General features: G+C 37.4%; 12 protein-coding genes, 1 long non-coding RNA gene and 3 other non-coding genes across 21 annotated transcripts; 6 read left to right on the top strand and 10 right to left on the bottom strand.

The window, feature by feature from the left end:
* Positions 1-3913: 3913 nt before the first annotated feature.
* Positions 3914-15409, bottom strand: LOC140160836 (protein SGT1 homolog). Its single transcript, XM_072184152.1, has 6 exons — positions 15163-15409; positions 12250-12346; positions 11234-11344; positions 10300-10393; positions 7569-7753; positions 3914-5674 (listed from the first exon to the last, which is right to left on the bottom strand). The coding sequence occupies exons 1-6, from the start codon at positions 15261-15263 to the stop codon at positions 5567-5569; spliced, it is 696 nt and encodes a 231-aa protein (XP_072040253.1). The 5' UTR covers positions 15264-15409; the 3' UTR covers positions 3914-5566.
* A 239-nt stretch (positions 15410-15648) lies between these two features.
* On the top strand, positions 15649-151375 carry LOC140160839 (nocturnin-like). Its single transcript, XM_072184156.1, has 5 exons — positions 15649-15887; positions 19636-19725; positions 20911-21134; positions 22119-23224; positions 150798-151375. The coding sequence occupies exons 2-4, from the start codon at positions 19649-19651 to the stop codon at positions 22949-22951; spliced, it is 1134 nt and encodes a 377-aa protein (XP_072040257.1). The 5' UTR covers positions 15649-15887; positions 19636-19648; the 3' UTR covers positions 22952-23224; positions 150798-151375.
* LOC140160303 (uncharacterized) lies at positions 75457-81387 on the top strand. The gene is made up of 3 exons (XM_072183576.1): positions 75457-77810; positions 78727-78818; positions 80574-81387. Exons 1-3 carry the CDS (start codon positions 75601-75603, stop codon positions 80726-80728), a joined length of 2457 nt encoding a protein of 818 aa, XP_072039677.1. The 5' UTR covers positions 75457-75600; the 3' UTR covers positions 80729-81387.
* Trnay-gua (transfer RNA tyrosine (anticodon GUA)) lies at positions 87011-87099 on the bottom strand. The gene is given in 2 exon segments: positions 87011-87046; positions 87063-87099. It is a non-coding gene; the product is annotated as a tRNA-Tyr (tRNA).
* On the bottom strand, positions 88404-88492 carry Trnay-gua (transfer RNA tyrosine (anticodon GUA)). The gene is given in 2 exon segments: positions 88404-88439; positions 88456-88492. It is a non-coding gene; the product is annotated as a tRNA-Tyr (tRNA).
* On the top strand, positions 89260-104426 carry LOC140160837 (uncharacterized). 2 transcript variants are annotated; one of them, XM_072184153.1, is made up of 2 exons: positions 89260-89727; positions 102836-104426. In XM_072184153.1, exons 1-2 carry the CDS (start codon positions 89717-89719, stop codon positions 103797-103799), a joined length of 975 nt encoding a protein of 324 aa, XP_072040254.1. In that variant the 5' UTR covers positions 89260-89716; the 3' UTR covers positions 103800-104426. The 2 variants fall into 2 exon arrangements, with proteins under 2 accessions (XP_072040254.1, XP_072040255.1); XM_072184154.1 differs by lacking the exon at positions 89260-89727 and adding an exon at positions 102195-102562.
* Positions 120352-186661, bottom strand: LOC140160838 (E3 ubiquitin-protein ligase NHLRC1-like). Its single transcript, XM_072184155.1, has 2 exons — positions 185872-186661; positions 120352-122001 (listed from the first exon to the last, which is right to left on the bottom strand). The coding sequence occupies exons 1-2, from the start codon at positions 185957-185959 to the stop codon at positions 120854-120856; spliced, it is 1236 nt and encodes a 411-aa protein (XP_072040256.1). The 5' UTR covers positions 185960-186661; the 3' UTR covers positions 120352-120853.
* Positions 186662-196114: 9453 nt separating this feature from the next.
* On the bottom strand, positions 196115-197278 carry LOC140160035 (G-protein coupled receptor 161-like). Its single transcript, XM_072183305.1, has one exon. It carries the CDS (start codon positions 197276-197278, stop codon positions 196115-196117), a length of 1164 nt encoding a protein of 387 aa, XP_072039406.1.
* A 14381-nt stretch (positions 197279-211659) lies between these two features.
* Positions 211660-249353, top strand: LOC140160840 (proton-coupled amino acid transporter 1-like). The gene is made up of 11 exons (XM_072184157.1): positions 211660-211779; positions 222103-222364; positions 228810-228900; positions 229811-229899; positions 230468-230563; positions 235208-235292; positions 237659-237826; positions 239042-239161; positions 239491-239657; positions 243147-243319; positions 245769-249353. The coding sequence occupies exons 2-11, from the start codon at positions 222183-222185 to the stop codon at positions 246017-246019; spliced, it is 1422 nt and encodes a 473-aa protein (XP_072040258.1). The 5' UTR covers positions 211660-211779; positions 222103-222182; the 3' UTR covers positions 246020-249353.
* A 12984-nt stretch (positions 249354-262337) lies between these two features.
* LOC140160841 (UDP-N-acetylglucosamine--peptide N-acetylglucosaminyltransferase 110 kDa subunit-like) lies at positions 262338-287573 on the bottom strand. The gene is given in 21 exon segments (XM_072184158.1): positions 262338-263115; positions 264217-264340; positions 264798-265050; positions 265772-265924; positions 268713-268778; positions 269962-270120; positions 270525-270597; positions 270599-270801; positions 271406-271621; positions 272202-272360; positions 273519-273698; positions 274081-274182; positions 275240-275319; positions 275322-275634; positions 276293-276568; positions 277166-277282; positions 280308-280376; positions 281570-281647; positions 281649-281814; positions 282447-282597; positions 287443-287573. Coding segments are annotated over 21 exon segments (3219 nt in total). The 5' UTR covers positions 287504-287573; the 3' UTR covers positions 262338-262895.
* Positions 287574-292962: 5389 nt separating this feature from the next.
* LOC140160842 (uncharacterized) lies at positions 292963-316607 on the top strand. The gene is made up of 6 exons (XM_072184160.1): positions 292963-293080; positions 309967-310115; positions 310978-311079; positions 312408-312509; positions 313507-313608; positions 313948-316607. The coding sequence occupies exons 2-6, from the start codon at positions 310010-310012 to the stop codon at positions 313974-313976; spliced, it is 441 nt and encodes a 146-aa protein (XP_072040261.1). The 5' UTR covers positions 292963-293080; positions 309967-310009; the 3' UTR covers positions 313977-316607.
* LOC140161483 (U4 spliceosomal RNA) lies at positions 310685-310832 on the bottom strand. The gene has a single exon (XR_011860168.1). It is a non-coding gene; the product is annotated as a U4 spliceosomal RNA (small nuclear RNA).
* A 4603-nt stretch (positions 316608-321210) lies between the features above and the next one.
* LOC140160843 (exosome complex exonuclease RRP44-like) lies at positions 321211-457508 on the bottom strand. Its single transcript, XM_072184161.1, has 22 exons — positions 457191-457508; positions 453093-453155; positions 451478-451572; positions 450212-450408; positions 445940-446028; positions 425706-425879; positions 424276-424432; positions 421494-421624; positions 420745-420882; positions 420403-420549; positions 419449-419565; positions 418137-418238; positions 416911-417060; positions 410210-410337; positions 409054-409140; positions 408750-408906; positions 407822-408042; positions 406745-406835; positions 404016-404093; positions 336696-336857; positions 323313-323435; positions 321211-322352 (listed from the first exon to the last, which is right to left on the bottom strand). Exons 1-22 carry the CDS (start codon positions 457407-457409, stop codon positions 322278-322280), a joined length of 2901 nt encoding a protein of 966 aa, XP_072040262.1. The 5' UTR covers positions 457410-457508; the 3' UTR covers positions 321211-322277.
* Positions 440922-444506, top strand: LOC140160844 (uncharacterized). The gene is made up of 2 exons (XR_011860022.1): positions 440922-441895; positions 443413-444506. It is a non-coding gene; the product is annotated as an uncharacterized lncRNA (long non-coding RNA).
* Positions 457509-468805: 11297 nt separating the features above from the next.
* On the bottom strand, positions 468806-489145 carry LOC140160845 (ATP-dependent (S)-NAD(P)H-hydrate dehydratase-like). Its single transcript, XM_072184162.1, has 9 exons — positions 488931-489145; positions 483705-483816; positions 479956-480161; positions 478948-479148; positions 478001-478051; positions 477183-477287; positions 475719-475839; positions 473857-473986; positions 468806-472376 (listed from the first exon to the last, which is right to left on the bottom strand). The coding sequence occupies exons 2-9, from the start codon at positions 483787-483789 to the stop codon at positions 472211-472213; spliced, it is 1065 nt and encodes a 354-aa protein (XP_072040263.1). The 5' UTR covers positions 483790-483816; positions 488931-489145; the 3' UTR covers positions 468806-472210.
* Positions 489146-495592: 6447 nt separating this feature from the next.
* LOC140160846 (post-GPI attachment to proteins factor 2-like) lies at positions 495593-510900 on the bottom strand. 5 transcript variants are annotated; one of them, XM_072184166.1, is made up of 7 exons: positions 510601-510900; positions 504902-504973; positions 501919-502185; positions 500568-500817; positions 499278-499405; positions 497701-497809; positions 495593-496709 (listed from the first exon to the last, which is right to left on the bottom strand). In XM_072184166.1, the coding sequence occupies exons 3-7, from the start codon at positions 502153-502155 to the stop codon at positions 496573-496575; spliced, it is 861 nt and encodes a 286-aa protein (XP_072040267.1). In that variant the 5' UTR covers positions 502156-502185; positions 504902-504973; positions 510601-510900; the 3' UTR covers positions 495593-496572. The 5 variants fall into 5 exon arrangements, with proteins under 5 accessions (XP_072040267.1, XP_072040266.1, XP_072040268.1 ...); XM_072184165.1 differs by having other exon boundaries at positions 504855-504973; XM_072184164.1 differs by lacking the exon at positions 504902-504973 and adding an exon at positions 503852-504038 and having other exon boundaries at positions 495594-496709; positions 510601-510899.
* Between the last annotated feature and the right edge of the window lie 6731 nt (positions 510901-517631).

The raw sequence follows: 517631 nt of genomic DNA on the forward strand, positions 1-517631 counted from the left end.
ATGGGTTGATAGTCAAGAACTATTTGCAAGATTTGGATGTGCTCTGTTCATTGAGGTACATTTGTCACTATTCACCCATGCTGCACTAGATATAGCAAATCAGTACAGGAAATTAAAATGGGAAAGATATCTTCTGTAGTAGGCTATACACTGATGTAAAAAAAACTTGAAATTGAATATTTTTGACATGAACTCATTTCCCTTATTTGTGTCGCATATTATTAGAAAACAGGCATGGCAGTTAGATATTGCATGATACTTTTACCTGTGCATGAAGTTTTTCTGCAGTCACATAGCATTGTCACTACATAATTTGTCGTCATACATTCCTATTTCATGTACACTTACATAAATTAAACTGGCTTCAATTTAAAACAAATTTAAACATCCACATTATTTACACCAAAATTTCCCTTACCAATGATGCAAGCAGAAAGCTGTCTGAGTAGTATGAAACAAGAAAATAAATCATACAATGTATATAATTTGTCATACCCATCTACAACATCACCAAGATTCTATAATATCTGGTTGCTCTACGAAAAAGGAATTACTATCAAAACCACTAATCTTTCCAATTAGCCCCTGCTGATACCCTATTATATAGCTTTCAACATGGTGTGAAAAGTGTGCCATAATAACATTATTACATAACAATTTTCTATCTTTTGGCTTGTCTACTGTGGATGATTATTGGGGTGGGCTTGCCCAGATGGGAGTGGATAAAGGGGGTACTAGTAATTGAATACATGAATACAAAAACCACCTAAGTCCATGCGAAGTTTTTTTGAGAGAAAAACCCGTGTATCATTTTAATTCCTTCAGTTAGATTTACCTGGTCAATATGATAAGTTTTACGTGCAAATGAGTGGATTAACCTGTATTAGGTATGACGATTAGCATTTCAGGGACGTCGTGGGGTTCATTTTCAATTTTGGACTTAGGTGGTTGTTTGAATCATATACAAAGACAACAATGTTAGAATGAGATTACCACTAGTAAGATAATACAAAATAAAGCACACAGGTATGTATAATGTTGATAAGCATTCTGCCATGTAATATAAACCACACACTTTCCTTTATTAAACCCATTTTTGTTCAAAAGTCATTCTCTAGCAATGAATGTGTTACAAGTGGACTTTTATACATACTGGATTTCAATCAATGTGTTACAAGACTCAAATCATGGAATTGGGTGATTCTTTCATACATGCTATTTTTCACATGCCCAATAGACACAGAGAATGAATTTGAGTTGTTCTTTCATGCATATGACAGGCCTATGTATAGCAACAATTTCCCATGCTTAACTCAATTTGGCCAAAGTATGGACTTAGGTGGTTTTTGTATTCATATATTCAATTACTAGTAATTGGTCCTAGATGAACATTCCTTTTTCATAGAGCAAGAGGACTATACATGTAAGCTAAAACTAAAGTAAGGCGACAAAAAGAAAGCTCTGCTCTAAGGGCCAGACTGACAGATGTTTTGGGGACAAAAATAGATTAATTTTGACTGAAAAAAATTGTGCAACATTCTTTCCAGATTTTAGAGACTAATTATTAAGGGTCATTCCAAAAAAATGCCTAACCGACTTATAGTGGGAATTCCAATTGAATGAACGCAGCTTTTAATAGCGTGACGAATTTTTGCGTACACTGCATGATGTACGCCAGCGTGTGCGACTGTGCGTGAGTAACGCGAAAGTGAATCCAACCATGCCAACGAACTCGTGATTGGTTAGCATTGTATCCAAGGTGGTGCGTTCGCGTTGTAGTTTGAAATACGCGATATACAATCGCGGTTGGATCGAGTACAGCTGTTGAAAGCTGCGTTCATTCAATTGGAATTCTTACTATAATTATGTGTACTTGAAAGGTCTCTTCGCCCATAGAACAAAGTCCTTTTTATTTTGTCGCCTAATTCTCCATTTGATGTATGACTGCAAGAAAGTCGTATGTGTAACTATATAGCTGCCTTGTGTTAGATTTAGATTTGGTCAAGCAAGATTAGACCTACCAATTGCATTTTCATACACTCTTAGAACCACATAGCCAATCAGAAAAGCCATTAGATAAATATGCGGAGTGCATTAAATATTGTATAATTGCATGGGCGCGCACTCCGCACATGTTTGCATCGCGCAGGATTTATTCATTTTCCTTGAGGGTTGGTGCATTTATATTTGTTCATATTTTCCAACATTTTCAGTGACAATTTTGTTATAAAATTAGCAAAAATCAGTTTTTCTTTTTTCTTCTTGTGTATGAATAGGTTAATAAATTGTACAAGGTTAATCATCTTATTCTCTTATTTCCATGCTTGTACTGAGATGTACTGAAATGTTGCTGCGTCTAATGCACTGCCCCCTTCGGGGCTTGTGCATTAGATGCATCAACATCTCAGTATGTGTGCAGTATTTTGTACAATTTCACTCTCAACAAGTAAGACACATTCATTAACCTATAAATATACACACATGACCACTAATCTTTTGGTAGAATTCAGTCTCAACTATTATTAACATCAATAGAATTGTTTCTTTTTATGAATAAGATATTGAATATATTTCAGCCAAAAAACAAAAATAAAGTTCTTAATTAACTGCTTCATTAGCACTTATTGAGGCACTCATATTGGCCTTTTTTTTTAACAACCAGGCTCATGAAGCCTCACTTATTTTCAATTTTCAAAGAGAATTTGAAGATAATTCCTAACAAACAGGCTATCACATAAAAGCTAAGACTCTGAACAATATCCCTGAGGCAAAGATTAAGTTGTGTAAAGGATCTATATTTTGTGAATGAAGTAATGTTATGTAATGGTTTCCTAAGAAAGTGAATGAAAGTTTGTTAACTCACCCCTGGATGTGAAAAGTGTGAAAAATTCGGCCAAAACCCTATCGTATGAAATGAACAAAATAATGATATATTCCAAAATAAACATCTTTAGGATAACAAAAAATGCAGCAGGAGTTCAGAGGATGTGATTTCCATGATCAGTCCACTTCTCAAGATTGCCTAAATCAACCCCTGTAGTAGCTGTATTTTTGTATTGTTCTTCTTAAAACTTTTACATACAAATGAACATGTGATTGGCAATAAGTACTGAAAAAAAAAAAAAGATAGCTGTTTCCAATAATTTTTGACACCATTTGTACCAGATCAGTCCATTTTCCAAGATACTTGTTCAGAGATATTTAACAATGGACAATAGACAAAGCATGTAATGCCCTTTGATTTCTATAGTTAACATGGTTATTAACATATGTATAGTATTATAGGCCTACATTATTTCATCAGATTTCTTATGTTAAATGCTGTCATTATGAATTTTTTTAATGACATTTAAGTTTCAATATCAATTCCAGGGTTTCATGTTAGCAAAACATAGATTTCTTCATATAGATGGAAAAGCTGAATGTTACACATTTGGTAGGTCTGATCCTGATTATGACCATTTGCAGTTTGAGTTTGAGATTGTTCATCACATGATTAAACTTAGTCCTGAAAGCATCTCAAAGTTAAGTGCTGCATATTTTAAACAGCAAAAGGCAGCTATTGCTCCTATATCTTTCTTGCACTCACATAATGAATTGTCTCTTTACATTACATTGGGGTATTGAGGCACACATGAAATTACAAGGCAATCACTAGTTGGCGTACCGACTGTGGGTTGGGGGGAATGGCAAAAATTTGCCATTGGATCGAGATAACAGGAATAAAGTTTTCAATGTGCCTCTTCCTTCCTTTTGGCTAGCTTGAATCAGACCAAAATCAACCTCATTTTTGGTCAATTCATCCCTTACTTTTCTCAAAAAGAGGTGAGATTTTTATAACACTGGAAACCTCAGACTATATAATGTTTATCTGCACAAAAAAACCACTTTTACTCAAATTTTGATCTCCAAATAGTTATCAATGAATTAGTCAACTAGTGGTGACCTTTTGGTTGCAGATGACTCGATTACTCAGCAATTCGAGTGATCTTCATAAAAACATGTTTTGAATACTTTGATACCTTAATTTCATGCTTAGTCGCATTCAGAAGGACATACATGTATCTTTGTTGCATATTGCCACAAAATACCATCTTTCAGTGTTATCACCTCATAAAGGAGTCACTTTTGGTTGTTCCAATTACCCGGTATATAGCACTCGGACATCAATGCAGAATTACACATTGACAGTAACACAACACAAATTTTTTTTTATAAAATACAAAAATGTGAAAATAAATATTTGAAGGAAAAAGTTGAATCTTCATATTCTCTGTTTCCTGGCTTTTCCTTCATTCCTTTCACTAACTCATTGCAGAAGCACTATAAATCGCATCATTTTGGAAAAGATTATTCCCCAAGAATTCCCATTACATGTACATACCATATCCATAGATTGATTATGGGCAACTTCACATGGACGGCAAGATCCACACCAATGTGCGCTACTCTGATGTGCATCAATGTGAACTTCTCTTACGCGTGCAGTCAGCATCGCAAATGCACTGTATACACATTTACAAGAAACATGCTCACTGCAGTAGACAGTTGTTATTATTGATGCGGATCCTGGAGTGCACATTATTGCACATTGATTCTAATCTCGCTTCCGTGAGGTGTCACCCAATATCACAAAGGCAAGTCAAAACGATTTATACCTATTTCTAAGCTATCCTTTTCCCCCTTGTAATTGGCATGCAAAGTATAATTTGCAATTTATACTCTGATCAGCTTGTAATAGGCGGGACTCATAACAAAATGGATTGATACAGAATGGCGTACACACAGCTAGGTGCAGCACCTACGCGAACTGCGCTTTGCATTTTGCGTGAATGATGCGTGCTTTTGTGAATTTATGCATGCGTAAGTTGGAACTTTATTGACTCGCGCAGTAACATAAACCGAATAATTCCCGCCTATTAAGAGCTGATCAAAGTATAGTAATTTATTGACACATAATAAATTTAGTCATTTTAGTGGTATTTGTCAAGGTGTCCAACTGCTCTTCCTGTAAAAAGAACTAGGTGACGCGTTGCTACGCAGCTTGACCAGCGAATGAGGTGCCAATGTGATGATGACATGATTCAATTAGCCCATCAAAACACCACTTCCGTATTTATATGCTATAACCAGCTCAAAATCAGCCGACTGCTATAAGATCCTTACCTAAAACTCTAGCAAAACCATTCTCTTTGCAGGTTGGCTGCCTGATGAACTGAAGACCACTATTGACCCTGGTCGAGTTTTCACAACTTAGGAATGAAAATCATTTTAACGCTCTCTGATTAGGTACTATCTGTTTATAATCAAGACTGATCAACAGATTGTTTTGGGCTATTGCAGCTGAAATCCATACACACCCCATATGGAAGATTTAACCCTAATCTCCCACACAGGGGGTGTAGATTTCAAATGGAATCACCCATTCAGGACAAGTAACCCCATTTGAAATTCACACTCCCTGTGTGGAATATTAAGGTCATGTCTTTCATATAAGTGGTAATGGATTTCAGCTGAATAACCCAATTTTCCCAGTACATTCTCATAATATTGTTGGTTTGGTTTTTCAAATTTCATATTGTTTGTACTCCATTCCATCCGGTGGTTTAATGTCCGTTTTCTTTTTCTCAATGTCGTCCCAATTTGTGCTGAGTACAGTGCCGCCAGATTCTTGCTGTAAGGGGGAGAAACAAATAAAACACATCATTGTTAATAAACATAAGTCACACCTTATAAACCATTATTGGAATTTTGACCTTTCTGATTATAACTCAAGAAAGGTATGTCACAGATAAGTCAAACTATACTTTTTTTTTCTGAATCGTCATGACTAGAGAAATACATGGACATAGTTTTTGACAAAATCTGAGCAATTTTGAAATTTGAACCCTGTTGTATGAAATTTGATCCCTGTTGACCCTAGGGACATTTTTTATGCCTCCACCGCGAGGCATACTGTTTTTGCACTGTCCGTCCTTCCGTCCGTCCGGATGCTGTATCTCGGGCATGGATGGGCGGATTGACTTCATATTTTCAGGATAGGTGGGTCATGGTCAAAAACTCTGGATACTTTTTTTTGGGTGAGGTTCAAGGTCATATACTGAGGTCAAAGGTCATTTGAGGTCAAACAAAGGTAAACTTGTAAATTGGGTCTCATATGAACAGTTCAAATCCTATTGCAACCAAACTTGAATCATAGTTGCGCTTTGGGAACCCTCATATATTGGTGGTGATATAAGGTCATATACTGAGGTCAAAGGGCATTTGAGGTCAACTTGTAAAATATCATTATTTTGAGACTTTCGGTTAAAATTTGGTCTCATGTGAACAGTTTAAATCCTAATGCAACCAATCTTGGGTCATAGCTACACTATGGAAACCCTAATTTATTTATCGGGGGAGCTTTTTTTATACTTTGTTGCATGTAGTCCTACAGGGGGGCCCTTTTTCCTTATTTACCTCTTTTCTCAGAGACTAGGTGTTGCATGTTCCACAAACTTGGTGGGTGGGTTCATCTTGACCCCAGGCAGAACAAGTTTGTATTGGTTAGTGGGTCAAGGTCACATGAGGTCATCCAGGGGTCATCTGAAGAAAAATAAGCAAAAACTGTCATATGGACATGAAACGTGGTAGGTACAGTCAACATTTAGAACCAAATTTTTGGAAGGTAATTTTGGGGTCATCTGGGGCCACCCAGGGGTCATATTAGTAATAACTGAGGTATGGGCATGAAACGTGGTGGGTATGATCAATATTTAGAGACAAATTTTTGGAAGGTCATCTGGGGTCACCCAGGGGTCAACTGAGGTCAAATTAGTAATAACTGTGGTATGGGCATTACACTTGGTGGGTACAGTCAACATATAGAGCCAAATTTTTGGAAGGTCATTTTGAGGTCATCTGGGGTCATCTGAGGTCAAACTAGTAAAAACTGTTGAATGGGCATGAAATTTGGTGGGTACAGTCAACATTTAAAGCCAAATTTTTGGAAGGTCATTTCAGGGTCATCAGAGGTCATCCACGGATCATCTGAGGTCAAATTACTACAAACTGTCGTATGGGCAGGAAACTTGGTGGGAACAGTCAATATATAGAGCCAAATTTTTGGAAGGTCTTTTGGGGTCACCAGGGGTTATCTGAGGTCAAATTAGTAAAAACTGTTGTATGGGCATAAAACTTGGTGGGTACAGTCACCATCAGCCAGGTAATCGTGACAGCCGAGTCATCCAGGTGTCACCTGATGTCAAATTCAGTCTGCCCTTGAGGCTTGAAACTTTGTATCAACTTTTGAGTGCCACATTGCTCCCTTTGGTGGAGGCATCACGGTCGACGCTGTGCGTCGAAAACCGCGACATCCGAGAACCCCGGTCCATCTAGTTATTTGTTAACATAGCTTATCAATTATCATTTTCTAAACATATTTACTGATCTACAGATGTTGATTAGAAGTTGATTTCCGAGGGTGCACGATAGCCAACTCAACTATTATTTTGAGTCATGCAAAGACATGCATAAGTTATATTAATAATGGTTTCTGTAATAACTTTGCACAAATTTGGCCAACTTACAAATGATTTATTCATGGCTTTCTTCACCTCGTCGTTACCGTCCAGATATATTTTTTGGAATAGGTCGTTGACGGCTGCATCGCCTTCTTTCTTATCTTCTTGTTCCATCTTGTCTACATCCTTGGCAACCTTGTCCCAGTTTCTTGTGTAGTGACTTGATGATGGGTATTTATGGGCACTGCTGTCTGAAAGAACCAAACACCATGTAATGCACACTATTATTGTCATAATGTATGTGTTCCACTAATATTTCAATCCTAATAATTAAAGGCCCATTCTGGACGATCGTAAAAATTATCAAAATTCAGATTTTGGTACCTTTGTCATTCACGGTTGTTTGATGGGATCATTTATTAGTTTTTCAAACAAAACATAATGTACATCCAAATTTTAGGCTTAAACAGCTTAAAGCGATATCATGATAAGGTATACAGATGCTTTTGAGTTATTTGCAACTTTTATTTCCCCTCTTTTACAAAATTATTCACTTTTATAGCATTTTTTAAAGCTTTTTCGGATATAAAATGTGCCTATTAATGACAAAATTGGTGGCGCTATTTAGTTACTGAAAATTACTCTTTCAAGCTTTTAATACAAATAATTCCTTTTATAGTTTGATAAAATATGTTTATAAAATTTCCTTGTTGCTTGTTTCAACTATTCCAGCTGTTTTATTGGCAGTATTAATCACCTACCTCTTGCAAATACAGAAATATGATTTAGGATAAATAGCGCCATCTATAGTTTGCATTTAGTTAATAATGAAGCCAATTCTATATACATCAAACAACCGTGCATTGTCATAGATTTGCTAATACAGCCTGCTAGTGATTCAGCTGAAAGCCGTGTATTTAAGACAAGGCGGTTCTCGAACCACGAGTCTCGCCTGCTTTCGCGACCGCTTGCTTTTGTAATTGCCTGCTTATGCGATGAACCTTGTAATGGAAGTGTTATGGCGATATGGAAAAAAGTGAATGTTAATTATAATTATTTGGAATTCCTGCATCAAGTGCCCATACAACAGTGTTTACTAATTTGACCTCAGATGACCCCTGGTGACCCTGAAATGACCTTCTAAAAATTTGGCTTTAGATGTTGATTGTACCCACCAAGTTTCATGGCCATACGACAGTTTTTACTAATTTGACCTCAGATGACCTCTGGTGACCCCAAAATGACTTCCCAAAAAGTTGCCTTTATAGGTTGACTGTACTCACCAAGTATAGTGCCCATACAACAGTTTTTACTAATTTGACCTCAGGTGACCCCTGGTGACCTTGAAATGACCTTCCAAAAATTTGGCTTTAAATGTTGACTGTACCCACCAAGTTTTATGCCCATACGACGGTTTTTACTAATGTGACCTCAGATGACCTCTGGTGACCTTTAAATGACCTTCCAAAAATTTGGCTTTAAATGTTGACTGTACCCTTCAAGTTTCATGCCCATACGACAGTTTTTACTAATTTGACCTCAGATGACCCCTGGTGACCTTGAAATGACCGTCCAAAAATTTGGCTTTAAATCTTGACTGCACCCACCAAGTTTCATGGCCATACGACAGTTTTTACTAATTTTTCCTCAGATGACCCCTGACCTTGAAATGACCTTCCACTTTGAATATTGACCGCACCCACCAAGTTTCATGGCCATACGACAGTTTTTACTAATTTGACCTCAGATGACCCCAAGATGCACCCACCCACCAAGTTTGAGGAATGTGCGACTCCTAATCTCCGAGAAAATAGGCGGAAGGCAAACTTTAACCAAATTTGTCACATACACACACACGCCCCACACATACACACATACATACGGAAAAGTGATTATATAGTCTCCTGCCTTATCAGGCGAGACAACAAAATAAAAGACATTTACATGAATCTGTAATTTATATACTGACGGTATATAAATTAGCTACATACATTTGAATGGGGCTTCAACTTTGTCAATACTGCTGTATCCTTTGTTTTTGACCAAATTTCCCATCCTAAAAATACCAAATGACAATTTGAATTACTTACTCTTCCCTTTAAAGTAATTAATAAACAATTTTATTTTTTACACTTGCACTGGGATCACTGAATGGGACTGAATGTAACTACAGCACCAAAGCCTTGATTTTGTATGACTTTTACCATTATCCCAATGAGCAAATCACTGAACAGACCTTTAATGTCTGATTATAGCGTGCAATGATTAGGGCCGGCGTCGGCACCGTTTTTTGATGTCGACATGTCAACATATTTCGTATCTTGACCAGTGTGTCGACATACATTTGGGTTCCAAAAAAATGATTTTCATGATTTTAGGAATATTTTAAAAATTTTAACCTAAAAATGTCTAGAAACACCATCGGCAATTTCAGCGAATTTCCAAGATGGCTGTCTTCATATTGAGCATGTAGCGATAAAGTGTACAATTTACACCGGAAAACAAGGCAAAATACTGCCAAAAGTATGACCCCTGAAGGCAAATAACATGAAAAATTGGCGAAATAGTAGGTAAAAGATAAGATTTGGCATTGCATTTTGTTGAAAATATATTGGAAATGGCCAATATTTTGAGTGAAAATGAGCTTGCCTGACAAAGTTTTACTGGGCCATTGCCTTAGCACAATGTCGCCATGGACGAAGTCGATATGTTGACATAATTCACTTTGTCGACAGGATTCCGACAGAGGACCTGTCGACGCCGGCCTTAGCGTGCAATTATATGTTCAAATTCTCACCTGTTGTAGCGGCAGCTGCTTTGGATGCAAGGGGATCATCCCCTTCTAGTTTATTCCATCTCAAACCTTCTGCTTTCTTCATTTTCAATTCAATCTATGACACATCAAATCAAGAAAAGAAAATAGTTGTTGCATTATCTGAAGTTATGAACTCAAACACCTGGACACCGTGACTTTATCAACAATAGTTTTAAATGAAAGCACTCCGGTGAGTGTACCAAGTTTGAGTAGCGTAGAAGTTAAATTTTGCTTTCTATTTATATTTACCGCTACATATGAATTTCATATGTAGCGGTAAATATAAATAGAAAGCAAAATTTAACTTCTACGCTACTCAAACTTGGTACACTCACCGGAGTGCTTTCATTTAAAACTATTGTTGATAAAGTCTTTATCAACAATAGTAATTGAATATACATCATTGTAGGATAAGACTTTTGAGTACAAAATTAGTTCAATTTTCTCAAACCTGTTTTTTTTGGCATATTTTTAATGTTTACACATGTCCCTACTTACTGCTGTACACCTAAATGGAATCAGCCAAATTTGTTGGGTTTAAAGGTCAAACGAGCCATTTGGACATAATTATGATACATGGTGCCTTAACAGTTCTACATTTTGAACTAAGGGCGTTTGACTCATGATCACAAGGTTGCAGTTGAACCTGTCAGGGACAATGTATTGTGTCCTTCATTGTGCTAAGACACTTGTATTGCTTGTACCACTCAACAAAGTTGCACAATGGGGAGCTGTTAGGGGTTGTTGATTACCAAATAGTGCACACGTTTAATATTCTAGTGTTAGCGAAATAAATGTTAAGCCCTTTGATCATGTTGAAATGGCGACACACCTTCATATCAAACTTTGCTGATCCCAGATGCATCTTAAAATTTCACCCCAAATAATATACCGTACTTGACTACATTTTGTTTACCTTGCTTCCTAGTACTTTTGTGATACTCTTGTCTGGAACGATGGGGTGAGCTAGGTCCAACTCTAAACTGAATTCGCTGCTGGATCCTGGCAATTTCACTGTTGCACTCACCTGTAAGAAGCAAAGTTTTTAATATGTTACTTTATATAGAAAAAGCTCAGCTGCTTCATCATTACTCCTGGTTCTTGTAAAATCCCAGAGAACCATAAGCAATGTGTACTTGAACTTTTTTAGAGTCATTGTTGTTGTTTGCTGCATGATAAAATTGGTTGCTAAGGCAATCTTAATTTTATAGTTTGTCTCAAAGCCCCGGCGCGCATTAGTAAAATCACCCACTTTTTGTATGTTATTCCAGCTGGATTGAGTAAATTTCATTTTTTTTGGCATTAAAATGCAAATTTGCTCCCATTCCGGTCAGTGGGTAGCACGAGGTACTCACACCTCCGTCATTATAATTTCCACACGCAGCCTATGGAAGGAACAACTATGGCCATGATGTTTCGGGCTTGTCAGCGAGATGACTTGGAAATTGTGCCCTCATTAGAAATTTTGCCCGGAACGCCGCTGATGAGTTTTCAGTACTAAGGGCTCATATTGAAATTCCCTTACACCTTAGGAAGGTTTGGCCATCCTGCAGCTTTCCTGTGCTAGCCTTCTTTTGTTAAAATCCTGTGTGATTATAACACTGCAATTAGCCACTTAAATTAGGAGGCGCGCTTTCCTGGGTTGTGCGATGAGCCGTAGTCAGAGTAAATCTTCCCATTCGTCATTGAACAATTCAAAAGGCAGGGTGTATCACTGATGCATATAATCCATCCGTTTTATGACCGAGCTTTCCTGAGGCGCATGCGCTTAGCGAGGGAATCCTGCCTTCTTTCTGTGTGAAAACGTGGTAGGGTATTTCAATATGAGCCCTAAGCACATGTAACAGCATTTGCATAATACTATGGGCCATGCATATTTTTCTTTATGAAATTTGGGTCACTGACAAAAAAGTTTGGGAAGCCCTGACTTACTGCTCGCTCAGTGTAATCCACCTTGACCTCATCTTTATTTGCTTTCTTGATCATGATAGCGATCACAACTTGGGTGTCAGTCTGGTACCAATCATATCTATACATTGCACACACAAAAAGAAACAATTTCCTGTAAACATGCTTTAAATATGAATGTAAAAAGATTAAGGAGTCAAACCTACATTTTTACAGTGACAGAGTGCCCATGGGTCTCTCTTTCGTTAGCAATTAGGCCAGACGCCACTGTGGGGGGATTGCCACACCTCCTCCACAGAGAGTCTGTTACCTTCCCAGGTCTTAGTACACTGATAACTAGTCGATAATCAGAGCTACAATTATTTAGGCCTACATTCAGTACATTGGAAGTTTACAAAAATTTTAACGCAAAATCAGTGAATACATGATGTACATGTACGGTACCTGAAATTTAGGGGCTGTGCAATAATTATGTGTACCCCTGGGGTGGTGAATTCTCAAAGCGGTCTGCCAAAATTCGCTCCCCCCCCCCCCCTTTGGCCGTGCCAAAAAAACTTTGCCCTCCCCTTTTGACGTGCCAAATAAGCTTTGCCCCCCCCTTTTGACGTGCCAAAAATCTTGCCCCCCCTTTACACACCAAGATTTTTGGGAACCCGAATTTAAAACCTTAAATTGTCTTATCATATAATGCGAGCAGGAAATTTTGCATATCATGTTCCTAAAGTTTTCCTATAACTTTTTAGGCCGTATATAAAAAATGGTACCCAAAATATCTGTGCCAAAAATCGCTTGTAAAAACCCCCCTTTTGAACTGTCAAAATCGCTTGTTCCCCCCTTTTGACTTGCCAAAAATGCTTCCCCCCTTTTGGCCTGCCAAAAATCTTTGCCCCCCCTCTATGATTCACCACCCCGAGGTACATGTACACATAAAATTGCACCACCCCTAGGCTAGGGCTCTCAACAAACAGGTAATTTTAGGTACCCGATTGAACTGTCGGGCGGGAATCCGGGTACCAATAACGTAGAAAAAAAATAATACAATTTTTTACAAAAATTTAAAAAAAGAAGAAATTATAAAATATAGGGATACATGCCAGGTGAATTCAAATTTGCCATCAAACTGCATCATTTTATCAAATTAAAGCCCTTGAGTAAAGAAAGACAAACTGAAAACCTTTTTGTCATAGCACTTTCCGTGAAAAGTTACATCTTGTCAAAGATTGACTTTCATCAAAAAGATTCTGCTGGCAAAATTCCCCAAAACGGCATTTCGGGGGTGTTTCTAGATCTTATGCCCCTAAGGGTACTCAAGTTTGGTTTTGGTAGGGACGTGCATTGAGATTTTGGAAGTAGACCCATAAATATACCAATTTTTCAAGAAATTTGGACCCATTGATATACCAAAAGTCAAAATTTTCGGCCGAATTTACCCGAAATTGTCTTAGTTTTTTGAAAATTTTGGCCAGATTAAAGAAAAATTGGGCTGTTTTCCGAAAAAATTGAGAAAATTTTGAAAAAAGGACCCATTCATATACCAAAATAGGCTTTGAAAAAGGGGTCATTGATACATGTATACCAGAAGGCTGAAATGCTACCCATGTTTGACCGTTTGCGGCACGTCCCCGTATGGTCATTTGTACTGAGTACCCCCCCCGGGCTTATGCCCCAGCATACTTTCCTGCGGCAGGGCGTTTCAACCAATGACAAGCCTTAATTGCGTCCACTTGTCTGCAATGCCCGTGCGCCACGCCACTCAGCGGCAAGCGGCAGGGTAGTATGAAACCAGCTTTATGATAGCAGCTTTTTTAATGGAACTGCTATCAAAATCCCTCTAAAATTCCATGTGCGATTGTCTCATCACCATAAAAAATCATATTTGAGTCAAGAAAACATATTTATGTAGGTTTCCTTGACCTACCTGTTCTTTTAAATTTAAACACCCCCGTAATGCTGTTTTGGGGAATTTTGCTAGCAGCATCTTTTTGATGAAAGTCGATCTTTGAAAAGATGAACACAGACATGACGGAAAGTGCTATGACAAAAAGGTTTTCAGTTTTGGCTTTCTTTACTCAAGGCAGGCCGCGACAAATTGCCTGTCCGATAGCCCGGGCAATCAAATTTTTTGTCGGGCAACTAAAACTCTGAAGAGCTGTGCCCGATCGGGCAAGACTAAAATAAAACCAATTAAAGCTTGATGATGCAAAAAGGAGTATTTCTGTCAAACCTGGCGTGTTCACAGAAGTAAAAAACAGTCGAAACCAAGTAGAAAACTTCTTGAAACGGCCCTCAAATTTTTCCGATGCTACATGTAGCACTCATATCCATACCAGACATATATGCTAATGAAATGACGTTCGTGACGTATTGGTTGTAAACTATAGTTTAGCCAATTATAGAAACTGTTTCGTGCATAATGAGTTTTTGTGATGTCAATGACCATTTTTGCATATGTACATCAAGAATGAGACGTGTTAGTGGTTGGCAAAATACGTAAATCGCCGTGACTTTACTGACAAAATTTCACATAAAATGCACATTTTTTCCACAAGAAACAAACAGTATTGAATGCATATATGAAATGTTTATTTTTATAGTGGTTTCATGAATACTCATTTATGTATTAACTTAACCGAGAAAGTATCGGCTTTCCGCAAGAATGAAACTGCCAAATTTGACGTACTTACGACTACGAGTTACATGCACTGCATGATGCGACTTTGCTGACAATTGTTGCCGGGAATATGGGTAATTTTCGGGCAACCAATTTTTGACTATTGCCTGCCCGATCGGGCAAGCTAAAAATAAAATTTGTCGCGCCTGACTCAAGGGCTTTAATTTGATATATAAAATGATGCAGTTTGATGGCAAATTTAAATTCACCTGGCATACCTAGTGACTAGTTGAGTGAGTGATTGTCACTTTTAAATTTAAGCTTACCTCTTTTGCAGCACTGCAGGCATTGCTGTTTCTGTTTTGGAATTTTCCGATGCACCTGTTGCCGCGTCTCCTTTCACTTCGGTTTCTGTTGACGGCTCCATTGTTATGTTCAAAATTCTTTACCGTCTATTTTTAACGTACTTCAACTTGTTCACATGCACCTTGCATTGCACGAGCACAACTATCTTTTTCCAGAGCTTTCTGCACGACGAAATCGAAGAGGTCACGGGGAATACCCGATGAACTTTCATCTTTGACATGTGTTGAGGTAATCAATTACGTAATTTATGTGGTTTTAACTTAGTGAAAAAAATAAATAAAATAAATTAAATTTCTTCTGTTTTTACTGTAATTATCAACGTAATAATGCTTTATTTTATTTAGAACATACATCATTAAATATATAATTCACAAAATATAATAAATATGGTTTAATTAATAGTGTTAATTAATTTTTTTGAGAAACAAATAAGTCTTTATAGAAACAATGATGCCCTTGTGCATGTACAATGCCGGTGCTGGCAAACGTACATTCTCCCACCTGCTTACCAATTTACCATTGGCATTGCTTACGTCAGGGAGATAAGCTTACGTTTTGTCCAATCATTTCCTACAGAATCTGATGACAGAATCAGTCTTGACAAACGTTTACCAAAGAAACGTTAACAAAGTGTGGGTTCAAAGAATCTAAGTGGTTGCAGATTTCTCACCTGACTTTTAAATCGGTAAGACTATAATACTAATAGTAAGTCTAAAAAAGTATTTAGTATTCAAAATTTAAATTTTGATCATCATGATGATGATCCCCTAAATCATTATTTTATAATCAAATTAAGTATTTCTTGGCCAAACTGGAACACTGTGAAAGTTAGTGGTTCCGCGAATATAGCATGGTACAGAAGAAAGTGCAGTGTACACGTACACGTGCCTTACACTGCTGTGTACAGTGTACAAAATCATACAAATTAAGAAAAAAAGTCAGGTTATCCGGCGGATGACCAGTCCAGGTCATAAAATCTGGTCATCCGCCAGAGTTTTTGGTGATCCGTATATATTCGCCAAAATTGGGATTTTAAAATATCATAAAGTTAAATAAAAGTACTCAAAATAAAAGAAAAGACACAAATCAATACAAAATCCAGTGTCATAAGATTCTAAAATTCTAAAAAAGTTTTTGGCTGATGTCAAATCCTCATCATCATCATCACAGGCGCCGCTAATCCCGCTATTGCACCCAAAGTAGGTATCCCAGGCAAACCTTAGTTAACACATTTGCTAGTCAGCCAAATTCGCCGACAATGTCAATGCATATTTACATTGAAATTTAAAACAACTGGCCGAAGAAAGAAACCTACATAAATATGTTTTCTATACTTCACTTGACCCAAATACATGTATATGATTTTTTATGGTGATAAGACAATCGCACATGGAATTTTAGAGGGATTTTGATAGCAGTTCCATTAAAAAAAACTGGTATCATAATGAGACTAAGATCTAGAAACACCCCCGAAATGCTGTTTTGAGGAATTTTGCTAGCTGAATCTTTTTGATGAAAGTCAATCTTTGACAAGATGTAACTTTGCTACGGAAAGTGCTCTGAAAAAAAGGTTTTCAGTTTTGGCTTTGTTTACTCAAGGGCTTTAATTTGATATATAAAATGATGCAGTTTGATGGCAAATTTGAATTCACCTAGCATACCTACACAAAGCCACAGTACTAGTCATGCTAGTTTGGACTGAAAGAAGGCCACACAGCGCACACTCGAGCCCTTAACTAATTATGTGGGGATGTACGTGGTGGTTTGAAACTTCAAAGCTTTGAGGAGTACGAACCAGTGGCGTAGCCAGTGGGGGGGCCGGTGCCCCCCGCTCGCCATGGCTGTCGGTTCATGTAAGGCCGTCGGTAGACGTAAGGCGTTGGTGAAAAAAAAAAAATTTGGTTAGGCCCATGAAAGTCAATTCCAAGTTTATCGTCACTTTTTTTTTCCAGGTTGGTGAGGTGACTTTTTCATTTTTCATTTTTCATTATTTTATCAGATTTCATTATTGACCTAGTAAAATGCGTGTTTATTTAAAGCAAAATGGTAATAAATGCGACGAAGAAATTTTAACGAAAGGTAGAGACTAGAAAAGTCAGAAAAAAAAACCTGGTTTTGCTTCCAAGTTATGAATTTATATGTTTTACAAACAAAAATATATGTTTTCAATTGCTAAAACTGGTGAAACACTGATACTTTGACAATAATTAATTATTTTGGCATTTTTGAAAATTTGACATGGGTATTTTTGGTTTCCAAAAAGTGACGCGAGCGGGGGACGATAAACTCGGAATCGACTTTCATGCGCCTTAACTATAGACTATTTTTTACCCAGGGTGACAGAAAAAAAGGGATAATTCAAATCATGCAAAAAAATTTGGGGTCAACAAATCACAACTTCCGTCGGCAAAAAATATTTCCGTCGGTACATTTACAAGTTGTGCCCCCTCTGTTCCAAAATCCTGGCTACGCCACTGGTACGAACTACATGTATGAAGACTAGACAGAACTGGAAAGCAATGTGATTTTTCGTAAGCTTTTAAATAAAATATCTGGACTAAATCATTTTTATACTGCATGAAGGTGAAAAAAGTACTAGTGTGGGTGTCTGACGGATAACCTGCAGTGAATTTCTGGTTATCCGTCGGCAAATCTGGGTGTCAGGACTACCGGATTACCACTTAATTTGTACACTGGCTGTATACATGCTTTATACACTATCATGGACGCAATGCGCATGTTCCAGTTTGGCCAAGTCAAGTAATACTTAAAGCCTTACATGTTAATGTACGATCTTTTTTCAGAATATACCTTTATTTTTTTCAAAACCGATTTTTTTTTGTGGCATATTTGTAATTTACTTACACATGTTCCAAATTAGATATATGAGTAAACTGTCCAATTCACCCTATTTGTAATAAAACAGGATGATTTTCTGTTGGTCCGACATATTATCATAATTTTCAGATTATGATAATATGTCTGAAAGATCGCAAATCGTAGTTTCCTACGAGCCCCACATGTGGAGGGAGCGTAACCAAAACTGGCTGCGTAAGAGACTAACTCTGAGGCCAAATCCAAAAAGTGCGAGATATTCCGAGTGATAAAAGTGAAGTTTATGATGTTGTTTCTTTGCAAATTGCAAATTCCCAATGTTTTTCGCATCCAAATGTATTGGGAACTTTCATAATGATTGCAGATTAGGGCCTATAAAAGATTTTTTTTTTGGTTTTGTAGTGTCCCTGGACCTAGACCTAAAGGCTAGGATCATTCATGGTTGACCTAAAAAAATATGAATTTTGCACGGTGTTTTGTGTTTTTGTGTTGAAAATTGATACTTTGTTTTTATTTATTTTTATTTCAGACATATTTAAAGAGGGTAGCCAAGATCAGTGGTCCAGCACTGCTTTACACAAGGGCCCTCTCGTTTCATGTCATACTCTATTAATGATATCAAAATGCATTCAAATTTACGACTTCCGTCATATATTGGAAAAAACGGGGCACACAGAGGCAGCCGAACCGTGAACTCATGTCGCAGTTTGAGTTTCAAAGGTTCACCATGCATTCACAAAAGTACTCACATGTTCAGTTTTGTGATATAAGGTGACTTATATAATAGATAATTAATAACTAATAGTCACCTCGTCCCTTTTTCAAAATCTTCAACAGGAAACTAATAATCAAGTGCGAAGGGCCTAACCCTTAAAAATAACACTATGAAGACTGGACTGCATCTCTTTTCTTCATTAAAATTTAAATCTGCATTTCACAGCAAAAAAAATGAAATTTATTCGCCACCATGACCACCGTGTTATCTCTATGAGACATTAATTTTTGTTATGGTGACGATCGCTACGGTCACAAATTTAGTTATTTTACAGTCTTCAAATGTACCCAAAATGTTCACAATGCACCAAATATGTTTTGTAAATACTCTTATTTTCATGTGAGGAACGGTAAAAGAAGTGATATTTTGTTAATAAAATTCGATACTGTGACTACCCTGGACCAGATAGGCTCCGGAAAAGGCCAGTGGAATTTGGAAATCGTAGTGACGGAGGTGTGCGTACCTCGGGCTACCCATGCATGGGATGCGATGACGCAATTACCTCAAGTGCTATATATGCTCAGGGAATCGCTGGCCGGGCCAGCGCAACCCCTGTATGGCTACCGGCCGGGATCACATGCTTGGCATGCGAGGGGTCTAAGGTTCGTATCCCGGGGGTGCCAAGTGACTTCTTTGTTCATCTTCTCTCATTTTTTGTTTCTTCTTTAACTTCTGATAGCAAAAATCAGTGTCCGGTGTTAAAAGGTTAATAATGCTAATCAAATTATGATTTGATTAGCAACTTTGCTAATGCTAATTATATTTTTTCTTTAGCAAAAGCCCTGATAATAATAAATGTAATAACCTGTTTTATACTTCTCAGATAACCATAGTTAATGGAAGTTGTTGCAAGAGGTATCTACCAACACATCATCTTAGGATTTGCAAGAGCAGTTGTTTATAGTTACAATAGGTAAGAGTTAGATGCAGAAGCTGGGAGAGTGGCTCATGACCAAGTTTAGCCTAGCACTGAGGTAACTAGTTAGGATGGCCCTGGGTCAAGTCAGGTCAAGCCAAGTTCAAATAAATATAGGGACACACCCAATAAAATTTATTTTCCCCATCAAGTCTACACTATTCTGCAAAATCCTGCAGCACTAACCCTAACTCTAGTGATCCAGGAGTGATATGTGTCTCAGACAAAATCTTAAATTTACCACATATTTTAGTCGGGAAGTTGTGGTCAGGAAGTTTGGTGATGTCATCATCAAAACCAGAATAGAGTATTGCCGGTTCTACTATAAACATATAGAAACACCTGAACAGAGTGAATAAGATTCCAGATAGGAATGAGGTTTTTTTTATTGGAAAAGTAAAATTTACCGCTACTATACTGTATTTTTCTCCCAAACACCAAAAAAAAGGCCTTTTGGGGGGGAATAAAATGTGTATCTTCAATATGAAAGGTCAACATTTTCAATTGATGGTCACTTAATATCTAGGCATGATCACAAAATTTTCAAGTAGGATATTTCACATGGATATTATAGGGTTCAACCACGCCGATCTGTAGGTTAAAAATCAGCAAAGTTATGGGCAAATGTCTGTTTTTTTTTTTTTTTTTTTTTCTGCGGCCATCATTGACAATGCCTTGCAATGACTTACTGTACAAAAAAGCAAGTAATGCATCATTTTTCACCACTGCGATCCGCTTTTACACAAAGGCGATTTTATTTGATGAAATCTACATTGTAATTACATGTATCACTGCATGATGACTTCTGTATCAAGGATAAGTACCAGCACTTTAAATTTTTAGACTACGTCTCCAAGTTTCTGGTGTCCAAATTTCAAAATTTGAGGTGAACGTCGCCCTCTATAATAAGCAATGTGGACATGCCTAGCTTATCATCCCAGGTACATACACTTTAAAGTATATATCATTAGATTAATTTTATTTTGAGGACTGTAGATATCAAAAATTTTAATTTGTATTATATCGCAAATTTCAAAAAATTAAATTATTTGACATCAGAAGGACATTCCTCGTATTCAGAATGCAATTTCATATGTCTGATACACTCTGAGGTCCCACAAAAAAATACTGTGTAAAAGTTGTTATGCGATTCCTTAACCTATATTTTATATTAATTTTCAGGTTGACAGGTATATCAAGAACCACTATGCCAGGCCCAGCTCTGACAGGTACAACCTCTGCCTCGCTCTTGCAGCAGTGTCTCACAGCCCAAGATGGTCTACCGCCATTGTTAACTAGAGAGTTCCATTCTGTCGGTGTTGTCGGCAATGGAGATGCCAATGCAGACAGCATCAAAGATAGCAATGATTGTATACGAGTCATGACCTGGAATACACTTGCAGATGGTAAGTCTGTAAATTATAGGCTCTTGCCAATTCTTGGGTTCCTGAGTTCCCGCCCGCCCTTGGCCAATCCTGGTAGTGGTCAATTCAAAAATTAGTTCATACGCTGGTGAAGTTACGTAATAAATCGGATTAACTACCATAGCAATAGGTGAAAACAATTTTGAATATATCGCGCTGCACTACAAGCAGGTTGAACTCATCACCTGTGGATGTCTGCAAACGTAGATTGAATACAATACCGGTCTTTTCAAAGATACTAATCTTACAGGTGCGAGTTTCAGCATGACATGGTTCAATGCAGAGGTACCGTGTGAACGTACCAGTGCAGCGCGGTATATTCAAAAATTGTTTTCACCTATTGCTATGGTAGTTAATCCGATTATTACATAACTTCGCCAGCGTTTAGTAGTGCATTAGAAGTATGCACTGGGTATGCATTGTTGTTTGCCTTCCCTAGCCACGCTCCAGCTTACTGCAGCCACAATGCTTAAGGTAGTACTACACTAATTTTGCATTTGTCTCAAAAAATAATTACCCACTGCTAACGAAAGTTATGTATATTATAGGGGCAAGGAATCCAATTACTTCACTGAAATTCAAGACAAGTGGTTCATTATATATGTTAAGAAATGAGATACATTCTAGCGGTACCTTTTTTCTGATCATAAATAACGTACCGCTTGTTTTAAGTCACTGAAATTCCAGTGTAGTAACTGGATTCATTGCCCCTATAATATACATATCTTTTGTTACCAATGTGTTATTATTTTTTTAGAAAAATGCAAAAATAGTCACAAATTTATCAAGGGTGTACAAAATGTAGTACCACCTTAAGCTCCCATTGCGTGAGGAAATCCCCAGCCAATCTGGGGGAAAGTTGCACACTGGTATTTAGGTATATGCCCTAAATTTATGTTATGATGTTTCAGCTTGTTTTTGAAACAAATTAAAAATAAATAAAACTATTATCTTCTTCCTTCTCAGCTCTTTGTCTAGGAAGCGACAACTTCATCAAGTGTCCAAAGAAAGCTTTAAAATGGGAAACAAGGAAATATCGCTGTCTGGAGGAAATCTTGACCTACAACCCGGATGTAGTATGTCTACAGGAAGTGGATCATTTCCCTGATTTCTATCAGCCCATGCTGGAGCAGATCGGTTACAAGGGGACATTTAAACCAAAGAGATACTCCCCGTGTTTGGACGTGCTTCATAATAGCGGTCCTGATGGTTGCGCTATTTTCTACAAACAAAATAAATTTGAGGTGCTAGAGACCATTTCACAAGGGCTAACAGCTACTGCAGGTGGACGTACATGGAAGTCAAATCAAGTCATTCTCTGTCATAGGTTCAGATGTTTGACCTCCAACCTCAAAGGTCGGGAGGTCGTTATTGGCACGACACATTTGAAAGCGAAACCAGGGTATGATGACGTTAGGCATTCCCAAGGCGTTGATCTGCTGAAGATCATCAAACCTAAGGTCAACGATGCACCAGTTATAATAGGGGGCGATTTCAACGCAGAACCTACTGAAAAAGTTTACAAAGCATTTTCAGAATGTGACCTGAATTTCAAAAGTGCCTATAAATTGTTAGATGGAGAAGCAACGAAAGAGCCCGCTTACACTACGTGGAAGATACGGCCAGCAGGAGATGTGTGTCATACAATTGACTACATGTGGTATACATATAGCAAATTGGCACCTGTAAGCTTACTTAGTATACCCACAGAGGATGCTATTGGACCAAACAGACTGCCATCATATGGTTATCCCTCCGATCATTTGTCCCTTGTGTGTGATTTTAAATTTGTCACATAAGTTTTGTACAGCAGATTATCTAGAGTAAATTTAAGCCTATTTTTCAAAATGTATATGTAGTGTATATATTAGGGTGATTCACAAAAAATGAAATTGGTATTTTTCAACGGGACACCCCCTCATTTTGTTCATTTTGGTAATAAAATTATACCTGCAAAATATGAAAAAAATTCAAAAAAGTTTAGGGGGTGCTACCGGTCAATGAACTTTTGTACACAAAGTCAATGGGATTTTTTGTCAAAAATTTCAAACGCTTATTTCAGGGCCTAAAAAGTCTACCAGGCTTGCAAAACTGGTAAAACTTTGCAAAACTTTGTGAAAACATGGGTTTTTACCAAATTAAAGTTCAAAGTTGACTGTAATAATAAAAAATGTTTCAAAAGTGACAGAGGGAGTGTAGCTCAAGAAAAGAATACCCTGGGATATCCCCTGGAATCCCACCAGGCACCCCAAATTTATACCTTATTGAACTGAAAAAAAAAAAAAAAAAAAGATTAAAATTCTTCACATATTAGTTTACCCCAATGGTGATACCAGCTTTTGAAATCTTATGTAATAGTAACTATCAAAATCCATACATCTGTATCAGGGGTGGTCATTATGGCCATACCTGATGAAGATTTGTATTGTTTGAATTGAATGACCACAGGAAGGATTAGATTCACCATGGTTGAAAAGAAATGTATATAAATTGGGGTCACAACATTGGATAGTGGCCAGTTCAAAACTACACCTTTGTGCAAGGTACTTGTGACAAGAGCTAGAGTGGCTAAGACACATTTACTACTGGATTACACATTAAACATTACACTACACTTACATAAAATTACAAACCTACACACATTCAACATTTGAATAACATAATTTACAGTTACAAACAAAACAAAGCAAAAACAAACAAAGAAACAACAAAAAAAAACATTAAAAAAAAAAGAAAGAACTAGAGCCCATAAACACAACTTTATATTAGCCAAGTACCATAATATTTTGGCTGTTCCAGCAACTGCCTTGCCCCAAATGTAACAGTTTTCACAAAAATGCAATTTTCTGGAAAGCGGGTTAACATTTTTACAATTTTCTTTAGCATTTATTTTAAGGACATTACTCACACTATGATCAAATATTTTTGGCACAATCAGGGAAAATTAACATGGCTTTTTTGTGTTGTAAAGAAAATGGCTCATAAATCCCATTGACTTTGTGTACAAAAGTTCATTGACCGGTAGCACCCCCTAAACTTTTTTGAATTTTTTTCATATTTTGCAGGTATGATTTTATTATCAAAATGAACAAAATGAGGGGGTGTCCCGTTGAAAAATACCAATTTCATTTTTTGTGAATCACCCTAGTATATATATTTACCTAAGAGCAAAGTTTAGATTTTGTCAACACAGCACTACGGTTAAACTTAGTGCTCCAGAGTTTGGGTTAGGCACCAGGAGTGCCATGTGTTGACAATATCTCAATTTTGCCTAGTAAGGCACCAGAAACAAATTTGTTCCATCTTTGGATCGACCGTCGATGCTGCTTCGATGCTTGTTATTAATGAGCTAATGCTTAATTTATATTGGTCAATATCAATACAGGCAAAGATTCATATGTTATCACAATTAACAATAGTCAGTTAATTAATTTCATAAATAATAAGGATCAACCAAGCATCGATGGTCGATCAAAAGATCAAACTAATTTGATTCTATTGCCTAATGACAACGTTAGTGCAAACAGCTCTTTGCTGTGGTTATCAATGCAATCTTTAAATGAGTGATCTAACTGATTTTGGATCTAGTTAAAAAAACGTAAGTCCTTTGATCAAGGCTCTTGTTACGTGTAATACGGGTCCATGGTAAGACAGCATATTGTACAATAAAGCTACCATACTTTAAAGGAGCATTTCATGATCTATAGCCTCATCCCCTCTGGCTACATTATGTTTGTGTGCAAAAGGTTTCTTGCCGATTTATTCACATACTGACATCATCATATTTGTATTTATGTTCATTTTAAAGCAAAAACAAAATTACAGCACAGCGGCCTAAACAGCAATGTAATAATACATACACATAATCATGCATAACTTGCAAACGCAAAATCAGAACCAACTGAAAATATGGGCATTAACTTTTTTTGTGGATATCTACTCAAAAATACCATAATTAAGGAGGATGCTAGGATCACAAAACGCTCCTTTAAATGATACATGTCCAGAGTCACTTGAAAGAGATCTGAGTGTCACTACTAGTCTACTACATGTCCCTTCGAGATCAGAGCAGGGTTTCATTAAATCCAGGTGCACACATGCATACATGTATGTACATGTAGATCTTTCTCAGTGCACATTATGTGACCGGTTCTGACAAAACCAGGAACAAGTCGCATTTTTTACATTTCATGATTTGAATACAAATGTAATCACAGGGCAATAAGCTTCAAAATGATACCAAAATTAGATACATAGCATCAATACCTTTCAAGATACATGTATGGATAAGGCCAAAAAAAAATTGTTGTGTTGCCCTCAACCGCCCGACCCTAAATCCTGGAAAATCAGGGGAGCAATTTTTTTTTTTTTTTTTTTGAATGATGATTTTTACAGATTTGTTCAAAAAATCAAAGTTTTTCACTTTAAATTAATATTTTATTGAGAGACTAGTCTTTAATTGATGTCTAACAGGTATCCAGAAGTCAAAATTGACAAATGTCTCCTAATTGAAGAAGTATTATTTAATATTTGAGGAGATTTTTAAAAACTGAAGGTTTAAAAAAAAAAAAAAAAAAACTAAATCCGACCATCCTACCCAACTTTCCCATTTTCCCACTTGAGGGCAACACAACAATTTTTTTTTTGCCTAATTTTGTAAATGATACTTTGATAATTTTGCAGAATTGCTAATCTGAGTGATGGGCCAATTAGTTTACTGCCTTACACAGGATTGAATTGAGATTATCATAGTTCAACTGTTAATTATTGATTAAATAACCTCTTTTTAATAAGTACTTTCAAAGATTTGAAAGTCCATTTAGTCCCACAGTCAAATACCATGAAATAAAGAATTCTAAAATTAGATTTTTTTTTTATAGGAATGTCATCTTTAAAGGCCTATAACTCCAAAACATGCCTGGCGACTTGTTCCGGGTTTTTTTTTGAGCTGGTCACATATTTATACTTTAAATCTACATGTGCTCTAGCTGTTCATATTCCAGTTTGCAGTTGAGTGTAATGTACATTAATATAAAATTACAACTTTAACAATTTTATATTTTACTCTGTAAAATGATTTTAAAAAATTGCCCAGCTCTATTCTTAACTCACAGCTCTGTACAGTTTATTAGGGTTGCAACATAGGCAGAGACAACAGAGTGGTAGAGGGTGTTGCTTGCTTGTCACCCAAGAAAAATATTTGGTTTTAAAGAGTGAAAAAAAAAAGCCATTTCATATAAATATTAAGTTTCACTTTGAGTGATAAATCCACCATTTTGTTTACAAAAGTACTGAAAATGGACAACTCTTCCATACAAGTTACCTTAGATTTGTTTTGGTTTGGTCTTTTCAGGTGTAGTGACGTAGAGCTCTTTTTTATGATCCTCCTGTAAGGTTGATCAGCATTATCCACTATCAAATCAATAAAACTAAAGGTCTGCCGTGGCCCAATAGTAAGGATAGGTTAATGATTGGTTGACGGGTGGTTATAGCTATGAAAATGAAGAAGCTGCATAAAGATGAGGCCCTTAGAGCAGTTCTTCTGGGGTTAACCAAACCTGTCTGGTTATCAAATTAATCAATGCCAAGGTTATCTCTGAATTTGACAGGTGCTAATTGTTGCAATAACATAAAAACATCAATTAGCACCTATCAAGTTCACAGGTTTAGTTCTCCCCAAAGAACTGCCCTGGTAGGGCTTCCTTTTTAAAGTTGATTTTAAGGCTTTGTGATACAGCTCCATGGCATACCAATTCAACTGCTGTACAGAACTTTTTATAATGCACAGAATTGGGCTATTCCAGTTGAAATCTATACGCCCCCTGCAGCAGGGGTAGCGCTAGAACTAAATACTCCAGTGTCCGTAGGGACCCCCGAACTTGCAGGAAATTAAAAAGTAGGGGGTCCGGAGTAGAGTTTGGTGAGTCCGAGTTGCACAAATGCAGCATAAACAGTATGTCTGAAATAAGCGTTAACTGGGGGTCTGCAGGGACCCTGAACTTGCAGAAAATTTAAAAACAGGGGTCCGAACTCTATTTTGGTGGGTCCGGGACCCCAAAAAGCAACCTAGCGCTACCCCTGCGCCCCTATGGAAGACATAACATTAATCTCCCACACGGGGAGTGTTAATTTCAAATGGGTTTACCTGAATGAGTGAGTTCATTTGAAGTCTGTACTCCCTGTATGGGAGATTAATAGGGGTGTATGGATCTCGACTGGAATAGCCTTAACATTGTTGTAAATTATCTTTTCTATTACTGCAGTCAAGGGCTTATGCAGCCAGCCATTACACACCTATAATATAAATTTGTAAATCCACACCCATTTTTTGCCCATATCATCATCATCATGAGTCGGCTGCGGAACAGGCGACTACAAGCTTTCTCCAACTAATGCGATCTTGGGCAAGCGAAACAATTTTGTTTGGCTGCAGCATCCCTTCAGTATCTCCCAGGAGGTGCTGGACATATACTGTAAGTACAGTGTGCGCGGCCGTTCCGGTTTCCTCTTCCCATGTGGTGGAATATAAAGCGCATATGCTTTCACAGGCTCGCCATCTTCAAGACGCAGTATATGGCCGAGAAATTTGAGTTGATGAATCTTGACTCTGGCAACCAGTGGAGTGGTGTTGGTCAGGTTGTAGATGGTTTCATTTGGAATCCGATCCACACGCTTTGATGTTTAACATGACTCTGTAGCAAGATGTTGCAAATGCATTGATCTTGTTTTCCATGTCCTTGGTAATTACCCATGACTCGCACCCGTACAGAAAGACAGTAACACACGTTGTCTGAAACAGCTTGATTTTTGTTTCCATATAGCCTATACGGTTTTTGAATTTGCACAAACAAATCTTCAAATCCTACCTAAGACCTTGACTGCAGTATATTAGACCAAACAAGTTTTGTGGATCATAATTTTGTATACATTGTAATAATGTAAATGTGGCATACACTACTTTTAGTAATTTCTACTCTACAAGCCTGATTAACATAAATAAGAAGTGCAATGCAATGTAGATTAAGAATAAGCAGTTGTGCTTGTGTCATTTCTAAATGCAAAGATGTTAATACATGTATCAGTATTAAATTGTTGTACTATGTACATCAAATTTTATTGGTGCAATCAGAGAAGATGTAATTTTACATCTTCTCTGGTACAATGCATTGTATACCAAATTTAAATACGAATGAGTAAACACACTATGTTCATGTATTGTATACATTGTACATTTTTGTAGTGTTGTAAATTCATTTACCTGACACATACGTCCATGTATAATAAAATTTTATATTGGAAAGATATTATAGCCCTCATAGTGTGTGGAGTATGTACAATGTACATGACCATTGTCCAGTTGCATAGAGTTTGGGTCATTTTTTCTTGACCAAAGGGCACAAAATGCATGTATATTGATTGCGCAGAATGCTAAATAGTAAATTCTGTGCTATTTGATACATTGTACATTACTCATTTACTGTACTTTACAAACATGGTTTGTATTATGTATGTAACATTTATTGCTTAGAATATTTGGGAGTTCTTGCAAAAAAAACTCAAGATTATAACTCAAGATTGTAACTCAAGACATGGTGAGTAAATGTGTTTTACAGACCATTTTTTAGCTTATCTGTAGTTGGGGGGGTCCATACAATCACCACCCCACCCCACGGTCCCACCCCCAATGTTGATGCCTGACCAAACTAACCTCATATTATGGCCATTTTAGCCTAAAAAGTGCACATTTTTGCACTCTTAGTATAGGGGCGAAATAGTTCCACCATTATTTTTAGCTTCAATGTGGCAAAATGTTTCCCAATTTGTACCATAAACTTATTCTATTGCCAGAAGGTGTTGGAATCATGGATTCACTATACTTCAAGAATTTTTTCCAACCCCCCCACCCCAAAAAAAAAGGCCCCCAATGTCAAAAAAAAAGAAATCTGCACCACTGATGGCCATGCTTTATACTAAAGTATGACTTGCATATGATTAAATATGACATATTTAACGAAAAGACAGAAACCAAGAAACCTTGATGGTATCTTTTACTTTTACAAATCTTGTTCATAATATATTTTTTGTTTGTGATGTGTATGTTTGTATATCATTTCCTAATTTATTTTCATGTTTAGTTCAATGTATGTATTATCATTGTAACAGATATTAAAGGAGTCTTTTATAAGCCACTTAATCTGTTTGAATTTTGAGTTTTCTTCAAAGGTGTACTTACCTTAAAGCCATAATGTATGCTCTTATATTATTAAAATTGGATAATTTTTTTCAAACCTGATTTTTTTTGAATATTTGTAATGTTACATGTCCCAACTTACACTTAAGGGGGTACTACACCCCTGGCCAATTTTATGCCTATTTTTGCATTTTTCTCAAAAATTATAGCGCATAGGTGACAAGTAAGATATGCCTATTATAGGGGCAAGGACTACAACTACTGCACAGAAAATTCAGCAACTCAAGGCAAGTAGTTATTGATTTATTGATCAAATATTGGGTTTCCCTCATTTTTGACTGTAACTCCACAACTGTTGTCTGTGCTGAAATAAAATTTCCAGTGCAGTAGTTGTAGTCCTTGCCCTATAATATACATATCTTATTTGTCACCAATGTGCTATAATTTTTGAGAAAAATGCAAAAAAAGGCACAAAATTGGGCAGGGGTGTCGTACCCCCTTAAATGGATTCGGCCGACCAAATTTGTTGTCTTTGTAGGTCAAACAGAGCAAAGTCATAATTTTTCTTCTTATGACTTTATGTCTTCCCATAGAACTGCATGTTAAATGGCCAAAATAACCAGTGGAATTTCTTTCACTTTACTTTGTTATTTCAGCTTAAAATGCACAGCAACCCTTCCCAGCAGTTATTACTATTATTATTCCAATATTTTGAATAAAGAATAACAAAATTTAAATTTCACTGAAATGTACATTATAGCTTTAAATATTTTGCCCCAAAGTTTTTGGATTTCTTACATCGACAGATACACCAAAAGACCACATTTTGTTACAAATAAGTTTGTAAAATATATGAAACCACTGAAATGATCCTTTTCACTGAACAATCATTTTCTGCAATTTGTAAATTGCACCATGATCCATGCAGGATTAGTACCTTTACCCCAGGGGCGTAGCAAGAGCCTTTGGGGCCATGGACAAGAAGCAGTGCTGGGCCCCTTTTAACATTTCCTTTTATCAGCCCTATCCCTAACCCACGCTTGTGCTCGGGCTAGGTTCGGAAGTTGAGAATTTTTGACCCATTTTTTAGGGGGGGGGGGCAGTGCGCTGAAGAATCTAAAAAGTGGGAGGGGAGGGACGGTTGCAGAGCAAAAAATTTCAGCGCACATTTTGTTTATATAAGTAGTGATGTAAGCAGATAAATTGGGCCACATGTACTTTGTTCTTCAACATGGGATAGCAGTGCACACAAATTTAAAGTCTTAATTTGTTGACCCCAATTTTTTTGTCTATGCTGCTCATGGCCCCTGAAGACTGTCCATCCTGTCCACCTGCTTGCTATGCCCCTGCTTTCTCCAGATTCCTTTGACCATACTTCAAAGAAACATGTTGTAGAGGGTATTCCCTGATGGGCTAAACCAATCTTTAATTTTGACCATGGATGCTTTAATAGTTCAGCTTGGTCACACCCAGTCATGTGGCACTCCAGGGCAGGACATTGCATATTATAATATTTTTGATTTTTAGTGGGTATGTATGCTCCCAGTGAAACTACTTCACACATAAACAGCAGAGACAAATCCCTCTTTACCTTGGATAATCATTTGAGGACGACGTGAGTTGTTTTTTATTTTTTCCATTCCAATTTTTTTTGGTTTTGGAGTGTCCCTGGACCAAGAATAATAAAATGCTAGGATCATTCATGGTTGACCTACAAAACATATTGTTTGTGTTTTCAATATGCAAAGTGATAATTTGTGTTCATGTCATACTCTACCAATGTCCTGATTTCAAAATGGATACAAATTCAATACATTTTAAAATCATTAATAGAGTATGGATGGCATGAACACAAATTATCACTATGCATATTATTAAAAACACAAACATTTTTTCCCTTTCTTGTAGGTCAACCTTTCCTGTGCATGTGGTGCAGAAACCCTCTGGCTTGCACATTAAGCCCCCAAATGTGGGCCCCCTCCCACATACCCGAAGAGGGGGTGGGGGTCAAAATTTTGATGAATCATCATTTTTATATTGTGCATTATCAGTCCAAGAGAACGCCAAATATGGAGTATTACATAATAATACCCTGCTATGACAATAGCTGAACTAGGTTAATCGTATAATCTCCTTATGTGGTTAGCATGGCTGGGCCAGGAAATCCACAAGGTCAGCCAATGTATGTACATGTATTCGGTACATGTGTCATATCTTTTACAATGGGTGATAAATTTCTGGTTTGTTTTATTTCAAAATGCAACATTCGATATTCTAAAGCTTGGTCCAAATCCAAGAGAAGAACCAACTCTAGTAATTTATGTGGTTTCAAATTATATCAGACGTTGCCTTTTTGATATAAATGGTGTTTATTGATGTGCACAGTTTCCCATTAGATCATAACATGCTGTTGTACATCCAAGGTCAAAGGTCTTTTAATCCATATTTGGCGTTGTTCTGGGACTGATTATATAAATCAATTTCAGCCATGTAAGCCATGTTATTAGGCAAAGAAAAACTTTGAAGAATGTCTCTCATGTACAAAAGTATAGGAAACTGAACATTTAAAACCACTTTTTTAGGATGAAGGAAGCATTTTTTCAAAAAAATCTAGAACAGGTTTTGGGGTCTCTTTTGGGGTGCTATCGCCCTGAAACTAAAAGCACACTGACCATCAAGGCCCAGGATGGGGTGCCGGTTGGTGGGGGTGGTGTGGGGCAGGCAGTGGATGACAAGCAGTCACAAATGGTTAATTATTGCTTTATTTTTCTGCTTCACATATATCAACATCAGCCATATTGGTCATTGTAATAAAGCCAAAAAACATTTTTTAAGAGTGTCTCTTGTGCATAAAAGTATAGGAAATTCGAAAAACTTTAAAGCATGTTTTCTGGAAGAAGGAAGCACTTTTTATTAAAAAGGAGCTTTGAAATGTCCTTTTTACCCTGTGGCCTTTCCTGTGGTGTTAAACGTGCAGAAACCATCCGGCTTCTGGAGGCTTCGCCCCTGGACCCCACTGGGGGCCCTTAAGCGGGCACCTGACCCCCCGGCCGTGCTGGGCGAGAGCTTTGCTCGCTACACTTCGCAAGTTCAGGATTTTTTTGGGTCAGCCTGTGACATCTCTGTTTTTGTCAAAAAACTTGAAAAAGGTCCACATTTTTGAAAGGTTCACCTGAAAAAAATTCCACATACGGGAATGTCAGGGATTTATGTTCAGACTTTTCTTTTGAGCTCATTGCATTTTGGCAAAACGGGTTTAAATCACATTTTTAGTGGTGTGTGCCCATAATGACTACGAGCTGTTAGTAGGACTAATTCGTTGCGCAACGAAACTAAACTTCCGAATTTTGATCCACTGCTGGCTGTTTTAGCCCTGGTTTTAGCCTGTTTAGAGTAGATTTGTTCGCAGTGTGTGTGCTATATATTGTTGCCATGATAGATGCCGTGTAGATCGTTAGGATTTGGAGTCGTTTGATGAACAAACTCAAACATTGTTGACGTATGCAAGCATTTTATGTTTAAAAAAGAAAGCTTTAGTCTTTACTTTACAATTAGTAGGTAACCCTAGCCCTAGAACTCTGGCCATAGTATCCGTTTTTACTTCCACTAGGGCCAGAGGCACTTACATTGAAAAATTTGTTGGAGATGCTTGAACAATCCAGTACAAAAAATCAATGCTTGATCGAACCAATACAAATGTGTGTCAGGTCACTAATTGAGTAATTAACATGATAAAACCCACTTGAGAACACACAATCGCCAGTCATTTCTAAAGACGCATTTATACTCAATCGCTTTTGCAGAAATCTGAATCGCACGCATGATCAGTGTACTAAATCGCCGTCGTATTTGCCTGCTGAGCATGCGCATGAATCGCTGTTTTTCAAAAGCGACACGTAGGCCTATATTGACACCCTCAGACAGTCGGTCAAGGATTCAGTCTGATGATGAGCAACCCATGGGTATAAACACAGCTTTACACAATGACTAATTTACATAGGCACAAAAGACTGTGTTCATGTACCGTTACTCAGCCAAACATGGCAGAGTAGGTCCCGGATGACGGTACATGTTCCTATCTCCTCAACGTTATACCTTTCCAACAAGGAAAGAGATACGAAAAGCGAACGTATACAGTTGTAGGTAACCCAGGCAAACCTTAGTTAACACATTTGCTAGTCAGCCAAATTCACCGACAATGTCAATGCATATTTACATAGAAATTTAAAACAACTGGCCAAGAAGGAAACGTTACATAAATATGTTTTCTATACTTCACTTGACCCAAATATATGATTTTTTATGGTGATAAGTCACTCGCATATGGAATTTTAGAGGGATTTGGATAGCAGACTTTCCATTAAAAAAAGCTGCTATCATAATGAGACTAAGATCTAGAAACACCCCCGAAATGCCGTTTTGGGGAATTTTGCTAGCTGAAACTTTTTGATGAAAGTCAATCTTTGACAAGATGTAACTTTGCTACAGAAAGTGCTATGAAAAAATGGTTTTCAGTTCTGGCTTTGTTTACTCAAGGGCTTTGATTTGATATATAAAATGATGCAGTTTGATGGCAAATTTGAATTCACCTAGCATACCTACAATTAGTAGTACTGTAACTCATCAGTCTCATGAACTTGCATTCGTTTTATCATATGCATTGTATGCATAGCCATAAAAAAAAAAAGATTTCGACTTGTCTAAAGAGTTAAGATACAGTGAGATAACTGCTAACATACTTTGACATTGCACGGGCATGATGTTCTTGTTCTATTTGTAATATTAGGAGTGCAGGAAAACTAAGCTGTAGATCTACACACGCTGCGCTATACTACCAAACACAAAGATGAGATTCTCGTACGCAGCCATATTTACAGGATTTGCTTTTGTTATTGGTGTAACAACATACCCAATCATCATTGCACCACTAGTTAACCCACAGAAATGGCGTAAGTAAAAAATTGAAGTCGAAGTCTCTCCACTATCCGTCATGAATCCATCGGTTCCTACAGTCTGAGAGCCGATGACACACCTTCAATGGGTGTATAGATAACTACGGTACCGTACTTTCAGTCACTTGAAGTTAATCGTTGCCAATTTTCAAACGCATGAAACTATTCTGTGTGAAGTTTAATTTTTTTAACAAAATTTATTTTTATGAAATCTGTAAGTATTGATCAGAACAAAGTTTGCTTGTTTTTAAGAGATTAATACAATTTGCTGATGTGTCATTTTAAAAGCAACTCTTTCGGGTGCTATACCCGTCGTGATTGGCATTATTTACTTTCAAATTTCCATTGCTTTACATCCATGGTGTCATGTTTCACTGATTCTGGCACGATTCGAGATGGCTCCGAGTTCTATCCTCAGTATCCTTACATTGTACCTCATCTATCGTCGGTTATATCAGTGTGGCCTGGATGGATTGACGATTGAGGATAGACTTCTTGAAGTAACAAATGACTGATTTTGACACTTAGAAACTTTTGGAAAATGAAGACCCAATTGAAGCCATTTGGTGGACCAAAAAGCCAGTTGAAGTCATAGACAGGTTTTGACTTTTATTGTATTTATATATATGTAGTTAGGCCTGCCCATAATTATGCGTCATGCAGGGGGGGTGCCCCCTCCCCTCAGAATTTAGACAATTTTGGAAAATGAAGACCTAATTGAAGCCATTTGGGGGACCATTTTGTCACTATTTTTGTGTAAAATTTTAGTTTCAAAAATCCGAAAAATGAAATTTTTTGAAATGACAGGCCAATTGAAGCCAATTTTTTTTTCATTTTCACTGTTATTGTATAAGTTATTGGTTAAAACACCAAGTGGTGGGCGTGAAATACAGAAGCGAAAATGGGCAGTTGTATATATATATGCAGCTGGGGTGTCCTGAGGGGGATATGAACAGTTCATAGCTGGACTTCTTGAATGGGTTTGGGTGGTGGTTTTTTTTCTGTGGTTTTGGGGTCTTCTAAGTTTCTTTTCCTGGAGATCTCAAGTACTTGCATATGTAGGCGAATAGGCATAAACCCAAGAGGATGCACTGCCCCCCCCCCCAATATTTTGTGTAGTGGGGTGGTCCATACAAATGATATCATTCCCCCACCATGTTGACACCATGTGTACATGCCTTTGGACCACATCAGTGGTGTAGCGTGGGTCATCACATGGGGGTGCACTGACCATGATGGGGGAACTGGTCTGATTGGGGAGGGGGGGCACAAGCTGTTTTTGGCAATTTTCCTATGGGATTTTCAAAATTCCAGATTCCCCCAGTGCCCTTATGATTCTACGCCACTGGACCACATAAAACAGCATATTTGACTATTTTAGGTTACAAATGAGGATGTTATTTTAACAAGGAACTAGATTCTCTCTACTTCAGAATTTATCACACCCCTCCCCCATGTCGAGATGCTTATAAGCCACTGACTACAAGTTTAATAATCATCAGTCGCATCATTGGTCAAGCGGTGTAACAATTATCAATTGCCAGATCTTACCTGTTATGGTAATAATACATTATGATCTTGTAAAAACAAAAATCTGTGTAAATATACCTTGAAGTTGAAGCATCAGTTTAATTCAGTGTAAAAAATTACTATTGATGAATAATATTGGGAGTCACCCACAATTGAAGAGCTTATTTCCAAACCGTGTTAAGTCCACAAGATTCACTTTGAAGAAAATCAGGAATTTTCTTTATGGCAATGAAACAAAGTTTGATTTCTATAAAATTACAGTGAAGTGAAGGTGACATATAGGACCATAAAAACATGTGAAGTTAAAATCTAGAGACTTTTGATTTTTTTTAATGAATTAATTTGTTTTAAAAATAGCATGGACTTAACACGTTTTGACACAAAACATAGTATCTGTAACACAGAACTAATCATATTTTTCTCAAACTAGTCTTAAAAGATAACAAATTTATTAGAAACATACAAAATGTGATTCTCTCTACTATAAAACACAATTTTGCCACAAAACACCTTGCATCTCGAACCCCCTCCTGTTGCCCGTTTTTTACCAAAATTCGACGTTTAAAATAGTTCAAAATTCAAAACTTAGTTGAATTGCATTTCTCAGAATTAAATAAACATCATTTCACGGACAATAAGTGATGACCTGAAATATCCACTTGTTTTAACACATTATCACAAATATTTCCCCCTCCCCCATGCTGCCACCCTAATCTCATATTGACAGTCGTAAGTTTTTAAGTCCTAAGTTTTTTTATACCTTTAATTTTAAAATTATACCTTGAATTTAGTAGCACATTTTGATAATCATACAAAATAATAATATCAAAAACTAACTCTACCACCATCCTCTAACATTAATTCTACCATCACAGCCTCTCCCCCTTCCCACCCTATTCATGTCTTTCTGGAGGTATCTATCAAATATTTCAGAAATCCCATACAAACTAAGCCTACTAATATAAAACAAAAACAACAACTTTATATGCAGACCAAATTCATGTATACTAGTCTCAGGACCAAACAAGAACGTTGGCGATTAACTATTGGAAGCCCTATGCCGTGCTACTTGCCTACAAGCTGCCCACAAGGGCAGTGTTCGTGGACTTAACACAGTTTGCTACAAAACTGGATTGGACTTTAAAACACGTTTTGGGAAAAAATCGATACTTTGTGTGTCAATATTTCGGAACTTGACTAATTTTGGGAAAAAACAAACACATTGCTGGATAGCCCTAGTTACTCACTACCCATTTTCATCAAAATCTCAATTTTGAAGGTGGGTGGACTTAACACGGTTTGGAAATAAGCTCTTCAATTGTTGATAGAAATTATATTAGACTAGTCGAATGTCATTGTACACGATCTGATCATTTATTCATACATGTACATGTAATGGCATTCTTGTTCATTTTGCAGGAAACATACAAAAGGAGACAAGAAAAGACATTGACAGGAATGCAATTCAGCCTGGAAGTAAGTAGGGATTATTACAACTTTATTTCCAAAATTGTTGGGTTTTTTTCTCCATGTATGGTTTGTTAAAATTAGGAGTTTATGCTATATGATATTAAAGCATAGGCCAGGAATTAGTGCCACTCTTCTGAGAATTTAAACTTCCCAACAGTTGAATGTATCCTTGTTTCTCAGTAGTGATGCTAGCAGTGGGTCATACACATGATCCATTTGAGGTGTTTACTTTTTGGATCATATGTACATGTATAACCCACTGCTAGCATCACTTCTGGAAAAAACAAGGATACATCAACTGTCAAGTTCAGTGTCAAATGCAGTGGACTGTATATCACCTGTGTGATCAAGCCATCAGAGAAGATGGCTAAAGCTAAGAATTGTGACTGAATTTGGATTTGGCAAACACAATTCTTTCCTGCATCATTTTACAGATCCAAGCAAAGACAAGTGAAACATGTGTAATTCTGCACTGAATGTCTTAAAGGAGGATTTCGTGATCCTAGCATGACATTTTTCAGTAGATATCCACGAAAAAAGCTTATTTCCAAAATTTCAGTTGATTCCGATTTTGCGTTTGCGAGTTATGCATGCTTATGTGTATTACACTGCTCCATAGACAATGTGTTGTAATTTCGTTCTGGTGCACCAGAACGAAATTCAAATTTGGCGATATTTTTGCTAAACGGATTAATCTGCAAGAAATATTTGGTACATAAACATCATGTAGCCAGAGGTATCCAGTACATGGTGTAAAAATCTCAACTTTTTTTGGGAAAAGTGGGGGGATGAGGCTGTGGATCACGAAATGCCCCTTTAATTTGTAAGTCCTAAATTTGCAACAACAAAATATTACTCGGGATGGTTGGTTTTTGAGTTGTATGCAACATAGGTATTATAAGTGTCCGGAAATTTAAGTGTCAAAGAATAAAAACATGTTTTCATACATGTATGAAGATCGCACAGCTGAATAACAGAGGAATCTATGTTAGGTCTTCAGTGATGTAGCCAGGGGAGAGGGTGCCCCCACAGAAACTTTTCAGGGACAAAATGTGGACGGTAAAGAGCAAAATGTCCTTAAAGTCATAATGTACGATCTTATAATATGAATTTGGTTAATTTTTTCAAACCTGATTTTTTGGCATATTTGTAATGTTTACACATGTCACAACTTGCACCTAAATGGAATCAGCCAAATTTGTTGTGTTTGTAGGTAAACAGAGCAAAGTTCGACATAAAGTCATAATTCAAGAAATTATGACTTTATGTCCGCCCAAAACTGCGTGTTAAAGGGGCACTTCGTGATCCACAGCCTCATCCCCCCACTTTTCTCAAAAAAATTTGAGATTTTTATATCACTGGAAACCTCTGGCTACATAATGTTTATGTACAAAATATTTCTTGCAGATTAATTCGTTTTGCAAAGATATCGTGAAATTTGAATTTCGTTCTGGTGCACCAGAACGAAATTACAACGCATTGTCTATGGAGCAGTGTAATACACATAATCATGCATAACTCGCAAAACGCAAAAATCGGAATCAACTGAAATTTTGGAAATAGGCTTTTTTCGCGGATATGTACTGAAAAATGTCATAAAAAGAGGATGCTAGGATCACGAAACACTCCTTTAAACGGCCAAAATAACAAGCAGTGTTTCTTTCACGTTACCTCGTTATTTCAGCTCAAAATGGACAGAAACCATTCCCGATCATTATTACTAGTATTATTTCAGCATTTTGAGTATATAATGACAAATTTAAAATTTGAAGGAAATCGTACATTAAGCCTTTAAAATGGACAAAAATGACAAGTGGGGAGAAAAATCTGGCTTTTCCCCCCTAAATGGGAATGAAAATCTCTTCTTGGCCCCTAAATGAGGATGAAAAATTTGGCTTTGCCTCCTCGCACCAAAATGCTGGCTACTCCACTGTAGATTTGGCTCCTGGAGGCTGGACTGTATTAAGTAAAATGTAGAAACAAGAAATGGTATCATAGTTTCTTCTTTTTTCTTCTCCCCAGATATGCGGGTGTGGGAGGACCCGTTTGCACCAAGAAGTGATGTGAAAAAATAACTTGGATTCAGCTGATGATTTGCAAACATTTTGCTCTCATCTCATGGCAACATTCTCAGCTGTCTTTCACAAATTTGAAAAAGCCCACAATGTACAAAATGTGATCAAGTGCCAAGAATGTTTGTGACACCCTGTATAAGGTTTGTGTCAAATATGGCAACAAGCCATACCTAAATGAAGCGAATTGGTGTGTGAAGATTTTATACAGTCATCGAATGCTGAACAAGACTGAAGATAAAGATTGATGTTGACTAAATCCAATATTTCAGACTTTCTTAACACTCTTCGTTGGTTAATATAATGAGTTACATTATGAACAAAATTAGGACGAAGTTGAGAAGTTTCAATTTTAGCACTGCAAAAAAACGCAATATTCTTGTAAAATGTTATGTGATCAAGCAAAATCAGTCAGAACTCGGAAATATTGATTTTGAGATAAGCCATACAAAGGAAGTATTTCCTTTTCTTTCCAAGTGTTTTGCTGTTCAAATCTTTTGAATTGGTTGCCCCAATTCAATGGGATTTACTGCAAAATGAAGCTTTGCAAATATTGTTTACAACCCTATAAGAAAATGTATATTGAATATGTCCGACTTCAGACTGATTTGGCTTGATCACACCACAAATGATGTCGCAAAAAGTGAATGTGTCTAACACTAAAAAACTAAATTTATTTATTTAAACTTTCATTAGACAGGGTAGCCCCTTCAATGACAAAAGCACTGATTTCCAAGGAGGCCCTGCTTAATGTAGCAATGTTGTTGTATTTTGCTTGTTTGGTTATCAAATCACAGGTATAGACCTGTAATCTTCATCACAAGTTTTGGGGACATGTATGGAAAAGCCTGAACCCTTCCAGCTTGCTCAGAAATCAACATGATTGAATAATGCTAAAATAGGCCAAAATGAGGGCAATATTCACCACTTTTATATAGTTTCGTCAATTTTGACCTGGTATTTCTAGTTGTGGCATAACCTCCTCCTTCCCCCTCAGAACCTTAAATAACTCAAGCACGCTCCTTACAACTATATAGCTTTAATTCCACTTAGCCACATCTCATAGAGGCAGTTTTCAATTATAGACAGAAAGCCTTATCTCATGTGTTACTAGACTTCTCAGTAGTCCACTTGCCCTTTGTGCATACTCTGGCTATTGCATTTAAGCTTAAAACTCTGATTTAATTAATTTGTGCACAATTGATAGATTTTCACATCTGATCTTTAGTTCAGTCACCGTACTCCCTCTGTTTGTTAGCTTCCCAAATGAACTACTTACTTTGACTTGCGGTTAAAATTCTTAACACAGGACTCTATATGGAGAGTTACAAAAATGTAGGCCAATTTCTGGCCTAACTAAAATTGGTCATCCGGGCATGTGCCATTACCAACTAACAGTGTACATGGTGTACACAACTATGCGGCGCTTTGTGTACTAGGTCCATGAGCACGTCTTGTACCTACAGGTTTTGTGCTTTGTGGTTAAATTGGATTGATAAATAAGTATGATTGACAGTGTGTGTTAGGGACTAAGTCCCCAGTCAAAGTCCTGTTAAAAAGTCAATGTACATAGTCGATTTTTAACTTGGGCTACTAATAAACTGGTAGATTCTAAAATCAGAATTGGTCATTATTGAAGTGCCATTATAATTATGACATTATGATATGTTGCATTCAATAATATAAGCCTACATATACTTTTACTTTTCACTAATATAATTATATAAACTTGTCATAACAATTTTATACAAGTATTTTGATGTAATAAATATCAGTATAATTTCGAGTTCAACTGAATGCTTTCATGATTAATAACATGTTTTTATTTATCAAAAATCGACTATGGCATAGTCTAATGTGTTACAGGTTTCTGGCACTAACTGGCTAGAATAGCAAAAACTCTCTCTATTCACAATGCGTACATGTTAAGCCTTTTCTAAGGTCAGAGTAGTTGACTATCTCAATCACCACCTGAAGTGTCTGTAAACCCTGAAGTTACATTTCAATTCCAAGTGGCCTTACCATATATTAGTGGTTGTTACCTACTGTCTGTTCAATTAGCTTAGATTCTTGAATTTTTAAGATATTTGAAAAAATAAAAAAAATGCTGCCAAAGTCATCAAAGAAAAGTGTTAGCACAGCCTTAGACCCAACGTGATTTATACTTTTCAAATTCCCAAGTTCAATTTAAAACATGATTTCTTTTCAATTTTGCCTACTTTTAGGCAGTTACTTGGGTCCACCCAAAGGGTTCGCGACCTTTTTACAAATCGAGTGGGACGGTCCATTCTCAACTTAGGGCATAGACCCTATCCAATACAGCAAAACAACCTGTTCACCAATCTGTCCTGTCATTTCAATAGAGGCCTTGCATGTGACGTATCATCCCGTAAATATAGCCGACTACTCAAATGCATTCAACAAAAGCATGATTGCAATCTACCGTGACAGTTCGTCTCACACACATAACCCTGCACTACGATCAAATAGGTTGATGACAACATTTGATTGAATGGACTGCACTCCGCCATAACTACGGCGAAGGACACCGGTTCAAATCCTTTGTTTGGAGCCAATCGATAAAATGATGCAGGGCCTCTATTGTTATACCGTTCCGGTTATTGGTTATCGGTTCTATAGGTGATGATGGTCCACCGGTTTTTGTTACACGAATTATATGGCGCGATTACGTTTTATGCATAACATTATTCTGAGCATTATTTTTTTCCTGAACATTTTTCCCCCATCTTATTTCAACTGGTTTACAATATAAATTGAGTTTTGTTTAATACCATCATTCCTTCCCAAGAATATCAGCATTCGCTTGACATTTTCAGATACAGTGACTTTTCAAAAATTGCTTTCTGTAACCTGATAATTTTGAATAATATTTTCTTGTACAAAAGTTCTTTTGTTTCCAAATGTCCTTCTCATAGTTTGCATTCAACAAAAAAACCGAAATAACATAACTAATTGAAAATAAATGTGTAGTTTTATAATAGGCCTAAATGCCTACACCTTCTCAGATCCATTCGCAAAATAAATTCGCAAAGTAAATAAATAAATAAATAAATAAATAAATAAGTACGCAAGGCATGTATTTATATAAGCTGGGTCTATTTTAGAAAACTTACATGCAGTTCAAAAATAATAACGTAATGTTTCAACAGTAGGATTTCAACACAAATCTGAAATAGGCCTACTGACAAATATAGCTATTTTGCTGGACAATTCTTATGCGGATGGTCGAATAAATACTATCTCAGCGCATTGTGACATATCGTCCGCCGTCCCCATTGCTCTAAATGGATTGATTCAAAAAAGTTTAAGGTACCCGACGTTCTACGGCTTGTTTTAAAAATATCGCCGGTAAAGACCAAAATTGAAAAGAAATGGGGGTTTAAATTGAACTTTAGAATTTAAAAAGTATAAATCACGTTAGGTCTAAGGCTGTGCTAACACTTTTCTTTGATGACTTTGACCGCAATTTTGTATTTTTTCAAATATCTTAAAAATTCAAGAATCTAAGCTAATTGAACAGACAGTAATACCTACCAAAGGGCGCTAACTCCTCAGTTAAGGCTTTACTGTTTTTAAATCATTACATTTTTTTAAGTCCCTTTACTCAAAATGCCATTTTATGAGTGTTGCATTTCTGGTTCTCAACCCTTGATTTGTTCTCAAAATCTATGTAAAAGTATGAATCGACCATAAATGTTTGATGACAAATTCTTAAACTGGAGATTATTTAATTAATTGCACCACCGTCCACCACTAAAGGGTCTGAACATATGAAGCCATGCAAATTAAGATTTCTACACAATAATATACAATGTAATACTGTTTTCTGTAAAACAAGCAAAAACACCCCAAATTTGAAGAGTACAGATGTAAAATGTGTGTTCTGTAATAAATATTGCAATTCATCTTTATCTAAATATTTGTGTGTGCTTGATTCTTTTTTAATATAATTCTATTTTAATTTTATCTTTTATTCCGGAAATATATTTTATGATATTTCTTAATGTTAAATTACCAATGTATTGCGGGATTTGTGTGGCACTTAATTGGGTATCCAGCCCCCCCCCTGGTCCTGGAAAGACAGTGAAATTTGTAGCACGTAATTGGATACCCAGTTTCAGGAAAGCCAACATTGGCATATGATATAGCACGTAATTGGATACCCAGTTTCAGGAAAGACAACGCTAGTATATGATGTAGCACGTAATTTGGTACCCAGTTTCAGGAAAGACAACATTAGCATATGATGTAGCACGTAATTGGGTACCCAGTTTCAGGAACGACAACATTAGCATATGATGTAGCACGTAATTGGATACCCAGTTTCAGGAAAGACAACGCTAGTATATGATGTAGCACGTAATTTGCTACCCAGTTTCAGGAAAGACAACATTAGCATATGATGTAATTGGATACCCAGTTTCAGGAAAGCCAACATTAGCATTATGATATAGCATGTAATTAGGTACCCAGTTTCAGGAAAGACAACATTAGCATATGATGTAGCACGTAATTGGGTACCCAGTTTCAGGAACGACAACATTAGCATATGATGTAGCACGTAATTGGATACCCAGTTTCAGGAAAGACAGCGCTAGTATATGATGTAGCACGTAATTTGGTACCCAGTTTCAGGAAAGACAACATTAGCATATGATGTAGCACGTAATTGGATACCCAGTTTCAGGAAAGACAACATTAGCATGATGTATCACGTTATATTGGGTACCCAGTTTCAGGAAAGACAACATTAGCATATGATGTAGCACGTAATTGAGTACCCAGTTTCAGGAAAGACAACATTAGCATATGATATAGCATGTAATTGGGTACCCAGTTTCAGGAAAGACAACGCTAGCATAAGATGTATAGGGTCCACAACTGTTTTACATAATGAACCATTGTGACTGAACGCAAGGACGTGTGACGCTATAATTTGGTCCATATGTGTAAAACAAATACGGCTACCCATACCGTTTTAGACGTTAGCATTTTGTCAAATATTTTTCGATTTATTTTAAAAAGTATTTAGGGGGGAACTTATAAGTTGTGGACCCTATAGTACGTAATTGGGTACCCACTTTCATGAAAGACAACATTAGCATATGATGTAGCACGTAATTAAGTACCCAGTTTCAGGAAAGACAACATTAGCATATGATGTAGCACGTAATTGGATACCCAGTTTCAGGAAAGACAACATTAGCATATGATGTAGCACGTAATTGGATACCCAGTTTCAGGAAAGACAACGCTAGTATATGATGTAGCACGTAATTTGGTACCCAGTTTCAGGAAAGACAACATTAGCATATGATGTAGCACGTAATTGGATACCCAGTTTCAGGAAAGACAACGCTAGCATATGATGTAGCACGTAATTTGGTACCCAGTTTCAGGAAAGATAACATTAGCATATGATGTAGCACGTAATTGGGTACCCAGTTTCAGGAAAGACAACATTAGCATATGATGTAGCACGTAATTGGATACCCAGTTTCAGGAAAGACAACATTAGCATATGATGAAGCACGTAATTGGATACCCAGTTTCAGGAAAGACAACGCTAGTATATGATGTAGCACGTAATTTGGTACCCAGTTTCAGGAAAGACAACATTAGCATATGTATGATGTAGCACGTAATTGGGTACCCGGTTTCAGGAAAGACAACGCTAGCATAGGATATAGCATGTAATTGGGTACCCAGTTTCAGGAAAGACAACATTAGCATATGATATAGCACGTAATTGGATACCCAGTTTCAGGAAAGATAATAGCATATGATGTAGCACGTAATTGGATACCCAGTTTCAGGAAAGACAACATTAGCATATGATGTAGCAAGTAATTGGGTACCCAATTTCAGGAAAGACAACGCTAGCATATGATGTGACACTTAATTGGGTATCCAGTTTCAGGAAAGCCAACACTAGCATATGATGTAACACTGAATTGGATACCCAGTTTCAGGAAAGACAACATTAGCATATGATGTAGCACGTAATTGGATACCCAGTTTCAGGAAAGACAACGCTAGTATATGATGTAGCACGTAATTTGGTACCCAGTTTCAGGAAAGACAACATTAGCATATGATGTAGCACGTAATTGGGTACCCAGTTTCAGGAAAGACAACGCTAGCATAGGATATAGCATGTAATTGGGTACCCAGTTTCAGGAAAGACAACATTAGCATATGATAAAGCACGTAATTGGATACCCAGTTTCAGGAAAGATAACATTAGCATATGATGTAGCACGTAATTGGATACCCAGTTTCAGGAAAGACAACATTAGCATATGATGTAGCACGTAATTGGATACCCAGTTTCAGGAAAGACAACATTAGCATATGATATAGCATGTAATTGGGTACCCAGTTTCAGGAAAGACAACGCTAGCATAAGATGTATAGGGTCCACAACTTTTTTACATAATGAACCATTGTGACTGAACGCAAGGACGTGTGACGCTATAATTTGGTCCATATGTGTAAAACAAATACGGCTACCCATACCGTTTTAGACGTTAGCATTTTGTCAAATATTTTTCGATTTATTTTAAAAAGTATTTAGGGGGGAACTTATAAGTTGTGGACCCTATAGTACGTAATTGGGTACCCACTTTCATGAAAGACAACATTAGCATATGATGTAGCACGTAATCGGATACCCAGTTTCAGGAAAGACAGCGCTAGCATATGATGTGGCACATAATTGGATACCCAGTTTCAGGAAAAACAGCACTAGCATATGATGTAACACGCAATCGGATACCCAGTTTCAGGAAAGACAACGCTAGCATGTGATGTGACACGTAATTGGGTACCCAGTTTCAGTAAAGACAACGCTAGCATATGTTGTAGCACGTTATTGGATACCCAGTTTCAGGAAAGACAACGCTAGCATATGATGTAGTACGTTATTGGATACCCAGTTTCCGGAAAGACAACATTAGCATATGATATAGCATGTAATTGGGTACCCAGTTTCAGGAAAGACAACGCTAGCATATAAGATGTATAGGGTCCACAACTTTTTTACATAATGAACCATTGTGACTGAACGCAAGGACGTGTGACGCTATAATTTGGTCCATGTGTAAAACAAATACGGCTACCCATACCGTTTTAGACGTTAGCATTTTGTCAAATATTTTTCGATTTATTTTAAAAAGTATTTAGGGGGGAACTTATAAGTTGTGGACCCTATAGTACGTAATTGGGTACTCACTTTCATGAAAGACAACATTAGCATATTATGATGTAGCACGTAATCGGATACCCAGTTTCAGGAAAGACAGCGCTAGCATATGATGTGGCACGTAATTGGATACCCAGTTTCAGGAAAAACAGCACTAGCATATGATGTAACACGCAATCGGATACCCAGTTTCAGGAAAGACAACGCTAGCATGTGATGTGACACGTAATTGGGTACCCAGTTTCAGTAAAGACAACGCTAGCATATGTTGTAGCACGTTATTGGATACCCAGTTTCAGGAAAGACAACGCTAGCATATGATGTAGTACGTTATTGGATACCCAGTTTCCGGAAAGACAGCGCTAACATATGATGTAGCACGTAATTGGATACCCAGTTTCAGGAAAGACAACGCTAGCATATGATGTGACACGCAATTGGGTACCCAGGGTCTGGAAAGACAACACTAGCATATGATGTAGCACGTAATTGGGTACCCAGTTTCAGGAAAGACAACGCTAGTATATGATGTGACACTTAATTGGGTATCCAGTTTCAGGAAAGCCAACACTAGCATATGATGTAACACTGAATTGGGTACCCAGTTTCAGGAAAGACAATACTAGCATATGATGTAGCATGTAATTGGATACCCAGTTTCAGGAAAGACAGCGCTAGCATATCGTTATGAATTCGGCAGAGTGACGAATCGAGAATTTTGAGTAAATTGAGTTATTGTATGCTTATGATTATGTTTCAGATGATCTTTTATTTCCACCAAAAAATAATGGTAAATGTTACTCCCTGACGTTGATACCAAAATTTTGATTTGGACGAATCGCACCTGAGTGCAATTAATGAACTCGACCAAAAGACGAATCGTATACTTCGCTGTACAAATCAGGTTGATCTGTAGTAGGGTATAGCTGTAAACCCTGAATTTTCTATATTAAATGTCCTATACTATTATATTTGATACCAATGGATAGCTATAGGTGTCTCCTATCCAGTGATACCAATATAAGTACAAACATTCCCCACATGATATCGCCCTGGCTTAATAATGTGAGTGCGCCCTCGTAGAATCCCAAAAATTGTATGCAAAATATAGGCCAATATTGTTATTTCTGGTTTAAAATCCTCGGGTTTTGCTAAATATTTCAGGGATGACTATTCAGAACTTATATATCAAATGTAAAGTCTAAAGCCTTTGGACAACCTTTAATTTCTACACAAAAGCCCCAAATCAAGAATGCGTGCTATGGTTGGTTTACACGTAGTTGAATGCTTATTCGACCTCGAATACAACTATTTGCGCAGCGGTAGAGACATTTTGGATTCAGCATAAAGCCGAATAGCTGTAAATACCCGTTTGGAGGGACGATATCGATTGTTTCAGAACATCTAATTATTGCAAATAATTTGTGCACATTCACTTCTATAATATACATTTCAAATGAGTGCTCAAGAATGTTCTCAATTTTAGAAGGACCAATGAAATGGTACCAAAATTTTCAAACGTCGTTTACTCAGAACAGCAATTTTTGCGTATTCGGCACTCTGCCGTGTTCATAACGATATGATGTAGCACGTTATTGGGTATCCAGTTTCAGGAAAGACAACGCTAGCATGTGATGTGGCACGTAATTGGGAGTCCAGTTTCAGGAAAGACAACACTAGCATGTGATGTGACACGTAATTGGGTACCCAGTTTCAGGAAAGACGATGCTAGCATGTGATGTAGCACGTAATTGGGAGCCTGAGTTTCAGGAAAGACAACGCTAGCATGTGATGTAGCACGTAATTGGGTACCCAGTTTCAGGAAAGACAACGCTAGCCTATATTGTAGCACGTAATTGGGTACCCAGTTTCAGGAAAGACAACATTAGCATGCATATGATGTAGCACGTAATTGGGTACCCAGTTTCAGGAAAGACAGCGCTAGCATATGATGTAGCACGTAATTGGATACCCAGTTTCAGGAAAGACAACATTAGCATATGATGTATACAAAAATGTTTAAAAATACAATTAATTCAAGATATGTTCATTGTTTCCGGGTAATTTGTTGCCATAATAATAGGCATTGTCAATACAGGGTTACATGCTGTCATGTCGGACGTTCGTCTTCCTGTTAATATACCATTGGAAATGATAACATATTTTGAAACGCCTCTGATACCATTAACAATAACCACTGTTGCTAATTGTTCTACTTTCAATTTCAATTACAGACTGAATGATTTTGATTACTTTTTATCGATTATACTGTTTATCCCATTGTGACCCATTTAGTTGATTGTCTGATATCGATTAATGGATATGTAAAATGGATACTTAAACATAAGGCCAAGTAAAAATAAAAATATGTTTCTCGTCCGGGTTTTTAAAAATCAGGAGGATGAGGGCCTTTTATTTTCTATTTTTTATTGGAAAACGACGCTAAATACCTGTATTTGGCACCATATTTACAGATTGATATCTAAGGAGGAGGCCCTTTTTATTTTATTGTTTTGAGAGGTAGGCCCCTCTAGTGATCACAAAACTCTTCTTAAATGATGTATTATGCATTTACAAAGCCGTAAAATATGTTTCAACTTCTGAAACATCTTTTTCAACCAGTTATAACTGAAAGTTTACAAAATAAAAAGAAATTTGAAATATCTTCAAAAAAGGAGGAGGGCGCGGACGAGAAACATGTATTTTTTTTACTCGGCCTAACGTGATTGTTCACTTAATCGAAAATCCTGGTTTGGTTTGGGCCTTTAGTTAACATTAAGACAACATGAGTGTTGTTAATTGAAATGGCAATATTTTAAAGTTTTAATTGTTTTACGTCATCTTTTGGTCACATAATGACATAAGATATCATCGTACGAGGAATATCTTGAGCACGAGCACAGAAAGGCCAGTTGTTTCAAATTGAAGGTTTATCGTTACGGGAAAGCCTCATGTATGATAATGATTTGTCCATTATCGTCACTTCACTCCAGGAATAGAAGTTGAAATTCAATATTAATGGTTATAATGACGATTTTAAGCAATGAAACAAGTCATGATGCAAAACGTTGCATGTGAAGACTACAATGGCTCTAAGCTTCGCAATGCCTGGAATAACGGCAATATTCCAATTGCCTGGGAACGAAAGTACGAGAATTATTATCGTAAACCAATTACAACACAAGCACTTCAACTTGAAACTGAGACAGGAGATACGACGAAAATAAACAAGGAGGATGGCTGCATTTCCAACTGCTGTTCTGTGTTCGTACAGTGCAGTCAAGAAACGAGCTTTACAGGATTCAAATATATTGGCGGAACTAATAGTGGCTTCTTTAGAAGGTATTTGTTCGCTATTTGATTGATTAATAGTTAGATAGATTTGTTTGATTGTCGAAAACCTTGTCAACTTTGAATTTGATTATTACATGCAATGATTTTTAGTTTTTTTGTTGTAGATGTAGTGATGTAATATGATTAATTGCCTTAGCGATAGCTGAAACAATTTTTGAATGTATTGCCCTATAACTCTGCATCGCACCATTGATTATCAAAGAATGAGTTTTGATTTCATCCCTTACTCAATTGGTCGTTTCAAATATTGAGTTTTAGTATTGGGTTTGGTTTTACTCACGTGGTTTCCTGTTATCCTGCCTAAGCTCTTGAGTGACGTCATTATCGATGTCTTTGTTTGTACCCTTTGGGCGCGTTCTCGCTATGCCTGTTTGATACCAGGACGTGGACTCGATCCTACATCGAGTCCACTTCCAAGCATAGTGAGAACGCGAAATAAGTGGTCTCGATCTTACATCCAGGATGTAGCATCGAGACCACCTCATTGAGGTAGTCTCGTACCTAGGACGTGGTATCAAACAGCATAGTGAGAACGCGTTTACAAGTGGACTCGATCCACTTATACCGGAAATGCTCTATGCACGACCTTGATGGCCGGCGTTGTACTATAGGCCTATACAATATACAGTCTACATTTTATAATTTTCCATTATAAAATTTAAACATTCATAGCTGGTAGTATAGAACAAATTTCTACAGGCTTTATTTCATGTAGTAATTTACAAAATTTATTTTTTATGTGGAAAAAGCTCGGGGAAAGTGGCCATACACGGAAGTTCGTTTGAGATATATATGCTTGCCGTAGTTTGATGAGCAGCATGCTTCTCGTGCAGTGTGAAAACAACGGCATCGCGGCAAGATACAGATTTTATCCAGTTTCAGAATTAAACAAAACGACTTTGAACTTATTAGGATATTAATTATTATTCAGGTGTAATATATTCGTTTTTGAGGTGTACATTTTGCTAGACTGAGTCAAAATTACCAATCAAAAATAGTATTTTTGATGGTGATTTAGAGTTTGTGTTGCGTGTAAATCGGCGTGCTTGACCAAAATCAGAAATAACAACCCGATGTATTTCTCTCATTTTACACGTATAGGCCTAATATAAAATAATAGTGAGCGTTTTATTTCAGATCCAAATTATACATATCACAAAATAACATATCCATAGATTGCAGAAATATATCAGGGGGCCTGGAAATAAAAAATGATCTTTCAAAATTGATAGTCTAGTAAAGTTTGATTTGTGCTGTGAGTTCGGCTCAAAACATGCATTGCAACAGAATTTGTGACGTCATGCATTGATATTATAACATCCGGGTAAGTGGAGTCGATCCTACATCAGCATTTTGGTGTTAGTGAGAACGCGAAATCAATGTGGACTGAGTCCACTTGTATGTGGACTCGGACCTAGGTACGAGACCCCATGTCTGTAGAAACTTAAAATTTGTAGCAAGGAGTTTCGGTTTTCATTTCAGTGTGTTAAATAATAATTCAACAACTCTTCCTATACCTTTATACAGGAGTCAAGCGTTGTTAATCCTTGATGAATCCACAGTCCAGTAGCGTATACGCGAACGCAAGGTTACGCGTTAGGCATAAGCGCGTAAAATTCGTCATACCTGGAATGTATGCGTAAACACAAACTCTCTTTATGTTGGCGATAGCAGCTAAAAATTACCTCTTTATTCTTTAGTTTTATTGCTGTTATCAACAGAAAAATACCGCGATTTTCTTATAAGGTTGAGAAGCAATGACAAACGGACATTCCGAATGAAAGAATCATGTGAATTAGATATCTTTAGCTTGTTTCGTTGTTGAAAGGGATTCAACAATGTTTCACCGTTGTAAAAAAAAGCTGCCCTCGCGAAGTAAACCACTCAGACGACGCGGACGCGTCGTTGTTAATCGGTGATGAACAACGGTGAAACATGGTTGAATCCCTAAGTGTGAACAACATAGTCGCTTGGTTTGAAGTTACCTGATCTAAGTATACAAAAGCACAATCATGACAAAATAAAGCTATTATATACTTATGGTCTTCTCTACACTAAAATATTTATTTATTACTCACTGAGTGAAAAACGGTTGGTATTTGACCAATGAGGCAGTAGCGCTTTTCCCAACGCAACAAAAAGCACTGTACCTCATCAGGTAAAAGCCAATCGCTGTCGCTCAGTTATGTAATATAAATTTAGCTTTAAATGTTATAGCAGACAGTTCTGTCCCTCTTCTTAATCCGCTGATTTTTGGTTTCTGAACAAAAGAGAAACCAAAACTTATTATTTGAAATCAGGGAATATGTTTGCCTTATAGACTAATCCAATTTCACGCATTCCTACACCTCAATGGCAGCCATAGCTGGGTACCCGTCGGATATATCCCACCTAAACTGTAAAGATTCGGCGGAGATTTGAAACTGTATTCCATCACCCGTGTTACACGTAGACAAAAGAATGCTGAAAGATTACAACACAATACATTATAACATCGATTTTTAAGCGGCTTTAATCCACCCCATTGGGCAGTCACAACACCAATTTGGTACGAGGGGGCCCAGTAATGGCCGAATGATTTCTGACTCGATAGCTCGTTGGATTCGTCTATAAAGTGCGTCTTCACCACATTCTATGCCCATCTTTATCCATTTTAGATCCATTTGGTTGTTGATAGTTGTGGCCGCAGGAGTTTGTCTTGGTGTTCAAATTAACCTATCAGTTAGTAAGTACATTGGGTTTGAAACCAGTACCAACCTTGAATACCTCACCGCCAAAAACGAGCCTCTCGACTTCCCGTCTGTGACTATCTGCAATGCTAACATGTTCAGGTAATGTACGTGTCGTCTGATAATTATTTTATCTCTCGTCCTCCTCGTCCTCTTCCTCCTCCTACCCTCCTTCTCAGCCATTCTTCATCTCCTGCTCCCCTTCTCTTCCTCTTCCTTCATCTACTCCTCGTCCTCCTTCGTCCTCCTCATTCGTCTTCTTCTTCCTCCTCCTCCTTCTTCTCCTTTAATTAGGGGCTTTGCTGCTAGCGTTATGATATAAGAAGCCAATTTTTAACAAACCTTTGCCGAAATTAAGGCGACTAGAATTAGAAGGACATAGTAGTAATAATTGTTGTTTTTCTCTTTCTTTGGCCTTTTAGGATAAGTAAGCTCTCTGAGTATTACGGTGGATGGGTCAAGGTATACAGTACTGGCCTACAGGAGATTCGACGAATGTTTCCTCAACTTATAGGACTTTCCAATGATGATGAAGATTTTCGTTCCTATGTTTTCTCTCACGGCGACTTATTTCCGGGTTATCAGAATCTGTTACAATTCATCCAAAACAGTTCTCATATCAAAGAGAATATGATCTCATCGTAAGTAAGATAATAGTCCTTAGAAACGTATAATACTATATAATACGGGTTAAGGACGGGAGTGAGACAAGGATGCCTATTGTCGCCGACTATCTTCAACATATTCCTATAGCATATTATGATGGAAGCACGGGATGGCTTTGAGTGAAGATTGGAGGCACTTACCAACTTAAGATTTACTGATGACATTGACCTCTTGTCGGACTTGCAGATGAACTAAGCTAATTAATGGCAAGACTAGATTAAGTGTCATGGAGATATGGCAAAGGATAAGTGTACATATAGAAAGGAGTCACAGTAGATGAAGAGTTCAAGTACTTGGGAGCCACCATCACTGATGCTGCAAGATCAGAAAGGTTTTTTTATGCCAAGCATATCTAGGCATTAACAACTGAAATCTAGGAGATAACGCTAACGAAACTTTGTATCGTATTACTAGTATTAATAATGTTTGCAGGTTTGTAAACGCAAACATGTATAGCTGTCAGGGTGCGTGCGTGTCTCGGTCAGGTCAGAGGGGTGGGCGTGTGGATGTAAGAATGTGGTGGTGGTGGTGGGAGTGTGTAGGGTGGTTGGGTATTATTGTAGAGTTGACTTTGCTTCTTCTCCTTTTTTTAATTTATTTAGTTTCTTTTGTGCTGGTGTCTGTGTTTCGGTCAGAGTCAGAAGGGTAAAAATTGGGTGTAAGAGTGTCTGTGACGGATGTTGGGGTGTTATATACCGCTAACTTTGTTTCTGGTTTGCTGGTCTTTTCGTTTTTCTACTTTTTAATTTCTTTAAAAGATGTCGATTCAATGGTGAGGTTTGTGGTCCAGAGAATTTCACAACAACTTTAACCAACCACGGCGTGTGCTTCACATTCAATTCAATTGAAAATGATGAGAAACTGTCAGTTACTACTCCAGGTATAATCACTAGATTCGATACATTATTGATAAGAATGTATCGGTTATTACACCCGGTATAATTTGATACATCGATACAATGTTGATGAGAATGTATCGGTTATTACGCCAGGTATAATTCAGTATATCGATACATTATTGATAAGAATATACTACAGTGTATTTGCCTTTAAAAAAACCGTACATTTTCACTTGCCAACCATGGGGTTTGATGTGTCGTACAGGTTGTCACACGTGGTCACATGTACACGACACATATGTGTGTTGATGAGTAAGGGGCTACATAATATAACCTTGAGCAGTAATATATAGTTATAAAAAACTAGCTTTTCAGCTTTTCGGTGCGCCGTCTTAGGGGGCGCCGAATCGCCCCCTCCAAGCTCCTCCAATCAAACATTTTCGCGCGCTTCATCATAATACATTTCAACATACTATCAAATTACTCTTCGAAAATTTGCTAAACAAAGATGTATCTAATGCCTTCTTGCAGAGAACATATCTTACACTTCCCACAATGCATTTCATTTCTTCCATCTCAGTTTTCTGCATTGATTTGTTATCTAGTGCAACATGGGTCGATAGTGCCAAAAGTACCTCAATGGACAGAGCACGTCCAGATTTTGCAAAATGTATTCATTTCTTTTCTTTCGACTCATGTTTGGCCATCCTATTCTCAACATGAAAACAAAGGGAACGAATAGAAATTATTAACAGGCGAGTCATTCGATGTAAGGGGGTAATGCATCATGTTGCAAAGGATTTTGGGAAGTGTAAGATATATTCTCTGTCTTCGTATTACCAACATAATCTGTGGTATGTCATATGCCCAATTCTCAAGTATACTTCAAGTGTTTATTTTGACCAAATAAGAGACCCAAATCCTAATACAAGTGTTTAAAGAGGGCTAGACAGAAACATAAAGCTCAAAACAAATACCAGCAAATATGCCGATTACTTGTTGATTACCGTGACTATTTTCAGGTCAAAGCCAAGGCTTAAGCCTTATTTTAAACGTTGAGGAATCTGAAGTTGTTGCAGCCCCGCGAGAAAACATTGGTTTCAAAATGCTGATTCACCCACGTGATGAATACCCCAACCTACGTGATAATGGGATTGAGTTGACACCGGGGACGCACACACCAATCAGACTTGACGTAACGGAGATGAAGTTTTTATCCTCGCCCTACGGGGAATGTGACTCTAAACCACTCCAGTATTTTGATAATTACACCGAACCAAAATGCTTCGTTGAATGTGAAACTGATTTTATTGTTTCTAGATGTGGGTGCCGTAATTTCTACATGCCTGGTAATTATATTGTATTATTATTATCATTATTATTATAAACTAATTACATGTTTGAAATTATATTATTATTATTATTATTATTATTATTATTATTATTATTATTATTATTATTATTATTATTATTATTATTATTATTATTATTATTGTTGTTGTTGTTGTTGTTGTTGTTATTATTATCATTATTATTATTGCACTCTGTCATGTTTGACATTTGCTTAAAAAGTTTAGCAGCGACGTAGCTTGCAACACCATCACGTCGTCTTCATTCAGCGTAATGTTTACAATCCTCCGGCCACATGATGTCTAGATGGGTGGTCAAGTGTCAGCAGATTATCGTAAATGGCGGACAGCTCGTATCAAACGTCCCTGTTTGTTTCGGTGAGAACACATCTGATAATCAGCGTTCGAAATAGGGCCGGTCAGCCGGCCATTGGCCTGTAACTTTTTGGCCAGGCCGGTAACTTTCGTGACTAGCAGTCTAGTTGCTGGCCAGGCTGGCCGGTAACTTTTTAAAGGTCAAAGTTTTAGTTTTTAAACATATAATGCTTGAATAATGCATCTTTTATCTGTCATTATTTTATTAAATCACTTACGAAGCATGGTATAAATAAATTTAATAGTTTCAATCCAACAAAATGCAGTCCCGATCTTGCCAGAAACATTTCCGGTTCAACCACCGCTTCGACCAGCCTAAGTTTTAGTCTGTGAATTATATTAGTCCGAGTCGGACTTTGGAGTCTCTGACATCAGTAATGTGGATCATGATTCAGTTGTGTAAGAAATTTACGGTGGAGGGACGTACTCGAATTACATTTTGATAGGGTGTGCCGCTGGAAGTCTGAAACCCCTACCTGTATTAAAACATAATTCAATATGTGTCCCAGCTTATAATTTCACGTTTCAAAGCTCAAAACGTTTTGGCCGGTAACTTTTCACCTGGGTCGGCAACTTTTCAGAGTTACAGGCCTGACTGGCCTGTAACTTTTTGAGGCATATTTCGAACACTGCTGATAATGGACACGATATCAGTCTCGACAATGTGCAACTACCGGCGGGGAAGATCATTTCTGGAACAGGAAGATCGAGAAAGCCATAGAGTTCAAGACAGAAAAAGCTACACTCAATAGGGACGTCGGATCCGACCTGTCAGCCATTTATGATGATCTGCTGACACTTGACCATCTTATAGGTGGTCATGTAACCGGAATATTACAGTCATAACGCTTTTATTTATTTTACATATTTATTTATTTATTTATTTATGTAATTTATTGTTATTACTATTATTCATTAATTAATTTGGTGGGTTTTATGATTGCATAATGTAGGTAATGCACCCTACTGTTCACCGACACAATTACGAGAATGCTACTTCACGGAACGTGGTAAGTATGAATTTTTGATAAATCACAATAATTATATATAATTGTAAATAATAAAGCACCTGGGATATGGCATACTATTCTTTGTTGGAAGTGTTGCGTTTAGCCAATAGAGGACTAATGTAATTTAGCGACTTAAACACGACGTTGGCAATATTTATATAATATTGAATGGCTTTGAGTGTGATACAAGAATATATTGCACGAGATAGAAAAATATTGTACGAGTCGAAGACGAGTGCAATATTTTTCTATCGAGTGCAATATATTCTTGTATCACACGAAAATAAGCCATTCAATATTATTATTATTATTTATATCAGGCTTTTGCTATGCCGTAAAATGAAAATTTAAGCTTACCTAGCCACCGGGTTTAACCAATGTGTAGGCCTATAATATTGTAATCTCCAAAGACAATTTCGGAATAATTATATATATAGGCCTATATATATATGGTTATTTGTAGATGTTGATTATATTTCCTTAAGGTTATCATCATCCAGAATTGCCGCGAATTAAGTTTGCGTTTTACTTGTTTATACCGTACGAAATCTCCTGTAGTGTATTGTTGTGCTGTTGTATCATGACGCGTGTTGGTGCCATCACCATGGTAACGCGCGACGCGTACGCGATACGCGTACAATATTCAAGAAATATTGTATTGCATCCGGGTATTTTGCAAATATTGTACAATATACAGTTTTATTGTATCGCTCAAAAGCCTGATATAAATAATAATGTACCTTATTGTATAGCTTTTATTCCCCGGGTTTTATTCGCGATCGATCAAAATCCCAGTTGTAACATTACGAGTAGATGTAGGGAAACCGAAGCCGTAGGCAATATGAGACCGTTGAACTATCTTGCCCTGCATAACTGAAATAGTATACTTCTGTTGATCTGACGGAAAAATACCAGTAGACATTGAGCCATACGACAACAACGTAGAGAGTGTTCGCGCGAGCCAGTCTTAAACAGCGCGTGAGTATTACACAGAACGCAGTTGAACGCGGCCCTAGGTCGCAACAAAGTTGCACACATTTACTCTTTCATGAAGGTGTTTACTTAATTTCCATCGATGGGCCGAATCTGGTTAATTATTTTAAAACCATTATTAAAGCTTCCAATTTAAAGGAGGATTTCGTGATCCTAGCATCCTCTTTTTATGACATTTTTCAGTACATATCCACGAAAAAGCCTATTCCCAAAATTTCAGTTGATTCCGATTTTGCGTTTGCGAGTTATGCATGATTATGTGTATTACACTGCTCCATAGACAATGCATTGTAATTTCGTTCTGGTGCACCAGAACGAAATTCAAATTTCGCAATATCTTTGCAAAACGAATTAATCTGCAAGAAATATTTTGTACATAAACATTATGTAGCCAGAGGTTTCCAGTGATATAAAAATCTCAACTTTTTTTGAGAAAAGTGGGGGATGAGGCTGTGGATCACGAAATGCCCTTTTTAAAGGGACATTTAAAAATGTCACTATTTCGATAGATAAAGGTTGAAGTTAGAATGTTTGACATGCTTGAAGCGTCGTTAAGACAGAAACGAGTTGCAAATCCTTATTATGAATTCTCATGATAAGAGTGGAAATCAGTTAGGAATAGTAAAGATAATTTCAATCCAATTTATTTGTAAATTGCACAGGATGATTGGCTACACATTATACGATACAATTCGACTGTATTTTGTACAATTTCACTCCCAATAAGTGATACGCATTTATTAAGCTATAAACCTGTTTAGCCAGAATATTTGATCTGTTGTTTCAGTTCGTTTTGCTAGTAATCGCCACATCCAATGTGAATGTCCTGAAGCCTGTTATGAGACTCTGTACAAACCAACCATCTCACAGTCAAAATTTCCATCTAATGGCGTCGTGAAAACACTACGAGAAGGAAGTACTAATTTGATCGATAAAGCATTTGCTGAAGAAGTAAGGTACGTTAGACAGACTTTTCACTCCTCCTTTACATCATCATCATTGTTATTATTGTTATCGTCATCGTCGTCATCATCTTTATTAGCGTCATCATCTTCGTCCGAAACTATCATCGTTTTCGTCATCATTTTCATCGTTATCGTCATCATCATTATCGATATCGTCGTCATCATTAACATCGTCATCGTTGTTGTCATGATCATCTTAGCAGCATCTTTGAATACAACTATAAAGTTTTAACTTAAAGGACCAAAATAAACACCAGTGGGTAGGGCTTCAACAACCCACCTCGCTACAATGAGTGCAAGAGATGACCCTAAAATTTGCTCAAGTCATTTGGTGGCTTATATGCGAGTGTTGTTACCGGGAGGGAAATTATTATGGCACTCTGACTGAATGTAACGAGTAGATAATGTTTGGTGCGATCCGTGATGACGTCAACCCACGGATTGAGAAATAAGTATTGCAATAACGTCACTTTTTATTTTTATTGATGCAACAAAATATTGCTAGTTTCGGTAATAAAATGTTACTTGATTGTCAAATTATTTTATATTTATCCTTACTTTGAAATTTAAGACTTTGAACTGCATTCTATATTGTACATATCTACACATAGTTGTTTGATAGCATTAGCATGTAGAGCTGTATTTATTTTGAAGCAAAATTGAACACTGATGGCGCTATTTATCTTAAATCTTGTTTGCATCTTTACAAGGGGTATTATACACTTATTTATTTATAATGACATTAAAACATCAGAAAAATTATGAAAAAGTTTTATCATGAAATGAATGGAATAACTCGTATTATTGGGCTAAATTAAACTTAAAATATATGTAAATACCGCCCTCAATTTGCACACAAAAATACAATGTATAGAATAAAATTACCACAAAAAGGAAGAAAACTATGAAAATTTGATAAAGAAAGGAAAATCTATGTTAAAAGTAGCTAAAAATATACGTGTATATTATATAAATTTAGTATGATAGCTGTTGGTATTGTTCAGGTCTAGAATTGACAATTATAATTATTATGTTTTATTTGAAAAATGAATAAATGATCACATCAAATAACACATAGCAGCTATTATAGATAATGCCGCCTTGTATTAACTTCACGATCACTATAAAGAAAGACAGAGATCAAAAGACTAAATTGCGTCTGACGTCATCTGTCAAACAAACTCGAGCAGGGTTTGATGATGATTTGCTGAACGCCCGGGCTGAACGCGGTGATATAACCGGGCGCCTTATTGTTAATTTTGCACCTTCAAACATACAAATCATCTCAAAAGTTAGGTCTTTATAGTAGGAAACTTTCTTTCCCGAAGGCACATGTCAAAGCCTTGTAAAAAGTACGTAATTTTTCGCCATTTTCTGCTATTCCTTTTCTCCGGTCGGCACCAGATAAAGCGGCCTTCCTTTTACGTGCTATTAACCGTAGGGAATTTGATTAACAGTGACGTCAGATGCGATTTAGTCTTTTTTTTATCTCTGTCTTCCAATACATTTTGGTAATCACAGGGAAAAAATTAATGGACAATTTCAACAATTTTACGGCGCGTTGCAGAGTGAATTAACTCGCCTTATGTATACACCGAGTATAAAAAATGGGAGATATTTTGCGCTAGATTATCCAGATCAATTGAGGCCTGTAATGGAGTCACTTGTAGTCATCTTCGGCAATATGCAGTTCGATATAGTCAACTCCTTAATTGAAAATGTTTACGATGAAGTCAAATTAGGTGGTCCGTCTATGGTGTTAGGAAGCGAGACCTTCTGGCAACTGTACGCACGTCTATCTCAGATGTACCTATATAGTGGCAGATACAAAGAGAGTTTCGTTGAAGCCTTTAATGCAAATACAGCTGAGTATTCTGAAGGAGGAGGAGGAGGAGAAGAAGAAGATTCTGCTACCATTACAACTTCTACTAACGACCCATTGTCCATAACAACGACTGACATGGCTACAACTGAAACAACACTTTCTACCGATAAAGTAACTGTAATGGAAACTTATTCTTCAATAACGCCCGGCAAGCCCACTAACTCTTTCACTTTGGATATGGGGCAACAATCGCAAGACTTTCCATCAGCAAGTGACGATTCTATGGGGCAACAATCACAAGATATTCCATCAGCAAGCGACGATTCTATGGGGCAACCATCACAAGATATTTTAACATCAATTGGACCAGCTTACCCAAACGTTGTAATTAATGCTCTTGGGCAAAATAGTGAAGAAAGCGAAGAAGACGATGAAGACGGACAGGCTATAATCAAACAAATGTGGAATACATACGTGCATTCTTCTCTCTATGACACACAAATTAACGATTTGGCTGACTCTGTGTACGTGAACTACAGTTTTCCATATGTATATATTGCTACATTTAATAAGGTATATTCTGAGATGTATAACAGTGTAATAGGAATGGCTGAATTCACGGATCAAACTTCGGACTTGTCTGTTATTACGACTGAATATATGAGGTAAGAATTTCTTTACTGTTTATGGTTTTATCTACTGTTATAGTCTGAAATAGGAATATTTGGCTTGACTCAAAAGCCCGGGCTCAAAAGTAGCGTCCGCACAATGTTTTGGGGGTTTTTTTGTGTGAGGGGGGTGGTGTGTGTCTGTGTGTGTGTCTATATCTCTGAGACCTAATTTTTCGTCTACCAAAAGGAATTCAGAAACATAATAGTTTGCACTATAGGGGAAAGTGGGGTAATGCCGGACTGTGGGGAATCCCGAACACATCGATTGCAGCTAAACGGAGAAGGGTGGTACTATTATACTACCTTGGGGTATTAGCTACCTCAAGGTGTACCTCACGTGTACTACTACCAGCGCTTTGGGTCTCGTCTTTCTTTGTGAAAATTACGAAAAAACAGAAAATGTCATTTTTGAATTTTTATCTGAAAAGTGATTTATTAGCTGGGTGACAGTTAATGCGACAAGGGACACAGATGAAGTATGGATGAAAATTATGTTTGATACTTGATTGTTAGCTGGATGTATGAATTTTGGTATCTTAAAATGGATTAGCAGAACAAGCACTGAAAAATTAAGTCTGGACCGTGAGGGGTAATCCCGGACACACATGCGTCTCTATACAGATGGGGTAATGCCGGACACTTGCTATTTCGAAAATATAGACAACAATGACAGCCCCCATAGTTGTATGCTTGAGGTAACAGAAGTACCTAATACATTCTAGGGGATTATCATCCTTCTCCACTTTCCCTCTTAGCAGCAATCATTGTGTCCGGGATTACCCCGTGTCCGGCATTACCCCATCATTTTTACCATTTTGTTTTTAATTATAACTTATTAACTATAGATGTTGAGTTATTAAAAACTGGTAACTACTTAGAACATTACTCCTACTTTGCATTGATATGATTTTCACTGATGAACTTTATTTAATCTTGTACCTGTGTAGCCTTAACGAAAGGTGCCCGGGATTACCCCACTTTCCCCTAAGATAGATAATAACAAAGGCCAAACACCATAGGTTGCCATAAGTTTGATCCTATTGAGATTATTGACTTATGCAATATTTCTCTCCGTAACTCATCAACCAGACATCGGAGCTAAAGCAAACTAAACACAGCCAAATTAAAAAGTCGCCACTAGTTCCATCCCCATTTAATCAGAGTCTGATGAGTTTATGGCAAAATAATTTATATAATAATTTTCTATACACTTTCCTTCGAAGGTTGATACCAAATTTGATATCAAAAGTTTAATCATCGTGAGCGTAGGAACCGTTGTTTGGAAATTCGTGATGTTTTGTTTTGTTTTGTTTTGTTTGCAGCAAAAACTTTGTACATGTGGATATATTCTACGGCGATCTCAAAGTCGAACGTATATCCGAGAACCCATCGTATGTGTTCTTTCAACTGATATGTAAGTGAACTCATCTGCCCAATGGTATTTTATTAATGTTTGGCCTTGGTGCAAAAATCTTGAAAATAATTGTGGGATGAGCTAGTTAGATTGAGTGTATTTTGGTGACAATGGGCGTGACACAATCGGCAAAAATGGAAGTATGAAGCATTATTGGGTGCTATGCTGATTAGATTGAGTGTATTTTGGTGAAAATGGGCGTGAAACGATCGGCCAAAAATGGAATAAGAAGCGTTGGGTCCTATGCTGATTAAAGTGGGCGTGTTTTTTGTGACTATGGGTGTAAAACAGGCTGCTTAAATGGAAGTGGAACGTGTTATTGAGTGATATGCCTATAGGATTGTGTGTATTTTAAGTTTTAGGTTATGTTATTGGGTGCTATGCTGATTAAATTGGGTCTGTTTTGGTGACGATGGGTGTATTAAGGATTTGCTCAAATTATAATGGTATTTACAATATGATGTGTTGTGAGAAAAGCCTCATCAGAACCTAGTTTCCAACCCAAATGACACAAAGGATGTACTTTCAGTGAATATCGTTATTATGCACTCTTACCGCGATCTACACATTTTTTATTAGAAACTTGTAAAATTTGACAAGGAAAACTATTCAGTTGTGGACATAACATATTTTTCTTCAAAGTTAATTGCATATTCTCATCAAAATAACAAGAAACTCAAACACTTTGATTTTTAAAAAATGAATAGGTTCTTGTCAAAAATGACCCAACACTTATCAACGGTTTGTCTTGTAATAATTGACAAAAAAATTGAATAGTTTGTCTTGTCAGAGGGGACTTGTCTAATCTTGTCAAATAATGAGTGTGAAATCTTGTCAATTTGATTAGTTACTTGTTAAAATAAAACGGAAACTATTCATTTGGAAAAGAATATCGGTTCAAATTCATAGTATACCGATCAAAATGAATAGTATATCTCATCAAAACGAATAATTACGGGATTAAAAATAATTGAGTAGGGATTCTATTTAAAAAAATATATAGTGCGAAATTAGAATGTAGTGACTTATATTAAATGCATGTGAAGACACGGGTAGTCATATTGGTGTCTATAATAATGTGACACTTAATTAGAACGTACCTATTTCTGAATAATAAATAGCTAACTCACCACAATTTAACGTACTTTCACGCTCCTAAACCTAAATTCTAACGAAATGTGTCATATTTCCAGGTGATCTTGGTGGCGCTCTAGGATTGTTTTTCGGGGCAAGTCTTCTTTCTTTCATCGAGACTTTTGATTTCTGGTTGTCACGTAATGGTTACTGCTATGCGTCGAAGAAACCAAACCAACAGAAGAACACAAAAATGAATGATGATGTAACCGAAATTATTGTTAATCGATAGATGAATTTTCGTCCATCATACTATTTCACTAGTATAATTATGTATAAACTAATAAATATGTGAACATATCGTAGTGGACTGCGCCGGCATCCACTACTCAAAATATTGGACTTGCCCGTCGTCTATCACACGGTAGAGGATAGTAAAAACAAAATTTCCTGTCGTTTATTCTCTATTGAGTATACTATCCCAGCAAACACAAAAACGTTTTTAAAACGTTTTAAATAAGTTATATTTTGGGTTTTGGTTTAGGTAAAAACGCTTTAATAACATTAAAATGTCGGGTTATATAAAGGTCATGAAATCGTTTTAAACGTTTTGTATGAAAACACACTACAACAATATTTTTAAAATGTTTTCGAAATGTCATTGTAAACTATTTTTGCAAACATTTTTGGCCAAATATTTTGTCAACACTTAAATAACATTATGTTAAAATATTTGCACCCAGCAAACACAGAAATGTTCTTAAAATGTTTTTTACAAAACGTTTTAATAACATTTAAATGTCGGGTTATATAAAGGTCGTGAAAACATTTTAAAATGTTATTGTAAATATTTTGGGCAAACATTTTTTGCAAAATATTTTTTCAACCCCAAAATAACATTCTGTTTAAAATGATTTGTATCAAGTTTTCAAAAATGTTTTTGGAATGTTATTAAAACGTTTTTATACCCTTTATATAACCCGACATTTAAATGTTTTCTGTAAAACATTTGTATTTGCTGTGCAGTAGATTACCAACAAATGTTATTTAATGTTATGAAAACGTTTTATACCATTAGTGTACCCTTTATATAACCCGACATTTAAACGTTTTCTGACAACCTTTTATAACCTTTTGCGAATGATGTCGAAAACGTTTTGTGTTTGCTGGGATGTTCAGGGAAAACATCATAGATTGTAATATTGAGCTTCTGAGATGCTACCAACAAAAAACAATTATAAGGATTCGTTATAAATACTAAAATAAAATTGCCCTTTTTACTTTTTAATTGCCCATTTCCCTTTTACTTCCATCATCATGTATTATGTTTTTGTAGTTTTTATTTTTACCACACATTTTCATTTTTCTATTCAGCCCATTGTCTTCATTCATTTCCTTATCCCTCTCATCTCCATTCATGACATCCCACTTCCTGCCCCAATTGATAGTTCCCAGGAACCACTTATGTCTTCTATTGTCTTGCTAATTTCCTTTTCCTTTATGTCCATGTCACTATATATATGCATGTTTGTGTGTTGTCTTGTCACTTTGCCTTTGATAAAGATCCTGCTAGGATCGAAAGCTCAGGCCCCTAAACTTTGAAATTTTACTTAAACAGGCTATTTTTGTGGATAAGCAGTTTACAACAGCTCACCTTTTAATGTTAAAATAAAATTGCATTATATAAATAGTACACAAGAAAATAACGGTAACTTTAAGGTGGTACTACACCCCTTGATAAATTTGTGTCTCAAAAAATAATAACACACTGGTAACAAAAGTTATGTATAGTATAGGGGCAGGGAATCCAGTTACTACACTGGAATTTCAGTGACTCAAGACAAGCGGTACGTTTTTTATGACAAGAAAAGAGGTACCGCTAGAATGTACCTCACACACCGGCATCGCCTGGTTAATAATTACATTGTACAGCAGAGACACTAATATCAATACCCGGGATCGATACACGTGAATGTGCTATGCACGATTTGATATTCAGACGATAAATCTTTGGATACCGGGGTAGAAAATGATGAACATCGCCCGTAATTGTGTTATTCTAAAGAAGCCGCTTATGATGCTTGCACTTGAATATATGTGTTGAAAAGATATGATAGTCGTTAGCTTGCGTATTGAGAAAGAATCGTGCGTATTGATCTCAAAAACGGCCAAAAATTTATTTTATATGTGCCGAACTATAGCGCAGCGTAGGCCACTGGTGGAGGCAGTCTAAAAGCAGACTGACATCTACAGAGGTTAGTACTTGTCAATAGCCTTAGTCGGATGTCCCTCGGCTCATTATGCGTCTCAAAACTATTAAACAGGCCATGCGTGGCTGTGCATTCAACCTACCATGGCAATTTCTGCCATGAATATATCAGGGCGATGCGACTGTGTGCCTCATTTCTCAACATATATAATGAACCACTTGTCTTGATTCACTGAAATTTCAGTGAAGTAATTGGATTCCTTGCCCCTATAATATACATAACTTTTGTTCCCAGTGTGTAGTTATTTTTTGAGAAAAAAATGCAACATTAGTCACACAATTTATCAGGTGGGGTAGTATCACCTTAAACACTATAATGTTGCGATGAGAAGTTTAGTACAGGTATTGTCAAAAGTCTAAAAACTCAATTTGAAATATTCGTCATTAGATGTTTAGAAATGTAATTCATGAGATGTTTTAACATCTCAATCTGAGAGGAATATACCTATTAAAATAAATTATTGCACTGATTGTTCGAGCAATTTGTTGCCATACTAATAGGCATTGTCAATAATTATAAGAGACACGTCCGTCTTCTTGTCATTGAATGAACCACAATGGCCTCATCCCAATCTGAGAGGAATATACCTATTCGTCTCAGATCCCAATGGCATGGTTCATAACCTTAAACAATCATAGTGCAAAATTTGACCTCAAGTTGCAGAGTACGAGGTTTTGTACCCACATTGTCAAAGGTCATTCAATGAACGTACAAATGTATTGGGGTTAAAGAAATGTGCTCTGATAGATGAGCATGTTGGGGCTCCTAGTGATTAGACATGGTGATACATTGCGAAAACCCCCATTAAGAATTATTATGACAACTGTTGATGACCATTTTTCTACATATCAATATCAATTACTAGTAGTTTAATTGTGACCCTTTGTTTGACTGATTTCGGTTAAGGTAAGGAAATCAATAACATAACGTAATTGACCAATTAATCAATAATGCCGCTCAAAAGTGCATGCATATCGACTTTTACATTAAGACAATTTGGGTGATATGGCTAATTGATAATGTCAATAATTGATTAACAGCCGATGAAGGTGACATAATTGTAATTAAAAGCTGTTATAAAACAAAAATGTACTACGTCATAATTTGGTGAAATAATGACGTAAGATCGAACGGGAACATCTTGAGAACGAGCACAGAATGGCCAACTATTTCAAATGAAGGACACTCGCTTCGTCAAAACAGAATTTATGATAACGAAATGTTAAGTATTGCAACTTTATTGCTGGAATAGAACTTGAAATTAAACATAAATATGGTTATATGTAAGTGTCGATTTGAATGACGGAATGAGCCATGATGCAAAACAAAGCCAGTGAAGAATACTATAGCTCTAAGCTTCACAATGCCTGGAATAACGGCAATATTCGCAATGCCTGGGAACACGGGAATTATTATCATCGCAAACCAATTACAACACAGGCACATCATCTTGAAACTAAGACAGGAGATACGACGAAAATGTCAGGAAACATGGAGGATCAGGATGGCTGCATTTCCAACTGCTGTTCTGTGATCGCACAATGCAGTCAAGAAACGAGCTTTACAGGATTCAAATATATTGGCGGAACTAATAGTGGCTTCTTTAGAAGGTATTTGATCTACTGATTGATTGTTTGGTTGAGGAGTTGTGTGGGGGTGTGTGTGTTGGGTGGATGAGTTGGGGTGGGTGTGATTTGTATGTTGTTGTTTTTTTGCTTTTGTTGTTTTGTTGTTTTTGTTTTTGTTTTTGTTTTTGTTTTTGTTTTTGTTTTTGTTTAGCTCATTATTGCAGCTTAAAACGAACCAAAAACTTTATACTTGATTGTATGACTAATAAAATATTTCATAATATTTGGTAAAGAATAAACAATTTTATCCATTTTAGATCCATTTGGTTGTTGATAGTTGTGGCCGCAGGAGCTGGTCTTGGTCTCCAAATTTACCAATCCGTCAATAAGTACATTGGATTTGAAACCAGTACCAACCTTGAATATCTCACCGCCAAAAACGAACCTCTCGACTTCCCGTCTGTGACTATCTGCAATGCTAACATGTTCAGGTAAAGGTGTGCATCTTATCCGCGAACATTTCTTTTTCTAAATTTTCTTTTAAATATTTTTCCCCGGTATTTTTCCCATTAGCTTCCGACGATTGGGCCTCCATTGCACGGGCCCAAACATCAATAACGTCAGAAGCTCAACATAAGGTTTTCCTATGGAAACTCAGCCCCACTCAGCCATTTTATTACATTGGGGATTTTAGCCGGAGGGCTTGCCTTATTTGGCACGCTTGCAGCATGAACCCTTACCTGTAACGTTCTTATCCGGCATAACAATAACGCTTGTGTTTACAGCCAAACTACTTGAGCTAATCTTAGATCCATTATTTGCGATCTTTTTAGTGATATCATTTGTACCCCAGCACCCTACCCGGGGATAGGACCGACCATCACCGAAAATGATTATAAATGGGGTTGGTAACCCTACCATAAAATTCCACACTCAATAAATATTGTAGGTCATTCCTTTCTGCAGATCGTCTATATATAGAAGTAATTTTTGAACAAATCTTGTATAAATGAAAGCGGCTAGGACGTATAATAGTAGTAATAAGTTTTGTTTTTCTCTTTCATTTGGTACTGGGATCGGCTCATATAGGATACGTAAGCTCTCTGAGTATTACGGAGGATGGGTCAAGGTATACAGTACCGCCCTAACGGAGATTCGACGGATGTTTCCTCAACTTATAGGACTTTCCAATGAAGACGAAGATTTTGGTTCCTATATTTTCTCTCACGGCGACCTATTCCCAGGTCATCAGAATCTGTTACAATTCATCCAAAACAGTTCTCATGTCAAAGAAAAAATGATTTCATCGTAAGTACCATAACTCAAGGAGTTAATTGGTTCATATCAAGTTCGGTAGTGACGTATGTGCGTCACTGGCCGCAGTATCGAATCGCGCGCGTAAAGTTAATCCCGCAAAGCGTACATGCACGCGTATAATGTCGGCACGCTTACGGCGCAACCGTGATAAAGCATTGACGTCACTACGGGCGTCACTGCCGAACTTGAAGCGAACCACTGTGTGAGAAGACCCTATCTGTACTATGGTGCAGGCCTATCCGCCCTTAGCCGCATTTGACGATTACTGTATTCTACAATGACACCTGCATCTATTGCAGATGGGTCTTCTTGCCGTAACTAGTCGATATGTAGAAAACTAGCTCTAAATGAGTAACCAAATCATACTGCAGTTACTGTCCATTTTGCTATACACAGTACACAGTTCTCTCACCATTGACGTGTGACTTCTATAAACAGTGCATATTAGAGGTATAGGGCATTGCCTAGTTAACGTCACTGTGTGAAAAATAACCGGCCAATATTTTGTGTACTCTCTGAAATTCTAGACAATATAGTTTTGTAACATGTCCTAAATTTTTAGCTAATTTAGATGTTTGGAAATATTCGCACTTTGGTGTTTTAGTAAGGAAGGGCACGGCATGGCCTGCAAAATTCCCTGTGTAAATCGAATGCAACTTTTAGTGACTATCACTCACTTGTGGACCGCTCTCTTCCGAAGGGCATTAAAGCTAAACCATTTGACGGATATTTTTTGTACCTGCTGTCAATCAAGAATAATGTATACATTACATGTAGGCTAAAATCTGAGTAGGTGGGGCATCGGCAAATGTTCGTACCTCCCTGATATGTAAATGACAGATAACAGCAAAAACAACTCCCATATCAGTCCATATCTTTGGTCAGTGGGGCGAGTCAGGGGATTTCAAGTGGGTGATTATTGATTGGCAAGTGCCATATTTGAGCATAAGTGCAGTCCACCATTCAATGTGGAGGATGGGCTAGACTTTATCGATTGATTTTGCTGGAGTAATTTCCTGTTAACCAGGTTTAAGTACCGCAATGGTCGAATCATGTTTGCTGTGCAGTATAACTGCACTATGTACTCTATGGTTTATATTGTTTGTTCTCTAAGTTCCCAAAATCAGCGAATTTGAAAACGTTATTATCGGGATGCTATTACAAATATTGGGAGAGCACGGTGGCCGAGCGGAACGGGATGCGACTCATAATCTGAAGGTTGTGGGTTCGAGCCCCGGCGACTCCATCGTGTTGTGCCCTTGAGTAAGGTACTTTATCTCGATACTCGATTACTCCTCTCTACCCAGGTGTATAAATGGGTACCGGCATTCTTTAATGCTGGGAAGGTAACAGACTCGCTGTGGAGGAGTTACAGCAACATTACATGGAGGAGTCTGGCCCAATCGCCAATGAAAGATGAATGAGAGATGGGCACTCCGTTCAGTCGTTCACTCTTTATACAAGTATACGATTGGCACACGTCTTTGGATGAGTGCAACCCCAGATTTCTAAATTTTAATTTATCGTTCGTTGGTGAAGATCACACTGTGCTCTCTGTAACTCTTTAATATTTTCAGTTATTTTATAATGAGAATTTGTTTCAGTTCCAGGAATTCAGCAGATATGAAAATGCATAGTAAAGTGTGCAGAAGTGTAGAAAACGGTATTGGAAGATGTGGTAAAATTACATTGCTACCAATCTTGTCAGCACTGTCACGTCGCATGTTAGCTGGGTACTCGGGTTGGCCCGTTATTCCAAAAGAGCGTTATTACAAACATTTTGAATAGGATAAAAGGTTGGGGCTTAGGGTTAGTGTTATGTTTGGGGTTTTGCTCCATGCAAAATAATGCCCCTTTTGTTCATGTCGGAATAACGCCCCTTCGTAATAACGGTAGTGAATCGTGTACTCAGTGCGCGTGCGTGGTGTCTGTGTCTTGGTGGGGTCAGAAGGGTGAAGATTGGGTGTAAGAGTGTATGCGCGGGTGTGGGGTGTTATATACCGTTAACTTTGTTTCTGGTTTGTTTGTTTTTTGTGTTTTCGGTTTTTAATTTTTAATTTTTAATTTTCGTTGAAAGATGTCGATTCAATGGTGAGATTTGTGGTCCAGAGAATTTCACAACAACTTTAACCAACCACGGCGTATGCTTCACATTCAACTCCATTGAAAATGACGAGAAACTGTCGGTTACTACTCCAGGTAAATTCACTAGATTGATTGATAAATTATTGATTAGAATGCATATATTAGTTCAGTTACTACTCCAGATTCGCCAGATTGATATATTATTGATAGGAATGAATTACGGTAGCTTGGCCTTTAAGAAAGTTCACACTTTCACTTAACAAAATGAATTCTAGTATTATGTCATTGCAGTGACCACCTTTAACAGGTTGCCATTGTAGCAACTTAACAACAGGGAGTACATCGCTGAGTTATATTATAAAATTAAATAATCTGTGTAGTCGTGTAGTTCATAGGAACTGAATTTTGTCCAAGTCATTTGGTGGTTAAATGTTGACAGTTTTGATCACTGCATGATGTATGTTACATGCACATTACTTTCGATTTGGCTGAAAAAAATATGGTTATAAACATAATTATTACATATTCTTAAAGGTACTTGTGAACGAAACTTTGCTTAACAAAATGACAGGCATCTGATATCTTCGTGTTAGCAGCATATCATTATGACCAATTCTGAAGTATACTTCAAGTATTTTAAGAAAGAAGAGATCCGATTAAAAATAAGAGGACTAGACATAAACATAGCGAAGCTCAAAACAAATACCAACCATCGACAATTAATTGTTGATTATCATTTCCAGGTCAAAGTCAAGGATTAAGCCTTATTTTAAATGCTGAGGAATCTGAAGTTGTTGCAGCCCCGCGAGAAAACATTGGTTTCAAAATGCTGATTCACCCACGTGATGAATACCCCAACCTACGAGATAATGGGATAGAGTTGACACCAGGGACGCATACACCAATCAGACTTGACGTAACGGAGATGAAGTTTTGTCATCGCCCTACGGGGAATGTGACTCTAAACCACTCCAGTATTTTGCTAATTACACCGAACCAAAATGCTTCTTAGAATGTGAAACTGATTTTATTGTTTCTAGATGTGGGTGCCGTAATTTCTACATGCCCGGTAAATGGGGAAACTATTTGTTATTAGTAGTGGTGGTGGTGGTGGTGGCGGTGGTGGTGGTGGTGGTGGTGGTGGTGGTGGTGGTGGTGGTGGTGGTGGTGGTGGTGGTGGTGGTGGTGGTGGTGTAGTGTGGTAGTGGTAGTGGTAGTAGTAGTAGTAGTAGTAGTAGTGGTAGTAGTAATAGTAGTAGTAGTATCAGCATCATCATTATCAGGAGGGTTAATATTATTATTATTATTATTATTATTATTATTATTATTACTGACTGCATACAGGCGATGCCCCTTTCTGTTCTCCAAATCAATTGCGGGAATGCTACTACCAGGAGAGTGGTAAGTATCATCAACCTGCTAGGATTAAAGCCATATTATAACATTTCTTTAAAAATAGATTAGTATTTATTTTCCATAAAATGTTAGCTTTTACTGTCAGATATGTCCCCTTTTAATTTTGAGCCGAACAAGTGAGGTAAAGCATAGAAAATTGGAATTTACTACTAGCGCCCATGCATGTTACTCCCGCGGTTGTAATACGATACGATCCTCCGGGTATGTGTGTATGTGTATATCACGCACGCCGTGTACGTACTGTGTACGTGTTCGACTAATATTTCCATCGTAATAATAAAACGCCGGTTCCATCGTTTTATTCAAAATCTAGGATTTTGACAAAACTACAGCACCTAAAGTCTTGATTTTTGCAGAGTATCTTTATTCACTAAAGTAGATTACAATCGTGTAAAAAACAGAAACTAAAAACATTTTTAGGGCGTTCTCCTCAGCAAATGTTATAATATGGCTTTAAGATCAGGGGTCCATTTCACTAAACTTTTAACACTTCGAAACTCAGGTAACCGGTCGTTAAGTTACGAATACCCAATACTAGACGTAACTTTACTTCCCTGTAGTAAATCCCTATTACTTACGAAGGGTACCGTTTGTAAGTAAGTTTAGTGCAGGGGAACTTACGACTCGTGGTAAGTTACTAACGATTTCAAGACTTATGAAGCTTCGTCAAGTTTAGTGAAAATATACACCTTTAATCTGCAATATCACAACGCGAAAATACACTCTAATATAATTTCTGATTACTGAATACAATACTGAACACAATATTCAACAGAACTATGTAAAATTGTAAAATTCTCTTTGAATCGACCAATAACTGACAGCCCCAGAAGTATAATTGGAATATACATGCCACTCAGTTCCTGACTGGCTAATCTTTACACATTGGTGATTAGATTATAAGCTTGAAAGCCTATACCAATGATTTAAAAAAAATGCGTTTAAAAGATGGCTCACCAGACTTCAAAATGTTAAACACTGGCTTACAACTTTCATACATTTGTTTTTTCAGTTCGGTTTGCAAGTAATCGTCACATCCAATGTGAATGTCCTGAAGCCTGTCATGAGACTCTGTACAAACCAACCATCTCACAGTCAAAATTTCCATCTAATGGCGTCGCGGAAACACTAATAGATCAAAATAATGGCATTGTTGCTCAAGCATTTGCTGAGAAAGTCAGGTACGTTAGAAAGTTTTACACTTCCTTTACATCATTGATTATTATAAATATTATTAGCAGTATTATTATCATCGTCATTATCATCGTCATCGTCGTCATCACCATCATTTACATGTAAGGGCTTCAATACCTTATAGCCTTCGATATAATGAACACAGCTAGGGTAGGGTCCCACAATCTACCCAAGGTATTTGAGTGCTGTAGTGTGAAGGAAAAGTGGAGCCACCCTACTGAACCGACTGAATTTAAAGACTACAGTAGAAATTTCAATTGAATGAACACAGCCTGACACAGCGTGACGATTTTTCGCTTACACTGCACGATGTATAGTACGCCAGCGCAGCGTGTGCGATTGTGCGTGCGTAACGCGGAAGTGAATCCAACCATGCCAATTTTGAAAGACAAACTTGCTATGAACACTCAATTAAATAATCAAACTTTCAAATGATATTCAGTGGTTCCCGGCATTTTCAGCTGGTTTGGTGTTACAGATAATACGTCGTATAGTAGCGCTTTGCGTGTCATTGAATGACAATAGCAAAGAGATAATGCCCTCTCTTCGGCTTTTACCTCATACATGACATTCATTGTGAACGCTGCATAGTGACGAATGTTTATTCGCCTGTTTGTGAACATCATGTAGAATGCGCTTGAATTAGGGAACAGGAAGCAGCCAGCACTCATATAGCGCCCTCTATAGCTCACTTATAATGTTGGATAAATAAATGTGACGTGATATATCAACGAGAGACACTTGGGCAGGTTATCAATTTCAAGTGACAACGCCGTTTTCCCCAATGAAATCGGACATCCCGAAACGAAGATATTGAGTTCGTAAATTATGGTATTATAAAATTGGAAATTGAGATATCGGCATTTAAAAATATTTATTGACAATGTTAAGAGTAGGAATAACCTTGTCTGAAAAATACAAGATGCCAGTTATATTCCGGTCTGGAACTATCAGACAATGTTTTAAAAATTATTAATATCACAAATTTGCAAAAAAAACCCAAATAGTGAAAAAAATCACCCCCGTGGAGATTTTTTGCTATTTCTCCATTTACGACCCTCCCCAAAAGTGTCTCCTTTCGATATGCCACGTCACAAATATAAGTGATATGCTGCCCTCTGGTTCTGTAGCTTTTCGCAGCACTTGTGCATTAGTTTGCATATCTTAAATCGTCACTTTCAAAGATCATTATAATAACAACCAGTTACCATAGGGTATATTAAATAAAAGTCACTAAATTTAATGCCCACGTGACCCATGGGCGCCGTCATACCAAGACCTTCAAGTGATCAGTAGATGTGCTAAGAGATAGGAATTTTTCAGACAAATATCATCAAAATTGCTGGAAATTTAATAGGCAACTTAATTATACATACGAGAATTCTGTTTTTTTAATATGTTTTCAAGAACTAAAATTTGAAAGTTTTGGTCGACGGAAAAAAAGTTATCGACGGAAACTCTTACAAAGTTGCAAAAATGACAAATTTGCTAGAAAATTTGGACATGCATCCCGCGTTTCCAATTGAAATACACAGGAAGACCACCCGCTGTGCCAAATGTCACTTTTCCAGACATCCTGTCTAGACGCTGTAATGTCAGCGCCCATCTGGTCACGTGGGCATTAAATTAAGTGCCTTTATTTAAATGCCCTAAGACGACTGACAACAGCAGATAGGAACTTCTTGCACTATCCCTCAATATCTATATTTCGTATTTTTGAAATTACAGGGATAGAATGAGTGGACAATTTCAACAATTTGCCAGCGAGTTGACAAGTGCATTAATAGGCTATCTAGTATATGAACCGTGCATACAAAATGGCAGACATTTTGGCCTGGATTACCCAGATAAATTGAGTGCGCTAAACGAGTCATTTGGAGATATCTTCGGCAATATGCAGTTTGATATATTCAACTCCTTAATCGAAAATGTTTACGATGAATTCAAATTAGGTGGTCCAAGTATGGAAGTAGGAAGCGAGACTTTCTGGCAACAGTACGCACGTCTATCTCAGATGTACCTATACAGTGGCAGATACAAAGAGAGTTTCGTTGAAGCCTTTAATGCAAATACAACTGTGTATGCCAAGCGAAGTGCTGATTCTGAGGACGAAGGAGACCAACTCTCACAATCTGCAACAACGACAACAATGACTGACTTGTTTACAAGTGCACCAACCCTTTCTACTGTTATCGGAATAGAAACTCATTCTTCAAAAACACCCACTTTATATTCCTTAACCACCGCTTCAGCTATGGGGCAGCGCTCCCAAGAGGTCTTATCACCATCCATCGCTGCATCGACTACCCTGGTTACAAACGAGCCAACACTTAATACTGATGATACCGCGCCCGGAACAGCTCATTCATCTCAAGAACCTACTTATTCTTTCACTACCTCTTCGGATATGTGGCAACACTCCCAAGAGGTCTTATCACAATCCAACGATGCATCGACTACCCTGATTACAAACGAGCCAACACTTAATACTGATGATTTTACCGGAACCGTACCTCATTCGTCAAAAGAACGTACCGATTCTTTCATAACTACTTCGAATATGCCACAACACTCCGAAGAGGTCTTACCACCATCTATCGCTGCATCAACTACCCTGGTTACAAACGAGCCAACCCTTAATACTGATGATTTTACCGGAACCGTACCTCATTCGTCAAAAGAACCTACTGATTCTTTCACAACTTCTTCAGATATGCCACAACACTCCCCAGAGGTCTCACCACCATCTATCGCTGCATCGACTACCCTGGTTACAAACGAGCCAACCCTTAATACTGATGATGATACCGGGACAGCTCAGTCATCTAAAGAACCTACTTATTCTTTCACTACCTCTTCGGATATGCTACAACACTCCCAAGAGGTCTTATCACCATCTATCTCTTCATCGACTACCCTGGTTACAAACGAGCCAACCCTTAATACTGATGATTTTACCGGAACCGCACCGCATTCGTCAAAAGAACCTACTCATTCTTTCATAACTACTTCGGATATGTGGCAATACTCCCAAGAGGTTTTATCGCAATCAATCGCTGCATCGACTACCCTGATTACAAACGAGCCAACCCTTAATACTGATGATTTTACCGGAACCACACCACATTCGTCAAAAGAACCTACTGATTCTTTCACAGCTTCTTTGGTGGACGATTATATAGGACAACAATATTCGGACATTCCACCAGCAAATGACGATTATATGGGGCAACAATCTCAGGACATTCTATCAGCAAATGACGATTATATGGGGCAACAATCTCAGGACATTCTATCAGCAAATGACTATTATATGGGGCAACAATCTCAGGACATTCTATCAGCAAATGGCTATTATATGGGGCAACAATCTCAGGACATTCTATCAGCAAATGACTATTATATGGGGCAACAATCTCAGGACATTCTATCAGCAAATGACTATTATATGGGGCAACAGTCTCAGGACATTCTATCAGCAAATGGCGATTATATGGGGCAACAATCTCAGGACATTCTATCAGCAAATGACTATTATATGGCGCAACAATCTCAGGACATTCCATCAGCAAATGACTATTATATGGGGCAACAATCTCAGGACATTCCATCAGCAAATGACTATTATATGGGGCAACAATCTCAGGACATTCTATCAGCAAATGACTATTATGTGGGGCAACAATCTCAGGACATTCCATCAGCAAATGACGTTTATGTGGGATCACTATTACAAAATACTCAAGCATCAATTGGGCAAGATAGCCCAAGTGTTGCAACTAATGCTCCTGGGAAAAATTCTCAAGAGGCTGAAGAAGGAGAGGAAGTAGCAGATCTGTGGTTGGGGGAGGAAGAGGAGGAGGAGGAGGAGGATCTGGAGGAAGATTATGTCACCCAAATGTGGGATACTTACTTGCATTCGTCTCTCTATGATACAAATATTGAGAATTTTGCCGACTATGTTTATGTGAACTACAGTTTTCCATATGTATATATTGGTACATTTAATTGGATATATGCCCATATGTATGCCAGTGTAACAGGAATGGCTCACTTCACGGATCAAACTTCGGACTTGTCTGTTGTTACGACTGAATATATGAGGTAAGAATCAAGATGCATATTACAAATTAATTATGGTTTTTTATTATTATTTTGTATGTAGTATTTCGTCGGGTTTGAAGAAATACCAATTCAAAATCGAGTTGTGTAAATCAGACATTCATCATATTTTGTAAATGATGTGAAATTTCGATAGTTAACTAAATAGAGTTTATTTCTATATATTTTTCAAAGTAAATAAATACATAATATTGTTGGCAAACTGACAACAATAAGTATAAAACTATATGTCACTATGGAAAACACGCAAAACGCAATACCCTAACATAATGTTAACCGTACGCCACCTCGATCGCCGTGTAATCCCTATGGCGTTACTTTTCGTCGTTTTCATTCCATAGTGGCGTATAGGTCACGATACGTCACTATGACATGTAGCGAGGTATACGCCACTATGACATACAAAGTTTGTCATTTTTGCCGATATTTCTTAATTATAAAATGTGTATACAAAGTGGCGTATGGTCGATACGCCACTATGAAATACAAAAAATGTCACTTTGTAACTATACGCCACATTTAATTAATTAATTAATGATTAATTAGCTAATTATGACTGATGAGACTTAGTAAAATGAACGAGAACATCATTAAAACATATGTGCCAATTTTCAAAAAAATTACCAAAAATCACTATACGCCACTATGGAATACAGCCGACGATTTGTGGAATAGCTCAATTTGTCGGTCGTCCTCGAAGTTTCATCCGATGACTCCGATCCATAATGATAAACTCAAAGTTTGTGATATTGTAGCTTACACGAAAAGGTGCAACTGTAACATCAAGTTGATCAAGTTGCTTGTAACAAACATTTCCATATTTCATAGCATGTGTTTCATTTTCCCCATGTGTGTAATCTTTCTATTTCTTTTCTGATTTTGTTCTCCTGTTCTACAGCAAAAACTTTGTACATGTGGATGTATTCTACGGCGATCTCAAAGTCGAACGTATATCCGAGAACCCATCGTATGTGTTCTTTCAACTTATATGTAAGTGAACTCGTCTGCCCGAATATCTGTTATTAATGTTGCCCTTTGCGCAGACGTTTTGAAAATTGTGGACATATTAGTTCTTATCACAATCCATTGCTGCATCAACTGCTCTAGACCTAGTTATTGTGTGATATGCTAATTACATTGGGTGTATTATGGTGACAATGGTTGTAAAACGATAGGTCTATGGAAGTAGAACACGTTATTGGGTGATATGCTAATTAGAATGGGTAAAAGGATAATCTGAAAAGGAAGTAGAAGACGTTATTGGGTGATATGCTGATTAGATTGGGTGTATTGATGATTGGCGTAAAACGATTGGCTAAAATGGATAAGTAGGGCAAGTTATTGAGTAATATGCTAATTAGATTGGGAGTATTTGTGAGTGACAATGCGTAAAGAATTGAGTTGATTGGTTGCGTTTGACTAAGGAGTGGTGCAATAATTATGTGTACCCCCGGGGTGAATTATAGGGGGGGCAAAGATTTTTGGCAGGCCAAAAGGGTGGGGGCAAGCATATTTTGGCAGGTCGAAAGGGGGGTCAAGCGATTTTTGGCAGGTCGAAAGGGAGGGGGCAAGCAATTTTTGGCACAGATATTTTGGGCACCGTTTCTATATTACGCCCTAAAAAAGGCGTAGGAAAACGTTACAAACACGTTCAAATATGCAAAATGTCCTGCTCGCTGCGCTCGCATTATATGTTAAGACAATTTAAGGTTTTCAATTCGGGTTCCCCAAAATCTTGCATGTGTAAGGGGGGGGGGGGGCAAAGATTTTTTGGCGCGTCAAAGGGGGGCAAAGGTTTTTGGCACGGCCAAAGGGGGGGCAAAGGTTTTTAGGCACGGCCAAAGGGGGGCAAGCGATTTTGGCAGACCATTTTGAGAATTCACCCCAGGGTACACATAATTATTGCACCACCCCTAAGAGCTCTTGGTTTGACTGACCAATTCCCGTACATCGTCAACTGATTCCTGTTGGAGCTGACGTAGATGGCGCTGAAGGACTTAGACGTAAATATGCGGAATTCGTTCCTTTCGTCTCTGTTGGTATTTTTGGTGTTTTGGTAGTAGAAAGTGATTCCGTTGATCTTTTGAGTGCATGTTTTGGCTTCTCTTTCTTTTATTCTTTCAAATCATCAAAAAACATGGCATAAACGCCGCCTTTACGCCACATCAGATGCTTAGAAATATATTAGTCCACCCAGAATATAAGCAGGATTATAAACATCCTACTGTGTTTATGAGATCCCATGCCTCCTTGCGATAGGCATGGGATCCTAAAGGATAGGACGTTGTCCTATATAGTAGAAATATCGAAACTCTTCGGTACCAGACTTAACGAACACAAAACGCAAGCGGAAAAAGCTTCGAAGAAAATATTCACCTAGAGCACAAAGACATGCCTCCCCTATAGGGAGATTATGACAAATCTGCGATTTAGATCATGTCGCAGAGAAAAAGCATGTAAAGAGCAGAAAGAGGAGACGGGTATAATAGGAAGCTATCTGAATAAGAAAGAGGGGGGGCAAAAACTTCACGGAGACGATGGGGACTACTTTCTTCCGTATACTTACGACCAATTCTAATACCTGAATACAGTGTCAGGAAGTAGCCGCCGCGGCGCGCCGATGTGCAGGAGAGTCAATCAGAGAAAGCACTAAGTCACGAAACTTACGTAGCATCAACTCAAATTTTGGATTTGAATAAACGAATTTTGAAATACTAGCTATGTTGTTTGGTTTTGTTATTCCAGGTGATCTTGGTGGCGCTCTAGGATTGTTTTTCGGAGCAAGTCTTCTCTCTTTCATCGAGACTTTTGATTTCTGGTTGTCACGTAATGGGTACTGTCAGTGCAAGAAGCAACACCAACAGAATGATGATGTAACTGAAGTTGTTATTATTCAGTAGAATAATCGAGGCGTGAGAACCAGAAAGCCTTAACTCACTTTTTAGTCATTTTGAGATTTTGGTACCAAAATAATCACCAACACCCAGAGATTCTTAAACCATCAAGCTTTAACCCAAGTAAACATCATATTGCAGTTATAGCACAATTCTACTTAGCCACATCTTAATATAGCAAATTCAAGTTTAAATTCAATTATGAGTTAAGGCTTTCTGGCCCTAACTCAATTTGGTTCAAACACTGAGCTTTCTGACCTGCACAATGTCTATAGACGAACCCAACGAGCCAAGTGATGGACAGGATTCATTCGGCCATTACTGGGTCCCCTCCGCACCAAATTGGTGTTGTGACTGAAAGCCGCTTAAAATCGATGTTATATGACCAAACAAGAGTTAAATCACGCACTAACATTGTCAACTGTAAATAGATTTAGTTCGCAAATTTTTTTTCTCTAAATGGTGTTTCTTGAGTTAAGGATGTGTGGCTCTCAACCCATCTGATGAAAAATCGTCACCAGTACACACTAAACAAGTTTAAATGTCTGACAGTCGGACGGGGCGTTATAAGGTACAACGCACTTGGCATCTGAACGAGTGAGATGACGTACTCTTGTGAAGACCACAGCAGCGCTACACAGCGCCATCTGACAGAGAGAGAGAGAGAGAGAGAGAGAGAGAGAGAGAGAGAGAGAGAGAGAGAGAGAGAGAGAGAGAGAGAGAGAAGAGCACAACCCCTAATGCTGTTCTTGTGCTGCAGGAGCACTGTGTTACTGTGCTCCAGACTGCGCTGACGATAACACAATTATTAATAACACTGTGTATACTCTCAGTCATCTGGCAAATGTTTGTGATTAATTAAATCATGTGAAACAAAAAAACTCACTTTTTGTTTAGATGTTATCACCGACGACGATGCGGCCAACACTTTTGGCATTCAGCTGGATGGATGATTTAGGTTCATCCAAGGTCAATCGATGAGGTAATTGCTTGATGACCCGATCTCAACCAAGTGACTTTAACGACCCCGCTCCTGTAGAGGGACGGTTGTTGGGTTCGTACCCATACTGCTTCTTTGACTCCTTCAAACCAACGGGGTTCACGGTCCAAAATTACAGCGTCGTCAATGTCAAAACTGTAACCACTGCCTTCAAGAGGTTTATAGACAGTTGAATCGTTGCCACTTGAACTGGCGCGTTTATGTTGGGACATGCGACTCTGCAGGGGTTGGATGATTTCGCCAACGTAAAGTTCTTGGCACTCCTGGTCTTCAGCGCACCGTAAACTACACCACTTATCCGCTTGTCCTTGTCGCAGGGTATTGGTTGGCTTACAGTGTGTAGGGATGCCGTTATCGCGGTAGATCCTTTTTATTTCGTGATCATGGTGATAGGGAATGGTGACAAAAGTCTTGGTACCAGGCCCGGGTACCAGGACGTGGTGCTTTGCTAGCTGGTTTAGCGTCTTCCTCACTACGATTAAGGGCGTTGTCAATATTGCACAGTCTTTATAACCACACGTTTTCAAGGCGTGGCGCAGGTGTTGGTGCTCGGTGATCTTATCAGAGTCCTTTGTGATGATGTTATCCGCCCTGTGGTAAAGAGTGCTCAGAACACCAAGTTTCAGGACCAGTAAATGATTAGAGCTGAACTGCAAATATTATCGTCTACTTGGTTGATATGCGCGAAAAATTTGTTGAGTTCCGATGCTTTGACTATAATCCAGGTGTCGTTGACATAACGGTACCATTTGGAAGGTGACGAACCGAGGTAAGACAACAAGGCAAACGGTTCAAATCGCTCCATGTACAAGTTAGAAATTATCGGCGTTACAGGGGAGCCCGTCGAACAAACATGGCATTGCTGGTATAAATTATTGCCATAACTAAAACATGTATTGTCCAAACACATGCTCAATTCACAGTTCACATATCTGATCTAGCGACAAAATAGTACGCTTCGTCAGAGTCTTATCCTCCTTCAAGACATCGCGAACCGCATGTGCCGCGTCTGCCTGTGGAATGCAAGTGAACAAAGCAGTAACATCAAAAATGTCATCGTCTCGTCCGCGTCCAACACAATAACCTGATTTTTGTCGCAAAATCCTTCGAGTTCCAAATGTGATGGTCCGAAGGGCATAAACTCTTAGCAATGTACTTGGCTATATTATATGTGACCGATCATATGGTACACTGTCCTTATGAATATTCATGGATATACAGCGATCACGGCATCACTACACACTTTAAGCAAACCGATACCCTGCGGCAGTCGCTAGTGAACCCAAAGGACAAACAGCCTAAGGGCCGCGTAAGTGGTGTAGTTTACGGTGCCCAGTGCGCTGAAGATCAGGAGTGCCAAGAACATTACACTGGCGAAACCGGCCAACCCCTGCAGTCGTATGTCCCAACATAGACGCGCCAGTTCAACGATTCAGCTGTCTATAGAACATTTAATGGCATTGGTGACAGTTTTGACATTGACGACGTTGTCATTTTGGACCGTGAATCCCGTTGGTTTGAACGGGGAGTCAAAGAAGCAGTATGGGTATGAGCCAAACAACTTTCCCTCAACAGGAGCGGGTGCGTTAGTGTTAATATGTCACATTGTTGGGTTTGGGTCATCAAGCAACTTCCTCATCGATTGACCTTGGATAACCCTAAATCATCCACCCGGCGTGACCCAGCTGAAGGCCAAAGGTTTTGCCGCAACGTTGGTGATATAATAAATTCATTTAACCTTGACAGATGAGGGGAGCATTTAGAACGCTCCCATGAGTCCAATAGGGCCAAGTTAAAAGAACATCTTGTTTGTCGTATAGAGCCTATTATACACAATTACAATTTGTTGGTCGCTGAACTATTTTTTCACTAACGTAGACCTGTGCCATTTTTAAATCTTCCACTTCCACTTTGGGCTTTCAAAAAAAAAATTCCAAATCTGCAAGAACAAACATAATGTAGTCCAATAGTTTCCGATGGTATAAAGAAGCCTAAATATTTTTGAGTATGAGGCTGTGGATCACAAAGTACCTCTTTAACTTAAACATGTTAAAGGCCCATTCAGTGATTTGATCATTCAGAAAATCATAATAATCATCACCTTTGTTAGTGTAATAGTTGTGCTAACATGGCCTGCAAGTGGTTGAACCGAAAGCCGCGTTTTACATGAAAATGTAATTTCTCTACTTGGTAGTTCGCAGCATCTTGCGAATGGTAGTGAGCTTTGGCAAAAAGTGCATTGATTATAGCGAGTGTATACACGAATTCTAATATCACAGATATACTTTTGTAGGTCCTGTTTTTCTTGAGTTATGTTGTAAAGAGGACTGAATCAACAACACTTTTGTAAAACGCACATAACTCATTAAATACAATAAATCAAGAAGGTTTTCAAAGTATATGATTTGTAGAATGAACTATTGCAAAACATCAAAGTGTTATTTCTCAATAATATATTGATTAAGATATTGAAAATCGATTTTTCTTTTTGGCTGCTTCGACCAACAATACATCATGTACTCCAGTGGCGTAACTAGGGGGCAGGGGGCAACGTGCCACGGGCGCCACCCTTATGGGGGCGTCAAATTGACCAATTCAGCATCGATTCTGCGCCCCTCCAAGCGATGAAAGTCAAAATTTTCGCGCGCGGGCATTTCAGAACAAAATCAATTGAAAGAACATTTTAAGGCCGATATTCAACTTCTAATAACCAAAATTAATTAGTGATAGGCATTATTTGTCCACAATTTTGCGCGCTCCACGCGCAATTGTTTCAAGAATGGGGGCATTTCGTATCCTTAGCCCTGGTCGCCACTGCCCGCGTCAAAGATATTCTTGATGGGGGCGCATTTCAGAACAAAATCAATTGAAAGAACATTTTAAGACCGATATTCAACTTCTAGTAACCAAAATTAATAGTGATAGGCATTATTTGTCCAAAATTTCGCTCGCTCCGCGCGCAATTGTTTCAAGAATGGGGGCATTTCGTATCCTTAGCCCTGGCCGCCACTGCCCGCGTCAAAGATATTCTTGATGGGGGGAGGGGGTAGGGGCGCCAATTTTGTTTCTTGCCCGGGCGCTACCAACCCTAGTTACGCCACTGGTGTAGGGCCTACCCTTAAGTAGTTAAATTAGCTACATATATTTGAATGGGGCTTCAACTTTGTCAATTCTACTGTTTTCCTCGGGGTTATTTGTGCCAAATTTTCATTTTAAAAATACCCAATGGCAATTTCATTGATTTATCCTTCACCTTTTAGTAACTTGTGCTCAATTTTATTCTTTTTTACACTTTCGCTGGGGTCACTGAATGGGCCTTTATAAACATCAAGGATAAAGGAGGATGTCGAGATCATTGGTTAATATTTTTTCTCTTTACAAAGAATATTTAAAGTGACAAGGATAGGAGTCCAAACTTGATATTTAGGTTTAGTGTTTTCATTTCATATTTAGCTACAAATCTTGTGAAACTCACATGTTTATTTCAGCCTAGGAAATTCGTACGATGTATAAGTATATAGTATATCATACACTGCTAAAACAGCAAAGCAACACTTAATAAACACTGAAGATGAAGATGTTTGTTATTATTAACATAAGATAGTGTTAAAAACCACACTTTAAAAACATAAAACATTCTCTCTTTTTTTATGTGTTTTAGTGTTTATAAATTAACACCCCTACCTTCACTGTACAAACCTTGGACATTAAAGGTGCTCAAGTGTTTATTAAGTGTTGCTCTGTTGCTTTTGCAGTGTAATACGTATAATGCATTACAAATGACAAAAACGCCCATCCCCCCACACACACACACATAGAAAATATAGGCAGAGGGATAAAATAGAATGTTAAAGGGCATATCTATTGCAAAAACAAGTTTAACTCCATTCGAAGAGAATAATTATTACATTACAAGTTGACACTCGTTGCAATTTTTTTATGCGTATTTCTCCTGAAAAAAGAGAAATTGTGTTGGTAAAGTTCGGGCTCGTACGAGTCCTTCCCCCGTTCGAAGCGAAATTAATTTTCAAGGCAGCGGGCTGATGACGTAAGTAAATGAAGCGGACACTATAGGGGAGAGTGGGGTAATCCCGAACATCTTTTCATTTAAGCCTATTACTGCACATGAAAATAACGTAAGATGGAATAAACCATATCAATATCAAGAGTGGGATTACCCGCCCTTCTCCTATGATCACATGAACTATAGAGCTCTTTTTATGTTCATTCATGCATAGATCATCTAGATGATCTATGATTGATGTATAAATGCGCGACCTTTAAATGTCAACCAAGGCTAGCTACCGTCTCATTGAAATTGTTTATTTGCATAATAAATACAATATTGATCACTGAGACTAGTATACCTGAGTCTCAGATCGATCACGCTCAAATTCTAAGCTCAAAATATATTTTTATTTTTTAGTCCAAATATTTCTCATGTTGTTGATATACATATGAATTGTAATATCACAATTTACTAATATATAAAAAAAAAAAAAGCGGCTGATTTTATCCATATGTTTAAAAACCATTAAATTTGTAATACTTGATTCAGAATTTTTTTTGAGAACAACAACAGTACATACGTTCTGTGCATTGAGAGCGTTTACAGTCCCTTCTCTCAAAGCAGGTACATCTCATTTCATGACGTCAACTTTTTTTCTAGGTCAAATCTGTCTCGTTCGAAGGAACTCACTGCTTAAGTTGGTTTTTGCGGAATATCAATTTTAAGGTTATTAATTATTTTAAACCGTTAATGTTGTGATTTGGTAGTTCACAGCATCTTACGAATGGTAGTGAGCTTTGGCAAAAACTGCATTGCTCAATTCATAGCGAGCATGTAGAAGAATTAAAATATCACAGATGCCTATCAGGTGCTGCGGTTCTTGAGTTACGTTGTAAAGAGGGCTGAAACAACAACACTTTTGTAAAACGTCCATAACTCATTAACAACAATAAATTAAGCAAGTTTGCAAAGTATATGATTTGTAGAATGAACTTTTGCAAAACATCAAGGCGTTAATTTTCAATAATATATTGATATAGATAATGAAAATCGATTTTTAGGTTGCTTCGACCAACAATACCTCGTCTACCTTTAAACGTCTTATTTTCTCAAAAAAGAGTCATTTTCATTGTCCTCATAATATTAGCTTGCCAATGATATGATGTTGCCCGAGCAATATATATATGACCTTTAATTCACTTTAAGTGAAATGTTAGGCCTAACCATCGATCACAGTAAGAAAAAATAAATAAAATGGAACGATATAAAAACAAGTCCTTCCTTCGAACCGGATTCGAACCAGTGACCTATGGATCACAATGTAAAATCCACTACAGTCCACCGCTCTACCAACTGAGCTATCGAAGGATGACGTTAATATGATCATGTATACAGTATAATGATAAACCTATCGATCGCAATCAAACATAAACTAAATACACATGCATTCGACCATGACGATAGGACACGTGGTTTCAATGCATGTGTCTTTGATTGTTTAAAAAATTTTAATTCACAAATCATACGCTTTTCAAAAACATTTCTTGCTCGTAGGCCTATATGCAGCAAGAAACATGAAATATGGAGCTGAACTTATAACCTCATTGGCATACATTTAGCATTATGTTCAAAAAAGACTTCAAACATGTCATGTCCCAAAATACTCTTAATACTAAGATTATTTCTTATTATTTTTGATTAAAACAACGAAATCTATGGGTATTTTAAAAGAGGGTTAATCAAGCTTTTATAATATACATTTCACCTGAATCAGTGGTCTAGAACAAAAGATATGCTTTATCCAACAAAGGAGTCAAAGATCGACCTGGAGAGATTTTGGCCAAATAAAATAATGTTTTTGGCCTGTAAATTTTGGTCAATAATTCATAACAATTAGACCAATATCCAAAATATTACACACATGACCACTAGCCAATCTAGTCCCGTGCAACAGTTTCGAACGGTGCACCCGGGTTAGAATTAGCCTAATCGTTAGAGTCTCCTCCAGACCAACATTTTTAGGTCTTTTTTTTTGGGGTTGGGGGTAGGCCTATATCTTCAATACGAAATGTCAGAATTTTGATGGACTGCTTTCCTCCCAGCTACATACACGTCAAGTAGGCCTACATATCATTAAGGGACCGTTCACAAACACTTGTAAGGGGGGTGCCTGATGCAAAACAAATTTATCGCGAAAATGTTTCGGGGCCCCCACTTTACAGACCTCAAAAATTTCAGCCCCCCCCTTTCACATGAAAATTATGGGTCAACCCCATAGAAAAGCATACTCAATTTTCCAGGAACATTTGTGGTCATTTTTTCAGGCCCCCTCCCCCCCTTAGGAGGGTCAACAAATTTCAGGGCCCCCTTTTTGCATCAGCCCCCCCCCCTTACCAGTTTTTGTGAACGGTCCCTAAATGACTTACTTCGATGACTCTTAAATATCAAAAATATCAAATTTTAATAATTTGGCATGTAATATGTATTATTATATATTGCGAATTTCAAAAATCAAAATTATTTGATATCAGAAGGACATTCCTCGTATTCAGTAAGTAATTCGATATGTCTAATGTGCTCTCAAGTCCCACAAAAAATACTGTGCAAACGTTGATATCCGATTCTTTAGGTGAAATGATTATGAAACAAATCAAAATAAAATATCGAGTCCTTCCTTCGGACTGGATTCGAACCAGTGACCTATGGATCACAATGTAAATTCCACTACAGTCCACCGCTCTACCAACTGAGCTATCGAAGGGTGACTATTAGCAAACAAGGATTATTAAAGCTTTTAGGCCACCAGTGCATAAATGATAGGTAAGTAACACGGTTTCGATGCATGTTTTTGTATGTCTTGTTTCAGTTTATTTTGTCAATAAACATGGCAACGTTTGGAATTGAATGTTTATAGGTATATGGGGGTGTATGATATGTTTTACATCATTTTTAATTTATACAAATAGGCCTATCGTGACTTGAACTTACCCAGCAGCAAATGAGCCGAAAGGGGGGGTGATTTAGGGACCGTTCACAAACACTTGTTACGCCCCCCTTTCAGATCTAAAAATTTTAAGGGCCCCCTTTTTGACATATTAAAAAGTATGGGTCAACCCCATAGAAAAGCATATAAACTCAATTTTCCCAGGAAATTTTGTGGTCATTTATTCAACCCCCTCCCTAGGAGGGTCAAAACTTTAAGCCCCCCCCTTTGCATCCGCCCCCCCAACAAGTGTTTGTGAACAGTCCCTTAAAGCTCCTTAATTAGGCTAACATTAGGCCTAAACATAATTATTCCGAAAGAGATATCATCTCTTATACAGTGTCAAAATTCCAGACTATGATGACGTCAATATTTATACATGGCGGTACATTTGCCATATTAACAGTTTCACGATCACGGTGATTGGTCCAATGTTTGGCTGTGCTAAAAAACCCAATTTAGTCTCATCCCCATCCGGGTTTTCCCATTACCACTCAGTGCCCAGTATAATAGCGTGTGATGTCATATAAACATCAAAGGCGGAAGTAATCAGACACACTGTTAATAACAGTGTTGTAGACATAGCGCTAGTAGGGAGTTTCCGTTCCGTTTCGTTGATCTGCAAATTTCACACTTTCAAACAACCCCGGGAAATTTGATAGTGGCGGCGGTTAACAGCTAAATATAGAGTTTATCCAGCAATTTAAACCATAAAGCTTCAACTCTTCATACATGGTGGACGTATATACTGCTTTTAATGGCGAAACTATTTGATATGGAGATTATGATGGATTCAGGCCTTCAACCAAGAGCCCTTCTACCACACATTTGGCACCCAATACTACAGCGTTTGATTTGCTGTTCTACACATCATTCAGCGCCAATATCTGTGTATTATTTTATTTTCTGATATTTTTCATTGCCAAAGAAATCGTCGTATGCTCCAATGGATTGGCTGGGAAAATAAGGCTGGCGCATAAACACGACAGATACAGTGTATTTATGCAAAATCTGTAAGTATTTATTAACATTGATGTTATTTAAAAAAAAGACTATATTAATAAAATGAGCACAAGAGGTCTTCGCAGAATCAAATCATTCAGCAATTCTTAATTATACCGTAAAAGTTAGACTAATTCTTCAATATAAGAGCAGTGTGTACAGTCTTGCAAATTTATATATTTTCAAATTAAAATATTTTTAACAAAATGGAAAAGGTAAACATCGTTATAGATCTAATTATTTCAAAAGCGTTTTTGATAAATTAATATAATTGAGCAAGAGTTGCTTGTATTGCTACCAGTGTCTCCGTCGCGTACTATGCGTCTCTGTATTTATTTTATTCCTCATTTTTTGATCCAAGACATTTCGTAAAGAACTTTGCTTTCATTAAGGGGTACTACACCCTGGCCAATTTTGTGCCTATTTTGCATTTTCTCAAAAATTATAGCGCATTGGTGACAAGTAAAATATGTATATTATAGGGGCAAGGACTACAACTACTGCACTGAGAATTCAGCAACTCAAGGCAAGTAGTTATTGATTTATTGATCAAATAGTGGTTTTCCCTCATTTTTGACTGTAACTCCACAACTGTTGTCAGTGCTGAAATAAAATAGTCAGTGCAGTAGTTGTAGTCCTTGCCCCTATAATATACATATCTTACTTGTCATCAATGCGCTATAATATTTTAGAAAAATGCAAAAATAGGCACACAATTGGCCAGGGGTGTAGTACCCCCTTAATACATTTATAACATTAGCTGGTATGGATAATTAGTTATATTTTTATAAGTAAAATCAGAATAGCAGTAAGAATAGCATTATAAATGTACATTTATAGACAAAGAATTAGTATGCGCATAATAAGTTCATATCATTCTCCAAAACCAGTGAAAACATCGAAACTTGTCTACTATCTTATCCATCAATATGATAAGATAAAGTTCTTTATTAAGTTTTTGTTTTTCTCCAAGTTTGAGTTGCCATCTGCTACATTTGAAAACACAGATACCGATCAGAATGCTTTGTATTGGATAATAATTCCTGGTTTATATTTAACTTGACAACATCTGGACCTTGATAAAGGTGTGCAAACTCAGGAACAAAGAAAGTTATAGGTCCGCTTTGTATTAATGCTTCATTGATATTAGCCACACAGTTTCTTTGTGTTTATGTAAAATATGTAAAATAATAAGCAAAGCAAAATAACACCTTTATACCAGATCATTGAACTTTTACTTATTGTATACTTTTGTTGAAAAATGTTTTATAAGTATCTAACCTTTAACATTTTACTGAGTAAATGCGGATACAACTAAAGTTAAAATGGTTTTTGCAATGCCATCGGGCACAAATTGTATGTTTTGTTGTTAACGAATTTGGTGACGAAAATTAACGATCAAATAATTGATTTCTTTGTCATGTATTTGTTCCGGTGTTTCTTTGTTGATCAAACTTTGATGAATATAATTCTTTTAATTGTCCAGGATGTGTACAGTACACTCAAATCATTGTCATGTCGGGTCGTTGTTTTTGTTTACTCTTTGATATATTGATCGTGGAAACATCTTCACTTAGTCATTAAATAAACATAAATCAGTATGCTTTGTTTTTAATTAACATTTTAAACGTTTTAGTATTCGCGCACGCACCTTTGATCGGAAGTGGAGCTAATTATTAATTTACACTTTTATTGTCTATTGCTCTAATTGCATTCATAAGCAGACAATTAAGCATAATAAACAAAAAAATGTCGCCAGCTACGATAATTTTATTAATTTCATTTTAAACTCTTTCCTTTTCATCGAAATGCATTTACGTATAGAGAAAATAGTTTTAAACAATTGTTTAAAGCCGTATTTACTACGATGCCAGTCGAATTTTAATTTGGTTATTCTTTGCCAAATAACCGTAACAACTGTCAGGAAGTTTTCTGGTCAATTTAAGGCAAAGTAATGAGGTTAAATAAAAGAAATCTCACTTAAAATCTTAACCGCTTAACTTAAGTGTTCAATGGTGATTTTAAAGTTATAATATTATGACTTTAATTCCAATTTGCTCTGTATGCCCTATATACCGTACATCCGCAAGTCGATTCTAAGGTGCGCTAGGTCGAAAAATATCTCAGTACCATAACCATAACCTTAATACAACCCTCCATACCATACATAACCCTAACTCTAACCCTATAACCACCATTAATTATTATATCATTAGCTATCATTTATATAAAGAGACCATAAATTATGCTACCACCTCAAATCTTTTTTTTTAATGTCTCCATGGATTATTTGACTGCTAAATGAATTCCTATGACTGGTATAAATTACTAATGACATACATGCTTTATCTACTTGAATATATTTGCAATGAAACATAATAGATTACTTTGAAATAATCATGTATTATTGCACATACCGCTCCCAAACTCTAGTTATATTTATAAAAAAACCATTTTGTAAAAACCACCAAGAATGTTTCAACTTTCAATTGCCATCCCACTCGACCACTCTATACCGGGAACTTATTTTGTCACACATATCAAGTGAGAGTAGGCTAGCCATATAAGCCCACACATTGCCAATTGCTTTCTTTTCAAATTGTGACGATATTTTGTTTTGTTTATTATATCAAATTGGGAATCTGAAGAGTATGGTATTTCGCAATACATAAACCATGGTGACGGCACAAGTTCTTTCCAAAACCAAAATTGCATATTCAACTTTACAATAATCGTGTGGCCGATGTTGCATGTTCATGCAGAAGGCTATGAACTTTGCTGCGCTTGACTTGTTTTGGGAAAATCCGAAGCACAAAAAATTAATTCTATTGTGTTACTGTCAAATATCACCTGTACTACTGCATAAACACAAACAATGAAGTTGTAAGGACAATTCAGGGTATTTCCCACTATGACTGGGTTCAAAATAACAAATTTTACTTGACATGCTTGACGCCGAACTTGACAAATCTGTGAGTTTTTTTACCATCTAGACAGATATCGTCATTGGGCCGGGCATTTGGCAAAATCAAATGTCAAATTTGACGGAGTTTTAAGTTTGCAGGGGTCATAAAACACACTTCACTAAAAAACAAAACAAAACAAAAAACCACCTATTGGCCTTTTGTATTGAAGATATACATTTTCCCAAACACCTAAAAATGTAGGTCTTTGGGGGATGCATATCTTCAAAACGAAAGTTCATCCCAGCTACATGCACATTAATATCATTAGATTTACTAGTTCACCCGTTGCTGTGAGAGTAACTGATGGCAATGCTATTTGACCCCTGATGACCCTTTTGACTTTTTGACATGTTCTCCACATATCAAGGATTCTTTCTACCACTTTTAAGACCAGTTGGGCATACTGACCCCATATGACCTTTGCCCTCGAGTGACCTCGGTTTGATTTTGTTCATGCTCCCGTGATATGGAGAATTACTTTCACCAGAGTTTTACCCGAAATCAGGCGAAGTTTACAATGCAGCCCCTGGATGACCTTTGACCTCGGATGACCTCGATTATATTTTTACGTGTTCCCCTCATATCAAGGATTCCACCCACCAAGTTTGAGCCCGATCGGACAAAGTTTGAAATTTGAACCCTCCGTAATGACCTTTGACCTCGGTTGATGTCGATTTTATTTCGCGCATATATTCCCCTGGTATCAAGGATTCCACCCACCAAGTTTGAGCCTGATCAGACAAAGTCTGAAATTTGAACCCTCCGTAATGACCTTTGACCTCGGTTGACCTCGGATTTTATTTCGCGCATATATTCCCCTGGTATCAAGGATTCCACCCACCAAGTTTGAGCCCGATCGGACAAAGTTTGAAATTTGAACCCTCCGTAATGATCTTTGACCTCAGTTGACCTCGGATTTTATTTCGCGCATATATTCCCCTCGTATCAAGGATTCCACCCACCAAGTTTGGGCCCGATCGGACAAAGTTTGAAATTTTGACCTTTGACCTTGACCTCCGGTGACCTTCAAAACCACCCGGTCAACATGCTTTTCCCGATACCTATTCATATCCGAAATATCGGATCAATGCGTCAAAGCGCGGCGAAACGCATAGCCGGACACACAGACACACAGACAACCACACACACAGACTTCGCTGGTTATTTTAGTATAGTAGATAAAGATTACTTCGATGGCTGTTTAAAAATGTCAAAATTATAATTTTTGTAATAATTTGTCATAAAATTTGTATGTCGCGAGTTTCAAAATATAATAATAATAATAATAATAATAATAATAATAATAATAATAATAACACCAACACTACTACTCATAATAATATAATAATAATAATAATAACACTAATAATAATAATAATAACACTAATAATAACACTAATAAAACTAATCTGAGCTTTCCAAGAAGGCGTAGTCCTCCAGATGTCGGAGGCAATAGAAGTGCTTGGATATTTGCGTTTAAACATTATAAAAGGGTTACTTTTTGACACGTTATGATTGCTGGAAATGCAGACTTTCAATGTGTCTCAATACGAAACAAATCCAGCAAAACAAGTTCACATTCGAAAATTCCTAAATTTAAGGCTCATTTGGGACAATTCCGTGACTTATACATTTTATTATTTTGCATTTCTAAGCTTTTTTCCAGTAACATTGGCAACTAAAATTCCAGTCGTTTTCAGGAATCAAACCTGGAAATCCGAACATTTCTTTTATTGAAAATGTACTCTTCAGGGAGTGTGCACTTATTTTCTGGAATAGCATATGTGACCGTAGGCTACACCACGAATACGCCGTAAATGTCCTCAATTGTATTCTGAGTTACAGTGTAAAATGGGCATGAAGGTCGTATTCATAGGTACCTCAATTTGGTGCTACGTGTACCTCATTTAATGAGATACACGTAGCACCAAATTGAAATACCTATGAATATGACCTTCATGCCCATTTTACACTGTAACTCAGAATACAATTGAGGACATTTACGGCTCATTCGTGGTGTACGGTCACATATTGGAGTAAAACTGATAGGTTTTGGTGTGCGTTGACAAGCTTGCTTCTTCAATATGCAACATTGGATTCCCTTAAGGGGGTACTACACCCTTGTCCAATTTTGTGCCTATTTTTGCATTTTTCTCAAAAATCATAGCGCATTGGTGACAAGTAAGATATGTATATTATAGGGCCAAGGACTACAACTACTGCACTGGAAATTTTATTTCAGCACAGACAACAGTTGTGGAGTTACGGTCAAAAATGAGGGAAAACCAGTATTTGATCAATAAATCAATAACTACTTGCCTTGAGTCGTTGAATTTTCAGTGCAGTACTTGTAGTCCTTGCCCCTATAATATACATATCTTACTTGTCACCAATGCGCTATAATTTTTGAGAAAAATGCAAAAATAGGCACAAAATTGGCCAGGGGTGTAGTATCCCCTTAAAATATCCAGGATTTATAGTTTAATGATCTTAACATAATCTATAAACAAGGTAGCTCCTGGGCTGCATTTTGTGGTAGCCTTGTCCATAATCACTGGAAACTGATGTGTACCAATCATTTTGATACACCCTGTATATAGAGGAAAACACCATGTATGATCATGGCAATAATCAGAGTGTCTTAACACGATAACATGCCTTAATCTAAGGGCTATATTTAAACCCTAATTCAATCGATCCCCAGGGACGAATTGGCTAAGTAAGGTTTATGTTCTAAGGCTTATGTTGCGAGACGTGCAGATTTTCCTGTTATTATAAAGGAGTTCAAATTGTAGGAATAGGCCTAGATACACACTTGTAGCGTATTGCCTGGAACCATGCTCAATGGCGGCGCTACGGGGGACAAGAGGGCATTTTCCCCCCAAATATTTTTTGCCCCCCCCCCCGTTTGAGGCATACCCCCCCCCCCAAAATACGTACATTTTCACTTTTTGCGCAAATTTTGCCCTCCCTGAAATTCACTTTTCCCCATACCCCCCCACCCCCCCACCCCACCCCGAAAAAGTTCCTGGCGCCGCCACTGAGCATGCTGCAACTTGCTTCTGTCCCGTCCATACACTCACTTTAAGTATAAGACCTACTTTTTAACCAAATTATTTTCATTTTAAAGATATTACTTTTTTTTTTACATTAATTTCATGAACGTTTATTGCAATATTTTGAAACGGGGGGTCTCCAAAAATGTACGGGGGTGTACGCATTGAGATTAGAAAGTTTATCAATCATGCAGGCGGCGAGTGGCATGATAGAGCCGGCAACTTGTGAAACCGCCCGGCCGTATGGCATTTTCCATATACTCGGTTAGTTTTGTGGGGTTCATTATCGAACCCCAACGGTTTTAGCTTGTATTTATATTATTTATTAACATAGGCCTATTTGTTTGTGAAATTTCAAGCGTTTTAAAATTTCAAAACAATCCCATTCAATTACACGGTTGATGATGAAAATTTACTGAATTTAGAGAATGCACAGTGACCACCACCTGCAATCATGTAGGCCCTACGCGTACGCCTACCTCTATTATACTGTTCGCCAAAAGGAGACCCATCAGACATGGTCTTCAAGTTTTCAACATTGCTCTACACACCGGACATTGGAGGGGGCGTATCGCTAAACCAAATTTCCCGAAATGCACCCAAAACAAGGGCACATAAATCTCGTCCCATCCTAAGCGTTTGAAATTCCGATGTGAAGCCTAAAGTGCATTTTCATATCAGTAATTGCTTACTATTAAATTAACAAAACGTTCTTGTTTAAAATAGTAACCAGTAGACCGCCTGTCTACTGTGTAAGCAAAATACATGTATATCAAAACACTGTTTAAAATGCATATTTACGGATTATGTCAATTCATCAAGTTTAAAATAGGACTTACGAAGTATCAAAATATGACTTCGATCATCGAGGATGAATTGAACTTTTTCTAATTCAAGTTATGACAAGCTTTTATAAACAAATAAAACTTAAAATTGATCATTATGACAGATATATGAACACTTATGAAATCCGGGACGAAATCACGCGTCTCTATTGCTTCCTTTCCCAGGCTAAGTTCATTTTGGACTTTCACGTGGTATAAAACACACGATACATTAAATTTTGAATCGGAATCAAAAAGAATATCACTCAACACCGTTTTTAATTGCAACTTATTCACCTTATCAATTAAGTTCAAGCCCTTAATTAGTCAGTAATGATGACATTCCTGATTGAATAATCCACCCTGACCGTAGTGACTGTTCAATAAAGTTTAAAGGCCACATCAAGTTCATGAATCTTTGTAAATAATTCATAAATAAATACATACCTGTGAATAAATAGATGCCAAACAATAGCATATACTAACAATGTCGAGGATATGGTAATTCCTATATATAATACCGTAGATAACCATGATTACTGATAAGAATGCTTTGAAAATAATTAGAATGTAAATCAATAATCATTGTTGAAATCATGAAATATCAAATATTCGTATCTATATCAGACATGTTTTCCGACTTTCAAGGTGTTTAAAAGGCAAAACTAATTCTGATAACCCTGATATGACAGCAAAAACATGTGTATCATCGCAATGTCAATAATCAATTCAACCCAAAGAATCTTTAAATTAGATGCAAATTAAGATTTTATCTAAAGCTAAATTTTATTACAAATTTAAATCAACATATGATTTGAAAGGTCGATGATAAGGTCAGATTTGGTTGTTTGTTTGTTTGTTTGTTTTAGCGATTAATAACTTAGCTGCATATAATGCACTTGACATTTTTGCTTTTATTGTTTTAGCGATTAACAATACATTTTTCTGCGATTTCTAATTATAATATACCCTATTGTATTCCTTACTGAGGCATCCCCTCAAAATGCTGCCGATCTGGAAAAAAAGTCCACTGAAACAAGTCCACCTTTTTCTGTAAAAACGTTCAAAAATCAGCCCTTTTTGAAGGAAAAAGTCACGAAAGGTCCAGATTTGTTTTCGGGGCAGTGTTGAAAGTATAGCCCTTTTGAAGGAATAATTCACAAAATGTAAATTTTTAGCTTCCCACCCCGGGAGCCCCCCCAATACAACCTGGCTACAGGACTGGTAGTGCACGCACTCAAATACCTATGACTTAATATTGATTCATTGGGATACTTAGCATCTAGACAATCCTTTATAAACTAAGTGTTCAGCATTTTAAGGGTTCACACGCACACAACATTTTATGATAGAAGCGGTTAAAAGTCGTCGCAGTTAAAATACTTATCTAGGCAGACTGCCTATTTCCGCACGCAAGGAACCTGCTCAATGTGTCTTGCTTCTTAAAGGCCCATTCGGTGATCACAGCGTAAGTGTAACAAATTAAAATTGTTTATAAATTGTCTAAAAGTGATAAGTCATTCAAATTGTCATTAAGTATTTTTGAAATGAAAAATTTGGCAAAAAATGAAGAAAAACGGCAGTATTGACAAAGTTAAAGCCCCATTCAAATACACTTTGTAATTCGTGTAAAATGTCTTCAATTGTCTTTAATACAAGGCTCTCAGCTTAACCACTATCATTAGCCATAAGAGTCATAACTAGCTCAATTACCCCGCGCTGAAATTAATGTCCTCGCCGAAATTAATTTCACCGCGCTGAAATTCTCAACCAATCAAAAAAGTACATTTTATGTTGTAACCAATTAAAAAAACCACTCAAACTTTGAAAATTAATTTTGCCGAGCCGAAATTCTGAATTTTGCCTCGGTGAAATTAATTTTCAAATTTTCAGCTTGTCTTTTGATTGGGTTCAGGCGACAACAAGGAACTATTTTGATTAGTCGAGAATTTCGGCGCGGAGCGGGGCAAAAATGAGCTAGTTATGACTAATGGCCAATGGTAAACCACTAGCAGGCGATGTTAGCACATCTATGACACTATTAAGATGCCATCCGCCAAAACCTGAACTTTGATGATTTGTACGATCCTCCCGATGAACAAATCACTGAATGGGCCTTTAAGCTCAATGCTTTTAAGGTTATCTTGATCGTGTTCAAAAATATGTGGTTAAAGAGGATGCTGGATATATTCCAAGACCTATGCCACCAAGATAAACTATGCCTAAGGCGGCGTCATCATCAACCATATTATATTTTGCAAACTAATGATTTTTATAGTTGTACCGAGTTTGCTATATCATCCTAGGCGTGGTTCCTTTTGGAGATAACGTGTTGTCATGACAATAGTGTTTCCTTTAATGTCGTCAAAATAATCTCATAATGGTCTCTGTTTTTATTATTTCTTTGTTTGTTTGTTGTTATTATCATAAACAGCTACATTTTGTATATTATTTGCAATTTCGTTTTCAACCAGAGTTTATTAAAAATCCTTTAATAAAAAACAAATATCTATACGAACAATCGAACATTAATCATGTATTCAATTTTAATAACATTCCTATCATGATATGACAGCAGTAGGCTATAGACTGATAGATGTCATGTAACTTACGTCAAACGTCGTTTATTTATTGTTTTTAGTAACAAAAAACAAAAGTTGTATACGATATAACAAAGAAATATGATATTTTCAAAACGCTATATATAAAACAAGTTATATTATGGTACAATACAATTACAACGAATGTCTATTTTTAGAGCTAGAATCAGGGAATTTCCTTTACGTACACAGAAGTATAATTCAAAAGTTTGCATTAATAGTAAACAGTCTGTTGCACAATAAAAAAGAAACTTTTGTATACCAGTTTTGGTTTTATTGCTATTTCAGTTGACATTGTGAAAGTAAATCGGGTCAAGGAGTTTGGTTTAAGAAATCCCCATACACGTCACGGGAATTCCCCCAGCACAAAACAAAGACAATTGAAATTGCGGAAAAGAAAACGTCTCCAGTTTCACAAAGCAGACATTAATTTCGACGTATACTATATACTTCCCATTCAATACATAATTCCTCTATTTTGTTTTGTATGTTCATCTATTTCAGGGTGTTTTACTACTAAATATGCTGCAGCAGTGCAGCCACAAGTCCGAAATTTTTTGTACGGCAATGTGCCACTCAGACCTTTGGATGCTGACTTTCTCTATTTCTTGCTGTTTTTTGCAACCCATCAGTAGGCCCTATATCAATTTGTCACCAAAAGCACCTATACTAAATGACATCCAAATTTGCCCCGGAAATTTGCCCAAATTGGGTACTTTTAGGGGCACTGTTGTCCCAATTCGACCAATTGGGTGCATTGATCATCACTGAAAACCCACCCATCGATACATCAAAATTGCTGAAAGGGAGCTAAAGGGGGTAAAAGGGTAACCAAAACTGTGACACATCTCCGTACACCTTCAACCAGGGACAGTGGCGTATGGCCTATAGCATGAGTCATCCTATTAGGGGGGGCACCGACCATGATTGGGGGAACTCAATAGGCAATCAGGGCCGGGCACAAGCCGTTTTCGGCAATTTTCATGGAATTTTCTAAAAGTGACCAGAGTCTGGGGGCACAAGTATTGTCTCTCTACATGTATGTGTTTTTGTTCTCTGATTTTCGCAATGAGAGCTGCTATTCAAGTTTCAAGTTTGCACGTAACGTATTACATACATGACATAATAATAGCATTCATGTGATATTCCGATACTTGGATATTTCCCAATTTTACAAAATACTATAAAAACTGGCGTAGGCCTATGTGTTCAAAATATTACAGACTCTCGTTTCCCTTCTCTTGGTCACTTTCCCTTCATCGTGTAGAATGCTTTTGTATATCTCATTAAGTCATATTCATCATAATTGATTCATAATGATTATAATGATATTTTATTTCACAATTCATAACTTTTAGATTGAATATGCTAGGAATTAGCCAGTGTCGCACGCATTAGAGAATGGATTTGGAGAAAACCTTCTGATAATTACAAACACTCGCTGAGCAGCAAGACATTCCCTCTAAGCTTTTAATCCGATAAGCTGATTATCTATTTGTTTTCATGAATTGAAAGACATTCTTTGATGTATTACTGAGCTCAATCATTAAGATTAAAAACTGGAGCGTGAGCCACCCAGGCTGGTGGCTCAGCATAGTATTTTATTAACAGAAGGTTTTCTCCAAATTCGTTTCCTAATGGAATGGCGAACTGAGGGTATTTAAATAGCACCTGGGGCATGCCAAATCGGGGTCGAAAATGCCATACTATAACCCGTGGCGCGAATTGCACAAAAGGGGTATAACACTCAGGTAAAAAACGAAACGAGAGGGAGAGGACCTAATCAACCCCGGGACGAGACCTGATTCTGACACGAACAAAATAGAGTAAAATTGGTGCAAGGGCTGGGGGAAAGTCTGAAAGTTTACCGACTGATATCATCAACGAGGCGGAAGATACTTAGCCAAAAATTACAACACTTTCGTAGTAAATGGAGTTGTGTGATTTCCTTTTACATATATTTACACAATCATTCAGAGGTGATTTCCGAACTAGATTTTGACAATAGCTGTCCATATTTCATTATTGTCACTTAGTCTATTGTGTGAACCTCATTATTTAATATCAACATGTAACTTAAGGGATCTGGAATGACCGTTTTGAGCGTTTCAATAGTACTTTTTGTGGGGCATGAGAGCACATCAGACATATCGAATTGCATTCTGAATACGAAGAATGTCTTTATGATATCAAATAATTTTCATTTTTTGAAATTCACGATATAATACAAATTTTATGACATATTATTAAAATTTGGTATTTTTCACATTTTGATATATAAGAATCCTCGAAGTAAATTTTATTAATCTAATGACATATTCTTAAAGTGTTTGTAGCTGGGAGGAAAAGCCGACGATCAATTGAAAATTTTGACCTTTCATATTGAAGTTGTGGATTTTTTCCCAAAAAGACCTAATTTTTTTGGTGTTTTCGGGAAAAAATCCATATCTTCAATACGAAAGGTCAAAATTTTCAATTGATCGTCGGCTTTTCATCCCACCTACATACACTTTAAGTATAAATCATCAGATTTATAAAGTTTACTTCGAGTACTGTTAAATAGCAAAAATATCAATTTTTAATCATTTGTCATAAAATGTGTATTACATTGCAAAATTTGATATCAGAAGGACATTCTTCGTATTCAGAATGCAATTCGATATGTCTGATGTGCTCTAATGTCCCACAATAAATACTGTCCAAACGTTCATACCCCATCCCTTAATGATGAGGAAATTGGGTTGATGTGGCACCATTTCCGAATATCTGCTGTGATCAAACTATATCTCACAGTTTACCACGATTTATGCATATTAAAGATCGAAAGGGTAAATGGCAGGAAGTAATTTATAATTAATGTTTGTCCGGATAACTGGATGGTCCGAATGTTCGCAGGTACTTAACTGGTGTGAGAGCTCGCACCCGCACGCTCGTCAGATTCACATGGGAATCTCGGTCTTGCTTATTATAAAGTTGAATAATTCAAGATATATTTTGATCAGAGGTCTATTATTCTATACACCGCACTCTTAGAACTTTATTTGTCCTCTCCGGAGAGCCCTGATGGCAGCAGCGTAAATTCCTCTCAAAAAGTGGCTGAAAATGGCTCATTTTCCCACAAAGTGGAAGAGCAAGTCCACTTTCTCCCAGTGTTCCCCCAGGAGGCTCACAGGACTGACACCCATGCTTGTTAGTCCTTCAAAGGAGCCATAAAGGATCTTTGGTCACTCTGTTGAACTGTTTTGGTTCTTTAAAGAAAATGTAGGACCTGTAATGGTTCTCTAAAGGATTCTAGAATTTTCAGGAAACTTGCTTGAGGGTTCAGATTTGAGAGCATTCCAAGGAAGACACTCTGGACCCTTCTTGGAACTCATGTTGGAACCCGTTTGTAGAGTGCAAGGTACTTCCCTGATGCATATTATGATCCCTGCTCTTACTCAACTTCCGATAGCCGAGGTCATTCTCGAGGGACTGTGATGAGGGGGGGGGGGGGGAAACCGGATGGGAGGGCAAAGTACACATTGATGTCGTGTCATTTTAAGTTAAAACACATGCATTGAATGATTGATTTAACATTTTTGTTTTCTGCTACATAATTATTAAAATTTGATACCAAATTATAAATCTGCTATATAATTTAATCGTTTTTTCTCTCCTTTTGCTCTCTTTTCAGTTACTTCGATTGTTTTATCCACACCACATTGGTTTGCTGTACTACAGTACTAATTCTAACCACCCAGGCTATGAGCACACCATTCCAAGTCAACTGCTCTCATTCACTGCACATCTTGAACGCTTTCATCACCGGTGTCTACATCTTCCTTCTCTTCAAGGAATTCATCTCTGCCTCAAATTCACCAAGTAAATGGATGAACATCATCATATATGGCGTTTCCTTGGCAACGCTTGCTACGGTTGTCGTAACTAAGGAAGACATTGTCCTGGTAGCCATTGTAGTGATTTCAAATGGTGATGTAGTTAATGTGAATGCTGCGCGACTGATGAAGAGGGTTCTTGCTTTGAGAGGAACCTCAAGTTACCGTGTCGCCATATTTATGGGTACTTATTCAACAGTGGTTTTCAGAGCTCTTCTGCCTATAGGATTGATTGTACTAGCTTTAGTTAACGGCAAACCGTTCAACATGTCATATCCATCAGTTTTCTTCTTTTTTGTCGGACTACTTTTCTTCGGAGCTTTGAACACATGGCAGGTAAATGCTGCACTTGCCAGGATATGTCGCAAGGGTGGACGAGTTGTGGAAGTCCAATCTCGCGAGGTCCACGCTCTGCCCAAACCAGAAGATCGTCAAATTCAAGAGCGGATTGAACTACCGCCCACGTATGATGAAGTATGTGGCGAAACAGGACTTGCCACGTTTGCAACAGAGTCTGAAGACGGGAGTTCACTTAAAACTAATGAATCTACTGATCTTAAGAGTGAATCCACAAGCGTGACGAGTATGGAAAGCGATTGCGCAGGCGCGGGAATCGCTCAAGGAATCGCTATTGACATTGGTACGCTGGAGACACATCAGGACTCAAAACAATCCAAATTTACTGATGTAGGATTTGTAGATCAGGACCTTGAAACAGGACCGGATAAGTTTGTTGAAATCGATTTGACAAGTTCCATCTGATGACTTTGTAACGAAATTTCACATTTTATTGTGGAAAAACACATGTGTAATTTTATAAATTTGTTGAGCCAAAGCCAGTATTGAATTATTTATTAATCAGTCGTATTTTCTTGGTATTTTGAGAAAGAATAAAACAATGTATTGGAGACTTTCATTCCAAAAACAAATAAAGTTTATACCGTGCTCATATCAACGAGTCTCATGTCTACGTGCAATCAACATCATCTCTTGGATCTGTACTAGTGCATTATTGTGATTTGCTATTTTACCCTGTTTCGGCATTTTTGAGCATTGTCGATGTCAGGGTGTGGCCAGCTAGCAGCCCGGACTTTCCGCAAGCAAAGCAAAATGTGAATGTTGATTTACTGTAATTGTATTATGTATTATATTGCCACTCATCATGGTAGTGATGTTGTAAGTGTATGCCGAAATACTGACATTATCGACAGTGTGCGTGTCGGCATTTCGGCAAATATCGTCGGAAGGCCGGCATTTTTGGCAGGATCGTTTGCCGAAGTGACGACTCCGCGGTGGACGTTTTTTGCCTGATAAGATTGGGTTATGTGGCATATATATACCTATATAGGGTTTAAAAAAAGTTTGGTTTATGTGGGGAACAGGGGGGGGGGGGGGCAAGACAACTGTTTGACTTTCAAAGGGCGCGATTTGACGAAAAATGTTCTAAATGGGCCAAACTGCCTTACGCGACCACGCAGCATCCCACTATTATAGGGGAAAGAGTGGGCAGGGAATGTTGCACAAGCTATTAAAGGTGGAGCTGCAACTGTAGCACATAGGCATTTATCACGAGGGTTAAGTCACTATTGACGCATTATTTTTAAATCTTATAATATTTTCTTTTTACATAATTATTTCAGTGTGTATAAAATATGCACAGAATAGTGTGGTGCAGGGTTCTTTAGTTTTCGTTATTCTTATTTATTTATATTTTATTCAAAACATCTCTAAATACTTTTATTTCGAACGTCCTTTTCCTTATAATAATACTAAACTGTGTCTATCCAGTCGATAAGACTATTTATAAGTATGTTCTCTCCAGAATAAGAACAACAACTTATTATTAGCCAACTATTGGGGTGAATGTTAATTTCACACTCACAGTGTGAACAAAATATTAATCATAAAATCTTTCAAAACGTGGTTTACCAGTATTATACATGTAGTATCACCATGGATGAGATATTTTAAAGCCATAATGTACGATTTTATAATATGAAACTCAATTTTTTTTCGAACCTGATTATTTTGGCATAGGCCCCTAGGCCTACTATTTATCATTTTATAATGTTTTCACGTGTGCTAATATAACTTACACAGAATTAGCCAAAATCGTTGTGTTTGTTCAGGGGCGGATTTAGAGGGCACCCGGCGCGCGCCCCCTCCAATTTTCGGAGCGGCGCCTGACTTTATGTATTTTTGCAGAGCGGCGCCTGACTTTGTGTGGCTCGGCGCCCCCTCTATTGAAAATTCCTAACCCCTGTTGTTGGTTAATATAGCAATTTGACATAATGTCGTATTCAGATATACTGTACCTTCCCCGTCCCCCCCCCGCCCAGCCATGTTTCACTTAAAATGGATAGGAACCTTCCTGTAGGCTACTCAGTTATTATAATATTATTTTAGCATTTTTAGCGTTTGATGGATATCGTACATTATGGCTTTACCACGAAGTCCAACGTTTGTATATTGTTATTATTATTATTTATGCTTCATCTTCATTTCTGTTGTCAGATCAGCCTGTAGGCTATGATAAAGACAGCCTATAGGCTATGACAAAAAGTAATGCAGCCGTTATAAAGTCGTCCGATGTTGTTCAATATTAACAACACAGTGTTTTTAAAGGAAAATATCCGGTAAAAGTTGCAGTTATTTGTATTGATTTGAATTCAACGTTATCTATATATAAATAAAAGGAAGGTTGCCCATCTTGTGCGCGAGTGTTCTCCGAATTGCCTAGACTTTCGGCTTTGATTTAGTGGGATATTGATCGGGTACATATTGCCATTTTTCCATCGGACATTCGTTTTTGCTAAAATTGATGGTAACTAAGAGAATAACATAAACAACTGTCGTGTTGCTATGCAAAATCGCATGCAGTGGCATTCTGGGTAATAAGGACAGTGTGAACCGCGTAATAATATTTCCATTAAAAAACCATACGCAGAGCAACATTGCCCTGTTTTCTGCCAACTGCGAGGTGGCCAAGAAATGATTCAGGCTATCTAGATGCACAACATCGCGTACTTTAAGAATGATCTTACGAGCTTTTCGCCCCTACGCAGAGCTACGCACCCCATTTTCCGCCACTGCACCGACGTTGGCAGCCAAGAGATTAAGGCTACGTCGCATGAATTTCATATTTATTCTAGGCGCAAGGCCTATGAATCATCGTTTAGTTTTACAGCCAAATTCATACGGGAGATTGAGGAATATACGGGGAACGCATTGCACTTTATTTGTTTGAAAACGGTCAAGACCAAGAATTGGCCTCAAAATCAGTGAAAATATGGTTAAAACCGGGGTTTTTCCCGGGATTTTTTGTTGTCAAAACTCAGTGGTAGCGCGTACCGTAACTAACTGGCAGCAGCGCGTTGGCGTTAGTACGTCGGCGTACTGAGCAATGTGACGCGCACGTACGGGGTGCATAATATGCACAGCTGAGCAATGTGACGCGCATGTACGGGGTGCATAATATGCACAGACCAACTTCCCGTACCAGAGAAATAGAAAAAAAAGAAAGGAAGACAAAACTGAAAAGGTATGCCTATGGATGGGTCGGGTTGTGGATTATATGCATGGTACTGGATTCGGTTAAGAGATTACCCGCCAAGATGATAAAAAATTGTGAGGATACGAGAGGAAAGAAGGAAGCTAAAAATGAAAGACTAACTGACTGACTGACTGACTAACTAACTATCAATAAATGAATAACATTGAAACGGAAATCACAAGCTAAGCAGCAAAAATGAAAGACTAACTGACTGACTGACTGACTAACTAACTATCAATAAATGAATAACATTGAAACGGAAATCACAAGCTAAGCAGCATGGGAACAAAATAGACCTATGCAAAAGAAACTGAAGAGAAAGAAAGGAGCTAAATGAATAAAAAAAAAAAAAAAAAAAAAAGAAGAAGACAAAAAAGGTACGGGTAGGCCTATTATACGGGTTATGGTTACAGTAACTAAATGAAACGGGAGCAAACTAAAGAGGGAAAGAAAGAAACTAATCAGGAAAATTAAGGGAAAAAATAAGTTAAAATTAGAAACTAATCAGGAAAAATAAGAAAAATAAATAACAACTGAAGGAAACGGGAAATCACAAGCTAAGCAGCTAATAAAAATAAAGCTATAAAGGGAAACGTATAAGAAAGGATAGATTTAGAAAATAATGGGAATGGGGTTAGGCCTAGATAGATAAATAACATTTTGTTTTAATGGAAACAAACTGGGCCCATGCAGAAGAAACTGAAAAGAAAATGTAAATGCAAGAAGGGACAGGTTTAGAAAAATAAAATTTACCTTTCAATGATTCTACCTTTTCATTAATTCCTCCTGTTTTAGTGATCGCTCCCATTTACTCATCTAGCGGGGACCCGCGCGAAGCGCGGGTATCCCGCTAGTTGCAAATATTTTGGGCAAACATTTTTCGCAAAATATATTTTCAACCCCAAAATAACATTATGTTTAAAATGTTTTGTATCAAGTTTTCAAAAATGTTTTTGGAATGTTATTAAAACGTTTTTATACCCTTTATATAACCCGATATTTAAACGTTTTCTGTAAAACATTTTTTGTTTGCTGAGCAGTAGATTATCAAAAAATGATTTTTAATGTTATAAAAACGTTTTATACCATTAATGTACCCTTTATATAACCCGACATTTAAACGTTTTCTGACCACCTTTTATAACCTTTTTCGAATGATGTCGAAAACGTTTTGTGTTTGCTGGGATGTCCCTCGCGAAAATCCCGGCATTTTTCGCTAGAGGCCAAAATCCAAAATGGCCACCGCCACCATTTTGAAAATTTAAGTTTTGAACCAGAGCACCTATAATCATGCACAAAGACACTTTTTCGGATATGTCGAGTACAAGGATTCCGATTCTGACATTAGTTTGACATTACGGCATCATTTTCACCCAGAAATCTAAGATGGTGGCCGGCACCATCTTGAAAAATTTAGTTTTGAACAAGAGGACCTAAAATCGTGTACAAAGACACTTTATTGGATAAGTCGACCACAAGGATTTCAAATTTGACATTACTTTGACATTACGAACTCATATTTACCCAGAAATCCAAGATGGTGGCCGCCGGCGCCATCTTGAAAAAATAAGTTTTGAACCAGATTACCTAAAATCGTGTACAAAGACACCTTTTCCGGTAAGTCGACCCCAAGAAATCCGAATCTGACATTAATTTGACGTTATAACATAATTTTTGCCCAGAAATCCAAGATGGTCCCTATTTGGTAGAGCGTAAAAGCTCGTAAATGTGATTTTTGAATGAGAGCAGAAGCATAAGTGTGTCATTTCCGCCTTATCTGGGGTTCATGTCCCTTATATGGGGTTTAAACTGCCTTATCTTGGGTTTACATCCCTTATCTAGGGATAAGGCGCCTTACCTGTGGTTTAGACGGCCTTATCCTGGGTTTACGTTCCTTACCTGTGGCTAAGATGCGATAAAAATGTTTTGCATCAGCGCCCCCACCTAACAAGTGTTTGTGAACGGTCCCTTAACAGTGTACAGTTGCTGTAAAGGGTGATGAAGTCCTTGATATTCAACAGTAACGACATGGTCCTTCGAGTTCAAGGATGGAATGAGCGTCCTTGAAGATCATCCAAGGTCCAAAAGACTTGCTGACGTCACCACTATAAAGATATATGATGTGCTGGTACAGTGTCAATGATAATGAATAAAGCTAAAAGAACCAAACAAGAAAGATGAGGCAGCCACAAAATATAACAACCCTGATGAAAGTGTTTTCAACATCAATCCATTAACATTTGGGTATTCCAGGCTGTCTTCTAGATTTGGGTCCCAGAATCTTCATGCCAAAAATTGATACCAGTTGGCATAATCAGGTCCACACCTCCTATACACATAGAATGAGGACCGAAACAAGTTTCATCTATATTTGGCTAAAGGTGATAAGACATACATTAATCACTAGAATTATGAGTCCATTTAGTGGAAGCACCTGGATCCTCGACCCCTAAGAAGATCATCACTCGGTCACCATAGATCAAGGTCTTCATCGCTGTTTTTATGGAGTCTTGATGAGATCAAGTTTAATCATAAAATGTTGATAGCAAAATTGAGGCAAGCAATCAAGTGAAGAAGGTTAGTAGTAGGAATGGCTGTACACTATTCTCAGTTTGTTTGTCAAGCTGCCATTCACGACAGAGGGGTCAGATAACTAAAGCAACCATATTGTGGTCCAGGTATGGCATCCAGCCTAGAGAAACCTATTGTAGAATTATCAATTGGGGAAGTCAACCATATTGTAGGCTTAGGGTGACAGAAAAGCACAATTGATCAAGTCAAGTCAGATTAAGAAGAGGGGTGACGAACATGATCCATTGTTGGAGACTGCAATCAAGGCTAGGGCCGAACTATCGCTACTGGAAGACTATAGGCTACTTCACCCGCTAGCCATCATATGTTTTAAAAATCAGCTGTTTTAAAAATCATCACAACAACATCCAGCTTTTAACAAGTCAGTGGTACACGGACGAACTGTCAGTAAGAAACAGAAGTTTTGACAAATTAAAAACGTTTTAATTATTGTACAGCTAATTCGTAATCGCGTAATACGAATGGAAGACCCGCACCTCGGTTACCCCGTTGGTGTACATGTTGCCGGTAAATAGCGCCATCGCTTAATTTGATTTTCCTACACAATTACTACAGAGGGTGGTAAGCACATATTTTGATTTAATCAGACAGTGGTTGACCAGAACAAAAATAATATGTGCTATTCAGATCAATATTGGGTTTTAGTGTCTAAGAAATTACCTAAGTTTTAAGTGTAAAGGCACTTTTTTGCACAGTATTTTAAGATACGAGTCTCCTATATTGATGGGAAACTTCGTGATCCACACCCTCCCCAAACTTACTAAAACGTTTTTACATCAAAAACCTGGTAAACGTTCATTAGGCATAAAAAATTGTTTGATTGGCGTAACATATAAAAATCAAGGTACATGTAGGTAAGGAATTTTTTTTTAAATTTTTCTTTCAAAAGTTACCAAAGTTACCAATGCAACTTTTAAAGCTATAAATTGCATTTGATAAAAGCCTTGAATCTTTTTTACTTCTTTTTTTTAATTAAATTTTTTATTTCCTTTATTTATTTATTTATTTATTTATTTTTTTATTTATTTATTTATTTATTGATTTATTTATTTATTTATTTATTTAATTTATTTATTTATTTATTTATTGATTGATTTATTGATTTATTGATTTATTGATTTATTGATTTATTGATTTATTGATCGATTTATTTATTTATTGATTTATTTATTTGCAAAAAAGAAGAAGAAAAAGTCCAGGTTCGGGCCTAATTTTAGGGTAGATCGGGTTACGCCAATCAAGTGGCAATTTTTTTAGGCCATATTGTCTTATTTATATTTATATTGTCTTATTTATATTTATATTTATGGGGTGCTGTAATATGGGGGGGGGCAATGGCACCTGGCCAAAATTATTGGGGGTCCAATGGTACTTTTTCATAGCCACCAAAATTATTGGGGGCCAGGCCCCCCTGCCCCCCTCCCCCGGTTCCGGAGCCACTGAATATATATTCAGGCGATAATAAGGTGTGAATCATGACCTTATAACCAAAGTGAGGCCCGATTTCGAAAATCGAGGTGAAGACTACAAGGATGTTTTCTTCAATTTGAGATATCAGTGATAGCACCAGCAAATGATACCGGCCCTCAACTCAGCACAAAAGTTGGTAACCATGTGGGTTACCCTCCTTTCAAATAGGACGGGCAAGCACTTTTTGGTAGGTCAAAAGGGAAGGGGATGTGGGGCAATAAACTTTTGGTGCACCAGTCAAAAGAGGTACAAATAGGTTTAGGAAAACGTTCAAATATTTAAGTTTCCTGCTTGCTGCACTCGCATCACATGATTGGGCAATTGTTTAAGCTTTTAAGGGGGTACTACACCCCTGGCCAATTTTGTGTCTATTTTTGCATTTTTCAAAAAATTATAGCGCATTGGTGACAAGTAAGATATGTATATTATAGGGGCAAGGACTACAACTACTGCACTGAAAATTCAGCAACTCAAGGCAAGTAGTTATTGATTTATTGATCAAATGTTGGTTTTCCCTAATTTTTGACTGTAACTCCACAACTGTTGTGTGTGTTGAAATAAAAAAATTTCCAGTGCAGTATAGTTGTAGTCCTTGCCCCTATAATATACACATCTTACTTGTCACCATTGCGCTATAATTTTTGAGAAGAATGCAAAAATAGGCACAAAATTGGACAGGGGTGTAGTACCCCTTAAAGGGGCATTTCGTGATCCACAGCCTCATCCCCCACTTTTCTCCAAAAAGTTGAGATTTTTATATCACTGGAAACCTCTGGCTACATAATGTTTATGTACAAAATATTTCTTGCAGATTAATTCGTTTAGCAAAGATATCGCGAAATCTGAATTTCGTTCTGGTGCACCAGAACGAAATTACAACGCATTGTCTATGGAACAGTGTAATACACATAATCATGCATAACTCGCAAACGCAAAATCGGAATGAACTGAAATTTTGGGAATAGGTTTTTTTCGTGGATATCTAATGAAAAATGACATAAATAGAGGATGATAGGATCACGAAATACTCCTTTAAAAAGCTTAAATTTGGGTTCCCAACATTCTGACATGTGTAAGGGGGGGGGGGGCATGGTATGTCAAAAGCAGAGGGTTATTTTTACACCGCCAAAGGTAGAGGGGCTAGCCATTTTTGGTAGCCCATCCGGGTACTTATCAGTTGTCACATTGCACAATAAACAAAAATGACACAAAACAAAGAGTAATTATTGCATAAAATATTGGAATGTTTAATAAATACATGAGTTTGTTTTTCATCATATAGCAGCTTAATAATGTACATGTACAAGTCACACAATGTATTATCTGTTATTTCACATCATATATCACTTATTAACAAAATTACAGCAGTGGCGTAGCCAGGGGTAAGGTGGACAGCCCCTCGTGAAAGATCTTACCCCCCCCCCCTTGACCCCAGACCTGTGGGATGCTATTATCTATTCCTGCTCCAGTGACACCTCATTAATTTCCCTGGACCTTTGATGTATTGAAATTAAAGTTGTAGTGTTACTTTTCATTTCCTCCAGCATGTCCAGTGAACAAAGGCCCAATCCTACCCAGTTGGAACAGATAATAGTGTTTTACGTTTTGAGGCCTTTTTTGATCACTGTCGGTAAATTCTCCCTCGAAAGTCACCCCCTTCCCCCCTCCTACATGTGTAGTCCATCCCTCTGCTGGAAAATCCTAGCTACGCCACTGATTTACAGAGCTCTGGGTACGAACTCGATAAAAGTTACATGTATACAATGTACACAATACACAACTATTTTAAGACCATATAAAGGGATGATTCCTCGAAACTCGGCTAGAGGAAGTACTTCGTAAAGGCTTGCAGACTAGCCATACCAATGCAGACTTTTTTTCTGGATTTTCTTGAGTTTACTTATTGCATGTAAAATTGCCTACTTCAATGCTATAACTATGGCCCATTGTCTTGCCTTTAGCCATGCTTCGCGAAATTGGCCCTATATCGTTTCATATCTTAATTTACTAAGTTATTTTTGAGCCTGAGCTGTGGCGCACATAATACAACATTCATTTGGTACGTTGTGTAAATATTACACACATTTTTAAGAGTGTAAGCAGTATTACATATCCTGGTATCTATACATCAGCTAAATGCAAACTGGAAGAGAGTTACGGTTTCCAAGAATTGAATGGCGACACTTTTTCCTGATCATATTTCAGTTTCAATAGCTTTCAATCAAAATGTGATAGGCCTACATATTTTGTTGAATATATTGGCCTTGACTAAATTTGTTTTCCTCATTGAGTTTTATCGCAGTTAAAATTACAAAGAATGATAAAGTTCTTTATAATACGATGTATATATATGATCAAAACAATGGAAAGATTGAAAATTCGGTGTATTTAACCATATTTTTAGAGTAAAATGTGAAACGGAAGTAAATTCACCTCCCGCATTCACATCCCTTCACAACTTATTGGATTGATCACTGGATAGGTATACCATAGTACCATGAAAGAGTGAATTTTCACCTATTACAGTTAGTATTAATGGTATACATCAAAACAACCAAGAGAAGAGAAAAGCAACAACAAAAAAAAGGTTAAAGCCATAATTATATGATTTCGGTCAAGTTTAAATTTTCTTATTTTTTGCCAAAAATTATTACACAATATTATATCCTGAGGTTTTCCAATAATTTAAGCCGAAATAATGAGGTAAAATGAAAGAAACCCACTTTAGATGCTTAACTGTGAAGTTCTATGAGGGAATTGGCGTTTAATATAAAAATTCTAAATTTTACTGTAATTAAAGCACTTCAGGCTTAGTCTTTCACATGGTATTTTAGTACACCATTGGGCATTACAATCATGCAAAAAGTAGAAATTCGAGAAAATGATCTTTAAAACAAGGACCACTTGGCATTTTGTTTTGGTTGTTTGTACATGTATACTGTTGATGAACATTGGGTGTTTTTATTTCAAAAATGGTTCAACTATAATCAGCGACTCACCAATATGAAATTTGGTAGAATCTTTTGTGTTACTTTTGGTGGATTTTTTACCCAATATGTGAGTTGTTTATACAGTGTAAATAAAAATTACTCACAAAGGGGAAGAGCTCAATAGGTTGTGTCACTTAGTACTTATTTTGAGTCACTTAGTACTCAGTTTGAGTCACTTAGTACTCAGGTTGAGTCACGTAGTACTCAGTTTGAGTCACTTAGTACTCAGTTTGAGTCACTTAGTACTCAGGTTGAGTCACTTAGTACTCAGTTTGAGTCACTTAGTACCAGATTGAGCCACTTATACTCAGTTTGAGTCACTTAGTACTCAGATCGAGTCACTTAGTACTCAGATTTAGTCACTTAGTACTCAGTTTGAGTCACTTAGTACTCAGTTTGAGTCAATTAGTACTCAGTTTGAGTCACTTAGTACCAGATTGAGTCACTTAGTACTCAGTTTGAGTCACTTAGTACTCAGATTGAGTCACTTAGTACTCAGATTTAGTCACTTAGTACTCAGTTTGAGTCACTTAGTACTCAGTTTGAGTCACTTAGTACTCAGTTTGAGTCACTTAGTACCAGATTGAGTCACTTAGTACTCAGTGAGTCACTTAGTACTCAGATTGAGTCACTTAGTACTCAGTTTGAGTCACTTAGTACTCAGGTTGAGTCACTTAGTACTCAGATTGGGTCACTTAGTACTCAGGTTGAGTAACTTAGTACTCAGTTTGAGTCACTTAGTACTCAGGTTGAGTCACTTAGTACTCAGTTTGAGTCACTTAGTACCCAGATTGAGTCACTTAGTACTCAGATTGAGTCACTTAGTACCCAGTTTGAGTCACTTAGTACTCAGATTGAGTCACTTAGTACCAGATTGAGTCACTTAGTACTCAGATTGAGTCACTTAGTACTCAGGTTGAGTCACTTAGTACTCAGTTTGAGTCACTTAGTACTCAGTTTGAGTCACTTAGTACTCAGTTTGTGTCACTTAGTACTCAGTTTGAGTCACTTAGTACCCAGATTGAGTCACTTAGTACTCAGATTGAGTCACTTAGTACTCAGATTGAGTCACTTAGTGCTTAGATGGAATCACTTTGTACTCAGATTGAGTCACTTAGTACTCAGATTGAGTCACTTAGTACTCAGATTGAGTCACTTAGTACTCAGATTGAGTCACTTAGTACTCAGAATGAGTCACTTAGTACTTAGATTGAATCACTTATAGAACTCAGCGTTGATTTAACGTTAAGAAATAATTTATGCAAGGTCGAGTACCAAGTGACCAGTTTGAGTCATTTAGTACTCAGTTTGAGTCACTTAGTACTTAGATTGAATCACTTAGTACTCAGATTGAGTCACTTAGTACTCAGGTTGAGTCACTTAGTACTCAGATTGAGTCACTTAGTACTCAGGTTGAGTCACTTAGTACTCAGATTGAGTCACTTAGTACTCAGATTGAGTCACTTAGTACTCAGATTGAGTCACTTAGTACTCAGATTGAGTCACTTAGTACTCAGATTGAGTCACTTATAGAACTTAGCGTTGATTAACGTTAAGTAATAATTTATGCAACGTCGAGTACCATGTGACTCAATCTGCTGAACTTTCCCTTTTTCCTAAAAATGTGGTAATTTTTAGTTAGAGTGTAGTTGGCCTGTATTGGTTGATTAGTCTACATGTTTGCCCAGTTCACATTACCATTGTGTTCAAATAACTTGCTTGGAGAGATCCCATTTCCATTATCTGTTATCAAAATAGAAACCTGGCTTCTTTGTAAGGGGACAAACCAAAAATTTGATGAGTCCTATAAACAAAAGTGCTTTCGTTAGAAGACTAACCCCTTCATGCCCTCCCTCTCTCCCCGAACCGATCGTAAGTGACCTGCATTTTTATAGCGTTTTACAAACGTAATCGGACTTTTTGACCTCCTTCCCCCCCTTAATGAAAGGACTTTTGTTTAAAACACGCCATCGAACTTTTGGTTTGTTACATAAAGAAAAAATATTATAATGCAATGGAAGTGTGGTTCTATAGCTTCACAAATCACAATTAATTGACACTGGAATTATCTATTACTACTGATGCTCGATGATTATCTTTGTGCAGCCTCTTTTGAGAGAAAAAACCAGAATTCATTTGAGGTGTTCGGGGAGGCTTTTAGTATCTAATATCAACCGTTGAAACCGGGTTTCTCAATTAATTGAACACACGCATGTAGGCCAAATTATCCTGTATTTTACAAAACTTACAACAAATACTCGAAGGCGAGATATATTTGACAAATAATTTTTAATACATGTTGTCTTGATGCAACGAATCGATTCATGCAACACAACTTTAATTACAGGTGATTATGTAAACATAATTTAAGGCAAGAATATCAAAATATAATTTAAAATCAAAAAACAAATACGTATTATTGCAATACATAAAATTATTTCAAATCAAATAAATTAACAATTCAACTTATCACTATATATGTCAATTAGTATAGTACTATACAAATAAATTAAATAATTGTGCTATTATATAACCGAGCTAGCAGCATCAAAAATGATTCATCAACTCAAATTTCTTGGCCATATACTGCGTCTTGAAGACGACAAGCCTGCAGTAGCGTAGCCAGCAAGGGGGGGGGCAGAGTGACAAAAACGAAAGAAAAAGTGCCCCTCTGACAAAAAATGAAAGTGAAAATCAAAAGGGCAAAGGAAAAGAAAATGGGCAAGGAGTCCCTTTCTACCACAATTCAGCACGATAATGGGCCAAAATAGTTTAAAATATAAAATGTTTACGCGCTTCGCGCGCACATTGTAACGATAAAGCCATTTTCATCCTGATAATGGGTGAAAATAGTGTAAAATACAAATATTTTACGCGCTACGAGCACACATCGTCCCAATAAAGCCATTTTTGGAAGCTCGAAGACATATAATATGTATTTGTATGATGCAACTGCATTTTTGTCGTCTGTGCCCCCGAAAAATTATTTTGCCCCCCCCCCTGCCCAAGAAAGCTGGCCACGCCCCTACGAGCCTGTGAAAGAATATGCCCTTTATATTCCAACACATGGGAAGAGGAAACCGGGACGGCGCGCACACTGTACTTACAGTATGTCCAGCACCTCCTGGGAGATACTGAAGGATGCTGCAGCCAAACAAAATTGTTTCGCTTGCCCAAGATCGCAATAATTGGAGATAGCTTGTAGTCCCTGCTCCGCAGCCGACTGATGATGATGGTACCCATCAGTCTTCATTTATAATGGATGAATCTGACACATCACAATTCAACAGATCCAAATAATATTTAGTTGAATAACAAGTGATAAACTATACACTTAACTGGACATTTCAAAAGTTTCCAATGTTGCATTTGGGTGAGAGGCAGGCTTTTTGATAAACATCAGAATTGATGAGTACCGATCATTTTGATGTATGTAGTTTCAGTAAAAGAGTCATGTGTCATTTGACACGCAGCAAGTTGTTTTCTAAAAACTAAACAATATTTTTTACGTGTTAGGTTTCTATATTTAGACTCATGTACCAAGACTAAGAGTTCTACTAAGAGTACCAAGAACCGCAAGATCTTTTGAACTTAGAGTCGCCAATAACTTTATTTCTTTTACTATATGGCGAGAGTAATCAGGCTTACGGTACGTGGTTCTTAATCTTAACTTCATTGAAAAATCGGTGGTTAAAATATTTTACTCAACGAACGTTGACTAAATATACTTTGATTTTCAGAAAGTGGGTGAAATCATGTTAACCAATCATTGTGTCCACCTCAGTGGCGGCACCAGAAATTTTTTTGGGGTGGGGTAGGGGTGGGGCGGAACTGAATTCCAAATTGGGAAAAATCAACAAATTTTGCCCAAAATTGCGGCAAAAAATGGAATATTTCGTAATTTTGGGTTTTTACTGGGGGACAGAGTTCTGTCTGAGGGTATTTGTCTCCCCCATGCCTCCCTGGCGCCACCACTGGTTCGCCTGATAACCGACAATTTGGCAGAGTCGTGGTGTGCATATTTAAAAGCTTTTAAACCAACATCGTGAAAATGTGCATATTTTTCAACCAATTGTTGATTTGCTGAACAACAGTGGTTGGTTAAAATAATTTCACCAAATGTAAGTTAAATTTGACCAACTGTTGGTAAAATATCTCAAAATCAAAGTAAATTTAACCAATGTTGGGTAACATTTTAAACCAACACATCTTTACCTGGTGTTTTGAGAGTGTTAAGTCAACTTCACAACACTTTCGTGACATGTTTTCCCAAATATCACGTGACATGTTCTTTTTATCCACATATTTTTTACTCGCTTATAGGTTAGTAGGCCCTATCAAAAGGAATAGGTCGATACATAGGCCTACGTAAAATTATCAAAACATTGTTTGAATAATTACAGTACCAGCTATAAAGACTAATCTAAACATTGACTGAGTCATGAGCCCGCTCATGAGAAAGCGTTTAAATATATAATTTGGGTTACTAATAAATACATGGTACAATTATATTGAAATATCTTAAACCATATAATAGATACAGACATGCCGTTAAATATAACACCTAAAAAGAAGATCATGCAATCATGCAATTAATTCCAGAATATACAATAGGTACACACCCGGCCCTAACATAACCGTATAGAGTAGAACTTTTCCAGATAAACGAAATATCCTGAAACTCACTTTCCACAAAAAAAAAAAAAGAAATATAAAAAAATAATAATAAAAGACAACGCCAAAAAACCCAAACAAACAAAACAAACACACCAAGCTAATCAACTTGAACAATCGTGGTCGTCTCACAAACAAATACCGAGTCTCCAACTTCTGTGTTACCATGCATCTTTCACTTGTCAGTGTTGCATTCAAGGCCTAATATGCGTTTACAGCAGTTTGTAGAATTCTAAACACTTCTGGAATAAACCATTTTAAAGTACACATTCCTACACCTCAATGGCAGCCAGCCATAGCTGGGTCCCCGTCGGTTCCATCCCACCTAAAGTGTGAAATGAAGCGTCTTTGGCGGGGATTTTAAACTGCAATCTATCACCCGTTGACAAAAGAATGATGACAGTTTACAACACGTACAATGCAATATAACATCAGTCTTTAAGCGGCTTTAATCCACCCAATTGGGCAGTCACAACACCCGTTTGGTGCGAAGGGGACCCAGTAATGGCCGAATGAATTCTGACCATCACTTGGCTCGTTGGGTTCGTCTATAGCTTCATAATTCTGTTCTTGAATTAAGAACAAAATGTGTCATATATTCATGCATTTGTACGTGCATAAATATGACACGTAGCCTATGGCCTAAACTTGTTTTCTGACAATTATATATTATTTTTGATACAATTACCCTTATTTACGTTATTTCCTGTATATGCTATTATACAACTGATTTCACTGTATAATAAGGCAGATGATATTATTATAGTGTACATTTAATTGGATAAATTTGGTAAATATCTCTATAACAAATTCTCATAACTGTGTTTATATATCTTAGACATTAACGGAAGATTTTTGTAATTTTAATAGTAGCATTTTTGCTGAAATATTGCCAGGTATGTTGACCGTGAAAATTAATAGTTTTCCTCGTAAACATATATTACTAAATGTCTTAATTGGATAAAGTACATTCATATGTAGCATATGCAGTGAACCTATACGCGTAAGTATTATAACGACAAAAAACGAAAATGTGCAATTCACACAATAATACGTAAGTAATTCACCGTAAATGTTACCGTACTTATTTACATTGTATTACTTATAGCACCTCTATAATTATGTGCAATGCATAGTTGCATATGTTCATACTAGTAATAGTATTTCGTATCCATTGTCCTGTATGTCGAACTGAAAAGTACAGTAATATTCAAAAACCACCCTTTCAGCTTCAAACCTTTAATACATTTTGTGCATTCTAATATAGAAACGTTAAAGCATGTGTTATTTTACCACTTTGTAGACTTGTAATAGTTTCACATAATTAAAAGCCTATAAATACATGAAATATAATGTGGAGTAATTATGCCGCAAATACAAATTTATTGGACATAAGCGTATCTGGGGGCATGGAGGATCAATCCCACACTCCCAATATTTTCCTATCCATACAATCATCATCCCCAATGTTGACGCATGCATGTGGGTTTCTGGCCAAATTTGGCCACTTTAGCCTAAAAAGTACGAATGTTTGCGCTCTTCGCGCAAATTTGTTCCACCGTTGCACGCACCATATTTCACCACTAGCAAAATGGCAAGATTTAGTCGCGTATGTGTATAGGTCTACCTTGAATTTATTCTGCCGCCAAGAAAATTTGTCCACCCCCTGTTAAAAAGAAATCTACGCCACTTTTATTCTTTGTGAAAATCAACTTGTGTAGGCCTACCCCATATTGCCTGTATATTGCTTGTTCCCTCTGCCAAAATAATTGTATGAAATAAATTATATTGCTCCAGTTATTTCCAGGATCTGTGATATCTTTCACCGAGGCACAAACAAGCATGCTATCATACGTATCGCACACCCTTACAGAATCAGGTGCGTCATAAATCTAAGACGACCAAATCTCTACAATCAAGAATCTCGATAATCAGCGACGATAATTATGTGGCAATTTAACATCCAAATCTGTCATTTGACATATTCATCAAATATGTACCCGTATAACATGTATCATGAAGGGATTTGAAATTCAAATGGGTAAAGTCAAAGTTGTTGATACAATACATGTAATATAGCCTTTAGAATCAGTGGTAATTTGGCGGGTAATTTGGTAAATTCATACACATAAAATAATCATTAAAGTTTCAATAAGACAAAAATAGCGTATTTCGTTTGACCATGAATAGCCTAAGTACTTTGAACAAAACTCATTTTGATCCGCCTTTCAATCGAGTATAATATAGCATGTATAGTCTATAATGGTTCTATGATGAACCGTAGAACGAGTAAGGAGGCCCTGGAATACATCTCACGCACAATGGTAAAATATAGCATTTCCACAGAAGCACACAGAAGTGTCATGACTGCAAAGTGGCCATCTTGAATCTTGCTTCTATATAATGTTAACAGCTCTGCTCAATGTAGTTACTATGCACATTGGCTGCCTCTCTACCTCTACAATATCAGAATAACTAGTTTGTATTATTTACGGATACAAAGTGATCCATACACAGGAAGCAAGGTGACTTTATATTTAGTAGGAGAACACTTTAATGCAATGATTTCGAGTATCAACTACAGCCACTTTATTTTGTGGCATCATACACATTCCTTCAGGGTGACGCAAATCGTCTATGTAATCATCAACCCGACGTAAAAACTTCCCAGTAGAATCAAACAATTGTAGACTATGATTACCAAGATCAGCCACCAGAATATTACCTTCATCATCAACTCCTAAACCAGTCGGTGATCGAAATTGTCCGTCTGCTTTCCCACGCACGCCGAAAGCTCTTTTTAATTTCCCGCTTTGGTCAAATACCTGTACTGTATGATTGGTACTATCTGTAACTACAATGTCGTCATTACTTGTCACTGCAATATGACGCGGATATCGAAAAGCTCCACCGGAAGTACCATATCTTCCGATCATGCGCAATGGAGCACCTTTTTCGTCATAGATCCGTACAACTCGCGCATACACATCGATGACATGTATATGACCATCACTAGTAACAGCAAGTGGGCCTGGCATAGCAACGTCGTGTTTACCAACTTTATGAACAACTTGTCCTAGAAGATCACAAACAAGTATCTGTTTGGTTCTCATATCAGATATCAACAGTCTCTCTTGTCCATCAGGAGATAGATGCTTCGTCACAACGACACCACCAGGTGCGAGCTTCTTACTCCAATTTTTCAATTGAAATTTTCGCACAAATTTGCCGTCGGAGTCGAACACTTGCACCCTATTCTTAGAGTCTGCAATATAGAGTTCACGTGTTGTAGGATGAATAGCGATATTCTTGGGTTTATATAGACTTCCTTCTCTGTTACCTTTAGTACCGAACTGCTGTATCAAACCACCAGGGAGTGACGTCACAGAGTCATCTAGATCTATTCTAGAATTGAGGAAGTCCATAAGTCCTACCACCATCAAATTGTCTGGTAGATGTTGCACACCTGCAGCGGGGATCTGGCATACGTCTCTGCAGATGGGACACTGTATGTGCTTTCCTCGCACTGGTCGTGCCATAAACCATTTGTAGACGCAGCGAGCACAGAAGGTATGTTGACAAGGTAATAGTTTAGGTTTTACGAAGCGGGTGAAACATAGTGAACATGTGAGGAATTCTTCACGTAATTCTGCTGTTAGCTCCGCAACGGTAGTCATGAGTTTACCTGGATGAAAAAAAAGAGAAAAGAAAAACAGAAGCTATGTCATTAACAATGTAATTTGTCGACATATTATAAGCGAAACAGTAAACAATGGACCTGAAAATGCCAACTTTAATGAATATGGTCACCAACCCTCCTGCATCCTGCAAGATCCAGAATTGGAATGAGTTCTCCGCAAAATCTGCCACACCTCTCTCACAGTGGACAAAAACATATCTCTCAATTTCTTCTCCTTGTGGTATTTGATTTGATAGTGTGAGTGTAGTATTTATCCTAAATCATATTTCTTAATTTGCAAGGGGTAGGTGAGCAGATGGAATAGGTGAAACAAGCAACAAAGAAATTTTATAAACATATTTCATCAAAAAATAAAAGGAATCATTTGTATAGTAATTTCCAGTAAACAAATAGCGCCACCAATTTTGCCAGAAATAGATACATTTTATATTGGCTCCCTGAGGTAGTTATTACACCACGTAACATATTCCGCTACATCGGCCGCTATAGTTACGACAATAAAGCGAGAGTTTGAGCAAGACGGGCCAAGTCTGTTAATTTACTTTTCATCCTAAAGGCAAATTTCATTCTTGAACCGGAGATTAACTACTACGCGGATAATACAATATGTAATATGTGCTTGTATAAACGAGACCACGCAGTGATCGCTCGCTTTTATAGGGTTAGGGAGATCGTGAGGATAAAACAACAAATCACGGATCGTTTGTTAGATTATTTTACACTCCATTAGTTTGGTGACTACAAGTTATTAAGATAAATACTAATCGAGTGATTCCGCTTATTTCAATTTAAATTCGAATTCGTATCTTATTTCAAATTTCTTATCGTTATCTCTTAATTCGCATCACTGCCTTTCTCTTTATTTCCACCCTCATCCAATCTTCTCATTGCCTTAATCTATAATCGGTGTGATGTAACTTTTCCATAATGCCGAATACTGACAGTTTACTATTAACAGTCCCTATATAAACTCGTAAAGTGCCTTACACGAGATTCGCCATGCGCTAATAGCGACCCAGGCAAAAACGCGAATGTTCGCCGCCAAAAAAGCGGTAAAGTCGCCCTCTTTAGTATTTATATAATACAAAGGACGGTTTATACTTGAATGCTATTCGGCAATATGCGATGATCACATGCTCATCTATAAGGGCACAGTTCTTTGACCCATATAATTTATGCTGATACACTCATAGAATTGACCTTTGAATGCACTAGGATAGCCTCATATTCAATGACTGAAATAGGGATTGTAGAACCCAGTCATTGGATATGAGGCTATTCATGTGTTGGAGCCTTAGCAATTTCTTGGTCAAACAAAAGACAACTCTAAGAAACAGTTTTTGGCACGAAAGAGACGTGTTCGTGTAATTATCAGTACATCAAGCACACATACCTTGAGGAAATAGGACATGCTCTACATGCAGGCATTTTCATGGAGTGCAAAAACACTTAAGTCATTGAAAGGTATTCAGAATGCAATTCGATATGTCTGATGTGCTCTCATGTTCCACAAAAAATACTGTCGAAACGCTCAAAACGCTCATTCCAGATCCCTTAAGATAATATTGAAAGAGTTGGACCGAGATTACATGACCAACGGATGACCATTTCACAGACCATCAAATGCTCATCGTCTGACCTTAGTCTGACCTGAGTATTGATTTGCCGAGAGGCTGAGAATTCAAAGACTGGTCGATGGTTCACTCTCACCATGACCAAAGTTGCAGACATTTATATAATTATAATAGGTTATGCGTAAAACTGACTATGTAGAAAATATGCCAGTGAGATTTTATTAGTGTTTTGCTTATAATTTAAAGGATCTTGAAGAAGCTTCATTGATTAAGTTCAGGTTTCAGGCACAGATATTATATGAAAGACTTGTCTATCACGTCAAAAAGGATGCGGCTACGTTTTTGCAGGATCATGCAAAATGTTCTTTTTCGTGAACACCAATACACCTTTGTTTATTTTATGAATTCGTCAGTGAAACACAAGGGAATTTATGACGCCGGTTGAAATAATTACAATGCTTGTTCCTTTCATGTTGACTTCTTTTCTAACATTTTAAAAGAGAACCCACACCCATAGTATTTCTGACGTTCCTCGCGATAGCATACTTAGTACTGAATAACCTTTCAAGGTACTCTCACAGTGCATTTACACCCTGAGCAGTACACTGTAATGTTCTTCGTATCCATGAGTCTATAGGAATAACGACCAAACAAAGAAATTCTTGTTTAAGCCGTAATATTGTAGTCTTTCAACCCTTTCACAACTTCAGCTGTGTAACTTACAAAAATTCCCGCTAAAAAGTGGTTCTTTTAATTTTAGAAAATACATTAATAATCGCATTGGACTTTTCGTACTGATCGTACTATAAGTGACCACCAGCCTATAATGTTCTAATCACACTATAGACTGGGATTACATGTGACGTCATTGCCAGGCAATTGGTCTCTATTGTTCCTTGTCCGGAAATATGCCCACGCAGTCAGGGACCGTGCTTTTAAAACTCCCGCCAGATCACAATAAGGCCATTGAAATGCGTAGTAGCCATACGTACTCATTGAAGTATAACGGTAGCACGTTCCTTACCGACTCATTATTAATGTGTGGAAAGGGGTCAGGGACGGCATTCTGATCATTCTAATCCTTTCTTTTGAGGTCAATAGATAAAAGAAAGGCCTTGAACACAGGTGCCGAGTTGTAGATAATATTTAATCATCAAAGCTGATGGCATAAGAAATTTCGAGGAGGCAGCGCTTATTATTTCTTGTAAACACAATCTAATGTGGTACTCACTACATGTAGAAGGCCGGGCGGGTCTGCAAATTAGTGCATGAAGCTAGTAAAGATATAGCTTTATGTTCAGTTTAATCAATTAAAATACTATGGCTGGATATCAAAAAAATCGCGAGGCATTAAGTATATTATTATGACAAAATCCAGTCCCTTCTCAATTGAATAGGCTCCGAGATTAGACTTTCCTTTCCAAAAATAAATTATATGGCCTAGAGGACATGATATAGGCCTAATCTAAACCCATATTCGGTATCCAGAAACCTTCACAGTCTGAGCGGCGCTTGCACTCGCATCGCATTAAACTAGACAAAGTTCGCTAAACTGAGGCCTGCTTCAATAGACCTTTTTTCCCTCTTTCCCATCATGCACTATTCCAGGGGGTATGAGTGTCGCAAACTACATCATCCCCGGGGAGTACAGAGTTAAGTTCATTACATTCTGGAATACGGACATTTCGGCTGGTGCCTTCATCACAAAAAAGGAATCCCCAATAATCACGATAATGGCGCCGCGATCACTAATACCTTTCGGGGGCAAAAAACAACATATTTATGCCTTACGAACATGGTGTCCTCAGCCAAAAAAGTTTCCTGCTATTGAAACCTAACTTTGTATACATTTTATAGACTTAATGGTGAAAAACTAATGACGGGACACGCAGTGATATTTTGTCGGCGTCTGGGAAATGTAGTCGCGGTACCAGCCGGTTTGTGCTCCTCCGTCACCGTTAGTGACGGAGGAGCACAAACCGGCTGGTACCAAGACTAGGTGAAATGGTATTGAACAACGCAAAGCAGCCAAATTTGTCATAAGTTTGAATAGCCATTAGAACAACCGTGAATATAGTGTCAGAAAGTCTTACACATCTTAGTATAACCTTGTCGTTTAGTGTGATACTGAATGCAGCGCCATATTTGGAATATATTCGTACACGGTGTAGGCAAATAGTTGCTCAAATGTAGGCTAAGTAGGCCTAAATCATGAAAATCGCTTAATCGGAATAATACTAACCAGTAACGGACACTGAGACAGCACTACGTTTGAAGTTTGAGGTAAGTAAAGCTTTTCCTTGTTATAAAAAACAAGGAAAAGGCAGTCATTTTATCACAACGCGATATTTTAAAAAAGTACATTTTGAGAGGGCCTACGCTGGTTCTTTTGATTCTAGTGTAAAATCTGTTCATCACATGTAGTCCGATTTGGTATCTATGGTCTCATCAAAGTCTTGAGAACTCTTTTTGATGTTATGTTGGTTAACAAAAACGATACTGTTGAAAATAGCGGTATTTATGCAAGCGACGTATCTATTGTGTAAAATGCATTGAAAATTGTCGGCTAAAGAGGGTATAAATTAAAATCGCGAAGAGTAATAGCAACAATAACTATCTACATTCCAAGCGGAAACGCTTTTCAAAAACATACCACCTTTTTCGGGCAATCGCTGAAACCGAAATATGAAATTCCAGGCCATCTGTAAAAAAGTGCGTGAGCAGAAATGACCATGAACTTGGGTCACCGAAACAAGTGTTTATATTGGTGTCAGGCCTATCATAGTGATACAACAATTAGCCCCCAATAATGGCTTTCATTTGAACCGTTATTTGTTAAACTGCGATTTTTACTTTTTGAGAAATCAATGAATGTATCAAAAAACTTTTCGAAAGTCGATTTAAAATGGCATAACCCGTTAAGTAATAACAGCACAGAGTATTCTGGGGTACGTCATGCGTCGGCCATGACACGATAGCACATAGTTACTGTCAATCAGATTGACCTAATTTACTAGACATAATCACATACAATTCCATGCTCGATTAGCCTTATAAGCTCTTATATAATGCGAAGGACATCAATCTGAGACTACTCCTGAAAAGTGGCTATTCCCTCAAATGTCATTTGATTTCAAGTCGTTGGGTTCCGTTGCATGTAGTCTTTAAAATCAATATGGCAACATCCACACTGTGCAGACAACATACGTTAGTAAAGTAGTTTTTCATGTCCCGGGTACTCCATGCACTGTGGATTAAATACGCTTTGTATTTAAAGACACGGACAAAAAAAGCAGTGCAGAAACACTACACCACACCTGTGTTTCAGTGAACGTTAGAAAGGTATTGCGAAGAGTAGTAAAATTAAAAACTACACTGTTATTCAACTTTATACTCTTGCTCATACGAATGTTAATGTTAATATTATGCTGATCCGTGAACTGAGCCTCGGTACTCTGACGATGCGTTTGTGTTAGATGGGATGGGTGTGTGAGTAAACAATCCTGAATCTACGATGTATGGTATTCATACAGACATTGCAGATAATACTGCTACAATGCAAAATATCGGCAGTAATAATCTAGCAATAATGAATCAGGTAACCTACGCCCCGTCCCCATTGAAACATGGAGAATTACATGTATTTTGTATTGTATTTCCTTAAAATATATTCACTCAGAATAGGGAATCAACCCAATAAGACTTCTTCCAGGAAAATGAGAGGAGAAATTGATATTGAATAAAGCATGCCTTATTGATTGTGTTTACCTTGGTATAAAGGGTCATCCAACACTGATTAAATCCGTTTGTACCATACAGACATCAGTTGTCGTGATGTAAGATGTGTTCTAGTTTCCAACCAATTGTATTTAATACTAAATTGTTTCAGGGCTCAGCAAAGTGTTATTAAAATGTGTAAGATATAGTATATTAACATGTTCTGCTGGAATACACTTAGTGTATGTGTGTATATTGGCTCCCTGAGGTGGTTATTACACCACGTAACATATTCCGCTACATCGGCCGCTATAGTTACAACAATAAAGCGAGAGTTTGAGCAAGACGGGCCAAGTCTGTTAATTTACTTTTCATCCTAAAGGCAAATTTCATTCTTGAACCGGAGATTAACTACTACGCGGATAATACAATATGTAATATGTGCTTGTATAAACGAGACCACGCAGTGGTCGCTCGCTTTTATAGGTTAAGGGAGATCGTGAGGATAAAACAACAAATCACGGATCGTTTGTTACATTATTTTACACTCAATTAGTTTGGTGACTACAAGTTATCGAGATATCGAGTGATTCCGCTTATTTCAAATTGAATTCGAATTCGTATCTTATTTCAAATTTCTTATCCTTATCTCTTAATTCGCATCACTGCCTTTCTCTTCATTTCCACCCTCATCCAATCTTCTCATTGCCTTAATCTATAATCGGTGTGATGTAACTTTTCCAAAATGCCGAATACTGACAGTTTACTATTAACAGTCCCTATATAAACTCGTGAAGTGCCTTACACGAGATTCGCCAAGCGCCAATAGCGATTCTAAGCAAAAACACGACTGTTCGCGGCAAAAAAAAAACAAAAACAAAAACCAAACAAAAAACAAAACCCAAAAAAAACCAAACCAAAAAAACCACGTATTTATATAATACAAAAGGATGGTTTATAATTGAATGCTATTCGGCATATGCGATGATCACATGCTAATCTTTAAGGGCACAGTTCTTTAACCTATATATGCTGATGCACTCATAGAATTGACCTTTGAGTGCAATGGGTATATAAACTTATGATTCTGAAATAGGGAGTGTAGAACCTATTCATTGGAGATGAGGCTATCCATGTGTTGGAGCCATGGAGCATAGCAATTTCTTGGTCAAACAAAAAGACAACTCTAAGAAACAGTTTTGGCACGAAAGAGATGTGTTCGTGTAATTATCAGTACATCAAGCACACATACCTTGAGGAAATAGGACATGCTCCACATGCAGGCATTTTCACGGAGCAAAAACACTTACGGATGCTAGTCACGAAAAACTACTATTTGGAATCGGTTGATCTGCATAAGTCATTGATCGGAAGGTGTGTGTTTTTGCTCGCGATGTGAATAAGAAAGATGATTGTATACTTGTTCAAATTGTGTGGATTTTTGGTCACAATTATTTGTAATCTGTCTCTGCATGCCTTTGGGGTTGTACTTGTTTTGTATCAGTTTGTTATGACGCTGTGTTATATACCACGTTTGCGTGGTTTGTTTGTCTACGATTGATGTTAGGTAAATTCAGATTTTTACGATATGTCTCTACGAACCCTTTGGCTTTTTTGGTACAGTTTGATTGTCTAGAAATATCAACATCAGACAAGTTTGAATACTAAATGTGTAGTTGTCTAAAAACGTGATCTCTCATATAGTACTTGTGAATAGTTTTATTCTATAGAATGTTTGATAAACCGGCTAACCACCCCGGGGGAACACTCACATTTCCCAGCTATACGGGTATGTGCCGCGGCGACGACCCCCTTTTTCAGAGCCGCTGGCCGTTCCTTAGACCCTCTGAATTCATTGTTTGCCCGCTCTGAAGCCCAAAATTTTTTCTAGCCGTTCCATAGACCCTCAGATCATCGATTTCCGCTCTCATCGGCATCTTGAGAGGCGTGTTTTCTGTCCTACTATTTCAAGCCCAAAAGCAGACCCAAAAGCTACTTTTGCGAGCCCAAAAACTTCAAAGGAAATTTTCCATTAATTTCTTCCCCATTGAAACACATTGTAAAGTGAACTTTGGGTGGGATTTTGGGCTCCTTTTATAGTGGCAACACTAGTTGACTGTTTGTAAACATTGGACAACTGCGCCGGCCGCGATGCCTCCAGCTGGTGAACATTTAGCTAGAAATAAATGATTTTGAGATCTCTTTTGGGAATAAAATTGCCAAATATGAGGAAAAGTACCTTAAATAATTATGTACACATCCTTGCAGCTCTCCATAAACAATGAATTAAAAGGTAATTTACGATCTACTGGTCTAGTGAAATCGGGAGTGAAATGGGTGTCAAATTCTGCACACTTCACTCAATCATCTCATGTTACGCATGGCAGTTCAATGTTGTCCAAATGTTTTTCTTTTCGGCACTGAAAAAAAATTCTTGTGGGTTTGTTTTTATGGTGGGCTGCTGCTATAATTGTCAGTAGGCTAATAGCATAGATTGTAGGAGGGTCTAGTAATTTTTGATTTGAATGCTGTTTTGCTTTGTTGAGGTTTTCATCGTAATAGGCCAAACCAGACCTATTTTAAATGCACAATTCAAAGTGAAATCGATTCCTTCAAAAATCTGTGGCAAAAACGCAACAAAATTGAACCCTGGTTTGGCCTGCGGGTTTAGTTTCCGAGATTTTTCGGATTTTGGCGGTCGATCAGTTCCCAAGACCCCCCTTTTGGTAGGTCAATCAGTTCCCAAGACCCCCCTTTTTGACCGGCCGATCAGTTCCCTAGACCCTCCTTTTTGGCTGTCCGATCAGTTCCTTAGACCTCAAGTTCAAAACTGGCGGTGGCACACCCCTACCAAAAAAAATTTGAGTGCCCCCCCCCGGGCTAACCACCTGGCATATCCAAGGCATTTGGTACACACATTCCTGCGAGCACATTTAAGCTTTTCATAATATTTTGTAGACGTTAAGATAATATTGAAAGAGTCGGACAGGGATTACATGACCAACGGATGACCATTTCACAGACCATCAAATGCTCATCGTCTGACCTTGGTCTGACCTGAGTATTGATGCTAATTTGCTGAGAGGCTGAGACTTCAAAGACTGGTCGATGTCTGCACTCTTATGACAACTGTTGCAGTCTGTTATTTATATAATATTATAGGTTGTGCTTAAAACTGATGGAATATGTATAATAGATAGTATGCCAGTTAGATTGTTTTTAGTATTCTGCTTATAATTTAAAGGATCTTGAAGAAACTTCATTGATTAAGTTCAGGTTTCAGGCTCAGAAATTATATGAAAGACTTATCTATCACGTCAAAAGGATGCGGCTACGTTTTTGCAAGATCACGCAAGATATTCTGTTTCGTGAACACCAATACATCTTTGTTTATTTTATGAATTCGTCAGTGAAACACAAGGGAATTTATGACGCCGGTTGAAATAATTACAATGCTTGTTCCTTTCATGTTGACTTCTTTTCCAACATTTTAAAAGAGAACACATACCTGATTTCCACAACTTCAACGTTTAAACATGTTAAATATAGTATAATTTGTGGTTACCTTCCTAGTTTTGTTGTAGCAAACCCTGTCAGTTGTTACTATTCGAATGTAACGTCTCAAAATATCGGGTTAAGTTGAAGTAAGTAAGTTGCATTTGACAGTAAATTCAATGGGATATTTAGAGATGCCGCGATACAAAATTCCCCCATCTTGCCTTATGTATGTTGGCTTAAAAAGCAACCCATGTATAACATTAAAACGTCGCGATGGCAAACTAAAAACTAATAAGCGAGAAGAAAAATAAAGCGACGGCAGGCGTCTGTACGTCACATATAGTTGCGTCATTTGGGTATTAACTCTTTTATAGACAAAGCATAGTCCTTCTCCGTACAAACTTCTTTACTTCAGTAATGCAACACCTAAAGGTCGGAGTGAATTTCACTGAACTTATATATCGCACAAGAGATTATTTTAGGGTTGATACCGACCACTTGTTTCACGGCATATAGTATATCTGACGTTCGTCACGATAGCCTATTTTAATAGTATTACTGCTGAAGTATATATACCTTTCTTGTATATATATGTTCAAGGTACTATTACAGTGCATTTACACCTTGAATAGTACACTGTGTTATATGTTCTTCGTATCTATGTCTTAAGTAATAACAGCACAGAGTATTTTGGGGTACGTAGCGTCGGCCATGACACGTTAGCATAGCATTACAATGGACTGAAACCATATTGCTCTTATATGATTGACCTATTTTACTAGACATAAATACATGCAGTTCATATGCCCGATTAAATGCGAAGGACATCAATCTGAGACTACTCCTGAAAAGTGGATATTCCCTCGAATGTCATGTGATTTCAAGTCGTTGGGTTCCGTTGCATGTTATCTTTAAAATCAACATGGCAACATCCAAACTGTGCAGAGTAGAACGTAGTTTTTCATTTTCCGGGTACTCCGTGCACAATGCATTACGAATTGTGTTTTAATACGACACCCACATCACAGAAGCATCCCACATGGTCTGTGCGTAGAGATTGTGATATTTAAATTATGCAACATACACCTAATTATTGTAACAAATCTAACTTGTTCATGGACAAAAACAAGCGGTTATTTGGCGAAAATACCACGGATGACGTATATAACCACATTTCATTTTGAATCACGTCATCGATAATGCTGCTGACCTTTTTTGCTTGATTCAAATCATAAATCACAGTGATTTCAAACAACAAGCTTGATCGGATCGTATGCAGGAGACATAAATGGCTTCTTACAATGCATTATAGTGTACTATTTGAAAACGTGTCTATATTTGGCAATTATGCTCTACGTATACCGTACTACTCATATAGTCTTCAACATAAAAGGTCCAAGTTTTGAGACATTTTCTAAAAATTTCACGAATAAAGAACCACTAAACCAATGCCAGGCTTGTTTATATTCATTTTTATGTATTTTCCATGCTGATTCCAAATATGGTCGGTCCTGAAAATGTACAGTTCTGAAATTTTTGAATATAAACAAAAAATTGAATTTTGTCATTTGCAGCCGACACCCGCGTGGAGAGAGTTTTAAAGATATTATAATAGTATGGTATTATCAACAGTATTATAAACCAAACAAAAACAAAAACCAAACAGGCAAAAATAAAACAACAAACCTCGGAAATTCTGAGTAGTTTGATGAGCTACAATAGATTTATGAGGATTGTATTTCTAACAAGAAACCATATTTCATTCGTTGTTAAAGTTGTTATGATAAACATGATAAAGGAAAACCCAATGGATCGTGTTTGATATACAAGACCATTTAAACAGTATAAATTTATTGGCTTCAATTTTAATCAAACTCGTAGGTACCTGGAAATTCCCAAGAAATTATAAAAAATATTGGTGGTTCAATGAGTTGTTAACTGTATAATCAGTGGCGTCACCAGAATTTTTGTCGGGGGGGGGGGCATTGTGGGCAAAGTGGGGTGGCAAATTCGACAAATTTTGCGCAAAATTGCCGCAAAAAGTGGAAATTTACGTAATTTTGGGGTTTTGCCTCAAAAGTTGGGGGGGGGGGAGAAAAATATTGGGGGTGGGCAGATGCCCCCTTGTCCCCCGTAGCGTTGTCACTGTGTATAATAATATATCTAAGAGGAGCAGAAGTGTTTTTGTAGAAAACGTGCGATTATTGTCATGTTAAATCCAGCTTCACTTTGTGTTGGTGCACCTTTATGAAATATTCAGAGGGGTTAAGTGCTAAAACACCCACCCACGGTTGTTTGATGTGATCATTTATTAGTTTTTCAAACAAAACATCATGTACAACCCAATTTTAGGCTTAAACAGCTAATAGCGATATCATGCTAATGTAACAGATGCTTTTGTCAGTCATTTCCAACTTTAATTTCCCCTCTTTTACAAACTTATTCACCTATACAGCATTTTGAAAAGCTTTTTCGGATACACACCTACACTAAGTGTATTCCAGCCAAACATGTTAATATACTATATCTTACACATTTAACAATTTAGTATTAAATACCATTAGTTGGAAACTAGAACACATCTTACATCACGACAACTGATGTATGTATGGTACAAACGGATTTAATCAGTGTTGGATGACCCTTTATACCAAGGTAAACACAATCAATAAGGCATGCTTTAATATTCAATAGCAATTTCTCCTCTCATTTTCCTGGGAGAAGTCTTATTGGTTTTATTCCCCATATATTAAGGAAATATAATACAAAATAAACGTTATTCTCCAAGTTCAATGGGGCCATCGCTGTCTAGGTTACCTACATTATTGCTAGTTATTACTCCCGATATTTTGCATTGTAGCAGTATATCTGCAAATCCTGTATGAATACTATACATCGAAGAGTCAAGCTTGTTTACTCACATACCCATCCCATCTAACACAAACGCATCGTCAGAGTACCGAGATTCAGTTCACGGATCAGCTTAATATTAACATTAACATGAGTATGAGTAAGTTGAATAACAGTGTAGTGTTTACCACTCTTTGCAATACCTTGTAACGTTCACTGAAACACAGGTGTGGTGTAGTGTTTCTGCACTGTTTCTTTTTGACCGTGTCTTGATTTTGTTCGTGTCCAAGTTAGGTTTCCTTATGATAATGTATATGTTACATTTGTAATGTAAATAACACAATATACACACATTACTTTCCACTGTTTACCCACAAACCAAGTGGGGTGTTTCTGTGGGTGTCTTTAAAATACAAAACATATTTAATTCACAGTGCACTCTGGTCATCCCACTTAGTAAGAGCCAGTCGGCTAAGCGAAAATTTACATCCAGAGGCGTGGTCTCTTTTAATTCATTGCTAACCCAGGTTAAAGTACCATTACCTCATACACTAGACCGTTTCAAAGCGATGTGCAATTAAATTATTAAATTATTCAGGTTGTTGCATGATGGTCGGCTGCAGTGCGGACTCTGTCTGCGGGCTGTCTTAGAAGCCTGCCGACATTGCTGCACTGCAGCCGACCTGCACAGATGTGCTTCCTTGGTTTGCATGTTCATATATGATGTTATTTGTTAAATCCATGGTATGTAATTCTTTGTATTTCATTTGTATTTTTGATGTATTTTGTTTGACCCCTGGGCCAGACTGGAAATCAGTGTGGACCACTGAGTTTGTTCCCCAGGCAAAATAAGATCTAATAAAATAAAATAAAATAAAATAAATACCCGGGACATGAAAAACTACTTTACTAACGTATGTTGTCTGCACAGTGTGGATGTTGCCATATTGATTTTAAAGACTACGTGCAACGGAACCCAACGACTTGAAATCACATGACATTTGAGGGAATATCCACTTTTCAGGAGAAGTCTCAGATTGATGTCCTTCGCATTATATAACAGCTTATAAGGCTAATCGAGCATGGAATTGTATGTGATTATGTCTAGTAAATTAAGTCAATCTGATTGACAGTAACTATATGTGCTAACGTGCATGGCCGACGCATGACGTACCCCAGAATACTCTGTGCTGTTATTACTTAAGACATGGATACGAAGAACATTACAGTGTACTGCTCAGGGTGTAATTGTACTGTGAGAGTACCTTGAAAGGTAATTCAGTACTAAGTATGCTATCGCGAGGAACGTCAGAAATACTATGGGTGTGGGTTCTCTTTTAAAATATTAGAAAAGAAGTCAACATGAAAGGAACAAGCATTGTAATTATTTCAACCGGCGTCATAAATTCCCTTGTGTTTCACTGACGAATTCATAAAATACACGAAGATGTATTGGTGTTCACGAAACAGAATATTTTGCGTGATCCTGCAAAAACGTAGCCGCATCCTTTTTGACGTGATAGATAAGTCTTTCATATAATTTCTGAGCCTGAAACCTGAACTTAATCAATGAAGCTTCTTTTTCATGGAAGATTTTAAAAACTTGATTCAGTTTCAACTGAATCACCCTATCATGAACAGACAACAAACCAATTTTGTTCCGCTCTGCCTGACCAATGTGTGCACGAGGCCGAGGTCCCAAATCCAAAATGAACCGCACAACTTTATTTTGCATGGTTTGCAGCCTGTTCTTAAAATGTTGTGAGAGAGAGGAATACCATGAAGAGCATGTATAATCATAATAACACATAATAAGGGCATTGCAAAGTATCTTACGAGTGGTTAAGTTTAAATTACCAGCTTGTCTATACAAGAACCTCAACCGTGCGCTAGCCTTTTTAATAATATCTTGGGCAATTGACTCCCCATTCAGTGTTTCATCAAGGGTCACCCCAAATATTTTGCAACCTTGGAGGATGTTATTTTCTGACCACCACAAGAAACAGAAAATGAATTAACTTTCCTGAGTCTTTTTTTGTACCAAATAGCATGCACTCAGTCTTTCCAAGGTGTAAAGAAAGTTTATTGTCTATAAGCCACTGTCTACATGAGTCAAGCTCTTTACCAAGTCTCTCTGCAATGTGCCCCGGATTTTTATCAGACACTAAAAGAGCGCTGTCATCAGCGTAGAGCAGAAGCTTGCAGTCGACACTGCTGGCCATGTCATTCACATAGCAAAGAAACAAAAGGGGACCAAGAATGCTGCCTTGCGGCACACCGCACGAGACACCAAGGGGATTAGAGTCAACATCGTTTACATTGACAATCTGCTTCCTGTCACTTAGGTACGATGAAAACCAGTCAACAGAAGATACACCCATGGCTCTAAGTTTTTGGCAGAGAATGACATGGTCAACAGTGTCGAATGCCTTCTGTAGATCAATTAAGACTAAACCGGTGTTCAAGATCCTTTAAATTATAAGCAAAATACTAATAAAATCTCACTGGCATATTTTCTACATAGTCAGTTTTACGCATAACCTATTATAATTATATAAATGTCTGCAACTTTGGTCATGGTGAGAGTGAACCATCGACCAGTCTTTGAATTCTCGGCCTCTCGGCAAATCAATACTCAGGTCAGACCAAGGTCAGACGATGAGCATTTGATGGTCTGTGAAATGGTCATCCGTTGGTCATGTAATCCCTGTCCGACTCTTTCAATATTATCTTAACGTCTACAAAATATTATGAAAAGCTTAAATGCGCTCGCAGGAATGTGTGTACCAAATGCCTTGGATATACCAGGTGGTTATCAAACTATTCACAAGTACTATATGAGAGATGACGTTTTTAGACAACTACACATTCAGTATTCAAACTTGTCTGATGTTGATATTTCTAGACGATCTAACTGTACCAAAAAAGCCAAAGGGTTCGTAGAGACATATCGTAAAAATCTGAATTTACCTAACATCAATCGTAGACAAACAAACCACGCAAACGTGGTATATAAACACAGCGTCATAACAAACTGATACAAAACAAGTACAACCCCAAAGGCATGCAGAGACAGATTACAAATAATTGTGAACAAAAATCTACACAATCTGTACAAGTATATAATCATCTTTCTTTATTTATTTATTTATAACATTCGGCCGAAGCCAGGCTAAACCCAATAGTGCTCAGGGGCTACTAAATTCAAGGGATGCCTCCAGATATGACGGGACAGGAATATGGGAAGAGGTCCGATTTTAGAAGCAGGAGGAAAACCGGAGCACCTGGGGAAAACCTGCGAGGACGAGCATGGATCGGCAACCAAACTCACATGTGGCACCGCGGGGAATTGAACCCGGGCCACAGTGGTGAGCAGCGAGTGAGAAGACCACTACACTAACTCGCCCTCCCCTTATTCACATCGCGAGCAAAAACACACACATTCCGATCAATGACTTATGCAGATCAACCGATTCCAAATAGTAGTTTTTCGTGACTAGCATCCGTAAGTGTTTTTGCACTCCGTGAAAATGCCTGCATGTAGAGCATGTCCTATTTCCTCGAGGTATGTGTGCTTGATGTGCTGATAATTACACAAACACATCTCTTTCTTGCCAAAACTGTTTCTTAGAGTTGTCTTTTTTGTTTGACCAAGAAATTGCTATGCTCCATGGCTCCAACACATGGATATCCTCATATCCAATGACTGGGTTCTACAATCCCTATTTCAGTCATTGGATATGAGGCTATCCTAGTGCATTCAAAGGTCAATTCCATGAGTATATCAGCAACAATTATATGGGTCAAAGAACTGTGCCCTTATAGATGAGCATGTGATCATCGTATATTGCCGAATAGCATTCAATTATAAACCGTCCCTTGTATTATATAAATACTAAAGAGGGCGATGTTACCGTTTTGTTAACGGCGAACAGTAGCGTTTTTGCCTCGGTCGCTATTGGCGCTCGGCGAATCGTGCAAGGCACTTTACGAGTTTATAATATAGGGACTGTTTGTACTGTCAGAATTCGTCATTATGGAAAAGTCACATCACACCGATTATAGAATAAGGCAATGAGAAGATTGGAAAAGGAAGGAAATAAAAAAGAAAGGCGGTGATGCGAATTAAGAGATAAGGATAGGGAATTCGAAACAAGATTATACTATTTCCTCTCAATAATTTGTATTTAAAAGTGTCACCAAACTAATTGAGTGTAAAATAATCTAACAAACGATCCGTGATTTGTTGTTTTATCCTCTCGATCTCCTTAAACCTATAAAAGCGAGCGATCACTGCGTGGTCTCGTTTATACAAGCACATATTACATATTGTATTATCCGCGTAGTAGTTAATCTCCGGTTCAAGAATGAAATTTGCCTTTAGGATGAAAAGTAAATTAACAGACTTGGCCCGTCTTGCTCAAACTCTCGCTTTATTGTTGTAACTATAGCGGCCGATGTAGCGGAATATGTTACGTGGTGTAATAACTACCTCAGGGAGCCAATATACACACATACACTAAGTGTATTCCAGCCGAACATGTTAATATACTAAACTGCTCCAAAAAAGAAACTTACCAGGTAAGAAATTTGTCTGTCAAATTCAAACGACAAATTGTGTTACACTAAATGGGATATGAGTGGAAGCAGTGTTAATTGACGCGAATTTTTACACCTCATTTGTTGCAAACGGATGAGTATTTTTGAAGTTATGCTTATTTAACCGAACCTATCCACTGGAATGAAAGTTGCACTCATACCACTTGAGATGGTTGGCAGTATACAGGTGTAATCAGTGCTCTCCTCTTCTTCTTTGCATGACTAACTTTCCTATTGCTTCTTGTGAGGATGAAGAATGATCAAAGTTCAATGACAATTGTCCTTATTCAATCATCTGAAGAAATTAAGTCGAATGAAAGAATCAATATGATGACCAGGGATTTAGGGGACCTTGGGTGTGTCCAGAGTATTGCGTTCATGTGGTCGTTGGTTCAAGACCTGACAAGACCTAAGACAAAGACCTTGACAAAGAATAAAAGTTCTGAACATCCTTTCATGTGTCTGTTTATTGTGTTAATTCATTGGGGCGGACCTGCAACTTTCAAATTTGATAGTAGGCTTGTTCAAATGAGCATAACTTCAAAAGTTTTGATCTGTTTGCGACAAATGAGGTGTCAAACTCCGCGTAAATGTACACCGCTTCCACTCATATGCTATTCAGTATAATACGATTTGTCGTTTGAACTTGACAGACGAATTTCTTACCTGGTAAGTTACTTTTTGGGACCAGTTTATATCTTACACATTTTAATAACACTATGCCGAGCCTTGAAACAATTTAGTATAAATACAATTGGTTGTAAAACTAGAACACATCTTACATCACGACAACTGATGTCTGTATGGTACAAACGGATTTAATCAGTGTTGGATGACCCTTTATACCAAGGTAAACACAATCAATAAGGCATGCTTTATTCAATATCAATTTCTCCTCTCATTTTCCTGGAAGAAGTTTTATTGGTTTGATTCCCTTTATATGAGTGAATATAATGTTTTAAGGAAATACCGTAAACGTTCGCCTAATGGCGCTATGGATTTCATAGAAATAAGAGAGCGCCATCCCTGTAAAAGGCGACTATTTAACTAACCTAGTGACCTAAGTGTTTGGTCAAATCACAAAAGAGGCATTATGTCGAGGTTGCTCACTTTAACATGCACGTATTAATGCTGTTGAGATTTTACAAAATCAAGGAGGGCGCTCTCTCATTTCTATGAAATCCATAGCGCCATTAGGCGAACGTTTACGGTACAATACCAAATCAAATAAATGTTATTCTCCGTGTTTCAATAAAGCCATACATGCTGTCTGGGTTATACTTGATACGTCATTACAAGACCATTACTGCCGATATTTGCATTGCTGTGGTTTACCTGCAATATCATGAATATCGTACATCACAGTTATAGATTCAAGCTTTGTTACACACACCACCACCCACCTTCCAATCCACATTTACCATAATCGTCAAACTGAACTTCAGTTACGGATCAGCAAAATAATGTTCAAAGTCATATGCATGATGAGCAAGTTCGGTATTAACAGCGTAGTTTTACCACTCTTCGCAATACCTTTGTATACTGACGTTCACTGTTCACAGTTGCGGTGTAGTGTTTCTTCACACCCCACCACTATATAACCCTCAATCCCCCCTCCCACACACACACCACACACACCCCAGCCCTTGCGTAAAGCCCCCAGCATACTTTCCTGCCGCTTGCCGCAGCGGCAAGCGGCAGGGCGTTCCAACCAATGACCCCGCCAATGACAAGCCTTGATTGTATCCGTTTGTCTGCAATGCGCGTGCGCCATGCCGCTCAGCGGCAAGCGGCAGGGTAGTATGAAACCAGCATAACTCTAAATTTAGATTAAATTTAGATTGTAAAATTATGTAGGCCTATGTAGCTCCATGATGCAATAAGACTAAGAGTAGAAAATGTATAGTTTTACCACTTCTTGGAATACCATAAATGTATATACATTAAGTTCGTACACTATAGGTGGTCAACAAAGACACCCCCCTCGCATATACATCATCACCCCATCCACACACCCATAAATATACGTGTTTTAAACAAACATCATACTGTACATATTATTACTTCTAACCGAACACAATCTATCTGAACAATTAGATTTGTATAACATTTTCACCGAGTACAAAACCAAGGATTTTCAAATGGCTTCATATTAGCCTACAGTCCGTAGTTTTCATCTCATATAAGTGATTTCAATTTGTACAAATAATACAAGTGACTCGACGAGACAGGTCGTATGTAAGAGCCCAATACGTAACAAAATCCCAGTACGTATCAATTTGATACGTATTGGGCTCAACCTCTTCTACCTAGAACAAAAAGTGGCAAAAATAATTCATCCGCCCAATACGTAACAAAACTAAAATTTGATTAAAATTACTTTATTCATACTCCCTCCCTCTGTAGTGGTTTTTTTGTTACGTATTGGGCTCTATACATTTTTTTGTTACGTATTGGGCTCCGGTTGTTTTCAAGCAAATTATGGATATTATGTGCATGTGTTTTTATAGAAGTACTTTATATTGACCCAGTAACTCATTTTGAGTCTTTCTAGAACAAAATATTTGACAGTGTTTTATCTCTAGACTTGGAATTTATTTGTTACGTATTGGCCTCTGGTTATTTTAAAAGGACATTATCATGATTAAATGCATGTTTTGTTATAGAATTACTTTATATTGACTCAGTAAATCCTTTTGAGTCATTTTGAGTCTTTCTAGAAAAAAAAATTGACAGTGTTTTTTCTCTAGACTTAGAATTTTTTTATTACGTATTGGGCTCTGGTTATTTTTAAAGGAAATTATGGGTTTTAGGTGCATGTTTTTGTTATAGAATTACTTTATATTGCCTCAGTAAATCCTTTTGAGTCAATTTTGATTCTTTCTAGAAAAAACATTTTGACAGTGTTTTTTCTTTAGACTTAGAATTTTTTGTTACGTATTGGGCTCTGGTTATTTTAAAGCAAATTATGGGTTTTAGGTGCATGTTTTTGTTATAGATTTACTTTATATTGACTCAGTAAATCCTTTTGAGTCATTTTGAGTCTTTCTAGAAAAAAATTTTTTACAGTGTTTTTTCTCTAGACTTAGAATTTTTTGTTACGTATTGGGCTCTGGTTATTTTTAAAGCAAATTATGGGTTTTAGGTGCATGTTTTTGTTATAGAATTACTTTATATTGACTCAGTAAATCCTTTTGTGAGTCATTTTGAGTCTTTCTAGAAAATTATTTTTTACAGTGTTTTGCTCTAGACTTAGAATTTTTTTGTTACGTATTGGTCTCTGGTTATTGTGGTGATTAGTTGCATTTTTTGTTTGCTATAAACTTACTTTATATTGACCCGGTAACTCATTTTGAGTCATTTTGAATAATTCTAGAACAAAGCTGTTTATGGTTATTAGGCGCATGTTTTTGTTATAGAATTACTTTATATTGACTCAGTAACTCATTTTGAGTCATTTTGAGTCTTCTAGAAAAAAAGTGTTTTTTTTAGACATAGAATTTTTCTTGTTACGTATTGGGCTCTGGTTATTTTTAAAGCAAATTATGGTTATTAGTGCGTGTTTTTGTTATAGAATTGAGTATTTTTAGAACAAAATATTTGTCAGTGTTTTTCGGCTGGATTTTTTTTGTTACGTATTGGGCTCTATACATTTTTATGCGTTTTGGAGGTTACACTGTCGGTAAAGCTCTTTTATCCGGATTTTTTCGCATATATGGACATGACTTGACCTCCGGTTAATATTTATCGAAGAAAGAAAACAATTCGAGTGGGTCTAGAATTTTGTTACGTATTGGGCTCTATACATTTTTTATGTGTTTTGGAGGTTACACTGTCAGTAAAGCTCTTTTATCCGGATTTTTTTCGCATATATGGACAGGACCTGACCTCCAGTTAATATTTATCGATGAAAGAAAAAATTCGAATGGGTCTAATTTTTTGTTACGTATTGGGCTCTATACATTCTTTATGGGTTACACTGTCGGTAAAGCTCCTTTATCCGGATTTTTTCGCATATATGGACATGACCTGACCTCCAGTTAATATTTATCGAAGAAAGAAAAAAAAATACGAGTGGGTCTAATTTTTTGTTATGTATTGGGCTCTTTGCATTTTTTATGCGTTTTGGAGGTTACACTGTCGGAAAACCTCTTTTATCCGGATTTTTACGCATATATGGACATGACTTGACCTCCGGTTAATATTTATCGAAGACAGAAATCAATTCGAGTGGGTCTAATTTTTTGTTACGTATTGGGCTCTATACATTTTTTATGTGTTTTGGAGGTTACACTGTCGGTAAAGCTCTTTTATCCGGATTTTTTCGCATATATGGACATGAGCTGACCTCCAGTTAATATTTATCGAAGAAAGAAAAAAAATGCCAGTGGGTCTAATTTTTTGTTACGTATTGGGCTCTTTACATTTTTTATGCGTTTGGGAGGTTACACTGTCGGAAAAGCTCTTTTATCCGGATTTTTTGCATATATGGACATGACCTGACCTCCATTTAATATTTATCGAAGAAAGAAAAAAAATCGAGTGGGTCTAATTTTTTGTTACCTATTGGGCGCTGTATATTTTTTATGCGTTTTTGAGGTAACACTGTCGGAAAAGCTTTTTATCCGGATTTTTTCGCATATATGGACAGGACCTGACCTCCAGTTAATATTTATCGAAGAAAGAAAAAAAATCGAGTGGGTCTAATTTTTTGTTACGTATTGGGCTCTCTATATTTTTATGCGTTTTTGAGGTAACACTGTCGGAAAAAAAACTCTTTTATCCGGATTTTTTCGCATATAAGGACATGACCTGACCTCCAGTTAATATTTATCGAAGAAAGAAACAAAATCGAGCGGGTCTAATTTTTTGTTACGTTATGCGTTTTGGAGGTTACACTGTCGGAAAAGCTCTTTTATCCGGATTTTTCTCATATATGGACATGACTTGACATCCGGTTAATATTTATCGAAGAAAGAAAAAAATTCGAGTGGGTCTAATTTTTTGTTACGTATTGGGATCTATACATTTTTTATGCGTTTTGGGGTTACACTGTCGGAAAAGCTCTTTTATCCGGAATTTTTCTCATATATGGACATGACTTGACCTCCAGTTAATATTTATCGAAGAAAGAAAAAAATTCGAGTGGGTCTAATTTTTTGTTACGTATTGGGCTCTATACATTTTTTATGCGTTTTGGAGGTTACACTGTCGGAAATCTCTTTTATCTGGATTTTTTCGCATATATGGACCTTGACCTCCGGTTAATATTTATCGAAGAAAGAAAAAAATTCGAGTGGGTCTAATTTTTTGTTACGTATTGGGCTCTGTATATTTTTTATGCGTTTTTGAGGTAACACTGTCGGAAAAGCTCTTTTATCCGGATTTTTTCGCATATATGGTCAGGAACTGACCTCCAGTTAATATTGATCGAAGAAAGAAAAAAATTCGAGTGGGTCTAATTTTTTGTTACGTATTGGGCTCTGTATATTTTTATGCGTTTTTGAGGTAACACTGTCGGAAAAGCTCTTTTATCCGGATTTTTCGCATATATGGACAGGACCTGACCTCCAGAATAATATTTATCGAAGAAAGAAAAAAATTCGAGTGGGTCTAATTTTTTGTTACGTTATGCGTTTTGGAGGTTACACTGTCGGAAAAGCTCTTTTATCCGTATTTTTTCGCATATATGGACATGACTTGACATCCGGTTAATATTTATCGAAGAAAGAAAAAAATTCGAGTGGGTCTAATTTTTTTGTTACGTATTGGGCTCTATACATTTTTGTATGTGTTTTGGAGGTTACACTGTCGGAAAAGCTCTTTTATCCGGATTTTTTCTCATATATGGACATGACTTGACCTCCAGTTAATATTTATCGAAGAAAGAAAAAAAATCGAGTGGGTCTAATTTTTTGTTACGTATTGGGCTCTGTATATTTTTTATGCGTTTTTGAGGTAACACTGTCGGAAAAACTCTTTTATCCGGATTTTTTCGCATATATGGACATGACCTGACCTCCAGTTAATATTTATCGATTAAAGAAAAACAATCGAGTGGGTCTAATTTTTTGTTACGTATTGGGCTCTCTATATTTTTTATGCGTTTTTGATGTAACACTGTCGGAAAAGCTCTTGTATCCGGATTTTTTCGCATATATGGACAGGACCTGACCTCCAGTTAATATTTATCGAAGAAAGAAAAAATTTCGAGTGGGTCTAATTTTTTGTTACGTTATGCGTTTTGGAGGTTACACTGTCGGAAAAGCTCTTTTATCCGGATATTTTCGCATATAAGGACATGACCTGACCTCCAGTTAATATTTATCGAAGAAAAAAAAAAATTCGAGTGGGTCTAATTTTTTGTTACGTTATGCGTTTTGGAGGTTACACTGTCGGAAAAGCTCTTTTATCCGGATTTTTTCTCATATATATGGACATGACTTGACATCCGGTTAATATTTATCGAAGAAAGAAAAAAATTCGAGTGGGTCTAATTTTTTGTTATGTATTGGGATCTATACATTTTTTATGCGTTTTGGAGGTTACACTATCGGAAAAGCTCTTTTATCCGGATTTTTTCTCATATATGGACATGACTTGACCTCCGGTTAATATTTATCGAAGAAAGAAAACAATTCGAGTGGGTCTAATTTTTAGTTACGTATTGGGCTCTATACATTTTTTATGCGTTTTGGAGGTTACACTGTCGGAAAAGCTCTTTTATCCGGATTTTTTCGCATATATGGACATGACATGACCTCCAGTTAATAGTTATCGAAGAAAGAACAAAATTCGAGTGGGTCTAATTTTTTGTTACGTATTGGGCTCTTTACATTTTGATGCGTTTTGGAGGTTACACTGTCGGAAAAGCTCTTTTGTCGGGATTTTTTCGCATATATGGACATGACCTGACCTCCAGTTAATATTTATAGAAGAAAGAAAAAAATCGAGTGGGGGTCTAATATTTTGTTACGTTATGCGTTTTGGAGGTTACACTGTCGGAAAAGTTCTTTTATCCGGATTTTTTTCGGAAGGAGTTACTTGATTTGATCTCTAATTAATATTTATTTATTGAAGAAACAGGAAGTAGCGACTATTTATTTTAAAGGCGCATATTGGTATGTCATCTTTCCCTGGGTAAGATCTGACACTAGGCCAGCCCATGGCCCGAGGGTAACATGAGTATGTTTGTTTTACCTTGAAGGCAAGGATAGTCTTGCAAATATGGGCTAACTTTCCCCTAGGCCCTAGGAGTACAAGTTCACAGATTTTGTTATGTTATGCGTTTGGAGGTTTGCATGTCAAAAAATGGGGTTTATAGGATTTTTTGGTTTCATGGTTCGACTTCATTTGATATCCCATTAATATTAATCATAGACAAAAATTATTCTATTTGTAGGTGTTAATGTAAAAAAAATGGTTTTATTCTGATATTTTTTAGCGGCGAAGCCAGCTGAAGCAATACCCGTGTAACAAATCGCTTGTTAAAACCATAGTGCAGTTATGTCCACGACAAATTCACCGTGACCTTTCCAACCATAAACCCGCTTAGTGAAGATTAAACCGAGATATGCAGTGCTAAACCATTATAGTAATCGATTGTCCAATGCAAATTTATTACCACGTGATAATATAAATCCAAGACCGCTACGGTCGACTAATCCAATCGATAATGACGCTATTGACATGTACGGGCGGAGCTCCACTGACCGAGGTTTGGGGTATTTTGCAATGGTTTGCTGTCATTTACTCATCAAGGTGGTCCCCCGTTATTATAAGGACTATGCTAATGATTTAAAGATTGACATGTAGAGAATAAACCATACTTGATTGACAGAAAGTACTAAGTTTGTACCTATTACGGTTTCGTGACACCCTCTTCCAAATGCGACCAAGCCAGGGCGGTCCGGTGAAGCAAAATGTGCATTGGAATAACACGGGAGTTTGGATATAGATGGTAGGATTTCTTTCTCATACAAATGTATGGTCCCTCGTTATTGAAGCATGTACCGGGTTGAAAATTCAGAAATTTTGAAAAGAATAAGTAATTGAAACATAGAGCAAGTACTAAATCATAGCTTTTATACTTTTGATATATGACGCTAACTAGTTCATCTCCTATATCTACAACACAGCGCTACCAGTAGGGGTCAATTGCCTATTGTGATTGCCCCTGTGTTGTGTACATACATGTAGGCAACAATAACTGCATGATGCACCGAACAAACTTTGAGATGAGTGTTGTGTGAGATGTGTGCAGTCCCACACAGAGTGTCCTGGGCTGTCCCACAATCTTGGTTCGGTTCCGTCTTTGGATAATGGAATGATACATAATTACATACGACCTATGAACAAAAGTTCTGTAACCCCATTAACCCGCCCCAGTTTCAAATTCCGCTTCTAAAATAGGCCTACTCCGTGCCAAAAATCCATTCTTCTTTCTCCACAAATCAATGTCAATGATTACACACACTGTCGGATCATGCGGCGATCTTTTGTGCGTAATTATAGAGGGCCAGGGATTTACTTTATTTGAAGAAATCAAACAGCCCTAGAAATACAAATTGTAGTGTAATGATTGACAGACACTATTATTTCTTTTAATGAAAACAAATTGTAATCGAAAACCCAGTAACCAAACATTGAACTGATTAATAATGTTACATAGTCTTCATTACCAGTCATTATCCACGGATCCGAGTGTAGAAGGGTCTAAAAGAAAGCCGGTGGACTGTGATGAAACGCGGGAATAAGTTGCATAGAAGAACGAATAAAAGGAGAGAAAACGTAGAGATATAGGCCTAAACAAAGAAAGAACGTGATGGTTAACGTATAAAGAAGAGAGGGAAGGAGAAAAAGAGAAAACGGAGAGAGACAGGGCGGCCGTAAACAAAATGGACTCTGGTCGGACATAATGACCCCACCCCCTTTAGAAGCAAATGACAGCCCCGTGAGACCACCGCTTCCGAAATTTTATCGGCGCTTGATTCAATTTCGGACTGTATTTTGTGAACATTTGGGTATAATATTTAGGCCTACATTGTTGACAAATATGAAAAGCACATGAGGCCAATTTAATGTTTAGCGTACAGTCCTTTTAGAAAACAGGATATTGACATGGCCCAAAATGGGGTTAATTTTAAGTCTAAAATAAACCAAAAGGAAATTGCAAACTGTATTTTTTTCACATTTCTGTCGACTGAGCAGGAGAGGGGAACTTGCCACTCTGCCCCAGGGCGATACTCCATTGGTGCTGATTTAGGGTGTGGTGCGGAGGGGTAATCGGACACGCACGTATTTTTCAATCTTGCTAAATTATTACTTCAGTGTCTATTTCGTGTAATTGATCTTTTCGGTGAACCCATAAGCCTTTGCGATTACACCTGATATGTCGTCATTTGACTTCAGTACGCGTCAGGCCGATCCGAACATCGTTTAGCAAACATCGTTACTGCGATATTGTATATAAGTCGACGTGACGTCAAGTAACGACATCTCAGGTGTACTCGCAAAGGCTTATGGGATTTACCGAAAAGAATTGGATGCTGGGATATGTTTTTAAACATAAAATACATTTTTATAACTGGTATTGTTGATGTTTGGTTACACATTTGATGTTGTTTCAGTTATAATATGCTAGCATATTAGGCCAAAAAACTAAATTGTTGTCTTGCCCTCCCAAGCCTAAAATCTGGTGGTACAGCCGGCCGGATTTTTTTTACCAACTCAACCATTTGATACCTACTATTTCACAGTAACATGAGTGAAGAGAGGCAAATGCATAATATCGGCTGTATTTTCTACCCGATGTTGAATATTTTATTGAAGTAAATAATATCAAGGCCCTTCACAATTAACTCTTAGTTTACTTATTTAATTTTTTTTAATTTAAATTTTTTTTAAACCCCAAAAAACCGGGCCCATAATTATTTTCGCGATTTTGACCCGGCCGCGGATGGCAACACAACAACTTTTTTTTTACCTAATCATAACACTTGTATATCGATCTAATCTCCTAAGAGGAATACACACATTATTTTCATTTAAATGTTTACGACTTTTTATCGTTTCCGGCATATGAAATCTTACTTTCGTTATGAGTTCACCTACAAAAATATGGAAAATGTATAAAAAAACAGTGTAGGTAACATTTAAATGTACAATTATGCTAAGCTTGAAGAAGCTATCATTTTATACAGGACAGAAGTTATAAGAGTGGAGGTAGAATGGCCCTCGTATATCAAGGAGGTTCAACGCCCCCTGGGAAAATGCCATGAAATAAAATATGAAATATAATCTTCAGTAGATAGCAATGACTTCACATAACAATCTGCTATCATTTGATAGCACTGTCTTTACATAACCATCAGCTATCTTCAGTAGATAGCAATTACTTCACATAGCCATCAGCAACCTCAGTAAATAAATATGACTTTACATAGCCATCAGCTTATATATCAATAGATAACAATGACTTTATATGACCATTTCTAAATTGGCAAATACTGTATGAAGTTGACAATTGATATAGGGCCGTAACCCTCACCCTAACCTTTAACCCTAACCCTAAGCCATATAATTATAAATCTTAACCCAAGTCCCAAACCAAAACCCTAACCACAAACAGCGCCCTTACCGCTCTGAAAACCTTAACCCGAATATCCTAAACCCTAAACCATTACCATAAGTCCAAACCCTAAACCCTAACCATAACTAATTCGGTGGGTTGGGATTGTATTTAGCAGTTCAGCATATAGGGGGCGAAATGTCAGGTAGGCGAAGTGTCCTGTTTCCCTTTAGTAGATATGTGGTGTGTGAGCACTATATTCAGCAGTTCAGCATGTAGGGGGTGAAATGGTAGGGATGCGAAATGTCCTGTTTCCCTTTAGTAGGTGAGAATAACTTCACAGAGCCATCAGCTAACCCCGGTATATAGCATTAACTTTACATAGCCATTAGCTATCTTCAGCAGATAGCAAAGACTTCACATAGCCATCCGCTAATATCAGTAGGTAGCAATGTCAGTAGATAGAAATGACTTCACATAGTCATCAGCTATCTTTAGTAGATATTAATGACTTCACATAGCCATCAGCTAACCTCAGTAGATAACAATGACCTCACAGAGCAACCAGCTATCTTTAGTAGATAGCAATGACTTCATAATAGCCATCGGCTTTCTTTAGTAGCTGGCAATTACTCCATATTATACATCAGCTATCTTCAGTAGATAATAATAACTTCAAATAACAATGACTTCATAGAGCCATATCTTGAATAATTAGCAATAACTTCACATAGCCATCAGCTAACCTCAGTAGATAGCAATGACATCACATAGCCATCAGCTATCTTTAGTAGATAGCTTCACACAGTAATCAGTTATCTTCACCAGATATAGCAATGACTTCACAGAGCTATCAGCTATCTTCGGTAATGAAATGAATTGACACAGCCATCAGGTAACCTCTGTAGATAGCAAAGACTTCGCAGAACAAGCAGCTATTTTTAGTAGTTTGAAATGACTTCTCATGGCAATCGGCTATCTTCAGTAGATAGCACTGGCTATCTTCAGCAGATAGCACTGACTTTATACAGCCAACAGCTATCTTCACTAGTTAGATAGTAATGATTTCGCAGATATTTATTTAATAGCACTGACTTCCCATAGCCATCAGTGTCTTAAGTAGATATCAATGAGTTTACATAGCCGTCGGCTTTTCTAAGTAGATAGCAATGACTCCACAGAGCCATCAGCTAACATCAGTAGATATCAAAGACTTAACTTAGTCATCAGCTATATTCAGTAGATAGCAATGATTTCAGAGAGTCATCAGCTAACATCAGTAGATAGCAATGACTTCACATAGTCATCAGCTATCTTCAGTAGATAGCAATGACTTTAATAGTCATCAGCTACATTCAGTAGATATTAATGACTTATCATAGCCATCAGCTATCTTCAGTAGATAGTAATGACATCACATTATACATTACCTAACTTCAGTAGATAACAATGACTTCATAGAGCCAGCAGCTATCGTGAATAGATAGCAATAACTTCACATAGCCATCTAGCAAGGACATCACATCGCCATCAGCTATTTTCAGTAGATTCCCCATGAATACGCTCACACCCGGACCCCAACCTTCTTCTGAAGAATTTTTTCTCAATAAAAGAAATATTAATTATATTTTACCTAACAACGCAAATTGACAAGATTGTAAAATTGCCCACATTTGTTAAAATGTATGCAAATTTATTTAGATAAGGAACAGCAATGTTTAAAATTTGCTTCATTCCAAGTGATTATGTGATGTAGGCCATAATGGTTAAAGTTTGTTGAATTTTCAGATTGTCTGATTAGCAATATACTTGATGACCATGCATGATGACTAGGGTGATTCACAAAAAATGAAATTGGTATTTTTCAACGGGACACCCCCTCATTTTGTTCATTTTGATAATAAAATCATACCTGCAAAATGAATGGGATTTTTTGTCAAAAATTTCAAATGCTTATTTCAGGGCCTAAAAAGTCTACCAGGCTTGCAAAACTGAAGTAAATGTTCAATGATATACCTAACTTTGTGAAAACATGGGTTTTTACCAAATTAAAGTTCATAGTAATAATAAAAAATGTTTCAAATGTGACAGAGGGAGTGTAGCTCAAGAAAATAATACCCTGGGATATCCCCTGGAATCCCACCAGGCACCCCAAATTTATACCTTATTGAACTGAACTGTTGATAAAAAAAAAGATTAAAATTCTTCACATATTAGTTTACCCCAATGGTGATACCAGCTTTTGAAATCTTATGTAATAGTAACTATCAAAATCCATACATCTGTATCAGGGGTGGTCATTATGGCCATACCTGATGAAGATTTGTATTGTTTGAATTGAATGACCACAGGAAGGATTAGATTCACCATGGTTGAAAAGAAATGTATATAAATTGGGGTCACAACATTGGATAGTGGCCAGTTCAAAACTACACCTTGTGCAAGGTACTTGTGACAAGAGCTAGAGTGGCTAAGACACATTTACTACTGGATTACACATTAAACATTACACTACACTTACATAAAATTACAAAGCTACACACATTCAACACTTGAATAACATAATTTACAGTTACAAACCTACATACATTTCAATCATTTAATTTAATTAAGACATACATACTACAAAAACAAAACAAAAAAATCAAAACCATAACAAAAAAAACCCAAAAAAGCCCAAAGACAAAAAGAAAAAATCATACCATCTTGAGTTTTCTACACTAGACCTACATGCTCTGAGAAAACAAACAAAATACAATATAGGAAACATAATTATGATCAAGTAAAAACAAACAAAACAAGACAAAAACAAAACATAACAGAACAAAAACAAAACAAAACAAAACAACACATAATCATGATCTAGTAAAAACAAAACAAAGCAAAAACAAACAAAGAAACAAACAAAAGAACATTAAAAAAAAAAAAGAACTAGAGCCCCATAAACACAACTTTATATTAGCCAAGTACCATAATATTTTGGCTGTTCCAGCAACTGCCTTGCCCCAAATGTAACAGTTTTCACAAAAATACAATTTTCTTTAGCATTTATTTTAAGGACATTACTCACACTATGATCAAATATTTTTGGCACAATCAGGAAAATTAACATGGCTTTTTGGCTCATAAATCCCATTGACTTTGTGTACAAAAGTTCATTGACCGGTAGCACCCCTAAACTTTTTTGAATTTTTTCATATTTTGCAGGTATGATTTTATTATCAAAATGAACAAAATGAGGGGGTGTCCCGTTGAAAAATACCAATTTCATTTTTTGTGAATCACCCCAATGATGACGGTGAGGTGACCATGCAAATTGTATGCAAATTAGCTAATTTTCTATAATTGTTCTTCACGTGCAAAACATTGCAGACTCCACAGTTACAAACTTCAAACTATTCTCTACCTTCACAAGAAATCAGAGGAACTCCAGATACCTCTATCGAATTATAAAAAAACAACAGACATTTATTACGGTTCTTCCACACATGACACATTAGTTTAGTGGTGCTTTGGTCAACTTCAAAGGACCTTTCTAGAGGGCGCAAACATGATTCAGTATCGACAGATTCGGAAAAATGAACCCTTTTTATACTTCGGAATAGCGATCACAGTGACTCATTTCGGAATAAAGAACCCTATTTAGATTTCGGAATGAAGAATTTTTTTTTCATATTCCGAATAGAAAACTTTGTTCATATTCGGAGTAGAGAACACGGTGACTTGTTTCGAAATAAAGAACCTTTATTCGATTTCGGAATAGAGAACCCATTTTTTCATATTCGGAATAGAGAACTTTTTTCATATTCGGAATAGAGAACCTTTTTGTTTTCGCAATAGAGAGCCTGTTTGTGTCTTGAGAATTTTCGGAATAGATAACCGTCGGAATAGAGAACCGTGTTTTTCGGAATAGCGAACCTTTAGTAACATTGTACACCCTTGGTCAGTGCACCCGATCTACTTTCGCCCCAGGCACCCTGACCCAAAGTAAGCAGGGGCGTCGTTAGACCAATGGCATTGGGGGGGTATACGGCATATTTTGCCGACGGAAATATTTTGGTCTGTCTAATACAATTGTGAATTGTAGATCCCAAATTAATTTTTTTCGCCAGGGCGCTCAAGAATCTAAAAAGTGTGTGTGTGTGGGGGGGGATAATCAAAATTTTTCCTCAAATTTTTTTTTCATCATTAACTACTTTTACAATAACAATATTGTATAACAACAACTTCCGCACATTGGATTTTGTAATCTGCCGACAATCCTATATGTTTTGCCGACAACCGTCACTTTTACCGACAACATTAAGAATTGGAGGAGGGGTGTCTCACCCCATACCACCCTACCCCTTCTAGCGGCAGCCCGCAAAATTACGTCACCGCAATCAAAAAGGAATGACTGGGCACCATACTAGCATATATTCCTTCCTTCCTATAGTTTCCGGCATGTTTTTGTCCTTTTGGGGCGTCCTCTTTCATGATATATCTTTTAATTTTCTCTGTTTAATGATGAACGTAACGTTTATATTAAAAAACCATATGCAGTTTATTGGTAAATGACCGATTTTGTTTGGAACAGAAATCGCATGTGCTCAAAATGGTTTGTGGCCGAATTGGCGTGGGACCGAATTGATTTGGGTGCGAATCGACCTGGCCCTCAGGACGGGTATGGTCGAGGACTCAGGGAAGGTAATATGGATTCTGCTTAAGGGGGTATAATACCATGATTTTGATCAGTATCCCTCTTCTTTTTTTGTTGCAAGTACATCATTTATTCTCTTTAAGTAGAGTACATGAATAGAATACATCAAATTCTTTGTTATACTATCTATAGAAAACTTATTCAGCAATGCATGCTAAATAACACTGAATAAATTAAATAAACTTTTCCACAATGGATGCATAGTCAATTTAATACTATGTACCTTCTATAATGTGTTGTTAGGAAAAGAGATTTAAAAAGGCTTTATGTCATCATAGGTCAGGTTATAGGTCACTTGGTTCAGGTCAAATTTAGGCATCCATTTTGAAAACTTGTGATAGTCTGTGATATCATAATGAGGCATCAATTTTGATATTTTGTCTTTTACTGGATATAATATTGAAAAGGTGTGAGGTGGATATACTAAAATACCTTGGGATGTAAATGGTGAGTACAATTTAGATTGCCTAGTTGAGATGGATTGGACACATAAATATAAAATAGTTACCAAAATCACAAAAGTGAAGCTTACGAAAAACTACCTAATATGATGGTATAGGTGACAAGAAATACAATATTTTTTTCAACATTGCTGTAGTGTGGTTGTGGTAACCTGTTACCTATGGCTTAATTAAGTTTCAGTGAAATAATGTCGCAAGTTAAAAAATATAGCTCAAAATTGAAAATAGAAGCATTTTTAACCAGTTTGTTTTTTGATAGGTGTGGAGCACCAAGTTCATGAAGTCATAAAAGAAATCAGGAACCGCTTATTCCCATTTTACATATCAACATTATTTCCCTAATGTGTTAGCAACACATATCCAAAATTTTAACGAAATCCGTTGATAGTAAGCTTTCCAAAATAAAGTGAATTTAAAACACCAGTGATGTACCACCTTTTGGCTTCTACCTTTAAAAGCATGTAAGTTACATTGATACCGATGCCACCAATAGAACGAGAAGATTTGCCCCTTCATTTTGCATACCACTTTGTCCAATTGTTTTTCTCATTTCTTCACAAAATGCAACAACAAAATGCAATGGGTGTAGTACCCCTTAAAGGCACAATTAATGCACGATTTTTTACAGATTTTTTAAAACCTTTTTTGCAAATTTGTTGTATGTTTACACATGTGCCAAACTTTCAGACAAATTTGGTGTGATTGCAGGACAACATAATAGAAAATCTTATGATTTTCACACATTTCAGATTTTTGCAGTATTTAGGGAGCGGTCATTATTTAATTACGCCAGCAAGGGGGGCATGGAGGATTTCCATATTTTTCTCAATTTTTACGTTCCCCTTTCAGGTTCCCCACCAATCAGGTAAAAAAATTGATGTTCTCCTCTCCTAACTTTTGTCTTTTTGATTTGTTTTTATCGAATGCTTTCGGTTGACACTTGTACTGGTTCTCACATTATCCAGTCAGAATGTTACAGCACTAAAATCATAGATTTACTTTTTAGAGTTAACAAGTCACTGTACACCTGATCATGTGATGCCGCGATGTAGGCCTACAAAAGTATAAAAACAAGTTGGAAATTATTATGGAGGGGGAATGACGTTTCTTGCTTCCCTTTGAACATGAAATTGCTGCAAGAATATCATGGGCGTGCCCAAAGACATCGACAGGGGGTCCAGGGGACTCAATGCTAGGCCTCTGTCGGGTTCCAGAGCCTCAGTGGGAAAGCCCCCCGGAAAATTGACATTCGACTATTTTGAACTAATTTGATGCATTCTGGTGTGATTTAGAAAACTAATAATGGTTAAAGGCATATGGCCTATAAAGTTAGGCGCACCAGGTGCATAACAGGAGGCTAGAGGGGGGTGACGGATTCCAGAAAATGGATTCTCTTCTTCTAAATTTGATTCCTGGTTGACCCAGGCGGCGGATGACATGATCGAGCCGGCAACTTGTGAAACCGCCCGGCCGTATGGCATTTTCCAATATACTCAGTTAGTTTTGTGGGGTTCATTATCGAACCCCAACGGTTTTAGCTTGTATTTATATTATTTATCAACATAGGCCTATTTGTTTGTGATATTTCAAGCGTTTTAATATTTCAAAATAATCCCATTCAATTACACGGTTGACGATGAAAATTTACTGAATTTAGAGAATGCAATGCGGCCACCACCTGGGTTGACCCACAAAAGTGTTTGTGGGGAGTGAAAATGTTTATCATTTGGTGTCGGTTTCACCAAAGTATTGTCTTTTTGGAATGAGCTAACAAAATATAGACCAATTTAGTCATTTTTGGCGATATTAGCAACTTGAAAAAAATTGACTAATTATTTTTGAAATTTTAGGTTAAAGCAATAAAAAGGGGTCATCGGATATGTATGGGGGGTAGTAACTTTTTTTGTGTTCATTCAAGACATTTGATTTTTTGGTTTTTTTTGTAGCTTTGTCCCAAAAATGTAATTTATACATGGTAAATGTTTGCAAAATGGAAAGTATATCAAGTTGCGATGGATATTTGGATCAAAAGTCAATACAAACATTTTTCTGAGACCTCTGGTTTTTGACCTATGAACTCTTGAAATTAAAAGTAGGCACTAATGCGTGTTTTAGTGATGGAGCCTCTTTTATAATCTTGAGCAGTTTCTTGCATTACAAAAGTTTGTATTAGACTTTATATTATTGATATACAAGCTTTAAGTTTAAGCTATTAGGAGCATTCAAAGTGAAGGCAGTTTCCATGGCAACGGCCATATATACTCATTTTAAAGCAAATTCTCCCAGTAAAATTGAGCAAATTTCTCAGTAAAATAAAAAATGGGAGTAAATGGGGCCACGATCTAGAGAAGGGGCAAGTTTTGAGTGGAAAATAATAGTAATAAAACAATTTTAAAAAATTAAAAAAGAAAGAATACAACACACGGTCAACCCTCTTAAGAATGTAAGCATTAAAATAACACCTTTTCTGGCCCACCAGGATAATAATTTATAATTTTTTCATAATTTCCCAATAGGATTTGCACACACGTTTAAATAGCTTGATATCAAATTATATCAGTGACATTAACAAATATCGTATATTGGACATATTTTTCGTATAATTACGATATTCGCCCATTGGCTTACTGAACAGAGCTAGATAATTATTATCTTGTGTAATAAAAATCGATGATCGAATATAGCTTTTTCGCAAGGTACCGATACCAATATGAATATCCGATTCATAATAAATTGAATACATGAATACAAAAGCCACCTAAGTCCATGGGAAGTGATTTTGAGAGAAAAACCTGTGTATCATTTTAATTCCTTCAGTTAGATTTACCTGGTCAATATAGTAAGTTTTACGTGCAAATGAGTGGATTAACCTGTATTAGGTATGACGATTAACATTTCAGGGACTTCGTGGGGTTCATTTTAAATTTTGGACTTAGGTGGTTTTTTGAATCATATACAAAGACAACAATGTTAGAATGAGATTACCACTAGTAAGATAATACAAAATAAAGCGCACAGGTATGTATAATGTTGATAAGCATTCTGCCATGTAATATAAACCACACACTTTCTTTTATTAAACCCATTTTTTTTCAAAAGTCACTCTCTAGCAATGAATGTGTTACAAGTGGACTTTTATACATACTGGATTTTAATCAATGTGTTACAAGACTCAAATCATGGAATCGGGTGATTCTTTCATACATGCTATTTTTCACATGCTCAATAGACACAGAGGTTGAATTTGAGTTGTTCTTTCATACATATGACAGGCCTATGTAAAGCAACACTTTCCCATGCTTAACTCAATTTGGTTTAAGTATGGACTTAGGTGGCTTTTGTATTCATATATTCAATTGTAAGTATGGGATAATACTGGACACTTCACCCCGCGCACTTTCACCACGTATATTTCCACGCGGCCCGCACACTTTCATCCCAGCACACTCTCATCCCGTACGCATTCGCCCTCTAAATAACAAGCTATTCTATGTTAAAAATGGGAAGAATGGGCTGGTCGGTCCAGTCGATTTTTTTTTAAACTTCTGATTTTAAAAATCCTAACAAGTATTAAATACTGGTTCATCCATTAGGGACCTTGTCAATTTTTACTACTGGATATTTGTTAGATAATCAATTAAGACTAGTCTTTCAAAAAAAAAATTAAAAAAACCATTTAGTTTCTATATCTGTACAAATTTTAAAATAAATCCTAACTAGATTTTTTTTCTTTCTTCGATAAATGTTGGAGGTCAAGACAAAATGCGAAAAAATCCGGAAAAAATAACTTTTTCGACAGTGTCGGAGCCAAAACGCATAACGTAACAATTAGACCCTCTCCACTTTTTTCTTTCTTCGATAGGTATTAACCGTAAGTCAGGTCAACTCCATTTATGCAAAAAAATCCGGATTGAAGAACTTTTCTGAGAGTGTCGGAGTCAAAACGTATAACGTAACAAAACAATTAGACCCCCTTGAATTTTTTTTCTTTCTTCGATAAATATTAACCGGAGGTGAGGTCAAGTTCATACATGCGAAAAATTCCGGATAAAAGAACTTTTCCGACAGTGTAACTTCCAAAACGCATAACGTAACAAAAAATAAGATCCACTCGATTTTTTGTTCTTTCTTCGATAAATATTAACCAAAGGTCAAGTCATGTCCATATATGCGAATTCGGATAAAAGAGCTTTTCCGACAATGTAACCTCCAAAACGCACAAAAATGTATAGAGCCCAATATGTAACAAAAAATAAGAACCATTCGATTTTTTTTCTTTCTTCGATAAATATTAACTGGAGGTCAAGTCATGTCCATATATGAGAAAAAATCCGGATAAAGGAGCTTTACCGACAGTGTAACGCATAAAGAATGTATAGAGCCCAATACGTAACAAAAAATTAGACCCACTCGAATTGTTTTCTTTGTTCGATAAATATTAACTGGAGGTCAGGTCATGTCCATATATGCGAAAAAATCCGGATAAAAGAGCTTTACCGACCGTGTAACGCATAAAGAATGTATAGAGCCCAATACGTAACAAAAAATTAGACCCACTCGAATTTTTGTCTTTCTTCGATAAATATTAAATGGAGGTCAGGTCATGTCCATATATGCGAAAAAATCCGGATAAAAGAGCTTTTCCGACAGTGTAACCTCCAACACGCATAAAAAATGAAAAGAGCCCAATACGTAACAAAAATTAGACCCACTCGAATTTTTTTCTTTCTTCGATAAATATTAACTGGAGGTCAGCTCATGTCCATTTATGCGAAAAAATCCGGATAAAAGAGCTTTACTGACAGTGTAACCTCCAAAACACATAAAAAATGTATAGAGCCCAATACGTAACAAAAATCTAGACCCACTCGAATTGTTTTCTTTCTTCGATAAATATTAACCGGAGGTCAAGTCATGTCCATATATGCGAAAAAATCCGGATAAAAGAGCTTTTTCGACAGTGTAACCTCCAAAACGCATAAAAAATGTATTGAGCCCAATACGTAACAAAAAAAAATCCAGCAGAAAAACACTGACAAATATTTTGTTCTAAAAATACTCAAAATGACTCTAGAAAGAGTCACAAATGACTCAAAATGAGTTACTGGGTCAATATAAAGTAATTCTATAACAAAAACACGCACTAATAACCATAATTTGCTTTAAAAATAACCAGAGCCCAATACGTAACAAGAAAAATTCTATGTCTAAAGAAAAAACACTGCAAATTTTTTTCTAGAAGACTCAAAATGAGTTACTGAGTCAATATAAAGTAATTCTATAACAAAAACATGCACCTAATAACCATAATCAGATTTGTTCTAGAATTATTCAAAATGACTCAAAATGAGTTACCGGGTCAATATAAAGTAAGTTTATAGCAACAAAAAATGCAACTAATCACCACAATAACCAGAGACCAATACGTAACAAGAAAATTCTAAGTCTAGAGAAAAAACACTGTAAAAAATAATTTTCTAGAAAGACTCAAAATGACTCAAAGGGATTTACTGAGTCAATATAAAGTAATTCTATAACAAAAACATGCACCTAACACCCATAATTTGCTTTAAAAATAACCAGAGCCCAATACGTAACAAAAAAATTCTAAGTCTAGAGAAAAAACACTGTCAAGATTTTTTTTCTAGGAAGAATCAAAATGACTCAAAAGGATTTACTGAGTCAATATAAAGTAATTCTATAACAAAAACATACACCTAAAACCCATAATTTGCTTTAAAAATAACCAGAGCCCAATACGTAACAAAAAAAAATTCTAAGTCTAGAGAAAAAACACTGTCAAAATTTTTTTCTAGAAAGAATCAAAATGACTCAAAAGGATTTACTGAGTCAATATAAAGTAATTCTATAACAAAAACATGCATTTAATCATGATAATGTCCTTTTAAAATAACCAGAGGCCAATACGTAACAAATAAATTCCAAGTCTAGAGATAAAACACTGTCAAATATTTTGTTCTAGAAAGACTCAAAATGAGTTACTGGGTCAATATAAAGTACTTCTATAAAAACACATGCACATAATATCCATAATTTGCTTGAAAAACAACCGGAGCCCAATACGTAACAAAAAAAATGTATAGCGCCCAATACGTAACAAAAACCACTACAGAGGGAGGGAGTATGAATAAAGTAATTTTAATCAAATTTTAGTTTTGTTACGTATTGGGCGGGATGAATTATTTTTGCCACTTTTTGTTCTAGGTAGAAGAGGTTGAGCCCAATACGTATCAAATTGATACGTACTGGGATTTTGTTACGTATTGGGCTCTTTGTTACGTATTGGGCTCTTACAGTCGTATAGTAAAGCAGCTGTACTTGCCGATGGAGAATAAGTCTATCGTCATCATCGTGTTCTAGCTCGGATTGACAAGGTATAACCTCACGGCCATTACACAAACACGGCTTGCTAAGGGTTTGGGTCATTTCCTATATATACAAAGCCTCTCGTGCTTGCTATCTACCCAAGACGTAATCATTTATATTCCAGTCTATATCGTCTTAAGTAAGAAAGCAGCAAGTAGGCCCTATATACTTTCTTACTTATAAGATACTGCCTTACAAAATAGCTATTACGTTTTACACCCCCACCCCACCCCCTTTGAGGACGATTTTTAACTTCCAACCAACCAAATTGGACTGTTTATCCACATCCAACCATTTACTATCATGAAGAGTAGAAAAGGTGGGGAAATCTTGGAATTCCAGATAAAATTTTAGCATGTTTAGGACAAATTTTAGGCCATATTTTGTAAATTTCAGTAATATCTATAGAGCAACAACTTGCGTTATATTGGCTGCAGATTAATAAGCAACCTTATTTCGATAATATTATTCCACAAGGAAAATTAAACTAGAGCACTTTATGTTTAACAGTGTTAAAATACCCATCAAAGTGTCAATATGCTCTATTATCTGCAGACTGCATAGGTATAAATCAGACCCATCACCTTAGTGACCATGCATATTTTCCCTATATGCCTTCTTAATGTACACGTCGTATCTAGTACACAAGGCCTCAAGATAACGTGAGGATAAACGTATGCATGGTACAAGTCTGCATTTGCCGTGAACAACTCTGATTAGCCTATCTCACCGTCACATCTACGTCTGACAGTTAAAGTAACACCCGATTGTATTAAAAAGGTTCGAATCGTGACTATATACTTTCAACTTCGTTCCATACAAACATAAGTGTAACTGCATATCAAACTTTAATTTGGGCTTAAAGGAATAATTGCATATTTGTTTATAATATTGTATGGCTGACATGAAGAAGGGGGCTGGTGGTTTTCTGTAGCTTTTCTCCACCCACCAGTCCCAAGTACAGGGAATAAAAATGGAAAAACAAAAAAAAAGTCGCTATTTCTAAGATTAGAACTTCTGAGTTTCGAATTAACAGGTGTTAAATGGAATGTTTGCTAATGTTGATTGGCGTTTCATCCTTTGTCTTATAAGTGACGATAATTCGGCTCTAAGTTTGACCGTGATTACCGAAAAGATTTATTTGCCTACTTTCGAAACCCATAACTTTCATTAAGGGGGTACTACACCCCTGCCCAATTTTGTGCCTATTTTTGCATTTTTCTCAAAAATTATAGCGCATTAGTGACAAGTAAGATATGTATATTTATAGGGGCAAGAACTACAACTACTGCACTGGAAATTTTATTTCAGCACAGACAACAGTTGTGGAGTTACAGAAAAAATGAGGGAAACCCAATATTTGATCAATAAATCAATAACTACTTGCCCTGAGTTGCTGAATTTTCAGTGTAGTCGTTATAGTCCTTGCCCCTTTAATATACATATCTTACTTGTCACCAATGTGCTATAATTTTTGAGAAAAATGCAAAAATAGGCACAAAATTGGCCAGGGGTGTAGTACCCCCTTAAGCCCCGCATTAAGCCTTGTTTTAACTCCCTCTCTGCTTTTTGGTGAAGGGAAGGGAAAGAAGGAAGGAAGAAAGGAAGGAAGGAAGGAGAGAAATAATGAAGGAAGAAAGGAAAGGACGGAAGGAAAGAAGGAAGAAAAGAAGGAAGGAAGGAAGGAAGGAAGGAAGGAAAATAAAATAAAGAAGGAAGGAATGAATGAATGAATGAAGGAAGGAAGGAAGGAAGGAAGGAAGGAAGGAAGGAAGGAAGGAAGGAAGGAAGGAAGGAAGGAAGGAAGGAAGAAGATGATGAAGAAAAAACGTTGTTTGCGTCGGTTTGGTTTTGGAGGATAAGACCGGGGATAGCCCGCCACGAGTGTGACTCTGACCCGGCCAGCGTTTTTGTACACCAAGGCTCGGATGATATCACAAATATCCACATGGATGCTTGCGCTCAGTCGCTTTGGTTTTATATGGTCTAGAATAATATAGTGTTAGGCCTATAGGGTTAATAATATGCAATACGAGACATTGTCAGCTATTTGGGTAATGAGCACTTAAATTGCATACATTTACCTTCCTATTTTTGCGACCTACGAACTGCGCTTTAAAAACGGAGATTTATATAGCCGATTTAAAGTTAATTGGAATAATAAAACTTGTCGTACTAATGAGTGAAAATTTCTGAATTAGCTGGAGGGCTTATATTTGATAGATACAGTATAATTATTTTAAGTGTAGGCCTATAGTATTTATCCAAGTCGACTGCATATTATGGAAGGGGGTCTACAGGCGCGCTTATTTCATGGAAGTATACCGTGTTATATCGGCACATGAAACAATTACAGGTCCTCGGAGATAACTTGTAAATCTGGAGGAAAAAATACTTCGATAGCAATTTATTATATGTAGTTCATCCATGTACTGCATTTCCTCTCATCACCTGTGTGCGTAAACGAATCCCACGCTAACTGAGTTGAGTTATGAAATTAATCACCAAATTTAATTCTTGTCATCCAAAAGGTTCCTTTGAAAACGATGCTGCCTTTATGGTAAAACGCGCATTTTATAGGGGAAATTAAATGCCTTGGGATTATGCTGCTGAGACGTAGAATACTGGCTTTTCAGTGATGTAGAAATTTTACTTAAACAACGCGATTTACATTGAAGTATCTCATCTTTTATTTCGTGTGTTACCCAAATTGTGGTATAAATGACATTACATTATTAACGACAGCTTGTCACAAATTTTCACAAAATAGCTTTTTCTGTTGTTCATTGTAAATTCGCAAAACATGTGACATGAAACGGAAGATTCTCGTAATTTTGTACTATATACAAAACTCTTCCTTGAAGAAAGAGACGTGGCTGATGGGAAGATGAGAAAAGGTAGGGAGAGATAGGTATAAGGAGGGGAGGAAGGGGGGAAAGAGAAAGAGGATGGAGGCTAAAAGTCCCATTCAGTGATCCTAGCCTGAGTCCCTCGGCCCCGATCTCGAAACAATAAACATGGCGGAACAAAATGGCCGTTTTGTGTAAAAAATTTTTAATTGTTTATAAATTGCTTAAAAGTGACAGATAAGTCATTCAAATTGTCATTTGGTATTTTGAAATGAAAAATTTGGCAAAAAACGAAGAAAGCAGCAGTATTGACGAAGTTGAAGCCCCATTCAAATACATGTAGCTAATTTATATACTGTCAGTATACAGATTCATGTTTATATATGGCTACGTATGTTAGCACATCTATAGCAATGACAAAGGTACCAAATCTGAATTTTGATGATTTTTACGTTTTAGTCCACTATAATAAAAGTTTTATCGTCAGCTCACAAAATATTTTTAAAATAACAATACTCCACCTGACTCCACAACGTCACACTGTAAGCCAAATTAAAATAACTTGAAAGAGCTAAAATGCTTCATATCGCTGCCATCATGTCACGTGATAAATTCACACAAATCAGGTAATCACACAAACAATAATCACTTTATATTATATTGTCATGGTAATATGATTTTGCGTAATTTTAAGGAATTTCTAAGAGTTAAGTATCTGAAAAAAATGCCTTTAAAACGGAAAATTAAGTATTTTTAAAGAAAAATTCAATATGAAAAGTTCCGTCGCATTTGCTGCCGGAAATTGCGTCAAATTACAGCTTTTTTTTTTAAACAGTCTATCAATGTGGAGCAACTTTTTTTCACTTTATACGATGTTGAAAGAAAATATTATACATAATTTTCTGATTGAATGCTAAAGAAACAACTTCCTATTTAAAAACAAAATAAAAACATCGTGAATTATTTTGACGAAGTGTTGTCACTTGATCGAAACTCAAAGAAAATAAAAAGTCGATTCGAGAATATTATACATGATTTTGGTGGTTTTATTTGATGCAAATCACAAGCTAGTCGGTATGTTACTAGGACATTTGTGCGAAAAGCGAAGCGCGACAAATTTTACAATGTTGCCGTATTTTGGCCAAAAAACATGCTGTTATTGGGGCAGAAAGATGCACAGGGCAATTTTGGGGGACCCGGGCCCATCTGGCCCAATGGTAAATCCGGCCCTGCTCTCCATTATCAGCCCTTATTTAATTATTCGCTTTTGTGCTCGGGCCCTGAACCCTCGCGGGCCCATGGACTTCGTCCACCCTGTCCCCCCGCTTGCTACGCCCTGAAACAGCGTGGTCAGATTGACCACGAAAGTAATCAAATATACACCTAACCCATAATGCAAGATTTTTATTATATATTTCTAGAATTATTGTATTTCATTTCTATTTCTAATCGGAAAATCGTATTTTTTCGTATTTTTTTTTTCATAATGTATTTCATAGTATTCTACTGTATTTCATTTGATCTGATTCGTTTCTATTGAAACACAGGTAGGATCTCTTGGCTTACAGTCCCGTTAGTCGTTTGTTTGGTCAAAATCATACTCGCTTTATAATAACAAGACGAACCGATGTAAAGGTAAACTAATATATTGTCCCTTTCTAAAGGCTGTTTAATTATACGATTTCGATCAAATTTTATTCTTTGCCAAATATTAGTAACAACTGTCAGAAAAGGTTTCTGGTCATTGAAAATGAAATAAAACTCACTTATTGAAGGTAAAATGAAATAAAACTCACTTACTATCTTAGCCGCTTAACTGTGGTATTCTATGGGAGTGACTTTAATTCAAACTTGCTCTGTTGTCCTAAAAATACAATGAATTTGGCTGAATCCAATTAGGTGTTAGATTGACAAGTGAAAACAGTGTTATGCAAAAAAAAAACAGGGTTTAAAAGATCGTACATTATGGCTTTAATGTGATGAGTATAGGAAATAAGATAGTATACGGTATACGGTACTCTTTGTGCTTTGTATACCGATCATGCATACTATACATGTATAGCTGGCGACGTGGAAATAGATTTATTGGTATAATTTTCACGAAATTGATAAACAAAAGAAACGGAAAAGCAGAAAAGGAAAAGAATTAACGATTTAACCACATTTATAAACTAGATTATAGTCACATTATAGTCGTCGAACAAAGAAAGAAAAATTATGAAAATCAAGTTCACCGAGTGATATGCTATTCCAGTTGAAATCCACACACCCCCTGGAAGACAAGATTAATCCTCCACACAGGAAGTGTGAATATCAAATGGGGTTACCTAAATGGGTGGCTCCATTTGAAATCTACACCCCCTGTGGGAGGTTAACATCATGTCTTCCATAGGGGGTGTATGGATTTCAACTGAAATAACAGGTTCCTGTCTGGCACTAGAGGCCATAAATGTCAATCTAATGCAACGCAATACGTTATTTAGAAGCTGCATGTAATTGCTATCGTTTTGCTTTTGTTATTGTACATCCAATTAAACCAAAGGTGTGTTTGAAATTGAGACACAATCAAACATATGGAACAAAAAACAATAAAATAAATAAGAAAATTGGCATTGTAAAGCTCACAACTTTGTAACAACAAGTACTATTTTAGTATAATAATAGTAGTATTAATTATATAGGCTATATGGATGTATTAATTGTTTTCAACAATTACGGTGCTAATTGATGACGATAAATAACTCACGTTTCAAAATAGTCTCTCTGGTCTGGATGTATTAAATCATATGGTGACACATTATCTATGATCAGACCATGTCACATATTTCATTTTCTTCGTAATTGTATACGTTTTGGTTCGTGTCATGTCTATCGGTTTGTTCACATTTTGATTTACTTTAGTTTAAAACCTTTCAAATAAACATTTGGTACATTCGGAAGATCAAACAAATACGTACATTCGTGTTGTTCAAATATTGACATTGTAAACAATGTAAAGGGGCTTTATGATCAGTCATAATGTTAACGAAAGATTAGGCGGCTTCCGGTCCTCATAATTATGTTAATTTAACTTGAACTTGGAGAAATCTTATGGCAAGTAAAATTACCGTTTCTAATAAATAAAGTATATAATCATTAAAATCATTATAATTGTGACGTTGCCGTGACTTATGAAATATCACGATCATCGCAAATGTTTATTTTTCAAAGACAATTGATCAAGTTCATCATTAATTTCGTGCAATTATGATTGATCGTACATACGGTATGATATTTTTCTAAACCAGTGATGTTTCAATAAACTGATTAGGATGGGCACTGCAAACAAGTTCATGTCGTCATTTTGAGTAACATAATTTCCCGTGGGTAAGCAGATAGGTGAAGCGTGCACGAATCACCATAAATGTAATTATTAGGCGACAAGCGGGTGTCGATGCAGACGACAAGTTTCTTTCTTTTTTAATTCAAAAATTTCAGAATTATTGTAAATCCGCATGACCATACAATTGGAATCAGCATGAAAATGCATTAAAATGAGTATACGCCTAAAATATTTGTTCAGTGGTTCTTAACTATACTCATGATATTTTGAGAAAATATCTTAAAACGTCGACTTGACCTTTTATGTTGAATCCTGGCTAGCAGATCATTCAAGCCATCCTGTCAATTCGCTACACGGTGTCTTGAAAAAAAAGGCTGCAGTATTATATTTTGATATATACTTTAAACCCCGGCTTTAAACGGGAGCAAAATTCAAAAAGACGAGGTTTGGATGTTATTCACAAAACTGATTTTTTTTCTTCAAAATTTCATATCTGATATATTAAAACTCGAATCCAATATCATTATGTCAATATGGATAAATCTCGACCTTCGTTAAAGGAGATAATATCTACTAGTATTGGCATGCGATAGAAGGATCACTGCCTTGTCATCATAAGTCATTTAATATAATTCATTGCATCATATGAACTTGAAAACTAATGAGTATGGTATTGCAAGTGTATGAGCTCATAAACCTATGCACATTATATTAGATTATATTATATTATATTAAATGTGGGCCAAAATTGAAGAATTGATACTTCATAATATGTTGAAAGAGAGTGAGAGGGAAAGGAGAGACATGGTGGCATGCAAAGAGAGGGGGCAGCGAAAAGGCCTAGAATCAAGAGGAGAAAATAGGATGCAAGAACACGACACCGGGTATACTCTTAACACAAATAACCATACGGGAATATGCTCCCCCAGCCCCGGAAAGACCCCTGTTTTTCATGCGCGTATTTTTTTTTTTTTGGGGGGGCTTTGGGGTCGCGAGCCCCCCGGGGTAAAAGCAGGGGCCGCCAAAACGAAGGGGCGGCGGAAGAAGAAGGGGCCGCAAAACGTTTGCCCCCTCTTGCCCCCCACCCACCCACTCTAAAAATCCTGGCTCATACTATAATACTGGTGACGTAAATTCGTAAAATGTACATATCACCATTTAATTTCCTTTCGCATAGAGTGGGTTTGAATTACATCTTCACCATTGCAATATTGAAATGCATACATGTTGCCTATATCCTGTATTACACTCATCTCTTATGTTACCCATCGCAATCGGCCAATGACGTCACTATTTCGACAGGGAATAATGGTTTCGAGAAAATAAAATGCCTGGGTAAACTTCAATTTCATTTTTTCCACGTCCTACAGCGTCCTTGATCAAATTCAGGGGACGTATATGCCGCAGTCCCAGAACCAACATGTATGCAGAGTGCAGACGAAGCATACCCTCTTACAAATAACCAAGCAGCATTTAAATGAAATTGCTTCGATACTCTTGTGGGCACCACTGTCAAATTAATCCTGCACATTAACATTAAAAAAAGTGACAACCACACGTCCCATACATATCTACAATTTGTTCTGTTCAACTTGGAAGATATTTAATTGATCTATCAACACAAAGTGGTGAAACAAGTTATTTGCACAAAACAAAATGTTACGAATAACTATAACAGACAGTGAAATGAATATTCTCGACCCCCTGGGTAATGATGTCACTTATGCTCCTTATGCTAAGTACTGTATACCATCAGTGTGAATGTGTAGATTTTCCGAGAAAGTGGGGGGAAAATTGACAAACAAACAAACATGATTGACGTCATGTTCATTAAAAGGCGAGCGATTTTAGTAATTAGGGCGCCAAAATGTATAATTCAAAATCAAACAAGATGGACATGGCATTTTGAGAGAATTGATTACTTTTGGAAAATATCAGTGTTAAAAATGGCTTCCATGTAAAGTAAATATTGTCAAGAAATACTGTGAATTTTGTTCATTTTGAACAATTCCAAGTAAAAACGAAGTTGATATCAACATTCCTAATGAACTTGTTCAAAGATTTGTCAAGAAATAGTTTTGAGATTGTCAGGAATTTTGAATAAATACTTAAAAGAAGCCATTATTAAAGTCGTTTTTAATTTGTAAAAAATCATCTGTTTTTAAGATATGCCTATTGGAATTGGTTCCATTTGATGACAAACAAACAAGCAAATAAACAAACAAACAACAAACAAAAGTAAATACTCCCGGCTTCATTGGGGACAATGTCTGCTGTCAAAGTATAACCTCGTCGTTGAACGATAAAACAGAAATTTACTGTACTTTCAATATAGAGGTTATCCACTTTACTCATGCGTGACTTCTAACAAAAGGCGCTGGTTCCCGTAGTATTCCTCATTCAAACCAATTCAATGCATGACCTCGGAGTTACCTGCATGACTTTGGCGGGCCATTTTGAAACAGTCATGTTTGCACATGTAGGTACTTCTTTTGAAAGTTCTAAACAAGGTATAGCAGTCGCTGATAGGATATGCAGCTTATAGAACATGGATAACCTCTATTATTTTTCCTCCTGATGCTTTTATAATCGATGAGTAAAGTAAACAAAACAATGCAAAACATTACATGCACGTCACAGTTTGTCTCTGTTCGATATATGTTAAATTTACGTTCCAAAGCATGCACTAGAAATCTATGGTCTCAAACATAAAAATCTGTAAGAAACAGTTCCTTGAACATCAATTGCTTCTGCACTCAAATGGTGACCTTTTGCGTTGGGTACAAAAACACTCATGTTCCACAACTTCGGTCAAAATGTGAGCATTGCTTGTTTAATGGGTCATTGGGATTGGGAATGAGGTGGTAACATCACGTGATTCGACTATATAGGCCTACTGTCTGCATTATTAAGAGTAGAACTGACTATTAAAAGCTCTTTGAGTAGAACTACCTTTGTGATTACTCCAAGAACATTTTACAAAATGCAAAACAATGTCCTGATATTATTCGCTTACAAAAACAAAACTATCGGTAACTGTGTAACCTTGAGATATAAATGCCCACACGTTTCCTTTCAAATTATATACCAATAAGCAAAATGTTATGTAAGAATTTCATTTTCACGCATACTTTACACCTCAATGGCAGCCATAACTGGGTCCCCCCTTAGGTCTATCCAGTTAGCAACCTGGACAACCGATTCTTTAGAAATGCTTAGTCGCGCTGAAAGTCGATCGATACATGTTAAAATCAGCACAATTCAGAGATACACCTTTTTGCTACGAAATTAATTTTCTCGGTCAAATATATAGCAATATTTGTTTTTCTTCAGTAATGTCAGTTAAAAACTTGGTGCTTGGATATACATTTTTGTTTAAATCCTGGTGTTAAAATTAAGCATCAAATTGTGTCTTTTAGTGTGATATTTTTGATTTTTATAGGCCTTGAGTTCGCCCGCGAGCTTTTTACGGAATTCATTTTTAGCGTCTCAAACTAATATAGTTTGCTAAAGAAAGATATTTCCCACCTCTGTAAAGCACATCGTGTGGGTCTATATATTATAGTTTTGTTAGAATTTCCGTTTTTATTTTACCCTTCATACTCCGAAAATGTCTAACTCAGTACTTTTATCTCGAGAGCAACCAGCAGAAATAGTCGATATTTCCTTTGTTGTTTATCCAGGTCAATTTTCCATTGAAAGCAAATTGCCCGACCAGCGATTTGGTAGCCCAAATCCCCAATGAGTGTTCTGGTTAAACATGATCAGTAGGAGCGCTATAGGCCTGGGAATTTCTTTGCTATATTGAAGTTCTAGCAACACTGTAGCCATGCCGGTATTCCTATTAAACCCAGGGATATCGATCCACAATGCTAGTATTAGCCTTAGATTTCACTCGTTGATTTTGAAAATTGGTCAGCCGGCAGTAAAAATGGTGAAATGAAAACGCAAATTCTGACAAAACTATGATATATCGCTCACGGTGATGTGCGTTAGAAAGTTGGGAAAAATCCTTCATTAGCGAACTATCTTACTTTGAAAAGCTAAAAGGTTGATCCAAAAAAAGGCTCGCGGGCAGAGTTTAAGCCTATCAAAATCGAAAATCTTACACTAAATGACTAAATTTCACGCCTAAGTTTAACACTAGAATTTGAAAAAAAAAAAAAAAAACAGTATCAAGCACTACAATTTTTCCTGACATTTACTGAAAAAATGAAAATGATTGCTTTTCATTTGGCCGAGAAAATTAATTTTACATCGAAAAGGTGTAACTAAAAATTTAGCTCATTTCAACACCAAATTCGATCGTTTGTATTGCCTCATTAAATGACTGAGTGAGCCTTGCCAAACAAAAGAATCGGTTGTCCAGGATGCTAACTGTATCCCACCTAAAATGTGAAATGATGTGACCTTGGCGGGGATGTTTAACTGCATTCCACCACCCATGTTACACGTAGACAATAGAATGATGAAGGTTTACTGTACAACACAATACAATTCAATATCGATTTTTAAGCGGATTTAATCCACCCAATTGGGCAGTTACAACACCAGTTTGGTGCAGACGGGACCCAGTAAATGGCCGACTGAATTCTGACCATCACTTGGCTCGTTGGATTCGTCTATAGATTCCGTTTATTTGCATCAAAATGGTCAAATGACATGTGTAGTGTTTGCTTGCAAAATGCGCAACTACATAATGAAAATGAATATAGCTGAATATGTGATTTACATTAAGATTTTTTATTATAGATATGCCCTCTTTTAATTGCTAAATCTGCGAGTTGCGGGTTTTAATCTGCGAGTTGTCGATTTGTCAGTTCATGGGTTGTTCTATCTCAGTTCCAAACGGGGTCAAGCATCAAGTACTAGTTCGACGAAAATCTTAAATGGACTAGCAGATATCAGACCAGAGGAGTTCTTCACCAAGTCACACAACACAGACTCCAGATGGGCAAGCTGTTCAATAAGCAGCTGAAAAGAGGTCTGAACCTGAGGATTTTTTTTCTTCTGACAAATCGACAACTCGCAGATTAAAACCCGCAACTCGCAGATTTAGCAGAAGATTCCTGGCCATTTGTCTCCATCCAGAGTGTTGGACAGTATTTTACTCAAGACTCAATACAGAGAGTGATAGACAAATGATGGAAGAATCTTACCAATTCAAGGGCAAAATTGACAAGTTTTGGAACAAGAAAGGACATGGGGAACTAAAAATAATGAAAAAGCTTTAAACCTATAATGATTTTAACCCATCAAAATCTAAGTGTAAATGCAACTATAAAGATATTTAAACGCTTTGAACCTACCTGAACAATTCAGCAAATCCTCACGATAAAAATATATACCGGTATTTGCAAAAAGAGAACAATCACTGTGAAATGCAACCGAGAACTTCCGTTGAAAATCAATTCAATTTTTCATATTTTTTAGAAGTGAAAATATTGTAAACATGTGCGTTGCGTGAGCGAAAATTGTCATGGTAAATTGCGTTTGTAGCGTAAATTGCTTTGTCGCCAAGCGTAAATTACTCAAAAAAGCGTATTTCGCGCTACGCGCATGATACAAGCGCACTTCACACAAAATCAGGTAAAATCAGTCCGCAATGTGTAAATATGAGAAAAAGAAAGCTATTTTTTTTATTAACGTTTCTTGGATTTGCTATAAAGGGTTATAGCAGAAATAAAAGGTTACACAGCCCACATAATGTGGATTGGAATCGCCAACGTTGGAATCCACATTTCATTCTAAAAGGAAAAACAAGTATAATTGCATTTTACAGCGTTATGCTTAGGGCCTAATTGTTATGCTTTGTTGCAAAAATAATGCAATTTTGATCCAAATCAAATTTTAGCCTATATATATCTACCATCATGGTCTGAAATTAAATGAAATACAATATATGAAGATGTTGTCGTTCATGTCAGCAGGGAAATGGTAAAGGAACCTCTATTCATATGATCAAAGGCACGGTGACCTACATTACAGCCACTTAAAATCACACGCGCCTCCTTACTTTACAATTTCTTTCATCTCTCACCTTCAAGAAGAATATTCCGTTTGGAATCCAAACACCCCCTATATGGAAGACATGACTTTAATCGTGTGAATTTCAAATGAAGTAACCTGAATGGGCGATTCTATTCGAAATATACACCCCCCCCCCCCGGTAGGAAAATTGAGATCACGTCTACCATGGGGGTGTTTTTGCATCATAGATATTTCAGCGAATATCTGACTCGAGTTTTAAGGCGAAAGATGGTGACGTAACTCTAGTCAAGATTTTCAGTCAGGGTTTCTGTGAAATGTTTACTATGTGCTGGCCATTAAGCGATCATTGACTTATTGGGAGATAACCGTGCTGGATTATCAACTTTTCCATAATATAGAAGAAGAAAGAAGGTGATAGGGGAGGAGTCGTTTACCTGTTTACATGTTGTGAAAAAACGTGACCTTGAGATCGCATGAAAAACGTGACATTGAGATATTTGCGTGATGCTCATAATAGTTCATTTTTTGTCTTGCCATGGAAATAGTTAAGAGAATGCATTGTTTTTATAGTCGCTGTTGCGTCGTGAATCTATCGTCTCATATAACACGGGTGATATCATATTTTAGGTCAAACAGCCGAGTTGTTTTACGCCAAAAAATGACGTCGCCCGCGTTATATGAGACGATATGCACGACAGCAGCTAAAAGGAAACCTTTATTCTCATTCTCAAACACTTTAATTCAAATAAAAAATACTAAACATAGGTGTACCAACGTTTAATCAAATTAAATCATTTTACAAGGAATTACCTATGGCTTAGAGTCGATCAGTCCCGTTATTGTTATGCGCATCCGATTGGTTCAAATAGCGAGTACGCGTATTACGTCGACTCGCATGCGCTGAATCGTGTTATATCGTGTCATATCACAAGGCTAAGAGCCAATAAGATTACAGGAACTTTCTCAAGTATTTAAGAATAGATTATAATAATCTAAACCTGTTCAGATACCATGGATACGGTGACCCGGGACTGTGACCAAGCTGTCTGTGGTGGTGATGATAAAGGTATCTCGCTTCAATCTAACATGTCTTATCATCATTACATCTCTCCTACTCATTTAATACAAATTAACCAAGTAGTCATTCTGCAAACATAATTAAAACTGTCACTTTGTCTTCTATATATATTTTTATTAGTCTGATTTTGCTCACGTTTGTTTGCTTCATCAATGTATTGTTTTGTTTGTCTTGGCTTTACTTAAAGTTGTTTTTTTTATTACCGAACATTGTCGTATACAAAATTCATTATAGTGATATAAGAAATCTGTCAGGAGTGGATTAAAGCAAATGAAGAACATGATTGGAATCGGTCTTCTCGAGCAAAAATGGAGTATCTGTCAAAATAAATTGACTCAAAATAGATGATGTCTTTAGGAGGCAGCTGCAGTGTTTTTGAAGTTGCATGCTGAGTCTCCATCAAAGTAATGCATGCATTACGTGCAGTTGCATGAAAATAACATAGCAGACTATACAATATTTTGATTGGGGGCAGTTTTTGATGTTTTTACTCCTTTTTATTATTATTATTTATTTTATTATTATTATTATTATTATTATTATTATTATTATTATTATTATTATTATTATTATTATTATTATTATTATTATTATTATTATTATTATACTGAATAAGCCAAGAAATCCTCTTATTACTATCGTGGTCCATTTGAACACCAGGATGGGTTGAACAGTCAGGGGTTAACACCCTACTCTTCTCGAAACTGACTGTGTGCTACTAATTTGTATCTTCTGTAGAGCGACGGCTTAACGTCCCCTCCGAAGGACGGGATTCTCTCATGGTTCATATACCCACTGTCTAAATGTTCCATGGGGATAGCGGAAGTCTGAATTTAACCTGGATAAAGAAGTTTTCCACCGCCGGGAATCGAACCTGGGACGTCATTCACCAGAAATCAGCAAAAGATAGTATATTTTTGTTATTCACAAAGCAGATAACGTGTTCTTATTTGGCAGAATGCAACATCAACGCATATGTATATGTATAATAGTCTCAACATAAAATGTTAAGGCTATTAAAATATACGTCAAAGTAGCTTCTTTTTCATAAAATAATGTTAAAATAACTCTTAACAATTATGAAATGCACTTCAAGATTAGGGAAGATTTTGAACTCCGAAGAGACCTACTTTTCCTGCATTGTCCCGTATAATATGACTATAATACGTTAAGATATTATTCTTTTCATCATTTTGAGATGCTTTTAAGGGAATTCTAAACCAAAGTCAATCATTATTACGCCCGCATGTCTACACAGACATTGAAGACGTTTTATATTTACTGAGTTACTGACTGAGTCCCGATGGCGACTGCAGACAAACTACTCACTCAGTCACGATGTAAACATCTCAAAAAAAGTAACTAACCCCCCTTAAATAATGGCCATTATTCAAAAAGAGGCTATTGTATAACAAATCTGTAAAATGCGTTGGAAGCATAATTTATTTCTGCGCATTTTGACACCTCATTTGATACGATAGCCCAGAAAATAACAAAACACCGGTCATTTTAATGTAGTGAGGTCCAGATTTGAAAGTTGCACTTACATACAAATTTTACAATACAAAAACACTCAGATATCATTACACAGATTTCCTTCCATTACACAGAATGCAAAATCAATAGAATTTACTGCAACTTTCATATCTTGGGCTACGTCAATATTTAGTCAATTGCTACAAATGAGGTGTCAAAATGTGCAGAAATAAATTCTGCTTCCAACGCATTTGACAGATTTGTAATAAAATCACCCGTTTTTGAATAATGGTCATTATTTAAGGGGGGTAGTTACTTTTTTTGAGATGTTTATGATCGACCATGCCGGACCCTGATGGCCTCTTTTATCATCCGTCAAAATGATGAAAATGTGCAGGATTTGTTTGATTCGTCAACAACGTCGTGCACAAACGTCAAGTTCATTATGAAAAATAAAATGCAATTGACAATGCATCAAATACGACATTATCATAAGTGAATCCATACTACACACGATCCACAAAAAATGTTACTTGGGGATTCAACAAATATTATAATTATATTTTACCAAATAATACATTGTTTAATCCGTATCCTTTTATAGTTGGACCTAACTTCCAATTAAAGTCAAATTTTAATACTTGTCTTTTTTTTTTTTTTTGAAGAGTCAGAAGAGCATGCAAATAACATGTGATCTGAAACGATATCGAATGGTTGCTATAGTGTTCTCAGACTTATTTTATTGAATTGGGTAACCATGATAAACACCCCTATTCCACCAAAACACTTTTTATGCAGTGATATAGATAACGAATACTATTATCCCATATTATCCAATCCATATCACTGCCGGTATTGAGTCGAGATATCGAATTGACACAATATGTGAGATTTTTTTAAACGGATAGACACTGGCCGATAATATTGCTTGATTAAGTGTTAATAATTGATTTAAACGGTATGCAGCAGCTTGACTCAAAATTAAGACTAATGCGTGCATGCTGACAGTACAGCTGGGAAAATGTAATGGTAAGGGGCTGTGCAATAATTATGAGCCCCCGGGGGGGGGTAAAATTTCCAAACGGCTCGCCAAATATCGCCGCCCCCCCATGCCCCACCCCTCTCGGCCCGCCAAAAAATCTTTGCCCCCCCTTGTACATGCCAAATTTTTGGAAAAGGGGTATAATCCTTCTTGTCTTCCATGAGCAACCGCGTCACATCGGGTATAATCTTCCTTCCAGGAGCAACCACTGTGCATGATTGACGGGTTATTCCATTGCTCGTAATAGGGTAGTGTATTTTAGCGGGACAATGTTGGATGGTGCACGCGCGCGTGCACGATGTGCAAGGTAGACTTTCGCCCAGACTTGCCATGTGGTTGTTGGTGTAGGGGTGTGGGGTGTGGGGGTGTGTGTATGGGGGGGGCGTGTTGTCCGAGATGTTAGGAATTATTTAATAATAGTTATTAATATTGGAAGAACGTTTTAAACTTTAATTTAAGGCATCATATACGATTTTATACTATTTTAGATTTTCAATTAATAACAAAATAATAAAATAGCATTTAAAAATTATATTAATAGGCCTATTTATTATCGCACGCCATTGTAACAATTAAAAAAAAAGGCACACTTTCCGATAAAAATTTGGGAAACAAATTGATTTAAAAAATAAAATAAAACAATCTTTCTTAAACCAAATTTTCATGAAATTGAGGGCCATCAATAAACCAAAATGCACCCCAAATCTGTCGCACATCCCCGTAGTAGGCCTACCCTCCTTTCCACCCCGTTGCCCTAAACCGCCACGAGTATTTTTTTTACCTGTAGGCAAGCTCACCCCTACAGTCGCAATAGTCCTAGTCCAGATAGCTATTAACACACGCCTACTAATAACGTACTTTCATCAAGTGATGGCGCTATAAGGTTTACCACGGAAGCTGTTTGGTTTACCGTGGAAGAAGATTATACCCTATATGAATTTTTGGGATCCCAATTTGCAAACCTTAAATGGTCTATACATGTTGCGAGTGCAGCCAGCAGGAAAATTTGCATATTTAAGCGTTTCCGTGCGGTTTTCCTAAGCCCTCCCCCCGGCTCATAACTATTGCACAGCCCCTAACGTTTTCAGTTTCAGTGCAACTTCCAGGTTTTTCTTGAAAACGTGAGGAACAGGCCTTTATATATTTTCGTAGAGGATACCCGCTATTTTTCTTCACCGTTTTCCTTTTTTCTCCCCCTCAGCTCATTGTCAATGTCATAGGGCTTGGTCACGAACTATATTTTTTAATACGCTATAAATGAAAATGATAAACAATTAAGGTTGGTGGGTGGGGGTGTGTGTGAGATATGTGTTTGGGGGTATGTCGGGTGCGTTTGAATCGCGTGCGTTTGCATCGCGTGCGAAACCAGGAGTATGTGTTTGCAGCAGGGGCGTCAATGGGTTATTTTAGGTCTGCCAAAAATCGCTTCCCCCAGCCCAACCGACCTGCCAAAAATCGCTTGTCCCCCCCCCCCGCCCCTTTCGACCTACCAAAAAATGCCCCTCCCCCTTCGGCTTGCCAAAAAAATATCCCCCCCCCCCCATTATAATTCACCATCCCGGGGTACACATAATTATTATTGCACCCCTTCATTAGGAAACGAATTTGGAGAAAACCTTCTGTTAATAAAATACTATGCTGAGCCACCAGCCTGGGTGGCTCACGCGCTCCAGTAATTTCAGATGATTGAGCTCAGTAATCAAAGAATGTCTTCTAATTCATGAAAACAAATAGATAATCCGCTTAGCGGATTAAAAGCTTAGAGGGAAGGTGTTGCTGCGCAGCGAGTGTTTGTAATTATCAGAAGGTTTTCTCCAAATTCATTCTCTAATGAGTATGTATAGGCCTACATATGAATCGTTGATATCTTTTTCGTCGCGAAGAGAGAGAGAGAGCGCGCAAATAAGCTCAATTGTCCACAATTATTATACTTCACTGTCCTTGTAATCATCTTGAGATTGCAACGTCTTCACAAAACCTAGTATTCCCGTGTCTCATCTATTCATTTGAAACACTTCAAAGTAATATGAAAGTGTTTGTCGTTGTAAATGTCATTCAAATGTAAAAGTAATGAAGACGATTTCAAAACAGATATTAAATACATGAACTTGTTGTCTTTATCTTGCCCAAGGGTGACACGTTCTCATCTGAAGAGATATTTCAAAGAAGTGTGTTTGCTGGGATAAGCCTAATCTCCGGAATAACCTTAGTTAGTTATTTTAATAATAATTAAAGCACCTTTTGAATTGAATTGCAACACATAACACCTTCGGTTTCGCCAATATGTTTGGTTTACTTTTTTACATACCCAGTAAACACAAAAACGTTTTAAAAACGTTTTAAATAAGTTATATTTTGGCTTTTGGTTAAGGTAAAACGTTTTAATAACATTAAAATGTCGGATTATATAAAGGTCATGATAACGTTTTAAAACGTTTTGTATGAAAACACACTACAACAATATTTTTAAATGTTTTCAAAAAATGTTATTGTAAACTTCTTTTGCAAACATTTTTGCCAAATATTGTGTCAAGACTGAAAGAACATTATGTGAAAATATTGGAATCCAGCAAATACAGAAATGTTCTTAAAATGTTTTTTTTTCAAAACCTTTTAATAACATTTAAATGTCGGGTTATATAAAGGTCATGAAAACGTTTTTAAAACGTTATTGCAAATATTTTGGGCAAACATTTTTCGCAGAATATTTTTTCATCCACAATATAACATTTTGTTTAGAATGTTTTGTATCAAGTTTTCAAGAATGCTTTTGGAATGTTATTAAAACGTTTTATACCCTTTATATAACCCGACATTTAAACGTTTTCTGTAAAACATTTTTGTTTGCTGAGCAGTAGATTATCAAAAATGTTTTTAAGGTTATGAAAACGTTTTATACTCTTAATATACCCTTTATATAACCCGACATTTAAACGTTTTCTGACAACCTTTTATAACCTTTTGCGAATTATGTCGAAAACGTTTTGTGTTTGCTGGGTAGTTTTAACTTTTAGTTTAACTTAAGTTTCACCAGGATATTAAATATTAACGCGTCCCCTTGCCCTTGACATCTGAAAATACTTATCTTTAAGTTATTAATGTGTCGAAGCACAGACCTAAGTGATATGGACACGGTCAAGGTGTATTATCATATTGTGAACATATTAATATTATCATGATTATAGCCTAAAATGTCAGCTAGGTGACCTCAACCTCAACCATAAGTGTTACAAGGCTAACATACTAAAGCAACATACAGACTGACCAAGGAGTTTGGACTGACTGACGGATTAATACAATGGAAATAGATTATATTTGAATCAAATGATTTTAAGGTGAATTTTGATTTTATTATAGTATTGTCCCGAGTATTGTACATATCACAATATATATTTATAGGCCCTTCTGATCATGACTTTGAATAAAATTAATTATCATTTACGGTAATGTATGATTTCGATCAAAATTTAATTTTGTTATTCTTTGCCAAAAATCATTACAATATTAGTCTTATTAGTGTAAAATTTACATTAACAACGGACAATGAGGCATTCTGATCATTTAAAGCTGAAATAATGCGGTATAAAAGAAAATCACTAAGCCGCTTAACTGTGGGGAAAATGGCGAATAAAACCACGAATCCGTTTTAATAAAAAAAATTTAAAAAGGGGGGGGGGCAATACCATGAACTTACCGTGAATCGTGCAAAAGTAGAAATTAAAAAAATGAGCAGACGTCCTTGAGAGCAAATCACACATTATTACTTTAAAGGAGTGTTTCGTGATTCTATGGTATATTTCAGTATAAATATCCACGAAAAAGACATAATTCCGATTTTGCGTTTGAGGTACATAGGCTCCTCTGTGTTGTAATTTCGTTCTGTTAAGGTGGTACTACACCCCCTGATAAATTTTGTGACTAATTTTGCATTTTTCTCAAAAATAACTACATGCTGGTAACAAAAGTTATGTATGTTATAGGGGCAAGGAATCCAATTACTTCACTGAAATTCCAGTGATTCAAGACAAGTGGTTCATTAATTATAATTAGAAATGAGGTACATTCTAGCGGTACCTCTTTTCTTATCATAAATAACACACCGCTTGTCTTGAATCACCGAAATTCCAGTATAGTAATTGTATTCCTTGCCCCTATAATATACATAACTTTTGTTACCAGTGTGTAGTTATTTTTGAGAAAAATGCTAAATTTGTCACAAAATTTATCAGGGGGTGTAGTACCACCTTAACAGAACACAAATACAAACTTGATGAATTTGCCATTTTTATTTTTGCACACAAACATTATGTAGCCAGAGGTTTCAGTAGGTATAAAAGTCTCAACCTTATTTTTAGAAAAGGGGGGTGAGGCTGGGAATCAAGAAATAGGGCTTATCCCTTTCATAAAACGTCGAATGCACTGGTTTTTATAAAACATTACGTGATACGTCCCCTTGCGTGACAATGTGTGTACGTGAAATATAAATAATTTCGGCTAACATCATGTCTGGGCAAAAACTAAATAGGCCTAGGCCTAAACAAACTAACAAACAAAAACAGAGAGCAGCCGTTATTTAGGCCTACTCTTATTTGCACTAGAAAGTGGTGGTCCTTTTGTTCTATAGCTTGCAAATGGATGAAAAAATAATCATAAAAAATACCACTAAAATAACACGTAACTTGATCGAAACAATTATTTTCCCACACAACATATGATTATATATTTTAGTTTTTGCATATGTTTGGTTTCATAATTGGTTTGTCTGTCTGTGCAAAACATAGAAACAAAGAACATCCCCCACAAGTATGCTGGGTTCAACGTCTGCTGTATTGCTTTGTCATTGTATTATTAACTTTCTCATATTAATGTAATGATCATACCATCATACACATGTCCATTGTCCATATATTGTTATCGATCGGAATGTGTCTATTTCTGTTAAATGTACTTTCAGCGCTACAATATAGCACAGCAGCAGATAGGTGTATCCCATCATGCTCTGCAGTACCACAGTATAGAACTGCACATGCCATAGAAAGTGTACACAAAATCCCTCACTTCAACTATCAATTACTCGCTTATATCAGGGGAGTTAAGACTTTTGTTTGAAAAAATATGATCTCCAAAGTATTGTGAAACTATCCATAGCTCTCAATATCTAAGCCGCTCTTACTTATGTTTTGTATGTATTTGCTATGGAGCAAGCAGATGCATGATGGGATACTCCCTTCAGCTGCTGTGACAATATAGGCCTATATATAGTATATAGCTAGCATACTTTGATATGCAATTCACGGTCCAAAATTAACGATGAAAAATTTATTTGTATGCAAACTACTGAAAACATTTACATGTACAATGCGATCTATAATGATTAATAACAATTTTGTATTTTTGTAAAGTATTTTGGGCAAACATTTTTGAAAAATATTTTTAACAACAGTTAAATAACATTCTGTTAAAATGTTTTGCATCACGTTTTCAAACATTTTTTATGAATGTTTTTATGCCCTTTATATAACCCGACAATTAAACCTTTTCTGTGTGTTTACTGTATATATATTATGTACTTTGTAATATACATGGAGTATACTTTGGTCTCTCATCTTTGCTGCATACTATTTAGACAATTGATTGGGTATACTTCATTGATCAAAAATATCAATGACCAATTAATTTATTTTTGTTTCAAACACAGTACAGGCTAGCTATATTATTGATTTAGTCTGGTTCATTATATACAAAATTAGCCTTACCTCAGTGCTCAGTGTTACAAGGCTAACATACTAAAGCAACATACAGACTGACCAAGGAGTTTGGACTGACTTTTTCAAACATTTTTTATGAATGTTTTTATGCCCTTTATATAACCCGACAATTAAACCTTTTCTGTGTGTTTACTGTATATATATTATGTACTTTGTAATATACATGGAGTATACTTTGGTCTCTCATCTTTGCTGCATACTATTTAGACAATTGATTGGGTATACTTCATTGATCAAAAATATCAATGACCAATTAATTTATTTTTGTTTCAAACACGGTACAGGCTAGCTATATTATTGATTTAGTCTGGTTCATTATATACAAAATTAGCCTTACCTCAGTGCTCAGTAGGCCTATACATATACACCCACCATAAAGATGAAGGTTCGCTATAGCCCGAAAACGTTGCTAGTGCCCAACAGTTCTAGTATGCCCTAACCCTAAACCTTACCCTTACCCTAACCCTAACCTTAACCCCATATATCCTGAACTTTCGGATTATAGCGAACCCGTCTATGTTTCGGACTAGCTAACCTTTGGAGTATCGAATACGCCTGCACACCATATATCAAATGGAGTCACTCATTCAGTAATAACCCCATTTGAAATTCATACTCCCTACTTGTGTGGAAAATTAAGGTAATGTTCAAACGATGGGTGAAATAATTTAGCATGCTTGGAAACCACAACAAGCTTAGATAACATGATAACGGCTAGTTTCTATATCCCCAGGTCGCAAAGTACTATGCATGATCCAAAATATCAATTGAAAAGGTTAAAATTCATTAGTTAAAATATCAATTGAAAAGGTTCAAATTCATTAGTCAATTTCTTATTTCTCATTACTCATCTCATCAAGGTCTATATATATATATGTATATATAATAGCCTATATTGTATGTGTTTGGTCATGTGAATAAAGGTAAACCTTTGCAAAAGCTGCATGGATGCAGAGATGGAATGTATAATTAAAGTTCAAGGTATCGATTAGAATTCAACCAATTATAATGTAAATAAACGAGACTAGAAGTTCAAGGGTAACGCAAGCTGTGTCCAAGACACGGGACTTCCTAGATATAGTCTAGGACAATAGCCTCATCACGTGGGACGCAGTTCAAAACAAGAAAGTGTGTTTGATGAAAAAGTGTACTTTTACATTTGACCTCAGGTTTTATTAAGGATTGTGTTTTGTTACTTGATACCATTGCTAATTAGGGAACTGAGACTGTTGCTGCGTGACAAAGAAATGGTTAATTGTTTGAAGTAACATGATCAGCAGTCTATATGAAAATGGGAAACACACACGTACCCCCACATATACCCCACCACCCCAACACACAAATAAATACACATAGCATATTCTATATGATAGTACCCGGCAACTCGGCAAGGCCTGAATTAATATTGTAAAACTCATATAATTTTTTTTTCTTCTGAAAAACGGTACGATTATCATTATCATCATTTCGACCCCATTACGCAAATTCTCGGTCATCATTTCATCATTTTGACCCCATTACGTAAATCCCCAGTCATCATTTTAATGCATCTTTCCCCATTACCCAAATTTCCTTGGATGGATCTCAAATTTAATTGCTTAGTGTTATCCCTTCCAACAATTAAACGTATTCCGCGCATTAGTTGAAACGTTTTGCTAAATTAACTTCAACAAAATTCGATTGAGTACATCGTTAATGAGGACGAACAAAATTAATGGGATCAGTTATCTTTGCACGGCGGAGGTTACAAATGATGTGCTCGAGTCTTTAGTGTATATGGGGGTATTAGTGTTGTGGGGTATTTTGTGTGCATGTGTGTGCATTTCTTTTTTGCATGCGTTCTTTATAGTTTACATTTACTCACACGATTTCATACTATTTGCTCAAGCTCAGGTAATCATAATAATTGACCTATTATACATTATCTAAATAATAAACTTATCTCTAACTGTCTAAGGACAAGGGTATCCCACGCGCTAAGAGCTGTTATTCCGATGCCAATCACGATCATATTGCCGGTATCTCATACATATCTCACTAGCTCAGAGGATGTTCCAAGCAATTAGCCTAAGTAGTATTACTGGTATAGGCCTAGCATCTTAATTAATTTCCGTCTACAAAATAATTATAATTATTGGGGATTTCCCTGAGTGTATAACCCGATGGGGTCAAGAGCCAACCGAGGAAATATAAATTTGAAGATATATCTTTTATATTTTGTTTGCGGCTTTACTGGTGAGTGCTCTCCATCCAAAAGATACGATCACTTTAACTTGGGGAACAAACCAAAAGATCGATGACGTCCTATAAACGAGGGGGTAAAAATACTCGATTACGTTTGTACAAAAACATCGGTCTGAAGAATGTGTCATTATTATTGGGCTATTCCAGAAAATAGGTGCACACCCCCTATAGAGGAGTAACTTTTCAATCAAAGAAATGTCCGGATTTCCAAGTCTACTTTCTGAAAACGACTGGATTTCCAGTTGCCAATGTTACTGGAAAAAGCTTGAAAATCCAATAAAATGAAGGCAAAATCACGGAAATGTTGACAATGAGCTCTCAAATTGAGGATTTCTGATTTTAAACTATTTTTCTGCCGGATTTTTTTGCCTTTGGGCACTTTAAAAGTCTGGATTTCCAACAGTCACGACTGGACAAAAAGTCCGGATATCCGAACTCCTCTATAGGGGGTGTGTATCTATTTTCTGGAATAGCCCATTATTATGTCAAATTTTTCAACATTTCATTATTACGTTTCTTGCATGCAGGGAGGGAGGGGGGGTCGGCTGAGAAACGAAACTAGTTACGTTTATAGGACGTCATCGATCTTTTGGTTTGTTCCCTTATATATATAGTTCATCAGTTCTGTAATTTTTTGCAAATTTGAAATCAGAACCTGCAAATTAAGGGCTCGGTACCCAAAAACCCCAAAATATTTAGGTATTTTATGAAACTTCATGTATAGGCCCTATCTTCAATACGAAAAGTCAAAATGTATAATTATGATGGTCAGCTTTTCCTCCCAGTTACACTGTAAGTACATAATCATTATAGATTTATAAAGTTTACTTCGAGGACTGTTAATGTTAAGTATCAAAAATGTAAAATTTTAATAATTTCCCATAAAATGTGTATTCACGAATTTCAAAAAATCAAAATGATTTGATATCAGAAGGTCCCATAAAATATAATGTGCAAAGGTAGGTGACCGAGCCCCTAAACCATAACACACACAGAATACGTCATATAGATTCAGTACTTCCCACGCATTTATACAGGTGTCATTCAGATGATGCCGTAGAGTTTGCCCTATGGTTCACCACCCCTTTCCCCTACCCTAGTGATACGAAAGTCTAGTTACGTCACTCGCATGACATCGGGTTTTATTAAAGATGCATATTGTCATCGGGAATAAAACGTAGTTTTACCATATCTTGGAATACCGTCGCGTACCACTGTGAGTGTACAATCAGCTTGCTGTAACTACACCGTATGCCGATCCGTACACGAAGAGCTATATACAAAACTGTACAGGTACCCCTACATACATGTACACATGGACCCCCATCCCTAAGCACCCCTACCCACCCCACACCCCTACATTCTCATAAAGGTTCTAAAAAGCCTATTATAGGCCTACAGAGGAACATTTTTGTCATATGGAACCCTGGAACCCACTATAGGCCACAAGAAAAAGTTCTTTAACATGTTTAAACTAACAGAACCCTTTTGGCCGAAGTGTTACCATTTTGACATTCGTAGAACCTTTTTGGCTCGCTGAACGTTCCATATCTAGAGGACAGGTTTTAGAACCCTTGTGTCCAACCCCCTACACTGAGCTATTCCCCCCCCCCCCCCCACACACACACCCCACCCACCCCCACCCGGGCCCCACATACATGACATACATACGTCGCAAGCATATTCAATTTCACTTTTGTCGTGATTTGACCCTTTAACTCGGCACGTACCTGTCGGCCAGGTGATGCAGTCTCCAGCATCATCACAATGGTTAGCATCTGATGTTTTGGTACCTTCTTCCTCTCCGTGAGATGGCATGTCTTATCTTGCAGGTTACTCAGTTAAATGATCCCTAGCAATCTGTCGGCGAATAATCTGTCAGCCACTTACTCGAGATGGTAACACAAGAATATTTATATCACTGTTCAACCATGCATACACCACGTGTATTTCTTAAAAGTTCTTCAAAACACAATGAAGATGAAGTGATCACCTTTTGCCCATCCGATATGGTACGACAGTATGTTGTCACTATATCATGAAAGAATATTCCAACGTTATAGCCAAATAATTGATTTGCTTATATGGCAAGAAACATTTCCGCTCCGAAGAATTATCGATGCAGAGGTTTAAGTTCAATAAAATAAAAATTCACTCATATAAAATATTCTCTCATTGCTGTTAAATACTATCCCATGTAAGAAATTCCTTAATGCGAAATTCAGGCAAAAAATACAGTACGACTGGGTTTCCGTCAAGATGGATATAAATGATGGCGATGATGTTGTTCAAGCGGGTTGAATTTTAAGTAAAACCTTACAAGATAATTGCATGCAGGCTCGGGCAGACATGCGTGTGCAATATTTGCCTCTCCTCCATCCAGAAGACGTGTACGTGTGTTCACTGAGTCAGCTAGTGACAAATGGTCCATTCCCGTACGACACACAACGACCTGTGCAAGTCTGCTGCGCTTAAAACAGGATATTGTACACGAAAGTGTGTCACTTAAAATCATGTATTCGGGATATCCGCCTTTGTATATTTGATTCACATATAATAAATTGTATTTCGCTATATAAAATTTTCCGGAAATACCTTTCTCATCTGCACCTTCTGTAAAGTACCAGTAAATGCCGATTATAATACTACTCAAAAATAGTCAGGGGATAAACAATACATATAGGCCTATGTTTAATTGTTATCATCAATAATTCTTGTTAAATATTAATGTGACCTTAAATGATGAGACGTATAAATGCCAACATAATTTAATTGTTGCATTGTTTTATACCTGGAAAACCTTTAACTCTTAGCGGGTAATAACCTCGACTGCCACTCAAGAGTTCAGATGAGTCCATATATCGGATTTTTGAAAGCAATTTGCTTACATGTAAAACAGACGAGGTTGTTCTCGTCCTTCGGATAACCATGATAAGGACATTAGTCTATAAGAATTGTTGAATATATATCCAAGGTTGCCGGTTTATTATATTCTTTTGAGTTCATGGAAAATAAAGAAATTGTACTTGAAACATGTTGAAATAGGCTACACTGGAAGTCACTAGTACTGGTCAAGGTTTTTAAACATAACAAATTCATTCATTATATTCTTGTTCACGAATGTTGTTCTGAACTGCAAATTGTCAAAGTGTGAATGTACTTTTATCGAGAACACTTTACAATTGATTTTTTTTGCTACGATGATACCACCCACCCTTGTGTAAATTGTGTTACAGGCACTGTAAAAAGTGGTTGGAAAACATCTTTTTATATAGCACTCTTTAATCTTTTTAACAGCATTCTGCACGAATGTGTTTATACAATTTTATGCGTTTTTGACCAATTTATATATTTTGGTGTTAACAGATTTAACTTAGGCCTATACGAACAATTTGACTTATAATTGCCAAATTTTACATGATTTTAGCAAACTTAAAAAATCAGAACCGGTTTTTTTCGTCGCCTAATTGTGATAATATTTTTGGACGTTATAATTACAATATAATTGTCAATATTAATTACGGTATTAAGAAACAAAAGGCTGCATTATTTAATATAACTTTATCAAATGAATACCCAATGCAAGGAGGGGTGTCATTTTTGTCCCGTGTGTATGATTTTTCTCGGAAGGGAGACATGCAAATTTTTCGTTTTGATATACCGTAAAAACTTTTAAAAACGTGAAATTGTACCAAAGTCCGGTGCTTTACCAACTGTGTGTGGATGAGCTAATGGGGTTGAGACACTGATTTGTAGGTTTACTTGTTCGTATATAACTATATGTATCGATGATTTGCTCAAAATCCTTTACACTTTTGTGGATGGTGCACTTAATGTTTGCATGTTTTAAAAGCGCTTGATAGTAAGCACATATGCTAACTATCGAGTTTTTACGGTATATTATTGGCTCAGTCATAACGACGTTTTCATGTATTTTTGGGACCTGAGAACACGTTAGACATATCGAATTGCATTTTGAAAACGTGGCCATTCTGATATCAAATAATTTTGATGTTCGCGATATAATATACATTTTATGGCAAATGATTACAAATTGATGTTTTGAAATTTAACAGTCCTCGAAGTAAATTGTATAAATCTAATGATATGTACTTAAAGTATATGTAGCTGGGATGAAAAGCCGATTATATGAAAATTTTGACCTTTCATACTGAAGATATAGATTTTTTCCAAAAACAAAAAACCAAACAAAAAAAACCAAAGTCTTTTTGGGAAAAAATGTATATCTTTAATGTGAAAAATCTTCAGTGAAAAATCAAAATTCTCAATTGATGGTTGGCTTTTCATCCCAGCTACATACACTTTATGTACATCATTAGATCAATAAAGTTTACTTTGATAACTGTTAAATATCAAAAACATCAAAAATGTCAAATTTTAATAATTTGCAATAAAATTTGTATTATATCGCGAATTTCAAAAAAAATCAAAATATCTGATATCAGAAGGACATTCCTCGTATTTAATAGTAGGCATATTAGTGTTGCTCATGGCGCATATCTGCTTGCTTCAAGCATGTCAAAAAATTGATTAAGGTTAATGTTTATGTACTTTTTCACATATTGATACTATGAATTCATTGATCGATTTACTAGTCCAAAAATAGGAATAAATTACTTAAATCAATAGACTATAGTGACGATTGAAGATGAAATTATCGGATTGTTAAGGACAAGGTCAGGTCATGCTGGAGTCATTAAAATAATACAAAATAAAATATAAGAAGTGAAACTCAGGTAAACTGGACACTATAATAGGCCTAAAGAAGAGAAAAAAACCCAGAACCATGAAATAATTTATAAAATGAAATATAAAGTGAAATATATTGCGAAGTAATTCATCGCAATTGGAGAAGCCATCAACCAAATGTTGAAATGTCTTTAACATTTATTTTGCACTATAGCATATAAATTTACAGCTCTTTGTTCTTTCGATCGACGGTATCTTAAAGCAAACATAGACGACAAGCCAGACAAAGAAACCGAAATGACTATATTAATAATATGATATATTTTTCTCTTCTACCGGAAGTGGTGACCCGCTTAGCCACAAAGGTTATAACTTTCACTTCCCGAGTGGTATATATAGTTATACTTTTTTCATGGGCTATTAAACAAAAAGGTGACTGAGATATTATTAAAGTGGGTAAAGTTTCGATAGAAGTAATTTTAATGTCATGACTAAACAATGTGCTACTACTTGGCACACAATCAAAATCGTTTCCGGGTAAATGGTTGTCGATATAACTTGATATAACCGTCCATACTCTGGCATCTGCGAAGGTTAACATGGTTAAGTCAAAGTCGTTAGCACTTCAATACTTCTTGGATCAGTATAAAGGAACCGTGCAATATTTACACCAGGCGGGAAATTGGAGTTCTGAAAAAAAAAATCGACGAAAAATTTTGCGTCCATCAAGTCCGCTAAGAAATTTCGGATTTCCCCTTTTTTTTTCCAATAGTCTCCATTAACATTCCCCCTCATGGTTCAAATAATAATAATAATAAAAATCAGATTGCCCCGAATACCACACAAAAAAAAAATTGTGATCCCCTCAAAAATAGCATTACCCCTGGTGTAAATATTAAAGGTCCCGTCCCTAACCGTCGTAACCGAAATACTTCTTGAAATGAATGACATCATGCATTCTATTCAATTTCAAGCGCCATAATTGCATGAAGAACATTTCTCAAACCACTTTAATTTCCACAAAGTTTATGTGCAGATTTCTTAATTGTTATAAAATACTAAGACAGTCACACTGCTCACACACCACAGTAAAAACGTTTTGATCTGAGTTCATTTCGTGGCTTTTGAGATATACCTTATTTTTAAGCACACAACATCAGATATCTTTATCAGGATCGAGTTTGACGGGAAACGTTTTGATTTTATTTACATCTTTTAATGTAACAAAGACAAGAATATGAAAAAAAAAGAGTTAAAAAATGGATTTTCCCACCAAATTTTTGAGCCACCAATTGCCCGCCAAACACGAGATTGAATATTCTCCCTGGTTAAAGGTATACGGTGCCGGATGTGCCGTTTTGGGGATATACCTTTTCAGCGATTTTGGTGTATATCGATGGGTGGGTTTTCAGGTGAGACCTATGGGGAGACTGTTTAGCAATTTGGGTGCTTTTTGTTGAAATTTGGAACTAGTATGGGTAACAAAAACTGCAAAAAGTAGGTATATAAAGTCAGTATATCCGAAAGTCTACGTGACACACCTCGTACAATTTTGTTCGAAGACCCCCCTCCCCCCCCCCATCCTTAACATGGTTTGTGATGATGAGCGACACTGTGCTATAGAAAACCGTTTTGCATATTCAATCTACATTCTACTACTTTTGCATTATATTTCTGTGAATCACTCTGAGGGTGCATGGGGGGGTGTGGGGGGTGGCGGGGGATGAGTTGGGTTTTTTTGGGGTGTGAAGCGCCACTTGCGTATAGCCTACACAGACACCCCGACACACACAGTTTCAGCATTGTTTCAAATGATTTGCGGCATTTTTATTTGCCTATAAGTTGATCAAAACAAATTTGATCAAAATGTTTTTTTCTTTAAAATTCTTTTTTGTAAAGCTTCCAGACTATACTCGTACATGAAAAGTAAAATATTACTTTTCTAAATGATTAAACATTTATAAGACTAGGTCAATAACATTAGTTCACGTGTCGGTCGGTGTAACCTCAGAAATATGACGAACTTGACTAAGAAACATTCCCCCTTAGGTCGTATGTGGTGCAGTGGTGGAGTTTTTTTGTTTGTTTTTAATTTTAAAGATTAAAAAAATATCTTAAGGGGGTTTCAATGTGTGTAAATCTGTGGACATCCACCTTTATTTCTGACATTGTTGCGGATACTAATGGTGAATCACAATCAATATACCTGATCTGTTCAAGTAAAACACAGTTTCTATGTACAAGATAGAAGATAGATTATACTAACAAATTCTGAGCGTTTTATATAGGCCCTACTTTAGAATGATCTTCAACCATTTCGATTTTGTTTGTTTATACATTAGTCATTAGGGTATGTCGGGTTATCTTGATATTACTAATTCTGTCTATTTGTCGGATGAGAAATTTACTAATCTTGGTACTAGTATTACTAATTCTGATTTATCTGACGAGAATTATACTGAGCTGTCAGCTGTGAGGAGAACATTAACGTTGGAAATGTTGGATTCAATTTGTCAATACGTCCCTTCATGTTCGGTATTCAGTAGAGCCGCAGAGTGACGTCATTAACGCCCCCGTCAGCACGACCAGAGCATTCAACTTGAGTTGAAGCCGAATTGTTCAGTCGCTGAGCGAAGGCCCCATTGGCTTTGACTAATGAAATTGAGCGCTTTTCCAAATGCAATAGGAAGCGCTCCATATCATTGGTCACAAGTCTATCGCTCTTCGCCTACAGCGATTGACTTATATATGTACCTTCGTTGTGATCAACAGGTACAACATAACACGTTTCTTTAATTCTAAGAAAAACACTGAAGCTTTTTTATTCGCATAGTAAAATATTATGTACTGCGTCAAAAGAGTATCAGAACACTTCAAACAAAAGCCATATCTTACATACACTACTCCCTATTCCAGAAAAATAGCCCCCCTACAGCACTAAATGTTTGGAATTAAAAAAATATTATCCTGTTTTGCCAAGTGAATAATAGCTAAATCCTAATCCTTTAGTTAGTCCTAACTGGCAATAAAAGTCAAATTTCAATATTTGGTCAATTTGAGGTAAAATGGTCTAAAAACTTACAATTGTAGTGACAAAATTGTAAGACTTGACACAAGTCTAAGCATTCAAAATCTTGAGTTTCTAGACTAAGAGTTAGCTCATAGTGTTAATATTACATGTTATTTTTGCTAATTGATTATGCAACATATTGGAAAATGTGTTTTCCAAATAATAGAATGCATAACTTGAATTCACAGAATACGAAAAAGGTCAAAAAACACCTTCAAAACGCATGTTTTTTGGCCCTTATTTCCAAAAATTGACCAAATATTAAAATTGGACTTTTATTGCCAGCACTGCAAAAACAAGTGTTAATAGATTAACACTATTTGAGCAACACTTTTTAAACATGTTAAACCGTTAATATATTAACATTTATGTTAAAATATTAACAATTGTGTGTTAAAATATAAACACAAATGTTAATATTTGAACACATTAACGGTTTAACGTGTTTAAAAAGTAACACTTAATATATTAACACTTGTTTTTGGAAAGTGGTGTTAACGTGTTAAAGCATTTAAAAAAGAACACCCTCATTTAATCATAGTGTTAATGTGTTAATAAAAGTGTAAAAGTGTTAATATTCTAACACATAATTGTTAATATTTTAACACAAATGTTAATATTTAAACACATTAACGGTTTAACATGTTTAAAAAGTGTTGCTCAAATAGTGTTAATGTATTAACACTTGTTTTTGCAGTGAGTTAGGACTACCTAAAGGATTAGGATTAAGGTTATACAAGATTTTGAACTTTTGTGTAGGCAAATTGGCTGCACGTAGCCACCTAAAATATTTTGTTTTTCAAAAAATAAACATGGCAGGCCTAAAAATCATACTTCATCTTAAAGTTGACACTCTAATGATTATTATTGTAATACGTTTAACGTCATAGCTCATACACAAATGTACTTTGTAAGTGTTTCAATTTGTGTTCAATTTCATGAGCATGAGGTTTTTTGGGAAAGAGGCCAGGAAAATATGGGGAGAGGGTCCGATTTCATTGCGATTTCGCATATGTGTTACAAACAAACCAATGAAATAATGTACCTATTTATTCTTTCGATAGGTCCTCCTGATTTAAAACAGTAAGCTTACATGTTCACAGAATGTTGGGGTAAATGTCGTCTTTTTTGCAACAACAATATTAATTTAGTGTGCCAATATATTGACACAATTATTCCCTACATTATTTCTTTGAAGTATCAGCTTACACATGCATATCAAAATTTTATGAATCAGCTACGGAAACATTAAAAATAATTTATTTCATCTCAGCATATCAGGCCAAATGGTCCAAAATGGAGTTCTGAGATATCCACACATTTAGTTTCAAGTACTCACATTTTCTGCTATTTCACAGTATCAATTCACAATCCCATAATATTCCAGGTGCAGTGCTCCTGTATTACTACTGATAATCCTTACTGCATGGGAAGTATCAATTGATTTTCACAAAACTTGCAGAAATTGACAAATTTCTGCCAAAACTTCCACACTATCTATTATAATGTTCAAACCATGTGCTAACTTGTTTACAATGCTAGTTAGTGTTGCCAGGGCCAAGGTGATAGTACTTATTTTATTGATTTTGTCTAGTATAGTGCTGGTTGAATACTCATGCTCCACTGTGCATATGCTTCAGTGATTTTAGCAATCAAATGAAAATGATAGGGTTGCCAGTTCATGCACTGGAATAATAATCACTATAAGGGGGCACATCACTAAATAAATGTCCCATTGAAATACATGTGAAAATACAATATTAAAAGTAACTAGGTGCATAATAATTATGAGTCCTGGGGGAGGGTAGAATGGGGAAGGGGGGAGCAGTTTTTGGCAAACATTTACAGTGCATCTTTATAAGGCTTAGGAAACACTACAGAAACATTCAAATCTGCATCATAATATCTAGGCCATTTAAAGTTTCCACATTGGCAAAGTTAGGCTGGCCGAGAGCAGGGCCAGGGAGGATGACAGGAAATGTTGGCATACCTTTTAAAATCTAACCCACGGCCCCCCATGTATATTTGGGATTCCCCTTCCAAAGAAAATGATAGCCCTCACACCTTCTCTTTCTTCCATGAGTTACACCAAATGCGGAAGGATTTAGTGTAGTGTCCCTTAAAACAAGAACTGTCTTTAAAAAAGAATTAGTGCTGTGGGATATCTAGAGCAAATATTGATACACAAAAATAATTTAAAAATACTTTGTTGATACAATTTTTCAATCTACATCTCTGAGATGTTTAATATATACATATACTTCATAAATAAAAATTAAAAAACAAAAGACAAGTTGAGTGGAATTTTCACCCTCCGTAACCTTAAGCTATGATTCATTTGGCAAAACTGGGTAATATTTTTAATCAAAAAAATAGTTCTGTATTTTTCTGGAATGGGGAGTAAATCTATATTACCGTGATATAAAGTAGTCGAAAGATGGAGAATTTTGTTGTTGACACCTTATTCGGCACAATGTGATTTTAAATTTGAATGACAAATGATCGAGTTTCAAAAGTGATAAATTTAGATATTTCCTCTTCAGGCAATTTCTGCTACCCTTTGTCACGGGTTCAATAAAGCCAAATGGATGAACCCTGGTCAATATCTGCGTTCTTTGAAGGATTAAAGTCAATACAAACTTTTCATTTTTGAAAGCTCTCTTTTCATTCAAATTGCTGTACTGCTGACCCTGCTGTAAGTTATTAAAATAAAGTACCGAATTAGGTATTATATCAAAATACGCAGAACAAAATTCTCTAGCTATGGACTACTTTATTTTGTAATTTAATTTTAGTGTCAAAATGACTTTTGTTTTAAGTGTTCGGACACTTTTTGGGCGCAGTATAGATCAGGTTTTATTGTATAAACACGTTCTCATTTTCTCAAGGTGATGAACAAGTTCTATGAACAAGTTGAATGTCACAAATACATTAATGTCTGACAGTTTTCGGGTGTTTATTTTCACAAAGTATAACAATATAGTTTCAGTCACTGGATTTCCAACAATCATGACTAGACACAAAATGTCCGGAAATCCAAACTCCTCTACTTGGGGTGTGCATATATTTTCTGCATGGTAGCCCATAAAAGCAGCACCTTAGGCATTCATTTTTACAAAGTAGTTATATTTTGTCATTGTAGGCCTACTTGTTTATCGGTACTCTTCCCTTGTTGCCGACATTACCGACGCCGATATGATTGCTCGTTAAAGGGGCATTTCGTGATCCACAGCCTCATCCCCCCACTTTTCTCAAAAAAAGTTGAGATTTTTATATCACTGGAAACCTCCTGCTACATAATGTTTATGTACAAAATATTTCTTGCAGATTAATTCGTTTAGCAAAGATATCGTGAAATTTGAATTTCGTTCTGGTGCACCAGAACGAAATTACAACGCATTGTCTATGGAGCAGTGTAATAGGCCTACACAATAATCATGCATAACTCGCGAACGCAAAATCGGAATCAACTGAAATTTTGGGAATAGGTTTCTTTCGTGGATATCTACTGTGAAATGTCATAAAAAGAGGATGCTAGAATCACGAAATACTCCTTTAATTGCCGTCGAAGTCAGATGTTAGATTAACACTGACAACAAAAATAGGCTCACTCGTTTGTCAAAACAACAGCTAACAACTAAACATCCCCAAAAAGTTAAAGGAAATTAAAAGAACAATATCCAACTCTATCCTCTGTCATCTCATGTCATTGCAGACACGAGCCAAGATGTAATGTCTAAGAAGTCATTTGTTTTTTTTTCTTCCCGCCTGATGTATTTCCTCATTTCTTTTTGTATTTGGCACTGTTTTTTGTTTGTATTGTGCTTCCCATTGCTGATCTCAGTTGATCTTGGGGTTGTATGTTTTTCTTCTTTTGGTTAATAAAGATGATGGTTGAATACATATATTTTTTTGCTACAATGTGCTACTAACCAACATGAATGACAATGTGAAAAGCCATAAAAATGCGATCCTTCATGTCCTTAGACATTGTTAAAGGCCCGGTTAAAGGGTGATTAAAACATATTCAAGTGAATCGTGAATATTATACACCGAATTAATGTCATATTTTGAAAATTATCATAAATGCGAATTTACTATACACGGTTTACACATCAAACATTCCATTATTTCAAACACGAATGCTATAGATTACTAGTATACAGATCTTTCCTTGAGTTCCTGATACGCTTCTAGATCTCAAATGCTTTATAATCGTCCTTATCCGCTCTAAGAATGACAAAAACTTGACATTGTGGCGACTTATCTACATCTTCAAATCCGAAGTGTGGAGGTGGTGGTTGCGCTGGTTGTGGTGTATCTTCGGCACTACCTTTAGTCTCCGTGGAGACATCATCAGATTCCGATGAGGACTTTCTGTGAGGTGACTTGCAAGCTTTATGACACAAACACACAGAGCAACAGATGGAGCGAAAAGCTTCACGATATTGGCGATTCATTAATCCATAAACCAATGGATTGCAGAATGAAGCACACATCGCCAACCATGTCGTGGCTGTGTACACGGACTCTGGTATTGTCAAAATACATTTATCACCTACTGCCATGCATATCATAGTACATCCATGCGGAATCCAGCAAGCCATGAAGGTTCCCATAACTATCATCAACATCGTGGCTGCTTTAGCTTCTTTCTTCAATTTCTGCGCCGAGAGAGAAATGTTAATAGATTTCTTGTTCTTCCACTGACATACTTGATCTGTTCCTGGATGAAAGCTCATTGACTTCGCCAATCCTGACTTAGAGTTGGTACAAAAGTCAATGGCAGCCACTCGACGTGAATGCCTACGTGCAACTCTGAAAATACGACCATAGCAGTAGACCATGACACAGAAAGGAATGCCGAAGGCGAAGGTAATTATAGTGTAAGTGAATGAGGCATCAAAAGCCCAATCTACCGTACAGATGTATTCATGTACTAGATATGTATAATATGACCAACCAAATATTGGACACATGGCTAAGGCCCAGCCTTGAATCCACGCGAATGAGATCAGAGTAGCAATACGTGAAGGAGTCATTGTATCATGGTATTGAAGTGGATGGACTATGGCTGAGTATCTCTCATACGCGATGGCTGCTAAGGTTGCTAGACTAGTCGTACCCATCAGAATACCCATAACACCAGAAAAGGAGCAAAGTGCGTCGGTAAAACTCCAGTAACCTACGATACTACTAATGAATATGAACGGCATACACAATACTGCGTTTAATAGGTCTGCTATGGCTAAATTGGCGACAAAGATGGCTGTCTTGTTCTGAAGGCTTTTCTTTTTACACAGAGTGCTGAGAACAAGAGCATTACCAGTGATACTCAAAGAAATTATGACCAACATGCTAGCACTCTGTACAGCAATGACTGCCGTGCTCCTGGTATCTACAAAAGGTGGTTTTGGCGTCGGACCTCGTGAGCCATTACGGCGATCAAATAAGTCTTCGATGATGTGTCCGAGATATTGGTTTCTAGGTGTGGTCGGTATCGGTTCAGGTGGTGCTGGTAGTGCAGCTAGACTGATTTTACCGTCAATGGTGTCTTCTGGATTCTTATTCTGATCTGGGTACTTGTTGAAACCACCAAGAAGAAGAACCACTATTAATTTCTGACAAGTGCCCATTATCATACAACTTACACTTCTGAGGTTATGAAGAAAATATAATGGTGCTTCATGAGCCAATGTCCTGTATGAACATGTGGGAGGACCGTCCAGGTTACGGTTATAGCCACATTTATGATAACTGCAACTGTTGACAATGATCTTATAATTTTAGTGTTTCGTATTATGTATACTAAATGGACGTCCAATTACGCATGATAATATAACATGACTTATTGTACTGCAAATTAAGATTAATTGCATGAACTGTGCTTAATTCTCAAATTGGTGGTAACTTATTATTAATTTTGGGAGCACTGCGCCCTACATAAATGTATCAAAGGAACATTTTGTTTGTCAGAGTATTTCATTAAAAAAACACACAAAAAACACACCAACTTTTAAGTTCAAAATACGTATAATATGACTGAATGCATACAAGTCCAAACACAAATTAATAAGAATCGTTGTTTCGGAATCGTGATAGTGATGTATGCTATCTTCTGCAGATAGCACACTTATCAATATATGCTATCTTCAGTAGATAGCAAATGTTTTAATGTATGCTATCTTCTGTAGATAGCACACTTATCAATGTATGCTATCTTCTGTAGATAACACACGTTTATCAATGTGCTATCTTCAGTAGATAACACACGTTTATCAATGCATGCTATCTTCAGTAGATAACCCACGTTTATCAATGCATGCTATCTTCAGTAGATAACACACGTTTATCAATGCATGCTATCTTCAGTAGATAACACACGTTTATCAATGCATGCTATCTTCAGTAGATAACCCACGTTTATCAATGCATGCTATCTTCAGTAGATAACACACGTTTATCAATGCATGCTATCTTCAGTAGATAACCCACGTTTATCAATGCATGCTATCTTCAGTAGATAACACACGTTTATCAATGCATGCTATCTTCAGTAGATAACACACGTTTATCAATGCATGCTATCTTCAGTAGATAACACACGTTTATCAATGCATGCTATCTTCAGTAGATAACACACGTTTATCAATGTATGCTATCTTCTGTAGTAGATAGCACACGTATCAATCTATGCTATCTTCAGTAGATAGCACACTTATCAATGCATGCTATCTTCTGTAGATAGCACACATACTTATCAATGTATTCTATCGTTTGCAGATAGCATGAGTTCATTGTTTCGGAATCGTGATAGTGGGAAAAACCACCATCTATATTTTAAATAACGTGTCTATATCACATTTGAGTTTACTGATAGGTTTTTTTTTCTATAACCCCATGTACATTAATAACGGTAACATGCCGAAATTTTACTTTGGCTGTATGAACTCGAACGATACCTTTTAACCGCCTTTACTGCATAACTGGAAAGCTATTTGACAGAATTTATCTTCATTATATCCAGTAACCTGGCAACTACCTCTTCAGATGTATGTAGCTACTGCCCATGTTGCAGTTTGTTTACATAATTATATCTACTCCTGGTATAAGAAACAAATATACAATTTCATTTTAATTACAACAATTTTGGGCTATTCCATTTACAATCCACACTACCCCTGTGGAAGATTTTGGAAATATCTGGCACAGGGGGAGTATGAATTTGAAATGGAATGTGCACATTAGGCAGCTCCATTTGAATTTCATACACACTCTGAGAAAGATTCAACCTGAATCTTTCCCTGAGGGAGAGTGAGTGCCAAATGGAGCTGCTAATGTGTTAATTCCATTTGAAATTCATACTCCCCCTGTGGAAGATATGGCCCATTATTCTGTTTTGTCAGATGAAACTCGCTCAATCCTAAACTGGAAACAATAGTTTAATTACATTTTCAATCACTTTTGAAAATGAAACCGAAAAATATAAATTTTTGGATTTTCTTTTTTGCTACACCGTAAACATGGCAAATTCAGTGCTAAGCATTTAAACACGTAACAGTGAATTTTATATGTAACATGTCCAAGCACTACTCTTTGGGAAGATAGCACATATATTAATGTATGCTATCTTCTGCAGATTGCACACGTATCAGTGCATGATATTTTCTGTAGATATAGCACATGTATTAAGGGATCTAAAATGAGCGTTTATTGCGTTTCGACAGTATTTTTTGTGGGACATGAGAGCACCTCAGACCTATCGAATTGCATTCTGAATACGAAGCATGTCTTTCTGATATCAAATAATTTTCATTTTTTGAAAATCACAATATAATACAAATTTTACGACAAATTATAAAAATTTGATATTTTTCAAATTTTTGATATATAACAGTCCTCGAAGTAAATTATATAAATCTAATGACATATTCTTAAAGTGTATGTAGCAGGGAGGAAAAGCCGACGGTCAATTGAAAATTTTGACCTTTCATATTGAAGATATGGATTTTTTCCCAAAAGACCTAATTTTTTGGTGTTTTGGGGAAAAAATCCATATCTTCAATACGAAAGGTCAAAATGTTCAATTGATCGTCGGCTTTTCATCCCACCTACATACACTTTAAGTATAAATCATCAGATTTATAAAGTTTACTTCAAGTACTGTTAAATATCAAAAATATCAATTTTTAATGATTTGCCATAAAATGTGTATTAAATTGCGAATTTCAAAAATCAAAATTATTTGATATCAGAATGACATTCTTCGTATTCAGAATGCAATTCGATATGTCTGATGTGCTCTAATGTCCCACAATAAATACTGTCCAAACGTTCATACCCCAGCCCTTAATGTATGCTCTTTTCTATAGACCACTTGACATCACTGTTTATCAACAAAGGCGAGGGACTCGTCTATCGATATGCTCGAAAGAGCCGCTACACTGTTCAATGGCTTTCCTGTACTATATGAAATGTGGCGGGCGATTTAAAATGCACGTGCCCTTTGCAGACTACGATGCGTATGCACACTGCAGGGCAAAGAACAATTGAAATTGCCATAATGCGCGCGAATACTGCCGGGCAATGACGTCAGATGCCAAGTGGTCTATAGATAGCACATGTAGGCATGTCAATGTATAATATCTTTAGTAGATAACAGATGTATCAATGTATGCTATCTTCTGTAGATAGCACAACAATGTATGCCCCACCATGACAAAAGGGCATAACATACATATTGATCATTCCGAGATAATTGATTAAAACTGTGCTCAGCCTGCATTGACTTGTACAGGATAACCAATCCTAATTTGGCTATTTATTAGTGTTTGTAGGTTAGAATAAAGTGTTTTATAGTTTTAATAGGTAGATATAATATGTATTGACCTTCCTGAGGTGATAACTCCATTTCTCAAAAAATGTATGTTATGCCCTTTTGTCATGGTGGGGCATCAAACCAAAAGATGTATAATATGGTATCTTCTGTAGATAGTACACCTATAAATGTATGTTATATTCAGTAGATAGCACGTGTATCAATGTATGCAATCATAGCACACGTCTCAGTGTATGCTATCTTCAATAGATATCACACGTATTAATGTATGCTATCTTCTGTAGATTGCACACGTATCAATGTACGCTATCTTCTGTAGATTGCACACGTATCAGTGTATGCTATCTTCAGTAGATAGCACACGTCTCAGTGTATGCTATCTTCAATAGATATCACACGTATCAGTGTATGTTATCTTCAGTAGATAGCACACGTATCAATGTAAGCTATCTTCTGTAGATAGCACACGTATCAATGTATGCTATCTTCAGTAGATAGCACACGTATCAATGTATGCTATCTTCTGTAGATTGCACACGTATCAGTGTATGCTATCTTCAGTAGATAGCACACGTATCAATGTAAGCTATCTTCTGTAGATAGCACACGTATCAATGTAAGCTATCTTCTGTAGATAGCACACATATCAGAGTATGTTATCTTCAGTAGATAGCACACGTATCAATATATGCTATCTTTAGTAGATAGCACACGTATCAATGTATGCTATCTATAGTAGATAGCACACGTATCAATATGTATGTTATCTTTTGTAGATAGCACACTTATGTTATCCTTTGTATATAGCACACGTATCAATGTAAGCTATCTGCTGTAGATAGCACACGTATCAGAGTATGTTATCTTCAGTAGATAGCACACGTATCAATATATGCTATCTTTAGTAGATAGCACACGTATCAATGTAAGCTATCTTCTGTAGATAGCACACGTATCAGTGTATGCTATCTTCTGTAGATAGCACACGTATCAGTGATGCTATCTTCAGTATATAGCACACGTATCAGTGTATGCTATCTATAGTAGATAGCACGCGTATCAATGTAAGCTATCATCTGTAGATTGCACACGTATCAATGTATGCTATCTTCTGTAGATAGCACACGTATCAGTGTATGCTATCTTCAGTAGATAGCACACGTATCAATGTATGCTATCTTCAGTAGATAGCACACGTATCAATGTATGCTATCTATAGTAGATAGCACACGTATCAATGTAAGCTATCTGCTGTAGATAGCACATGTATCAGAGTAGGCCTATGTTATCTTCAGTAGATAGCACACGTGTCGATATATGCTATCTTCAGCAGATAGCACATGTATTATTAGTTATTAGGTGAAGCGGAGGTATGGTACGGGAAATTATCGTGCGCGAAGTGTCATACTGGGTGATATGTCTTCAGTAGGCCTAGATAGCAGATAGTACACTTATCAATGTAGGCTATCTTCAGTAGATAGCACACGTATCAATGTCTTATAATAGATGGCACATGTAGGCCTATCAATGTATGTTATCTTTAGTAGATATCGCACTTATCAATGTATGCTATCCTCTGTATTATATCAGACGTATCAATGCACGCTTCTTCTATAGTAGATAGCACACGTATCAATATGTATGTTATCTTTTGTAGATAGCACACTTATGTTATCCTTTGTATATAGCACACGTATCAATGTAAGCTATCTGCTGTAGATAGCACACGTATCAGAGTATGTTATCTTCAGTAGATAGCACACGTATCAATATATGCTATCTTCAGTAGATAGAACATGTATCAAAGTATGCTATCTTCAGTAGATAGCACACGTATAAATATATGCTATCTTCAGTAGATAGCACACGTATCAGTAATATGCTATCTTCACTAGATAGCACACGTATCAATGTATGCTATCTTTAGTATATAGCACACGTATCAATGTATGCTGTCTTCAGTAGATAGCACATGTATCAATGTATGCTATCTTCAGTAGAGAGCACATGTATCAATGTATGTTATCTTCAGTAGATAGTACACGTATCAGTGTATGCTATCTTCAGTAGATAGCACATGTATCAAAGTATGCTATCTTCAGTAAATAGCATACTTATCAATGTATGCTATCTTCAGTAGATAGCACACGTATCAATATATGCTATCTTCAGTAGAGAGCATGCACATGTATCAATGTATGATATCTTTAGTAGATAGCACACGTATCAGTGTATGTTATCTATAGTAGACAGCACACGTATCAGTGTATGTTATCTATAGTAGATAGCACACGTATCAATGTAAGCTATCTTCAGTAGGCTAGATAGCACACGTATCAATATATGCTATCTTCAGTAGATAGCACACGTATCAATGTAAGCTATCTTCTGTAGATTGCACACGTATCAGTGTATGCTATCTTCTGTAGATAGCACATGTATCAGTGTATGCTATCTTCAGTATATAGCACACGTATCAGTATATGCTATCTATAGTAGATAGCACACGTATCAATGTAAGCTATCTTCTGTAGATTGCACACGTATCAATGTATGCTATCTTCTGTAGATAGCACACGTATCAGTGTATGCTATCTTCAGTATATAGCACACGTATCAGTGTATGCTATCTATAGTAGATAGCACACGTATCAATGTAAGCTATCTTCTGTAGATAGCACACGTATCAGTGTATCCTATCTTCAGTAGATAGCACACGTATCAATATATGCTATCTTCAGTAGATAGCACCACGTATCAATGTAAGCTATCTTCTGTAGATTGCACACGTATCAGTGTATGCTATCTTCTGTAGATAGCACACGTATCAGTGTATGCTATCTTCAGTATATAGCACACGTATCAGTGTATGCTATCTATAGTAGATAGCACACGTATCAATGTAAGCTATCTTCTGTAGATTGCACACATATCAATGTATGCTATCTTCTGTAGATAGCACACGTATCAGTGTATGCTATCTTCAGTATATAGCACACGTATCAGTGTATGCTATATATAGTAGATAGCACACGTGTCAATATAAGCTATCTGCTGTAGATAGCACACGTATCAGAGTATGTTATCTTCAGTAGATAGCACACATATCAATATATTCTATGTTTAGTAGATAGCACACGTATATCAATATGTATGTTATCTTTTGTAGATAGCACACGTATCAACGTATATTATCTTCAGTAGATAGCACACTTATGTTATCCTTTGTAGGGCCTATATAGCACATGTATCAATGTAAGCTATCTGCTGTAGATAGCACACGTATCAGAGTATTTTATCTTCAGTAGATAGCACACGTATCAATATATACTATCTTTAGTAGATAGCACACGTATCAATATGTATGTTATCTTTTGTAGATAGCACATGTATCAACGTAGGCCTATATGATCTTTAGTAGATAGCACACGTATCAATGTAAGCTATCTTCAGTAGATAGCACACGTATCAATGTATGCTATCTTCAGTAGATAGCACACGTATCAATGTAAGCTATCTTCTGTAGATTGCACACGTATCAGTGTATGCTATCTTCTGTAGATAGCACACGTATCAGTGTATGCTATCTTCAGTATATAGCACACGTATCAGTGTATGCTATCTATAGTAGATAGCACACGTATCAATGTAAGCTATCTTCTGTAGATTGCACACATATCAATGTATGCTATCTTCTGTAGATAGCACACGTATCAGTGTATGATATCTTCAGTAGATAGCACACGTATCAATGTATGCTATCTATAGTAGATAGCACACATATCAATGTAAGCTATCTTCTGTAGATAGCACACGTATCAGTGTATGCTATCTTCTGTAGATAGCACACGTATCAGTGTATGCTATCTTTAGTATATAGCACACGTATCAGTGTATGCTATCTATAGTAGATAGCACACGTATCAATGTAAGCTATCTTCTGTAGATTGCACACGTATCAATGTATGCTATCTTCTGTAGATAGCACACGTATCCGTGTATGCTATCTTCAGTAGATAACACACGTATCAATGTATGCTATCTATAGTAGATAGCACACGTATCAATGTAAGCCATCTTCTGTAGATAGCACACGTATCAGTGTATGCTATCTTCTGTAGCACACGTATCAGTGTATGCTATCTTCAGTATATAGCACACGTATCAGTGTATGTTATCTATAGTAGATAGCACACGTGTCAATGTAAGCTATCTGCTGTAGATAGATCTTCAGTATATAGCACACGTATATCAATATGTATGTTATCTTTTGTAGATAGCACACGTATCAACGTATATTATCTTCAGTAGATAGCACACTTATGTTATCCTTTGTAGGGCCTATATAGCACATGTATCAATGTAAGCTATCTGCTGTAGATAGCACACGTATCAGAGTATGTTATCTTCAGTGGATAGCACATGTGTCAATCAATGTATGCTATTTCCAGTAGATATCACACGTCAATATATGTTATCTTTTGGAGATAGCATATGTATCGATATATGCTATCTTTAGAAGATAGCACATATATTAATGTATGCTATCTTCAGCAGATAGCACATGTATAAATATGTCTTCAGTAGGCCTAGATAGCAGACAGTACACTTATCAATGTAGGCTATCTTCAGTAGATAGCACACGTATTCATTCATTTCATTCATTTATTATTTTTCACTCATCAAATTACAAAAAGCTAGAATACATACAAAATCATAAAATAAGTGAGAGTGAAGGAATCACAGGAAAGGCCAAGGAGAGGCCTGAAAATCTGTGATCCCTTGATTGGTTAATTCATCATTTGACATGGCAGCAGACTGTCACTTCAATGAAGTAACAGTAAGCTGTCATATCTTGATATGAATTAACCTAAATACATTTTTAAAAAAAACCCAGTTAACAATAGTAAATAAGAAAATGCACAACACAAATAAGTAATATAAAATATAAATATCCAATGTGGTCATATAAACCAGATACAATAGGAGTTAATAGTAACTTTGCATAAGATGTTTTTTGAATACATGGCGGAATTGATTAATTGATGGTGAACTTTTAAGGCTGTTATCAACATTATTCCATAACTTAGTAGCTGCATATTTGATGGATTTTTCACAGAAAGCTCTTTTGATAAAAGGAAGCCTCAGACGATCTTTATTTCTGGTGTTTAAGTCATGGATTTTAGACTGTTTTACAAACAAATCATCAAAAACACTTGGTAAAAATCCATTTTCATGCTTGTACATAAATAAACCAAGTTCAAATGTATACATATCCCTGACACTTAAAGTATTATACCTAATCAGTAAGGGATTAGTGCTACTTCTATAATCACTTGCACTTATAATACGAAGTGCCCTCTTTTGAATTTTAAAAAGATCATTTATGTATGATGAACATGCACACCCCAAGCTAAAATACCATAGTTGATATACGGTAATATCAACGAACAATACAATGTATATAACGCCTCATGTGGGAGGAAGTTTTTTAATTTATTAATGATACCGACATTTCTTGAACATGTTTTTACAATATTATCAATATGTTCTCTCCAAGTGATATTCTGGTCAATTTGTAGACCTAGAAACTTAGTGCTTGGCACTCTTTCAAGCAGGTGTTCTTGCTGTAGAGTGCCTGTCAGAATCAAGAAAGAGTAACAAGTTGTACTCGGGTTTTGTGTTCTTCTTAGTACCGAGTAACATATAATTAGTTTTTTTAGCATTGACAGATAATTTATTTACCTGGAACCATCTATTCACATTAATAAGCTCTTTGTTGAAAACCTCCTCCACAACATTAAACTGATTGTGAGAGTAAAATAAATTGGTGTCATCAGCAAATGAAATCACATCAAGTGAATCAGTAACTAAGTGAATATCGTTAACGTATATGATGAAAAGCAGTGGACCCAGTATTGAACCCTGTGGCACACCGCAAGTAAGATTTTGCTGTTGAGATGAAACACCATTATAATAAACATATTGCTTTCTATTACTCAAATAATCCTCAAACCATTTGTGTGTAATACCTCTAAAACCATAGTGATAGAGTTTATCAAGCAATATTGTATGGTCTATAGTATCAAATGCTTTTGATAAATCTAAAAAGACACCTGCTGTAAAATTGTCATTGTCAACAGCTTCAGTAATTTTGTTAACCAAGTCAATCACTGCCATATATGTGCTGTGGTTTTTCTAAAACCATACTGACGTTTGTATAAAATGCGATGATGATCTAAATATGACATGCACCTGTTAAAGACAAGTCGTTCCAGAATCTTTGAGAAAATTGGTAAAACAGATACTGGTCGATAATTCGAAAACAAGTCATTATCATCCTTCTTATATAGTGGAATTACCTTCGCTACTTTAAAACTGTCAGGTATTTTACCAGTACAAATAGACTCGTTAAAAATTATCTGAAGTGGTTTTACTATCACTGGAGCAACTTTTTTTATTATAAATGAACCGAGTCCATCATGCCCTGGACTTTTGTTAGAGTCCAATCCATTGATAATTTTTAGGATTTCGTGCTCAGTGATAGGTGTAAAAACATACTGTTGTCATGACTGATTTTACTCATTGACAGATAATGCGAGTAATCAATACCTGGAATACATTCAATTGATGAAGCCAATTTTGGACCTATGTTAACAAAGTAATCATTAAAGCCATTTGCAATGTCATTTGGATCTGTGTATACTTTATTATTATCATGAAATTTGGTGGTGAAGTTTGAACTTTTATTTTTATTCAGTATATTTTTTAAGTATTTTCCAGGTGTTCCTCATATTGTTTCTGTATTTATTTAGTTTATTTGTGAAGTAACTTTTTTGGCTTTCCTGAGGAGTGAATTTAATTTATTTCTGTATATTTTATACCGATCTTGCTTGGCAGTCGTACGATGTTTCAGAAAAGATTTATACAATTTATTTTTATGGTTAATTGATTTTAAGAGTCCTTTTGTTATCCATGGAGAATGTGGTTCTTGATTTTTTTTACGATTAATTTTTTTATTTGGTACGCATTCATCATACAAGTCATTGAATTTAAATATGAAATTAGTATACATTGTATCCACCTCGTCAGTTAGTACGACATTCCAATTAACTAATGAAAGTCTTTTTAATAACAAATTTATATTATCATCCGTAACTTGTCTTTTATATACATTTTGAGTTTTATTAGGCGTAGCATTATTTCCATCTATTATTATATTAGTATTAGTAAAAATGGGGAAATGATCACTGATATCAACTACAAAGATTCCAGATTGGTGATTGGCCCAACAATTATTCGTAATAATATTGTCAATAATAGTTGCCGATGTTCTGGTAATACGAGTCGGTTTATCTATTGTTGGGTAAAACCATAAGAATAGATCACACTCAAGTAATCACTAATATGTTTATTGCTCTTTTCTTTAAGCAAATCAATATTGTAATCACCCAAGAGATAGCTGATTTTGTTCTCAGCTGAGCTGAGTTTGTTTAGAACATAATCAAAATCAGAGTTAAAAAGCTCAATACTATTTCCTGATGTTGGTGGTCTATAGATTACTCCCACAATGATGTTCTTACTCTTTTCATCGTATCAATGTCTTATAATAGATGGCACATGTAGGCCTATCAATGTATGTTATCTTTAGTAGATATCACACTATCAGTGTATGCTATCCTCTGTATTATATCAGACGTATCAATGCACGCTATCTTCAGTAGTGTATGCTATCTTCAGTAGATAGCACACGTGTCAGTGTATGCTATCTTCAGTAGATAGAACATGTATCAAAGTATGCTATCTTCAGTAGATAGCACACGTATAAATATATGTTATCTTCAGTAGATAGCACACGTATCAGTAATATGCTATCTTCAGTAGATAGCACACGTATCAATGTATGTTATCTTTAGTATATAGCACATGTATCAATGTATGCTGTCTTCAGTAGATAGCACATGTATCAATGTATGCTATCTTCAGTAGAGAGCACATGCATCAATGTATGTTATCTTCAGTAGATAGCACACGTATCAATGTATGCTATCTTCAGTAGATAGCACATGTATCAATGTATGCTATCTTCAGTAGATAGCACATGTATCAATGTATGCTATCTTCAGTAGATAGCACATGTATCAATGGATACTATCTTCAGTAGATAGGACACGTATCAATATATGTGAATAGGGGAAAGGGGGTTTGGTGTGGTCACGGGCATAGATATTCGTGTTTGGTAAAACACATTACTGTGGCATCTAGTATATATTTCTTGTAATTCTGTGCCAGTGATAAAGTGTAATAAATAAATAAATAAATAAATAAATGCTATCTTCTGTAGATAGCACATGTATCAAAGTATGCTATCTTTAGTAGATAGCACATGTATCAAAGTACCGTAAAATGGAGTAACTTTTCAGAGTTTTTAAACCACTGCTTCCAAACAAAACCAATTATATTTTTAATTATCTCTTTTTTATGACATTAGGGTTAAGTTCCCTTCTATACCTTGAAGTTGAAAAAGATTTTTTAATAATTTTGTAAGGGTGCCCAAGGGGTTAAAAATAGCCTGACCAAAGTTACCCCGCATTTGGGGCAACTTTGGTCAGAGTATAGTATTACATTCCATGAAGAAAAAAATATATAAAAAATTGATCTTCGCTGTAAATGGGCATGTTTTTTTTTTTTTTTGTGATATATTGCAAAATTAATTAAGCACATATCCTTGCTCACAAATATCAATTTTTATTTTTTTTTTGAAAAAAAATTTTGGTCAAAAATCCTCATAAACTTTGAGGAAATCGGCCATGAGCGACTATTATTTTTTACAAATATATTTCTTAACAAATTGACACCAAATATTACTAAAAATAATATTGCTGTACGAAAATATGACCATTTAAAAAAAAAATTTGACCGACCAAAGTTACCCCGCTGACCGAAGTTACCCCATTTTACGGTATGCTATCTTCAGTAGATAGCACACGTAGGCTAATAGGCTATCATTATATTCTATCTTCAGTAGATAGCACACGTATCAACATATGCTATCTTTAGTAGAAATCACATGTATCAATATATGCTATCTTCAGTAGATAGCACACGTATCAATGTATGCTATCTTCAGTAGATAGCACACGTATCAGTGTATGCTATCTTCAGTAGATAGCACATGTATCAAAGTATGCTATCTTCAGTAGATAGCATATGTAGGCTATCATTATATGATATCTTTAGTATAAGTAGATAGCACACGTATCAACATATGCTATCTTTAGTAGAAATCACATGTATCAATATATGCTATCTTCAGTAGATAGCACACGTATCAACGTATGCTATCTTCAGTAGATAGCACATGTATCAATGTATGCAGCTATCCTCTGTATATATCACATACCAATGTAAGCTATCTGCTGTATATAGCACACGTATCATAGTATGTTATCTTCAGTAGGCCCAGATAGCACACGTATCAATATATGCTATCTCTAGTAGATAGAAAGCACATGTATCAATGTATTCTATCTTCAGTAGATAGCACATGTATCAAAGTATGCTATCTTCAGTAGATAGCACATGTATCAATGTATGCTATCTTCAGTAGATAGCACATGTATCAATGTATGCTATCTTCAGTAGATAGCACGTATCAGTGTATGCTATCTTCAGTAGATAGCACATGTATCAATGTATGCTATCTCCTGTAGATACCACTCAGTGTAGACCCCCGGGGTGTAGACCTATGCTATCTTCAGTGAGTGTAGCCCGTGCAGTATGATCTTTGTATTAAAAATCATTTGCGTATCAGGGTCAGTTGACTAAGGGTGCACTTTATGGCAGGGCAAAGAAGGAGAACTAATTATGGCAAGTCGATAGGCTTATAGGCCTAAGCCTAATTATCTTGACCATATTTAAGTTTGCAAATTGGGTTCCCGAATAGGCCTATTTCATGATTTGGCATGTGTAACGCCGGGGTGAGGGGCGGGACTTCGGCATATCGAGAAGGGGCTGGGCAAGCAATTTTGGCCGTGATGCGGGGGGTGGGGGCAAAAAATGCCCGGGAAATTTTATTTTTGCATGACGAGAGAGGGGCGGGGCATCATGGCACGCCATTGTGAAATTTAGGCTACTCATCCCCGTAGGAGGACAGATTTAATACACAGCCCTGACTTGAATAGTAGGTTTAGCCTACTTCAAGTCAGTAGCGCAGGGGCAGGGTCGAGTGTTCCCCTGACAAAAACTAAAAGAGAAACTTGGAAAGGGCAAAGGAGAAAAATTTCCATCAAAAAACCCGATCATGGGCCAAAATAGTTGAAACAAAATGTTTTGCGGCGTGCTATCCCAATAAAGCCTTTTTGCTTGGAAGCTCGAATGATGATGCAACTGGGAATTTTTTTCGTCTTTTCTCCCTATAGGCCTAGGCCCCTATTTTTATTTGTCCTTCCCCACCGCAAAATACACAAAAGCAAAAAACCTTTGTCAATTACAGAAAGTCTACTGTTCTAGTCCTCTCTATCTCAATTTCTGGGATTTTGGAATATTTTATGAAAACCTTTTGTAGGTTTACAACAAATTAAGGATCACTTCGTAATTCGGTATGGTAGGGGCCTAGGCCTAATTTCAGAACCCCACATACCAAAAAATGACTCCTTTTTCTTCGAGCCTGAAGATCGAAAATTGCTAAAAATAATGCTAATTTTACATCGACGAAAAAAACAAAACATATCAGACAAACAAACAAACAAAACAACAATAAAAAACATTCACAAGAACCACACAAGAACCAAACTTCCTTAAAATCTGACCTCCACGAAACAGTGCGCATGCGCGATGCACAAAAATCACATGTGTGGTCACATGACCTGTTGTAAATCACAGTCAGCTGAGATTTTTTGTTGACATCAAATCTGCAGTCAAGGCTGAAGAAACTCTTCCTCTGTTTGTATTTGTAAGGCTTATTGTGTTGCAGGTCGACAATAAAAGTGAAAAGAAGAATATGTACAAAGTGCAGAGGTGAGTTTAATTTCAGGAATTCCAGATTCACTGAGACTGAGGCTGGCTGAGAGCCCGGGCTGAGAGCTTCTGTCAGAAGGGGCAAGTGATCCCGTGGCCGTGCACTGCTCAGTGGCAGTTGCACATAAATAAATCGTGGCGCATGCATGCACGATTATGTCTGGTTCCATACAGCAATACGCAGTATTGCTGTCTGTTAGCAGGTACGAATAATTCAGCGTGAATTGAGGGGCGCAACACTAAATCACTACGCATTTTATGTAAGAACGAAATTCGGCTAATATAGTCCATAGTGAGTATGAGAGTGTAGTGACCATATCTACCGCACACCGTCTTCATCCCTATATGTTCGTGTTAAAAATTGCCGTGGTAGTACGATAAATCCTCACGTTTTTCAACAACTACGCATGGTGATTTTGTTTGAGATAGGCCGTATGACTCAGGCTATGCATACAATTTGAGATTTTGAGAGCCGGCCACACTGTTTCTATTCTATGTTTTACGATTTTCGCATGATCAGTATATGGCTGGCGTAACCGCCATAACGTGGAGCTGCTACGCGTAGCTTACTTTTAAACCGCATGAGCTAAATTGACCAATCATGTTAGATCTTTTCATTACGCTGGAGCCAGTTGATGCATCATCGCTCCAGAGAGAGAAAACTCTTGCCAAAATTAATGTTTACTATGTGGATTTTAAATGAATCGAATGTAAATAAACCACCAACAGTTGTACAGGATCAATACCATTGTTTGATTTAGGGATTCAATCATGTTTCACCGTTGTTCATCACCGATTAACAACGATGCGTCCGCGTCGTCTGAGTGGTTTACTTCGCTCGGGAAGCTCAGCTTTAGCTTCCCGGCGAAGTAAACCACGCAGACGCCGCCGGACGCGAGAGGATCACTGACACCCACGGTACTGATACTGTCATACTATCACGGTGATCATATTGTTGAATGTTGTTGACTTTAAAATAATCATGATGCAGTCATGTCTACAGTAGAATTCACCACGACCTTTGAAGGACTTAAACCCCATTAAAAGCTATTAAACCAAGATAACACTCAATGAAAACAGCTCAACTATGTTACATCAGATCTTCTCTGGTTAAATACACACTGCACTTGTGTCTGTTTTACCTGTGCAATGAACAATGAGCTGGTATTATAGTTTCAGTTGGGTGAATGATTATAAAGCGAACGCAAGGTAACAATACTGTCTGGGCTTTTGTTTACGAAATGAGACAATAGTCTGCTTATTGTTAACCAGCGTTCTTGAAATTGAGAAGCATAATGGTTTGCAGACTTAACACGGTTTAGAAATAATTTGTTCATATTTTTTGGTGTTATCTGTCGTTTACATATCCTTCCTAAAACACAAAAGTACCAATATTTCCAAACACCTAAATTAGCTAAATATTTAGGAAATGTTACAAAACTATATTTTCTAGAATTTCAGAGAATACTTTAAATATTGACTGGTTATTTTTTACACAGTGACGCCATATAGGCAATGGCATAATACTTCTAACATACACTAGGTCACGCGTCAATGGTGAGCGCACTGAGTATTGTGTATAGGAAAACGGGCAGTACCGTAACTACAGTATGTATGGCCTACTACTAGTATATAAAGTAAATCCGAACTGGTTTACTGAAGGTCGAATTCCGCAGGCCACGCCGCGCAAGATGTACAAATCAGCTCCCGGCGATACACTGCAGATCGCAGAATTGTGTGCATGGTTTACCACCACTCTGCCTAGCTATATAGTTGTGTACAATACTGTATGAGTTTCTTGTGAGTGCATGTCCATCTTAATAATAAGTCTGGTTCGTACTTTTCATAAATTACTTTTTGAATCATAACTATCGTGACCGAGGATATCTTGCAACTACGTGAAGCTCGTCTGGCAAATTCTTAATGACTAAATTCGCTTCACGTAATGAGTAAGTCGTATTTCTTGATTGGTCAGTTTTACCTCCGAGTAATGAAAAACTCTAACATGATTGGTCAATTTGGCTCCACGGAACAAAAAGTCAGCTACGCGTAGCAGCTCCACGCCAGGCGGTTGCGCCTACCATATCAGTATCCCATATGATATTTCTATTGTAAGAACATTTTATTTGTTGTCACGTAAATCACAGGTTTCGTTTAAATGTACTAACTGGAAATTAAATGTACTAATTAGTGAGGACCGGTATTTTGCTGTGGATATGTTTAACTGCAATTTTGATGTAAAACATTTGAAATCCTGGGTAAAAATTTTGATAATATTTAACTCTTTGAGAAAATTATTTTATAAAGGAATGCTGGTAAAACCAGGTGCAATACAATGTACATTATTGACACACTATCACGCTCTTTATCTTCGTCAATAATAGAATAATCGATTTCAATCGAATTGAATGCATGAGTTTGCAGTTGACTACTGAGCGACCTAAGCGATATCGATTGCTAGCCAATCAGATAGAACTCCTTTTCTTGCGTTCAGTGAAATACCACTCGCCTGTCGCTCACCAACGGAGTATTAAATTTATATTTATCGATAGGGCGTCGACGGTGTGTACCGACATGTTCACTTTAAATCACTCAATATCAGCTCATATGAATTCGACAAGTGTCTTCAATGATAACATGCAGAAAAAACCGAACATTTTATCTCAAAAGCAATTCTCTGTGGCGGATGAAGACAACTTCCGATTTTGAAATGTGAGTGGTGAATTTAGTATATTTTTAGGCCATATTTTTTGCACCGCGAAATAGCGAAAAAAAGTCAACGGTCATCGATATATGCCGACAAAAGTTTTGGAATCTACAGAAACAGAGCTTTAATTTGATACCAAATTTATTTTGTCAAGTATTGCAGGGACGCCAGGAATGGCGCTCGAAGTAGGCCAAAATCACACGTTATCCTATGGGACGCTTATTTAGTGTTGCGCCCCCTTGTAACGGCCGTCGCTATGAACGCGTTCTTTTTACATTCTTCGCGTAAAATAAGAAATGCGCGTCATGAAATGTGTTCTATTTCAATCATGATGATAAGCAAGGATTATGAAAAGTCACCCTGGTGAATTATCATTGGGAAAAATGCTTTATTGGCCGAGCAGGCGCCTGCAAAGTCTAGAAATTGTATTCAAAAATCTTCAAAAAGGCTCAAAAATGGGTTTTAAAGTTAATAGGCATTGTTAATCTGCATGAAGCCGTTTTGCTGCATATTCAGTAGGCCTATGCAAAAAGACCATAATTGTTACTACTGAAACAGGGGGGGTGTTTGTACTTCACACTCATTAACAAGTGCTTTCCAAAACAAAATGGCAAGACAGATATCTAGAAAAGAAATTAAACTTGGTTCAAAGACGTGCTTAAATTGTTGTTTGTCACTAGTTTTAGTGAGTTTTGTGCAAACTCTCGCATATTGGAGGAAAAGTCGAAATATGCGATTTTCCGCGTTCGCACTGATCTTTAAAACAACATTTCTCTTGAACGAAATGTCGCAGAGACATGAAATTTTCGGTGTTGAGCTACAAATTTTCTCTAATTTAATTAATAAGTGACAAATGTGGATTTTGAAAACTTTTAAATCCTTATAAGGGGGCGCAACACTAAATCACTACGCATTTTATGTAAGAACGAAATTCGGCTAATATAGTCCATAGTGAGTATGAGAGTGTAGTGACCATATCTACCGACATGTTCACTTTAAATCACTCAATATCAGCTCATATGAATTCGACAAGTGTCTTCAATGATAACATGCAGAAAAACCGAACATTTTATCTCAAAAGCAATTCTCTGTGGCGGATGAAGACAACTTCCGATTTTGAAATGTGAGTGGTGAATTTAGTATATTTTTAGGCCATATTTTTTGCACCGAAAAAAAAAAAAAAAGTCAACGGTCATCGATATATGCCGACAAAAGTTTTGGAATCTACAGAAACAGAGCTTTAATTTGATACCAAATTTATTTTGTCAAGTATTGCAGGGACGCCAGGAATGGCGCTCGAAGTAGGCCAAAATCACACGTTATCCTATGGGACGCTTATTTAGTGTTGCGCCCCCCTGTAACGGCCGTCGCTATGAACGCGTTCTTTTTACATTCTTCGCGTAAAATAAGAAATGCGCGTCATGAAATGTGTTCTATTTCAATCATGATGATAAGCAAGGATTATGAAAAGTCACCCTGGTGAATTATCATTGGGAAAAATGCTTTATTGGCCGAGCAGGCGCCTGCAAAGTCTAGAAATTGTATTCAAAAATCTTCAAAAGGCTCAAAAATGGGTTTTAAAGTTAATAGGCATTGTTAATCTGCATGAAGCCGTTTTGCTGCATATTCAGTAGGCCTATGCAAAAAGACCATAATTGTTACTACTGAAACAGGGGGGGGTGTTTGTACTTCACACTCATTAACAAGTGCTTTCCAAAACAAAATGGCAAGACAGATATCTAGAAAAGAAATTAAACTTGGTTCAAAGACGTGCTTAAATTGTTGTTTGTCACTAGTTTTAGTGAGTTTTGTGCAAACTCTCGCATATTGGAGGAAAAGTCGAAATATGCGATTTTCCTGCGTTCGCACTGATCTTTAAAACAACATTTCTCTTGAACGAAATGTCGCAGAGACATGAAATTTTCGGTGTTGAGCTACAAATTTTCTCTAATTTAATTAATAAGTGACAAATGTGGATTTTGAAAACTTTTAAATCCTTATAAGGGGGCGCAACACTAAATCACTACGCATTTTATGTAAGAACGAAATTCGGCTAATATAGTCCATAGTGAGTATGAGAGTGTAGTGACCATATCTACCGACATGTTCACTTTAAATCACTCAATATCAGCTCATATGAATTCGACAAGTGTCTTCAATGATAACATGCAGAAAAAACCGAACATTTTATCTCAAAAGCAATTCTCTGTGGCGGATGAAGACAACTTCCGATTTTGAAATGTGAGTGGTGAATTTAGTATATTTTTAGGCCATATTTTTTGCATCGTGAAATAGCGAAAAAAGTCAACGGTCATCGATATATGCCGACAAAAGTTTTGGAATCTACAGAAACAGAGCTTTAATTTGATACCAAATTTATTTTGTCAAGTATTGCAGGGACGCCAGGAATGGCGCTCAAGTAGGCCAAAATCACACGTTATCCTATGGGACGCTTATTTAGTGTTGCGCCCCTTGTAACGGCCGTCGCTATGAACGCGTTCTTTTTACATTCTTCGCGTAAAATAAGAAATGCGCGTCATGAAATGTGTTCTATTTCAATCATGATGATAAGCAAGGATTATGAAAAGTCACCCTGATGAATTATCATTGGGAAAAATGCTTTATTGGCCGAGCAGGCGCCTGCAAAGTCTAGAAATTGTATTCAAAAATCTTCAAAAGGCTCAAAAATGGGTTTTAAAGTTAATAGGCATTGTTAATCTGCATGAAGCCGTTTTGCTGCATATTCAGTAGGCCTATGCAAAAAGACCATAATTGTTACTACTGAAACAGGGGGGGGGGGGTGTTTGTACTTCACATTCATTAACAAGTGCTTTCCAAAACAAAATGGCAAGACAGATATCTAGAAAAGAAATTAAACTTGGTTCAAAGACGTGCTTAAATTGTTGTTTGTCACTAGTTTTAGTGAGTTTTGTGCAAACTCTACGATATTGGAGGAAAAGTCGAAATATGCGATTTTCCGCGTTCGCACTGATCTTTAAAACAACATTTCTCTTGAACGAAATGTTGCAGACACATGAAATTTTCGGTGTTGAGCTACAAATTTTCTCTAATTTAATTAATAAGTGACAAATGTGGATTTTGAAAACTTTTAAATCCTTATAAGGGGGCGCAACACTAAATCACTACGCATTTTATGTAAGAACGAAATTGCTAATATAGTCCATAGTGAGTATGAGAGTGTAGTGACCATATCTACCGACATGTTCACTTTAAATCACTCAATATCAGCTCATATGAATTCGACAAGTGTCTTCAATGATAACATGCAGAAAAAACCGAACATTTTATCTCAAAAGCAATTCTCTGTGGCGGATGAAGACAACTTCCGATTTTGAAATGTGAGTGGTGAATTTAGTATATTTTTAGGCCATATTTTTTGCACCGCGATATAGCGAAAAAAGTCAACGGTCATCGATATATGCCGACAAAAGTTTTGGAATCTACAGAAACAGAGCTTTAATTTGATACCAAATTTATTTTGTCAAGTATTGCAGGGGCGCCAGGAATGGCGCTTCAAGTAGGCCAAAATCACACGTTATCCTATGGGACGCTTATTTAGTGTTGCGCCCCCTGAGACGTCGGAGCCGGTCAAACACAGAGAGGACTAGCCTACATCCCGTATCCTACTATCACTCAAACAAGCAAATCTCATCACGAATTCACTCACCTTGCGATCCTACATCATCAGTTGAAACAAACATCTAAGTTTCCAAAAACAACTTTGTCATTCCTCAAAACTACAAGTAACTTCATTAATAAAAAATTGAAATCCTACTATTACCCGTTATTGAAAATTTTGTTCGATTTATGTCAACCAAAAGAACGCATCGAGTCGAGTTCAGTTGACCAAAATGGTATCTCCTGCATCCTGGTCACCTCAGATATGACGTCAGTATCACAATCGGTGGATCGGATTGGTTGAAATCAACGCCACGTTTTTGACCTTACAGGGCCAGGGTCAGAGATATGCATATTCATGTATGAAAACAGCGATGTGGATATAGTATCATCACCAGGACTGAGAAATGCGACATTTTCGATGTTTGTACCGGGGAATTTCAGACACGGAGACTCCGCGGAGATTTCGACAAATTCGTCCAAAGGTTACCAAAGGGTTGGGGATCGCATTTTTAACTATCACTAAGGGGTGGTGCAATAATTATGTGTAGATTTTTTGGCAGGCCAAAAGGGGGGCAAGCATTTTTGGCAGGTCGAAGGGGGGGTCAAGCGATTTTTGGCAGGTCGAAGGGGGGGCAAGCAATTTTTGGCACAGATATTTTGGGCACCGTTTCTATATTACGCCCTAAAAGGCGTGAGGAAAACGCGTTTTAACACATTCAAATATGCAAAATTTCCTGCTCGCTCTTTCGCATTATATGTTAAGACAATTTAAGGTTTTAAATTGGTTCCCCAAAATCTTGCATGTGTAAGGGGGGGCAAAGATTTTTGGGGGGGGGCAAAGATTTTTTGGCCCGTCAAAGGGGGGCAAAGGTTTTTGGCACGCCAAAGGGGGGGGGGCAAGCGATTTTTGGCAGACCATTTTGACCAAACTGACACAATTTTATGCAGTGGCGTACCTAGGACTTTTTCAAAATGGGGGCAAGGGGGCAAGGCAACATTCAGGTGTGGTAAACTTTGACAAATATAAATTAGTACAAAAAAGGCCAAAAAATTGTAAATATCATGGGTGCCAACATCCCACAGAGGAGGGCTAGATCCCCCTGGCTACGCCACTGAGTTCATGAGAGTGCACTGACAATACTTGGGGACTCAAAGTCAAACCTGTATTTTTACCACCAGGGTCCAGCACCTTGATTGTTTCAATGGCAAAGTGTGAATTTTCAGGTCAAGTTTAGTTTAGAGGGTATGATAAATGTGTATACATTGTACAGTCTATCTTGTCTCAAGTTGAGAGTAACGCCATGTTGGATTTTGCAGTGGCAGATTGAATCACACGCTAACCTTCTTCTTCTTCTTCTTCTTTCGTATGCTGCTAACGAGGGAGATTCAGATCTCAAGTTTGCTGTTGAGCAGCCAGTCTCGTGTGGAAACATCAACTTCAGAGAGTCCCTTGGCTCCATTTGGGGGTTGATGAAGGTGACAAGCTTTGATGATGTGGTCTGCCGTCTGCTCTTCCATCCCACACTCACAAAGTGGGCTTTGGGTGAGGCCCCATCTATGCATACTGGCCCTGAAGCGACCTACATGTACTCCTGTTCGCAGGCGGTTGAGTTTCACCCATGCATGGCGTGGCAAATCCGAGCCAGGGCTGGATTTCGACGTGTCTGGAATATAGCTCTTCAGGGGCAAAGATGACAACTGCCATCTCTGCTGCCATTCATTGCCAGTCCAGTGAGCCGATGTCTCCTTGGTCTGTGCCTGATGGATCAAAGCATGTGTGTCCGATGTAAATGGGTGCCGCGACTTCAGACGAGGTTGCTGAACGTCTCTTTTGACCGCGCCGAAAACGCTAACCTAATCCCGCTGGACACAGTCGCGTAGAAGCGTGATTTGTTCATACACTGGCGATGCCACCATGTAATCTGCCACTGTGAAAATCCAACAGGGCATTACGCTCAACTTGAGACGAGACAGACTCGAGCGAAGATGCAAAATATGTCTTACTACTAGTACTATGTCAATGTTATTGTACTTTGCATCAAAATCCCACCATGTTACAGTAGCCTCTTATCATAGGTGATATAGAGTGCAATAATCCTAAAAAGGAAAGGGACAAAGTCCAACAGCTGTGCCTCCTTTCACTATCAAGATAATATATTAATCTCATCACCAATAAGCAAAGTGCTTTGCCCTATAGTGTCTTAACTTATCACTTGCATCCTTGCTACAAAGCATCATATTCAGAATAGATTGATGAATATATGTTACTGTTGAGGTCAATGACCTTTGTATATTTTTTGGAGATTGTAGTTGAATATCAGAGCTAAAATAAAATTTTAATTTTCAAACAATTTGAACAAAATTTATTTTTGTTTCACGTCAGTCCACTTCTGAATCAATATGGAATTTAAATTCCAAAATGGAATTTTGAAAAGATGTAAAAAGGAGTAAATGGATTTATCCATTGAAATTAATTTTAATCATCATGATCATAACTGAAGTGTAACTTGCATTTTAAGCTTTTTTTGTAGATCTATTCCATCTAACAATGAGCACATAATAAATAGGCTTATCTTATTCACATATTGCAGTTTCTTTTTACACCAAACAAAATTTTTATCTTAACATGTCAATTTGTCGATACCGGTATGTGATGTGACACATGGTTTGGACACAATAGGGGAACCATATGTGAAAGATGTTTTGAATAATTATTCCATGTATCATCATTGAGTTTAAAGATAAAGTTAAATAGATGTGCAAATTGTACATTTAGGGAAGTTTCTTGATTTAGTTAGAAGTACTTTCTGTCTGTAACTTGAAGTTGTGCAAGTGACACCATGGCTTTGGAGCCTAAAGAATCAACTGTAGTTTTGTCAACTTTAGGTGGCTTTGCAGGTAAGGGACATGTACAGTGTGTTAATATGTCAAAAAAATTTTTTTCAAGAGTGGTATTCATGATTAATATCAACTTTTGTCAATGGCCTTGCAATCACCAAACTTCATGAGCAACCACACATTGGCACTGTGTCATTATACCATTTTCTCCCTGATGGTGCAGTGACATCAACTCACACATCTATGCAGCATCTTTAAGCTTGCATGTGTGTACGCCAGTGCTTTGAGCGAATGCTAGCAATGTAAGGCTGCGTCTAATGATTATGAAATGTGCACTGACATCACTGCCACATCAGTGTGAAAAATGGCATCTAGGCACTTCAAGCGATAAAGATGGGTGGGCTGAAGTTTTCACATTGTTTTCAACCTTACATGATGACTTATCACCCAAACATTTGTATTCTAAGATTTAGTCCAATCAGTAGCAATAGCCAGGATGGTTTTAACAGCAGGGCCAAAAGGGGTGGTCAAAAAAGGCTTTACAAAATCTGAAAAATTCCGGCAGCCAGCACCCATCGATTCTAGAACTAAATCAACAAAATGGGTGTGAGATGCTGAACTTGATCTTGTCATGATAGTGGAACTTGATCTTTGTTGGTTCCAGAAATTTGAATAAGTTACAACTTCATACAAACTGGTGCGACCAGCAGCTGGGGCATTGGACACGAAAGTAAAAGCATCCATTGATAGAATCACTTTGAATTGACTCAATTCCAAGCCACTCTCGATCAACAAAAACAATGTATTTCTCATTAAGTTTTGTTACCTGGAGAGATTTGATCATGTCTCACCTCCTTTTTCAACCAAATCGACGGTAACAACTCTTGTAGTGAGGGATCAACATTTAACCACAAATTGCCTCATGCAAAACTCACATCCTTGGAACTAAATACCACACAAGGTCATTTTTATGTAACTCATTGACCCATGTGTGGCATGTACTGCCTCTAGCTATACTAACAGCCTGGTGATGTGGTCAACTCATTGACAGATACTAACCTCAGGAGGGAATTTAATTTTTGATCAAATTCTCTTCAGGTAGTGAAATGTAATGTTTGTTTTTTATACACATTCAGATTACGACAATGAAGTGACAAAAACCAAACTGCAGCAACATCCACCACCTTACGAACAGAAGCAGACATTCTTCAGTGAGATGGCAGAAAAAATAGCTGAAAAGCGCCCTCTTCTGCGCCGGACATCATCCACTCCCTGCATCTCATTCCAAGGGGTAGAGAATTCAGTTAATAGTGCAGATGGTGAAACCAAGAGCTTAAATGTCCACCGGATGCGCTTCTCTCTGAGCGAGTCGCGTATGTTTGTGACCCATACAACTACGTAAGTATTGCAACTTGTGGAGGTTATTCATGGAGGATATTTTGTAAGACATTTTCATCCCCACATCAGCTAGAGCTATCACCATCACCAAACAATCTCATTCCAAATGTGCTCCAAATAGTTTGGATATTAACCCTAACAGCCCTGAATACTACAAAATACTACTTGATATATATATGCGCTGTTCGTGCATGCATCCCACGTGGTGTGATGACGCAATCGCCCTAAGTGATATATACTATATAGGCACGGTTTCGCTGGCCAGCGAAGCCCAAGACCCGTGGCAAGGTGTCGCCGACCGAGTGCTTGGCATGCGAGGGGTCTCGGGTTCGAATCCCACCCAGAGCAAACAACTTCTTTCCTTCTTTTCTCTCTTTATTCTTTCCTTCTTTCCCTTCCCGTCGCCAAAAAGCCCCTAGGCGGTTAGGGTTAGGTTACCACTATCGAAACTCAGTATAGGCTTCCTTAACCCTAACAGCCCTGAATACTACAAAATACTACTTGATATATGCGCTGTTCGTGCATGCATCCCACGTGGTGTGATGACGCAATCGCCCTAAGTGATATATAGGCACGGTTTCGCTGGCCAGCGAAGCCCAAGACCCGTGGCAAGGTGTCGCCGACCGAGTGCTTGGCATGCGAGGGGTCTCGGGTTCGAACCCCACCCAGAGCAAACAACTTCTTTCCTTCTTTTCTCTCTTTATTCTTTCCTTCTTTCCCTTCCCGTCGCCAAAAAGCCCCTAGGCGGTTAGGGTTAAGCAAACACTTGTATCACATTGACTATTCTTTTAAAACAGCTACAATGATCTTGTTTTATCTGATTGGCTTATCCTTGAATCCAAGCAGTGTTATATCTTGCAATAGATAATTAAGAGAGAGAAAAATGTCACGGTCTATTTGGGGTAATCCGGGGTAATCCGGGGTCAAATTGCCATAAATTGACGCCATTTCTTAACATTTGGTGAAAACTATCTCTACAGTAAATTGCCTGAAATCTTCCACCAACCACCCAAACGGGAATTCTTCTGTCTTTATGAACTACCGAAAGCAGGGTGACCACTTACTTACAATGTGCATTATAATCATCACATACTTGTAGCTAATGGATAAATGACGGTTGCTTCAATTGAGGAAAAACAGAAGACCAAATTATTAAGGTATAGGCCTATATATTTTTACTCATGGAATCCATAGTTTTGGGCAGAAGCCTTGGTATTGGTTTCCATTGTTGAATAGGTCAAATTAAGGAGAGCCAATTTGATCTAAATAGCAAGTCACTGGTTTCAAGTACTGGTTTCTTATCGTTATGACTTTCTATTTAAAGAAAAAAAGTCCAAAGTCTATTGTTGCAATATGTAACATTAATATCTATGTGACTTTAAACACAATTACCCTTAGACAGAGAAAATGAAAAAGGACAATGACACGATTGTTTTGCTAATCATGATGGCAATCAAACAAGTCACCATTTATTATGCACTTGGAATTTGTTTCCGAATCAACACCAATTACCTCTGATCTCAGCCGAAACCCATTTATATACCGGTACAAATAAAATATATTCTCATCTAGAGAAAGCATAATTGAAACAACTGGATCAGACGGCCGCCATCTGAATTCCCTTCACAACAGCGTACGACCGTGGTAAAGTGTTCCAATTTGAACCATTGACCTCGACGTCACTATCGGGACCACTGCTACAGCGACGACGCTGACTGTAGGAGTTAGCTTTTCAAAACAAAATCAAAACCTGTCTCATCCAGGAGACCTACTTCCCTAGGACTTAAATTCCCGAGTGTAAGACTCAAGAACCATTGATTAACAATAACATATAATATCATGGCTGAGACCCACAAAAGGTATATAAACTACTGGTGAATACAATTCAAGAGCTCAGAGGGTGAATATCCCTGGATTCCTACCAGGCATATATGTGACCTGGAAGTTACAATGGATAAAGGATTACTGTGAAATACTCGTATAATGTGCATATATATCATTGTAATTCAAGAAAAGAATATCTCAAAATCCAAGTCTCCAATTAACTATGGAGATAGTAAAGAAATAAGGCAACATACATTTGCACAATTATAACCTTATTATATTGCGACACCTTTTATCTTTGAAGATATCATTATCTTTGAAGATCGATGAAAGTTTTTTCTCAAATACCTATATCATGGCACCTGAGATAATTAAATTATAATTAAATAAGCTTATTAATTAAGATATAAACCCGACTATATTTCCATTTTGCTTGTAGATCTGTGGAAGCTTCTCCCTCTAAGGTACTCCTATTGGATATAACATATTAAACTATTATCTTGCAAATAACTCTTACTGTAAACGATTTCCTTCTCACATGTGCTCCTATGCTTCGAAAAAGTTGAGGAACATTTTAACGATATCCTGCTAATAAAACATAATTGACAATTCATCACTCTATTAATTTTGTTTTGTCTTTCTATAACTCTTTTGTATGCAATCTTACTAACTTTTCCATAAAGTTACATATATCTTTTCATTTAACTATTACCTTCAAGACTTTTTCTTCCTTGCACGGGTTTGCCAAAACTCTATTGATATAATATTAAATATTTTTCACCAACAACATACCCTTATATATAAAGGGAGTGGTGGGTGGGAAAATTTTCCCGATGCTGCTTGTTTGATTGCTAATCAACAATGATAATCAAAACATTATAGCGCCCAAGGTCATCATGAGACGGCGACTCCCATTGGTTCATTGTCCCTGCCAACAATAACAACAACTGCCCGACCTGGACCAATGGAATCATCCCTTTTCTCAGCATGGGTAAAATGAGTTTTACTTTTACTGCGCTTTGTAAAACTGAATTAATTTTACAATAAGCTAACAAAACAAAAAATTATCTTCTGTGCATTGTCTTTTTCCCCTCCCCTGACGTTTTTAATACATGTATTGCACATGTTTGTCAACAAAATCAATTGTCATATCAATATCATCCAGTGTCCTATAAATTTGTTAGCGAAAATTGCACTCAATTTTTCTGATATTAATTCTGTTTTACTGAGAAAAATGAAAGTAAAAAAGTGTGAATAATATAAAAGCTTTAAATGAAACCAGTCAATTTACGGTATATATGGATTTCAAAATGTGAACTGCTTAGAATTATGTGACCTTGACAACAGCAACAGCACAGGACAAAGAAACAATGCAATCAAAAATTGAATCGATGTAGCAACTGATGGAGAACCACTGAGTTTGAAACTCTTGCAAATTCTCATGTTTTATATGTTTACAAGTTTGACATTAATAGTGAGTTCAAGTTTAAGGTGTGTTGATCGGAGGGGAACATGACTTAGTACTCACATATTTAGACTTATAAAGCTGACTCACAAGCAGTAGCGTACCCAGGGGGCAGGGGGGCAGAGTGCCCCCCTGACAAAAAATTTAAAGAAAAGTGCCCCTCTGACAAAAAATGAAAGAGAAAATGGGGAAGGCAATGGAAAAGAAAAAGGGCAAGGAGCTCAATTTCCACCAAAATTCACCCGATCATAGGCCAAAATAGTGTAAAATGCCAATTTTTTTTATGCACATTGTCACAATAAAGCCCTTTTACCCCGATCATGGGCCAAAATTGTGTAAAAAATGGAATTTTTTTTCATCAATGCCTCAAAATTTTTATTCCCCCACCCCCGACTAAGAAAGCTGGCTATCCCACTGCACACAAGAGGAATGGTATGGGTTCTGTAAAGGAGGTCCAGGGCTTGCGCACATAATAAATGTCCAAAACTTTTGTGATATGATTATTAACTTAAAGCAATAATGTGTGATTTGCATAGAGAATAGATTCTTATTTAAATGTTTGTTTTCACTGAGTGATCACATTATCCCCTTTTAATTTCAAGCCAAACAAATGAGGTATAACGAAGAAAATTGCGATTCATTCCAACGCCTACAATGCGTGTACTACGCCGCCGATCGTATTACATGTAACTGCACGGAGCATTGCATTGCGCTTGACGTGTGTACATACAAGCTGACATCCACGGTATATGCTAGCAAGTACTCGATCGTTGAACTCTGAATAAAACCGGGTCAACCCGGTTTTAATACAAAAAGTTACATTTTACTGTTATAAGCACTTCAGGCTTAGTCTTTTACGTGGTATTTTTACCTCTGGGCATTATAATTATGCAAAAAGTAGAAATCCGAGTAAAATTGAGGGCGTCGCTAAGAAGCAAATCACACATTATGGCTTTAAGAACTGTAAGACCTTTTGAAATATAAATCCTTGAAGCATTTCCTGTAAGATCAATGTATTGATAATAAGAAGTACCATACCATACATTGCAATTTTTTAGTTAAAGGGCTAAAACAGGAAAATAAAATCTCCTGCCATCCTAATTAGCACTTTTCTCAAAAACTGGGTTTTTTATTAAAGAAATCTGCTGTGCTAGTTGGATTCCGTGCATCATTTCCTTCCTGAAAATTATACCGGCACTTTTATGTACTTTTACTTGTACTTAATCTGTCATCATCATTATCATCATTACTTTTAAATGTACGATACAAAACAATGTCTAAAATCAAAGGTATATTTTAAAACTGGTCAACAACACTGCACTTTTTGAACCGAATATTTCAGAGAAACCATTCTCCGTCATCAGCGGTACGTGTAATGCTGTTGGTAGATGACTGATGATTCTCCACTGTTTCCAGATGTTATTGACAATGTCCTTTTTGTCCTTTGTGATGGTGTTTCTAGAAGAGAATCATATATTCTAGAAAGTTCTCGGCCCCCGTCCCTATTTAGGGTGGGGCTGGTCTCTTGCTTGATTTTAATGGCTTCCCTCACTTTCCTAACATCTAGAAACACTGGAGAATCATCAGTCAGTCTACCAACAGCATTACACCGCTGATGACGGAGAATGGTTTCTCTGAAATATTCGGTTCAAAAAGTGAGTGTTGTTGACCAGTTTTAAAATATACCTTTGATGTCTATATTCCCAACATGTATAAATCTCTTCATTCGCAATGTCTTAAACGTTTAGAGTGACCCTGCATGCCCCCTTAATATGATGAATCACACTGTAAGAGACCTTTCATGTTACCATTAAAGATAGATGATTTGTCTGAACATTAATGAGTTTTATGGCTGAATGTTCAATTACATGCTATGTATGTATCCTGTCTGCGTTGACATGATTGATCATGTGTCTGTCTGGCATAGATGCTGACTTCATATGCAGAGGGCATGACTTCTCATCTTCTCTACTTCACACCTTTGTTTAAAGCGGATGTTTTATAAATCAAAGCACAAAAAGGACAAGGTCTTATTGCAGCCCGTAAATAGGGGGAAAGGGGGCCAAAGACCCCAAAAAGTCCCCTGTTTAGACCCCAAAAGTCCCATTTGCAAGCATATAGCAAGTGAAAAAAGGGTAAAAAAATAAAGGGTCAATATTTTTTTTTCAAAATTGCCCCCAGTCCATTTTTTCAAAATCAGCCCCCCAAATAAATCCTGGTTATGGGTCTAGTGATATGAACTATTACATGACATACCTCTGTAGCATGTGTCCCTCACAGACCAACCTAGGTAAACAAACAAACAAACGAATGACATACCTCTGTTTGACAAACATAATGGGTTAATATTTTTAGTTTGGTAAAGACAATGGTATGATCAAAAATATTTAACATTCTGGTTCTTCAAATAAGCGTTGTTGAATTAAATCTTGAAGTAATATTATATAACAGTATGCTGCCTTAATTTGTGTTGAAAACAATCAAATGTCAATTTGGAATTGACACTTTCACAAGACTTCTTCTTCTTCCTTATTAGTGCCTCCCTCATATGTATGAGTATTATCGCACTGCGTACAGATAAGCTGTACTTAACTTGCATTGCCATTGCCCAAGTACATCCAGGCGCGAAGCCACGGCTTGAGGGATTGATCCGACCAATATTTTGTTTATAAAAAAAAAAAAAAAAAAAGGGGACAAAATAATAGTAACCATCAATATCAAGTTGGTTTTTTTATGTTTTGTTTTTGGTGTATTTTTTGTTTTATTTTTGTTACAAGCATCTGTGATCGTTTCTGATATGCGAGAGCTTGGAGAAGATCTGTCTTTGACTGCGACACCTGCAAGTGCCAACCGTTCCGATCAGCGGAACTGTTTTGATTTTTAAACCTCAAAGTCGGTAAAAAGTGAAACGTACCGATTTTCCCGATTTTACTCAGGCATGACTCCATGAGATTTCTCCACGGATCCGCAGATATCAGTGGGAAAAATGATATATTTCAAACTCTTTCAAACGAAATTGTGTACACAAATAGTGTAAAAAGATCCACCAAATGGCCTCAATCAGACCTTCATTTTGAAATTTTTTCCAATCTCAAGTAGTAGCTCAATTTTGTCCACCCAAATTGACCTGATGATTTGTTTGCCTTGTCTTTGCAGCAATATGCAGACTCTGATGCATGTGTTAAAGGGTAACATAGGCACCGGATTACTGGGGCTACCTGTGGCTGTCATGCAAGCAGGATTAGTGGTAAGTCTATCTTATTTATGAAAATAGAAAGGCTTCTTTTCTGATCCAAATAATCTGCTACTCACTCGGAAATATTTTAATTCCTTGCTAGGAGTTGTGACGCCCAGGATACATAAAGGCGCCCTCCTCAATTCTTGAAACAATTGCGCAAAAAAATGCAGAAATAGGGCCTACCACTCATTAATTTTGGCTATAATGCAGTTGAATATCGGTCTAGCTTAAATTGATCATTCAAATGATTTCATGCTGAAATGCGTGTGAAGCGCGCAAATTTTTTGACTTTCATCGCTTGGAGGGGGCGCAGAATCGATGCTGAATCGGTCAATTTGGCACCCCCAAGGGTGGCGCCCAGGGCATGCGCCTGTCACAAAAGAGTCTTTATGAGGAAGTGTCAGAGGTACTTTCAATTACATGATTACCCTCCCCACACACCCGTCCCACCCTGTGTAACATGCAAACTATAAAATGGTGTATATGCGATTTTATTGCACCAACACATACATCAAGGGGTTAGTATAAAGCCTATCTGCAATAGCTGCCAGGTATGTGTCTTGTAGATGTCTACAATATAGAATGCAGATATTGTCAAATGTTTCATATGGCAGCTATTACAGATACAGCCATGTTGCACTAACCCTGCGATGTATTGTGACATTGTACTAAAGTTTGTTCGGTTTATATAAGGTGGAAAAAATAAGACTCATAACACCGTTTATTGATATAAAATGGCATGCACGCAGTTGGGCGCATACTTACGCTAGCCGTGCGTTGCGCAATTTGTGACTGGCGCACGCTAATGTGAATTTACGCTAGCGTGAGTTGGGACTTTATTTACGCGCGCAGTAACAAAAGCAGAATAATTTCCGCCTTATATAAACCGAACAAACTTTACTGTTGCCTGTGTTTTCAGGTTGGCCCTTTAGGCCTCGTTGCCATGGGGATTATAGCAGTACTATGTATGCAGATGATGGTCAGGAGCTGCCATTTTCTGTGTGAAAAGTAAGTAGCGATCGAACTATTACCCAAATATAAAATTTTGCATTATGAGTACTGTTGCTGGTTCATTCCATTTTGAAGATGTATCGCAGGGTGGGCATGGGATATTTCATTGTCCTAGTCCGACGAGTAGGACTTTTTTCTTTTATTTGCCAACTATACTCAGCTCAGACTACATGATCACTATCTCACATGGTGTAAGAAAGACGAATTGCGATAGGCTTGTAGCTAAGAAAAAAACAGGTCCTTCTCGACTCGTCGGACAACACCGCACACCATAATGCTCCTGTCTGGCTTACATATACACTGGACTTCATATGATCACTATCTCACATGGTGTAAGAAAGACAAATTGTGATAGCTTGTAACTAAGAAAAAAACAGGTCCTACTCGACTCGTCGGACTACATCGTCCACCATAATGCTCCTGTCTGATATACACTGGTCAAATTTGATTGCAAGTTGACTTTCAGTTTGGCTGAGACTTATCTGAGAGACAATCAATGATAGTGTTTGTTCTTTTATATATAACCCAGCCTGATTTGGTTCACCTTTTATATTTCCACTAATAGGGCATGTCTAACTGCATTAGATTATGGTCAGGTATTTGAAGAAGCACTACGGCAGGGTCCCGTACCATACTTCAGAAGGAATCCTAAAATTGGAAGGTAAGGTACCATGTTGGGGACAACTTGTATTCTTACACCGAGCCACTCACGCACACACCAGGCCTTGCTGTCTAGATTTTAAAGGCGAGTGGTCAATCACTCGCTAGCATGATGCTAGGCGAGTGGTCGAATCACTCTCTACATTTTAATTGAATCACTCGCTCGGTCTGAAAGATCATTCATACTAATAGGAAACAATTACACACTGTTCACACCCGATCGCTCGCTCAAAATGGCAAGGCCTGACACACACATGATTACAAGTCGGTAATCCAAAGGGTCATTAGTCCGAAAACCCAACAAGTCGTCATAAACCCTAATCATTTAATGTGGCCCAATCCTAAGCTCCTAACCCTAAACATAACCCTATTCCAAAACATAATCTGACTCTATAATCCTAACACTCACTTTATATCCCTAACCCTAATTCTAACCCTAACATTTTCCCCTAGTAACACTAGAATGACCTAAACCATAACTTTGACCTTTCATGCAGACAAACAAGCTGCTCCCATAAAATAGCTTGAAATATGGGCGTAGGTAACATGTATGATTTTCATATTCCAATAAAAACTCAATTTTAAAACAAAAATTGCACACTCACCTGGCATTTAGCCCCAGGGGGGGTACTTAGAACAAATGACCGTATGGGGACGTGCCGCTAATATGGGTAGCATTTTCGGCCTTTTGCTATATCAATGACCCCTTTTTCTAAGCCAATTTTGGTATATGAATGGGTCCTTTTTGAAAAATAGCCCAATTTTGCCTCAATCTAGCCAAAATTTTGAAATTTTCCAAAAAAAATTGTAAAAACTAAGACAATTTGGGTTAAATTTGGCTGAAAATTTTGACTTTAGGTATATCAATGGGTCCAAATTTCTTGAAAAATTGGTATATTTATGGGTCCACTTTCAAATTCTCAGCGGCACATCCCTACCAAAATCAAACTTGAGTACCCCAGGCATTTAGCATGGTATTGTTTTTTCCTAAGCATTTTGTTTTCAATTGAATAAGACTAGATCAAACAGGTCTCTCAAACTCAAAGTCATTATCTCGGTAAATATCACACACTTTTCTAAAACAAATACAAATCGAGCAATAACAGGAAATAAAGCTGTACTAATTCTATTAGTTGACATTTAAAAGTAGCTTATATTTCACAGTAAACAAAATCTATGTCAATTCTCAGAAACTCATTATTTTCTGTAGTCCCAGTGCAATAATATTTCAAAATTCAACATCAACATGTTAAGCCATAATTTACATTGGCTCTGTCAGCAGGTGAATGGCCTTCTCAGAATCAAGTTAACTTTTGGAAAAGTGCTATATTAGAGGTTAATTGGAGGGCATTGTGAAAAATCTAAACATTTTGCCGAGGTCCAAAGCAAAATGTTTAGATTTTGCACAATGCCCGACATATTACCGATGCTAAGTTATTAACCTCATTCATAACCGTCACTTTGATCTCTTCACTGTACAAAATAACCCAAAATTTTGATCAAAATTTTTACATCTTCCCTTTCCAAAAATCAATCTGGCTAAAACAGGATGACCAATAACAAAAGTGCGCATCACAATCTGTGCAAATATGATAGCGCGCAATCAAAATACGGCAGCCAGCGCGCGCACAGTTTGTTTGACGCACAATACGGCACTTGCTGAGGTTACTAATATTTACTTTCGAAAAATTACGCATTTTGCGGTCAATTGTGAGATATTAATGACCTCGATCTGCGTTCACGTTTTCACAAATAACTATATAAATGTAATTGGATCGCACTCATTGCGTTTATTAATGAGGTTATGAATAAACATTATCATCACAAGAACGGGCTTATCCATTTAAAATCCATACACCCCCTATGGAAGACATGACCTTAATCTTCTACACAAGGGGGTGCAGATTTCAAAGGAGATGAACACTTCCATAGGAGATGAGTTTCAACACAGAAACATGAAAGCACTTGCATATGCCATGGTCTTGCTTCCTGGGGGGGGGGGCACTCACTTCAAATGGGTGACAGGCTTGTGCAGTCACATTGACCCCCATTTTTCAACTCCCTCTCACCCAATGACCCCTTTTTTTATTTTATTGAACTCCCTTTCACCCAATGACCCCCCTTTTGTTTTCCTGTCACCAAAAGACCACCTTTTTTCAAGAATTTTGGACAACTTTCTGATAATCTCTCACCAAATGACCCCATTTCAGTTCCATGGAAAGACCCCTTTTTTGTAAGATTTTCTCCAGTCTCATGAAAAGACCCCTTTCTCACTGAAAAAAACACACCCTTTTTTGGTGTCCAGGCTCTCACTAAAAGACCCCTAGTTTCGAACTGTTGTCCGCACATCCCTGTCACTTCCAAAGTCAATTTCCCCTCCCCCTGGATGATAAGTATGAACATTTCATTGATATTACGGTTTTGCAGACCACCAGACAACAAGTTACATGGAAGATACATTTTAGGTGTTGAACACATTTTGAACACATCAAAAGTATTCTAAATTGAATTTAAGAAGAGTTCACATTTTGCTTATGTTTTGAGGGCAAAATTTACTAAAGATATTCTTGCTTTTGTATTTTAGAGTAAAAGTTCCTTGTTAGGCAGGCATTTTGAAAATATTATTGATTGTGCATTTTCTGCACCTTCCCAGTGTTGGACGCCCCTCCCTGGGCTCCTCTCCTTTCCCCCTGGTATTGGTGCTTGTACTATGGATGTGGGTGTCCATGTGCTTATGAAATGAAACCAAACACTAATGATACAAGAATTGTGGTTCCATATGGAACCAAAATGCTCAAACCAGGCTTAACCATGCTGGTCTATGTGGAAAGAAAAGAGAGAACAAAATTAATTTGATCAAGGAAAAGAAGGTACTCCCAACCAATCAAGTGACTATATGCAGGGTCACAGGAAAAAATCAAGACATGGGAAAATATCCCAAAGATCTTTTCATTTTTCTGCGGTTTTGAAATACTAAGTAAGTCTGTCAAAAATACACAAAATAGGAGCTACATGTAAATTGCAAATAACAGTGCCTCAGCAAAGTCAGCATTCTGATTTTTGCCCATGAAAAAGTACCACTGCATCAAACCCAGGAGCTTCTAGCGGTGCTGCCCCATGGACCCCAGGGACCCACCACCCTACCTGCCAAGGGTTGTGCTCTGCACTCACAGAAAATATTCCAGTTCAAGTTCCCAAAAAGAAAAATATATTTCACTTATTGAGGGTATTGTGAAATAATCTAAACATTGTGCTTTGGATCTTGGAACCCGAGGGATATTCATAACCTCATTAATATACGCGAAGCCTGTAATCCAATCAAAAAAAATTGATTGCCTGACCGCGCACTAATTGCGAGGTCATTAATAACTCACGGACGCCGCAACAATGACTTCTGCGCTGCGATGCGGCGTATAAGCTACGCGTTATGGCAACGCGACACGCCTCGCTGATGCCGTCGCTTCTGTGATTGGTAGCTCTTGTTGTCGGCGCGAATGTTATATTCGCCTGGTTGATTTTTTTGTAGGGTAGGTCACAACAATGATTAAAACTGGTTATATTTAACAGCGTTTTATGGCATAAAATAACATAAAATGCCATTTTGATTTGTTCAAAATATTAGATACGACGGTAATGAATGACAATAATAACTTTGCACCATCTATTTTGAGGTCATTGTGTGAAATTGTCGGGTTTTGTTTTGGGCCTCAGCCCAAAACAAAACCCTCCGATTTCACACAATGACCTCAAAATAGATGGTGCGCAGTTATTATTGTCTAATTCCGAGGTCCAAAGCATAATGTTTAGATATTTCACAATACCCGAAAAATAACTGATGCAAAGTCATTAACCTCATTCATAACCGTCACTTTTCACTTTTTTAAATTCAATTTACGTCACATTTTCTTCTTTTAATTTGAAAACAGAACACAATTTTAACTTTATCTGTCATTTTCCCTGTAAAAATAGAATAGCCCATTAAGGAAATACCGCTAGCGACCAATCACACTAGCACGCAATCAAGCGATGTCCAAATACGGCGGCCAGCGTCCGCGTAAATTGTTCGAACGCGTAACACGTCACGTTACGCGGTCATTGTAGAGCGTCTACAAGCGTCTATTGTCTAATTGTAGAGCACACGCCTACGCGATGCCGTCACGCTTCTGTGATTGGTAGCTCTTATTGTCAGCGCGAATGTTATATTCGCCTGGTTGATTATTTTGTAGGGTAGGTTACAACAATGATTAAAACTGGTTATATTTAACAGCGTTTTATGGCATAAAATAACATAAAATGCCAATTTGATTTGTTCAAAATATTAGATACGACAGTAATGAATGACAATAATAACTTTGCACCATCTATTTGGAGGTCATTGTGTGAAATTGTCGGGTTTTGTTTTGGGCCTTGGTATTTTTCCTCGGGAGCTACTGCTCCCTCGGAAAAATACCTCAGCCCAAAACAAAACCTCTGATTTCACACAATGACCTCAAAATAGATGGTGCGCAGTTATTATTGTCTAATTATCTGTGATTGGATCGCACTTGCTGCGTATAATTAATGAGGTTATGAATGTATGAATAATGTGTATAGAAACTTGTGAAGTTTTTATCATACAATTAAATCTTTGTTTTCCTGTTTACAGCATCATGGTGAATTGTTTCCTTATATTTACACAGCTTGGGTTCTGCTGTGTCTATTTCCTCTTCATGGCAGATAATATACACGAGGTAAAGAACTGCTAGAATACTCAATTTGTCAGCCCCATTCCATAGTGAAGTGGGGTTCTGCGATTCAACAACTTTTTGAGAAAATCTGGTTTGAAGAAATGTCAATGTATAAATCAGACATTCATCATTTATATTTTGTACTTGATGTGAAAAGGAAACCTTTGTGAGATATGGCTTTCTGGCTCTCAACCAGAGGCGTCGCTGACCAATATGATTCGGGGTGTACAGCATGTTTTGCCAATGGAAATTTTTTGTAATTTGTAGACCAAAATTTTTTTTTTTTTTTACGGCGCACAAGAATCTAAAAAGTGGGTGGTCAAAAAAAATTTCGACTACTTTTTTGTCTCGCCTGATAAGGCAGGAGACTATATAATCACTTTTCCGTATGTATGTAGGGGTGTATGTGGGGGTGTGTGTGTGTGTGTATGTGACAAATTTGGTTAAAGTTTTGGTTAAAGTTTGCCTTCCGCCTATTTTCTCGGAGACTATGAGTCGCACGTTCCTCAAACTTGGTGGGTGGGTGCATCTTGACCCGAGACAGAATCGGTTTGTATTGGTTAGTGCGTCAAGGTCACTGAGGTCATGTAGGGGTCATCTGAGGTCAAATTAGTAAAAACTGTCGTATGGGCATGAAACTTGATTGGTGCAGTCAACATTTAAAGCCACATTTTTGGAAGGTCATTAGGAGTCATCTGAGGTCAAATTAGTAAAAACTGTCGTTTGGGCATGAAACTTGGTTGGTACAGTCAACATTTAAAGCCAAATTTTTGGAAGGTCATTTCAAGGTCACCAGGGGTCATCTGAGGTCAAATTAGTAAAAACTGTTGTATGGGCATGAAACTTGGTTGGTACAGTCAACATTTAAAGCCAAATTTTTGGAAGGTCATTTCAAGGTCACCAGGGGTCATCAGAGGTCAAATTAGTAAAAACTGTCGTATGGGCATGAAACTTGGTGGGTACAGTCAACATTTAAAGCCAAATTTTTGGAAGGTCATTTCAAGGTCACCAGAGGTCAAATTAGTAAAAACTGTTGTACGGGCATGAAACTTTGTGGGTACAGTCAACATTTAAAACCAAATTTTTGGAAGGTCATTTCAAGGTCAGGTCATTTCAAGGTCACCAGGGGTCGTCTGAGGTCAAATTTAGTACAAACTGTTGTGCGGGCATGAAACTTGGTGGGTACAGTCAACATTTAAAGCCCAATTTTGGAAGGTCATTTCGAGGTCACCAGGGTCATCTGAGGTCAAATTAGTAAAAACTGTTGGTCGGGCATGGATCTTGGTGGGCATGAAACTTGATGGGTACGGTCACCATCAGCCAGATAATTGTGCCCAGCCGATAACCACCAAATTCATTTACCTCTACCAAAAGTAATCGCAAAAGCAGGTGGTCACGAAAGCAGGCGAGACTCGTGGTTCGAGAACCGCCTTGTTTTAACTAGTAACTATTATAACATTAACAATAGGTCTATTACATAACAAAAGCACAAATTCGTAACACAGTAATCTTTTATATGACTCTAGCAATTTGCCGACAATCACACATACTTTTGACTACATAGCCGACAGTCACATGGTTTTGACGACAACAGTCAATTTTTGCCGACAAAATTGTGTCACACCCCCATACCCCCCTCTAGCGGTGGCCCTGCTCTCAACCCCCAATATAGACATCAAAAAGCATACAAAAATAGGTAAATGGCAGTAAGGTTAGATATGGCTATCTTCTAAACAAAAAAACAAAATCACTTTTAAAAGAAATACATTAATTCAGCCATTAATTCAATCCTACTGCAATTGCTACTTGAAAAAAGTCATTAATCTTGAAGTTCAGCACTACCCAAAAATTGACCAATTATCTATGCCCGTGCAACAGGGCATAGATATTGTATTTGTTCTGTTTAGTCTTCGGCTTCTCCTTCTTCTCCTCTTTCTCAAGATCAGTCCTTTGCTCTCATCTAGCTCAAGAACTAAAGTAGCCTCGGGGACCATACTTGGTACAATGATGGCCCATGACCCCTAGAAACATCTTAGGGTACCCCCGATATAAGAGAGTAAAGGCTTGGTAGGGTATTAGAGAGAGTGTGGGCCAGTCTGGTGTTATGAGCATTACATGTATATCAAATGAAAGCTTAAAACAAGTGCTTTCACATGGTGCTCACCAAGTTTGCGTTTGTGAATAGGGGAAGGGGCTTAGGTGTGGTCACGGGCATAGATATTCGTGTTTGGTCAAACACAACTGTGCCATCTAGTTAAATTTCTAATTGAGAATGAAGGCCTTCTTAGTGATCAGGTTATAACAATTCAGGATAAACTCGTAAATTAAACTTATTCTTTTACCTATTTGTATTTATCTTCTCTCTACAGATATATTTTCATTTTTATGGTGAGAAAGTTCCCAGTACCCAGATGTTTATCCTCATACTCTTCCCATTTGTGATGCTGTATGTCTGCATTAGAGACCTGGATGATCTGGCACCATTCTCTACTATTGCTAATATACTTACTGTTATTGGTCTTGTTATTACATTTGAAGTAAGTACCTGCTTATGAACATTATCATTATGAGTTTGTCAGAATGCCAAATATCGATTTGCATCTTGAACAACAGAATAGGAGATCAGAAAGTAGAGAACCAGAGGACAGCATATAACTTATTTAACAGTCTATAATATCGAATTGATTAACTCGAATTGATGTTAGCACTGGGTAGTAGCCATTACTGCCAGTAGACAGGAAGTCTAGAAAGTTGACCTCAACACTGTGGGTGGTCTTCCTGTGCTTTTGAATGGGACAGCAGTAACCGTGACCAATTTTTAGACCAAAATTTTGGATTTTTCAGATTTTTTTCTAAGTTTGTGAGAGCATAACAAGACTATCCATTGATGGATATTTATTTCCGTCGGTAAATATTTTTAAAATTAAGTTTTTCATAACATATTAAAAAGACAGAGACCCCTGCTGTATAATAAATTAGCTAGGTAAGTTTTGAGTAACCTTGGTGAAAATGATCAAAAAAGTGCCTATTCTTTTGTGTGTGTACGGTCTATCACCTGTCACATGGTAGTCTTGTAACATGTCTAATGGTGCTGCCCATGGCCACTCGATGAATTGTTTAATTCGAATTAATCAATCCGATATTATAAACTGTTTAATGGTGGTCCAGTGTGAGAGTGAGCAAAAGTTACGCACTGTTCTATAATTCAAGAGAAGTCATGCGTAACATGAATTTCACAAATAGATGAATCAATATTTGGCATTTTGCCAAGCTCGTAACAATATTTATACTTTCGTTTCATCTTGAGTGTGGGGTAATATAGGTGTAGTTTGCATGGTCACAGTATCTATCATATACGCTAACGTTCGGTTGGAGCCGGTTTCTATTGTTCTAAACAATGGAATGAGGTTCAACCACACTGGCAGAGGAGTTTTGAAGCCACCCCTAACCTAATCCTACAAGCCATATACACATGCATACAAGGGAGTTTGTCAGCAAGCCTGCGAAGCAACCACATACAATTTGGTATGAAACTTAAGAAGAAGCATATATCTGAGTAAACATGATGTACTCAATTATGACATGGTCATGCCTATAGTAGAAATTCATTTGAATGAACATAGCTGCCAACAGCATGACAAATCTCCATGTACATTGTGTGATGAATACCGGGTGTGCATAACATGGAAGTGATTTCAACTATGACAACTCACTTGTGATTGGTTAGTAACATTTTGTGTATTCTTTTGCAGTACATGTTTTCACATTTAGGTACTACAGTTGACCCCAAAGATCTACCGCTATTTGGCAGTTGGAAGGGTCTCTTTATATTCTTTGGTACTGCTATTTATTCATTTGAAGGAATTGGCGTGGTAAGTAATATAATGAAGACCCATAAACAATACTTTATCTGCAGACGACTAGTTTTAAAAAAAAAATTCAAAATTCAAACATTTCAAAAATGTAAATTTTCATGACCATATTTGGAATCAGCATGAAAAATGCACTAAATTGAGTACAAACAAGCCTAGTATTGATTCAGTAGTTCTTAAGATATCTCTTGATATTTTGAGAAAATATTTCAAAACTTGAACCCGGGTTCTCATGCACTAAAGGCAAGACACTAACCATTAAGCCAAGCTCTCCCGCTTGGCATACAGACTATAGTGTTCTCATTGCTTGCACACCTGTTTCTCACCAGGTTTTACCACTTGAGAATAAGATGAAGAACCCTGAAGATTTTGGTTTGGTGTTGTATGTGGGTATGTTCATAGTGTGTTCTCTCTATGTCTGTATGGGCACGGTGGGATATCTATGTTTTGGTGACGCTCTGAAGGACACTATTACACTAAATCTTCCAGAGACAGGGTAAGTAAGATCTGAATACTTTTTAAGATAAATTGAAAAATATTTTGCGAAATGTAAAAAAGTGAAAAGGTATGTGTAGCCTTATTTGTTTTACACAAGTGGCCCAATTTATAAAATCACATGTCATTGCATTCAGTCACAATGGCTTATTATGTAAAATAAGACTGTTTTAAGCACTGTTAAAAGTTGCATCTGACTCCTATAGTTGTGGACCATATATTTCTATTATGTTCATACTACTACTGTGAAAAATAGCAAGGGGCATTTTAAAGAAACAAGGGTCCGGCGCCTTAAATTTTCAGCCTGTCTGAACATGGCTTTATATGGCTATTCACAGTGTTAAAAACATACACTAAAGAGATACAGACTATCCACAAACAGCCAAAGTCCCTTTGCTTTGTATGCTGTGAATTCTTGCATATTCATGAGGGCTGATTGTTCGATCCTGTGTGTGTGTAACTATCATGCCAGCATTGCGTTCTTTGGGTATACACGATTTGTGTGACTTAGCATTTACGCAAAAGACCGTAAAAATACACACGTGCATAGCAGTTTCATCTTTTGCACTTCACAAAATGATCGGCCCTCATTACGCTGTATGCTGGGACTTTACCTATTTGTGGATAGTCTGTATAGATCTCTTTAGTTTAGTTTAAAGCCAAAACTTTAAAGGGCCTTTTGGACCATTTGTTCTGAGAATCTATAATTAACGTCAAATTGGTCCACATTTATGAGACTTTCTGACTTCAGACTCACAACAAAGCTACAAGGGTCATTCAAAAAGTTCTACCTCCATAACCATAAACTAAAGAGAACTTTTTGAATGAATGCTGTTCAATCATGTTATGCTTAAAATACTAGGGAAGGAAATCAGCATTGAATAGGTCTTGCTGTCTTTGACAACATAGACCCTATTGGCCCACTGAATATTGAATCAATGAACCTGCTCAAATATTAAATTACGGGGGTATTTTCAATAGAAAATAGTCCCTAAAAGGAAACTATTTTAAGTATTGTGGCTCAAAGTAAATGGGGATTTAGGGTATTTAGCCCCCGAAATCCTCAAAGTAGCCCCGAAAGTTCAATAATATTATTATACGGGGGTGATGATTTTCAAAAGTAGCTCCCAAAATTAAAAAAAGGATTTTTGATACCTGGTGTAGCTACCCTTGGACTGTTTTTGGAAAGTTTGATGTGATGGGAGTGTGTAACTGAGAACGGTGATAATTTTAGATGGTATTATGCACTAGCAATGTGTCACAATGGCAGTGATGTGCGCAAAGGGAGTGGTCCATGGAACCCCCGCTTTTGCTGTCTTGAAGTCTGCTGCCTCCAGTCCAGTGTCATTTTTCAGAATGTCAATGTAGGTCAGAGCAGGTCTTCCAGGTTTCCGCCTCCCATGCTTGGGTGTCCAATGAACCATTTTTGATGCGGGCTCATCACTTCTAGAACAGTGGCCAGCAAACCGGGTTCTTCTTTCCCTGATCTTGTGGCTTAATTTGGGAAGATCTCCATATAGGTCTGCATTTGACCTATGTTTTTTCCAGTTCTTAGCATACGGGTGTAACAGCCATCCAGACCCTTTGCAAGTTTAGGGGTGATGGTCCATGCTTCACATCCATAAAGCAGCACCGACTCCACTGTTGCAGCAAAAATACGAAGTTTGAAACTCTTGGTAAGAGTTGACCTCCAGATTTTCTTTAGTTTACTGCACGCCCTCCATGCTGCTGCTTTACGTAACTTGACATCCCTTTCTGTGCTTTTCATCCAAGCGCCTAGGTATTTGAAGTCATCTACCTCCTCTAGTTCTACACCCTCATTTGTTGTGATGCTTTCTCTCCTGTTATTGTAGGACATATACTTTGTTTTACTTCCATTCATCTTCAGGCCCACTTTAGCAGCTGAAGTCTCCACTCTACGAAGCAGTTCTTGTGCTTGGTGTATTTCCTCAGACAACAGTGCAATGTCGTCAGCAAAATCAAAGTCTGTCACCACGACTGGACCAACTCTCCTACTTTGCCTCTTTTCAAAGTATTATTGACTATACAAAATATTTATTATATTGATTTCAATGCAAGATCTTAATCTGCAGACAAGAAATAACACTAATTATATTTCTACTGATCTTACTACACAGTTTTTCAGTATTAATAATGAACCCTAATGTGTTATCGTCAATCAAATCACCAAGGTATATACAATTTGTTACTCTACCCAATTCTCAATCATGTTCAAACATTTGGTGTTGTGGTGTTCTCCAATTAAAGGTGGGTGACCTGATTGTATACTTATAACTTATAAATGGCAAAGATTTATTAACATTGTGGAATGATATAGAATCATTATAATGGTGTTCATGGGACGCAGCACCTACGCTAGTTGAGCTTTGCATAAATGTGTGACTGGCACAGTAACAAAAACCGAAGAATTTTTACCATTTATAAGTCAAAGTATAATGTTTCTATCGCACATTAAGGCCCATTCTTATTCCAAGTTTTGAGTTAAATTGCTCCATCAGTTTAGATTGTGTATCACAGTGGCCCGTAGAACAGTACATGAATTTTGCGGGAGCACACCATCAACTTAATATGTTTTTGTTCATACTGTCTATAAGCTAAACATATTTCAGGCCTAGTTACATTGCACTGGGGTAATGAGCTGTCATCTGACCTAAAATCTGCATTTTGATGGGGTAATGTGGGGGATGAGGCTGTCAATCGGGTCATGCACCTTTAAGCCAACATTTTGTGCATAAACAATTCACATTCATCATCAATTATGGATATTTAATTCTATTTGGGTCCGGTTATAGTTGACATTTTAGTTGTTAATGTTTATCATTTCATTTTTTTTATAATTTCAGTTATTTAAAACATTTAAGAAAATAAAATGAAGACGCCCTTTGCTGCATCATCGTGTTAGACAAAACTTTCATTGAATTTATTTCAAATAAATAATTGGATTTAACTCAAAACATGGAATAAGAGTGTTTGGATGATGGGCTTCCATGTCCAAAAAATTGTTTGATTGGCATAACCTGATCGACCCTATAGTTACACTGCTGACCCTGAATTTTTTTTTTTTTTTTAAAGAAGAATAAAAAAAAGTATAAATTTTGACTGTTTGCTATCACTTTCTACTAGTCTCTTTCCCATTGAAGTAATGTATTGTCAAACACACTTCCTAGCGGGCTTCCTAGAGTCTGGTGGTCTCTGATTAAAAGCAAAAACATATTCAATACACATATTTTAACTGTCATGTCAATATCTGTGTACCGTCTTTAAAAAGTATATTAAAAAGCAGACCTGTGTCGATTGGGCAAGCGGATAAAAAAATCCCTACTTACCTACCCTATTTTTTATGTTATGCCAATCAAACAATTTTTTAGGCCTCGGATTTAAACATCTTGTGATACAATTATACCACCCACCTTTAACCACTCATAGATATTTTTGATATTAATGTATGTATTTATTTGACTCGTTTCAGGTTATATATTTTTGTGAAAGTATTGTTTGTACTTGCCATATACATCTCGTATGGTCTTCAGTTTTATGTGCCAATAGAGATTTTGTGGCCTCATATCAAGAACAGAATAGCATCTGAGAATTACCAGTTACTTGGAGAATATATATTCAGATTGGTTATAGTATTAGTTACAAGTAAGTGGTACTGAAACTGAACTAAATGCCCGGGGGGGGGTCACTCATGTATGAAAGTTGTAAGCATCCGCGTGAATTGACTTTCAAAAATGATCCTAAGCTAGGATGTCGAAAAATTGTCAAACTAACCCTAAACAAGGATTTTACTCAAATAAAAACACCCTAAGCAAGGAATTGGTTTGAAATTTACCCCTAAACAAGGATAGACAATATAAAAACACCCTAATGAAAAATTGGTTTGAAATTTGCCTCTAAACAAGGATAGACATTGCGTGTGTCGGTAGAGTGTCATTCAGTCAGTGACAGTGATGATATCGGTAGGCCTAAGCTTAAAATTGGTGCTGTTTAATTCAGCTCCGATTTTTTTAAAAATCTGGTTAGTAAAATTGCTCAGAAACCACTCTTTTGTGCTGAATAACTTGATAAATATGTCACCACTAATGTCTGTTAATTAGGTAATTTCAAAAAACTACCCTAAACAAGGATCGTCCTTAAAAAAAACCACCCCTTCTTTGAGTAAAATGAGTGTTTTGAGACCCTAATTGTGGATCCGCGGATCCTCGTTTTGCTTTTCAAAACAACCCTAAATCTGTGTTTTATTTCACGCGGATGCTTATAACTTTAATATATGAGTGATCCCCCCAGGAAGTAGCACTGAAACTGAATTAAATGGTGCACTGAAGTAAAATCTAGGATCAAAGCCGAGCTACGCCAGAAATATTAATCAGACATGGAAATAAATTGATATGGATAATTCATTATATACCACTATTCTATTTCATCAATGGTAAAATCACATGAAAACTTGATATATCAGAGAATCCTTTAACTCTAACCCCCCTCCCAGGGTTTTATTTGCTATTGGAAGGCAAAGAAGAATCAAAAAAGGAGGGAAGATGAACAAAAAAGTCACTTAGACACCTTGCATGCCAACCACAGGATCACTGACCGGTCGCCACAAGGGTTTTGCTAGCCCAGCCAGCGATTCTGTGCGTATTGCATCATGGTCATAGCATCACATGGGATGGCATGCATACACATGGTTTTCCTTGTAATTGTTTGATTTTTGCACGTTAGGGTTATAGTTGTAGTCAACTTGTAGATAGCAGCGTTTCAAATAAGGCAGACCCTCAGCCCATGAAAATCTGTGAGGGCCCGCTAAAAAGCATCTGTGCAGGTCCAAAGGGCCCGTAGAAATTCTGGCTGCACATCGATGTACATGCATTGCCGTGTGAGCACCGGATTTATGAGTCCTCATGATCGACACTGATTGCCGTACTGCAAAACTTGCCTTGTTGTGAATAAAATGTTCAAGAAATACTACAAAATGAAGTACAGGGTGTATCAAAATGATTGGTACCCATCAGTTTCAAGTGATTATGGACAAGACTACCAAAACAAAATGCAACCCAGGAGCTACCTTATTTATAGATGAATATTATGAAAAGTCATACAACAATAAATCCTGGGCATTTCAAGAGGATCCAATGTTACATGCAAGCTTGTCAATAAGCACCAACCATTTTGATACCCCCTGTATGTGTGTGTGTTCCCTATTGTTTTATAATCAATTGTGATTTCCTATAGATACAACTAAAGTTTGTTCGGCTTATATAAGGCGGAAAATATTCGGCTTTTGTTACTGCGCGCATCAATAAAGTCCCAACTCACGCTCGCGTAAATTCACATAAGCGTGCGCCAATCACGCATTACGCAACGCACAACTAGCGTAAGCATTGCGCCCAACTGTGTGCATGCCAATCTATATCAATACACGTTGTTATGAGTCTTATTTTTTCGCCTTATATAAAGCAAACAAACTTTAGAGTTGTGATTTCCTATAGATATCAGTAAATTTATTCGGGCCTGTGAAAAAAAAGGACCCTAAAGTTTTGAAAGCAAGGGCCCAAATTTGCAGTGGCGTAGATTTCTTTTTGATATTGGGGGTATTATATTGGGGTTGGAAAAAATTCTAGTGAATCCAGCACCTTTTGGCAACAGAATAAGTTTATGGTACAAATGTGTGCAAAGCGCGCAACAAATTTTGCTATTTTTAAGCTTATCTGATGAAATATGGTGCAAAAGTGAAATAAATGCGCACGAAGTGCACACAAATTTGCACTTTTGGGGCTAAAATGGGCAAATATGAGGTGAATTTGGTCAGAAACCCATATTCTGGCATCAACATTGGGTGGATGATTGTATGGGCCATCCCCCCTGGCAAAATATTGGGGGGATTTATCCCCCCCTGGATCTACGTCTATGCCAAATGGCCTAGGGCTTTTTTTTGCTTATTTAAAACACTGGTAGACAGTATGCAGACAGTACACAAATTAAGAAAAACTATTTTAGTACTAGTATAAACTATAGAGCTAACAATTTTTCAAGAAGATAGATGTCATTATAATAGTCTTTAATCTTTGTGTATTTATTCTTGCTTCCATCACAGTGTCGTTAGCCATCTTAATTCCTCAGCTCTCCCTCTTCATTTCCTTGATTGGAGCATTCAGTGGTGCTGCATTAGCCATAATCTTCCCTCCACTGCTGGAGGAGATCACCTTCTTTTATAAAGGACACTCACATTGGACAATATGGCTACGGATGCTGAGAAATTTCACTTTTATCATCGTTGGATTACTTGGATTTGTCGTCGGCACTGTGATTTCTGTACAAGAAATCGTTGCTGCTTTTTATAATTAATGTACTGTACAAGGGAATATTTTCACGAGCAGTTATTTTTAGAGTAAGATTTTAGAGTAAGAGAGACATTTTCGCGAATGTTATTTTTGCGATTGCGAGGTCCTGTCCTATACTTGTAATATATTGTTGCATATATTCACAAGGTGTTATTTTTCGTGGTTAGAGGTCCAATCGCAAAATTTCATGAAAATTAAATCCTGCGAAAATTTCCCCTTTTACACTATTGGTGAATGGGATTTTAAAGAACGGTTGTGTTCATTAGGCTATTTTCAGTTGAAATCTGCCATACCCCTGTGGAAGATTTAAGCCTTCCACAGAGGGAGTAAGTTTTTCAAATGGAATTGGTTGGGGTTCATTATTTTGAAACCCATACTCCCCTGTAAATGGCTTTACGTATCTTCCACACTTGAAGTATTTCAAAATAACCCTCATAGCTAAATTGCCCAAATCAGTTTTTTGAGGTTTTGTTGGTATTAAAACTCAATCTTTTAACAATTGCCACCTTGTAACAAAATAATTACCATAGAGAGCACCGTCATAGTACCTTTTATGATTTTTTGCCTAAATCTGTGAGACTTTGGTCATGAGGGTGACGAAATGGAGAAATTACCCAATTGTTGATTCTATCCCAAAAAACTTCCTCTGTGAGACTATCTGGGGAGGACGCCCTCAATGTTTTTCAAAATTTTGTTTTTTACACAACTTTAAATGTACTTTTACTTTAGCTAATAACCTGCAAATATCAAGATTTCAGGTGCTGCAGTTGTGACACAATCTGAAATTTTGAATAAAACATTTTAGAATGACGTCCATTGCATGACCTCAGCGATTTATTAGCTGCGAGGGCGCTCTTCAAATTTTAAAAAATTTTAAATTTTACTGTCGCAAATTTTATAATGCACCAAGGCACAAACACAGTTCCTTTCAAAAAAAATTTCACGTACATGATTTTATCCATATCTTGAAAAGGCAGTTTGCTGCAAATCAACTCCCACCCTCCCCTCCCATTTTTGTTGTTGATGTGGTGACTGGTCACGCTTGCGAGGTTGGGGATCCAAAGTCCAACTTTGAGATATTTTCTCAAAATATCAAGAGATATATCTAGAATTAATCACAGAAACAATACTGGGCTTATTTGTACTCATTTTAATGCATCCAAATATGGTCATGGAAATGTTCAATTCTGAAATTTTAAAAGTTTTAAAGCAAATTTGGAAATAGTTCTCTGCAGTTGACACCCATAAATCAATAATTAAATTCACTCGCGACAAATCATTTTAAAAACCGTTTTAAAATTCACAATCATTTTTAAAAGCGTTTTAAAATTCACAATCCCTTGGATTTGCATAATAATTAATACCAAATAATTGGTTTTTATAGTATGTAAACTTTTAGTGCAAGGCAAAAGAAAAAAGTTTGTTTCTTGTAGGCTCAGGTCGTTTTTCTTTTTGAGCAACTGCATTGGTTTGTTTTTTATTGAAAAGTCCAGTGAAATTGTCATTTTCATGCAAAAAACAAGACGGGATAAACATTTCAAAAAATTATACAAAAGATGCAATAACAGCCAGTGCTGCACAAACTTTTGTACTGAACATATTTTATGATTGACTAACACAATCAAAATGAGCATGGGGCATATTTTGGAAAATTTAAAAATACATTTTGTGTTTTGGTTCTTGAGCCATGCACCTACATGAAACAAACTTTAATATTTTGTAAGGAAATAGAGAAGACTTCTCTGTCCACACTTCCTTATGCAGCCAATGATGGGTTACTCATCCTTCAGGTAATTTTACACAGGGTTAGGATTAGGATTAGGGTTAAGATTTGGGTTAGGGTTAGGATAATACACAAAATAATTACATGAAGGATTGACCCAAAGATGTACAAAAATGTTATGACATGTGCCTTTCCGAGTGCCTTCCACATTATGTGTGGGGGTGTGTGTACTGTGTATGTATTTGAATTTGAATGATTATATAATATATTTTCAATTCTGCAATAATAATGAATATAATATATTTATATTAACAGCCTGTGCCTTTATAAATTTGTGAACAAAATGTCTCCATTTTTGGTGCACTGATACTTGGTTCTGTTGTACATAATATAAAAATATATTTAAAACCAAAGTACAAGTGATGCAGGTTAATAATCAGAGAGAACATCAGATTATGAGTGTGCAATAGCTGCCATGTGTAGATGAGTACAATATACTGTGTGTAAATTGCCAAATCACAGGGCAGCTATTGTACTTACCCACTTCTGGCACTGAGCAGTTGAGATATGATTATGTGAGTGCAAGAAAGTTGCATGTGGAATAGCTGCCTTGTGTGTCAGTTAAAATGTGAAGCACAAGGTGTCAAGTCTTAGGGTCATAGGACTTCCAGGAGTGACTTTAATCACATGAGGAGCAATCTCAAGACCTTATACCCTAATGATGAAATTGTCAGGTTTTGGATTCCTCTGCAAATGCAATTTCAAAATTTGACATACGGCAGCCATTCCACATGATGAGATATTATGAGATTTTGAGGTAGAATTGTTTGAATGACCTTGATATAATAATTGCAAGGATGTGATTTCAGGATTTGTTATTGCCAAAATTTACGCAATTTTAATGATTTTCAGCCCCGGTTTTCAGCCCATTTTGGGGGTATTTTAGCCCAATTTCACATGCAATTTTAATGATTTTCAGCCTGTTTTGGGGTATTTTAGCCCAATTTCATGTGCAATTTTAGTGATTTTCAGCCTGTTTGGGGGTATTTTACCAATTTTATGCAGTTTTTTAGGATTTTCTACTATTAGGATATTTCACAAGCTTTAAATCACACCCCTGTAATTGGTAATATACTGCAAGATCATTATCATTATTATTATTTTGTGTGTACAACTTTTGAAAATGCACCAGGTATCAATCTTTGTCAACTGAATTTATAGTGTTTGGTAGCAAATTTGGTATCAAATTCAATTCAAGAAACAATTCAAGAAACATTTATTTCACAACTTCAAAAATACATAGTATAAATTTTAATGTTTAAATATTAAACAAGATTCTGCACTCAACCTTATATGAATCAAATTGTCAGAACAAGATCATGTTTCCGTGTGGGATGGGCTACAGAAGTGCAGACTTTCTTTTTTGTGTTTACTTAAAGCAATAATTTGTGATTTGCATAAAGAATAGATTTCTATTTAAATGTTTGTTTTCACTGATCACATTATCCCCTTTTAATTTCGAGCCGAACAAATGAGGTATAGCGAAGAAAATTGCGATTTCATTCCAGCACCTACAATGCGTGTACTACGCTTTCGCCGATCGTAACATGTAATACTGCACGAGCATCGCGCTCGGCGTAATACACACATATGCTGACATCCACGGGAGATGTTAGCAAGCACTCGATCGATGAACTCTGAATAAAACCGGGTTGACCCGGTTCTAATATAAAGAGTTCAATTTTAAAGTTCTGTTATTAAAGCACTTCAGGCTTAGTCTTTTACGTGGTATTTTAGTATACCACTGGGCATTATAATTATACAAAAAGTAGAAATCCGAGTAAAAGTGAGGGCGTCGCTGTGAAGCAAATCACACATTATGGCTTTAAAACACCAAGGTCTAGCATACTTGGTTCTAATTAAGTTCAGAAGTTTTGTGATGTGTATTTTCTTATGTATTTTATTGTTTTTTACTCCATATTTTTGGCTTTAATCTCAATTTCAAATTTGTGCCTTTGGCCTCCATGGACCAGATAAGGCCCCAAAAATTAATTGTTTGCTTGTCCATAGATCACTTTCAGAAGTTGGGTCGGTCGGTCGGGAAAAGTGCTTTTTTTTTCAAGTAACAAAAGCGTAGCCTAATGTGAAGTACTTGTTGTTTGTATGTAAAACTGTGGTTTCTGCTATTTTTTGTTTCGCTTATAATTGGCAAAAAAACAGCGCTAATTTGTTTGGATTAAAAAAGTATTGTCCTATTTTGCCAAATGAAACGGCTGAATCCTAATCCTTTAGTTTGTTCTATATGTAACTGGCAATGAACGTCAAATTTTAATATTTGGTAAATTTTTGGAAATAAAGTCTACAAAGACTAATTTCAAGTTAGGCATTCTAATTTTTGAAAAACGTTTTTCTTTTTATCAAATTTTAATATTTGGTCAATTTTGGAAATAAGGGCCAGACTACAAAAGACCAATTTTCAATTGTGCATTCTGATTTCGGAAAACACATTTTCTAATCTTTTTCATAACCAATTATCAAAAATAATATAAAATATTAAAACTGAGTTGACTCTTACCCTATACTCAATGAATGCTTAGACTTGTTCGCAAGCCTGTGTGAATTTTGTGACTCCTATCGTATTAAAACATGCAAAATTACATGTGTTTTTTTTCCCTCAAATTACAAAAATATTAAAATTGAACTTTTATTGCCAGTTAATTAAAAGATTAGGATTTCAGCTATTCTTTGTCAAATCAAGGTAATTTTTTAATTCCAAAAATTTATGCTGTATTTTCTGGAATCGTCGATTTACAAGTATCTTAGCCAAAATCGACTGATTTTTGCCAAAATTCTAGCCCTGTTTGCTATGCGGCTGGTGCAGTGCATGAGGTGTCGATATTTAATGCCATGATTCAATTAGCCAATCAGAACCACACTTCCATATTTACAGTACACACTTTTGCTGCCAAAAATATTAAATGTGAATAACTTAATATTGTTTTAGATTGTTCAAAAACAAAACATGATTGTAAAATTAATATCAATAAAGAATTTTATTTAGAATAGATTATATTCATTTATTTTATCCAAATATACTTGTACTATATGATTAATGAAATAATGAAATTATATTTTTAAAATTCTTATTTTGGAATGTGGTTATGTCTCATTTGGTAGTCTATTTGGTCGTCTTTGCGTCAAGTTGTTCACATGAGGATATTTTGTGACGTGTCATGTCAAAACCAGACACTTTTGGGCAGGATCATAAATGGAGAAATAGCCAAATATCTGCCCGGGGGGGTGATTTCATTGGGGAAAACGGTGTTGTGGAGCAAAATATCTCTATATTTGTAAAAACCTCAAAATTGATAACCCGCCTGCCAAAAAGTGTCTGGTTTTGACATGGGGCGTCACACAGTGTCGACTTCCTATACGATAAATATAAATTTAATACTCCGTTGGTGAGCGACGGGCGAGTGTATTTCACCGAACGCAAGAAAAGGAGTTCTATCTGATTGGCTAGCAATCGATCGCTTAGGTCGCTTAGTAGTCAACTACAAACTCAAAACTGAGCAATGTGTTCAATTTGATTGAAATCGAAATTCTATTATTGCCGTAGATAAAGAGAGTGATAGTGTGTCAATAATGTACATTGTATTGCACCTGGTTTTACATGCATTCCTTTATATAAATATTTTCTCAAAGAGTTAAATATCACATTTTTTACAGCGGATTTCAAATGTTTTACATCAAAATTGCAGTTAAACATATCCACAGCAAAATACCGGTCCTCACTAATTAGTTAATTTAATTTCCAGGTAGTTAATTTAAACGAAACCTGTGATTTACGTGACAACAAATAAAATTTTCTTGCAATAGAAATATCATATGGGATACTGATATGGTAGGCCGCAACCGCCATTAACGTGGAGCTGCTACTGCGTAGCTGACTTTTTTGCTCCGTGGAGCCAAATTGACCAATCATGATCATGTTAGAGTTTTTCATTACTCGGAGGTAAAACTGACCAATCAAGTACGACTTACTCATTACGTGAAGCGAATTTATTCATTCAGAATTTGCCAGACGAAGCGTCCACGTAGTTGCAAGATATCCTCGGTCACGATCGTTATTATTCAAAAAGTAATTTATGAAAAGTACGAACCGACTTATTATTAAGATGGACATGCACTCATAAGAAACTCATACCGGGACTCATACAGTATTGTACATAACTATATAGCTAGGCAGAGTGGTGGTATACCATGCACACAGTTCTGCGATCTGCAGTGTATCGCCGGAGCTAATTTGTATAACTTATGCGGTGTGGCCTGCGAATTCGACCTTCAGCAAACTGCAAACCAGTTCGGATTTACTTTATATACTAGTAGTAGGCCATACATACTGTAGTTACTGTCCGTTTTCCTATACACAATACTCAGTGCGCTCACCATTGACGTGTGACCTCTAGTATGTTAGAAGTATAGGCCATTGCCTAGTTGACGCCACTGTGTAAAAAAAAATAACCGCCAATATTTAAAGTATTCTCTGAAATTCTAGAAAATATAGTTTTGTAACATGTCCTAAATTTTTAGCTAATTTAGGTGTTTGGAAATATTGGTACTTTTGTACCAAAACATATGAAGAAATTATTTCTAAACCGTGTTAAGTCATTAAGCTTCTCGTTTTCAAGAACGCTGGTTAACAATAAGCAGACTATTGTCTCATTTCAGTAAACAAAAGCCCACAGTATTGTTACCTTGCGTTCGCTTTATAATCGTTCACCCAACTGAAACTATAATACCAGCTCATTGCTCATTGCACAGGTAATACAGACACAAGTGCAGTGTGTATTTAACCAGAGAAGATCTGATGTAACATAGTTGAGCTGTTTTCATTGAGTGTTATCTTGGTTTAATAGCTTTTAATAGGGTTTAAGTCCTCAAAGGTCGTGGTGAGTTCTACTGTAGACATGACTGCATCATGATTATTTTAAAGTCAACAACATTCAACAATATGATCACCATGATAGTATGAGAGTATCAGTACCGTGGGTGTCAGTGATCCTGGCCTGACACAGTAGACAAACAAACAAACAAACATGCCACACACATGACACATGCATGCAAGGTAACATTGACTATACACTAATCAAACAATGGTATTGATCCTGTACAACTGGTCGTGGTTTATTTACAATCGATTCATTTAAAATCCCCATAGTAAACATTAATTTTGGCAAGAGTTTTCTCTCTCTGGAACGAGGATGCATCCACTGGCTCCGCGTAATGAAAAGATCTAACATGATTGGTCAAAAGTAAACTACGGGTAGCAGGTCCACGTTGTGGCGAGTAAGGCAAGCCATATATTGATCATGCGAAAATCGTAAAACATAGAATAGAAACAGTGTGGCAGGCTCTCAAAATCTCAAATTGTATGCTTAGCCTGAGTCGCACGGCCTATCTCGAACAAAATCATTTTGCGTAGTTGTTGAAAAACGTGAGGATTCATCGTAATATCACGGCAATTTTTAACACGAAGATATAGGGATGATGACGTGTGCGTCACATTTGCGAGTTTATTTTATGGGTAGCATTTTCAGCCTTTGGTATATCAATGACCCCTTTTTCAAAGCCTATTTTGGTATATGAATGGGTCCTTTTTTCAAAATGTTCCCATTTTTTTCGGAAAATAGCCCAATTTTTCCTTAATAATCTAGCCAAAATTGTCAAAATTTTCCCAAAATTTTGGGAACATTTTAAAAACTAAGACAATTTGGGTTAAATTTGGCCGAAAATTTTGACTTTTTGGTATATCAATGGGTCCTAATTTCTTGAAAAATTGGTATATTTATGGATCCACTTTCAAAGTCTCAGCAGCCGTCCCTACCAAAACCAAACTTGAGTACCCCTGGGTCATGGTTATACAGGGTACACAACTTAATAAGTTCCCCCCAAATACTTTTTCAGACCTGCCAACCTACAAAAGTCAGAAAGCAGGACATTGAGGCCAAAACCTTGTACATGTACACAAACCAGGTATACTGACAAATTCAAACACTTGCGGTGTGCAATACTTTCAGAATTCAGGGAAGGTTTTGCCGGTCTAAATTTATCACAATGGACCAAAGAGAATGCTCTATTTTTTTTTAAAGTGTATAAATCTGCATCATTTTCTACTGTTCTTACATTTAAATTTGCCATCACTAAAATTTTCAGAAAGCAGACATAGCACTGCGTCATCATCCCTATATCTTTGTGTCAAAAATTGCCTTGATAGCACCATGAATCCTCTCATTATTCAAAAGCTACGCATGGCGATTTTGTTCGAGATAGCCCGAGCGACTCAGACTAAGCATACCATTTACATGATATGAGATGCGCATAACCATGACATAGAGCCTGCCGCTTAGTTTCTATTCTACGATTTGCGCATGATCAGTACTACATATGGTGTTATACTATTATAGAAAATTTGATTTGTTTTCAGGTAAAACGGCAGGTTTTGTTTCCAGTACACTAACTCGAAAAGCAATACACTAATTAGCGGGGCCTTGCTGTTTGCTGTGGATATCTTTAACTGCATTTTATAAGTAAAGGTTTTGAATTCCAAAGTAAAAATTGTGATATTTTCAACTGTTTGAGAAATGAATTATACAAAGGAACCCGTGTAAAACCCAGGTGCTGTATTTATAATACAATGTACATTTATCGACTTTCTTTATCTGCGTCAACAATAGAATATCGATTCAATCGAATTGAATACATGTCTCCATTTTGAGTTTGTACTACACCTCTGAGCGACAAAGTGATCGATTTCTAGCCAATCAGATACGGTAGGCCTCCTTTTCTTGCGTCGGTGAAATACCAATCGCCTGTCGTCGCTCACCAACGGAGTATTAAGTTTATATTTATAACACTGGCTGTTGACACTGTGCATAGCGTCACACATTGCGTTCAGTCACAATGGTTATGTAAAAAAGAGGCCGTTTTAAAAGTTGCACCCGAGTCCATAGCATTCAGGTTTTCCTTAACAAACACATGAATAGGCCTTGCCTACTTTGTTTGAGAGTTCACTCGTACTATGGACTCGGATTCAACTTTAAACGGTTTCTTTCAAGGTGCGGGCACCCTGGATATACTATGACTAGTATAACCCGGACTCTTAACACTAACCTTAACAATAATGAATCTTGCCTCAGACTATGCGGTTAGTGATATTCAGCCCATTATGGTTGCAGAAAGAAATTGAGCATCCAGGTTTTTTTACCAATTTGGACCAAATAAAAGGTCAGGTCTATTGCAAAAACAAGTTTATCTCTATTCGAAGAGAATAATTATTACATTACAAGTTGACACTTGTTGCAATTTTTTTATGCGTATTTCTCCTGAAAAAGGAGAAATTGTGTGGGTAAAGTTCAGCCTCGTGCGTGTTCTTCCCCGTATGAAGCGTATATGTTCTCCCCGCTTTGGCTGATGACGTAGGTAAATGAAGCGGACACTATACCATGCTCTCATCATACAATAACAATCACTTTGACGAAAGTTTGACATTAGCAACAATGAGTTGTACTTTCATTTACCATAACAATGCTGCATAACAATATGCACACTTTTGTTCTAATTTCGCAAACAAAGCCCACACAGTATTGTTACTATACGTTTGCTTTTCATCCAACTGAAACTATAATAACTACATGAGTTTGTGGACTTAACACGGTTTATATGCAGATGAAATTCTAAGCTCAAATTATTTATTTTTTAGGCCCAATATTTCTCATGATATTGATATACATATATGAATTGTAATATCACAATTTACTAAAAAAGAAGCGGCTGATTTTATCCATATGTTTAACAAGGCGGTTCTCGAACCACGAGTCTCGCCTGCTTTCGCGATCGCCTGCTTTTACGATTACTTTTGGTAGAAGTAAATGAACCTGCAACAACCCATGGCGATTTGCCTGTTCAATTTGAGCTTGCTTGGACCAATATTGAATTTGACCTTTGATCCCTAAATTTTGGTGGGTCTCGGCTGGCCACACGACAGTTTTTTAGTAATTTGACCTCAGATGACCCATGGGTGACCTTGGATGACCCCTAAATTACCTTCCTAAACTTTGACTCTAAATGTTGACTGTACCCACCAAGTTTCATGCCCATATGACAGTTTTTAGTAATGTGACCACAGATGCCCCCGGTGTCTCCTTGGATGACCCCGACATCACCTTCCGAAACTTTGACTCTAAATGTTGACTGTACCCACCAAGTTTCATGCCCATATGACAGTTTTAGTAATTTGACCTCAGATGACCCTTGGGTGACCTCGGATGAACCTGAAATAACCTTCCGAAAATTGTACTCGAAATGTTGACTGTACCCACCAAGTTTCATGCCCATACGACAGTTTTAGTAATTTGACCTTAGATGAACCCTGGGTGACCTCGGATGACCCCTGAAATAATCTTGTGAACATTTGACTCGATGTAGCACCCCAAAAGAGACCATTTTTGACATAAAACCTGTTTTAGACATTTTTTGAAAAATGCTTCCTTCACCCTAAAAAGGTGGTTTTAATTATTCAGTTTCCTATACTTTTGTACATGAGAGACATTCTTCAAAGTCTTTTTTTGGCGTAATAACTTGGCCTACACGACCGAAATTGATAAATGTAATGCTCAATATAAAAACAATATTTCATTAAATTTTTGACCCCCCTCTCAACTTTGAGTGTGTGGGAGGGCCCACATGGGGGGGGGGGTACTAGTGTGCATCCTCTGGTCATACTACCCCGTACATTATGTTGACCGTACCCACCAAGTTTCGTGCCCATACGACAGTTTTTAGTCATTTGACCTCAGATGACCCCTGGATTACCTTGGGTGACCTTGACGCACTAACCAATACAAACTTGTTCTGTCTGGGGTGAAGATGCACCCACCCACCAAGTTTGAAGAACGTGTGACCCCTAGTCTCCGAGAAAATAGGTTTTTGCATTTTATGCATAAATTATGCAAATTAGGTACTTAATTACCATATTTTGCGCTGAAAATCGAATCGGGTTGAGATCCTCTGGTCATACTACCCCCTACCATGCACAGTGTCGACTTCCTATTCGATAAATATAAATTTAATACTCCGTTGGTGAGCGACGGGCGACTGGTATTTCACCGAACGCAAGAAAAGGAGTTCTATCTGATTGGCTAGCAATCAATCGCTTAGGTCGCTTAGTAGTCAACTACAAACTCAAAACTGAGCATCGTATTCAATTCGATTGAATCGATATTCTATTATTGCCGTATATAAAGAGAGTGATAGTGTGTCAATAATGTACATTGTATTGCAGCTGGATTTTACATGCATTCTTTTATATAAATTTTTTCTCAAAGAGTTGAATATGATCAAAATTTTTACTCAGGATTTCAATTTTTTTACCCGCAAATTGCAGTTAAACATATCCACAGCAAAATACCGGTCCTCACTAATTAGTGTATTTAATTTCCAGTTAGTGTATTTAAGATAAAACCTGACAACAAATAAAATTTTCTTGCAATAGAAATATCATATGGGATACTGATATAGTAGGCTGCAACCGCCATTAACGTGGAGCTGCTACTGCGTAGCTGACTTTTTTGCTCCGTGGAGCCAAATTGACCAATCATGATCATGTTAGAGTTTTTCATTACTCGGAGGTAAAACTGACTAATTAAGTACGACTTACTCATTACGTGAAGCTTAATTTATTCATTAAGAATTTGCCAGACGAAGCCACGTGGTTGCAAGATATCCTCGGTCACGAAAGTTATGATTCAAAAAGTAGTTTATGAAAAGTACGAACTGACTTATTATTAAGATGGACATGCACTCATAAGAAACTCATACAGTATTGTACATAACTATATAGCTAGGCAGAGTGGTGGTAAACTATGCACACAGTTCTGTGATCTGCAGTGTATCGCCGGGAGCTAATTTGTATAACTTGCGCGGTGTCCCTGCGGATTCGACCTTCAGCAAACTGCAAACCAGTTCGGATTTACTTTATATACTAGTAGTAGGCCATACATACTGTAGTTACTGTCCGTTTTCCTATACACAATACTCAGTGCGCTCACCATTGACGCGTGACCTCTACAAATAGTGTATGTTAGAAGTATAGGCCATTGCCTAGTTGACGCGTCACTACTGTGTAAAAAATAACCGCCAATATTTAAAGTATTCTCTGAAATTCTAGAAAATATAGTTTTGTAACATGTCCTAAATTTTTAGCTAATTTAGGTGTTTGGAAATATTGGTACTTTTGTACCAAAAAATATGAAGAAATTATTTCTAAACCGTGTTAAGTCATTAAGCTTATCATCTACAAGAACGCTGGTTAACAATAAGCAGACTATTGTCTCATTTCGTAAACAAAAGCCCACAGTATTGTTACCTTTGCGTTAAGCTTTATAATCGTTCACCCAACTGAAACTATAATACCAGCTCATTGCACAGGTAAAACAGACACAAGTGCAGTGTGTATTTAACCAGAGAAGATCTGATGTAACATAGTTGAGCCGTTTTCATTGAGTGTTATCTTGGTTTAATAGCTTTTAATAGGGTTTAAGTCCTTCAAAGGTCGTGGTGAGTTCTACTGTAGACATGACTGCATCATGATTATTTTTAAGTCAACAACATTCAACAATATGATCACCGTGATAGTATGAGAGTATCAGTACCGTGGGTGTCAGTGATCCTGGCCTGACACACGGTAGACAAACAAACAAACAAACACGCCACACACATTACACATGCATGCAAGGTAACATTGACTATACACTAATCAAACAATGGTATTGATCCTGTACATACAACTGGTCGTGGTTTATTTACAATCGATTCATTTAAAATCCCCATAGTAAACATTAATTTTGGCAAGAGTTTTCTCTCTCTGGAACGAGGATGCATCCACTGGCTCCGCGTAATGAAAAGATCTAACATGATTGGTCAATTTAGCTCATGAAAAGTAAGCTACGCCAGAGCAGCTCCACGTTAGGCGGTTACGGCCAGCCATATATTGATCATGCGAAAATCGTAAAACATAGAATAGAAACAGTGTGGCAGGCGCTCAAAATCTCAAATTGTATGCTTAGCCTGAGTTGCACGGCCTATCTCGAATAAAATCACCATGCGTAGTTGTTGAAAAACGTGAGGATTCATCGTACTATCATGGCAATTTTTAACACGAAGATATAGGGATGATGACGGTGTGCCACGTTTCATCATCATAGGGCTTAGGGAACCTGTTTTAGACATTTTTTTGAAAAAATGCTTCCTTCACCCTAAAAAGGTGGTTTTAATTATTCAGTTTCCTATACTTTTGTACATGAGAGACATTCTTCAAAGTCTTTTTTTGGCCTAATAACTTGGCCTACACGACCGAAATTGATATATGTAATGCGCAATATAAAAACAATATTTCATTAAATTTTGACCCCCCCTCAACTTTGAGTGTGTGGGAGGGGCCACAGGGGGGGTACTAGTGTGCATCCTCTGGTCATACTAACCCCTACCACATTATGTTGACCGTACTCCACCAAGTTTCATGCCCATACGACAGTTTTTAGTCATTTGACCTCAGATGACCCCTGGATGACCTTGGGTGACCTTGACGCACTAACCAACACAAACTTGTTATGTCTGGGGTGAAGATGCACCCACCCACCAAGTTTGAAGAATGTGCGACCCCTAGTCTCTGAGAAAATAGGTTTTTGCATTTTATGCATAAATTATGCAAATTAGGTACTTAATTACCATATTTTGCGCTGAAAATCGAATCGGGTCATAGGGCTTAGGTTCTTCGAATCCCCAGATACAGCTCCACAAGGCGGATTTCTTCAGATTTCCAACCATATTTGTAGAATCGCTACATAAATTATGCAAATTAACAACTAAATGCGCATACTTTTCAGCGAAAAACTAATCAGGTGATCAGCAGATGTGTATCATAGCTGCCACCAGGTTTCGCTACCATGCGCCCGACGGATCTTGAGATAGTCTGTCCACAAACTCCGCTATCAATTTGCGCTGATTTTCAGATAAATTATGCAAATTAGCTATGTTAATTTGCATATTTTTCACCGAAAACATACGGTTACGGAGCAAACTTGGATACCCTTCCTCCCACCAAGTAGCGTCGCCGTAAGTCTTACGGTTACCCAGATACAGCTCCGGACGGACACACATACATCCACACACACACACATCCACACACACGGACGGACGGACAGACAGAAATAGTGATTACTAAGTCCCATCCTGAACAAAGTTCAGGCGAGACAACAACCATTGAATTTGTAATTTTTTTTCTGTGAACAACAGTATACGTTCTGTCCATTGAGAGCGTTTATAGTCCCTTTTCTCAAAGCGGGCACATCTCAATTCAATCTCAATTCATGACGTCACTGTTTTTCTAGGCCAAATCCGTCTCGTTCGAAGGAACTCACCGCTTAAGTTGGTTTTTGCGGAATATCAATTTTAAACGTCTTATTTTCTCAAAAAAGGAGTCATTTTCATCATATTAGCTTGCCAATGATATGTTGTTTTTGCAATAGACCTGCCATTTAAATCTGCCAGGGTTGTAAGCCAGAAGAGAAAACCCTGAAAATTGGGGAAAAGCGTGTAAATTCGGGTTAAAAAGCCCCAAAACAGGCTGAAAATAACAGAAATTGCGTAAATCTGGACTACAAAAAAACCTGAATTCTGTAAACATCCTGAAAACTTACATCCCTGATCTGCCGAGCTTCTTTTAAGAATATATGAATTATCGGAGCCACAACTTAGTTCCCCTTAAAGGGGGTCTCCGGCAATCAACATTATAAATGCCTTATGTTAAAAAAATAATTATAAAGGATGAATCACATGGTTTTATTTGAAACAAACTCATTCACTCGGTCGGACATCCGGGAACATTGTCCCCTTTGCACAAGCATGCGCATAGCAACCAGCTCGAGAATGGGGATCTGCACATGCGTACACTGGTTTTAAAAGGCTATTTCCCCTTTGTGACATCAGCCCGACCGAGAGAATATTGACAATAAAAACAGTCAGTTCTCAACATGTGATACTAAAGTATTCAAAATTGCCTTACGGCCAAAGTAATGCAAGAGAACATGGACCTTTTCGAGCATCATTATTTCTGGATTGCATGTCCAAAGTATATAAAACTATACATTTTTGGAAAGGAAATGAGTCAAGGAATCCCATGGTGACGTCTGATTTGTTCAAGAAATTTTATGGCTTACTTGTACTTAAGTCATGACAATTGACTCATATTCGTTAAGAAATACACAAGACAATGAGGCTTTTCTGTTTATGCATTTTATGTACATATAATTCAGTGTCTGCAAACAATTATCATTACCAGGCTGTTTACAATATTGCTTTTTATATTACAAGCTCTCCCTCTAATAATCCACAAATAGTTGAATCAAAAAAGCATCCTGCACATACCAGTAACTCCACATAATCGTAATAAATAGGTAAATATTCCAAGGCAAATCATGAAATACTCTCACCCTAGGTTCTAAATTTAAAAACAAAACTATAAATAAAAAGAACCAAAAACAGTGCGAGCTACACAACTAATCATTAGTGTATAAGAACAAGCATTCTATTTGATTTCAGTGTATTACAAGGTAATCTAAGATCATTATTTTGTTAGGACAATTGAATTGTTAATTAATAGAACGATCAAAAATGGTTTGAAACTCATATAAATAACAACTAGTGAACGCTCTCTCTTATTTACATAAACGCATTCATGATTGGCACCTACAAAATTCAAATTTCCTTTCATTCATCACTTAACATCATATGTACAAGCTTTCATTCATCGTTACTGATACACCCGATCGAGTTTCCATTGAAATACCTATTCTCCTAACATTCTATTCATAAAAGCTTGTTAATAATTATTATAAATTCTCCACGTATCAAGCACAAAATATAAAGTTAGATATAAATAACACCATCATGTTCGCACACTGACAAAGTCACTGAACAAGCAAAAAACTTTCTGACATAATTCGAGATAATATCGGACAAATACTCTTTTGTACATTATACATACTTTGTAACACTTCATGCTACTCAAGGATGTGTACAAGAATCATAGTGGTTTACATCAATATATACCAATACATACACATGGTAATAAAAGTTTTCAGCAATCGCACTAATACATACTGGAAATGGGGGTTAATGAAGTAGTGCACAATGGCATTTTCATTACATGAGCATGGCTGTAAAATACCAATCACTGCAAACAAGGGTGAAAATAAGTGGGAGACGGGAGCCGTTTAGCCCCCAGAAACCATTAAATGGCCCCTGGTCCCATCTAAATTTAAGCTGACCAGGGGACACTTTTCTTCAGAAACTGGCCCTGGTCACTACACCCAAAAATTCAATTCCATAGCCATTAATGCAGGATGAACTTATCCAGAACAATATTGGCCCCTTGTTGATTAGAAGTGGCCCCTGGTTCTGTGTTGAATGAACTGAACCAGGGGCCATTTTGTGTAAAAAGGAGCCCCTGGTTCATCATTTCTTATTTTCACCCTTGACTGCAAAGCTACATTGTGTATAATCTGTCCCTTCTTTTACACAGCAGCGACCAGCCAGCTAATATTGTTAATACAGTTAATACTGATATGAAGTTACCGCTTGCTCTGTCCATCTGTCACAATCTTTACAATCATGAACCAGAGCATAATTATATAATATCAAGCAAAGAGTGGGTTAATATCATTATAGTCAATGTGATATGCTGTAGATACTGTCTTCTGTTGGCTTACAAGGGCTGTGTGGTCTCCTTATTGAAACAAAACACTCTACCACTTATCTCTCTCTCTCACAGATTATATCTTGAGGAGGGAGAGGACACATACATACTAGTCTTTAAACCAACATATGATTCCACATATTATGATTCATATAATATTCATTCGTCAGTTTTTGGTGGTTTCAGGGTACATGTATCGCCATCGCGGATGACTTGTGAACACATGAATTCTTCAGTTTTTGGTGGTTTCATGATAGCCATCGGTGATGACTCATGAACACACATTCACTCTTCAGTTTTTGGTGGTTTCATGATAGCCATCGGTGATGACTCATGAACTCTTCAGTTTTTGGTGGTTTCAGGATAGCCATTGGTGATGATTTGTGCATTGTGGTGTTGTTGCTTCCTGGCCAAGTGTGTGATGTGATCGCAGCCCTCGCCTCTCTCATGTCTCCTCCACATCTCCCACAAGAGTCTCTCCAAGTTGTTGGTGTATGTCTTCACGTTAAACAGCGGTGAGTCGATTCTCTTTCGCCACACCTTGGCTCGGACGTTGCGCAAACTGCAAAGAATTCAAAGACAATATCCAGGTTAATGATCACCGGTGTTGACTCACTAAAAAGCAGGTGCGCCAAATGAAGTATTTTGCCCTAAAATTTGGCTCAAAATATTCCTCCAATTGACTGGTACCATTAAAACAGCAAACCAGGTTAGCGGGCGTCCTGTCGTAATAACTGTACCCACCATCAAATGTACCATTTAATCAAATTTCTGTCAACGTAATTGACAGACATCCCTTTCAGATTTAGTGACCTTTCACACTAGGTACTTTTAAGTTAGAACGGACTATTTCAGTTTCCATACTACTAACCATATGGCATACACCATAGTCAAGTTCACTAGACAAGTTTTAATATGAACCCACTCAAATTCATTACCAAGTATCCAATGTACTCCTTTCATCCATTAGATACCTTGGAAGAAGGATATGGATGTGGGTACAAACTATAATATAGAGAATCACAAGTTCTTGTGCACCAAATCAAATTTTTACTGGGCCAAAATCGTAAGTGCTCTCGGTAAAAAATTGCTGGTCACCTGTACGCCTGCATCATCATCAGTCTTGTGCAATAGAGAATAAAACCATACTTCCAAGTTTGAATCTTGCGTGTTTACTTTATGTGCTTTTGCAACTACACAGCACAAAATCCCTCTTCAATCTCCCATGGCTCATTCAAATCTCTTTTATCCACTTGCCATTAACTATTACCTACAAAATGTGATTTCATTAGGATAGGGCTGCTAAGAATACACAATTGCGTTATTTGCGCCGCAATTTGCGTATTTTGGCTCCAATTGCGTTTTTTGACATTTTTGGGACCAATTTGTAACTTGTGTTCACTTCAAAATCTATCTAAGATATAGACTTGTGTACAAAACCAATACATTTTTATATCTTCAATAGACTATGCAGTGAACACAAGTTACAAATCAGTCCCATTTGGATACAAACTTTTTTGGTAACTTTTTTCCAAATTTTTTTTTTTAATTTTTTTTTTAAATGATGGTAGCACTTGATGAGAGGTCCAGGGACTCTCCAAATCCGCGAAAAAAAAATAAAAATCTAAAAAAAACTAAATACACACTGGGAATTGTAACTTACTAGCTAGAATCATTTCCAAGTCTGACGGCTACATCTTCATACTCTTGTTTTGAATGTGCTACAAGTTCTGGACATCCAAGAGTCTCCAATTGCGAGGCTGCCACACGAGAAGCCAAGGTTTCGCCTGGAGAAAAAAAGTACAATACATAAGCAAAATGCAGGGATCGGCCCCTTCAGCAGTAGGCAAGGTATGCATACTGTCATTACCCTGCCATCACATATCCTGGATCACTACCGCAAGCCCACCATGCACGATTCTTGCACATTAAATGTTGTACACGACCACTACGCAATATTAGATGCTCAATGGTGCTGCTGACAGTTGCCTGCACACTCAATGTTGACCCCCCCATGCATGTACTACATTTGCAAATATCCGGCGTTTTGTTTTCAATCAGGCTCTGCAACAATAAGCAGCCAAGTTCACTCCAGAGCACTGGATCATGCTTTGTTGCATCAATTTACAAACCTATACAATGCTTAGTACAAATTAACAAGGGTCTCAAAAATTGTACTGCCCCATGTCACCTTATACCCTGGGTTTTCATTTACTACCAAGTTTATGTAGAGATTGGACTTACCAGGCAGTGTGACCATGGGTGTGCCTGCCCAAAGTACATCCATGCCAGTTGTGTGTCCATTGCACAGCGGGGTATCCAAACAGACATCGGCTAGCTGGCCTCGTCGCACATGCTCTTCTTTGGAGGCAACCGGTGAGAAGATTAGTCTTCCTGCTGGCATACCAAGTTGAGCTGCTGCATCAGCAAGGTGGGGTTCTCCAGTGGCGGGGAAGCGCAGAAGCCACAACACACTGTTGGGAACTCTCTGGATAATCTGTGGGTGAGCAAGTGCAAACCTCCAGTTCAATTAAACTCCTCTAGGACTGTTTTCATGTAATACCTCTCATTGAGTGAGAAGATGGGCTTTCCTAATGACAGCAGTAGTAAGCCTGCTCCCATGGTGTGAAGACACAACTTGTTATGCAGTGAGCTTACTAACAGTTCAATTTGAACTTGCTATTTGTTTTAACTTGAATTTGAACTTCAACAACAACATGCAGTTTTTGCAGTTTGATTTAATATTTTGAAGACCAGTTTAACTAGTTTACTCAATTCTTGTCAGCCCGTCTTTTTGCAGGATTGACACTTCAGGCATCGTAATTTTTGGCTATCAAACGCAACCTACTTCTGTGCCTAATATTGTTGTTTCTTGTCTCCTGTACTTTGTCTGCGTTTTACCTTGCTCCTTTTGAATCATTTATAAATTGATCCTTGATGTGTTTTTGTGTGCTTGACTCGCCATTACCTATCATTGGTTATCCATGGACCAACTTACAGAAGTCAGCAACTTCACTGGTCCCAAACAAAGGGTCAACAACCCTCAACTTTTCATCCTTGAGAATATTACTCAAAGTAAAAGAACATGTTGTCAAATATAAATTGTTGCGCTAGTTCCAACACTCCACTTATATAGTCTTTGAGCCTTCACTTTGGTTCTTGACTCAGTGAAATTGGTGACAGAGGTAACAACCACATACTACAGAGTCAATACTTACCGAGACCAACATCTGTAGTGTCGCAGGGTCAATCTTGTAGAGCTGATTGAAGTTACAGTACACGATAGCATCATCAGGCAGGCCATACATGGATCTTGTTGTAATCAACGGAGAAGTCGGCACTTCCTCGCCAGTGGCAGCCTTGGGTTGAATCTACGCAATGATAATAGTACATAGCAAGCTTCATGAATTGTCTTTGAACAGCTCCAGAATTGAGGCTTCAATGGTCGATATCAACCAATGTGGAGGGAAGCAGCCCTAGAATTAACCCACAGCACCCATGGCATATTGCCGTGGGTGCCCAACCCCACTGCCGTAATGCCCTCAAAATATGTCCTTTACCCAAGGCAGTCACTTGCCGTGCCCTCTAATGAAGTTGCCATTGGTGCCCCAGCCCTGGCCCTTCATTATAAAATAATCTATCTATGTTTGTGTGTGTTTTCTTCACTTTTGAGAAATTGCCTTGGTGCCCTTCTCAAATTTTCAACAGTTGCCATGATGCCCTCTTGAAATATTACAAACTGTTGTGCTGCCTTGCCTTTTCAGTGAAAATCCAAGGCAATTATCAACTTGCCCTAAAAAAGTTGCCGTGCCCCTTCAGATCCTTAATTCGAGGGCTGGAGGGAAGGGGGAATGAAGGGCAACTTTTTCGTATTTCTAGACAAGGACCAAAATCCACAACGGTCAATTACCAATATGGTTCAGATTAAAATTTTCTGTGCTCACCTTGCTGCTTGAACCCAGGCCTGAGAGTGTCTTTGAAAAATATCAATTTTTAGCTTTAAAAAATCTGAAATTATTTAAACCATACATACTTTTGTACACAACAAGTGTAGAAAAATATCTGGAAGTTGAAAAAAAATATTTGAAAACCGATAAATATCTGGTCTCTCACACGCCTGCTTGAACCACAACAGAGCATCTTCACATTCCCTCTTTGCATGGCCCTGCTATAATAGGTTGGATGTTTAACCATGTTTATGGTAACAAGCATCTTGGTTGGTACTAACATGTAATCAAAATCAACTAATTATCATATCAGAGCAAGTTTCAAACATAATTTGACCCCGGCTCTATTTCAGGGCCAAGAACTTTTGAGAAGGACATGGTCGCATGATCAGGAAATTTTTTTTATGCAGTCTTACGATCAGATACACAGCTCAAGATATTCACTGGCACATTTATGTGAAAAAAAAATAATGTCCTGCACAGCTGGCTAGATATTGCATTGTGTGACAGGGAGGACTGTTAATTGATCAGTGACTTGGGGTAGAACAAACAGGGATTCTCACCTCTTATTGACAAGGCAGAAATTTGTGTGTTAACCCTAACCGAGGGTATTCCATGTGATGCAATTACGCCATAATGCGGACAGTCATATGGTGACGGAAAGCTTGGCCGGCCAAGGTAGACCCCTGTGGCAAGGTCTGGCCGTGCGCGTGCCTGGTACCCGAGGGGTCACACGGGCTCAAAACCTCTCAGATTTAAAAGAGGTTATGTTGAAAGTTGCTAAAGAGGACCCAGAAATTGCACGTTGGGTGGAAAGCAGTCATATGAATCTATGTCAGCGCATTCTGTCAAACCACTTCCCAGGTAGGCCGGCCATATATAGTATGTGAGAAGTGTTGAAGTGTCCTCATGTATATATTGAATTGACAGGACAGTCACTAATCAAAGATTTATTGCCCAAGAAATACACATGTCCCCAAGTAAAATAAAGCATTAAGACATAAAACATTGATATTATTTCATGCAATTAGTCAACCAGGGATCGAAATAAGACCTAAAGCAGGAGCAACTTTTCAGCAGGGACAACTTTTCTTTTGAAAATTGCCCCTGGTTCATGCGTATTTGTCTTCAATCAAGAGCAATCATTTCACAGCAACCTGGGGTAAATGCAGAGCAAACAAAATGAATATTTTGCTGTTCTGAAGATGACTGTGCCCTAGTAACCTGGGGCAATTTTCAATCAAAAATTGCCCCTGGTCATGAAGATTTTCATGGGAACCAGGGGCATAATTTGCAGGTTCAGCAGGGCCAAAATTGCCCCTGGCGCCTGCTTATTTCGTACCCTGTAGTCAACAGGCTACATAGCCACTATAACATATGAACCTAGGCAAGACTGTGTGCAACAACAACAACATGAGCAAAAAGCCAAACCTGTAGTATACTGAGCCAAGTTGATGACACCTCACTGGTGCAAGGCACTTCTAATTAGTTGCATAATCGATCTGTTTTGGAATCCTTTATTGATTGATAAGCAAGGCCCAAAGATTTAGTGCGGAAAAAAGAGCAAACTGAAGCAAAAAATAGCAAATATCGCGGAAAATAGCCAATCGCGCCTGGAAATTGCATTTAGTTTTCACAGTATCACAGGTATGAAGAACTGTGTTTGACCCAAGGCTTACATTCAGGGCCATCATATCATTTTTCCCGAGCAAAATGGTAGAAAGCAATTCTGCTGAAATTTGAAGTCAAATTGCCCAGAAACTAATCTTATTACTCTGAGCAAAGCGGGATTTTGCACTTTGAAATTTGTTGGGTCCTGCTGATAAGCAACAATCATATATCCCAGGTCCCTAGCAGCCATTTCATGATTGCCAAGTACTAAATGCCTAGATGCTACCTACCTAATCAATAGAAGAAAAATCCGATGTACCACAACTAGAGAACATGAACAACGAACTAGTACGCATTGTGAGAACATTTATTGAATAGGTCAAGTTTGTAGGGATTTCTTCCTCGCCAGTGCCAAGCATGAGTGTAACGTTTTCCCGATAGTCTCAATAACATAACTAAATTGCAGTTTATTTTTTGTTGTTGTTTTTTTGGATAGCTTTTTTGCTTTGTTCCGTTCTTGACATTATAAGACTTGATCGACTATTGCAACCTTGGTTTAGATTTGTTTTTATCATCATCTTCACTCTCGCTTCATTTTTACCTCATTCTTGGCATCCCAAGGCATGAAGTAATCGGGATCATTCCGGGATGAAGAAAAGCCTGGTTTCTGAGAATTACAAAGCGAGTCACAGTTCTGAAGAATGTTATATCATGTCATGTCAATTCTCAAAAATTGTTCTTTACTACACTCTTCCATCCCGTAGTTTGGGCAGGTGATATTAATTATAAGCCAGTCTGGTTTAAATTTGCCTTTCCCAAATGGAAGGTTTAAACTTCAGAAAATACCTGTGCCAAAATATGCCCATTTCCTCCAGTTTAGTTTGACCCACTGATAATCCTAGCACCTCAATCTAAGCCTCCATAAACCCATTGTCAACATGTGTCTTGCTCTCCTTTCACTGACCTCCACCACCCTGAATCTAATCCATTTGCTACTGCAACTTCTGAATGCCATAAATAGATTGCACCCCAATAAGGTTTCATGCTAATGCAATAAAACCCATGCAATAATACACATATTAGTTGTCAGAATCAAAATCAACAAATTGTGAAAGCACAAGTTTCAGTTACTTAGCAGTCTTGTCCGTGTCAGTTTTCAGAGACCAGTGTGGGCGCCGTAATCATAGAGCACCATCTACAATACTAGATTCCACCCACGGAACCGAAAATGTGTGTATTTATACACCGCTTCGGCTAGAAATACCCCAAAATGCAATGCAATTGTATAGCTGACAACTTACAGTACACACTTGCCATCATATTTGGGAAATATATCTAGAAGTCTCAAATTGACAAAAACTGGTAATTTTGGGTCAATGAAGCTTTGTTGTCTCAGGCATTAAAAACCAAGAAAGATGTTCAATTTTAATAACAATTTAATGTGTTTGTGGTAGAATAAATCTTGAACTTCCACATTTCAGCGTCATTTTTTTCAGATCAGTTTTTTACGATCAATCCTAATTTTTCAAGTTGGGCTTTAGCAAGGAAACGGTCACTGTAAACAATGACCTGTGACTGAATCTGTTTTTTACGATTGATCCTTATTTTTGAAGTTGGGCTTAAACAAGGAAACGGTCACTGTAAACTATGACCTGTGAAAGACTGGTCACTGAATAAAGTGACCAGAAATTCCAACATGGCATCCGAAACTTGTTTGCTGTGTGTGGACAACAGGTGGCGCTCTATGATAGTCACAGATTTCCGCGACCAAACTGGTCACTGAAAACTGTACTGCGGACAAGACTGCTTAGCGTATCCAAAGAGGACAGACAGCCGTGTAGAATGCTTACCTGATTAACAGCCAATCCATTGACAATGGATATTCCATTGATGCTGACGTGAAGTTGACCTTGGCTCACCATGTTGTTGAGTGCCACTGATGCAGACGAATCTAAGACGGGAACTTTGATTGGCGGGTGACCCTCGTTGTCTTCTCCGCTTATCACCAACTGCAAGTAACAGAAACATTCAAATTGCCATTCAATTTAAATGCATGCTTTGTTACACAAATGGGAAGAAAACTTTGCTACTTTATTGTCGCGGCCTGAATGATTCCTAAACTATATTGCTGTACGATGTGTAGTTCTATGACTTAACTACATTAACAGATCGCATCAGCAGCCAGTCAGAGACGAGAGTGTTACCACACTGCAGGGTCAAAAGTTTGGCGAGAATCAATTCTCGTAAACATTTGCTTGAATCAAAGTTGATTCTCAAAACTTTGGAAGTTTACACTGAAGATGATTGGCAACAATTGAAAGATTCCCACAACTTCACTCTGCAAGAATCGGTATTGATTCCCGCCGTGGAACAAAATTCTGACCTTGCAGTGAATACACAACATGCCACATACCTGATCAACAGCCGGGATCTTCTCCAGGAAGCTGTTCACATTCACCGTGTTGATCACAGCAATGTTTCTTCTTCACACCATCCTTGTTTTCCAAGATGATTTTCTCGCTTAGATGAGGGAACATGTTCCAATGATCTCCTATGAAAAATGTGTCCCTCATGAATGCCAGCTTCTCGGAGTACTGATTGGCAAGTTCAACTGGTGAAGTGGTGCCATCGGTGACGATGTAGTCCATAAACGGGGCGCCACTTGTACCTGGGTAGCCCAACCACATAGCCTACATGTGCAAAGAAAAAAATAGTACAAACAGATGAAATATTGTGTACAACTCCAGTCTATTTTTACTATCAACCTTGGAAGACATTCATTTAGATCACTCCATCCTCCGATTCCTCTCTCAATTTGGTTTACAGAGGGCTTCCGTGAAAGTGTTGTCTGCATTTCCAATTCTTCCGAGTTTTTGAAACTATACTTGAATTTTTGTTTATGTGACAAAGTGAATGTAAGTGTTAACAATTTTTCTATGAAACAAAATCACAATTTGAATGGACAACGAGCTACAAATAACCATGGAATATATTGATAATTCAATCAAGGATTATTTTTTAAGTATGAGATAAAACATTTCTGACCATTGGAACACATCTTTAAAACTGTTTTCAAACTGGTCTTCAATTGCAATTTCCCCATAACATGTGTAATTTCAGTTAGCAGAAGTCTAGCATTCCATTCCATGTGCCTATTTGTACTAGTCTACCCTTTTCCACCACTCCAGCAGATGTCCGGTGATATTTCCTGCCAGACTGCAGCCTTTTAGTCCAGATCATGTCCGTCCAGTACTTTCCAATTTAGGCATCAACTTGATGCGAGTTACACCTTACCTGTACGGGTGCCGGCCTGAGGGCAAAGATTTCATTTCTTGCTCCCTTGGTATATCCATTCATGTTGACAAGTATGTGTATGCCATCTGAGTTGATTTTATCGGCGGCTTTACCATTACATGGAAGCTCCGACAGGTCGATGAGATGCACTGCTTCTCTTGCAACTTTAGAACGGAATGTGGTTCTGTCATCAGGACTGAGAGCATAACAGAAAATCTGAAATTGCAAAAACACACGCTTCCGTAAGTGCAAAATATTAACATCGCATGGTCCATCAATGTTAAGTTTATATACAAACTAATGTGTAGTATAGAGCAACAACTTCAAGTAACTATATATCAAACATAGTATGCTTAATAACCGCTTATTATAACGATTACACAATCTGCCAATTGTTGCAGCAAAAGTCCTGTGCGAATTCAATTGTTGGGACACCACTAGAGGGCTAAACACAGAAATGGCAGTCACAGATCAAAGAGTCAAACACGTAGATTCTTGTCAAGGTTCTAAACCAGACTACTTTTACTACTTTGTGCCATCTCATTCAGTGCTGGGCCAACTATCAAAGGCTTAACAATGGTTCTGAGATGACAATTTACTTTAGCATGAGTTTAATGGCCATCACTGATTGCAAGTTAAACCAGGACGGGATCCTGCAACACCATGCGTGGATTAATAACACTGGTATGTCATATTTGTTTACTAACATACAGTATTGGGTAATAAGTATAATATAATGTAAAAGTAATTATTTTACTGAAAATGAAAACACAATCAGACAAATTGTAACTCTTACCTCTACTTGATCCAAGTTGTGTTTGCCTGGAACACTTTGCATGAGATGAGAGGTTGGGTGGTTTCCAAAATCAGAGCTGACGTAACCTATCCTAAGCTTGCCATTGCTTGCCGATAAATCTTTGGGGTACGGGTACTGTGGCTTGTGAAGAACATTGATCTGTGCATAAAGGGAGGTAAATTAGAAATGGCTCATGAGAGAATTGCCAACTTCTCGGCTTGCATACAAATGAACATAATGGGCTGTTCCATTTGAGATCCATAATACCACCGTAAGACATGATCACAATCTTTCACACATGAGAGTGTAGACTTCATATAGACCTTTTTCTCAGACGTCACCAATCAATCGATATTGGGGTCCAGCATTCGAGTCATCAGCACCCAAACGCAAATACCGCGCGCGACCAACTTTGCGCCACGCTAGGCGTCCTGAGCGGAATTTCCAGCTCGCAGTACGCGTTTAGTTCTTCACGGTGTAAAAAGTAAACAAAATTGTGAAACAAAACAAACATTGAATTTTAAATAGCATCGCTGTTTTGCTGTATCTTTTGTATTTTATGGCATCAAAACAAACTGGAACAAAGGTAACTAGTATACAGATCCCGTTTGAACAATTATTTTATGGAAGTGACAAAACAGAGGAGAAAATACGCAGTATTTGGTGTTTTTACACCGTGGACACGTGAGAAACGCATGTGTTGTTTGTTTACATCTCAGACCCCAATATCGATTAGGTGACGTCATCAGAAAAAGGTCTATATTGAGTCACCCATTCAGGCAACTCAATTTGTAATACATACTCACTGTGTGAAAGATTTCAGGGCAAGTCCTCCTGTAAGGGGCTATGTATAGAATTCAAATGGAATAGGTCAATGCGCTTTCAATGACAGAGTTGTGCCATCTCATTCAGTGCTGGGCCAACTATCAAAGGCTTAACAATGGTTCTGAGATGACAATTTACTTTAGCATGAGTTTAATGGCCATCACTGATTGCAAGTTAAACCAGGACGGGATCCTGCAACACCATGCATGGATTAATAACAATGATACGTCATATTTGTTTACTAACATACAGTATTGGTCTAGGTTGCTGTTTTTTGCCCTTTTATATTTATTTAGCAAAACTTTGAAATCTAACTTAATACAAAAATAAATCACGACACGCAATGTTGCTGTATGGAGGTCTCCATTGCGATTGCAGGTCAGTGTGGAATGGGTAATTCCTCTTCTTCTGTGGAGCACCACCTGGGAAAGAGAAAGACATCTTTTATTTAAATCCAAATATCCTGGCAAATTACAGCCCTGAAATACCTACCTTTTCTAGACACAAGTTGCCATGTCTGCCAGCGATCGCTTTACGGAAGGCATGAGACAACGGGTACAGCATGCTGTGATGTGGGTGTACTGAAGGCAGGCGATTCTTTTCTAACTGGTCAGCGACTATCGCTACCAAACGTTTCATCCTCATTTCATAGTCTGTCCAGTCACATACAATCTAAAACAAACAAAAAGTACAAAATGTCACAAACGATACCAACAAAATCATATATTTCTCGGTACCTAAGTTAAATGGTAATAATTTTAGTCCTGTGAGCAGGGCGAGATGATACGGTGGACCACTAACTGGTAATCGACAGTTGGCCAAGTATTGCAAAAGCTTGACAGTTACCTGATCACAAGAGTGTAGATTATGGTCTACCCTGGGAAACCAACCTATTATCAATAAGTGGGCAATTAGAGCTTTACTTCTAAGCTAGTTGCCACAAGATTCAGCAATCTCACATGTACAGCTTGATATTATTACTCCAGCCCATGATCTTCTGACAAGTGTGCCCAACTGCAATCCTAGTTCAAGTCTCTTAAAATATAATACTGACCTGTAGACAATGTGCAAGATTACAGTATGCATCTGGGAAGTCTGGTTTGAGTTTCAATGCTGTTCTGTAGGAAGTAATTGCCTCTGGGATGTTACCTGAATCCTGTCCAGAAGAAAATACAAAGTAACAGTTAATCATTCACTGTTTATTTGGAGTAACCACTAAGTTTGCACAGGTATCATTATCAATTAATGAGCACATTGACTTCACACTATGTAGTTATCAGTAGTAGATCAATAATCATGTTGAGGTCCACTGCCATTAACAAACAGTACTCTATTCAGTTCTGAAAGTTTCTTGATTATGCAGAATAAGGGGAGTAGGGGACTGAGTACAGTTTAAATTATGTAACATTCTGTTATAGTCTGTATCTGTATTCTATGTGGTCTTCTCTATCTACTCTCTGGTTTAAACACACCATTTATTTGGTCTGTACATATAACAATACAATGCAATTAGGCCTGGCATTTTCGGGTAATTTTGTACCTGGGTACCCGCCGCAATTTTCAGGCAGGTAACCAGGGTACCTGAAATAAAAAAAAAAAAAAAAAAATTTTTTTTTTTAAGTTTTTATTTTTTCGGTTTTGTAGTGTCTCTGGACCTGAACCTAAATGCCAGGATCATTCATGGTTGACCTAAAAAAAAAAAAAAAAAAACAATTTCAAGATATTTTGTTATTTTTATATGAAAATTGATAATTTGTATTCATGTCATAGTCTATTAATGATTTCAAGATGTATTGAATTTGAATGCATTTTGAAATCATTAATAGACTATGACATGAATACAAATTATCAATTTTCATATTAAAAATAACAAAATATCTTGATTTTTTTTTTTTTTTTTTTTTTTAAGGTCAACCATGAATGATCCTAGCATTTAGGTCTAGGTCCATGGAAACTACAAAACGAAAAATAAAAAACTTAAAAAAAAAAAAAAAAAAAACAAATTTTTTTTTTTTTTTTAATTTCAGGTACCCGGGAGGGTATTTCCTAACCTGGTAATGTAATCTCAGGCGGGTACCCGTTTACCCGACCGAAAATGCCAGCCTTAAATGCAATACAATGTAACACTACACTTGGTTAGTACTCTCTGGTCTCTCACTCACTTCAAGGAAAGTTATTATCTCTCACAATGATGAAAACAAATCAAAACAAACCTTGTGAATGGAAGCCAGGTTGCTGTGAGCATCAGCAAGCGCAGGATTGATCTGGATGGCCCTCTGATAACATTGCAACGCCCCTGGATGTCCTGCATTTCTTTCAATGTGTTGCCCATATTTGAGTAGGCATCGGCAAAGGTCGGTGCTATCCTAATGGCCTCCTTGTAGTGCATCAGCGCTTCCTGTAATTTGCCCTGCTGTTGTAATACACTGGCGAGATTTGAATGGGCTGCGGCAAACTCCGGGAATACGTCTAGTGCCTTGGCGTAGAGTCGGATGGCTTCCTCTGTGTTTCCTTGTTCTCTCTTGATATTTGCGAGATTGTTGAGTGAATCGGCGTGTGTTGGACATAGTGTAAGGGCTTTGTTGTACGATTCTTCTGCTTCTCTGACCTGAAAGTTGCAAACAATGAAAATCAGTTAAGCATAATTTCTGTGAGCGAATACAGTGCACCAAAATTTAATCAAAATATCCTTTCTTGGGTTTTAATATGTACAGGTTGCCATACCTGTGACCAAGGTGCAGCGTGCATCAACTGAATCCGGGTAATGATAGGGCTCTTTTGAGCTGTGCATCAAGCATGACATTCACAATGTTGTTCCCCTCGAACTTTTTTTTTTTTTGCACCAATTGTTAATGAGCCATTCATGGGTAATTAAGTGAATTAGGTGAAAGAGGAGATAAAGTGACCGCTTATATAGATTCAAATTTCAACCAGCCTAATCATGAAGCTTCCGTGGCCGAGTGTTAAGGCACAGGTCTCGTAAACCTGAGGTCCAGGGTTTGATCCCGGGTTTGATTCCCAGGCGGATCACTTTTTCTGCTTGTCTTATTTGCAACAGCGAACCTGGTAAAAACTCATGTTCTGATCGATCATGCCACTGTTTTCCGGATTAAGTGAATGTCCAACACGCTGGGTCTCAGAGTCACACTCGTGATGACAATGTGTCAAGTCTGAACAATAAAGATATCAGTATGGTAATATCATTTGCTGTTCAATCAAATATCTTGATAAAATGTCACCACAGTAATTATGTCATAACAACTTACTTTTCCTTGTTCCTTGAGTGCATTTGCCAAATTGCAGTACGCATCTGGGAAATGTGGTTGTAACTCGATGGCTCTCCTGTATGTATCAATGGCTAGATCTATCAACCCTTGTTCATAGTACACACAGGCTAGGTTTCCATGGACCACTGCATGGTTCGGGCTCAGTTGAAGCGCTCTTAAATACCCGGCTACTGCCCTGTCAAATATGCGGGCTTCCTTCAACACATTGCCCAAGTTGATGTAAGCATCCAAAAAGTTGGGATCCAATGTCACAGCCTGAAAAAAGATCACCGTTATGACAATTAATAAGCAACAGCACATTTATAAATCCCTATTGGTAAATGTTGTTATTTAAAACTCCCCCCCCCCCCGAAAATGGCAGGTTCAAGTGCCTGGGGTGCTAATGAAGTCATGGCACACCAAAAAAGGTCCGGTCCAGTCCCACCTCAGATGAAAATTACTGTGAATCCTGTGGAAAATCCAATATGCAAGACTCGGCTACCTTTAGTGGTAAAGGTGAATCTGCATATTCCTGCGAAGTTGTGTTCTAATTGACCTTTTGACCGAGTATATTTTCAGAACTTCAGAGCGCGATCTTGTAACAACGGCGCAGAACATGGGTACCGCTAGTCGGTCGCGCTATGGCGCACAACCCAATTGAACCCAAGTTAATTCAATCATCACTACAAAGCATAACACAAGTACATGCGTAGTGCAGACTTCTAATGAGTTAGTCAACACCCACCCATCACACCCTCTTAAGTCTGGTTACCTGTCAAGCTCTCTCATTATACCCCGCTATTTATTCCAAACAGACAACCCTTATTACAATACCTATATGAGGATATAATCACTTACTAAAATGATGCTTACCTTTTCAAAATGGTGAATCGCTAGCCATATCTCTCCTTGTGCATTGAACACACAGCCAAGATTACTCCATGCAACTGCAAAGTTTGGTTGTGTCTCGATAGCCTTCAAGTAACATGCCTACTCATCCGGAAAGGAAAGGGAGTGGGATAGTCAGACCAAGTGGGCAAACAAGAGGCCCAACATAAAAATACAAAAATAACATGTAGGACAATCAAGACAAGACAGACAGAAAAGGACAAACAGGATAAGAGAAAAGAAAACGAATTAGTCTAATCTCATCGAGGCGATATGTACAGTAAAACGATGAGTGTGTAACCGTGTCGCCTAGGCCAAGCAACATTCTAGTCACCTACATCCTTTCCTTTGTTTTGTTGATGATATCAATTAATAACTTGCTCTTCACTCCAGATTGATATCGTGATTGGATTACACATTAACTACGTGTAATTTTGTATTACAGCAGGATGCAAAGCAACCAGAATGTTGCAGAGCCAAGGAGACAAGTAACGCTGCAGCTGGCCGCAACCACGCAGTTGCACGCTGGCAGCAGCAGTAGCACGCAAGCCGGCAGCGCACCTAAGGCAGCAGCGCATCGATGGCAGCGGCGCACCTAATGCAGCAAGCAACGCACAAAAATCGCAGCCTCGCACCCATAGCTCGACGCACGCAGGAAGCAAAGAGCAGCGCAGCTGTCAAAGGCTTCATTCCATTATCAGAGAGAAGGCACCAGAGATCAATTTTTTTTAAATTTATGACACGTCTCGCAATTCAAAACCCAATTCAGTCCTGAGCAGACAGAACAATTGCTACACCCACAACTTTCTTATGTACCAGTACTCTTGTGCTGTCAACTGTGATGAATGAATCAAAACCTGCGCACATCACTCAAGGGGGAAGGTGTACTTTCACACCTGCAACTGTCTGCAAGAAAAAATGAAACGGAATATACGCACGCAGCTGTCTACAACAATGCACCCCCTATGCTCTCAAATACAATTGCCAAACTTTTGCTAAATGTATATTATTAAAAATATGCATCAATGTATGGAATCTTGTAACTTACCAACAACAATAATTGGTCTCGAGTTTCTGTACATAAGTGGGATTGCATTTTTTTGTCAATAGCAAGGAGAGCTTAGAGCGAACACTGGGCACAACCCTAAGCAAGTGAGCGCAATTATATGCCGTAGGCGCCGCGCGCGCAGCCGCAGCGCACGTTGCCGAGGTTAGTCGCTTGCACGCCACCATCGTTTCACGCACGCGCGCCAGTTACACACCCTCGTTTACTTGCGTTTTTGGTAAGCGCACACGCAGGTTTAGAGGCCAAGTCACTTGATATGGGGCTAGTAAACCAAAAAAGTTATCTATGAAGCCAATATTCCAAATCTAGCTGTTATTATCTTCTTTTCTCCCTTTTCCTCAGTAAACTTATGCCCCATCTTCCCATTGCCTCCTTTTCACTTTTCATCAAATTTTACTGCTTCAAAACTGATCCAAGTCTTGAACACCATTTGCAGTGAACAAGCTGAGGGTCCCACTAACATGATGCTACTTGAATTTACAAACCAGCTGGATTTGGCTTTTGCCAAGTACCTCCACATGTTTAAGGTCATACAGAATGGTTGTGACTTTAGTAGGAACGGCTATCACCGTAGCTAGCGCTAACCCATCAAGAGTGTTACCAGCATGATGTACGTACTACCAGTCCTGGCGAGGTCTAAAAGATGATCTTAATAACCTGCAAGACGGCATTTCTCGTGTCGGTCTATACCTTGATTAACGGAAAAGATATCAGATAATGAGAGATAAGAAAAAAAAGAAGACAAGTTTAATTAATCATGTGTTTTTGTACAAAACATATCTGCAGACAAAACAAGGACAAATTGTGGGAAAACCGGGGAGGAGAAGGCTCATCTTAATGTCAATGTGAGCCAACACAGCAGAGGCCAAACTACAGGCATAAACATTGTTAGCGACATGTCAAATAGAATGTGCTGAACCTAAATTGTCAAGGTGAGAATTTTTTTCTTCTCTTTTTGGTTAAAATTCTTTAAGCATGGCAACACAGTGCACTTGGAACATACAATTGAAATTCAAGTGGTAAGAAAATGAAACAAGTTATTATTAGAGTTCTCCGGTCTCTTGTTCCAAGTTGTTGGAAGCTGCAAGGTGAACTGGAACATAAGATGCTGTCTCCGCACACAAAACGCATTCGCATGCTAGTAGTAATCATTTGTCGTTCCACACCACTCCCACCCAGCCACACCATCAACCTCTCATTTTACATCACGGCATATTTCGAGCGCTTGTTGCAACTTCATTAACAGTGTGCGATTATGGCAGGGATGTGGAACAACACGCACGCAAAAAGCGGCGCAATGGGAGCGAACGCGTGTGCAAAAAGCGGCACGCAATGGGACAAGCGCTGGCAATATCACAAGCAATTCAACAATTGGAAAAATCAGAAAACCTCTATAAGTTTGAGCATCTGTCGGGCGAGTTCTTCACCCGGGTAAACATCAAATATATCACATTGTTTTGCAACTGTATCAATCTTGTACTGTTGTTATCACATTACAAAATTTCAGTCAATGTTGCACACAAGTTGCCAGCTGTTTGATCACCAAAAATATCAACTATGAAATGAGCTAAAAATCCGAAACAACTATAAAACAAGAGCCAAAATATGTTATGTTCAGCACAATTTTAATTTTAAAACTTTGCCCTGCATTCAATTTCTATCACATGCAAAAATGTACTGAAAGGACAAACACCTCCGTAAGAGCACCCACAACCACTATCAAGTACTAAATAAATGCATTAAAAAATGAATAACAGAAATCACTTAATTCTTAAATGATCATTTGTAGATAGATGAAGAAAAGTTTCTAATTTTGATAGTAATTTTCTGGCTGAAAAAAAAGAAGAAATTTCTATACACATGAGGTAGTTTATTTGATTGTTTTTTTAAACATGCAATCTGAACAGAAAGGAGTAAGAGAGAAGTGTTTGAAGACTGAAATGAGGGGTGATCCTATAAAAAAAAGCCCTGACTGAAGGGTGGTGGTGGCAGATAGACAATGCAGTGCAATGATTTCTCATCGATCTACTGGTGCATGCAATCACCATATGGATACATTACCTTGGCTTCATCAAGTCTTCCCAGTGCTTTCAACAAGTTGCCCAGGTCACTCCTCACACAATACAGATCCTGTTGCAGAAGAGAAATGAAAGGATTTAAACAATTTGAAAAAAAAAAAATTCTCAAATTACATGTCAAAAAATCAATTGATGTTTATTCCATTAGGTCGGACGTTCATTCGGACACTATAAACAGGGGTGTGAGAGGCCACAGACCAAAAACGAGGAAAATCACTAAAAACAGCGTAAAATCAGGGTAAAAACGCCAAATATGGGCTGAAAATAAAAGAAAAATGCGTAAATTTTTGCAACAAAAAAAGAGGAAATCAGCTGAAAAGAGGAACTCTCACATCCCTGTATAAAGAACTCTTTTTTTTTTTTTTTTTGATAGGAGAGTCCATATTTCTTATTTAACAGTGTGGTATGACAGTTGACTTATGTTATCAATACCATGACAAGAATAACCGTCCATCATGACGACTTTTCTTTTTCGCTCATATCTTCCCATGTTTCCAATGATGGACTATTGTCCATGGGAAAATATTTCATTAGATTTCTAAAATTTACTTTGAGGACCGTTAAATGTCAAAAATATCAATTTTAGTAATTTGCCATAAAATTTGTACTATATCGTTAATTTATTTGATATCAGAAGGATGTATCCCTTATATTCAGAATGCAATTTGGTGTGTCTGATGTGCTCTCATGTGATCATGTCCCATAAAAAAATAGGCCTACTGTACAAACGTCGCTATCCGATCCCGTAAGTTATGATGAATCTGTTAAGGAGGTTGGACGCAAGGCCCTGGGCCGATGCCTCTATCCAAGCTTAAAAACTGGTCTGGATGCCTACACCAAATTTGTGAGTGCCATATGCAGGCCTGAGAGTGTCTTTGAAAAAATATGTTTTTAGCTAAAAAAAAATCTGAAATTATTTAAACCATACAATACATACTTTGTACACAACAAGTGTAGAAAAATATCTGAAGTTGAAAAAAAAAATATCGGGAAAGAACAGATAAATATCTGGTCTCTCACGCCGACACAGGGCAATCTTATCTTATATTTTGGCAGGCCCTCAAAAATGTTTGCGAGCCCGAATCTATAATCTACATTAACCTACTGTTCAAAGCGTATTCTCCAGGCCTCAAAATAAGCCATCCGTGCCCTACTCTTTAATTTTTTTTGGCCCTCACAAATTTGACGTCCATGGGCCCTCAGACCCACCTTATTTTGAGCCCTGTCTTCAGGAGAGCGACTTACTGGGTTGTACTGCAATGCTGTGACATATGCTTGCACAGCCCCTTCCATGTCTCCTACAGCTACCAGGGCTGCAGCAGCGGTTGATGTAACCATCAATGAAATCAGGCTTCAGCCTCACAGCATGTCTGTAATTCTCCAGTGCTTCTTGTAGCTGCCCCCTCTCCTTGAATACATTGCCGAGATTCGAGTATGCTTCTGCCAACATGGGATTCTGTTTGATAGCTAGAGTGCTAAAATGAGCAGACCTGAAAATAACAAGCACAGTAAAAAATTACATGCACTTTCAAGAAATAGTTTGTGAAAAGTTCATAACAAACACACATCAAGGTCACTCACTTCCTAGCTTGAAGCACTTGGCAGGGACTGACACATTCTACTTTCCAGTTTTTAATTCATGTTTTTAATCAAACCTCAGGCCTGTGCTGAAGGAACTGAGGGGCACAAAGTTTAAGGCCAAGTTTAAGGTTTGTTTTTTCACCAGATTAACACTAATGATACATGCATGTTATTTGGCCTCGATTGCATATTGCGACTGTTGACGGCGAGAGAAGGCATGTCATGTTAAATGTATAAATGCTTGGTTATTTTTGATTGATTCATTGGTTTTTCAAAATATTTTATGATATTTGTAACGAAAGTTACACAAAACAAAATTGTTTCTTTTTCAAATGATAAATGATTCATTCATGGTTCATGACATTTGCTTTTCATCTATTGGTTTTGTATACATTTCGATGTTCATTGTAGGCTAACTTCACATTCAGGAATCGGGATAGAAATTTTTACAATCAAAAAAAAAAAAAAAAGGAGAAAAAAAAAGTGCAAACACCTTTATGATTTTTTTTTGCTAGTGTTAGAAAGTTCTTAAAAACATTACCTGTCAAGCTTCCTGCACTGGAAATGAATGGAACTTAGAAGCAAGAGAACTCCAGTATTATCTGGTTCTTGGCGCCACAGCTGCATACAGTGCTTTTCGGCATTGTCATAGTCTCCACCCTGATACTCTCTATGGGCCAATTCGGCCAAACCTGTAATGATGCATAAACCATGGTCAAAATTAGTGAGACGCTTAAAAAAAAAAAAAACATTTAAAACATTTCTACTAAGATCTCCATTACTTAGCCTGACTTGATATTTTATTCACCATTCTACTTTGCATACAGTGAATCTTAAATATTCAATCTTGCAAGTTGCGAAGTTTATACAAACTCAAGCAGCTCCCTGTGCGCTTATTCCGAAGTGTTTGAAAAAAAGCCTGAAAAAGACAAGCGGCTAGGGGACGCAGGGGTAACCTTGTCAATCAATGGTTAAATTCTATTGTCCACCAAAGTTAAGAGGGTACTACACCCCTGGCCAATTTTGTGCCTATTTTGCATTTTTCTCAAAAATTATAGCGCATTGTTACTGGGTAAGATATGTATATTATAGGGGCAAAGACTACAACTACTGCACTGAAATTTCAGCAACTCAAGGCAAGTAGTTATTGATTTATTGATCAAATATTGGTTTTCCCTCATTTTTGACTGTAACTCCACAACTGTTGTCTGTGCTGAAATAAAATTTCCAGTGCAGTACTTGTAGTCCTTGCCCCTATAATATACATATCTTACTTGTCACCAATCCGCTATAATTTTTGAGAAAAATGCAAAAATAGGCACAAAATTGGGCAGGGTGTAATACTATGCTTATGACATCACTAATACGTTTATATCCATGATCAGTGTCCGATTTACAAATTTTTTCCTACCTGCACTGGTGCATGTAGCCCAAAATTTCTACATGCACAGCAAAAAGTGTGCATGCACCAAAATTAAAGCAAACATAAAATCACATTGAATCACGATCATTGTCAGTTAAGCTTGTAATAATATTCCCGGCTCCACTGTCATTGTCATATTTATGCCGATCACTGCCGATTTCTTAGCCAAAACACTGGATGCTGTGGCTTCATCTGTTCTAGAACTAGTCACGACGAGGTGCACGATTTCCAGAATGATGCAAGTGTTTTTGAGCTATTTCCTTTTTGCTGGACATATTATGATTATTTTCCGTGACGTAAACAAATATTTCCCACGGTTTAAATTCGGTTCTTTTTTTCAATGAAATGAAAATGACAGCTTCTACATGTGCGAGGGTATCGGGAATTGGTGGATGACGTCACATTACGCTAGCCCCTCTAAGGGAAGTCATAGTCTCGGACCAGACTGTATGTGGCCATCTCGAATGTTCGTTAGGATCGACAAGTATCAGACCGACGCAAACTGGCTGTGTAGGAGACTAGGGAAGTCAATGAAAAAAAGTGACAGTTCTCACGTGATAGGGGTATCGGGAATTGTCAATTGCGCGATTTGCGCCAGCCCTTCTAATGAAGTCAGGATATTGCGCTAAAAATAGATTGGGTTTTTCTAAATCGGACTGACTGCTTGTTTACTTTTGTATATTGCCTTGTCATGTCGCTAGCGCTAAATCGTATACGCGTGCAGGCAGGTAGTGAAAAGCTGCATGCACAGAGGGAATGTTACATGCACTGGTGCAGGTATGCAGGTGGTAAATCGAACACTGTCCATGATCAATCAAATCGATAGGCAATTATCCCCAGAGGACCACGGTGCGAAATTGACCAAGTTTAACGTGGGCGCATAAATCTGCATGCATGGAATAAATTATATTACAATTTGAAATGATGAAATAAAAATTTATAATAATAATGAAAAATCATCACAATGTTATAAATAATGATAATAATAATAACTTTTATATTAAATCATTGACCATTTATAATATAAAGCTAGCAAGTAATCTACATTTTAATGTGAAGGTCTGAAAGGCCATCCCGGCAAACACAAAACGTTTTTAAAACGTTTTAAACAGGTTAGGCCTATATTTTGGGGTTTCGGTTTTGGTAAAAACGTTTTAATAATATTAAATGTCGGGTTAAATAAAGGTCATAAAACATTTTAAAACGTTTTGTATGGAAACACACTACAAAAATAATTTTTAAATGTTTTCAAAATGTTAGGGGCCTATTGAAAAATATTTTCTGCAAACATTTTTGCCAAATATTTTGTCACCACTTAAATAATGTATGTTTGAGAATATTTGCAGTAAGTTATCAAAAAATGTTTTTGAATGTTATGAAAAAGTTTTATTCCCTTTAGGCCCTACATACCTTTATATAACCCGACATTTAAACGTTTTCTGGCAACCTTTTCTAACCTTTTGCGAATGATGTCGAAAACTCGAAAACTTTTTGTGTTTGCTGGGAGCCTGGGATAATTGAACATAATTCAAAATTGAATAACACAATATATAAATAATAACAAAAATAATATTGCAAAACTGTAATACTAGGTAATAAATATGTATTAGGCCTATACTCAAAAGATGCATTCCTATTTGTACTATTAACAATTTGAGAATTATTAAAGTGCTTAGTTTTTTTCTGCTAAATTGAATTGGTATTTGTATTCAAGTTAGGCCTACATTTTATGACAAGCTATAGTCATGCTATATTTATAATGCATAACGTTATTTAATTCATATGATAATGATAAAAAATGTTTAATTTCTTTAATAAAAAAATCTTATATACCTTATATAATATTATCATTATTTTGTTTATATTTTTATTATTATTGGTTTTTTTTAATCGTAATCATAAAGAATAAATTAAGTCATGACAACTTGTTGTTGAGTGCTGAATCCAGGTAGGCCTACCTGGCTGAATCACCTCGTAAAGTACGAAAGCGCGCCGCCGTAGCTTAATTCCATGATCTTGATCCTACTTTTTTGATTTATCGATATACATCGATCACTTATCGGATTAAGTATTGGACACAATAGATGAAGTATTTGATTGACAAGGTTACCCCTGCGTCCCCTAGCCGCTTGTTGAAAAAGTATGTGAAATTCAAATTGGGCTAAAAAGGCCAAAATAACGGGCTGAAATTCAATTAAAGAAAGAAAGTGTGGAAATTTGGACAACAAAAAAGCCTGAATTCAGGTTTTTAAACCTGAAAATTGATCATCATGCCTGCAACCTTGGCTTGCTAAGTTGCTTCATCTATAGACAAAGTAACAAATTCTCGATCATGAGAGGATGTACCTTCGGCGCTCATGCATTTTTCAGAAAATAACACAATCAAGCGACCTGCATGACCGAACCTTAACCTTGCCTATAGCTAAAATAATAGTTTCTCGATCATGAATGTACTGCGTGCACTGCGTAATGTCGCTAGTTTAGTGGAATGACACGATAGCACGATCGATTGTGCACTAGGGTGCATCAGATGCCCCTCATGTCAATGGATTCATCTGTCCCTTGTCTTAAAATGTTCCTATTGTCACAAAACTAACATGTGCCAAGTTTGAATTAATTCGGAGGTCGTCCTGGGGGGCCACCGAGAGCCTAAAGTGACAATGTGTGTTCCTATGTAGTAAAGTTCGTTGACCCCTGTACAATTCCAATTAGAAGCCGATCGAACAATTAAAAGTAGCTGCTATATCAAAACCGTTAGGACTTAGAGAATCAAATCTTTTAAACGCTTATAGTACTGATAATCATCTTGAATCGGTGATAAAAATTAATCACCAACAAAATGAGCATGTGTGGAATTGGCACAAGCGCCCTCGATACAAATTTCAGTGAAATAGGCATTTTGTGGTAATTTTTACCTCAAATTTTACAAATGTTGATGTCCTGGTTATCATTACACTTTTACAAAGCAGATTTTCTGAACTTTAGATCAATATATAATACATATTAACAACTTTCAGTGTGAAATAAAGTATTATAGCACTTGGTTAAGACAGAAATTATAGATTTTCCCAAGAATATGGACTGTGGGGCGCTTTTGACAATAAAACACACACGGTCATTTCTTTGAGATGGATTTTCATCACAGATTCAAAGATGATTATCAGTACGCTTAGCTCCCAAGATTTGAGCTTCTAAATCCAAACGGTTTTGATATGGCAGCTACTTTAAATTGTTCGATCGGCTTCTAATTGGAATTGTACAGGGGTCAACGAACTTTACTACATAGGAACACACATTGTAACTTTAGGCTCTCGTGGCCCATCAGGACGACCTCGAATTAATTCAAACTTGGCACATGTTAGTTTTGTGACAATAGGTACATTTTAAGACTAGGGACAGATGAATCCATTGACATGAGGGGCATCTGATGCACCCTATTGTGCACGCACAGGAAATGCAGCGCTACCCAAACATGCCAAAGCGTGTGTGGTCATGGTGGTAGGCGTTGTAAGCCGACGCAATTGTCATTGCGTGTCTATTGCGTGTCTATTGAGCTCTCATCATGATCGAAAAACTATTATTTTATATACATGTAGCAACGACCGTGTGATTGGTCAATTCTCAATCAAAAGCTGTGTTTGCGCCGTAAGCGCCGGTATTTCACTATTTGCGTAGTACGCTCGATGCAAATACCTGTGCGTACCCAAGTTGGCTCTCATGATCGAGAATTTAATGTTTCAGCTATAAAAAAAAATAGTTGGGCGTTGTGCTAGCTACGCCCTACGGCCTACGCCACGCCACGTTTAAATGCAAACGTGAACGTCTACGTTAAATACAGGACCCATATGTGGCTTATGGGTGCATGGCTTTATAATCATGATGTCGATACACCTTGCACCGGCAATTTGCCGGTTCAGTCATTGCAGTCCGATTACAATGGACAATGCGGAGATAAGCTTAATTTCTACACACAACGCATTCATGAACGTCACGACGTACTCATCATCAAGCACTTGCTGGACAGATAAAACACGAATTACGGATAAAATCTGACGATATTTTAACATATACTTTTAATATATTGATAGATATTGACATGATCAAGTCTTCTTACCTGTAGTAGAATTCTGAATTGATTCCGTCATCGCGGAAATTTTGGTTTTTTCCAGCAACATTTGAGCGAAACAACCTTCACAAAATGAGTCGGCTTCCTATGATAATTGCATGTTGCAAAAAATGACGTAGCAGAGGGCGATTTACTACTTGTTAAAAAATAGTTCACAATTTGATGTTACCTCTGAAGTTCTTTAAGCCCAACACATTAAACTTACGACTGCAATTAAAATATTAAGAATATTTATAAGGATTTAACCTGATTTGTTTCAAATTTACTAAAATTTCACTGAATAACGCGGATGGATTATCAAAATGCAAACAGGGGTATTCAAAATGACGTCACACGCAATGTATTTTCCCCTCCGACATCGACAGCTTACGGAAAGCTAGATGTGCCATCGACTTTGCATCGACGAAAAGGTCTTTGACCTTTTTTGTTTTAATCAAAACCATGGAGCTTTATAAAACGTCTATATATTCACAGATATTGGCTGTGATATATTAAAGCTCCGTGATCAAAATCCATCAAAACATAGCTCAAAGTATAGGCCAGTCAAATTAAACAAAATTGTCTTTAAAAAGACAACGCCATATGGATGAAGATCATTTTACTTGGACTGATACAGATTGATACCGGTAGTAGGCCTATATTTGAATGTTTGGCACAACTAACCGGGTGCGAAATATTGGCATTTATTGGTAAATACCACCAATGACATACTAGGAAATACTCAAAATTATAGATCTACATTTAAAGCCAGTTTGCTGAGGAGAACGACCTCAATTTTTTTTTTAATTCTGGTTTTTACATGATTGTAATGTACTTAAGTCAATAAAGATAGGCCTACTCTGCAAAAATCAAGACTTTAGGTGCTGTAGTTAGTGTCAAAATCCGAGATTTTGAATAAAACGATGGATCCGGCGTATTATTACGATGGAAATATTAGTCGAACATGTATGCAGTATGCACAGTACTTTACACGGCGTGCGGGATGGATACACATACACACACACCCCCACACACACGCCCACCCCGAGGATCGTATCGTATTACAACCGCGGGAGTAACATGCATGGGCGCTAGTAGTAAATTCCAATTTTCTATGCTTTACCTGACTTGTTCGGCTCAAAATTAAAAGGGGACATATCTGACAATAAAAGCTCACATTTTATGAAAAGTAAATACTAATCTATTTTTACAGAAATGTAAATGTTTTTTTAATAAATTTTAACCTGTAGGCCTACAGTGCAAATGGAAGCCATTTTGAAAATTTTAAGGCCAACTGGCCAAGTGATGAGACATTGACTGAAATTAATCAGTTTCTATAAATCATTTCGCTTATATCTGGATACATTTCAGGCGAAAATCGTGGTATTTACTTTACATAAAGATGTCATGGCATTTTATTTTCAATGTTTTTTAACATATACAATGCAAATGGCAGCCATTTTGACTATTCCAAGGTCAGTGAGACATTGTCTAAAGTTAATGTTTATATTTATACATTTTAGGCGAAAATGGTGCCATTTACTTCACATAAAGATGTCTAAGCATTATATTTTTAACCTGTACAGTGCAAATGGCAGCCATTTTGAATATTTCAAGGTCAGGGGATGAGACATTGACTGAATTTAAATTGTTTGTATATTTTGCTATACATTTTAGGCGAAAATGGTGGCATTTACTTCACATAAAGATCATGTCAAAGCAATATATTTTCAATGTTTTTTAACCTGAATAGTGCAAATTGCAGCCATTTTGAATATTTCAATGTCAAGTGATGAGACATTGACTGAAGTTAATCTGTTTGTAATACATTTTAGGCGAAAATGGTGGCATTTTCTTCACAGATGTCAAACATTATTTTTCAGTGCAAATGGCAGCCATTTTGAATATTTCAAGGTCAAGTGATGAGACATTGACTGAAATTACTCATTTTGTATAATTTTGCTTATATCTGGATATATTTTAGGCGATTTGATTCACATAAAGATGTAAAAACATGTTATTTTAATGATTTTTTTGTACACGTGGTGATTTTGTGCACCATCTTGGATTCAGGGAAATACGGCCCCCAAAAATAGGGCCCTATACAAAAAGTCCCAAAATTTAAGAATTTGCGAGCGGGTTTTTTAAAAGCTTTTTTGGTCAAAAAAGGTTCAAATTTGGGGAAGAAAGTCCACTTTTCACAAAATTGCCCCCCCTGGAAAAAAGTCCACTTTTTCAAAATCAGCACACCCCCACAAAATAATCCTGGCTACGGGACTGGATAGACCTGTCTATTTTTAAGTAGGAGTCATGTAGATCCATTTATATAGACACATTTTTCAAATCACTTTCAACATGAAAATTCCCGGTCACAGTATTTTCCAGTATATCTGGTGGTAGGCCTATTTATCAATAATTTTCCACCCGGTTAATCAATTATTCCACACACAAATAATTATTATCATTCCATGTAGGCCTACTTGTTAATGTAAAATTATGAAACATGATCTTCATCTATGGCGTTGTCTTTTTAAAGATAGTTCTTGTTACTTTTTAACGCTAAGAATCTTTTTGGATATATCAAATTGTAGAATCTTTATTTAGACTTTCAGTGTATCGAGGATGTTACCATGGTTACAGAGGATGTATAGATGTGTCGAGGATGTTACGTTTATGAACAAAACGTTACGTTTGTATTTTCAACATTGTTAATCATTGCTAGTGTATGTTAACAAATGAAAGTTCTGTAATTCTTCAATGCTACAAAATGCAAGTATTCTTTTGGATATCATTAAATTGTAAATTTCTAGTCCGATTTTCAGTGTGTTAACAACTATGTATCAAAGACGTTACATTCATGTACAAAACATTAACGTTCTTATCTTGTAAACATTGTATACCTATAGCTACTTTTGTGAAGAAGTGTTCTGTAGTGTTTTTATCATTCATTTCTATTTGATTTTCAGTGTATTAGCAAGTAGATGATGTTAATGTATCACAGACGATATACATTTATAAAAAATTAACATTTTCTTTTGGTCAACATAGGCGTAGATCTCGGGTGGGGATAAAAAAAAGAAAAGATCAGTCAATATGGTGTGGTAAAGAAGACATGTAAATTTGGGGGAGCTTACTTATTTGTGTCTTCTATACTATTCATCATATACCCCTGCATATTCGAAATTCAACAATATTCAATATCCAACGCAATATCATCACTACAAAATAGGCCCCCAAAACAGACTCATAAATAGCAAATCGACACGAAAGCTTCATTCCAATTTATTTCATCCAAAACGGTCCTGTCATACACCTTCCCCAATCAAGCACATTTCTCTTGCATTTGACCATCTTCTACTCTTCCCTAAAAAAATCATTATAAAACCAAATCTACCCACCATGGAATTCATCATATCACGTCCAAGCTCACATCGGGCGCCCCGTTCCTTTTTTAAAGGAATTTTTTTATTAATATTGATCGCGAAGGAAAGCTAGCTAACAAACAGCTCAGGAATACGGTGACTGATGTGAAAATATATCAATTGCACACCGTGGCCGCTCCTAACCCGGGGGCCGGATGAAAATTCAATTTTGCCGCCCCTTCCTCAACAGCCCAAAAAGGTTGACCCAATTTTTTTTTCGGTGGTTTGTGAAGAGCAAAAAAAAAAAAAAAAAGAAAAAAAAAAAGGATTAATAAAGCTAAAAAATGCAACACCTTCTGATATATGTATAGTATAATTACCATTTTTTCACAATTTTTTATAGTACCCTTCGTTTTGGCCGCCCCTGCTTTTACCCCGGGAGGCTCGCGCCCCCAAAGGCCCCCCCCCCAAAAAAAATACTCGCATGAAGTGGACTATATACGAGAAGTCTACATTTCAAGCCGGATCGGCGCTAATGGAGTGGACCCCCCATATTTTGTCGGGGGGGTGGTCAATACAATCGTCGCCCCCTCAATGTTGACGCCTGTAAGTGGGTTTCTGACCAAATTTACTTGGCTATTTTAGCCCCCAAAGCCCAATTTTTTTTCGCGCTACGCGACTTTATTCCACTTTTGCGCAATATTTCATCATTTTAGCTCCAAAATGGCAACATTTTTCGCGCGCATTTCTACCATAAACTTATTTTGTCGCCAAAAGGTGCCGGATTCACTACCGTATATTTCAAGAATTTTTTCCAACCCCACCCTCCATGTCAAAAATGAAATTTACGCCACTGACTTGTGGGGTGTTACGGGTTGAAGACCTGGATCATGCATGCCCAGTCCCGTGAGCCACGATTTATTATGGGGCATGGGGTGGGGTGCTGATTTTGAAAAAGTGGACCTTTTTTTTTTTTTTTGGATCATTTTGGACCGGGGCCCGGATTTGGACATATTTGGACCAAAAAAGCATACAAACCTCTATTTTATCGCTCGCTCCGCTCGCAAATGGGACTTTTTTTGTTTTATTAAGGGGACTCTCCCCCGCACCCCCCTGGCTACGAGCCTGTGCAAGTGCCGTGCATATCGCATTAGCTTTACTGCAGCATGCACTAAATCCACCAATACGATACCGAATGGTGACTTGGGGCTGTGCAATAATTATGAGCCCTGGGGAAGGGTAAAATTGGAGGGGGGGATTTTTTTGGCGAGCCGAAAGGGGGGGGGGGGCAATTTTGGCTAGCCGAAATGTCGTTTTGACATTCAGGGGATGGGGTTGGAAAATTTGTTTGAAATATAGTGAATCTAGCGGCACCTTAAGGGCGTACTACACCCCTACCCAATTTTGCGCCTATTTTTGCATTTTTCTCAAAAACTATAGCGCATTCATGGTGACAAGTAAGATATGTTTATTATAGGGGCAAGGACTACAAGTACTGCACTGGAAATTCAGCAACTCAAGGCAAGTAGTTATTGATTTATTGATCAAATATTGTTTTTCCCTCATTTTTGACTGTAACTCCACAACTGTTGTCTCTGCTGAAATAAAATTTCCAATGCAGTAGTTGTAGTCCTTGCCCCTATAATATACATATCTTACTTGTCACCAATGCTCTATAATTTTTGAGAAAAATGCAAAAATAGGCACAAAATTGGGCAGGGTGTAGTACCCTGTGTAGTTTGTGTAGTTTGACATGAAAATTATGGGTCAACCACATAGAAATGCATATAAACTCAATTTTCCCGGGTAAATTTGTGGTCAATTTTTTCAGAGCCCCCCCTCTTAGGAGGATCAAAACTTTTAAGGGCCCTTTTTGTATCAGGTCCCCAAGTGTTTGTGAACGGTCCCTAAGGATGGATTCGCTATCTCTCTATTCACTGAGATCACCGACAATTTGGAGTTTGCTCGATCGCCTTGGCGTACAGATATATGCAAATATATACCAGCAGGCCTTATACATAATCATGTCTATACCCGGAAATAAAAATTGGCCCATACAAAATAGTTATAAATCGGAATATAAATCACAGACTGGGGAAAGGCTAGTCCCATCAAACCAAATATGGCGAGACCAATAATGATGTAATGCATATATTTAGATGCAAAATAGGGCGTGGTTAGGACATAATGCGATGCGGTGAATGGGTTAGTGAATCAACCAGCTGCATTCTGGATTTTGCCTGACACCTGTGCGGACCAAAAAGAACTTCGCTCCAGCGAAAAAGGTAAGCTGTTAAATGCTGTTACAACTTCGTTCTTTCTTCTCGATTTTAAAGTGCATGTATTCTCTCATTTACTTGTTATCATTTATACTTGTTTTGCATGGCCTATGTTTGCAATAAATTCAGGATGGAATTATATAGTGAGGGTTTCAGATTTCGAATTTTTACTTCCAAAACTTTTATCTAAAAAAATTGCACTAAATCATGTACTTGGTGGTTGTACTGGCCAACACTCCTGTCATGTCGTGAATACTTTTGATGGCCAATATCCTCTGCTCCGGTTCCATCTTCAATCAGTCGCATCTGTATTTTTAGGCAAACGTCAGATTTATTGTGAGGCATACTCTGTACATCATTTGAAGCGACCTGTTCGTGGTATTAAAAACCGTGCATGTGAGCACATTGTTGGAGCCGCACAAGGCATAGCAGCAGGGACCAGCTCAGAATTATTTCTTACACGGAAGTAGTTTAAGAAATAAAAATTATTAAGATTTTTAAATTGTTATGAAACTTTACACGAATTGCATTTGTAACGATGGAATTTAATTACTCGTGTCAACTTGTAATTGGAATTTTGGAAATTCTTTCAAGAAGGAATTTTCTTTTGTCCCACGCTACACGTAGCCTGACAGGTGCGAGTAAATGCATGGACTAAAAAATCCATGCATGTATAGACATTAAACGCATCAACGCGCATTGCCAGTGTTCCTTGGAACAATTTTAATACCGGGAATTTACCACTTGTCTCGTGTTGAGTGGGGAGGGCAATTGTTCAGAGTTTATGGCATGAATTTTGAGAATTCACGGATTTAACCCAAAACCCCACCCAGCTTTCAGCGGAAGATTGCCAGCCGACGAATTTTCGAGTCGGAACTGGGAGTTAGGCACTCTGTTCATGCTGTTCGCGGTATGTTGGGGGTGTGGGGGTGTGTGTGCATGTTAATAAGCTGTATTAGGACAAGTCTGATATCAATGGGTGCGAGTGTGCATGTTATTGTTAACCTGCAATGAGTTCAATGGGGGTGTGTACATGTTTTCCTGCAATATATGACTGATTTCAATGGGGTGGGTGGGTGGGGTGTGGGATGTGTGCAGTGTGCATGTTTACCAGCAATATAAATGGGAGTGTGGTGGTGTGTGGGCATGTTAACCTGTATTTAAATAGAGGACTGATTTCAGTGGGGGTGCGTAGGCATGTTTTCCTGCAAAGTGCAATATGGAGGACTGATTTCAATGAGGGAGGGGGGGGGGTGCATGCATGTTTACCAGCAATAGGACTGATTTCAATGGAACTTCACTTTGACACAATGACTCATTCACATGTGCGATGTCAACTGATGGGACTAGCCAAAGGTCATCTACATGTAGGCCTACATTTGAGGTCATTTCATAGATAAAAATTGTAACTGTAGGCCTACAGAAAAATTGAATATGTGCCATGAATACGGGCAAAAACGGCTTCCCCCTTGGCTTGCCAATGTTATGGCTTGCCCCCTCCCCCCCCAAAAAAACAAAAAAAATTCTTGCCCCCCTCCATTTTACCCTCCTCCAGAGCTCAATTATTTGCACAGCCCTTGGATGTCAATGTTTATCACATTTGTTGTATCTTGGTGACCCATGCTTGCATGTAAGTTGGAGCCCCTTTTGCTGTCATTTTTGTTTAAAATTGCTGCATGTATTTAATTTAAAGTCTTGAATAGATCTCCGCATCATAATCCTAAACTGGATTTGTGACGGCAATTACACTGGGACATATTTTGATGGAATTTAGTAGGGGCGGTTACTAGGGAAGGGAAGGGCGCTTACTACTAGGAAGGGCGCTTACTAGGTTCATTGGCAACCAGTGTCGTCAGGTCTGGGGATTTACATATTTTTTCCAGGGAAAAGGATTTGTTCTCATTTCTTAGCTGTGCACCATGCACTAGAATGCCTCGATTTTACCTGAAAGTATCTGACATACCAACTACATGTAGTATGGATTTCGAAATAAGCTATTAAATTTGGTAGCTCATTTGCCTATTATCGGTATATTTATTTATTTCTTAGCTTTGGATTTTAAAATATTTTATTCCCCAGCTCCAAGTGAAATCTCCCCCAATTAAAATGATGCGTGTCAAGGTGGAGGCGACCCGAGAACTGCGTACTTCTAGTTCTGTAAAGCAGCTAAACTTTTTTTAACGTGCATAGATTTTTATTTATTTCATGATCGGAAAGCAACCAGAGTTTTCAACATTTTTAGCCCCCACAACAAATGTGTTGTGTGCATGGGGCTGGTTGGTGTTATCTAGACGATTGGTTGGCAGTGCGGGTGGGAGGAAGCAAAATCTTGACTCCACTCTAGCTCTGCAGCTTCAACGCAATAATTTTGGCATCTTATGAGGTGAATGCATGTTCATTGTTTCCACAAGTTTTTTTATGACCGCGTAGCTAACCTATCAGGTTGTTAGAATAGCGTTTACTGTGAATTATGCATGTAGATTTAAACTAGATCGATCTGTTATTGCACCACATATGAGGTGAACATAGCAGGACCAGTGCTCGATCCACATGCACCAGTGATTAACATTGCCTCTGTGCATGTTTGAGCTTTGTGTACTTTTTTTAGCCTTTTCGAATAGATTATTAGAAGTTCATTCCTGCATGTAGATTTCATTTCTATATTAAATTAAATTAACCCCTGTCTAAGTTTGTGGTTTGACACTTTAAGGGGGTACTACACCCCTGTCCAATTTTGTGCCTATTTTTGCATTTTTCTCAAAAATTATAGTGCATTGGTGACAAGTAAGATATGTATATTATAGGGGCAAGGACTACAACTACTGCACTGGAAATTTTATTTCGGCACAGACAGCAGTTGTGGAGTTGGAGTCAAAAATGAGGGAAAGCCAGTATTTGATCAATAAATCAATAACTACTTGCCTTGAGTTGCTGAATTTTCAGAGCAATAGTTGCAGTCCTTGCCCCTACAACATGCATGTCTTAATTGTCACCAATGCGCTATAATTTTTGAGAAAAATGCAAAAATAGGCACAAAATTGGCTAGGGTGTAGTACCCCTAAAAGGGGACACTTGTGGGTAATTAAGGGGTGCTTATTTAGGGGGTACTTATCAGGGGGAACTTAGGGGAACTTAGTAGAGAGGCTTATTTTGGGGATTGCTTGCTTGCTTGCTCTATTTTTATTTGTTAAAATTCATTTCTTTATTTTATACATGTATTTTATTTTATTTTGGATATTTCCTGCACATGTATGTACAAGAAACAGATTTTATTTTACTAACCAACGTCAGCACTCAACAAACTGCTGTAATGAATTTGTTAAATGTAGCATTAAATTGACATTTTCTGTATGTGACACAACCTGGTAAAACCAAAGGAGGCATGTTTGAAAATTGAGTTGCTATTATTATTACCTTCTAAATAAACTACAAACATTGGGGTATCAAATACTGAAAAAGCAAAAGGTTTAGCATTTTTTACTCCATATTTTTGCCATTACCTATCTGAATTTTAAATGTCAAATTTGCCATCTTGGACCAGATCATGTCACTTAGTTGGCTAATTTGTAATAAATTTGCAATGCATGATGGGAAAGTGTCTGCAATACGAGCCACTTTGGTGGTGCAGCTGTCAAAGATTTTGACTCATAATCTTGAGGTTGTGGGTTCAATCTCTGCGGCTCTTCACCCCATATCCCAAAAGTGGACTCTTTGCCCCATCTCCTCTCCCCACCGAGCTTTAAACCCAGTTCTGACTCCACATAGCAGCGATGCGATGCTATAAAAACTGTAATCTGAGCCAGGTTTTCACAGAATGATCTAATTGATCTAGTTTTCCTGGAAAATAGATGGGGGCATTTCAGGCCTGAAGCCAGGATTTTTTGTTTGGGGGGTGCTGATTTTGAAAACATGGACTTTTTTCCCAATGGGGCAATTCTGTGAAAAGTGGACTTTTTTTTTTTGGACTTTTTGTATACTTTTGCAAATTGGGGGGGGGGGGGTGTTCCCCTTTCCCGGTACGGGCCTGGGGCGGCCAATTGAAGGCGAGCGTTTAGAATCAATACGGTATTTGAAAATGTGGATGGAATCTTAGTTTTTTTTATAAATGTGCTAGATTGAAGTCTAATTCGGCAGATCGCGCCACACTGCAAACTAACTGCAAATTAAAGCAAATTTTGTTAGTCTGTAAGAGGTATGCTCCTACTAGGGGCTGTGCAATAATTATGAGCCCTGGTGGGAGGGTAAAATTAGGAGGGGCAAGACATTTTTGGCAAGCCGAATGGTGAGGCAACTTCAGGCAAGCAATTTTTGGCCAGCCGAGGGGGGGGGGATTTTGGCCAGCCAAGAGGGGGGGGCAAGCGATTTTTTGGCACACATTCATGGGGCGATTTTAAATCAAATGCTCTAAAAGGCTTCGGAAAACAGTACGGAAATGATTTAATATGCAAATTTTCCTGCTTGCTGTGCTCACAACATATATCCAGACCATATAAGGTTTGCAAATTGGGACCCCAAAAATTTGGTATATGTGCAAGGGGGCAAATATTTTTTGGCGGTCCGAAAGAGGGGAAAGCGATTTTTGGCGGGCCATTTGGAAATTTTACCCCCTCCCCCGGGCTCATAATTATTGCATAGTCCCCTAGAGTGGACCGTCTGGGTCCACTAAAAATACACATTTTTCATGGAAAATCCGGATATTCAAGGCATGTGAATATGGAAATTTGTGCCATTTTTCACCCGGATATGGCAGTGACATCAGTGTGCATTTCATTGGCTGCAGCTTCAAATTGATTGCGTTCACCTAAAGTGCTGGCGTACACACGCACAAGCTTAAAGACCGCATAGATGCGCATGCAGAAGGCTGCCTTAACACATTGAAATTACTGCCACATCAGTGTGGAAAAAAGGTATATACATGTATAGTGTCAACATGTTTCTTATCCTTTCTATTCCATTCCACAGATTTCTAGTCTCCTAGACAACCAAAAACAAACTTACCAAAATGGGTGACAAGCATGACATATCCGAAGAACAAACATTCGACAAAACAAAATTAAAGAAAACAGAAACAAAGGAAAAGAACCCACTACCAACAAAAGAAAGTAAGTACCGGTACTATGTATGTAACATGGTGTATGGATTGACATTCAAGCTGAGCTTGTAAAAAAATTGGCTCTGATTTCAGTTTTAAAGTAGCTCGGCATCGCATCATGCTGCGATGTGCAGTCTGTATAATTTAAGAAATTGGCCAGTGGCATCTGCAGGCTTTCAAAATTCTGGGGGGGGGGGGGGGGTGGGCATGAGGCTCCCGACTCCCCCGTCTGTTCATATGTTTTCAGCTCGCTTCTCTTGCCATATGTGTACATCCATAGCAAAACGATGCACTTGTCGGCTGCTACATGTGGCTCATTTCACATAATAGCTTTGAATAAAATACCAGACTCATCTCAAGTGAGGTCACTTCAAATCCTCCTGAGTCACATGGTTAAGGAATGTTCTGTATTCCTAAACCATGTGACTTGGGGATGATTTGAAGTGATCTCCACTTGAGATGAGTCTGGTATTTATTCCTAGCTATTATGTAAAAGAGACGCATGTCGCAGCCGACAAGTGCATCGTTTTGATAAGGATGTACACATATGTTAATACTGAATTTCCCCATACTACATATGCATTTCCTCTGACTGATAAAAGTGGGGGGGGGGCATGCCACAGCAACTGCTCCTTCCTGTGTGTTGTCATCAAAACTTGGGTTCATTCCATTGTATGCAAATTCCGCTTTGTAAAATCATGAAATATAATAATTTTTTTTTCCATTTTCTTTTTATTTTGCAGCTATTGAGCAAGAGAAGGCAAATTAGCACAATGGACATTTGTTGGACATTACATAGCCTCTAGTTAGTTTTTCATATTCACTCTAAGTCATTTTGTATATTATAAACTAAAAAAACCAAATTGTACAGATAATCTTGTTACTATTGGTGTTAACAGCTATTTTCCTATTGGACTAAGATCTCAAAATATATCAAGTATGGAAGCACAGGTTTAATGAATGCCAGCATGACCCCTATCTACAAAGGGGCAATTTGAAAACACCTGTAGACAATGAGGTAATTAAAAGCCCTGATACCTGAAGGAAAATGGACAGAAACAAGTTTATTTGTGCAGTATAAAAAAAAAAAAAAAAAAAAAGAAAAACTTGAAAATTGAGAAAAAGGTTAATTAATAAAATGTGTCAACATTGAAACCAAACATAGTTGATTTGTTAGCGAAGATGTGTTTTTAATCACAAGTCATCTTGTGAGTCAACTTCAATCAACCAGAGAGTACAGGGTCTGCAAAGTGACCCAGTTTGGGACTTCAAAGGAACCCTATCAACTTTGATTTGGGGAGAAAAGCATTCTTTCAAAAACATAGCACTTTGTTTATGTTTTCAGTGTTGACACATTGATAATATTTGTAAATGCTGTATAAAAAGGTTTAAATGCAATCATTGTATGTGGATGTTTTGAGTGTTTGCCACAAACCAGTATTGAAAACCCACTTGCACTACAACTCTGTTACCATGTTGATCAAAATGTTGCTTCAGTGTATTTTCCCATATTAAGAGCACTATGTAATGCATGTGACAAAAACCAAAGATACACATACTCTGGTAGTAGGTTAACATTTAATTTAAATAAAGAGGCATTATATTTTGCTATTATGTGAGAATGTCCGCCGCCGAATGCAGCCACCACACCCTTGGATAGGGGAACTGTATGTGCCTACAGGTACTGATTTGCCAAAGTCCGCAGCTGTGATTGTTTTATGGACTCCATCGCATCAGATGCTTGCTAGCAGCTAGATCAGATTGTTGGTGCCTGGAACGTAGACTAGTACTCAACTTGGTGCCTTTTTTAAGTCACCGTTGTCTTCCATAGATGTCAAGTTTGGTGCGGTCATCGTATGGTTCAAAAAGTTGACCAATTCAAAGGTGCAGTGTTACCACATCAAATATCCAGGAGTGAAATCAGATGGATTATTGTGTATTTGTGACACTGGATCATGCAAGCACATAATTATGTGAATGTGCCCAAGAAAAGTTGGCTGCTTTTGTGATTGGTGTCAGCGCAGCAGTTGCACAGGCATGTGTAGTGTACATCGGCACAGTTATATCATCTACAAAAGTTAACAGTATAGATCAAGTTACTGACTTGTAAACTAGTTTCCAATAAAGTAATTTATATCAAAAACCTCCTCGCAAGAGCACACAATGAAATGGTGCTGTAGATCTAGTTACGCTAGATCTACCAGCCATGTTTATTTGATAAAACATTTTGGTGTTTGCTCTTGTGAAGGATGCCGGACTGGGAACTTCCAATTCACAAACTTAGTACTAAAATTTCTTCATTGAAATTTGACCATCTCTAGTTGGAAGTTCCCAGTCAGTAAAGCTATTATCTACTTACTGTTTTGACAGTGGAACAAGTGTACAATCATGTATTTGGAAATAAACATGAAACGTTTATATGCGCATTAACAAAATAAAAGTTCTTGGGAAACTACTCGGACACGATTTGTTTTTGTGAGATTATCTTAATGTTGTTCATTCCTATGTGGTTTTGGGGGTTTTGAAATCGACATGCGGTCCCCATAGTCCTTAAAGAATGAACTGCTTATAAGAACATGATTTCCATCACTAGCATCCAGGCCATTTTCTGAAACTTTCCAATTATGAAGCAAATTTATTCACATAGTGCGTCTTCATTTGGCAGTCGTTGGACTAAATGTTGACAACTTTGACCATGTACACATTGATCGAGGGTTGAGAACCAAAAAGCCTTTTTGGCGATTTTGATATTTTGGTACCAAAATAATCCTTACTACTCAGATTCTCAGAACCATAAAGACTCAACAGTCAACACTCCCTATTGAAACTAGGCACCATCTCTTATACGAGGCAGTTTTCAGTTGGAACCAGAAAATCTCATCTCGTATACCAGAAAGCGTAATGAGTTACGGCTTTCTGGGCACTAACTGGCTATAGGACTGCATAGTCTAGTCCAGGGGTGTGAAAGGCCACAGGCTAAAAAGAGGGAAAATTGCAAAAAATGCTGGAAAACTGCTCCAAAAGAGTTACGGACTCATAGGGATCAAAATTCAAAACCACATCAAAGTATTCATCTGGTCAAAACGATTCAGTTATAAGCAAAGGTCAAAGGTTACATAGGGTCAGTATCTAACAAATTCTGATTTTAATCAAAATGGTGTCCCAATTCAGTCTTGCAAAATTCAAGAATAGTTTGAACCACCTAGGATGCATTGTTGCATAGGTAACATCAAATATTGCCAAATAGGCCAAGGTCGATACAATTTCATGGGTATTTTGGTCAAAATATTGTTTAAACCATACAGAAGTATTCCTCTGGCATTAAATGATTTCGGAAAAAGTATAGATTGGCCTATCTGCGACATATAAACTGACCTCAAAAAGAAACTAATAATTTTTCACAAGGTCATATCTTAAAATCCTGTCCATATAAAAATGAACAAATTACACACAGGATCACTTAAATACTCTACTCTAAACACATGTCAGTAACCAAGCAGTTGTCCAACTGACACAATAGCAAAATGCACTGACACGGAACAGCTTCCTGGACCACATTCACAGGCGAAAAATTGGCACCCAGCAAAAGATATCCTTACACAGGTTATTATTTCCAAAGAGTAAGTTGACTAGTGTGGAACAGAGCTGCTTCTGCTTTTTTTCTTCAAGAAGAAACTGGTTTTGTTCCACATTATTCCACTTACTCACAGATTTCTTGTGTTGGGTGCCAATTGTTGGGCTGTGAATGTGGTCCAGGAAGCTGTTCCATGTCGGTGCATTTTGTTGTTGCGTCAGTTGGACAACTGTTTGGTTACTGACCAGTGTTTAGAGTAGAGTATTGAAGTAATCCTGTGTGCAATTATGGTTCATTTTTATGGACAGGATTTTAAAATATGACCTTTATGTGAAAAATTACAAGAGTTATTAGCAAAAAGGTCAAAGATCATGCCCTCTCACCGGTTACTTTTGTAACAAGACATCCTAGATGGTGCAAACTATTTATTGGAATTGGTATCAAGAATTGTATAATTTGGAGACCATTTTCATAAAAATCAATTATCTAGGTTTTGACCCATGTGGAGTCAAGAATGCGACCTTTGACCTTTTTGCTTACAACCTGGGAACCATGCATCTCGGGTAGGTCAAATCACGTTTGATCGTTATGATCACAGCAATACTTTGGCGTGGTCTAACAAGATCTGATCAATTTTGAAATTTGACCCCTGTATGAGCAAGGTGCATTTTTGCCACCAAGTTTTTCCCATTATTTGAGGTCCGATTTATGATAAGACTAAAATTGCACAGGATTTTGCTTGCTTCTTGACTAGAAGTGCCAACTTATTTTCGGCTTTTCTTATTTTTAAGTCCTGGTACTCAAAATGCCATTTTATGAGTTGTCTTTCTGGTTCTCAACCCTCAATAAAGTACATTTTGAAGGGATATAATGTTGAGGAATTCAAGACTGCACAGCTCAGGGTTCCATTATCCCCCCCCCCATGTCAATGATATATAAGATGTGACCTTCCACACACGGGTTTAGATTCAAGTAACCCCATTTGAAGTCGAGCCTTGAAATACATGGACTGGAACCATAGGGGCACGGTTGCAAAATTAAGAATATCCCTTGGGAAAATGTCCAAAAACTGGCTTGTGCTCCCCCCATCAGACCCGGTGCCCCCAATCATGATTGGTGCCCCCCCCCCCAATATGATGACCCACGCTATGCCACTGACCGAAATCGTGCAGGAGCAATTTGTTTTCCAACATTGCTCCTGGTTCACTGAGATTGAGCAATTGCCAAATTTCTGAAGAAACATGAGCAATTTTCAAACAGTAAATCCTTTTCTGTTTTGGAGAATAAAAGTACTCTCTTCGATGAATAAGTACTTCCCTCTTGACTTACTAAAGAGTGATACGCATATAGTTTAGGGGCCGTCCATAATTTTCGCTTACGTACAAAGCGTACGTAAGAGGGAGGGAGGGGGTAAAAATCCTGGGCAGGTGTACGTAAGAAAAATGGCGATTTGTTTGAGCAATGAAAAAAATGAAAGTGAAAAATTATGATATTTTCCAATATTCTATTCATAACCAATTGACCTAAAATTGTTCAATTCGTTTGAACAATTTCTATAACATGCCATGCAAACAATGATTTTATCTTTAATTTTGAGTCTAATATGCACAGTGGTCCTATTTTACATTATGCTTAATTTGTTTCATACCAAAATATTTTCTATCTGCGCTAGGATCAAAGGCAGCAAAGGCTCTAGTGTGTGTCAAACATGTCAAAGGGATGCCCCCCTGGTTCCACCTTATATGATGTGATCCAGGGGGTTCTTTGTGGAAAAGAGAGTACAGGATATGTTCAGCAGAATGCAGGGTTGGCCGGTTAAAGCCGCCCCGGTTTAAACCCCGTGGTTAAAACCGGTTAAAACCAGGTTTAAACCGCCTAGTTTTGACCGCTAAAAAGTGGTCAAAACTGGTCAAAACCATTTTGATGCTACAAAATAAATTAAAATAAAGGAAAAAGACTGAAAATTTACCTTACTTGACAATACAAACATTCAAAAATGTTGCCAGTATCATACAAGTGTAACAAACATATAAATTGATATCACTGTAGGCTGTAATTTTTGTTACTCCATAGTGGCAATGCTAGAGTTAGTTTAAATCCATTAGCCTAATTTTCAAGTGTCAAGTGCAATGTTTTCACCCATTGGTTTTGGTTTTACTTATTATTAACATATTAACATGTCCATGTTGAGACTAAGTTATTTGGCACATTTGCAATTTTTTCTCAACTCATTACTGTGACAGTAACCTAACACTACACGTCTTATTTGACAACAGTAAACAATACTCAATTTAGTTTTATAACCTGCAACTCACCATGTACTTTTATGTTAAGAACTTGGCATTGAAGGGATGTTTTTTTTATCTAGATATTTTCTCAATTAATGATTTATTTATTGATTAATTAATAAATAAATAAATCATATTATTCTATTATTATCCAAGTAGTGATTATAGTTATGTTATATACATGATACATTGTACATCAACTTCATTTAACTCTAGAATACAAATTAGGTTTTGACCAGATTTGACCGGTTTTGTCCGGTTTTGACCGGTTTAAACCTGGTTTTAACCGCTTTGTGGACAAAACAGGTTTTGACCGGTCAAAAGTCCAACCCTGGCAGAATGTGGAGTGCATTAGTCATTTAGTTTAGATTCGGGCTGCATTTTAAGCTATATTTTTTATTTATTGATGGCTTTCGTTTTCATGAAAATTGAAAAGGAAGTTTTTCAGCATTTCTCAACTTATCTGTAAAAACAGTGGTGTAGCCAGCACTTTTTCAGAGGGGGGGGGGGCAAGATAAATTTTAAGGGGGTCACCTTTTGGCGACAAAATCAGTTAATGTTACTTATGCGCGCGAAAAATGTTGCCATATTGAAGCTAAACTGGTGAAATATGGTACAGAAAGTGAATAAATATGCGCGAAGCGCGCAAAACTTTTTAGGTTAAAATAGCAAAATATAATGTAAATTTGGTCAGAAACACAAAAAAGTCTTAAATGTCGGCGCGGTCACCATCCCACAGGAGGGGGGCAAGACTTTTCACAGGGGGGCAACTGCCCCCCTTGACTATGCCACTGTGTAAAAACATTTATCCAGAACCAACTGACCTCCTCGAACACTAATATAACCCTAACCAAACCTTTAACCTAAACTCTAACCCCAACCCCAACCCAACATTTCAATTTTGCTATTAGCAGTTGGCCTATACTCATGGAAATCCTTCGCCATTTTATTTGTATGCGTAACTCGGGGAGGGAGGGGGTAAAAAGTTACGTGCACGCTTTGTACGTAAGTGAAAATGGCGAAAATTATGGACGGCCCCTTAGTTGGAAGAAGGGGCTATTGTGCACTATTGGAAAATGATAAGCTATGTTAAAATGTTAAAATGTCCCTAGGGGTCAGATTTCGTACAACGGCTCATAAGAACACTTTAGAAAAAGTATTGTTTGACCTATCAGAGACCTACCTGAAGTTATAAGCAGACTGGTCAACATGGGGGATGGGTCAAAAACTAAAATTGCTCTGATTTCAATGGAAATGGTCTCGAATTGTTCACCATGTAGAATAGTTCTCACCATCGTGGATGTTTCGTTACGAGGAAACGTAATATAGGTCATGGTCAATAGGCCCTGAAGGCTGCAATGGGGGTTGACCGTTATTGCTGGATTTTGGCAATAAAAAGCATTCTACGCAGTGCAATTCCTTATTTACATGACAAACAATTTGAGACCATTTTCATTCAAATCTGAGTACTTTTAGTTTTTGACCCCTGTGTGGCCAAAAACAACTGACCACCCAATTTTGACCTTTCTGCTTCAGCTTTTAACTCAAGAACGGTATGTCACAGATAGGTCAAACTATACTTTTTCTAAATTGTTATGACCAGAGGAATACTTTCACTTGGTCCTTGATAAAATCTGAGCAATTTTGAATGGAACTGTGTTATATGAAATTTGACCCCTGTTGACCCCTAGGGACATTTTTTGAATTTTTAAACATAACTTATATCAATTAGAAGTTGATCTCCGATGTTGCACAATAGTCCCTTCCAACCTAACACTTGTAGGTCATTTCGTGATCAACTACTTCATCCCTCACTTTTATCTCAAAGAAAGCTGGGTTTTCTGTGCAAAATATTTATTGCAGATTGCTTTGCATGGCAAAAATATCAAGTTTTTCAAATATGTGACATGATCAAGGGGTATGAGTCGGACGTCGCTAATATTATTTTTGAGAAATTGCTCATAACTTGGTAAGCAGATGTCCAATTTTGATGGAGTTTACATCAAAATGTAGCATTTGTGAACTGCCAGAAAATGATGTAAAAAACTTGCCGACATGCGACTCATTCCCCTTGACCATGTCACATATGTGATGCGATCATGCGATCCAGCAAAATCATTCGGAACTCGGAAATATTGATTTTGAGATATAGCCAAACTAAGGAAATATTTCCTTTTGTCTTTTAAAGTCATAATGTACGATCTTATAATATGAATTTGGTTAATTTTTTTCAAACCTGATTTTTTGGCATATTTGTAATGTTTACACATGTCACAACTTGCACCTAAATGGAATCAGCCAAATTTGTTGTGTTTGTAGGTAAACAGAGCAAAGTTCGACATAAAGTCATAATTCAAGAAATTATGACTTTATGTCCGCCCATAGAACTGCGTGTTAAACGGCCAAAATAATAAGCAGTGTTTCTTTCACGTTACCTCGTTATTTCAGCTCAAAATGGACAGAAACCATTCCCGATCATTATTACTAGTATTATTTCAGCATTTTGAGTATATAATGACCAATTAAAAATTTGAAGATAATCGTACATTAAGCCTTTAATTGCTCATATCTTTGGAACTGGTTGTTCAATTTCAATGGGTTTTTTTGCAATATGCAGCTTTGTAAATGCTTTTTACTACATGTACTTTTTAATTTTTTACATGTTCCCGTCATATTGAGGATTCATTTTACCACTTTTGAGCCAAGCCTAATTGGGCATACTCTAACGTTTGACCCCATGACCTTTGACCTCGAGTGACCTCGGTTTGATTTTGTTCATGCTCCTGTGATATGGAGAATTATGGAGAAGTTTACAATTTAGCCCTTGGATGACCTTTGACCTCTGATGACCTTGATTATATTTTTTTACGTGTTCCCCTCATACTGCACCCACTAAGTTGAAGCCCGATCAGACAAAATTTGAAATTCAAACCCTCCGTAATGATCTTTGACCTTGGTTGATCTCAATTTTGTTTCGCACAATATATTCCCCTCGTATCAACGATTCCACCCACCAAGTTTGAGCCCGATCGGATGAAGTTTGAAATTTGACCCCCTCCGTAATGACCTTTGACCTCGGTTGAACGCGCTTTTATTTCGCACATATCCCCTCATATCAAGTATTCCATCCACCAAGTTTGAGCCCGATCGCACAGTTTGAAATTTGAACCCTCCGTGATGACCTTTGACCTGAATTTTATTTTCGCACATATAATCCCCTCGTATCAAGGATTCCACTCACAAAGTTTGAGCCCGATCAGACAAAGTTTGAAATTGGACCCCCTCCGTAATGACCTTTGACCTCAATTTTATTTCGGGCGTATAGTCCCCTCTTATCAAGGATTCCACCCACCAAGTTTGAGCCAGATCGCACAAAGTTTGAAATTTGACCCCACCGTAATGACCTTTGACCTCGGTTGACCTCGATTTAATGAGTAAGGAATAACAGTTCTAAAATTTGATGAAATTTGTACATTATGATTATAATATTACATGAATTTAGTTAGTGCACCCTAACAAATGGTGCAGAAAATTTGCCAGGCTTGTTAAATTTTCAGCTTTTCAAGTTAGGAGGGGGATGGGAGTTAGTTGGGGATTTTGTTGTTGTTGCAGCAGAAATTTAGGCAGAGTTAAGTATTGGAGCAGAGAAATTGGTGCAATCCCATTTGAGGTATTTGCACTTTATGTAAAATATTTAATATTACGGTGTATTTAAAACCATTCATGTTTCTCTTTTCACAAGAAAAGCGACAATTTTTGTTTGTGTAATATTTTCCAATTTGAGCTATTTCACTCGTTTTTTAATTTGCGATTCTAAGCTTCTAAACGTATTCACAAAAGGAATATATTTGTGTGCTGTTATTTTCTCAAGAGCGGCTCACAACACGAAAAGCGTGAAAATATATGCAGCACGAAAATTAATGCCTCATTAATTTCACTGGACCTTTGGATCATACATTGTACAAGGTGTCCCAGAATGATTTATACTGTGTTTGAACAAAATATCAAAAATATATAGTCAACAGTGTATCTAATCTTAATAAGTGCAATACAATGCCACATATGTCTCCTACTTATCCTGTGACTTTCATGGAAATAGCTTGAATCGCTTTTTTGCGTGACATTGCTATTACTGACAATGGACGAAAACTGCATGTGTGTAATTTACAGTGCAAAAGCATCATAACACATGGATGCTTTATCACCATCATCCAGCCGCCCTGTGCAATATATTGGAAAATCCTACATTCTTTTATAGGAAATACACCAAATTTGGCACAGATGTAGAGCTTGCAATGTTAAATAATTCATGATATGGGATTAAGTGAAACATTTAAATATGACATCAGATATTTAGGTTGAAAACATACTTTTTATGTGATTTTTACCCCAATTTTTACCCAAAAATGTCATTATTACAGAGGATATAACTTCCTCAAGGTTCCTCCGCAGTAAATTTTAATCTTCTTCATCACGTAGCTGTGGATTTGCCAATATACTGTGGACATAAATGCATGCTGTGACACTAAGGACGAACCTTCTCTATACTTCTATGAAAAATCCATCTTTGCAGGCATTTCAAATGATGAAACACACACCGCAATAATTGGCTGCCGCCAAAGAAAGAATAGTTTAAGCTCACTCAAGCGTAGCAAATCCTTTATTTCATACAAGGATTGCTTCGTAAAATCATAAATAAACGATAGATATCGACTATTTAGTAGAAGTAAGAACAGGACACAACAAATATACTGCATAACATTTTCCAAATAACTTTGTGCTGAACGGTTAGTAATTTTACAGATTTTCAGAATAGGTTGCTTTGTCAAAACTTGGAATTCACCATTTTTACGTAATCCTCTCTAACGTCTACTAGAACTTGGTGGGTGCAGTCAACATTTGAAGCCAAATTTTTGGAAGGTCGTTTTGGGGTCACCAGGGGTCATCTGAGGTCAAATTAGTAAAAACTGTTGTGTGGGCATGAAACTTGGTGGGTAGTCAACATTTAAAGTCACATTTTGGAAGGTCATTTCAGGGTCACCAGGGGTCATCTTAGGTCAAATGAGTAAAAACGGTCATATGGGCATGAAACTTGGTGCATACAGTCAACATTTAAAGCCAAATTTGTGGAAGGTCATTTCGAGGTCACCAGGAGTCATCTGAGGTCAAATTAGTATAAACTGTTGCATGGGCATGACACTTGGTGGGTACAGTCACCATCAGCCAGATAATCGTGCCCAGCCGATAACCGCCAAATTCATTTACCTCTACCAAAAGTAATCGCAAAAGCAGGCGGTCGCAAAAGCAGGCGAGACTCGTGGTTCGAGAACCGCCTTGTTATGCATTTTTATCATCGCGGATGGTGTACAGGCCACAATGGTAGTGACCCTCTCCCCCCGGGGGCTGTCAGCAAGTCAGTAGTTGCTGACAAAGGCCTCTTGCTATTTTGGCCTTTGGGCCTCTGGACCTCGCCCATATACGACTTCACGTCACAGCATTCACAATGGATGCTTCACATGCATTTGAACTAGTGGCATACCTGATGGGGGAGCCGGATTTCCTCCAACAACTCAAAGAAAAAAAAGAAGAAAAATGTTCCTTCTTATTATACCCACACATTCGAGGTCATCCGGGGTCAAATCGCCATAGATTGTCGCAAGTTAATGAAATTTTGTGGGAACCACCACCGAAACGAGGCATAAATGTCATGGTCATTTTGGGGTCAAATCACCATAGACTGCTACAGGTGTATGAAATTTGGTGGGAACCACCACCTTAGCAAGGCAAATAATGTGACATATCACTTCAAATGGGGTCAAGTGAAATTGCACCAGTTAAAATGATGCGCGTCAAGATGGAGGCATTGCGTCGAGAACCGCAAAATTCTAGGGAGCACAACTTGAAAGTATTTCAACATTTTGTTTTCCTTTATCCACAGATTTTTTCAGTCTTCTAGACATCCAAAAACAAACTTAATCAAAATGGCTGACACTACCAAGCCTGACGTATCGGCAGTAGAGTCATTTGACAAAACAAAATTGAAACACACAGAGACACAGGAAAAGAACCCACTTCCAACAAAAGAAAGTAAGTACATGATTTCTTAATTCTTGGCCAATTTTTGTCTGGCCTGAAAGGAGGAGAGTATAATCATTTTCCGGCTGTCTGGATGTAAACTGGCCTCAAAAAGAAACTTATAATTTTTCACAAGGTCATATCTTAAAATCCTCTCCATAAAAATGAACAAAAATTGCACACAGGATTACTTCAATACTCTACTCTAAACACTGGTCAGTAACCAAACAGTTGTCCAACCGACACAACAGCAAAATGCACTGACATAGAACACCTTCCTGGACCACATTCACAGCCCAATTATTGTGTGTAATTTTTGTTCATTTTTATAGACAGGATTTTAAGATATGACCTTGTGAAAGTTTCTTTTTGAGGCCAGTTTATGTATGGATAACTGTATGTATGACAAATTGGTTACAAGTTTTGATCAAATGCTCTTGGGTGAATAGTTCAATTCCTATTGCAACCAAACTTTGGTCTTAGCTGTGCTATGGGTACACATATGTATTGATGATATCAAAGGTCATCAGACAAAGGTCATTTGAGGTCAGCTGCAATAATGCACCTTGTGTAACCATGGTAGCACCAGGTACATTACTGCCGTGCCATTTCACAAAGTCATGATTGCACACTGTTAACATTGGTCCAACAGTCTGAAATGGATTTCAATAGCAAAAATCATGCCTCCGATAAATCTCATTGGCCATGATATCACCTCTGTTCAAAGATGCAGTTCAGTTGGGTTGTTAGGTTTTTATGTTAAAGCCATATTGTAACATTAGTTGAGGACGTCACATTAAATACTTTTCAAATTCTGTTTTTTAATGTAATGTACTTATATAAAGTAATATACCCTTGTTTAATTGTTTTCCAGATCTTGATCAAGAGAAGACCTTAGACAATGTAAAACATTTTGACAAAACACAATTGAAACATGCAGAAACACAGGAAAAGAACCCACTACCGACAAAAGAAAGTAAGTAACATAAATGATGATGAATTTACATTCAAGAGCATCAGAAGAGGCTTATATAGATTCCACATCACGAAAAATATCCCTTTAAAGGCGTTCTGTCTCGACTAAACATCTATTTTTCCAAATGTACGTAAAAAACATATAAGGGTGCAAAATTAAATTTAATACGGACAGCATTGTCAGTGTATTTTAGGGCGTGTTCACACTATACCTGTTTTGCCCTGGGTCCCGGGTATAACCCGGGTTAGACCCGGGTTGATTATAAGTGTGAACAGGAAAAAACCTAAAAAAAATCAACCCGGGTCAATATTTTTCAACCTAGGAATGAGCAGGTTAAAACCGGGTCAAACCCGGTCAATTGTAGTGTGAACAGAAATTCACTGTTTGACCCGTGCATTACTAGAAGTAAACACAACCATTATCATTCCCTTTCTATTGTTTCTGTCTGCACTGGGAAAAGAATGATTCAGTTCTTTGGCAATAAAATCAATAAACATCTATTCCTGAGATAAGAAAGTTATTCATGCAAACAAATTACTAGTATTATCGAATCAAGAAGTAACAATTATTTTTGTGAGTTCTTAACCCAAAACAGCTACAAGAAGTAACTAGATAAGATTACATAAGGTGGAATTAGAAAACAAAATAAAAAATGAGCATAATTAGGCCGGGAGCCTGTTATTATACCAGTAATAGTCAATGACAGAATATGTACACACCTGCATTTTTCCAGTAGGCTTTAGCCAAAATAATCAACCCGGGTCAATTTTCTTCATGAGAGTGGTTATAGTGTGAACAGAATTTTTTTCAACCCGGGACCCGGGTACAACCCGGATTAACTCGGGTCCCGGGTAAATAATTTATATGTGAACATGACCTTACATGTTGACCTCAAATGACATAAGATCTCTGTGTATGACCTAAAACATCACCGTTATGGTACATGAAAGTTCCCATGTTTGCAGCATAGCCAATTTTGACAAGACTCTCAGCAGTTAAACAGTTACACCTAAAAGTAAGAGCATTATAAAATTGCATAGCCAATTTTGGCTATGTAATACACTAGAATTTAGGCAAAAATATGTTGCACTGAAGAAAAAAAATTAAAATTCTGTAAAATATGGGAACCAAAACAGGCTAAAAAGAAATAAAGAACATGGAAATTTGGGCCAAAAAAAAAGGAATTACTTTGAACAGGAAAATTCTCATGCCTGCAGTAGATGTGATATGTTTGTGTGTGTGAGATCATGTTTGAGAGAGTTAAAAATGTTGAGGTTCAAATTAAAAAATGTTAAAAACAAAGAAATCTTGTTTGATTTGTTTTCCAGATCTTGATCAAGAGAAGACCTTAGACAATGTAAAACATTTCGACAAAACACAATTGAAACATGCAGAAACACAGGAAAAGAACCCACTACCGACAAAAGAAAGTAAGTGACATGATGCATTAAATTTATATCCACATCACTAAATAATATCCTTTCGGCTTTCCAAATGGACATAAAAACAACAATTCTATTACCCCCACGACCCATTATTCAAAATCGCGCACTGTGATTTGTTGAAACGCGTCACGTGACAGACCATTAATTAGCGATAAAGTGTCAAGGGCAACGAACTTTATGTTCTTCTATCATCACAGCGCACAGCAGAGCGCACATCACACCTGCTTATGTAGGGGAGAATGGAATGTCAGGGGTGTGTTATTGTATGTGCATACCTGCTAATGGAATGTTAGGTTGTGTTATTGGAATGTGCATACGCTTTGGCTACGCGTATGCGCTCCACCTTGAGGTAAACAACTTGGAAATATTTGGGCAAAAAATTTGACATTTTCTCTTTAAATCACACTATTTTGTGGTAATAGAATAGAAATAAAGGGTGCAGCATTATCCTTTACATCAAATAATGTGTCCTCGGCAGTAAAAGCGTTTAAATAATGGGTTCGGCTGCGCCTCACCCATTATTTACGCTTTTACTGCCTCGACACATTATTTTCGTGTAAAGGATCATGCATTACCCTTTATTTCTTAAATATAGGGTGATGACATCCCTTACACACTTGACATTCAAACCGTGGACCACTCGGCAATCGGGATCGTCCTCTGTTTCTGGAGGTCATCAAACGACCGCAAATGCATGTATTTGCAAAATATGTCCTCTTATCGTTATAACGAGATATAATGTCCACAGTAACAAGGTTAAATTCGATACATACAAAAATACACAAACAAAATGGCGGAAACCATCCTCGGATAATGTCTATTGAGTACGGATTTGGACGACCACGTTTGCATAGTCCACGTCGCACGTCCACATTTGGATGTGATTGCACTTAGGGGTATGTGTATGAGTGCATGTTTGCCAGTGTTAAAAATGTTGAGGTGCAAAACTTACAAAAAGATATCTTGTTTACTTGTTTTTCAGATCTTGATCAAGAGAAGACCTTAGACAATGTAAAAAAATTCGACAAAACACAATTGAAACATGCAGAAACACAGGAAAAGAACCCACTACCGACAAAAGAAAGTAAGTAACAGATGAATTTAACATGAAAGTTCCCATTTTGCAGCTAATTTGCTTGCCAAAAATGCATGCTTTCATTATATTATCTTGCTTGAATAATTAAAAAGTTTATATCTAATCTTGCATGAATAATTAAAAAGTTAGTCTTTTTGATTAATGTATTTCTTAGAGGGCACAGATCCCTTTAAATCGCAATTCCCTTTTGGAGTAAATCTTTTAAGATTAGGCGTGCATGTGTGAGTTCATGTTTGTGTGTTTTGATGGTGGGGGGAGGGTGAAAAATAGTAAAATTAGATAGAAATCGAATAGTAATTCTTATTTCATTCTGTCTTTGTTTTGCAGCTATTGCACAAGAGAAGGCGGATAAATAGCACTGTGGATATTTTGTTGGACATTGCATAGCTTCGAGTTTATTCATATTCAGTCTAGAGTCATTTTGTATATTATAAACTGAAAAAAACAAACAAATTATACAGAAAATCTTGTAACTACTGTTTTCCTATTGGACTGTGATCTCAAAATATATCAAGTATGGAAGCACAGGTTTAATGTCGCTATCTGTAAGGGACAATTTTATAACATTAAACATGAAGAAATTGAAAGGCCTTGATCCAAGAGCTTGTCATCTTCGGAAGGAAAATGGACAGAAGCAAGTTTACCATTTGAACAGAATAATAATATTCCAATAAAAAGAAACAAAAAACTTGAAAATTGAGAGAAAAGTTAATGAATAAGACGTGTCAACCCCGGGGTGTCAACATTGAAAGATTTGTTTGCAAAGACATGGCATTTTTTTAGTCCAAGTCATATTGTGAATCAACCAGAGATGGGAAGCATTTATATCAACTAGCATTTTTCATCTGATATTTAAGTGCCCCAATGTGGGACTTCAAATAAAACCTATGGTTAGGAACATTGGACTAGTCCAAATGATATCTATACACCATATGAGTTAAATGTTCCACACAGGGAGTGTCCATTTGAAATTTACTCTGTGGGTGTAAGATTAAGATCATGTCTTCCACTGGGGGTGTATGGATCATTTAGGAATATCCTATGAGGAGAGAAAGTGTATTCTATCAAAACATGGCATTTTGTGTAGTTCTTTTAAGGGACCGTTCACAAACACTTGTAAGGGGGGGGGTCCTGATGCAAAAAAATTTTCATCGTGAAAATTTTTCGGGGCCCCCCCTTTACAGACCTCAAAAATTTCAGGGCCCCACCTTTTTGACATGAAAATTATGGGTCAACCCCATAGAAAAGCATATAAACTCAATTTTTCCAGGAAAATTTGTGGTCATTTTTTTCAGGGCCCCCCCCCCTTAGGAGGGTCAACAATTTTCAGGGCCCCCCCTTTTTGCATCAGGCCCCCCTTACAAGTGTTTGTGAACGGTCCCTAAATAGTGCTGACACATTCATAACATTTGTATATGCTGTAAAAAAAGGTTTAAATGCAGCCATTGTATGTGGATGTGGAGGGTTTGCCACAAAATTAAGCCAAAAAAAAACCCCACTTGACTAAACCACTACTAATCTGTTATATTGATCAAAAATGTGCCAATCTAAAAGCCCACTACAACTCTGTTATGATTAAAATGTTGGTTTATATATTTTCTATGTAATGCATCTGACCATGGTGACAAAAACCAAAGATGCACATACTCTGGTAGTAGATAAACATTTAAATAAGAATCTTTATATTTTGCTATTATATGTGAGAACATCCCTCCGTCATCTACTGCAGCCACCACACCCTTGGATGGAGGCACCGATTTGCCAGAGTCTGTAGTTAAAATCGTTTATGGACTCTACCGTAAGCTACCCTAGGAATGTTGGAGTGTGGAATGTAGAATAGTATCACTGTACATACTCAACTTGGTGCCTTTTAAAGTTGTTGTCTTCCATAAATAAATGTCAAGTTTGGTGCTTCCATTGAATGCCTAATGGTTCAAAAAGTTGATGGTGCAGTCACTATGAACCACAATAGCCTCATTCCAATGGCATAGTTCAATAACCTCAATTAAACACCCATAGTGCAAAATTTGACCTCGAGTTGCAGGGTGCGAGTTTCTGTACCCAAATTTTCAGAGGTCATTCAATGAATGTACAGATGTATTTGGGTTAAAGAACCGTGCCCTGATAGATGAGCATGTTCTGGATCCTAGTGAGTGTAGCCACATGCTCCAGGAGTATACTGTGTTTTCTGACACTGAATCATACAAATGCATATAAATGTGAAGGTGCCTAAGGAAAGCCCTGCTTTTGTGATTGGTGTCAGCGCAACAGTTGCACAAGCATATGTAGTGTACATTGGCACAGTTATATCATCTACAACTATGTAAGCAGTATAGATTAAGTTATTGACTTTTAAACTAGTTTACAATATAATGTCATTTATATCAAAAACCTCCTCACAGGAGCATACAATGAAGTTGGTGCTGTAGATCTAGTTACGATAGATCTACCAGCCATGTCTATTTGATAAAACATTTTGGTGTTTGCTCTTTTGAAAGATGCCGGACTGGGAACTTCCAATTCCCAAACTTGAGTACTAAAATTTCCAATTGGAAGTTCCCAGTCAGTAAGGTTAATGCTGGTTTCATACTTTCCAGCTGCTTGCTGCTCTGAAGATGATTTTGCTTCACTGCATAGTCGCACCAGAAACGCTAGCGGTGACCAGCGACAAGCTTTGCCCAAGCGGCAGCGCCGCTAGCAGTTGAATTTAAACTTGTTAAAGTTCTCGTAGCGGTGCCGCTCTGAGGTATGAGAACAAAATATGATTTTGGAGCGGTGTTTAGCCTTCAGAGTCATGTCGTTCAGCAGTGTGCAAGTGGTATGATGAAGCGTCATGCCGCTCAGCGGCAGAAAGTATGAAACCAGCATTAGTCTACTTAATGTTTTTGACAGTGGAAACAGGTCTTACAATTATGTATTTGGAAATTATATGAACCCTAACATGAAACATTTATATGCGTAAATAAAGTTCTTGGAAACTACTAGAACACAGTTGGTTTCTGTGAGATTATTTGAACATTGTGGGTGATTGGTCAAAGAACCCCCTGGATATGATATTCCAGCAAAGGCAGTGCAACAATACTCATCAATGACTCCTTTTTCTTGACCAATTTTGGTATTGTGGATGGTAAAGTTTGCAGTACTACAATCAACATTTGAAATGTCCCACAAATTTGGGGTAAAAATTGTACAAACTAAGACAAGTTGTGTTAAATTTGACCAAAAATTTGACTTTGGGTATATCGATGGGTCCAAATTCTCAGGCAAACCCCTACCCAAACCAAAAATGAGTACACCCCCACCATGTCAGGCCCCCCCCAAAAAAAGTTTATCTCGTGTCCCTAATTTAAAAAAACTTGACAAAACATAATAGGCTAAAACCGTTGAGTTTTCAAGGGGGTAAACCCACTGAACACCCAATTTATTGATAAAATAAAAAATTTAAAAAATGCATACCGCATTGGATTTGCAATCATTCGGGGGACATGAGGCAAACCTTTTTTTATATTTGGCCTAAATGACAGAATATATTTATGATTTTATTACACATAGGACAGCTGCTGTAGAGTTATTCCAGAATTTCATAAAATTGCAGGAATCATGATTAGACAGAAAATCTGATTTGTGAATGAGATGGTGGTAATATTTAAATGAGTACCGTATGTACATATGTGTGTTGCATATACGGTCCCGTATACGGTTATAACTCTACATAATCCCATTCACAATTCCCGTGACTCGACACATTTAAAATGAAATGATACACACTATTCTATCAAAGATTCATTCAAATATTTTATTCAAAACTAACCTGGTTCAACATAATGTCGCATTTAAATGTTATACGGCTGAGTTTAATACAAAAATGTGTTTAAAATACACTGGTATGAACTATGAAATTTCCTTTTTATGCTAAAATTATCAACTTGAAGTTTGGTGAACTCCTAATCTCCTACATCTCAGATGCTAGAACACGGGGTATGAAGGCCAAGCACTCGGAAATTAATGAAGTATTATTATACATGTACTTCTGATTTTTCTGATTATAAAAATATAGTGGATGGTCTGGACAATCACTATTCAAAGAATTGGGCAAAGGGGAGGGGGGGGGGCAGATACCCCCATCACCAAAGGCCAAAAAATCCTTTTGACCAAAAAAAGTTCATTTTCAAGCGTGAAAAAAAAAAATTGGTCAAAAAAAGGTCCAAATTTGGAAAAGACCACTTTGTCAAAATCTGCCCTCCGACCTCTCCCTTGAGTCCAAATTTTAAATCAGCCCCGAAATACATCTTGCTTACGGCTTACTGAATGTGAGAATATGGAGACCAAAATAATGTACCTCTGGGATTTATTGAATAATGGAAAATTTTACACTTGGCCATATCAAATGATTTTCTCATCCTCTCCTATCTCAATTTCTGGGAATAGCCAGATTTGTTTTTTGGAATAGCCAGATTTGTTTTAGATTTCAAAGTTTTCATAGTAAAAATTCCAAGAAAAAATTCATGTTTTCCATACATACATTTTTACTATGAAAACTTTGAAATCTGATTACTGTATTCCTGATGAATCTCTTCATAGCCAGATTTGTTTTTTTAGATTTAAAAAAAATTTCACGCTGGAATGCTTTAGGAAAACTTTTACAGATAAATTAGTTTATTAAGCGAATAAGGATACCAACTTTCAAGTCTTCCTGCCACACTCTCAAATTTGAAAAAAAGAAAAGAAAAAGCAACATTGCAAAAAAAAACCAAACAAACAAAACACATCCCTCCCTTTAAGGTAAAAACATCGGCTACGGTGTCATGCACAGATTTGGTTTAAAATGATACAGGATGTGTAGTTGGGTGAGATAAACTTGCCTGCCAAGTTTTAATTTTTGCCAACAAAGCGTTTTTGAGTTATGCCATTTTTTATCATTAGAAAACCCCATTGACTTTGTACATAAAGTGGTTTTGACACTAAGCCTTGTTCACTAAAATTGGTTAAAGTTTGAAAATGGATACTATGTTTAAATATTATTTTTTCTCCTTTCCATCCCATTTATAGAAATGCTTTTTGGATCTGTTTGTTACAAAAAATGTTACCAAATAATATTAGTGACTTTTTTCCAATGTGTTGGTCAGTAATATAGGGGATATTTGAAGGTAATGCTAGTACTTGCTCAAATTTTCTTGATTTGATCTAGAAACACTGAATGACCCAATTTCATAATTATTGTCTGAGCTAACCATAGGGCCAAATTTAACAAACAAGGTGTCATATGAAAGGTTATTAAATTTAGAAACTTTTCTCGCCAGCTTTTTTTTAATAAAGTGTTTCTGTTATAAGTTATGGGTGTTTCTAGATTTCCCTAATTTAAAAATAGAAAAAATGATTTTTCTCAAAAAATAAACATTTTATCAAAAAAAATCTGGCGAGAGAATTTAGATATTAGGCTTATTAACCACCCCACAAACTATGGAAACCATATCACATTCCCTCTAGGCTAGCAATAATTATTTGTAGAAAAATTAGGAATTTTCAAAAATAAAGAAAAACATAAGAATTGTTTAAATTTTCATGAAACATTAAAAATCATTGGAGTAAAGACTTATCTTCAATTGGTTATATATTTGAAATGGATACATACTGCATGGGCCTATTATCCGATGCTCCTACCTTAATAATATCAGTTCATGAAAATCCTCTGGATGAGAACCCAACAAATTAATTTTATGTGGCCTTGAAGGCCCATTCAGTGATTTTCGGAACACAATGTTAGTTGTGTTCACATTTTGAGTTACAACCCTGCGTAACTAATGCTAACATTGATAAAATAGAAGTAAATTGTTGGATGTATGTTTGGCGGAACTAACACTGACTATCGTTTGCTGCACCTACCGCTACTCCTAGCAACTTGCGCCAACAAAGTTCCACCGGGTGTACGTCCGACAATGTGAACACAGCTATTTTGTCTAACTGCACCACCAACAATAAATTATAGATCGCTTTGAACACAATATATCACGTCTATTGCAAGAAACATGTAGATAAGGCCCTTCACAATTGATTCTTAGTTTCCTGTTTCATGGTTGAAAACAAGGGATGCGGCGACTTTTAATTATTAATTATCTATTATTTTCTTTATTTTAAAACGAGTGGTCGCAACCTACATCAACCCGTTTTGACTAGGACCATGCATTTAATTATTTTACAACTATGTTTGATTTTATAATAAGTAATGGTAGAGTTAAATGTTCTTTGTTTATTCATCATTATAGTTGATATGAGCAAAGTCCGAAAGAGCAAAGGAAGTCATTTAAAGTTATTTTAAAAGAGAAAATCCAAAATAAAAATAAAATAATTAAATATTTTGCAATTCTCAACTTTGGACGCGGGCGGGAAACAGGAAACTAAGAATTAATTGTAAAGGGCCTAACCCTGAAAGTGTAAATTGCTATCCTTGGTTTCTACTGCTAGCAGCCAAATTCGGCAGCTTTGTTGCGCGATTAAGAAAAAAATGCGCTTCTAATTTAGCTTCAGTTATTAAAATACCTCATTAAGTGATTCTTTACTAGACTGTTTTGGACTTAAGCACTAGCAGGCTATATTAGCACATAATGGTGCACAAATCAGAATTTTGATGATTTTTCTGATCCTCCAAATGAGCAATTATCGCTGAATGGGCCTTCAAACAACAAAGTAAACTGAACCTTCTAAATCACATCATTAAGCTACGATGATGATCCTACCAAAATGACATTTTTATGTATAATAAAATGACTAGATGGTGGTGCATTAAAAAAGAACAATGTTACATCAAGAGCAGCAATCTGTGAGCCATTAATACCCTAATTGATGCAATTGATAGCAAATGTTCACTGATTAGGATGAGATGGAATGGTTGTCTGCTGTCTGCATGACAAAACACAGTGCCACATGGCATTGGTACAACAAATATAGCTGGAAACTAAATGTACGATAAAACTTCAGAGTACTTTTAGTCCACCATGTGTATAAATACTATGGGCAATGGTGTATGAGATGAGAGCATCATTTTGGCCCAGTTTTCATGGGAACACTGCTTTCTATTTCAGCCCAAAAAGTCTGTATGAAAGGCTCCGTTATTCACAGGCCAATTTGCAATGCGACACTATTTTAACCCAAAATAAAGGTATTTACTTAGAGAATAAAGATAGGATTTTGTCTTTTGCCTATCAATATCGTGTCATAATGGATGGGCTGGCCAATATTTTGAGTAGTGGATGCGGCGCACTACAATAAAAATATTGGCCAGCCATCCATTATGACACGATATTGATAGGCAAAATACAAAAATGCTATCTTTATTCTCATTCTTATTCAGTTTTAATGTAATTTTGCGAAAAAAATGCCTTTTTTCAGAAAAAAATAAAAGTTACTTTTGTGAGGACATCCCCGTTGTTTTAAATGAACAAAACCATTACGAAAATCTAAGCCGCTGAATCGCGTTCTTAGTTCTCGCACGTGTATTACGCGAACGCATTATCGCGCGATCATTGAGGAGCAACGAAGCGTGCATTGCCGTTAACGTGGCGGCAGCGCCCTGACTAATATCACTATCAACTATTGTGAGATATTATACACTAGAAAACCAATCAAATTACGTGAATTCTTTACAAGACGCACCCATTGAATAAGAATAGATTATAAAGAAGATTACAGGACAATTCTGGCAGATTTCTGCCCGGTAGAAAGAACTGGCCAGCCCAATAAGAGCAGTCAGGGCACTCTACCAAGTTCTCTCTGTCTATCAATGACACTATTAGGGCTATGTCACTTTCCAGGCCCAATTTCGTTATCAAAATTAAACAACAAAATGGAAATTTGCCTCTTTAACATGGTTTAATGCGAAATATCAGAAGTGCAACAATAGTTTCTTTATAGGTCCCACAAAGATATAGCGTGTTTCTACAGGCGCACCGCTAAGTTACCGCTAAATGGATAACGCTATCTTACCGTTATCTTACCGTTTAACCTGCTGTTTCCACAGACAAGTTTTTGCCGTTGGCGTGTTCATACCGTTTAATCTGAATGACAAACATGTTTTAAAAGTGTATTTTGTCTTACCTTTTACGGTAGTATGGCCAGAATCTTGCATCGTAGGCCTAGAATTAATGCTTTTTTTTGTTATATTTTGCAAATCAACAGAAAAGTTTTACATTTTACACAGTTTTTCACTATTTTGTAGCATTTACAAATTTCCGTGAGCAAACCCCGAATCCCGTGAGTTTTTCTGTTTTTCCGTATCACAGAGAAATTGTGGCTTTACAGGCTGTTATTAACGTTTTTGTAATGTCGTCTGTCCAATTAACATGTTGATTAACAGCCATTTTGTTTGATTTTGCTCAATAATCGGCAAGTTACCGCTTCGGTCTGTTTCCACAGAAAATCTACCCGCGTCGTCAACGGCAAAAACCTACTCCAACGAGGTTTCCGTTGGCGATGAAAAGGCGTTGCAAAAAGGCGTTGGAGGCTGTTTCCACAGGAGTGATTAACGGTTCCATACCGTTTCCAAAACGGTATTTGGCTCTGTAGAAACACGCTCTTACTGAGGTTCACTTAGTATTCTGCCCTTTAGATTTGGTGATGCTGAAGTGGTTGGTCCTCTTATCTGCTTCCTACCCTGGTATCCATCACCTTGTCTTTTGTTTCTTGGTGGGAGGTTCTACATCTGAAGTGTCTTTTGGAGCTACACTAAACCCTGGCACCTGTAAACATGGTAAAAGGGATAGAAGAGACATTGATGGAATATCATAATCAGAAGGGTCAGATATGAAATGTCATGAATTTGAGAAAGTACAGGCGAGATGTTTTAACAATAAAAGGCAAAATTGTAAGATCTCAAAGTTCTTTTCTTCTCAAAAATGTGGGTTTTCACTACCATGCAGATATGTACCCAATTAATGCCAGACTAAAGACAAAAATCATGTCAGTCAATCAGTAATGAGGTTGCATGGTCTGCTCAATGTGTATACAAATTCCACTTATATTTCGTTCAAATGAATTATCTTGGGATCCAAAAGATGTTATTTTAAAATCTAAAATTAAAAAAATTTAAATTGAAAAAATCTCTGATTTGTTCAAACACAGCAGCAAAGTCCTTGATTTTTGCAGGGTATTTTAGTTCATTAAAATGCATTACAAAAATCTGTATAAAATCAACAAATGTTACAATACTGTAAAACACTTAAATTTTGTGGGTACTTTATTTCGTGAATTGAGAAAATTTTTTTTTAGGGTTTTAAATTTGCGAATCCAGAAGATTTACTGTTAGTTTCAATGTAATTTTAAATTACGCGGGGTCTTAATTTCGTGAATTTCAGGTCCTCGCAAAATTAAATACCTCGCGAAATGTTTTATAGTATTGCTTTTATGAGGATATAGCTGGAAATTTGAAACTGCTCTGAGAATGTTTTCAATAGATTATTTGAGTAGGGCAAAGTACACTGATCAATATGCCTTTTTTGTTTGAAGCAAATTGGACATACGGTTTTCATAATACATCAATTTATATTTTCTTTGTATCCTATTGTTTTTTATCAATAATCAATGTACAGTTAATGAACTAAAAGGACTGGAAAAGCTTCCAATCCAATCATACGCATTTAAAAACTATATTGATTTGTATGGCAAATCAGATTAACGTGAATATTAATGATGATCCTTACTATTGGTTTCACCAGGCGCAGACGTAGACGTGTATGTTGAATGTTGGAACGCTCCGAACTCACTTGTACTATGACGGGGTCAAACATACGCAGAGTCACATTACCAGCTACTTGCGTGATTTCCTGCAAAAACAAACGAAGAAAATCACAATCTTTGCACACAGGATTACATCTTTGATGTACTCCCTCCCTTTTAAAGGATTTTTCAGACAGTAATATGTGACGTGTCATGTCAAAAGGAGACACTTTTGGGCAGGATCATAAATGGAGAAATAGCCAAAAATCTGCCGGTGTGTGATTTTTTCACAATTTGGGTTTGTTGCGAATTTGTGATGTTATTAATGCTAAAAATATTGTCTGATAGTTTCAGACCGGAATATAACTGGCATCGTGTAGTTTTTGAGACATTTTTTCAAGTTAATTCCTACTCTCAACATTGTCAATAATATTTTTAAAGGCTGATATCTCAATTTCCAATTTCATAATACGATAACTTTCGAACTCAATCTCTTCGCTTAGGAATGTCCGATTTCATTGGGGAAAATGGCGTTGTGGAGCAAAATAGCTCTATATTTAAGATATGTAAAAAACTCAAAATTCATAACCTGCCCAAAAGTGTCTCCGTTTGACATGACACGTCACATATTATTACAATGGTATCATGTTGACCCTTAGATAGGATGACAACTGTGAAGACTCGGTGGTTTATGTCTCTAAGGTTATGTCAACAAACAAGGTTGCTAGGTAGCCTAGAATGTGTTCACCTTGTAAAAGCAGGGATATGGTAAAAGTACCTTTGATCATTTTAGGGTTGGTCTGTTCAAGATATTTTTTGAAAAATTTGAAAAATCTGAAAATATTCTGCAAACATATTTTGAACATTTTTAGAATTTATTTAAAAACCATTTCTGTCAAAATCAATCAAGTCCACTTCAGCCAAAAAATGGATGTTTTTTAATTAATATCATACAGCTAAAAAATTCCCTGAAAAGGAAAATCTGTGTAGGTCGGGCTTGTAGAAGTGATTTACCCTTACATCAAAAATATACCTGAAATGTTGCAGGTTTGGTACATGTGTCTAAACTTAGTGTGAAAATAAACTGCGCAGCGAGTGCACAACCAACAAAATCAATAACATATGTCAATCTGTTCACACACAGGCGAGTATTATCTAATGAATTACAGAAATTGAAATGATACAAACACCATGTACCACGCCTTAAAGTTCCATGGCTCAAAAGAAACAGGGCTTAGGGTGACCGTGACCCCCCCCCCAATTTGGTAAAATAGCCCACATGAAACATACGAGGGGCTATCCAAAAGTTTTTGGCATCACCCAGAAGCGAAGGAGCTATATCGATGAAATTTTGTCAGTGTAATTACTGGTCCTTATGTACATTATGGTCCAAAAATGGTCTCATAAGTATGTTTACTTTCTTTACAGGTGGCGCTAGATGGGCAGTAGGCGCATAACCTTTTCATGATAAGATTCTCCACTTTCTTGAATTTCTTCACTGTGGCCGCATCATCCAAAAGTGATGGACGTCCACTTCTTGGCTCATCTGTGAGGGACATGTGGCCAGTTTGGAAATTCCTTTTCCAAAAAGCAATAGTGCCATATGATGGGCAATCATCACCGGAGAGAGCTTTCAATTCATCATAGATTTTCTGAGCATTGTTGGCCTAATGCTTAAAATGCAGGAACTTATTCACGCTGCGTGCCTCAATTTTCACCATTTTACAGGTTATGCGCCTACTGCCCATCTAGCGCCACCTGTAAAGAAAGTAAACATACTTATGAGACCATTTTTGTACCATAATGCAGCTGTCACTTGCAAGACGCACCTATTGACCCCCGGGAATGGTGCGTCATTGTCCCCATGTGCGTCGTACATTTGTGTACCATGACACACCCTCAGTCATTAAAAGTGACTCACCATTTAACAGGATTGACGCACATATGAATTGAAATTGTGACGCACCATTTCATGAAATGACTCACCCAATGACGCACATAAATTTCGTTCTTGTACACAGGAACAAATTGCTTTTCGAGCAACAATTTATATTTCTATCGCCCTGTCACCCCATTCTACAATGGAATAGGCCATCTTTCATTCATAAGCGATCTCAGAAATGATGTATGCAAAAGACCGTACCATTTACACAAAGGATGCATGGATGCATTCACTTCCGCATACGGGCACCATTTTCTTCTCAGATCAATTCATCGAAAAAGTTTCCGTAACCCAAAATGAGAGTATACTTAATTCATCAATATAAATTACAAAAAAATAGTAAAGGTATCGCAGAATATAAAAACCAATGTTCATAAATATTTACACAAATATGTAAGTAAGATTTGGGTTTCAAAATCATAACTTTATAACCCATAGACGGAATTGTTTTGAACGAGGATAGAAATCATCTATCGATCTAGTATAAGGGTCTGCGATCTATCAGCTTCTCAGCCCTATCAATATGCAGCAGCTATAGAAAAAGCCATTTGAAATATGCATGTTAGTGAAAAGCTGCCTGCGATAGCTTTTACCGTGGGCCAACATGGACGCTCCGTGTAAACAAAACCATGACACAGAAAATGCGTGTAGTAGATCGGCCGTAGAATTATTATTTCAGCACATTATGAACGTATAAATCAGAATATAGCTTCTCAAAAGGTAGTTTCAACGTGTCATGACAAATCTTTGCCGTATTAAGAGAAAAGATTTTTGAGAAATCATAATGGAACTTGGGCAAGTTTGGAGATATGTGTACTGTGTAGACCGTGTAGCCATGTTATTTTTTCTGACGCACCTTCCGACGCACTCATGGCACATTGACTGACCATGACGCACATATTGGTCAAATTGTGACGGACCTTTTGCTTCCATGACGGTACTATGCGTCATCAATATGGCGGTACATGACGCACCCATGACGTACCTTTCCCGGGGGTCAATAGGTGTGTCTTACAAATGACAGCTGCATAATGTACATAAGGACCAGTAATTACACTGACAAAATTTCATCGATATAGCTCCTTCGCTTCTGGGTGATGTCAACAACTTTTGGATACCCCCTCGTATTGGGGTGGCAAATTGAGTTACTTGCGTTGTTCAAAATAGCCCCTTGTTGTAATTAATATTGTGAGCACTGCATGCGCCTTTATGGATTGAATAAACTAATAATATTTCTGCAATGTCCTATAAATACCGTAATACCAAAATAATACAGTATAAAAATAAAGGGTGTTTTCAGTTGAGCTAGTAGCAACAATTTTTATTTATTTTCCCTGACCAAGTTGATATTACATATTTCACCAATGTACCAAAATCAGAATTCACATACTTCATGTATTTTAACATAACACACAGGCCAGGATGTGCAGGTAAAAACCAGAATATTAATGCTGCATTGGCAATGGATATAGGCCTACTATAAATTACTATGGCCAAAATGTATGTCGGTTCAAATGTTATGCAATTTACAGAGCATTTGAACAAGTTATGCACAAAAGTGTCCAATGTATTAAACTAAACATTTATTTAGTTTGTAATTTGAAACATTTGGTTTACAGAACATGTTGATTGCCATTTAAAAACACTCTGGGCACAGGACCAGGAAAAAGTTTAGCAATACCATGCAAAAAGACAGGTCTTGAAGCAGGAAATAAATTCAGTACTCAGACCCTAATAGCTAAAGTAAGCTTGGCATGCAGGCATAGTCCCTTTACTTCTATGATGTCTATTGTTTCCTTTATCCCAACCACTATACAACAAAATATTATTGCATGTATAGTTGGCAGGTTTGTTTGCAAGTGTTCCAGCAGACTGCATGTGTTATAGCCCTGGGAAGGTCAACCATTCAGGGACTAACTGAGAAAATAACTAACGAATTAAACAAAATTATTAGCAAAGTCAATATTAATGATAATATTGGATTTCTCAATAAAATAATGATTCCATATTGTATTTCAGAAGATATATAGAGGCAAGGAAGAGTGTTTGGAAACCCATGGCTAAGCAAAGTTGAGTTTGAGTTTCCCGGTCACCCGCTCGCAAAAATGAAGTTCCAAAAGATTAATTTTAAGAGCTTTTAAGACCAAAGGAATAGGCCGACATACATACCCTAGGCTCCTATTTACCAAAATCACAACTGGCTTCCTACATATATTTCAATACTTTTTTTTCTTATGATTCTCCACACTTTTCTTTTTACTAAATTTTGTAGACCAGAGGCTCCGTAAGATATGGGGGGGGGGCACCAATGTGGTCTTCTCCAATAGCACGGACAGCTGAGGGGTGGGTGCAGGTGTGCCCCTCCTGCTCTTAGGGGTGCTGCTCCAACCCCCCGGTTCTGGAGCCACTGTAGCCCAATGTTGTATGGCTGACAGTGACAATGGAGTCTGTTGACAAGCTTTTACACCAGTCAAAAGTGATAATTTAAAGAAAACCAACAAACTTGCCACGCCCTGGTTTAGACAGAATGGAATGAGGAAGTCAGTGCATCATGTTTGTTGCTGGACTACCTACAGATAAGCCTAGCTATAGTACAGTCACAGAGTATGGGTACAACTTCCCTGTAGTAATAGGGAAATAGCAATTCCACTCAATGGATTTGCTGCTAAGAACAGTAGAACACAAATTATCAAATAATTTTCATTTTTTGAAATTCACAATATAATACAAATTCGGACAAATTATTAAAATTTGATATTTTTCACATTTTTGTTATATAACAGTCCTCGAAGTAAATTTTATAAATCTAATGATATATTCTTAAAGTGTATGTAGCTGGGAGGAAAAGCCGATGATCAATTGAAAATTTTGACCTTTCATATTGAAGATATAGGCCTATGCATTTTTTCCCCAAAAAGTCCTATTATTTTTTGGTGTTTTGGGGAAAAAAATCCATATATCTTCAATACGAAAGGTCAAAATTTTCAATTGATCGTCGGCTTTTCATCCCACCTACATACACTTTTAAGTATAAATCATCAGATTTATAAAGTTTACTGAGTACTGTTAAATATCAAAATATCAATTTTAATCATTTGCCATAAAATGTATTACATTGCAATTTCAAAAATCAAAATTATTGATATCATCAGGACATTCTTCAGTATTCAGAATGCAATTGATATGTGTGATGTGCTCTAATGTCCCACAATAAATACTGTCCAAACGTTCATACCCCATTATACCCATGGACTATGAAGGCTGCTATAGACTTAAAAAAGAGTATTCGATGTAGAATATTTGATGTAACATATCTATGTTATTTCATCTATTCCCATTCTATAAATGTTTAAGTTGTATAACGAATGTTGGATGACGTAAATTGATAATATGTTACGTAGAATATAGATAGAATGTAGACTTTGGTTCATCCAACCAGATTATTATTTTGTTTGGCAATAAAGCTTTCATGCAATAAATCCTGTTCACTGAAGCACAAGTAAGAAATGGTTCACCTCAAATAAAAGTACATCATAGAAGAGCTTCCAGGTAAATCAAGCTCGGGCAAACATGTAGTGTTCAAAAATAAATAAATAAATTACTAGTATTCTTTCAATAAAAGGATACTAGTAAGGGGATGAACAATAATTACCTCCCTCCCCCAGTTGGCGAAATGGGAGGGGGGCAAGCAATTATTGACAGGCAGTGGAGTAGATTTTTTTTGAAGGGGTGGACAAATTTCTTGAAGTATAGTAAATGCAGAAAAATCGTCATCATCAGTTGAGCAATGCAGTTTCAGTAACATATCAATTGATCATCAAGCTCAGACCTTATTTCTGACACTTCGTCATCACCGAGTGTTTCATTTGGTAGAGCCACATTTCAGCCACCGGTATTCAGAAGTCTCTGCATCTGCAAACATTGTCTTTACATCTGCATGCAGCATCAGTTAAAACATTTCTGAAATGATCTTTCTTACATTGAACAGTCATATTATTTACAACAATACTAGTGGAAGACTGATAATTTTATACATGTAAGGTCATTTTTAATTGGGCCATCAATATGGACAGACAACTGTGAATGGTACAACTAATTGGCCTTGTCATATAACAAGTTCAACCTTAATATAATGTCCTCCTTTTTGCAATAATAAAAGGGACACATCAATAAAATTGGTCACAACTTTGTACCCACCAAGGGTACATAACATTTGATTAGCACTGAAATGAAATGTGATGTTGTTTTTCACCTTGTCTGTAGAGGAACCTGGCCTTGTTGGATAATAACAATTAAATGCCATTTCTGGGCTCACCAACTTGTATTTGGTGCAAAGGTAGATGAGGGAGATTAAAAAGGAAAGAGGGTGGGGGAAGGAAACTGTTTATTTAAAAAAAAAAATTTGTTAAAAGAATTTTGAAAAAGAAAAAAAGAAAAGATTTTTGCCCAGGGTCTCCTCCCCAGAATAGCAAATATTTGGTGTAAACATTTGGGGCTCAGAAATTATGAAGCATGTCAGAAAGTTATATTCATGATGCCCGGATGACCCCCTTCAACAATCCGGAAACCACCCCTGATCTGGTGCATATAAGTCCCATTGCGGAGAGGTGTCTCGATGTCTCTTCTCAGCGTATCAGTACTACGCGACTAGCTGCTAGCGCTAACATACACGCTATTTGGCCATCCGAGGGAACTGATCAAGTTCTATGAAAAAAAATGTTGAAATCAGCCTTTTCGCCAGCCCATCGGGCTGGTACCTATTTCTGGGATGGTGTTTGTATGCTCAAGAGATTAATTTTTATCGGTATTGGAATAACTTTTGTTTAAAACTTTTTGTGGTTGAATTTTTTTAAAAATATTTAATTCGATTTGTAAGGAAAAGTAAGTATGTTTTGCCGTTTAAACGAACGAAAACGTGTTAGTATTACCAAATTTATGTTTGAACTAATTATGACTTTAAAAGTTCTAGGTATAGGCCTAAATGTAACAATAATAGTTAATATGTGACTCCTCGCCACAACTGAGCCCGGATGTCGCCAATCATCATTTTTGAGATATTCAACCAAAATATTCTGCTTGAAATTAGCTTAAAATGATGTATATCATGTCTATAGTACTTGACATTTAAGTAGTGAAAAATCAATAAAACAGTCAATAAATCCTTTCTTTCCTATTGTTTATTGTTAAGTTCGATGGAGCATATCTCAATAGTGGCACTGGCGACATCCGGGCTCAGTTGTGGCGAGGAGTCACATATATAGCATCATATGGTCAGCAGAAGAAAATCTGACATCACCTATGATGTCATATCAGTGTCCTTGACCGGGGTCCTTACTCCTTGACCACTGAACAGCGTGATATCATGTTGATAACAGATCTATAGAATCAAAATCTTCATCATATCCCGGATCATATCACAGATTCTCAACAATCTGTGATCATATGGACCATATTGATGTGAAAGTAGTTATCTATCATATCCTGTGTCGTTTTATGGATAAAATGACTCAAAATGTTATTGATGAAATGGTTGCTATCATAAACATCAGTTTTGTCTTTTCAACGGGAAAAATCCGATGCAAAATAAAGTTTTTAGGGCTTAGCTATAATATGGGCATAATTTATGCATGTAGGCCTATAGTATTGAACAATGTACCCCATTTGACATGCACTTATAGATAAATAAATTGTCTTACTTTATTAATTTAATAACTTCTTTATTATAAATAAAATGACACATAACTATTTGATTCATAAAATTACATTCAACAAAAAATTTAAGAACTTCTTTATTATAAAGAAAATGACACATAACTATTTGATTCATAAAATTACATTCAACAAAATGATTGAAGAGAAAACACACAAGGCACTAGGCAGACTGTTTTTTATATGGAGTATGTAAGATGCCATGTCCATAGCTTCGCAGGAGTTTCCGACTAGCAATCAATATGATCAGCACATTCAGAAAAACACAGTTTAAGAGTGAAGATTGTAGTGAGTAACCAGTCCTTTATAAATGTGCTGGCCACTATCTATTATAATATAGTAGGCTTAAACTATACATTGCGAATTAATGAAGTTATTTTAAAATAAAATGTACATGTAAGTTAACTCAAACCGGCAGTGTATATATCGAAAGCAGTGAAATCGGACATTCCTAAGCGAAGATATTGAGTTCGTAAGTTCTGGTATTACAAAATTGGAAATTGAGATATCGTGGGTAAAAAGCTGAAAAGACAAAAACAACAACAACAACAACAACAACAACAACAACAACAACAACAACAACAACAACAACAAAAAACAACAACAACAACAGACCAGAACAATTTGGAGTAATGAATTAAAAGAGTTGACATGAGATTAGGAATTAATGTTTTCTGCTGTTTCAGTGTGCATGTTCTCATTGTTGATGGTTTGGTGGAATGTCATGTAGATGTAAGCGTGATCCTAAAAATGCCTTTCACATTAGACGTTCGCCTTTCGTATCTCTTTCCTTGTTGGAAAGGTATAACGTTGAGGAGATAGGAACATGTACCGTCATCCGGGACCTACTCTGCCATGTTTGGCTGAGTAACGCAGTACATGAACACGGTCTTTGTGGCTATGTAAATTAGTCATTGTGTAAAGCTGTGTTTATACCCATGGGTTGCTCATCATCAGACTGAATCCTTGTCGTTAACTGCACAAGTTATGTGTGCAATTCTAGAGAACGTTGACCGACAGAGGGTGTCAATATAGGCCTACGTGTCGCTTTTGAAAAACAGCGATTCATGCGCATGCTCAGCAGGCAAATACGACGGCGATTTAGTACACTGATCATGCGTTTCAGATTTCTGCAAAAGCGATTGAGTATAAATGCATCTTTAGAAATGACTGGCGATTGTGTGTTCTCAAGTGGGTTTATCATGTTAATTAGTGACCTGACACACATTTGTATTGGTTCGATCAAGCATTGATTTTTTGTACTGGATCGTTCAAGCATCTCCAACAAATTTTTCAATGTAAGTGCCTCTGGCCCTAGTGGAAGTAAAAACGGATACTATGGCCAGAGTTCTAGGGCTATTTCACATTGACCAAAACTAATTACAAGACCTCTTCTACATTGAGGCTGGCTTTCCCTTTTAAAGGGAATTTTTATTTAGAGGAAAAATGTATGAAAGGTCCACTTTTGAGTCTGCTGCACCCTCCCAAAACCCTGGCTATGGGCCTATCTTCTATTTAGTGAAAAATTCACAAAAGGTCCACTTTTTTTCGATTAAAAACATTGAAAATCTGCCCTTATTTGAAGCAAGAATTTGCATTTGGCATCCCCCAAAATCAATCCTGGCTATTGGTCCATCATCTGTGTAAAATTCAAACCTGTGAAATGGTACTACAGTATTTTGTATTACACTACATAGCAAAATAATTGAACCACAAAAAATTAATCAAGTGAAAATTATCCATTCCATGTAAGGCAACACCATCTGATTGCAGACATGAATCCAGACAGACAGAGTTTGTCCTTGTGAGGACACATCAGTCAGCAAATCCCTCCTTTTGTACTGCAGCACAGCAGGCTGTCTAGTGTATGCCCAGAGGCAATCACTCAATATGCAAACATACATTAAAATCACACCAAGGGACAAAGAATATAACTCAACATCTCATGGATTAACCTTCATGCCCTGCTTTTCTGGATACCTTGTAGAAATAAAATCATGCCAAACTTAATAGTATTAGTAGTCTCAGATTTAGGGACGCACTGAGGGGGGGGGGGCATGGGAGTTTGAGTAAAGCAGATTTTCATGCATTGTATACCTTTATACAGAGTTGGGTGGGGGAAAATTTTTACTCATCAGTGAGGCAATTTTTTTTTTGTCTCACTAGTGGGCGGGTTAGAAAAAAACCCAAAAACTCCCATACCCACCCTGAAAATCAAATGGTGCGCCCCAAACATGAAGGGGGGAGGGGTCTTCAAAACATTTTGTACGGGGATGCGTCACACAGACTTTTCTATACCTCATTTTTACTGTTTTTGCTAGCCATCAATCAGTAATCAGTTATACCAATTTGTCACAAAAAGCACCCCAATTTAATACACTGTTCTTCACTGAAAATCCAACCATCGATATACCAAAATCACTGAAGTTTCGCAATTTTCTCAAAATGTTTGGAACAAATAGCCCAAATTTACTGCATTTGTAGCAAACATTTTAAAAAATGTACCAAAACATCATGCAGAGATATGTGGCATAAATTATATGGTTATGGGTCACATTTTCAGCTATTTTATATATCAATGACCCTGTTTTCTGAGGTCCTGTATGAATGGGTCATTTTTCCAAATTTTCTCAAAATGCTTGGAACAAATAGCTCAAATTTGGCTCATTGTAGCCAAAATTGTCAAACATTTTATACCAAAGCTTTTTGGAAATTTGCTACAAATACCGCAAATTTGCTTAAAAATTTTGACAGACAATTTGGTTTTTCTTATGGAAAATTTGTATAGTTATATGGATCCACTTTTTGATTATCAGCAGATGCAGATTCACTCACTCTCTATACCATTGCCCACATGTAAGGATTTAGATTGAACCCCCAGCTTGGCTACAGGCCTGCAAACCTACAACTGTCTAAGCACCCCCTTTTGAATTAGATTGAAACCCTTACTTGTAGGAGCAGTTGACAGGAAACTCTAAATCAACTTTGTTGGGATGAATCCAATTGTCTTGTTGGAAGATTAATCAATATGATTTAGGCCCAGATGCTGGCCCTACGATCTAAACACAATAATATTTGAATCGCTTGAAACTAAAAACCTGTTTGCGCATTTTGAACTCAACTTCTGAAGTCAACTTCTAACACTGACCCATGCTTTTTGGTATCGGAAGTCAGAGAAGATCCGAATTTTTCAAGAAGAAGAATTTTTTACTTTGCACCCCCGGGATTCGAACCTTTGACCCCTGCATGCCAAGCGAACGATCGCGGACTGGTAGCTGCTCGGGTTATTGCGGCCCGTGCCAGGCCAGCAATTCCGTGAGCATATATATCACACTTCGGGTGATTGCGTCATCGCAGACCCTGGGATGCATGCATGTTATGAATTTTTCATTGTGGTATTTTGTGGTTTTTACTGGTGTTAGGGTTAAATGAAGACCCGGAGCAACTTTTGTTGCATTCAAACTATCTTCAATATCAACTTTTACAGTGTACACAAACAGACAATTTAATACAAGTCAAGTTCATATAAATGGTTATTTGAAGCATGAGCAAGTGATGGCAGGAGTGCAGATTTGGAAAAAAGTGGACTTTTTTTTACCAAAAAAGCAAACTGATTTTTTGTTGTTGCTCGCTACACACGCAAATTGGGATTCAAGTTTTGGGACTTTTTAATACATTTGAGGGCCTGGGGGTGCAGCACTGCAGCTGCACCCCCCAACATGTGGGATTGCCAGTGTGCATTAATAGAATGAAAAACTATTACAGACCTATTTTTCTCTTTAATAAATAATGTCTTTATTTATTTAACAGATCAAACAGCCACTGGATATGTTGAAATGTCTTATCATGATTTCAATGGCATTTTTTGCTCCACATAACTTTTTCTGAATAAATATTAGTGTCTAGAGTCTACAAGTGCTATCTGTTGAATGTTGAATTGTAAATCAGTACTATTTGCATAGTGTATTACTCATATGATATTAGTGCCAAATACATGTATGAGTAATGTAGATAAACTAATCATGCTAATTAGACATAAACACTTCAAAATGTGGTCTTCTTTTTGAACAATAGCTTGTAATTATTTGCTTTGATGACTATTTTGTACATTTCTAAGAATTTTTATTTGTGTACATTATAAGATAAAATAATTATGTCTATTAACAGATTTCTATATTAGGGGTCTGCATGCCTATGTATAATTTTGAAAAGCAAGCCAGTCACTGCATGCATGATGTTATAACCATGCATCATGCATAAAATACTTTGCAATTTTCTGAAATCAGGTAACAGGTATCACCAACCAATTCAGATTGGGGTGCTTTAATTTTGCCCATATAGTCCTGGTACATGACGTGTGGTGCTGGATCTTGCATATCGTCAGCCTGCTACGCTAAATGCCTAAGTCATTTTTACATGTTTCTCATTTCTGAATAATAAACCCATAATTCATCCAATTTCCAGCCGCATTCTTTATTAACTTGTGGAATACATCAAAAGAGATGTATTGCACAAGTTAATGAAAAATGCGGCTGGAAATTTGACGAATTATGGGTTTATTACATGTACTCAAAAAATTAAAATTGCAAATGAGAAACATGTAAGAATGACTTAGGCATTTAGCGTAGCAGGCTGAAGATATGCCAGTAGCCATATGCAAGCAAAAAGTACATGATGCTGCATAAGATGCAAAAATATAATTGAATCCATTACCAAAGTTTTTGAAAACAAACCCCGCATTTGCAATAAAGGAAGCCGATTTGACAGTGTATTTGGGGAAGATCAGATGCAGAATTGGGAAAGCCCCTTTACATCTACCAATACCACTGCTGGACTATACCCAGCTGAGACGATATTCGTCTCAGATATCCAGAAGGTTGAATTTTTTCGAACACAATGCCAAGACATTGTGGGCTCCATGCAACACTGCCTCATTTTTGCCATTTTAAGAAATGTCTAAAGATTTTTTCATACTATATAAATGCATTATGAGGCCTTGTTATATGCTTGCTTTAACTCTGAAAGGGGTGTTATGGTGATGAGGCTTTGTATTACTGACAGATAATTTCATTCTAAACATGACGTTGAAAAATCAATGAAATAATTAAAAGTCCAAAGATAACACTAAATAAGGCGCCTCCGCCTAATGTTATCCTTAGAGTGGGAAAAACCAAATTGCCACAACTGGACAAAAAATTGATGCCACTTGATCAAACTCTCATCTTGCTTGATCACCTCGCTTGATTAACCCATTCAAGTTTATGTAACACATTATACAATTCTCGCGTTTCACAATACGATGCACCTCCAGTGGTCGCTGGGTCGAGGCCAAAATACGCAGTGCATCATGGGAAAATGTCGACATCCAAAGCCCACGTAATACGAATACAATACAGGAACATACATCATATTGTAGGTTTAAATGTCATTATAATGATGTTACATGCAAATGCACACTAAAACAACAATTTACAATAATAATTATTATAGTAGATCCATTTTATTGATCACAGGGAATCCTTCGTGGAGCTGTTTTCAACATATTCATTATCACACTCACATGAAAATTCAATAGCAGCTAGAATGGCGATGTCGACTCTGGAGTCAAAAATTTGACTGCCAAGAGCAACCGCTGGCGGCGCATCGTATTGTGTAACGCGAGAATTATGCATAAAATGCATATCATGCATGTGTGTCATATGTATGTTAACATTACCTCTTCGTTATACTGGAAAACACTTTTCTGATTTGGAGCGCCCTCTGGTTTCAGAAATAGCGTGCCTTCTAGGCCATACTTTGGGATGAAGATCTGCACTGCATTGCGACGCACAAACAGAACATATCCCTCCTCGTCAAGGACTTTGTCTTTGAAAAATATCTGCAAAACACATAAGAAACAATGTTTATTAATTATTTTGCAAAGTATTTCCTTGAAATTACAGACAATATTGTAAAACAGTTTGAACAATGTTGGTTATTAGCTGATGCAAATAAGCTGAATATTACGCCCCAAAATAAAGATGATGGCTAGAAATTAACCCATTGAATGTGCACCCACAGGATTAGATAGAGCGCACAAAACTGTGAAATCAAACATGGCATTACTCTCAACTTGAGTTGAGACACACTATAGAAGATAAAATGTTGGTAATTTATAGGGTAAGCTTTTACAAAATGAGCATACTAGCAACATGTTGGCAAAAACTAATAAGACATGGTCTGTCAGCAAAAAAAATTTACATCAGAGGAAAAATAATAAATTCAAGTACAAAAGAGGAACTAAAATGTATCTAACGAAACAAGAATGTCCCATTTACAACTTAAATTTCCTATTTCAACTCAAATCTATTCCAACCATTTGCACTAGCAGTACAACATTTGGATAATTCCCCCCCCCAAAAAAAACTGATCTAGAAATCGCCAAAATAAATAAGGTGTTTGTGACCTAAAAATTTCGTGAAATGAGATGCAAAAGGGTGTGTTTTCAAATTAGGGAATTGAAAACTCCCAGGGATACTAGGTACAAATGACCATACTGTGATGTGCTGAACTATAAAACACTGATCTAGGCCCCACATTTTCTGCCATTTGGTATATCCATATCAATGATCCCTTTTTCTAGACCAATATGCATATATGGATTGATCATTTTTTAAATCTCTCACCCCCCAAAAAAAAAAAAAAAAAAACCCAATTTTGCCTAATTGTAGCCAATTTGTTTTCAATTTTCCAAAAATTTGGGGAATTTGGCTGAAAAGTTTGACATTTGGTACAGAAATAGGTCAAAATATATGGATGGGTTCACTTTCTCAGCAGCAAATCCCCACCTATACCACCCCTGTGCAAACTCTTAGATGCAGAATGAGGAAGTTGCAATATGCAACATTAAATTATTCGATTATGTAGGTGCATGTACAATTCTGAATTTTAATACCCTAGAAAGTTGGATATTGCCTTTGCCATATTTGACTTAGATACACACATGAGTAAACATAACAATAATGTGCAATTGTAAATTACTTCAACAGCAGCCAGACATGGCAAGCTTTCAACTCATTACATTCATTTGGCAAAACTCCATTTTAAATTTAATGGCTATTTGCATTTAATATAGTACAATTAACTCAAATCCAGGGCTAACAAACAATGGTACAAACACAAAAGCAGGTACCATAGATCCTTTTCTTTCCAGGATTTGTGCTTAATAACAAACAAGTATTAAACCATTTGAATTCCAATTACATCAAGCGCTACTTGAGCTTCAATTCATTGACCCTCTGACTTGTTTTATACTATGGATAGCCCTCATTTATGAATCAGAGCTGCAGAATTCAGAACCCTCATGGCGAGTGGAAATCCCTTTAAATGAGTTTGTTGAGCAGACTCCTGCAGGAATGTAAAAACAACCTGTTTTGGCAGCTGGCCCAGGGTGCCAGGGCAGGCTATGCATGGATACACACAAAGGGTCAGTGATATGAGCTGTGCGGAGCGTGGGCGTGGCAAACTGTGCGATATTCGTAAACCAATAGATGACAGCCACATGGTACATGCTTTGGGTTTATTCGGGGATAATATCACTATAGCAGGATTTGCTATAGTGTTGCTTTCACCTTGAATAGTGGAAATCTATCCCAATGCAATGGTCACGCAACAGCACTTCCTGAATTTGAAGTGGAGAAAAAACAGCTCATATCATCAGGCTAGATACTTTATATACTGCACTAATTAGGCCTATTCCTTTAAATATTAAAGCACAATTATTCAACGCTACTATTTAAATTACAGACCTCACTTATGAGTCGGAGATATTGAAGAAGAGCATACATACACAAGGAGCACTATTGTGAGCCTAGCTTCAATGGCATTATAACCACATCAATCAAGAACGATAAACTGTGATGGAAACTGTGATGTGAGCCTTGTGTTCTTTTGATTTGATACTTTATAATTTCAGATATGGGCACCCTCTCCTGACAATATGTCCTTGCCCAGATCAATAGTTTCAATATTTTTTTGCTCAAATCAAAATCTGTGCCTAAAGATTTGATTTTGTGTGTGCAGAATTGTGCCTATCACCTGAGTTTAAACATTTTATAGTTTATAGTTGTAGTTGTAGTTATAGTTGTAATTGTAGTTGTAGTTGTAGTTATAGATGGAATTATAGTTGAGGTTATAGTTGTAGTTGTAATTATAGTTGAGTTTATAGTTATAGTTATAGTTGGAGTTGGAGTTATAAATTTAGTTGAGTTTATAGTTATAGTTATAATTATAGTTGGGTTTGTAGTTATAGTTGTAATAATAATATGATTATAGTAATGTTGGCTTTCGACTTAGAGCTAGAGTTATTGGATTTAGATATAGCTTCCCATAATGCATTGTTGAAACTAGGTAAGTACCGGTACCTGTTCTCTGTAGTGGAATGATTTCCCATATTGCATTAGTTGTACCCTGTATTCCCATGTATTGATGAAAATATGTCATAGACTCCCATAATACATTGTTGAAACTATGCTACATCTGTACTTTGTAGCTGGAATTCCTTCCCATAATGCATTGCTATTCCCTGTATTGGAATGCCTTCCCATAATGCATTGTTGAAACTATGCTAAAGCTTCCCATAATTCATTGGTGAAACTATGCTATAGTCATGGTAAGTGCCAGTAATCTGCAGTGGAATGTCTTCCCATAATGCATTGCTGTTCCCTGTATTGGAATGACTTCCCATAATGCATTGTTGAAACTGTGCTATAGCTTCCCATAATGCATTGGTGAAACTATGCTATAGTCATGGTAAGTGCCAGTACTCTGTAGTGGAATGCCTTCCCATAATGCATTGATGTACCCTGTATTGGAATGCCTTCCCATAATGCATTGCTGTACCCTGTATTTGAATACCTTCCCATAATGCACTGTGGAATGCTATACTATATAGTCATGGTAAGTGGCTGTACCATGGTATGCCTTCATACATGTCATATATCATATATGCATTGGCTATACTCTGTAGTGGAATGTCTTCCGATAATAATTTATTGTTAACATTGTGCAATAGCTTCCCATAAAACTGGGACAAAATTGACCAAAAGTTCAACTGTGCATCTTCTTTGGGCCTGGTTTTAGGCTACAATTTTAATTCATTCTAGTTTTGACCCAGCACTAAAATTGCAAATTTTTCCAGTAAAGATCGACATTTAGAGTGTCAGCAGGAAGATTGGGACATTTTGCCCCTCTTGGCTCAGTGGCCCCGGTACGCTCCAGCAGAAGAGTTTAGTCATAGGCCATCTTTTGAAGGTGAAGAATGCGCCTTTGTTTCATAACCACTATCCACTAAGGTATAGAACATTTTTTGTTTTAGCTATAGCCCCCTCTTCAGGAGTATTTAATCATATTCGTACTTGCTCAAATTACATTTGATGCAAGGTGGTTTTCTTTTTATGAGCCTTTTAGTGTACATAAAATGGCTAAAAATGAAGTTATAGTGCTCTTTCCAGCCTTTTCTAATCTTCATATCCAAAGACTGTATATATAAAATGAAAAGGTGCGGCATTAACGCTAACACCACAATGATAAGCACCGCACACACCGACACCGCCTGGCTAATAATTATTTGGTGCAGCAGAGACACTAAAATGAATACACGGGATCGATACACGAGAATTGCTATGCACGATTTTGATATCAGACGAAAATCTTCGGATACCGGGTTAGAAAATGATGAATATCTCCCGTAAATGAATTTTTCTCAAGAAACCAGATGTGGTCTCATACACTTGAAAATACGTGTTGAACAGATATGATGGTCGCTAGAATGCGCTTTGAAAATTGGCAGTGCGCTTTGAACTCAAAATCGGACCAAAACTCTAATTTTTTTATATTGCATTGGTCCTGTATGGACTACATCGTGTAGTACAGCTGCACTCACTACTAGGCAGTATAAAAGTCGATGACCATTGACCTCAATGGGGTATACAAGCTTATTCACGCACAACCAAGATCAATTACCCGGCTATTGTGAGTAGCCTTAGTCATGTCCCTCGACTAATTATTCGTCTCAAAAAGCTTCAAAGGTCTGAACCAAATGGCCAATCGTGGCTGTGGATTCAACCTACCATCATGGCGATTTCTGCCATGAAGATATAGGGTCGATGACACTGTGCCGCATATGCATGAATCCCACGCGATGCGATGACGCAATCACCCTAAGTGCTATATGCTCAGAGCATAGACCCTAGAAAATCACTGGCCGGGCCAGCACAACCCCTGTGGCTACCGGCGGTGATCGTGTGCTTGGCCCCCAAGGGATCTAAGGTTCAAATCCCGGGGGAACCAAATGACTTCTTTGTTCATCTTCTCTCCTTTTTTGTTTCTTCTTTAACTCGGATAGCAAAAAGCAGTGTTCAGTGTTAGGGTTAAAAAAAGAACCGCATTTAAGTTTTTTCGAGACAGGGCTATACGAGCCATTTGGAAATTTTACCCATGTAAGTGGGGACTCATAATTATTGCACAGCCCCTAATGCCCGCGGGGGGCACTTAACACAAATGACCATACGGGTATGCTCCCCCGCAACTTTGGAGGTGACGCATATGTAGGGCTGTTAAGACCCCCTTTTTCAGCATCGCTGTCACCCAAAGACCCCGTATTTTTTACGAACACATGCTCACTCCGCGCTCTGTCACCCGAAGACCCCCTATTTTTCCATTTGATCTGTCACCCAAAGGAGACCCTTACAAGTTCAATTTGAACAGCAACTTTCATTTATCACTGATTTTGTTACTTATTTTGAAAAAATAAAGAAATTTGAAGCCATTTAGAACTAGAAATTTGATCTTGAGGTTTTTGTGGCGCTGTTTTGGTTCTCACCCAAAGATTCCATTTAAAAAGGTCATGTTCTCACCCAATGACCCCATATTTTTTACATTTTGCTCTCACCGAATGCCAAAATCATGCTCTCACCCAATGACCCCATATTTTTTACATGTTACTCTCACCGAATGCCCCTTAGTGCGAAAGCCACTACTATATCCATTTCAAATTGAAGTGCCCCTCCCCGGAAAGACTTTTTGGATTTCGCAGCTCCGAAAGATCCCTATATTTGACCAATATATAGCTCCGAAAGACCCTTGATTTTAATAATTTCAGCTCTAAAGACACAAAAATTGTTCATTCCTCATATTTCCGGGGTTTTTTTTCAGGCAATTTTCAACCAAAAAGCCAAGACAGACCCTTGATTTTGACTGTTCGCAGCTCCAAAAGTCCTAATTTTACTTGTTTGCAGCCTGGTTCGCGGCTCAAAAAGCCCCCTTGTTCCGGTACGCCGTCAGCTCCCATCCCACCTCAAAATTCCGGGGGAACATATCCACCAAATATTTTTTTGATGTGCCCCCGGGCCCTGCTGACGCTAAACATTTATTAAACTAAAAGAGCACAAATAGCACTATGCTATATAAAACGGCACTAAATGGTAGTAAGCCTATTGCTTTCGAGACCCGTGTTACACCCATCCCCACACTCACCCCCACACTTTGATGGGCATGTTACGTACCTGTCACCTCCTTCCATAGTAATCCACTATTAACAAACACAAACTTGCCTTAGCTCGGACCAAGACATGCATAGGCCTACCCACAAAGTTTGAGGGGAGTACCGTCAGAATATAAAGGACTTACAGACAGACTCACATCACAGGCATAGCGAAAAAATATGCTGGCCCTTTATAGCTGAAAAGAAAAAGAAAAATGACTCCCAACAATTAAATATAAACAACATAGCGAGAGAAAAAAGAAAAATGTGAAAGTTTGCCAATTTTAAAGGTTACTTTTTTTTATAACAAATAATTGTGAAACTTGGCAGTACATGCAGGCATGGTAGATGACAGGCCTAAATCAAGTCACAGCTATTAATTATGTTATAAATAGTCTCCCACAGTGAAAACTTTTAATGCTATCATAAACATGATCAAACTAATTCCCTTCTGTTATTATACCCTCCAGTAATTTAAACAGGTCTCCCAGAAAAGAAGAGTAGATGATGTTGGAGTAGCATTAATATGGAGTAAATGTACTCTCTGTAGTATTCTAAAGAGATTTGAATCTATTGGTGTTGACCCCGGGTTTTGACTTTGCTAGGTTTATATCTGATCATCATGGAAGATTTCTTTCTTCTGTGATCACATAGTGTAAGTGAAATATTCAACCTTAACTCTAAACATAACTCTAGCTCTTAACTCTAAACTATACAACTATTATAACTACAACTATAAACTCACCTATAATTCTAGACTCAACCATAACTCTTTAATTATAACTCTAAACCCAGCTATAATTCTAACTACAACTATAAATGCAACTATAATCCAACTACAATTATAAATGATTATAAAATTGTGACTACAATTACAACTACAATTATAATTACAAAGTCAATGATAAAAATACATTTACTCATTTGTGACCCTATAGCTTCAATAGCCTACCCATACAATGTCTCATTGTCTGTCATTAAAAGAACAAATTGCAACAAAATTACACCCTTGGACTAAACACCCCATAAACAACAATTCTGCCAATGACAGCTACTAGTTTATATACCCACTATTAAATCTTTTCAACAAAACATAGTTTTCCAGGAGGTGGGTGTACTTGCATGATATTTCATATCTCGCCCACCCCTACTAGTTAGCTGCAGTTCCTATTTTTTGACTAGTATGATATTATCAAGAAACATCTGTGCACAAAAAACGTGCCAGATCACACTTCGTGTTTTATACCTCACGGCACTTGGGTCAAAATCACAGTTCACATTTCCTGTGTTTCACATTCTTGAAATTACATGTTTGTTGGATATCATATTGTTTTGGGTATAAACAAAATTAAAAACATCCATTTTACTTTATTATCCGAGTTTTGCCTAGAGTTTGAACAAAAAACAAATTTATTTATTTAATAATTTTAATGCATGTATACTTAACCCTAACACTGACCCAGGTTTTTGCTATCGGAAGTCATAGAAGATCCGAAAAGTCAAGAAGAAGAAGAATTTTGACTTGGCACCCCGGATTCGAACCTTTGACCCCCCGCATGCCAACCACACGATCGTGGACCGGGAGCTACACAGGTTATTGCTGCCCGGCCAGCAATTCCGTGAGCATTTGACACTTAGGGTGATTGCGTCATCGCAGACCCTGGGATGCATGCATGCGCAAAATTTTTCATCGTGGTATTCTGTGTTTTTTTCTGGTGTAAGGGTTAACATAGGCTCTAATCTGAAAAATACATCTTAACTAACCCTAACATTGACCCAGGTTTTTTGCTATCTGTAGTCACAGAAGATCTGAAAAAGTCAAGAAGAAGAATTTTTGACTTGGCACCCCCGGGATTCGAACCTTTGACCCCCCGCATGCCAACCACACGATCGCGGACAGGGAGCTACACAGCTAATTGCTGCCCGGCCCGCAATTCCATGAGCATTTGACACTTAGGGTGATTGCGTCATCGCAGACCCTGGGATGCATGCATGCGCAGAATTTTTCATCATGGTATTCTGTGGTTTTTTCTGGTGTAAGGGTTAAAGGAGGATTTCATGATCCTAGCATCCTCTTTTTATGACATTTTTCAGTAGATATCCACAAAAAAAGCTAACTCCCAAAATTTCAGTTGATTCCGATTTTGCGAGTTATGCATGATTTATGTGTATTACACTGCTCCATAGACAATGTGTTGTAATTTCGTTCTGGCATACCAGAACGAAATTCAAATTTGACAATATTTTTGCTAAACAAATTATAATCTGCAAGAAATTTTTGGTTTCCAGTGGTATAAAAATCTCAACTTTTGTTGAGAAAGTCTGTGAGACTGTGAGATGAGCCTGTGGATCACAAAATGAACTTTCAAAATTTTTACTTGACAATGATACTTTTACTCCTAATGTATTATTTGAGGAATGCTGAACAAAAGAATGTTTTATCAAGCCAGGTATTATTTACACATGATAACAAATTGTAAAGCTTTGTAAGTTCAATGCTGTTATAAGGTCATCTTGAGGTGACAATGGACATGATGGCTATTTAACAAAACTGGGGGAGACAGGTCTGGGAATGATCCTCCTGCAGATTTTGTCCACAAAATCTGGGGAAAATCTGGGGGGGAGGGATGTACTGCTGAGAATTTGTACCCCAAAATGGACCCATCAATATACCAATCGGATTCATAAACAACCAGCATGTTTCTACTGATGCTTAAAATAAGGGTTGGGCTGTGTACCAGAAGTACTGAAAATGTTTTTCTGACCCCCACACTGTTTTTAAAGAAGAAGGCTTGCCAGAGCAGTTCTTCTGGGTGAACCAAATCTGCCTGGTTATCAAATTAATCAGTGACAAGGATATTTGACAGGTGCTAATTGATGCCACGATTGGATACATAAAATATACATAAATGAAGTACAACACCTAGCAACTGTTAACCGTTGCGTTTCTACTGACAGAAGTACCGGGTGTCACACTGCAAAGTCTACCTCATGAGGGGAATTACAGTTGCTGGGTGTCAACACCACATCACTCTGAACCAATCTGTTTCCACTGAGCACAATAACCAGTAACACTGTAAACTAAACCGCATCTCCCGCCAACCTTTCCCCAGTAGAAACACGTAGAATGACTAGGTTAGACCGGGGTGGGGTTGCTATCACATTTGCTATTTAGCAACACATTGTGTTAGTCCCAATATGTTAGTACCGGTATCTAATTTTTGATTAAATTAAAGAATTTTTATCAAATCTGTGATTGCTCCTTTAAATGTCACTACATGTACAGTGCACATTGTTTCATATAGATGTGCAATGTGAAATTTTGCATATGGGACATGACTTTTGCTGTTATCATGGAACAATGGTCTTGCCACTCTCCTGGAGATAACAAACTTTAACAGACAAACTTGACAATGAAATGAAGGAAAACAAACTATGAACAATAATTCAAACAAATTTAACATTGTTCAGACTGAGCACGTAACCTAACCTACATGTACGTATGTGAACATGGATAAAACCATGGTCACATACATGAAATTTGTCAATATTGTGGTGCCCAATTTATATGAACGATGGTAGCGATCATGTGGCAAAGAAATGGTCTTCGTGTTGTGATCATTTCTGGTCAGCAGGGCTCGAGACAACATCCCTTCGCTCTCAGTAAACATGATAACAACATTTTCGACAACTTTGCAGAAATAAAAGAATTTTATGTTCTCAATTTAATATGAAACTATCATGCTACAAAACAAATTTGATCAGATGACAGTGTTCATCATTTATAAATGATGACACACTAAAATCACTCATCTGGGGGAGGGGGCTTATACCCGTGTATTTACGGTAATTACACTCCAACTGACTTATGCAAGTAAATGGTAATTGGTATCGGGGCCAAATGAGAGAACGAGAGATAAGCACGGAATCAAATACTCATTTTGTTGAGTGTTCGTGTAGACCGTGAATTACATGGCAGGTCAACCTGTCTGATCCTGAGATTAAAATGCTCACATACCATCCTTTCAAGTCTGTTACATTAGAGGCACTAGCCTAAACACAACAAGAACTGTCTTTAAAAAAGACAACGCCATGGATGAAGCTCATGTTAAGTTTTCAACATTGTTCGCAAAAGGTTAGAAAAGGTTGTCAAAAACGTTTAAATGTCAGGTTTCCTTTTTTTTTCCTAAATTTTTAATATATGAAATAAATTGGTCCATTCCATTTAAAATCCACACTACCCCTGTGGAAGATTTTGAAAATATCTTCCACAGGAGGAGTATGAATATAAAATGGAAAGAGTACACCCTCTGAGAAAGATTCAACCTGTACCCCATTACTCTCCTTTTGTGCACATCACTGCTTACTCATCTTCAAAACATACAAAAGAAAAGGATGATAACACATATTAACACAGAAACAACAAATGAAATTTTTCGAGCCCTAATAATTATTAGCGCTTTCATTTAAATGGAGTTTCGAAAAGTAAACTGAACTCCGTCCGGAGAGAGGGAAAGCAGATACCCCCAGGAGACTTATCAGGGCTCATTAGTGTGACACAAGAGCTGGGAAAAACACCAGGATTACCTTGTTAGTAGATATAAATAGACGACTGATGTGTGGCCATGCTTGGCACTTAACCACAAATTATGACGATAATTTGCTAATGTTCATTCACACACTAGGATCCACAACAAGCTCATAGTGTGCAGTTCTTTAACCCCACTACATTTGCTCATTCATTGAATGACCTTTGAAAATTTGGGTACAAAAACTCATACTCTGAAACTTGAGGTCAAATTTTGCACTATGATTGTTTAATTAAGGTTATTGAACTATGCCATTGGGATGAGAGCATTGTGGTCCATAGTGACATCATTTCTGTGTATTGACTCTCTGGCAAACATGACATTGTGGACAAAGTTACGTGCTTCGAAGATGGGAGCAAACCTTTTTGAAAAATGGCCGCTGGCTCTTTAGGCCAAGGAAAGTCGATTTTGAGTATCCCGTCACCCTCACCCGCCCTCACTTCATTTTCTGACCCTCACTTGAATTCATTATTGGGATTTTCCAAAAAATGCCAATAAAAACTGGTTATATTTGAAAAAAAATTATGAATATCCCTTTATTTTTTGTGGAAAAATTAAAATCAAAACATGCATTTTGCTGTCAACCTTGCAGACTCTTTTTAATATACTTTTGAATCTCATTTGGGATAAACATCCATCTTCAAGTGAGTGAGCGGCAAATAACAACACATTATACATGCGTGTTGGTCATATAATGAAAGGCAGATAAATAATGAATAATGAATAATGAAAAAGTTACCTCACTTGTTTTCAGAAATTATGTGACGGGAAACTCAAAATTGACTGTTAGGGGCCTTATGGTATATATATTATGAAAGCAATTGTTATGAGGATTAAAACCATCTTAGCACTTGTTCAGTGCATAGGGCACCATGACAAACCCTCTCTGCTGCGCGGCTCGCTGCTGGCCGCTGACCAAGCGAACCAGTTCTAAACCATCTCAGTTCGTGGACCGCATACCCTCAAAACAAACTACCATGGAGTGGCAAGCAAGTGTCTAACCGGGGGTCACTCCCATTGTGGCCTGTACACCATCCGCGATAATCAACTTTTGAAAAGCACCTAAACAAGGATTTAACCCTTGGCTAAAACGATACCCTTAACAGGAATTTTATTCCTTGTATCAAATTTCATACCCTAAATTTCATTTCCGCGTATTAGCAATTGCAATTTCGCTACCCTTTTTTGCAATTTTTCATGTTTTTGACACCCTAAACACGGTACGCGCGTATCGTCCCTACCCACGAAAAACTACCCTTTTTACGTGTTTTCATTATCGCGGATGGTGTACAGGCCACAATGGGAGTGACCCCCCGGGGTCTAACCAGTACCAATCTATTGATGTGTGCACAAGCTAGAATTAACAAGGTTAAAAAAAAGACAATGAGCGAGTTCAGCAAGATGCACTTTGCATCCACACTTCCATTCCACTTACTAATTTCTACCATATTCATTTTTGGAGACCTTTAGTATACAGTGGTTAAGGCCCTGTAACCCTATTTTCTTAATCCGAACCCCTTCCCTAATGGTAAAACCATAGACTAACCCTAATCCTTTCAATCCTAACATTTTATAATCACGGTCATTGACCACAAGGGCTAGAGTTAGTTTTATTGGGCTCATAAGGCTAGGACGTAACCCCGGTGGGGTCACTCCCTGGCAGGGGGGACGCATAGGACTGTTACCACAAGTACAAAATACCCCCTTTCGCAGTCAATTTCAAGGACAAATCATGAAATTTTACCCCTTTTTACTTCAAAACAAGGACAAAATGGTACTCTGAAACACCCCTATTTTTTAGATTCCGAGGACACATTTGCAATTTTGACTCTATTTCAACATTTCAAGGAGAAGGCTTTTATGAATGTTTTTTAGTAATCAACAGGGCATCACAGAATTCAAGTAGTACCCCTTGCATATAAATCAGAGATACATAGTGGTGGTTGTTGAAATACAATAACTGCATAAATTTATTCCTGTGATTTGTTTATCTGGCCAGCTCCTGGGGCCAGCTATCCACGGATCGGGAGAAAATAATAAGAACCCTTTTTTTTCCAATTTCGCGGATATTTGTGCGATAAAACACCCTTATTTTTCCAATTTCACAGACAATTTTGTCCGCGGACAAGCCCTAAAAAAGACCCCTTTTTCCGCGATTTTGGTAACGATCGTGCGGTCACTATTGCAAGTTGAGTGACCCCACCGGGGACGTAACATTGGTACATGGAGAAAACAGGAAAGTGGTCACAAACATCTATTGGTATGTTCCACTAGCACTGTGCACAACACCCTTTTTCAGGCTGCTCTACCATTCCTACAACGCATTATTTCAACTAGCTTCAGTTCTGTTGCCCCGTAATTTGCATTTTTTCAAAACTTCAAGCATTTGAGGGCTCTGTTTGCACTAAATTTGGCTACTGAGGTTTTAGCTCTGAAGACCCAGACTAGCAGGGCTGTAGCAAGGTTGAAAAATGTGGGGTGCCAAACATGCTCAAATTGAAATAGAGATATAAAGAAATACATAACAAATTTCTCCATGCCCCCACCCCGCCGCCCCCACTTGCTATGGCCCTGCTACCTAGCCTTTTGAATGAGTGCCCCCTCCCTGGTTTACTTCAGCCACAACACATAGGGCAACTGGGGAAGTGGCTACAGACTGTTTACAGATCAGACGAGGACAACTATGGATGATTAGACAAGATAACCACATAATTGGCAGGCTTAATAAGGAAGGAAGTCATTCATGTTGCTCAATTATGCAACTAATCTTATCAAACTGATTACTGTATCTGTATCAATCCATTTCTTCTATTCAGATCAATTAGACCAGGCAGAGTAGATTTAATTTAAATTTGAGGTACTCCGAGACCAGGATGCACTAGAATTTCAAACCAGTGATGCCAAAGGCACCCAATTGGGCTACTTGATGATCGCTTGTAGCTACTTAAAAAAATGTGCCACTACTTGCTGAAAAGTTGGGCTACTTTGCAAGAGTCAGGTTGCAGCAGTAATTTGACTGTATTTTCCTTTTTTAGCCATATTTCAAAGGTTTTAATTAAATCTCTGAAGCTCCAAATTGCAAACACAATGGGTTTTGTAATGATCATTTATTAATCGGGCAGTAACTGCCCATTAGGCACTGGAAGTTTGAAGTCAAATGCTTTTCCGCTCAATTGGATGATTTATGTTCTAAATTCCGGTAAAACTGCCAAAATATCCGGAATTTTAAAAATTGGGCTACTTGACAGTTGTTCACTGTTTGCCTGCCGGGCCAATTTGCCACGCCTTGGCACTGAAAAGTTCTGGCAACACTGCTACAAACATGTGTATCCATCATGGCACAGTTCCTTAAACCTCAACTAATAGATTGACCTTTGACATGTACTGCGTACATATACTCATACCCCACATCGTGAGATCAACTTGATGGATGTGATTGTTAAATGGAATCTCCTGACCTGTGTCTTTGATAGAGACTCTGAAGGAAGCATATGATCCGTGTTTGATAAGGGTTGTGTGATACTAAGATTATATTGTGTTCAGGTAACCATTTCCTGTTTTATACCATCAGGCAGGAAACTTGGTCTCTTTTTAATATCTTACTTGGTTTCACTTCTTTCTTTCTATCTGCAGTGTCAAAGACCCAGTGGTGTCAATCACTAAATTATATAAAGCTTTACAGTATTTTGTATAAGTTTGTAAGTAAACTATGCTTTAAGTCCATTATAAAGTAAATTATGCTTAAGTCCCTTTTCGGTAAACTATATTGCGCAAGTCCCTTTAACCCTAATCCACCCGTATACTACAAAATACTACTTGATATATGCGCTGTTTGTGCATGCATCCCATGTGGTGTGATGACGCAATCGCCCTAAGTGATATATAGGCACGGTTTCGCTGGCCTGCGAAGCCCAAGACCTGTGGCAAGGTGTCGCCGACCCAGTGCTTGGCATGCGAGGGGTCTCGGGTTCGAATCCCACCATGCACCCAGAGCAAACAACTTCTTTCTTTTCTCTCTTTATTCCTTCCTTCTTTCCCTTCCCGTAGCCAAAAAGCCCCTGGCGGGTTAGGGTTAAGTAATTTATGCTTAGATAGCCCTATATGAAGTAAGTATATTATGTTTTAAGCTCCTTATAAAATCTCAATGGGTACAAATTAAAAAAAAAATTGGTACGTTGATGGTCAACTTTCAAATTCTCAGCGGCACACCCCTACCCAAACCACTAAACGTGAGTACCGGGCATGCTATCCAACTTTCAAGTGTGCAAACTATATCTCCTTGGATTCAAATAATCTAGAATCACCAGTCTTCATTTGCAATAAACTTGGGCAAACAAAACTGACTGGACTGACAAAATAAAAATGAACTCTAACATAATACCACCCTATAGACCACTCCAAAAATCATAAAGAAGTAATTTAACTGGGAACTGTACACAAGTTAGTGTAAACCAGAGATGGTATCTGGGAAACGGAAGTTCTTGATATCCTGCATGTCACCCTATAGCAGGCCAGGTACCGATAACTGCCTGGCCTTATCAAATTCTATACAATGTACAACAGTAAATGTACCAACTTTGCAACTATAATGATAACTCATTTGTATTTATGACATCTAAAAGGACGCTAAATGCATGTATTATTGCTCTTCTTAGTCAACAGAGTTGCAGCATGATATTGTTGGTCATCATTCCAGCAAACTGCCAAAACCTGTTGCAGGCACTACCAGAGATGCCAACATTAACATCCAGAAAATAGGGAGGATTCAACAAAATAATAGGGAGGTTTTCAAAATTACATGCAAATTCAAGGGCACATCACTTGCCAGAAATAGGGTGGTTACCAAATTTGGGTGTCAAAATGGACAAAAATGTTTACAAAAATAGGGAGCCTCCCTCTAAAATAGGGAGGGTTGGAATCTCTGCACTACTGAAGATAACCCCTATCCATACTGACCAGAGAACAGTTTGACCATACATGTGCCCTCACCACTCACCATGCTCACTGATGTGGGTCGGTGTCAGTTTTTTTTAGTGCAAACCGGGCTTTTCCCGGCAGCACCCTAATTTTTGAAAGATAAAACCAGAGAAGAGCCACATAAATATCAAAGATCACATATTAAAAGCAAGCAATTGACTTTTCTTTGAGCTGTTGAAATCACAGTATCTATCAAGTAAACCGAGTCAAATTTATTGTGAGCAGTGTTTGAAAAAGCCAAAATCTTCAACGGACGGTCATTCTGGCCCTCGAGTTTGAAATCTTATCAATTTCCACCGGCCCACACTCATATAACATTTTAATATGCCACACTGATCCACATTCTGATACTATAAGAACAGGTAATGCCATGGTATTGATGAATAATTTTGACGTTAAAGTCAGCACTGAGTTTCAGCGTGTTTATACTGAGCGTACGGCTTTTTGACCCATTATTTTCTGGAATTTCTGGGCACAAAATACCGATCATAATCCGGCCACCGTTACCCAGCTTGTTTCTACTGAGACCAGAAAGCCGTGTCTCGCATTTATGCACAGCATTTTTCATTGCAAACCGAATACGGAAAACAGATTTGAGCGGCGCAGGCATGACGGTTGTATCCTAAATTTAAATGTCTACGCATGGCAGCTCATGGCATAGGACCTACAATCACAATTTAGTGTTTTCATTAATCCACGTTGCATTAATTTACCAGTGGATCTAGTAATTGACTATTATGATAATTAATTTACAGCCACAATATAACCAACTCATTAACTATAAAGAAGTAGACCTACAAAAGTAAAGTCAAATCCATTTTTAATACTTCATCAAGTTCATGAGAGTCGCACATGTGGCCGCGGTGTATATAATATCAGAAAGAAGGAACCTACTACATTATAGGCCTAGGCCCCTACTTTACAAGTAGAATATAAATCGTGTTATTTTTGCATCACGCATGACCCCCGGGGGGGGCACTCACATTTCCCAGCTATACGGGTATGTGCCGCGGCGACGACCCCCTTTTTCAGAGCCGCTAGCTGCCGTTCCTTAGACCCTCTGAATTCATTGATTGCCCGCTCTGAAGCCCGAAATTTTTCTAGCCGTTCCACAGACCCTCAGATCATCGATTTCCGCTCTCATTGGCATCTTGACAGGCGTGTTTTCCGTCCTACTATTTCAAGCCCAAAAGCTACTTTTTTATGAGCCCAAAAACTTCAAAAGGAATTTTCCATAAATTTCTTCCCCATTGAAACACATTGTATTAGGAATAAGGTGAACTTTGGGCGGGATTTTGGGCTCCTTTAGTAGTGGCAACACTGGTTTGTTGTTATAAACAGCACTGCACTGCCGAGTGCCGATGCCTTCAGCTGATGAACATTTTGCTAGAAATAAATGATTTTGAGATCTCTTTTGGGAATAAAATTGCCAAATATGAGGAAAAGTACCTCAAATAATTGTGTGCACATCTTTGCAGCTGGCCATAACAGTGAATTAAAAGGTAATTTACGATCTACTGGTCTAGTGGAATGGTGTCAAATTCTGCACACTTCACACAATCATCTCATGCAGTTCAATGTAGTCAAAATGTTTTTCTTTTTCGGCACTGAAAAAAATATTCGTGTGAGTTTGTTTTTATGGAGGGCTTTTATGTAATACTGCTAGCTGCTGCTATAATTATCAGTAGGCTAATAGCATAGATTGTAGGTCTGCAGGGTCTAGTAATTTTGATTCGCATGCTGTTTTGCTTTGCTGAGATTTTCATCGTAATGAGGCTCCTGATTTAATAATTTAATGCACAATTCAAAGTGAAATCGATTCCTTCAAAAATCTGTGGCAAAAACGCAACAAAATTGAACCCTGGTTTGGCCTGCATGGTTAAGTTGCCGAGATTTTTCAGATTTTGGCAGCTGATCAGTTCCCAAGACCCCCCCTTTGGCCGGTCAAACAGTTCCCAAGACCCCCTTCTTTACCGGCCGATCAGTTCCCTAGACCCCCTTTTTGACCTGCCGATCAGTTCCTTAGACCTCAAGTTCGAAACTGGCGGTGGCACACCCCTACCAAAAAAACACTTGAGTGCCCCCCCCGGGGCATGACCTCGACCCGGCAACTGATCACACGGCTCGTTTCTACTGCGCGGATTACACACTTTGACCTGGCATGATCCAAGAAGTGGATCACGAAAGGCAAGCACATGACCCGGCAACCGATTACCCAGATCATTTCTAATGGGCTTGTTACCCGCCATGGCATGGAATTTGGCCCTCAGTAGAAACACGCAGTTTGTCTTATTACTTAGGTGTCAAAAGTTTGGGTCGATCCTTCATGTAATTATTTCGTGTAAGCTAATCCTAACCCTTACCCTAACCCTAATCCTAATCCTAAACTAACCCTAATTTTGTGTATAATTACATGAAGGAGAAACCCAAGTTTGGGCCCTGCAAGGCCAGCAGGGTAGCAAATTGGCAGGCCACAGTGATTTCCACAGGGCGGCACATGCCCTGGGCGGCACTCTTAGGGGGCGGGGGCGAATTGACCAATTCAGCATCAATTCTGCGCCCCCCTTCAAGTGATGAAAGCCAAAATTTTTGTGTGTTTCGAGCACATTTCAGCACAAAATGCATATCGTGTATGCGGTTGACTAAGATTTCCATCATAATAATAAAACAACGGTTCCTGCGGTTTATTCAAAATCTCAAATTTCAACAAAACTACAGCACCCAGTTCTGACAACTCACATGCCCCCCCATAAAGTTTGAAAGCATTATTGTACTCAGTAAATTGACATTAGTATTGTATTTATTTATTTGTCCAACCTATCCCATATACTGTAATGGACATATCATGATAGTGGTTATTGTCATGGACAGCCTCAAGGTAAATATTATTTTGACATTCCTTTGTTTACAGTAAGTCAACAACACAGATACCTGAAATCTGAACAAAGTTTAATCAGAGATACAACCCACACATATGACACAGGTACTCAAAATGTACAACCTCAAAAAATACAATTTTGCTTTAGAGGACATGTTTCTTCTCAATGTACATAATTAGGGACCGTTCACAAACACTTGTAAAGGGGGGCTGATGCAAAGAAGGGGCCCTGAAATTTTTATCCCTCGAAATGGGGGGGGCCTTTGAAAACACATCATAGTTTTTCTCGTAGAACATGAGTTTACACTATTTTCTATCTTGACAAACATTTTTCACAGGCAAAAGGGGAGGTCGTGAAAATATTTTTAATAGGTCTGAAGGGGGGCCTGAAAAAAAAATGTGAATTTTTCTTTTTGCATCAGGCCCCCTCCTTTACAAGTGTTTGTGAACGGTCCCTTATATCTCATATCAAGATATTGACAATACAGAAATACCGGTACTTAAATTGAGAGAGGCCAGGTATAGGTGATTCGCTGGTACTTTTTACTCTGTGTATATTGCGGGGTCAGAGCCAAAAGGCCGTAAGTGTATTTTTGGCCAAAATGAAATTTTGGTACCAAAATAATCCTTACAACACTGGGCACCTTATGATTGTATAGCCATAATAATCGAACTATAGCCGCAGAAACTGTTCAGGGAAAATGTAAAGCCCTAAGTGCAACACTATGAGCTACTATGCATGAATGTGTGAGATCCAGAAGGCACTTAGTCCCGGGGGTTCACTCCCATTGTGGCCTGTACACCATCCGCGATAATAAAAACGTGGAAAAAGGGTAGTTTTTTGTGGGTAGGCACGATAGGCGCGTATTGTGTTTAGGGTGTCAAAAACATGAAAAATTGGAAAAAAGGGTACCAAAATTGCAATTGCTAATGCGGAATTGAAATGTAGGGTATGAAATTTTAGGCAAGGAATAAAATCCCTGTTTAGGAAGTGAAAACAGGCGCATGTTACCTGTTTAGGGTATGGTTTTAGCCAAGGGTTAAATCCTTGTTTAAGGTGCTTTTCAACAGTTGATTATCGCGGATGGTGTACAGGCCACAATGGGAGTGACCCTCCTGGGCACTTAGTACAAAAATACCTATGTCTCAAAATGGCATTTTGCACATAGGGTTCACTGGGCACATTATAATTATAGGCCTATACCATTTTAAACAATATTACCACAGAAACTGTTATTACAGAGCACAAATGTAGAGCCCCATAGAGCCCTGGGAGTGTTCAGAAATACTTTGGTGGGGGGGGCTGGTAAAAAGGAGGGGGGGCCAAAAAGTTTTGGACCTTAAAGAGGGGACCAAAAAGTTTTAGGTGGTAGGAAAGGGGGGGCCACAAAAGTTTTCCGCTTTAAAACCCAAAATGTTTGCGCGCATTGAGCCCTCTATATCACTTTTAACATGGACAAGTTTGGGTTTTCAGTGCTTTTGTTTGAAAAAACGATGGCACTTAGTGTACACATATCTAGTAATTAATATAACATTAAAGATGATCAGCAGCATGCAACATCGGGGTTGGTCTAAGAAATAATGGCACTTTTATCATGGAATTTTATATCTCTACAAAGTAGGCTACAAACATCTGATCAAAATACAACTAAATCAAGAAAATATTTCACGTAAACTGCACACTTCAGTTTACTATTTCTCATTGCTAAATTATTTTGTACATAGTAGGCCCATGGGTAGATACCATAGGGCAGAGTGGGCACAGGCCCAGTGCCACGGTCTTCAGGGCCAAAACTGACTCCCTGTGTACATTTGCGTGACCAAATTAATCTCATATTTGACCATCTTACTATTTTTAGCTATTTGCATAAATTAGTTCCAATTTTAACAATATTTGACCATTCAAGCTTCAATATGGCCAATTTTTTTGCGTTCCCGTGCATTTGTACTATCATAATAGCCATGGATCCAAATTATGCTGCTGTGCCTATGATTATGAACCTCCAAATGAATCTTCTATTTCACTTACCGTTTCCCTGTAAAATCAGATAAACACCCTGATTTGGGACAAATCTAAATTAAGTATTTAATCAAATGAATTCCTTGTGCTTGTATATCATGCACAATTGTCCCACCGGGAATGTTTTAAACATTTTCCTCCCTCAATGACATGTGACCCAGATACCACACCACTGGAAACATCAAAGTATTAAGTAAAATGTTTGTTATATGATAATGGGGGGGGGGGTGTACCAAAAAAGTTTTATCTGTCAAAAGAGGGGGGACAAAAAAGTTTAGCGGTCCATCGAGGGGGGGTCAAAAAAGTTTTCGAGCGAAATATTGAGAAATATTCACCACTCTCACAAAGACAAATACTTATCTGAATTTTATATAAATTATTTCATTCCTTTTATCATATCCCCACAGATAACATATCACAGATTAACAGGGTTCAAGGTTCAAGTTCAAGTTTTCATATGCTTGATTATTTTGGCTAAATGCCATTTATGAATAAACTACTGATGTGGATGGGCTGACACATTTGTTTGTTTGTGTGTCTATCCTGGGTCCTTTAGGCTCAAATTTATACAAATAGGTTTAATTACTGAATTATCATATGGTGGCCTACATGAGATTAAACGAATAGCAGTAGATGAATCTGAGAGATCAAATGCAGAATGCATATCAAATATTGAAAAAACGCTTTACAAATGCTGACATTTATTTTAAGAAAAAAGGCATTCTCTGCAGTCTATGGGTTCCTGCCTTTCAGTAAAACAAAATTCCCTGATATTTCCTGGGCAAATTCTACAAGAATTATTCCATTTTACCAACATCAAGGTGGGCGTGGACTGTTTAAAATGACTACATAGAGATTATGAAAGGACAATTCATTCCAGAAGTACCCAGTATGAAATATGTTTAGTCAAATGGTATTGGTAAGAGTCAGTTTGGAGTCATATATTGTGTGCAAGACATGTGTATGCCAAAATGGCCCAATGGCAAAAAAAAATAAAATAATAATAACTGCCATCTTGGGCCATTTCCATGAGTAGCTTTGAATCCTGCACGCAGCCTTCATGAGGGAAATTTCTAATGAATGTAAATTTAGTCCCTACATTGTAGCTCCTATACGGGGAACAGTCCATGCATTCCGATTTGTAAAGATATAACAATGTTCCTCAACATTATGGATATTTGCGCTTTAAAATTATTCACTTATTCACATAATTATTGAAAATGCAATGGCTGAGCACCTTTTCATGATTTTAATTTATGCGGATCATATTCTTTAGTAAATATCACCTGTGGTAAATTTCATTCTCAATTTCCTTGAAATCTGACCAGGTAATAATGACTTTCGACATTTTGATAACAAATTGGTGAAAGTTATCCGTGTTTGTTATCAGCATAATGCTTCCTGGTTCATTATGGGTTTAGTGTAGGAGTATTTTAACGTACCTGGATATTAATCCTTCACATGCTGCAATATATAAAGCATTCTGTGTGCAGTCCTTTTTATCAAAACGGGAAAGGAAAAATTAAACCTTTGTATGCTTCAGTCAAATTACTTTAAAGTCTTACATTTACGAGTTATTATGCTACAGATTATTATTCACTTGTCTAATGAGACTGAGACAAAAAAAAAGCAAACATTTAAAAAACATTTTTTGTTGTTGTGCCTCCATCGTCCACACCTCATTTTCAAAAATAGAAAAATAGATGATTTTTGTAGTATCTCAAAAGTATGCCTCCACCCTAATTTTTAAAATTCTAGAAAGTCTTTTTTTCCTTTCAGAAATGTATGCATTATTTTTAATTTATGATTTTGAAACAGTCAGTTCACACTTGAATGTAGGATATCCTTAATATTCACATCTTAAATTTACTTCATCGATAAGCCCCACGCAGTTTGGACTGAAATAAAAAAATGTTTTCCACCCGCCCACCCACCCACCCACTCCTACCACAGAAAATTGATAGATGATAACCAAACAATAATTTTTTCTAGGCCTAATTGCAATGTCAAACCACTTAAAATAGTTCACTCAATCCCAGACAAGATATGGTACTAATTTTACACAGGAATTTTAACGATGGGAACATATGACTGTGATGCACCAAGTTTATTCAAGCTAATGCACTGATGATCTACCACACAGATGATGAACAACTAACTGGAAGAAGGACATTTCAGTTTTCACCATTTAAGCTGGGATAGCAATGTTTTCCCCAAGATGTTTTTACATCTTTTTTGTGGGACCTGAGAGCACATCACACATCAAATTGCAATGTCCTGATATCAAATAACCAGGCCCGTACGCAGGATTTCATTTGGGGGGGTGCTGATTTTGAAAAAGTGGACTTTTTTCCAAGGGGGGGGCGATTTTGTGAAAAGTGGACAAAATTTGGACCTTTTTTGTCCAAAAAGTGTGAAAAACCTGATTTTTTGCTCGCTACACTCGCAAATTTTGAAAATGTGGGACTTTTGGTATATTTTTCCAAATTGGGGGGGGGGGGAGTGCGCCGCACCCCCCGCACATACGGGCCTGCAAATAACTTAAAATCAAGTAACTTCTGATATTTGTTGCATGGCATATTCAATGTCAAATAAAAAGTATGAAACGGGCCTTACGCTACTTCTCTCTACACATTTTCAATTTGTTTCAAATCAATGATGCAAGGACATCCAGATTTACAATAAGGTCATACACTGCAATTTTATTTTTTGAATGAATGAATGAGTATAGCCTAAAAATACATAGGAAATGTATGCCCATGTTTTGGCAACAGAGAAAATGGTAAATTGCTGTTGAATGTAGAGGTGGCATACCACACATTCATATGCACCCATGCATCTATAGCATCAGAATTTAGCCATATCTGTCTGCCAGATTCTGTGCCTTTATGGGAATTCAGAAGTGACATATCATGAATACAGACAGAAGTTTCACAAAATTTCACAGTCATTTTCAAGTTGACATTTGGGATCCAGTTGGGTGAAATTGGGGTACCTTGGTTTTTGAAAACGTGACAAACCGGACCTATTATTACACCAAAATTGACCTAGAAAAGGAGTTGTTATACCAGAAGGCCGGGGGGAGGGATGGGGGGCACTGAACTTTAAATTTCGGTAGGGGCGTGCGACACTCTGGGAACTAAGAACTGATTTTCGGGCAAACTGAAAATTTCAATGTTTTTTTTGGGGGTCTAGTGAACTGAAATTGGGTCAAATTGTACGTTGCGGGGCTAAAATATTCCAAATTTGGGCGAAACCCCCTGGGAAATGGCATGAGTTGCTGTTTCACCAGTCTCAGGTTCAAGCCCAGGTCCTGTCAGCCTAAGCATCTGATGTCCAACTTATCCTCACTCTCACAAATTTTCTCCAGAAACTCCTTTTCATCCTGCTTCTCAGGGCCGTTACAGACTTTTCAGGTGATGTAGAATATTTTGGTGTAACATATCTTTGTTATTTAATCTATTCCTATTCCATTTCCTGGAACATTAAACTTCTAACGAATGTTTGATGGTGTAAAATTGATCATTTATTTCCGCCAGACATTCCATGTAACATATCATCAATTTTACATCATCAAAAATTCATTAGAAGTTAAACATCACTGGAAATTAAGAATGGGAATAGATTAAATAACAAAGGCATGTTAAATCAAATGTTCTACATCTATATACTCAGAGTCTGTATGGCCCTAAAATCTGTCATTCTTCTGAGTTCTGTCGGCCTAAGATATTTTTCGGAATGTCAACCAATCAATCTGCATGTCCTGTTTGCTAGGTCATGAATTTGGGTAAAAAAACCCTGTATAACATGGTCCATTGGCAGTTTCTTCTCCAATGGTCGTAATAATAATATTGATTATGCAGATATATTGAATTCCCATAGTTTTCGTGCTCTATGACTATAAGCCTATTGACTAGTATTATAACTGCTTCGTTATGCAGGATGACTTATTATAAATAAAATTTACTGTGTCTGTCTGGAGGTTATTCTGGCGAAAAGTAGGCCCTAGACCTTCATATCCGGCCTACAATTGATTTTGAATTTTTAAACAAATTTCACAGAAAGGGAATAGATTAAATAACAAAGGCATAAAATGGTCCATTGGCAGTTCCTTCTCCAATGGTCGTAATAATAATATTGATTATGCAGATATATTGAATTCCCAAAGTTTTAAAACACTGATACTTTGAAAATAATGAATTATTTTGGCATTTTTGAAAATTTGATGCGGGTGTTTTTGGTTTCCAAAAAGTGACGCGGGCGGGAGGGGGGGGGGGGGCGATTAACTCGAATCGACTTTCACACGCCTTAAATGCAGGATGACTTATTATAAATAAAATTTACTGTGTCTGTCTGGAGGTTATTCTGGCGAAAAGTAGGCCCTACTTAATATCTGGCCTACAATTGATTTTGAATTTTTTAACAAATTTCACAGAAAGTTCATGATTGATATTTATCAAAATTTTTGGCAAAGCAGACCTTATGACGGACGGACAACCAGGAAATAATACCTCTAGTGGAGGAATAAATAATAGTAAAAAACCTATGAAAGTTCTTGGGTTTAGGCCTATTCATAGATGGTTTGAAATGCTTAAATTGGAGATATAAATGAAAAGCCAGAGAAAATTCTGGTTGACTATTGCTGCAGGACTGTATTTATATAAAACATCATGAAGTTGTACCAATTGAACAGCCAGGCCTCTGCCACGCCCATCTCTCTATACACAATGAACCAGGAAGTAGCTTTTCTTTACACCAGGCTGAAAATGTGTTGTACTATCTCAAATTTTATTTAAGGAATCCATCCATCTTGTTCATTCTCTAATATTACAAGTATTTTAGTAGTGTAAGAAATCATGGAAGTCTCTTACTTCCATTAAGAAATATAGGCCTATTATATACCAGTACTTGTAAAGATTAAATTTAATATTTCATGTGGTCAAAAAATTAATACTGTCTGGGATTTAATAATACTACAATGACAAACATGTACACACTTTATAAAATCAATTCACCTCTTTCTTTCTACCTGTCTGGCTGGCCTTGTGGGTCAATATTTCAACATGATCACTGAACCCCAAAAGTTTATGGCCATACTGTGGCAGTGAGTGGTATGACTTCATTTAAATATTCCAGGGTCACATCTGCATACATAATTAATGAGGTTGTGATGAGGCTGTAAAGTGGGAGCCTGGACTACTTTTCTTTATCTGGTTGTGGTCATCTATCAACTTCCTGGTCCATGTATTGGTAAAATAATGGTGTTGTGTTTGCTGCCCCCAATTTCTAACACTTTTGTAGGCCTGTTAAGGGACCGTTCACAAACACTTAAAAAAAATCACCTAATTTTTCAAGTAGAACACAAGTTTACACTATTTTCTATGGGGTTGGTGGACATTTTTCATAGCCAAAAGGGAGGTCCTGAAAATAATTTTAGGTCCGAAAGGGGGGGGGGGGGAGTCCTGAAAAAATCTGTGAATTTTTCTTTTTGCATCAGGCCCCCATTACAAGTGTTTGTGAATGGTGCCTAAAGTATCTAAACAACCCATCACTGACCAGTGATATTATAAAAATAAAACAAAATTGTTGGGACACATTTAATGGTGGGGGGGGGGGGGAGGGGAAAGTTTTGTAAATTTACAATACAGGGTGTATCAAAATTGAATACCTGAGTGGAAGAAGTGTCCAACTCCATCAAAACTGTATTTGAGATATTAAGGGAAGAGGTATGAACGTTTGGACAGTATTTATTGTGGGGCATTAGAGCACATCAGACATATCGAATTGCATTCTGAATACGAAGAATGGCCTTCTGATATCAAATAATTTTGATTTTTGAAATTAAAATGTAATACACATTTTATGGCAAATCATTAAAATTGATATTTTGATATTTAACAGTACTGAGTAAACTATGGATTTTTTTTCCCAAAACACCAAAAACAATTTGGTCTTTTGGGGGAAAAAAAATCCATATCTTCAAATATGAACGGTCAAAATTTTCAATTGATCGTCGGCTTTTCCTCCCAGCTACATACACTTTAAGACTATATCATTAAATTTATCAAATTTACTTCGAGGACTGTTATATCTACAAAATGTGAAAAATATCAAATTTTAATAATTTGTCATAAAATTTGTATTATTTTGTGAATTTCATAAAATGAAAATTATTTGATATCAGAAAGACATTCTTCGTATTCAGAATGCAATTCGATAGGTCTGATGTGCTCTCATGTCCCACAAAAAAAATGCTGTCGAATGCTCAAAACAGTTCCCTTAAGAAAAAACGTAATATTTGGAAATGTTTGATAGACAAAATGTTTTTATCTTCAGGGGACCTTTAAACTTATGTACAATATTATATATTTTTTATAATTCTGTGCCAGTGCTAAAGTGTAATAAATAAATAAAATAAAATAAATAAAATAAAATGAACATTATATAGGCCTACAGTATTATATACATTTGAAATCATATATGATGTTTCCATGGCAACAGTACAGGTCTTAATAGGAGCTGGAGCTGGGCCTTTCTTCCTCTAATATACTGCAAGTACCAGTTTTGTAAGCAGATGTGTTATAAATAGCTACAGAAATTTGGAAATTATAACTGCACAAGCAAACGCATCTAATAGTTAGCAAGAAAGTTTCTTGCAGTGAAAAGCAGATTTCATGGATGACCAAAATTCCTCTTTTTGAAACCTAATATTTGTGGAAGAAAGGCCCAGAAAGAAAAGAAAAGTTGGGCCTTTCTTCCATGAAAACTCATGATTAAAGCGCTTCAGACTCCGAGTATTATATACAATATTGTATGTACAATATATGTATTATTTAATCTATTGCCATTCTATTTCCAGTAATGTTTAAGTTCTAACGAATGTTTGATGACGAAAAATCGATAATATGTTACATACAATATCTAGCAGAAATATATTATCGATTTTACGTCATCAAACATTCGTTAGAACTTAAACAGTACTGGAAATAGAATGGCAATAGATTAAATAACGTACATATTGTACATACAATATTGTACGTACAATAAAAAGTCTGTATACTGCTTAAGTGTATGTGGAAGACTAATAGAGAGTGGATTTTGGCTCATCTTTCACACACAAGGAAGAAAGGTCTGCTGGCAATAAAATGCTGGGTCTAACTAATTTTGTAAAAAATTGGAGTTGGGCCCTTCTTCCGCTCAAGTATTGAATAAGTAAACAAGTCTGAATACTGTAGATTAAAAAGTATGCAGTAATTTGGTCAAAATGGTATTCGTGTAACAAATTTAACAAAGAGATACATACAGTGCCTCATTACAAATATTGAGTTTTAGTTTTGGTTTTGGTTTTGGTCACATGGTTTTCTATTGTCCTGCCTAACCACTTGAATCACAAGATATCGAACTCATTGTTTCTACCTTTTGTTTAAAACTAAACATTTGTGACAGGTAGTTTCGGTTTTGGTTTCAGTTTCTTATAAGTGGTGTGACAAATAAAATTACAGGATTTTCGAGTTACCTGATCTAAGTATACAAAAGAAATGTTTAAATTTACAGATGCAATATTCACGAGCAGAGAAGTCGAACAAAGCAGTCTACATTTGAAAGCATTGATTTAGTTTGAAAGCATTGACTTGAGACTACGAAATAGCCTAAGCTGATTTAACTGTGAAAATATATAGACAACCGAAATATCTGCATTCGACATTACAAAAGGGCCACTATTGTAATTGTATAGGTGCTATAAACAAAATCGATTCATGTCCTTAATCCCATGTACCAGAATCGATGGAAGGCCATTATATGACCTCTAATAACCTAATGACTTTTACTGAATCTATTTTTACTGCAAAAAGTAGGAGATTGATGGGAGAAGAGATTGTGTGATGTGTGGGGTGTGTGTGTGTGGGGGGGGGTTGGAGGGCAAGGGGATATGGGCGGAGAGAGAGAAACATATGAGAGAGAGCATTGGAAGTGAAAGGGAAGGGGAGGAGAGCTCGAGATGAAGATATCGAATGTAGAGGAGGAGGAGGGGGAAAGGGGTAATTTAGGGAAGATGTGGTTATATAGGGAGGGGAGCCCCCTCTTAAAGAGGCATGGGTTGTGCTTCCTAATTCATAATCAAATCATCTCCATGCATCGTTTATGTTTCATATAAACAAACAAATCCCCCCACCCCACCACATCCTTCAATATACGCGCATGTATATGATTTCTAGGCCTAGAACTCGTGAGTGTAATATGCCACCTACCGTCGACAGAGAGCATCAACTGTCGTCCATGGGATAGATTTCGATATCAATCATGATAATAATTATGTTAGCACAATAGGCTATTGTATACTTCTGGTTATATACCCTATACTGTGTCCTCCCAGCATAATAGTGTTATGATTGCAGACCAGATCAGCTCTACTTTTTAATCCCTTGATTTTTGGTTTCTGAACAAAAGAGAAACCAAAGCTATATATTTGAAATGAGGGAGTGTCCATTTAATGTTGAATGAGCAGGAAATGTCAGTCCATCTGCATCACCTTGCTGAATTTATGTTCAGAAATTAACATTTCAGTCTAGCAGAGATTTAAGGGCAGAAAGGTCAGCTGTCGTTCTTCAAAACTGGGCTCAGAAATCCTGAATTTAACTCCCTAAAACAAACAATAAAACAACAACAGTCCTACGGGTTGTTTTAGTATTAAACTTCAGAAAATCTTATCCTCTGAGGACCTCATTTTAATTACCACAAATCTCATAAGTGATCTAACAATTTTCTCAGCTAACATGTCTAGGCGAGAGTTGCTCACTACAAAGAATATTCTGAAAGATCAAATTGAGCAGATATAAACTGTCTGTACTGTTCATGCATGTATGTGATGTGATCAAGCTTAAATGAGTCGTTCGTCGCTGATATTGATTTTGAATGTTTAACTTTCCCTGCAACATCCAAAAATTACCATATCTTGGAAACAATAATTACGACAGAGTTTTCATATGAACATTGAAACAGGTCGTTATGAGGAGTGTTATCCCCAGGCCCGTCACGCAGGATTTTATTTGGGGGTGCTGATTTTGAAAAAGTGGACTTTTTTTTCAAAGGGGGGCGATTTTGTGAAAAGTGGACTTTTCCCTCCAAATTTGGACCTTTTTTGACCAAAAAAACCGTAAAAAACCTGATTTTTTGGCTTGCTACGCTCGCAAATTCTTTAATTTCGGGACTTTTTGTATACTTTTGCAAATTTGGGGAGGTGCGGTCGCACCCCCCTGCGTACGGGCCTGGTTATCCCTGTGTGGGGAGATTATTTTTATTATATATTTTCATCAAAATAAGCCTCTGAATATGATTGACGCAAACAATGATATGAAATTGAAAGCCGTTTGATTTTTGCTGGACAAATGACACATTTTGCTTGAGCACATCAACTTAATTTCCACAAGCAATCATCTCATGATTACTGGAAAATTTCCTGGAACATTAACTCACTCACTACCACAAAAAAAAAAATGGGCAAATATTTTCGTTTATGTATAGGTCTATGTATGAAATCTCAAAATCACAAAGAAAAAGTAGCAGTGGCAGCACCAGGAATTCAGGGGGTATTGGAAGTGGTAAAGTGAATTTCAGGGGGGGGGGGCGAAATCAACAAATTAAGTACAAATTTGCTGCCGCAAAAGTGGCAATTTTTGAAATTTTGGGCTTTTTTGCCTTACAAGTAGGGGAAAACTAGGGGGCAAGAAACATATTGGGGGGGGGCCCCCTTGTCACCCCCCCCTAGTGCCACCACTGAATAGTAGTTAAAAATTGACAAATTGGGAAAAATTACATGTACCTCCACATGACACTTTTAGAGCATCATTCACAGACCCAAGAAACAACTCATTTGTTTCCTCTATGTATAAGGTGAATGTACAGAAAGTACTCTGTTTAGAGCACAATATTTTCGCAGGCACAAAATTTTCATGAATTGTAAAGAACCCGGGGTAAAGAACTAACCATCCTTTTTGCATCATGTCAGTTTCCGCTCCGCAAAGTTGATACATGTTTCTAAGTCCTATACAAAAAAGAAATATTTGTGAGCTTGAAAATTTCTCAAATCTATGTCACTTGTGAAATTCATCAACTTTTCATGCACATAATTTTCATGCTTTATATCTATGCGTAGATTGCATTTGTATAGAGATAGGGGTAAATTGAACTTGCAAAGAATTGCCACTAACTCTCTCTCCATCATTTCATTTGCACATTACATTGTATATACATGTATTGACTATAATGACTAGTGCTCCCACCATTGTCAATTCCTATCATAATGTGCGGAAATAGCTATTATAAAGATGTACTTTATTTAAAAGCCCATTTAGCGATTTGATCATTATGAAATTACAATCATAAAAATTCAGGATATTTTTGCACCTTTGTTATAGCTATAGATGTACTAACAGTATTAATAGTCTGCTCTAAGCCAAAAGCTGTGTATTGAAGACAAAATAAGACATTTTTACATGAAGCTGTAAAAATGTCTCTACAGATATTATGATTCAAGATCGAAAGACGATAAGGCTAAAAAAAAAGGTGTGTCTCAAAGCTTATGCGCACGTTTGTAAAATCGTGATTTGAAAAAAAAAAAAGAAATGCAGAATTTCTATTTATTCCAAAAAAATTTTTCATGTCTTTCAGTTTTTTCCAGAAAAATTTGGCGAAAATCAGATATTTTTCCTCAAAATACCATAAAAATACTAAGTCGGCAACTAAAAAAAAAAAATCAAAAAAAAAAATCATTTTGCATTTGTTTTCAAACAACTTGTGAGCTTTGAGACAAACCTTTTTTTTTTTGGCCTAAGGCATGACGTCCACACAGAGGACTTTTGCTTCACCAATGCAGCTCTCTAGCAAAAACTTTGGGAAATCTGCTACAAGCCATTTTATGATTATTGAGTGGGCAAAATATGCAAATAAGCTCATTAATATTCATAAATATGCAAATAACATGACAAAAAACTATACAGCACATCAGGCCACCATATCCTGGCATCATACCAAGTTTTGAAGTTGATCGGTTATTGCGTTGGAGCTGCAGTGGATTAATGAATTTGCTTCCGCCTGAACAACCATTTGGATGATATCATAAGCCCCAAAAATTTGGCTCCCCGGCCCCAGTATTAGATCCTGCCAATCCTCAAGAATTCTATGACCGTCAGAATACACCTCGTAAAGAGATCTATGCTCTGCACTTTCCTTTTGAAACAGGACATTGATAAAAATAAAATGTCAATTTTATGAAAAGGACCTTTACACAAAATTTACCAACCAATAGCTAAAGTAAACAATTATCAGCAATAGTATGGCTGACAAAGTACAGTGATGAGGTCACTAACTGATAAGTTGATTATGCCCCATTAATACCATTTTATAATTAAATAACTTCGTGAAAGCCTTTTCCCTAATGAACATATAAATACCATGATATAAAAGCAATAAAGGTGCATTTAAAAAGATAGTACCGGGGTAATGTACAAATTTGTAATTATTTACAAGCTCTTAAAAACATGGACACATTATTCATTTACTACCGTACTAATGAAGGTTTTCAGTGGAATTAGGGGTGGCGCAATAATCAGGCCTTGAATTTTATGGGCAAACATTTTTGGCAAGCATCAGGGGGGAGGCATTTTTGGCAGATCAAAGGGGCAAGCAATTTTTGTCACAGATCTTTTGGCCACCTTTGCCATATTACATTCTAAAATGGTATAGAATTTGTTTTTGGCATGTTAAGGGGTGGGGTATGAGCGTTTGGACAGTATTTATTATGGGACATTAGAGCACATCAGACATATCAAATTGCATAATGAATACGAAGAATGGAATTCTGATATCAAATAATATTGATTTTTTGAAATTAGCAATGTAATACACATTTTATGGCAAATAATTAAAAATTGATATTTTTGATATTTAACAGTACTCAAAGTAAACTTTATAAATCTGATGATTTATACTTAAAGTGTATGTAGGTGGGGATGAAAAACCGACGATCAATTGACAATTTTGACCTTTAAGTATTGAAGATATGGATTTTTTCCCAAAACACACACAAAAAAAAATTAGGTCTTTTTGGAAAAAAAATCCATATCTTCAATATATGAAAGGTCAAAATTTCAATTGATCGTCGGCTTTTCCTCCCAGCTACATACACTTTAAGAATATATCATTAGATTTATAAAATTTACTTCGAGGACTGTTATATATCAAAAATGTGAAAAATATCAAATTTTTATAATTTGTCATAAAATTTGTATTATATTGTGAATTTCAAAAAATGAAAATTATTTGATATCAGAAAGACATTCTTCGTATTCAGAATGCAATTCGCTATGTCTGATGTGCTCTCATGTCCCACAAGAAATACTGTCGAAACGCTCAAAACGCTCATTCCAGATCCCTTAAAACGATGGGGCAATTTTTGGTGGACTATTTTCATGTTGAATTGAAAGTCCATTCAAGTAGTTCAAAGGTAAAGAATTAATATTGATATTAAATTTAAGGGGGTACTACACCCCTGGCCTATTTTGTGCCTATTTTTGCATTTTTCTCAAAAATTATAGCACATGGTGACAAGTAAGATATGTATATTATAGGGGCAAGGACTACAACTACTGTACTGAAAATTCAGCAATTTAAAGCAAGTATTGATCAAATATTGGTTTCCCTCATTTTTTTTTTTTTTTCCACAACTGTTGTCTGTGCTGAAATAAAATTTCTAGTGCAGTAGTTGTAGTCCTTGCCCCTATAATATACATATCTTAATTGTCCACAATGCACTATAATTTTTGAAATAAATGCAAAAATAGGCACAAAATTGGGCAGGGGTGTAGTACCCCCTTAATAAGGTTTACATTTTAAAATTGACAGGTACCTCGAGTTATCAAAACAACTGATATACGGATGCTTAACATGTCACTGTTACTAAAGCAATATGATAAAAATAGAGTGGTTTTTCTAATACCGGTGAATATTACTGCCATCTTATTCAGTCCATAACAGGTATTCTTTTACACAGAAGCAAAATAAAATAATGTTATGATAAAATAAAAATCATGCAATCCTCATCCTCCTCCTCCTCATCATCATCATCACCATCATCATCACCATCATCATCATCACCATCATCATCATTATCATCATCATCATCACCAGCATCATCATTGTCATCATCATCATTATCATCATCACCATCGTCATCATCATCATTATCATCATCATCATCACCAGCATCATCATCATCATTGTCATCATCATCATTATCATCATCACCATCACCACCATCATCATCATCACCATCATCATCATCATCGCCATCATCATCATCATCACCATCATCATCATCACCATCATCATCATTACCATCATCACCATCATCATCATCATCATCTTTATTGTCATCATCATCTTCCTCTTCAACAACAAGAACAACAATAACAACAAAAACAACAACATAGGTCTAGATGATATTTTCGATCAAATATTTTCCAATATTGTTATTCTCAAGGAGAAAAATTCAATACTTGCTTGGATGCTTTATTTAACTGTCAGATGCAGAATACATTTGATATTCTGACTATGTTTAATATAACTTGATATCCGCACCTAGCATTTCCACCTCAGGAAATACACATTATTAACATCTCAATAATCACCTCTCATGTTTCTTGTTCATCTTTAGATACAGCAACAAAATTTATATGATAAATGGTATATTATTGATGTAAAACATTATGTAAAGACAAGCGTATGTGGACATTACATCACTCTTTATGATATCTTAACATTTTGTCAATATCCAGTCCAAGATTTGAACATTTTGAGGTACATTTGACCAATTGTGTAAGAACAACTTATAGATCTTTTTGACACAAAAGGATCTACATACTAGTATACTAACATTTTGAGATTATTCCGTTCAAGATTGAACATTTTGAGGTATATATTTTACCAGGTGTGTAAGAAAACTAGATCTTCTGACAAAAAGGGGATCACATACAGTCAGACAACAATCTATCATTTAATTTAACATAATTAGCACTCTTTCTTAATTAGTGCCCCCTGAACTTTTCTAACTCACATCTGTTTAAAAGCCCCTGCCTTTAAAAGCATCATCAGCATGTCAGAAAAGGAATAAGAAGACAGTTGCTGTGACACTTGTTCTGTGGGCAATATTGTTATTTTCTTTAAACATTACAATACAGAGGCTCCAGAAGATTTTGAATATGGGTAGGGGCCCAAAATTTGTTGCCTGCTCGGAGGCGCTAAATGCTGAAGGGGGTGGGTGCAGGAGGGGGTATCGTGCGGAACTTTTGAAATGCATACATTTTTACATGAAATGTACCTTACATTTTGAATTTTACCCTAAAATTATGAATTTTACCTCAAAATTATGAATCTGATCCTAAAATTATGAATTTTACCTCAGATTATTGGGGGGGGGTCTAGGGTACTTGGGCCCCTCAAAAATTATTGAGGGGCCGGCCTCCAGGCCCCCTGGTTCCGGAGCCACTGACAACATTATTTTGCATGAAAAATGTCCAGTTTCACTATCAAAATATGCAATCGTTCCCCATGGTGTTGGGGTGTTCTTGTGCAGGATGTGTATCCCCATTACCTACTTTACTTATATTATACTGGGGAAACGATTAAGCATCAGTAATGATGCGTTGAATGTTCATAGCTGCTGTACTCAATCTACATATTCCCATTGAATGCTACATACTTCTTACTATACACAGCATGTACAGTGTAGGCCTAGATATGTTTTCCAGGAAGTCCCCATTGAGATAAAATGATAAATGCATATTCATAGCATACATTCGTACTCTTGAATGCTACATTACATAGGCCTACATGTTTTGTTTTTGGCGATTAAAAGCTTCACCAGTTGGTCGCCATTGGCGCCAGGGATTTAATATTTAGTCGCCATCAGCAAAAATCTAGTCGCCAATGCGCCTAAAATGGTCGCACCGTACAGCACTGATTGTGTACCTCGACTGCTTTACATTAGACCCAGTTTTAACCACTGTTTATCAGTGGGAGCTGGTAGCCTAATGGATAAGGCGTCCGTCTAGAGATCAGAAGGTCGTGGGTTCGATTCCCATGCCGGCATATTCCCTTGCTTTTTTTCAAGTTGGGTTGTGTGCCCGGGGGGTCACTCCCATTGTGGCCTGTACACCCTCCGCGATAATGAAAACGCGTAAAAAGGGTCGTTTTTCGTGGGTAGGCACGATACGCGCGTATCGCGTTTAGGGTGTCAAAACATGAAAAATTGGAAAAAGGGTAGCAAAATTGCAATTTCTAAATCGCTGAAATGAAATTTAGGGTATGAAATTTGATGTTAGGAATGAAATCCCTGTTTAGGGTATCGTTTTAGCCAAGGGTTAAATCCTTGTTTAGGGTGCTTTTCAAAAGTTGATTATCGCGGATGGTGTACAGGCCACAATGGGAGTGACCCCGGGTTGTGTGCTGGTTGGGATTTGTATTTATTTGTTGTCTTGTTTAATTGTAACACTTTGGGTTGGTAAACAGTTCATTCTTTCTTATCAAAATATGGTTAATTATTAAGGGCTCCCTTTATAATGACTTTACTTAAATACCTGGGGTGTTAAGGTGGTACTACACCCCTTGATAAATGTGTGACTATTTTTGCATTTTTCTCAAAAAATAATAACATACTGGAAACAAAGGTTATGTATATTATAGGGGCAAGGAATCCAGTTACTACACTGGAATTTCAGTGACTCAAGACAAGCGGTACATTATTTATAATAAGAAAAGAGGTACCAATAGAATGTAGCTCATATAATGAACCACTTGTCTTGAATCAAAATAATTTGGTTGCCAACTTTTACGCAAACTTGAACTTGCCGCTAGATGCTTAAATAAGCACATATTTCCAAATTGAACCAGTCTATTAAATAGTTGTCTGATAATAAAAAAACACAGCAAAAAAGAATTAAAGTGACCACAAACAAACCTTGATAACAACATCAAAAAAAAGGGTTTTGTATATGGCTTTTTAATTTAAAAAAAGCATAGCACATAGCTTTTTTGCCAAATGTTTAAGATACTAACCTTTTATTTTTTCTTGGCCTCCGTTTTCAATACACAAACTTCCTGCACCATAGCATTGTAAATGACCATTGACATGCATCTCATTGCACATGATCCCTTCAATTTGTCTCATCAGTACATCATCATCTAACATGGGGGAGGATGGTTAATATGGTGAAGGCTTTCATTCATCGCACCATGACTGCGTATCTCATATCCCTGGTGCATGGCAAAGATGCACATTTTTGTGATGCGTTCATTTTCACAATCTTACACACAATTGTTAATGTTCTAGTGTAGACCTTCATATGGAATACAGGCTGTATCAAAATGATAAGTATACCCATCAATTTTGATATTGATTGAAAAGCTTGCATCTTGTAAACAGTGGTGCCGCCTGCAATTTTTTTTCCGAGTTAGAGGGCGTTGGGTGAGGGGGAAGTGAATTTCATGGTGGAAAATCAACAAATTGTGCGCAAAATTACCTGAAAAATTGGAAATTCGAGTTGGGGGTGGCAACTGGAGGAGCAAGAGTTCTTAGGGGTGGTGCAATAATTATATGTACCCCCAGGGTGGTGAATTAGGCCAATTACAATTGATCCTTAGTTTCCTGTTTCCCTCGCGCGTCCAAAATCAAGAATGAAAAAATATTTAATTATTTTATTTTTATTTAGATATTTTCATCTTTTAATTGACTTTTTAATTAATTTTGTTTGCTAATATCTGTTTTTGATCATCTCAACTTTGATTATGAATATAAAACAAGAACATTGTAGGGTCCCCTGCTAGTGTTAATGAAAAAAATCTATTATAAATGTAAAATAATTAAATCCGTAGTCTTAGTCAAAATGACCAAATGGACTGTTGATAATAGTCACGACCACATTTTCAAAATAAAGAAAGTAATAGATAATTAATACTTAATAATTAAAAGTCGCCTCGTCCTTTATTTTCAAACTTGAAACAGGAAACTAAGAATTAATTGTGAAGGGCCTTATAGGGGGCAAAGATTTTTTGGCAGGCCAAAAGGCTGGGCAAGCATTTTTGGCAGGTCGAAAGGGGGGCAAGCATTTTTTGGCAGGTCGAAAGGGGTGGGGGTGGCAAGTGAATTTTGGTATAGATATTTTGGGCACCGTTTCTATATTACACCCTAAAAAGGTGTAGGAAATCATTAGGAACACGTTCAAATATGCAAAATTTCCTGCTTTTAAATTCAGGTTCCCCAAAATCTTAGTGTGTAAAGGGGGGAGGGCAAAGATTTTTTTGCACGTCAAAAGGGGGGAGCAAAGGTTTTTTTGGCACATCAAAAGGGGGGGGCAAAGATTTTTTGGCACGACAAAAGAGGAGAGGCAAGCGATTTTTGGCAGACCACTTTGAGAATTCACCACCCTGAGGGTACACATAATTAATGCACAACCCCTTACTGCCCCCATTTCAATAGCACTGCCACTGCTCTCCAAATGCAACACTGTCTGGTACTCTTGAAATGTCTAGAACTACAGTTGATGACTTGCTATACATTTAATCTACAAATCATGTCGATTTGAGGTTGAATTTTGATGTGTCAGCCTCATCCATTATCAATGAAAACTGATGGGTACCAATCATTTTGATATAGCTTGTACTTCGAAGTTGGGAAATTTAAAAAAAAAATCTCATATAGAACACCTAATTGGCATGCAAGCCTCCATCTTTTGAGAGAATGCCAAGGCAGCACTGAGCCAGAATTTCAATAAAATGTATCAATCAATATTATATCTTAATATCCCCTAACTAGCGAGGCCTCAAATTATTGAGAGTGTTGAACAGAGCGTCTTTTACTTGAATGCCGGGTGCTGCGTCAGCGTCACATTAGTTGGTAGACCTGTTGAAAAATGTTTTACATTGATGACTATTTGCAGTGATGCTGAGTAACGTCACTGTCTACGGTCATCTACCTTGTGAGGTGTTTTCAGTGGATGATACAGAATGACAAGTGCAACATCACCAGGATGACTGCAAACAGCACTAGCCTCATCATTTATGTATAGAACATGACACAAAATGTGTTTGCTGCACTTCCGGGTCAATGATAGTCAATATCAAAGACTACTCGTGATTTAGGGGGACACAAGCCACAAGTCACAAACCATGATGCCCCAGGAATAGCGAGCGGAGCGAGGGGGTTTCCAAGAGCGTGTGGTTCCCAGTAGTTTATCTCCCTATGGATAATATAGGTACACGGCCTGTAGCACAGATAGGTCAATGATGGGTTTACAGCATAAAAAAAGAAGATTTTGTACTTTCTTGCACCCCAACCACCCCCGTTTTACCCTCCCCATGGCTCATAATTACTGTACATTGGCGTAGGAAGATTTTCTATATTTGGGGGGACTGAAAATTTTGCAAAATATAGGTGATTTTTTCATGATTTTTTAACTTCACCTGGGATTATTAGAGGGCTGAAAGGTATTCCAGCCCGCACCAAAACTATTGAGGGGGCTGAGTCCCCCAAGCCCCCCCAGTTCCTAAGCCTATGCTGTATAGCTCATAAATGTTAGTGAAAGCCACCCAGGTCTGATCAAATCAATGACATAATCATAATGAATTTTGGAACAAGGAATCTATCTACATAAAATAACATACTCTTATTATTTAAACATACACTTTCCCAATCAAAACATGACGCTGTTCCTGTGGGAACAAAATATAGAAGATCCAGATTTATAGAGTCTATGACATACACTTCTTAATTTGATGTGGTGACTACATCAGGCCTGTTGGAAGCAAATTGAAAGTGGTACGACCTACATTGGGGGTCCGAGGGTGAAACCCCCAGCAGGGTTTGAAGGGGCAGAGCCCCTCATGGGGGTTCAAGGGGGCGAATCCCCCTGGAATCCCATCACTTTTGAAAATGATAAGTACAATTTCAATGGTAAGTTAATAGGACTAAACTTCAAAACTAGGACATTCAAAATAAAATGATCAACCATAAAGCATGTTACCAATTCATGATAAGACTCGATTGCAGTACACATGATACTAAATTCGCAAGTCACACCTCAAAAAAATAAAATAACATGTAAAATCAACCATTCAAAAATCACCGAAGTTATTAAGTTATCATATTTATACAATATTATACAAATATTGAATGTTTATGAGTACAATGGTAAGAATATTTTCATAAGGTGAAATATGGACTGTTTTTTAGGCTGAAAAGTGGTACGGTCATGGCCGTACTGGCCGTAGCGGTTCCTGGACTACACACACACTAGACTATGCCATAGTCGATTTTGATAAACAAAACATATCATTAATCATGATGAAAGGATTCAGTTGAACTCGAAATTATACTGATATTTATTACATCAAAATACTAGTATAAAATTGTTATGAAAATTTATATAATTATATTAGTGACAGTAAAAGTAAAGTATACGTAGGCTTATATTATTGAATGCAACATAACATAATGTCATAATTATATTGGCACTTCAATACTGAACAATTCTGATTTTAGAATCTACCAGTTTATTAATCTCGAAAGTTCGGGTTAAAAATCGACTATGGACATTGCATTTTAAACGGGACTTCGATCGGGCAAAGTCCCTAACACACACACTGTCAATCATACTTGTTTATCAATCCAATTTAACCGCACGCACAAAGCTTGGAAGTACAAGCATGGTACAAGATGCGCTCATGCACCTACTGGGAGTTTAATGTTCCCGCCAACACAAAGGCCGCATAGTTGTGTACCATGTAGTTATTAATGGTAATGGCAGGTGCCCGGGGGATTTAAACAATAACGAGATATGGGCGACCAATCACAAGCCAGATCCATTCAAAGATGCATTACATCATGGCCAATTTTAGTAGGCCAGAAATCCGACAATCTCATCCATAGACAGCCGTGTTGAGCATGCAAACCGCAATCCAAAGTCAGTAGTCCACTTGGGAAGCTAACAAACAGGGGAATGCGGTGACTGAAAAGATCAGTTGTGAAAATCTATCAATTGTGCACAAATTAATTAAATCAGAGTTTTAAGCTTAAATGCAATAACCAGAGTATGCACAATGGACAAGTGGACTACGGAGTAGTCTACATACACACATGCACTCATCAATTAAGATTTCAGTATATAACCTACGCAGGATTGATGGGGGGGGGGTGCAGATTGTGAAAAAGTGGACTTTTTCCAGCAACATACACATTACTTTAACATGATCAAACCAAGCATATTCAAATAAAACCATTTGCCAGATTATTTGTCACAAATATGCAAAATGCAAATCAGAACTAGACTAATTAGCTTAATATTGTAATAAAGCATCGTGTTGTACATGGAGCAAGAGGTTTAAGTGAATAGTATACATGGTATAACAAGGACGGTTTCTATGAAATGGATGAAAGGAAAGTAAATTGCAATGCAAATCTAATTATTGTGGCTCAGAGATCAAATCCCATTATTCTAGGTAAATCAGTGAATAAGAACATGTATGAATTCCCTGAATGTCACACCCTTTTCAGGTATGACTGTGTTGGTAAAATTTAAGGGGTCAACACAAGCCTTTTTACCATATTATAGTGATTTATTTGAAATATATTATTAGGGTGTGATCCATAAAGGGTGTGGCTTGTAAGCAAGGTATGGATGACAAAATCTAGAGAAAGTAGTAAAAAACCTAAAAAAACATTAACATAGAAATGGCATTGGGGGCTTTGCAATAATTACAAGCCAAACTGCTTGACATAAATTTCTTGCCTCCCCTCTCGGCCCACCAAAAATTGCATGCCCCTCCTCGGCCTGCCAAAAATTGTTTGTTCCCCTTCTCGGACTGCCAAAAAATCGTTGCCCCCCTTTGCACATGCCAAATTTGTTGGTTCTCAATTTGCAAACTTTAAATGGTTGGATACAAGCAGAAAATTGTGCATATTTGAACATTTCTGTAGTGTTTTCCTAAGCCTTTTTAGACTTGTGCATATTTGAACATTTCTGTAGTGTTTTCCTAAGCCTTTTTAGACTATGTTATTTAAAAGGTGCCCGTAAATATGTGCCAAAATTGCTTGCCCCCCCCCTCGGCCTGCCAAAATGGCTTGCCCCCCCCCCCCCCCCAATTTTACCCTCTCCCAGCAGGGCTCATAATTATTGCACAATTTGATGTGACAAAAAACTCTTACCCCTCCTTTACACATGCCAGATTTTGGGAAACCATAATTTCAACATAAGTGTAGCCACCAGGAAATTGTGCATATTTGAACATTTACCTATTATTTTTCACAGCCTTTTTCGGGCAAAATATCGAATCAGTGCCTTAAACAAGCTGTACCAATGACTTGCCAAAAAATTCTTGTATTGGACCTTCTCTGATATGAGTCTTACCTAAAAATATGCTTGTTCTTCCCTTATAATTCTCCCCCGGGTACACATAATTATTGCACCACCCCTAACACTTGCAGAAAATTCACTTTAATCTTCCACACAGGGAGTGTAGATTTAAAAAAAGTCACCCATTCAGGTAACCCCATTTAAAATTCACACCCCACTGTGTGGAAGATTAAGATCATGTCTTCCACAGGGGGTGTATGGATTGCACCTGGAATATCCCAATTTTGGTGGAGCAGCTCAGCAAAATATATTTTATAGAAATTTCAAAATCACTGATTGACCCTTTAATTCCAGGAATAGATAATGTCATGGCAATTTTCTAATCAAGATAATTGATATTTATGGACTTGATCCAGCCCTATTAGAACTACTCATCTACATGATATGGTTAAACAAACCAGACACTAATTGTCCATTAACGGCCTATTACTTATACCGTCTCATCATACTATCTCTGCTCTGCACTTGGACTTTTATGAGTTAACTTTTATGAATTAAAATCATTTTAATTAATAATTTCTATAGAATGCTCTGTATCATGCAGCTTATTTTATACTTTAAAAAAAACTTGAATCACCAGCCTACCAATTTTGAAATTTCTCTCAAGGATATTGAATGTATACGGCAGATGTGTGCATGTCTAATAGTAACTCCTCAGTTCATCTGCATTTATGTTGCCATAGCAACTGTACCTATCAAGTAGCTATTTATATCCTTAACTACATGAACCCCTTGATCCCCATCTGAATATTCAAACAGTTGATGTGAAAAAAGGCAAAAAAAGGCAAACAAAATTATACTCTGAACAAAGAACAAAAGAAACCGCTGATATTCATTAAACGTACATATATTCTTCATCAATTTGAAATAAACTTTAATTTAATAGCAATCAGGGAGACAGGGAATTGATAATAATTCTTGATGATCTGTGGTTTATACACTTGGTTAATAGCACACATACAGAATTGTACATGCCAGCCTCAAAACATATCTTACAGATGAACTACTTGTGTACAATATGGTAATATATAACTGGGGCAAATCTCAATCTAACAAAAGACTTGCACTAGAAAACATTAAATCCCCAGGCAAATTGCGGTTCTTCAATGAATGACGCAGACACGTGACAAACCACACCGTCACTGCACACAGATTGTGCATTCATGTTGCAGTGAAGAAAGAGCTAGCCAATGGGACTACCACACTCAGGGACTACTTTTCGATCTGTCTCAAGTCTCATGTCTGTGAATAGATTATGTTGAGTAGGTTGTGATAAGGCGACAGTTTGGAATAATATAGATATTCTACAGAAAGAGGGAGACACACAGGCACAAATCATGGAATTCTGTTGTAGACTTATTTCCAATCCTCACCAGGCGCACTTAGGAGCACTTTGTCGTGATTAAAAATATCGGGATGCCATGGCCACCCCACTTTTTGAGAAATTCGTTATGTTTTTCTTTAGATCTTTATTTCAATTTGGGCATATATTTGTAACTTGGCTGCCCCACATTTGTGATGGCCGCCCCACATTTTTCAACCTTGCTACGGCCCTGAAAAATATCACAATATCACCTATTTTGTAGATCTCATCAAGGGCATAACAGGAGGGGGTGACCATCATTTTTGCAATATTTTTTGACTCTGAGAGGGGTACCCCCTCGCTCCGCCAGAATGCCCTCTATATTTGCCATAAAATTGAAAGACTAGAAAATGTTTCATGATCGTCCCCCTTTTTGTCCAAAATCTGGATCTGGCCACCAGCGGCGCTGCGTAATAAGCCAGGAAATTTGCAGAAGGGGGGAAAGCCAGGGGAAAAGCAAATTTCATGGGGACAACAATGGTCAAAAATGGGTTAAGGGGGTACTACACCCATTGCATTTTTTTTGCATTTTTTTGCATTTTGTGAAGAAATGAGAGAAAAAAATTGGACAAAGTAGTATGCAAAATGAAGGGGCAAATCTTCTCGTTCTATTGGTGGCATCGGTATCAATGTAGCTTACAAGCTTTTACACGTAGAAGCCAAAAGGTGGTACATCACCGATGTTTTAAATTCACTTCATTTTGGAAAGCTTACAATAAACGGATTTCGTTAAAATTTTGGATACATGTTGCTAACACATTAGAGAAATAATGATGATATGTAAAATGGGAATAAGTGGTTTTTGATGACTTCATGAACTTGGTGATTTTTAGTGCCCACACCTATCAACAAACGAACTGGTTAAAATGCTTCTATTTGCAATGTTAAGCTATATTTTGTATTTTTAATTAGCGACATTATTTCACTGAAACCTAATTAAGCCATAGGTAAAAAGTTTCCACAACCAAACTACAGTTATGTTGGAAAAAATTGCATTTCTCTTCACCTATACCATCAGATTAGGTAGTTTTTCGTAAGCTTCATTTTTGTGATTTTGGTACCAAAAATGGATTGGTTTGTCCAATCCATTTCAACTAGACAGTCTAAATTGTACTCACCATTTACATCCATTCCCAAGAAATGTTATTCTGTCCATCATAGCATTATATATCCAGTAAAAAGACAAACTAGACCAAATATCAAAATTGATGCCTCATTGCAGCTATGTTGATATATCACATGTATTTCAAAATGGTTGCCTGAATTTGACCTCAACCAGGTAATTATAACCTGACCTATGATGACCTATAACCTTATAGTTCTATCTCTTTTCCAAACAGCACATGATAGAGGCTATCATGGTGGCCGAGCGGAACGGGCTACGACTCATAATCGGAAGGTTGCGGGTTCGAGCCTCGGCGACGCCATCGTGTTGTGCCCTTGAGTAAGGCACTTTATCTCGATTACTCCTCTCCACCCAGGTGTGAAATGGGGAGCTGTTATGAATACTGTCCATTGAGCGCCGCCCAAAGGTATGAGCATGCCTTGGGCATTGTATGGCAGCTGACATATTCTAACGACGGCGGAATAAATGTAAAGCGCTTTGGTACATGGTCACAAGTGAAAGGCGCTGTATAAATACCAACATTTATTTATTTTTATTTAGTATTAAATTTGCTATACCATTCATTGAGGAAGAGATATAGCATGCCTAGTTGATCACAGTCTGAAGGTGGTAAAACAAAGATATAATTTATTCTATTCAAGTACTACTTGAATAGAATAAATTATGTTTTGTTATGAGTGAGGCACACATACTGAGTTACTATAATCCCATAGTAACAGGTAAAAAAAAAAGTATATAGGGCAAAAATGATATACTAAAATGGTTTAAAAACACTGTGTAGGTAGAGATATTTTATAAGTTCAGGACATGAGGTGATGAACATATTTATGTACTTCATAGATTTGCAAGAAAAAAAAAGAAGAGGGGTACTGATGAAAATCAGGGTATTATACCCCCTTAAAAGTACAAAAAGGACAAAAAATCTATACAAAGGAGGCTATTATCCCACAAGGGGTCTGGGGGGGGGGGAATTCTCCAGCTTGCACCTTGCCCCTGTATCTGCCCCTGGTTTTCTTTGATGCATCACTTGTTCTAGCTATCTACCAAACAAGTACATGTATGCAGAAAGGGGATCATGACCGTACGTTTTACTCTGAAAAGACAATGTTGAATAGGTTTCCACATTGTGTTCCTTTGATTTTAGAAGGGGAAAAATTGATATTTAGTAAAGAATTCATATTCTAGGCTAAATAGATAACATATGATTCTTTCAAAATATGAATACAGCCGATGTTGGTCCATAGTCTCCTTTCCATAAATAGCTTATTTGAAACACTAACATCGCATTTTGAGGTTTAACCTCATTACATTATAAATGTGATAGCAGTGAGTCATGTGAAAATAAAACTTGAGTGGGTATTTGCACATGATTAAAGGGGCACTGTTCATATCCGGTACCATTCACCACCCGAACAATGCTGATATTGAACAATGGGCTGGGGCCTGGGTGGTTTGGGTGACGTCAAGATCATTGCAATTTCAAACCATTAACCCTAACTGCAAAGAGTACCACAAAACACTGCAAACACCTTCACTGCGTGTGCATGCATCCCATGAGATGTGATGACTCGATCACCCTAAGTGATATATAGACACGCTTTTGCTGGCCCGGCCAGCGTAAGACCTGTGGCTAAGTGTCAGGAGCCTAGTGATTGGCATGTGAGGGGTCTCTGGTCCGAATCCCACCCAGAGCAAACAACTTCTAATTCATATGGTTTCTCTCTTTATTCCTCCCTTCTTTCCCTTCTAGTCGCCCAAAAGACCACAGTGACACCCTCAATTTTTCTTGAATTTCTACTTTTTGCATGATTGCAATGCCTGATGCTTGACGTATAAACTGTGTGGATTTCAATAGTCACCTTATGTCTTATTTATATGTCCCAGATGCATGAAGCTCCGCTCAATAATACATGTAATACGACCGGCGAGCTAATAAACGCAATGTAGGCACTGGAATGCAATAGCAATTTTCTTTGTTTTACCTCATTTGTTTGGCTCAAAATTAAAAGGAGACAATGTGATCAGTGAAAACTAACATTTAAATAGGAATCTATTCTTTATGTAAATCACATACACATACTATTCTAGACCACAGCTTAATAATTGGGTTAGTATCCTAATCACAAGACCCAAATCTTGAGTGAAAAAAAAAGCTGAAAATGCTAAAAAAAATCTGAAAAACTGTGGAATTGGGGTAAAATAGCTCAAATTGGGATACAGATTTGTCAAAATTAAATAAATTAAGTAAAATTTGAGCAACAACAACAACAAAAAAGATGCTGAAATCTGCTAAAAATTTTCTAATCTGTAATCAGCCTATGGGAGCAGGTTAAGGGTCACTAACTGAAAATGGGTGATGGGGATGAGCAGCCACAATGACCCCCAGTCACACTGAAAGCTAAGTGACAAATAAATGATGTATTTTACCCTTTACGCTGGATCACGTACAACACCTTTAACATAATGCTATGCAGCATGGTCTCCAAATTAGTCAACATTAGTCCACCAATATTCAGATTTTTAGATCTATGCACAGATTTTACCTCTATAAACAGTACACGCCTGAAGAAATTGATTGAAGATTGCACCATATAATATAGAATGCATAAAATTGTGGCTTTAACCCAAATAAGGCAAACAATGGATATCTATACAACAATATGCCATTGTCCTCCTTCAATATATTGACCTATATTATTTTAATCCCGTTTATCTAAGAATTATTCAAGCGCATATGTATGTGTTTCATAGAAAAACTTGTGGCACAGTTTAACCCTAACTGAACACAAGGTTTTTTTGCTATCGGAAGGGAAAGAAAAAACAAAAAGAAGAGAAGATGAACAAAGAAGTCACGTGGTCGGGATTAGAACCTTGGACCCCTCGACTGCTACGCAGAAGATCACTGACCCACAGAGGTTACGCTGCCCCGGGCAGCGATTCCCTGCGTATATAAGACTTGGCTGATTGTGTCATAGCATCATGTACAATGCATGCACGCACAGTGCTTTTAATAGTGAGATTTAGTGAGACCTGGTTCAGTTAGGGTACAAATGTAGTACAATTATAACCATTTTCAAGAATTGAAACAGTTTTGGGCCAACAAATAATTTTGATAACATTATAAGCCTGTCATGTACTTGAGGTGAGTCCTAAATTTGATGTTATAAAATCTGGGAACAGCCTGTTTGTCCGAATGGTCATTAGTCAGAAAAGTGGGGTTTTTTTTGGCCAAGGTTTAGGGCATTTAGGTTCGGATTAGGGTTTATTGTTACGGTAAATGTTAGTATTCATAGGGCAACAAAAACTTCCAGGAGTAGGCAGGCCTTCTTTGTTTTCTGATAATCAAATTCACACATCTTTGTTATTTATAGATCAAGTTAGGATCACTCTCAGTTTCCGAAAAACAGCGCTACTCAGTTTTCCCTGCTACATAATGGCTAAATAAGACAATTCAGCTATCAGCTGAGAGTAAGATTTCATATGACTCACTGTGAATTGGCAGGCCTACTGTTTTTGCACAAATAATACTCAGGTTTCACATCATAGGCATAGGTGAAATGGAAATCAGATTGCTTTAAAGGAGCACTCAATGTGAAACATGAAATAAATTTTCCACATAGATCTCATCAAGTGATGGTGCTGTGTAGTACTTATCTGCCCCCTTCCCTGGGCAAAAAGAGTGAGGGAAGGGGCAAGCAATTTGTCATTCCAATATGCACATTTTCCTCCTTGCTACGTGCACATAGGCATGCAAGGAAGCAAGCAATTTTTGCCAGGCTGAGAGGGGGAGCATGTTTTTGTTTGGCAGGTCGGGGGGAGCAAGCACTTTTTGGCAGGCCATTTTAGAAATGTTTTTACATGGATGCATAAATTGCTATATTTGACATTGCACAGAAGTATGAAGAAAATCCACAAACTAAACCAAGGAGCACCATCCTGAAATGTCAAATTTGTGGCGTAGAAACTCTAGAAAACACCAAAATTCAATTTTAAAATCAAGGACTGATAAAAATAGCAAAACAGGTCTGCATTTCTGAAATTCTGAAGACTAAACTTCAATTATTTTTCTTGAACAATCATACTTTATCAAATTCTCTCACCTTTCATGAGCAGAAGACAGGCTTACTACACTTTTAAAGGCTGGGTTACTCCTTCATGTAATTATACACACAATTTAGGGTTAGGGTTAAGGCTAGGGTTAGGATCAGGGTTACAGTTAGGATTAGGGTTAGGACTAGGGTTAGGGCTTGGGTTAGGATTATGGTTAGGATTAGGACTAGGGTTAGGGCTTGGGTTAGGATCAGGGTTATGGTTAGGACTAGGGTTAGAGCTAGGGTTAGGATCAGGGTTACGGTTAGGGTTAGGGTTAGGACTAGGGTTAGGGGTTGGGTTGGGATCAGGGTTATGGTTAGGGATTAGGGTTGGGACTAGGGTTAGGGCTTGGGTTGGGATCAGGGTTATGGTTGGGATTAGGGATGGGACTAGGGTTAGGGCTTGGGTTGGGATCAGGGTTATGGTTAGGATTAGGGTTAGGACTAGGGTTAGGGCTTGGGTTAGGATCAGGGTTATGGTCAGGATTAGGACTAGGGTTAGGATCAGGATTCCGGTTATGATTATGGTTAGGACTAGGGTTAGGGCTTGGGTTAGGGTTAGGATTATGGTTAGGACTAGGGTTAGGGCTTGGGTTAGGATCAGGGTTATGGTTAGGATTAAGGTTAGGACTAGGGTTAGCTTAGGCTTTCTTACATGAAATATTACATGAAGAATCGACCAAGAGTTAAAATATTTGCCATTTCTTTAATTAATGCGATAGATAAAGCAGCCAGACAATGTAATGAATTAATATTGTCTGATAAATGAGTGACTCAAGCATCACCACACTTAGACAAGCATAATATAATGGCCTCTTTATTGCTACATAATAGTTAATAGGGTTGTTCAGATGGAGCTTACCTTGGTGTTAGCATAACACAAAGGTAGTGCGAGGTCATCATTTAATACTGATACCGTATTCGTCCGAGTATAGTCCCACGCTCGAGTATAATCCCACCCCCCATTTTTCGAAAAATTTCAGAATTTGTATTAAAAAAATGTTTTTTTTTTTTTTTTAAGTTTATTTTTTTTCGGTTTTGGAGTGTCCCTGGACCTAGACGTAGATGCTAGGATCATTCATGGTTGACCTAAAAAAAAAAAAAAAAAAAAAAAAAAAATTCAAGATATTTTGTATTTTTAATATGAAAATTGATAATTTGTATTCATATTAAAAATACAAAATATCTTGAATTTTTTTTTTTTTTTTTTTTTTTTTAGGTCAACCATGAATGATCCTAGCATCTAGGTCTAGGTCCAGGGACACTCCAAAACCGGCAAAAAAATAAACTTAAAATTTTATTTTTTGAGTATAATCCCACCCCCCAATTGTGAAAAATTTTCACATAAAAAACGGGTGGGACTATACTCGGACCAATACGGTACTTCTCAACTTGTTAACTCTTAAAGCCATATTATAACATTTGCTGAGGAGGACGCCTCGCTGAATTCATTTTTACACAATTAAATTGTACTTTATTAAACCAATATAGCCTGCAAAAATCAAGACTCTAGGTGCTGTAGTTTTGTCAAAATCCGAGATTTTGAATAAAACGCCGGATTCAGCGCTTTATTATTACGATGGAATTATTAGTCGAACGCATACACAATGTTCATAACACACACTACGTGACGGCGTGCGGGACGGTGATATACACAACAAAAGGTTGTACTATAACATGACCGAAGGAGTGTTACGTATTGGCGACATGTGCGCTGGTAGTAAATTACAATTTTCTTTGCTTTGCCGTAGTTGTTCGGCTCAAAAATAAAAGGGATATATCTGACAGTAAAAGCTAACATTTTATGGCAAAGAAATGCTAATCTATTTTGTTTGAAAATGTTATAATATGGCTTTAAGCATTCTGTTTAGCTGCAGCAATTACTTTGTGTTAGGGACCGTTCATTATTTAAAGGCGAGGGGGACGGGAAGATTTCAAAATTGAGTTCATAGAACTACACAACCCCCCCTATTAGCAGCATCTAAAATTACACAACCCCCCTATTGCCGCCAAAAAAAAGTACCCCCCTTACATCAATAGCACATTCAGTTATCATGAGTAATATAGGGATAAAGCATATAGGAACTCCGATTATCATAAACTTTAAGTCATCTGCATGCATCCTTCAAAATTTAAGCAAAAGTTGGTGTGATATTGAGCAAGGGCGTAGCCAGCTTTCTTGGTCAGGGGCGCAAAACAAAATTTTTCGGGCACAGACGAAAAAAAAATTTGCATTTTTGTTTTTTAGAGAGCCTGTGGTCTTCGAGCTTCCAAAATATGGCTTTATTGGGATGATGTGCACCATCCAGGATACTTGGTCATAGTGAATAATTATTAAATTCCACATGACCCCCCTATCAGGAAAAATAAAATCACATAACCCCCCTGTTTGTTAAAGTGAAAATCAATTAGCCCCCTACATTTCTCCCGGCCCCCCTCCCCTTTAAATAATGAGCGGTCCCTTAGTGCGCAACCAGAGATTTCTCTGTGGTTAACATTTTGTGTTAAGCTTTGAGTTTGTTAACACAATACAAGACGTGCACTAACACTTAAGCTACCTCAGAGGTAGCTTAGTGTTAGCCTAACACGTACATAACGCCAAGAGAAGCCAATCTGAATAGGGCTTATATATACCAATCTGTTCAATAATTGTCTTTATAGCTATCATAATAGTCTTGGATATATGCGCTGATGCATGTATTGTGCAAATGACCCATACCAGTATTTACATTGCATTTATTTATGGTGATTCACTATATCCAGGCCTATCCTTGATTTCATTTGTGGTCCATAGATCCGATATAGAATAGAACTAGAGTCGGAAACAAATCATTAAGTATTAATTGCACTGGCTAAAAGGCTTTAACAATATATAACGGGATGTATCTTTTATTTGTCCATGTCTGCAAAAAGTTGCAATAATCAATAATCAAAAGTCATTCCATCAGCAGGCAAGCATGCCAAATAGATGTGGGACAGTATGTCAGTGATGAGTGGCACTCCTGGCTGGAGTTATGGCAAGATGTCACATGGGTATGGGGGGGGGGCATGAGGTGGAGAGACAGGGTGGAGGAAATGTGACAGGTATTCAAGTGGCGCTCGAAAAAAGGTTTTATTGCCCTTTTGACCAACCCTAAACCTGAAAAAATAGGGTGGCACCTTTTCTTTTTTTTTCATATTTGAATTTTCATATATTTGGTATAAAATTTGAGAAATATTTTGTCTGTTTATAATTTTCATACCACACAAATTCTAATATTTCAAAACAACAGCTGACAAGCCTTATAGATCACCATCATATTTTGTGGTGAACTTGCATTTTTTAATATTTTATGTGGCCACACACTCTAAAAAGTCCCTCTTAAAAATGTCCACTTTTCAGGGTAAAAATGTCCAAGAAGATCCAAATTACAACAAAAAAGTTAACAAAGTAACCAGTTTCTCGTATTAAACTATTCAAAATACCCCCAAAACATTTTTAGGGGGTGACGTCTACTCTACTTTTTGCATGCAAGCAATTATTATAATTTTTTTTTTGGGGGGGGAGGGAGGTCCACATTGTGAAAATCCCACCCTTCCCGTAAAAATCCTGTGTACAGGCATGGAAGTTACCGGATCATCTGTTAGTCAATACATAATTCATTTAATTCCACTTGCCATAATGATTATGTCTCTCTCAAATCAATACACTGAATAGTGAATAAGAACCGCAAGAATTAGTAAGCTAGTATAAGGCCAAATAAAAAAATAAACATGTTTCATGTCCCCCTCCCACTTCCTTTTTTGAGGTTTCTTCAATTTTATTTTTATTTTTTGAAATTCAGTTATAATTTTTCAAAACATATGTCTAGGAAGTAGAGAAGCTTTCTATAGCCTTGCTAATATGCAAGAAACACTTTTATAAGGTTTTGTGATACTTAGAGGGGGCCTATCTCTCAGAACAATAAATAAAAAGAGGCCTCCTCCTTTTTCCAGGCATTATTGTATACGCTAAAACAGCTCTAATTATAGGTATTTACACCGATTTTACGATAAAAAATAAAAAGTCCCCTCTTCCTCCTTTCTTTCAAAAACCCGGACGTGAAACATGTTTTTTTATTTTACTTGGCCTAATGGCATAAACTACAATGTATGATGCTATTAACTCATATTGGTCCACTTACCATAAATTAGTGCGGTACATTGGTGTAGTCCAAATTTTAATTGATGAAAAACATATTGTGTACTTTTTTGATTTATAATATATTCTGCTTTAAGACAAACTTTATAGGGAAACTATAAGATTTTATAGAATTACTCATTTAACCACCCTAGTTCATGAACACTTAATTATAATAATAATAATAATAAATTAATATCGTTAATACCTCCTCCATCGTGTTGTATTTTTTATAATATTGCATTTTGTTGTTCCATTTTGATAGAAAAAATAAACTTGATCGATTCATTTGATTAATAAACAATTATGAGGTTATTTTAAAATCTTCTAAAAAAGTTCAGTGTTTTTATTTAGTCTTCATTAAAAACAAACATCTTTTAACCAGCACTGTTCTAGGCACAAGGGGACACAAGTGTCCTGCTCACCTGGTGGTGCAAGGATCATTTTACCAAGACAAAAGCATGCAAAAAGTGCAATTTTAATGAAAAAATTACCCCAAATAAAAAATCATGTGTATAGGATGATATGAGCTGGGGGGGGGGGGGGGGGGAGGGGGAGTTTTGCCAATGCCACAATATTTAGTATGTCTCTCTGTTTACTACAAAATATATTAGCCATCTGAGTACACAGTTTAACAATAGAGCTTTTTTTGTTTTGTTAATTTTCGCAAAATCAAAAATCCCAAGATGAGATGGGGAATTGGTAATGTCTAATGCCCCATATCCATCTCTTCTAATTACAAGTTCAGTCAAAAGTTCAATTCCCATCAAACTCTAATAATCCATTCGTTGCTATTTTAATTTCAACCAGGGCTATGTAAAATAGTCCATTAGGCCATATAAAAAAATTTTTTTGGTCCTCATCTTCACCTGCATCATTTTCTGGGTGTCTATTTTTTTTCAATTTCTAAATAAAACCTTTGATTTTAATTTTAATGCTCCAGCAATTCATTATGATGATAAAAAGTGAATTATGTTAATTAAGCGAAGTGTTTGTAGTATAGTATAGTACAACTCAGAAGTATCTCATCATTATAAAAGAATCAGTGGCGGCGCAGTCAGAACTCTTGCCCTTCAGTTGCCCCCCCACCCAAATTACAAGAAATACCACTTTTTGCAGCAATTTTGAGCAACATGTATTGATTTTTTCCCCTGAAATTCACTTTGACCCCATGCCCCGCCCAAAAATATTCCTGGTGCCGCCACTGCAAAGAATATATCCAAACAAGACTACAACTGGTAGCATTGCCAATTTGCATTGCAAAAAACAACAAAATCTCATCCTTATCAATGGATTAAAATCCTATGGACGGATGCGAACCAAAAAAAAAAAAGATTTTGAATTAATAATTTAAACATTCTAGAGTAAACCATTTTTTAAAATTCTGCATCCAGTGAACATTAAGCCCAATTTATTGCTCAATGTAAATTGAATTGAATGCATTAATTTGAACACAAGGCCATTATCTGATAATGAACAGATCGAGGACAGGTCAGCGTTGATGACACCGACAAACCTTAACTCTCTTCACGCGGGTGTCGACTGCAGACGACATGTTTCAAATTATTTTTTTTTGTTATTCAAAAATGTCAGAAATGTAAATTTTCATGACCATATTTGGAATCAGCATAAAAAATGCATTAAAATGAGTACAAACTAGAGCGGTTCTCGGGTTGCGCGGTTTTCGTCATACGCGGTTGGTGTGTAAGGTTGTTGGGTGATGGTATGGTAGTGGTTGTGTTTAGATGTGAGTTTCTTTTCAGAACCCTGTATGGGCTAAGCCTGGATGGTGGATGGGAAGTGTGGGGTGATTAAAGAAGGTAATAATATAGAAATGTAATAGGCCGCACGGCTGTGTAATGTTTATGTTTTACAAGATGCCCAGAGCACGGGTTGGGATATGGGATATCCCCTCGTGGTGTCGAGTTCACAACAGGTGTTGGTATTGCTTTACCAAAACAACCCGAGCCGTGCCAGTGGTGGAAGTTCAGTTTGTATGTATAGACAGTTTCCTAGCAATATTGACTGTACCCACCAAGTTTCATGCCCATACGACAGATGTTAGTCATTTGACCTCAGATGACCCCTAAGTGACCTTGGATTACCCCCAAAATGACCTTCCAAACATTTGACTCTTAATGTTGACTGTACTCACCAAATTGCATGCTGTTATGTCAGTTTTTAGTAATTTGACATCAGATGACCCCTGGGTGACCTCGGATGACACCGAAATGACCTTCCAATAATTTGAATCTAAATGTTGACTATACCCACCAAGTTTCGAGCCCATATAACAGTTTTTAGTAATTTGACCTCAAATGCCCCTGGGTGACCTCGGATGACCCCGAAATGACCTTCCAAAAATTTTACTCTAAGTGTTGACTATACCCACCAAGTTTGGTGCCATTATGACAGTTTTTTAGTCATTTGACCTCAGATGAACCCTGGGTGACCTTGGATGATCCCGAAATCTATTCAGCTCTACAAATACAACTGACCAAGTTTAGGCGATACACCATGTTGTTAAAACCCCTGTAGACCCTATAAGGGAACAAACCAAAAGATCGATGACGTCCTATAAACGTAACTAGTTTCATTTCTCAGCCGACCCCCTCCCTCCCTGCCAGAAACGTAATAGGCCATGCGTTTTGAATTGGGCCAGTAAATAGGTGGAGATGTTACATGCGCGCGACATTTTAGGGTTCATCTTTTTAATTTTCTCAGTTAATATGCAGCCTATGTAGTTAAATTTGGTGTCAAATTAAAGCTTGTGATGAGACCAATACAGTAAACCTTAAAAAGTTGTAAAAAGTTAACAACATTTGAATAATTTGCATCTAATTAGCATAATGTGCGGGGTGGAGGAGGATCAGGAGGAGGAGGATCAGGAGGAGCAAATTTAATAAAAGTGACCCCCAGGGGTCATATGATGCAAGAGGTCCATTTCTTTTTTCACATGTTTACAATTCACTTTAAACTGCATACTATAACACCATACAATCATATTCTAGGTAATTTAATTTGCTTTGAGAAGCAATTTTGCATATTTTATTTTCCGTTCGGGTTATACATTGAAGTCAATGGGAAAATATGCCTTGAAAGAGGCTGGCGTAAAATCATTTTAATATTATTGAACCCTATGATGTTATATATGTATTTAAAGCTCTGACTGAGAGGAATTCAAATATGGAACTTTTAAATATGTGGGGTGAAGCTAACTTTTTATTTTAATTTGTCAAATTGTACATTTTTTCCCTAAAATATTTGGTATTTTCAGTTTCATAACTCCTTAGTGTAACACCCTGTGTCAATTTAAAGTGCATTTTTGGATTCCTTGGTTCATTTGCAGCCAGAAAATGTATACTTTTATATATAATTATGATTACCTTTTTCTTATTTTAAAGACATTCTTTGAAAGAGATATATATGAAAAGCAAGCACTACAACCAAAACTGATTCCAAAGTGCACAAACGGATATTATAAAATCCTTTAGTGATATGAGTTACAAACATAATTAACTTTCATTAGAGGCATTCACTTCCTATTTCAACAGGATCTTCAGCATTTTGAGCTTAAAGGGGCAGAATAAAAATAATAAATTTATAAAATGATTAATTTTTCTCAATAACATATATTAATAATTAATATCATTTTTTTTCTATAAGTTCTTATCTTCTATCTTATCCTAATAATGAAATATTGAAAATTCAAACCTCAAAAGATCAACTTGGACCAGTATTTTAACTACAGTTTTTTACAAACATAATCAAGACATTTTGGCCACTCCCCCTTGAACAAAAGGGCTTTCATTTATACAATATCATCACACTTTTTGCTTGTTTGCTAAAAGATCACGTTTATCCATCAGTAACCATGGTAACCACTAACAGTTTCCATTCTCACCTTTATTTACACCCATTTTACTGCAGCTGACCAAAAAGAATTTCAAACATCTTTTTTGTTCCTTTATTAATATTTTTCACACCGTTCCATTCAACTCTTATTTTGATATGACAATAGCGTCATCTGATTCTGTGCATCCTGCTGGTGTGTCTTTTTTTATGCTTACTAGCATCACATGATGTGGTATCTAAATATCCGCAGCTGCTGCCATATTAGTGTAGTACAGTTGACAACAACAATACCTGGGAAAATAGTGTTGCACAGGGTGGGTGTGACTGATACAGGCTTATCATACCGTACATCCATGTTTACTTCATGTATTATGGCAACATGTGCGCCTAATGTAACTTTATGGAATTTTAATTCCAAATTATATATCCATTATTTATGCATGTAAGCACACAGTGAAAAAAAATATCAATTTTTCCTGAAAATATTTGTATAAAATATTCTTTTCTTAATTGGTATAAATAAAACACAGCCCTTAAAACCACAATGTGCGATTTGTAAATTTTACTTATAATTATTTGAAAAAGTAACTAAAGCACAAAAGCGTTTATTTTGCAAAACAATTAGGCCTTTAATCCCCAATGACAGATGGAAGCATTGTATAATTATCTACAGATGATGTTTACTTACGGGATCTGGAATGAGCGTTTTGAGTGTTTCGACAGTATTTTTTGTGGGACATGAGAGCACATCAGACATATCGAATTACATTCTGAATATGAAGAATGTCTTTCTGATATCAAATAATTTTCAGTTTTTGAAATTCACGATATAATACAAATTTTATGACAAATTATTAAAATTTGATATTTTTCACATTTTTGATATATAACAGTCCTCGAAGTAAATTTTATAAATCTAATGACATATTCTTAAAGTGTATGTAGCTGGGAGGAAAAGCCGATGATCAATTGAAAATTTTGACCTTTCATATTGAAGATATGGATTTTTTTCCCAAAAGACCTAATTTTTTTGGTGTTTTGGGAAAAAAATCCATATCTTCAATACCAAAGGTCAAAATTTCAATTGATCGTCGTCGGCTTTTCATCCCACCTACATACACTTTAAGTATAAATCATCAGATTAATAAAGTTTACTTCGAGTACTGTTAAATATCAAACATATCAATTTTTAGTCATTTGCCATAAAATGTGAATTACATTGCGAATTTCAAAAAATCTAAATTATTTGATATCAGAAGGACATTCTTCGTATTCAGAATGCAATTCGATATGTCTAATGTGCTCTAATGTCCCACAATAAATACTGTCCAAACGTTCATACCCCACCTCTTAAAACTTTCAATAAATGTGCATATCTGATGCATTCCAATTTAGTATAAAACACAGTCAGGGTAAATAATTATAATGTCATTCACAGAATTCAAACCAAACATGCCATACAGAATTCTTCATCACAAAATTTATCTTCAGGGAACATTGAGGCACAGATGAAAAGGTAGGCCTACACGTACACATGCATACTAAATAAGGCAGACATGTTGTGGTTAAAATTGAATGCATGGCTTGCATTGAGTCATATTAAATGCCTAAAGAGAAGAATGATAAATAATCTATGGGTTATAAGTTCATTTAAAGAGGCACTGGTACAAATTGAATTTGTGAGAACTTTGTTACCTAGCTGGGGGGTTTACAACCCCCCGAGCTAGGTACTGTTTTGCTATCCGATCTTTCTTCTTTCTTCTTTCTGGCAATAAATTTCAAAATGCTTCTACTCCTACATGTTACACCCTACAATTACGTAACTTGCACATATGTATCGGCTATATCCAGTGCTCATAGTGTCTAAACAGAATTGAGGTCAAAGGCCATTAAAGGGGCATTTCCGGTATTTAACCAAATATCTTCAAAATGCTTCTTCTGCCACATATTATATAGTACAATGATGTAATTTGCATATATGCATCGGCTATACCACACGCCTATAACTTGCATTGGGGTCAAAGGTCATTAAGGGGGTAAAATCTTACAATGGTATTATCTGGACATCTGTAAGGGGTATGGGGCTCAAACTTGGTGACAACAAATCTCATGACCAGGGGAACATTTTGCAGGGGTCAGGTCAAAGGTCATGCAGAGGTCAAATTTTAGAACTGCATTTCCTGTACATCTGTGAGGAGTACGGGGCTCACACTTGGTGACAACAAACTTAAGGATCTGGGGAACATTTTGGAACATTTTGCAGGGGTCAGGTCAAAGGTTATCTGGTGTCACTCACATCTTAGAATTTCACTTTCTGGATACCTGTAAGGGGTATGGGGCTCAAATTAAGTGACAACAAATCTCATATGACCGGGGGAACATTTTGCAGGGGTCAAGTCAAAGGTCATGTAGAGGTCAAATCTTAGAATATCTTTTCTGGACATCTGTAAGGGATACTGGGCTCAAACTCTGTGACAACAAACTTGATGTCTACGGGAACATTTTTGAACATTTTGCAGGAGTCAGGTCAAAGGTCATCTGGGGTCATATTTTAAAATTGCATTTTCTGGACATCTGTAAGGAGTACGGGACTCAATCTTGGTGACAACAAACGTCATGACCAGTGGAACATTTTTGGAACATTTTGCAGGGGTCAGATACCTCCACAACACCAACACGCCCCAGCTAGGTTTGTGGTCTATGACCACCATTTGCCACTAGTTACCACTATTTTCATATAACCCATTTAATAAGGCCAGTGGGATGGCAGGACTTAATGGAAGTTTAACAACCATATGGGTATGCTCCCCCAGAATGACCCTGTTTTTGGACAGCGTAGCTCCCAAAGACCACTGAATATTACCAAAACAGAGCACTGAAAGACATGTGATATTGATAATTTCAGCTAAAGGCCATTTTCAACCAGAAAGTCAAGAAAGACCCTTGATTTTCAATGTTTGCAGCTCCGAAGGACCCACTTTATCTGGTACACTAGTCCTGTCCACACGGAGGGCTATTTCCTCGAGCACAGACTCGGGGAAATCTGCCGTCTGAACGCTTTCGAGGATTCCAGTCCTCGAGTTTTTCCCCAAATTTATCCCCTAGAAATTTAGGGGATTTCACAAGTTCCCCGAGTGGTGCTCGAGCTCTACTGCCGTGTGAACGCTACATTTTGCGATCCTTGAGCACTGAGCTTGACCTGTGCATGGTGGTGGAGTTCCATTGCACTACGGTAGATGTACATTGCAATTGTCGCTCATTCTGCCTCTTCTTTCTCAACAACTCTCTTCTCCCAATCAACGGTATTGATGCCAAATCTAGAACATAATCACCACTTTCCATCACCCCCCATCATGAATTTAAGTAGGCCTACAAACAAGAGCAAAATGCTCTTCACAGATCGTGACATCGCAATCGCAGTAATTGGTGCCTTTTGATTTGGTGGTATGGTTTGTTTACGTTCTGCCGAGTTATAATATTAAATAACTTTATTTATACATGGTAAAAAAACATGTTCAATTTCGCGCGATACTGCAGAGGTCACATTCAGCTTTCGGTTGTAATTCTCGAACTGATGTCATCAGGCATTGCGAAACTCGAGGATTACAGGCCACAACGGAGTCGTGTGGACACACACTCGGGGATTGACTTAGGGATCGCAATCCTCGAGCACGCCGATCCTCGAGGATCCTATGACCGTCTGAACATGGTTACTGTCAGCCCCCTGCTCCCAAGAGCCCTGAATTTTACCAAAACAGAGTGCTGAAATACTCTTGATACACAGCTCCGAAGGACCTACTTTTTCTGCTACACCATCAGCTCTCAAAGACCCACCACCTCAAAATTCTTTGGGGTGCATACCAACCTAAAAATTGATGATGTACCATCCCCTCCCCCCCAGTTATAACTACCATCAAAAGTATATGCAGTGGCGTAGCGTCATAATCAGACCCGGTACCCCCAATCATGGTCGGTGCCCCCCCATGTGATGACCCACACTACGCCACTGAGCATATGCTATGAACGAAATGTGCAACTCAGTGCCTCTTTCATATTACCTGATTCAGTTTCATGGTTTTGAGGCATTTTGACAAAATAATGTTGACCACATACCTGAATATAAACCACAACTCACACTAAAATTGATTTCACTTTTGATTGAGTACAGATTGAAGTGATAAAATGGCTAGGATATTGAAGGTGACCACACCTACATACAGCTCCCAACATTAAAGCCACATTAAAGCCTTAATGTACGATTTTCGTCAAATTTTGATTTTGTTATTCTTTATTCAAAATGTTGAAATAATATTAGTAATAACTGTCGGGAAGGGTTGATGTCCATTTTAAGTTGAAAAAACAAGGTAGAGTGAAAGAAATCCCACTGGTTATTTTGACCATTTAACATGCAGTTCTATGGGAGGACATATTATCATAATTTTTAAATTATGATAATATGTCGAACTTTGTTCTGTTGACCTACAAATTTGGCCGATTCCATTTAAGTGCAAGTTGGGACATGTGTAAACATTACAAATATGTAAAAAAATCAGGTTTGAAAAAAAATTAACCAATTTCATATTAAAAGATCGTACATTATGGCTTTAAATGTATAATCTTTTTAAATGAATGTGGTTAATTTCATAAAAATAAACCATATTTCATTTAATACCAGTCAGAAAAGTACAGAAGACATTCGCAAACACACAATCTTTTAAAACAAAATTCCTGATATAGCCCAACAATTTGGTCATTCTGTGAGCTGCCCAAATCTGTATTGTTTTGAGTATAAGAGTTGTCATTATATTGGCATTTCAGTAAGGGGCTGGGGGACTCCGCATTTTGCTTCAGCAAATTCTGCGTGCGAATTCTGCAAATTATGTGTTCCACTACAAGTCCTTTTCCTCACTCAAATGAACCCATGATGCTGTCTTTATTCCCTTTCACATCTCTGTCAACTTCAATGATAAACACTGTCAATCATTTTTAATGATATTACATTATACTTTATAGCAACAAATCAAAAATTTTTTTAAATGAAAAGTTATCTGCAGAAACTTGCCATATTCCGTGTATTGGACTAGCAAGGCCAAATTAAGGGTATACGAGGTATTGTTGGTTGAAGCAGCCAAAAAATAAATAAATCAAAGTTCATTCTACAAATCATACTTTGAAAACTTGCTTAATTTATTGTTGTTAAGGGGTACTACACCCCTGGCCAATTTTGTGCCTATTTTTGCATTTTTCTCAAAAATTATAGCACATTGGTGACAAGTAAGATATGTATATTATAGGGCAAGGATTACAACTACTGCACTGAAAATTCAGCAACTCAAGGCAAGTAGTTATTGATTTATTGATCAAATATTGGTTTTCCCTCATTTTTGACTGTAACTCCACAACTGTTGTCTGTGCTGAAATAAAATTCCCAGTGCAGTAGTTGTAGTCCTTGCCCCTATAAGGCCACTAACAGTCAATTTTGAGTTTCCTGTCACATAATTTCTGGAAACAAGTGAGGTAACTTTTTCATTATTCATTATTTTCTGCCTTTCATTATGACCAAATACATGCATGTAAAATGTGTTGTTATTTGCCGCTCACTCACTTGAAGATGGATGTTTAGCCCAAATGAGATTCAAAAGTATATTAAAAAGACTCTGCAATGTTGACAGCAAAATGTATGTTTTGATTTTGATTTTTCCACAAAAAATAAAGGGATATTCATAATATTTTTGCAAATGTAACCAGTTTTTATCGGTATTTTTTGGAAAATCACAATAATGAATTCAAGTGAGGGTCAGAAAATGAAGTGAGGGAGGGTGACGGGAAACTCAAAATCGACTTTGATTGGCCTAATATACATATCTTACTTGTCATCAATGCGCTATAATTTTTGAAAAATGCAAAAATAGGCACAAAATTGGCCAGGGGTATAGTACCCCCTTAATAAGTTATGTACATGTTACAAAAGTGTTGTTGTTTCAGCCCTCTTTACAACATAACTCAAGAACCACATGACCAACAAAAGTATATCTGTGATATATGAACTCTTCTATACTCTCGCTATGAATTGAGCAATGCAATTTTTGCTAAAGCTCACTAGTCACTACCATTCGCAAGATGCTGTGAACTACTTTTTTTCTGCTACTTCGACCAACAATACATCGTATACCCTTAACATATCATTTTCCACGAAAGCAGATTTTCACAAGCCCTACATTCTAGTCTAATTATAAGCCTACTGGTGGAGTATCAGTAAGGGGCTGTGCAATAATTATCAGCGGTAAAATTTCCAAACGGCTCGCCAAAAAAATCGCTTACCCCCCTCTTGGCCCGCAAAAATTCTTTTTGCCCCCCCTTGCACATGCTAAATTTTTGGGATCCCAATTTCCAAACCTTAAAATTTGCATATTTAACCGTTTTCCTAAGCCTTTTTAGCGCGTTTTATTTAAAAGGCGCCCCATGGTTGTGTGCCAAAAAAATCGCTTGCCCCCCCCTCGGCTTGCCAAAAATTGCTTGCCCCCCCCCCCCCCCCCAATTTTACCCTCCCCCCAGGGCTCATAATTATTGCACAGCCCCTAAATAGATCAAATACCATCCAATGGCTAGTGATAATTTTAGCATCCCTCTGTCCACCTTGATTATATCACACATCACTTGTATGCATCAACAACATATCAACAGCACCCTCAAATCTCACATTATATTGTGTTTATACTATGAGCCAAAATATTCTCATCTCTCAAGGCAAAGGTTAATGACTGCCATTCAACAAGTTTAAAAGTTGACCTCATGTTGTGGAGTATGCATTTTGGTACCCAAACACACTCAATAGTCATTCTATGCAAGTAGGAGTCTATTGGGGTAATGTATGAGATCCTAATGTGATAGTGCACTATGGTGATAGCCAATAGTCAGATATTTATGAGATCCTCATCAAGCATTTTATTACTCTTGTAGTCAGCCTATAAATATTGGGCAATTCCAGTTGATATCCATATACCCCATAGGAGACATGACCTTAATCTTCTGCACTGGGTGTGTGAATTACAAATGAGGGTAGCTGTATATAGCCCATTAGGGGCTGTACAATAATTATCTGGTGGGGCAAAAATGAGGGGGGGGGCAGAAGCAATTTTTGGCAAGTTATAAGGTAGAGTGATAGGTACAAGATATTTGGTAGATCAAAAGAGGTGAAGAGATTTTTGGCACCCATTTATAGGGCACCTTATAAATCATTCGAAAAAGGCTTTATAGGAAAACAGTACGGAAACATTCAAAATATCCTGCTCGCTAAGTTCGCACTATATATATAGACCATTTCAAGTGGTTTGTAAATTGAGTTGCCAAAAATTTGGCATGTACAGGGAGGCAAGGATATTTTGGCACACCCAGCAATTTTTGGCATGCTGCAAGGGGAGGGGCAGCATTTCTTGGCAGCCTATGGGGGGGGGGACAGATAATTATTGCACAGCCCTTACTTTTTTAATCAGCCTATAAATCTCTGTTTCCCTCCTCAACATGCTCAAATCAGACCTGTTAAATAAGCCTTGTGATGTCCCGTTAGCAACCGCCTGACTGATGGGAGAAAATTTATATATCATTACTCATTCTATGCTCTAGTTGATTTAACTGGATGGCACACACAAAACGGCAGATGGATTGATGAGGCACACACTTTATGTGTCAAAATAACACCCAGTATTGCTACAACAGAACTGTAGCTATATGTCACTCTGAATAAATCAATTAAGTGCTGCAGTGGACAAATATTTCACCAAATTAATTTCAAATGAAATAAACCAAATCATGATTTTAATTGGAAGGATCATAATTCTTTTTGCCCTCATAATTAATAATCAATCACTTGCTGTGAAATGCTGTCTGTAATCAAAAATGGTATTTATTAAAAACAACATAGAAAAAACATAGAAATACAGTTATATAGGCAAATTTTATTTGACTGGGTCAAAAACCAAAACCAAAACAAAACACAAAAGCCCATAATAAGTACCAAATTATTTATTTTCCCCTCGTCTTCTTTTTCAATGCAACTTACATGCTGTTATTGATTATGTAACAAATTTCACACCTGGTATGTTTTTGTGCAATTAAATATATACAATTGTAGGCAGGGTCGTCGCTACAGGGGAAGGGTGTGACACCCCACTCATAGATTTTGTTAGCAAATAATTATTATTGTCAGCAAATTCATGTGCTCATCAGCAAATGTAATGCATCCACCATAGAAATGGTAACTGTGAGTTCCTGGTTGAAGGACACTTTGTAATGCAATAGGAATGGACTAATAATAAAAACTGTTAATTTTGAAAAAACAAAAAATCTCTCTACCCCTGTCAGATTTGCGGTGTGGGTGAAAAAAAAAGAGAATTGCACAATTTTCTTTGTCAATAAATGTCTCCTCCATTCCAACTGGTTCAGTGATGGCCCTGGGCCTTGCAGCTGTTGTACAGTTGCAGATTTTTTAAACAATCAGATTTAAAAAAAAATTAAAAATTAAATAAGATTTTTAAAAATTAGTTGCTCCCCAACCACATAACATTCGCAAGTGTTGAATTGTTGACCCCAATATTTTTTGCCCAGTGCATTCAAGAATCTACAATGAGGAGGGAAGGTGGTGTCTGTAGGAGCAAAATTTTCCCAAAATTTTTCAAAGCACGTTAAATTATATATCATTCATTTAGGCATTAACGTAAACAGGCAGATTAGGCCAACATGTACTTTGTTTATTCTTCACAATGCACAAGCAGTGCACACAAAATTGCTATTTTTGTTGACCATAATGTTTTTTGCCAATTGATGCTATATCGTTATCAGTGCTGTCATTATCATTACTATTACTACTATTGACCCCTTCTCCACACATTTTTCTTCATTTCACTCAATCAGGCAAAATGTGTCCTTTTGTGACTTTCATAGTTCATGCATGCGTTTCCTTCATTGTCTATTCTTTATCGGCCAAGAAGTTCCATTTAATTGCATTTCTTCCGGACTGCTTTATAGGGTTCTTTATATTAAAGAATTGATTTGAGCCAATTGATTTTACTGTTCAGTTACAAAGATGTGTGTCAGTGTTATTTGTATAGGGTTTTATTACCAATGCTGGCTTGTGCATCTTGTATATGTATGATGTCAGTGTTTTTCCACATATGATATTACAAACTGTTAGCATTTGTCCTCAGGGGACAAAAAAAACCCAACTCTGTTCTATGGGCGGGCGGACGGACCTTTCAAGTAGGGCCGGTCGGGTTTTTTTTGGGGGGGGGGAATTACCAAAAAAATAACCAAAATCTGTAAATATTTTGCGATTTGGAAAAATACCAACAAAAAAAAAAACCTTTCCTGAAATTTTCGAAATTTGGGTCGGCATTCATTTGTACAGGGAATTTTTTTTCCCAATTTGTTCAAAATCTGGGTCGGTCACCCTGGGGGGGGGGTACTCAGTACAAATGACCATACGGAGACGTGCCGCAAACATGGGTAGCATTTTCAGCCTTCTGGTATATCAATGACCCCTTTTTCAAAGCCTATTTTGGTATATGAATGAGTCCTTTTTTCAAAATTTTCTCAATTTTTCGGAAAACAGCCCAATTTTTCCTTAATCTAGCCAAAATTTTCCCAAAATTTTGGGAAAATTTGTAAAAACTAAGACAATTTTGGGTAAATTCGGCCGAAAAAATTTTGACTTTTGGTATATCAATGGGTCCAAATTTCTTGAAAAATTGGTATATTTATGGGTCTACTTCCAAAATCTCAGCGGCACGTCCCTACCAAAACCAAACTTGAGTACCCCCCCGGGGTCGGTCAGGCCCATAGAACAGGGTTTTCTTTTTTCTTCACATATGAGCACAGCGAGTGAGTGTTGATCTGTCACGCTATAATAAGCCTATTAGAATAACCGGTATAGGAATCACCCTGAAGAAGGAAATAGCCCACATTTTAAATGGTCTCTTTTGCCATTTAATTTACTTCGTTTGCTACATTAGGTTGAGTGTCTTTAAGATGTTGCTTTTGTTTACGTGTTCGGACACTTGTTGTGCACAGTATATGTAGCTGCATGTTAGCCTGCATAACACATTCAACTTACATAAACTTAAAGTGCTATATGTTGTATGAACTACATATCTAAACATACAAGTGGTAAAAACTACACCCAGGGGGCCACTCAAGTATGATAGTGTACACATGCGTGACCAAATTTTTTGAAACACCCCTAAACGAAGTTTTATCCTACCAGCAAATTTAGCCCCTTAATAAGGTAAAATAGAATTTACCCCCAAATGAGTTTTTGGCTAGTAAAAATGAAAAAAAAAAATGTACCCTTTTTGGACTCATAATTTACCAAAAATTTGAAAAGGTACACTAAACAAGTTGTTAAGTTCAAGAAAACTACCCTTATTATTGAAAATCAGTGTTTTTTAGACCCTAAATGCGTCACACGGTAGTTGTTAAGTTTAAAAAAACTACCCTCATTCTTGAAAATAGTGTTTTTTAGACCCTAAATGCATCACACGTGTAACTTACCTTGCCTAAAAAAACACCCCTTTTTACGTGTTTTTTTGGTCACACATGCATACAGACAATTTATGTGAGTGCCCCCCCGAAACTACAATACATATTATTACAGCAATATGAAAATATAACAAACTATTTGTTTTATGTCAAGCATATCTAGGTATTTTAACAGCTGACATCTGTGAAGTGATGAGAAAATGGTGACAAAACTTTGTCCAGGCACAGATATGCTAAATAATGCTAATTAATATGGAAAAAAGCTAAATATTAATATATTATGCTTTATTCCTTAGAAACACCCAATTGTTGTCAATAAGTGAACCAAAATGACATTTAACCTGTCAAATTTATGTAAATAAGTACGGAATAAAAGCAAATTAATAGCGATTACACTTTATTCTGTAAAGTGAATGTTACGATGGCAAAACTGTTGAGCCCTTATCAAACATATGGTTCTTACCTGCGTGTGTAGATTGACAGAGGCCCTCCCTGCATATTGAGCCATACGGTGGCGGTAGTTGAGATTGTTACATAAAGTCTGCAATCAAAAAAACAAAACAGAATTGTTTCATGATTAGATCATTAATTTGTTTTTCCTTTCATCTATCTACTGATTTTCTATCACTGCAGGTGTTACACTTTATAATGCTGTTGTTTACAATGTCTAAATGTAAAATGGGAAAAACAAACAAGCACTATTTGCGGTAGAAGTGACGTAATGAATCAGATTAACTACCATAGCAATAGATAAATACAATTTTGACTATATCGCACTCCACTACAACGTTCACGCGGTACCTATGCATTGAACCACAGATGTCAAAGAACAAGGATAAAGACCAGGATCATAATTCTATAGAATATTCATATCATGCTGATCACACGCACCTGTAAGATTAGTATCTTTGAAAAGAGTGGCATTGTATTCAATCTATGATTGCAGACAGACACAGGTGATGAGTGCAACCTACTTCTAGTGCAGGGCGATATATTCAAAAATTGTATAGGGCACGGTGGCTCAGTGGTTACGGCCTTGGACTCATAATCTGAGAGCTTGGTTGATGTGCATGGGTTCGAGTCCCCGGCCCACCACCGTGTTGCGCCCTTGGGCACAGCGCTTTGCCTCGCTTGCCTCACCCCACCCAGGTGCAATGGGAAGCTGTTAGGGGTTGTCACAGTCGTTGTACTGATGAACCCTGCGCCAATTATAGGCTGCAAACGTGGTTCCGACATATTCTAATGACGGCGGAATAAATGTAAAGGGCTTTGAGGCTGTTTATGGCATAAAGCGCTATATAAATATCTACATTTATTTTCATGTATTGCTATGGTAGTTAATCCAATTATTATGTCACTTCTATGGCGAATAGTGTGTATCGTCTCAAGTAATGCCATATTGGATTTCGTAGTGGCAGATTCAAATAAGTGCGTTTACGCAGGATACGTTGCCAGCATATGAACAAATCTCCTTTTTACGAGTGTGTATACGCCTGTGGGATTAGGTTATCATGAGCGATTCGAGTCTGCTACTCCGAAATCCAACATGGCTTACTCTCATCTTGAAACGAAACAGACTATACATATGTAAGAAATAAGAACTATATTTCAAGTATTTCAACCACCATTTGAAAGAAATAAGTACTTTACAAATCAGTTACCTAATGGCTTAATAGTTAATTTCTTGAGCATAGAAATCAACACAAATATCACACAAGAAACACCGAAGATTATAAGATCTGTCTAATAAAAACAGTTTGCTAACAAAACAATGAGAATGCCAGGCTAAGAAAATGGAATTCAATTTACAAAAACAATAAAACTGCTAAGGTAATAGAACAAAATAAATTTGATATTTTGATCGAGCATCGATACTTGGTCGATCCTTATGATTTAGGAAATATCAATTAATTACCTATTGTTAATTGTTATAACATTTAATTATTGTACGTAATGCATTATCCAATACAATCTTACCATTCTGATTAATTAGTTGATAGTTTATTAAAAACAAATATCAAAGCAGCATTGATGGTCAATCCAAAGATCAAACACATTTGGTTCTGATGCCTAAATCAGTTGAATTCATTAGGTCCCAAATTAAAACAAACCTTTATTGAAAAATATACTTAGTACCTCTTGGTTGTTGTGTCTTCCATTTCCGAAATCATTTAATGACCAATTAACTGATTTCCTAACATTTATACCATATTCAAACCATATGACAACTCAGCTGCTTTCTTGTGCGATATACTTGTGATTGTAATGTTATCAAATCTTATTTTTGTCTTAGACTTACACTTAGGTATTTTGAATAATAACATCATTATGTAATTTTAACACAAGAATCTCTTTAATTCTGAACCTTGCCATGACATTAATGCAATCATACCCCTTAACCTAACCATTTCCTAAATCCTAACCTTAGTACTTTTATATCACAAGGCCATCTTAATTTAATAGTTTGTCTCAAAGTCCATCCAAAGTTGAAACCCTAATGAAAAATATATTTAAATTTTTTTACTTGAATTTTTGTAATCAAAATGTGAGAGGGGCTTTTTGACAAAAATTCACTGGGGAATATGAGCGTATAAGAGTTTCACTGTGTTCACGATGAAGAATTGTATCGAGATTTACGACTAATAAAGTGAGATGTTTGTGGTGGATTTTGGAAAAAAAACCAGTGGAAAAAATGAATTTTACTCAATCCAGCTAGAATAACGCGCAAAAAGCTGGCAACTTTTATACTAATGCACACAGAGGCTTTGAGACAAACAATTAAATCAAGATGGCCTAATGCTTTTATAATTTGTTCAACTAGTAAGTGGCTAGACTCATAACATTGTGGATTGATATAAAATGACTTATACACAGTTGGGTGCAGAACATACGCTAAATGCCTCTTGGATCTTCAAATGCAGCAACAAAAACCTAATCATTTTTGCCATTTATAGGTTGATCAAAGTGTATACCAATTTTCACCCTGATGTGTCAGTGTGTCTCAAGTAGCTAGCGGACACACAAAGCGCTGGCATACACAAGCAGGCACTTAAAGACGCCACATAGATGCGTGCACAAAACAGCTGCCTCAACGCATCGACGTCACTGCCACATCGGGGTGAAAAATGTAATAGTTTCATAGATTGCCAAATGAATTTAATATCAATAATAGAATAAAAGAGCAACATGTACCTGGATTTTCATTTTCTCTAGCAGATCTGGATAAGACTTATCAGCATTGATGGCTACTGCTAACATACGATGGACGATGACATCAGAATATCTGAAACAAATATATTGCAATATACTCGCACAATCAGCAAACAAATTAAATATACAACGGGCAGAAAGAACCATACCATCGCATGGTAGCATCATTTAAACATTATTTTGTAAAAATAACATGCAGAGGCAGATAAAGTCAGGAGAAAAAAACTCTGGATGCACTTTGCTGTGCGGGACTTGAACCCCGGATGTTCACTACGGGACTTGACCCCAGACCCGCAGGACAACTTCAGTGGATGATATAACAGTGCTGGAGATCAGGATCAAGTCTTCCATAGGATGTATGGATTTCAACTGGAATAGGGATTGAGCACTCATAAAATTTGTAAGAAAGTTGCAAAACTGTCAAGCAAATCTAACTAGAAATCCACTTGCTTTCTCAAGGATGTCACTACCATGGGTTTTTTTTCACACAAACTTGAACTAATAACACTTAGCCACAAGGCAAGATGTAGCATGCATTGTGGACTATGTTAAAAACCCACTTGTCCCTTGGCATGACGTAACTGTTTTTGGTTACCTGAGGAAAACATTTGGTTGTGCAAGGCTGTTACAAAGCACAGGATTTTGTGAGCTATGCCTGCATTTATAAAAGCCTACACTTACCTAGTTCCAATAATTGGAACTCACGGCTCCGACCGTGAGTTCCAAGGAGCTATGTGTATGTGTTGCCGCGATTTAGCGTGCATTCATCACCATATTCACATGTACATAGTCGTGGAGTGGACTTTTCGCTGCTCATAAAAATCACTCAAAAATCATCTTTTTAAATATTTCTTTGGACAAAAGCTGATGCGTAGAATAAGTTGAGCAATCATAGATGACATTCATCAGTGACACAGGTTTCTAAAGTGAGTATTTTACTAGATATACTAATTCAAACTTGCCAAAATAAAACCCTGGAGGCACCCTATGGGAGTACCTACAAGTTGAGAACAAGTCCTCAAACGTTCGAAATTTGTAGTTACTACAACTAACACTTACCTTCTGATAGGCGAGGTGAAATGTGTATAGATTGGTGTGGCCAAACCATAGTGAAGATATTCCTCCTCAGGTAAAGTCCCGCAACTAAAATACAGAGCCTGCGTCATACACCGCGTTGTCATCATACGTAACAGACGATTGAAATATGGCTCCCCCTCCAGCACAGCTTTGTCTAGTGATGTGGCAAGGGCGTGACCACTGTCTACCTCTAGTTTAACTCCCTGGAATGGATGACAGGAAAGACACATGTATATTATGGAGGTCAGAACTAAGCTTTTATTCCTCAAATATCTTTTTTATTATATATTATTTTATCAAATTTTAGAATACTGCCAACCCTAGTATCTTTATAAACCACAGAGTTGCAGCTATTGAAATACAATGATACCAACTTTATTACATTTATTCGTGTTAATAGTGACTACAAACACAAGATTGAGAATAACCTTATTTAATAACACATACACGGACGGACGGACAGCAGTGATTTTACTGTCTTTCTCTATTCCATAGCGTAAGACAACAACCGTTACAAAGAATATACGTACAGAAGGAAATATGCAGTTTTAACAAAAGACGCTTTGTTAATTAGGGGTGATTGTCCTAACATTAATAATGATTCCCAAGATATCTAAACAGGTTCATGGCTGTTGCACTGGAATGCTTAGGGGTGTGTACAAAAGTCAACCTCCACTGGAAACAACACTAAAATAACAAGGAGTTGTATGGTGGGTGACCTTCAATGACTCTCAGAGAAGATCAGAGAAAGAAGGACACACTTCGCTGGCACTGCTTGAGGAGTAGGGGTGAGTCTGTCACCAATCTACTCAATTGGACACCCAAGTATGGAGTAAGGAACACTGGTAGACCGTCCCTTACATAATGTGCTTTATGAGTTTAACCTCATTGTAATTTTGCTCCACCTTACCTTTGCCAATGCAGCTTTGATAACAGGCTCATAACTTGATGGAGCCGGTGATGGATGGCGACGAAGCAAGGCACACTGTGGGAATTCCTCTTGGATCTTCATAGCAACTGAGATGTTGGCTAACAACATGAACTCTTCCACCATAGAATTGGTTTCCCTGTAAAATAACATTCAGTAAAATCGGTAGTAAGTATGCACCATACACCATCCTATGTCTACCTTCATCTACACACATAGATTGACACACACACCCCTACCCTCACCCCCACACATGGTTGTCCCATGTTTTGCCAAGTTATTTTACCTTAGCTGCTTCTGTATGACATCAATCGGATCGTGAGTCTCGCTGTCCACATCAAATCTGACTTCCGCTGAGGCTAACACCAAAGCACTACATAAAACAAATAGTAATATTAACATGGTATTAAGGGGATTATCAGGATCTTCTGTGTACACATTTTGTTTAACTGCACCGCCAAGCAATCAACAATTATATATATATGCTGATTTGATCATAATATCTCATGTCTATCTCATAAAGCATGTAAATATCCTGTTCTGTAAGTTTGAATTGCTATCTTCAGTATTTGCTGCTAGCTGTACAGTACCATGCTAAATTCTACAGCCTCACATTCTATCTTGATTTTAATGTCAGATTTTTTCTGATATGACATTACACATTCAGTTATTACACTTGCTGGCAGAGACAAACGCTACTTGTTTACATTTTGAGAGCAAACACAGCATAAACAGCATTCAATCGTTTCACAACAGAAGACCGGCAATCTGATTGGCTGATAACACGTCAAAGCTTTAGACGGCGCTCATGAAGGGAACATAAAGCTTTACATATGTTGCTCATTAATAGGGTATTCACATCAATCTGAGCAAGAGAGTGCGTTCTTTTCTGAAAGTCAGTGTAATAGGCCCTAGTCCGACAAATGTACCTCCCACCCTAAATTATGTTCACCACCTACAATACTGTATTTAATATAATGAGTTACTGTATGGCCCACTTCTTATGTTATTCTGTCATATTAAATTCAAACTGAACAAATTGCATGCAAATTTATACTTCAATCCAATGAAATATATTAGGAACTGTTCATAAATGTGGCAGCCATTGAAAGTTAATGCCCAGATTGTTTCCTGTGATTTGGTTTTGACCTAATTTCGTGTGAAAATGATGTGTGAAAGGTAGACTGCTGCCCTCATACATCAACTGTCTGGGTTGACCACTGAGAAAACCAGACTCTGGTTGAACTGAGACTGCGCAGTTGTGTACAAAATTGACCTTTTGACCAAGTTTGTTACACAGGCGCCATGCTGTTGCGCAAACCAAAGTTGTGTAAGAATATATTATAATTGTAGATTGACTATATGGTATATTTTAGTTGTGTTACAGGATTTATGAAGCTCAATACAACTGTGGCTTTTATGTTCTACAAGTAATTACATACCCATTATCAAGCCTTTGTTGTTTGAGTATTTTAGCCAATTTATTGAGACCTCTCAGACTTTTGGATAGTGCATCATTTTGAGACTTGTCATCAATCTTCATCTGGGCCTCCTCATACGTAAACGCTGCCTAAAATGATAAACAAACAGAACTATGATACAGTAGGCTATAATGAAATAAATGTGTCAAAATGTACAAAGTTCACAATAACAAAACCATTTGGTTCCGGAAGCATTTCAGTTGGGTTATATATTCCAGTTGAAATCCATACACCCCTAAGATCTTCCACACAGGGAGTGTGAATTTCAGATGTGGTTACCTGAATGGGTGACTTCATTTGAATTCTACACTCCCTGTGTGAGAGATAAAGGTCACGTTTTCCTTAGGTGGTGTACAAGTTGTATCAAAATGATTGGAACCCATCAGTTTTCATTGATAATGGATGAGCCTGACACATCAAAATTCAAAATAAGATCCAAATAATTTGTACATAAATTGTCAAATTAATTGATGGGTACCAATCATTTTGATACACCCTGTATGGATTTCAACTGAACTAGCCCAATGATACATTTGCAGCTCATCCATGAGTGAGTCTTCATGTAAAATATCAAACCACGCCAATTGCGAGATCACTGCGCACATACCAAGTTACACGCAACACAAATGATCCATGCAACCATGCAGTTCAATATGCACCCAGTTGTACTCTATTGTCTCGTATAACACAGGCAAAAACCAATGATATTAAAGGAAAAACAACAACTGTTTAAGAATGGGAATTAACCTTTGAGATTTAGCCATCACTCTTTTTGAAACTGTCTGTTGGTAGCAAGCATGGCTCTAACAAGCATGGTATAAATCTGCACACACATTGTCAACTTATAAATTGCAGCTGGTAATAAGTATAAGATTGATAGTTTTTGGGATTAAAAAAAATATTATCCAGTTGAGGAGAAACCTTGGAAAATGCTCACCATCCGTAAAACACCAGGCCTACATTTCTTTGGTAAGATCACAACTAAAATATGCCTCCACTATTTGGGACCCATACAGACAAAACCAAATAGATCAACTTGAACAGATTCAATGCAGGGCAATCCGTTTCATATGCGGAAACTACCAACGCGAAGCCAGCGTCACCACCATGAGATTAGATCTGGGAATGCCCACCTTGGAGAGATGCAGGCAAGCCCACTTGACCACAATACCAATTCCAGACTGCATGAAACCAAGACAACGCACAACTCGCCAACAACATCAACAAAGGTTCATGCGGCTCGGTTCTAGCTCAGACAACTACAGGCAAAGCTTCTTCCCAAGAATTCTGCGTGACTGGGATGCGCCTCCCTAACATCATTGAACTGCCTACAGTAGAGCAGTTCAAGGAGCCATCAATCTAGGAGCCACCTTTTACTTGCACCATTGTATATATGCGAGCACATCGCACAAGTGTCCAATGTTTGAGACACCACACACATCCCTTGTCTAGTTGCTGAGCAGGCGTTGACAAGTACTTGCGTAGAAGTAGAAACATAGTTCAAATGAAACATATACTCTGATCAGCTCTTAATAGGTGGGGCTGGGGACTCATAACATTGTGGATTGATACAGAATGACGTACACACAGCTAGGCGCAGCACCTACGCGAACTGCGTTTTGCGTGAATGACTCGTGCTTTTGTGAATTTACGCGTGCGTAAGTAGGAACTTTATTGACTCGCGCAGTAACAAAAACCGAATAATTCCCGCCTATTAAGAGCTGATCCAGATAGCTGATAGAGCTGATAGTATAGTTCTGCCAAATGCTACAATATGAGGGGTTTTAAATCAAACTACCATGTCCTACAGGAATTGATGAATAGTTTGATATTGTTGCAAGAACATTGGCTTCATGACTATGAAATAAAGAGGGAGCTTGAACAGCTTGGAGATATTGCATACAATGCTGTTTGCTTTGACACTCATGACCAAATCCTCCCCCCCCCCCACAGGACAAAAGGGAAAATATACAGCCTTCATATGTCAGAATAAATCCATGACCAAATTTAAAGTAGAGTCTCTTGAAACACAGAATTCCAGGATTTGCTGCATAACAAACCATGACAAAGAGAGCAAGTTATGATTGTATCATTATCATTTCGTGCAGTTGCACCAAGACTCTGGAACTCCATCCCGACATCATTGCATCATTTTAAGAAACAACTCAAAACTTATTTAAACCCATCAAAGGAATTCACCGCCTCCATGCTGATTTTCCTTGTTTTTAAAGTGTTTTTGCCTAATTTTTAGAATTGCTTTTTAGCATATATCAGTTTGTTTCATAATAGGTTTTTACTTCTGTACATTATATAAGGTTTCTGTTTTCATTTTGGTATTTATTTTAGGATAGTAATCATTGCTTTGTACATGTATCAAGTTTTTAACTACTTCTTTAATTATGCTATATGTGTATTTTTAAGGTTTTGATTGTTTTAAATGTTTTTGTATTTCTTAAGGTTGCTTTGTTTTGTACAGCGCTTTGTCCTTTAGTAAAGGCGCTTTATAAATGCTGTTAATAATGATAATAATATAATCAATGTGTACATGCCATCTAGGGGAAGGAACAACTCAGAGGATGCACTTAGAGATCATCTGGAGCAGGTGGAAAGCCTGGCAGAGAGATTCCAGAGTACCCATGACATCATCATCTGTGGTGACTTCATAGAACTCCACCCAACAGCCATGACAGGATCCTGATTGATTTTTGCAACAACAAGAATATCCGCATATCTGCCAATTATCCTTCTGTCCTCACGTTATACCCCTCCAACAGAATTGACCAATTCACCATTGACTACATACTTCAAATTTGTACAAAAACCAATCAACTTGGCAACATCAGAGTTCTCCAGCTTGATGATAGTGTGACACCTCTCAATACCTCTGATCATGTGCCTGTCTCTGGCCAAATCAGCAAGTGTATCGCCATGAAAAGAGGCTTATAACAACGCACCATGAAGAGAAGTATCGTCAAGTGGGAAAAAGGGGACCTCAAAGCCTACAATGATGAGATTGAGTCCACCCTGACGTCGGAGGTTGATATGGGAAGTCAATTTGGGATCAAGAATGCTGTCGCTGAGCTTCAGCGCACTATTAAAGCTGCAACGACCAAACACATACCTACCAGCAAACCCTCTGCCAGCAACATGATGAAGATCTCCCTTACTGCTGTTCACAAGCAGGAAGAAAGCAAAAAGGTGTTCCATCTATGAAAAGAGGCAGGACGTCCAGGAAGACAACACCCCTCTACCAAGGTGCTCAGGATAAAGAAGAAACAGCTGAGATACCAGGTTAGGAAAGACAAGGCCATGAAGGATGCTGATCTGCATGAGCAGCTAATGGAGACCAACTTTACTGACCCAAAGATCTTTCACAGGCTGGTCAACAAACAAAGAAGAAGTAGTGAAGTTAACACACCTTCACTAAAGTACTAAGGTGTTCTGCACGAAGGTCCAGATGAAGTGTGTGCAGGTTTTGCCTCCTACTTCAATGACTTAGGTAAACCCATAATGTCTACCTCATTTGACGATGAGCATCAGAAGAATGTAGAGATGGATGTGGCAATATTACTTCATTCTCCTGAGTCAATACAAGATAACACCCCAACCGTCATCACCATGGAAGAAACCTATTTGACTCTCTCGGCTCTAAAGAAGGGTAAGGCAACCGATGTTGACGACATCTCAGGTGAACATCTGATCTATGCAAAGGATGTGGTGCTTCCACATGTCACCAAACTGTTTAATAATGTGTATTAAGACAATCTGGAAGAAGAAAGGCTCCAAAGATGACCCCAGTAAGTACAGAGGTATCACCATAACATCTACCTTGGGTAAAGTCTTTGAAGACATCATCACCAAAAGAGTCGAGACATTCTTCAAGCATCAGCAATCTATAGTAAGAATTCCAATTGAATGAACGCAGCTTTCAACTGCTGTACTCGATCCAACCGCGATCGTATACCGCGTATTTCAAACTACAACGCGAGCGCACGACCTTGGATACAATGCTAACCAATCATGAGTGTGTTGGCATGGTTAGATTCGCTTTCGCATTACTCACGCTCAGTCGCACATGCTGGCGTACATCGCGCAGTGTACGCAAAAATTTGTCATGCTATTGAAAGCTGCGTTCATTCAATTGGAATTCCCACTATAGACTGCAATTTGGATTTACACCATCAGTATCCATTATGTCAGCCTCTCTGGTTGTCAATGAAGCTGTGCAAAGGAACCTGCCCAGGACACCAACCAACATGACACTTCTAGATGCAGAAAAGGCATTTGATGTGATATGTTTCCATCTGTCCGGTCACACCCACTGGCGTTGTTCATGCAGTTTGTAGCATGAGTGGATGGTAGCCAATTTTCTCAAGTTAAATGTGGAGAAGACATAAGTGTAGTTACTTGATTGCGAGCACAACTTGCCAAGATCAATCTTTCCAGCATGAATGTTGCTGGTACGTGTTAATGTCACCATTAAATCAGACCCCATCAAAAATCTGGGCGCCATGTTTGACACTGGAATGACAATGTCTGCTCAAGTATCTGGACTGATAAAACTGCCAACTATCATCTTGTGAACATTGTATGTGCGCGGAAATTGCTCACTGAAGATGCCACTAAAATGGCTATTCATTCACAAGTGACACCCCGCCTTGACTATTGCAATAGTCTGTTGGCGGGAATAAGTAAGAAACTGCAGAACAAACTTCAAAATGTCCAGTGAACATCAGGAAGGCTGATTTTCATTAAACGCAAGTTTGACTCCATCACTTCAGAACTCGTAAATGAACTCCACTGGCTTCCAAGCAAACAACGCATTGACTACAAAATTCTCTCTCTTGTTTATAAAGCACTTCACAGTCAAGCTCCATCCGACATCATTGATATGCTTCAATTCGAGTTACACAAATGCAGCTTAGATCATAATGCTCAGATGGTACCTCTCTTGTTGAGCCAAGAACGCAATGTGTTTCTTTTGGTGACCGAGCTTTTGCTGCCTATGCTCCCAGATTGTGGAATAAACAACCAGGTCAAATCAAAAATTGTACTTTTGAACAGTTTAAGCTCCTGAAGAGCCACCTATTTCAGGATGCTTATCAGCAGTAGTTTAGTAGTTGAGCTAATGAGCACAGTTGAACATTTTGAAATGATTTTGGCGCAAAGACATAAATGTAACTGATTGATTGATTGATTGGCAAGATGGTCTATTCAGGAAGATGGCACTTCTAAGAATCCCTAAAGATATATGGGCTGTTCTGCACCACTGGAGCAAGAATAACACTGCTGCAGTGGGATGGAAAGGCAGAACTTCTGAAGGCTTCCCAATCAAGCAAGGTGTGAAGCAAGAGGTGGCAAAGGGTCACCCTTATCGTATAAGATCTTCATCAATAACATTTTTCTCTCCCTTGAAAGGTCTGCTGCCAGGCTGAAAATCGGCTCCACTCCTGCTTCATGTCCTAGTGGTGGATGACGTGGTCTTACTTAGCAAAGATGAAGAAGGGCACACAACAGCTGCTGCATATTATGGAAGAATATACGCATCACAACAGATTTGCCATCAACACCAACAAGAGCGCGCTGCTTTACTACCAAAAGAGCGCCAGTGAGCAGCCCCAACAACTAGTTCTTGAAGATGCACCCCTGCAGGTGACATAGGATGCAGTTCATCTCGGCATTATCCATGGCACCACTACTAGCTTGAACAAGACCCGTGTAGAGAGCAACATTGACTCAGCCCGGAAATGTTTATACAGCCTTCTCAGCACTGATCTTCATGAGTGTAGTGGTCTGAATCCAATAGTGGGAGCTCAGATATACAACTTATATGTCCTGCCTAGGCTGACTTATGGAACAGAACTCTGGCTGAAGACAAAACTGCACAACTGTAGACTTGAGAAATTCCACCATCATGTGGTCAAGATGCTATAAGGTCTCAGGATGTCCCAACGTAGGAGCTCTGATACTGCTTGGTTGCCTACCTTGCCTACTCAGAGTACATAAGATCAAACTATCCTTATTGTGAAATGCTATTAGGGAACAAGAGTCGTTCACCCATGCCATCATCACTAGACAGTACGCTTTTGGGAGAACCAACTCTTGGGTAAATCCTTTGTTTCCTATTGTTTTTTGAGAGATTCAATGTCCCATATCTCAAAAAAGCTCCGCTGACATTACAGCCCATTCATGGTGGGTGGTCACACACATACGCTTAAAAAGGCAAGGGTAAAGGAGTCGAACCTGCACTTTTTTACAGGACGTAGTGCTCATCTCTCTTTCATTAGCGATTAGGTCGGACTCCACCGTAAAATGTTTGTAGTGGGATGGCCACATCTCCCACAGTGAGTCTGTTACCTTCCCAGCATTTAAGAATGTCGCAACCCATTTATACATCTGGGTGAAGGAGTAATCAAGATAAAGTACCTAACTCAAGAGCACAACACGATGATGTCGCCGGGACTCAAACTTGCAAACTTTTGATTATGAATCAAAGCCTGTTCTGCTCAGCCACCGTGCTAAATAACTGATTTTGTTCATATACGCTTACTGATGCTAAAATCCCCACATCCCTGTTATACTTGGTTGAAATTGAATACTGAATTTTGATTTTGCTAGACAAACGACTCACTTGATCGCACCATACATATATTCACACCTACCCTAGATTTGATGATGCTTTTACAAAACCTTGTCTTCACGATATCAGCTGTGTGAGTCAATTCCCATATGCAGGAGAATGCTAATCTCTCTTCACCTCCACGAAGTGAACACAAATTGGAACTCAGCAAGTCAGGAACCATGTCTATACGCTGAATTAATAGAAATACATATATGTTAAAATTAGTTTGTAATCTTTCAAACATTGCAACAGAAAAGAGTAGCTTTTGAAATAAGTCTAATACTGGAACAGTGGCAAAGGAGAGGCATAAAAGAAGCCACCAGGGAGGGAGCATATTGAGTGACCATCACTAAACAAGAGAGGGGGACAGAGTCATCAAGAAGATACCTAGCTGTCTATCATGTGACCAGTCCAGCGGGTCACCCAGTCTGGTGGCTCCAGACTCAACGTAGCAAAGTTGCAAAAAGTAAGTTCCAGTATTAGATTAACTTTCAAATCTCTGTTTACAACTACTGGATGACTAAGAACATTCACTGAAAGGAAGAGTTTAAAATGCATAATAAGTTGTAGTATTTCTACAAGTACGCCGTCGGTCATCATAGTACTAGTGATGTTGGAGACACGTCTGAAGAAAACTCGATCACTCACACAGGGACTGGCTGCACCTGTACTGTGATAGCCGACAACATTCTCACAGAAATACTATAACTTATTCAATATATTATTCAAAATGAAGGATCCAGATTCTCTTGTGCAGTGCATAAAGGACACCAATAACTCACAAAGAAATAATTTCAAATATGGATACGAGGGGACACGTAAATCTGTTTAAAATACAAGGAACAAAACTGTGAATTCCAAGGCAAACACATGGATGGGACAACTATGAATACAAAGCTTGCATCTGACACTTAAGGGGAGATCGAACATAGCTAGGTGTCAATAGTGAGAGGCATGCAGTAGTCACCTATCCAACACACCTCAACCAAGTTTAGAGTAGGCAAATACGAAATGCATCACAATGTTTTCACTGATTTTTGTAGTGGCACTAGAAGAATTTTTTCCAGGGGGACAGGGCATTGGGGTATTTCTACAAATTTGCAGCAAAAATTGTACATTTTTGATTTTTACAGCGGTGGGGGTGGCAAGATCTCTGACTGGAAGGCATCTTCCCCATGCCCCAGTGGTGCCCCCGGTGCCTACACTGGGTATAACCTAATTGAGAATATCAAGAATGTCTTGAATAGAAAAGCTGTCGCTTATTACCTTATCACATAAATACACTGTTGTTCCTCTACTGCTGGCTTCCTCATCTAACGCATTACCAGGGCGGATGAAATGAGACACGTCTGCTATGTGAACACCAACCTGACAAAACACAATACAGTAAACATTTTATAACTATACTGGAAGACAGAGATAAAAAGATTAGTTTGCGTCTGACGTCATATGTCAATTAAAGTCGAGCACGGTTTGTTTACAAGTGTTGTGATGATATGAGTTGCTGAACGCGGCGGTATAAAACCGGACGCCTTATTGTTAATTTTGCACCTTCAAATATACAAACCATCTCAAAAGTTAGGTCTTTATAGTTGGAAACGCGAAGGCACCATGTCAGCAATGCCTAGGAAAGTTGCTTTTTACCTTGTAAAAGTACGTAATTTTTTGCCATTTTCTGCTATTCCTTTTCTCCGATCGACACCAGATAAATCGACCTTCCTTTTACGCGCTATTAACCAATCAAGGATCATAAGGAATTTGATTGACAGTGATGTCAGATGCAAACTAGTCTTTTTTTTTTCTCTGTCTTCAATTATAATATCATCATGTTATGTGTTTATTATGTTGCCTGTATCCATTGAATTGGGTAAAAACCAATTTTATTGATATTTAGTCATAATTTGTGAATTAACTTCAACAAAATATTGGGTGAAGTCATAAAAAACAGCTCCCCTGATTGCAATTAAGGGGAATGATTTATAGCTCACACCAAAAGCAATTAAGGAGAGCTGTAGCAGAGTGACAGCTCCAGCTCTCCTCAAAACAATAGGCCTGTAGGGATTGTAAAATTGCTATCAGCATTCAGATGTGGCATCAAGGTTGCCTTAAAGTAATCGTTTTCCCGATAACCAACGGAAGTGATGTCACACACAAACAAAATGATACACTCATTGCAATTGCTTAGTATGACATGTGCAAAAAGACAGCAGAGTCTTGACTAGCTTATTGAAATCAAAACTGCTTTTCCTATGGTACACACCTACTGCTATAGGTGTGTGCGCTTTATTTTCACCTACAAACATGGAATTTGAGTCCACATTTACGTAGTGAAAAACCACACACTGCGAAACGTGGACATCCACGGTCATAAAACAGCAGCAGATGGTGCTATACAGCATAACTCTATCATAGGTGTATCACAGAAATATCACAGAAGTCCACGTTTGGATTATGATATGTCTGTGTGTGTGGGTCCACGGTTTCACTGTTAACAGCCACACACACAATACGGGTCCACAGTTGTCAGTGAAAATGTGTAGGGGGTGTACATGTTTGTGTGGGTGTGTGTTCTACTCACCTCTAGATTACCATTCTCAAGGTCTCTGCAATGCAGGGCATCATCAATATCTGTACACCCAGGCGGATCCACGCTGGCAACATCTATCCAGCGCAAATCTTCTCGAACTGTCTCATCCTAAACAAGACAAAACATGTTTTCATCAACTCACTTCATGCATGTTCAGGACAAACTTACTAGTCCAGTTATAATTTTGAAAAATTTAAATAATCTGCATTTTATTCACACTTATTCATGTTATAGAGCTGCTGCTGCTTAAGAGCTGTGGATATATAGTATATTGAGCCTTGACTATCATATATTGAGCTGATGAAAGCTCTCTAGTGAGTGTACCAAGCAGTGGCATAGCGTCATAAGGGCATGGGGGGTACGTGCCCCCCAATCAATCTGAAATTGTTAAAAAACCCACAGGAAAATTGCCGGAAAACAGCTTGTGCCCTTCCCCAATCAGACACAGTGCCCCCCAATCATGGTCGGTGCCCCCTCCTCCCAATATGATGACCCACGCTACGCCACTGGTACCAAGTTTGAGTAGCGTGAAAGTTTAATTAGGCTTTCTATTTACATTTTACCGCTATGTATGGAATTTTCCATTTCTTCTAAGTATAGCTACAGATCATAGCACTTTTCAGGTTGACAAGAGTTTGCTTTCTTGGTTCTTACTCAGAGAATATATCTTACACGTCCCACAATGCATTTCTTCCATTTCAATTTTCTGTAATGATTTGTTATCTTGTGCAACATGGGTCGACAAAAAGAACCTCAATGAACAGAGCACATCCAGATCTTGTAAACTATGTTTATTTCTTGACTATCAACCCATGTTTAGCTAGTCTATTCTCAACATGAAAACAAAGGGAACCTAACCTGTACAAAGTAATAGAAGTGCCATTTGATGCAGTGAGGTGATGCATCATGTTGCAAAGTATATCTTTTCTGGTTCTTATTTCTCACCTCTTTTGTTATACACCAGGGCATCTTGGGCAGGAAGCTGAGTACCGTCTCTGAGAAGGTTTGGTGTGGTACATCATGTTCCAACAGCAACACTTCATTCTCCGTATCTTTATCACCAATTCCACCCAACTTGCGCACAAAATGACCCTAAAACATCAATCAACAATTTGCTTTAGAAACAGGTCAACATTTGGAGAATAAATTTTATGCCTGGCATACTGCAATGTTTGTGCATAGAATTCACATGCTTTACAGTTTTGTCTTCCCTGTGTGGAAGATTAAGGTCATGTCTTCTATGCAGGGTGTATGGATTTTAACTGGAATAAACCAACATATACTCACCAGTGGATATCTAGACGTCCTTGGCCATGAGTCAATTGATACTATGATACGGTTTCCCATAAGGCTTTCTGCTTGTCGTGTTTCAATTCGGATCTTAGGAATCTTGCGCTCAGCTGCCATAAACAGATGCCGTGTCGTCTGAAATACAACAGTAACAAAAAATGTTAACATTTGATGTGATCAAGCTAACTGAGTTTTCAATTCGCTGTGGAAGTAGTGATGCAACAGGATTAATTACCATGGCGACTGGTCAACACTATTTTTGAATGTATTGCCCTACACTAGACATACCCTGTTCCTCTGCATTGCACCATAGATTATCGAAGAATAGGTATGGATCGTAATTCTTATGAAATTTCACATGCTAAGGCCATGTTTGTTTCACTCGCACCTGTACGATTGCACATGTACAACAGGCATGTCAGGTGATGAGTGCAGACTGCTTATAGTGCAGGGCAATACACTGGCATTCAAAAATAATTCTGACCGATCGCTATGGTAATTAATCCTGCTAGATCATTACTTCATACTCTTATTTGACATTGAATATTTGGTAACAGAAGTATTTGTTTTGTTATTCGGTCTATTTCTATTCACTGTCAGATATGTCCATTATAAATTTTGACCAGAACAGATTAGGCAAAACAATGAAAATCACTATTTAATACCAGCACATAATATCGCCAATGTGCTATGAGGACAAAGGCACCTTATTTCACAGTGTATACCTAGACACTACACATACATACCCCAGATATAGATGACGGTTGTAAGACTCCACAGTATGGTCTCCAATTACGCTTAATGATGCCAACCACTCTCCCTGTAGGTAACACTTCGCCCTTCTTCTCAGCTGGTACTGCTTTGGCTTTTTCATCGTCCCTGTGGAAGCAAAGTTGACATACATGTCAGGAAAGTGATATGAAGGCAACTCCAATAGCTGCCCTATAGACATTTAACATTTAATTTATGTTGACACCTGGCAGCTATTGCAGATGGGGGGGGGGCATACTTGCATTAACTCTCGATATGAATACTTCCAAAATACATGAACTTGATTCACAAAGACATCATTAATCTGTACTATAAGTACCCAATCTAGTTACCTTCCAAACCTGATAGATTTACATTTTGTATCATGGATTAAAGTATCATAATGGATTTAACATGTATTAATACTTCTATATCAATTCTGTTCAGGGGAGGAGGCGTGTGGACAAAAATCCAAAAATATGTGCACAAATTGTGGGATGGGCTTTTACGACGGGAATGCATAACAATTAGTGTGTTTTTAGTGCCAACAGAGAACAAGCAGATCTTGCCTATCTGCTAATCTTAAGGGTTTTTGGTGGCTCTGAAAAGAGCTGTTCACTGAAGACTGCCCCTTGTCTACAGAAAACAAGCAGTAAGAGCCAGTAAGAGCCAGTAGGCAAGGGGCGGCCTACATATCTCATTCTTAGGTACTTTGTCCTGAAGAAGTCAGAACTACTCCTGACGAAAGCTTGACAGTTCTACACTTGTCCGACGGCGAACCCGCTAAAAACCACTAATTGATATGTGCACAACTTGGGTTTTTTTGCAATGAAAGCAGATTTCCATGCCTTTAGGAAGCTCAAACAAACAAACATACATTACTGTTTATGTTCTGTAAAAAGGCAACTGACCTGTATTTTTTTTGCGAGCTACATGTAATTAAGCGGCAGTTTTGATAATCATAGCATGTTTCAAAAATACATTGCACTATTCTTGGAAAAAGGTGTCACAAAATCAATGGCAGATATTTTAAACATTGAAATACTTACTACATACAGTTCAACCTCCCTTATCCAAATTTCTTTTATACAGCTCTCTTTTTTATCTTGCTTTATGATCTTCAAAGCATGTTTTTAGTGCTCTGACACTTAAGCCAAAAAAAAAATTGTTATGTTGGCGTAACCCGACCGACCTTATTATTAGGCCCGACCCTACACTTTTTTTTGTTGAAAAAAAAACCAATAAAAAAACCGATTGACCGACCCTAAAAATACGATGGTGCTCCTCGGAAAAACAGAATTTTACTCAACCCGGAAGTACCAAACCAGTGTTCGTCAAGGCAGCCTCCGACTACTTATACTCTGACGGCTACCCTGTTTCAGTGTTTGGTAAATCTGGTTCAAAAACAATATTCCAATCGATTAGAATGGTGGAATTACACATTTTGGTCGGGGACTTTGCGCAGAAACTGTGTGATGAATTCCAACACGTATATATCGTGCAAAGAGTCCAGGCAGCGAGAGACGATTTGACTCGCGGATATCGAGACATGCAATTGATCGAGCTAATGCAAACCTCACAGGACCTTCCATACCGACATCTGGTTACAGTGGTTTGCAGTTTTGATGAAGTACAAAGAGAGGAAGATGGTGAAGTTGCGAAGGATGCGTTTGTCGTGCGAAAAAGGAATGTTTTAACTCGTTCAACATTGTTCAAAAACAGTTCCTAAAAAAAAAATTTTTTTTAAATCCCAACCTACCTGCCCTATTTTCGATCAGCCCATTACGCCAACATAACAATTTTTGTTGGCCTTAATTTAATGCTCTGAAGCATTTACAAGGACATGTTGCATACAACATTCATATACCATCTTTCAGTGTTATTAGCTTCAGGGGCATAGCAAGAGCATAAGGGGCCCATGGACAAGGAACAGTACGGGCCCTTTTATCCTACTTATGGGCCCTGGGCCAGGCCAAAATTTGGAGGCCCCGAACTCACGTGCCGAGGAAGGCATGTGCACTCAAGGTCAGTGGCCAAGTTTTGGTTTAACTAAAGGGGGACTAACATATTTTGTTCAATTCAATTTCAGACTACTTTGGCCCCAGATCAACATGAATTTTTGGTACTTGAATGCGCGTGAAGCACGGAAAATTTTACAATTTTGCCCTATTTTGACCAAAAAACATGCTGTTAAAAGAAAGGGCAAAATTGCCCTGGGCCCGGGTCCATCTGGCCCAATGGTATAAAAATCCGGCCCTGCTCTCCATCATCAGCCCTTATTTAATTTTCGCTTTTGTGCTCAGGGCCCCTGAACCCCGGGGCCCATGGACTTCGGCCCACCCTGTCCCCCCTTTCTACGCGCCTGAGTAGCTTTTATTTTAGCACTTGGACATTCAGGATATTTAATTTATCTAGCCAATGCACTTTTTTCACTTATCTTAGCCAATGTACTTTACTAGTCCATGGTCAAATAAAATAGGTTGGGACTATGTATCCTACAATAATGCACTACAATATTTAGGTTTTCTTCTAGCAGACATGAGTACTTAAAATGGGCCTAAAAATAAAAATGTGTATATTTGGATAACAAAATAGCCTGAATTCAGACTATAAAGCTTTAAAATTCTCATGCCTGTTCTGGAACTTAGTCTAACAGCAACAAGAAAATGCAAAAATTGCAGACAATAACTTAAGTACAATACATTATATTGTATTGCACAGATTTAACACCTAGCAGCTAATGGAGTTACTAGGTTTTGCCAAAACAGTGTCGACTTACATTTTCTAGATCTTTTTCAGCATCTTCCTCCTTCTTGGACTCATCTGTAGCCATTAAGGACGAGGGACAGGTCCACTGATCTTCAGGGAGAATCTCTATGGCAACAACATCGCCATCAACACCACGATTCTGATTGGCTAAGCCTTTGATGAAGACCTGAATAACAAAGTAGATTTTCATGATAAGGATTACACTTATTATGTTATCTTCAAGGACAATCTGTATATGACACCAACCAGGCAACCATCACTACTAAAGTCTGATTGGTGAAGCCTTGAATGAAGGCCTGACCTTAAAGCCTTAATGTACGATCTTTTTAAATTTTTAGATTTTTCTTTTTTTCTTCTAAAATGATAATATACAATCATTGTGAAAGTTCCCAATACATTTGAACGCGAAAAAAAATGGGAATTTGCAAAGAAACAACATCATAATCTTCACCTCTATCACTCGAAACATCTCGCACTATTTGGATTAGGACAGCATGTGCGGCCTCAGAGTTAAGTCTCCTACGCGGCCAGTTTGGTTACGCTCCCTCAACATGTGGAGGGAGCGTAACCAACTTAATTTGTACGAGACTACGGTTTGCGATATCGTGGCCGACATAAAGTCATAATCTAAAAAAATTATGACTTTATGTTGGACCAACAGAAAATCGTCCCGTTTTACTACAAATAGAACGAATTTGACAGTTTGCTCATAGATTTAAGTTAGAACATGTGTAAGTATTACAAATATGCCAAAAAATCGGTTTTGAAAAAAATAAAGGTAAATTCTGAAAAAAGATCGTACATTATGACTTTAATCTTCCACACAGGGAATGAAGATTTAAAATGGAGTCACTCATTCAGGTAACTCCCTGTGTGGAAGATGGATGTCATGTCTTTCATAGGGGGTGTATGGATTTCAACTGGAATAGCCCAATACTGAGTTATAATGTTATCACTGCCAGTGTCATCACCAAGATTAATTGAAATAATTTGAAGCTAACACCCTGGTCTATGGATAGCAAATTTTCTTCACCATGTACACTCACACATCCACACCCCAGCTACCACACCCCACACACAACCCCTTACCAGTGCTTACTTGTTTTTCTTCACCATGTGCATTGATATAAGCTTCTCTGTAGTTTTCCCTGCTTGCTAGGAATGCACCCTGCTTGTAGCGACCACTCTTGAACCCACTCTGTATCTGACACACATTCACACACCCTACCCCAACACCCCCACACACAACCCCTTACCAGTGCTTACCTGTTTTTCTTCACCATGTACATTGATATAAGCTTCTCTGTAGTTTTCCCTGCTTGCCTGGAATGTACTTTGCTTGATGCGACCACTCTTGAACCCACTCTGTATCTGACACACATTCACACACCCTACCCCAACACACCCACCCCCACACACAACCCCTTACCAGTGCTTACCTGTTTTTCTTCACCATGTACATTGATATAAGCTTCTCTGTAGTTTTCCCTGCTTGCCTGGAATGCACCCTGCTTATAGCGACCACTCTTGATTCCACTCTGTATTTGACCGGCATGCAGATGCTCCGGAAACAACACCTTCTTGCCTCCATCAACAGTTATATCTTGGTCTTTCTGTGGACATTCAATACCAGACCATAATTGCCACTGATTAAAACAGTGCTATGAATTCAATACATGCATTTGATATGAAGTGAATTCCATTTTTAATTTTGACTTATGATTGTGATTACACCTCTGTAGCAAACTCTGATTCGCTACCTTGTCATCATTTATTTAATCCTACTATAATTCACCAGAATCTGTTTGTGTGTTTGTGTATCTGTTTGTCTGTCCGCCTCTTTTCTCGGAGACTGGGGGTCGCGCGTTCCTCAAACTTGGTGGGTGGGTGCATCTTGGTATGAGGAAGAACGAGTTTATATTTTTTAAGGTCAACGGTCAAGGCCGGGGTCAAGTCCAATTGAAGTCTAATTTCAAATTGCCCCGTTGGAGCTCAAACTTGGTGGGTGTGTTGACCTTGGACTAACAAACAAAAAGTTTCCACGGTGACCTTTTAAATCAGACCTACGGTTAAGAGGTCATAGGTCAAAAAAGGTAGAAATTTCAAATTGCCCCTATGGAGCTCAAACTTGGTGGGTGAGTGGATCTTGGACTAACAAACAAAAGTTTCCACGGTGACCTTTTTGTCAAACCTACGGTTAAGAGGTCATAGGTCAAAAAAGGTAGAAATTTCAAATTGTCTCTATGGAGCTCAAACTTGGTGGGTGTGTTGACCTTGGACTAACAAACAAAAGTTTCCACGGTGACCTTTTTCAGTCAGACCTACGGTTAAGAGGTCATAGGTCAAAAAAGGTAGACATTTCAAATTGCCCCTATGGAGCTCAAACTTGGTGGGTGGGTGGATCTTGGACTAACAAACAAAAGTTTCCACGGTGACCTTTTCGTCAGACCTAGACAAAGGACACACCCTGATTCTGAGATCTGCGAAAGCCAATAATTAGAACAAGTTTGTATTGGTAAGTGGGTCAAGGTCACCCAAGGTCATCCAGGGGTCAAATTAGTAAAAACTGTTTTTCTCAGAGACTGGGGGTCGCACGTTCCTCAAACTTGATGGGTGGGTGCGTCTTGACCCGGGACATAACAAGTTTGTATTGGTTTGTGGGTCAAGGTCACCAGAGGTCATCTAGGGGTCAAATTAGTAAAAACTGTCATATGGGCATGAAACTTGGTGGGTAGGTGCATCTTGACCTAAGACAGAACAAGTTTGTATTGGTTAGTGGGTCAAGGTCACCCAAGGTCATCCAGAGGTCAAATTAGTAAAAACTGTTTTTCTCAGAGACTGGGGGGTCGCACGTTCCTCAAACTTGATGGGTGGGTGCGTCTTGACCCGGGACATAACAAGTTTGTATTGGTTTGTGGGTCAAGGTCACCAGAGGTCATCTAGGGGTCAAATTAGTAAAACTGTCATATGGGCATGCAACTTGGTGGGTAGGTCCATCTTGACCTAAGACGGAACAAGTTTGTATTGGTTAGTGGGTCAAGGTCACCCAGGGGTCGTCTGAGGTCAAATTAGTAAAAACTGTCATATGGGCATGAAACTTGGTGGGTAGGTGCATCTTGACCTAAGACAGAACAAGTTTGTATTGATTAGTGGGTCAAGGTCACCCAGGGGTCATCTGAGGTCAAAATAGTAAAAAATGTTGTATGGGCATGAAACTTGGTGGGTACAGTCAACTTTTAGAGTCAAATTTTTTGACGGTCATTTTGGGGTCATCAAGGTCAAATTACTAAAACTGTCGTATGGGCATGAAGCGTGGAGGGTACAGTCAACATTTAGAGCCAAATTTTGGAAGGGCATTTTGAGGTCACAAGGGGTCATCTGAGGTCAAATTAGTAACAACTGTCCTATGGGCATAAAACTTGGTGGGTACAGTCGCCATCAGCCAGGTAATCGCCACAGCCGAGAACCGCGAAATACGGGTAACCGCCTAGTCTTTCTATAATTCACCAGAATCTGTCCATCTGTTTGTTTGTCTGTCTGTCTGTCCGCCTCTTTTCTCGGAGACTGGGGGTCGCACGTTCCTCAAACTTGGTGGGTGGGTGCAGCTTGGTATGAGGAAGAACGAGTTTATATTGGTTAGTGGGTCAAGGTCACCCAAGGTCATCCAGGGGTCAAATTAGTAAAAACTGTTTTTCTCGGAGACTGGGGGTCGCACGTTCCTCAAACTTGACGGGTGGGTGCAGCTTGGTATGAGGAAGAACGAGTTTATATTGGTTAGTGGGTCAAGGTCACCAGAGGTCACCTAGGGGTCAAATTAGTAAAAACTGTCATATGGGCATGAAACTTGGTGGGTAGGTGCATCTTCACCTAATACAGAACAAGTTTGTATCGATTAGTGGGTCAAGGTCACCCAGGGGTCATCTGAGGTCGAATTAGTAAAAACTGTTTTCCGCCTATTTTCTCGGAGACTTGGTGGGTCGGTGCATCTGGACCTCAGACAGAACAAGTTTGTTTCAGTTAGTGGGCGAAGATCACCCGAGGTCATCCAGTGGTCATCTGAGGTCAAATTAGTAAAAACTGTTGTATGGGCATGAAACTTAGTGGGTACAGTCAACTTTTACAGTCAAATTTTTGGACGGTCATTTTGGGGTCATCTGGGGTCATCCAAGGTCAAATTACTAAAACTGTCGTATGGGCATGAAGCGTGGTGGGTACAGTCAACATTGAGAGCCAAATTTTGGAAGGTCATTTTGAGGTCACATGGGGTCATCTGAGGTCAAATTAGTAAAAACTGTCCTGGGGGGCATAAAACTTGGTGAGTACAGTCACCATCAGCCAGGTAATCGCGACAGCCGAGAACCGCCAAATACGGGTAACCGCCTAGTCTTACTATAATTCACCAGAATCTGTACATCTGTCCGTCTGTACATCTGTTTGTCTGTCTGTCTGTCCGCCTCTTTTCTCGGAGACTGGGGTCGCATACGTTCCTCAAACTTGGTGGGTGGGTGCAGCTTGGTATGAGGAAGAACCAGTTTATATTGGTTAGTGGGTCAAGGTCACCCAAGGTCATCCAGGGGTCAAATTAGTAAAAACTGTTTTTCTCGGAGACTGGGGGTCACACGTTCCTCAAACTTGACGTCTTGACCGGGACAGAACAAGTTTGTATTGGTTAGTGGGTCAAGGTCACCAGAGGTCATCTAGGGGTCAAATTAGTAAAAACTGTCATAAGGGCATGAAACTTGGTGGGTAGGTGCATCTTGACCTAGGACAGAACAAGTTTGTATTGATTAGTGGGTCAAGGTCACCCAGGGGTCATCTGAGGTCAAATTAGTAAAAACTGTTTTCCGCCTATTTTCTCGGAGACTAGGGGTCGCACATTCCTCAAACTTGGTGGGTGGGTGCATCTGGACCTCAGACAGAACAAGTTTGTTTCAGTTAGTGAGCCAAGATCGCCAGAGGTCATCCAGGGGTCATCGTATGGGCATGAAACTTGGTGGGTACAGTCACCTTTTAGAGTCAATTTTTGGAAGGTCATTTTGGGGTCATCCAAGGTCAAATTACTAAAAACTGTCATATGGGCATGAAACGTGGTGGGTACAGTCAACATTTAGAGCCAAATTTTAAGGTCATTTCGAGGTCACAAGGGGTCATCTGAGGTCAAATTAGTAAAAACTGTCCTATGGGCATAAAACTTGGTGAGTACAGTCACCATCAGCCAGGTAATCGCGACAGCCGAGAACCGCCAAATATGGGTAACCGCCTAGTCTTACTATAATTCACCAGAATCTGTCCATCTGTCTGTTTGTTTGTCTGTATGTTTGTCTGTCCGCCTATTTTCTCAGAGACTGGGGGTCGCACGTTCCTCAAACTTGGTGGGTGGGTGTATCTTGACCCCAGGCAGAACCAGTTTGTATTGGTTAGTGGGTCAAGGTCACCCAAGGTCATCCAGGGGTCAAATTAGTAAAAACTGTTTTTCTCGGAGACTGGGGGTCGCACGTTCCTCAAACTTGACGGGTGGGTGCGTCTTGACCCGGGACAGAACAAGTTTGTATTGGTTAGTGGTCAAGGTCACCAGAGGTCATCTAGGGTCAAATTAGTAAAAACTGTCATATGGGCATGAAACTTGGTGGGTAGGTGCATCTTGACCTAAGACAGAACAAGTTTGTATTGATTAGTGGGTCAGAGTCACCCAGGGGTCATCTGAGGTCAAGTTAGTAGAAACTGTTTTCCGCCTATTTTCTCGGAGACTAGGGGTCGCGCGTTCCTCAAACTTGGTGGGTGGGTGCATCTGGACCTCAGACAGAACAAATTTGTTTCAGTTAGTGGGCCAAGATCACCCGAGGTCATCCAGGGGTCATCTGAGGTCAAGTTAGTAAAAACTATCGTATGGGCATGAAACTTGGTGGGTACAGTCAACTTTTATAGTCAAATTTTTGGAAGGTCATTTTGGGGTCATCTGAGGTCAAATTAGTAAAAAATGTCGTATGCGCATGAAACTTGGTGGGTACAGTCAAATTTTAGAGTCAAATTTTTGGAAGGTCATTTTGGGGTCATCCAAGGTCAAATTACTAAAAACTGTCATATAGGCATGAAACGTGGTGGGTACAGGCAACATTTAGAGCCAAATTTTGGAAGGTCATTTTGAGGTCACACGGGGTCATCTGAGGTCAAATTAGTAGAAACTGTCCTATGGGCATAAAACTTGGTGAGTACAGTCACCATCAGCCAGGTAATCGCGACAGCCGAGAACCGCCAAATACGGTAACCGCCTAGTTATATGCAATGCACCTGATTGGTTGCCTGGTGTATTTATTAGCATAATTACTAATATATCAAACTTGAAATTAGCTCCAAACATCTGTTGCATTCTTTTAGAAAAGTTGCATATAAACTATTTATATCCTCCAGAATCAACTGATCTGTTGATCTCAAGCCTGTGACCAGGTGGGGGGGGGGATGTAGAGGGAGGAGGTAGGCCCTCCCCCCAAAAAAATCAGCTAATGCCAAAACAAGTCCCCTCTTTTGACCCAAAAAGTCCCATTTGCAAGCGTAGTGAGTGAAAAAAATAGAGGATTTAGCCTTTTTGGTCAAAAAAGGTCCAAATTTTTTTTTAAAGTCCGGTTTTTAAAAATCCGCCCAGTCCACTTTTTCAAAATCAGCCCTCCAAATAAATCCTGGTTATGGGCCTGGTTGATCTAGACCAAACAATTGGTAACAATTGAATCAGGCCACAAAATCAGAATCAGTCAGGCCCAGGGTCTTAGCTAGCCACCCGTCTGGCCGTCATTTTAGACGGCCAGTTTGCTCCTGGGACGGGCAAAATTAATGCCTTTGACAGATGCTATATTATAAATTGTATGTTTTGAGAAGCTAATTGACCTTTTTAGTAGACCCAATTTGTAGAACAAGGCCATATCAGCATATATTTGAACTCTTTGAACCCCCAATGGGCTATAGATGTCTGGTAAATGTTTTAAAGGTCAAATTAGGACAGACAATTTTATTCAAATGACGGGCAACCCTCAATTTCTAGCTAAGACCCTGGTCAGGCCCATAAAACAGGATTTTTTTGGTCACCATTTTTATATTTTTTGAGGATACAATTGATAAGTAAACTATTCCTAAATAGTCATATAGTTGACTTAGTCATGTAACACAACTAGCCAGTCTCTCCCCAGAATCAATCCCCAGTATCAGAGAAAGAGAGCGCAGTTTCTCAAAAATGAAATTTCTTTGAAATATTACCAAATATATGTTTCTCAAAGACATATCCAGTCAACAATGAAGACATTTGTTATCCTAGATCAGGAGGAACAGGGGTATAGGAGGAGCATCACAAAGGACATAATCTGCATCTGATAAACATCCAGTGAACCATCCAGCTATAAAAGCAAGATCTATTTGGCAAAGTTTCAATGTCCATGAAGTTCACATGGTCTCTGGATGGGTACGGTAACAAAATATAGGCCAGGATGTCAATATTTTCCTACATATGACAGGATGTCAATATTTTTCTGATCTTTGGTTTCAGTTTTGACAGATGCTACTATTTTCAAGTTCAACAACATTAACAAGTAGGTTAGCGTAAACATAATAAACTTAAATCATAATGTACTCCTTCATTTGATTTGTAACAAACCTAATTGGATTCATGGGATTATTAGTTTTTGGTTAATTGTTGCAAATTTAGCTTCAGTTTAAATAGGAATCATTTCACAGTCTTGGACATTTATGTATCTGGGGTCTCCTTTTTGTCAAATTTTATGTATTTTTGGATGAATTGTGTCCTGAAGAATTCTCACTGCACATATTATCACCCCTATAAATAAGGGCTTTGTGGGAAATGGGTCACATATGGTTCCGAAAGAGGGGAGGAGTTAAAATAAGTAGCAGTCGGTAGGCAACCAATCAAAATGGCTTGTCATATTGGCAGACTCACAAATCACTTTGAACTTCTAGTATCACAGAAGCAATTAACATTTGCATGAGGATACACACATCTATCAGCTGGTGTCTTGAGTAGATTACAAAGCATTTTACTCTCCAAAATCAGTTGAATTTGTTTCATCATACGCCAGCTCATCTGAACTTTTTAAGCTCCAGAATTTCGCACCATTGCTGTTTAATATCATTGTCTGATACGAAGTTCTTTGAAAGTCGAATGTAACACCTGTTGGCAGATTCTCTTGTAGTAATTGGTAAGTTGTCAATTTATTAGACTAAGTGCTGTACATTCTTTTAAGTGCCCAGGACAGTTAAGGGGGTGCTACACCCCTGCCCAATTTTGTGCCTATTTTTGCATTTTTCTCAAAAATTATAGCGCATTGGTAATAAGTAAAATATGTACATGTATATTATAGGGGCAAGGACTACAACTACTGCACTGGAAATTTTATTTCAGCACAGACAACACTTGTGGAGTTACAGTAAAAAATGAGGGAAAACTAATATTTGATCAATAAATCAATAACTACTTGCCTTGAGTTGCTGAATTTTCATTGCAGTAGTTGTAGTCCTTGCCCCTATAATATACATATCTTACTTGTCACATAATTTTTGAGAAAAATGCAAAAATAGGCACAAAATTGGCCATGGGTGTAGTACCCCTTAAGCCATATTATAACATTTTCAAACAAAATAGATTAGCATTTATTTGCCATAAAATGTTAGCTTTTGTCAGATATATCCCTTTTATTTTTGAGCGAACAACTACGGCAAAAGCAAAGAAAATTGGAATTTACTACCAGCGCACATATGCCAATACGTACCACTCCTTCGGTCATGTTGTGGTACGACCCTTTGTTGTGTATCACCGTCCTGCACGCCGTGTACGTACTGTGTGTTATGAACATCATGTATGCGTTCGACTAATAATCGTAATAATAAAGCGCCGGTTCCGGCGTTTTACTCAAAATCTCGGATATTGACAAAACTACAGTACCTAGAGTCTTGATTTTTGCAGGGTATATTGGTTTAATAAAGTACAATTTAATCGTGTAAAAAAGGAATATTAAAAATTCAGTGAGGGCGTCTTCCTCAGCAAATGTTATAATATGGCTTTAAGTAAGTTATTTCACATGGGTACCGTATTCATTCCAATAAGCGCCCAGGGCGCTTAACAAAGTTATTTTGGGTGGGCGCTTATTTTTCACTTGGTTTACCTAATTTTTTCGTAAGGGGCATTTATTAGAGATGAATAAAAGGGTCCTGAGACGTTCAAGTTTACACTGGACTTGAAGTCTTCCAGCTATTTCACTGTATCAACGCCTTTCTGTCACTTCAACATTAATGGTACCCTTAAGGGCTGGGGTATGAACGTTTGGACAGTATTTATTTTGGGACATCAGAGCGCATCAGACATATCGAATTGCATTCTGAATACGAAGAATGTCATTCTGATATCAAAAGATTTTGATTTTTGAAATTCGCAATTTAATACACATTTTATGGCAAATCATTAAAATTGATATTTTTGATATTTAACAGTACTTGAAGTAAACTTTATAAATCTGATGATTTATACTTAAAGTATATGTAGGTTGGATGAAAAGCCGACGATCAATTGAAAATTTTGACCTTTCGTATTCAAGATATGGATTTTTTTTCCCAAAACACTAAAAAAAATTAGGTCTTTTTGGGAAAAAATCCATATCTTCAATATGAAAGGTCAAAATTTTCAATTGACCGTCGGCTTTTCCTCCTACATCTGAGGGTATCAAAAGTTTTAGAAATGGCCCAGAAGTGAAAGAGCTATATCAATGAAATTTGGTCAGTGCAATCACTGGTCCTTATGTACACTATGGTGCAAAAATGGTCTCATAAGTATGTTTACTTTTTTACAGGAGCTACCTGCCTATGTAGCCGCTTAACCAGCAAAATGGAGAAAATTGAGGCATGCAGCATGATTAAGTTCCATTTTAAGGGTTACAGTGCCCAGAAAATCTGTGATGAAATAAAATTCCTTTTCCAAAAGCGACAGTGACATATCACAATCACCACCGAATATAACTTTTATTTCATCATCAATTTTCTAGGCACTGCAACCCTTCAAAAGCAGGATCTTATAATAATGCTGCTTGCCTCAATTTTCTCAATCTTGCAGTTTATGCGCAGTAACTGGGGCAGCAGGTTATTGGCATCTAGTGCCACCTGTAAAAAAGTAAACATACAAATGAGACCATTTTTGGACCATAATGTACATAAGGACCAGTGATTGCACTGACAAAATTTCATTGATATAGCTCTTTCACTTCTGGGCGATTTCTAAAACTTTTGATACCCCCTCGCATACACTTTAAGAATATATCATTAGATTTATATAATTTACTCCGAGGACTGTTATATATCAAAAATTTGAAAAATATCAAATTTTTATAATTTGTCATAAAATTTGTATTATATTGTGATTTTCAAAAATGAAAATTATTTGATATCAGAAAGACATGCTTCAGATTCAGAATGCAATTGATAGGTCCGAGGTGCTCTCATGTCCCACAAAAATACTGTCGAAACGCAATAAACGCTCATTTTAGATCCCTTAAGCGAATTGAAAATACCATAGGTGGGCGCTTATTGGGGCATGGGCGCTTATTGGAACGAATACGGTAGTTACTTTTTTACATTGTTTTCATAAGGGGCTGTCATTTTCTTTGGAACTCATGGAAGGGATAATGATATGTTGGTGACTCAAGTCATTTTCTAAGTAGGTGTGTGTGGGGTAGCTGGAGAGGGGTGGGTGTGTGTTTGTGCCTTTGTTTCCATCGTCAAACAGGGACCCACCTATAATATTTTACTTACAAAGTGTGGACCCACAGCAACTGTGGACGTCTACGGTCGTAAGAGGGCAGCAGAGGGCGATACACTCCATATTAATGCATAAGGTATAATGTTCCCCAGCATAGGTGTAATACCAAGTCCACGGTTTGGCGATTAAATATCATATCTTAGCACAGAAGTCCACGTTTTCAATAGTGAAATGTCATTGCGTAGAGTAGATAATATTAAATTTACTAACTTGGTATATCTCATGAAACCTGTCTGAGCTCATTTAGCTAATCTGGTGCTGATCAAAAATGACAACTTATTATTTCAGTCATAACTTGACTCCCCCCCACTTCAGGTATGTTTTAGATTGGTACCACATGAACTCCTATGAAAGGTTCCAGTGTGGGGCTAAAGCTTCTCCTTAGTTGTAATTGACCACACATCTATAATGCTAAAGGTAATGACTGAAAGAATAAATTTTCATTTGTGATCAGCCCCAAAAAGAAGCTAAAGCTGAAGGCAGGTTGATACTGTGCAAAAAAGAAGTTAGAGGTTCTGAATTTTCATTTCTCAATACTCAAACTACCAAAAAATTTCATGAGGTATGGTGTACACCCCTTGTTGAGTGGGCATGCAATGAGCCTTGTAAAATCTCACCAGAAGCATCTTAAATGTGACCGTACAGCACAAATGAGCTGTAAATTCCCTAAATTGTATTCTGAGTTACAGTGTAAAATGTGCATGAAGGTCGTATTCATTGGTACCTCTAGCTGGCGCGACATCTATCTCATTTTTATAGTCAAACACCAATCAATAATCCTATTGTTGAAGAGGATAATAAGCATCTACATGTACCTTAGATGGCTATAGAACTTTTAATAGCTCTGGTCTTTGTTTGCTTTGGTTAAATCCTGTTGTGGGTTACCAGGCATTGTATTTTGTATAGGTATGTATAACCAACAATTAACAATGAGAGAACTTTCTTGAACCTTGTTGACTTGGGAAGATTTGAAATGACTGCCAATTATGACTGTTTGATATTTATTGCCAGCAATGTGGAAAAAGAGACACATGTAGAAACGAAAAAAGCTACCATTTTGTTGAAGGAGCAAAGTTCAACAAACCATAAACCCGCTTCTGGATATCGTTTGAAGTCAAATTGTATACCATTTTAAAGCTTATGATGTACATGTATATTTTCTAAACACAAAATAAAACAAAATTGATAGGGGGAGGGGTTTACGGCTCATTCGCCGTGTACAGTCACAAATTATTAGTTGAAGTCCCATATTTACTTTCTTTATCACACAAAATATAGACAAGACAGGTCAACTTAACGATTGTCTACTTTTCAGCGTAGTGGTAAAACTTAGCAATTCCCGTCAATTATGAGCTGATCAAACTTTAGTAGGTCTTGTTACGTGAAATTATCAAAATAAGTTGCTTGACCATTTTGGAGACCATGTTGACAGCAATAGCTTTCACCAGAATTGTTGCTAAAATTCAAACAAAATTTCATGCTAAGGGCACATGTTTTCAATGATCTTATCAAGAATTTGGGCCAAGGATTATGAGACCTACAATGTATATGCATAAGGAGCAATTATGACACAGACTTTACTTGACACAGTAATGCTGACACTTGAATGGATAGTTCAGGCATTACTCAGGGAATTTGCCTCCAAGGAGCATCTGCCAAAAAAAAATCAGTTCAGAAATTCAACATTTTACAGGCTCTGAAACTCCACACATCATTTTCTATAATATGTCCTTAAATCAAATCTGTGGCCTGAGTAATTTTTCATTTGTTATTTCTGACCCGCAGAGTTAAAAGGTTGCCCACCCCTGCATGGGGTATGGTTAGAGTATAAAGCCTAAACTTTGTGCCATTATTGTAATTTTTGTATTTTTCCCAGATACATGAGAATGGCATGTCTTTCATGTTGTACCACGATCCTGATCTTAACTTTGTCTGATCTTCTGCTACTGACCACATCACAAACCAGCCAATCAGATGTGTGTAACCCCTGTTGCCAGGGCCCTGCCGGAATACCTGGGGTGCCCGGCTCTGCCGGAATACCGGGTACTAATGGTTTGCCCGGCAGAGATGGACTAAGAGGAGACATTGGCATGAAAGGGGAAGTAGGTTCTGCCGGAGTTGGAGAAAGGGGCCCACCTGGCCCCCGAGGTCCCCAGGGAGAGCATGAGGCCCGAGGATTTCAAGGTTTGCCTGGCAAAGTTGGCCCCAGGGGCCTAGATGGTAACCCAGGAGCAGTTGGTCCAGTTGGCCCCAGTGGTTTGAAAGGTGAGAAAGGTGACAACAGCAGTAGCATCAGTGTACAGCGATCTGCTTTTAGTGTGGTCAAAACTGCCTCTCAAACAGGTGCATTAAATGAGGTCCTGACATTTGATACTGTGCTTACAAATATCAATGAAGATTTTGATGTCAGCTCCAGCAAATTTGTGTGCCAGATCCCAGGAACCTATGCATTTTTCTACACACTATGTGGTCATCGCGATGATAATATTTACATGACATTGGTCAAAAATGATGTCACCATTGTGTCAATAAATAAACATGAATATGGAACTGGTCAATTAGACCAGTTAAGCAACAGTGCTATAATTACCCTTGGTGTAGGTGATCAAGTCTGGATTAAATTTGGAACATCTGGTAGAAGAGTGTTCAGTGATGGTGACAGGTACACTAGCTTTATGGGTTACCTTCTTTATGAGAACTAGAAGCAAATTGAATTTCCTGCAGCAAATTCACTTGAACAGTAACAATTATAAATGTTTAAATTTACAGTAAGCACTGTATACTTTGGGGTCCATTTCACTAAACTTTACGAAGTCTTGAAATTGTTTGTAAATTATTACGAGTCATAAGTTCCATTTCTCTATACTTACTAATGAACAGCAATAGAGATTTATTACAGGGACCCTTCATAAAGTTATGTCTAGTATTGGGTATTCATAACTTTAGGAACGGTTACTTGAATTACTAAGGGTTAAAAGTTTAGTGAAATGGACCCAAGGGGTGAATTTGTAATCAGTCTGGCAGAAAAATTAATATCAAAACTAAAGCTGAATGTCATACGGTTGTCAACAAGCCATAAATCAGCAGAGCCATAACATCCGACTGAGGACGCAGTTGGTACTGTGAAAGAGCTCCCGGTAAGCGATCAAATTTTAAGTAGTGTTGAAATAAAAAAATTCTTCTAATTTAATTTATACCACTACATATGAATATTCAATTTTATATAAAGCTGAACTGTTGAATGTCTACAGAATGCCATAGAACCCCATACTATTGCTAGCACATTGATTTTTGTTCCTTCCACAAATCGGTGTAAGCACCAAGCAATGTGTAGCAATGATCATTTTTGCATAAATTATAGCATTGAAAAGTGAAAGATAAAATTATGCCAATAAACTGGATTCTTGACTGTCTCCCATGAATTTGTCATTTATTCCACATTATGGTATATGTTAGTGGAGATAGTCAAAATCCAAGCCAAACAGGTGCATCACTAACTTGGGGAAGGAAAAAATTCTGATGGGGGGGGGGTGGGCATTCAATTTTAGAGGTGACGGATATGTGCCTGTCAATAAACCCCCTTTTTTGGAAGTCAAATATACCTGATGAACACTTTTTTTAAAGTCATAACCAGAGACCCTCATTTTTTAAGTTTGGCTACCCTCTACTCCCTTTTTCTAGAATTTTAACATCAAAATGCCAGTAAATAATAAAGAAACTTTCAAATTCCCTATTTCAGCAAACTGTATTATATTTGGCAAATCTGAAACAAAAAATAAAATTTTGCTCTATTTTTAACCAGATGACCCTTATTTCAAAATTTTTTATCCTATGACCCCTTTTTTAAAACAACATTTTACAGTGAGGCCCTTACTTCCTGACGCCGGTACTTTATTTATATAGACACATACTTGTCACTTCTGAAGTTAAATCACCCTCCCCTGGACGGCTGTAAACTTTTAAAGTTTGTCTTTTTTTCTTTAAAAGCACTACTGTGTTGGTTGAATGGGCAATCAAAATGCACATAAATAAACCATCCTTCTTTCCATGTTCAAATATTGCGAATACAATAAATAGTTCTGCAGCTACATGTATAGGCATATTTATAACAGCCGCATTATTACTTTTTGAGGTCTTTAGTACAGAGTTGTATCCCTGAATATATAGAGCTGCAAGTATAGGATCCTGTGTCATATACTGGGGTACCCAAAAAGGTGGTTTTGTTATATTTTGATGTGCAGCTTGGACTTCAAAACAGTGTCGCTTGAGTATTCCTTCACTTAGAAGATTCAATTAGGTCTTAAATTGAGGCCAATTTATTCTATATTAGTCATGTTTTTATCCTGTTATTTTCTTATGACGTTTGGCATGAAATGTGCCAAGGGTGGTTGAGGATTAGGAGGAGGAGGACTAGGAGGAGGGATTCGTATCGTAAATTTGATCTAAAACCCCCATTAAAAATTTGAATCTAGTAAAAAATGTCTAAATGAACTCCCAGACATCTAACCCAAGTAAATAAATACAGAAGGTCATTTAAAAGACTAATACTTGCTCAGAATGATTGTAAATGTGGAAAAAAGAGGTGGGGTTAAATCCCACCTACTTTGTGATTGTTTTTGCCCGCACGCTTTCATTTTTTAACCGATTTCCATAAAAAAGGTGTCAAAATGCTCAGGAGGATGAACCACTTCAAATGAGATGTGTAGGTAAACATTGCATTTTTTACCATGTAACACAAAGGTACCCCAACTTGTGACACAGGACCATAGAGTTGCACCCTTGAATGATGCTAAATGGTTTATAATGTATGTCTTGGGCTGAAGTGGTCGGTGGCTTTCTGTAAGCGCATTATCCTACAAATCTGTGACTTTGCAATCACCTTGCCTGCTTACCTAGATTGAACCAGTTGGTTAAGTTCACAACGTGCTCATAAATATTATTGCTTAACCCGTTCACAAGATTTTCCAGGGTTCAAATAAATGAGTAAACTGACACCTGGGCCAGTTCAAGCTATGATACAATTCTCTCATGGCATTTACACCCCGCATTTGCCGAGAAAAAATGTTACATTCCATCCCTGAATAAGGAATCTTAGGCTAGCATTTAAAACTTGGGTGTCAATTGTTAATATATTAACCATTAATATATTATATGATGATAATAAAATTGCATCACTTTTTCATTATTCACTTAACATCAGACCTTGGAAAACAAACTTCCTACAAGACCTATTTTGGTGAATTTCAATTTTAATATTGTTACATACTGTCATTTAAGGTTTGTCTTACCCCTGGAATTATGGAAACTTTCGGGCCTCGTAACTGCTAAATTATTGGTCTAAAGTATATAAAAGTATACATATTTAGAATGGTAAACTTTATAAATTCATGTGTGAGAGTTAAATTTGGGCCAAAATGCTAATTTTGGCCCAAAATCCTAAAAAACAGGTTTTTTGGCACACTTCTTTTTCGTTCAATGTTACAAAAAAATTATTGGGCCAAAATCTTATTTGCTTTTAGGAATTTTTAAGAACTAGATAAAAATATCTAGAAACAGTTTTTTTATTTTTTTGAATTTTGACCAACTTCACCAAAAATATTTGAAAGTTCGGCGAAAATCAGGCTTTTTTATGATATTTTTGAATATTGGTGCAAATTTCTCAAAGTTGGTCAAAATTCAAAAAAATAAAAGAAACCAGTTCCTAGATATTTTTATCTAGTTTTTAAAAATTAATAACAAAAAAATTTGGCCCAATAATTTTTTTGTTACGTTGAAAGAAAAAGAAGTGGGCCAAAAAACCTGTTTTGGGGGATAATTTAGCAGTTATGAGGCCCAAAAGTTTCCATAATTCCAGGGTTAAGACCAACTTTAAGCCATACCCCAAGTGCATTTTGATGAATGAGAAGGGAAGACAGAGGTAAGGAAGGAAGGAAAAAAAGATCATGAAGAGCACAAGACCAAGGATTGCAAACCATGAGTGTTTACACTGCCCGGGCATCATTTTCATGTGTATGTCTGCTCGGTTGACTGCACAATCAGATTATGTGGGATGCTTGGGCTTACAGTCACTTTGTGCTGAGTGGATTTTTGATGTTTGGTGGTGTTGGGGTTAAAGATATCAGTATACTTAGTCAAAATGGTAAATGGTGCATAAAAGAAGTAAACATTTCCTGATCTAAAGTTTCTGTTTACTTGAGTTGGCAGGCACTCAAGCAATACTCCAACCATCAAAAGTTCAAACATGCACAAAGACAACTTTAAGTAGAGGTTATTTTGTACACATCTCACCTTATCTGCACACTGTTTGGTGTGACCACTTTTCAAAAAGGAAAGCACATAATGTCCAATCAGAGCTTTGCTTGCCTGATGCAGTGATTTACAGCTTCAATGGCAAAGCTTAGTTCAAATGTTAACCATGGACTCTATTACTGGGTCTCCATTGGCTAGTAAATTTTACAATACTGTTTATAATAAGACTTTTAAAAGATAGGACATTTTGCCTGTTAACTTCCAGTTTTGTAGAGAAGCTGTATGCACATCTCCAAACCGTGGACCAATATTTGGACTTCTCTTCAAAAACATCTATCCACTCTCGATCAGTGAAAGGAACTTTGAATATTTCAGCTGGTTAATTTCTAATATCATTATCAAAGTTACTTTTAACTGCGGCAACCTTCAAGTATTCTACAAATTAAAAATCTGAATGAACTGAATTTTGTGAACTTTTGGAAAAATAACATTCTTTAAACTTGTTTTCAAGAAGGGGACGCATGTACAACAGCTTGGACTGAGTGAGATTCAGGATTTAAACTTAACATCAAAGTGGTAAGTGTAGACTACTTTACGCTGTCTATTTGAAATAACACTCAGAAATAAACTGTCTAATGGTTTGGCTAATCACTGATTGATTAATTACCATTCAGGGCAGAGGAGGCTTAAAGGCATTCCTACAATGCACTATGATTGGGAAATTTGATCAATATAACCTAATTTTAAAGGCAAAGTCCCCATTGCCACACACACAAAATGGTCATTTTAAAACTGCAGCCAACGAGCTAATAGTTGAGACTTAGGACTGATATTTGATTTTCTTACAGGAAACATTCATATTGTCCCACTGCATTAATTTTATTCCTAAGTCTCGATGTTATGAATGTTAAATAATAGGATGAAAACACCAGATATTTGCACACAATTCCAATGCAAGGCATGATCAACTGTACCATATGTGTACAAAAGCCAGACATACAAGGTCAGAAACCCCATTGGGTTGTGGGAATGTCTTTAAACATCCTCTGCATTCAGGGCAAATCAATTGACACGATCATTCATACAAGGTCTGTGTATGGAAAAAATGCATGCGCTGCATATACTATGCACTACAAGATTCTGTTGCACTGATACTTTGAAGCTAATACTGCTGCTACTACTGAGTACCCTATACCATCCGACATTGGTACTACATCAGAGTACCATAGTCTGTCACTATACTGTACTACATGTATATACATGTACACCCGTAGCCGAGTACCTACATGGGTACTCTACCATGCGTCACCTATGAGTCAACTGCAGTGTACCGAGTTAGTGACTTATACATAAAGACAGATAATAGTTTGGGATACTTCGATGGCCCTTCCATGGAAGTACTTGCATAGTAGCAGCTACTGTGTATCCAATGTGTCAGCAGAGAAGTAGCAGTGAACATACTTTTCCAGATATATTGACCGGGTTGGTCACATAGTTTATTGACTTCAGAGCACGTGCCTATGGTACAACTTTGCAAACTGACCAAGTGCAAGCTGACTACATGATCAACTAGGCTTGCACGTCAAAAAGAATTACTCATTTTATAATTGATTGATTCAATTGCTTGTTGCACACAATGCAGTTATTCTGTGTTAATACCAGATTATCATCATTGTTGTTATTTTCAATGTCTGTTTTATGTTAACTTATGTGATGAACTTTTTGTTTTTCATTTTCATTCATCATGTTTTGATGTTTGTTTGTTTGGCAGGTTTTTTTGGTTGGTTGCTAATTGATTGTTTTAGTTTCAATTTTGATCTTATTAATGAACTTTAAAAAGTCTGCATCTTGTAGTTGTTTTTAAATGTATTTTCATAAGAATTTAAAGCTTTTGTTTCCCAAACTGACATGTTGTGTTAGCAATATCGGGGCTATTGAAAATATTGCAGGATATAACTGAGCTAATTTTGCTACTTCAGTTTGAAAATGTAATAGTTCTGACTTGAGAATTTAAATTCTTTTTGTTACATGTTTATTTACATGTGAGTTCGAAGGATCTAAGATCTTGTTGTTTTTTTCCTTTTCATCTCCAGTCACAGCAGCAACATGTACACATCTCTACCAGCCATCGCATCCCTGCTCCTTATTGTGTCTAGCCTCCAGCTGGGTGTCACATCACAAACCAACCAACCAGGGACATGTAATTCCTGCTGCCAAGGCCCTGCAGGCATCCCCGGTATACCCGGTAATGGAATGCCCGGCTCCCCTGGCAACAATGGCCTACCCGGAAGAGATGGATTGAAAGGAGATCGCGGTGACACAGGAAATGTTGGACCTGCCGGTGAAAGGGGCTTTCCTGGCCCCCAGGGCCCAAGCGGTGAGATGGGAGAACCCGGGCCATCTGGACCGCGAGGTTTACCGGGAAAATTTGGCCCAAGCGGAATGAGAGGAAGTCCAGGGCTTGCCGGTCAACCGGGACCAATCGGTGAGAAGGGAAGTAACGGCGAAGCACCAGAAATAAGACAATCAGCTTTTACAGTCCTAAAAACATCTTCTCAAACTCTAAGTTCAGGCCAAGTTTTAACATTTGACAGAGCCGAAACAAACATAGGCAATCATTATGATACAGCTACCAATAGGTTCACGTGTCAATACCAAGGAACCTATGTTTTTACATTTACCATTACAGGTAATGCTGCGAGTCACCGGCCACAAGTTCAACTCGTGAAAGATGGCAGACAGATTACCGTTGCGCATATTCGAGATTCTTTCAATGATTTTCAGCAATCATCAGTCACCGTTGTTCTGCAGATGGCTGCAGGCAATCAGGTTTGGTTAAGTAATGGGGCTGGCAATACACAAACAATAATGAGTGATGGACGTGGATTTTCCTCATTTTCTGGATTTCTCCTTTATGGTTAATTGAACATTACGATCAGTTTATAGATATCTAGCCCTGATAAGGTAGAATTGTCAGCTATCGTGTCATGCACAGAATCCCCTCAAATGGTCCTTAATTATACCCTATCCTGTATTACACATATTCCCTAAATTCACTGACTGGAGCATCAACTAAATTGCTCTAAATCCGCAAAAAACAAAATGTTAATTTTCACTAACTTGGCCTACTCATTGACATTATCATTGTGCTATCTGAATATACAAATAAATTATAACATTAAAGCAGTTTTGTTGATAAAACATTTCTTTTGTCAAATTTTTATCAGGAAATTTTTAGAATGCTTTGAGTTGTAGAGTAAGAATAGGGTAACACCAGCGACATATGGAGATCATGCCCTGTCCCCAGGAAGTCAGTACATTGTACAGCATTCCCTATACACACAAACAGGAGCTTGGACATGTGTGCGTATGGCACCCTGTTTGGACTCCCAAGTTTCACTAGTTTTGGTGCGCGATTTACCTTACCAGTCAATTGCTACCTGAAAAAAAAAAGGTTTGTCTCAAAGCTCACGAATGCTTTGAAAAAGAGAGCACGGTGGCCGAGCGGAACGGGCTACGACTCATAATCGGTAGGTTGCGGTTCGAGCCCCGGCGACGCCATCGTGTTGTGCCCTTGAGTAAGGCACTTTATCTCGATTACTCCTCTCCACCCAGGTGTGAAATGGGGAGCTGTTATGAATACTGTCCATTGAGCGCCGCCCTAAGGTATGAGCATGCCTTGGGCATTGTATGGCAGCTGACATATTCTAACGACGGTGGAATAAATGTAAAGCGCTTTGGTACATGTTCACATGTGAAAGGCGCTGTATAAATACCAACATTTATTTATTTTTATTTAAAACAAATGCGAAATGTGATTTTTTTTTATTCCCGACTTTTTTCATGGTATTTGGAGAAAAAAATCTGATTTTCGCAAAATTTTTCTGGAAAAACTAAAAAAAAACCACCAATTTTTGAAATAAAAAAAAATTCGGCATTTCTTTTTTTCCAAATCTCACGATTTTACAAATGCGCGCGCGAGCTTTGAGACAAACCTTTTTTTTTTGGCCTTATTGTCACAAAAATTTGTCCCGATTGTCTTCAATGTCCTGCAACTGGAATAGCCTGATAAAAAAATTGCTATTAGTTCCTTCTCTTAATTCAGCTCCTTCTGTTAATTCAGCTCAAGTATTTCACACATTGTCGTCGTCATACCCTGTCGTATCTCAAAAGGCTGCTTTGTGTAATTTTCATTACTATTGTTGTATTTCATTTTGTTATTATAATATGTAATTTAGCATACTTTCTGTCTTTTATGAATGGGATTGTAATACTGTGATAATAACAACATTTTCACAACAGATAATTTTGCACTTTAATCTCATCACAATTGAATGACATTAATAAAAAAATCACACAAGGCAGCCTTTTAAGATACGGCAGTGAGGGAGGACTGCAGGTAAATTAGGCAATTCTTGGCCAAGCTCAAACACTCGAAATACTGGCTCCGTGATAAACACACACGCATACATGGCGTGGTACAGAAAAAAGCATGCACACACCTTACATTGTGTACACGCTTAGTACACTACATGGACGCAAACAGGTACATTCAAGCTTGGCCAAGAATGACTTAATTTACCTGTAGATTCTGTATTTAAGCCGTTTTGTCAAACTTACCTTCTTATTGACATGTTCTTCTTGAGCCAACTGCGCTAGTCTATCCACCAACTCTGGTTTCCCAACAAGTGACTTGACATACTCATGTACTGAAATAAGAAATCAAGTATAACACAGCAGGATATGAGTGATCAACACTGCAAAGACAGAAAGCTACATGACAAGCTTGATGAAAAACCACATGTCTCACCTGCATTCAAGACTGCCTGTTTTTGCAGGTAAAGTGGGCAACAGAAGTTTATCGGCAGTATGAAAGTGCATATTATCCATTACGGTAAGTGAAAAAATGTCCACCTCTACTTCCACCCTACCCCTACTCCACCCAAACCCCTGACCCTCCCCTACCATGCCCAGCCTGACCCATATCCTTACCTCACCCCTACCCAACCTTTACTCTTATCGTCTCATTACCTTACCCACCCATTCCCAATATCGCCCTTAACCTAACCCACTGGCCGTAGATCAAACCCCTTTCCTCGCCATCTTACCCTACACAATTCCCCTCATCTCTACCATTACCCTATACTCTACCTGTATCCAACTCCTACCCTCCGACCATACCCAAGCCAACCCTATCCCAACCTGTATCACAACTCTACCTGCACCCTACCACACCTGCCTACACCAACCCACACCTACCCTACTCCTTCACCAGCACTCCCCTTATCCCACCCTTACCAACCCCTACAATAAACCCCTATGCTACCCATCCCACTACCCAGGCCTACCACTACCTGCACCACCCTTACTCCAGTTAACTCCACCCACCCAACCCCTTAATGCAACCCTACCCTACTGCTATCCCACCCATCCTCACTCGCTCCTAGCCAACACCCACCACACCCCTACCCTACCACACCCACCACACCTTAACCCACCCCTACCTGCACCACATCCTTTTCTAACCCCACTCCTACATGAACCCCACACAACCCCATCCTTAACCTACTCCTTAACCCACCCATGCTCACTACCCCTAGGCCAAACAAAAATAAAATGATGTTTCCGGTAACATGCTCTGAAAAAATTGGGACGGAAGGAAGGAAAAAAATTTATTTTATAAAAAATTTTATTTGCACATACTGAAATTTCGACCGAATTTAACACTTGAAGGCTAGCCAACAGAAAAACAGTATGACTCAGGGTCTCAATTGCAAAAGCTCTTCTCATACTTCACAAGTGTGCCGTACTGTCCAATATCATTTAGCTACCCTCTGTCATTCACTGTTCTTGTGAAAATAATATTTTGAAATGACCATAATCAGGGGTAGAAAAAGTAAGGAGTCCAAATGGACCCTCTTATCTTAAATCCAAAAAATTAGGGGTCCATAACCAAACTTTTGGGATCCAAAAATAGTCCAATATATTAACTTGTAACCAGTTGATGACTTGAATATGAAATCCAAGTGTAAATCAAACCAATTTTTTAAGTTTACCTGACTTGAGGATCAAATCTCGACAGAGGTTTCATGCCAATACAACATTTTACTAATTTGACCTCGGGTGACCCTGATGACCCCCAAATGACCTTACCAAAATATGGCTCTAAATGGTGACTGTATCCACCAAGTTTTATGCCCATATGACAGGTTTTACTAATTTGACCTCTGGTGACCCCAAAATGACCTTCAAAAAATTTGGCTCTAAATGTTGACAGTACTAACCAAGTTTAATGCCCATATGACAGCTTTAACTAATTTGACCTCAGATGACCTCTGTTGACCCTAAATGACCTTCAAAAAAGTTGGCTCTAAATGTTGACTGTACTAACCAAGTTTCATGCCCATATGACAGCTTTAATTAATTTGACCTCAGATGACCTCTGGTGACCCCAAAATGACCTTCAAAAATTTGGCTCTAAATGTTGACTGTATTAACTAAGTTTCATGCCCATATGACAGTTTTTACTAATTTGACCTCAGATGACCTCTGGTGACCCCAAAATGACCTTCAAAAAATTTTGCTCTAAATGTTGACAGTTCTAACCAAGTTTAATGCCCATATGACAGCTTTAACTAATTTGACCTCTGTTGACCCCAAATGACCTTCAAAAAAGTTGGCTCTAAATGTTGACTGTACTAACCAAGTTTAATGCCCATATGACAGCTTTAATTAATTTGACCTCAGATGACCTCTGTTGACCCCAAATGACCTTCAAAAAAGTTGGCTCTAAATGTTGACTGCACTAACCAAGTTTCATGTCCATATGACAGTTTTAACTTATTTGACCTCAGATGACCTCTGATGACCCCGAAATGACCTTCAAAAAATTTGGCTCTAAATGTTGACTGTATTAACTAAGTTTCATGCCCATATGACAGTTTTTACTTATTTGACCTCAGATGACCTCTGGTGACCCCAAAATGACCTTCAAAAATTTGGGTCTAAATGTTGACTGTACTAACCAAGTTTCATGCCCATATGACAGTTTTAACTAACTTGACCTCAAATGACCTCTGGTGACCCCAAATGACCTTCAAAAAATTTGGCTTTAAATGTTGACTGTACCAACCAAGTTCCATGCCCATATGTCAGTTTTTACTAATTTGACCTTTGGTGACCCCGAAATTACCCTCCACAAATTTGGCTCTAAATGTTGAATCTACACCTATCATTTCATGCCCATATGATAGTTTTTACTAATTTGACCTCAAATGACCCCTGGATGACCTTGACCCATTAGCCAATACAAACTTGTTTTGTCTCGAGTCAAGATACACCCACCAAGTTTTGGCCAAATAATAATTGCCCTTGTAAAACAAACTGGGACATCCCCATACCCCCAATTAACATGTGCTTTTATTAAAATATCTGTATCATCCAAGCATCCTCATCTCCAATGCAACGTTCACTATTTATCACTATGGAATTATATTTACATGTTGAAAAATGTAGGCCTAGGGTTGAGTTTCTTGACGGGATAATATGCAGGCATGGGCGAGCGGCATGAGAAAATAAATGTTGGTAAATCCTGAAATCTGCCAGGTTAGTTATTTTAATTTTTGTTATTTCGGTGCTAACAAAATCCACAACTTCCTCAACGTTTATAAATTGAAATATTTAGACAATGAACAGTCTTTTATTCATACTTGATAGGGGTTTATCGTTGAGTGTCTAGGACAAGGAAGATTACACAATTTTTCGGCCTACATCATTTTTAGCATTTTAACTTTTTTATTACTTGCTCTTTTTAATACGAGCTTTATGGGAATTAGTTTTACTATTACCGTTTTTATTAAATTTTGTGCGGGTTTAAGCTACTATTTGGTTGGTTTTGTGCGGATGTTTGGTGCTTTAATTTTTTCACAGACAAAATAGTTCAGTGGTTTTCAATAGTTGTAGGCCTACTTAATATTACGAGTCCTGCTGCAGGCTGTTTTCATAAAATAAAAAAAGTTGTGCATTGGCCTATATCGCGATAAATATTATCTATCAATTCAACTGTATTTCTTTTATCATTGAATGGCAGAAAGTCGGGGAAAAATAAAATATATGTGATTTCCAACAACTTCATGTCAGAATTTCGACACGGACGACTCTTGAAAAATTTTATTTTTCCAAAAGTGGCATAAAATTTTTTTTGCGGCACCAAAAAGAGGGACGGGCGGGTTACCGAAACCGAATTTTATTTTTAGTAGGCCCCACCCTAACTCCACCCCTACCAAACTCTCCCCCATACCCTTACCCCACTCCTAACTAACCCCTACCAAAAACCGTACACTACCCAACCCACTACCCTACCACACCCTACCCACCCCTACCTGCACTACCATACCCCATCCACCCTACCCCACCAACCCCTTACTGTACCCCTACCCTACTCCTATCCCACTTTAACCCTTTACCCACCAACCTCACTCACTCCTAGCCTATCCCTCGACCACATCCCTACCCTACCCCACTACACCCTAACCCATCCCAACCTGCACCATACCCTACTCTAACCCCACCCCTACATGAACCCAACCCTTTACCCCCACCCTAACTTACTCCTTACCACACCCATCTTCACCCTACCCTAACCCCATCCCTACATTAACTCCGCCCCTACCAAACCCTCCCACCATACTCTACTGAACCTCTATCCTTACTACACCTTGCACCTTAAACCCACCCCTATTCACTTTACCTCAACCCCACTACTCATCCCTACTTCACCCCTTTACATTACCCCCACCACTACCCCACCCATACACAACACATACTTTGGGGGTAGAACCTCATTTATTTTGAGATGACCATATAAGGATCAATAACACCAAATCTTAATACCTGTGTATACCAGCAGTCCTTCTTGCTGTGCTTTCTCCTTATTAGCCCTATCATTGGTTAACAGCACCACCTTTATCCCAGCTTTATCCTGTGTCACAGCTTTCAGATGACTATTATACCATTTGGCTGCTTGTCGGATCACCCTGTCATTGTAGTCATTGGCCGTCTCCCCTGGGTTCCTATCTGTAAACGTTTCTCTGTCAAATATTTTTGGTAAAATAGAAACAAAATAAAATCATATTTAGCCATTTTAGGGATGGATTTATCATAAAATGTTCAGATCATGTTCTTACATGACCTGATGGTAGGGTTGCCAAAACTGCGATTTGGTAGCACAATTGGGCGACTTTTGAAGATTTGCCCAGTGACTTTTGACGAATGGCCTGCATATTTCAAACCCTAAAATGGCCCGAATGGCACTTGAAGATTTTGGCTTATTTGAAGCACACACCACGAGGGATGTAAAGTCTGGTCATTCATTACATCTGCTCCCCTACATCTGATACATTAAAAGAGACCACACATTTGCTAATGCCACAAAATGCTTTGACATCAGGGATGCATTTCACCAACACTTACGATGCATCACAATTGTCCCATCCTCACCATTATAAAGTCTTCTGATACAACTAATAAGAAGGACTTACACTGAGCTATTCCAGCTGAAATCCATACACCCCCTGTGGGATCGAGACAAAGCCTTAATCTCCAATACATGGGGTCAAGAGTTCAAATGGAATTACCCATTTAGGTAACTCCATTTGTAATTCACACTCCCTGTGTGAGAGATTAAGGTCATTTCTTTAATAGGGGGTGTATAGATTTCAAATGGAAAAAACCCAACACATCGAGGGGGAAATTTTGAAAAGACTATTATAGTATTCAGCAAATTCCCTCAGCTGTGTTCGTCTGTTCTTTCTAATTAATACGTAAAAAGAACTAATCATGTGATGTTCCGCAGCTTGACAAGCGAATTGAGGTGACATGATTCAATTCCCCAATCAGAACACCACTTCAGTGTTTACGCCATAAACAGTGTCAAATCAGCAGAAACTATAGGGTTCCTGAGGTAGAACTCACTTCTCAGGGTGAAAATAAGCGGCAGCAACAAGCCATTAAGCTTATGTGAAACCTAAGATGGCTCCTGGTTCCTGACAACCAGCCTCAACTTTCAGCAGATACTTCATGACTTCTGGCTGCGGACTTTTTTGAACTCATGATTTCAACACCTTGAAATTGTTGAACTGAATCAGATCAGCATCTTACCTGTGATGTTCGTTTGTGAAGACATAAAACTTCTTGTCTCTATTGGTGATGATATCCTTCAGTCTCCTATAGTTTGGTAAGCTTCTGTGCTTTACCTAACAAATAAAAACATCACAAATTAATTTAATCATCCTTCACATGTGACCAACCTCAGGGTGAAGGTCATTATAATAGCGCATCAATTGCCAAACCCACAAGGCTGCACATTTTACATAAAGTCACTGATCACGATTTCCCAATAAAATGGACTATGCTAGTTGAAATCCATACACCCCCCTATGGAAGACATGACCTTAATCTCCCATACAGGGAGTTTGAATTTCAAATTGGATTACCTGAATGGGTGACTCCATTTGAAATTCACAACCCCTGTGTGGGAGATTAAGGTCATGTCTTCCATCTAGGGGGTGTATAGATTTCAACTGGAATAGCCTAATCATTCCATTTCTATACGCTGACAAAGTGATATAATAATCAGATTAACTATCATAGCATTAGATGAAAACAATTTTTGAATATACCACACTTAACTAGTACGTTCACACGGGACCTCTGCATTGAACCATATCATGCTGAATGATCACCACTGGTAAGATTATCTTTGAAAAGACCAGTATTGTATTCAATCTATGATTTCAGACATATACAGGTGATGAGTGCAACCTGCTTGTACATGTAGTACGTATACAGCACGATGTACATTCAAAAATTGATTTCACCTATTGCTATAGTAGTTAATTATTACATCGCCAGAGTATACCATTTCAGGTGGGATGTTAAAGATCAGTACACACCTTTAATCATCCTACATATTATATTACATCATCCATGCGCATAATGTGCAGAAATTGCCAAATGTCTACAGGGCAGCTATTGCTGATAGGGTTTTCTGCCTACTAAATTTGTTCGGTTGACATGTATGCAAGGTGGAAAAAATAAGACTCACAACACTGCGTATTGATATTGAATGCCATGCACGCGGTTGGGCGCAATACGCTAGTTGTGCGTTGCGTAATGCGTGACCGGTGAACGCTTAAATGTGATTTACGCGAGCGTGAGTTGGGACTTTATTGACTCGCGCAGTAACAAAAGCCAAATAATTTCCACCTAATAAAAGCTGAACAAACTTGAACTCAGGGCTTCAAGCCAGGCCTGGCAAAAATGCAGGAATAATATAGTCATTTTGAATGAAAATATAGGACAAATATAAAACAGCAGAAGTTAAATACAGGTTGACAACTTGACAAGTAACTATTGTTGAGGAGAAATGTCCCAAAGATACTTTAATTTTGGTATGATGTGTGCATCATTTTGGACTGGTATGAAGCCTATATTAACATAATATACCAGGGGGGAATAGAGGCCAGTAAAATTTACTTGCCGACCTGCTGAAAATTTACGACAACTGTACATGACGCGCACAGATATTTTCAATGTCAGATAAAATTCACTAGTGTAAGTGAAAAAATTCAACTTTCTAAATTATAGGGCATTTTGTAGCAATATAGGAAAATATAAAAAGAGTTTAAAAAATATAGGAAAATAAGAAATGTTGGGCCGCTTGAAGCTCTGACCCTCTGAATCTTTGCGACTCATTATGCTATTCTACTCTTACCTCTTGCTGGACTGTTTGCAGGATGATAACATTCTTGATTATGGAGTCTTCCAAAACATCAATCTGGAAAGAGAAAGTACCTCGTACAATTAACGTTAATTACCAACACATACTGCCCTCAAGAGTTGTTTGTCCATTTCCTGGCCTAGAAAATCTGCAACAGATTCGCGCATAGATATTTTGCCTCTCGATTAACATAATTATCTACCGTATTGTATGTAATAAATGCCCTGGGGGCATTGCATTTTTCCAAAAGGGGGGCGTTTATTGGAAGTGAATTTTCAATGAAAAAAACTTAAAACTCGGGTTCAATTTCCCGATGGTGCTCCTGTAGAAAGGAGGGATTTAGGACTATACTAATGCTATTTCCATGGCGCTGCCCACGGAAATCAAGTGGAAAATTACATTTTCTGGGTAAATACAACAAAATGACACCCGTAAGTGCATCATCTAGCAAGAATCTGGTGAAATTCTACTATAATTAGACAATGAAATGGATGAAGTTTGAGTCATAATAGGTTTTGTTCATGCAATTTAGTGATCGTCATTGCATGACTGACATGACTCATAAGCTTACTCACATGATATGACATGGAAATGTTTGCATTTTTGTCAATTTTTCACAGAAATATTGAAGGGGGGCGTTTATTAGAGGGGAGCGTTTATTACAAACAATACGGTATCTCCCACTGCTTAAGGGGGTACTACACCCCTGGCCAATTTTGTGCCTATTTTTGCATTTTCTCAAAAAGTATAGCACATTGGTGAGATATGTATTATAAGGGCAAGAACTACAACTACTGTACTGAAAATTCAGCAACTCAAAGCAAGTAGTTATTGATTTATTGATCAAATATTGGTTTTCCCTCATTTTTTTCTTTCTCCACAACTCTTGTCTGTGCTGAAATAAAATTTCCAGTGCAGTAGTTGTAGACCTTGCCCCTATAATACATATCGTACTTGTCCCCAATGCACTATAATTTTTTGAGAAAAATGCAAAAATAAGCACAAACTTGGGCAGGAGTGTAGTACCCCCTTAAAATAATAACTCTGCCCTTTATCAGTCACTTAACCATACATGAAATATTGGATGAGAAATACTGGTACGGACCGTAGTTTGATTCCAATATTTCAAGTTGCGTCTAACTCATACATTCTAGTCATAGCGAGACCAGCAACTATTCACCCATTGCACGGTTCTACCATGCAGGAAGAGCCTCAAAATGGCAATACACATGAAAGGAAGTATTACATAAATTATACGTAATGTTATATTTCTAGTTCAATTCCCATTTATGTATGCTGCCAGATTGAGGCAGAACCGTGCAATGGATGAATTGGGCGAAAAGCATCCAATTTTATCATTATTGTTGTTTTAGAGCCAATATTTTCACACATTTGGCAGATTCATTTGGTACAACTTGGTGCTTAAGGTGGTACTACACCCCTTGATAAATTTGTGACTATTTTTGCATTTTTCTCAAAAAATAATAACACACTGGTAACAAAAGTTATGTATATTAATAGGGGCAAGGAATCCAGTTACTACACTGGAATTTCAGTGACTCAAGACAAGCGGTACATTATTTATGATAAGAATATAAGATAATATATATCTTTAATGTCACCAATGCACTATAATTTTGGAGAATGCAAAAATAGGCACAAAATTGGGCAGGGGTGTAGTACCCCTTAAACTGTGTACAATTATACAATATTATGGATGCATTTTAGCTCGAGAAAATCTAGGCCACAAATTTGCTCACCCATGACAGGAGTATTGTTATTTCACTCCAGAAAAATTCAATTCTTTCTACACCTGGAGTCTTGCTATTCAATTCCAATTCAATCCACCCTACTTTACAATTAATTCAATTCAATTCCAATTAAATTTTTCAATTTCAAAATCATTTCATTTCAATTCCAATCCAATGCAGTGAAATTAACAGCTAATCAATTCCAATTCAATTCAAATTCAAATACAGTTACAGTTTGTGTTAATTGATCAAAGGCACACTGCAAAAACTGGGTCTAGAGATTGGACACTTTTTTGTCCTCGATTTGTATATAAACACATGTAAAATCTAAACACCAATGTCAAAATATCTAAACACAAGGCATCAAATTACTAAACATATGTTTAGCATTTAGACATGTTTACAAATCGAGAACAAGATGGTGTCTTGAATAGTGTTTAATATCTAGACAGTTTTTGCATGCAGTGCATGTTTTAAATTTTCTACCAATTTTATGACACTTGAGTCAGCAACACAGTCAAAATCAAGTACACTGTACACTAGGTACCGGGGGTACTTGTCACAAAAGCATTTCAAGAGAAGATACTTTATTGTTATGTTAACTCACTTTTCACATTCAAACAATGCGAGTGATCCTTGACCTCTGGGTCCTATTTTATGAAACGTTGGAACTTCTTAGTTCTTAGGTGACTGACTTCCTAATATTTGTCTTAACTTCTTGTCCACCATGCACATTGTTTTCTAAGGTGTGTGGTACCATCGACAATGGGACCCTGTCCCCACACTGACCTCAAAGATGTCAAAAATCAAGGTTTTGATACTATTAGATAGCCTCTACTTGTCTCCTGCTCCTCCTAGGATTTTACACCCAAAATCCTTGTACTTTTGAAAACGTGTGAAAAAAGCGGTCAAAGATATATGCATTTTCTTTAATGGTTTTCTCACAATTTGTTCAAATTGAGCATGAACAGGAGCTTGAGAAAAATAGGGGCTTTATGATTAGTGCCAAAAGTTAGAGATCTTTGGCAAGTTTGGGGTGGGGGTGGGGATCTCATACTCACATTATCGATCATATCAAGCAATATAAAACATTGGAAATGTCATAAGAGATATTATTAGTGTCTTTCAAGAACATAGAACCTATAATTTTTCCACATGACAAGAGAGACAGTAGATATTCTTCTAAAGAAAGATTAATTTTAAAAGAAGATTAGAAGAACTCCAAAAAAGAGTTTAACTATACCTGTGTATGAGAAATGATATTTTTAATTTTCTTCAATATACAGTATGTGTATTTTATGCTATCATTTTAAATGAAAGCTTTCCAGAATACTTAGAATTTGCAATGTTTTGTAACACTATTGATGCTAATTTTTTAATGTGTGTCTCTTGTGTGAATAGACCTGGAAGTGTATCAGAATTCAGAAAGGGGGAAGGGCACTTTTTACAGGTGGAATGATCTGGAATCACAGACATCTGCTTGTGAATTGAAATGCTGAATTGAAATCAAAGATGAATTTCATTTCAATTCCACTTCATTCTTCGTCACTCAACATGATTTCAATTCCAATCCAATTCAATTCTTCATTGCTCACGATGATTTCAATTCCAATCCAATTCAATTCATGCCCAAGCCCACTCATTTCGATTCCAATTCAATTCCAATGCATTGAAATGAAAATCGCCCAAAATTCATTTCAATTCAATTCGATTTCAATGCATTGAATTAACATTAGACAGGAGCCCTCGAATTAACCCACGGCATAATGCTGTGAGTGCCCATTCCCCATTGCCCTCCAAATAAGTCCTTTACCGATGGCAGTCACTTGCCGTGCCAGTCTAATGAAGTTGCCGTCGGTGCCCCAGCCCTGCCCCTTCATTAAAATCATCTATCAGACTGTTTGTGTGTGTTTTCTTCACTTTTGAGAAATCGCCTTGGTGCCCTTCTCAAATTTTCAACAGTTGCAATGATGCCCTCTTGAAATATTACAAACTGTTGTGCTGCCTGCCCTTGCTTTTTCAGTGAAAATCCAAGGCAATTATCTACTTAACTTGCCCTAAAAAAGTTGCTGTGGTGCCCCTTCAGATCCTTAGCATGCATGGCTATAGACTAAGCTTAATTGAGAAGCATGACATTTGACATCATGCGAAGAAATTTAAGTTCAGTAAACACAGGAATAGCCAATCACGACCACCGATATCGCACCAAAAAATGTTGCTAAAAATTGCACTTTCCAACAAAATAAAATTTTGGACTGTTCAAAATAGATACAGTTGACAATCAAATAACTTTCATCCAAATTTCAACATAAGTCACAGAATAATATTATAAATAACTTACTTGATGTAAAACCACGTTTGTATCGGGCAGTAAATAATGAGTAAATTTACACAAATCGCTTTCTATCACCGGTGAATTGTGCAAAATTGGATCCTGGTGTTTACATTGAGAACATGCTTGCGATCCACACCAAATATCATCGCGAAGATAATGCTCTCGGACCACTTTCACGATGCTTCCTTTGCGGGTTTTCTTCACGAAACTCTTATTTGTTAACATGATTACAAATTCTGATCAGATATTACTTAATAAAGGCATAAAAAGTCATTATTTATTTCACCAAAAAACACATGATCTTGTTGACTTTCTTTGATGACCTTTGACATGACAAACACCGCCCTCTATACTGAAGTGCAGGTACTCTCAGGCAGGTGTCGGTGTCGGTAGACAAGGTTTTTAGTTTTATATAATTATTTATTCTGCCTCCGCCAGGAGGTAGTATGATTTGAAATTTACACCTAAAATGCCGCACATTGCGCGGCATATATAATAGGCCGATTGTACAAATTTATATTCTGACAAGTACTCTAATTTCCGCCCAATATCGAAAGCCCAATATATATCCCCCACCACTTTGCGCCATACATAAATTCGCCTATCGCCATTTCCGAATGTTCAAAAAGGTAATCACGCTTCCTCAGCATGTGCAATAAATTAGCATTAAAATTAATCTTATTCTATAGTAGACTTGTTAAGGGGTGAAAATGGGGCGAACGCTGCATTTTTTAGTATGATGTCCCACTTGGCATGAATGTTCCTTGGGGCAAAAGGAACAGATTCATCCAAAGAGACACTCTGTATCTATGCATAAAACCCCCTAATTTGCATAAATTATGCTAATTAGCACCCAAAATATGGTATTTTCTAACTTTTAGCCCATTTCACTTAAAAACATGTGTAAACAGTTGAATTTGGATTAATTTAGGATAAGGAATTACTTTTAGGGATAATTTTGGGAATATGTGGCCATTCTGACCCCCAAATCCAAGATGGCCGCTGGCCGCCATCTTTAAAATATGCGTTTTTACAACTTTTGAACCAATCGAGCTACAGACTTGTGTGGCATATCAATTAATACTAACATGGGGGTGGGAAACTCATTTCTGGCACTGTTTATAAGATAGGAAGTCATTTGAAAAGGGCACAGTGGTTATTTAAATGTAAATTCCAATGTACCAGTCTTTGACAATATTGTAGATGGATGAACATCAAACTTATGTTTGAATATATAGTTTGGTTCAGTGCGTCACCAAAATTTTGGTCGTTGGCAATTGTGGGGATTTTCTATATTTTGCTTTTTTTGAAGTCTAGGATTCACTTGTAATGAAAACCAATGTTTACCATTTTTTAAATACCAATATGGCGGCCATTTTGACAATCCAAAATGGCCGGTTAATCTGCACACACGCAGTCATGTTCAGTTCCTAAAAGTGGACATTTGAACCTGAAATAGTTACTTTTTATTGGACTATGCAGTCATACTTCTTCTTAGCGTGTCCAAGCGCAGGATCAAATGCGCCCGAGCCAATAGCTGACGCAGTGACGAGCAGAATCGTTGAATTCAGCTAGGTCCTCATGTGTGCAATGTTGCCCCATCTGTGGACAGACCAACAGGTGTTCCATAGTCTGTGGAACCGTTCCACACACACAGGTAGTGTTTTGTCCTTCTGGTAGGTATCCCCATTTCTGCAAAACGACCTTGCACCTTCCGACCCCTGATCTTAGTCTGTTGAGACACCGCCACTCAGGCCATGTGGAATCAGCTCCAGGTGGTAGCTGCTCACTGCTCACTGGGTTGTAGTCCCATAGCTGGTGAATTGTGAGATCTCTCTTTCTACAGGGTGAGTCTTTCCGCTTCCTTGAAAACTGTCCCAAGAGGATGAACTTTGCTTAGGAAGCTTCCTCTGGATCTAAGGCGTTTGGGTGCAGCAGTCTGGTTGAACATGGGGTGTTCATATCAGTGGTCTGACGCACACGCTCTTGCATGCTGGTCACTTGTCGGCGTACATCTGGAGGGGCTATAGCAGCTAAGGTGTAGAGACTCTCCGTTGGTGTTGATTGGTTGATCCAGTGATAAGTCGACAGCATGAGTTGAGTGCTGGGTCCACCTTCTTGGCATGAGTTGATCTTCCCCACACTGGGCAGGCATATTCAGCACTAGAGTAGCATAAAGCCAAGGCTGCTGATCTGAGAGTGTCTGGTCGGGCTCAGTGAGCTTGTTCAAAATGTTGATTCGTAAACAAACTTTGCTCCTTGTCTTCTCAATGTGGCTCTTGTATGAGAGTGTACGGTCGAGAATGACTCCCAGATATACGGGTGTTTCACAGTGCTCTAGTGTGGTTCCTGACCAGGTCACCTTCAGTTGACGTTTAGCTTCACGGTTGCGGAGGTGGAAAGCACATACCTGTGTCTTGGATGGGTTGGCACGGAGGTAGTTTTCCTCATAGTATGGCGTGAGCTCATCCAGGGCTTTGGAGAGTCTCTGTTCCACAACAGTGAAGTCGGTGTGTTGTGCACTGATGCCAAAATCGTCTGCATATATGAAGAGTTGGGTGTCGTCACTTCTCGGTTGACCATTGGTGTATATATATAAAAGGAGAGGTGCGAGAACACTGCCTTGGGGTAGTCCGTTCCTGGGTCTTCGCCACCGGCTCTTCTTGTCTCCAAGCTGAACAAAGAACATCCTGTTGTCAAGCATGCATTCGATGAGCTCCGTCAGGTGGATATCTTTGGTTAGCTCCAGGATTTTGCTGAGGAGACATCTATGATTGACGGTATCGTAAGCTGCTGAGAGGTCGACGAAAACAACTCCGGTTACCAATCCATCCTCAAATCCATCCTCAATGTGCTGGGTAAAGTTGAGAACTTGGCTTGTTGTTGATTTGCCAGGACGGAAACCTGCTTGTTCTGGGATGAGTTGCTCGTCTACCACAGGTGCCAGTCTGTTGAGCAGGAGGCGTTCGAATAGCTTGTAGGTATGGCTGAGAAGCGATATTGGTCGATAACTCTTTGGGATGGATGGATCTTTCCCTGGCTTCAGCAGACCGATGATGTGAGACTTCTTCCAGATCTTAGGGAGTCTGTGGCTGCGACGACAGGTGTTGTAGAGCCGTAAGAGCCATTTCTTTGCCTCTGGACCAAAGTTCTTCAGCTGCTCAGTTGCGGTGTTGTCAAGGCCAATTTCTTTCCCTGGTTGGAGTTTGGCGATTCCTGCTTCCAGCTTCTGCATAGTAAAGGGCTTGATGAAGCCGGGGTCTCCGCTGTATTTCTTGCGGTCTAATTTGGTCTTATGTTTCTTGCCACTTCTTCCATTCAGGAGCAGTTGGTGGGCAACCTGGTTGGGTGTGACTTTGGGCTGCAGTGGGGCTGTTGTAGGGTCACCTTGAAGTTTGCGGATGATGGACCATGCCTTCTTGCTGTTGCGGGTCATGTCTGCTGACTCTATGAGGGTATGCCAGGTCTTATTACGCTCTTTGGAGACGGATTCCATAACTGTCGCACCCTTTGCTGTTGTTTCCTCGGCGAAAGGGTCAGCTTCAAACATGGTTACATACTCTTGTTTTCTTCTGCACATTCCTTGGAAAGGCCTGGTATGTATTCCACCCTGCAACCCCTTGATATATGTCTACGAGCAGTCTTGGAAACTAGTTGGGCAAAGGTGTCATAGTTGTCTGGAGTTGGAGTAATTCTCTTCACCTTCTGGTCTAGCTCTTTTGTGAATCCGTTCCAGTCTGCTTTCTTGTAATTGAAGCGTCGCTGAAAAGGCACTATGTTTAGTGAGATTACGGTGTTAACGTGGATACCAATTGGCCGGTGTTGTGTTTGGGGAACTGGATCCAATACAATCTTCTTACACATGTCAGAGATGTTGTTAGTGACAATAGCTAGATCAGGGTTGTATTCTCTCCTCCAACGGGTACTATGGAACGAAGGAGGAAGTTTGGAATCATGAATAAGGCCCAGCTGGTGTTTGTCTATCCATTCCTCAACTGCAGCTCCATCGTTGTTGGTTTCTTTGTAACCCCACTGAGTGCTGTGGCTGTTGAAATCGCCGATGAAGATACATGGCTTGGTGTCAGTATTAGAAGTGAAGAGAGGGAGCTTGAAGTCTTCTGCTGGTGGCTTGTAGACTGATGTTATTGTTACATTACTGAGCTCAACAGTGAGGACTTCAATGTTGTTGTCATCAGACATCATAGTGGCTTCAATCACAATAACTTCATTCACAAATATCGCACTCCCGTATTGACGATGTGGTCTCTCAATGGCGAGGACTATACCTGGTATGGTTGGGCGGTGTTTAGTCGCTCCTCTATGGGTTTCTTGTAGGCACATGACATCACAGTGGAGATTGTTGCACAATCCGCTGATGATATTTTGCTTGGCGGTAGAGAATCCTTCGACATTCAGTGATGTAACTGTCAAAGCAGGCCTTAGAAAAGGTCTGCTTGGAGGGCATGATGGAAAGCTTCTAGATGATAAGTTGCGCTTGGCGGTGGCAGGATTGGTTGTTATCCAGGGCCGCGTGAACTATTGGTTCGGACGCTCCTACCATGACCCCAAAGTCATACTGATATGGTACTAGTTCAATCTGTTTAATGTAATACCATAAACCAGTGTGTCATTTCCTACGCATGTTTTGAAGGTACAAAATTAGGAATGATTGAGTTTTTTTTTCTGACTCACCCTGTATAGCAAATAAATACACCTTTAAATTAACTCCTTTAATCAAATTAATGCCGGATATGAGCTCTACAGCCCCAAATTAGTATAAATTGATATATCACACAAGTTGGTAGCCAGTATGATTCAAAAGTTGTAAAAACGTGTATTTTAAAGATGGCGGCCAGCGGCCATCTTGGATTTGGGGGTCAGAATGGACACATATTCCCAAAACAACCCCCAAAATTAATTCCTTATCCTAAATTAATCAAAATTCAACTGTTTTCACCTGCTTTTTTAAGTAAAATGGGCTAAAAAGTAGAAAATACCATATTTTGGGTGCTAATTAGCATAATTTATGCTAATTAGGGGGTTTTATTCATAGAGACAGAGTGTCTCTTTGGATGAATCTTTTTCTCTTGCCTCACGGAACATCCATGCCAAGTGGGACCTTTGTACTAAAAAATGCAGCGTTCAACCTCTTAAAGGAGTATTTCGTGATCCTAGCATCCTCTTTTTATGACATTTTTCAGTACATATCCACGAAAAAAGCATATTCCCAAAATTTCAGTTGTTTCCGATATTGCGTTTGCGAGTTATGCATGATTATGTGTATTACACTGCTCCATAGACAATACGTTGTAATTTCGTTCTGGTGCACCAGAACGAAATTCAAATTTCACGATATCTTTGCTAATCGAATTAATCTGCAAGAAATATTTTGTACATAAACATTATGTAGCCAGGGGTTTCCAGGGATATAAAAATCTCAACTTTTTTTGAGAAAGGTGGGGGGATGAGGCTGTGGATCACGAAATGCCCCTTTAACCAGTCTACTACTATAGGGATTCTAGAAACACCTAGCACGTGGCGCCAATGGTGCGAGTCTATCAAGCTCATGAATTATGCATTAGAATTTTTTCAAACTCATATGTTGTATAATTGAAGACCGAATTAAAAAGACTAGCTTGCGTATGCCGTCCTGTCAACCAGACCAAAATGCCATACTGCGCAGGTCAGCAACCAATCACGGCGCGCCTTTGTCATGACGTCAGACGCAAACTAGTATTTTTAATTCGGTATTTAATTATGGGTTGTAGCCTCATCATGGAATAAAGATAGAGCACATCAGCAGCAATATCGTCGAAATAAAGTCGGACAACCGTTTATATGCTGTGTGTGGCAATGGGAAAACACATTAAACAAGGTTTAATTTCATGATTACATGAAACCTGATTATCAATGCAAAAACTTTGGCTGGAGAAGTTGAAGCTGACGTTCATGGCGACACTTTGGATGTGATAATTTGACATCATGGATTGTTTTGTGCAAAATTTGAGGTATTTTTGTGTCATTTAATACGCGGTGAGTCAGCAGGCCGACTGGCATGCATGCTAGGCTCGACTAGGCCGCAATCATCGTGCATGCGTGTCTACATCATAATAATTTAATAGGTTGAAATGATGGGATTGAAAAGACCGGCTAGCTATTTGATTTCTCTGCATACGAGATGTATGTGCTGTGCCGTGTTCAACTATGATGCGCCTAGCCGCGCCTATAGCCGCGCCTATGGCCGGCTTCATTGCTGTTCAAATCATGTACTAAAGTATTGCAATTTTATTGCGTTGATATAATTCGGAATAATTCGTTTTGAAGTATTTGCTTCCCATGCGTGGTTGGTCATGTTGGTGGTATGTATGTCAGTTTTTTACATTCTACTGAGTACTATACTGTTGCAATATTTTTGTATGCATACCCATGACCGTTTCAAGACTATGACTGAGAAATTTGCTTTTTGTTTGTTAAGATAAAAATAAAAATAAAATGCAAGAATCATCTTTCCCCACACAATACTTCTTACAAACAAGGTGTTGATATTGGCCCTTTCGATGCAAAACAAAGCACAAATGAAGGAAAGAAAACAAAACAATAATGTTTTTGATTTTTTATTCAATTACACATACAAAAAAGTAATGGCCTATGAAAAGACCCCCTAAATATAATAATATTAATATTATTTTAGTCCTGAATACAAAATGTAATAAACAAGCATAAAAGAATCTGATACGAAAATCTGTTACTCTGAAACGTTACAATTGTAATTTTCAGTCAAAAATCCACAAGAAATGACTCTTGATACAACTTAGGCCTATATTTAAAAAAACAGAAACGGCTGCCTGCATCTGGAACTCTTCATATCTGAAAGTTTGAAGGTCTTATTTCCCCGGCTTATTTCATACATCAGAATTATCTGCAAGATGGCTTTAGGTGACCGTGGCCCTATTGGCTAATGCACAAATTTAGATTTTCTTTCTATTTAAATAATACTATAGTATGTTAAAGCTTATGCCCTGTAGATTACATTCGGTTCTTGAGATATGGCCTGTCAAAATGGCGCGTGAAACCAAAACAAAAAATTGGCAACAACTTTCTTTTTATTTTCTATATTTTTGCAGTTTCCAGTTGCCAGATGATTTTCTAATTACATGCATGAATTATGCAAAGTAAAGATTTCAGATAATCAGATACAATTAAAAGAGCTATGGCACTGAGGCATGGTAGGCCTACATGGGTAGAACACACACTATACTACAAAATTACGGTTGCGTTTTGGCAACTTTCAATTTGCATAATTAATCAGGGCCACTTATTAGAAAAGTTGATTATAGGGCCCAAATTAATTATGCAAATGGAAATTTGCCAAAGGCATCCATGGGTTTTATATCTTATTTTGTAGCCGATCTGAACATTTTACTTTGTATAACTCTTGCATATATAATTAGAAAATAAGGCCTACCTGACAACATTGCATAACAAAAATAAAAGAAAGCCATTTTGACAGGCCATATTTTGGTAACCGAATATCCGAATAAAATAAAATTTTCAGTCTTGTAATCAGGAGAGAATGGGCTCACATATTTCAATCAGACAAAAATCTATATCCAATAGCGTTACCTTAAAGCTAGCATTATAAGTGTCTCCTTAACTAATAACAAAAGTTGCCCATTTGTATCTTGGAGGCATTGTCTTTTTTAAAGACATTTCTTGTTTTTGTATGTTTTTAATTTTTATCTCTGTTCCCCCTATTTATTTGTGTCTTGCCTAGGCTCTCCAGAAGTAGGCCTATTATGAACACATATCACTAAATGTAATATTAAAGTGAGAAGAGGGTGGACCACTATCATTGTCAATAGACCCGCCTTGAGGCAAATCGGAGTCTTTTATGATCAGAATAGGGGCTGTCATTTACTTTGGAATGGGGGGGGGGGGCCAAAAATAGGGGGTCATTATTTTTTACACCAAAAATAGGGGGTAGAATTATTAAGGGCTGAATGACACAAAGTTTACCCGCGCATTAGCTTATAGCTACGGTGCCCACCTCCTTCAGCCCGGGGGCACTCACATGTTAAGGTGGTACGGGTATGTGCGGCGCTCAAGGGTCCCTTTGTCAGGCTCTCCGGCAGTTCCTTAAGCCCCACATTTGGATCTGCTCCAGTTCTTTGAGCCTCAAAATTGTTTTAGCTCAACAGCCTATAATTTGGCCCTAATTTCAGTTCTTTAAGCCCCTATTTTGCCCGAAAATCAGTTCTTAGTTCCCAAAGTTCGGCGCTCTGCGCAACACACCCCTACCAAAATTTAAGTTGAGTGCCCCCGGCCTTCAGCACTGTGACCGATCTTCTCACTCATCTTGCCTTGTCAGATTTTGAGGAAAGTGCATGGTGAGCATGAAATTAGGCATATTTGAATGTTTTTCAGCTTTTTCCTTACAACTAATTTTTAGAAAGGCCCCCCCCCCCCAAAAAAAAAGAAAATTGCTTTCCTCACCCCTCTCTGAAAATATTTGCCCTCCAACCCTTCTTCTGGAGCTGGCATAAATACCCCACCATCCATACTGAGTTTCCAGAGCTGGAGGGGGAGGGGAGAAGACCTTCAAGATCATCACAGCAAAGATTGGACAAAAATGGGCAACATCTTTTATCGTCGTGGCCCGGCCCCTCACCCTGGGCAGCTCACAGGAGCAAGATATCCAAATGTCATGTCACCTTTGAAACTGAAATACCAGTGAAAATTGAGAATCTATACAGTACCTATTATGGCAGAGTGAAGAATTTGCAACACCCAAAACACATGCATTTGAGGGGCACGCAGGTTATACCAAAGCTCCTAATAAAAATGCACCATCTCAAAACTGGCACATACTGCATGGTAAAATAAAACAAGGAGACTTTCATATATACTGGAATATACGGAAAAAACAAATGTATCCTCATTAAACTGTACTTAAATATCTGTATTTTATTTAATACATTTCACTTGGCAAGTACAAATGTATATCATTCAAGATAAAAAAAACCACTTTATCACAAAATTAAGACAAACAAAAATGTCAGCTCACTGAATTATCTTAGAAACTGAAAGCAATACTGGGCTATTCCAAATGACACATGACCTTAAACTCCCATACAGGGGGTGTAACCATGGGCATCAATCTGGGGGAAGGGGGAACAGGGGTTGATGTGTACCCCCACCTTTTGACAAAATTACACAATTTTTGTTCTTTTCAGCCACTTTTTTACAATTCAGGTCGATTGTCAGCTATTGCCCCCCCCCACATTTAAAGCCAGATTGGCACTAATGGGTGTAACTACTCCTAAAATAATGTTGTTGATTTTCTTTTGTCCCAGTAGAGTTATGGTTTGGTGGCTATACACCACTGTTATGGATGATATAAATGTTTTTTCCACCATCCGTTTGATTCCACTAACACTAAATAAAGTGTTTGGGGACACTGCCCCCCCCCCCAAAAAAATTGGTTACACTACTGTTATGGATCATAATGTCTCCTCCACTGTCTGTTTGATTCCACGCGCTCCTTCCAAATAAAGTGTTTGGAGCTAGTAGATTCAAACCAGTGGTGGTGGAGGAGACGTAAATCTTAACTTTTCTGGCATACAATTTTCAATTTAAATTATTCTACTTTTGTAACAAATCAAAAGTTCAATGACACCCTACAAACAAAGGTTATGTTCCTTAGAAAGCCTCCACCTCCTTGAAACATAAGTGTGAAATGTAACTAATGTTTACAATCGTAATAGAACCTTTTCACCCCCCCTCCCCTCCAATGCAGAGACTTTCGTTTATAGCAAGCCTTCTCAATTGGCGGCGCGCGTGCCACTTGTGGCGCTTGGAGTCAGTCGATGTGGCGCAAGGTAATTTTAATAATTTTTTCACATAAATCTTGAACCAAAAAAGGGGTGAAAAATACCTACTCTGGGCCTTAAAAACCTTAAAATCAATGAGCTTCCGGGAGCACTGCCCCCTCCACCCCAGGTTAAAGCACCACTGCACCTTACCCACTAAAATATTCCAGTTGGCACTTCAAATAAACTAGTTGAGAAGGCCTGGTTTATAGGATGCCCGGTCCCCGCACTCCGTGCATCCATGGGTATTCATGCTCGTCGAAAATTTCGCGAAATAGGGGGTGTTTTCAGATGAAGAAATGCGATTCGCGAAAACACACAAAAAAGGGGTGTTTTTTCAAACCACGTGTTCGCGAAAAAAAAAAAAAGGGTATTTTCATGGAGCAGCCTACGTGTTTCTGTCAGAAAAGGGTATGTTTAAATATCGTTTGCATTTTAGCGAAAATAGGGTATTGTCGAAGGGCAAATAATTCAGCGAAATCGCTCAAAAAAGGGGTGTTTTTCCCTAAAAACTTCGCTAAATGAGATGCAAAAGGGGTGTTTTTAAAGTTCACCGACAAGCATGAATACCCGCGGATGCACGGAGTGCGGGGACCGGGATAGGATGTCATCATACTTTTGGTTTGTTCCTTTACTCCATCCATCAAAACAGAAAATTGGATGTACATGTATATAATTTGAATTTATAAAACAATATGAGTTGTATGTATGCTCACATAAAACCTCTAAAACAAAGTGTGCAGCCCCTGGGCCTATTATTTTCTTCAAACCAAGACTCCATTTTTGCAGCACAGGAGTCATTTAAAAATAAAAAATAATACTATTTTTTAAATTTGGTAACTGTTACATGATTGATTCACACAGTACATTGATTCTAACATCAACAAAATAGCATAGCTAATATGTGACACAATCTTCTCCATGGGTCCAAAGAAGGCATTTTTGACAATTGAGTTACTATATAATTACTACCATACACAACATTAGCCTATCATAGACTGAAAATACCAAAGGTCTTGGTTCTAAAGTTCTGAGGTTTTGCGATGTGTATTTTCTTATATATTATTTTATTGTTTTTTTGCTCCGTATTTTTGCCTTTATTTCAATTTCAAATTTGCAGTCGTCCCCTTGGACCACATCCTGTCACATATTGCCCTATACTATGAGTACATGACAACAAAAGTGGAAAAGTCCATTTTTGCCAAAATGTCAGCAAATACCCAATAGCTCCTCCATCCCACTCACCTTAGCTCTCCCCATGTGGGCGTCAACTGCATACAAGTTTCAACATTTTTTTTTTATTCCAAAAAGTTCAGAATTGTAAATTTTCATGACCATATTTAGAATCAGCATGAAAAATGCATTAAAATGAGTACACACAAGCCTAGCGTCTTATGTTGAATCCTACATGGCTAGCACGCAGAGCATTAAGAGGAGTGAATTTCATCTTAGCTAACTCCCTATTAGTATTTATCTACTACAGAATCTAAGAAACACCCCAAATTTAAACCAGAAATTCTCAATACAACCCTTTTATAATAACCACAAAAAGAAAATCTCACAAACATTTACCACTATACAGCAGAATGGCAAAGTCGTTCTACGCAGCTAATCCCGAAATTAACATATCAAGGCAAAATGAGGTTTTTTGTTTTTCATACTAATTTGACCAATATGAGATTGATCTTTGTTTTTAAACAGGCTTCAGAGAAGGTACATACAGGTTTTGGCAAATTTTGTTCAGCCGGGGGGGGTTGCCTACTGCCTACAACCATCAAAGGTGGTGTAATAATTATTTGTAGCAGAAACTGATACTAAACTCAACCAATAAAGTATCGAAACGATTATAGATGGTCAGATATATCAGGAACTGAAATATATAGCAAAAACTTTTTTAATGTATATAAACCGCAGCTTTCTCCTGTGCATTTTGATACCTCTTTTGTTGCTCTACGATATCATTTGGTCGAGTTATGGGCGCCAGAGTGGCTTCAAGTCGGATTTTGAAAGTTGCACTTAGCTCCTATTCAAGCCAAATGCGTTGTACTGTATACCAATAAGTGACCATGCTTTTCCGCCAAATTCAAATGAGTGTGTGTGATGGTGGGCACACCAAGTATTGAGATGTCAGCAGAAAGAGTTCATGAGATAAGTAAAGGGTAGCAAGTATTGAAGTTGGAAGTCGAAGGAGTAAAATAAAGTAAAGTTCATGGTTAAGTAAACAGAGCACATGCATCTTTGTCTTGATTTTGTGTGTGTGTGTGTGTACACGACGAACGCATTTCGCTTGAATAGGAGCTAAGTGCAACTTTCAAAATCCGACTTGAAGCCACTCAAGCGCCCATAACTCGACCAAATGATATCGTAGAGCAACAAAAGAGGCATCAAAATGCGCAGGAGAAAGCTGCGCTTTGTATACATTAAATAAGTTTTTGCTATATATTTCAGTTCGATATATCTGACCATCTATAATCGTTTCGATACTTTATTGGTTGAGTTTAGATGATTTTGTGACTTAACCCCCTTTTAGAACTAGCACCTTTGATTAACATGTTACAAAGTAAACTGAGTACTTTCATATATATTCAGACTTGTCAAACACAACTCTGTGAGCGACTATAATATAAATAATAATATAAATCATTTGTCAATATTGAATCATTTTCAAATTGTTTTGATTCCAGAATTTAAAGTATATAAAAAATATCCCTCATATTATTTACAGATTTTCTTATTATCATGATCTGAAATATTTTAACAGTTGACTGGTTTTTAACCAAAATAATATTAATTGATGATGTTATATATTTTTAACTTAAAAGGGCATTTCGTGATCCACAGCATCATCCCCCACTTTTCTCCAAAAAATTGAGATTTTTATATCACTGGAAACCTCTGGCTACATTATGTTTATTTGCAAAATATTTCTTGCAGATTAATTCGTTTAGCAAAGATATCGTGAAATTTTAATTTCGTTCTGGTATACCAGAACGAAATTACAACGCGTTGTCTATGGAGCAGTATAATACACATAATCATGCATAACTCGCAAACGCAAAATCGGAATCAACTGAAATTTTGGGAAAAAGCTTTTTTCGTGGATATCTGCTGAAAAATGTCATAAAAAGAGTATGCTATGATCACGAAATACTCCATTAAATGTTTCAATAAAAATAAAATTTTAATTTTAATAAGTCCTACACATATACCGTAAAACTCGAGTTAGCATATGCTATGTGCTTACTATCGAGCACTTTTGAAAACATGAAATTGTACTAAAGTCTGGTGCTTTACCAACTGAGCTAATGGGGTTGAGACACAAATTTGCAGGTTTACTTGTTCGTATATAAATATGTGTATCGATGATTTGCTCAAAACCCTTTACACTTTTGTGGATGGGGCACTTCATGTTTGCATGTTTTAAAAGTGCTCGATAGTAAGCACATATGTTAACTATCAAGTTTTTAGGGTATTATGATTAAATATTTCAACTGTCTTAATTTAAATACACTACACTGGATTGCACTAATAAACAAACAAACAAAAAACATATATACTTTGATCAGCTTGTAATCGACGGGCCTTACAACATTGTGGATTAATATCAAAATCTTTTATTTTGAGAATGTTCTTGTGACATCTCGCCAGTATACTTTGTCTAATTTCTTTCACACGCAAAATATAGACCAGACAGGTCAACTAATACTAAATAGAACCCTTAACATGGATCTACTTTTTGGCGTAGTTGTAAAAGCCTAACATTTCCTGCCTATTACGAGCTGATCAAACTATACTGTCAACCTCCTTTATCTGAACAGTGAACAGATTGCCCATCTCTTTCTGATTGGCGATTGAGCCAGACTCCTCCATGTAATGTTGCTGTATAGGGGGATCGCTACACCTCCTCTACAGCAAGTCTGTTACCTCTCAGTATTGAAGAATCCTACAACCCATTTATACACCTGGGTAGAGAGGAGTAATTGAGGTAAACAGCTTACTCAAGGGCACAACATGCATGGCCATGGTGGGGCTTGAACCCACAATCTAATAATCATCATTTGTGATGTGATCAAGCAAAATCAGTCGGAACTCGGAAATATAAAATTTTCAGTTTCTTATAGGATAGTAAAGAGCATTTACAAAGCTGGATTTTGCAAAAAACCGTATTGAAATTGAACAACCAGTTCTAAAGATATGAGCAATTAAAGAGTTTCCAAAACAGGAGGAAACAAAAAGAAATACTTCCTTTGTTTGGCTATCTCAAAATCAATATTTCCGAGTTCCGACTGATTTTGCTTGATCGCATCACATTTAGTTTAAGCTTCAAACGGTTGGCAACTTTCACCACATCGACAGTCAGTAGTAACCAACTGTCAACATTTGTCCACTAATTGCTCAGCAGGGTTGAAATTTGTCACTCTTGGTTTGTGGGAATCATTTTTTATGACAATCTTGGCAGGTATAGATTCACAGATTTGAGTTGACATTCTGACCTGGTTTCTGACAGGCACTCCTGGCACTCCTGGCACTCTGTACATCTGCGGGAAGGCATGCTCGGATTGTGTATGATCTTCAAAAACGCCCTCTTTACACCTCATTTTATGAAGTTTTCATGTTAACAATAACCCTTTTTGCAGCAGTTTTGCAAATATTTTACCCTTCAACAATACCCCTTTTTCGCCAAAACACTAGCAAGATTGTTTGGCAGCCTTGTATGACGCGACGAACCCCGAAAACTGAGTCGAGTTTCAAAGATTTGTTTCTCCAAATAATAATTTAGAGCCATTTATATATTCACATCTATCATAGTTTATATTAGTTTATTTATAGATGAAGAACTTATTTTCCAATTTCGAAAAATGAGCCCTTTTTGTATGTTTCAAGAGCATGCCTACCCGCTGAGATTAGAAGTGTGAAAACCGGGGGAACAGGCAAATTCATGAACTGCACAACACCACTACCTGTGGCATATAACAAGTCACCTTGGTTCAACAAATTCATCAGGATCAGTAGAGTAAGTCACCTTGTAGAGAGATTGCAAATCACAAAAGGATTTTTAAACTGACTGAATCAAACTTTGTAAGGTGAGTTGCACATAATGAATTAAAATAAGTTTCAAAATAATTTGGAATTGGAAATAATGAATAATGGAAATCATCATTCTCCAAATAATTTTGAGAATGCTTGGTGTATTTCTAGTTGCAAGTCTGATGTTGTTGTACTACGTTGGTTTCTAAGGAAAGCAAGAGTTGCGCATCGTTTGGTAAGAAGACAGGCTGCGTAAGCGGCACACAATGTCGGCCCATATGTTGATACCAATGGCCTGAAAATATAAATAAACAAATCCTATGTTGGATTGAATATAATAAACAATATACTGCTACACTTGATTAGGACAGATGGATAATTAAGATAGAATACTAATCCCAAGTATAGACCCTTTTCCCGTGACGTAACTCAAAGGTGTGGGACCAGATCAACATCATCATCTCTCCACTTTTTAGTATAACAAGGTGATTCTCAAACCACGAGTCTCGTCTGCTCTTGCGACCGTCTGCTTTTGCGATTACTTTTGGTGACAGAAGTATAAAAAAATAGGGATAGTGGTCCCAAATAGGTCATCTGAAGATATGGGTAGTGAACACCACACATAGTAAATATTCATTTGAGACATTTTGTGTGCATTTTTAGCCTATTTTACAAGTTGACCTCAAAGGACCTTTGACCTTCATATGTACATGAATATACCTATAGTGCAGCTATCACCCAAGTTTAGTTGCAATAGGATTTGAACTGTTCACCTGAGAGCATTAAATCAAAACTTTTACCAATTTGTCACAACCACAAATCATCCACAGTAAAGTGCTCAACCAAGAAGGGAGCTGGAATATATTTAAAATGAACTTGGTGGTTTACTAAAGCATTGTTGTTTACAACGTTGTTTCATGAAGGCCGACCTACACTCATCAGAACATAATGTAAAGTGATGATATTCAATAGAACTGGCTCAGTTCCCTCTGATCGCGATACCTCAAAACTACACCTCATGTATGTAAAGCTGGTTTCATACTTTCTGCCGCTTGCCGCTGAGCGGCATGACGCTTCATCATGCCGCTTGTACTTTTCTGCAAGCGGAGCGGCACACCGCTAAGCGGCAGCGGCATGACTCTGAAAGCTACTCTTGCCACTCAGCACCGCTCCAAAATCGTATTTTGTTCTCATACGTCAGAGCGGCGCCGCTCGAGTTGACTTGAATTCAACTCCCAGCGGTGCTGCCGCCCGGCAAAAGCGGTGGAGTGATCGATATATCGGCTTGCCGCTGGTCACCGCTAGCGTTTTTAGTGAGATTGCGCAGTGAAGTAAAATCATCTTCAGAGCGGCAAAGCGGCAAGCGGCAGGAAAGTATGTAACCAGCATAATATTAAGGTCTGAATTTCAACTGGAATACCCCACTTTTTCAAACCCTTGAGATACGTACATTAACATTGACAAGATGAAATTGATATTATGAGTTTCTACAAACCTAATGAACCTTGTCATGTATATCGTTATCCCCATGAGAACTACCTGCCGATTGGCCAAAAAGAAGTTTTCATTATCAATTGGCCCAATCAGCAACATTGTTAGAAAAATTTCACCACACAAAAAAATTGGGGTGAATTATTTGCAAAGCTCCATTCTGATTGGTGATTAAAATGAAGATATCATGTAATTGACCAATCAGAGGCAATGTTACTTATTATGTTAGATTTGCAGGTAGTGCTCAGGCGGTTAAGATATGTTTATTTCTTTAAAATACCTACCCTTGGTCCTGTTCAGTTTTTGCATCACAGAATTTATGGGACCAGAAATTGAATGTCCCCATGGCTCCTGAAAGTATGTCCCCCTGACCACCACATCTCCTGGGGCTACCAGAGAGGTCACATATTAAAACTGAAAAAGTAGAATACAGAAGAAAATGATCATTAATAGTAAGATTTATAATCATTATCAGGGCTAGTGATCACAGGTCAGAGTGAACTGAAGAATGCTTTGAATCTGAGGAGCACCAAAGTCAACTCCAATGGCAATAAAGACACACACAACCTAGACTAAATCCACAAGTTATGCAGCGCCCATGTACTGTGTCGTTGCATTGTTTCGTTGTAACAAAATCATGCTCTGAAGTTCTAAAAATATGTGTTTAATAACAAACACAGTCGAAAGGTCAATTTGGGCACAACTGCACAGTCTCAATGCAACCAGAATTTGGTTGGCAAGTCCAACACTTTTTTCACACATAAGTTTCTCAGTTGTCAACCTGGCGAGTTGATGAATGAGGGCAACAATCTAGGCCATGCCCTTCTTTGATTCAAATTTTTGGCTTGATAAAAACAGGGTATTTGTATCAGAGCAAAATAAGCGCAAAAATATCATTTGAATTTGCATCTTCCTTGGGATTTTGGATGAATGTGTCTTCATTTCTTGACCGACTGAGGTCTTTAATCTAAATCAGAGCTAAAAAGATGCAGGTATTGGCTGCTGGTTCCAATTATGACATATCTGTCTTTGTTTAGGATATACAGGGGTGAAAATAACTGGTACATTAATTCTTTTGTAGTCTGTATATGGGTAATCCATGATTTTGTGCGGTTTATGTTAAATTCATACACTCCTATATCAAAGCAGCCAATCAGAAAAGCTGTTAGAAAAGTACAAAACATGCATTGATTGTGTATTGTGTACTCCGCGTACTACGCGCAGTGTTTCGCGCGCGTTCGCGTCTCGTAGGATTGTTTCATTTTTTTTTGTTATATAAAAAAAGTAAAAATCACATGTTTTTTTCTTCTCGTGTATGAAATAGATTAATTTCGTTGCTCGTGCATTAGACGCATCAACATCAGCGCGCATCGCGCATGCATTATTTTGTCTAATTTCTCAAGCAATAAGTAATACGCGTTCATTAACCTATAATTCTAGTTGAAAACAGTGCCAAAAGTTTGGACCCTATTTCAGATATTTTGTTTGCCATGTAAGCTAATCCTAACCCTAAATCTAACCATAATCCTAACCCTGAATTTCGCTAGAATTCCAAAAATCTTCAAGAGGGGGTATAGTTTTCAAATAGAATAGCCCATTATCAGTCAGGTTTCTGATTATACCACCCTATGGTCTGTATGCACAATAGAGTTAGACCCGGTCTAAAGTTAGACCTGTCTAAGTGGAATTTAATTCCATCAGGAATGGTCCTCTACTCCTATTTCCTTCCTAGAGTAGCTAGCAAATTTTAAAGATTTAAATGCAAAGATCAAAAATAATACAAAATAACTTAAGAAAATGTAAAGGAAAATGTCCTTTCTCCTGGGACTAAATTCCACTTAGATCAGGTCTAACTTTAGACCCAGTCTAACTCTTTTGTGTATACGGACCAATGACTTTAACTCTCTCCACGCTGGTGTCATCAAACTGTCAAGTCTCAAAAAAATTTCAAAAATAAAAAACTTCAGAATTGTAAACTTTCATGACCATATTTGGACTCCGGATGAAAAATGCATTAAAATGAGTACAAACAAGCCTAGTATTGCTTCAGTGATTCTTTAGATATATCTTGATATTTTAAGATAATATCTCAAAACTTGGGACTTCTAGATTTGACTTGTAGGTTTTCCAATGAGACAAGCCTCACCATTAATTCCATCTGTGATGATGTCACTAGCTCCTTTTAGACATATCGTCACATTGCCAAGTGATCTGCTCAGATTCATGACGTCACTTTGCACATCCTTGCCATCACTTTTATTACCAATCTGAAACAAAATATCAAAGACAGTCAGAGATACTTTAGTACAGGGTGTCCCAGAATGATCTATACCATGTTTAACAGTGTATCTAATTGTAATAAGTGCATTACAATGGCACACATGTCTTTTACCTATTCTGTGACTTTTATGGAAATAGCTTGATTTGTTTTGGTGTGACATTGATATTATAAAAAATGGATGAAAACTGCATTTGAAAAATTTACAGCGGAAAGACATAACATTGCTTCGTAACATCATAGATAATCGATAGATATCGACTATTTAGTGGAAGTAAGAACAGAACACAACAAATATACCTGCATAACATTTTCCAAATAACTTTATGCTGAACAGTTAGATATTTTACAGGTTTTCAAAATAGATTGTTTTGTCAAAACTTGGAATTCACCATTTTTACGCAATATCCTGTAACTTCTATTAGAAACGTCCAATTTCTAAAATCTAAAATTTCTAAGAATGCTAAATATAAATGTAGATCTTAGAATTTAAAACAATAATACCAATAGTAATGTTTTTCATACCTAAAAAAATACTACTACTTTCCTGGTATAGATCATTCTGGGACACCCTGTATATCGAGGGCTCAGAAACACAAGGCCTGTCCATTTTGATAAAAATATGATTGAAGATTTGGTCATACTATTTAACTGCATGAGATCACTAGGCAGGACAAACCTCCTTATTCTGCATTCTTCCCCTGAACATGTTTAAAGCAGAAACTCCTATGGAACATTCTTGGCAGTTTTGTTTTAAACATGTTCAAGGGCCACAAGTAGGCCTACATTGGAGGTTTTTCCTGCCAAAATGAGAGCTTGTTAATACTGATTTATAACTTTGGAAAAGGTGTTAGACATGGAGATAAGGCTTTGTGTTACTGGAAGGAGAACTTCATTCTGAAAATTTAATCCAAAGTCTCATTTGTGAACAAAATTGGACATGAGGCCATGTGTTTCCGAGCTGATTCACTCAGCAAGACATTAATTGATGGATATTAGTCAATATTATTCAAAGGCTCCTAGAAATCACTACGACCTGCCGATATACTACCCTGTGAGCCTGTGAAAATTTTGTTACCATAATCGGTAAGATGGACTCAATGCTGACTATATTTTACTCCATGACATTACCTGTTGTTTATTTACAAGTCTTACAAGTGTCAACAAAATACGGACCTGGGTAACATTACAATTTGGGTTCAGGCCTCTAAAATTATACAAGGACCAGTAGATGTAAAAACTAAGGGCCTGAATGGACATTGAAGATGTTGACTTATTTAGTGCACTGCACGGTTAATACAATTTTGTATATTTTTGGAGTATTGAACTTACCACAGCTAGGTAAAGGTGCTTAAATTCCACTATATTTGGAGTTAATATGACTCTTCTGTAATCTTGGATAGCTTCTGGATTTTTACACAGCATTCGCACACCATCCTGTAAACAGTGTATCACACAGAATTCATCAATACAAATAAATCAATTTGAGGTTAACACTGCTGAAGGCCGCCATATTGCACCATACAGCTTGTAGAAAGTTAACACTAGAAACACTGCTTGGCATACATGTATCCAATTTGGGCTTGTGAATTTTACCACTATTTTGCTGGTTTTTTTTATTATTAATTATTGCACTTATTGTACTAAAATATGGAGAAGGTAGGGGAGGGGAAACAGGAGGGAAGGGGAGAGAGATTGAGAAGGAGGGGAAAGAAATAAAGAATAGGTATTTCATTAGGCTTTGCGTAGTAAATTAGAATATGACATTGACAAAGCTGACGAGCCTTTATTAAATAATATATAGGCCTATGACTATCGCAGGTGGCCCTGCCTGCTCATTTAACATCATAGAACTTTGTAGAAAATACACCTACTATACAACAGAGAACAGAGCATTGATTTGGACTAATACGCTTTAACCCCCTCAGAACTACCTGCCGATCTAACATTGCCTCTGATTGGTCAATTATGTGATATCTTCCTTTTAATCACCAATCAGAATGGAGCTTTGCAAATAATTCACCCCAATTTTTTTGCATGGTGAAATTATTCTAACAATGTTGCTGATTGGGCCAATTGATAATGAAAACTCTGTTTTGGCCAATCGGCAGGTAGTTCTCATGGGGTTAAGAGATTCCAAGTTGACTTACAGCATCTATCACCATTGGTATGTTGAGGCCCCTTGCATGAATTATGATTTCCTGCAGAATGGTAAACAACAGAACACGGTGTGAAAAACATTGCTAATTTACTATTTAGTACTTTAAAATTATAAACAGTATGGGATGAAAATTGGGGAAGACGTTTTAGAATACAGTATGCAGGGCGGATTTACCTGGGGGGGGCCTGGGCCAGGCCAAATTTTGGAGGCCCCAAAAATCACAGAGAGGAAGGCATGTGCACTCAAGTGGCCAAATTTTGGTTTACATATAAAATCAGCAGTGACAATATGAGCATTATAATTGAGAGGGAGACAAGGATATTTTGTTCTAATTTTACTAGGACACTTGGGCCAAAACTGCCAAGATGTTGCTTTAAATACATGCTCAGGGGCCAAATGACACAGGAGGGTTTTCCTGCCCAATGCGAAATACTACTGTACATTGACAGGTCAAAATTCCTCCTTGGCTTGTAACTTATCACCAACCCATCTGGCTATTGCCACAAAAAAGGCCTTATGGCGCTACTGCCTTTCTTACAGTGCATCTGATTGGGTAATTACATGAAACAATCACCAAGTAACCATCAAAATAGAGCTTTTGGATCTCTTGGTACTTTTGTGTTTAATTCCTGCAGCCCTCCTGATTGTTCTTACCACATCTCTAATTGGCTCAATATACAATATAGCCCTGTAACAAATACGCGGATTTAGGGTTTCTCTACCGGAAGTCAATTTGTGCCGAAATTCCTTCCCACAATGCAATAAGCGTTTTGCATAACAATAGATACAGTTCGGAGGTTAATCAATATTCCTTGTTATGCAATACGCATATTGCATTGTGGGAAGGAGTTTCGGCACAAATTGACTTCCGGTAGAGAAACCCTAAATCCGTGTATTGAAATGTATGAGTTAAGATATACCCCTTGCAATGCCTACCTTAACATGTCTATGCAGTAACTCATCTGAGCCAAGACCAGGTCCTATGATCAGACCATGCATCTTTGATAACCAACTCGTTGACATGTCTTCTATGAAATCCTCACTGTCAAGTATTGGATGTACAATAAGCTCTGGACTGTATGACTTGATTACCGGGGCAGCGTCTTTGGTGCAGAATACATGGGACAAATCACAACCCTGTAACAAACATGATGTCTTATTGAATCTTATTGGTAGGATGTGGTCGCCCTGGGCTCTATTAACTACAACACTGTCTCGTCTCAAATTGAGAGCAACGCCATGTTGGATTTCACAATGGCAGATTTGAATTGCAAACGCTAACCTAATTATGTGATGTGTGTGAACACCCATGGAAAGGAAATTTGCCCGGCTGCTGGTAATGCAATAGTGTAAATGCACTGATTCGAATATGCCACTTCGAAAATCCATCTTGAGACAAGACATTATAGTCCCTCTCACAATGCAAAAAACAAACCTTATCCCAAATTTCACTTACTCCAATCTAAAACCAGTAAACCAACACTGGTTTACCAGTAAACAAACACTGGTGTCTGCTCTAACCATGAGAAATTGGTCTAAATCTTCATAGAGTAAAACATTGGCCACAGTATTATAGTATACCACTAAGTTTCAAAACAATTATTGAGTCATATGACTGTCAAACCATGAAGGGTGAGATGAAGACCATGATTTAACCAGTGCCTCAGGACTGCCTCCAAAGGCTTGTGGATGCAATCTGTACAGTCCACTTGAACTCTAAATAATCTGAATAAGTTCAATATATGTTTTCTTCTATTATTTATACAGCCTTACCCGGTACCAAAAAAATAAAGGGAACAAAAATGAATTGAAAAGAGAAAGGCAACAACAAATGAAGAAATTTTGCTGGTCTTATTCCATGTACAAGGAAAGGAAATTCATTCTGAAAATCCTCAATCATTTCTTTTAAATACCACTTCCAATGATATTTAACAAAAAACATACCACTTTGAGTGCTGTCAATGCAGCAAAATATGGAGCTCCTGTGTACTCCTTACATCCTCCAATGGTTGCTAGGCGACCATCTTCTCCTTTATGTTTACTGTAATCGAGCGGAGGAATGATTGTCTTTACCATCTTGATAAGACGAGGTCCATCGCTCCTTGTTGCCGCTACATTGGGTTTACTCCCTTCAGATTTAATTTCAGATGCTGTTTGGAAAGAGAAGAAATTTTTTTTTGAAATTGAGCGGTTACTTCAAGAATACGCCAGATCTGCAATTGACAATTTGTGCATTCTATATTGTATACATCTAAATATATTACACCTGGCAGCTATTGCAGATAGGGTTTTCGTAATTCCTTATGAATTAATAAACTTATACCATGAATATTGATATCACAAATGGGCTATTTCAGTTCGATGGAGTGTGAATTTGGGATTACCTGAATGGGTAATGCCATTTGAAATCTATACCACCTGTATGGGAGATAATAACCCTAACAAGGAACATGCGTTTTTGCTATCGGAAGGCAGAGAAGAAACTAAAAAGGAGAGAAGAGGAACAAAGATTTCACTTGGCACCCCCGGGAATTGACCCTGGGACCCCTCAGGTGCCACGCACACGATCACCAGCCTCATGCCACGGGGGAGTCGCTTCAACTCGCTTGCCCAGCCAGGGATTTGGTGGGCATGGCAACATACTAGCTCGAGCTCATCAGCGATTTAAGTTTAAGTAAATGTCGTTGGAATTGGTATAAATACATTTTAGCACATTCAACTTTACTGTGTACCATTGTTTTAGGGTAATTTTGCTGAATAATAAAATAGGCAAGCAAATTCCTAAATCACCCCGTTACTATACATGTACAAGCTCTACCACTATGGCAAATCGAGCCAAAAGTGGTATCGATGATTGATCGGGCGACACTGATGAAACCAACATTGTACCAGATTCAGAGGATGTGCTTGCATTCCTTTTTCAACAATAATTACATAAAATGAGGATACACTGAGAAATTTAATGCATAAGTACATCATTTATTCAACTTCATCTATTTACACAAAAGAGTAGATATCTTGTCTATATCTTGTCAAAACTTATTTTTTTCAAGATGGCGCCGGCAGCCACCATCTTGGATTTCTGGGTAAATATGAGTTCGTAATGTCAAACTAATGTCAGAATCGGAATCCTTGTACTCGACATATCCGAAAAAGTGTCTTTGTGCATGATTATAGGTGCTCTGGTTCAAAACTTAAATTTTCAAAATGGTGGCGGCGGCCATTTTGCATTTTGACCTCTAGCGAAAAATGCCGGGATTTTCGCGAGGGACATGGTGGCTATTTTTTTTTTCTAAATGGTCCATAGAAGTCAAATCAATCGTCAAACCTTACTAGCCAGAGAGTGGTCACCAAATTGAACTTTTTCACCTAACTACTAATTTGGATGACTATATGTAACTGGCTCAGTTTGCCTGGCCTGAACATTTTAATACTATCTCTTTTTATCAGAGTTTCTTATTTGATCATATTTTTATAGTCTTGTGTTTTTGAGTTGTTATAAAGCAACTTTAAGTCATAGCTTGCCAACTTGCCAAGCCATAATTCCTCCATTTTTTTTCTTTGCCTTACCCCAGTCATAACAAAAATTCATAGAAAATCCATTTGGGGTAATCAAAATTATCCAATTTTAGGACAATTTTCCAACCCCCCCCCCCAGCGTCTATGCTCTAGGATTTGACAAGTGCGTGTCAATTTCTGCACCTTCTGGGAGCTCCTGAAGTCAATTCAAATAGCTATTGCTATACAGGGGTAGCACTAGGGTTTAAAACCAGGGGTTCTGAAACCCCTGAACCCCAGAAAATCCAAAATATGGGGGTGCAAACCAAAAACCAGGGGCTTTTTTATATAGCCAGAACAGTGTATGAGAACACCAACCCTTAATACCAAAACGTAGTCCTGACCTTAACCCTAACTCCAGCCTGCACCTCCTAAACCCCTACCATCATGTAAATTAAACCCTTACATGTACACTGAGCCTAAAACTAAAATAATTCAAACCCTTAAAAACTGCAAAGTTCTGAAAAATTACAATCACACGATGTGACTTTGTTGTAAAAGTTAATCATTGTCAATGGTGCAGAATTCAACACCCCTAAATACGGCAACTGATTTACTATTTTATACCTGCATTCATGACATTAATACATTACCATAAGGAGTACAACTCCCACTTTTACTTGGCATGACTTGAATATCAGTTAAATGATGATTATCTTTTATATATCGAGTGCACGCCTGTACGCAGGGACCCCCCCCCCAAAAAAAAATTTTTTTTTTTTGAAAAGTATACAAAAAGTCCCAAAATTTTAGAATTTGCGAGCATTGCGAGCAAAAAAATCAGGTTTCTTATGCTTTTTTGGACAAAAGGTCCAAATTTTAGAAAAAGTCCACTTTTTTCAAAATTAACACCCTCCAAATGAAATCCTGCATGTGGGCCTTACCGAGTGAGATCGGCCTGGGAAGATCGTGGGTTAAAACTGCATTGGGTAAATACCCTAGGCATTCTACACAAGGTAGACCTGTGGGGGGGGGGGGGGCCCTTGTAAGAAAAAAGGATTGTTTTTCGGCATTGGGCAAGTACAGCTCTGTACCTGTTTAGGGTGTCAAAAATGCCAAAAGTCAGGAAAAAGGGTATACTTTTCCAAGCAAAATACTTGCTTAGGGTACCAAAGTTTAATGGCAAAATAAAAAAGGGTAAAATAGGCTATGTTTGGCTTCTATCAGAACACATAGTAGGGTAAAATATTTTAAGAAACATCAAACTACTAATATTAAACCTGAACATGAATTTTTACTTTCTTAGTGTTAAAAAATGGCAAAATACTTGTTTAGGGTATGTTTTGCACGCGCTGAGTAATACTTGTTTAGGGTGCGTTTCAAGAGTCCATACACATGAGCATGGTGTCCATCACGTAATGTAAGTGCCCCCCCCCTGAGACACGCTAAAGTGGCAAGAGGAGTCGATTGTCACACTATTTCGTTCACAGAGCCTTTACTTGCACACTGTTTCAACAGATTAGTATTCAGAGTGAGTGATGTATGTGATACAGTTCTAGGACTAGGAGTGTTTATTTTTGATATTTTGTCTGAAATGAGCGTGATTTGTTTTTCAAATAAAAAACACAGAATTACTAATTTATTACCGTCAACTTTGTTGCGCGCATGGGTGCCCCTGTACTTGTATGAAAAGTTTCTTTTTTGCGTCCAAACTAAAAAAATAGCGCTGTGCGTGCTGCACCCAGAAATGCAACTTAGTGCCACCCCTGTTGCTATAGCCCTGATTTATTAGCCTGGCACCTATCAAAGACATTTCTTTTGCCTGTGCTGGGAGCAAACTGCCTGTCCAAAATGATGGGTGGCTAGCTGCCCTGCCCTTCTCTCATTGGCCCCAGAAAATTCCTGGCACTAAGGGACCGTTCACAAACACTTGTAAGTGGGGGGCCTGATGCAAAAAGGGGGGCCCTGAAATTTTTGACCCTCCTAAGGGGGGGGGCCCTGAAAAAATGACCACAAGTTTATATGCTTTTCTATGGGGTTGACCCATAATTTTCATGTCAAAAGGGGGCCCTGAAATTTTTGAGGTCCCCCCCCTTACAAGTGTTTGTGAACGGTCCCTAAAAACCAGAACAAATAGAACCTTGCCAGTTGCCCAATATATATAATGTACAACCAATTTGAGCCATGATACATACCCATTTTTCGTATAATAACTCCTGTACTGGAACTGCAAGATACAGGCCGGCAAATGGCTCTCTGTATGGCTAGCAGTCGAAGCATTCAGCCTCAGAAGAAAACACAAAAGAACTGCAACAAAACATTTCAAGAATAATGATCATTTTTCAGCACAAATTATGATATGAAAACATAGGTATTAAAGCAATGTATGATATGATACCCGTAGGTCAAACAGGTTGTGTTGTCAATTATTGATTTGCAACATATACTAATGACTAATGAAACAGTTTTACACTGGAGACACCTTATGGCACTTCTTGAGAACAAGCCCTCAAACATTCGAAATTTGTAACTACATTTACAACTGCCAAACAAGCATTGAAGCATGGAGTCTTGCTCGAGAAGTCTAGCCAAGAATTTGCTCATCGAGAGCTTCACATTCTAGGAGACCATTGCATTCAACATCTACTCGGATTCGCTGAAGCATGACACCGTGTAAAGCAATGGAAGTTTAGAAGTAAACACAGCCGATCACGATAGGCGATTGCATTACAAATGTTGGTAAAATTACACTTTTTAGAAACATTTTAGACTGTCAAAAATAGGGAAATCTTGCTCAAACAATACAGTTGTTTTAGAATAAATAACCTCCGGTGCAAAAATTTGCACCGCTGTCCGACCGAATAACGATAGCAACACACTAGCATCGAATGCGTAATTATCGGGTGCAAATTCGAAGCTAGAGTTCTCGAGCAAATGGAGTCCTCATCCATCATCTAGCTTCTTCGTTTTTCATCAAAATAAATAGCTTTTACCATTGTAAATGTTATTATTACTAGCGGGACACCCGAGCTTCACGCGGGTCCCCGCTAGATGAATAAATGGGAGCGTTCACTCACACAGGAGGAATTACTGAACAGGTAGACTCATTGAATTTTATTTTTCTAGACCTGTCCTGTCTTGTTAATTTGCTTTTTAGCTTCTTTCTTTCTTTTCAGTTTCTTCTACACGGGCCTATTTTGTCCACCCCCCTTTTTTAAGATTTGCTGCTTACCTTGTAATTTTCCGTTTCCATCTTATTTATTATTTATTCAACCCCGTTCCCAATATTTTTATTTAATCTTACATTTCCCTTTTATTAGATTTTTTAAATTGCTGCTTAGCTTGTGATTTTCCGTTTTCATGTTATTTATTTATTTAACCCCGTTCCCATTATTTTATTCTTTCTTCCTTAATTATTTTTGCTTCCTTCCTTCCTCCGTACCCTTACGATATTTATAGGATTCGCATGCCTAATCCCATTATCCCGTGTCCGTACCATAAACCATAAACCCGTGCGCAAGTTGGCTATGCGCACCCGTGCGTCGCGTCAAGTGGCGTGTACGCCCGACTTCGCTTCTGACGGCGCGGTTTATGCTAGACATGTGGACGCGTTGATTGGCATAGGCCGTAAACAAACAACTGCTATATATTTGCCCAAAACTCACCTTTTACTGATTTTGAGGCCAATTCTTGACCGTTTTCAACCAAATAAATTCTAAACACGTCCCCGTATAATCCTCAATCTCCCGTATGAATTTGGCGACATTTGGATCCAAACTGACGGAGCTTTTCCGTTCACAAACCCACAACATTACCCTATTTATAGTAAGATTAATGTTGCATGCGTTCATGATGTATGGTTGTAAACATTTTTAAATTGATTGTAATTTTGTATTGATTGTTGTTGAACTTCATGAACTTGATCATTACATGGAAAAGTTGAGTGCATTTGCTCAGCGATTGTCATGCACGCCGCTTAACCACGGGAAATCATGGGTGAATTCCCTCTCTGCTGTTCTATCTACCCGCAAGATGTTCATGTCACGTACGGCCCTGCATGGTGTTAACAATTCAAAGTGTTCATAGTTCTGGTCGCTAGGGTTCAAATCCCACAGGCATGGAATCCTCGTAATATGTATCATGTTCGCTTCCATCTAGCGATCAATAACCTGAATAACCATTGTGTAATTCAATTCAATGCACAATCGCATACAATATAACCCGTGATCAATAATGAACGTTGGTCAAAAGATGAGCTTACTGAAGTGAAAAATTATGTACATGCAGATTCATCATTTATGCATATTGCCTTGAAAATCATAAAAAGCAACTGCTTGATCAACCCAAATGATTTTATAAGCGTTATTTCTAAACCAAATTTCAAAACCACAAAGTGTTTTACCTGACTTCTGATCCAGAAATGTATGAATTTGATGAGAAATTGTGATGAAAAATAATATTTTACAAGTCAGATTCAGAAAGAGAAAATCTCATTACACACGTTAATTACATCACAATCCAAACATAGATGGTTAAGTTCATGGAGAATGTTACAAACTGTTGTATATGTTTTGCCATATTGTTTTTCTATAGGGAATAACGTTTTATCGTTAAAATCGGACATGAAACCTATCAAAAACACAACAAAAACGTGCATCGCTATTTGTATGCATGAAACAAATTATAAGAATTGTACAGAAGTGACCTAACACTTATGAAGGCTGTATCTTGAGAAAGCGCATGGTCTGATGCTAGAATCTTGGCAAGGACACTCTGGTGAAATAAAGAAAAATATATGTGATTGATTTTGTGTGACTTTTGAGCGTTAAATGTTTCAAAATTTAAAATTAACAAAATGCGAGTAACTATGATGTCATCAACATTACAATAATATGAATTCATGATAAATAATTATTGCTCCCTAAAAAAGAAATGGTTAACAAATGGTTTGAATACATCGCACGACCTTATAGTAACTGTATCTTGAAATTTGTGCAAGTTACTTGTCAATTTTCGCCAGAAACAAGCTTTTTCTACGGTTACTGCCCAGCTCATTAGCGCGATATGGGATATTCTTTACCTCGAGTTTACTGCCCTCTGTTGATGATAGGGCTTCGAACTCTTATCAAGGCGATCTAAGAAGTGCAGGGCCATTATGTGTTGATAAAATTGACAAGAACACGCCCTGGAATTTTATTAGCATGTTAAAAGTATCTTTATCAATAAAAACCTCACTTCAAAAATTTCTGATGATGAGAACAGGGTGTCTTTAACTTATTATTTCGCTCAAAATTCTGTGCCGTCAATGAAAAATACAGTGTGCTAATTTTTCACTTCTTTCGGGGGCTACTTGTGTTAAATGCAACAGCCAATTAAAGTGACGGGACTTTTTCTAAGGATACGGCTGGTTTATTGACCTACTTGAAAAAGGATTCTTGTGATATAAAACTTGTTTTGATTGGATAAGGGGAACAGGGTGACCCCCCCCCCCCGGCCGATAGCTACTATCGCACAAGCAAACTTCTGTACAAATTCAACTTATGCAAATGAATCAACCACAGCTCATTATAACCCAATGACATCACCAGCTCAAATTACATCCCATTGAAATACATGTAACTGATGTAAGTGGAACCAACACTACTCAAATTTCAAGGGCTTTTTGTAAAAAATTACAAGTTTTTCTGAGGTTTTCAAAGTTTTTCTACGGAAGTTTAAGGTTTATTCGAGCTACTTGTGTAGGAAGTACAAGTGGAGACAGTCAAATTATGTTGATGGACAAAAGTAATATGCATGAGCATTTTTCATAGTCCAGAACAAATTTTCTTGAAAATCCATGCACCTGATTGGTCAGTTCAGTGCATGGGATTGTAATGTGAGCAGCTCTGTGTGTACTGCTGGTTGGTGGTTTCCCAACTGTGCAATTGATCATCATGGTGGTGGTACCTGGTGTGTTCTCTTAATTATTTGTACAGTGCCAATGGTGTAAGTTTGATTGTGTATCGAGCATGGAGAACCCGGATCATTAGACACACAATCAAACTTTCACCATTACTGTACAAATAATTAAGAGAACACACCAGGTACCACCACCATGATGATCATTTGCACAGTTGGGAAACCACCAACCAAGTTGCTAGGCTCACTAATTTCCACAAGGCACGGGAGGGTCTCCTTGCAATCCCGGTACAAAAACTACTTCACCCGGTCACTCGGTTCTCACGCCGCTCAAATATCAATAGCTACATACCAGTTCAAGCCAATAAAGACTGTTTTTTGAACTCATTTATTCCGTTAACGACAAGAGACTGGAATTCACTACCTCAACACATCACCAGCATCAACGACAGCAACCTCTTCAAGCAAGCATTCAATAACCAACCTCTACCTCAAATAACTTCATCTCATCATAGCGCACCACCAACCTATCCGCGTTACCCCTCCACCAAGGGGAGTTGGATAGAAAGCGTACAAGACAAGACACAGAGCTGCTACATTACAACCCCATGCACTGAACTGACCAATCAGGTGCATGGATTTTCAAGAAAATTTGTTCTGGACTATGAAAATGCTCATGCATATTACTTTTGTCCATCAACATTTGACTGTCTCCACTTGTACTTCCTACACAAGTAGCTTGAATAAACCTTAAACTTCCGTAGAAAAACTTTGAAAACCTGAGAAAAACTTAATGTAACTGGGATTTTTTCCAGGGGGGCAAGCCTGTATGGGGCGGGGGCCCAAATCCACCAAATTTCCCTGCACTTGGGGGGAGAGAGGGGGGAGAGGGGGAGAGAGGGGGGGAGAGGGGCCCAAATAGACAATTTTGCCAGGCTTATTGATAATAATCGTATGGTATTGCATATCGTATGGATTCTCCATCTCCTGCCCCTCTTCTCCCCCTCTCTTTTTCCTCTTTCTCCCTCCTTTTCCTTGCACTAGGGGCGGGGGCCCAAATAGGCAAATTTTGCCGGGGGGGCCCTGCCCCCCGCCAGCTACGCCACTGCTACTAGGGAGTTTATTGTATTGACGATCGATGACCGGGCTATTGTGACATGGGTCATCGATCGTCAATCAATACAATAACAATAAAACTCCCTATGCATGATGTGCGTGCATGCATGCATGATGTGCGTGCATGCATGCATGATGCATGCATGACGACAGGTCAATATTGTGCATCCTCATCATGCTCATAGGCATAGCACAGCTGACAGGTCAGTGGTCTAATCTTTTCTGTCCGAAAGTGGGCATAACTTTTCCATTATATGAATTATGATTGATGATCAATGACAATCACAATGTTTAATATGTAATTAATTGTAATGTAGTTATTGTTAAAATTGTAAAAATTCCTACCTTTATTTTCTTAAAATGCCTGCTGTATTATTTGTAAACAATTCCACAAGTGTTTAACTTACTTTTGGAAGGTCAAGCTTTGCAAACATCAACTGCAGTCTAGAGTAACCAAAAGTGGTAAACAATCAAGACTAAAAACATGAATTTCTGTAATTTTTTTGCTCTTTTCCCGCTAACGACAGCTTTGCTGGTGTCAAGTAAATTCCTGCTGTTTTCTCTACCACACAATTACAGCGTAGAAGTTGCATTTGAAAACCAGCGAAATCCAAAATACAGCTCGTCGCCATTTATCATTTTAAGGGCGCATGGCGCATATCACTAAAAAATTGGGCCAGGGGCGCACAGCGTCATCATCCCTATATCTTCGTGTCAAAAATTGCCGTGATAGTACGATAAATCCTCTCGTTTTTCAACAGCTACGCATGGCGATTTTGTTCGAGATAGGCCGAGCGACTCAGGCTAAGCATACCATTTACAGACGATATGAGATTCCACAGATCTGAGCCTGCCACACACTTTCTATTCTTATAGTATGTTTTCAGTATGATATATAGTAATGATCAGTATCCCATGGTATTTCTATCACAAGAAAATTTGATTTGTTGTCAGGTAAATCCAAGGTTTTATTTTTAATACACTAACTGGAAATTAAATACTAGTACACTAATTAGCGGGGACCGGTATTTTGCTGTGGATATGTTTTACTGCATTTTATAAGTAACGATTTTAAAATTAAAAGTTAAAATTGTGATATATTCAACTGTTTGAGAAACGAATTATATATAGGAACCCGTGTAAGATGCAGGTGCTGTATCTATAATACAATGTACATTATCGACTTTCTTTATCTGCGTCAATAATAGAATATCGATTTCAATCGAATTAAATACATGTCTCCATTTTGAGTTTGTACTACAACACTGAGCGAACAAGCGATCTATTTCTAGCCAATCAGATAGGCCTCCCGTCCTTTTTTTGCGTTCGGTGAAATACCAATCGCCCGTCGCTCACCAACGGAGTATTAAGTTTATATTTATAACACTGGGTGTCGACACTGTGGGGCGGATTATAAATATTGTCGTACATTATGGTTTTAAAGGTTTGCAAATTGGGATCCTAAAATTTGGCATGTGCGAAAAGGGGGAACAAAGATTTTCGCCGGGCCGAGGCAAGCGATTTCTGGAAGACCTGGGGGCATACGATTTTTGGCGGGGCGGCTCACAATTATTGCACAGCCCTTCACACCAATTAAACTCAGTATAGACCACTTGACATCAATGTTTATCAACAAAGTCGAGGGATTGGTCTTTCGATATGCTCGAACGAACCGCTTCACTGTTCAATGGCTTTTTTGTACTATATGAAATGTGGTGGGAGATTTAAAATACACATGCCCTGAGCAAACTACGATGCGCACGCACACTGCAGGGCAAAGAACAATGGAAAGTGCCATAATGCGCAGGCGGCGAGTGGCATGATAGAGCCGGCAACTTGTGAAACCGCCCGGTCGTATGGCATTTTCCATATACTCGGTTAGTTTTGTGGGGTTCATTATCGAACCCCAACGGTTTTAGCTTGTATTTACATTATTTATTAACATAGGCCTATTTGTTTGTGATATTTCAAGCGTTTTAAAATTTCTAAATAATCCCATTCAATTACACGGTTGACGATGAAAATTTACCGAATTTAGAGAATGCACGGCGACCACCACCTGATAATGCGTTCGCATACTGCCGGGCAATGACGTCACATGTCAAGTGGTCTATAGATGAGGTGACCTCAATGTTTATCGGCAAAGGCAAGGGACCGTATATCTTTATGCTTGAGTGAACCACATGCAACCACTACACTGTTCAATAGCCTTATAGAGGTTATCCACTTCACTCATATGTGACTTCTAACAAAAGGCGCTGGTTCCCGTAGTATTCCTCATTCAAACCAATTCAATGCACGACCTCGGAGTTACCTGCATGACTTTGGCGGGTTAGTTTGAAAAAGTCAGGGTTGCACATGCAGGTACTTCTTTTCAGTCCTAAACAAGGTATAGCAGTCGTTGATAGGATATGCAGCTTATAGAACACGTATACCCTCTATTGTGATGTGGCGGGACTAAAAACACGAGCCCTGAACAAAATATGATGCGCGCGCATACTTACTGCTAGGCAAAAAAAACAATGGAAATTGTGATGATGCGTGCGCATTGACGTCAGAAGTCACATCATCTATAGAAGATAGTCATTTCGTTACGTAAGTTCGACAAATGAAACTGGCGATCTGTTAATTTACAGGGTTTGTTTTTTATGAAACATGGAAATACGAAATAGAACACACCAGAATAAACCCTGATTTTTGGAAAAGAATATTTGTCGATATCACGTATATAACAAAATATCAAGAAAATTGAGTGTGATTATGTCTTAATAATGTTCATGTGGGTGGTGAATTCTCAAAATAGTCTACCATAAATCGCTTGTCCCCCCCCCCCGCCGTGCCAAAAAATCCCTCCTTTCGACGTGCAAAAAACCTTTTCCCTCGTGCCAAAACATCTTGCCCCCCCCCCTTACACATGAAAATATTGTGGAAATCCTAATTTTAAACCTCCCAATCGTGTTCCTAACGTTTTCCTATACACCTTTTTAGTGCGTAATATAGACACGGTGCCCAAAACGTATGTGCCAACCACCCCACCCTTTGACCTTCCAAATGTTTGCCCGAGTAGCTAAATAAACTCTGCGTCAGCGTTTTGGCGCCAGGAATCGAAATATCATCGATGATGCATCTTTATTAAACAAAAATTCAGTCCCCCACATTTGATTTTAAGCGGGCGCGGGCGAAAAACTTGGGGTCAACAATTTCAGTCGGCAAAACAGGACTTTTCCGTATCCGGGGCATTTTAGTCGGCAAAAATGGACGTACACCCGGGCGTACACCCTGACCCCCTCATTCCAACTGGGCTAGCGACGGCCCTTATGCATATATGGTTGAATCCAACCGTTGAAAGTGTCCAAAATAAAAATGTCTCCACAATTTTTTTCCTTTTGCCCATTGATTGATGGCATGTTGGCCTTATAGGAACCAAAAGTGCCATCACTAATCTTGAAAAATAAATCCAGGACGTGTGATAGTAAATGTGACATCAAAACCCAATGTTACCTACGAATACCACTAGGATGCTTTCACTATCGCAATACTAATCAACCTTAAAACAAAATATTGAGTTTAGAGATTCAAATTTTGCTATTATGATAATGAATGAATAAAATGGTAGTTTTTAGATCTCTTTCAGATGGTACGTCCAAATGAATAAGTGCTTTTACCTTAGATCAAAATTTGTTTGATGCTTTTAGCAAGATTTTGAACACTTCATTTTGATATAGGCCTACAAGTAGTTAAACAGCAAATTTGCATAATAAATAATTGTTGAATGAATCCGTAGGGCCTATATGGGTAATAATATTGTCCGGGGGTACCGCTTAAAGTTTTTGACAATTAATTTCCATTGGTAGGGACACTTCATTACACATGTCATGTATTATGCTGTATTCGTAAGTAACATTTCAGTATTTGTAGGTAAGAATTAGACTTTTGGTGGATATCGCAATCAAATCTTCATTTTATAAAGCACTTTGAATGTATGTTAGTATGTATACAAAGTTTCAGACCTCTCTCTATTTTTATAAATGATAAGTTTCTTCTTATCTTGGGTGCCAATGATTTTGACACCACCAATGCAGTTGCCAATTTCATTTATACTGCATTTGAAAAACGGGATTTAAATAATAGGCCTATGCCTAGTTAATTTATATTATATTCTTTATAGTTGTAAACTGTATTGTTCTTGTACTTTATTTGTATTATATATATCGTATTATTATATATGTTTTGACCATATCTTGTTGTAAGATGAATGTCAATAAAATCTGATTCTGATTCTGATAAAGAAGGCACAGACTCCCAAAGATGAAATTTATTTAAAGTGGGTCCAAATTTAGACCCCCGTACTCCAACTTTAAATGGCTGCCAAAGAAAATCCGTAAGAGCTACAGACCTCAAATTGGCAGGTTTTTAATATTTTTAGAGGTACAACATATGACTAAAATATAAAGCAAATCTGAGGGGGTCAGGTGGGGCGACTCCTTGATTTCATATGGAGTGACCCTTTTCTGAGTTGTAACAACTCAATAAAGTAAGTGCAAATGAGTGCGACCAACATAATGATATCGAGTCGGAGTCAGCGTTACTCAAAATTGTACGCGTTGGTATTACTCGGAAAGTTGACGCAACGACTTACATCAACTTACTGAGTAATGCCAACGAACAATTTCTATGAGTGTAGGTAATGTAAAAAAATACCACTCAAAATATTATTACAAAAATTCATAATTATGTACAAATATGTGAAAAATTGAACAGGCAATCTTTGAATTATACCATTCAGGAAATCAATTTAGATTCAATCCAATGACTTCTTTTCATAACTGATTTAGATGTTTTTAAAAATACTTAAAGAAATATTTTGAAAAAATGGGTAAAAACAGCATGTTTTGGGGTCTCTGTGTCTAAGTTTTTCACAGAAGGGGGTGGCGCGAAGCGTATGATCAAGGCGAATATTAAAACACAATACAAAAACGAATGCCAAATGATTAATACTTTTAAGTTATGGCCCTGAACATGCCGTGTACACTTTTCGTTGGATTCGACCATACATGTACTATAACAATTCATAAACTGACAGGTGCCTTTTTCAGCTGCTAGGTGTTCCGAGATTAAGTAAAATGAACCTCATTTAATATTATTTTTATATGTTTATATAGGTCCGGTTTCTCGAAGTGCGGCTTTAGTGACATGGCTATTTCCGCCGCTGGACTTTGGACCATGTACCAATTAGTTGATAATAATTTTGGGAATAACTGGTGGCCGGTAATAAACTTATCTGTTCCCATTCCAGTGACACCTCATGCATATTGTCCTGGGTAGTATAGACCTGTCCACTGGAGGGGCATGAAAACTAGCACAGAAGCCCCATTAATTGATTTTTCAAAGTAAAATGCTTATACCTATTTCAGTGCATATTATAGTTTATGTACGAGCCTTGCGTCTAGCCGAGCATAAAAAACTAGCGCTAATTTATACGACATATTTTCTTCTTTTCCTTTAACTTTCGCCTTCTTCTTCTTCGTGGTACGTGACGACGGACTAAGTCCATGTGGAGCCACGGTGAGGGTAACGTGGTCATGGACTAGTTTGGGCTCTTTGCCGGATGTGATCTAGAACTTGAGTCTTAAAAGAGTTGATTGAGCTGCTGTTGATAATGTTGTCGGGAAGTCGGTTCCAGTCCGTTTGTTATCCGGGGAAGAAATTACAATTTAAGCTAATAATTAATCAAACATGACCAACATATGCACAACTTGATACACTTCACACTTACCCATTGCAGTGACAATCGCATTGCATAACCTTTAATGATGGAAATTTAGATTTAGGGCAGTACCATGATATAGCGGCCAGGCCGAGTGGTCTAGCCTCGCGTCGCCTCTAAATGTGTCAAATTGAACCACTTTGCGTGACGACTTCTTTACTTTAAATAAAAATTCCCTTTAAAAGGGAAAGCCAGCTTCAATGTAGAAGAGGTCTTGTAATTAGTTTGGGTGGAAGGCATTTTTAGGATCACGCTTTTTTAGGAACCATCAATGATGAGAACATGCACACAGAAACAGCAAACTTTTTGTCTTTCTGCCTTTTACCCTTATCTCATATAATATTAAGAAATACACTGCAGTTTTTAGTTAATTGTTAAAAACTGCCATTCTACTTGCCTTATACATGCACATTAATTTTCCATTAATTCGCAATGTATAGTTTCCTATAGCACATTATAAAATGTCTAAAGACTGATGTGTTGATTGTTAGTCTGATACTCCGGCGAAGCTATGAAAATGGCATCTTACCTACTCCATTCTATAGTCTGCATTGTGTGTTTTCTCTTCAATCATTTTGTTGAATGCCATAATAATTATTTAATAATCAACATGATAAAATAAAAAAGGTTGATTCACTTTAGTTTAATATGTGTTATTTTATTTATTGATACTTTACCTACCTATTTATAATACATGTCAAATGGGGTATATTGTTCAATAGGCCTACATGTATAATAAATTATGCCCACCCATATCAAAAATAGGCCCTGAAATAGCATCGCATTTTTCCCGTTGAAAAGACAAAACTCATGTTTAAGATATCAATTATTTCATTCATGACATTTTGAGTCATTTTTATCCATAAAACGATACAGGATATAGGATATTTTTTTACTTTGACTTTTACATCCATAAAGGTTTTAATTCTGTTATCAATACACTCACATCTCATGCTGTGTTGGTCTCCAGGAGGTCTGCAAATGTAAATCTAAGAACGCCTGTTAACAAGGATACTATAATTTTCTTTCGTTGATATGCTGTGGTAACTATTATAGGCCTGGCATATAACTTTTCATGTCATATTTCCTTCAAACCATAACTTTTGAAATTCTCACTCATTTTCATTCGTTGAAACGGCAAAACTTACTTTCTTTTTCTTACAAATCAAATAGTAGGCCTTACGTTATATTTTCACCATAAAAAGGTCCGCAAAGTAATTCAAACCAATGCTAGTAGGCCCCCAACCCTGTAATCTCTTTAGCAAACAAAGACGATCTCCGAATTAGCCAGCTCTTAGCTGGCGAAAACTGAGGCGTCTTTTGGTGCTGAAAATGTTTTAAACAATTTTGAGAAAAAAGCAACAAAAACACGCGATGTTTAGTTTACTCAGTCATTAATGTATTGTTTGACGTCCACCGTAATGTTTTATGAAATTCTTTCAAGAATACTCGTGAAAATTGTTCACAATTTCACTTAGTTATGCAGGGTGAAGTTAACAACATTTAAATTGAGACGTCTTTTGGTGTGCAAAATGTTTAAAAACCTTTTTGAAACATAACGTTAGTTTACTATTTATTGTGAAGCCGGCGATTTGAATTTTCATATCCTCGCCTCGAAACATAATGTTGCTGAAATAATTTGAGCCGCTGTAGATTTAACAGCTACCTTCGACCATGTCGACTATATTTATTAATAGGCCTACGTAATATGCACGTGAACCATGGGCACGACATCAGCGTGACCAAATCCTAATGCCATTAAAGGATATGAAGCCTTTACAATGTTTTAGATAAATATCATCAGATTTAAGTATTAATTGAATAGTTAAAATATTACACATGGGGGCGTAATATGTTATCAAAAACAACATTTTAAAAGTATTTGCCGACGAAAAAAATCAAACGACGGAAACGTTTACAATATATCACAAAGTCGAACAAAATAGACAATTTTGCTGCACAGTCTCGTGTTTACCGCCTTTGCATTCAAATGTACAGAAAGACCACCCGCTTTATGTAGAAAATCACTCCGAGAATTACTGTATACAAGCTGTTATGGCAGCGGGGAGCCGGAGGTGGTCACGTGCATATTTATAAATACGTATTTGTAAATATAGTCGAAGCAAAATCGTATTCCGTATTAGGTTTTTAACTTGGAAAGGGCTTTCAGACGAACTATTAATAGGCATGTCCACTAAAAATTGAAGTACTTTTAATAATCATTCGTTCTACTATTTTCCATGGTAAAACATATATTGGAGAAGCCGCTTTATATGACAATTTCACTCGGTCATTAATTTATTATGTGTACGTCCTCCATAGATGATGCAGCGATTTGAGAAATCTTTCCACGTGTCCTCGTGAAATAACACATTGGTTAGCACAACCAGGTATTCGAATATGGCAAACAGAGAATACACTGAAAAAAATAAGAAATGAAACAAATTTAGACAGATGGCAAGAGTTATTTTAATATTTTCTGATACATAGCAAACTTAACATGTAACAACCGTATATAGACCTACATGTAATATAGGTTTCTTTCTGTATTTGTTGGAGAGAGAGGGGAAGATCTAAAATTTTATTTCGACCTAAAACTTCATTAAGGGGTGGGGTATGAACGTTTGGACAGTATTTATTTTGGGACATTAGAGCACATCAGACATATCGAATTGCATTCTGAATACGAAGAATGTCCTGATGATATCAAATAATTTTGATTTTTTTGAAATTCGCAATGTAATACACATTTTATGGCAAATGATTAAAAATTGATATTTTTGATATTTAATAGTACTCGAAGTAAACTTTATAAATTTGATGATTTATACTTAAAGTGTATGTAGGTCGGATGAAAAGCCGACGATCAATTGAAAATTTTGACCTTTCGTATTGAAGATGTGGATTTTTTCCCAAAACACCAAAAAAAAATTAGGTCTTTTTCAACATTTTGGTATATCGATGGGTGAGTTTTCAATGGAGATCCAAATGCGCCCAATACGGCGCATTTGTGACCCGATATTATATCCTTTCTTGAACCAAATTTTCATGAAATTTAATGTCATCTCAATATAAATTAACATGGCTGAAAATCCACCCCGAATATGCCAGTACCCTCATTGACCAAGAACCCCGCGGGACTTGGAGCTTCTATCTTCAGTCGTGTTAGTGGTGTAGCCAGAGGAGGGGCAGGGTCCATACATTTTCATGGATAAAATGATTACGGCAATGAGTAAGTGATAAAAAATGGGACAAAAGGTCGGGAAATCAAGGCGAAAATGTGGCGAATGGGACGGAAATTGACAAATCGAGACGAAAAATTGACAATGGGGACACAAATGTGTCTTTGCCCCCCCCACCATACAAACAAATGTTTAAGCCTATTTGAGTACAAGAATCAATCATCTTACCTCCAGGTTCGCACCTATTCTGATGACGGAAGAAGAAGTATATGGAGATAAGGAAGGCAAGGATATTCATGACGCAGAAAAACATCTTTCGTTGCAACGCACCTTTTCTCTGTTAATGAACGCATACATCAAAATGATTTAATATAATAACATTATGAATTGTTGCATGGAAAACAAATAACGATCAGGCGTGGTCCCGGGCGCGAATTTTTTTTCCGTAGTTAACATTTGAATAGGAGAAACTTATAATACATAATGTATAGTATTACATGTATTATGAGGCTAGATTCCACATGCCATTATTACTAAGTATTTCTTCTTACTTAACAAAAAGAAACGAACTATATTATATTTAAAATTCTACCAAGGATTGACCGGGGTTCGAACCAACAACCTAGCGATCCATAGTCAGACGCTATACCACTATGCTACGAGTAGTTCTGCCAGAAAGCCGTCTTTCTATCATACTTGTTGATTACGGAATAAAGCGTATATACACGATATACTATATTACTAGTTAATACGTATATAGGCCCTATCTCCGATCAATATTGAACCCTAACCCTAACCCTAAGACCCTAACCCTAACCCTAACCCTAACCCTAACCCTAATAGGCGGGACACCACGTATACAGTTGCTTAAACGGGCTCCCTATTCAAATGTTAACTACGGTAAAATAGTTCGCCTCCGGGCTGTGGACAGGGGCATTGGGGCCAAGGAGTATGGTCATCCCAATAGTAGGCCTACGAAATCAATCAATTTAGGAGTCCGCTTTTATTTTAGATCCATATCAGAGACAAAGTTGACGATTATTGCCCACAAATTTTGGAATTTTCGAACCGGTAAGGGTAGTTTTTAGTGGTAAAATTAAATGTAAATCCAAAATCAATTTCTTCAGTTGCTTAAAAACTTGTAATGTCACAGCGACAGCAATATTTTGCGTGTTTATTTGTTTTGGGGAAATAATGATGTTGTAAGCTGAGTTATATGGTAAAATTAGTAAGTATATATATGTGCCTAGTTAAGAGCAGTTTGTTAAAGGAAGTCTCCGGCAATCACAACAAGAAAAATAATTAAGAGTTTTATTTAAAACAAGCTCATAGTGACCATAAAAACGAATAAAAACATTCGGTACTCAACACGCGATATTCAAAATTCCCGGGCGCCGAAATTGTTGAGTGAATTGACGTCCCAGTAATACAATGAAGGCTGACGACAATTGAACACAAATAAATAACCATTACGTCATTGCACTTAGACAATTTCGGCGCGGGAATTTTGAATATCGCGACTGTTTTTATTCGTTTTTATGGTCAATATGAGTTTGTTTTAAATACAACCATGTGATTTGTGCTTGATAATTACTTCACTAACATATAAGGCATAATGTTATGACTGCCGGAGACTCCCTTTAAACATTTTCCTTTTTTTCTTCTTTTTAATTTTCAAATTATCCGTAAATTTTAAAGGAAAAACTACCCTAAAAATTTGTTCTTGTCCGAGCAACTCGTTAATAGGCACATATGCTTATTGACGAATTTTTACGGTATACCTCTTAATTAAGTGGTTTATTTACCTTGAAGATGCCTGTATCTGATCTGACGTCATCATACCTAGTGGTCGCCATCTTGAATACAATACACATTAATATCATGTGTAGCATCGCACCGACTTGAAAGGATATGAACAAAATCTCGTGGATATCTATGACAGGAATAAGCAAACAAAATGTGTAATATTGATCTTGCATGTACAATGTACCTCGTTAATAGTTAATGGGAATAACTTGGCGACTACCGTAATATTGGGTGTTTATGCCGCCGCTAATAAGCGAAACTTTGGTATGGAGTAAGGCAAATAAAAAAAAAGAGATAATAGAGAACTACATCATCAACATGATCAAGATTAAGAATGTCAAATTGCATCGAATGATTAAGATTTGATTCTTAAATTCACTGCCTTAGAGTGATTCAGCAAGGCAATACCTGCTATAAGATTAAGCTATACCACCACTGAATGAAAAGTAAGAATTTATTATCATCAAACAAAAATTACTGATCAAACTGCCCGTATGGTTACAATTTCAACCCTGCTCAAAATTCTGACAATTTGATGCTTTAAGGTGATACTACACCCCTTGATAAATTTGTGACTATTTTTGCAATTTTCTAAAAAAATTAATAACACACAGGTAGCAAAAGTTATGTATATTATAGTTATTTTTTGAGAAAAATGAAAAATTAGTCACACAATTTAAAAGTTAGGAACTCTTGACTTGTTGTCCAAATCTTTGAATTTATGGCAAAAGAGTGTCAAACATTCAGAGATTTTGACATATTGATTGTAATACCTGTATGATGTTTAGAGCTTCGAACAAACTACGTATCATTGGGGTACTACACCTGTGGTAAATTTGCGATTATTTTTGCATTTTTCTCAAAAATAATAACACACTGGTAACAAAAGTTATGTATATTATTAGTAAGGAATCAATTACTACACTAAAATTTCAGTGACTCAAGACAAACGGTTCAGTATAATATGATAGGAAACGAGGTACATCATAGCGGTACCTTATTTCTTATTATAAATAACAAATCGCTTGTCTTGGGTCACTGAAATTCCAGTGTAGTAATTGGATTCCTACAATATACATAACTTTTGTTACCACTGTTTTATTAGTTTTTGAGAAAAATGCAAAAATAGACACACATTTATCGAGAGGTGTAGTACCCCCTTAAGACGAATACAAAATTAATTCATGAAAATGTTGAGTTAAAAGACATTCCAATACGGTGCGTAGTGTGTAATCTCACAACATTAACTATTGTTCAAAGTGACGAAAAGGATTTTAATGGTAACCTACCATAATTATCATCTGACGAGATACAAGACAGGCCTATTAGCGATAAGTTTTCAAGCATCTCAGCGATGAAACACAGATGACAAAGACCTCTATAATAACGTAGTTGGCAAGAAACATTGATGTAGAAATGGTAACAATATAATACAAATAGTAGGCGTGGTAAACTGCATAAACAGATAACTAATCGCCAGACATATGCCGATGGGGTAGTAGCGATGGCTGCACTGGTAGATGGAAAATAATTGGCTACCTGTACGTGGATTTAAGCAAATAATTCATTAAAAAACATAAAAAAACGTTGCAACAGAAACTGTCAGAAAATTTTAAAAATGTCACAACATTGAGGAACGATGTGCATTTTATCAGATGTTGGTAAAAGTTGTTAACAGCATAGTTACATGTAGGCTGTGTAGCTTGACAACTACCGTAATGTTGCGTATTTATGCCGCCGCTGATGCGATTGCTTTATAATTCCTCTAAATTGAAATCGTTTCAACAAATAATTGGCATCATAAATCGCCCTGAATGAAGTGTTAAATTCATGATCTAGCGAAGTACATTATACTAATTACTATATATTATAAATAATATTATGATATAAAGATACGAACAGTTTTTAAACTAAAACTTCTAACTTCACATGCACAAAATATCATGGCTGTGAAATTAAAATTCACTGGCAGTTTGGTCACTCAACATAACACCGTTTTTTTTTGTTTTTTTCCCCTGTTGTGACATTTTCTAAGAATCGTTTGTTTGTTTGTTTGTTTATTTATTTATTTATTTATTTATTTATTTATTTATTTATTTATTTATTTATTTATTTATTTTTATTTATTTATTTATTTATTTATTTATTTATTTATTTATTTATTTATTTATTTATTTATTTATTTATTTATTTATTTATTTATTTATTTATTTATTTATCTATCTATCTATCTATCTATCTATCTATCTATCTATCTATCTATCTATCTATCTATCTATCTATCTATCTATCTATCTATCTATCTATCTATCTATCTATCTATCTATCTATCTATCTATCTATCTATCTATCTATCTATCTATCTATCTATCTATCTATCTATCTATCTATCTATCTATCTATCTATCTATCTATCTATCTATCTATCTATCTATCTATCTACTTCTCTATCTATCTATTAATTTATTTATTTATTTATTTATTATTATTATTTTTTTTTTTTTTTTTTTTTTTTTTTTTTTTTATTTTATTGATTGATTTTTTTGATTTTTTTGTGGATTTCAACTGGAATAGCGATCAACTGAGTGTTAACCCGTGAGTTCTTCAAATAACCTGCGCCGTCTTGTCCATAATACTTACCCTGCAATGTGTATATGTTGTCTCCTCAAATCTGAAGATGATGGCTAGCATTATAGACAGCCCAAAACCAACAAGCATCGTGTAAGTCAGGAACAACCCGGCATATTTATAAGGCACAGTAATAGGAGAATTACTGGCTACAAACTCATCAGTATCCCATGATTTACCAGGCTGATATTCTGAATATTTACCATCATCTGCCGTCACGGTTTTCCCATTTTTCGTGTTCTGTGCCATTTTTGGAACAGCCTACCAATCTCTTTATTTCTATAAGAAGAAAAAGTGCATATATATAATATTATTAAAAAACATTTTTCGCACAGGCCAGAGATTCAAACGTTTTTAACTATAAGTTACAGTGACGTAGATTTCTTATTGACATTGGGGGATGAGGTTGGAAAAAAATCTTGAAGTATAGTGAATCCAGCACCTTTTGGCAACAGAATAATGTCATGGTACAAAGCGGGCTAAAATGACCAAATATGAGGTTAATTTGGTCAAAACCCCACATACTTGTGTCAACATTGGGGGGGGGGGATTGTAGGGATGGAGCATCCCCCTGGCAAAATATTGGGGGATTTATCCCACCCCACCCCCACCCCCCCCCACCCCCGGGATCTACGCCTATGAACTATAATTGCCTGCTGAGCAGCAGTACAACTAAAAGGGGGGGACCCTGAAAAAATTACCACAAATTTTCCTGGAAAAATTGAGTTTATATGCTTTTCTATGGGGTTGACCCATAATTTTCATGTCAAAAAGGGGCCCTGAAATTTTTGAGGTCTGTAAAGGGGGCTCCCGAAAGATTTTCGCGATGAAATTTGTTTGCATCAGGCCCCCCCCCCCTTACAAATGCCACTCGTCGCCTGGTTTTTTGATGGAGTAAGGGACGCACCATTAGATTATCGGGGGGGGGGGCATGGGAGTTTGGGTCAGGCAGAATTTGGGTGTTTTTTTCGTCGAAGTATTTATTTTTCAATGTTAAATACCTTTATACCAAGTTGGGTGGGGGAAATTTTTTTTTACACATCAGTGAGGCAAAAATCTTTTTTTTGTTTCACTAGTGGGCGAAGTTTTTTTCTTCGTCTCACTAGTGGGCGAAGTTTTTTTTTCCACTGCGCCCCTAAGTGGGACAGTTCCAATTTACAGCGCATAACACCGGCAATGATTCCCTTTCCCTGGCTCTGCATAACGTATAGGCCTACCATGTCATGTCTATATGTTTAATATGAGCTCATTTAGCCTTTAGGCGACGCGCTTTTTGTTGGTCGAAGCAACCAATCATTATCTAAATCAATATATTTATTGAAAAATAAAACTTTAATGTTTTGCAAAGTTCATTCTACAATTCTACATTTGAAACCTTGCTTGATTTATTGTTGTTAATAATGAGTTATGTACTCTTTACAACATAACTTAAGACTACCACAGGACGGTCAGCTCAAAAGTATATCTGTGATATTTGAATTCTTCTACACACTCGCTATGAAATGATCAATCAATTTTTGCCAAAGCTCAGGCTAACATTTTAAAATAGTTGCTTACCTTTTATTTAAAGGTGGCACGCAGGATCATTCAAACTCAAAGTGGGAAATTTTAGACATTGTTTTGTATTGTATCTTTAAAAGTAGGCCTAATGATGATAAGTAGGCCTACATAAAAGTATTTTCAGAAAGGCAATGATGCAAGGAATCCAACTCACACGGCAGATTTCTGCACATGGCAGCTATTGCACTTACCCACTTCTGGAACTGAGATAGGCCTATGCTATGTTCACACATGGTCATTTATCATTTTACTGATGTAGACCTATTTAGTACATGTATTATAAATGATTGAAACCCGGGATTGAAAGCTATTGAACATGGACCTTACTAAAGTAGGCCTAGGCCTATATAAAATAGTTTTAAAATACTCGATCATAATACAATACCGTATGACTTTGGCACTTTGCTCTCGTTTTCCGTCGTCCATCAATCACGATACAAGCTTCACAACATGTCAAGGAAAACGGCAATGCTTTTACTTCTCTCCGCGATAGATAGTGTTGCACAGTTCAGTTTCGTGTTTGCTTATCATAGTCTTGATCCCAGCCGGCGTGTGCTCCTTCTTTCGTCACTCTAAAACAAAAATTGTTTGGGGATGAAGCTGCTCAATTTTAAACAAAGGAACACGAGCCGGTTGGGACCAAGACTACACTGGTGGGCACTGCGTGTGTTCATCTGAAAATCTATTGTTAGGCCGTATAAAATTAATGTTTTGGTTCTCGTCCAGAGGATTTTCATGAATTGATGAGGGAGGGAGGTGTTTTTTTTTTTTTTTTTTTTTTCAATGTAAAATTAGCATTGTCAGTAGTTTTCGGTCTTCTCCAACAGTGCTCGAGGAAACGATGAGGCCCTTTTTTTTTTCAAATGTGAGATTCTGAGGATAAACCCCTAGAGTACCACAAAAAGACTTGGAAGTGATGCTTGTTCTCTAATAAACTTATTTATATGTATGAAGATTTCATATTTTTAATCATTCCAAAGTCTAAAAAATTGAAAAATCTAAAAAAAAAAAAAAAATCTGACAAATCCCAGAAATTGAGGAGGGAGGGACGAGAACCAAAATATTAATTTTACACGGCCTTATGTTTCCGTATAATGCATAACGTTTATTGAAACTGACCTGAGCTTGTTGACCGTGCATGTTGAGGTAAATCGCAGGTGATGAATGTAGGGCAAGCGGAAATATAGGCCTAAAGGCCTATGTAAACATATCATTCATTATTAATGTCATGGCAAAAACTTTTATAGGCTTACATTTGTAGGCCTAATTTAAAGAATATCGTGTTTATATTTATCCGGGTATAACCCCCGTATAAATGAAGGCATAGGCTATTATAAACCAGGTAAATAATATTTTCATAACATTCCGTCACGTTGTTAATGACCAACCTTGGCAATGGCATGGCACAGGCACTTTCCTGAGTATTCAATAGTACCGTAGGCTACGGGCAGGGAAGCACGATGACGCGACGATGCATGTCAAATCAACATTCGAAGTCATATAGAAACTAAAAAATAAATAAATAGATAATAACAAAAAATTAAATTAAATTAAATTAAATTAAATTAAATTAAATTAAATTAAATTTAATTTAATTTAATTTAATTTAATTTAATTTAATTTAATTTAATAAAAACAAATAATAATAATAATAATAATTTTTAAAAAAAATAGGCCTATGTAATTAATAATAACAATGAAAAAAAATCGGGAGCACGGTAAACTGCATGCAACTTTTTTTTTTATTATTCCCTGTGCTTGGAACTGGTGGAGTGGAGGGAGAAAAAACATACACAAAGAACCACCAGTTCCCAACGATCATGAACAATTACATTTATATACTAATATACTGCATATGCAACATGATTCATTCTGGGACACTCTGAAAACCAACCAGCCACGCGTAGGCCCCTACATCAATTGCGAAATAACAACAGCTGTGAGCATCGTTCTCGGGAAAGTGTGACAAAATATGATAAAACCATAGATTATCAAAAAAAAATCTGATAATCTATGATAAAACTGAATTGTAGTATTGAACTCGATGCGAAAAAATGACACAAATGTGTACAGAAATTACAGAATTTGCCGCTGCAATTTTATAAGTATTTATGAGGAAGAGTGATGATGCATGCGTGCTTGCCACACACCGGGCTTACCCTGCAAACATTAAAACGATTTAAACAGGTTATAGGCCTATTTTGGGTTTTGGTAAAAATGTTTTAGTAATATTAAATGTCAGTCATGAAAACGTTTCTAGAACGATTTGTATGAAAACACACTACAACAACATTTTTAAAATGTTGTCAAAATGTTATTGTAAAATATTCTTGTAAACATTTTTGACCAAATATTTTGTCAACACTTATATTATAACATTATGTTAGAATATTTGTAGTATAATGTTTTTGAATATGCTCTCAAACGCTTAAAGGGGCATTTCGTGATCCACAGCCTCATCCCCCCCACTTTTCTCAAAAAAAAGTTGAGATTTTTATACCACTGGAATCTCTGGCTACATAATGTGTATATACCAAACATTTCTTGCAGATTAATTCGTTTAGCAAAAATATCGTTAAATTTGAATTTCGTTCTGGTGCACCAGAACGAAATTACAACGTACATTGTCTATGGAGCAGTGTAATACACATATAATCATGCATATCGCAAACGCAAAATCGGAATCAACTGAAATTTTGGAAATAAGCTTTTTTCGTGGATATCTACTGAAAAATGTCATAATAAAAATTCCCTTTAAAAGGGAAAGCCAGCCTCAATGTAGAAGAGGTCTTGTAATTAGTTTTGGTCAATGTGAAAGGCATTTTAGGATCACGCTTACATCTACATGACAGTCCACCAAACCATCAACGATGAGAACATGCACACTGAAACAGCAGAAAACATTAATTCCTAATCTCATGTCAACTCTTTTAATTCATTACATGTACTCCAAATTGTTCTGGTCTGTTTGTTTTGTTGTTGTTGTTGTTGTTGTTGTCGTTGGTTTTTTTTTTCTTTTCAGCTTTTTACCCACGATATCTCAATTTCCAATTTTGTAATACCAGAACTTACGAACTTAATATCTTCGCTTAGGAATGTCCGATTTCACTGCTTTCGATACACTGCCGGTTTGAGTTAACTTACATGTACATTTTATTTTAAAATAACTTAATTAATTCGCAATGTATAGTTTAAGCCTACTATATTATAATAGATAGTGGCCAGCACATTTATAAAGGACTGGTTACTCACTACAATCTTCACTCTTAAACTGTGTTTTTCTGAATGTGCTGATCATGTTGATTGCTAGTCGGAAACTCCTGCGAAGCTATGGACATGGCATCTTACATACTCCATTCTATAACAGTCTGCCTAGTGCCTTGTGTGTTTCTCTTCAATCATTTTGTTGAATGTAATTTTATGAAACAAATAGTTATGTGTCATTTTATTTATAATAAAGAAGTTATTAAATTAATAAAGTAAGACAATTTATTTATCTATAAGTGCATGTCAAATGGGGTAGGGCCTACATTGTTCAATACTATATGCATAAATTATGCCCATATTATAGCTAGGCCCTAAAAACTTTATTTTGCATCGGATTTTTCCCGTTGAAAAGACAAAACTGATGTTTATGATAGCAACCATTTCATCAATAACATTTTGAGTCATTTTTATCCAGAAAACGACACAGGATATGATAGATAACTACTTTCACATCAATATGATCCGGGGATATGATGAAGATTTTTAACATAACTTTGGTAATACTCACTCGTTTTCGTTCGTTGAAACGGCAAAACATACTTACTTTTCCTAACAAATCGAATTAAAATATTTAAAAAAAATTTAACCACAAAAAGTATTTTAAAAAATCATTCCAATACCACTAAAATATAATCTCTTGAGTAAACTGACCCCAAACCTGAAACAGGTACCAGCCCCGAATGGGCTGGCGAAAAGAGGATGCTAGGATCACGAAATCCTCCTTTAAGGGATTGGGGTATGAACGTTTGGACAGTAGGCCTATTTATTGTGGGACATTATCTAGAGCACATCAGACATATCGAATTGCATTCTGAATACGAAGAATGTCCTTCTGATATCAAATAATTTTGATATTTTGAAATTCGCAAAGTAATACACATTTTATGGCAAATGATTAAAAATTGATATTTTTGATATTTAACTGTACGGTACCTTTTGTATTGAAGATATGGATTTTTTTTCCAAAACACCAAAAAAAAAAAAAAAAAGGTCTTTTTGGGGGAAAATCCATATCTTCAATATGAAAGGTCAAAATTTTCAATTGATCGTCGGTTTTTCCTCCCAGCAACATAGGCCTACACTTATGAATATATCATTAGATTTATACAATTTACTTCGAGGACTGTTATATATCAAAAATGTGGAAAATATCAAATTTTAATAATTTGTCATAAAATTTGTATTATATCGTGAATTTCAAAAAATTATTTGATATCAGAAAGACATTCTTCGTATTCAGAATGCAATTCGATATGTCTGATGTGCTCTCATGTCCCACAAAAAATACTGTCGAAACGCTCATTCCAGATCCCTTAAACAGGCCTACCATTACATAACCCGACATTTAAACGTTTTCTGGCAACCTTTTCAAACCTTCTGCGATTAATGTCGAAAACGGTTCTTGTTTGCCGGGTTGATTTTTAAAAGTAATCAATGGTGATAGTACATATTTTCAGAGAGGAATTAAAAAAGGACGCAAATAATCCAACTAGGCGGACATTTTAAAAATGAATTTAGAAGAGCAGCAACGACATCACTTGCATTACATTCCAGATGTTAAATCTACATCATATGCAAAATTTGAGGAAATTCGCACGAGTCCGTTTTATTTTAGGGCCATTTGTCTATAACTGGTCTTTACATGTAGCCCTATGGAGAGAGTGCCCGTTGAGGGCGCTATAACCCCATTTTAGGAACAAAATGTGATTTTAAAAAACGGACTCAAAAGTGAATTTTCTAAAATTTTCAGAGTATGTAGTTTGAACATGTAGAAATATAATCAAGTAGTTGCCCTACCTGCTCTTCTCCGAAACAATAAAAAGTCCTATACCTCAATGATAATGAAACCTAGGTGAGCACAGCAGATTCTTTACAAAATGAGCTGTTTTTGAGAAAAGCGCCAAATTTGATTTTCCATAAGTTGTTTGTACACTATAACAACTTTAATACCATAAAAATTCCAAATTGCCAACAAAAGCAGCATATTTATGTTACAAAGACACGGAATTTTTTTTTGTCTTCATGTGTTTTCTTCAACTTTTCAATTTATACAACAAGACAAAATGACAAAACATGGAACAAGAAAACAAACAAAGAAAACTCTCACACTCGTACACTCACCCCCATAAGAAAAATCAAACAATCAATAATCTGGGGTAGGCCCCTATGTCATGTTTATTGAAAAGAGAAATATAAGAAATATTAGCACGTATTTCAGAGAAACTAAGTATCAAGGTCAAATAGACCATTTTTTGAAATAAGACTAAGTTTGTTTTTCCATTTTGTAATTTTATATTATTCAACATTTCGTTTTAATTTGGCCAAGGACAAAATGGGCATTTTAAAGACACGGAATTAGTTAGCCAACTGTTTTCTCAAATTTAGATTTTTTTTTCTTAGTTTAAAAATGCGGGTAAAAAAGGATAATATTAGGCTCCCGCACTTTTTTTATTAACTTTGACTATAAATGTTGATATTTCAAGGTCCTAAATTCAAACATTTGAGAAAACAGAGTAGTTTTGTGTCTTCATGATATGCAGTATTCACTGATTTGGAATTCCGGTAAGTTCAAAGTTGCTAGGTTGCTATATCGAGGGTTGAGAGCCAGAAAGCATTAACTCACAAAGGATTCCTTGTGAGTATAAGGCTTTCTGGTTCTCAAACCTCAATACGATATATAAAACTGCTCATTTTGCCCTGATTTTGTCAGAAATCTGCTGTGCCAGTTGGATTCCTTGCATCATTTCTTTTCTGAAAATGTAGGCATGATGCAGTCATGTCTACAGTAGAATTCATCTCGACCTTTGCAGGACTTAAACCCCATTAAAAGCTATTAAACCAAGATAACACTCATTGAAACAGCTCAACTGATTAAATCGGATCTTCTCTGGTTGTGCACATGTGTCTGTTTTATATGTGTGGTATCGCTATGAGGTGCTATAATACAGCTTCAGTTGGGTAACTGATTATAAAGGAAACGCAAGGAAACAATGGTATGTGGACCTTTGTTCACGAAATGAGACAATGGCCTGCTTTTTGTTAACCAGCATTCTTGAAAATGAGCAACATAATGATTGTTGACTTAACACGGTTTGGAAATAATTTCTTCATATTTTTGGTGTTATCTGTCGTTTACATATCCTTCCTAAAACACAAAAGTGCGACTATTTCCAAACACCTAAATTAGCTAAAAATTTAGGACATGTGACAAAACTATATTTTCTAGAATTTAATAGAATAGTTTAAATGTAGCTTGTACCGTTTTTTTGTGGCATCCTTCAGAACGGAGCGGTCCGTTACCAATATAGCTCAATATTTTCGGTCAAATCTCCATTCAATTAACACGGGGGAGTTGGCTAGCTATGAGCTAGCTATGCTTTGCCCTCACTCATATTCTACGAAAGTGCGACTATTTCTGAACATCGAACCTAGCTGTAATTTTAGGTCATGTTAGAGAAATATATTTGCTAGAAGTTTGGAGAATAGTTTAAATATTGGCCGGTTATTTTTCACACAGTGATGTTAACTAGGCAAATGCAATATACTTCTAACATACACTGTTTGTAAAGGTCGCGCGTCAATGGTGAGAGCACTGTGTAGGCCTATTGTGTATAGGAAAACGGACAGTAACTGCCTATACTTTCATATGTGCATATCATCATTTATACTTCCAACACAAAGTCTCAAGGCCACATAAAATTATTAAAAATTCGTTTTTGTCTTCCCCACCTTTTTTGAAACGTGAGGAGAGAGAATGGAGCTCATGAAACATAGGCCTTATACCATGCATAAATATAATACTAGTAGGCTATACGATGATTTATGACTATACCTTTTTTTTATATAGCTTCATGATCTGAAACTTACCACTCGTGAAATTTGCAGTGTCTATATAGGCCCATGTACTTCAATGCTGCTGTGATGTGAGCCTGTTGTATCCGACGCGTCGCGTCGTTGTTATCAAATTATCAGTACAGTAATAGTAAAATTAATATATTAATAAACTATAAATGGATAGCTTATATACAGCGCAAAATATACCTACAGCTATTATATAAAGCTGTTCAGTGTTTCACGGGTCATCTCACGAATTATTTTGCTTGTATATACATTCCCGGTATAATTTATCGCAGGAACTGCTGGACTCGGAGTATAATCATCGATCCCCGGGTATCGATCGCAACACTTGTTGAAGTGGCAACAAACATAGATTTGGTATTTAAAATAATATGCAAAAAATAAGTTGACTATAAAAAAAATATCATTCGCAACCTGTCCACTATTATAATTTGGCATACTGAAATCAACAGCTTACACACTCATAGACGGAAGTTCTTTATTTTCATGGTATTTATTAGCTTTAAATGCCACTCAATTCACGGTTAATGTACGATTTCCTTCAAATTTTAAATTTGTCATTATATAGGGGCCTACTCAAAATGCTGAATACTAGGCCTAGTAATAATGATCGGGAATGGTTTCTGTCCATTTTGAGCTGAAATAACGAGGTAACGTGAAAGAAACACTGCTTGTTATTTTGGCCGTTTAACACGCAGTTCTATGGGCGGACATAAAGTCATAATTTCTTGAATTATGACTTTATGTCGAACTTTGCTCTGTTTACCTACAAACACAACAAATTTGGCTGATTCCATTTAGGTGCAAGTTGTGACATGTGTAAACATTACAAATATGCCAAAAAATCAGGTTTGAAAAAATTAACCAAATTTATATTATAAGATCGTACATTATGACTTTAAGTCAAAAACTTCAATTTGGTGACCACTCTCTGGCTAGTAAGGTTTGATGATTGATTCGACTTCTATGTACCATTTAGAAAAAAAATAGCCCCCATGTCCCTCGCGAAAATCCCGATTTTTCGCTAGAGGCCAAAATCCAAAATGGCCGCCGCCACCATTTGTAGTCGGAAAATTTAACTGAGTTTTGAACCAGAGCAAGTTTAAACCCCATACAAGGGACATGAACCCCAGATAATGCGGAAATGACACACTTATGCTTCTGATCTCATTCAAAAATCACATTTAGGCTACACTCTACCAAATGGGGGCCATCTTGGATTTCTGGGCAAAAATTATGTTATAACGTCAAATTAATGTCAGATTCGGATTTCTTGGGGTCGACTTACCGGAAAAAGTGTTTTTGTACACGATTTTAGGTACTAGTTCAAAACTTATTTTTTTCCAAGATGGCGCAGGCGGCCACCATCTTGGATTTCTGGGTAAAAATGAGGTCGTAATGTCAAAGTAATGTCAAATTTGAAATCCTTGTGGTCGACTTATCCAAAAAGTGTCTTTGTACACGATTTTAGGTCCTCTGGTTCAAAACTAAATTTTTCATGATGGTGCTGGCCACCATCTTGGATTTCTGGGTGAAAATGATGCCGTAATGTCAAACTAATGTCAGAATCGGAATCCTTGTACTCGACATATCCGAAAAAGTGTCTTTGTGCATGATTATAGGTGCTCTGGTTCAAAACTTAAATTTTCAAAATGGTGGCGGCGGCCATTTTGGATTTTGGCCTCTAGCGAAAAATGCCGGGATTTTCGTGAGGTACATGTGGGCTATTTTTTTCTAAATGGTCCATAGAAGTCGAATCAATCGTCAAACCTTACTAGCCAGAGAGTGGTCACCAAATTGAAGTTTTTGCCCTAACTATAGAGCAACTAGAGCTAATATGTTCCGCGACCAGATAGTTGTAAATTGGAAACACGGTGGTTTGGAAAGGGCGACTTGCCTGAAGGATATAGGACTGGTAATTGTAGGAGGCTGTGTAATAATTATGCCCCGGGGGATAGGCCTACAATTTCCAAATGGCGTGCCAAAAAGTGCTTTCCCCCTCCCCCCTCGGCTTGCCAAAAATTGCTTCCCCCCCCTGCCCTTTGGATCGCCAATATCCCCCCACCCATTCTAACCTCTCGCCAGGGCTCATAATTATTGTACAGCCCACAGGCATGATAGGGGTCAATTAAGATCAAACAGGGGTCAAAAGTCGAAACATCCCAATCCTGTTGCACAATATTTGTATGGTCATAAGGAATCTAAAAATGTATGATGATTTAATTGCTGTATGCCTATCTTCCAAAGTTTATGGGCAGAAACGTGTCAAAGGTCAGCGCACTTTGGGCTGGGGATAATTTTATGCTATCTACTGAAGATAGCAAACAATACTTTGATGCTATCAACTAATAATAGCAAACAATATAGTTAGGCCTACATGCTATCTACTGAAGGTAGCAAACAATAATATGATGATATCATACAACAGTATGATGCTACTGATACGGATTCCGATAGATGTAATAAAACACATTGGTGTATATAGGCCTACAGAACAAGCCAGTCTCCCGTCTTACTTCACTGATAGCCAGAATGGAGTCAAGTGACTCTCAAAGTGGAGTAAACTAGCACTGACTCTCAAAAGGAGCCACCTGACTATCTCCTGGATTTAGCAAACAATAGTTTACATGCAGAACTATCTTTTGAAGATAGCAAACAATAGTTTGATGCTATCTACTGATGATAGCAAACACTTGTTTGATACTATCAACTGATGATAGCAAAGAAACAATGCTATTTACTGAAGATAGCAAACAATTGTTTCATGCTATCTATTGAAGATAGCATAGTTGATGCTATCTACTGAAGATAGCAAACAATAGTTACATGCTATCTACTGAAGATAGCAAACAACAGTTATATGCTATCTACTTAAGAAAGCAAACAAAAGTTTGATCCTATCTACTGAAGATAGCAAACAATAGTTTGATGCCATCTACTGTAAATAGTAGTTCGATGCTATCTGGCCAATTCCGAGTATCATTCCACAACGCGAAGTTTGCATATGCAAATTAGGGTCGTTTGGAAAAGTTTCTCCTACCTTAATCTTCACTTACACAAAATTGTTTCCATAATGCTATTCACCTACCTAATTGGCTGCTGCATTAAAATGAATTCATGTGCAAACTTCGCGTTGCGGAATGATTGTGCTTGGAATTACCCATCTACTGATAATAACAAACAACAGTTATATGCTATCTACTGACGATAGCAAACAATAGTTACATGCTATCTACTGAAGATAGCAAACAATAGTTTGATGCTATCTACTGACGATAGCAAACAATAGTTACATGCTATCTACTGAAGATAGCAAACAATAGTTACATGCTATCTACTGACGATAGCAAACAATAGTTACACGCTATCTACTGAAGATAGCAAACAATAGTTACATGCTATCTACTGAAGATAGCAAACAATAGTTACATGCTATCTACTGAAGATAGCAAACAATAGTTACATGCTATCTACTGAAGATAGCAAACAATAGTTACATGCTATCTACTGAAGATAGCAAACAATAGTTACATGCTATCTACTGAAGATAGCAAACAATAGTTACATGCTATCTACTGAAGATAGCAAACAATAGTTCGATGTTATCTACTAGTAATAACAAACAATACTGACATGCTATCTCCTGGATTTAGCAAACAATAGTTTACATGCAGAACTATCTTTTGAAGATAGCAAACAATAGTTTGATGCTATCTACTGATGATAGCAAACACTTGTTTGATACTATCAACTGGTGATAGCAAAGAAACAATGCTATTTACTGAAGATAGCAAACAATTGTTTCATGCTATCTATTGAAGATAGCATAGTTGATGCTATCTACTGAAGATAGCAAACAATAGTTACATGCTATCTACTGAAGATAGCAAACAACAGTTATATGCTATCTACTTAAGAAAGCAAACAAAAGTTTGATCCTATCTACTGAAGATAGCAAACAATAGTTTGATGCCATCTACTGTAAATAGCAAGCAATAGTTTCATGCTATATACTAAAGATTGCAAACAATAATTATAATTATGCTATCTACTAAAGATAGCAAACAATAATGTTTCATGTTATCTGCTAACGATTGCAAACAATAGTTTAATGCTATCTACTGGAGATAAGAAACATTAGTTACATGATATCTACTGAAGATATCAAATAATAGTTTAATGCTATCTACTGACAATATTTTTATTTTATTTCTGGGTGAAAATGATGCCGTAATGTCAAACTAATGTCAGAATCGGAATCCTTGTACTCGACATATCCGAAAAAGTGTCTTTGTGCATGATTATAGGTGCTCTGGTTCAAAACTTAAATTTTCAAAATGGTGGCGGCGGCCATTTTGGATTTTGGCCTCTAGCGAAAAATGCCGGGATTTTCGTGAGGGACACGTGGGCTATTTTTTTCTAAATGGTCCATAGAAGTCGAATCAATCGTCAAACCTTACTAGCCAGAGAGTGGTCACCAAATTGAAGTTTTTGCCCTAACTATAGAGCAACTAGAGCTAATATGTTCCGCGACCAGATAGTTGTAAATTGGAAACACGGTGGTTTGGAAAGGGCGACTTGCCTGAAGGATATAGGCCTGGTAATTGTAGGAGGCTGTGTAATAATTATGCCCCGGGGGATAGGCCTACAATTTCCAAATGGCGTGCCAAAAAGTGCTTTCCCCCTCCCCCCTCGGCTTGCCAAAAATTGCTTCCCCCCCTTTTCGGCTCGCCAATATTGCCCCCCACCCATTCTAACCTCTCGCCAGGGCTCATAATTATTGTACAGCCCACAGGCATGATAGGGGTCAATTAAGATCAAACAGGGGTCAAAAGTCGAAACATCCCAATCCTGTTGCACAATATTTGTATGGTCATAAGGAATCTAAAAATGTATGATGATTTAATTGCTGTATGCCTATCTTCCAAAGTTTATGGGCAGAAACGTGTCAAAGGTCAGCGCACTTTGGGCTGGGGATAATTTTATGCTATCTACTGAAGATAGCAAACAATACTTTGATGCTATCAACTAATAATAGCAAACAATATAGTTAGGCCTACATGCTATCTACTGAAGGTAGCAAACAATAATATGATGATATCATACAACAGTATGATGCTACTGATACGGATTCCGAGACTAGATGTAATAAAACACATTGGTGTATATAGGCCTACAGAACAAGCCAGTCTCCCGTCTTACTTCACTGATAGCCAGAATGGAGTCAAGTGACTCTCAAAGTGGAGTAAACTAGCACTGACTCTCAAAAGGAGCCACCTGACTGTCACAAGTGCGTCAGTTGACTGACTCTACCCGTGGAGTCAATTGACTCTACCTGCGGAGTCATGCACGACGTGGACGTGGTAGTTATTTGACAATGACTCTCAAAAGGAGTCGGATCTGACTTTCACTACAGAGTCAATTGACTCTAGGCTACACGTGGAGTTAAAATGGCTCTGTATTCAGAGTCATCGACGCGGTTCACGTGTAGGCCTATTGCTGAGGTAGCGGACATTTTGCATTTATGCTGCTGTTAGTGTATCATTCATGTATTGGTGCTTGGAGTTTGATTTAGTATTTACATGCTGTAGGCTAACTTGACTCTTGAGCTGAATTCCACAGGAGCATTTTAACCTGACGGTGAGGGTAAAGCTAATAAAAGTAAGCTTTCCTACCTGGAGTAGGACTGTCGAAGTGACCCTGTGGAGCCGGTGTGACTCTAGGGAGTATGCGTTAGGCCTACTCTAGAAGCAGAGTTCAGCCACTGCGCGACTCTATGTCTAAAATGACTCCATATTAGGAGTCAAATGACTCCTGTGTAGGCCTAGAGTCATCAACGGTGACCCTTCAGCGGAGTCAACAAATTATGACTCTTCTTATATTTATGGAGTCAATTTAGATGATAGAGTCGCAGGGCTGGACTCTGAGTCACTCAAGTTTGGCTTCCAGTGTTTGTATAATAAATATAGGCCTACTTATCTTTAGGACCTATTAATTGTTGTAGGCATATTCACACCACAAGTCCATCAAAGATTAGAAAACCTTCATGCAACTCATGAACTGCATCCTTTCATCTGCCGCTTCATCTTTCATCTTCATACTTTGATGCTATCTATAATCTCTAAATGTTAAAGAGTGAAAAACTCCCTCCCAAAAAGAGTGATTCACTTATAAGACCACTCCAAAAGGAGTGAAATGTGTTTTTTAACTTTAGAACCACTCAAAAGAGTGAAACCCACTCTTTAAGAGTGAATTTTAACTCTTTCAAGGAGTTAAATGAAGGACAACTCTAAAAATGTGTTGTCCTTCATTTAACTCCTTGAACGAGTGGAAATTCACTCTTTTAGAGTGGTTTTCACTCTTTTTTGAGTGGTTGTGAAGTTTAAAAAACACATTTCACTCATTTTTGAGTGGTTTTATATTAAGTGAATCACTCTTTTGGGGAGTGAGTTTTTCACTCTTTTACATTTCGAGAGATATATACTGATGCTAGCAAACAATAGTTAGGCCTACATGTTATCTAGGCCCTATAGGCCTACTGCCAGATAGCAAGCAATAGTTTGATAATACCTACTGAATATAGCAAACAGTAGTTTTATGCGATTAACTGAACATAGCAAACAGTATTTACATACAGAAGAGAGCAAACAATGGTTTCATGTAATCTACTGAAGACAGCAAACAATAGTTTCATGCTATCTGCTGATGATAGCAAACAATAGTTTTATGCTCTCTACTATAGCTACTGAAGATAGCAAACAACAGTTACATACTATCTACTGAAGATAGCAAACAATAGTTTTACGCTATCTAATGATATGATAGCAAACAAAAATAGCTTTTTGCTATCCACTGAGATACCAAACAGTAGTTCCATGTAATAGTTCATGTTATCTACGGAAGAGAGCAAACAATAGTTCATGCGATCTACTGACGATAGCAAACAATAGTTCAATGCTATCTACTACCAGATAGCAAACAATAGTTCGATGCTATCTGGGCAATTCCGAGCATCATTCCACAACGCGAAGTTTGCATAT

Source organism: Amphiura filiformis, chromosome 9 (genome assembly GCF_039555335.1).
Source record: "Amphiura filiformis chromosome 9, Afil_fr2py, whole genome shotgun sequence".
Taxonomy (NCBI): domain Eukaryota; kingdom Metazoa; phylum Echinodermata; class Ophiuroidea; order Amphilepidida; family Amphiuridae; genus Amphiura; species Amphiura filiformis.

What these genes read in the sequence shown, in the direction of transcription:
- LOC140160845 (XM_072184162.1), bottom strand. Translation starts at nt 483,789, where the DNA reads ATGCTTCGACTGCTAGCCATACAGAGAGCCATTTGCCGGCCTGTATCT. An exon ending in TACTGCATAGACATGTTAAG is followed by an intron (nt 478,052 to 478,947) that starts GTAGGCATTGCA and finishes ACCATTCTGCAG; the next exon opens with GAAATCATAATTCATGCAAG. An exon ending in CATCACAGATGGAATTAATG is followed by an intron (nt 473,987 to 475,718) that starts GTGAGGCTTGTC and finishes CTACTTTTTCAG; the next exon opens with TTTTAATATGTGACCTCTCT.
- LOC140160843 (XM_072184161.1), bottom strand. Translation starts at nt 457,409, where the DNA reads ATGTTAACAAATAAGAGTTTCGTGAAGAAAACCCGCAAAGGAAGCATC. An exon ending in AGGACTGCTGGTATACACAG is followed by an intron (nt 446,029 to 450,211) that starts GTATTAAGATTT and finishes TTCTTATTTCAG; the next exon opens with TACATGAGTATGTCAAGTCA. An exon ending in GGACGTCTAGATATCCACTG is followed by an intron (nt 420,550 to 420,744) that starts GTGAGTATATGT and finishes TTGATGTTTTAG; the next exon opens with GGTCATTTTGTGCGCAAGTT.
- LOC140160842 (XM_072184160.1), top strand. Translation starts at nt 310,010, where the DNA reads ATGGCTGACACTACCAAGCCTGACGTATCGGCAGTAGAGTCATTTGAC. An exon ending in CCCACTTCCAACAAAAGAAA is followed by an intron (nt 310,116 to 310,977) that starts GTAAGTACATGA and finishes ATTGTTTTCCAG; the next exon opens with ATCTTGATCAAGAGAAGACC. An exon ending in CCCACTACCGACAAAAGAAA is followed by an intron (nt 312,510 to 313,506) that starts GTAAGTGACATG and finishes CTTGTTTTTCAG; the next exon opens with ATCTTGATCAAGAGAAGACC.
- LOC140160303 (XM_072183576.1), top strand. Translation starts at nt 75,601, where the DNA reads ATGCAGTTTGATATATTCAACTCCTTAATCGAAAATGTTTACGATGAA. An exon ending in GTTACGACTGAATATATGAG is followed by an intron (nt 77,811 to 78,726) that starts GTAAGAATCAAG and finishes CCTGTTCTACAG; the next exon opens with CAAAAACTTTGTACATGTGG. An exon ending in TGTGTTCTTTCAACTTATAT is followed by an intron (nt 78,819 to 80,573) that starts GTAAGTGAACTC and finishes TTGTTATTCCAG; the next exon opens with GTGATCTTGGTGGCGCTCTA.
- LOC140160838 (XM_072184155.1), bottom strand. Translation starts at nt 185,959, where the DNA reads ATGCCATCTCACGGAGAGGAAGAAGGTACCAAAACATCAGATGCTAAC. An exon ending in CTGCATCACCTGGCCGACAG is followed by an intron (nt 122,002 to 185,871) that starts GTACGTGCCGAG and finishes TTTTTCATCCAG; the next exon opens with GTAAACTCATGACTACCGTT.
- LOC140160836 (XM_072184152.1), bottom strand. Translation starts at nt 15,263, where the DNA reads ATGGAGCCGTCAACAGAAACCGAAGTGAAAGGAGACGCGGCAACAGGT. An exon ending in CCTGCAGTGCTGCAAAAGAG is followed by an intron (nt 12,347 to 15,162) that starts GTAAGCTTAAAT and finishes TGCAATGTATAG; the next exon opens with ATATGATTGGTACCAGACTG. An exon ending in CAAAAGTACTAGGAAGCAAG is followed by an intron (nt 10,394 to 11,233) that starts GTAAACAAAATG and finishes GATGTGTCATAG; the next exon opens with ATTGAATTGAAAATGAAGAA.
- LOC140160839 (XM_072184156.1), top strand. Translation starts at nt 19,649, where the DNA reads ATGGAAGTTGTTGCAAGAGGTATCTACCAACACATCATCTTAGGATTT. An exon ending in GTTGTTTATAGTTACAATAG is followed by an intron (nt 19,726 to 20,910) that starts GTAAGAGTTAGA and finishes ATTAATTTTCAG; the next exon opens with GTTGACAGGTATATCAAGAA. An exon ending in CTGGAATACACTTGCAGATG is followed by an intron (nt 21,135 to 22,118) that starts GTAAGTCTGTAA and finishes CTTCCTTCTCAG; the next exon opens with CTCTTTGTCTAGGAAGCGAC.
- LOC140160840 (XM_072184157.1), top strand. Translation starts at nt 222,183, where the DNA reads ATGGCAGAAAAAATAGCTGAAAAGCGCCCTCTTCTGCGCCGGACATCA. An exon ending in TTTGTGACCCATACAACTAC is followed by an intron (nt 222,365 to 228,809) that starts GTAAGTATTGCA and finishes TTGTCTTTGCAG; the next exon opens with CAATATGCAGACTCTGATGC. An exon ending in TGGCAGATAATATACACGAG is followed by an intron (nt 235,293 to 237,658) that starts GTAAAGAACTGC and finishes TTCTCTCTACAG; the next exon opens with ATATATTTTCATTTTTATGG.
- LOC140160035 (XM_072183305.1), bottom strand. Translation starts at nt 197,278, where the DNA reads ATGTTGGTCATAATTTCTTTGAGTATCACTGGTAATGCTCTTGTTCTC.
- LOC140160846 (XM_072184167.1), bottom strand. Translation starts at nt 502,155, where the DNA reads ATGGCACAGAACACGAAAAATGGGAAAACCGTGACGGCAGATGATGGT. An exon ending in CTCGTCAGATGATAATTATG is followed by an intron (nt 499,406 to 500,567) that starts GTAGGTTACCAT and finishes TTCCTGTCATAG; the next exon opens with ATATCCACGAGATTTTGTTC. An exon ending in CAGATACAGGCATCTTCAAG is followed by an intron (nt 497,810 to 499,277) that starts GTAAATAAACCA and finishes GTTCATTAACAG; the next exon opens with AGAAAAGGTGCGTTGCAACG.